This window comes from Orbicella faveolata, unplaced genomic scaffold, assembly GCF_042242905.1.
Source record: "Orbicella faveolata isolate gen_17 unplaced genomic scaffold, um_ofav_v1 contig_34, whole genome shotgun sequence".
NCBI classification, from domain to species: Eukaryota; Metazoa; Cnidaria; class Anthozoa; order Scleractinia; family Merulinidae; genus Orbicella; species Orbicella faveolata.
In genome coordinates this window covers 4,628,512-5,177,500 of record NW_028301563.1, presented here as the reverse complement: position 1 = coordinate 5,177,500, position 548,989 = coordinate 4,628,512, and the positions used below count along the sequence as shown (strand labels likewise).

General features: G+C 40.0%; 45 protein-coding genes, 4 long non-coding RNA genes, 1 other non-coding gene and 4 pseudogenes across 78 annotated transcripts in view; 20 read left to right on the top strand and 34 right to left on the bottom strand.

Annotated features, from left to right (window-relative positions):
• Positions 1 to 3,007: 3,007 nt before the first annotated feature.
• Positions 3,008 to 9,382, bottom strand: LOC110055807 (protein disulfide-isomerase A6-like). Its single transcript, XM_020762219.2, has 8 exons — positions 9,252 to 9,382; positions 9,035 to 9,176; positions 7,279 to 7,336; positions 6,657 to 6,749; positions 6,202 to 6,241; positions 5,984 to 6,096; positions 4,405 to 4,517; positions 3,008 to 4,037 (listed from the first exon to the last, which is right to left on the bottom strand). The coding sequence occupies exons 1-8, from the start codon at positions 9,265 to 9,267 to the stop codon at positions 3,275 to 3,277; spliced, it is 1,338 nt and encodes a 445-aa protein (XP_020617878.1). The 5' UTR covers positions 9,268 to 9,382; the 3' UTR covers positions 3,008 to 3,274.
• Positions 9,383 to 11,364: 1,982 nt separating this feature from the next.
• LOC110055766 (uncharacterized) lies at positions 11,365 to 53,361 on the top strand. 3 transcript variants are annotated; one of them, XM_089298972.1, is made up of 17 exons: positions 11,365 to 11,696; positions 14,283 to 14,442; positions 16,248 to 16,265; positions 17,819 to 17,903; positions 20,031 to 20,104; positions 20,947 to 21,134; positions 21,491 to 21,583; positions 22,389 to 24,187; positions 24,293 to 24,556; positions 25,345 to 25,850; positions 26,430 to 26,451; positions 26,983 to 27,138; positions 28,297 to 28,700; positions 47,633 to 47,758; positions 49,715 to 49,884; positions 50,841 to 51,784; positions 52,447 to 53,361. In XM_089298972.1, the coding sequence occupies exons 1-17, from the start codon at positions 11,605 to 11,607 to the stop codon at positions 52,554 to 52,556; spliced, it is 5,211 nt and encodes a 1,736-aa protein (XP_089155098.1). In that variant the 5' UTR covers positions 11,365 to 11,604; the 3' UTR covers positions 52,557 to 53,361. The 3 variants fall into 3 exon arrangements, with proteins under 3 accessions (XP_089155098.1, XP_089155096.1, XP_089155099.1); XM_089298970.1 differs by having other exon boundaries at positions 22,383 to 24,187; XM_089298973.1 differs by lacking the exon at positions 16,248 to 16,265 and having other exon boundaries at positions 22,383 to 24,187.
• A 9,336-nt stretch (positions 53,362 to 62,697) lies between these two features.
• LOC110055792 (uncharacterized) lies at positions 62,698 to 75,010 on the top strand. The gene is made up of 6 exons (XM_020762200.2): positions 62,698 to 62,791; positions 63,072 to 63,452; positions 65,515 to 65,630; positions 73,793 to 73,844; positions 74,149 to 74,192; positions 74,648 to 75,010. The coding sequence occupies exons 2-6, from the start codon at positions 63,101 to 63,103 to the stop codon at positions 74,750 to 74,752; spliced, it is 669 nt and encodes a 222-aa protein (XP_020617859.1). The 5' UTR covers positions 62,698 to 62,791; positions 63,072 to 63,100; the 3' UTR covers positions 74,753 to 75,010.
• On the bottom strand, positions 65,119 to 70,127 carry LOC149104369 (uncharacterized). Its single transcript, XR_016201374.1, has 2 exons — positions 69,951 to 70,127; positions 65,119 to 66,024 (listed from the first exon to the last, which is right to left on the bottom strand). It is a non-coding gene; the product is annotated as an uncharacterized LOC149104369 (long non-coding RNA).
• Positions 75,011 to 84,704: 9,694 nt separating the features above from the next.
• On the top strand, positions 84,705 to 91,195 carry LOC110055729 (uncharacterized). Of its 2 annotated transcripts, none has more exons than XM_089272124.1 (4): positions 84,705 to 85,100; positions 88,559 to 89,003; positions 89,693 to 89,893; positions 90,653 to 91,195. In XM_089272124.1, the coding sequence occupies exons 1-4, from the start codon at positions 84,771 to 84,773 to the stop codon at positions 90,838 to 90,840; spliced, it is 1,164 nt and encodes a 387-aa protein (XP_089128250.1). In that variant the 5' UTR covers positions 84,705 to 84,770; the 3' UTR covers positions 90,841 to 91,195. The 2 variants fall into 2 exon arrangements, with proteins under 2 accessions (XP_089128250.1, XP_020617789.2); XM_020762130.2 differs by having other exon boundaries at positions 84,707 to 85,100; positions 88,550 to 89,003.
• Positions 91,196 to 92,216: 1,021 nt separating this feature from the next.
• Positions 92,217 to 95,480, bottom strand: LOC110055731 (cAMP-responsive element-binding protein-like 2). Its single transcript, XM_020762132.2, has 2 exons — positions 94,946 to 95,480; positions 92,217 to 94,443 (listed from the first exon to the last, which is right to left on the bottom strand). Exons 1-2 carry the CDS (start codon positions 95,348 to 95,350, stop codon positions 94,354 to 94,356), a joined length of 495 nt encoding a protein of 164 aa, XP_020617791.1. The 5' UTR covers positions 95,351 to 95,480; the 3' UTR covers positions 92,217 to 94,353.
• Positions 95,481 to 95,679: 199 nt separating this feature from the next.
• On the top strand, positions 95,680 to 100,645 carry LOC110055765 (calmodulin-regulated spectrin-associated protein 1-like). The gene is made up of 5 exons (XM_089272125.1): positions 95,680 to 96,222; positions 97,512 to 97,619; positions 98,147 to 98,359; positions 98,873 to 98,958; positions 99,999 to 100,645. Exons 1-5 carry the CDS (start codon positions 96,154 to 96,156, stop codon positions 100,372 to 100,374), a joined length of 852 nt encoding a protein of 283 aa, XP_089128251.1. The 5' UTR covers positions 95,680 to 96,153; the 3' UTR covers positions 100,375 to 100,645.
• Positions 100,646 to 103,879: 3,234 nt separating this feature from the next.
• Positions 103,880 to 105,323, top strand: LOC149104368 (uncharacterized). Its single transcript, XR_016201674.1, has 3 exons — positions 103,880 to 104,069; positions 104,652 to 104,681; positions 105,280 to 105,323. It is a non-coding gene; the product is annotated as an uncharacterized LOC149104368 (long non-coding RNA).
• Positions 105,324 to 111,427: 6,104 nt separating this feature from the next.
• Positions 111,428 to 126,297, top strand: LOC110055728 (uncharacterized). 2 transcript variants are annotated; one of them, XM_020762125.2, is made up of 10 exons: positions 111,428 to 111,706; positions 113,657 to 118,822; positions 119,461 to 119,690; positions 119,923 to 120,465; positions 120,869 to 120,978; positions 121,208 to 121,461; positions 121,538 to 121,656; positions 122,345 to 122,440; positions 122,996 to 123,060; positions 123,596 to 126,297. In XM_020762125.2, the coding sequence occupies exons 2-10, from the start codon at positions 113,662 to 113,664 to the stop codon at positions 123,759 to 123,761; spliced, it is 6,744 nt and encodes a 2,247-aa protein (XP_020617784.2). In that variant the 5' UTR covers positions 111,428 to 111,706; positions 113,657 to 113,661; the 3' UTR covers positions 123,762 to 126,297. The 2 variants fall into 2 exon arrangements, with proteins under 2 accessions (XP_020617784.2, XP_020617783.2); XM_020762124.2 differs by lacking the exon at positions 111,428 to 111,706 and adding an exon at positions 111,795 to 112,466.
• A 1,465-nt stretch (positions 126,298 to 127,762) lies between these two features.
• Positions 127,763 to 134,628, top strand: LOC110055776 (uncharacterized). Its single transcript, XM_020762177.2, has 9 exons — positions 127,763 to 127,901; positions 128,449 to 128,580; positions 129,390 to 129,424; positions 130,434 to 130,491; positions 130,957 to 131,222; positions 132,034 to 132,205; positions 133,075 to 133,109; positions 133,485 to 133,542; positions 134,271 to 134,628. The coding sequence occupies exons 1-9, from the start codon at positions 127,826 to 127,828 to the stop codon at positions 134,453 to 134,455; spliced, it is 1,017 nt and encodes a 338-aa protein (XP_020617836.1). The 5' UTR covers positions 127,763 to 127,825; the 3' UTR covers positions 134,456 to 134,628.
• Positions 134,629 to 136,047: 1,419 nt separating this feature from the next.
• LOC110055764 (kelch-like protein 12) lies at positions 136,048 to 137,716 on the bottom strand. Its single transcript, XM_020762166.2, has one exon. The coding sequence runs from the start codon at positions 137,642 to 137,644 to the stop codon at positions 136,196 to 136,198; it is 1,449 nt and encodes a 482-aa protein (XP_020617825.2). The 5' UTR covers positions 137,645 to 137,716; the 3' UTR covers positions 136,048 to 136,195.
• Positions 137,717 to 138,301: 585 nt separating this feature from the next.
• LOC110055700 (AAC-rich mRNA AAC4 protein-like) lies at positions 138,302 to 139,561 on the top strand. Its single transcript, XM_020762095.2, has one exon. The coding sequence runs from the start codon at positions 138,483 to 138,485 to the stop codon at positions 139,200 to 139,202; it is 720 nt and encodes a 239-aa protein (XP_020617754.1). The 5' UTR covers positions 138,302 to 138,482; the 3' UTR covers positions 139,203 to 139,561.
• Positions 139,562 to 140,413: 852 nt separating this feature from the next.
• Positions 140,414 to 144,767, bottom strand: LOC110055704 (bifunctional peptidase and (3S)-lysyl hydroxylase JMJD7-like). Its single transcript, XM_020762098.2, has 4 exons — positions 143,659 to 144,767; positions 142,686 to 143,140; positions 141,624 to 141,949; positions 140,414 to 141,065 (listed from the first exon to the last, which is right to left on the bottom strand). The coding sequence occupies exons 1-4, from the start codon at positions 144,335 to 144,337 to the stop codon at positions 140,978 to 140,980; spliced, it is 1,548 nt and encodes a 515-aa protein (XP_020617757.2). The 5' UTR covers positions 144,338 to 144,767; the 3' UTR covers positions 140,414 to 140,977.
• Positions 144,768 to 144,871: 104 nt separating this feature from the next.
• LOC110055711 (cyclic GMP-AMP synthase-like receptor 2) lies at positions 144,872 to 147,653 on the bottom strand. Its single transcript, XM_020762107.2, has one exon. The coding sequence runs from the start codon at positions 147,163 to 147,165 to the stop codon at positions 145,036 to 145,038; it is 2,130 nt and encodes a 709-aa protein (XP_020617766.1). The 5' UTR covers positions 147,166 to 147,653; the 3' UTR covers positions 144,872 to 145,035.
• A 3,831-nt stretch (positions 147,654 to 151,484) lies between these two features.
• Positions 151,485 to 156,483, top strand: LOC110055714 (uncharacterized; annotated as a pseudogene). Its single transcript, XR_016201118.1, has 4 exons — positions 151,485 to 151,569; positions 151,875 to 152,071; positions 152,191 to 152,667; positions 153,628 to 156,483. The product of XR_016201118.1 is annotated as an uncharacterized LOC110055714 (transcript).
• Positions 155,277 to 170,371, bottom strand: LOC110055734 (uncharacterized). Of its 2 annotated transcripts, none has more exons than XM_089270502.1 (11): positions 170,109 to 170,371; positions 168,131 to 168,185; positions 166,832 to 166,999; positions 165,987 to 166,214; positions 165,077 to 165,310; positions 164,335 to 164,574; positions 161,251 to 162,944; positions 160,286 to 160,516; positions 158,316 to 159,810; positions 157,381 to 157,713; positions 155,277 to 156,799 (listed from the first exon to the last, which is right to left on the bottom strand). In XM_089270502.1, exons 2-11 carry the CDS (start codon positions 168,135 to 168,137, stop codon positions 156,507 to 156,509), a joined length of 4,923 nt encoding a protein of 1,640 aa, XP_089126628.1. In that variant the 5' UTR covers positions 168,138 to 168,185; positions 170,109 to 170,371; the 3' UTR covers positions 155,277 to 156,506. The 2 variants fall into 2 exon arrangements, with proteins under 2 accessions (XP_089126628.1, XP_089126629.1); XM_089270503.1 differs by having other exon boundaries at positions 165,987 to 166,208.
• Positions 170,372 to 171,612: 1,241 nt separating this feature from the next.
• LOC110054184 (uncharacterized) lies at positions 171,613 to 184,979 on the bottom strand. 2 transcript variants are annotated; one of them, XM_089299068.1, is made up of 11 exons: positions 184,693 to 184,979; positions 183,986 to 184,081; positions 183,148 to 183,315; positions 181,919 to 182,134; positions 181,239 to 181,451; positions 180,202 to 180,453; positions 177,226 to 178,901; positions 176,549 to 176,788; positions 174,425 to 175,907; positions 173,466 to 173,798; positions 171,613 to 172,966 (listed from the first exon to the last, which is right to left on the bottom strand). In XM_089299068.1, exons 2-11 carry the CDS (start codon positions 183,990 to 183,992, stop codon positions 172,662 to 172,664), a joined length of 4,893 nt encoding a protein of 1,630 aa, XP_089155194.1. In that variant the 5' UTR covers positions 183,993 to 184,081; positions 184,693 to 184,979; the 3' UTR covers positions 171,613 to 172,661. The 2 variants fall into 2 exon arrangements, with proteins under 2 accessions (XP_089155194.1, XP_020616188.2); XM_020760529.2 differs by having other exon boundaries at positions 173,466 to 173,801; positions 184,693 to 184,976.
• A 426-nt stretch (positions 184,980 to 185,405) lies between these two features.
• On the bottom strand, positions 185,406 to 189,072 carry LOC110054115 (uncharacterized; annotated as a pseudogene). The gene is made up of 4 exons (XR_016201697.1): positions 188,922 to 189,072; positions 188,613 to 188,836; positions 186,812 to 186,984; positions 185,406 to 186,452 (listed from the first exon to the last, which is right to left on the bottom strand). The product of XR_016201697.1 is annotated as an uncharacterized LOC110054115 (transcript).
• A 4,795-nt stretch (positions 189,073 to 193,867) lies between these two features.
• Positions 193,868 to 198,653, bottom strand: LOC110056601 (uncharacterized). Its single transcript, XM_020763112.2, has 4 exons — positions 198,456 to 198,653; positions 196,461 to 196,717; positions 195,397 to 195,873; positions 193,868 to 195,129 (listed from the first exon to the last, which is right to left on the bottom strand). The coding sequence occupies exons 2-4, from the start codon at positions 196,711 to 196,713 to the stop codon at positions 194,819 to 194,821; spliced, it is 1,041 nt and encodes a 346-aa protein (XP_020618771.1). The 5' UTR covers positions 196,714 to 196,717; positions 198,456 to 198,653; the 3' UTR covers positions 193,868 to 194,818.
• A 2,548-nt stretch (positions 198,654 to 201,201) lies between these two features.
• Positions 201,202 to 206,269, bottom strand: LOC149104367 (protein mono-ADP-ribosyltransferase PARP15-like). Of its 2 annotated transcripts, XM_089299070.1 has the most exons (3): positions 205,931 to 206,269; positions 203,561 to 203,869; positions 201,202 to 201,489 (listed from the first exon to the last, which is right to left on the bottom strand). In XM_089299070.1, exons 2-3 carry the CDS (start codon positions 203,739 to 203,741, stop codon positions 201,317 to 201,319), a joined length of 354 nt encoding a protein of 117 aa, XP_089155196.1. In that variant the 5' UTR covers positions 203,742 to 203,869; positions 205,931 to 206,269; the 3' UTR covers positions 201,202 to 201,316. The 2 variants fall into 2 exon arrangements, with proteins under 2 accessions (XP_089155196.1, XP_089155197.1); XM_089299071.1 differs by lacking the exon at positions 205,931 to 206,269 and having other exon boundaries at positions 203,561 to 204,369.
• Positions 206,270 to 206,966: 697 nt separating this feature from the next.
• On the bottom strand, positions 206,967 to 213,405 carry LOC149104366 (protein mono-ADP-ribosyltransferase PARP15-like). Its single transcript, XM_089299069.1, has 3 exons — positions 212,806 to 213,405; positions 210,428 to 210,736; positions 206,967 to 208,400 (listed from the first exon to the last, which is right to left on the bottom strand). Exons 2-3 carry the CDS (start codon positions 210,732 to 210,734, stop codon positions 208,120 to 208,122), a joined length of 588 nt encoding a protein of 195 aa, XP_089155195.1. The 5' UTR covers positions 210,735 to 210,736; positions 212,806 to 213,405; the 3' UTR covers positions 206,967 to 208,119.
• Positions 213,406 to 213,850: 445 nt separating this feature from the next.
• On the bottom strand, positions 213,851 to 220,331 carry LOC149104365 (protein mono-ADP-ribosyltransferase PARP15-like). Of its 3 annotated transcripts, XM_089270599.1 has the most exons (4): positions 219,750 to 220,331; positions 218,739 to 218,849; positions 217,356 to 217,664; positions 213,851 to 215,284 (listed from the first exon to the last, which is right to left on the bottom strand). In XM_089270599.1, the coding sequence occupies exons 2-4, from the start codon at positions 218,755 to 218,757 to the stop codon at positions 215,004 to 215,006; spliced, it is 609 nt and encodes a 202-aa protein (XP_089126725.1). In that variant the 5' UTR covers positions 218,758 to 218,849; positions 219,750 to 220,331; the 3' UTR covers positions 213,851 to 215,003. The 3 variants fall into 3 exon arrangements, with proteins under 3 accessions (XP_089126725.1, XP_089126726.1, XP_089126727.1); XM_089270600.1 differs by lacking the exon at positions 218,739 to 218,849; XM_089270601.1 differs by lacking the exons at positions 218,739 to 218,849; positions 219,750 to 220,331 and adding an exon at positions 219,410 to 219,743.
• Positions 220,332 to 220,789: 458 nt separating this feature from the next.
• Positions 220,790 to 230,351, bottom strand: LOC149104364 (protein mono-ADP-ribosyltransferase PARP15-like). Of its 2 annotated transcripts, XM_089270603.1 has the most exons (4): positions 226,762 to 230,351; positions 224,281 to 224,589; positions 222,011 to 222,210; positions 220,790 to 221,594 (listed from the first exon to the last, which is right to left on the bottom strand). In XM_089270603.1, the coding sequence occupies exons 2-4, from the start codon at positions 224,585 to 224,587 to the stop codon at positions 221,556 to 221,558; spliced, it is 546 nt and encodes a 181-aa protein (XP_089126729.1). In that variant the 5' UTR covers positions 224,588 to 224,589; positions 226,762 to 230,351; the 3' UTR covers positions 220,790 to 221,555. The 2 variants fall into 2 exon arrangements, with proteins under 2 accessions (XP_089126729.1, XP_089126728.1); XM_089270602.1 differs by lacking the exon at positions 220,790 to 221,594 and having other exon boundaries at positions 221,835 to 222,210.
• Positions 230,352 to 230,479: 128 nt separating this feature from the next.
• On the bottom strand, positions 230,480 to 244,899 carry LOC110067967 (protein mono-ADP-ribosyltransferase PARP15-like). 2 transcript variants are annotated; one of them, XM_020775327.2, is made up of 6 exons: positions 244,392 to 244,899; positions 235,975 to 236,559; positions 235,020 to 235,208; positions 232,810 to 234,004; positions 232,246 to 232,572; positions 230,480 to 231,062 (listed from the first exon to the last, which is right to left on the bottom strand). In XM_020775327.2, the coding sequence occupies exons 2-6, from the start codon at positions 236,533 to 236,535 to the stop codon at positions 230,776 to 230,778; spliced, it is 2,559 nt and encodes an 852-aa protein (XP_020630986.2). In that variant the 5' UTR covers positions 236,536 to 236,559; positions 244,392 to 244,899; the 3' UTR covers positions 230,480 to 230,775. The 2 variants fall into 2 exon arrangements, with proteins under 2 accessions (XP_020630986.2, XP_020630987.2); XM_020775328.2 differs by having other exon boundaries at positions 235,975 to 236,522.
• On the top strand, positions 241,265 to 243,043 carry LOC149104363 (uncharacterized). The gene is made up of 2 exons (XR_016201152.1): positions 241,265 to 241,593; positions 241,806 to 243,043. It is a non-coding gene; the product is annotated as an uncharacterized LOC149104363 (long non-coding RNA).
• A 76-nt stretch (positions 244,900 to 244,975) lies between the features above and the next one.
• On the bottom strand, positions 244,976 to 262,105 carry LOC110067958 (uncharacterized). 3 transcript variants are annotated; one of them, XM_089270593.1, is made up of 10 exons: positions 262,054 to 262,105; positions 261,062 to 261,240; positions 259,892 to 259,929; positions 256,673 to 259,531; positions 255,576 to 255,809; positions 253,128 to 254,926; positions 252,545 to 252,727; positions 249,848 to 251,315; positions 248,592 to 248,927; positions 244,976 to 247,990 (listed from the first exon to the last, which is right to left on the bottom strand). In XM_089270593.1, exons 2-10 carry the CDS (start codon positions 261,076 to 261,078, stop codon positions 247,713 to 247,715), a joined length of 7,212 nt encoding a protein of 2,403 aa, XP_089126719.1. In that variant the 5' UTR covers positions 261,079 to 261,240; positions 262,054 to 262,105; the 3' UTR covers positions 244,976 to 247,712. The 3 variants fall into 3 exon arrangements, with proteins under 3 accessions (XP_089126719.1, XP_089126720.1, XP_089126717.1); XM_089270594.1 differs by lacking the exon at positions 262,054 to 262,105 and adding an exon at positions 260,312 to 260,479 and having other exon boundaries at positions 261,062 to 261,303; XM_089270591.1 differs by lacking the exons at positions 261,062 to 261,240; positions 262,054 to 262,105 and having other exon boundaries at positions 259,892 to 260,305.
• A 317-nt stretch (positions 262,106 to 262,422) lies between these two features.
• On the bottom strand, positions 262,423 to 270,360 carry LOC110067960 (uncharacterized; annotated as a pseudogene).
• On the top strand, positions 269,499 to 283,482 carry LOC110067639 (uncharacterized). Of its 2 annotated transcripts, XM_089270596.1 has the most exons (8): positions 269,499 to 269,641; positions 272,481 to 272,592; positions 273,988 to 274,134; positions 275,352 to 275,452; positions 276,304 to 276,401; positions 279,296 to 279,613; positions 280,011 to 280,748; positions 281,483 to 283,482. In XM_089270596.1, exons 2-8 carry the CDS (start codon positions 272,584 to 272,586, stop codon positions 282,004 to 282,006), a joined length of 1,935 nt encoding a protein of 644 aa, XP_089126722.1. In that variant the 5' UTR covers positions 269,499 to 269,641; positions 272,481 to 272,583; the 3' UTR covers positions 282,007 to 283,482. The 2 variants fall into 2 exon arrangements, with proteins under 2 accessions (XP_089126722.1, XP_089126721.1); XM_089270595.1 differs by lacking the exon at positions 272,481 to 272,592.
• A 1,128-nt stretch (positions 283,483 to 284,610) lies between these two features.
• On the bottom strand, positions 284,611 to 288,552 carry LOC110067974 (protein mono-ADP-ribosyltransferase PARP15-like; annotated as a pseudogene). The gene is made up of 4 exons (XR_016201151.1): positions 288,400 to 288,552; positions 287,666 to 287,973; positions 285,941 to 286,258; positions 284,611 to 285,261 (listed from the first exon to the last, which is right to left on the bottom strand). The product of XR_016201151.1 is annotated as a protein mono-ADP-ribosyltransferase PARP15-like (transcript).
• A 542-nt stretch (positions 288,553 to 289,094) lies between these two features.
• Positions 289,095 to 304,008, bottom strand: LOC110067961 (protein mono-ADP-ribosyltransferase PARP14-like). Its single transcript, XM_020775319.2, has 9 exons — positions 303,868 to 304,008; positions 303,416 to 303,491; positions 300,933 to 302,315; positions 300,034 to 300,267; positions 297,372 to 299,122; positions 295,593 to 295,766; positions 293,207 to 295,235; positions 292,300 to 292,614; positions 289,095 to 291,933 (listed from the first exon to the last, which is right to left on the bottom strand). The coding sequence occupies exons 2-9, from the start codon at positions 303,435 to 303,437 to the stop codon at positions 291,656 to 291,658; spliced, it is 6,186 nt and encodes a 2,061-aa protein (XP_020630978.2). The 5' UTR covers positions 303,438 to 303,491; positions 303,868 to 304,008; the 3' UTR covers positions 289,095 to 291,655.
• Positions 304,009 to 305,455: 1,447 nt separating this feature from the next.
• On the bottom strand, positions 305,456 to 313,134 carry LOC110067966 (uncharacterized). Its single transcript, XM_020775326.2, has 4 exons — positions 311,523 to 313,134; positions 309,102 to 309,611; positions 307,911 to 308,243; positions 305,456 to 307,005 (listed from the first exon to the last, which is right to left on the bottom strand). Exons 1-4 carry the CDS (start codon positions 311,677 to 311,679, stop codon positions 306,737 to 306,739), a joined length of 1,269 nt encoding a protein of 422 aa, XP_020630985.2. The 5' UTR covers positions 311,680 to 313,134; the 3' UTR covers positions 305,456 to 306,736.
• Positions 313,135 to 314,592: 1,458 nt separating this feature from the next.
• On the bottom strand, positions 314,593 to 335,218 carry LOC110067962 (uncharacterized). Of its 2 annotated transcripts, none has more exons than XM_020775321.2 (6): positions 334,977 to 335,218; positions 320,907 to 321,213; positions 319,293 to 319,385; positions 318,297 to 319,166; positions 317,503 to 317,838; positions 314,593 to 315,982 (listed from the first exon to the last, which is right to left on the bottom strand). In XM_020775321.2, exons 2-6 carry the CDS (start codon positions 321,175 to 321,177, stop codon positions 315,714 to 315,716), a joined length of 1,839 nt encoding a protein of 612 aa, XP_020630980.2. In that variant the 5' UTR covers positions 321,178 to 321,213; positions 334,977 to 335,218; the 3' UTR covers positions 314,593 to 315,713. The 2 variants fall into 2 exon arrangements, with proteins under 2 accessions (XP_020630980.2, XP_020630981.2); XM_020775322.2 differs by lacking the exon at positions 334,977 to 335,218 and adding an exon at positions 323,997 to 324,104.
• On the bottom strand, positions 326,187 to 326,951 carry LOC110067977 (protein CFDP2-like). Its single transcript, XM_020775339.2, has one exon. The coding sequence runs from the start codon at positions 326,949 to 326,951 to the stop codon at positions 326,187 to 326,189; it is 765 nt and encodes a 254-aa protein (XP_020630998.2).
• A 10,353-nt stretch (positions 335,219 to 345,571) lies between the features above and the next one.
• Positions 345,572 to 353,904, top strand: LOC110067987 (uncharacterized). Its single transcript, XM_020775348.2, has 8 exons — positions 345,572 to 345,751; positions 346,866 to 346,998; positions 347,621 to 347,693; positions 348,660 to 348,714; positions 349,724 to 349,802; positions 350,683 to 350,847; positions 351,199 to 351,273; positions 351,741 to 353,904. Exons 1-8 carry the CDS (start codon positions 345,629 to 345,631, stop codon positions 351,830 to 351,832), a joined length of 795 nt encoding a protein of 264 aa, XP_020631007.2. The 5' UTR covers positions 345,572 to 345,628; the 3' UTR covers positions 351,833 to 353,904.
• Positions 353,905 to 354,400: 496 nt separating this feature from the next.
• Positions 354,401 to 355,455, bottom strand: LOC149104362 (octopamine receptor beta-2R-like). Its single transcript, XM_089270597.1, has one exon. It carries the CDS (start codon positions 355,400 to 355,402, stop codon positions 354,563 to 354,565), a length of 840 nt encoding a protein of 279 aa, XP_089126723.1. The 5' UTR covers positions 355,403 to 355,455; the 3' UTR covers positions 354,401 to 354,562.
• A 7,697-nt stretch (positions 355,456 to 363,152) lies between these two features.
• On the bottom strand, positions 363,153 to 365,595 carry LOC149104361 (uncharacterized). Its single transcript, XM_089271493.1, has one exon. It carries the CDS (start codon positions 365,076 to 365,078, stop codon positions 363,531 to 363,533), a length of 1,548 nt encoding a protein of 515 aa, XP_089127619.1. The 5' UTR covers positions 365,079 to 365,595; the 3' UTR covers positions 363,153 to 363,530.
• Positions 365,596 to 371,221: 5,626 nt separating this feature from the next.
• On the top strand, positions 371,222 to 373,971 carry LOC110067970 (dopamine receptor D5-like). The gene is made up of 2 exons (XM_089298964.1): positions 371,222 to 371,403; positions 371,497 to 373,971. Exon 2 carries the CDS (start codon positions 371,768 to 371,770, stop codon positions 372,830 to 372,832), a length of 1,065 nt encoding a protein of 354 aa, XP_089155090.1. The 5' UTR covers positions 371,222 to 371,403; positions 371,497 to 371,767; the 3' UTR covers positions 372,833 to 373,971.
• Positions 373,972 to 374,476: 505 nt separating this feature from the next.
• On the bottom strand, positions 374,477 to 385,637 carry LOC110067971 (V-type proton ATPase subunit H-like). Of its 3 annotated transcripts, none has more exons than XM_020775331.2 (19): positions 385,511 to 385,637; positions 385,055 to 385,139; positions 384,823 to 384,904; positions 384,117 to 384,216; positions 383,415 to 383,504; positions 382,543 to 382,586; positions 382,339 to 382,408; positions 381,617 to 381,721; positions 381,050 to 381,147; positions 380,384 to 380,494; positions 379,966 to 380,053; positions 379,281 to 379,352; positions 378,601 to 378,648; positions 378,445 to 378,497; positions 378,250 to 378,328; positions 377,950 to 377,996; positions 377,718 to 377,819; positions 376,218 to 376,331; positions 374,477 to 375,152 (listed from the first exon to the last, which is right to left on the bottom strand). In XM_020775331.2, the coding sequence occupies exons 2-19, from the start codon at positions 385,128 to 385,130 to the stop codon at positions 375,119 to 375,121; spliced, it is 1,413 nt and encodes a 470-aa protein (XP_020630990.2). In that variant the 5' UTR covers positions 385,131 to 385,139; positions 385,511 to 385,637; the 3' UTR covers positions 374,477 to 375,118. The 3 variants fall into 3 exon arrangements, with proteins under 3 accessions (XP_020630990.2, XP_020630992.2, XP_089155088.1); XM_020775333.2 differs by having other exon boundaries at positions 385,528 to 385,623; XM_089298962.1 differs by lacking the exon at positions 383,415 to 383,504.
• Positions 385,638 to 385,648: 11 nt separating this feature from the next.
• Positions 385,649 to 394,286, top strand: LOC110067972 (KICSTOR subunit 2-like). Its single transcript, XM_089298963.1, has 13 exons — positions 385,649 to 385,765; positions 386,239 to 386,357; positions 387,123 to 387,266; positions 387,848 to 388,011; positions 388,144 to 388,227; positions 388,525 to 388,578; positions 389,005 to 389,143; positions 389,461 to 389,577; positions 390,339 to 390,433; positions 390,796 to 390,958; positions 391,446 to 391,544; positions 392,514 to 392,625; positions 392,925 to 394,286. The coding sequence occupies exons 1-13, from the start codon at positions 385,756 to 385,758 to the stop codon at positions 392,987 to 392,989; spliced, it is 1,365 nt and encodes a 454-aa protein (XP_089155089.1). The 5' UTR covers positions 385,649 to 385,755; the 3' UTR covers positions 392,990 to 394,286.
• LOC110067973 (ZP domain-containing protein-like) lies at positions 394,180 to 406,159 on the bottom strand. Its single transcript, XM_089298965.1, has 5 exons — positions 405,793 to 406,159; positions 401,778 to 402,149; positions 400,008 to 400,227; positions 398,504 to 398,799; positions 394,180 to 397,193 (listed from the first exon to the last, which is right to left on the bottom strand). The coding sequence occupies exons 1-5, from the start codon at positions 405,875 to 405,877 to the stop codon at positions 397,105 to 397,107; spliced, it is 1,062 nt and encodes a 353-aa protein (XP_089155091.1). The 5' UTR covers positions 405,878 to 406,159; the 3' UTR covers positions 394,180 to 397,104.
• Positions 406,160 to 408,477: 2,318 nt separating this feature from the next.
• Positions 408,478 to 409,963, top strand: LOC110067948 (uncharacterized). The gene is made up of 2 exons (XR_002298713.2): positions 408,478 to 408,683; positions 408,784 to 409,963. It is a non-coding gene; the product is annotated as an uncharacterized LOC110067948 (long non-coding RNA).
• Positions 409,964 to 412,356: 2,393 nt separating this feature from the next.
• On the top strand, positions 412,357 to 421,461 carry LOC110067980 (ZP domain-containing protein-like). The gene is made up of 6 exons (XM_089271904.1): positions 412,357 to 412,535; positions 416,942 to 416,983; positions 417,403 to 417,771; positions 418,270 to 418,492; positions 419,088 to 419,377; positions 419,857 to 421,461. The coding sequence occupies exons 1-6, from the start codon at positions 412,487 to 412,489 to the stop codon at positions 420,033 to 420,035; spliced, it is 1,152 nt and encodes a 383-aa protein (XP_089128030.1). The 5' UTR covers positions 412,357 to 412,486; the 3' UTR covers positions 420,036 to 421,461.
• A 588-nt stretch (positions 421,462 to 422,049) lies between these two features.
• LOC110067954 (regulating synaptic membrane exocytosis protein 2-like) lies at positions 422,050 to 459,435 on the bottom strand. 8 transcript variants are annotated; one of them, XM_089271896.1, is made up of 21 exons: positions 459,185 to 459,434; positions 447,747 to 449,756; positions 445,894 to 446,121; positions 443,162 to 443,255; positions 442,127 to 442,252; positions 440,985 to 441,117; positions 439,630 to 439,922; positions 439,068 to 439,186; positions 438,670 to 438,800; positions 438,165 to 438,255; positions 437,971 to 438,042; positions 437,094 to 437,265; positions 436,354 to 436,533; positions 435,285 to 435,578; positions 434,152 to 434,433; positions 433,292 to 433,360; positions 432,382 to 432,549; positions 430,516 to 430,726; positions 425,049 to 425,266; positions 424,235 to 424,374; positions 422,050 to 423,707 (listed from the first exon to the last, which is right to left on the bottom strand). In XM_089271896.1, the coding sequence occupies exons 2-21, from the start codon at positions 449,715 to 449,717 to the stop codon at positions 423,387 to 423,389; spliced, it is 5,313 nt and encodes a 1,770-aa protein (XP_089128022.1). In that variant the 5' UTR covers positions 449,718 to 449,756; positions 459,185 to 459,434; the 3' UTR covers positions 422,050 to 423,386. The 8 variants fall into 8 exon arrangements, with proteins under 8 accessions (XP_089128022.1, XP_089128024.1, XP_089128023.1 ...); XM_089271898.1 differs by having other exon boundaries at positions 430,516 to 430,660; XM_089271897.1 differs by lacking the exon at positions 459,185 to 459,434 and adding an exon at positions 450,131 to 450,512.
• On the bottom strand, positions 441,954 to 442,026 carry Trnas-uga (transfer RNA serine (anticodon UGA)). Its single transcript has one exon. It is a non-coding gene; the product is annotated as a tRNA-Ser (tRNA).
• A 456-nt stretch (positions 459,436 to 459,891) lies between the features above and the next one.
• Positions 459,892 to 465,469, bottom strand: LOC110067957 (regulating synaptic membrane exocytosis protein 2-like). The gene is made up of 3 exons (XM_089271905.1): positions 464,860 to 465,469; positions 464,422 to 464,626; positions 459,892 to 464,158 (listed from the first exon to the last, which is right to left on the bottom strand). Exons 1-3 carry the CDS (start codon positions 465,000 to 465,002, stop codon positions 464,090 to 464,092), a joined length of 417 nt encoding a protein of 138 aa, XP_089128031.1. The 5' UTR covers positions 465,003 to 465,469; the 3' UTR covers positions 459,892 to 464,089.
• A 2,800-nt stretch (positions 465,470 to 468,269) lies between these two features.
• LOC110067963 (adenylate cyclase type 3-like) lies at positions 468,270 to 489,062 on the bottom strand. The gene is made up of 24 exons (XM_089271114.1): positions 488,069 to 489,062; positions 483,963 to 484,112; positions 483,496 to 483,626; positions 482,627 to 482,738; positions 482,008 to 482,132; positions 481,295 to 481,456; positions 480,599 to 480,776; positions 479,709 to 479,876; positions 479,183 to 479,223; positions 478,746 to 478,799; positions 478,560 to 478,620; positions 477,656 to 477,753; positions 477,281 to 477,368; positions 476,427 to 476,543; positions 475,969 to 476,070; positions 474,957 to 475,132; positions 473,624 to 473,708; positions 472,910 to 472,951; positions 472,484 to 472,603; positions 471,514 to 471,660; positions 470,572 to 470,664; positions 470,058 to 470,175; positions 469,547 to 469,671; positions 468,270 to 469,035 (listed from the first exon to the last, which is right to left on the bottom strand). Exons 1-24 carry the CDS (start codon positions 488,885 to 488,887, stop codon positions 468,874 to 468,876), a joined length of 3,474 nt encoding a protein of 1,157 aa, XP_089127240.1. The 5' UTR covers positions 488,888 to 489,062; the 3' UTR covers positions 468,270 to 468,873.
• Positions 489,063 to 493,046: 3,984 nt separating this feature from the next.
• On the bottom strand, positions 493,047 to 509,784 carry LOC110067981 (uncharacterized). Its single transcript, XM_089271885.1, has 21 exons — positions 509,596 to 509,784; positions 508,865 to 509,032; positions 507,398 to 507,712; positions 506,533 to 506,714; positions 505,538 to 505,666; positions 504,362 to 504,589; positions 503,621 to 503,690; positions 503,258 to 503,340; positions 502,651 to 502,771; positions 501,770 to 501,980; positions 500,139 to 500,223; positions 499,791 to 499,864; positions 499,177 to 499,381; positions 498,442 to 498,518; positions 497,841 to 497,885; positions 497,170 to 497,269; positions 496,460 to 496,575; positions 495,559 to 495,651; positions 494,917 to 494,950; positions 494,183 to 494,253; positions 493,047 to 493,673 (listed from the first exon to the last, which is right to left on the bottom strand). The coding sequence occupies exons 1-21, from the start codon at positions 509,720 to 509,722 to the stop codon at positions 493,430 to 493,432; spliced, it is 2,778 nt and encodes a 925-aa protein (XP_089128011.1). The 5' UTR covers positions 509,723 to 509,784; the 3' UTR covers positions 493,047 to 493,429.
• A 159-nt stretch (positions 509,785 to 509,943) lies between these two features.
• LOC110067985 (large ribosomal subunit protein P1-like) lies at positions 509,944 to 512,221 on the top strand. 2 transcript variants are annotated; one of them, XM_020775347.2, is made up of 3 exons: positions 509,944 to 510,149; positions 511,323 to 511,584; positions 511,984 to 512,221. In XM_020775347.2, the coding sequence occupies exons 1-3, from the start codon at positions 510,078 to 510,080 to the stop codon at positions 511,995 to 511,997; spliced, it is 348 nt and encodes a 115-aa protein (XP_020631006.1). In that variant the 5' UTR covers positions 509,944 to 510,077; the 3' UTR covers positions 511,998 to 512,221. The 2 variants fall into 2 exon arrangements, with proteins under 2 accessions (XP_020631006.1, XP_089128012.1); XM_089271886.1 differs by lacking the exon at positions 511,984 to 512,221 and having other exon boundaries at positions 511,323 to 511,592.
• On the bottom strand, positions 512,055 to 518,888 carry LOC110067982 (tubulin epsilon chain-like). Its single transcript, XM_020775344.2, has 10 exons — positions 518,737 to 518,888; positions 518,614 to 518,633; positions 517,838 to 517,891; positions 517,567 to 517,619; positions 516,803 to 516,869; positions 516,261 to 516,376; positions 515,670 to 515,791; positions 514,704 to 514,830; positions 514,002 to 514,062; positions 512,055 to 513,572 (listed from the first exon to the last, which is right to left on the bottom strand). Exons 1-10 carry the CDS (start codon positions 518,882 to 518,884, stop codon positions 512,757 to 512,759), a joined length of 1,584 nt encoding a protein of 527 aa, XP_020631003.2. The 5' UTR covers positions 518,885 to 518,888; the 3' UTR covers positions 512,055 to 512,756.
• LOC110067984 (large ribosomal subunit protein eL30-like) lies at positions 518,878 to 521,308 on the top strand. Its single transcript, XM_020775346.2, has 4 exons — positions 518,878 to 518,957; positions 519,058 to 519,095; positions 520,133 to 520,278; positions 521,067 to 521,308. Exons 2-4 carry the CDS (start codon positions 519,075 to 519,077, stop codon positions 521,260 to 521,262), a joined length of 363 nt encoding a protein of 120 aa, XP_020631005.1. The 5' UTR covers positions 518,878 to 518,957; positions 519,058 to 519,074; the 3' UTR covers positions 521,263 to 521,308.
• A 1,177-nt stretch (positions 521,309 to 522,485) lies between these two features.
• On the top strand, positions 522,486 to 531,401 carry LOC110067983 (uncharacterized). Its single transcript, XM_020775345.2, has 2 exons — positions 522,486 to 523,701; positions 527,509 to 531,401. Exons 1-2 carry the CDS (start codon positions 523,173 to 523,175, stop codon positions 528,096 to 528,098), a joined length of 1,119 nt encoding a protein of 372 aa, XP_020631004.1. The 5' UTR covers positions 522,486 to 523,172; the 3' UTR covers positions 528,099 to 531,401.
• A 694-nt stretch (positions 531,402 to 532,095) lies between these two features.
• Positions 532,096 to 536,161, top strand: LOC110067949 (uncharacterized). The gene is made up of 3 exons (XM_020775301.2): positions 532,096 to 533,267; positions 534,025 to 534,558; positions 535,382 to 536,161. Exons 1-3 carry the CDS (start codon positions 532,487 to 532,489, stop codon positions 535,666 to 535,668), a joined length of 1,602 nt encoding a protein of 533 aa, XP_020630960.2. The 5' UTR covers positions 532,096 to 532,486; the 3' UTR covers positions 535,669 to 536,161.
• Positions 535,081 to 543,756, bottom strand: LOC110067951 (solute carrier family 22 member 18-like). The gene is made up of 7 exons (XM_020775303.2): positions 543,396 to 543,756; positions 542,007 to 542,250; positions 541,480 to 541,518; positions 540,059 to 540,268; positions 539,439 to 539,647; positions 538,397 to 538,498; positions 535,081 to 537,161 (listed from the first exon to the last, which is right to left on the bottom strand). The coding sequence occupies exons 1-7, from the start codon at positions 543,543 to 543,545 to the stop codon at positions 536,874 to 536,876; spliced, it is 1,242 nt and encodes a 413-aa protein (XP_020630962.2). The 5' UTR covers positions 543,546 to 543,756; the 3' UTR covers positions 535,081 to 536,873.
• Positions 543,757 to 545,582: 1,826 nt separating this feature from the next.
• LOC110067953 (solute carrier family 22 member 18-like) overlaps positions 545,583 to 548,989 on the bottom strand; it is a 7,483-nt gene continuing 4,076 nt past the window's right edge. The window contains exons 3-7 of the mRNA XM_020775305.2: positions 548,849 to 548,887; positions 548,477 to 548,698; positions 547,619 to 547,833; positions 546,957 to 547,058; positions 545,583 to 546,385 (exon numbers count right to left, since the gene is read on the bottom strand). Of these exons, the coding sequence (XP_020630964.2) occupies positions 546,092 to 546,385; positions 546,957 to 547,058; positions 547,619 to 547,833; positions 548,477 to 548,698; positions 548,849 to 548,887 (872 nt within the window). The 3' untranslated portion in view covers positions 545,583 to 546,091. The remainder of the gene's footprint in view (positions 546,386 to 546,956; positions 547,059 to 547,618; positions 547,834 to 548,476; positions 548,699 to 548,848; positions 548,888 to 548,989) is intronic.

The following is a 548,989-nucleotide window of genomic DNA, read 5'->3' as shown; positions in this document are numbered from 1 at the left end:
TGATAGTTCCTCGACAGAAACACTCTATTGTTTAATTGTACTGGTTCACCACCAAATTTTCTTCGATTCTTATGGGTTTAATTTGATCACGTGACGTGATAGTGTTCATTCGCGGAGGGACATTTCAGTCGAGTTTACCTCTCTGATCGTTGCTGTATTTAACAAATTTCCTCGCTTTCTGCTATTCAATTTACCGTAGAAAAGTCTGATTTCAAGTGATTTTAGAAGTAACGACTGACAGAAATTGTTTTTGTCGTAAAACTTCAAACTTCGCACAAAATTTCACACCGCAAAAGAATTATGGAGAGCTTAACTGGTGAACTAAATGCAACTAACATAAAGTAGTTCGAAAAAAATCTGTTCTTTAATACATCTTTCTTTGCCTACTATCTGAGTTACTCGCTCGCTGCGAAGAGCTTTTTACAAATCGTTAATAGACGGCGCGGAAGCCGATTCAATGACAAAGTTGCGTAAACAAACCCATTTGTAATCTGTAAAACAAATTTATTGCAGGAAAAAAAAATAAACATGTTATTTGCCGGCTTAGGGTCGGTCCGTATAGTGAAAAACTGTGACCTCGGGCTTGAAAATGCTGTGACCTCGGTCACAGTTTTTCACTATACGGACCGACCCTAAGCCGGCAAATAACATATATCTATGCCTCGTGCCCACACTTAAAGTCATGACAGCTCTTCTAACATTGAGAGGGTAGCGAAGACGATAGCATCAACTGGATTTCTGACCAACTTTTATGGAGCATTTGTGCTAGGTTACGTGAGAGGACAATCAAATTTTAACTTCTGGTAGATTGCTGGCAAAGTAGGCTCGATTACCAGCCGCTGTTTCGGGAAACGAGCCCGCGCTCACGAGAAAGCAGCGAAAATCGAGCCTACCGGCAAAGCCAGCAGAATTTAATTTATCCTACAGCTGTTCTCAGAAATAGCAAAAATTACCAAGAAAGCTCATGTGGTTAGTATTACTAATCTTAAATGAAAAGGGGCTTTTGGGAAAGAAAGATTAAAAAAATTCTCACAAAAATGTGACAAAAAGGTGAAAATGCACTTGGTAACTTGATAAAAATTGTTTAAAGCAAGTCTAGAATTTCATAAAAAGAAATTCATTTACCATTCAAGTTGAACTCTTGAAATAATCAAAACATTGTTTCACAAATGCTGTCCTAAATGGGCAATTTACTTTTGTGTATTCCAGATTCCAAGTGATTGTTACAGTAATGGTAAACCTAAAAGTTGACCAAAGTTCAATTTCCCAACATATGGCATCAAAACTGAAACCAAGTGTGGTCCTCTGTCACCCCCTGAGAAAAGAACCAATTTGACTGAAACACTGCAAAATAAGGAAATAACACCTGTCTTCAGGTAAACAAGCTTCCACAAATTTACTATTCCTCCAGTATAAAGTGCACTGTTTGTATGGTGTATTTACTATACTATAAAATAACTCTCGATTTCTAACCAATCAGCGCGCGTATTTTCTTAGGACTGTTTTCTAAAATCCTTTATAATTTTACCCCGTTTATACGGCCACTCGAATCAGTAATGTTCATTTTTCCTTTGTTAATATTGTATGAGCTGATCGAAGTTTCAGTTTTTCTTAAGTTATATTGCATTCTGGATGCTTATTACAGAACAGTTGTATAGAAGTGCAATCTTGATATATCTGTGAAGATGTCACTCCAGTCATCAGGTTTGACCCTACCCCGTTAATCTGGTCACCGCGTTAATTTGGCCAAATTTGTATGGTCCATTTTCCACTGTATTTGGGTTTCTTTGAGAGCTGATAAACAGCTTTTTAGAGAAAGGTTGACAACAGGCGAATCTTTGCTGACGTCATTGTCTACATTTTTCCCCGGGGGCATTTTTCCTCATGAACATACGACTTTGCGCATAGAATGCATCATGCTAGACACGATTTTACTAGAAAAACGTAAAGAGCTTGTAAAACTTAATTAGTGGTGAAATTTTTGGTTCTTTGGGTGTAATATTCGAGGAGAAATTGGCTTTCAAAAACTTCAAAATTTCTGTGTGGCAAAAGCGCTAATGAGCTCATACAATCTTTGTAAAATTTTGAGCTTTTAAACCCTCGTCGCACAAAAAGTATTCTATACATCGCGCTCAAATTCCTTGGAACAGTTAATCGTGCCGTACCCTTTCAATATTCAGTATCAATCTCCTTGTAGCTCCTTCAGAAACTTTATCGCTTATGGTAATGAGGCAATTGTTGTAAACAAAGATTCTCCTATAACGCATGCGACGAAAGGTACTTTGGGTAGTTGTAGTTTACCGCTGGTTGATCGAAGTCACGGTGTTTCGGGGCGATAGGAGGAATATTGGGACATTTGTAAGTTCTCCTTTCATGATAACAGACCGTGGATTTCGATTAATTAGACAGATTTAAGGTAAACTACCAGCACCCATTGTACTTTTCGGCTTTGCCACGTACGCTTCGACAGTCTTTCTCGAAATAGCTGTAGTGGCAACAACTTGCTTAGACGGGCGAGATGCTTACTCCAAGCTCGGGATGGGAGTCGGGGAAGAGAGGAAACCGCGCACATGTCGCTTAGCCTTACGGGTTCGAACTCGAATTGGGTGTGAAACAGGCAGCATTCATAATTATTTACACGCGAGATTGTTTGGCCACAATCCAAAGTTCATCGATTCACAAACGTTTGGTACTTTCAGGGTGAAAACCTCAGTGGAAATTGCACTAAATCAGTGGCGGATCTAGCGGATGGATCTGCCCCCCCTATTTTGGGTAAAAAACAATAAATCGCAGAAGAGAGAAAAACTGGCAGGGCAAGCAAAATAAATTGCCCTTCCCCTCCCCCCCACCCCCCACTTAGCACTTAGCTCAAGGTCTGCATCCGCCAATGCTAATAATATACAAGCCCCTTAGAAAGTTTATACAGTTCTAACCCCCCCCCCCCCCCCCAAAAAAAAACATATCTTTCAGAAAAACATTGTAAAATAAACAAATGATCACAGAACAGTGCCATACTTAATTTTTATTGAACAACTGTTTTTTAACATCATGGAAAAAACCACTAGCGATAAAAATTTACTGGATAACTCATGTGAGACGTTAAGAAACTCCTAGCAAACCTTACATTTTCTCTCCGTTGTAGAAATGAGAAATATGCAGCTCTGTTGCACGGTTTTTGCAAATATTAATGTGTGACAACATGAACTGCATGTGGAAATTTCAAGAGAGTCTTGCTTAGTATCGGAACAGGTCAACCAAGACAAGAGATGTCAATTTAAAGTTCATCCTTTTGGTCTTGATCTTCATCCAAGTCTACATCTGATAAATCGATATCCTCTTCTTCTGGTAACTCTCCATCTTTACCATCCCATGGCGCCGTTTCCTCGACACTGGGTAGGTTACCGCCAACAACGGGAGATGTCGACCCACGTCCCACTGACACAGTTCTCAGAAACTCGTCAATGCCAGTGTTATCAAAGGGACCTTTTAGTGTGGCGTATTTCATTTTGCGGGCATTCACTGCCGCCATCGCTGGGTAACCAAAGCCTCCCATACCGAGGGCATCCTCAAGCTTCATCTGGGCACCGGCCTCTGTCCAAATCCATCCCCACATTTTCTTCTTGTACTTCTCTCCCATTGACTTCAAGATGTTCAGATAATTGTTTCTCCCAGATGCCCCTGAGTCCAGAATGTGTGGTAGAACGGAAACGACACAGATTGGCTTCCCTTCACAGTTGCTCTTAAATACCTCGTTATTTACAAGCTCCAGGACCTCTGGTGGCTCAATTGAATCAGCAAGCTTGTCCAGAGCAAACTGAATTATGTCCGAAGCAGATCTTGGACCTTCATAGTTCTCTATGCTGTGAGAGTCTTTGACGCCGGCTGCAAAGACCTTGATGGTTGGGTAGCCTTGTACTTGGTACCTACTAGCCATGACGGTATGGACAGTGGCATCAACGGCTCCAACTTTAACCTTGCCTTTCAGTTCTGTAGCAACCTTAGCCCACTCAGGAGCAAGTCTTTGGCAGTGACCACACCTAAGAGAAAACAGCAATGGCAATGTCATGAAATGGTTCTAGCAATAATATTAAACAATGGAAAATCTTGTAAACTGTTTAAAAGATAAATCTGCAATGGATATGTTGGGGTTTACATTTGCCTTCGGCAAATTTAATCCACATTATATATTTAAAGGAATCACAAGGCCAGAGGTACAGTGTAAGTACCTTGTACATGAATTTTATCATGATTGCTATGGAAGTAATCTTGGCACATCTACCCTACGGTTGTTGCTACTGATTAAAACATGCCCCATACAAAACTAACATTTAGTTTACTAGACACAGCTGTAGTTGTCAATCCATTTCACTACACGAAAAAGATTACATGTATATATGCACTTACCAAGGTGCAAAGAACTCAACCAGGACAAGGTCCTTACTGTTAAGAACTTCTTCCTCAAAGTTAGAATCTGTTAACTCGATGACATCCTTTTTATCTCCAGTCTTGCCACCACCCTGCATGTAAAATGTATAGTGATGGGATCAGTTGCAATACATATAATTTATGTCACTGAACTAGCATGAGGTCTGTACTGGAGAAATACTGATCAAGTTCTTTTTTTTGCAGGTTTATGCACCGAGCTGCAGGCGAATTTCACAAACCTGCAAAAACAAGAAACAAAACCAACATCTCCAAACTAGTTTAAGGTAATTCCCCTGAAATAAAACTGTCCACAGATTTTTGTTCAAACTTTGTCCACTGAATATTTATCATATGAGAACTTTAATTACGAAATAAAAAGTGGGGTTGCCCATGCTCGTTAAGGAGCAGTGAGGCATTGAAAATGTCCTATTTTAGTATTAATTAATGCTTATTACAAGAACGCATTCCAAGAGATTGTAAAATCTTTGTGAGCCCAGACTCATGAAAACACGCCTCAAACTACAGTCAATACTTGTGTTGGACACAAATAAACTTTTTAAGTTTGATTTTGACAGACAGCTGAATCCTTGTTAAAATATTGGAACCAAATTGCTTGCCACGGCTATCAAACTGCAAATAGGAAAGACTACAGTGCAGCTGCTATTTTCCTTATTTCTTCAATTTTCAGCAATAAAAATCAGATCAGTCTTTTCTCACGCAAAGCTAATGATTAGTTGATTAAAATGACTGGAAAAAAAATTGGAGTACCCGAGCTCGTTAGTGAGCTATAGCCATTTTTCAACCGACAGAACTCAATATCAAGGCAAATCCGTCATGTTTTCAATGTGCACGTGCACAAGTGCGCGCTAGTGACGCCATAAATTATGCACAGTAAGGATGCACAATGCAAATGTGAGGAATCACCTTAACAATAAAGCATTTATTGTAATCTTCTTGGTCTTGTTACTCTATTGATAGATTGAGATCCTTCCATGATCCCTTCTTTGCAAACACATGCACAAAAGGTAAGCATTTATTTACATTTCTCACGTTGCATCTGTAAATGTTAAACTGAAATTGTCCTGTTAACGTGAGGGTAAAAAGGCTCCTGCAATGTTCATTTGTCCAATAAATTGTAAAAGCAATTCACTGAAATTAATTCATGGGCTGTCCACCTTAGCAATCTGTATTGCAAAATTTGGAATGCTGAGGGAATCAATCAAAATTGACCTTTTCAATGTGGACCAGTTCAGCCATTTAATAAAATGTAGTTTTTGCACAGAATTTGTTCAACCATCATACATAATCATGGGTTGCAACTATCCTAATATTGACTTGATGAGGGAAACCTGAGGACAGAACAAATTTTCTCTGAATAAGGAAGCTGACAGCAGAAAGCATCAAACAATAGAGGGAGAGACTGTTCTCAATTCTTATGAATTTACATTTAATATTTAAACATTTTCCACCTACTTCTTGAACCCTCACTTGAAGCTTTTTGTACCATACAAGTGTTACTAACACAGTTATCTCAGTACACATGTACGCATGGCAGTACCTGTTTTCTTCCACCACCAGAGCTAGACTTTCCACCTCCAGAGAGTCGCTGGCTGGTCATGGATTTAACAGCATTAAGAGCAGAATCAACAATACCTTGTGCTGTCCTGGGACCTGTGCAAACACATCAATGATCAGACTAAAGTGCAGAACAAACAATAAGGGAAATCACATAGCTCACAAACACAGGCTATGCACAAATTCTATTTTTTATCATACCATTGTAATCACTTGGAGAGTTCTTGTTGGCACCAAAAACCTGAGGTAAACAGCAAACCATCAAATAATCATTATGCATCAAACCTAAGGGAGGTCTAAGAAATTTGTACAGTTGCCTTCCGGATCAGACTATCAGCCCCTAGAACTTTCTACTTGACTTAACATGCATGTTTATCTGTAATAACTGTAATCTAATGAGCTAAACACAAGAAATTTAACCTTGAGAAAATGCTGGCTATTACCTCGTCTGTTTTGCCGCAGTATTTTCTCAATAAATATTGTGGTCACACTCGTCTTTGCCACGGTGCTACATATTTTCACCCGTGGTGGACGCGAGGTGGCAGCAGGTGGCAAAGACGAGGTTTTGCCGCAACCTGATGGGTCCATAGTTTCAGGCAGTACTGTACATTGAGGTGTTATCTTTTTAGATGATTAACATAGAGAGATGGACCTACCTTTATTGTAGGAAATCCACGAATACCATACTGGCCTCCTAATGGCTGGTTTTGCTGATCATCCATATCCACTGCTCCAATTTTGACGGCACCCTAACAAGGGGACCATAAAAGATTGGTACATTACTTAATAGCAAATACACTATAAGGGTTGTTTGGGGGCTTTTAATAATAATAATAATAATAATAATAATAATAATAATAATAATAATAGTAATAGTAATAGTAATAATAATAATAATAAAAACATCAATAACTTGACTTTTTGCACAGATAAGCTTACATGTAAATGTAAAGTGTAGCCCCTTTCCCTCTTCCTTCACTAAAAAACCTTCCTAGCACAGAGTACTCACTTCAAAACATCCTGAAGATAATTTAACTTATCCTGGGGTAACTCCCTCTTAGCCATAATTCAACCCTATCTTTTCTGGGATCAAAATTATGCACTCTCCTTACAGTCAATAAAATTCTTTCGCTGTTAGGAAATCAAGGCAATGCAACCCCTCCTACATGCAGATGACGACTTTCACTGCAATTTGTCATCACCCATATATCCGTATAGAATAATTGTACTATATCTAAAGATACTGAAGCAATTTCAGTTGATGGTCTCTATTTGTACCTTGAGAGCTGAAGCAGCTTTCATCCACTCTGGTGCTAATGCCTTACAATGACCACACCTAAACAATTCAGTTTCCAAAAGAACAACAGGATAATCTTAATTAACATCTTTTAGATAAAAATTGTGACGAGGGGCCATGCAAGAAGGCAGCCTGAACAAAACCTTCACAGGCTGATTTGTCTAATACCTTTTAAGAGAAAGAACTCAGAGATTTAGTCAAAGACATCCGTACTAATGATGTGATGATTTGTGTAAAGTCGCAAAATCCTTCATAGGAAAAAAAGATGGCGGCTGTACATTTTACCACAATACCTTGCGACCCCGATACAACCCATCGGGCAGAAGGAAAGACATATTTTTCCCTGTGCTAACGACATTGTGTAAGCTACATTTGAGGATCATAAGACTGTTCTGGATGTTTTTATGTGCTTTTTAAGGATTTCTGTGCACTAAGAATTATGGACAGAAGTACCAATCATAATCTTTTTTCCTAAGGAGGATTAAAATAGGCTGTCACTTGTTTAAAATGTTCTCCCTTAAGGTGCAAACATTTAACTATCATTTAACTATGAGATACAGGGGGTGTCTCTCTACACAGTTTTTACGAACTGGGGAGAAAGGGGAGGGAAATAAATCTCCAAAATTTAATTTGGGATGTGAACTATTTTCTTTGTGAAACCTTTATTCCCCCATTTCTGATAAACATCCATGATTTTTCATTCCCTGTTTCAGGCCTGACCCAAAAATTAAAATCCCATTTCCAAACTCTAAAATTAGTGCTCATCTCTCATTATATATGTTGTAGGTCAAAATGAAATTCAGGTTAACATGAAATTCCTTTGTCTCTTAACCCTAATTTCTCATGGATTGACCTACAACATATACATGCCTCAGTAACAGAGAAAGGCTTTCATTTGTGTAAATAGTTGATTTCAACTACATTGTAAAAAGCACACCCAATTCCAGGCCAGAGTGTAATTCATACCCTATTGCAAAACAAAATGGTCATTATATTATCTTTACACCTTTTTTGCTCACCTTTAGGTTGTGGATGATTCTTTTTTTATTTTTTCGGTGGGCAATTGCTTATGCAAGAGTTTTTTTATAAGTCAAACACAGGACCAGGTTAGTAGGAAGCACTTGCTGGAATGTTTTTCCCATGGCTCCCCTTGCAACTTTTTTTTTCAGCAGTTTTGCTGTGCAGGAATTACTCTACCCAATCCCCCCCCGCCCCCACCCCCTCAAAAAATTGGTCCATCCCTTAGAGTGAACTTCACTGATTCATCCACAACAGATGTGCGGCCAAATAGTTATCAGATATTTAAATCATAGGGTGAGCTCTCCCAAGCGATATTTCATATTTAAGAGTTAAGTGATTAATTCGCTCTCATTAAAATAACTGTCTTCGTACACTTAAACTGTTTAAAGAAAACTTGAGCTTTATCAATCAAGGTAAATAGCAAAATCAATTAATAAGCTAAGCAAACGAGGTTATAGGCTTAATTTATGCTTCACATAGCGAAAGTTCTCCTCGAAATTGTAGGTAGTCTAAAACTGAACTTCATTATTAGAAAGACTGATTCGTAATATATTATCTTTTTACCAAAATTGCGCGCGTTTGATTTCTAAAAAATTGCGTTGCAAACAGTTTCTATTTTTTTTTATACATAAGTCTTACGTGTCAATAAGGTGCCCCACTCACTGTTTGTTACTTTGAAAACATAAAATAAGGCAAGGCAAGATGGAAAATACGTACCATGGAGCAAAGAACTCCACAAGCCACACACTATCACTATCCATCACCATAGATCTAAAATTATTCGCTGTCAATTGTACAACATCGGTTTGAGGTCCGTAGAGAGCTCTTGCAAGTGTCACAAAACACGACAAAAACACACCTGAAAAACAAAGCGAAATCAAGTTACAAAATCGACTAAAACCTAGCAGGCAAAGAAATGAAGCGATAAACTTACAGTAAAAAGACCTCATGCTTGGAGAATCGCGAAAATAACGACAAAAACTCCACACCAAGTAAGAAGTAAGTTATATCTGACGTGGGAAAATCGAAGAAACTTTTATGAAGCTTCAAAAGGGGCCGGCCTCTCGTGTCTCGCTCTGATTGGTCAATTTTGGACATCAATTCAGATGCATTGCCGCTGATCATTTCATGTATGGCTCATAAATAAAGGCCACGGAAAAAACTCTCCCTTTGTGAGTAGAAAAAATAAACTATTGGATGCGACTTTCACTGGCATCTACAAAATTCATACCGCACTTTTCAAGGGAACAATTTAGTGGAGGTGAGAGTTATAATCTTGATTTAATAGTTCAGTTTAAGAATTGTTTTCCGACTGAAAATCATGAAGGGTGTTTTCCTTATGTTATTGTGCTTTTGAAACTAAAATGTGTGAAGTTGTCACATATTATATGACTTCAACAGAACACTTTATTTTTTTGGTAAGCATGTCTTGGGTAAAATACGACTAGAGGATAATTTCCATAGTTGACTGGAATATGTGTTATCTTTTGACCTTTATTCAAGTATCATGTGCAGTCATCCAGTAACTAAATTTGCTGATAAATAAGTACTCAATAAGATGCCTTATTATTATATTAGTTTATATATAACCCATTTCAAGTGTTTTCGATAATATGGTGAAGATGTTCAGCTTTAAAAATGTTACTTTTGCAATGTTTTATTCAAGTCCCAGAAGTCTGATGTTGCTTAATTAGTACTTAATAAATATACACCATCATATTACCTTCACTGGTCAGATTTCTTCTCAACAGCCTTAAGAACCCCTTACATTTTAGTTTGCGCTTCCATAAAGGAACACTATACAATGTATTTTAATTTAGCTCCTTGCATTCAGCATGATAAAAACATTTTAGGTATTTTTAACCAAGCAGATTGTTACAATAGACAACCATGCATATATAAAATTTTATTATTTTTGTTTTTTTTTTCCTGAAATATTTAATCATAGGCCTCCAGATTTCACTGTTTAGAACTTAAATGCCAAGGAATAGTATCATTTATTTCTTTTCCAGTATCCAAAATATCCTCAGTTTTATTTTGTTTAGTTTAATCAAATCAAAACTACTGACTAAATGATCGATCAATTGGCCTTTCTGTTGTATTAAATTGTATTACTGAAAAAATCACATTAAAAACTAGTACTGCAAACCTGAGTGTCAGCCAGATCATGCCAGCCTAGAAAAATGAACTCTAGGAGATTGCCAATATTACGTTTTCGGCCCTAAACAACATTGCTCAAAAATATTCCAAAATTTTCCCCCAAAAATGTTAAATCAGCCTAAATAAGTGTGGAAAATACACTTCACTCACTTTCCTTTGTATCCGATCTGGGAGATTTGGTGACCTGTATAGGAGACCAGGAGATTCATTCTGTTCTGGGAGCTTCCTGGATAACCTGGGACAGTTGACATAGATGCAGTGTATAATTAGCTAAATAAGATTATATGGGTGTGGCCAATTGTTCAGTTCCCGCATATTATGTTAATGCCACAGAAAGACAACAGAAATAACCAAAGTAGGAAGCTCTTCAGGAAACTATAATTTTGGAAACACACATGAACAAAATGGTAACCTGTTTTTTAGAATGCTAAGGTGTCAGATCTTTGGTGATTTTCTTGTTTTTTTTTCTTTTACATAAAAGCTTGAAACAGTAAACTATTTACAAATATATCAGGTTATTTACTCTGTAAACATTGATCTCAATTTCTTCTTTGGCAAATTGAAATTTAGTTATCAGTAGAGTTTTTCACTTTCATTCATATGGAAATGTTTGCATTTCAAAGACATTTAGGTTCATATTTTAGCATAAATGTGATACAAATACTAGTGTTACAAGGTGTCAGTGTATTTATTTATCTTGGGTCTTAAGCAACAAGTTGCAATTAATATTAAACATAGTTAATTAGCTTTTGCTGCATTTCAACTTGTTACTAACTGGAAAAAACAAAGGCCCTAGTTCTTGCTCCAAAATGGCCGCGAAATGAAAGGGCCTTTCCTGCGTGATGTCTCCCAGCACCTGCGATAAGAGAACCTAGCGTTCGCAAGGTGTTGTGGTTAAATTTGTAATCCTCGTGGATATTTGAGTCATGTTGTCTCTATTGATTCGAGTAGAAAGCAGATCTAGTTAACGAGCGGCCCGCGGTAGTCTCCACGGACATATCAGTTCTTCAGTTTTGGATTTTAATACGCTGCATTCCTTCCTGTCGCATCTCTACATTCGTGCAATGGCTGTTGTCAACTTGCTGCCGATGGTGTAGTGTAAAACATATCGTAAACACAAGGTTAAAATGTCGACGAAAACCTCTCCCACTTCGTCGAAAAATAAAATTATTTATCAAGTCGGAGCTCGGCTCGAGGCGATGGATTATACCCTTAGTTGGTGAGTAGCATTATTTCCTTAGAAAACGAAAGGTTTTGCTCTCTTGAGCTTTATATTTTTTGGAGAACAGCGCGGGTAACTCAAACGTTGTTTGGCGGTTGCATGCATGAATGATTTCTTCTCGGTGATGCTCTACGAAATTTTTGTGACAACTCTGTTTCAAGCATTACGCTGTTACCCATAGTAGTTTCTTATCGTCTTTTCTCTAGCTCTGTTATGTCGTTTTCTGTTTCACAAAATAGGTTCTCTTTGAAATTGCTTAAAATGTTTATAACGTCGCTTCAAGGTTATTATCAGCCACGACAATGATGTCATCGTTTCGAGTTGAAAATATACCGGGAAATTCAGCATTTATTTTAATCACATAAAATAAGAACGGTATGTTTTCGACTGACCACGAATTGTGAGTTTTTGCTTTCTCAAATTGAAAAATCGAACATGAAAAGTTATTTTGAACTCCTCTTTAGCTTTATTTAATTGACCACAAATGTTGGCTTTTATGTTTTTAACGTTTTGGGGACGACTGTGTTCGAAATAAAGGATAAAATAATTCTTTTAGAAAATAATTCTGTTAGTCTGGTACGTTATTTTATCGTTGTAAAGGTCTTTATGTATATCTCACCTCTTCCACTAGTAATATGCATAACAAGAGGATAAACGATGCCAAAAGATAACAAATATAATATGTAAAACTTTAAGCTAAAACTTATACACAGATGGACTGGCACATTTTTCATTGGCCAAATTTTGATGTAGCTATTTACCTTGTATTCATGGACTATACCTTATACTGTGTGTAAACAAATATACATTGTGCTTAGGTGTATATTCAAGATAACACAGAAGAAGTCCAACCTTTGGCTTGTAATCTAACACTTCTTAATGTATAGGAAGATAATATTGAGCGTACATGTACAGTAGCCTAAGGGCTTGTAAAATATAATACATTTGGCAAGATTTCATGTAGATGCTTGTGGCTTAAACAGGAATTTATTTGAGCCATTGCTATCTTCAATGTTTTTTTCCTGTTCCCTGAGCAGCTCATGACAATTAACTTTTTTTCAAAATGTAAGAAAAGAAGAACCTGCTACTTTTTCTCAGGTGGTGCTTTGTATATATCTATTGACTTTTATTTACAATTATCAGCCATCTCATTAGAAAGACATCTTCCTATACCTTTTAGCCTGAGGACTACTTAGCTATCTCCATAAAACAGGGAAGTAAATGTCCAACCTAGAGCAAGGGAAGTCAAAAAGCAATAGAAGAGACCCATAAGAACTTCCTCTTGAGGGCCAGGTTTTGTAAACTGCTTGCATTATAGGTAGCAAATTCACAACAGAAAATTGCCCTGAACTCTGATAGGTACCAGGTCTTTTGAAAAAAAACACTGGACCTTAGCAGAATGCAATAGCAGGCATATTTCTAAATAGTGAGGATAGATCGGTTTTCAATTGAGTGTTGAAAATAATCAGTTAATTACTTTGGTTTTGGGTTTACCACGGTTTGAGATTGGCTGAGTGGTCTACATGTAACTGGTGAGTAATTGGAATGGTTTTTGCTTTTACGACACTGACTTGAAAACCGCTCTACTGGGTGGTTGTAAATTGAAAATAGAAGACCTTGTTTTTGCTGCTTGCCTCATGTCTTGTTTTATAGCAGTAAGATTTATTAAAGTAAAATATTTAAAGAACTGACTTAAAACTGCTGCGACCACTGTGCACTTTGAACGGCAACTACAGTTGAACTTCCGATTGCGACCACCTCTCTCAAGCAACCACCTCTCCTCAGCGACCAGTTTTCCAATACATGAAAAGTTTCCAAGTCAAATCACTATATTTGGAACCTCTTGTAAGTGACCATGACCACTTTTAAAGCTAAAAGTTTGAAATTTTCTTTGTTTTTAACCTCCTGTAGGTGACCATTTCACAGATGATAGAGCGTGAATTAGATAATAAGGTGTTATACAACATTATCGCATTCCTGGGTAGTACAAGAGATGCAAATTTCTCGATGGGAATTACCAGATTTTTTTCCTGAGAGTGACTTTTCACATGAATAAGACAGTTAAAACATGTTCGCATTGCAGCTGGATCTTTCCCAAAAAGTAAAGGACGTGGTTTGTGGGTTATAAAGTGAGTGCTCAGACCCTGCGATGCTCTATAGGGTTCTAGGGGCTCATTGCATAGAATATGACCCTTTGTGATTTTTTATGTTTTAATGTTTTTATTTTTTTTTTACATATATACATTTTATTTTGTTTTCAAATTAAAATTACGATTATAACATGTCTGCGGATAGCTGAGCTAATCTAGGCGGGTCATGTTTACGCTCACTGAGATACATAACCAGCTGTGTTTATGACACATTAGCAGCAGAGCTCTCAATTCGCTTTCACTCTCAAGAAATGATAAAATACAGTAATGGTAATTGTGTGGCTTATTGCCTAAACGTCAATTATGAAATCAAAGTACATTGGACATTGAGTGCCTGACGTGTAATAATTATGTTAAAACCTAACTGCCCATAGAACTGTACATGGAGGTTCCTCAAAGAAATTAACCTTTTGTGTGCATTATTTTTTATTAGGTACTCTGCAAAGATTTGTCGAGTGGATGACAAGGAGAAGAAGGTGCTGATTCATTTTGAGGGTTGGAATCATCGTTATGACGAGTGGATCTCATTTGATAGTGAACGGTTGAGACCACATGGACGGCAACACTTGTTCAGTGAGACCAAAGATGAAAAGGTTTGAGGATAATTTTCACGTGAATCATTTTTATTGATTAATTAGCTGAAACAGAAAAATTGATTGAGTATTAGCCGCATGAATAATTAATTCATGGCCGGACAGGAAAAGAGTGAATCAGGTAAAACTTCGTATTGTAGCTAAAATTATTTTTATGAAAACTCTTGTCACTTGTCTAGCTCCTGGTTTTAATTCTGACAAGAACAGATCTTATCTTTATCCTGTCCACCACCAAACCCATTGTTCTGGTCATTTAATGCTATAGATGCATGTGCTACGCAGTAAATAATTGATTACATAATTGGTATGACTGAAATACAGTCTTCTTAGCATGAAATTTCCTGGTGGTATCTTGTAGTTGGTTAACCAACATGCACCCAAATTTGTAGACCGTAATAAAATAAACTGCTATCCACTCTGTAGTTTACTGGATGAAAACAGACATCCAGGTCCCAGAACAATGACTTTGTGCCAGCTGTAAGTGAAATGGTAATGACTTACATGTACCAGTGAACAAGATGTGATAGCAGCTGATAGCACACTAACTTGTGCATGGTAGCAAAAGGCTTTTATTGAAGCAGTGCTCGATGTTGCAACCGCTGGGGTTGCCAATGCAACCACTTTTTTTTCACTAGCGTCTGAGTCACTTTTCACACTTTTCACTGAAATACTTTTGCTGGCAACTAGATCTGAAAACTTAGGGCCTAGCCAGTCCTAAGGGTTTTTTCCCGAAAGCTGAGCCCTGTGAAGGGGTTTCTTCCATTTTAAGCACATCATTTCAGTCTCTAGTTTCGTATGACTGCATTGTTTGATGTCTTTCCCTGTATTCCCTTTGAGGGTCAATACATGTATGTATCGGTAATGAGGATCTGTACAGGTATGTAGAATTGCCAAAAGAGTAGCCACTACATACTGTGTGTAATTGTTATTGCATTTGGTTTTACTTGTTGTTCATGTGCATGTATTTTCCTAAGGCCAAGTTACATTGACTCACTGTACACATAGTTAATTTTCATTGAGCCAAATTCCTTGGAGAGACAAGAGACTGTTACTTGTGTTACAATGTATCTTCTTTTCAAAATGAGATGATTCAGAGATTTATTTTAAACTGGAATCCTCACGTTCTCAGATTAACTTGAAAACAAACCGAGCAGCTGTCTAATTTGCAGCCTCAACTTTTTAAATTAAAAGATGTTAATGTTGTGTTTTTCCTGTGCTTAATTCATCTTTAATGCATTTCTTCTTGAAACCCTTGCTTGATGAAATTAATGTAAACGTTGTTCAGAATCCCTGTCTTAAAATTGATTTGATCGTAATGGACAAGGCTCTTGAATGCAGATGTTTCATTGGACAGCACTCGGACAGGAAAATCATTTATTTGATGCAATCATCTGCAGATGTCAAAAGAAAGCAGTGGCCAATATTCCAATTATAATTTCTTTTTTATCTTGCAAGCTACTAAATTTCTTCCTTCTAATGTGTGATGCCATTTTAAAACAAAGTTCATCTTTTATTGTTAAAAAAATATTCCCCTTTTCTTGCTGTCCTTACTCTCTATTTCCAAAAAAAAAAACTTCAGTTCAAACCAAAATTATTTTCTTAAATAACTCTTTTAATAAAACTGTTGTTTAGAACACTATTCATAAATTATGCAGATGGCTTTGATGTTATATGTCTTCATGCATTATTAATAGTTTGTGTTCTACTTGCAAGTAGATGACCACTCCTGCTTTCTAAAATATTTTTTCCATTTCTTTGTGCTGCGGCTCTCTTCACTTGTCCCCTGTGATGATCAACTCTATCAGGAAGTTTGCGACTATCAGGTTAAGATGAGTTGTTTTTGCTGTTTTTATCTTGTAAATATATAACCACTACAACTGTACTTTATCTTGTACTGTAAATGATTTTAAAGTAAAATCTGTAATGTGCATGTAACCTGATTTTGCTTCCTTGTCATTAGATCTAACTTTAACAAGCTCGTCTTGTTATTTGAGTGAAAATAAAATTGTCAGGAAAAGACTTTCAAAGAGAGGTTCATCTACTAATTTGCAAAATTATGTATTTATTATTGCCATCTGTTTCTAATATTAACCAGACAAGAGTTTTCTAAGTTGGAGAGCTGTGTGCTGCCTGCCATTATCTGGCTCTAAACAAAATAAAATTTCTACATTACTTCCAATGCTGTCTTTGCTAAAGACAGTCAATGTGAATTCTAACAACGTACATGTACAGTTGCACATCTAATGGTATTCAAACTGGATTAAATATAGTTTAGAAATGAAGGCAGCTTAGTTAATATTCAAGAGCCATGAAGATCTTTGTTTCAAGATAGTCGACAAAATACAAACTGCATGTAAAGTAAAGATCTTGTTCTTGTACTTGTAAATGTATTTTATGTGCTTACTGAAACTTATGGTACTGAGGATAGTTTAGACAAGTACAGTCTGTAAATTGATTGAGAAAGATTGTAAAATAACTTTTGTTTTAGAACTTGGTAAAATTTTGTTTTGGAAAAACATTTTAGGATTTCGATCTCAGCTTGTTATTGTTGGAGGCCCTTGTTACAGTTTATGTTAACTAACATTTTGATAACAATATATCAAAAGATAAAAGTTGCATGACACTAACCTGCACAACTGCCACCATTTTTACATTCTCAGACTTTCTACATTTTTTTTAAAATGGGATTTACATGTCTTTTAGCACTACGGTTGTGTGGTACATGTACTTTTCTTTTGCTCAGGCTCCACTTTTTGATTTTTTTAATCCAGCATAATCCAGATTTAATATTCCTTTAATTTGTTAGTTAAACCATGATGCCTTTGCATTTGACTCATCTTTGCACTTTTGTAACCACCTGACTTCTTTCTTTGTGGACAGTTCGTAATCTGTTCCAGTCCTGTCTCATTCTTAGCCACTCCTTATAGTTTTTTGATTGTCCTCTTTGGTGTATTTTACTACCTATGTGGGCATACTTTGACTGAACCTAAACAGATTGAACTTGTGTTCAGCAGAAACAATGGACTACTTTGAAGATGTCTCGCAATATCAACAATGTTTCTCACCTTCATAGATCAATCAACCATGCTGAATTTAGTAACCATGTAAAGTTTTGTAAGAATCCCTTGCAAATGCATGGTTACCCCAAACTTTCCAATTTATTACAAAGAAATGAATGCCAGGGGCAACTGCTTGCATTTCCCTGTACAAATTGGTAAATTTGGGGTCCCATTTTTCTATGCATTTGCAACAGTTTCTATGAAAGTTCACATGATGCACATTTCAATTCAATTTGTTAAGAATATGTGTATGTAGGCACCAATGTCTTGTTGAAAAGGATTCAAATTGATACATTGTGTTTTCTCTGTATATACAGGATTGGAAGACAGGAGATCGAGTGTTAGCAAAGTGGCAGGATTGTAAATTCTACCCTGCAAAAATTACTAAATGCCTCAGTGATGGTAAGAAGCCCTTGAATACTTTATTTGAGAAGAGTTTAGTAGGGTGCCCTTCCAACAGTAGTTATACAAGAATATGGCTGAATCACTGATCTGCAGGTTTGGTTATAAACTGATAGACTGGGTACCTTTTCCTTTACCAAAATTTTATCAATTCTTGAGAGCCTCCTGATTTTTAAACCAGATGAGATGCAACCATAAATTATCAAATGCTAAGGGACATCAACAAAATTAGAATGCATTTGCCTTTTAAGAAATAGAAAACATGTACCATGTCTCTATCAAGTTTAAGTACAAATCTACTAGCCTTCTATCACAAATGATTGGTTACTGATTGGCTATGCTACTCCCTATATATTCTGATTTAGTATAAATCTACTAGCGATCTATCACAAATGCCGTTCTCTGATTGGCTACACTACTCACTATCTATTCTGTGATAGATAGTGAGTAGCGTAGGAGTGTGCCCTTGTTAACAAAATGACAGCCGCTTCTTGGCATTTTCAAAGTGTCTGTGAAGAGGATTTAGATGATGTTTTGATCAAGTAGTTTATTCGCTCTCAATCTTTAAGCATGATAGTCAACTTGGGCTGCACCCTCATCAATTGTCATGCGATAGAAATCTTGAGCTCATAATCTAATTGCTTAGTAGAGGGTGAGTAGCCTAGCAGTGTGTGGTTGTCATCAAAATGACGGCCTTTTGTGTTTTGGGGGTATCTGTGAAGAGGATTTAGAACTGTTTTTTGAACGACTAGTAGATTTATACTAAAACAATTAGATTATTCACTCTCAATTTCTATGTGTGAAAGTTGACTCGGGCTGTGCCCTCATCTACTAACACACAACAGAAATCTTGAGCTCATATTCTAATTGTTTGATAGAAACACGAGTGGAAGTTTGGGAGAATGAGAAATGCTGTGGGAACACAAGATGATAGGCTAGTGTTTCCACAGCTATTTCAAGCTCTGCCAAACTTTCACAAGTTTTTCTATAATTTGATAGAAATACTGAGAACATGTTTTCTTTTTCTCTTTGCTCACACCATCATTACATCACCAGCTCATGCTAGGTCTGTGTTTCTATCAAGTTATAGAAACACAATTTTTAACCAATCAGCGCATGTATTTTCTTTGGGATATTTTCAAATATTTAATGTTAAATACATGTAATTTCATTACATTCACATGAATTCAGTGCACCCTTTTCCTTCCATGAAACTAAAGATGGGTGCAGCACAGTTTGTTTTTTGAAACTGAACAGTGACAGTCTAATTTGCTCAAAATAGCCATTGCTAAATAAGAACAAGAAATAATTGACATCCTGGAAAATCTGAACAAAACAAAACATTAAAAGACCTGCTTATTTGATGTTAGATGTTGATTTTTGGAACCAGCCCTTCAACTAATTTTTCATGGTAAGGTTGCCATAGATTTTCATGAGAAAGAAAACTTCATGTGTATTGCAAGTGACAAACTGTATTATTATTATCTGAACTTTTAGTTTAACAAAAATTTTGATGTGCATTCCCTGTGGAAACAGGTACATAAACCTTGAACCTGCATCACCTGTTATGGCTTACAACGACAGGGAACTTGAAATTAATAATTTTATTATGTATATAGACTTGTAAATCAGTTTCAAGCTTGTTGCAGTACATTGTACTTGGTTCATCCTAAATCCGGTTGTGAAGCATGTTTTTATGATAATCAACAAGCACATGACTTGTATGTTTTAATTTCTGTCTTATCATTTATTTAATTACCATGTGTATTGAAAAAGCTTTCAACTGAAATACTTAAATTGTGCAAATAGCAAGAATGTTTGCTTGTTAGTGATTATTTCATCGTGTGATTGCACAAGAATTGATCACAAGTGTTTTAATAACAGTTAGAGTTTAAACTCACTCTGGATGGCTTGAATCACAGGATTATGTTTCTACACACTAACTTTCTCAGTGATTATTTCATTGTGTGATTGCACAAGAATTTATCACATGTGTTTCAATAACAGTTATAGAGAAAACTCACTCTGGATGGCTTGAACTATAGGATTTTGTTTCTACCTTTCTCATAATTTAGGATATGTGTAGCTTTGGTTGTTAACTACAGAGTTCTGTTCCTCACATTTAAGGTGCATACGAAGTTCATTTTTATGATGGATTCAAGAAGGTTGTTCACAGAGTGAATATCAAACCAGATAATCGAGTGAGTACATGCGCACTGTACATGAGAATCTAAATCATTGCTACAAGGAACAAATGCTGCAATTATTGCAGTATTAAAAATGCTACAGCTGCGATTTTTTTTCCTGAAGATGTAGGTTGACAATGATTCAAATATCTCCTTCTCTGTCCATAATACAACCAGTCAGTTACTCAGGGCAGGGGAAAAAAAAAAAAAAAACAGGTTTGATTGCTCTCGGGCGAGTGAAAATGGAAGTTTGGTGGTACAATGGGCAAGTGAAATTAGCCCCTGTAGTCTTGTTAGTTGAGAAGGCATAAACATTGCACACCTATTGGGTTAGTGATATTTTACTGGAGGCAACTGTAAACTGAAATGTACTGCCCACTGGGCAACTGGGCAACTGGATTTCAGAACTTTTTTCCTGCCCTGGTTACTGCCTGTTTGCACTTGACTTTTCTAGATTCTCCAACAACAGAATAACTGATTTAGATCTCTACATGTTGCTTGTACAGTATTGCTCAAGCTACCACCTCCTGCCTTCACCTCATGTCGCTTTTCATGTGCATTTTACACAACTTATGCCCAGGTCAAACATCAAACTTCACCTGAGATGAACTTAATTGGAATTTGAGGCGATCCAAACGGGTAAAGCTTGACTGTTGGTTCAAACGTTGACGTTAATTCCAATTTAGATCAACTGGAACATGAACATTCTATCTGTCTGTTTGAGACTTCAGTTGGGTGAACTCAGTCGAGTCAAAGGTCAAACTTATCATGAACTTAATTCCCTCAGTTTAGTTCGCCTCATGTGAAGTTTGACTTTTGACCTGGGTCTTACATGAAAAATGAACTCCTCTCTACAGAAGTTAACTATGATGCCTGTTGACAAGCTTGAACATGAGAAAGAGGTACAAGAAAGAAAAGAAAGGCGTCAGCAAATGGCATCAGCGAGAGCTGAGAGGGCTCGCAAAAGAAGTGCTGAGATTAGTCCTACTCCAGTCATACCCGTGAAAAGAAAAGATAATAGAGGAAAGAAGGGGAAAATGCAAGAGTAAGACGTCATTTGCTATCAAAGTAATTTATCGATAGTTGTTGCAAAGTTTCAGTGCCAATCTCAGACATGAGTCTTGTATGATAAAGATTTGGCTCCTAATCCCTAATCTTGATTAATAAAAAGAACCATTAATAAAAATTAGGAAAAAAAAAAGAATTAATATTTCAGACTTCCAGGTATAGGTAACCCACAACGATTTACCATCCCATCGAAGGGGAGTTCCAATACATACATGCTCAACTCCAAATGCACTTTGTTATTTTTACAGCCAAGTCTTCATCAGCCACATGTATACAACCTGTTCAACCAATTGTTCAATTTTATACCCTCGTGTAATTTCCCTTTGTTCGCAGAAGGGATGATTTTGGAACTGCAAGCGAGTCAAGTGTGTCCAGCCCAGCTGAAATGCCAGAAGTTGATGAGCAAATGGTAGATTCCCAAAAATTGTGAGTGTTGAGGATATTACATAAGGTCATGTTAAACAACTTGCAGAATAACTTGGATTGATTTGGTCAGACAATGCTACAGCCAGAGTAAACTGATATGATGGTTTGTGCTCCACTTTTGTTTCTTGTCTATTGTTTACTCAGCACAGGCTTTTAGCAACAGGCTTTCGTATTGTATGGAGTAAATCGTATAAAAAAAAAAAATCTGATGGGCATCCAGGCATCCTGTGGGCGACCACTTTTTAAAGAAAATTGTTTTCTTTTTGATATGTTGCCTTATAAATTGTTCATTTGAGCAGGCCCTATAGCACATTTTGGACGCCCACTTTTCGAATCCTGGCTAAGAGCCTGCTAAGGCACAGAAATTTCAAAATGGAAATTACATATATTGAACTCGAGAGGACATGTATCCAATTATTTAACATCATTACTATATTATTACTCTATTAATACTATATTATTTTCTTGGCCTAAGCATACACAACCTACATGCACAATAGAAACAATATCTCCTAGTGCTAAATTGAGGAATTATGTTGGACGTCGAGCCATCGAAAGAAAGAAAACAAGAAAATTAAAATATGCTATTGTGTCGGTCTTTGTCTAGCTGTCCAACATAATTTTTAACCCAGGCTTTCATTTGTGAACTGCTCAGTTGTGCATTTGTTTTGTGCCCTTGCATTTCAGCAGAGGACTTAGTTTAGTAGTCTTCTTGAGGAATGGTTTGTATGTTTAAGTTATCTTATGATCATATAGCTGGTTGCTGATATTCTTGTTCTTTGGTTTGTTTTTATTTGAGGGATAGGAAACAAAAAGAAGCTGATGTAGAAGCATTTAACAAAAGTGATGAAGGGCTGTCAGATGGTGAAGGAAATACTGAACAACAACTGACTGAGAAAGATAATTCACCAGAAAGTACATTTACACAAATATTAGATCCAAAAACACTAGTTGAGAAAAAAATGGAACAGAAGATGCCTGAAGAGAAAATAACTGAACGTGAAACATCAGTGGAGGTAACTTCAGAAAAGAAAATCTCCTTGGAGAAAGTATTTGCACAGAAAATGCCTGAAGGACAAAGAACAGGAGGGAAACTATCTGGGGAGGAAAAAACAAAGCTTAAACCACTTGTGGAAATCAAAAGTGACAATAGGGAGAAGCAAGAAGCCAAAAATGATGATAGTGCATTTCTCAAGGAGGAGAAAAAACCTTTTGCTCTTTTACCTGCATCATCAGCTTTGAAACAACAGCCACAGGAGGAACAAAGCATGAAGACATCTGTCACAGAAGAACTGACATCAAATTCATCATCCAGTAGTAATTCTCAAAAAAGTGATAGGGTAAGAGTGAAACTTAAAGATCCAAGCAGCTTTGCTGAAAGGGATGTGTTAGATTTCAAAGCCGAAAGCATAAAGATGGAACAGTTGAAAGATGCACCCAAAAATGGGAATGAAAGTACCATTGATTGTGCCTCTATAGTCGATGATGAAGTTGTACAAATAAAACTTGAGCCACCGAGTAGTTTTCTGCTGAATGAAGAAAATGAAAATAGTAACGATGGAAGTGTTTGTGACTCTATTAGCTCAGAGGTACAAGAACAAACTAATTCTTCAGCTCTACCAACTGTTGCTCCAAATACAGAGGCAAATACTTCATTAGTGGCACCTAAGTCATCTGATCCTTCACTCAAAATAAGAACTTCTAAAGGTCCCAAGATTAAGAGGACACTGTCTAGGGCTGAGCGATTGTCAAGAACTCGGAAAGCCAAGAGTGGCTTATCACTGAAAATGGGCTTATCTTTAAAAGTTGGCACTTCAGCTAAACAACAAGGGACCCCTGGGGTTAATTTGCCTTCAAAAGCAGATACCCCAGGAAATAGTTTACCATCAAAAGGGCCTTCTCCAGCAAAAGCTAGTATTAAGAGTGAGAAAACTGTGCAACGAAGAAGGAGCTTTAAGGGGGGTAGGCCATCATCAATCAGTCCCAGAGGATATGGTTATTCTATGGCATTCATGGACATTGAGAAACCGTCGCATTCTGGCACGAAACCAGAGGAAGACTCTGAAGTAACAGAAAGTGGAACAGGTTTACTGAAAACTTCTACACAAAGCACAAGTTACACCACCACCAGTCCAACTAGCCCTACAGTTGCAGGCACACCTGCTGAAAATCAGACTGCTCCTAAAAAACAGACATACCAAGCAAAGAAGTTTCGGCTCGATCAGATCACTGGAAAACTTTCAGCTCAGCGTCAGAGTGAAGCTAAAGCTGCAGCACACTCGCCATCTGCTTTTCAACTAACAAAGCATCACTCTTCTCCACCCCCTCCCCCAACACTTAGCCCGTCACCACCTGCTAATCCACCCTACCCAAGAGAGCCATACCCCCCACCTGGTCCCCCACCCTTACTGTACTCACCTATGCCAGGGTCATGCTGTCCTACGCCGCACCATCAGCACATGTACGGACCACACCCTGGTCATGGAATGCACCTTCCAGCAGGTCATATGCATCCACACCCAGATTACCCCCCTCCGTCATCAGGCTACATGCTGTATGCTCATGGGATGCATTACCCTCCCCCTGGTCCTTGCATTGGGCAGTGTAAGTGCCATCATTATGATTAAAACTTTCAATACATCAATATTCTAACTTGACTCACAGGCTTTCAGTACAAAATTTCACAGTTCTGTTGTTGTTTCATTGTAGGTTCTTGTTCAGCTGGTGTGAGGCAGCCTGTATTCCATGCCCTTCCTCCTGGGGCTCCCCCTCCTCCTCCTCCCACTCATGAGAGTGCACTGGCACAACTGATGCAGTGTGAGCAGAGGATCCTTCGTGGTGGGCCTGGAATGCCCCATTACAGAGAAGCAGCCCCTCCAGGGCCATGGGTGGGTCACAGACATGGGCCCCCACCATCCCAGTCCTTCATTCCAGTGAGCCATCATCACGAGGACCTTTGGCATGCTCATGAAGGTTGGTGCTGACCATATTTTCCTTATTGTTACTACTGGTAGTAGGGCTACCAATAAGGGCTGTAACCCATAACACCTGGTATGGCTGAGTATGTTTGATAGACCCTTGATGTTATGGGTGAACTGGCCTGTACATGTAGTTGATACAGTTCACCCATGAAGTAACAAGTTTGATACAGGTGTGAGGATCAATGCTGCAGGTGAATTAAAACTTAATGACAGTCCTGAGTAGTAATCAGGAATTAGTAAATGATGCATTTCCATATCCGGTACAGCCTTCACGCTTGACTCCCTGTCCGTCCTTAAAATCAAGCTTATTCCTGCTTGTGCAAAGGATCCCATGTCAAGTTTAGGTTGCATTCTTCTGCCGTCGAACGCAATTATTAGTTTTACTCACACTCATTTCAGTTTACTGATACAGCTACTTACACTTTTTACATCACATATACAATTACTCACACTACTTATAATACAATGCGATTACTTACACTATGCACAAAGCAGCGCTTTTCTCCTTGTTACAAGCACACTAAGCTTATTTACAAGTCATAAATAATGAGGGCCTTTTTGGAACTAAAGTCCCGGAAAAGCCAGGGAATTTTGAAAATGGATGTCTGTGGCAATCATGTTATTGGCTTCCCTTGGCTTTCTTGCCTTACATTGCCTTATGCCTGGGATATTTGCCTTACATTGATAAATACATTTATAAATGGCAGAAAAGGAAAATAAACAAAAATAAACAAACACTCTGTCATTAGGCTAAAATTCAACTTATGTTTTTCTTCTCAGAACGTGCACTCCAAGCTCCTCCTGCTTCTCAAGTGCCGCCTCCTCCTCCAGCCAGCATCAGCCCAACTTCAGACAGCCCTAAACATCCAAACAGACGCTCTCGTAAGAGTGAAAGACCACTCCCAACCAAAGCATTGCCTGCATCATCAGTTACAGGTACGGAAGCGTCTTCGACACCATCAACTTCAAAGGCAGATTCCGAACATGTTTCCAACGTTGATAAAGGCATTACGCCAAGAACTGAAGAGGATTGTGTGGATGTGACATCCAGTTCTGCTGTTTCTGATGCAACTGCAAAAGATGTCGTCAAAGATAAGACAGAAAAAGATGAAGAGTCTCTCCCAAACCAATTGTCATCTGCTTCAGATCAGAAAGCGGCACTTGCAGCGTTGTCTGCTAGTGTTATTGGAGCTGGAGCTTCAAGTACAGCTGCGTACGTAGGAGCAGCATCTAGGGCTCCACCTGGAGAGGGTACAGAAGGTCTTCCAGCGCTTCTTCCTGGCAGGGTTAGTCTTCTGTCTGGTTCTTATGTGAAGGGTGCTTAACTGGGAAATTTTAGCCTAAACGGTTCTTCTATGTTAGTTTTTTATACGTGGGTTTTACTGTATTTAACAGGCTTGAACGTTCGTACATGCACATGACAGTAAAGTGAATGTAAATCTTATAGTGGGCATGCACTTAGCTATACAAGCACTAAGCGTAGCTAGTTTACAGGCATGCCACTGAAACAAAGGAAACCAATACTTCAAGTAAACTTAACATAGTTAAAAATCCCAACTGGCAGGAGGCAGACCAGTTGACTATTTACAAAGCGTGACCGAAGATTTGAACTCAGGACCTACCGAGAAATAAATCTCGCTAGTGGTAGGGTGGATGCCTTGAACCCGGGACCTCCGGATTACAACACCAGCGCCCTAAACCACACGGCCACGCTGCTTCCATAACTGGTAATGATAGTATCAATAGATTGTGTGGATTGCTCAGTATTTTAACAATGGAGAAAGGAAGAATGCTTGTTGTGCCAATAAACGTGATAACCTGTGCTGTTGCTAACAACGATCATATAATGTTATTTTTTCTTTCAGATACGCAAGGGCAAAGACCTAGGTATGAATAGTGTTGTTTATACCACTTAAACTTTGACCTGTCAGGTTAACTTTGTTCGATGACAATTTCCCGACTGCTGTTAGTAGATAGTCTGAGATAATTTATTGTAGCAGATTCATCAGTCGTAAGAAACATTCCTTACAGCTGCAGTTTGGTTGGATTTCCAGTGGTTGTGACTAAATTCCTGGTTGGCCCAGCAGGGTTTCATTAAGGGCCCGGTGGGCACCGGGCAAATTGACGGCTGTGAGGACGAGTTTGCAGGGCTGGTTTGACCATCTAGCGGAAAGTTTCTTTCATAAAGAAGTTCAGTTTGAATAATTTTGGCTGCCTGTGAAAACCAATTGTCCCCCTGCTGAAAACGTTAATGAAACACCTGGGTAGGTGTTTTGACCGAGTGTTTAGCACATCCGGATTATTGTGTTCTTGGGCAAGTTATTTTACTCTGACAGTGCGTCGCTCCACCCAGGTTTATTAAAAGAGTAGTGTGATAGAGTGTGCTATTCATGGTTAATTTTCTCCATTTTGTTTTAGCTCCCAAAGAACTGATTATCGAGATTGATCATAACAAGTACAAGTGCCAGATCCCTGGCTGTGACAAGTCGTTCCGTAAAGAGAGTGGACTGGAATACCACATGAAATACTATCATGATCAAAAGGACAAAACTGGAATGAAAAGAAAGAAATCTGGTATGATCTGCACGACTTTCTGGTTGAAACTTGGCAGCTGCAAAGATCGGTTTAGTAGGATTCAAACGCAGAACCTTTGGGCGCTTTCCATTCAACCAAAAATTCCAAACATTTCGAAACGGGCACAAATGGTACTACTAGGAAAGTTTCCAGAAAATCCGGAAATTCAACAATTTCCGGAAAGCGAACCATTCAACCGAAAATTCCGTAAATTGTGGGAAGAAAGTCAAATGGAACGGAAATTCCCGACAAGAAATTTCCGAAAATTTCGGTATACCTCGCAAGGTTGTCCTCTTTTCTGGAAATTCCGGAAAATGCTGTTCGATTTGTAACTGGGAATATCCGGAAATTCAAACCGGAATTTTTCATGAAATGGGAAGTGCACTTTGTGATGCTAGGGCAAATACTGTAAAACTGATCAGTTTCCAGGCTTTCTTTGCTTAAATTGTTCACATGACTACAGGTGAGAATCTCTTACTTGTAATTTTCTATCTGCAGTTCGCATAATTCAATTATTCTTTGAAATGTAAGACAGGAGATGAGTCAGTCATAGAAGAAATGACAAGTCAAGTCCGATTCAAGTCATTGCAGAAATATCTCAGTCTGGTTTGGAATCGAAGTGATTTGAGAATTCTTTGCCTGCTATAGCAACGTTATATTTAGACTTATTTACCTTTTATTTTTCTATATTGTGAAGAGCGTTTGAGTTTTAGAGTAGTGTTATTTCATTGGTCAACTTAGTCAGTTGGTCGGCCAGTCAGCCAGTCAGTCAGGCAAATAGTAAATCACATTTATTATAAGTCAGAAAATTCAACCTTAAAGGAGCTACATCCCGGTTTGTGCATCTTGAAAAGTTAAGCCTAAATTTTTCTAGTTCGTTGAATCCGTTAAATCGTCCCTATCCCTTAACCATCCTTGTTCCTTTATGGTATATTATTATCTCTTTGGTATTTTTCTACCTTATTAAACTACTATTTTCAGGTTACCTACAATTTAAAGGCAATTTTGTACGTGGCCAAAATAACTCAAAATATCGTGGCTGAGCTCCTTTAACGACTTGATCAAATATGAAATAAATCAGTCACCAAGCAAGTAATCTTCCAGCTGGATTTATTCATCAATCTAAAGCCTTGACAAGATTTTCTTTGTGTTCATCAGTCTCTGTCAGGTCTGACTCTACTCCAGACACCTCTCCAGAGTTTGGCAGCCGTCACCGTATACCCAAGCGGCGCATACACAGGTCCTCAGCCCCAGCACAGCTCACCACGAGCAGCACTCAGCTAAGCAGCCCATCTAGTGTCGCTGCCCCAGCGAGCATTAAATCTGAACCGGCGGCAACACTGGAGCCAGAGCTGCCCGACATGTTTATGTCAGGTAGTATGGATTCAGAACCCTCTATCAATCAGGACACTGATTTGGAGATTGAAGGTGGTGGCGCAGACAGTGAGAGTATTGACCCGGGTATGGTGGAGTGCATGGAAGTGGAAGAAGAAGAGGACGTGAACGGTGATGTAATAAGGTGTCTGTGTAACGAGTCTGAAGAAGGTGGATTCATGATACAGGTAATGCTCTATCAGTCCTGCAAATAACTTAGCCTGCGTTGCAGGCGTAAACGGGGAAGGGGCAGGGAGGTAAAAAATACGAGGGAGAAAACGCCCCCTCCTTCTATCCCCACTCTCACTCTCCCTTCCCCTGTACCCAGTTTTGTGCCTGCTATGCAAGCTACAAATAAATAGCCTTTTGCTGAAGCTATTTCATTTCTGATAGTGTAAGCGGCGTGTCACTGTGAAAGCTTAGAGTGCGAGACAAACTAAAAAGAAATCGAGATTGCTGCCTCTTACACTGTCAGATTGATAATTTGTTGGAAATCTACTGTCAACATCCGAGGTTTCCAGTAGTCTATTTGCACAAACGTTGTCAGGTGGCCTTGGTCGGGTTAGTAGGATTGTAAGGCAAGTTTTTAGAACTTGGCATGATCAACTGCTGTTTCTGGCTTTGATACTTCCTTGCTCGTAAGTTTTCCAATGGCCCATATTCGTATTCTCGGTATTGGACTGCAACTAGCTTGCAATGGAGGTTAACGCGGGGGAATATCATTAATTAACGCCCAAGTCGCTAGTGGAGGGAAGGTACCTACGAAGCCCGGGGGCTGCAACCGCAGTCACATCCCCAAGGCGCTAGAACACCCGACTGGCCTGCCCAACCCGTAACCAAGCCACGAGCCCCGCGTGCTAAGCCCCCTACAGGCACCTGTCACACTCAAGCCAGATGGCATTGGTGGAAAAAAAAATACTGAAAAGACGGGGGGGGGGGGGGGGGGGGGATAGGGAGGGAACGCCGAGAACCGCTAAACTATAATTCAATCCACAACGCCACACTAACAGAGCGATGAACGCACTGCGAGCACATGGGACGACAACACACGTACTAACCAAATATACCGCTGGACAATGTCAGCCCCAGGGCTCTCACGACCATATGACTGCTGCAAACGCTACAGAACGTACCAAACGCTAAACAAACGCTAACAGACGGCCAAGGCACTATCAAACGCCTACAAAAAGCGCTACTGACCAGACTAGCTCCTGGTCATAAACTATGTAAAATTCCATTGAACTATATCAAACGCTACAGAAAGCACCAAACGCTCACAGACGGCCAAGGCACTAGCAACCGCCTATAAAAACGCTACTGACCAGACTAGCTCCTGGTCATAAACTATGTAAAATTCCATTGAATTATATCAAACGCTACAGAAAGCACCAAACGCTCACAGACGGCCAAGGCACTAGCAACCGCCTATAAAAACGCTACTGACCAGACTAGCTCCTGGTCATAAACTATGTAAAATTCCATTGAATTATATCAAACGCTACAGAAAGCACCAAACGCTCACAGACGGCCAAGACACTAGCAACCGCCTATAAAAACGCTACTGACCAGACTAGCTCCTGGTCATAAACTATGTAAAATTCCATTGAACTATATCAAACGCTACAGAAAGCACCAAACGCTCACAGACGGCCAAGACACTAGCAACCGCCTATAAAAACGCTACTGACCAGACTAGCTCCTGGTCATAAACTATGTAAAATTCCATTGAACTATATCAAACGCTACAGAAAGCACCAAACGCTCACAGACGGCCAAGACACTAGCAACCGCCTATAAAAACGCTACTGACCAGACTAGCTCCTGGTCATAAACTATGTAAAATTCCATTGAACTATATCAAACGCTACAGAAAGCACCAAACGCTCACAGACGGCCAAGACACCAGCAACCGCCTATAAAAACGCTACTGACCAGACTAGCTCCTGGTCATAAACTATGTAAAATTCCATTGAACTATATCAAACGCTACAGAAAGCACCAAACGCTCACAGACGGCCAAGACACTAGCAACCGCCTATAAAAACGCTACTGACCAGACTAGCTCCTGGTCATAAACTATGTAAAATTCCATTGAACTATATCAAACGCTACAGAAAGCACCAAACGCTCACAGACGGCCAAGACACTAGCGACCGCCTATAAAAACGCTACTGACCAGACTAGCTCCTGGTCATAAACTATGTAAAATTCCATTGAACTATATCAAACGCTACAGAAAGCACCAAACGCTCACAGACGGCCAAGACACCAGCAACCGCCTATAAAAACGCTACTGACCAGACTAGCTCCCGGTCATAAACTATGTAAAATTCCATTGAACTATATCAAACGCTACAGAAAGCACCAAACGCTCACAGACGGCCAAGACACTAGCAACCGCCTATAAAAACGCTACTGACCAGACTAGCTCCTGGTCATAAACTATGTAAAATTCCATTGAACTATATCAAACGCTACAGAAAGCACCAAACGCTCACAGACGGCCAAGACACTAGCAACCGCCTATAAAAACGCTACTGACCAGACTAGCTCCTGGTCATAAACTATGTAAAATTCCATTGAACTATATCAAACGCTACAGAAAGCACCAAACGCTCACAGACGGCCAAGACACCAGCAACCGCCTATAAAAACGCTACTGACCAGACTAGCTCCTGGTCATAAACTATGTAAAATTCCATTGAACTATATCAAACGCTACAGAAAGCACCAAACGCTCACAGACGGCCAAGACACTAGCAACCGCCTATGAAAACGCTACTGACCAGACTAGCTCCTGGTCATAAACTATGTAAAATTCCATTGAACTATATCAAACGCTACAGAAAGCACCAAACGCTCACAGACGGCCAAGACACTAGCAACCGCCTATAAAAACGCTACTGACCAGACTAGCTCCTGGTCATAAACTATGTAAAATTCCATTGAACTATATCAAACGCTACAGAAAGCACCAAACGCTCACAGACGGCCAAGACACCAGCAACCGCCTATAAAAACGCTACTGACCAGACTAGCTCCTGGTCATAAACTATGTAAAATTCCATTGAATTATATCAAACGCTACAGAAAGCACCAAACGCTCACAGACGGCCAAGACACTAGCAACCGCCTATAAAAACGCTACTGACCAGACTAGCTCCCGGTCATAAACTATGTAAAATTCCATTGAACTATATCAAACGCTACAGAAAGCACCAAACGCTCACAGACGGCCAAGACACCAGCAACCGCCTATAAAAACGCTACTGACCAGACTAGCTCCTCGTCATAAACTATGTAAAATTCCATTGAACTATATCAAACGCTACAGAAAGCACCAAACGCTCACAGACGGCCAAGACACTAGCAACCGCCTATAAAAACGCTACTGACCAGACTAGCTCCTGGTCATAAACTATGTAAAATTCCATTGAACTATATCAAACGCTACAGAAAGCACCAAACGCTCACAGACGGCCAAGACACTAGCAACCGCCTATAAAAACGCTACTGACCAGACTAGCTCCTGGTCATATACTATGTAAAATTCCATTGAACTATATCAAACGCTACAGAAAGCACCAAACGCTCACAGACGGCCAAGACACTAGCAACCGCCTATAAAAACGCTACTGACCAGACTAGCTCCTGGTCATAAACTATGTAAAATTCCATTGAACTATATCAAACGCTACAGAAAGCACCAAACGCTCACAGACGGCCAAGACACCAGCAACCGCCTATAAAAACGCTACTGACCAGACTAGCTCCCGGTCATAAACTATGTAAAATTCCATTGAACTATATCAAACGCTACAGAAAGCATCAAACGCTCACAGACGGCCAAGACACTAGCAACCGCCTATAAAAACGCTACTGACCAGACTAGCTCCTGGTCATAAACTATGTAAAATTCCATTGAACTATATCAAACGCGACAGAAAGCACCAAACGCTCACAGACGGCCAAGACACTAGCAACCGCCTATAAAAACGCTACTGACCAGACTAGCTCCTGGTCATAAACTATGTAAAATTCCATTGAACTATATCAAACGCTACAGAAAGCACCAAACGCTCACAGACGGCCAAGACACCAGCAACCGCCTATAAAAACGCTACTGACCAGACTAGCTCCTGGTCATAAACTATGTAAAATTCCATTGAACTATATCAAACGCTACAGAAAGCACCAAACGCTCACAGACGGCCAAGACACTAGCAACCGCCTATGAAAACGCTACTGACCAGACTAGCTCCCGGTCATAAACTATGTAAAATTCCATTGAACTATATCAAACGCTACAGAAAGCACCAAACGCTCACAGACGGCCAAGACACCAGCAACCGCCTATAAAAACGCTACTGACCAGACTAGCTCCCGGTCATAAACTATGTAAAATTCCATTGAACTATATCAAACGCTACAGAAAGCACCAAACGCTCACAGACGGCCAAGACACTAGCAACCACCTATAAAAACGCTACTGACCAGACTAGCTCCTGGTCATAAACTATCTAAAATTCCATTGAACTATATCAAACGCTACAGAAAGCACCAAACGCTCACAGACGGCCAAGACACTAGCAACCGCCTATAAAAACGCTACTGACCAGACTAGCTCCTGGTCATAAACTATGTAAAATTCCATTGAACTATATCAAACGCTACAGAAAGCACCAAACGCTCACAGACGGCCAAGACACCAGCAACCGCCTATAAAAACGCTACTGACCAGACTAGCTCCTGGTCATAAACTATGTAAAATTCCATTGAACTATATCAAACGCTACAGAAAGCACCAAACGCTCACAGACGGCCAAGACACCAGCAACCGCCTATAAAAACGCTACTGACCAGACTAGCTCCTGGTCATAAACTATGTAAAATTCCATTGAACTATATCAAACGCTACAGAAAGCACCAAACGCTCACAGACGGCCAAGACACTAGCAACCGCCTATGAAAACGCTACTGACCAGACTAGCTCCTGGTCATAAACTATGTAAAATTCCATTGAACTATATCAAACGCTACAGAAAGCACCAAACGCTCACAGACGGCCAAGACACTAGCAACCGCCTATAAAAACGCTACTGACCAGACTAGCTCCCGGTCATAAACTATGTAAAATTCCATTGAACTATATCAAACGCTACAGAAAGCACCAAACGCTCACAGACGGCCAAGACACCAGCAACCGCCTATAAAAACGCTACTGACCAGACTAGCTCCTGGTCATAAACTATGTAAAATTCCATTGAACTATATCAAACGCTACAGAAAGCACCAAACGCTCACAGACGGCCAAGACACTAGCAACCGCCTATGAAAACGCTACTGACCAGACTAGCTCCTGGTCATAAACTATGTAAAATTCCATTGAACTATATCAAACGCTACAGAAAGCACCAAACGCTCACAGACGGCCAAGACACTAGCAACCGCCTATAAAAACGCTACTGACCAGACTAGCTCCTGGTCATAAACTATGTAAAATTCCATTGAACTATATCAAACGCTACAGAAAGCACCAAACGCTCACAGACGGCCAAGACACTAGCAACCGCCTATAAAAACGCTACTGACCAGACTAGCTCCTGGTCATAAACTATGTAAAATTCCATTGAATTATATCAAACGCTACAGAAAGCACCAAACGCTCACAGACGGCCAAGACACTAGGAACCGCCTATAAAAACGCTACTGACCAGACTAGCTCCTGGGCATAAACTATGTAAAATTCCATTGAACTATATCAAACGCTACAGAAAGCACCAAACGCTCACAGACGGCCAAGACACCAGCAACCGCCTATAAAAACGCTACTGACCAGACTAGCTCCTGGTCATAAACTATGTAAAATTCCATTGAACTATATCAAACGCTACAGAAAGCACCAAACGCTCACAGACGGCCAAGACACTAGCAACCGCCTATAAAAACGCTACTGACCAGACTAGCTCCTGGTCATAAACTATGTAAAATTCCATTGAACTATATCAAACGCTACAGAAAGCACCAAACGCTCACAGACGGCCAAGACACTAGCAACCGCCTATAAAAACGCTACTGACCAGACTAGCTCCTGGTCATAAACTATGTAAAATTCCATTGAACTATATCAAACGCTACAGAAAGCACCAAACGCTCACAGACGGCCAAGACACTAGCAACCGCCTATAAAAACGCTACTGACCAGACTAGCTCCTGGTCATAAACTATGTAAAATTCCATTGAACTATATTTAACGCTACAGAAAGCACCAAACGCTCACAGACGGCCAAGACACCAGCAACCGCCTATAAAAACGCTACTGACCAGACTAGCTCCCGGTCATAAACTATGTAAAATTCCATTGAACTATATCAAACGCTACAGAAAGCACCAAACGCTCACAGACGGCCAAGACACTAGCAACCGCCTATAAAAACGCTACTGACCAGACTAGCTCCTGGTCATAAACTATGTAAAATTCCATTGAACTATATCAAACGCTACAGAAAGCACCAAACGTTCACAGATGGCCAAGACACCAGCAACCGCCTATAAAAACGCTACTGACCAGACTAGCTCCCGGTCATAAACTATGTAAAATTCCATTGAACTGTATCAAACGCTACAGAAAGCACCAAACGCTCACAGACGGCCAAGACACTAGCAACCGCCTATAAAAACGCTACTGACCAGACTAGCTCCTGGTCATAAACTATGTAAAATTCCATTGAACTATATCAAACGCTACAGAAAGCACCAAACGCTCACAGACGGCCAAGACACTAGCAACCGCCTATGAAAACGCTACTGACCAGACTAGCTCCTGGTCATAAACTATGTAAAATTCCATTGAACTATATCAAACGCTACAGAAAGCACCAAACGCTCACAGACGGCCAAGACACCAGCAACCGCCTATAAAAACGCTACTGACCAGACTAGCTCCTGGTCATAAACTATGTAAAATTCCATTGAACTATATCAAACGCTACAGAAAGCACCAAACGCTCACAGACGGCCAAGACACTAGCAACCGCCTATGAAAACGCTACTGACCAGACTAGCTCCTGGTCATAAACTATGTAAAATTCCATTGAACTATATCAAACGCTACAGAAAGCACCAAACGCTCACAGACGGCCAAGACACCAGCAACCGCCTATAAAAACGCTACTGACCAGACTAGCTCCTGGTCATAAACTATGTAAAATTCCATTGAACTATATCAAACGCTACAGAAAGCACCAAACGCTCACAGACGGCCAAGACACCAGCAACCGCCTATAAAAACGCTACTGACCAGACTAGCTCCTGGTCATAAACTATGTAAAATTCCATTGAACTATATCAAACGCTACAGAAAGCACCAAACGCTCACAGACGGCCAAGACACTAGCAACCGCCTATAAAAACGCTACTGACCAGACTAGCTCCTGGTCATAAACTATGTAAAATTCCATTGAACTATATCAAACGCTACAGAAAGCACCAAACGCTCACAGACGGCCAAGACACTAGCAACCGCCTATAAAAACGCTACTGACCAGACTAGCTCCTGGTCATAAACTATGTAAAATTCCATTGAACTATATCAAACGCTACAGAAAGCACCAAACGCTCACAGACGGCCAAGACACCAGCAACCGCCTATAAAAACGCTACTGACCAGACTAGCTCCCGGTCATAAACTATGTAAAATTCCATTGAACTATATCAAACGCTACAGAAAGCACCAAACGCTCACAGACGGCCAAGACACTAGCAACCGCCTATAAAAACGCTACTGACCAGACTAGCTCCTGGTCATAAACTATGTAAAATTCCATTGAACTATATCAAACGCTACAGAAAGCACCAAACGCTCACAGACGGCCAAGACACCAGCAACCGCCTATAAAAACGCTACTGACCAGACTAGCTCCCGGTCATAAACTATGTAAAATTCCATTGAACTATATCAAACGCTACAGAAAGCACCAAACGCTCACAGACGGCCAAGACACTAGCAACCGCCTATAAAAACGCTACTGACCAGACTAGCTCCTGGTCATAAACTATGTAAAATTCCATTGAACTATATCAAACGCTACAGAAAGCACCAAACGCTCACAGACGGCCAAGACACCAGCAACCGCCTATAAAAACGCTACTGACCAGACTAGCTCCCGGTCATAAACTATGTAAAATTCCATTGAACTATATCAAACGCTACAGAAAGCACCAAACGCTCACAGACGGCCAAGACACTAGCAACCGCCTATAAAAACGCTACTGACCAGACTAGCTCCTGGTCATAAACTATGTAAAATTCCATTGAACTATATCAAACGCTACAGAAAGCACCAAACGCTCACAGACGGCCAAGACACTAGCAAACGCCTATGAAAACGCTACTGACCAGACTAGCTCCTGGTCATAAACTATGTAAAATTCCATTGAACTATATCAAACGCTACAGAAAGCACCAAACGCTCACAGACGGCCAAGACACCAGCAACCGCCTATAAAAACGCTACTGACCAGACTAGCTCCCGGTCATAAACTATGTAAAATTCCATTGAACTATATCAAACGCTACAGAAAGCACCAAACGCTCACAGACGGCCAAGACACTAGCAACCGCCTATAAAAACGCTACTGACCAGACTAGCTCCTGGTCATAAACTATGTAAAATTCCATTGAACTATATCAAACGCTACAGAAAGCACCAAACGCTCACAGACGGCCAAGACACTAGCAAACGCCTATGAAAACGCTACTGACCAGACTAGCTCCTGGTCATAAACTATGTAAAATTCCATTGAACTATATCAAACGCTACAGAAAGCACCAAACGCTCACAGACGGCCAAGACACCAGCAACCGCCTATAAAAACGCTACTGACCAGACTAGCTCCTGGTCATAAACTATGTAAAATTCCATTGAACTATATCAAACGCTACAGAAAGCACCAAACGCTCACAGACGGCCAAGACACTAGCAACCGCCTATGAAAACGCTACTGACCAGACTAGCTCCTGGTCATAAACTATGTAAAATTCCATTGAACTATATCAAACGCTACAGAAAGCACCAAACGCTCACAGACGGCCAAGACACCAGCAACCGCCTATAAAAATGCTACTGACCAGACTAGCTCCTGGTCATAAACTATGTAAAATTCCATTGAACTATATCAAACGCTACAGAAAGCACCAAACGCTCACAGACGGCCAAGACACCAGCAACCGCCTATAAAAACGCTACTGACCAGACTAGCTCCTGGTCATAAACTATGTAAAATTCCATTGAACTATATCAAACGCTACAGAAAGCACCAAACGCTCACAGACGGCCAAGACACTAGCAACCGCCTATAAAAACGCTACTGACCAGACTAGCTCCTGGTCATAAACTATGTAAAATTCCATTGAACTATATCAAACGCTACAGAAAGCACCAAACGCTCACAGACGGCCAAGACACTAGCAACCGCCTATAAAAACGCTACTGACCAGACTAGCTCCTGGTCATAAACTATGTAAAATTCCATTGAACTATATCAAACGCTACAGAAAGCACCAAACGCTCACAGACGGCCAAGACACTAGCAACCGCCTATAAAAACGCTACTGACCAGACTAGCTCCTGGTCATAAACTATGTAAAATTCCATTGAACTATATCAAACGCTACAGAAAGCACCAAACGCTCACAGACGGCCAAGACACCAGCAACCGCCTATAAAAACGCTACTGACCAGACTAGCTCCCGGTCATAAACTATGTAAAATTCCATTGAACTATATCAAACGCTACAGAAAGCACCAAACGCTCACAGACGGCCAAGACACTAGCAACCGCCTATAAAAACGCTACTGACCAGACTAGCTCCTGGTCATAAACTATGTAAAATTCCATTGAACTATATCAAACGCTACAGAAAGCACCAAACGCTCACAGACGGCCAAGACACCAGCAACCGCCTATAAAAACGCTACTGACCAGACTAGCTCCCGGTCATAAACTATGTAAAATTCCATTGAACTATATCAAACGCTACAGAAAGCACCAAACGCTCACAGACGGCCAAGACACCAGCAACCGCCTATAAAAACGCTACTGACCAGACTAGCTCCTGGTCATAAACTATGTAAAATTCCATTGAACTATATCAAACGCTACAGAAAGCACCAAACGCTCACAGACGGCCAAGACACTAGCAACCGCCTATGAAAACGCTACTGACCAGACTAGCTCCTGGTCATAAACTATGTAAAATTCCATTGAACTATATCAAACGCTACAGAAAGCACCAAACGCTCACAGACGGCCAAGACACTAGCAACCGCCTATGAAAACGCTACTGACCAGACTAGCTCCTGGTCATAAACTATGTAAAATTCCATTGAACTATATCAAACGCTACAGAAAGCACCAAACGCTCACAGACGGCCAAGACACTAGCAACCGCCTATGAAAACGCTACTGACCAGACTAGCTCCTGGTCATAAACTATGTAAAATTCCATTGAACTATATCAAACGCTACAGAAAGCACCAAACGCTCACAGACGGCCAAGACACCAGCAACCGCCTATAAAAACGCTACTGACCAGACTAGCTCCTGGTCATAAACTATGTAAAATTCCATTGAACTATATCAAACGCTACAGAAAGCACCAAACGCTCACAGACGGCCAAGACACTAGCAACCGCCTATAAAAACGCTACTGACCAGACTAGCTCCTGGTCATAAACTATGTAAAATTCCATTGAACTATATCAAACGCTACAGAAAGCACCAAACGCTCACAGACGGCCAAGACACTAGCAACCGCCTATAAAAACGCTACTGACCAGACTATCTCCTGGTCATAAACTATGTAAAATTCCATTGAACTATATCAAACGCTACAGAAAGCACCAAACGCTCACAGACGGCCAAGACACCAGCAACCGCCTATAAAAACGCTACTGACCAGACTAGCTCCTGGTCATAAACTATGTAAAATTCCATTGAACTATATCAAACGCTACAGAAAGCACCAAACGCTCACAGACGGCCAAGACACTAGCAACCGCCTATAAAAACGCTACTGACCAGACTAGCTCCTGGTCATAAACTATGTAAAATTCCATTGAACTATATCAAACGCTACAGAAAGCACCAAACGCTCACAGACGGCCAAGACACTAGCAACCGCCTATAAAAACGCTACTGACCAGACTAGCTCCTGGTCATAAACTATGTAAAATTCCATTGAATTATATCAAACGCTACAGAAAGCACCAAACGCTCACAGACGGCCAAGACACTAGCAACCGCCTATAAAAACGCTACTGACCAGACTAGCTCCTGGTCATAAACTATGTAAAATTCCATTGAACTATATCAAACGCTACAGAAAGCACCAAACGCTCACAGACGGCCAAGACACCAGCAACCGCCTATAAAAACGCTACTGACCAGACTAGCTCCTGGTCATAAACTATGTAAAATTCCATTGAACTATATCAAACGCTACAGAAAGCACCAAACGCTCACAGACGGCCAAGACACTAGCAACCGCCTATAAAAACGCTACTGACCAGACTAGCTCCTGGTCATAAACTATGTAAAATTCCATTGAACTATATCAAACGCTACAGAAAGCACCAAACGCTCACAGACGGCCAAGACACTAGCAACCGCCTATAAAAACGCTACTGACCAGACTAGCTCCTGGGCATAAACTATGTAAAATTCCATTGAACTATATCAAACGCTACAGAAAGCACCAAACGCTCACAGACGGCCAAGACACTAGCAACCGCCTATAAAAACGCTACTGACCAGACTAGCTCCTGGGCATAAACTATGTAAAATTCCATTGAACTATATCAAACGCTACAGAAAGCACCAAACGCTCACAGACGGCCAAGACACTAGCAACCGCCTATAAAAACGCTACTGACCAGACTAGCTCCTGGTCATAAACTATGTAAAATTCCATTGAACTATATCAAACGCTACAGAAAGCACCAAACGCTCACAGACGGCCAAGACACCAGCAACCGCCTATAAAAACGCTACTGACCAGACTAGCTCCCGGTCATAAACTATGTAAAATTCCATTGAACTATATCAAACGCTACAGAAAGCACCAAACGCTCACAGACGGCCAAGACACTAGCAACCGCCTATAAAAACGCTACTGACCAGACTAGCTCCTGGTCATAAACTAAGTAAAATTCCATTGAACTATATCAAACGCTACAGAAAGCACCAAACGCTCACAGACGGCCAAGACACTAGCAACCGCCTATAAAAACGCTACTGACCAGACTAGCTCCTGGTCATAAACTATGTAAAATTCCATTGAACTATATCAAACGCTACAGAAAGCACCAAACGCTCACAGACGGCCAAGACACCAGCAACCGCCTATAAAAACGCTACTGACCAGACTAGCTCCTGGTCATAAACTATGTAAAATTCCATTGAACTATATCAAACGCTACAGAAAGCACCAAACGCTCACAGACGGCCAAGACACTAGCAACCGCCTATGAAAACGCTACTGACCAGACTAGCTCCTGGTCATAAACTATGTAAAATTCCATTGAACTATATCAAACGCTACAGAAAGCACCAAACGTTCACAGATGGCCAAGACACCAGCAACCGCCTATAAAAACGCTACTGACCACACTAGCTCCCGGTCATAAACTATGTAAAATTCCATTGAACTGTATCAAACGCTACAGAAAGCACCAAACGCTCACAGACGGCCAAGACACTAGCAACCGCCTATAAAAACGCTACTGACCAGACTAGCTCCTGGTCATAAACTATGTAAAATTCCATTGAACTATATCAAACGCTACAGAAAGCACCAAACGCTCACAGACGGCCAAGACACTAGCAACCGCCTATGAAAACGCTACTGACCAGACTAGCTCCTGGTCATAAACTATGTAAAATTCCATTGAACTATATCAAACGCTACAGAAAGCACCAAACGCTCACAGACGGCCAAGACACCAGCAACCGCCTATAAAAACGCTACTGACCAGACTAGCTCCTGGTCATAAACTATGTAAAATTCCATTGAACTATATCAAACGCTACAGAAAGCACCAAACGCTCACAGACGGCCAAGACACTAGCAACCGCCTATGAAAACGCTACTGACCAGACTAGCTCCTGGTCATAAACTATGTAAAATTCCATTGAACTATATCAAACGCTACAGAAAGCACCAAACGCTCACAGACGGCCAAGACACCAGCAACCGCCTATAAAAACGCTACTGACCAGACTAGCTCCTGGTCATAAACTATGTAAAATTCCATTGAACTATATCAAACGCTACAGAAAGCACCAAACGCTCACAGACGGCCAAGACACCAGCAACCGCCTATAAAAACGCTACTGACCAGACTAGCTCCTGGTCATAAACTATGTAAAATTCCATTGAACTATATCAAACGCTACAGAAAGCACCAAACGCTCACAGACGGCCAAGACACTAGCAACCGCCTATAAAAACGCTACTGACCAGACTAGCTCCTGGTCATAAACTATGTAAAATTCCATTGAACTATATCAAACGCTACAGAAAGCACCAAACGCTCACAGACGGCCAAGACACTAGCAACCGCCTATAAAAACGCTACTGACCAGACTAGCTCCTGGTCATAAACTATGTAAAATTCCATTGAACTATATCAAACGCTACAGAAAGCACCAAACGCTCACAGACGGCCAAGACACTAGCAACCGCCTATAAAAACGCTACTGACCAGACTAGCTCCTGGTCATAAACTATGTAAAATTCCATTGAACTATATCAAACGCTACAGAAAGCACCAAACGCTCACAGACGGCCAAGACACCAGCAACCGCCTATAAAAACGCTACTGACCAGACTAGCTCCCGGTCATAAACTATGTAAAATTCCATTGAACTATATCAAACGCTACAGAAAGCACCAAACGCTCACAGACGGCCAAGACACTAGCAACCGCCTATAAAAACGCTACTGACCAGACTAGCTCCTGGTCATAAACTATGTAAAATTCCATTGAACTATATCAAACGCTACAGAAAGCACCAAACGCTCACAGACGGCCAAGACACCAGCAACCGCCTATAAAAACGCTACTGACCAGACTAGCTCCTGGTCATAAACTATGTAAAATTCCATTGAACTATATCAAACGCTACAGAAAGCACCAAACGCTCACAGACGGCCAAGACACCAGCAACCGCCTATAAAAACGCTACTGACCAGACTAGCTCCTGGTCATAAACTATGTAAAATTCCATTGAACTATATCAAACGCTACAGAAAGCACCAAACGCTCACAGACGGCCAAGACACCAGCAACCGCCTATAAAAACGCTACTGACCAGACTAGCTCCTGGTCATAAACTATGTAAAATTCCATTGAACTATATCAAACGCTACAGAAAGCACCAAACGCTCACAGACGGCCAAGACACCAGCAACCGCCTATAAAAACGCTACTGACCAGACTAGCTCCTGGTCATAAACTATGTAAAATTCCATTGAACTATATCAAACGCTACAGAAAGCACCAAACGCTCACAGACGGCCAAGACACTAGCAACCGCCTATGAAAACGCTACTGACCAGACTAGCTCCTGGTCATAAACTATGTAAAATTCCATTGAACTATATCAAACGCTACAGAAAGCACCAAACGCTCACAGACGGCCAAGACACCAGCAACCGCCTATAAAAACGCTACTGACCAGACTAGCTCCTGGTCATAAACTATGTAAAATTCCATTGAACTATATCAAACGCTACAGAAAGCACCAAACGCTCACAGACGGCCAAGACACCAGCAACCGCCTATAAAAACGCTACTGACCAGACTAGCTCCTGGTCATAAACTATGTAAAATTCCATTGAACTATATCAAACGCTACAGAAAGCACCAAACGCTCACAGACGGCCAAGACACTAGCAACCGCCTATAAAAACGCTACTGACCAGACTAGCTCCTGGTCATAAACTATGTAAAATTCCATTGAACTATATCAAACGCTACAGAAAGCACCAAACGCTCACAGACGGCCAAGACACTAGCAACCGCCTATAAAAACGCTACTGACCAGACTAGCTCCTGGTCATAAACTATGTAAAATTCCATTGAACTATATCAAACGCTACAGAAAGCACCAAACGCTCACAGACGGCCAAGACACTAGCAACCGCCTATAAAAACGCTACTGACCAGACTAGCTCCTGGTCATAAACTATGTAAAATTCCATTGAACTATATCAAACGCTACAGAAAGCACCAAACGCTCACAGACGGCCAAGACACCAGCAACCGCCTATAAAAACGCTACTGACCAGACTAGCTCCCGGTCATAAACTATGTAAAATTCCATTGAACTATATCAAACGCTACAGAAAGCACCAAACGCTCACAGACGGCCAAGACACTAGCAACCGCCTATAAAAACGCTACTGACCAGACTAGCTCCTGGTCATAAACTATGTAAAATTCCATTGAACTATATCAAACGCTACAGAAAGCACCAAACGCTCACAGACGGCCAAGACACCAGCAACCGCCTATAAAAACGCTACTGACCAGACTAGCTCCCGGTCATAAACTATGTAAAATTCCATTGAACTATATCAAACGCTACAGAAAGCACCAAACGCTCACAGACGGCCAAGACACTAGCAACCGCCTATAAAAACGCTACTGACCAGACTAGCTCCTGGTCATAAACTATGTAAAATTCCATTGAACTATATCAAACGCTACAGAAAGCACCAAACGCTCACAGACGGCCAAGACACCAGCAACCGCCTATAAAAACGCTACTGACCAGACTAGCTCCTGGTCATAAACTATGTAAAATTCCATTGAACTATATCAAACGCTACAGAAAGCACCAAACGCTCACAGACGGCCAAGACACTAGCAACCGCCTATAAAAACGCTACTGACCAGACTAGCTCCTGGTCATAAACTATGTAAAATTCCATTGAACTATATCAAACGCTACAGAAAGCACCAAACGCTCACAGACGGCCAAGACACTAGCAACCGCCTATAAAAACGCTACTGACCAGACTAGCTCCTGGTCATAAACTATGTAAAATTCCATTGAACTATATCAAACGCTACAGAAAGCACCAAACGCTCACAGACGGCCAAGACACTAGCAACCGCCTATAAAAACGCTACTGACCAGACTAGCTCCTGGTCATAAACTATGTAAAATTCCATTGAATTATATCAAACGCTACAGAAAGCACCAAACGCTCACAGACGGCCAAGACACTAGCAACCGCCTATAAAAACGCTACTGACCAGACTAGCTCCTGGTCATAAACTATGTAAAATTCCATTGAACTATATCAAACGCTACAGAAAGCACCAAACGCTCACAGACGGCCAAGACACCAGCAACCGCCTATAAAAACGCTACTGACCAGACTAGCTCCTGGTCATAAACTATGTAAAATTCCATTGAACTATATCAAACGCTACAGAAAGCACCAAACGCTCACAGACGGCCAAGACACTAGCAACCGCCTATAAAAACGCTACTGACCAGACTAGCTCCTGGTCATAAACTATGTAAAATTCCATTGAACTATATCAAACGCTACAGAAAGCACCAAACGCTCACAGACGGCCAAGACACTAGCAACCGCCTATAAAAACGCTACTGACCAGACTAGCTCCTGGGCATAAACTATGTAAAATTCCATTGAACTATATCAAACGCTACAGAAAGCACCAAACGCTCACAGACGGCCAAGACACTAGCAACCGCCTATAAAAACGCTACTGACCAGACTAGCTCCTGGTCATAAACTATGTAAAATTCCATTGAACTATATCAAACGCTACAGAAAGCACCAAACGCTCACAGACGGCCAAGACACTAGCAACCGCCTATAAAAACGCTACTGACCAGACTAGCTCCTGGTCATAAACTATGTAAAATTCCATTGAACTATATCAAACGCTACAGAAAGCACCAAACGCTCACAGACGGCCAAGACACTAGCAACCGCCTATAAAAACGCTACTGACCAGACTAGCTCCTGGTCATAAACTATGTAAAATTCCATTGAATTATATCAAACGCTACAGAAAGCACCAAACGCTCACAGACGGCCAAGACACTAGCAACCGCCTATAAAAACGCTACTGACCAGACTAGCTCCTGGTCATAAACTATGTAAAATTCCATTGAACTATATCAAACGCTACAGAAAGCACCAAACGCTCACAGACGGCCAAGACACCAGCAACCGCCTATAAAAACGCTACTGACCAGACTAGCTCCTGGTCATAAACTATGTAAAATTCCATTGAACTATATCAAACGCTACAGAAAGCACCAAACGCTCACAGACGGCCAAGACACTAGCAACCGCCTATAAAAACGCTACTGACCAGACTAGCTCCTGGTCATAAACTATGTAAAATTCCATTGAACTATATCAAACGCTACAGAAAGCACCAAACGCTCACAGACGGCCAAGACACTAGCAACCGCCTATAAAAACGCTACTGACCAGACTAGCTCCTGGGCATAAACTATGTAAAATTCCATTGAACTATATCAAACGCTACAGAAAGCACCAAACGCTCACAGACGGCCAAGACACTAGCAACCGCCTATAAAAACGCTACTGACCAGACTAGCTCCTGGTCATAAACTATGTAAAATTCCATTGAACTATATCAAACGCTACAGAAAGCACCAAACGCTCACAGACGGCCAAGACACTAGCAACCGCCTATAAAAACGCTACTGACCAGACTAGCTCCTGGTCATAAACTATGTAAAATTCCATTGAACTATATCAAACGCTACAGAAAGCACCAAACGCTCACAGACGGCCAAGACACCAGCAACCGCCTATAAAAACGCTACTGACCAGACTAGCTCCCGGTCATAAACTATGTAAAATTCCATTGAACTATATCAAACGCTACAGAAAGCACCAAACGCTCACAGACGGCCAAGACACTAGCAACCGCCTATAAAAACGCTACTGACCAGACTAGCTCCTGGTCATAAACTAAGTAAAATTCCATTGAACTATATCAAACGCTACAGAAAGCACCAAACGCTCACAGACGGCCAAGACACTAGCAACCGCCTATAAAAACGCTACTGACCAGACTAGCTCCTGGTCATAAACTATGTAAAATTCCATTGAACTATATCAAACGCTACAGAAAGCACCAAACGCTCACAGACGGCCAAGACACCAGCAACCGCCTATAAAAACGCTACTGACCAGACTAGCTCCTGGTCATAAACTATGTAAAATTCCATTGAACTATATCAAACGCTACAGAAAGCACCAAACGCTCACAGACGGCCAAGACACTAGCAACCGCCTATGAAAACGCTACTGACCAGACTAGCTCCTGGTCATAAACTATGTAAAATTCCATTGAACTATATCAAACGCTACAGAAAGCACCAAACGCTCACAGACGGCCAAGACACTAGCAACCGCCTATAAAAACGCTACTGACCAGACTAGCTCCTGGTCATAAACTATGTAAAATTCCATTGAACTATATCAAACGCTACAGAAAGCACCAAACGCTCACAGACGGCCAAGACACTAGCAACCGCCTATAAAAACGCTACTGACCAGACTAGCTCCTGGTCATAAACTATGTAAAATTCCATTGAACTATATCAAACGCTACAGAAAGCACCAAACGCTCACAGACGGCCAAGACACTAGCAACCGCCTATAAAAACGCTACTGACCAGACTAGCTCCTGGTCATAAACTATGTAAAATTCCATTGAATTCTATCAAACGCTACAGAACGCACCAAACGCTCACAGACGGCCAAGACACTAGCAACCGCCTATAAAAACGCTACTGACCAGACTAGCTCCTAGTCGTCAACTATGTTAAATTTCATTTAACTATATAAAGAGATTAACGTCATTTGAAGACTCCCTGCATTAGCCTCAGTTACAAGCCAGTTCCAGTCCAATACCAGGAATACGAATATGGTCTATTTTAAGATGTTCATAATGACGTCAGCAAATGTCAAGCTTGTGTAGTTATTGTATGCTAATCAAGTTGTCACGTGTTCTTTTTTTCTTTGCAGTGTGAACAGTGCTTAACATGGCAGCACAGCGAGTGTGTAGGTCTAAGTGAGCAGACTGTGCCTCCAAATTACATCTGTTATGTGTGCCTCAAGCCTAGAGGTTTAAGAAAAAGTGCCAAATACAAGGTATGTTTATTTAATTATTGATTTGTTTATTTTTAAACATATACAGGCAAAAACTAACGATAGATAAATCCGACGTTTCGGCGACATCTTGGCGCCATTGTCAAGGGAAACTAATTAAATATGCGATTTCAAGGGTAACTAAGAGGTCAGAGTTTCTAATTTGCATAAGTTAGACAAAGACTTTAGCGCGAACTGAGTCTGATTGTACATTTAAACACGGTCGTAATTGTTTAATGAGTAACATCTCATTAATGAGACAATCAAACTTGTTGTGGCATTTTTTCAACACGCTAAAACAATTGCGAAGGTCATCCGGAATCCTGCCTGCGTGTCTACTATCATAGTGATTGCGTACTGACGAGGTCTTGCTTCTATGTCCATCAACGCGTACGAACAGATGGCCACGGGTGTAACCGACATAACCAGCATCGCACTGGTCACACTTGAAGTTATACACAACGCATTGTTGATCAATGAGCTGAGGCTTAGGTTCGCTTGTCGGGAACTCCTGGGCGATCTTGCGGCTCGTAAACACCGGTTGAACACTGGTCTGCAGCTTCACACTGAGATCTTTCAACTGTGTCTTCACGATATTAGCAGACTCCTGGTCTTTAAAGGGTATGACAACCCGAGTAGTGTTTTCTGTCGTAGATCTGGACCGTAATGAGGGCTGGTCAGCGACCTTTAAATTTAGGAAGGTTTTGACGGTGGAGTCAACAAGGTGCTTGGGATATTTCAGTTTAGAGAAAACAGACTTCAGTCGTTCGCACTCCTCAGTGAAGTAGGACCATGACGAAGACAGGCGATGTGCGCGATCGAGCATAGTTGTCAATAGTCCGCGCTTGTACCTATTATCGACATGACTGTGGTAATGGAGAAGCAGACCACTGTTTGTTGGCTTCACAAACACTTTAGTTTCAATACGAGGCGCTCTGTTTAGGAGTTGAGTACCGAGAAAGTCTGCTTCTCCATTACCACAGTCATGTCGATAATAGGTACAAGCGCGGACTATTGACAACTATGCTCGATCGCGCACATCGCCTGTCTTCGTCATGGTCCTACTTCACTGAGGAGTGCGAACGACAGCCCTCATTACGGTCCAGATCTACGACAGAAAACACTACTCGGGTTGTCATACCCTTTAAAGACCAGGAGTCTGCTAATATCGTGAAGACACAGTTGAAAGATCTCAGTGTGAAGCTGCAGACCAGTGTTCAACCGGTGTTTACGAGCCGCAAGATTGCCCAGGAGTTCCCGACAAGCGAACCTAAGCCTCAGCTCATTGATCAACAATGCGTTGTGTATAACTTCAAGTGTGACCAGTGCGATGCTGGTTATGTCGGTTACACCCGTGGCCATCTGTTCGTACGCGTTGATGGACATAGAAGCAAGACCTCGTCAGTACGCAATCACTATGATAGTAGACACGCAGGCAGGATTCCGGATGACCTTCGCAATTGTTTTAGCGTGTTGAAAAAATGCCACAACAAGTTTGATTGTCTCATTAATGAGATGTTACTCATTAAACAATTACGACCGTGTTTAAATGTACAATCAGACTCAGTTCGCGCTAAAGTCTTTGTCTAACTTATGCAAATTAGAAACTCTGACCTCTTAGTTACCCTTGAAATCGCATATTTAATTAGTTTCCCTTGACAATGGCGCCAAGATGTCGCCGAAACGTCGGATTTATCTATCGTTAGTTTTTGCCTGTATATGTTTATCTAAATCATTGTTGATTGTTTATTTTTTGCGTAAAAAATAAATGAAACAATTTAAAAGCCATAGCTAAAACTAGCAATAAAATTACAAAAATAAAAACTTGCCAAGAACGAAATACAAGTTCTCTTTTTTTGTGAACCATTGACTTGAAATTTACACCTCTTGACTTGTAAAAGAAGAACGTTCTGATTTTAATGTGTCATAACAGTTAATTGGTTGTGTTTGTTTTTGTAGAATGATTTTGATTGGTTCAGACGAGGTACACTAGCGTGCATGCCTTTTACGTCAATACCAGAGCCGGAGTATACTGCAGAGTTGAACATGGCGACACACGGACTGATGAGCGACGTACATGATGTCAACCGATCCCTAAGGAGTTTGAAACTCAAATTTGAACTCCTCAGGTAATAGTGCATACCAGGACCGTAGCCAGTAACAGGCAAAGCGACGCACTTGTCTCAGTCATTTTTTCCATGTTTGTTGTTGAAGTCATCATAAACACTCTAAATACGTACAATCCTGGTTAAACGTCTTGGGACACTGCCCTTTTGCCAAAGTATAGTCTTTCTGTCTACTTCCACCTCTCCCCCTCGCCCCCCCCCCCCCCGCCCCCCAACGCAATGTTGATGTTGATTCAGCCCACTATTCCAACATTGTTTTTTTTGGGGGGGGGGGAGGGGGGGGGGGGGAGTGGGCTCGTAAAATTGATTAATGACTTCCCACTTCTAAATAATGCGTCAACAGTTGGCATGTTGTCAAGTGTCCCAAGGACTTTTGGCCAGGATTGCAGGATGAGAATTTAACCATAAACATTGCCTCAGTCATAATCTTTTCATGGGCATTGCCTCAGTCATATGTTTTTTCTGGCTACGGCCCTGCATATATTTAAACGTTACAAACCACCGAAGAAAATGACAGTTTTACTGCACCCTCAAGGTTTTACAGATACAGTGACGAGAAAATAACACAAATTCTATCAAGCCGTTACGTAACTCAACCAGTGTTTCAACTAGAGTTCGCTCCATAAAGGAAACTAAGAGCTTTGGTGCTACTTAAACGCTTTACACTGTACTGTAAATATTTCAGACGCTTTAAATTTTGGACACTGAATTAATTAAAAATTTTGGACGGTTTTATTTACGGACACTTATATTTTGTCCGAAATTAAAATCGTCCGAAATTTTTTTTTTTTGTGATGAAGTAATGTACCCTTTGAGAGGACAATAGAACAAACAACAGAAACAAAGCCACTAGCCCTAAAACAATAACAGCTGCTAACAATGAAGAGAATTACAAGCTTACGAGAGCTGCTACAGTTCTGAAACGACACCCTTTAATTTCATTTATGGTTTATTTGCAGGAACCCAAGTCACCCGGATCTAAAGTGCTGGCAGGGACCGCGAAAACGTGACGTACCAGAAGAAGTGAACAGAACAGGTGATTTAGAGGTCGAGTCTGCAGCAGATGAGCATGATTTAGTGAAGGATACCACACCTACAGGAAACACTGGACAAGGGGAAAGTAACGGAACAGTTTGTAAGGAGAGCAAAGATCACGCGGCCATTAATGGGCATGTAGAGCCGGGGGATCCATCTCAGAATGGGCTCACGAGGGTGAAGCAAGAAAGACCCTCTACACCACCCCCACCTGTGGATGGCCCTGGTGACACCAATAATAACGTACAGGGCACAAAAGCGGCGGTTTTGGACCCTAGTTCAAATGTGATGGCAACAGCACCTGCTTCGTCAAGTAGAGCTCCTAGCTCTTTTAGTACGAGTAGTGAAGCTGAGTTACGTGTCGATGCTGGCGAAGGGAGACTAGGTGTGGTGAAGAAAGAGGAAGAACCAGTGTCTCCGATCCCTGCGTTAGTCCCTGTTGGTGAACAGACAGCTTACATAAAGAGCGGACCGTCATCTGACAAGGGAAAGCCCGAAGAACTGTCCAGCACTAAATCAGATAATTCTCAGCCCTCTGTCAAATCTGAGAGTGACAAAGAAGTTGCTAGGCAACCAGGGCAACCGAACGCCTCAGTAGGGTCTTCTGGAGCAAACTCTGACGCCAAGGTACCTAGTGTTGAGAGGACGCCTCAGTTGGGATCTGATTCACGGGTTAAACAAGAGAATGACACCATGAGTGCAGCGAGTGATAATACGGCGAGTGATGGGAAGGAAGCGAATCAGGAATCGGCGCAAAGCATGTCGGATGACGAGAGCGTGGGAGCTATTAATAACTTGTTGGATGACATCACTCAGATACAGGATGACTTGGAAGGTCGGATGGATGACATTGAGCAGCAGTTGACAGGTGAGATATCAAGGAGCTCAGTCACGGTATTTTGAGTTATTTTGGACGCGTAAAAATCTACTTTTAAATTGTAGCAAACCTGGAAATAAGATAGAAAAACACCAAAGAGATAATAAACCATAAAGGAACAACAATGATTAAGGATGGAGAAGATTAACACCAATTACAAACGACGAACTTTTAGCTGGGGCAGGTGAAAAGATCATAAAACTGGGTCCTCATGTATGCACGCATAGCTGTACAAACACGGATGCACGCACGCGTATCTCGCATACGCACGCACGCACGCACGCACGCACGCACATCACTCACGTCAACGTGCGTTCTTCACGCTTTCGTCTTGCTTATCCAAGCGGTGGCCAACAACAAGATTGTCCACATTTCCTAGTTCATTTCCACGTGGTAACGCTAGTCCACTTATTCCATGTCTGGTAGAGTATTTCTCGAAAATGCCTGTACATCTGTCTGCGATATCAATTTTTACTGTTCATGTCAATATAAGCGACCTGGTTTAGGTTATAAATGTCATAGGATTATGATTTTATTCGAATCGAAATTGTCAGCTCTACCCCCCACACCCCTCTCCGTGCTCTCGGCTTTTATTTCAGTTAGCAATCTTGTGTTGTTTTTGCTTTATTTCCTTCTTTATTCTTTACTTGTAGTCCTTGAAGAAGCTTATGGCCCACCATCCCAGTCGGCTAAGAAAACAGACTTCAGGAAACTTGTCAAGGATCTTAGTCGTGTAAGGAGACTGCTGCAACAAGTTAGCTGAAGGACGTTGCACTGGAGCTAGCGCCCGTGGCTATGTTCAACCCACTTGTTCAGGTCATCGGAGAAATGCGCTGGACGCATCTCGCTTTAACAAAACTTCTTAGAACTGACAGATTCAGCTGCTGTGATTAATAACGAGTACGAGGGCTGAGTTGTCATTTTGAAGCAGATTCTTAGAGCATAAACTGAGTTTGTAAGGGACGTTATCTGAAAGAAACCCTGGACTTAGTTCATGGCTTCAGTGCACGATTATTTCAGTGAGGTGGAGTCACAATTCAGGTCTGGATCTGAAATAACCTTTGGAGTTTTCGACCCCAAGAGTTTTCTGGGCCTGCAATTGTCATTTAAACTGTTGCTACGTAACCGTGACGTTGCTTCATAACGACAAGCTAACGTGACGTCTAACGTGTAGTGCTCGTGGTATCTTCGGAAATCCTTCGGCATGTTCGACGAGAATGCCGTCAGCGAAACATCTTCCGTCAACGATAAAAATATTAATAATCAGAAAACAAAACCTGTTTGACAATCATGCTTTTTTATGGCACTTGATCGCCAAATTCACCTCCGAGCTTATTTATGTGGTCTCCACTTTCTCTTTTTCTGAAACTATCTTTTACCGGGGCATCATTTCTGTGGAGGCGAAATATAATTTGTTGAAAAAAATTGCCGTAATATTGTGTATTTGAAGCAGAAATGGGAGGCGTCCGTTTTGTAAGCCATGCAAATAAATTTTGAGAAAAAAAATTAAGTCATTATCTGTAAATAGTAAGAAGCTGATGAAATATAAAGAATAGTTAAATAAGCAACTTCTGTCAGGTTTTCTCAAGTCGCAAATTAATCGATATCCATTTTTATCAGTAACGACTTAGAAATTGATAATCAAGTGAAAATAAGCGAGGAGAACCGACGTTTCCAAGTCATCATGACGCCATTGTTGCTGTTTTGGCAAGGAGAGAGCTTAAGCAATGACGACGGCGACGCCGAGGACAACGCCTAGTGGAAAATGAATTTATATTTTACCTTCCAATGTCGCAGATGTCTAGATCCGTTCAGTAGGCTTATAATTGGTTTCAGAACTTACTCGAGCTAAATTTGTAACGCCAGCGTTCAATTCCAAATGAAAATACGAAAAATTAGCCCCCGTCGTTCGCGTTCTCTAAAATACGCAGAACTGCAAGTCATTTCCTGTTATGAAGTCCGCTAGATTTGCAAAATAAATAGAAAAACTACATAATATAAATACTCTGGCGCGCGGCTCAATTAGTTACAGGTTAAACTAAAGTTAAGGGAGCTTATGCGAACCACGTCAAGGAAAACATCACCAAACAAAAGGTTTATGAGCAGAACAATGTCCGCGAATCTTTATGCATTTCGTAGCTGCCTTCTGCAAAACAACAACATGAAATGGCCAAGTTCTGCGTATTTTGGAGAACGTAGGTCACGACGGCAAATTTTTCGTATTTCTTTCTGGAATTGATTGCTGGCATTACATACTTAGTTTACCAGGTTCAGATGGTTACGAAATTCGAAGGTAAAATGTAAATCCATTTTGTTGTTAGGCGTCGTCCCTGGCGTCGCTGTCGTTGCTTAAGAGGAACTGTACGGGTCCGCGCCGTACAGAACCTGGAGCAATAGCGACGGCGACGCCACGGACGACGCCTCTTAAAAGCATAGGCACGCTAGGCGTGCGAGAGTTATCTTTTTTGTGTGAAATGTCGGAGAAAGGAGCATTCATGGAGCTGTTTTCAGTAATGATTTGGTTAATCTGACAAGTTTTTTTGGTTTTGATGTACCGCAAAAAAGAAACTGGGAATTTATGATGTACATGCGATGTTACATCGGTCATGGTAAGATAGCTAAATAGTAAGCCACAAAATGTTTGATTGAACAAACTACAGTAATCTGACACTTCTCCAGATTAATGTAGATACCATCTTATTTTCTAACAGGCAATTTGATTCGTTCTTTGATACAACCCGCACTGTGATTGGTGTAACAGGCGCACATGCATAACTCCCTCACTCACCGATCACATAACCCTTCCAACCCCCAAGAGGGATTTTTGCTCAAAAATACCTAAGTCAATTTAGAGACTCTTTCGCATTTTATACGAGTCATAAGTTTACCCTTTTTACACAACACAACTTCACCGAAAATAGAAAGAAAGAGAAAAAAAACCTCTGACACGTTGAAAGTCTGATTTAATTAAGTTGCACTTCAACTTGGTGCCGCGCAGTCTTCAAAGAACATTTGAACAGTTTTCATACTTTTTACCTTTAAAAATATCGGACTGAAATGAATGTCATCAAATAAAACTATTAAACTGCTAGTGAAGAGAAGTAAAAACCGTCCAGAAATGAAAGCTTTCTTGTTTAATATCCTGGAAACAATAGCCGATAACTTCTCAGCTCAAATTGAATTTACTCCCATATAAAAAACAAAAGTGTTAATTTACCATTTGTTACTAAACATAGCAAACATCTCGTGGGAAAGAGTGGTGACGATTCGTCCACTCTAATTGAATTTACTCCCTTGTGTAAAACAAGAGTGTCAAATTACACTTTGTAACTAAAAAACAAAAATAACTCGTTATATTTGCACGCAACAAGAACAAAACAATCGTTACCCGCATTTACTACTGTAAACGTTAGAACTGTTTCGAATCTAGTCTCGTCCCCTCTAAAACATGTCCTAAGAACTAGAAGCGACGATTCGTGACCTGATTGAATTTACTCCTTGTGAAAAACAAAAAGTATCAAGTTACCTTTGTAACTAAAAATGAAAATATCCTGAGAATATCCTGCATACTACTAACTCGCGAACTGTTTCAAACCTCAAGGCTCATCTCGTTCATTTAACTAAAATCCTCAGCCTAACCCACAGAAAATGTCGAAGTAAACCCAATATATGAATACTTCCTCCTCTTTTATAGAAGAATAAATATGGCTGGTCTGAACTCTATCGGGATCAGATCTTCTCACATACCATTTACCTTTACAACAAGAAATTTGCTTGGCTGTTTATAGCAGATCCAATCTGACTGGTGTGACATACATACATCTCTCACTCACTCACTCATCCATTGACCCGTCGATAACATACCCGACGCGCCGACTAAGAGGTATTTTTGTTTTACAAAAAAATAACTCAAAAAGGATATACAATTTAACTTTGAATTTCGCAATCTTCTGGATCAAACTAGATATATAATACCTGCGATCAACTTCCACAGAAAATACGAAAAAGTAGCTATCGTGGCCCACGTTCTCTAAAGTACCCAGATCTTGGTCATTTCACGTTGTTGTTTTGCAGAGGACGGTCATCGCGGTTTGCGCACGCTCCCTTATGAAAATATTCCGCGAGTCCTGTTTATGAAGTCCGCTAGATTTGCACAATAAATAGAAAAACTACGTTACATAAATACTTTGGCGCAAGGCTCAATTAGCTATAAGCAACACTTAAGTTATCACCACGGCGGCAACGGTATAAACAAGAACGCTACCGAACAAAAGGGTTTGATGAGTAGAATAGCTGCGCACGTGCGTTAGAAATCTTTATACGTTTCTTTGCGTCACCTGCAAAACAACATACACCTGAACCTCGCGCGATACCGGTGTCTGCATGTTTCAATATTCGTGATGAGAGGAGTAACTGCTTGTTAGACAAATCGCTTTTACAGACCAAAGAAGATTACATTATGAAAACTTGAAAATCAAAGCTGGAACATAGCTTTCAAGCTTCGTAGTATCGTGAACAAGCGACATATTGCTATTTTGACCCAAAGCACGAACAAATCCATCCGAACAAAAGGGTTTGATGAGTAGAATAGCTGCGCACGTGCGTTAGAAATCTTTATACGTTTCTTTGCGTCACCTGCAAAACAACATACACCTGAACCTCGCGTGATACCGGTGTCTGCATGTTTCAATATTCGTGATGAGAGGAGTAACTGCTTGTTAGACAAATCGCTTTTACAGACCAAAGAAGATTACATTATGAAAACTTGAAAATCAAAGCTGGAACATAGCTTTCAAGCTTCGTAGTATCGTGAACAAGCGACATATTGCTATTTTGACCCAAAGCACGAACAAATCCAACATAGTTTTGCTGTGGTCACGAACTTTTAAGACAGTACAGCGACGCAATTTCACCATCCCATGGCTTTTTTTTTTTTTTTTTTTTTGGCTTTTCGCTTGCATTGTGATACATTATGCGCCCATTTACACGCGCCGCCAAGATTTTCTTGAACTCTGAACCGAGTTCCGCTTTAAAATACCCGCATCTACGATATTTGAACAACTTCCAAACTTGTCAAAGACAAGGCCAAGTCACGGCAAAAATATGCGCACGTGTTGCGGCATTCAGCCATGCCACACCTCCGAGAAACCTGATCTGATCAATTTACCAAAGCTTGCTTTTGAATCTGATACTCAATGGAACACCAGGCAGTTGCCAAAAAACAAAACAAAACTCCCGACCTCCAGCGCAGATTTTTCAGTTAAGCGATTACTTCGCCTTGTCAAATTCCTGCTCAGAGCTTTTGTCTTCTGCGCGAACAATTTAAAATGTTTTTACTTCCTTTGCTTTACGTCAATGGTTGAGTTGTATAGTCGGTTTACACCGAGGATGAGTAGATTTTTGAAGTAAGACAGGAACCTCAGAAGTGAGGCTTTTAATTTGAGTCGCGCAGCAAAGCAAGCTCTAATTTGTCGATTTTTTCCACGGCTTTCAAAACACTTAACTACATTAAGGTAAACAAGTTACATTGGGCTAAATATATAATCGTGAAACATTAATGCGTCGTTTCTGTTCGTCGGCAAATAACAACGAATTGTTTTGACAAGCCTAGGTGAAATCAGACACCCGCAGTGTTAGCTTGTGTTTAATGTTTCCTGTTATCATTTTCAGAAGCATCGAAACGATTTATAAATTAGAGTTGTCACGGTAATAATTTTGTCTCGGCTTAACTAGGCGCCAGATGACCGATAAACAGAACCTCGTCAAGATTATATCACTAAGAAACTAAAAAAATGCGAACAAGCCGAAGAAGGCGAAAGTAAATATCATAAAAGCAAACTAAAAACAAGATATACTAAGATAATCAAGTAAGTGGAACTTAGAAACTTAATTTTAAGTCACTCGCTTCACCCAAAATTGAATCTCGAGAATTCGAGCCTCCAATGGAAATTGGTTTGAAAAATCGGGTAGCTCGAGAGTTAGCGATTCTATTGTATTTCAGTTTCTCTTCTCTCCTATATATGATTCAGCGAATGACAAATCGTTAGCTAATTAACAAATGGTAAACGCCATAGCGTGTACTATTGTGGCACGCGGGAGGTTGCTAAGCTCGAAAGAAGCGTAAGAGTCGCACGAGGCGATAGCCGAGTGCGACTCTAGCTTCTTGAGTGCTTAGCAAACCTCCCAAGTGCATCCATAACTCAATAGTGCACGCTATGGCGTTTACCATTTGTTTATAACATAACATTGAGACATTGGAACAACAGAAGTCCTTTTATTGAGCTACATCACAAAAAACATGTTCGAGAAAACTAGCGCGCGAAAATTCATTCATGACAACCGACTGCACACCAGTAACTCGATAAAGTTTCATCTTCAGACAACTGTGAAGACAGTTTCGCATTTCTGGCAGAAAGGACGTCGGCCAGTACTTTGGAAACAATGTCTGTCAAAAGATTTGCTTTGTAAACATTAGCACACACGTCAGCAGCGTACACCCATGGGCAAATAGTAGACGCTAAATTAACCAATCAGAGCGCGCGCGTTGGTTTAGTTATGTTATAAATTTATAATTACAAATTGCTTTGTAGTCTTTTTTAGTTGAAACTGATACTAAAAACAGCATTTAAAAGCAAGGGATCTCTGAAATACACGACGTACAGGGCCGTAGCCGAGTAGGCACGTACCTCAGTTATTTAATTATTATTGTTATTATTATTATTATTATTATTATTATTATTATTATTATTATTTTATTTTATTTTATTTTTTTTTCGTTCTTATTTTTTTATAGTCATCATAAACATCCTAAATATCTAGGAATAGAATTTAACCATGGACATTGCCTCAGTCATAGCTCGTTTCTGGCTATATATGGCCCTGACATATCATGCGAATACCGCTATCGGAACATCGCTAACGAATTTATATCTAGTAACCTCTGCTGAAGAAGTTACCTAGGTAACTCAGCTAGTGCAACGCACGCGGGCAGATATTCAAGCTACACATGCTTAGTCGACTTTTTTTCGTTCTTATTTTTTTATAGTCATCATAAACATCCTAAATATCTAGGAATAGAATTTAACCATGGACATTGCCTCAGTCATAGCTCGTTTCTGGCTATATATGGCCCTGACATATCATGCGAATACCGCTATCGGAACATCGCTAACGAATTTATATCTAGTAACCTCTGCTGAAGAAGTTACCTAGGTAACTCAGCTAGTGCAACGCACGCGGGCAGATATTCAAGCTACACATGCTTAGTCGACTTGCAAATTAGTACCGCAGCTTTATTGACAAGCAAAAGTAAGGGGAGAATGTGACCAATATTGGTTCTAATTTTCAAACTATTTCTATAAGTGTCGCAATTATTACTACTTGGTTATTTTTATACATTTCTTTTTTGGTCTCCTTACAGGCCTTATTTTGGTATGTGTTAGTTGCATCATTCCTGCAGCTGATACTCTTGTGTAAGAGCAGTAACCTACTTCAAACCCTGGCCAAACGATCGCAACATTGCGGTTGGGCGCAAAATGTGAAAATGGTCAAATTTGAGCCAACAGCACCCAATATGCCCCAAGACGTCGCATCAGGATAGCCAAACGCGGGCAACATGTTGCGCCCAACAATGTTGCGATATGTTGCGTTGAAATGCTGCGATCGTTTGGCCAGGACTTCAGTCCGTTAGCTAAATCAACAAATGCACTTCTCAGCCTTATTTGATTTAGGGTTATTTCTGAAGTTTAATCAAGTGCTTAGACTGATTCGGACATGATTCAAAAGCAGTGTATCATGCAAACACTATCTGTAGGCTCATGTTTGGAGCACGCTTTTCAAAATGGGACAAAAAAAACGCCAGGAGGTTCGAAACTGAATTTTATCACTGAGTTCCACTAGCTCGTAACTTGAGTCATGCTCATTGTACTAGCTTATTGGTGAATTCTTTGAAACTGGGCTAATTCTCTTCTAGTCGCTTTTAAACAAATTAATGTCGATAAGGTTAATAATTCTGTTTTTGTTTCTTGATCCACGCCAGCCGGGTTTATTTTACAATTGAAATCTGCCCCATGTTTCCTTATTGTACTTGAAGGTAACGACCAAAAATGCTTTTTTGATAGAGTTCTTCTTGATCAGTATTGTAAGCCTTACTGTTGGAGCGGAAGACGCTTATGAAGCGAGCACCATTATACATCGTGGAATTGGCAAGTTTGGAGAGCACTCAAGGAAACTAGAGTTGTTCGAGGCTATCGCCTGCATCAAACAACTCTTACGCTTCGGTCTTGCAGTCCAAACCTCACTCCTGCACCGTATATCCTGATACGACACGCTAAAGCATAAATCAAGAAATTGTTAACTGCCTGCTTTGTCAGAGTCATGCAAAGTGATACAGAATATATTAAAAAAAAAAAAAATGGTTACCTGAACCACACACATGGCTGTTGTTCAACAACGTGTTTTTTTTTTTCCCCTTTTTTCACGGCCGTACTGTTCGTTAAAAAAAAAAAAACTTTTGTTTAAGCCTAAAAGCAACGTGGCCTGTGATCGAGAGTAGCTCAAATGATCTGTAACTCGATACGCACAAACTCGGGTTCCATTTAAGACATTTAACGGCACTATCATGAGAGGACTTGGAAAGGTCAGAACAAAAAAAACGTATTTTCATTGATGAAAACCTAAACATATTGGTTTTGTTTTGTTTAAAGAACTGGTGTTCAAGGTTCTGATGTCAACTGAAAAAGTTTGACGCCCTTTTTCAAATTCTGTCGCCGTGTCAAGGTGAAAATCGCCAAAATAAAACATCCGTCTCAATTACCTCTCCCTTCAACAATTCACCTGATAACTTTGTTTTGGTGAGTTAGGAGCATTTAGTTTACGAGCGAGAGCGTTTATTTTTTGTAGAAAATCTACAAGCGTTCTATGACGAATGCCGTTCTCTGATTGACTACACTACTCATTATCTATTCTGTTGTAGATAGTGAGTAGCGTAGCAGTGTGCGGTTCTCAGCAAAATGACGGCCGCTTCTTTGCGTTTTCGAGGCATCAGAGAGGAGGATTTACTTGTTAATTTAGTTTTGAGCGACAAGTAGATTTATACTAAAACAATTAGATAATCTGCTCTCGATTTCTATGCGCGATAGTTAACTGGCCAGGGCTACGCGATAGAAATCTCGACGGAGCTTTTGATCTCATTATCATATGCTACATAGATTTGCTCTGCATTTTAACATGAATACCTTGTGCAGAGATATGTATTAGCACACCAATTCAACATCCTGTTATCAACGTGCTTCACTTTATTTAGCGCCACTTATCTTAAGTCGTTACTTAGAATGTAGTAAAGGAGATTGGACTGCTAATTCAAAGTAAACGCGCACTGCAACTAGTACTATATCCCAGATTGGAGTCTAGAGTTTTCTTACGAATGCTAAATCATTCCAAATTGTTCTGATTTTTCTGATTTTGTGTGGTTCAGAGACCAACCCAAATTAAATAGGATTTTTAATTTTTCTTCTTTTTAATCAAAAGCTTCATCAAAGCACTTCCGCTTTAAACTGATGGCAGGTATTTTTCAACAATTAGCGTTTAAAATCCGACGTCACAATCAGATCTAGGTGTTAAAGTTCACTTGAGAAAACTAATACATCAACCTGATTCAGAACAAACACGTGTTATTGATCGATTTCTTACGATTTACATTTGATTAACAACAATATTAAAATCTCAAGCTCTGGCTACATCTAAGATATTGTTCAAAATTGTGCTGAAAGGAAGTGCTTTTTGAACTGGAGCGCTTTACATTTTATGTTATAATTTAGATTTAATTCTCCTTAAAATCCATGGTCATTGTTTACGCGTGCTATCTGGAAGATTGACACATGTCAGCTGCAGCAAGGCGTACTAACTCAGTCAATCACAAATCGCACCGGATAACCCAGGATACAGAAACTGAAAAACTATTAGATTGTTTTAGTTTTTAAAGTATTAGCTGAGCACGTGGAGTCTCTGAAACTTTTGCGGTGAAACTGAAAAACTGCCAGACAAACAGTGCCTACGGCTTGTAATTAAAACAGCACGAATGCTTCATTTCAACTGCACAGGAAATGTTCCAGAATAGTTGCGTATGATTATTCCCGTGAAAAGGTGAAATATGGTTCTTCCTGTCTGCAGAGCAAATGCGTGACCGACTAGATTTGACTACACTATTTTTGTATTCTGACAAGAGGAGCGGAACCCAAGAAAAAAAAAGTTAGAAACTCAGCAATTCCCTTGTTTGTCTATTTCCTGTTTGGCGACTGGTCACGTGATCCAAACATATAAACACACACGACCCCTCTAACGAGATTTGTTAATTGTACAAGCTTGTTATAGCCGTTTTTTCTTGATATTTTTATGAGACTATTCAAGTCACGTTGTCTGTATTTGTTAGTCAAGAGTTTAAGAGAACGAGAGAGAAAAGAGAGAAAACGATTGAAATTGTCCCGTCTACTTAAAATTTTCCAAGTGGCTGTCGCGCCTTAAATTACCCTGCAAGGGAAACCTCAGAAACGGTTGGCTTAAGATTAATTTAATTGATCAACTGATGGACATTGTTAAACTTGCATTGTTTGGGAGAAAAAAAATATCCTTGGCAGTGTTGCTTTAATTTAGCTTCCAACTGAAACGTAACTGGAGTGATATGTACAGAAACTAATTAAACGGTTGTTTTCACAGACCCACGCTGCGCTTCAAAAGCCTTGCAGAAGATGTAAGCAATTTCTAAAAAAATTAAAAGGATCGAAACTAGTCTGGTCTTATCAGTCCGCCGTCATGTACCGTTAAATATCCTTCACACGTAATTAAATGACGACAGTTGTCAGGTTTGTATGGGGCGTTTTGCCAGGGGTAAGTCCCAGCTGATTGGTGGATGTTGAGTTAAAAGACTTGGTACAGGTCTATATCCACGCCTATACAGATCAGAGACCATTTCACGTGGAGTGCGTGCTTTCGAGGAAAAGGGTAAGTGGTTTATAATGTTTCGTTGTACTATTACTTTGTTCAAACGATTTCCTTTCTGAGAAGTCGAAATGTATGCAACCACACCTTCATGACCAAAACGCACACACAGTCTATTTTCATTATCAAAGCCATTTAAATATCCAGACGACAGTGCGTTGAGAATATAAAATTGCGATGCGCGACTCCGATGACACGCTCGACATGAAAGCAGAAAAATGTTATCGGTAGTTCTGTGCATTTAATCTTTTAAATGGCAATTTATCGTTCATTTAATCAACAGTTTTAGATGTGAATTGTCTTCGTCAGACAATGCATAGGAAAAAACTTCGGTTACGAGACTGGCTTGTACAAAAGATTAACGAAGGAAAGTATGGCTTGAGATGGGTGGGAGACCCAAAGGAGAGAACCTTTCGAGTACCGTGGAAACATGGCAGTCGGCATGGCTGGAGCGTGGACGATGCTGCTCTGTTTCAAGCATGGGCTTTGTACACTGGCAAATACAAGGAAGGAAGGGATGATCCCGACCCTCGAAAGTGGAAGACGAATTTCAGGTGTGCGTTGAATGCTTTGCCTGATATTAAAGAGATAAGGGGAAAGAGCTGTCCAAGGGGAAAAGATGCTTTCAAAATATACAGGATGACGAGGCCATTTCGCGGTAGAGGTAGGTGAAGTACCGTAACATGCGGTAGAGAATTTAAGTCCTTCTCGCAATGATGACATTGAATTGAGTTCATTAGAAACAGCAATCGATAAGAGGACCACTGTGGGTCATGAAATGGTTTACTGAAGGAAAATTCGATAGGGACAAATAAGACCCAATCATTGTTAGATAACAAGAAGTCGTTTAGATACGTCGCTACAATTCACCAGCCTTGAGTCAAGTCGTATTCTGAATGCTATTACTAAGACTGAGATGAAATTTTAAATGGATAAATAGTATCTATCGACAGGTTCCCAATTGAAACCACCACGTGGATATTAATGGCACATTGATGGATTAGCGATTCCCTCATGTTTGAAAAACTAATGGCCTGCTCATGCTTGTGGCCGTAACTCACGAAGACATAATTTATACCACACTGCTTTTTCGGTCGCCTCGCCTTAAAAAAATTGAGGCCTGCGTGCTTGTAAATAAAGCAGAGGATTTCAACCTGCTTTAAGTCCAAGGTCTTTTTGAGCAATTGTAGTTTTATGATATGGAAACTGGCGCAAATGAGTTTGGCATGATGAGAACTAGCGATTACATGTATTCTTCATTTAAGTGTATCTTGGCGTTTCATTGATCGAGAACCTACAAACTAAAGTTAGTTGTGCTGAAAGGTGTTAATTGGCTTTCTAAACACAGAGAAAAACCACATGCTAGCCACAACTTTATTTCAGTCACGAAGACTCTCTAATTAACCCATGTGTGTTCCATCCATAAACATTTTTCAATACAAAATGCTGATCTCTTGAGAGAGCTGTGTCCACTCGCTGATTTTACATTTTTTACCAGAAGGTGCATGTTTATCTAAATTCTGACCTTGCTAGTAAAACTGCGAAACTCAACAGGAAAGCTGAACCGCTGATGGTCAGAGTTTCCTTGTCAAACAGGTTCATTCGCGTTTAGAATAGCTTGAAATTTAAGACAGTCCAACTTTCGATCATTCCCTTAATACTTGCCTGTTGAATTGAGCATTCAACACTGCCTTGAAACAATTCTGTTAATTCATCAAAATGGGTTATTGGTGAGTTGTTTATTTTACAAATAATTAAAAGACATCAGATGAAGAAGACGATTTCTACATTACAAGTTTAGGACCGGATCAGTGGCGTGGGTAGCTCGTTCTTTCGCTTTCGTTCGTCACTGGCGTGTTCATGAATAGGTAGACATAACAAAAAGAATGGCAGTCGACAGCACACATCACATCTCCATGTTTAAGACTGTTGTTAAAATCTTATGATCATGACGTTGTCATGATTGCGAAATAATTACTCGATTAAATTTCGAAACACAACTAAAGCATCTAGGACCAATATCATATCCGTGAACATGAACAAAGCATCAAGGAAACACACGGTTCTCTTCGCAGCAGCTTTAGAAAACAGACTTTTAGCTGTATTTTAAGACTGATTACCTCGTAATAATTAACAATAATTAATATATAATCATTAATAATTATATAATTGTAATAATTATATATTTTATTGATTTATAATTATGCCGTAGTAATTATTATCAATATTACAATTTAATTTGTTACTTCCTCATATATATTTGCCGCACACGAAGTTGGAAAATAAAATGGAGACTAGAAAGGCGAAGAGAAGTTAAAGGCTTCAGACAATACTTTCTAGATAATTTTTATTAATACGATTAGTTAGCTCTCTGGCATCAAGTACACAGTACTAATAGTTTGTAGAAATACATGTTTCTTTTCTTTCATTCTTTCGTTAGCAACGTTCAGAAAAGACAAGGAGTATAATACCAGAATCGAACAAATTACAGTACTTGTCTTACACCTTTTAAACATGTTTTTAGTCAGAGAAAAATATGAGCTCGGGCTGAAAATGAACGACGTTTACCATCCAGCGAAAAGGACAGCAAGAGGGCTGTGTTGCTTTGTAGCGATCATTCATTTGGGTGTTTAAAAGACCTATGCGATTAAGCTTTAAAAGTATTGACCTCGAAAATTTATCGCAGATTTTCGATGTAAACCGACTTGGTTTATTTGTTTTCCTAGATCACCATCCACCTTCCCTTCCAGTTGGCCAAGCAGCAGAGATCCGCAGGAGAGACCCATTTCAAGCTACAAGGCCTTTTAAGGAAAGCACTTTCCCTGTAACAATGCCTTACTTGGTGAGTTTGAGTAATATAAGAAATAACCTCAAATCTATATATTTATCTTTCATTGAGTAAAACACCAAAGATATGATATAAACTGGATTTCAACAAATCTCCTGTCACCATATAAAGAACTGAATGAAATGAAATGAAATGAAATGGGTGCACTAGAGAAGGAAATCTTTATGAATTAGCGCCATACGTTCCAAGCTCGGACATTATTTGATACTTTCACTCTTGTATAATGTTATCATTCCACTGGCTTGCCCGCTTATTCACATTCAAACATAACAAGTCTTGATGGCTGAAATATAAACAGTCTTCTTCTAAGAGATTCAGGTATTTGGCTTGTCTTATGCCAAAGAGTTTACTTTATTTTCTTTTCCATTTTTTTGTTGATTCGTTGGCACTGAAAAAAGAAACCAAACAAATATCATCGACGCAGTACCTGTACGTGATGGGATCATTAAAATTTGGGCAACAACTGCTGCCTTTTGGGGAAAATAAAACTGTTTGTAATGTCTGCAGAATATTTCCTTTCTTCAGTTGTCAGATGTGTCCACATTATACATCAGCTAAAGTTCATTTATGATCTTGTCTCTTAACAAATTAACAAGAAACCAGTTTACTCAGGTTTTACCACATTGCTGCTAAGCTAAATGCATTTGAAAGATTGATAAACTTTACTGAATAATGGACAATAAGGGGAAAACCATTTGAATTTTTTTTTTCCATAGGAGTTATTATCAGAATGGGCATCCTATTTTATATAATAAAACAACCCTTTGGTGCTCACCTAACCCAAAACCATACTCGAATCAAATTATCATATACAACGAATGTCTTCCTGGTCAGGGCTGGAGTTTTCACACACTAGAAGAATGGATGTTACTCTGACACTGGAAATTTCGGTTGGAAACTGGTTATATCATGAGAAAGATGAATTATGCCACGAGCATAGTTTTATTATTTATGAATAAAAGAAATTTACCCGGCTAGAATGGACAGCTGTCTAAAGCTCTTCGATTTGATCTCACTGTAGACCTCACTGTAGGTTTGCCAGTAACCTAAACCGTGATTCCACCTGACGCGGCAGTGCCGTAAAATCCCAGATATTACACCATGATCAACGTTCCTGGTTTAATATTATCGCGTAAATTTGCTTTCCAGCTCTCATATAGACCAGACAACATGAACAGCAACAAGCGTTGTGTAAAGTGACCATTAGTCTACCATTTATAACTGAATGAGGCGTTGTTTACAAAATATAGCCACATTTAAGTGAATGGTTAAACAAATATATATTAGAGAAATTAAATGACACTATTTTCGGCCTTTAGAGGATTCCACCTCATTGTATGAAATTTTGGCGACACGTTAAGTTAACGATTTTGAAAAACCGTTATTTAGCAACACTTTAATTTAGCGATTTTTCGTAAATTTGGAACATAAGTCACTCAGTGTTTGCGATCTCACGAACTGAAACTTTCACGAATTAAGGTATTAAAAAATTTTACGACGACTATAGAACATTTATGTGATAAAATCATAAACTTCAATAGCTTCATTCAAATCACAATCATACAACGTTTGGCAACTTAATTAATTTTGAACGAAACAAACGAAACTGCAACTGTAATGTCCTATCTTAATGCTGTCCTGACTCATATTTGCATTGTCACGAAAAGTCAAAGCTCCTTTTACGAGTACCTAACCATCAACATTCTAACGTCACCGATCAGGCTCGGTGGATTACTTCAAATGGATCAACAGGTGGCAGTGGTTTGTCTCTGCTGGCAATTTCTTTGACTCACACCGTTGAGAATGCATTTCCTTCCTTCAGCGCCGGTCAGAGAGTCGTATTAATGCGACCAGCCAGCTTGCTTGAATTGGCTTCATTACTGACATCCTGAGATCAACCTCTTTGTCTTCAAAGCTTGTCCTACTGTCTAACTGCCTTTTGAACCTCTCCCGGTTACCAGGTGGTAAATTTCTCTTTGGAGAATTTCTTAGCCTGGTCATGAACTGATTGTGTGAAACTGATCACATGGCGGGATTTCATTTTTTACTCACTTTAATTTAGCTACGATTTGAATTTAGCGACACTTATATTAATTTTGATGCATTTTAATTTAGCGATTCGTAGAATAATCGCTCAATTGGCTAAATTAAAGTGTCACCAAAATTTCATGTAATAAGGTATTTGACACCAACTGCTCTCCAAATTGAGGGAGATTGAATTGAAGATTTCAAAAACAAGCAAGAAGTGAATAAGAAAACCTCAGAAGCAAAACCGTAGAGGATGAATATTGCACGAGTTCGACGCTGACATGTTGTTTTCTACAGCAAGGACGATTTCTCGGAAAATTTGGTCTGTAACCGTTTGGAATCCGCTGTGTAGCACAGATCAAATTTCGAAAATAAATACATAAATTTAAAATCCTTTTGCCTCTTCACTTTGTTTCTGTTAAAAGCTTAGAACTTACTAAGTTCTTACTAAGTAAGAACTGAACAGGAAAACATCAGAAGCAAAACCGTTGAGTGTGAATATTGCACAAGTTCGATTCAGGCAGAGATTTCGTTTTCGTTGCAAAGATAGTTTCTCGGAAAATTTGGTCTGTAATTGTTTGGAATCCGCTGTGTAGCACAGATCAAATTTCAAAAATAAATACATAAATTTAAAATTATTTTGCCTGTTCACTTTGTTACTGTTAAGAGCTTAGAACTTACTAAAGAAATAAAATAGCAGATATTTCACTCGATTTCAATATCATTTCGTGACATCCGGCCTAAGATAGCGTGACCAAGCCGAAATCAAGCTTTACTTTTTATAGTTTCTGACAACTTTCGAAATCCACAATACAAAATGCTTGCCATTGCTATAAATAAAAGAATTATCCATGTGACTGAATATATGAAAGGAACTGTTGTATCGAGGATTAACAAGTGAATGCCACGAATTTTACGATGTACTAAACCGAGAATTTTGGTCACAAACGGACGGTCTTTTGAATATTACAATGTAAACTGACGGACCTCAAGTTTGTGAGATTTAGCAACAGTGGCCAGTGGCTGTGGTTGTTCCGCGTTTGCCTGACATAAAGGGCGGCACACACGACAGGGCTAGCCCCTACGACTAGTCCCTGCAACAAATCGCGGGGACAAGTCCCATCGTGTGAACTGGCCATTTTTGCTTCAAAATCTAGTCGCATGGGACCAACTTTGGTCCCACGAATTCAAACCAGTCCCACGAATAGTCCCACGAATTCAAACCAGTTTGAATTTTTGGGACAAGTCCCTGCGTCCTGTTCCTCAAAACGCTTCGTGTGAACTGTGCGTGGGACAAGTCCCTGCGACCAGTCCCCTCGTGTAAACTCTACAGGGGACTACAATTGTAGTTGCAGGCGAGACTAGTCGCAGGGACTTGTCCCCTCGTGTATGCCGACCTTAATGGCAGCCTTCTTCTTTAAAAACAGTACAGAAACTTTAAACGAACTCGCCGTTTTAACCTGGTTTAAACGAAGTCTGGAAAACTGCTTTTAAATATATCAACGAACAAACTTCCCTAACAAAACACATGACAAATTTTTTTTCTCTAAGCATCAACTGTCAATTGTTAAATGACATCCGTGATTTTAACTCGAACAAGTATTAAATGTTCGCGAATTAACAAGGTACTTTTCCCTAAAATCGATTTTTCCCTTTTCAAAACCTAGCATGTCACCTGCTCAACAGGAAATTGCGGCCGAGACATGTTAAGGGAAATTTCTGCAATTGTTTTTCCACACGCGAACTGCAGACAGACAACAAGTCGAGGAAAGTGAAATGTTCGCGTGTTGACACGTGCGTCTTTAAAGACTTGTCAATAAACTCTAAGCAGTAGGCTAAACAAAACTTTGCTGCTCTGGATTAGACCAGTTTTGTACAGAATATCGACATTATCGCCACATCCAACCTAGCTTCGTGGTGTGAGTACAAATCGTGCAAAGGTATTTGTCTGGTTTACAGATTAGCACTCGTATTTCTGAACGCGTGAAAGCGCAGAACGTGGTTAGAATTTCGGTAAAGAAGAACGTTGGGTAAAAAGACATTTTATTGTGCAGAATGGCTGCAAAGTTGTAACCCTCATTACGACCCTGCCAAAACGCTTCGACCGGCTCGTAAATAGATACACCGAAACTAAACACAAAGATATCTAATAAGAAATAAAATCCTAAAATCTGTTTCACTTTCATCTGATATCGAGACGACAATTTCGAGTCCTGTACATGTCTCAAAGCAACAGTTACAAAACAAACGGGCTGATCTTTAAATATACATTATTTCATAACTCACCCTTAATCAGTAGTCTATCAGTCGTTTGTCTTGACGATCTTTGCCACCGAGTAAAAATATCTGAAGCTTGCCGTAAAGTAACTTCAATTTGCATAATGCCAGCAATTACGTGTACATCTTTGTTCAAAATATTTTAAGAGCGAAGGAACGCAAAGCACGTTTCTTGGAAAATTTTAAAACGTGTTACGCCGATGATTATGGATATTGAATTGCAATGATTACAAAAGGGCCCGGTTGGGTAGTGTTTTAAAAATAACCTGTTTGTTTTCAAAGTCAACTTTCCTGACCCGATTCCCGGGATAAATTCCGAAACCGGAAGTTGTAATGTGCACGCTAAATTGAGACGTTACCTCCAAATGCTCAGCACAAATTCGACTTCCTTTGATTACTAATAAAGCAATAAATAAACAGTGACTTCCTCAGTTGCATCTGGCGGCTTCAATGAGACCAAATTACAGTAAAATGCCCTCTGATGAGAGGAGTGAACCTCTTATAGGTCGAAGATTATTGTATTCCGATAAAACCAGATGGGTCAAGTAGGCTTTTGTTCGTTATCCTAGCGTTTTATCCAGCATTTTAGTGAGGAAAAAGCATTAAGCTTTATTCAAGCAGTTTAGTGGCATTTTCTCGGAAAATTAATTTTTTTCCACAGAAAATAGAAATAAAAATTACTTTTTTCATGAGAAAGTGAAGACTTCACTCGAAATTGAAAAAAATTAAAACGTCAACCAAAAACTATAAAATTTTTGAGCAAGCAACCAGAACGATGATCCTGCTGGTATACGTTGGATCAATAGTGATCTAATCGGCTTTACATATAAAATGAAGAATACAAAAGCAAAAACCGATACAACGTAGACTGATTTTTTGAAGGTGTACTATATTTCGGCTGGCCAAACCAGCCTTCTTCAGGTACAATGGAAGATTTTACATTGGTGCGTATTTTTATGTAGCCGATATTTACGTAATACCGGTGTCACAGTGATATGTGTATCCCCGTGATATGTGTATCCCCGCACACATATCACTAGTGATATGTGTATCCCCTCCAAAATGGCGACCAGTGATATGTGTATCCCCCACCCCCCTCCCCTCTACTTTAAAAAGCAATATCCTCCTTGAAAGTGCTTTCGTCGTCCGGTCGCTTACTGGACGAACGACTAACCCAAACAGGCTTCAGTAAAACACAAATCTCAATTTTTGTAGTTGAAAAAGTTTACTTATCTACTGCTGGAATTGTGTTCTTGATCCTAACTGGTTTTCTGCGAGCAGGATATAATGAATTTAAAGTTGAACACCAAATGGATCTAGATATATTTCAATTTGAGTTTCACGGCACCGGATTTCTAGGACGATATTAATTGCGCGGTGCATTCTCACCCCTCGAGTAACGCATATTCTCCACTGTTCATCACCTTGTTTGCATCTGAATTATTCGTGGAGTGAAACACATATCACGGCTTCGACCCGATCGCCATAAAATGATTAGTGGCACTCGTGTATCCCCTGCACCCGCTTTTCAGTTCGACTTTTTGTAAGATATGTTAAGTCTCAAGCTGTATACATTGCTATACTGCGAATATTGCTAGCACGTTTCACAATATTCGACGTTTCTTCTTCGGCAGTTAGCCTAGATTACGGCTGTCTTCAGGGGATACACATATCACTGCGCCATGTAATAATTAGTGATATGTGTATCCCCTGCATGCGGTCGGCGACGGTGTACAACCGAGGTCAGTGAAACTCCAGAAATCCCAAGCTATGAATAAATGCCTGGTGTGAATATTTCTAGCAAGCCAGTTTTGACAATGCAAATGTTATGGGCATTTTTCTTCTTGGGTAGAAAGCCAATATTACAGCTGTGTCCATGGGGATACACATATCACTAGTTCATGAAATAATCAGTGATATGTGTATCCATTATTATCCTGTGCACGCGTGCACGCGTTTTTAGTGGAATTATCGAGTTTCAAACTTCAGTGAACCCAAGCCGTGTAAAAACGTCGGGTGCTAATATTGCCTGCAGTTTTGACAAGGTTGATGCGCTATATTATAACAGTTGTGTTTCTGGGGATACACATATCACTGCGCCATGAAATAATTAGTGATATGTGTATCCCCTGCACGCGATTTCAGTTCAGATATTTAAACATTCGAGTTGCAAACTCCGCAAACCTCAACCTGGGTACAAACGTCGTAGCGAGTAAGCAGCCAGCACGTTTCGGCAATAATTGGCCATTTTCTTCGATCAGGTAGATAGCCAATCTAACGGCTGTGTTTAGGGGATACACACTGAGATCACTGCGCCATGAAATAATTAGTGATATGCGTATCCGCTGTTCGAAGTTTTAGTCAGATATACAATCGAGTCGGTTGGAACTCAACCAAACTCAAGAAATCCTAATCTGCTCCGTTGGGCGCGAATTCATTTCTGGTTTCTTCTACTCTTTACAGCGCTTGTCGGAACCTCGCAACCGAGTCGCCATTTTGTTCGTTGAATGTCCAGGCGCGTATCAGTGTTTTGTGTATCCCCACGGGGGATACACATATCACTAGTGATATGTGTGCGGGGGTACACATATCACGGGGATACACATATCACTGTGACACCGCCCTACCATAGATAACCCTAACAACAAATCTAAACCTACTACAGCCGCCGAACATTTCCTGTCCTCTCCTAACCACACTGCTAACGACATGCAATTAATCCCCATCGAAAAAATCGTTTCTAACCGAGACTCTATCCGTAAGGCCAGGGAAGCTTTTTTAATTCAAAAAGGCAGAACAATTGATCCTAATTGTCTGAACATCCGCGAAGAAACATATTAATTGTTTCCATTTGTTTTCTTTTATTATGTTCTTTTATCATGTTATTTTATTTTACCGTATGCTTATCTTCAATTTACATTATCAATTACTTTTGCCCAAATTTATGGAGATTTGTATGGAGACGCCATGTTGGTGCCCATCCGTATGGGCACCAACATGGCGGCCGGAAACCAACAGAAACATCTGTCACTGAGTTTTGCTACAAAAGCGCGAATTTATCCCTCGAGGAACTCTAAAACACTAACATAATACTTTTTTCTAAGACATGAACTGTTCAGATAGCCAAGTTCCCCGAAATAAGTCACTTTTTTAACCATCATGACAGCTCTCTAGGCCGTCATGTAAATGCCGCGTCACGCAAAAGCTTAGAAATTCAAGCGTAGTGTATCACAAAACCAATAACCCATTCGGAGCGAAAATTTGTATAAATATTAGTTTTCAGCTGCTCTTATACATGATTACAGTGAAATCTCAGCAAGATCAATAGTTTGGTGGTTCGAATTTTAGTGACGTCATGTGAAAACCAGCTATAGGGTAAATTAAATACAGTAGAACCCAGGCCCCGCCTTACGACCACCCCGTTAATACGGTTACCTCGTTATTACGGCCACTTTATTCTGGCCCGAAAAAAAGCTCAGTCAGTCATTTCTTATTTAAAGAACCCCTTTAATACGGCCAACCCCTTAATACGGCTAGATGTTTGTGGCCCTTTGGTGACCAGATTAACGGGTCCCACTGTAGATTAGATAACACACACTTTCAACGGGGATATAATAGACGTATAGAGGTGCAACTGATCAAATTCCCCCTGATTCCAACGCTTGCATGTTTTCGTCTTTGCAAACCACAGTACTTATCACTGAACAGGGATCTCTCCGCATCCTTTACGATGTAGGACTATCTTTAACCCAACAATGTTTAAAAAAGGAGAGCATGGTGCTAATTTCTTTGCATTTCGATTTCCAGGGGTATTGTTAATCGTGGAATTTTATTTTATCTGTGTTTTTCAGCCAGCCCCTTACCCGCCTATTGAACCCCGTTACGACACGTGGCAACCTCGAGGTAATAATTACTTTTAAAAAACAGAGAGAGCTTTGAAATATAATTAAATCTTTTTTCTGGAATTTTGTTTTTTCTGGCTCTAATTTTCTTGGCAATACTGGAAAACTTTACTTACTGTACGGCCTTTATGATTCCTCTGCCCAGGATAACATAAGCGCATTTTGACTAAAGAGGACAGTATTGAGCAAGGAGATTATTACAAAGCCTGTGTCTCCTTTAATAACGCTACCTGTGTTATTTTTTTTATCTAGGTGTATTTCAGTGATACGTCTTATTTTAATCTTTTGCTTGATTTTCTTTGTAGAGAGAAGAAATAGCATGGGATTAACTGACGATGAAATAGTTAACGTGAGTAACACCAGACATTTGAGGTCTTGTAATTACTGTCTGACAGCAATGCCATCTCCCCTAAAGAGAAAAACATTCTGTAAGAAAAATGATTTCCAGAGCGACTTTTGAGGCAGTTGTTTTGTCACTTTGCACTCGTTTTCGCTGTTGAGGGACTCCAAAAAGAGGATCTCATTTTATCTTTACCCTCGCTCTTCGGCACACGGTTTCGCGGTCTCTGATTGGCCAGTTAATGCAGCTACTCATTTTACACGGCCTGCGAGCAGGCCCAACTTTTAGTCACACGCGCGAGGTTTCTCGCTGCTCGTGCGCGTGCTCCTCACACGTGAGCCTGCTCTCAGGCTATCAATACAAGTGAAAGAAGTCACGTTCTGAATGTTTAGTACAGAGAGGTTACGTTGTTTGGTGTCTATTCCATACCATTGGTTTTGTTCCAAACACTTTTTTCTTTACAGCTGGTTCATGAGATGATGAGTGAAGCAAGTTCATCCCCAGGCCTCAGCACTCCTGGCGGCAGTGCAGACTCACCTTACTATGGAATGAATCCGTTCTTCCCGTGATGCTCCTGTTCATTCCAATGCACGCCGGAGTCTTTTAGTCTTTTACTCTTTTCTAGTTCACAATTACAAAACTGAAAACCGACTTTTGTTTTTTGTAAATTTTTTAATAAAATTGATACTAAGTATGTTTTATAAGTAAACTTAAAAAGTTGCTAACGGAACCAAGCATTTACGGCCTCTGTGGGCGCCATTTAGTAACGAAGACCTGGTTAGATGACTTGTAGAAATGTTTTATGGGCAATAAAAATGGAACTTGGACCTTGTTGTCTAATCACTCTGCAGTGAAACGGAAATAAAATAATTTTCAACTTAGCACAAGTAAGAAAACACCAGTCGTATAGGAGGGGGCATCTAGTTTATTGAGCATAAACAGTCCTAAAACAAAATTTCCAGAATGAAGTGGTCAAAACCAGAGATGCTGTCGACGGACAAACTAAATAATATTCACTTGTTAGCATAATTACGTAACCTGCAAACCAACGAATGTACATACCGGCACTCAACTATCTTACCCTAATAACGTGAAAAATTATATTAAATCTCATTTTATCTTAGGACTATTCGATCTTTGTATAGTTTATAGCGAAGTCTTGGGAACCTCAATAGGAACAAAGTTTTGGCGGGGAAATGACCTTGTGGCTTGTCTCTTGTGAAGCCCTTCTTGTCCTCCTCCCCACCTCTTCGGGGCGGGGGGGGGGGGGAAGAGGTAGGAGAAGCTTACGTGACGTTCGAAACTATAAAGGCCCGCGACTAATCGAAGCCCGCAAAAAGATGACGTGACCGCAAAGATGCGTGACACCTTTTTCGACTGAGTGGTTCGTTGCCCCGTTTCAGACCATGTGATGATACTCTTGAGAATTCTTCCTTTCAAATTTTGAAATAGTCGTGTGCATATGAATAACTAATTTTTAGATGGTAAAAGAAAAATTCTCTAGAGAATATCACGTGGTCTGTGATGGGAAAACAAACCGCCCAAGCGAAAAAGGTTTATTGGACCGCACATGATCAGCAGGACTGGAAGTGATTGCTGCAAACGATAACGCCAAAAATTAGGAATGGCGTGGTCTCCATGAATTGTCTCAGATGTATGATTTTTTAAATTATCGTAAGTGAAGAAAAGTTAAGCACTTCAGGCATAAAAAACAATAATAAAAAATGGTAACACAAATCGCAAAATAACAAAATTAACATGTGACTGTACAAATAGTTCCTTTAAATTTAGAAAACGAACCACAAAAACAAACATTAATCTTCGACAAGAGATTATCAAGGTAAGAGAGTGAATCCCCCATACAGGTCCTCTAACTGAGGTAATCCCTCTCAAGTTATTTTTAGACATGGTACCCAGTTCTTCCGAGGATGTTACTCGCGCGATGCCTGGACAGCCGAAGCAATTTTCTCATAGACGAAATGGCGGGAACGTCATTTTGTATGTTTTGATTTCGTTCCAGGGTAGAGATGTTTTTCTGCCCTTAAAGCCGTCTTTTTCTTCGGCCAGCTTTCGTTTGTTTTGTGCTCGTTTGGCTGTTCATTATTTGGCTGTTTATTCGGTTTTAGGAAGTTTAATTAAGCAAACTTTAACGGCAACGAGTACAATGGCTGTGTAAGCGTGCGTGATAATTCTTTGTTCATTTCATTGCCGTTGTTTACAAAAGGTCACAAAACAACAACGTGAAATAGCGGTATTCTGGATATTCGAGAGAACGTGAACTATACGACGGCCAATTTTTAAAATTTCTTTTTCGAATTTTGACGCTGTCTTACATATTCTGTTTGGAATATTTCTGGGAAAGATTTTCGTATGACCCCATACATTTATTATGCATGCAGAATGATTAATTATGTATGCGCTCTATTGTTTTTGAATATACATTGATAATTACTACTTACTGTGTGAATAAAAGAGGATTTAATTGCGCGCTGTCGCGCGCTATCGCGCGTTGTCTTTTCGCCGATTTTCTTCTTCCCCTAACTCCATTCTTCTCTCTTTTTCTTCTCCATATTACCCAGGCTCCTTACGCATTTTTTCCCCTTTCTCTTGTACCCCATCAGGTCTCGAACCACTTACCTTTCGCTTACCTCTCGCTTACCAGTCTCTCTTCTACACCACTACACTAAGAGGTTCAGTTGAGAATTACCCCTCCAAAATAATTTTTATTTTACTTGAGTCGTTGGCATTCCAAAAAATTAACATTACAATTTACTTATTCATGTGTTTAACGCATGTTGCACGCTGCACGAAAACATGCATCGCATGTGTGGGTCCCTGATGAATAAAGGGGTGAGGGGTGGGGTGGGGATGATTTCTTTCTTTCTCCCAATCGCTTCTACTTCAGCAGTACTGTTAATAATCTAGTTATATCAATGTCTTCAATGAACTTTTTTAAACTCTGCCGCGAAACCAAAGCCTGCTTCCTTGTTCCGGTAGGGAAAAGTGATAAAGACACACTCTTGCCCATCATACGCGCCCACATATTGCCGGGGACACGCGTGATGAGCGACATGTGGAAAGCTTGCGACTGCCTAAAACACGAGGGCTATAGTCATCTCACAGTCAACCACAACCTAAACTTCGTAGACCCAGACACAGGTGCGCACACCCAGCACATTGAAAATACATGGTGGGGAGTCAAACGAAGTGTGCCTCGTAGCGGAACATCCAAAGATCTCTTCGAAAGCTATCTACAGGAATGGTTGTGGCATCAGCACTATGGAGATGATCCTTTTGGAAACATTAATTATCAAGCATATCGCCGACTTATACGAAGTGCGCAAAGATACGTAAATTGTTCCTCGTACCACTGTATGCACTGTTCGTGATCTGATCGCCACTTCATGGAGGAAAGAAACAAAATATACAGCTTCATCGCATGGGTCTGAATTCGAGGAAGGAAATCAAGGGGAAAAAAACGCGGAGAAACGCGAGAGGTAAGCAAGAATTTTATTTCACTTTGTTTACATTTACAAAATTAGTATAATAGTCGCTTACCCGCGCAACAGATTATAGCTAACCGCAAGCAACCGGCTTTGCTTAAACTAGCGCACAGGTCTAAATCGCTATTATTTTTAGCAGTTTTAAGCCTGCGCTCAATTAAAAAATACGGTAAATGTGCCCAAAATTATGATATTTCGTTTCGGTTTCCGTAATTTGGACCTAAAACTCGAAAATTATTTTAAGTCTCCAAGAAATCGTTCCGTTTTTGCATATTTTAGATAGAAAAAGTCTAAAAGTATGCGACACTCAGAAAACAAATGGCAAAATTTAGAGTTATTCAAATCAGGGAAGTCTCAAAGGAGCGCCATTGTTTTCGCTATTGTTTTCGCTATTGTTTAGTTAGAACTGTATGCATAATAAATGTATGGGGTTACAGCGACGTTTCCCTTGACGTCACGCCTAGGTCACGTGGGGTTGTTTATTTCCGTGGTTGGCAAAAACACGCCGTGGCTTGATGTCTCTTTCTAAATTTACCGCCTAAGAAAAGGGTTCGTGGAGAGAATACCGGTGAGCTGCTGCTGAGAAATTGTACAAATCGGTTCACAAATGCATCGGGAATAATTTTTTTTATATTTCCTGAAAGTGAACCAAAGCGGACCACTTGGATGAATGCAGTTCGTAGGAAGGATTGGACGCCGTCCGAATTCCCGGCGTTTCGATTAAATACGTGTACAGATCCCCAAATTGACGTCAGTTTTTCATGCGTCTGTCCTGTTATTGACAATGAATTTCGTTCAGCATTGTCAAAGTAGTCTACAAAGCTCATGATCAGTAACAGGACAGACGCATGAAAAACTGACGTCAATTTGGTAACCTGCAGGTGGCGTAGTGCGCGCGCAAAACAAGTGCCAGAGACGCAAATGTTTCACTGACTTACTGGGCAAGTGACAGAAAAAAATGTAACTCATCTAACTTTAAAAAACGCGTACCCCGTACTTTTTATGTTATGAAATGGAAGGGCAAGCCTATTTAACAGGTGATTAGTTTTTAGTTTTGAGGAAAAGCCTGCTATTCAGACTGAATTCTTGGCCAAACCAGAAAGCTGTCACGGACGCTAAAAGTGCTGTTGCGACGATTTTGTTACCAAAATTGGTTCTTATGTTACCATTTACCATGTACTTTAAAGATCTTTGTAAATATGGTTAGTTTTCTGTACTTAAAGGCGAATTCTAAGGAAATCTGTAAGGAAATAAATTTTCTTCTTTTACAGAAAAATGCTGACGTCAGCATTTTTATTCGAGATTCAAGGCTAATTATCTCGGAAAAATGCTTAGCTACCCTCAGTTTTCTTTGTGGATTCCAATAGCCCTTGTTAAGATCTACTTTTTCCATAAGGTCCTAATTTGGTGAAAAGACCTTTGCATTTATAAAAATGATGCAAGTATACTGAAGAACAAGACGCAAACGATGGCCGTGTAGTAATGGGGAAGATGAAACGGTATTACATCAGCGAAGTAACGTAAACGAGTTTTTTTTAGCAGGAGGAAAAACTTCCTACCGAAACGCTCGACAAGTTAATCGCTGAATTAAAAAGAACCTTGGCAAAGAGCTGCAATTTATATGACTTTTCTACGGTTTTTACACGATACTCTCATCTGCGTTCGACCGGTCTTGGGATAAAACATGAGCAAAGCACAAACCAGTCACTTAGGATGACAGACCCCACGTTAAACAAGTGTATCGACCTTTCGGCATCCGAGATGCAAATTATGGGATCTTAACAATGACGACGGCGACGCCGAGGACAACGCCTTGTAAAATTGAATTTGTCCAGAATGCCTATGGCTCTAAAACCTCGCTCAGGCTAAATATGTAATGACAGCGTTCAATTCTAAATGGAAATACGAAAAATTAGCGGCTCAACTCATCGTTCGCGTTCGCGGTCATTTTGCGTTGTTGTTTTGCAGAGGACGGCTATGTGTACAAACGTTTACTGAACACACTTGCACCGCCTTTGTTTTGCCAATTAAACCTTTTGTTTGGTGGTGCTCATTGACGTCGTGGTTTGCTCCAGACTCTGTCCACACTACGCCGGAGAAATTAAAAAACGCGTACAGCTTTATTATTTCTACGGTTAGGCCAGAGTAATCCGTCACGAAAACGGAGCTTTTCGAAAACGCTCTTCAAGCCGGAGAAATTTGAAAACGCCGGCTTTGAGTTTTCTTGTGGACGGAAAACATTTTAAAACGGACCTTTTGGAACACGATAGGAGCAGGAGAACCACGTGATTTCCCTGGCCGAGATTTCCTCAAACAAAAATATACAACGACCGGTGATTGTTGTGTTTTTAAATTCCTCCGGTGTAGTGTGAACGACCGGGCCTAAGCTTCCTAGGTTCCTAATGAGGTCAATAATCAGACGGCGTTCTTCAATAAGTCCAAAGAGAAAAAAATCGGAGGAGGTCCCGCGCAAAGGAGAAATGCATCATAAATAAACACCGTAAGCAAAATAAATATTTAGGAGGAGAACTCTTTAAGGACCTCGATCAAGTTTAATATTCGTTATATGTTACTAGCATTATCACGAAGGCTGACCCGGTGGCTACATAAAGTTTTACTTTACTTACTTTTACTGTCAGATTTATCAGAAGGAACCTGGAACACATTTAAGAAAAACTCTTGTTATTCATTAGTAAGAGACCATCTGTGCGGGATTCACCTGCCCAAAAGCAAATTCATGACATCCAGATCTTGGGTGTATACAATTTATGATCGAATACCAGGGTATGTGATTCGCATACCTAAAAGGAAATTTATGACATCCCACCAGATCTAAGGTGTACAACGACAAGCCGCTCGTTTTGTTAAACATTTGTATTATCGAATACCAGGGTATGTGACCGGTCTCTTGAATGAGCTAATAATGGCAACGCATCTCATTAAATCGGTTCTGCAACCATTTCTCGTTAAATTAGTTGTTATCAGTTCATGTGGAACCAAGCGGGCTATTCACCTGATACATACTACTTCCACGACGGTCGCTACATGTAACATGCAATATTCGTTAGATTTAGAACAATTAAGATTACAGAAAATGGATATCAAAGGATGTGCTCTAGTGACGGTTATAACTTATTTCTTCCGTAATCTTTGGCGATCAGGTGCTTTTCCCTTGTCTACTCTCAGAAAGTTCACTCGTATTTTATCGGCGCTCCGCTATTTTGTATTTTAGTCGGTTTTCAATTCGTTAAAAATGTCTCTTGCAAACCAGAATTTATCATCAATTGCATATCATCTAGTCGACTCAACTACTTGGACACGAAGGGTCAATTCAAGTGGTATGGGGATTTTGAAGATTTGATTTGTCTGGTCAAGACATTACTCGAGTTTACAGAAGATGGCGAAATCTCAGAAGATCCGAGCCCATAAAATCTTTTCATTTAAAAGGTGGGTACATGTGATATAGTGAAGTGGTATTTTTCAACTCATACCGTCCAAACCCAGGGTCTGGTTACGCTATCTTGCGAGAAAAACTAGGCAACTTCTTTGCATCGAAGGAAACCTGCTTGCTCTTCAACCGAACTGTGACACTCAGCAATGTCCGCTCGCGGCAAGATTTCCGTACAACCCCAAACATTTATTATGCATTAAGTTCTCTGTTTAACTAAATAACAGCCGCGAAGGGCACAGCTCAGTTAGTAAAAATCATATCCTTTGCAATCGGTAATATCGGTAATATCGGTTAACACTTTTCTGAAGGATGAATTATTTTCTATTGATGGGTATGATTTATTGAGAAAGGATAGAAACCGTCAGGGCGGTGGTGTTGCCATTTACATTAGGTCTACGATTTAGATTTTAGATTTTAGAAGGTATTGAGGGTATCTGTCTTGAAATTCGCAGACCATGCAGCAAGCCGTTTGTTATGTTAGCGTGCTACAGGCCTCCTATTTCTGACCCTTCCTTCCTTGTGAAAATTGAAGAGATAATAGGTAGAATAGACTCTGAGGACAAAGAAATAGTCCTTGTCGTTGATCTAAATGGTAACTACCTTTCAAGCAATCAAAATAATAATAATAATTACATTCCATTACTCTTAGGTCTATTACCGAGACACATCAAATGTCTCAATCCCCCGGGGGGGGGGGGTACTCCCAGAAAAGTTGGGTAGGGGTGTGCGGCCCACTTCCCAAAACCCTCACCTTATTTATTACCAAAATCTGCGATTTTTTGCTACCCTTCTTTTGGCCTGGCCAAAACTTCGATATGATACCCTATTTATGACCTTTGTAGCTGTCACAGTTGCCCTAAACAAAAGTTATGAAGGGCTTTTGCTGACGGTCTTATTGATAATGATGAAAAAGTAGCTACTTCTAAGAAACATACCCAGTTCAAGACTAGAGTGCTAAAACCATACCCTATTTAAGACCAATATATTTCTTTCTGTAGCTGACCTACACGCTCCGCCAAAAACAAAGCGAGTTCGTCAGAAGGCTTCTCCTTGGCTCACTCGTGACATCTCGGTACTTATTGTCAAGAGAGACAGAGCTAAATTAAACGCTCAAAAACGTAATGATTCCAAACTTTGGTCAGAATACAAATCGCTTAGAAACCAAGTTAACAGAGCGATTAAAAATTCAAAAAACTCTTCTACAACGCTAAATTCTCTGCAAACTCAAGCAATCCCAAAAAATTTGGAAAACGATGATTAATTCAATTACAGGTAGATCCCAAAAAGACTCTGTTATCAACGAAATTAATGTCGATGAAACACATTGTAGCAGCAATCAAGACGAAATTGATTCCTAATTTACCACTTCATGAATATCGGGCCTCATCTAGCCTCAAAACTTCCAAGCACTACCAAGGCTTTTAATCTTTACATAACCCCAGCTATATCCGTTTTTCAATTGACCTGTATTAATCCGAGTGATGTATTGGATCTCCTCAAAAACTGGGTCACTAATAAATCTGCCGGTCTCGATCGCATTCCAAACAAATTACTCAAGGTCGCAGGGGATAGTATTGCCGAGCCCCTCCGTTTACTTTTTAATAATAATACATGTATGATACATGAAAAATTGCTCGATTCTGATTGGCTGAGAGCAGTGCAGTTCAAGTGTAACACCAATGCAAAAAGTATAACACCAGTGCAAATTACACATCGTAATTCTGGATTATGATCGGCTGAAAGACAATAGGAAATTTCTAAGCCAGTGATATCATGTAAAATGATTACGAAAATTTTGTGCGGAAACCTTGAAAAAAGTTTTCTCGAATGAAAAAATGGCTTTAAGAAAGATCTTCCGGCACTTCCTCCAAGCGAATTTCTTCATGTTTATTTCAGCTTTTTCAGCTTTTTAAAAACCTCACTCGTGCAAATTAATTAATTCCAAATTGAATTCGGAACCGTATGATTACCTATACTAACAATTCTATCGCTAGTGGTTATATCCCTAGTGATTGTAAAATTGCGAAGGTTTTTCCACTCCAAAAGGGCAACAGTGAACCAAATCTTAACAATTATCGTCCAATTTCCATTCTACCTTCTATTCCTAAAATTATGGAAAGGCTTGTTTACAACCAACTCTGTTTATACCTTTCGGATAACAAATTGCTAGATATCACTCAGGCTTGCGATCGTTACATTTAACCGCCACAGCTTTGCTTGACGCTACCAAACAATGGTACTTCAACATCGATAATGGCCTTGTCACATCCGTTGTTTTTCTTTACTTAGCTAAAGCTTTTGACGCCATTGATCATAATATTAATTATTCCAATAATTTTCCCCCGAAAATGAAAGTGGTGACCCGTACGGGAGACCGGGAGATTCGGTCTGTATCAGCTTGTATCCATGAGGTTCCTGGATAATCTGGGAGAGTTTTCACCGCCTCTAAGTGAACAGGCTCCCTACGAGCGCGAAAAAAAAAAAAAAAAAAAAATAATAATAATAAACAGTAGGGCGAGCGAAGCGAGCCTGGCGTGGTGGGAATTTACCCTCTCCAGACCACTCTCGGCTATCTTTGCCCGCCTGTTTTCTTCTTCCCCTATAAAATCGGGAGCCTGTGCATGTTCACAGGCTAAGTTGGCAGAGATCTTGTATGCGAATTGAGAAGACGTCTACGCCACCTTTACCATGTTCTAATATACAGGCAATATTTATGTCAAAGCTTTACACCTGCAAATCCTTTCTGTGCAGCAACGTTTTTATGTCTGTAAAGGATGTAACGTGGCTTTTGAATTCAGTTAGGTCTTTATGACGACCTTCATTAAGTGGCACACAAACGTTTCTCTTGTGTAGTCTCTCGTTGCTTACACAACTGTCTTCTCGAGCGGTATAAAATGACACCTAACGTGTGTTTCTCGTTTCAGCTCTTTTGGACGAAATTCGTGCAGATCTTTTATACGATAGCCGGATTCGGATATGGTGTGTCATATTCTCTTGGTCTGATACAGTGCCAAAAATGATCGGTCGACAAAATGGACAAAAATAACACTGAAGCTCATAGTCCTTGTGCAAAGTTTAACTATTTTCAATTGACTTATTCTTATAATTTACTTTGAACGGAATGCTATCCTTCTAGTTCAAAGAGCCGTAGCCTGCAGAACAGGCGGATTAGCGGGCTCTAGCTGTTCTGCAGGCTAAAAAAACCGTTCACTTATCACGGAAGTCTAATTGGTAAATCACGCATAACGTGCTTGTAGAATAGCAAATCACGCGTCACGTTATGATGGCCTGTCCCGTGTCACGCGGCTAATTTGGTCTCAATCACGCTGCTAATTTTGGAGCAATCACTCATCACGCAAAAACCCTTTTCAACCCTCTCCCGTGAATATTTCTACGTAGTAATCAGCCTTGCTTCATTGTTATCTCTGTATTTAGTAGGCACCTTATAACGTTGAACAAAACTGTTCGTCGAGCAGACCGTGCTGATGAAATGGCATAAACTGAACCGCTCCCCCAGCCCCACCCCTTCAAAGATAAACGCTTGTCAATTTCGTGAATGATACATGTACAGAGTGATGGTAGACCGCACGCGCCCGCACTACATCGAGAGAGTCGTGAAACAAATCATTGAAAATGGCGGCTTTTCAAACTCATTCGCAACAACTAAACAGCAATCCTATCGTAAACACCAGCCCTTTGAAAAACTCTGGCCCATCTGCCATACCTCCGATACCTAACTTTCCATCTCCGCAACAAAACAGTACTAACGTGGGGACAAAGCGAAAAGAAACTGGCACTCCACATAATGACATACCCTACAAGAAATCACCGGCTTGGCTGTCTGGTCGAGAGTTATTTTGCGAAACCTGCAACGTAGAATTGAATTCAATCAGTCAAGCTATACAGCACAGACAAGGGAAAGTCCATCTGAACAAAGTTAAGAAAGTGGAAAAATTTAGAATGGTAAGTTAAGGTAGAGTTTTGTTAAAATATAATTGTTTGCGGTGATGGAGTTGAACGTGGAAAGTTATTGGTTTTGGACGGCATGATTTCGATTCACCTTCACCTTTCAAAGTTCAACTCCGCTTGTTATTAAAATTTTATCAGACTCAAGAAATTCCTTCTTTGATTAGTGCCGGGATTAGTGATATCATTTATAGGGCTGTTTATTTTTTGCCCCCTAGCCTACTGTTTACACAACTTCTTCGCAGATCACGGCGATGGTAGTTAATTCTTTTTTCTCTCACTGGGAGCGCGTTTGTGGTACGATTTGCGGACACACATTGTTTTCTCAGCTGAATAAGTTTACCTCTATTTATTATGTTATGAAACATTGCCTTGCTACATTTTTAGACATTTTGTATAAGTGCAACATCTGGTTCAAACATACTTTTCTATTGCTCTTATGCAGTGTGTCTTATGTCAGCAACTTGTAAGGTTTTCTTTCCGATAATATAATATAAGCCTTATATGGAAACAAGATCTCTCGGAGATTATGATACAGCTGTTTTTATAAACCCTTACATACCTTAGCTACTGTCTTCACTCTTATGAATATTTTAAGAACATGTCCCACCACAAAAATGTGGTATTTAATTAAATTTAAGAATTTATGGGCTGAGCAAGCAAAACGTGGAGTTAAAATTCTAAACCTTCTTCTTAGTTAACCCAGTTGACAGAATGAATAGTCTGCAACTGTCCGTTCAGGTAACAACCTAATCAAAAAATCATTTGGTAGCTTATTATAACAGCAGGCTGCACCTAATTAATCTGCAGCTTTTGTTACAGTCCTTAGAACAGTGTTTTGGTTACAACGGTAATTGTTTGTACACTGCTGAGTTAATGTCTTGAAAGCTACAGGCTGAACCAATCTACTTGTAGTGTTGTATTTTATTTTTTTGACATACTTTGTAAAGACAATACTGATGTAATGTTGTTACATTATACTTTGGTCACAGACAGATTATTCCTTGGCTATTTGTGCATTGTGCTCTTATCAAGATAATTAATAATCAATGAGAAACAAAACTAGGAAATTACTGTTCAATGAGAACAATGCATAAATGTGTACATGTACGTAAATTGGACATACAATTTGTCCCAACAAGTGTAAACCTTTTCATTCAACCTTCTTTACACCAATGCATTGTCTGTGGAAAGCAACTGAAAAAAGTCCAATTAAGTTATATCGTTAATCAGGTTTTATCATTTACAATCTCTTGCACTTGGCTCGAGTCTGTAAATCTTATGTAGCATAACCACTCATTATTTGTATGTGGATGATCAAGTGGTAGTGCTACGTGTAGTTATGACAAGGTCAAGGTGATAAAAACCCTTGTTTCTGTAGTTCATGTATTGTTCTGTGTAAGCTGTTTGAAGATGACTGAAATGAGCAGATAGACAAAATAGGTAAAGACAACTCATGCTACAAGAAAATTGTGTAACTTACTTCTGGATAAATTTAGAAACAATGATTAATTTTGCTAAGTGAATTCAAGGTAAAAAAGCACCTGTGTTTTTAAATGAATGAATGAATGAAAACTTTATTAATGTGTCAGTGTATTTAGCTGTAGTATTGCTCAGTTTAAGCTGTAAAAGATAACCAAATTACAGGTACATGTAAGCTGCTGCAAGAGATAGGCAAAATACCTTGAGAAACATCATGCATTCAAACGTAATGTTACTTGTGGATAAATTTATAAACAATTGTAATTTACTAATCAGAAGTAATGGTGTAACCACTAGCTATAGTTCTGTAGCATAATTTTCTTGTAGCATAAACAATAATTAATTTAGCTGTGTGTATTCAAGGTAAAAAAAGCACCTGTGTTTTGAATGAATGAATGAATGAAAACTTAATTTATTAAATGTGTCAGTGTATTTAGCTGTAGTATTGCTCTGTGTAAGCTGTAAAAGATAGCAACCAAATTACATGTGAGCGGCTGTAAGAGATAGACAAAATACGTAGAGACACATCAAGCAATGTAATGTTACTTGTGGATAAATTTATATACAATTATAATTTACTGATCAGAAGTAACGGTGTAACCATTAGTTCAAGGTAAAGTGAAAACATCTGGACATCTGTGGTTTTGTTTTTTGCAAGAGGTAATTGGGGATATATCAAAGCATGTTTTCATAAGCACTCAAATACAAAACTAGATGAACTTACAACTGTTTAAGCTCAAATAGGGGAATCTTTTTAATTTACTGATGCCATTGTTAAATCTCATATCTAGAAATTCACTCAATTTAGCAATAGATAACAGGTGTATGGAACTCATTACTGTAAAATTAAGTTACATGTTTTAATAGTGTCAAGTCTGGAAGGCAATTCTTTCCACCCAGGACTGAAAGTTTGACTGTTTTCAATGATAAATCAGTGTTGTGTCTGGTCCAATATCTAGTATTTCCAGTGATATCCAGTGCTGCAGTTAATTCAAAGCACAGTTGCTATCAATTTATTTATCAGTCATCTGTATGGGGCAACAACCAAGATCCAAAAACCAAAACAATAAAAAATAAACAAAATAAAATAAAATAAAAGTTGTCATGGCAGACTCTAACCACAAAATGTGCTGGCACCACAGGTAGTAAATTGTTAATACATCTTCATGTACAGTGTATGCAATTAAGGTGCTCCCTGCTTGGAATCCAGTTCCTTGAAGAAAATTATTCAATGATATTTCAGTTCTTTACTGGAAAAGTTTTCTGCTGTTAGTAGATTTAATTTTAAAACAAGGGTCAGCTTACCTTTAGTTAATTTCTCTCAGTTTTACTGCTCTGTTAAGTTAAACAAGAAGTCATTGAATTATTTTTTATTAACTTTTACAACTAATGTACTCATAAACCACATATGCATGCATTGCAGACCTATTTGGAAACAGTTGTGCTAAAAAGGGATCAAAGAGCTCTGGAGTGAAGAGTTTAAGCTAGGCTGCTTAGTCCATTTAGTGCGTCTGCAAATAAATTACAAGAGAAAAATAATTTATTGCCGCCTGAAATCCCTAGGGCAAGAGGCACGCAAGAGGAGCCTGGAGTCCCTCCTTTCGCGCACTTCTTGGCGCCAGGATTTTGCGTGACTTTTTTTTCTCATGATTTTCCTTTGCGTCATACATGAAGGACAAGCGCAAGTAGTCAAAAAAGAAGTCTGAGCAGTCTTTCACAACCATTTACAATCTTGAAATCACAATCTCTTTAAACATATCATTCCCACTGACAGCAATATAATTATAACTTACGTCAACTATTGCTTTGAAATTTAAGTTTAAGTTTAATAATACTTTGTCATGAAAAACAAAAAGGACATGACTGGAGAATAATTGGGGGAAACGAAATTCCCATACAAAGAATATTCTCCGATATTAAACATTCTAAAAAAAATTAAGAAATAAAATTTAAAATGTTTTTAGCTGTTTCAGACTTCCGACGGACATGACGTGACCTGCAGTGCTCCCGTTCAACCTCAAGTAGCTCCTAATCCTCCACCAGTAATGCCTTCAGTAGAACAACCAAGACAGCTTGGCAAAGTAAATTTACAGTGCGATGTCTGCCAAAAATTATTCAACTCAGAAACACAAGCTGTGCAACATTTTCAAGGTCAAAAGCACAAACAGAAATTGCAGAGTGTGGGAGTGAGTCACACAGAATTGCAGGTGTCAACAACAGAATCTAATGCATCACTTAATCATCGACAAGACGGAACTTGCTCAGTTGCTGCAACTGAAAATGGAACAATACCTTTGTCATCGGCAAATGGCTCTGAAAGCGAGGGACTGTACTGTGAGCAGTGTGGCTTAACAGTGAACTCCAAGATTCAAATGGCCACTCATCTCCAAGGAGCAAAACACAAAAACACTGTTGCTAGTACGTAAAAATACCTCCTTTCTGTCTTTTTGTTGTAAATCACCGGAGTACTTAGAAAAGGAGTGGAAAGTCTGATGGCTTAATGGTTGGGACAATAGATTCTGGGACACACAGTCTGGTTCCACTCTGGCCAGGGTCATTATGTCATGTTCCTGGAGGAACCACCTCCACCCTCTCCCTTAATAACACATGATTTATATTCTAAGGAATTTTTGTATTGTATACAGAAGGTAAACTGCGCTTACCATCTGTAAAATCCCTACGGATCGACAAGCTGTTCCACCTCCTTACTCAAGTAACATGTTTACAATTATTTTGAGTGCCCTGAGTGAGTAAACTGACCAAAAACTGTCTTTTAAGATCTGTCAAACTGTATGGATTGTAAAATTATGCAATTCAATCCCTATTAAACGGCCACCCTCGGGGAAATGGATGGTGACTACTTCAAGGGGGCTGGCAGCTTACTGGAGGTTAAAACAATAGAAAAGCCTTCATCTGGACTTTGATTACTGGCTGCCTAATAGGGGTGGTTGCCAAATAGGGGCTCAACTGTATTTTTGAACTGTATCAGTTTGTAGATATTGAACATGACCGCCTCTCTTCACCCAGGTGTTAAGTAGCTACTTACAAATTTATATTACTTTTAATTAATTAATGACTGAAATGCTGAATTTTTTTGTCACTGACAGGTAAAAGACTCCAAGTGGGTCAATCTCGACCCGTGTTGCAGTGTGATGATTGTAGGACAACCTTCAATTCGCAGATGCAGTTGACACAGCATTTAACAAGTTCAAAGCATATTAAGAAAGTACAAAAGAAACAAACAACCCATGTGCAGTTTAGAGGCCAGGAAAGAGGGCGTGGACGAGGTCGGGGCAGAGCTAGAGGAGGTAATATTAAAAGACCAAGATCTAATAACCTTATTATTAGTAGCCAGTCAGCTGTGTTCTATTGGAAATCTCTGAGTCTGATTGGTTCTCTCATTGTTTTTTTTTTTATTTAACGATTAGATTATGAGCTTGAGATTTCTATTGCGTGATAGTTGATGAGGGTCCAACCCGAGTCAGTTATCATGCACAGAAATCAAGAGTGAATAATCTAATTGTTTTAATATAGATCTAGTAGTCATTCAAAACTTTACTTAAATCCTCTTCACAAACACCTCGAAAACACAAAGAAGTGGCTGTCATTTTGTTAACAAGCACACACTGCTATGTTTCTTACTATCCATAACAGAATAGTGAGTAGCGTAGCTAATCAGAGGACAGCATTCGTAATAGAACGCTAGTAGATTTATACTGATTGCTAATAGACATTGATTTCATACATGCTGCTCTTGAAAATTATTTAATTTTGGGCTTAAAAATTAGGTTTTGTGTTGTAATCCTTAAGAGTGTCTACAAAAACAATTAGACTACTTGCCCTTCTTTTCTCATGGAAAATTCAGGCTTTTAGTCTAATTGTTAATGAGTGAAGTACAATTCAGGCTGTACATGTAATAACGTCTGTAGGGGAGTAATTTCCAAATTGAATGAGCATGCAGCTTAAGGTTGCTGTGAAAGTACGGTATGAGCACAATTTTATATTGCAAAATAATTTATTTTTGTTACCTAATAATTTCAAATAATTCCAATGTTCCCATCTTTTAGCATTCAGAGGAGGACAAAGTCACAGAGGAAGAGGAAACTTCAAACCCCCTCATCTTACGTCAAATTTTGTCAAAGCGACTAATTCTTTCCCAGAGAATCCTGGTTTCAGATTCTCTTCAGCTGCGCAATCAACTTTTACTCCCTGTTTTACTGAATTTGATGCATCTTTTCAACAGCCTTTTATGTAAACATACAGTTGTGCTCAGATGTTTTTTAAAGAATATACTACTGTGAAGGTTAAAAAATAACAGCCCTGGCTACTGTAGGATTTACATGTAGCAGCTGTTAGCTAAAATGTGTACTATACTGTACGTGGGGTTAATCCAGCTCTAAACTGTTGAAAAATCTATTGTTATTTTACCATTCTAATCCAATGAAGGCTGAAGATTTTTAGCTGAAATGTCTTTTTCAAAGTTATCGCTAATGTTGTATTTAACATTAAAAAAGGTCAGCAACAAAGCTTCTTGCATTTTATTGCATCCATAATTTCCATCCATGTACCAGTAAAATAAGTTTCGAATAAAACAACCAAGTTTTTGGTCAGTTGTTGTCTTTATGTACTTGGAAGTTAGTGATTTATACTACTAACTGTACAAAGAGAGTCGTCTAGGGTCATCTAAAACAAATCAGATCAGTTTGACACATCTAGCTTGTTGTATCTGTCAGGTGTGATCAACAAGAGCAGTTGCAAAGAGGAGCAGGTTAACTGTATTTATACTTGGCAATGTACTTGTCTTATGGTTATAAGTGCATTGTTATATTATGAATTTCTAAACATGTTCAGTGTTGTCCAACTTTCTAAATACACCTCTCACAAAGGGGGTGTTCCAGGTTGAAATGTCCTGTCATATTGTGCAGTTTACTTTTAAAAGTTATTGAATATGTGTGAGAGGTACTCAAGCGTGTAGAAGACAATATCCTTCAGGACCTGATTGTTTGAAAAGAAAGCTGTTTAACACTAACTCAGGATTAAAAGTTAACTGAAGTATTAATTTTTCTTGAGTAGAAAATGAATTGTTTGTCATTATTTAAATTCAGAAGTGAAGGACAAACAATAAAGACAGAAACCTCATGGAAAAGTTACAAAACTGAAATCAAAATCCTTGCTAATCCTGGGTTAGCTTAATCGGGCTTTAAACTCCGCCCAGTTGGTTACAGGTACAGTAAGACCACAGATCTGAATGAAGTGGACAGGAAAGTGCAAAGTACATTCACAACAGGATTTTTGTTTGCACTATATGAAAAGAGATTATTTTTCCCTCAAACATGCATCTTGGTAAATGATAACCTCTATCACCAAATTTTCTTTGCAGTTGCACAATAATTATTAGCCTGCATAACTAGTGGAATTTTGCACGCGAGTGCTTTGCTTCTAGCAAGAGAAACAAAGTCTGAAGTCCCCTCCATTTGAAGCTTCACCATCCGGTAACTTTGCTTCTCCCATTTGCAGCACTGCCGACAAAACCAAACGTGCACATGAAATATACTAGCTGCCTGTGTGCAGGCTACAGTGACTGTGATAATGACTACCTTTAATTTTCGGACCAGCAACAAACAGCATTCCTGCAGCATAAATAATTTGTAACTTTATTGAGATGTTAAAACTTCGCTAACAAAGGAAACCATTTTGTCTGATACTGTATACCTGTAATTCACAAAGACTTTGATTAGTCAGTCTCAAATCTGTACTCGGTCATTACTAAAGCATGTTAACCTTCAATTTAACTTTGGACAGTACAAACTTGGTTATGTGTATCACAAACCACCCAAAAAACATTCTCAGCCAACATATTGTAAACAAGATGAACTTAGCTAATATTACAATATAAAAGCACCGCATATGAGCTATAACTTCACTAGTCTACTTACATTGCACCAAATTCACATACGTGTAGTCTCGATGGACAACGTTGGCACAAAACACCCTTTAACTGATAAACAAAAAACCTTGAGAAATTATGTTCAGTTAATCTGCCTACTGTACTAAACAAAGACTGCAAACTTTCTAAGTCTACTGCTCCAGTATTACCTAGACTACAGTAAATTTGATTTGCCTAGTAAAAAAACATAATTACAAAGTCGCAAAATAGTTCACAAACAAAACCCATCAAAACAATTTCCATTTTCAATACAGCAGGGCTTTGTATAAGACTGTTGATGCCTTCTAAACTAAGCCTCAATAAGAAATAAATTTAAAATTTCTTTTAATCTACATTCCCAAAAAAATTATTGAACTCCTCAAGTTTTTTAATAGTAGCTTATGAATGAGGAGAAAAACCTGCATGTTGAACAACAACTACTTTCAACAATGCTTTCACATGTATTAAGCCCCACAATTATCCATGTAGGCAATGTTATAGCCTGCAAACTTGTGAGACATTATTCAGAGTACTATAGATGTTAAGTCAGAGCATGTCTAAAAGAATGGTGAACAACATATTGTGAGGACATCACCAAATTATGATTTTTAATCAGTGGTGGTTTAGACTGAGATTTTGTGTTGAGGAATGTCCTCACCACCCTACTATTTTGATCCTCACTGATACAGGAAATGGGGTGCACCCTTTCCTTTTTTTACAGCAGAATAAATCCTTTGATCTAATAAGAGGTTTATGTATTCTAAAATTGATGTTTTTAGTAGCCGTATTACTTTTTTTTATACTTCTGTCACCTTTTAAGTCTTACAGTACATGTAGTTTTTCCAACATATTTTCCAGAAATCTAAAACAAGAACCTTTGATTTTATAAACTTGTTGATATTCAAAATAATATTCTTTTTGTTACCAGTATTGCTCTTCTGACTCGTAATGAATTTTTTGGTGCCCATGTTGTAGACCCCGGCCCTGAGATAGGCCAATTTCAATATATAACTTCATTAAAAATTCTAACTTGGCTCCAAGGCTTAGGGGAATAAAACAAAAGAAATTAGTAATCATTTATCTCTAAACCTTGATGTGATTTCCGTTGTTTTATTCCCCTAAGCCTCAGAGCCACGGACAAAAAGTTTGTAAGCCTCCAAGGCAGGACAGTCTGGCCTCAAGAGTCCTCATGGACCCGATGAGGATGAGTGTGAGTGTGGCAGGACAGTGGCTCCTTTGATAAATTTGTCCGAGTCAAAATATTTTGTCCTTGCAGGAAAAATAAACCCATCTGCACTGATAAAAGTTATATGTTGACATATTTTGTAGCTAAAACAAAACAGTTTTGTCCTCAGTGCAGATCGACCCTTTAATATATCAAAATTGACCTATACTAGCCCCTGATTTGCATAAAAATAGCCTAAAGAACTTATTTCCTTGTTAACATTGTTAACATTTCACCTTAGAAAAGCAGCGTAAGGAAATAGATGTCGCTTTGGAGAGCATATATGGTTACAAGATAAAATAGTTTTCAGCTGTTTGCGAGACACTTTACCTAATTTTTGATAAATTTATGCTAAGGAGATTAGAAAACACTGATGTTAACAAAGATGTCAACTGGAATCTGGAAAAACTTTTTTGTAATGTCACCAACTTTGATTTATCTGAAATACCCATGAAAAGCCTCAGAGAAAAAAAATTAGGTTATCGAGTCCTTGTTCAGAACTTGGTTGATCATCATCTAACATTGAATGGAGTATTTTGAGACCAGATCAGAGGGGAATGGCCAGCATCTGCTAACTGATCAGTTAGGTTAAGCACCCTATTGCTAATCACAGAGCTTCAGTTGCCACTCTTTGTATGATCTTTGAGAAATTCCAACAGTTCTGTTGGGTAAGCTCCTTTATCAACGGCCTTGCACCAGCGGCGGTACTGTCAAGACGAATAAAGCCACCAGTTAGAACAAAGAACAACACTGAACAAAAATAATATTCACTTAAGATAACAACATGTAGGGTGAAGGTGAGGTTGTGCCAAGATAGCCATCATAGTTAGGAAGTAAAATTTGACGGTGATGGTTATATCTGATGCAGTATGGTAACACGTGAAAAGTGTATGGCGTTCTCGTGTGTTTATCTGGAAGATCCCATTTGTTTAGTCTGCAATGTTGATCAAGAATGTTCTGTATAAAAACAAAATTGATAATCACGCACCGTCAAAGAAAAGGTGAAGAGATTTCCAGTGAATTTAGTATTTACGTAAGCTTAAGTGGTTTAACAAAATACATAAGCTTATTCAGTTCACGATCATGTGAATAGTGTCTTCTTTCAACCACACATTGGGGGCCAGTTTCACAAAATCAGTTAGATTGCAACATAAGCTTATATACAACAACAACACTTTTGTCTAGTTACTCGATCGGAATGCTTCTTACCATTTCTAGCTCTTCTCGAAGCTGGTAAACATAGCTTTCCTTGTCGGCAATCATTTCTTCTAAGTACTTATACCGCAGCTTCTTACGAGCGCGGCACTCTCGAGCAGATTGTCGACTTCGCTCAAGCTTTGCCTCAAGATCGATTTTAGAAGGTCGTCTTCCCCTCTTTCTTCCACAAGGCTTTTTAGTTGAGTTCATCTTTGAAGATTTATAGTTCTGAGAATCTGAGAAAGGCGAATCAGAGGAAGAATTACTATCCACCGAAGAAATACTGTCGTGTTTTGTCCGACGAGACCCAGTCCAAGAACACTTCATTCCTTCCTTTTGGGTCGAATCGACGATCTCTTCTGCTATTGTCTCTTCGTAAGAATTCTCTTTGTTAAAAGAGGAAGAAGCAACAGCCATGCACGGCTTAAAACGCGCAGGAAATCTCAAGATACCTTCTAGGTTTTTCAGGAAGACGAGCGCCTTCACGTACGTGGTAAAATTCACCTTCACGGATCAAAACAAAGTGATGTAATGTTTTGGTACTTGATTGACAATCAAATAAACCACGGCTCTAAATTTGATTGGATAAAACACCTGTTTCCGAGCAACAGGCGGAGAAACATTCTTTTTGGGAACCAATCAGGAACTGATAATGGTCAGTACGTACTCAGTGACGTAGTTTTGGCGCGAAGGTGTAACCACATGACAATCACATGATGATGACACAGCAGCGCTTCCGGATGTGTTCAAAGTGGGGCCCTCTTCCAAATATAGTTGGGGCTTGGAAATGAATACTTAAAAGGGCCTACTCAGTCCCAGACGCTCAGCGACCAAAGGGGACGAGAATGAGACTGGTGATGAAAATATTCATAAGGGCCTGCGCAGGCGTGGAGGCTAATTTGAATGGTTCGAAAATGTGAAAGGAATATTGAACAAAAACAATTGAGTGTCTCTAGTATTTTTGTACCCTTAGCTTACTTGATGCCCTAAACATTGGTAAAGGATGTGTCTTGAAAGGAAAATCGTGAAGATGGACGTCTGTGTGAAGAAAAATAGGTAGAACTACCAACAAATTAACGTGACTTTTTGGCATGGATTTGACATTTTGTTAGACGCGAAAACGTTTTGATAAGTGACAATATGGTTCGTCTTGTAATCAAAAGCTAGTATTGGACTTCATGGATTCTTGAAGCTCACGAGTCTGAGGAAGAAGAATATCGATGGACGACGTTAAAGTGGAAAATGTCCCGTACAATGTGATACCTGTGACAGAATATGATCCTTTTGAGGTACGTAAGTATGCCAGAATTGTAAGTTACTATAAAATCATGTCCACACGCTACAAGAGCGATTTTGTGGCTTCTGGCAAATTATGTATTATTAATGAAGAACTTCACGCAAATCCATGTTTTAAATACAGTGTCAAACGTAACGAAGTCACAGCAGGGATATCCATTGCAACACTTCCTGTTGTTAAATTGTTTCCCCTTGTACGTTTAAATTAATCGACAGTTGAAGTGTTTTCAAATTTGTTGAGTCCTGTGGATCTCAGACGTACCGTAGTCGTGATAAGATTATCAAATGATCCGTTTCCATTACTTAAGGAAACATGTGGGATGATTAATATTGTGATCAATTTGCATTTAGATTAAATTTAAGCATGTAAACATTCTTAGACAAGTTAATAAATTAAAACCAAACTTGCGAAGGGTTCTTGCTGTGTAAAGGGGTTCTTAACATCAGTACAGTATGAAAAAAATGGCAAAAATACAGTCTACAAAATAAGTTGTCACAGTTTGAAATAAAGTTTTACAGATTGTACTAGAACAATTTCTGTCAGTTTTGGTCGGCTCTAATTGAGGTTTTTTAAGGAATATTTCACTTAATTGCACATTGATATTAGCATGTCGAATGGTTAGCACAAGTGTCAACGATACAGCATGGCTTCATCTCATACTGTGATAGGCCCAGGGATGTACAGAAATAAGGCAATAAAGTTTTGGAAAAACTCTCACTGTGACTCTTTTGGAGGAGATTATGGCAGTAGTGTCATTGCCATGTACTTAAGACTAAGTAGAAATACAAATTGTGTTGTTCCAGAAAATATCCATACCCACCCCAAGGAAGGTTAACAGAAATTTCAAGGGGGAGGGAGGTTTCAAAAGCCCAATTTTTTAAAGGAAAGTATGGCACTAAAATGGAATTTCCAGAGGGGTGGGGTGGGAGGGGTTTCAAGCTAAAAACCTACCGTGGGAGGGATATGGATATTTTCTAGAACAACACATTGTATATTTACAACAATAATTAATGAAAAGAAAGTCATATAAAAAGTAGTTCAATTTTTTTCTTGCAAAACACTGAATTATAATCACTAAATAAAAGTCAGTGTTCTAATATTGTACAGATCACTTCCTGAATTAACTTCCTACCATTATACACATGTAGGTTTATTTTTGCTCGGGCTGATATGTCATTATTTCAAGACATGCAACACGAGAATATAAATTATTACCAACGATACTGATGATAGATGTCTCATTTCGCTACACGTGCACATGTACATGTATTTTGTCAACAGGCGAAGTTTGCGGCTTCTCTTTACTGGTTAGTATTTCGTGCTACTGAAGATGGAGAATTTGATGACATCCCATCCCAAGTAACCAGTCCCATTCAGAGGGATTCTGAGGTACATTACATGAAAATCTAGAACAGTTACTGTAGCATTAACTACATGTAGAACTAAGTTTATTTTTAATAACGGTGCAGTGGCTTCATGGTTAATGTGCTTGACTCTGGATCAAGCGGGTCGGGTTTGAGCCCTGGCCGGGGACATTATGTCATGTTCTTGGGCAAGACACTTTACTTTAATTTATAGTGCCTCTCTTCACCCAGGTGTATAAATGGGTACCGGTAAATTTAAATGATAAGGGTAACCCTGCGATGGATAGCATCCCATCCAGGGGGGAGTAGAAATACTCATAGACACTTCATACTACAGAAACTGGGATAAACTCCAGCCTGATGGGCTCATACAGTGTATGAAAACTTTACCTTTACCCTATATGTATGCTATTGTCAGTTTTGGGCAGCTTTCCAGAGTGATTAATGTGTATGATCTCTACTGAATATAAAATGAAACTGAGACAATGAAATATGTGGCCTGGCTAATAATATTAAACTCAGCTAATAAGTTTAGTACATTTATTTCAATAGAAACGCATTACTGTCCGTCCAGAGGTAACGGAATTCCTTACAAATGGTGTGATTTACTGCAAGGTTTGTGACAGCATCTTTGATGGAAAAGTTCCTGTGGTTGGTCAGTGGGCTCTTCTTCAGACCCTCTCTCATCACGGCTTTTATGTGGTTGAAGAAGGTGACATTGCTGTCACGGATTCTGCTTTACAGCAAAAGAAACCATTTAGAAAGGTATTGGCTCGACGAGTTAAATTTTGATCCATAGTACTCATATACTTCTTTTGTGAAGAGTGGGCTTGTCATTGGGTTTAAAAGCTCTACAACAGACTGTATCGGCTGAAGGAAGTAACATGTATGCCTGTTAACCGAAGAACTAAATCTGAACTGTATACACTCCTTATGGTCTCAATAATTTTTTTGGTGGGGTTGGGGTGGTGGAATTGTCACCAGTTTTTTTTTCTGTTCAAATGATATTTTTCTTCTTTAAATTAATAGGAAGGGGCTAGGAGAGAACTGTACCATACTGTACCTCCAGCAGGAGCGAAACTGCTATTACTTGTACATGTATACGTAATACTTGTAATCTCCATTCTAGTGAGATGTATACTATTCAAAATACTTGTCTCTGGAAGTTTGACCTTGAAATTACATCAGATTAATGGTATTTTCAGACTAATTTCCCTCGTCTGAGCTTTGTAGTAAAAAGTCATTGACATGTCTCTGTTTTTGATGTTTCTTTTTTAGTCCACACATCTCGCACTGATGGACTGTCTGATGAATGCCTTCTCTTCACGAATGGTCACTGTTCAACAGGTTATCCAGAGTGTCAGGTATTGATAATTAGTGCTTTAATTTGTTAATTGTTATATTTTCTTCATGCATGCCCCCCTTGGGGATGACAAGGAGCAAAATTTAGTGATGAGTCTTTATTATTGTTACGGTACCATTAGTTGTGATATGTATAGTCAAAGCTCACCTTACAGACAGCTCTATAATATGGACACCTAAATATCACACACAGCAAAGATAGTCCTGGTGAAACCTGGATTCATATACATGTATTAATCTCTTCCTCTGTAGTATGGCATAAGGACAATAAGATCTGTCCCTTGGGCGTCCGTTTTGTAGAGGTTTGACCAGTACATACACATAGAGTACATGTACCACTCAAAACTAAGTTACACCTTCTCTTCTCATTTCTCTTGAGCCTAGCGGTCCGCAGCAATTGGTCACAAATGCTAGCATTGTACAGTTTCCTGACGAAGTCTCTTTACATGTATTATGATAAAAGTAAAGAGAGTAGTATTTGTATATTAGGTAATTATACGATTTTTCTTGTTCAATTTGGAATTAACTTGCATGAGTGAGTTTTTCAAAAAGCTGAAATTGTGCAAGCTGCTTTTGGCGAGTGCAATTTCAGCTTTTTGAAAAAGTCACAAGTGCAAATTAATTCCAAATTGAATGAGAAAAACTGTATGTTGATTACTTTTTAATAATATGATAAACATGAAAAAAATTCCATGGAGGAAGTGCCGGAAGGTCTTTCCTGAAGCCATTTTTTCTCATTTGAGAAAACTTTTTTCCAACTTTCTGCACAAAATGTTTTCGTCGTCATTTTAAATGGCCTAGAAAATTTCCTATTATCTTTCAGCCAATTGTAATCCAGAATTACATGTACAATGTGTAATTTGCCCTGGTGTTACACTTTTTGCTCTGGTATTACACTTGAACTTCACTGCTCTCAGCCAGTCAGAATCGAGTCATTTTTTCATGTATATTATTAAAATACTTTGTAATTATTTTGCCAATTATTGTATAACCATTTTGACAGTTGAGGTATTGCGATAAATTTTCTACTTTATTTACACAGCAACTTTTCATCATTCAATGCTTCCAAAGAGCTTCCATTTGATCTAGAGGATGCTTTGCTGTTATGGATGAACAAAATATGCGCAGCATTGAATGACAACCAGCTGAAAAGACAAAAGCAGCACGCTGAACAGCTTCTGCAGAATCAGGACAAAGCCAAACGCTTCAGGTTTCGTCGTGATCAGCTGCAGCCAAAAGTGCAGACAGCATTTCCTATGATGGAAGAACTTCTGAACGATATCAGTGATGGGAAGAGTTTACTTGGCATCATAATGTTTTACCATCCTAAAGTTATTAACCTTGAAGGTAATTCTTTTACTGTTATCCACCATGAAGGTGAATTCAAATTTGTTGTTTATTATCAGCCTTGCTGGTGAATGAAATTGTTTTCACTCTTGAATAAGTAACAAGTCATTGTCATAGTCCCACATACTTTTTTTTTTATTTGCTCAAACAATTACAACAATTACAATTAAACTTACACTACAGTTACAAAAAAAAAAAAAAAAAAAAAAAGGCCATGGAGTACGTATCTATGCATTACAATCTACACATTACATACATGTACATGTACATGTACAATGAACTTACAGTATGCTACTTACAGAAAAAAGTAAAAAAAAAAGAAAAAAAGAAAAGAAAGAAAAATAGTCCCACATACAATGTACAAACACTGCAATCTCGCTACTTCCCCTAAGCAGACATCACTTCTAAGTGGAAAGTGTTTTTGGTCTGAAGAGTGTTTATTAATAGGAGATTCAATGGCAGTATGCTGTTAAGTTAGGGTGTAGTACAACAACCACCACATATACTTATGCTAACACTTGGCAGAATTGTTTGCTCAAAATCACGGATTGAATGATTCACTTGCTTTGCACTGGTTTTACTGCACCATTCTCTGAGTTGCAGTCCGTTTGCTTAAAGTGCCTATGAAGTAAAAAATAATTGCTGCTGATTTGAAAGGCTTTTCAAAGTAAAGAAGAATGGCGTTTTCGTTTTTGGAATATCTTTTATCGTTTTAGAGATATTCACGTTTTTGTATTATAAGTGATGATGTCATAGGTGGTTCCACTAAAACAGTTCAACACTCAATCAAGAATATCTCTAGAAATATTAAAGCAGTGTTCTTTAAACTTGGCACCAGAAATATACATCACAAAAGAAACAAAATGACACCCGTCGTGCCGTCACCATGACAACAGTTATACCGCTGGTCCTGTTTTAATTAAAAGTAACATTACCAGATTTTATCTTAATCAAGGATCATCCACTCCCAGCAATCTAGTGGGGCGAGTTAAGACAATATGGGAATCATGTGTGTTCTGAGCAAGACCCTCTGTCCCTTTTCGAAGGGTTGCAAATTGGCATATGTGGTTTTTCAGAGAAAGAGACTGGAGCCAAAAGTGTCGCCATGGCAACAACACAGAAGGTGTCATTCTGTTTCTTTTGTGATGCACATTTGTGGTGCCAAGTTTGAAGAACATTGCTTCAATATTTCTAGAGATATTCTTTATTCAGTGTTTTACTGTTCAAGTAGAACCACCTATGACGTCATCACTTTCCTCATTTGCATAATACAAAAACGTCAATATCTCTAGAACGAAAAAAGATATTCCAAAAAGGGAAACGCCATTCTTCTTTACTTTGAAAAGCCTTTCAAATAAGCGGCAATTATTTTTTACTTCATATATAGGCACTTTAAGAAATAACTTAAGCAATAAGCTGATTTTCTTGATCATGTGAGACTCTTTTCTCGATACTCAATTTACAATCCTTGATTCTCATAAAAATGGCGTTTTGAGTATCATGTTGAGGATCATGACTTGGAAGAGACAGTCTACTTAAACTTGTCTGTTACTGTATGATGATGGGTTGTTCAGTCCCTGTATCAAGAGATTTAGCGATTGTTTTAGCCTTTTTTAGGAGGATATATCAAGGAATTGTTTCACAAGTAAGAAATATATGTTATTATTTGCAATACTTGCATTTGTTTATTACTAATACATGTCTTGTATGTGTACATGTTCTATCATATGCTCACAGTTTCTTTTCTTGTAAATTTCCAGATGTTCATTTTGACAAAGACCTCTCTACGGAGGACTGTGTTCGCAATCTTGATCTGTTCCGTTCCCTTTGTAGTCAGCTCATCTGTACATCTGTTCTTGCACTTAAAGTTGAAGATCTATTGTATGGATCACAAGCCATGAAGCCTAATGTTGTTGCTCTTCTTGCGGAGATATTTCACAAGTGCGAAATAGAGTCACTGGCATCAGAAAATGGTGTCGAGAAACAAACTTCTAAGTCAGATGTTGACCTCAGATATATTGTTGCTAACAAAGAAAATGTTGTGGATAATAAAAGTTCTAGTGCTCCTGTTTTAAGCTCAGACAAATTTAAATCAGTTGAACATCGAAGCTCCAGGGAGTCTTTCAAAAGTGAAAGGTCTTCATCGATATCTGGGCAGATAAACAGCTCTGCCTCTGATCCTACGAGACAGGAAAACAGCTATGCTTGGAAATCCCAGAGTGATGGTCAAGTGAACTCAAATAGTCGATTGTCATTCAAGTCACCATTTCATCTGGATTTTACTGTCGATAATGACCTACAGCAACCTCCTTTAAATGGACATTTGTTGAAAGAAGGTAATGATAAAGAAAACGTTTTAGACAAAGGCAAAGACAAAGAAAATCCCTTCAGTGGAATACTCCAGAGACCAGTTCTTGCTGGAGATTCAAGGAAACATAATTTAACAGCTAACTTAGCTGGAGGGTATGGCAGCCCACGAGCCACACCCAGACAAGAAGTTCCGCTTCTGATGCGTCGCAACAAACAGAAGCAAAGAACGCTTGATCTTGAAGAGTGGGATATGCAACAAGAAGAAGTAGAAGGTAACTATTAAAGATCAAACTGTCTATTTATTTATAAGCTATATGATTGTACGTACACTGTAATCTTTTAAACTTTCTACGCATAAAATGACGTTTATCCATGATCCCCAGGGGTAATGGGTCGGAAAAACTCTACCATAAAATAGCTAACAAAATTAGCCGGTAATATTGTTGCTCAGTAAATGCCCCTTATCCCACTGTAAAGAACTGGCCCCAGTTGTCCGAAGGTTGAATAACGCTTTCCACCGGACAAATTGCTATCCATTGGATAAGTGCTAACAAAACAAACCATACTATCTGCTGGAGAATGATTTATCTGGTGGATAGCGTTATCCATCTTTCGAACAACCCGGGCCTGAAGTTTAAAAGAACAAATGAACATTTTAAATGCAAGTCAGAGGTTTCCATAAGTTTTTAGGTAGGTGGGCAAAATTGCCAATGAAGTTCCCAGAAAGTGGGCACATTCTGCCAGTTGCCAGCTCTTATTGAAACCTCTGGCATTGGTATTGAAATAGAATATCACAAACATCGTAGCAAACTGGTCAATAGATGATAGAATGTCAGTCAGATTTTTTGTTTTGACAGGCAATTAAATCATACACCTGCTGATTTTTTTTTCTCTGTTTTAATTTATCAATATTCACAAACTGAGAAATTATAATAATTATTTATGGTGGAAATATTCATGTTCAGTCTCTATGCGAGTTTCTTGCTATTCATAAATAAGAATTTCAATATATGATTAATATATAATTCTGGTATCTACTGTGAAGTGAAGGTGAATATGTCAGGTTTTAAAACATAGAAAACTGGCATACTTAATCATGACATATGAATATATTTCAATGCAAGAAAAAGAAAATAGCTGATCGCTTCAGGCTAAATCAATTTCCTTCTTGTCATCTAAAATAAATTCTGATGTGGTGATTGAAGAAATTAATTCAAACTGAGGTAATGAAATATCACACTTTCTTCATTATTAATTCATGAGGACAGAACATTCATGAATATGAGTATAATCTAACCATGTCTGTTGCTGTGTTGACACTTTGATCTCACAATTTTGAGTAGGGAAAAATCAAAGCTCTGCTCTTCCATGTTGCAAAATAAGTTTTGCTTTTGGCACTCCTAAAATTATTCTTCCATCATTTGTCTTGTAAACTAAAGCAGAGGAAGATCTACATGTAATATATGGTTTGATTTAATGTTTTAACTGTAAATGTTTTAAATTTATGATTATAGTGCAGACCTATTTTGAATATTGTGTTATTCTAAAATTTAATCAGTTTCTGCAGAAAACATTTACTAAATATATTTTATTATGGATGCAGATATCCTTCATTTTGTTATGTGTGATATTCTAGCTTTTATTTAATCCATATAATTCTACATTTGCTTGTCTGTAAATTTTTAATATTATTATTTTGTTTTGAATGCCTGCATCATTTTTCAGCTCTGTCAATTTATCGTGAATTGAAAATATTCTATTCGCTTATAACTGCATGATCTTTCATTCAATATTGCTAATTAACTCAAGGTAATAATATTGAGGGTGGTATTGTAACAAAGTTATACCTTTCCGATAATTCTAACTGTCGTGGGTTCAACCTTTTTATGCCCAGCCTGTCGACTGTTCAACTGACACAGATTATTGTCGAATTATTTAAACTAAGATATAAATTAAAATTATAAAATAACAGAGTTGACTTGTCCATTGATAAAAGTTAAATCTGTCTTACATGTAAAATAACAATCCAACTTTTCAGATAAAAGTATACTACAGAGATATTTGCAAGGTATGTGCATTCTTTCTGGAACCTTGTGACTTGTTTAAAATAATATTTCTTCTGTGACAAACTATACCATTAGATGTAACTTTATTTAAATGTGACGAGGTCATCAACCAGATCATTGTGGAAAATATTTTAAACTAAAAGAGATATGATCCTGAAGGATTTTACATCCCGCTATACTGCAGACTGATATCAAGTAACCAGAACAGCTCTTGGCGGTTATTTGCCTATCACACAAATTAAAAATAAGGTACATGTACAATTGATTAAGAGACAAAATAACTTATTACTTTAAACAGATTTAAAGAAGAATGTTATTCCTCATCTTTAATTTTGTTGTAGATTGGAGTTGTGTTTAATAATAATAATAATAATTGATAAAAGATATTACCTTACACATGCTCTGTTTTGAGAATGTTTAACAATAAATTAATAGCCCGCGTAGCAAGCATTCCTGTAAGAAGAGCTCTTCCGCATTCTGGCCACGCGTAAATTGGGGCTGCACGTAAATTAGGGTCTGTGGGATTTGTGTGTTGAGTGTGAAACTCCCCAGGGATATGGCTGGAGCACTTGTTGATGTTGTTTTGCATGTCTCTTTCAGAACTGCAGCTAAATGACCTACAGCGTTCCCAGTCCCTGACTGGGCTTGATAAAGCAAAGGTGGAGCCCAGGCAGTCATTTCATGCCTGGAGGGAGGACACTGGGGCAAGTCTGTCTGACTCTAACCTTGCCTCTAGCAGGAATGAGAGAATATCACTGGACTTCAGGTGAGCCTTATTGTCAAACTTGCTCGTCATCTCCAGTAACAGTACAATTTCTATGAGGGGGCAGGAAGGATGGTCAGCTAGTAGCAGATCTATACATTGGTTTTAATTCTTGTTTTAATGTGGTGTTATTGCCAAAAATAAATTTCCAATCAACTTCTTTTGTTTGTACGACAAGTATGGCTGCCACACCTTTGTCATTTCAGTCTATTGGAGATTGTTTGCAAACCACCCATACTCTTATCTCGAGTTAAGAATTCAACTGCTGGTTGCTGCCAGTTTTGTGTTTAAGATATGTTACTCCCCCAAGTCTCTCTTCACCCAAGTGCTGGCAAATTGTGAGCTCATGTGCGGCCTGATAAAATACTAGAAAGTTACATGTATCTGGGATGTACTACATTGTACATGCAGCACCCTACCCTAGGGGAGTTGCAATACCCCTGGGGACAGGTGGAACCGGTAGTGGCTCCTCTAGTTTCTAAGATTGAAAACGTGATTTACCTTTACCTCCCATAAAATGAAATCAGACTGTAACTTACTCCCTTTTAAAACCAGTCGAGGTTTGATGGGATGGTGCTTTTTATGAGTTTCATCTTACGTTTAGTTGTATTCTCACAACTTAGACCAAACCCAACCAGCAGTGTTCCCCAGAGGACTGCAGAAGGGGGTACACCCCGGCGGGGCACTCAAGGGATCCACGTGCCTGTGACGTCATCCGGATTGAAAACTAAGCGTGACGAGCACACGTCTCAAGATAGTCTGTCCTCAAGTCCTAAATCAACAGATAGTCTGAATATGAGGCCTTCTGGAGATAAACCGAGGGAGAGACAGCACTTTGCGCAATCAGGTAACCAATTGTATACTGCTCTAAGACTTCAATAGGCCATTCCGAGTTACCTTTTGGCTCTGTGTCAGAACTAGTCTTCGTGCGAAAACCATTCATATGAAAATGTGTTCCCTCCCCCTGCAGGTTCATTTTCATGCAAGTCAAACTCATTTTCAAATGAAAGGTTTTGTACGAAGACTCGTTTAAAGCAAAGGCACAAGGTAACTCGGAAATTGCCTATTGGACCATGACCCATGCTCATGTGCATTGTGATGCCCATGGTATTAAGCTCCGAGCGTAACGACCCCTGTCATTTGCGTATTTTGCAACCTTTTCTCTCGCTTCTTTTGGAGGGTTGCAAGTTTTGTGGGATTTCCACTTTGTGGTAGCTAAAATGTGTACCTCATATGGGCTGATCCATCTTAGTAAAGTAATGATGTTCACACTGAATACATGTATATGAAGAGAACAAAGGGATAAATCTAAACGGAGTCATATATTGCTTTTGTATTACTGGTCGTCTGAAACAAATAATCAGACTATATCGCTTCAGCTTGTTGTATAGTCTTTAGTCTTTCCGTTTTTCCATCAATTCTCATAGCAAGTCAACTGAATGCAGTTTGCGGTCGCTTCTTTTACACGGTCGTAACTTTGAGAGTGTAACTTCTTTCGGGTTAATTCGTTAACAACATAACATTTTTATCGTTACTTTCCGGGCGATGCAGAAATTTACATGCATCGGTCAAGCCAACGGGTATTGCAACATTTATTCGATCGAAGACGAGTAATTTTGTTAATTGCAGGTATTGAATTTTATTCCGTGTAACCTCTGTGGGATGTGGTTATCAGAAAGCACTCGCAATTACTATGAAATGATCTATTTTTGAGAGAGAGATCAACCAAACAAAAAGGAAAAAACCTTGGGGGACACTGTAATTAAATAAACAAGTTTTGCAAATGGAACATAAACTATTAAGAATTCCAACTGGAGGAACGCTGACCAGTTGGCTATTTACATGACGCGGTCGAGGAGTTGAACACGGGGATAACCGAGAACAAATCCAGATAGTGGTAGGTTGGAGGATTTCAATCAGGGACCTCTAGATTTCAAATCTAGCGCCCTAAACCACTCGGCCACGCTTTAATTAATTGTCCTTTATTAATGTATACTATACTGTGTGTTTCTTATTTGTCAGTTGTCCGGGACAGTTGCACGAGTGACATCTCCACCAAGGAACTGAACCAGTTTGAGGAGATAGAAGCCATGATCCTAGCTGGGAAGAGCGTCGAGACTCCTCGAAAGTTCGTGAGAGCGAGTAAACTTCCTAGTGCACCCGCCTCGCAGGATGAAGAGGACGAACTCAACACGAGTGTCAGCAGTGAGGATATGAACAAGTTTAGACTGGAAGTACTTCAGCGGCTTACAGAGGACAAGCTACGCGAGATCCCGGATGGAGCGGAAATGGAAGACGACGATGATCCTATCCTGCTCGCCCGCAATAATGCGGTCAGCAGTCCTAGAAATCCTCCAGAGCAGCGCACGCGCCTTGACGTACCTGATCCCCCTGCGGAAGTTCCCACCGATCAGCTATCTCCTATCACCGAGACAACAGAGCCTTGTCCTTCGGTAGCGTCCAATCCTAACTCGGTTTCCTCCGCTAACTCCACTGCTCCTAGCAGCCCTTGTTCTCCTTTGGATGTAGCTCCGTTTATGCCCGCGTTTTTCACGACTTCACCTGCAAACACGCTTGATAGAAAGAACCAGAGATTGAAAGAAAGGGAAGATTCTGAGAGGACTTTGGTTGCAGAGGATGATGACGCCTATACTAAAGAACCAGAAACTAGCGCCACACCCCGATTTCAAACAATGCCTTCTAACAAGTATCGCGACTTTTCCACCAAAAGTAAGTCCTTTGAGCAGCTTGCACGCGGCAGTTATACTGTGGGTCAGGTGTCTGTGGAGTCTGCCCAAGCACTTGGAATCCCTGTGATCAATGCACGCGCTGAAGAAATTCGCGCCAGGGCGGAATCCTTAAGCAGCCAATCGGCGTATCCAGAACCGAGCGATTTCAGGGTACGTAGTCATCAAGAAACGAATTCAAGTGCAGATCTGTCTGGGTTGAGACCGCTTGTTTTGTCTTCTGGCGGCGGCGATTCAAATGAGGCTTTTCCAGCCGAGGGCGTGGACGGTCGACGGGACTCCCTGGAAAGTTCTCCTCTACCTTCGCCTGCTTTTGCCCGAGGGAAACGGGACGACATCCGAGGACAACGGGATGATACCCGACCAGAAGCTGCTTTTCGACCGCGTGATATGACCGCGCAGGACAGTCCGGGGGATGTGGTGATTTTCGAACGCTCCTTGTCAAACTCGCACGGAGCTCAAGAAGACCCCATGACTGCAAGTGAGAATTTGAACCCTCAGACGAACGAAAACGAGCAAAGAAACTCTGTAACTGTCAGCAGAGCAAAGAAATCTGAAGCATACGTGTTTGATTTCAACCAAGAAGTGGTCCAGCATTACGAGAATGATCCTGCGGCACTGGACTTTAGAACTTACAAGAAAGGAAAACGTGCTGATTTGGCTGATGGCAGCAATTTACCACGGGGTAACCAAGCATTCCAAGGCTCGCAACGAGACGGTCAGTGCGCTACATTTGGCGAAAACGGTCATGGAGGTACACAAGAACATAGACCTGCAAGCCAAGAGCGGAGGTGTGCTGCGAATGAGTTTGCTCCCCGTGATGGAACTCATTCTCGTCACGTTTATGAAGAAAATCCCAGTGCAGGCGTGTATATTAACGAACTTCGCCCGTCTGATGGATTCTCAACATACAGGAAAGAGACAGAACCATTCGGAAATAATGGAGCTGCAATCGCCGAGGCTACTGAGAAAGGTTTGAATCTGCGACACTCTGACGGGTTTTCAACTTTCAGGAAGGAAACAGAAGCTACTGCATCAGAGAGTTTGTCAGCGCAGTTCAGGACGATTCCTGTTCACGGTCAGAGAGAAATCGAGGCTGAACAATATGCTACGTTTGCCAAATCCGTGAAGAAACACGACGGAAGTCAATTTCGTGCTGAAGAAGAATTTTACCACCCTCCTGATTTGGAAATACTAGCAGTCGCGGCTGTCGGTCCTCTTCCCAGCCGGGGAGGGGAGGGTCAGATGTACACTGCCCCCAGAAGGAGAGAAGAGGAGCAGGCTCGAATATCTAGCTCCTCCAACATCACCAGATCCCGAACATTCCGGAAGAAGCCCGACGGGCAAATTATTGAATGTGATGATGTAGGAACGAACAGCTCTCCAAGGCAATATGAGGAGAGCGTTTCAACAAACAGCGCCACCAAGCCTACTGGAGAGCAGTCTATCAACGCACACATCCGGGCTAGTCCAGAGGGAGCCGGAAGTGATAATCCACACAGAATTAGCTGGACGGATGAGTCGGAGGCTGGGGCGAGGCCGACAAGGCATTCCAATGCCAGTGTAGATAGATCGGTAAGGCAATTGTTATCACCTAACCTTAGTATAGATAAGAGAAATGCCAAAATACATACAGAGAGAGAAGGAACGGGGGGGGGGGGGGGGGGAGGGAGATGATCGGACGGAATGTATTCCAGTTTTGATGAATTATATAGATGATTGACAGGTATCTGTTAATTTAAATGATCCCTATGATCGGTGCGATAAGTCGATCATGTGTGTTTTTACACAGCAGCCCGCTCAGGAGAGTCCTGGCCCAAGCAGTCCCAGAAGGCGTGGCAGTCCCAGACACACAGGCCGCGGGAGCCCTGGGGCAAGGATCAGTTGGCTGACAGCAGCTAAGAGTGGTGTAGGGGGGCAAGTCATGTTGAATGACAAAGGTAAGGATAGTAGGGAGGGGACGGTGCGAAGTGTTGGCGTACAGTTGTACTGGCTGGTACTGGACAGGGGCGAAGCATTGGAAAAAGGAATGACCATCTTGAAGTGACGTTTGCTGTGAGATAACACATTCCTTACCATTTGATCGGAAATATGTAACTTAAAAGAAAGGCCTGTTTTCACCATCATGAGGTGATTGAGGACATGGGCGTACAGGCTTCAGACTTTTTTTTTGGGGGGGGGGGGGGGTACGGTGACCTTGCCCGAAAAAAATTACGCAATGCCCGAATGCGTGATTGTTGAAATCGAGATGCAAAACGCACTCATGATCAAATTGCATGAAAAACAGAAACGTTCACAATTCTTGCATCTAATGGACTGCTATAATTTCAGAAATACTTACATTGAGAGCTTGCATACTCAATGACCTCAATCAGCAGTCTCCATTTTTTGCCCAAATTTTTGCCAATTCTGCTCGTAAAAGTTACATAATTTCCGTAGATGGGAAGCTGCAACCTCCGCCTCCGCCTCCACCCCCCAGTTCGCACGCTTATGATCGAGGAGATAAATGAGCTTATACTCTGTAGAAAAGATTTTTGAATATTGAACGTTGCTAATGCCCAGGCACTGATGACCGGAGCGAGTGAAAGTTAGATCAGTGGAAGACAATCTTTTTTGTTGACATGTTTCGCCATTTTAAAACCTTTCACTGTCCCCACCCAGGGTCTCGAAGGATGAACGAATTATAGCCTTCGGGAAATATTCAGTGTAAAGGCTTGACAGTTTTCGAGCGATTTATAAACCATCTTCTACCTGTTATTCTGTTTTATGGAACTCAGACACAAAGAAACGCTTGTGCACAACTAAGCGGTTTAAGTCCTTTCTGTTCTACCGCCTGCCCTCCTTAAGAAAAATCGATTTTTTTTCCCTTGAGTAATGCAGGCGTTGTGGTGTACTTAGCATTGACACGATCTTCAAAGTTTTGTCTGTGCGGTGAAAAGGATATTAATGACGCTAGAAAAACGTCACCCTGGCACAGAAAATTGGTGTAGAGAAAACGGATTTACAGCCAAAAGAAGTCAAACATGCCACCAGGCACTGGGGAATTACAGCGAAACAAATTGCCTGTCAGTTTGGTTAAAATAAGATGCAATTTAAGGTGTGGAAAATCCGGAGGTGATTTTGCATAATCCTTATCGCTTCCTTCTGATGAAGCAATTCCGAGGTGTGGCGGAGAAATTAATTTCTCTTGTCAATTTCCATATCATAACAATCACAATTTGTTGTGGATTGCAGCGCTTGGCTACTTTGTCAATCGTTCGCCCGTGAGTTGCAGATGATATTTTCGTCTGGTGAAAAGCTAGGAGTGTTTCACTCAAAACAGACGTTCGATTTTAGCTACATATTTTCCGCGCGTTACATGTGCCTTGTGTGACCGTGTTTTCGCGTGTCGCTGATTCATTAGACTCGCTCGACTGAATGTTGACATCATAACATTGGGGTCGATTTCTGTAAAGACTTTCGCCGAGCCATATCGCCTCTGGATTCAAAGAAATATCTTTAACCACTGCACAATCAGGTGAGTCCATCGAGAGCCTTTTACCATATTGATAAATAATATATGCGAAATAATATAATTGTTGATTCTTGCGTGTACGCGCTGCGAGGTCTGTAATTTGCATGTAGAAATCTGAATACGTTAACTTGTAGTCGTGGCACGGTATATTTTCGAGTGTTTTAATCGGATCTTGTGTCGTTTTTAACCGCTCGTGACTCAACGGATCCCTTGGGGTTGTTAGAGGTGGCTTACCGTGAAATAACCGAACCGAAAAGAGACGAAAACAACGTCAAATTTGTGAACAGCCCGTTTATAATCATCGTATAACCTACTCTTCGCTATCGGTTCGCCGTGTTGGATGTTTGTGTGGGAAATGTCGCTTAACACTCGGCAATGGTGATGTCATTCCCTAGGAACGAAGTAGCCAGTGTATGGGTCGATCGTCATATTTCGGAAATAGCATTGTGTGGTTTATATTGAAGACTGCGAGTGTTGTGTTCAGAACAGCGCACGATCGATCAACAGCAGGACGTGATGCTATGGCCGGCGAGTACCTGGCATGGTTTTGACCGCACTTGATTTTGTTATCTCGTCAATCTTTGTGCTTTAACTCTTGGGGATATTCCTCTAAGAAATTTACGAAAAGCTGGGTGAACACGCTGTGTAGATCACCGAGTTATTCCACCAGAACGCCACCGGAAAGAAGCGTGTTTATAGTCCGGTGCCTTGGGTGTTTGGTATCAACTGTAGGAGTCTGATGCTTGGCGGAAAAGCATTAAAGGTAGAATCTATACGAACGCATATATAGTGTAGCTTTTTATGTTCTAAAATTTCACTTTTACGAAAAGACGTCTTCGTTTTAGCTTTTGTCTAGGCAAGTCTCGAATATCTGTTATCTTGAATACAATACAGCACTTTTAGCAGCGGGGTTTTTAATTCCTTATTTCGCGAGCAGAAGTTTGTGAATTGAAAGAGTTCTGCTCTAATGAGACTCTTGTTTTTAAAACAGATTTTAGCTTAATTGCTTGTAATGGATTCTTGTCGAAATGTCACGTAACTTCTTGCGTCACAATCTTGCAAAGTTAATATTTTTTCTTGGCCTCATATCGAATATTTATTATTGTGAATACATTTTAAATTGTTATTTTATAGACTTACATAGTCTCTCTCATTGTAACCAGGGAAGAGACATTTTTGTTGTTGGTCAATTTTGACTGTTAGTCTTTGTTTACACAAGCAGTTTTGATTTATGTAACTTCTGTCAAAAACTTATCTTCCACCGTGTTTACATTTTCTACATTTTTGGCTCTTTAGGGGTTGTTCGGCACGTTTGTGTAAATATTAAAATAATAAATAGATTTGACAGATGCTCACTCGATATATCTTGTTTTTCACCAACACGAATATCTGTTTGTGAAATTCAGGGGGTGTCTGCACGCGTTCTTAGGAGCAAAGTAGCCATCTGAAGATAAATTTAATCGCAAAAATGTTAATTTTGGGTTAATTGCTCTCATGTTGTCATAATTTCTCATGTCATAATTTAAGCGCAAAAGGATAGTTAATGATATGGACCATTTCAATATAAATTATTCTCATATCGGCTCTTTGCATAGGAAAATAGAAACATTGTTAAAATTCAAAATAGAGGTTACGAGTGGTTATTTTGGTCGCTCTTAGTGTCGTACAAGCATCAGCTATCTTCAACCAATATAACAATTTTTGTGGTAAAATACCTATGAAGTGAATCATACATTTGACTTGCCGCTGAAAGAGGAAAAAAGAACTCTCTGTATTGAAGTATAAAGTATCAGTTCTCATAAGCAGACCCTGCCAAAATGACCAGTTCAGGCTGTTTTGCGTAGCAAATTGTTGTCTTGGAGCAAAGTACCCGGTAATATTTGTTTCTGTTGTCTACTAATCCTGCTTTTGCTGCCGTGAGATAATTTGCTCTAATATTATTTGAATTTTTAGGTTGCATGCAGGAGGAAGCAAGGACAAAGCCTTTTACTGACAAATTACCTAATGAAGGACCGCGTTTCATAGCGACAGCGGTCATACGCCCCCAAAACGTGCGCAATGGCGAGGAAACTCCCCGGAAGGGTACTGAAAATGGAGCGAAAGTACCTGAAGTCTTGGGGCTGCCCGCAGTAACGCGTGTGGGTCTTTCGTCTTACTCTAATGGACAATTTGGCTCAGAGTCGCTAACAAATGTTGCTGATAGAAGCCCTTGTTTGGGTAAGTCCAAAGAGACATCTGAAAAGGAAAGAAACATGGCATCAAGCTCATCTATTTCCGAGTCTGAGCCAGATACGCGTGCAGGCGGTAGTATCCGCGCTAGAATAGCGGCGCTGTCCGCGGCAGCAGGCGTGTCAAGATTGAACGTGACTCCAGGCAGGGAACAGTCGAAGATTACTATAACAAAAGGCGCCATTCGGTCAGCTGAGGACGAAACGCACGGAAGGATTAGAGCAGGCTTATTCGCTGAATCATCAAAATCAAGCGAAAAAGCGGCCGATACAGAAAGTCAACACGAATTTTCAAAAATTTCTGCCAAAGATGGTGTTGCATTCAATGTTGGATTTCAAAATGCATCAAAGAGTCGACCTCCGCCTCGTGTGCTGTCAAGATTTACGACTGCCAATCTAGAACGAAAGGACGAGGCCGTTGTTTCTGAACCTCGGATTGTAAGTAACACTGAAACTGAGGCAGTAAAGGACAAATCTGTAGCGTTTGAGGTGAGTTTCGATGATGAACCGCGTTCAAAACGCGCCAAAGATGAGCCGGTTTTGCTGCAGTCACCGTTTAAGGCACTCAAAACGCGTTCAAACCTCAGACGCCATCAAAAATCAAAGCCTTGTCAGCCTCAAGGTGCACAACCCATTTCTTTCTCGAACGTTGCTGATAAAGGTTTCCTGGCTTCTTCTCAGAGGGATGAGTCAAAATCCAAACGCGATCCATCTTTTGGCAGTGAAATTGGCGAAAAGGCGTCAGATTCATCTGGCAATCTAAAAGCAACGCAGAAACAATGCGAGTTTTCCTTTGTTTCAGAAAAACGCGTTACGGAAATAGAACTAAGTGGAGAATTACCTGTTGATACTGCTTGGAACGCTATTGCCATAAAGCCGGAAGCTTTTAAAGAGCAGAGTGACATTGAAGTACCAAAGCTGCTAAAACGAAACACTTTCACTTTAGGTACAGTGTCCGACCAAGGGTTACCAATCGTTAAGGTACTGAATGAACTTGCGAGTAAAGAGGAATCTAAAGAGGATATAGGTCTACCAACAGGTGAGCAAGTCTCAAAGCGTAGCACCTTCACCTTAGATACGGTGTCCGACGAAGGGTTGCCAATCGAACTTGCCAGTAAAGAGGAATGTAAAGTGGATATAGGTGTACCAACAGGTGAACAAGTCTCCAAGCGTGGCACCTTCACCTTAGATCCTGTGTCCCAGTCTATAGAGAATGCAAGTAGTGAAGGATTACCTGTTGTCAAAGTGCTCAACGAATTGGCAAACAAGGCGGAATTTCAACAAAGTAAACTGCAGTCGGATGCTGATACCTCATCGCTGCCAGATGACAAGGCGCAGAAGCGAGGCACGTTCACTTTGGATAACGTGTCTCAAGAAATAGAAAGCGTGATCGAACAAAGTGGAATAGTAACTGATGTTTCACATGTAACGGCGAAGAACTTGAGTGAACGGGATGACAACTCTCTTCCAGATAAACCGGTTCCAGATGATGCATTAGCAAAAGAGGATTTAACATCGAAAGAGATCAACGAACCTTCAGAGAAACGATCCACTTACACCTTAGATGCAGTTTCGTCTTCGCTGCAAAGTGGAGTGGACGACGGTGTACCTGTTGCTGAGGTCTTATGCCAACTCGCCAAACGCGAAGAACTGAAATCATCAACCTTGCCTGGTGCTGGTGATTCTTCAGCGCAAGTTGAGTATGTTCCAAAGCGTGGTACGTTTACTCTGGACGCCGTGTCACAGACGTTAGAAGATGCTCAGGAGCAAGGCTTGCCAACAGTGGATGTGTTAGATCAGCTTGCGTCTGAACACGAGTCGTATCCGTCACTAGGCACATCTTCAGAAAACACGTCCAAACCATCCCAAAACAGGGGAACCTACACATTAGACACGGTGTCACACGCGATTGAGGAAGCAGTGGAATTAGGAATTCCTGCATCCGTGACATTAAATCGCCTAGCTCAGGAAGGGAAGCCATTACGGAATACCCCTGCGCATGGAGATGATGATTCTTCCTGTGGCGATGCTGCGTGTGGTCTCAAAACTCACCGAGCGCTCTCTCCCGGCCATCGAGACGAGATCGAGGCTTCGTTTGAGGATGCTCTGGAGCAACTTGAGGATTGTGTGACTTTTGTAGCGTTCCCAGCGGCTTCTCATCGAGAACGACCGTTTTCTGATCGGAAACGTTCGCCTCCAGGTCGGGAACTATCGTCTTCTGATCGGGAGCAATCGTCTTCTAATTGGGAACGATCGTCACTTGATCGGGAAGGAGGGCCTTCCAATCGGGAACGATCGTCATCTGATCGGGAACTATCTTCGGAGACGTCAGGGAAGCGTGGCACTTACAATCTTGACGACGTTGAAAACACAGTTGAAGGCGGCGTACAAGATGGCGTCCCCGTGGTTGAAACATTAGAACGTTTGTCTAAAACGAACACTAGTTCCAAGGAGGAGGTTTCAGACGCTCAGTTGTCTGTGCAAAAAAGGAGAACCTACACTTTGGATGAAGTCTCACTTTCGTTGAAGGCTGCTTCAGAACAGGGCATTCCTGTAGTGGAAGCTTTGAAAAACATGACGAAAGCTAAGGAAGCTGCCAGAGGGACTGGAGAGAGTGCACAGAAGCGAGGCACTTACACCCTGAATGACGTATCGAAATCTCTGGAGCACGCTAAGAAAACCGGGATACCTGTTATTGAAGCTCTCGAGTCCTTGTCAAAGGAAAAACCACCAAGTCCACTACTGATTAAGATACCAGAGAGAAGTGCAGAAAACAGAGGAACATACACTCTGGATGAAGTGAGTTATACCTTGGAAAAGGCGAAAGAAAAAGGGCTTCCTGTTGTCGATGCCTTGGGACAAATGACTGTGCCTAAAGATGTTTCGCTCAGGCAGACGCCAGACGCTGTCCATCGAAGACAAGAGAAACTGGTAAACAGGAAGACTTATGCGCTGGCGAGTCCGCTGGAGACGATTGGCGAAGGGGCAAAGTTGCGTCTTTACGATGGAAGCCAAAGACAATTGATGTCGCCGCTGAGTTTGCACGCGAAAGCTAAAGAATTGACAACATCAAAAACCAGTGGCAATGAGAGCAAGGCTAGAGGCTTAGGTGTCGTTCAGAAGTTAGATTTCTTGACTTCCGCGTGCGAGCTTTTGTTACAAGCGAATGCTAAAGAGATGTCTAAGGATCTACAGACGACTGCTCCATGTCTGGAAAATACTCGGAACAATCCGACATCGGACGAATCTGTACGAAGACCACACGAAGATCACCCTGAACTTGTGAACGAAAGCGTTAAAAATGAAAAATCTTGTCTTGGTGGCAATCAAACTGAGCGCCGGACTTATTCTTTAGACAGTGTTTCACAGACTATTGACGACGCAAAAGCTGCAGGAATTCCAGTTGTTGACGCTCTAAGAGCTGTCACATCTGCTGCGAAAACTGATACACATAGGACAAATCTAATGCGCCTCAACTCAAAGTCCGACTCAGAGCTAATTAATGAAGGTAACGAGAAACACTCGGCCGAGAGGTACACTCACTCACTAGAGGACATGTCGAGGACACTTGAAGACGCTAAGAAGGCAGGAATACCTGTCATACAAGCACTGGACCAACTCACAAATGAACTGGTGGAATTCTCAAGAACAACTTTAGGAGGAAAGTTGAAGACAGCGCCATTAGACAAAGAGAACCGGAAACGTAAGCGCTACTCAGAAACAACTATCCGCCATCATAAACCAACGCGTGAGCAATCGCCTAACACCTCTCCCCTCGCGTCACCTTACCCCCCACCCATAAGGAAAGCTTATTCGCTAGATGACGTTGCCTTCGCTGTGCAGAAGGCGTTCCAGTCTGGTACGTCTTTAAGTGACTTTTTGGACAGCATTGCATCTGAAAAACCCGCTGAACCGGTTTCATCTTCCAGGGACGTCAGACCGCGTTCTGTGGATTCCGGTTTTCTGTCTTCGTTATCCGACTACGATATCTCGTCGCAAAGTTTCGATTCTTCGCGTAACCGAAGCAATACTTTCATTCTTGATAGTTCCAACGAAGAGCTCGATTTAGCAAAAATCGTACAACCGAGGGTAAAGGAGAACACACTTCATGGCGATTACGCGACGCAATCTCCTGTGGTCGACCAGAGTGAAAATCGCAGAACGTTTACGCTTGATCACGTGAGCGGTTCGGTGGAACGTGACCTGTCACGTGGTGTTCCTGTAATGGAGGTTCTGGAAAAGTTATCAAACAGTGCTGGACTTCAGAAGGAGAACGCGAAAGAAATCGAATGGAAAGAAAACGCCAAAAATGGTTCCACAGAAACATCGGACAAAACTGGTGTGAAAAGCTCAGGTTCGGGGAAAAAGCAATCGCCGCCAAAACCGAAACGACAGATCTCGAAGAAATCAAACGCAGGAAATTCAAACTCGGACGCATTTGTTATTGAGTATTTTTCATCAAATGGTCCACAACAACCAAATGCGTCGAAATTTCAGATTGTTGACAACAAGGTTGAAGAGGTTAACTTAAACAACAGTGAAGCGAACACTAAGAATCCTTCAAAACCCAGCCAAAATTCGGAAAATGAAGTCAAATCAGGTGTTTCTTCACCTTTGACATTTGTTTCACAACAAAGTGTCAAGGAAAGTGCTGATTCGGTTCGTCAAGTATCGATGGACAAAAAGGCCGACTTGGTACCCACTAAGGACCTTGAATCGGTGGAGCCGAAAACTGACTCAAACGTTGCGTCTCCCCGAGGACGCGCCACGTGGCGCCCTAGTGGTAGTGTATTAGATAAGATCGCCAGTCTAATGGATGCTGCAGAGGACTGTGGGTTGTCTCCTTCTGATGTTCTTAATCAAGTAATTGACTTGCCTTGCGATGATGAAGGTTTGTTTTGTAACGATAGACCCTTTCACCCCGAAGAGTACCCAAGCTATTATTAATTTTTTTTTTTTCATTTTGTAAAATTAAATGAATACTCGGAAGCCTTTCATTCAAATGGCTTCACACAAGGGTTTTAGCCACAGACGTGAAATCATAATAAAAAGCACCACATAAAAGAACTGCTCAATGGCTTTCATTTTAATAGTCACATACAAGGGTTTCATGCACAGACCTAAAAGTTAGAACTACCTCGTAGAGCATAGTAAACAGTTTTACATGAAAGTGCAATAGCTTTCATTTGAATGGTCACACACTAGGTTTTCATGCACAGACCTTAAAGTTAGAACTACCTTGTAGAGCATAATAAACAGTACCACATGAAAGTACTGCTCAATAGCTTTCATTTGAATGGTCACACACTAGGGTTTCATCCACAGACTCAAAGGTTTATCGGTGAAAAAAAAGTTGTATAAAGTAATTTTGTTTCTTTTTATCGTAACTCCTACTGCGCCATGTCTAAGGGATTTCCAGTCCAGTACCAGCCAACAAGCCAGGATTGCGTGACAGTTAGTCATGCGTTATATGGCACTGCGTAGCGTGACACAGACAAATATATTTACTGACGTGGTTTTGTGTTTTAGGTGAAATCGACGAAACGCCAGATGAAGTTGAAGACGAAAAGGTAGTGACGTCACAGATTGCTTACCTGCAAATGCAGCTTGAAGAGAAACGGCGTCACATCGAGGCTGAAAAATACCGTGCTCAAGCCGAGTGGGAAGATCAGCGAAGGAGACTGGGGCAGACTGCGTTTTGGTATGTCATTGGAAAAGCTCAAGGGAATCAGAATGTCCGAGAAGGAACTGGGTCTGAGGTGAGAAATTTAGCCACATTTGTCTGTTTGTTTGTTGTTTTTTTTTCCTTCCTAAAAAACATGATAGTATTAATAACTCATGAAAAGCAGGTTGAATCAGATACAAAAAGCGGAGCACCAACTGAGGAGACTAAACAGTGGGCTTTTTTGGCGAACCCAGCACTCTTTCAGTTTGGCTACATAGCTGTTCTGGATTAAGTTATCAACATGTTTATCTTATTTCCAATTTTAGGCGGTGCACGTGGACAGGGTTCCCCACGATAAACCGAGAAAACCTTTGGCCGAGTTTCCTAATCAACCCTCTCCACCCATCGCTTGGTCGTCTCCAGCTAACTCTCCACTTCCTGCGTCCGTCTCTAAACCCAGTCCTTCCGGTGAACCGCAGTTTGAAACACGTGAATTTCGCCTTTCTGATTACCCACCTGGTGAAGATCTGGACTTTAATCAGGATGTAATGCGCCCGTCATCCCAACCAGCGGTCGAAGTGAGTTCCACGCCCACGCCAGTCCCACCACGCCCGTCTTCGCACGATCCAGCGGCTTCCCGCCACACGGCACCCGCGCGGAAGTGTTGGAATGTGGACGTTGCTCAAGTACCGACACCACCCCCGTTGGTGTATCCGGACACAGCCTCTATGAGTAGCGATACCAAGCAAGAACGCAACGTCGTTCACCCTCCTGGGGGTGGTACAGCGGAAATTGAGGTGGAGATTCACACCCCTAGTAAGAAAGGATTGGCAATGTTTATTGGTGATGACGCACAACCTACAACACAGGTAAACTGATTTGTATTTACTAACAAATATGATAACTTTTTTATTGGTGCTGTTTCAGCCCGCCATGTTTTCGAAGAATTGCAGCTGTCTTTTGTTGATTTAATTTGTTCGGATTGTACAATTTGATTGTATCTTTTTAAAAAATGATGGAGGCGGTAGTAGAACAAGAACAAGTAATCAAAACAGAAACCAAGCCTGGAACTAGACAAGTAGTGCGAGGTTGATCAGCATTAATCTTCTCCTTTATAATATCGATACAATTTCAGCTAGAGTGATGTTGAGAATAAATATAATAATCAAGTTGATGAAACTCCAGATTTCTCAGAACTAGAGCTAAAAGAAATATATGGCAATCGGTATTCGATCCCTATGTAATATGGGTGGGTCTCTTTTGCCTGTGTAGGGCTTGACTCCAGAACAAGAACGCAAGCGAGAGAAATTTATGAGACTAAGGCAGAAAAAACAAGAAGAGGATAGAACTAGAAAAGAAGCAGAGATGGAGAAAAAGAGAAGGTAAATTGTGCTATTACGAATAGATACGTTCCCTTTGGAATTTTAATGAGCAATAATATTATTCCACTGTGAAAGATTTTTGTCCTTTTTCCTGCGTTACCTAGCTGGTCTTACACTAAGCAACGTGCAACTTGCCCGGCAACATCGAACAAAGTGGCAGACTTTTTTTTCGGTTTTCCGAAAAAGATTACCAACAGTAATGGCGACTTAAATCGTTTGTTTTTCACAGGAGAGAAGAAAAACAGCGCGAAAAAGAAATGCTTCAGAAAATGGAAGAGGAGAGACTACGCCAAGAAGAACTGGATCGACAAAAAGCCGAGCAGGAACTGAGGATGAGAGAGGCCCAGGCCGCACGAGTCCCAGACTCCTACTCCACCTACCGCCGCCCTGGGTCTAGGCAACATGTTTATGACGTCGATGATGACTCTAACAGTTATTTCGTTCCAGCCCCTGCGCAGCCCTCTGGTTTTGCTGAATTTAGTGGTAAGGATAGCTTTTGGGTAAAACTGTGAGATTTTCTAGATTTTAAACTAAATTTGTGTTTTTTTTTTTGTTGTAGGCCCACAGTGTTATGTCAAACCGAGCGGCAAGTCTAACAGGAAAATTATCGTGAATGCCATCTCTCATGTGTGTTTATCAGGAACAGTAAACCAGGATCAAAAAGAGAAGTGTTTACAGGTCTGTTCCAGTGGTATGCCTGTGTCCCGTGACTCGTTCTTTCTGTTTACAGATGAGATATTTCAAAGGGGGCTCAGTTTCCATTTCATTTTCTACATCAAGCGACCTCCCTCTAAACAACAACAACAACAACAACAGCGCATCGACAGCTTTTTATCTCGAACACTTTCTGTAGGAAGAAACCAGCGTAGCGTTTTTTTGATCTTCTTAATGTCAAGTGACCTCTTTAAGCAGTGAAGTAGTCTTTCCTTCCACCTAGTCCACGTTACAAGTCACGAAAGCAGTGAAACGTTAGACTTTGGCCTTACTACATGTTTATTACTGGTTGAGTCTGCATACGAGCCAAGCGGCCCATCCGGCTGGAGCTTATCTCCAGCTTCAGTAGCATGAAGCGACCAAGAGTATTTCTACTCCCCCCTGGATGGGATACTAGTCCATCGCAGGGTTACCCGCCAGCATTAAGTTCGCCAATACCCATTTATACACCCGGGTGGCGAGAGGCACTGTGAGAGTAACGTTTCTTGCCTAAGAACACAACACAATGTCTTCGGCCAGGGCTCGAACCCGGACCGCTCGATCCAGAGTCGAGGTACTAACCGTTAGGTCACCGCGCCTCCTTATGTTTGTTACTTCCTCTCTTGCTTTTTTTCCTCGATGTTCTTATTTCTGTGTTTTAATGTGACTGCAGGCTATATCGGAATCCGACGGTCATCACTTCATGATCCTGTTTAAGGATGGACTCAAGTTCCGAGGGATATATGTACACAACCTTGAAAACGACCAGGTTATTGCTCTTTCTGTGTTAACTTTCGTTTTGTAAAATCAGTTTTGCTTAATAGTCAGCTCCAGAGAGAAACACAGTGAGAGATTTCAAGGAGCTCAGTCATGACATTTTGAGTTATTTTGGCCAGGTACAAAGTTACCTTTAAATTGAAGGAAACCTGAAAATAGTAGCTTGCTACGATAGAAATACACCAAAGAGATAATAGTAAACCATAAAGGAACAAAGATGGTCAAGGATGGAGAAGATTAACACAGATTACAAACGACGAACTTGAAAAATTTAGGCTAAACTTTTTAAGATACGCAAACCGTGACTTACCTCTTTAAAATGGCGCTGCAAACAAAGAAAACAACAACGGAACGGCAGGAATTTAAACGCCGTTCTCAGAATATTGATATGGCACTGTCCCGCTTGTCAGCGTCCTGTTGTTTTGTGCACCAACCCTTATTTTCAATATTAATAGATCTAAGTCACGTACCGCTTTCTACAGAGGTATGTGGCTTCGTAAAGGGTAGAACCTAACGCCTGATATTCTGATTGTTTTCCTGTTCTCAGCTGTTCAAAATATTTGGAATCGGACCACGTGTTGTCACGAGTAAAATGTTGGAAGGTCTTTATAAGTAAGTACATTATCACTGCACTTCACTATGAAGAATAACAATTAGATTGTACACTAAAGACACGAAATGATTATACACTAAAGACACGAAATGCGTTTCATTCGTGGAAGAGAACCTTAAATAAATACACAGACTCAATTCATCCGAAAGCATTCGTCTAAGTTTTTCCCGTACGTTAACTGTTGACACCTAAGAACTCTTAATTAGACCGTGTTACACTTAAATATATTCATATACCTTTCACCCTAAATTAATTTCTCGACTGTTAATTTCTCTACTTGATAATGAAGTCAAGATGAATTGGAAACATCGCAGCTTACTTTCGCTTATTTTTGTAATCAATTGCATTTCGAAATGTTTTCTTTTCATCAAATACCGACAGGAGAGAGGAAGAACGAAGCGCAGCGGAGTATTTCTGAAAACTTTCTAAACCGCCGACATTTTCTCTGTTTTAAGTTAATGAATTTTTCTAAATGGGACTGAGAGAAATATTTACTAGCTAACCTATTACTGTATTGTTCTGTTGTCACTGCAGGTATAATAGCGGTGGTAAAGAGTTTACAAAGATTCCTTCCAAAACCTTATCCATCGCAGTCGACGGATTCGCCATCCAGAAATCTTACTGGCAAAGTGGGAAACCTGTGGTACAGTCCAAGACCTCGTCTAATCTCAAGAGACCCCCTCGGCACCAACAAAGATGAAATCATCACCCCCCCCCCCCCCCCCCTCCCTCCCATCAGCCACTCTAAGTTGTTAAATCCCGAGGGAGGAGTGAATTGAACGCCCGTGACAAAGGAGTAATGTTCCTTTGTATATGGAGTCCTCTTTTTCTGTACTTTCTCGTGCTTGTTAATGGACATCAAACATTGCTCACAAACTTCTCCATCCCAGCCGAATAAAAATGTTATGTTACATACTAAGCCTCGCTAAAAGAAAACGTTAAAGAAACCTCAACTGTTCGTAAAGCTACCGGCCGTACTTATTAAGCAAAACATGGCTATATTCAGCCGAGTCAGTGGAGCGCTAGAGAAATGTGTGTTTGTCCCGCGAATTACTCTGTAAATGTTGTAAACACGAAGAAGCGGTTATGTTAAAAAAGAAGGTATTTAATATTTATTGTATCTTACCTCCCGAGAAACTATTTAAATTACGGCATATTATTGTTAAGAGATGTTGTGACCGGTCTGTACTGACAGACAGATACTGAACGTGATCAGCTTTATCGTACATTATAAATATTGAAGATGTTCATGTATTACTTGTAAAGATGAAGTTAATGTGGAAACAAAGTACGCCTCTGGGAGATTATTTGTTGACAATAAATTGTGGATGTAGAGAAAATGAAAGATATAATCTCTGATTGAATGTTGTATTTTGAGTGTTCATAGGTGGCCTTACGACAACTTTGCAAGAGATGTGTTCTAGGCTTGTCAACGGGGAAACATATACAGGGGTATTATCTCACGGGTAGCTCACAGACTTCCCAGTTTGCTGCATTGAAAAACATCCACAAACTAATAGAATTTAAGAGTTAATGGGCTGAATCATTTGCTCAAATTTCAATCTTTCAGTTTTCAGAGCAACCAAGTTACTGGTAAAACAATACATTTTGTTTTGGAAAATTACATTTGTGGATCTGCAAGAGGAAAGAGATTTTGTCACCAATAACGACTTTTCACTTTGGAATGCTTCCAGCACATCTGAGAGTATTTAAAAGGACAAAAATATTGGTTTGTGTCTCGAGAGTTAAAACGCTTTTAATTAAAGCAAAGCACTCTACGTCAGTAAAAGTATTCCTGTAATTGGTGACGCTGCTAGACTACGAGTAGTCCCTCTTTTGCTTAGTCTGTCGTGCGTGACGAGAAAGAAAACCGCGAAAAAAATATGGCCGCGCGAGATCTTAGGGCGAGAAGCGTGCTTCACTCACGCTGTAGGGTTTAAAGTCTTAAATTGATCTGAGAAATTAAACGATGTTACGTGAAAAAGATCTATAGGCTGTGCAGAATGCGCATTAGGAAGTAAAAATTGTTATCCGCTGGGGTGCCACTTCATTTGCCACTGTATTTTATTGCGTCGCCCGTCAAACTTCAAACTTTTACGCTTCAGACTTGCAAATGAGCCTTCCTTTCAGGTTAGTTCCAGTCCACCAAAAGGGATATCGGAAACGGTTAACATGACACGTGGCGGACCTTGTGATATGCCGGTGGATATCATAAGAGTTTACTTTCATGTAATATGTGTGCGGTGTGACATTCACGAAAAAGATTGTAACATCAACTTGCCGATGACATTGGAAAACCTACCACCAACTTTTTCATGCTGAAGAAACCCAAAAGAAACCAGCTTTACGCGTAACTCACTAACATTTACTCAGCGATCTTTGCATTGATCAAGCGAAAATGGGAAACTGTTGTAGTCGTGAAACGCCCGATGTCGGAAGGCCACTGCTTTATGAAAAACTGGGTGAAAACGGAGAGCGAAAAGAAATCGACGAAACAACGCAAACCGCAGAGATCGAAACCAGTGAGTTGAATGGAGATGCTGCAACTTCAGAACCGTCTAACGCCGAATAGCAAATTGTGGAAGTAGGCGTTCATGAACAAAGACAATGAAATTTATAAATAAACAGTATGGAATCCGAGAAAGTGAAGAACTCTACCGCGTAAATATTGGAGTCATGCAACAAAACATGCTTTTTTTTCGTTAGTGGTTGCGCTTGGTAAATTTGTACGGGAAATGGAGATTAGAAGAAAAGATGAGATGCTGTGATGTGTGTAAATGGGCCAACAACACAGCGACTTTGTAAAATGACAGAATTCTGACTTGAATATGCGATTTTTTATGCAAATCGGTGTGCTATGTTCTACCTTTTTCATTATGTATTTTAATGACAAAATCATCACCACCAAAAAAAAAAAAAAAAAGAAAAAGAACTTTTATTGAAATTGCCTCTAGTAAAATTCTGCTTTTAAATGTATGGATATGTCCTTGAAGATGATTCAAATTTATTTCATTTTAACACGTTTCCATGGTAGAAGAATTGTACAAGAAAAATTAAAACTCAGGCGACAAACAATGATAGACGTGTCACAGTTTCAACTTGGTTTTCCAGCCTGTTCTCATTGGTTAAATTTCTTACCCCAAATAATTTATATTCACACAAGTAGCTCTTATGACTTTTATGTGCGGTGGATCCACCGCAACAAAGATTGTAAAATAAAAACAGCTGCTAAGATATCTGAAGTGGATTTGGTTATATAATTGCAACTGATCAAATTCAAGGTTATGTGTTCAGGTGATCTTTTTGGCAAGACACAAACAAAGAAGTCACCGAACAATAAAAGTGCCCTCGCTAGCGACTTAAGTGAGCTAGAGCGGGAATATATCCTTAAATAAATAAATTCTCTCCGATTGTATATCTTGTATCGTATGAAGAAAAGTTGAAAACGAAAATCGTGAATTAACAATCGTATAAGCCACTAGATGCAATATTCTGGCTAAATATATAGTACTAGTTTAAGTACACGAAGCCTTTGTCACTAAGAAATCCCATTTCTGATGTAATGAATTTTGGATTTAATTTTAAATTTAAATTTTGTTGTAGTTATACTGATGGTCAAAATGTATTCGTGAGGGGAGGACAGAAGGATGTAAGGTGAATCCTTAATCAATTCTTCCCGTGAAACTATGAGGAAAATGTTTTGGGCAGAATGGATTTAAAAATTCATCCTAACGATTTAACCAGTGGTTGCACTGAGGGATTAATGAGCTGTTGTCTCATGCAAATAAGTGCATGTAATAGAAAATTTTAAAAATCTTCAGGGAGTGTTCAGCTCGTGAAGTGTGGTAGAAATTGAGACGGATCGAGCCAGTCAAAAAAGCTCAAATTTGCAATCTTAACTTCAGCTGTTGCATCCCTTACCTGGTATGACACAACACAAAACAGTTTCGTTAGAAACTAATAACTCACGGCTATAAAAGAATACTCGTTAGAGTTTACTCTTCACAAGCGCGCACAATGCTCAATATCTGATTTCTCCCCAGATCATTAACACATAATCAAAGAAGATAGGTTATGAGAATTACCGCAATAATCAACAAGCGACTATTCTGGGCTCACTGTCATCCGTTCCACCTGACAACTTGCATCACATACTTTCATTTTCTGACACAGATTTTTGATCCTGCAAAGATTATGGACTGACTCGAAATGGAAAAAAGGCTTATATACCAAATGAATGATTTTCCCTTTTGAGTTCGAAACAAATCTTTGACATGGTGATTTCACCGCCTTAAAAAAGAGAATTGCATGTGTCAGTGCGTGTAGCATGTATTTCATTTTCTAGTGTCGCCGAACGCGTTCTGAAACTATAAATGATTTTGACGGAAGAATAGAATTTCCCCTTTCAATCCAATGAAATGAGTCATAGCCTTTATCATAAAGTTTAGCGGTGAATGAACTGATAAATGTAATTTACTTTTGTAGTTAAGTAATATACACAATGCTTTTTTTCTTGTGAATTGAGCTTGAGTTAAGTATTGTGATCTGGCGAAAATGTGACATTTTATGCTTTACACGATTCAGCGGTGATGAAACAAACGGTTAAAATATGATTTCGCTTTCTAACTGTTTTAATTATGTGGCTGTGAAGCTCACTGATTGGTTTAAGTATTCTTGTGTCACATTTCATCTTGATCTTTCTCGATAAAATCCGCCAAGCTCAAGTGTTTTCCTTTAGTCAGCTGAGCTGCAAGCTTCAACAACATGGACAGTTTCTTCGTCTGCGTTTCAGTACTGGCTTTTCTCAACGTTGTCTGTGCAATACCTGCTTGGGATTACGGTATTTGAAATATCCATATTATATTTTATTTGCCATGCATTGCCCAAAACTGAAACATCGTCAAGATTGACAATGAACCAAGTGCAACACGTCTTTCAATTGTACAAACGCAATAAGGTGTGAAGCAGCTACCATGGCTAATTTTAATATACAAAAGCTAAGATCTGGAAACGTTTTGTTTCCGGTACAGAATGGAACAGAACATAACAAAACTAGAACAAAACAAGTGCTGAAATAGATTGCGCAGACAGCCTCAAAATGACTATACATTGTTTTGATAAAGGGCCATTTTTTTCGGTTCAAACCTTCGTCTTCATTTCCAACTATCATCTAGTCTCCATGTTTTCAATACCACGTAAAAAGACTTCTCAGAGTACGTGACAATCAGCGCAACGAAAAAAAATACCACGAACGAACATTTGGTTCATGTGTGCATGATCAACTGCGTTCGTGCATTTGTAGGTTTATTTTATTGCGTTTGTTTTATCGACTTTCCTTTTGGGAGTCAGTTGACAGTAGGGCGAATTTGACAGGATTTTCTTTGCAGAAGAAGACAACTTAAGTCCTTCTTCCCTGGAGCTCAGTGATCGTCGTTGCAGTTGTTCTGACCACCATCATCAGTGTGGCTGCTGCCTTCACATCAAGGCTCATCCATTCCACAAATCCATCGACGCCAATGGTAAGCAATCTCTATCTTCTTCTTTTCTATGTTAAAATATAGAACAGAATACGGACCGGGTGGGTTTCGTAACACCACCAGAATTTCGCTTACTGACCTGGCCGCTCTCAGTGCCAACATAGAAATGTTGGTGTAATATCAATTGTCTCGCACATTGGTTTAACCAGATGGTTTTAAATTTCGTCACATTGTTATCGGAAACAAGAAAATGAAACTGTATTTTAAATTTCGTCACATTGTTATCGGAAACAAGAAAATGAAACTGTATTTGAGATAAGTAAAACTTCTCTCAGCTGTAACCGGGCAAAATAGATTGTTTCTTCTGCAAAAAATAATGGAGATGTCGAATATGACAGGTGAATTTGTCAGTCAAATAAATAAATGCTCTCGTCCCTACCAGATTCCAAGTTTCCAAATTTGCTAGTTTCCCTCTACCTCAAGAACCAGCATCACCACATTCTAATAATGATCTGATCTGATGAAGAGGGTATTCGATTCGCTGACAAGTAATGGGTAATGTAGCTTTTTACGAACCCCACCTTACAGCCACAACGTTAATACGGTCACTTTGTTATGACCGCCATTCTGGCCCCAACAAAATCTCAGTCAGTCATTTATTTCATTATTTAAAGGACTACTTCATTACAGCCTACCCGTTAATACGCCCAGATAAATTCGTGTGGCTCGACGGTGGTGAAACCCTTTGCCAATCGGCTTGGAGTTTCGAAAACTCAATTATTCGACACATTAATTTACTTGCTAAATATCATCCAGCTACCTATCTATGACACATTTCTTTTATTCAACAGTGTGTATCAATGCCTCCTACGTACCATCGCCTTTGGCAAGTATTTTATCAGCTTTATTCAATGATCATCAGTTTAAGGTCATTCCTCACATTTGCATTGCGCATCCTTACTGCGCATAATTTATGGCGTCATTAGCGCGCGCTCGTGCACGCGCATATTGAAAACATGACGGATTTGCCTTGATATTGAGCTCTTTCAGTTGAAAAATGGCTCTAGCTCACCAACGAGCACGGGCACCCCAATTTTTTTTTCCAGCCATTGTAATCAACTAATCATAAGCTTCGAGTGAGGAAAGACTGATCTAATTTCTATTGCTGAAATTGAATAAATAAGAAAAATAGCAGATACACTGTGGTCTTTTCTATCTTTCAGTCGGTAACCACGTCAAGAAATTTGGTTCAATTTTTTAATCAAGGATTTAGCTTTCTGTCTGAATCAAACTTAAAATGTTTATTTGTGTCCGACACAATGTATCGACTGTAGTTTAATGCGTTTTCTTATGAGTCTGGGCTCACAAAGATTTTACAATTACTGGCAATGCGTTTTTATAATAAGCATTAAATAATGCCAAAATGGGGCATTTTCAATGCCTCACTGCTCCTTAATGAGCATGGGCACCCCCCTTTTTTTATTTCAAAATTGAAGTTATCATATGACAAATATTCAGTGGACAAAGTTTGAACAAAAATCTATTGTCACTTTTATTTCAGAGGAATTACCTTAAGATACATATATTTTTACAGCTCTTAGAAACTACGGTATAGCACTCTGATGTGCTGCGCATTCTTGAACATGTATGTGTTCACAACCCTATGATTAACCTTCTTTATTGAATCTTTTCTCGGGCTTATTAACTTGCAGTCACAGCTGTGACAGTCACATCTTCATTTTATTTGTACTTTCTACAGTTCACATCCGGGCATTCAAAATTGTCAGCGTCTGTATTTGGATTGCATATGTTTGCGTTAAATTACTTTGAGAATAACAATATGATTCTAATTTCTTACTAATTCGGAATATCTGGTATTCTTTTTACTCATTTAGGGTGTGGAAATGTTCTTGACGTGGAACAAAGATGTAGTGTTCAACGAAACCATATCAAGTATGGAAAGCTATTTTTTTACCTCAAGTTCCTTCTAAATTGAACGGGGATTTCAAAGTAATCTAATGTACTCTATATCCACGTTACTGCGGCCGGAAGGAGTAATGAATTATTTTTTGAGGAGGTTGGGACGGGGAAGGGGGGGGGGGGGGAGGAAAGGGTTGGGCAATTTCCAAAAACAAAATTCCTGCACAGCAAAAACTGAAAACCTGCTGAAAAAAAATCGAGCAGGTCCTTTATACTATCATTAATTATTATTCTTGATATGAAAAAAAATTTTTGCACAAGCTATTGCCGAGCAAAAAAAAATCATGCAGAATCTAAGATACAAAACAATTGTGCCACAGAAAATTACTCACCCACCCCCCCCCCCCCCCCGCCCCCCTGGCTCCAAAAAAAAAAAAGGAAACTGACTAGTCCACTTGCTACACACTGGCTTACTGCGTTTAATGTGTTGATTGACAGCTGCCAATCCACCGCCTATTTGCTTTGGTATTCCTCTTGTAAAGGCTGCCAAGGCCTGCGTAAAATTCACCAAGATATCGATCAAGAAGGGCCACACAGGCGCATGCGCAGCATTGGAATTCAAGGTCTTCCATGCGGCGAAAGACATTCCCCTTGGCTGCTTCTTCTTCAGGGGTGATGATGAGGGGCATGGTCTTGATATGGGAACGTTCTTGGACTCTGAATCACTCATGTTACTGCTGGAAAACCTCTTTCAAGATACAGTGGTTGGTCTTACTTGATATGATTCATTTAAGTTATTTCTCACAAGGAAACAAAAGAAAGCGAAATTTTGTCTTCTAATTAACTTTGATATCATAGGAATTTACCCATTTTCTCAAATCTGAATTTTTTTCCAATTGTCTATACCTATTTTTTGAAAAAAAGTAACATTAACTCAAATGAAACAACTTTCTATATCTTAAGGATATATGCCCGCTAAAGGTCGTTTACTTCAGCTCAGCATGTTTCTTCCGTCAAGACCCAGGAGGGTGGGGAAGAGAAAAGGGAAGAGTATGACGGCGTGGGACTGGTTGGAGGTTAAATAGTAAATTTACGCTTTGCTTATCAGTCTTGTAAACCGCTTCAGTTAAAAAATGAAATATACGGGTACTTATATTATTATATAGAAATAACCTCCTAAATATAACGTTTTATTTCTCAATGTATTACTGACTGTAAATTTGTCTACTGTTGATATTCTGGATTTTGTCTATTGTTCACAGTCACGCCTTTTGCATGTGATTTGACCAATCCGAGGTCTGAGGTTCTTACCATGTGCATTTAGTAGACAATTAATTGGCTTTTGTGCCGGCCGGTTGTTCTATTTTTTGCTGCTACACTTTGCTGACGATATCCAACGAGGTCGAAACAGCTGTTCTCGGTTGCAATTCTAAGTCTTTCTACGCAGTTATCGGCCTTGCTTCATTTTTATTTTACTGTTTATCGCGTTCTCGCCGTCTCATTTAAAAGCTTTGCTCTCAAGCCAAAGGAAAATACCGCGATAACGTATACTGAGCCATACTAAATCTCTTTCAGGGAAACAAAATTGACAGCACTAGCTCTTTGGCTCACATGCCATATAAGGACAAACTGAGTGATGACGTCACCGAGCTTGTGACAGCTGATCAAGCCAGCTGTCAATGCGTGAAGGAACCACCTCACTGTGACTGCTGTGCTCAATTCAAAGTGTTTGGGTTCCCTGTGAAAGGTAACATATTTTGAGACCTCCTTTAAATTGCATCGATTTTCATAATCAAGGGAGAGAAGAGAGGTAGATACCCTTTTCGCTTTAACCACTTACATCATCCACAGACTGAGAACCAGCAAGTCGCTGCGCCATGTTTTGTTGGAATGATGGCTCTACCCTGATAAAATGTTTTATTATATGGAGAAGAGTGTTTTACTGGGAACTAAACCACTCGTAGATTCCATACGCCAGTTCATCCGGGACCCGAGTGGCGTATTTTCCGTATGTCACCTTTGTGAGTGTCGTATCGTTCAATGACGTCACGATTCCCGCCTTTCGCTTTTGTTGAATTGGTTTCTCCATATAATAAAAAGAACATTACACGTTGGCTCAAAGATATGAATTTTATGTTCTCGTGGCAAGAACAATATCTCACGAGTGAGCGAAGCGAACGAGTGAGATATTGTTCTTGTCACGAGAACATAAAATTCATATCTTTGAGCCACCGTGTAATATCCTCTATATATTTCAGTTCCTTGCCGGCTAATATTAATACCCCCACACTGCCCGGCGGGCTCTGGAATGTAAATTTTGGCAAAACAAAGTTGAATAATCTTACTGCGGATGACGTCCAACTCGAAATTTCAAATTACCACCCCACACCCCCTGGTCACAAACTTTCACAACCCAACCTTCTCTGTTTACTTACATTCATCACATAACCCTGATCACTTACTCTCAACATTCAATCTTTGACTTCTTCGATCCTTAACCATCCCCTCAAAATGACTTGATGAAAGCGTTATGTCACCCAAAGCTGAGGTAAGTGAAAGACAGAATTCCATGATATTCAGTAGCTTTCAGTCCTATTTTTGCTGATTATTTTTCAGCTTGTGTACATGGAGATGTGGATCAATCAGATACGGTAAGAGAAACAAGCTTCGAGTGTTACGCCTTCTCCTTTACTGACTGCTCCCTGAGTCACTAACTCAACGTATTCCTGTTTCTCGTCTCTTCTTCTCGTTACTTTTTCTTCTCTTTTATTTCTTCTGGTCTGGCCTGGTCTGGCCTGGCCTGGCCTGGCCTGGTCTAGTCTGGCGTGGTCTAGTCTAGTTTGTTCTGCTCTGTTCTGTGCTCTGTTCTATCCTCAGTTTTTTAAACAAATATATGTGCATGGCAGAGCTTAGCAAACAAAAAACCAAATTAACTGCATAAATACTTCCCACCTTTATTTAAAAAAGGATCTTCTGCTGACGTTCTAAGCAATTCACATTGTAATTCTTATTTTGATCTCTTTCAGGGATTCGACGTGGCGGTTATTGTCAATGATTTCACTGTGTTCAAGAAACATATATCTGGTTCGTAGAAAATAGCAACATTCTTGCTAACTAAAGGACCTATAGAAAAAACAAAAATAAAACCGGGAGGGATTCATAACCACATTTATTATTTGAAAATGTGCTTCACCTTGGCTTCTCAAACTCATTAATAATTCATCAAGTTAAAACAAAGAAAATCACAACCTTTGATACCAGGTCTTAATTAGCGTAGATTCTAACGACTTCACCTCTCCTTTTACTCCTTAGTTATCGTTTTGATTGAGAAGATATATCAAACGCTCGAGACAGTGTTTCATTGGCTATTCAAACACCTCGAATTTCGTCAAAAATACTCCGCTGCACCGCGTCGTATTTTCAACTCTCTTCCCGGTGTTTGGATGATCCCGATAAGACACAGTTTCTCGTGTTTTGATATATTACCCGGCTCAAATATCGTCCCACAACTCATACATTTTATTCTTTACAGAAAAATGTTGGGTCGCTATCGGGCGTGGTCGCCCTCCCCCAAAGTGAGTTAGCCTCCAACCTAGCCCATCCTGCGCCCTTCACTTTGTGGCAGTTAATAGTCGTTAGAATGTTTGTTCAGTTTGAAGTAAAGGGTAGCCTGAAATGTAAGTCGCCTCTACATCCCGTCCCTCCACTCAAACCTAGGATTTGTAGCTAAACTAAAGCGTAACAACAAAATTGTCTTGTTGGGAAGAAAGCAATACTAACTACAGAACCGTTTCTTTAATTTTTATTTTTAGTGGCAGATCCCCCTCCAATCTGCAAGCGCTTCGTTCTCTTCCATTTCAAAGTCAACGCGTGCCTCAAGCTCACGAATGTGTCGCTGAAACCAGGTCACGCGGGCGCATGCGTGGAGCTGGACGTCAACACCACAAAAATCTCCTTGGGTTGTTTCTACATGGCTCGCCAGGTTACCAAGGAATAGACAACACAGCATGGTTACCAAGCACGTGAGAAATCGAGAAATAAGAGCTGTTAAAATTAGCAATTATATCTCGCAGGATGTAAACAGTAAATTCAACTTTAAAATGGCAAAATAAATCCTTTCTAACAGGCTTCGCTTACGGGCAGTAAAATAATAAATTGCGATTTTGCTGACGACTTAGTGTGTTGTTGTCTACGAAGCTGTTCAGCTGGAGAAAATAAAACAATGAAATAGAGCTAACAGGAAAGATTGAGAGAGCAGTCATATTTGATTACTCAGATACAGCAACGAAACAAACATGACAGGTGTCATAGCGCCTCGTCTGAAACGAAGCTTATCGAAACTGAACAAAACCAGGCAGCTGCAATCACTGTCCAAGGCTTGATTTCTGCTGCTCTCTCGAGTCTGGTCCTACTCCTTCAGGGAGGAGCGCGGGCTCTTTTCCTGAACAGCGGCTGATAATCGTGCCTATCACTGTCCAAATACCTTTCCTACACTTAGTATATCCCTATCGTACTAAACTTCGGCCATTGTACTCAACTTAACTCCCCATAAGAGTAAAGACGGCACCCCTCTAAAACAGATAAAAGTCACTTTGAAATGATCATCGGACACTTGAACAGCATGTGTTGGAAAATACTTAGTGGGGACGTACAACTGACGTTGAGTAGGAGAGAAAAAAAAAAAAAAATTTAGGGAGATAATGTTTGTTCTGACTAAACCCGTGATTTAACTCATGGTAAAACATGAGACTCTAAATATACACAGCTGATGATACGCTATGAAGGCGCCACTCGCCAATAACGTAACGCTCAAACCTTCAGGGTGAGTGAAGCAAGAAGAGAAACATAAACATTAAGGTCGTGTTCTACTGGGATCAACCGTTTCAACCGCAACCGGTTCGGGTTGATACGATTGACGTTTCTCAACAAAACACTTTTCCAACCGTTTTCGGTTGAAACGCGTTAACCCCTGGTAATAGTCCTCACGCGAGCTACAATCACGCGACATCATCGCACAAATGCTTTTTCAACTGTTTCAACCTGGTTTAAAGGACGGTTGAAAAAGTTGATCCACCAAACCAACCGAAAACGGTTTTTTCCCGATAGAACGTAAAAAACCCAACCAACCAGAAACAGATGATCCCAGTAGAAGTTCTACAACAAACCTAAGTTCTACAACAAACGGCAAGCGTAATTTTCACGCTCGTTCAAACTGCTTTGAATGGACACAGGCTTAACGGTATGATAACGGCGTGTGACTCGCGAAGATCGCGTCCTTTTCATGCAACAGCGCTCTACTCGCTTGCGCGTACACTTACTATCTTCAGACAATGAACAAAAAAAAACAAACAAACAAACAAACAAACAAACAAACAAATCAACGCACAGTTTTTGACAGTCGTATGTCGAATCGGGCGAACAGAATACTAGTACAGTCACTCTACGTTATACACGCCAAGTTGGTCAGAACTCCTTTAAACACTCGAAGAGAACAGCCTTTCAAAAAGTAACATATAAAATCTAGCTGCTCCCTTTTCCTGATAGCGATCTTGTTGATGGGAACAATAGCCTTGACATACCACGCATCACTTTCAAGGTTATAGCACTCAACTTTATTGCTGAATTTCCCTGGACTCTGATAACGCATTTTCGTGCGCCCACCCAGTACGTATAAAGTCTCGTCAACCAACATCATACTCCCCCAAGTTCGACGAAGTGTCAAGTTGGACACAAACTGTCACTCGTCAGTTAAAATGTTGTAAACTTCACAAGTTTCCAGGTATACAATTTCCAGTCCATCCGATGTCGAACCTCCAGCAATGAAAATCTTTTCATTTTTACAGACACCAAAAGCGTCACACCTCGCCTGATTCAAAGGCGCTATTTTTTGCCATTCATTTTTCTCAGTATTAAACCTTGTACATTCCGAGAGCGATCTGTCTAACCTGTTCCTCACACCTCCACCGATGACGTACATGTAACTGTCTACAGCCACAACGCAAAAAGATACTCTATCAACCCAGTTATGCAAGGGCGTCAACGAATTTGAGTCGAGGCTGGCTGCCCAAAGAGTGGTCGAGTCAGTTTCTTCTACAATGAAACAGATTTGGTTTTCGACAACCAACGGCTTTCCTACGGAGAATGGGAGGTTGTTTGTCCACGGTGCTGGAGACCAGCGGTTCGAATCTGGGTCATAGCATTGCGATCTGGCTATATCATCAGTAATAAAAAACACTTTGCCTCGACAAGAAACTGTCGCGGAAACTTTGTGTTCCGTGGTCTTGAGTCGCTGGCATTCAGTTGCTGGCAGAAGGTACCATTCATCTGTTGCTGGAAGATAAAAGCACGGTTGCAGTTCTCCAAAAAAATCCGCGATCACGATAACATTTATCGTTAAAGATTTCCTAGGAGAATGCGAGCGTGAAAAATCACAATCTGTTGGCCTATCAAGCCACTCTAATGCGCCTCTCACACTGTCGAGGCAGTCTACGTTTTCTCTCACAAGATCACGAGTCACGACATGACTCCGTAAATAGTCACGCGATACATAAGTAAGTCGTACACGACTAAACAGTTCGCTGAATTTTCCGCTTCTTCCGCGTTTGTCGTGATCAATCCATCTTAGTATGATTTCAAAAACGTTTTCCTCGGCGTCAATCACTATCTCATCGCTTGAAATCCATTTTTCAACCTCATGGCTTGGCAAATTTAGAAACTCGTTTGAAGTAGTGACGGTGGTAAAGTCTGAATTGATGATTTTCCGGGTGCTCGCGATCAGCGTCTCACATGAATATTGTTCTGCCAAGTAGTTAATTGAAAAGCAGGTCTCAGTGGTGATGCGTTGCACGAGAAATTTTTCGGTGATAGTTTTAAGATTTGAAAGGAGAAGAAAATCAGCCGTTTCGATCAGGCTCTCTGCATTTTCTTGAGTAGAAATCAGAATACTGCCACTGTAAATAAACCGCAGAATGTCCGCCATCTGAGACTCGGTTATCGTGTGAAGCCGAATAACTCCTTCATTACTCTCTTTCATGTTGCTGCTGAGAAGCCTTTCAAAGAATGGACTCGCTTTTGAAAGAACTTTTCGGTGAGCATGGAACTGCTTTCCATCCTTCACCACCAAAGTTATGTCAAATGGATCTACACCTTGACATGAGATTACCTCACCTAAGTCAAGTCGATTCATGTTACTTTTTGGGTTGAACTTTGTCCTGATTCGTGGTCAGCGGTTGGGTTGCTGGTAGAAACCCAGAAAAAAAAAAAATTGGGGGGGAGGGGGGGGGGGGGCGGGGGCGGTGGGAACTGTTCTTGGCTATAACAATAACATTGACAGAATGGAAATCGGTAATACCCAGAACCCGTTGAAGATAGGAATTATCTTTAAATTGATGTTCATTATTGGTTGTGGTGTAAGTGGACTTCACCAGAAACTGAAGGAGAAGGGCCTGATGGGGAAACACCGTCGAAAATGGAAAATTTTTGTCGTGGCTGTCTTAAATTTAATTGAAAGAAGGACAACTCGTCGTTGAACTGTTCGGCGAAAAATGGATGACCAAAGCCGTTTGAAAGTACGGAAAAATAAATAAGGAGCCGTCATGCAACATGGTCTCCCTTAACGTTTAGGGGAGTGGGGAGGGGGTAAGGCGAGCCCATTACTGGACGATTGTAGCGCAGGACATTTTTAACCAAAAGGAAAAATGAAGTTCACCGAATGCTGAGGACGGCACACAACAACAAGTACAACAAAAGTAAAACTGTTTTTACTAGAACTTGCTATCGTGACGCTATTGAAAAAAGTCTGGTGGTCGAGGACATGAAGGAATAGTGTATGATGTCATTGGTGATCTATTTATAGTCCCTCGCTTCAACGTGATGCAATACAGCTGTAAACAAACGAAATAACACATTCGGGATATAAAAGTACCTTTCCTTGAGTTTTCTTCATTCTCGAAACACTGAAAGCAACATGAAAAATACCTCCACAGAAAATTTTTATCGCCAAACAAATCGGCAATGTAGGCAAAATGGGAATAGTCGCCCGACAAGCCGTGACAACAACTTCTTCACGAACTTTTATACAGTCACATAATCGAAGGTGTTTTACGCGGCAAAACACGATCGAAGATCCTTTGCTAGAAGATGCTCAAATATATGTCGGAGAAAACTTCGTCGTCAAACATGGAAATCTATTTAACCTTCGCCGTAAAGTTTGCTCGCAAAACCATCCTGGGGTCGTATTTACAGAGCTAAGGCCACTGAAGCCAGTGTCACAAATGTCCTTGTCTAACGGAGCTAAACGAATGCGTACATGTCCGAATGCCGGTGGAAGCTCGGAGAAAAGTGAAGTGCTCAGTTTTGAGTTACTTCAGAGGTGTTTTGGAGCAGATCTACAGAAAACTGAGATGGAGGTGCAGTATTTTCCCGAAGGGGGCGCTATCACCGATTACACTTGCGAGATGTTCAGCACAAGACTTGGAGTCTCTGTGACACGAGCTATGAAGTATGACGGAGATTTCACAGTCGAAGATGCCGAAAGGTTACTAAACAAAAAGCTCCATGGAGTGTTAAGGTCCACCAAAAACACCATGGAAAGATGGAGCAAGCAAATTTTACATGTATGGGCAACATCTCTTGCCGTGTCTGTTCTTATTGCAGAGGCTTACAATCAAATTCCCAAGGACTTGAGGTCCAACACGGTTGTGTTAGTGACTGTCACAGAAAACAATGAAGTGTTTTCAAATTAAGTTATTTCACAAATTAACTTTATATATGATTAACTTTAGCGAAGTAGTCACTTCATGTAGTATTTTATCATTTTATATTGTTGTTGGCTGTGGTTGTTTTTGTTTATTTATTTGGCTATTTATTTTATAATTATGCTTGCTTTGGTAGGTCCACCTCAGGTATAAGATCGAGAGCTGCCCATTTAATGACCTACAAAACAAAAAAGTATATATGTATGTATGTACAATGTAAATAGAGATAGCTTCGTTCCAGACTTTTCCTGACAAATGTTTAAGAAACTGTTGTATAAATTTGTATATAAATTTGTAAAATAATAAAGAGATATCACAGTTGTTTTTGTGACTGTTACAGAAAACAATGAAGTGTTTTCAAATTACGTTATTTGACAAATGTAATCATAGATAGCTTTCTTTCAGAGTGTTGGATACCAATTTTTAAGAAACTGTTGTATAAATATCTGAAAAATCTCGTTTATTTTTTCTCAAGACCTGCGATAGGAAGAAACCAAGGACTTAGGCACAATGGCTAGGCTTAATCAATATTATTTCAAGCCATTTGTGATGGACCGCGGCTAAAAACAACAGAAACAATGAACCTTTTATAGCCCTTAAAACAATGGAGGTTGTGAACAATGGAGTGAATGAAATTACAGGTTTGAAGAGGTGCACAGCTTACTGATTAAAATGTGTTCCGAAAATATCCATACCCCTCCGATAGAGGGTTTTTGGTATGAACCCCTCACCTCCCCCCTACCCTACTGGAAACTCTAGTTTTGGTTCATACTTACCGTTAAAAATTTGGGCTTTTGAGACACCCCCATTTGCCCTTGGAATTTCCAGTAACACTCCTTGAGGGATATTTTCTGGAAACATACACTGGTACAGGTGGGAGACAGGGTACATTGCTTGCTGAATGTCAGCATAAGGGCTCCGAATTTAAACCTCCAGGTTCATACATTTTGTTCTGGTGTAAAATGCTTTCTTCTTACAGGACCACACATCAACTACAGCAATCTGACAAAGAATGGACTTGAGCATCAGCCTTCCACAAAGATTTAACAATCATGCTATGGACACCCATGTTGATTAACTTGTGAGACAGAGATTCCCTTTCTGCTTGACAAGACACAAGAGGGTCTCTAACCCAGCAGAAAGAGAATGGAATCTCTGTCTTGCAGAGCAAGTGTGGATCAATGAACCATTACACTCTGTAAGCACTGTCCTTTTTATTTAACAACTGGTACATCAAGACTGTACAAATATTTTCAAACAATAGGCCATATTTATATTCATGGTACTGGACTGAAACTGGGAGGCACGGTGGCCTCATGGTTAGTGCACTCGTCTCTGGATCGAGCGGTCCAGGTTTGAGCCCTGGCCGGGGACATTGAGTTGTGTTCTTGGGCAAGACACTTTACTCTCACAGTGCCTCTCTCCACCCAGGTGTATAAATGGGTACCGGCGAACTTAATGCTGGGGGTAACCCTGCGATGGACTAGCATCCCATCCAGGGGGGAGTAGAAATACTCCTAGTCGCTTCATGCTACAGAAACCGGGATAAGCTCCGGCCTGATGGGCCACTTGGCTCGTATGCAGACTTTACCTTTACCTTACTGGACTGAAACTAGCTTGCAACTGAGGCTAATGTGGGCTCTACTTAGTGATATTCCCCCACATGAGCCTCTACTGCAAGCTAATTCCAGTTCAATCCCGAGAATACAAATATAAGGCCTATTGATTAACCATTCCTACATGTTTATAGAACAGTATAATTATCATGGGTCCAACATGTGATGGTAAAAAGAACTCACGTCCATCTTGCATGTGGCACAAGGAAACTCCTTTGTCAAAAATGGTTCGTACCTACAATATTAATACAAATAAACACAGAAAAATCAACAACTACAGTCAAGCCCTGATTATTCTTGATTAAACTGATTTTCCAGACTTCAGCTTATTGTTACTTAAAATTTATGTAGCTGATGTGAAGCACAAGGAAATGTATGGGTGTGAGTTCCTATTGGTTTTGGTTTTACTTTCAATTTGGATGACAAAGCAGGGGAGCATTTTAAGCGAATTGCTATTAGTGTATTTATGCAAAAGCAAAGCAAAATAATGTGAAGCACAAGGAAATGTATAGGTGTGGTCTACCTATAATGTAAATGCCACTTTCAAAACTCATTAGTGAAAACAACTAATGGAACTTTACTGATTAAAAGGTCTTTTTCAGTGGTGGATCCAGATCTTGAGCTAAAGGGAGGGGGAGGGGGAGGGTTTTTTTTTTATTTTTTGGCTTGCCTTGCCGGCTTTTCCACCTTCTGCGATTTCTTTTTACACAAAATTATGGGGGGTGGAAGGACCCCCCCCGTCCCCTCCTCTAGATCTGCCATTGTTTTTACTGAAACCTAATAAAGACCTTACCAGAAATTCACAGCCACATTCCTTGGTTCTTCCCGACTGGGATATGATTGGACCTCGTGCCACCAGAATGAAGGCATAAACAAGACATCACCTTCATTGATTGTACAATTCAAGGCACGTGCCTCCTTAAACTTTGGAAATCTGCGGTAATCTGGATTAAGAATGTCAACTGGAGACATGACCATTGATGTACTTTCCAGTAGTTTTTTGCGGCGGAACTTTCTGCTGGCTGCATTGTAGTCTAGTGTAGCTTCCTGGATGTGTGCTTCATATAGTTTTGTGTTGTCATGTGGCTCATAAATAAATAATTGTTTTTTTCCACTGATCTGGAGGAAACAAATATTCATGTCAGACAGTCACATGGCATGTGGATCTATAAGTACAAGTAGACTTTGAATACAGTGCTGAGTTTAACCAATTTAACTTTGAGGAAACTTTAAAATCATTCTATTCTTCCAGCCTAAAATAATATGTATATAAAATATAATTATTATATCTATATTATACATTTTTACAGGAAAAGCATTTGTAATGCATGCCTCCCAGCCCCCACCCATGCAAGGAAACAAAAGTACCGTGATGATGTAGCACTAAAACTTGCCAACACAGACAGGTTTAATAATAATTCTTCCTGCTTGTTGTTTTTCCTTTTGTCAAATAATACTATCTGTTGTTTCATGGCGGCATTAGAAACAACATGCAGGAATCAATCCGTGTCAGCTGGCTAGCACTTAAGAGCAATCTGCATAACGTCTGTGAGAGAAGAATTAAGGCATTTCACAAATAAGGATGTCTGATTATTCAACTTTTAATCTACGTACGTAAACAAATTCCCCAACTTCAGACTACAAGAAATATATGGTTAGAAGTAACAGAGCTCAATGTTGCAACTGCTGGGTTCACCAATGCAACCAATTTTTGTTCACTGGTGACTAACTTTTCACGCTTTTCACTGAAATACTTTTGCCATCAACTAAGTCTGAAACCTTAGGGGCCAGCTGGCCCCAAGGTTTTTTCCTGAAAGTAGAGCCCTGAGTAAGGAGAACTTGTATTTTGACTAACCTGACATAGAAAGTTGTCAAAGGGATCAAAATGCAGCTTGCCCAATGTATTTCCATTGCTAAGCCAAATATTAAGATGTCGTCGTTTTAATTCCCCAGAAAGAAAAGGCATCTCTTTGATGTCCTGCTCAAGTTCTGGTAGTAAACTAGGTATAGAAGAGTATTCTAGATAAGCAGAAATGTTACTGTCATTGGATGACTGCAAAATGCTCATAAATGTAGAGAAAGGAATTTCCAGAAATGCAGGACGAACCACCACTAAATCTGGAAATGGTAACTGCGATTTGACCACATCAGGAAACTTGAAATCTTTAAAGTCTTCAAAGTCATGAGCCTTTTCGCATCCCTCATATTCACCATAAGGGGCGAATGCTACTCGTACCATCTTGTCACCAAACTTTGTTGTTAGAAATTCTGTCGTCCACTTTTTCATCGCAGGCCAGTTTTTTAATGCACCTAGATGATAAATACAAAAACAAAGAGGCAAAACATGACCCTGAGGTTCAACACCAAAGTTCTTCTGACAGCTTTCATACAATGATTTGAGTCTTTTGGGAGGAATCTGGGCTTTGATCAACAGGCTTAATTAAAAGGGATGGTCAGGTCTTTAATTATTCTACTCAATCATCTGTTATTTTGTTACAACAAGACAGTAAGATGACTAGATGGATCTTGCAGAGAATGTGGTAAAAGGAAACACTCGCCAACCCATTTGGAAATTTTAGTGTAATTTCATACTCTACTTTAACGATTTCAGGCTAGCAAATGCAATCTCTAGACAAGTTCATTGGGTTTTCATGAAAATTCACATGTTTGGAATTGTTTTAACTGACAACAAGAGGCATGCTGATAAGGGGGGGGGGGGGGAGGGGTGTGGGGTTGGGGTGCATCAGGGTCTATGAAAAAGTTTGGTATTATGTAACTTCCACTTAGTGAAATTATTCGGTTCACAAACTCATTGAATTTTTTTTTACCTGTGATCACTACTGGTTTTGATCGAAAGAAATATTCATGGAAAAATTTTTCTTTGGAAGGTAAGGGAATTCTCTCACATGTGGAGCCAATGTTGACAGGTCCAGAATATGAGGCATGGTTCGGACCGTCACTGTTTGGGACCCGATACAAATTATCTATTATTCTTTTCCTTGCTAAACCAGCAGAGGATAAACTTCCATCCAACTGCCTGAAAGTACCGCATTTGGCGTTAATAAATGCAAGCAATTCTTGAAGAGTTCTTGATCCGTAGTAACGTTCAGCTTTGGGTCGTTTTTGCCAACTTGGTTGGATGAGGCAAGTTCTGTCCACCAATTTGGGCGGAAAAAACGCTAGATCTTCTTGATCAACCATATCTAGACTCCTGCTATTTTCCCAGGTGATCGAGCTACCATCAGACTGTTTTAATACTCCAATGCTTGCACTACTTTCATTCTTAAAAGCCTGCGAAAGTTTGTGAAGAATCGAGGTAAGCTCACACGTGGGCTGCAAAGCAACTAATACACAGGCACTCCTGACTGATGCAGTGATATTTGTAAGAGAGTATTCATCAAGAACCTCAAATTCTGCTATACTCATACCAGCAAATAACAAAATATGTAAAAGGTAAAATAATTTGAACCGTAAGGGCCGTAATAGTGATCTTGTTGTGGCCGCCATGTTGATCAAATGTTGTGTGACTGTTACATTGTAACTGAAAGGGATTGGAGACTAAATACGTGGCGCTCTGTCCGAAATTTTTCAAAACGTCCGAGGGAGTGAGGGCAGGGGCCCGTTTCTCGAAAGTCCCGGAAACTTTTCGGGCCCGGAAAGCCGCAGCAAAATCTCTACCCTTACTATTACAGAGCTGTTTTGTTTACATATTCTTAATATGAACAGAGGTTCCCTTCATACAAGACGTTTCAGGCGTATACACTTTTCCGTTTTTAGATACAGATGAACTAAAAATGGCTTTACGGGCTCGGAAAGTTTCCGGGGCTTTCGAGAAACGGGCCCCAGGTCCCTGGGGAGCCCCCGGAGGGGCAGGTAGTAAAGGTAGAAGCTTGGTTTGGGGTTAATGTGTATCTTCGTGTTTTGAATAGCGGGAATGATATTTATTAAAGAGACTTTCTCCACCGTAAGAAGGCGAGAGTGGAGTTGTTGAAAAAAAATTGACATTGAGCTGCGAAAAATGACTAATGTACAATTAACTGCTTAATTGAATGTAACATATTTTACTATCCGTAAGACAATACTGATCTACACAGCTAGTGCAAGATTTATTGGAATCAGGGATGTTTTGAGTCGTCAACAGTATAGATATGGTAACAAAGACTTCAGAGCGGTTACTTTAAAATAGCTTTCGCCGACATAGTTAATCAATTCAATAACTCATGTTGCGTTTGAACCAGCTTGGCAAAATCTTTCTCAGAGAGTTCAGATTGTAATTCTTGTTTAGACAAGACTAATTCTATTGCACGTAGCTTGCTCTGATTATAAGCAGACCTATTGATAATCACATAAATTTCGGACAGAACACTTCTGCCCATGAGATAAGCGACAGCTTGGAAAGCGATGTAGGCACTCTCTAAATGTACGTGCAGCAAATAGTCTGCCAAGAAACGCATCTGGATAAACCTTTGGCCTTCGATCGTTCGTTTGACTACTGAGCCGGTTACTGCACTGGCCTGTTTTGTTGGTTTTCCGAGAACTACCATCAACAGCTTCATGACCTTTTTAGCGTCGTCATCATCGGTGTGGAATTTGGGGCCATTTACCCATTTCTTTACCACAAAATCATAAATGGCGTCACAGTACTTCTCGTGTAGTCGCGCTGCCCAAAAGAGAGATTCCTTGACCGCAAGATTGGTCAGGTGTTCTTGAAACCCTGCAGAATTGCTTTCAAAGCCAGCTTCGCCCTGTGTAGTGGGATGAAGAGTTAAGAATACGTTAAATACTGCAAGTGCTACCGCGCTGCTTTCTGTTACTTTCAGCTGATCTGCGGCTAAGTACTCCTCTAACAGTGAAAGCACCATGCTTGACGTTGAACTTTCAGCGGCATGTGAAACTTCAGAAAGAGCTGCAAGCAGCTGTGCGTACTTCTGTGTGCTTCCATCCAGTTTAGCTTCGTGCAGAAGCCGGGCTTTCTTGACCAGACAATCTGCTTCACATTGGTGGTTTTTCTCCATTTTTATGCCTTTTAGGATGTAAGCCAAAGCCATCACAAGAAAATTGTATTTGCAGTTTTGAACAAACTTTTCATGGTTTTCTTTGAGCTGCTGAGTGAGAGAAGTATCGAAGAAAACCGGAAGTGCGTGATTGGTTTCAATATAACGACACAGGGATTGCGTTACAGTGGCTCGAATGTCTCCGAGAGCGTGACATGCTTTCCAAATTTCCTCTGAAGAACGGTGATCTATCATATTATTCTTAGAAATGAAATAGCTTGGGACAGAACCGTTGGCGTAGAATGAAATAATAAAGTCAAGAAGTTCAAGAATATTCGTCCCTAAGCTCTGTTTCCCCCACGATTCGACTCCCTTCTGCTCAAGGAACCAAAACAAACAAGTTTTGAGATGAAACGACGCGAACACATCAATGTCACGCAGCTTCATCTCGCTCTTGATCAGCGACTTCAGAACAGAGTAAGCTAACTTGTGATTCTCTGTTAGGAATCCAGCGAGCGTCATCTCAGCTACCGAAAAAGAATATCTCCATTCAAATTCTCGTAAGCTGCTGGTATGGGAACCAACTGGCACGAGGTGGCAGCCCTTTGCTGATATCGAGGAGATGAGTTCCGGGCTCGGCCAGTTCTGACGTCTGTCTCGGTGTATCCATTCCTCCGCTTGTGAGGGCCAGAATTCACATTTGAGACCATAAACAAAGTCTCGATTAACAATGAAAGACCCTCCAGTATAGGGAAGAGAATACGACGGGCCTGTGATGGTGCCGTCACCTACAGCCATTAAGGTGGTGCGACTGAGAGGAATCGAATCTTGACTGTTCTCAATGAATTCAGAGTTCTGAAGGCAGTGCTCCCGAATGAAAGATGTATCCATCGGATGAAAGACTTTCTTTTTTGACACGTGTGCATAGCCCGAGTGTAACGCGTCAAAGGTGTACAAGATATCCTCCGCGACGTTCATGTTTGCAGCTATCGTTGAGCCTTCGCCGCCTTCACCGACTCCAGACAAATCTTGCTCCACATTGACACTTTTCTCTGGATCTTTCTCTTCTCGCCGCATTCCCTCATGTACTTTTAAGTTGGTTCTTATGATCATATGATCGGCATCGGTGTTCCACGCTTGTCGTTTCTCTAGATGAGGAAGAGAAAGTCCTTCGAATCCACTTCCGGTATGGATTACTTCAACGTCGGGATTGTTGTGACAACATTTTTCTAAGTCTTGGGCAAGTTGATTAATATTCTCTTCCATGTCTTCTCTTAAAATGTTAAAAAACGGCACCAAGCTCAATGCTAAATTCAAACACACTTTCTCTGAGTCTTCCATGTTGTTACAACTTTGTTCTGTAGGCGAATGTCACGTGCTGAGCGCGCGCTCGAGACAAATCAAAGGGCTCTTTGAGCTAACTACCCTAAACACAAGACAGTTGCTGCTGAGTATCACTGCCAGTTGCTATGGTCCTCGGCCTTCAGTTCCTCTTCTCCCGTCTCTTTCTAATATTACGTAGTCAGCGCCAGGTCAGCAGAATTACCCAAAACATACACTACAACCAAGCAAATGACTGACTGACCACCCACATGCTGAAGGAAACTGGTGTTTATCTTTTCTTCTCATCAAGCTCTGTCACTAATCGGCTTGTTTACGTGGATCCGCAATATTTTTAATGTCGGACTGCTGTCAAAAAGTCACAAGCAAACCACTCTCGTTTCTTGAGGTCGTGTTACTTTTTCTTCCTGTGACAAGTTGCGGGCTCACTTTGGTATGTACTCAAAAAAAAATGTACGGGGTCTGGAAGTTAGGATGCTACCATACAGGTGCAAGGTGAAATTAAATGTGACCTTAAATGCTATTTTTATTTTAATGGAAGGCGCGGTGGCCTCATGGTTAGTGCACTTGACTCCGGAGTGAGCAGTCTGGGTTTGAGCCCTGGCTGGGGACACTGTGTTGTGTTTTTGGGCAAGACACTTAACTCTCACAGTGCCTCTCTCCACCCAGGAGTACTAGGAGTATAAATGGGTACCGGCGAATTGTTGGGGAAACCTAACAAATTGCGGGGGAGTGGCCTGCGATGGACTAGCATCCCGTCCAGGGGGAGTGAAAATACTCCTAGCCGCTTCATGCTACAGAAACCGGGATAAGCTCTGGCAGCTATAAGCCATTCGTCTCCAAGGCTTCACTTTCTTTAAATGCTATTTTGGTCAGCAAATCAAACCTCTTTCATGATAAATCACTAAATTAAAAATCATTTTGATGATTCAGCTGAGATCAACCCGAAAAATGCTAACCGCAAATCAAGAAGTCACTAAATTAACCAATTTTATTTCCTTCGGCCATTTCAATTTGAGTAAGGACGTAAAACAACCCGGAGTAACAAACACGACACATGTACTACGCATGTATTTGAATTTAAGGTTCCGTCCACACTAAGCCGGAAAATTTGAAAACGCATCAAATGTGTTCCGTCCACACTACGCCGGATAAATTTTAAAAACGCAACAATAAGCGCCATTTTGGATTTGTGTTTGAGGATAACTTGGGCAGGGAAATAACCCGATTATCGTGACGTCAAGGTTTTTGAAAGGTTCCGTTTTTAAAATGTTTACCGTTAACCATAAAACGCAAAGCCGGCGTTTTCAAATTCCTCCGGTTTGAAAAGCGTTTACGAATAGCTCTAGGGCTTTCAACTTTTTGGCAACTTCTTGTATATCTTTTGAGCAACTTTTCGCTCTCTGAGCAATTTCTAGTTTTTTTTATCAATTCTGAGAAATTGGAGCAGCTTTTAGTAGTTAAATTGGCCATGTTTCCATATTTCGCAGTGTTTTAGTAGACAATTTATCAATTTCCTGTGAAAAAAGGAGCCAGATATCCCCCTCCCCCCTTGCCCCTGAGGCGGATGATGGGTGCAAGATGGATGCAGCCGGGCTGCTAGGTCATCGGTTTTTTTTTTAAAGAAAATTCAAAATGGTGGACGGCGATTCACACTCGATTGACTCGAGTGTCCTTGATGAAGAATTTTTACAAGCTTAATATTAATATTTGGTTTTGATTAAGGACAATGTTATTTAGCAACGCTGGTTACGCCGCAAAATTGCACAAAAATGCTTAGAAATCTTACTTTTGTTGTACAATTTCCGTCAATTTGTATATTTTTGCATCAGACCAAATAAAGGAAGAGAGCAACAAAATTTTTTTTTTGTTTTTTTTTTAAGCAATTTTTGAGCAACTTGCGTTACAGAAAGCAACTTTTGCTTTTTTGAGCAACTTTTTGAGAAATAGCGGGCAACTTTTTGGGAAATCTCGAGAAACTTGTGGAAAGCCCTAAATAGCTCCGTTTTCGTGACGGATTAGTGTGAACGGTAGGCCTGACCGTAGAAATAAAGCTGCCTTTACAAGAGGAATCCAGGCATTCTGTTTTCAGAAAACCCATACATCTGTTAAGCTTAAGTATGTATCACGGAAATCCAGGATATAGTAATTATTTCAATTCCCAATTTCCTATCAAAAATCAATGACAAAAGAATATCAAAGCGAACGAATTGAAGACCGAGACTTCTATTTTTGTGGTGGCCCTTAAAAAGAGCCATTTTGAACGTCTTCACAAGGCCCGTTTTTAAATCTTAAGTTTTCTTGAAGGTTTCCTACTAGGAAGAAATAACTTTGTCTCTTATCATTTTCTGATGTTACTAAATCTAAGTTATGAGTTTTCTGAATCAGCTGAGCGCGTGAGACAAATATGTTAGCCCCTCCGCCGCCCCCCCGCCCCGGGCTAGATCTTCAAACACCACTGTACAGCCTAATTTGAGTATCCTCTTAAATTGCCGTATACAGCTTATTTGGTTGGGGCATTTCTCCCATTCACCAAATTTCAGTTGTTGTTCATACGGTTTGTTATTTAGTCAGCTTCTGCGAGAGGAGTTACCTGTTGCGTTACGTTTTTTGCGTCATATTATATTCCTGGCTTTGAATTCCGATTTCTTGTGATCAAGCCGGAAGCGTTGAAGCAACTTCCCAGAACTAAATCGAACGGATAGCATTTCATTTGCAGTTTAAAATTGAGCTCGTACTGTTCACAGCGCTCAATTGGACTCACTTGGTCTCTTCGAAGAGTAAATTATCGCTTGCTGGATTCTTTTAGTCTGCGAGAACGAATCGTTTGAAGCCAGGAGGATTAGAAATACCTCTGAAGTGAATTCGGACACAAAAAGCTGAGAAAGGTAAACAAGGTATTATCACTTTGGCGGGTGGCAAAACTTGAATCTGTTTATTCTCTTTTCCATTCCCTAGCTCTGCACGTGATGTAAAAACGTATGGCTTTTTGGAGTTTACGTTTTCTTCATTATCTACATTTCTTAAATCAACCTATATATAACTGTAATTTCGAAGTTGCGTTTCAAAACAAGACTGACATTTCCCGTGATTTTAGGTCAAGAGAACTGCTCGATGTTATAGAAGCGCAGCTAGTCCAGTGTACCTTTTAATACCGTAATGATTGGATTTGGCTCCCTCCTTCCAATAAGCGCCCCCTTTCGAATAACCGCCCCCCTTCGAATGTGCTTTTATAAATAAGTGCCCCTATTCAGCCCTATTCCAATAAGCGCCCCAATTCCAATATTATTTGCTGCTTTAAGAAAAATCAGTCTTGCCATGTGCAGGGCTAGAACGGCTCAGGGTTGTTCAGCAAGCCATGAGTAATTCACTCGAAAAGGATCCTTTCGACGGGATCACTAAGTCGCATGTCGAAGATGCCGCATAACGAAGCATTTATTTACGTATTGACGTGACATTTTAAGTGACACTGTCAAAGCTATCGGCGTCGAAATAGATTAAAATTCCCTCAAAACATTCACCGTATATTTGTTACTGTTACAGTTTCTGGTATTTTTCTTTTGTTGTTAAATACCGTCTTAAAAAATTTTGTTTTTGAACATTCGGCTGTTTCTGTCCCGATTGATCGCCCTGTCTCGAATAAACGTACGCCCTCCCTTGAGGAACCAAATGTAAGTAAGCGCCCCAGGCGCTAAATCGAATCATCACGGTACTTAATTATTATAAATAAAACTTAAAGTTGTCGTAAATCTCTGTGGGGCTAGTCCTTGCCAGTTTCAAACTCTTAACTAACGTGAATCGGGATATGTTTCATTGTGCCGCCCAAGGCAAGAGGCGCCCTCAATTCTCGTGACGATAATACTGTGGATGAAGGATGGAAATTTTATCTGTTTCTGTTTTATTGCTATTTTTGAGATACTTTTGCCATCCTATCCCGATTCTTGGGCCCCTAATTAGGATAAAAACTGCTAACCTTGATGAACAAAACAAATTAAACTTACTAAACAATTTGCAATGATGGTTGGAAAGAAAAAACCGGGGCAGACTGAAATGCCTTTGACCCAACTACAACAACAATCTTAGAACACTTAATATAGTTTATTGGTTGAGCCTAGGGTTGAGCCTGTAAATAAAAGCACGGCTTTTGGCGAATCGAGTCCCAGTTAAAAGCCATAGTGCTGACCGGGAGCAGTCTCTCTTTTCCTCGAAAATCCGTGTGGAAGAAGAACGCTAAATGAGTGAGGTCAGTGAGCGGTCGCGCTCGCGAGCATGCGAGCGTGGGGGAACGTGAGAGGTTCCCGTGACTGCTCGCATGTCAAACTCGCAGTTACGCTTGTTTTGCGTCCTTCCCCACGGATTTTCGAGTAAAAGTCAAGAGACATTGCTCGCCGTCTAAAGCGATCAGTAAGTACGCCAAAGACTCGCCCTTTAATTTCAGTTTAGCTAGATACATTTATATCTGACAGCATAGACAGTTTTGATGTATAGTTGTGTCGACTCAACTAGAAAATATATATTACAGACATTAGAGACTGCTCGAGGCTGGTTTTGCAAGTTCAACGTGACTGAGGGATTTTCGCAATTTCTGTGAGCGGCTTCGCGACATAATAAAACCCCTCTGGCACCCGGGGTATTGAGTGGATAGAATAACTTCATTTTTTTTTTCTACAGACTCGGTGTTCAATACATTTTCTATTTGCTCTATGAAGGAAGATGTCTTCACGTAATTCGGAGGAAGAAAACATTCTCCCTGTCGAGCCCAGCGATGAAGCCAACAACAACGAAAAGGAAGCCTGTGATGAGGTTACAAAGAAGCTGGAGCACGTTCTTTTCTCGAAAATTGTGAGGCTCAATGTCGGCGGCCACTTTTTCTCGACCAGTCTAGCAACCCTGAATAAAGATCCAGGTATGTTTTGGTATGTTATTTTCAAATTACACTCTCATTTATCTGATTTCTCAAACACCGGTACTAGCGTTCTTCCTAATTGCAATTCTTGGTTATCTTGTTTCCCAATATAATGGCAGGTTCCATGCTACACGCTATGTTTTCGGGAAGATTTGACACAAAGCCAAGCGAGGATGGATCTTACTTCATTGATCGCGATGGAACTCACTTCCGGTATATCCTGAATTATCTTCGCACTGGGCAGCTTATTGTGCCTAAAGACGAGATGGTGCGAATTCGCGAAGAGCTACTGGCCGAGGCTGAATTTTATCAAGTTGAGGGGATCATCAGTGAGCTCACTGCGAGGCCATTTAAGAATTCAGTTATTCTATCCTCAGATCAACGCGAAACCTTGATGAATTGGTTGAAGGAAACTCAAGCACTCAATAACACCAGGGACAACTTGTTCTTCGGCTTGTTATATCGTGCTTCCCGTGATGGCTGGGATGCTGCCGACTTTCACGCCCGATGCGACTACAAGGGTCCTACGGTGACAGTGATCAAGAGTGGCAAATACATATTTGGAGGCTATACCGAGCAACAGTGGGAACATACCGGTAAGCATTTTAACCCAGCGTATTTGATTTAGGCATACCCACAAAACAAGACCTTAGAAACTAAGTTTATATGTCAGAAAAACAGCCTTGTCTTTTTTTCTTAGTTCCTGTGGGGAGCTCAGTGCAAATTATATATATCTAATTGTCACGTTTTCTACTGCTCTTAATTTCTTTAGATTTTGAGAATATGACTCCTAGCAAAGTCGATCGAACCCGATCGAGCTGAATTTCAATCGAACTCAATCGAACTCAATCCATGGATTAAGCTCGATCAGGAACATGTTTCGATTGAATTCGGCAATCGAACGAAATAGAACTCGTACAAAAACAATAGCTCATATTAGCATTCTCAGTACTAGACTGGAACTAGCTTGCAACTGTCTTTTCAAATGCACATAGCATTTATCTCTTGTTGCCTTGTGTCCACGTGACTCGTTTGGTCACGTGGACACGAGGTTACGGAGTGAGTCGGTACCTTCCTTCCTGTGCAAGAAAATCCTGTGTAACCCATCTTTGCGTTGATAATGTAATATTCCTGTGAAGGGAGGTACAAAGATATGGCTTGGGCAACTTGCCGGTTAATCAGCTTTGGCTACGAAAGGCAGGTATAAAACGTAACTGAACTGAATACATGATAATACTTGTCTTTTGGTTAACATCTTTTCTGGCAGGTAATGTTCTCCCGTGATATCTGATATTGTTCACTAACTTCATGCCAAGGGTTTAGAAAAGGGGTGCAGTGTTCTTAAGTAGGTATGTAAAGGAGTATCTTTTCTCGACGAAAGGTATACGGAAGGCATAGCTTTCCTGTCTGGACTTTGGGGCGGAACCTCCCCTTATAAAACATTTTTAGTCTCCCCCCCTCCCCCCCCCCCCCACACACACACCCACCCCAGAGAAAATGCGAGACCATCCTTCTGAACGTCAAATTTAGTTGACCAGATGTTGATCTGCTGATAGCTTCTGCAGGACACAGAAAAGTTAGCGATTCGTTCCTGTTCAGCCTTATTAACCCAAGTGGTCTGCAGCCAACAGTTGCCTTTGAAAGCTGGGCAAGAAGAATTTGCCATCTACTACGACAAAGACCTTGGGCCAGCATTTGAAAGAGATCTTTACATTGAGGCTAAGCCCAATTCCTGCAAATGCTCTGTAGACCTGGATAACTCCTACCAGTGTCCACCTGATGAGGAGTCTCGAACGTTTTTAACGGGAGATGACGAATTTGATGTCGATGAAATGGAAGTATTCGGGTTTGGCGGGAATGAGAAGGTAGAAAACCCCGGCTGGTTGTTGCTGAACAGAGCTTTCAATTTGCTGAAGTCGTGATCTGGCATCTCAGCTGTAACTTTAAAAACAATAGAGTACCTCAGATAGATAGTAATTGCGCTCGCAGAATGCTTCCTGATCTTCGCGCGTGATTGTCGTGTGCGTGCTTCTCATGTCTCCAATCGGTAGCGCTTCAGCGTTTTTCTCAATTCTCGTTCGTCGTCTTCTGTCGACTGATGAGGGCAAAGTTACTTGATGCAAACCGCTGTTCAGGGGTAACGAGGGCTATGGGACTTGAGACTACTTAGACGTCTAGTTATGAGGACTAGTTCTGGGCAAAATTATGTGAATTATTTCTAAAACACGGAATCAATAGTTAGAAAAAAGAAAACGTGAACCCTGTTTCTATTTAAATAGAGTGTTTCTGTCGAGGAACTATCAGTTGATAGTTGCCCCGCGGAAATTTGATGTTCTTAAAACAAATATGCCCGAGAAGCGAAGCTTCGAGGGCAAAAATGCTAGTTTTAAGAACAACAAATTCCCAAGGGTCAACTATCAGACCGATAGTTCCGAGACACAAACACTCTATTGTCTTTATTGTTCACCATCTAAATTTTCTTCCGCGCGCCAGTTCAAAATTCATATTGAATTATTTTCAACTTTTTTAGATGAAAGCCGTGAAAGGTAGTTAGAGCCAAATGAAAAATTTGGAAAAGAAAACAGACAAAAACCCACTTAATACATTTCAATTGTTTACTTTCTGTACGCTCGCTTCTTTATAGAAACATTTACACGGACGAGTACTATCCATCCGGGTATTTTCCTCGGACGGACACTATGGGCTGATAGTGTCTCTCCACGGATGAACACTATCGCGTCCCGTGATCAATTTAAACCAATAAGAATCGGAGAAAATTTACTGGTGAATTATAACGAGTTATAGAAACACGAGTAGAAGTTTGGGAGAACGAGAAATGCTGTGGGAACACGAGCCACAGGCGAGTGTTTCCACAGGTTTTTCCATGCATTAGCTTTGGCTCGTGAAATTTGGCGTCTAAATCGAGGTCGAACTTTTGCCGTTCTATTCGAACAGAACAGCAAGGTCGACCCAAATACAAATCTGTCGATCGTAACTGATTCAGACGTCGAACTTTAAGCGTACTTTCCCAATAGCGACATTAGTTTTGGCTCATATAAAGTTCCACGTTTCAAACAGGCCAAAGGTGCTGTTCTGTAGCACATTTAATTCCTGTTTTTATCCTTTCCAGAATAGAGCGTGGTGAGCGTGAAGTTGAAATTAATTACTTATTCCTTCCCATCTGTGCTAACATTCCGAGACCATCTCCCCCACCCCCAACTGGGAACAGCTTTCTTTCTTTATTATTGCCGGTCATATCTAAGAAAACAATACCAACTCCTACCGGAAGGATAAAGTAAGCAGTTAATTTATATAAGTTTTAGAGCAGTTTTCAACTGAGTGTTGTAAAACCAAAACCAACGTAATCACTCTAGCCAATCACAAAGGACGCAATCCAGTGAATCAATCAAAACTCGAAGTAATGACATGTAGCTAGCTGACGCAAAGCGCGGGAAAACGCCTGCGAGCGAGTCACGATTGGATGAAAAAGTGGCGCAAGTTATTTTCAGCCAATCGTGTAGCGTATTTGATGCAAAACCAATTACTTTTCGACACTCAAATGAAAACCGCTCTATTAACCATATTGCATTTCATTCACTGTTGTAGGGAATCCGGATAACTATATTCGTATACATTTAGTGTTAAGCAATGTGGTTGTTAATCTTGGCCACTAAGTCAGCGCTATAAGCCCTATTTTGAAAACATTTTTCGTCCGTGCGACCGTGTTCCACTATTATTTGGTAGATGTAGATAGTAACCGCCTGTAAATTATCCGACTTTCCCCTTACAATGCAACATGAAAACGGACCCTTTTCATAAGCGGACCCTTTTTCAAAATTCTATGAACACTCCAAAAACATATCTATAGTTAAAGTTTGGGTAACAACCCTTGTAACGGCTCTTTTGTTACTGTAGTTGTACATTATGACTAAAGCTTAAATCTAGCGTATAACCAACCATCACCCTAACCATGTAGACAACTACATAAACAAAATTAATGCAGCTGAATTTATAGATTTGAAGTAACTTGATACTACTACCTTCATTTAAGCTTGCTATCGACAACAAAAGAGACATCGCGTTAGAATCGAAAATTCCAGTAGTGGGAAGCTAGTTCAAAACGAGTTTACACTGGTTCCTATATAACATGTATAAAAGTAGTGCATTATTTAGCTTATCGGTCCCTTCTAAGTTTCCTTGAGCGGTTTGGAAATAAGCTTAAATTAGGGAAGTTCTTTCCGAGTGCATATCTACCAAAAAGCGCCGAGTTCAGTAAATGTTATTCTATTCTTTGATCATAGATTTTTATCCCAGCTGAACAGAATCGTTGCTGAGTACTGACTGCTTTTATTAACTACCTCTAATAGCTACTCAGTGTTGAAAATATAAATAAAATTCAATCCGTGTTGCAAGGCCGATGCTTTGATATATAGACTTATCGACTGATCTCTTTAAAGGTAATCAAGTATTTCGGGTAGACTTGAAAATCGTGGAAAACTACGAAAATATTTGGATTTTGTTCCATGTTGACCACGGAGTCGTAGAGGATCTCAGGTTTCATTGGGTCTATGGCAGGAGGCGTCTTCATTCCTTCCTTTCCAGCAGTGTGTTTCCCGACAAGCACTCTCGCTAGATACATGTAGCAATCACCGTTGGGACGTGGCTGTGAGTATGTATTGGAATAAGAAGCATCTTTTGCAAAATAGACACCATCACCATAAGCCGCACCTACCAGAGGTTCAGATGTTTTAAGTTTAAGGTTAGTAAAAGCTTTTACAACAGAAAAAGTCGAGAACCGGAAACCTGGCGAAAAGTAGTCCATGTGAATCCAAACGAATGAATACAGTATTAAGGGCACTTTTTAACTAGTTCCAAAAATGCTAGCGTTAACTCTATAGTAGCAGTTTGCATAAGACTTGTGATATTTCAAGCTAGTTATACGGCTCAGTGATAATACATCCGATCAATATGACGTGGGAAAAAGGTGCGCCTTCTGTTGCATAGGAAAACACCGAGAGACTCGCGTTACCGGCTAAAGTCTCGGAACTTAGACAAGTTCAGCTCAATCTCGTTACCCGGGTTTGAGTTAAGCTATAAGAAAACGTGGCATACACAAGCGCAGTAACATCGGAGTAGATATGGTGGCGACAGCTTCAAGGCTGCGAACAAGGAGAATCACTGGGAGTGTGCTTGTGATTGACTCACGTCGGATCATACACGAGTTTCTGCTTACGCTCGTGATTAAGCCTGTGTTTATCACACAGGTGTGATATTTAATATTTTCACTGGGCATTGATGGGGGTACGTACCGTTCATTCCGCACAAACTCCTGTTAAATCCCTGCACATTGATGGATTTCACGCTGTCGGGTTTCGTTCCATGGAACAGTTGCAGTTCGTTTTCAAGAGTCCCGTTCTTTTCATCCATGGTCTGTTTCCTCAGCATGTATGAATTAAACATCGATGGGTTTTGAATTCTCTCAATGTTTTTGATGGAAGCCTTCCCTCGCATTGATTGATGGAACATCTTTTGAACCGCTTTATATTCCTGGGTATCCGGTGCAAGGCTAACCAAATGAAGAACCTCCTCTTTTCCACTTTCGTCACGAGGCTGTGGATCCCATTCAGCAGGAAGAGGTAACACTGTTTTAAATTAATAACGAGAAAGCTGTTATCATCCACAGGTCCTTTCGAAAGAGTAGTCAGTAGTTATAACAGGAAATGATGGTGTTAAAATGTAAGAAGCGCGGAAATTCACGTTATCAGTACAACGCTCGAGACGACATGCAGTCGGTGAAAAGCATGGGAAGGCATATGTAACCGATGGTACACTCGACCTCGAAAAAGTTGCTCCAGGGAAATCTAATTTCAGCTTTGTGACATAAAATGATAGGATGTCATTTCATCCTCAATTTGTGCCACAATGTGAGAGATTACAGAGATTAGCCATTCAAAGAAATAGAATGAATAGAAATAAATAATTGGCAGTTGGCGTCACTCACAGTATTTTGAAAATTTTAATTTAAAAATAGTATATCACCCAAAGGCTTCCCAAAATTGTCGACGCTGACACATAAATCAACCGTTATCTTACTAAGTTTGGCATAAGAAAGGAAATCAAGGAGAAAAAGCCGGACTTTATGTGGGCATTACGTTATGACAGCGAAAACTATGTGTTTTTGTATCCTTTATATTATTAGTAAATAATCTGTAATTGAAAAGTGTACTCCCCGCCTAGTTCTTACCATCTTTACGAAGGACCCTTTTGATAGCTCCCGTTCTTAAGAACGTGACCTCTTTGTTCCCAAAGTTGATTTCAGCCTTCAGGTTTTGATGTGTGAATAAAAGCGATGGTTTCTTCGCTTTATAGGCTGATTCTATATCATTGTTGACTATTTTATCAAAGAGGTCGAGTTTTCCAGCTGGATTAACCAAATACCACTGAACAGTTTTGGAAATTTGATCCGCACGCTCCTCTTTGTGCTCTCTTCCCATCTGTTCCTGGATGGCATTTGATACCTCTGAGTTCATGTCCATCACATCTTTGGGAAGCCCTTCCAACGTAACAGTATCTGGCTCTGGTTGGTCAAATTTCACGTCTTGAGCACGCGACATTCGCTTCAGTTCCCGTATGCAACGTCTTGGAAAACGACTTATGATTTCGTGTTTGATGACACGTGGTTTGTTGCAGGCACTGGCGACGCCATCCTTTAAGGCAGCCATAGCTGCGTCAAGTGACTCTACCCGCCCATGCACAATGACTTTTCTATGACAATGCTTCTTCGCTAACTCATCGGCTAAAGCTTCTGAGCCCTGTTGACCATGGTCATCGTCAACGTTAACGTCGTCGTCGTCTTCACGCTGGCATGAGTCCAAATTTTCTTGCTGGATTCCTTCTAACTCGACCACAAACGCACCAATGAAAGAATGGTCAAAGACTACAACTCGTATCTCACGTAGTGAACTGAATGGCCTCCTGGTCAGAAGTGCGCGGATTGCTCCGAAAACCACCTTTGCCGAGTCTTCAGCTGTTCGTCCCAGTCCACCACTACCAACCGCTGGAATGGACACTGACACCAAGCCCAAGGAATCGACTTCTTTAAGAGCTTTCTCCACGCATGTTTGAAGATGCTGTTTTGTTCCAGATCCCACAACCATATGCACGATCTGTTTTGCAGACAAGCGCCCAGCAGTGGTGGTCACAACAGATCCTGGAAGTCGGGGAGCTTTCGACTTCAACTCATCTTCGACTGTGCTGCCACAGGCTGTAGAAATGACCTTGCTTAAATTTCCGCTGTTCATGTCAAGATCTTGTGTAACTACATTGCAGATTGCATCGGAGCTTTCCTGGGTTATGTCTCCTCTCACGACCTGCACCTTGATGTTTTCAATGTGAACGGCTTTGCATCTGAAATCGTGTACAACTGGAATTGGTTTGTTCTTACGAGCTTCTCGCTTTCGAGGTCTTGGCACTGGCTTATGTTTCTTCTTGAAGTCTGCAAACTTCTCTTCGAAAGTTGTAATTCCTTTCTGATCACCACTGAACACAATAAATCGAAACTCCTCTAAGGGTGACTCTGGATTTGCCTGACTGTAATCAACAGCTGCCTGAATCATAATGTGGACGGCAGTTTTATACGGGAAACCAAGGTTACCAGTCCCTACAAGTGGTAAAGCAATTGAGCAAGCACCCAATTCGGATGCCTTGTCAAAGCACTTCCTAAACAGTTCACTTAGAATCTGTGAATGAAAACAAAAGAAATGGCATTAAGGAGTAACCCTTGATATTTATCTACCAAGCTCCAGACTGCTTCCCAACCAGCCGTTTCTAGTAGGTAATCTAAGGGTGTGTTCATTTGGGATCATTCATCCGGATCAGGATCAATGATCGAGATCACTCTGATCACGCTGCATTAATCGAACCGACGAATCCTTCCCCAGAGATGATTCGTCGGTTCCGTCGATATAACATAATCCGAGTGATCTCGCATTTGCATCATTGATCCTGATCCCGGGATGATCCCAAAGGAACGCACTTTACGTCTCGGAATAGTCTCACTGTGGCTAATGCTGGAGTCCATGTCATTGTTAAAAACAACCGTGCCATTTAGAAGAGCCACGCTAAAACTAAAACTAAAACTAAAACTGCAACCAAGAAGATGCGATGCTAGCAATAAAATGACCTCATTTAGCAGGAGACTATCCTTATCCTGACCTCTTCTTGCTCAGAATCTCCTTTCCATGGGCAACATACACAGTGAATAACGTAACGGCAGGGCAAGTTTCCGGGACCCGTGTGAACAACGTCTCCTTCACCCATGTCAGCTGTCGTCACTTTCCTTAACTCTTCCTGTAACGCTGGACCAGCAGCTTTGTTCATGGCATTTGCAATCGCACCAATGTTAAGATTGAACTTTGACCCCACAGAACACACTAAAACGTCAGCCTAGAGCGACATTAAAAGAGACAACACAAAGTTGATTATTAACTTGAAAATGACGAAAAGAAAAGCTGATGCTTCTATCTTTCGCCTTTCATCGGAACAAATGTGTTTTACTTGCCCAACGAAACAGCACCTCAGTTTTTGTTTAGAGAAATGAATCTCTGTATCCTTATATCACAGTTACGTAAATTAGATTTAAAAGTGTCAGTATGCGAATATATGGCTACCAGCAATGGCAAGTAAATAACAGCCTTCATTTTGGGACTAACGAAGCATGATAAATGGACAGGTGGTAAGCAACATGCGAAGTATTCACGACAATGACCCTTCGTCCAGTTGACACAGCAGGCCAAGGATCTTAGAAGACTTGTACTAATCAATTATTTTAGCAATGCCCATCCTCCCCTGGCTTTAGTTGGGCAATTGCTCTCGTTCGTAATCCCAGGGACGGGAGTTTTGACACCTATTAGCTTTTACATCAAAACACTCCTGACTTCTTTTACAGTTATCAAACAAAATGTGATGCATGGCCATCTAGTACGATGGAGGTCATCATGAGATGGTTACTTCACAGATTAAAACGATCGGTTAGATCTTGCAGTATTGTTGAACATTTGACCAGCTAACCCAGCTTAATTTACATGCCTTTTTATTTGTTTCACAAACTGCTAATGCCAGTGGCTGCACAGGGGCCGATGGGCATTGTGATTTCGAGTGATAAATGCATCGCAACAAACCTGTTCTTCTTCGATATTCCCAGTCCTCCAGATCATCTTTTTCCACTCCGAGGTGAAAAAGGTGTCGTCTTCATCGAGTTCCTTCTCGCCATCACTACTGTTGCTGAATGACTCATCACCGTCACTTTCGTCGTCTTCAGTTTGTTCCTCGGTTTCTGTTGTTATCTCAATAACACATTTGCAATCTCGTTCCACAGTTTCAATTAACCGTTTTCCTTCATCCTGGGCTAAGAAGGTTCGCATGCCAGGGGTGGAAATGGCGAAACTCTTCTCCTTTATTTCGTCTTGTAGAGCGTACATCTTCTCCTCAACATCTCTGACGCCCTCTTCAGTTCCTGAAAATCTGATTAAGCCCTTACTTTCATCCAAAGAAATCTTGACTCCATAGTGTGTAAGTTCTTCTTCGATTCCATGAAGGTCGTCTTTGTAATAATCGTTGAAGAACGTTCGATGAATCGACGAATCGAGTCGGAACTGGCCTTCTGTTGCTTTCTTCTCGTTGAGAAAATCTCTCATTTTCTTTACGGCCTCTGTGACATCTTGTTTGAACCCAAAGACAGCTATGCAATTTAATTCACGTTTTTGGCGGATCGTTAGGCGTTTGACCAATTTCTTGCAGAGATCGTCCCAGTTTTTTGAACACATTAGGCTATTGTCGGAGGGGCCCACTGAAAGATTGCGATCGCTTATTAGCACGGTTTTTGTCTTTTCGCTCCCTTGCGTGGTTTCAGAAAGGGTCGTCCCAAGAAGGATGACTTTCTTGTTTTTTTCATCAACGTTAAAAGCACATCCTTGTAGTTCTTCAGTCATCTTTCTTTTCCCAACCTTTGTTTTCAAGATGTCTAAGATTTCTGGGGGCATGGCTATGGCATATTGGTCAATTTCGTCCAGGCGCTGTCTGAGATAAGGCATGACAGATGTCATGTGTCCTTTAGGCGTCTTTATTACAAGGTTTTTGTTGCTCAAGTCGATCTTCACTTGAAGATCTTCATGAAACTCTTTCTTCAAAATGTCTTCGATTCTGGCATTTAGTAGAAGTTGTAGTTTTTCACTAGTTATGTCAGTCAACGTCTTCTGCTCTAACTTTTTCTCAAGTTCTTCTTGTTTGGTGGCTTTTAACCGATCTGAGAGCTTTTCTGCAAAATCTGACATGTTAGATTCCTGGCAAATCAATTTAACTGTATGAGATTCCTTCAACAGCTTAACTTGAGCTGTGAACTTCGGAAGAATTCTTTCCATCTGTGGCAACCGATCGGCTACTACTTCCCAAATGTCGTCTTCGACTGGAAATTCTTTCGCAGCACAACTGTCAATAAAGTTGTCAATTATTTTTGAGCAGCCGTTTTTCCAAGTGTTCTCATCAAATTCCTTGTCGACCTTATTTCCCGGTACGTCGTGTTTCACGAGAACGTATCCTTCTTCATTTGTCCACCTTACGCGAGCGTGTTCGTCCGAATATAGTTGTCCTCTCAATTTTTCCTCTTGATTGGATTTCATTAGAAATTCCATGATGTCCTTGTCTACAGCTTTGTAAAATTGATACTGTCCACCCGCTTGGATGTCACCTGATGTAGGCCGCGATGGTCTTGTCGGTTGGTCAACTGGCACTACTGTTCCCATAAAAGGGTAGAAAGCCTCTACATGCAAAGGCTTACCATCAATGAATTGGTCGTTCTTGGTAGATTTCTTTACACCTGTAGGAAAAAGAACGTAAGTTATAGCACACTATTAAATTGTCGAAAAAAATCGGATACATCAGCAATTTTAATGTTTTAAATTGCCATGAGCACTTTCTTTAAAATATAACGTCAGAGCACAAAAAAGGGCAACCACGCAACTTACGTAAAAAATCGAATTATAATTAGTGTCGATCAGTTAATACAAAACCATGTAGAACGGCAAATATCTATATCCAGTCTTCTCGTTTACGACAAAAATAATTATCTTGAATATATTTTATCCTTTCTTTTGTTCTTAATTTAGCACCGAGAACGTCATTAAACAAAAGGACTAATGAGTGACACAATACCTTAACTAAATACGTCATCGAAATAAGTCTCTAAAGGCTGATTTTCACCAGCGACGGAGTCGTAGTCGGAGTCGAAATCAAAAGCGTAAAGCGATACGATCTAGTGAAAATCAAACCGACGGAGTCGGAAGCAGAACACCCATTCCGCTTATGACTCCGTCGCTTACGATCCAGTGAAAACTAGATTGTCGGAGTCGGAAGCAAAGCGGAAGAATAAACCAATCACAATGCTCGATTCCGGGCCTTGTGATTGGTTGGTTCTTCCGCTTCTGCTTCCGACTCCGAAAATTTGTTTTCACTAGATCATAAGCGAAGGAGTCGTAAACGGAATCAGAAGAAATGGAAACGTTCTGATTCTTCTGTCGATCTTATGACTCCGCTTACGACTTCGATTTTCGATTTTCACTAGGTCGTAAGCACTCTTACGTCTATGACTCCGACTCCGACTCCGACTCCGACTCCGTCGCCAGTGAAATCCAGCCTTAAGCCGTCTCTTAAATGACCAAAATTCGTGTTTTAGTCGAAGAACCGGAACAACGTACGACAGAGTTTTTTCACGATTCTAAATGGCTTCGTATTCTGTGTCTTTATACTGAGCGAAAGGATAGTTCTGACATAGGATTAGGGACTGACTGACTACTAAGTATTAGCGGATCCACCCGATCCGTAAGAAAAGTGTTACTTCATTTGTTAGTACTAACAAAATTGCCTATAGTCACCCGCATGTAAAAACATGGCTGAATAAAATTAATCGACTGCTTGGTATCTCGGTTTCAAGCCGTCTCGCTCTCTGAACCGTTTTCGAGAATCGTGCCCGGAAAACTCAGTGGCGGATCCAGACCTTGAGCTAAGGGGTTGGGGGGGGGGGGGGGGGGGGTTGCTTGCCCTACCAGCTTTCCTTTCTTCCTTCTGTGATTTTTTCTTGTTTTAACCCAAAATAAGGGGGCGGAGCGGGGGCGGGGCGGGGGCGGGCCCCTGCCCTAAATCCGCCACTGAAACTAGCTTTAATTATCAATCATAACCATAATTTATCTAGTTCTTTGTTTTCCACTTACTTTTCTTTTCTTTGAAAAACACAATAGCTCTCTTGTCCTTTCCTTCTTTGTCCCAGGCTGGATTGAAGACAACGTTCTCCAGGGAACCAATTTCGTGAAAGTACATTCCCACTTGCTCTTTTGACGTGTTTTCCGAAAATCCGCTGACATATATGCTCTTACATTCGGGTGCTCTTTCAATTAACACGTCTACACCATCAAGTGGCTTTTTCGCCGCTTCTCTGACAATCTCCGCAAAATCTGAAAACAGTACCATTACCAAAGCAGTAACTAGTGAGACACTCATATTGTGCAGAGTGTAATGTATACAGCACTGACAGTTAGTAGTCATGAAGGTCCCCACCCTGCCCACTTCCGGATTTGTCCTGACTTAAGTAGTCAGCCTGGGCTTTCCTGACTTTGATCCTTGCCAAATATGAACGGACAGAAACCTTGACTGTGTATTAATGGTAGGGCATGTGTGGATTTTTATTGCTGGCACAGATGCAACTTACCATAAGCGTTGTTCAATTTTACTGTGGCGTTTGCGTTGAAGTAGCAAACGTGACAAATTAACTTAAAGCAGGAATGACGTTACCCGAAGTATGAAACTAACTGCTGTTACTAGTAAAACAGGTGAGGACCAAGGTGTATTTCTTTCTCAGCACGATATGACGCAAAATATTTATTAAATTTGGATGGATATAGATAGTGTGATTTTTTTTCCATGCAACTATCAAACGCTGCCAGGGTAACTGTTTACCTGAAATTTTTTCAGTTTGCAGTGTAACAATGGCTTTTCCATTTGGCTTAAACCACTTCACGTACTTTACATCATAACCGCTGATTCTCTCGATGTAGTTCATTATTCCGTCAGGTGTTGTCCTGTGGTGCAAACCTAACACATACAACTTGTTCCACTCGTACTTGATGTCCGGCTGGATAAATCCTAAGGACACAGGATCGCGGGGCCCAGCTCCACGTTGGTAGGTAGGTCCTGTTCTCAAAAAGAAGTCAAAAAAAATTTGATTCGCTACGCGTTACCCTGCTGCCAGCAAACGGCGAATGAAAGGTGTCTCCACCCAAAAATACTTGACAAGTGGCAATACCAAATGGTAACTTTTTAAAAATTCTGTCCAGCCACTGCGAACACTGATAAAATTTATTCTACTGCAGACAAGAGTCGATGGCAGACACGATTAACTTATATCTTTTTATCATGACATGCTGAAAGGGCTATAATTTGAGCCTACCCCGTTTACCCCGACTGAGATCTTATATCACGCCGGTGGTGGTATCAACGAGAATCTACTGTACTATTGAGATTTATGGTTTAATGACGCCATTTGCTACGTTTCCCTCATTCATGAAGTGACTAATCAGTTGGGATTCTTAATAGTTTGTTCACACAACATGAATTCAGAATCATGGTGCAAATGTCATAAGAATTGAGAAAGTGATCAGTAAAAAGAAATTGTCGCAGCTACTACATTAAGACGTGTACTGAGACCTGAAAACAACAATTTGCCAACAATTTTATGGTATATAATAGTCCGTTTTATTTTCACGTACTCCTCGAGATGTTCAGTCATTACCGCGAATACCTGCCGTCGACAGTATTGAGGTACGTTTTCCGTTCAAAGTGCGTGGCCATACCGCACTCCGTTTCTCACCTCCCCTTCCTCTGGACCTTCCTCGTGCACTGTCAAAGCCGCGTCCTCGCTTTCCCCTTCTTCCATGACCATCCTCACTGTGACAACGTCTACCAGCTCCTTCACTTGGTTCATTTCGGTAAGGAACTGATCGATTTGACGTCCCTCTACTGCCCCGACTTTGGGCTCTTCCGCGAGGGGCTCTAGCCGTAGTCGCGTTGTTTCGACTTCCACATCCTGGCCCTTGAGCTGAAATAGAATAAGTGCCGATTTCAGACCACTTCTCTCACCTGGTTGCTTCTCATAATACTGAAAATCGTCCCCTTTGAAAACGAAAATTCAAGACCTATGCCCACGCAGACCTTTCTTTTTAAGTATGTTAACAACTGCTTCAAAATAGTTGTTACCTTCTGAAGAAACTCCCTCTGAACTTTTGAACCTTTGGGGAAGAGGGAGTGGTTTAGTAATGGAAGTCGCATCACGCGCCGGAGGTAATCTAGCATTTCCAATAACAATTCCGCACCCAAGTGCCCTGAATTTCGATGGGTCAAATCAGACGAGACCCAACCACTTATAAACGTTACATCTTGCTTAATGGCGATAAAAAAATCTAGTCAGTCTGACGCATTATAAATAAAAGCACTAAATAAATTTAGTTCCTGTGCACCCATTTTCCATTTGACCGGGAAAATAGTCATTCATCACTTCATTGTGAGATAAAACGAATAATAGGATCTACTGCGCAGACGAAGTAACCTAGACAAAAACAAACTAATAGATAATTTACCGTTAAAAACACCAGGAAGTCTCGGGAATGTAAATAATTATGTACTCTTTTATCAATTAACACCCGTGATTGATAATACCTTCTCTTTGTGCTCTTGAATGCTGACTGCGCGGTTGCACCTTTTGCCAGGTGGATCGCTCAGACTTATATAATAGGTCGCTTTGGTGACGATTCTCATTAGAGGCAACACCACTTTCTGCGTTATTTTCCTGATCCTTCTCAGCAGAACTTGCGGCTTTCTTGTTTTCTAGGATATTAGGATATAAGATTAACTAGTCAATTAATAAGGTTGATAAAACCATTTAAAACAATGTTGCATTTATTTCCTACTCTCAGATCACTGCAACAGGTATTTAACTCAGTATATCGGGTAGAGAAAACGTTTATCATTGTACTGTACTAACAGCTGTATAAAATAGTTTCAGTTTTTGTGCTTTGGTGATCTTTAACTACGTCCCAGCGGGGGAGGGCTGCGGTTTTTAAACAAGTGTAGCCATCGCAACTGTACTCCTAGAATAATTTCATACGGAAGTTAGGTTGTAAAGAATGGGTTTTTCTATCCGTCCTTTCTTGCATATACATTTTTTTTTATATTAAAGCTACGAGCCAAAGTTTATCATGGGCTGTGCCGCATAAAATCGTTTCAGATAGACTTTCGTTGCAGTTTTTTTTCAGCCAAATCCTCACGTAACTGACTGAAGTCATCATGGCCATTGTCGATGAACGTCACAGAATATTTTAGCACGTTAATTTCACTATTAATAGCAATGCTATCATAAATAGACCTTTTTAGCTTGGGCGGTTCGCGGCCGCCGTCACCCAGTCAGACCATGTGATGGTACTCTTGAGAATTCTCAGTTGCTTTCAAATTTTCAAACAGTTAAGCAGGGGTCCCGTGTCTTTGAATGTATAATTTTTAGCTAGATAAAAGATCAATTCTATAGTCAATATCACATGGTCTGTGATGGGAAAACAAACCGCCCAAGTTCAAAAGGTCTATTCCTTAAAGGGTGTGGTTGTTTCTGAGGGGTGGTGGGTGGACTCTTATTGACGTACTGTACAACAATGAACAACAATTAGTCCAGTTATAAAAGTAACATCACTTTCAGCAAAACGCTCGAGTATAAATCAGTCACCTTCAAACGTTTTGCGATATGAAAACTCCAAAACAACTGTAAATATTCTTCCCCTGGTTGTTTTCGTGAGACATAAGAGGTAATGCTGTTTGTGAAACCATACATGTAGATATATAGTTTGTTATATCTGTATCCACATAAATATCTTTACAATACAAACATATTCTCTGCATGCAGATCCGTTTTTATCAGCTGAGTAGAATGTCTGTCAGATTATGAATAAAGTTGAATGTTGACCTTACCTGCCATTTCAGTTCTCTGCTTGACAGGTATAATACTGTTACACTCCTCCTAAAACTTGACAATGATGTTTCAAAATTACCACATCACATTCAAAGTATGTTACTTGTTACACAACTGTGAAATACGTTGCTGAGGCCACATTATAAGAAGCCCTAAAGATGGCTATTGTATGAAATTTAACAATTATTATTTCATTCATTTTATGACGATGTACCTGACCAGTAATACTATTTATCAAGGATTTTTAAGATGGAAACCACCATAACAAACATAGAATTTGGGGATTTTTCTGACCTCTTCTGTAGTGCTTGAAAGTATAAGACTGGTATATACAAGAGCACTCAAATCTAGCTATATTCAATCTGTAAAATTAAAATTACTGTTATTTACTTTACAGTTGTTAATCACTTGTTAACACTTCAGTAAACTATAAGGCTAGTCTGTTATCAACCGAAACGATGGCTGAAACTTAAAACAAACCTTTTTGCGAAATGTCAGTCAAGTAACTAACCCTACTTATTTGTCAAGGGCCTGAATTGAAATAATCGACTTAATTCAAAACACCACAGTATCCGCTAATAACTATAGAGTGTGTTCATTGTCACGTAATAAAAAATAAAATCAAAAACCATTCAGTAGATTAAGTCAAGAAATTGTGATATTATAGACGATAAATAAGGACGACAGTTCTCCAAGTTTAAGGTGTGTGCGTTATCCCAAAGTTGAAATATTCGTCGAAATGTTCCGCGCAAATTTATAGAGCTAAGTATGGAGCCGCCATGTTGGTGGACCTCCTTAGTCCTCCAATATGGCGGCCGGAAAATAGTGTAAACATCTAGAACTTAGTTTGGTTATCTAGTCGACTGATTATCTGAACCGAACCAAAAAACATTTACACAAGAATTTTTCTTAATACTTGAACTCCTAAAATGGCTAAAAATCACGAGATAAGTGTGTATTTTTCGACAAACGCGATCTTAGCTTTATGTCACGCACCGCCATAAGCCGAAATTCAAAATGCGCTATTTTCCAAACGACGGACGCTAGGGAGCTGGAGAGTTATAAACAGATATAAATTTAGTACCTCTTATGCCTGATGAGGATAAAACCTTTAGTGGCTCTTTATTTTTGGATTTGAGAATTTGATGACGTCACGTGAACAGACTCTATTAACGTACCATGTGTTAAATAAGTCACCACTATGGAAACTTTCAATCTAAATAAGTATTAGATTAACAACACAACTTCAGATTCGTTGAAGTTTTGGTGTGTCCAATGCTTTGATATTATATCCGGTTGAATGGGATTACACTCGCTAATATAGCAGACTTTATATGTAAACTTGCAAACGTCTAAGTCTTTGACGTATTAAATGAAACTCTTCCAAAAGCCGTACTCGTATTTGAAAACACCACCAATTGACGTTCAATATTCAGTGGGTACGTGGCAGGATGGATAGTAGGAAAATAGATGTGGGGTATTCCCCTTTTGAGCTTTCGAGTTTGTTTCGCTTTCCTTTCATTACGCCGTCGGATCGAAACATGCTTGTTAAGCATATTTTGTTTCGGCTCATCGAATTTAACAGTTTTTAACCTAATCAGTGGCCTTTGAATCGAGATAGGATGGGAAATGAATTTCAAAATAATGTCAAAATATACAAAGAGTTAAAAAAAACCGAGGGTGCCATTTCAATTTTACGATCTGTTGCCGTGAGCTGCATGATAGTAACAGATCTCGATTCACGCTAGTATAGAGTTTCGACGTAAAAGGGGCTCAGATTTACATCAATAATACCTTAAACTGAAGTGTAACAAACATACAGGAATAAATGCACCTCTATCGTTACGTTCCCTCGACTCAAAATCACACAGCAAATGGTTAACTTAACGGAATTTATATACAGGTTGATTAGGGAAAAAGCCAACCGTTTTTAAAGTACATAACAATGTGATGTTATTTTAAAGACAATAAACTCACTGAATTTTTGCCACACGCCAGGGTGATATCGACAGGCTTCCCTTTTTACGTCCGCGTTCACTTCAGAGGTGTTTTTAATCCTCCCGGCTTCAAACAGTTCGTCCTCGCCGACTAAAAGAACTCAGTGATTGTTAATTTACCATTAGACGAAACCAAGAAAGAGCGATTGAGCGAGGTCAACAGCTTAGCTTAATTTTAGTTGCGAGCGAAATGTTCGTTCACTTTCTTCCGAGTACTGCTTCAGCACTTCCGCTCTGATTCCAAGAAATCGGGATTCAAAGCGAGGCTCATAATGTAACGCAACAAATGTAACGCAACAGTAAATGTTCTCTAGTCCCCGTTTCATTTTATTTTAATTGAATAATAAGTAGCAAGAAAAGCAACTGGATATGGCGGATAGGAATTAAGATAAGCTGTATAAACTTTCAGGTGGATATCAAATTACTAAGTAAGCTTTACACTGGTGGAAATGGACCTTTTTACCTATGTCACGTTTTCCGATTTTTTCATTGAAACAAAAAGAATGGTGTCGAATTATTTAATAAATATGCGAAGTTTTATAAGAATCCGTTGGCAAACTCAAGCTTGCCAATTTTAACAAAGAAAAGTATCCCTGGGCATACGTTTCTATGGAGGTGCACGTGGTTTTTTGACTGTGTAAAAATACGCAAAATGTTTGATATTGCATGACCGTTGGGAAAAAAGGTCCATTAAGAAAATCTGGAAAAAATTTCGAAAACACATTCCTGAATATTTTACAGCATAGCTTCCGTTTGAAAAAAAATTATTCGCCAGGCAAAAACTTGAACTAAAACTCAATGTAAATCAAAATAAATTATGGCGAAAAAGTAGCGAGGAGACCGAGAAGAAAGTACAAAACTTTTCATGAGTTAAAGTTACAAACTGGATAACTGATAAACACTCTTTGTTTTGTAAGAACCTTTTTTATAAGAACGTTGAGGCTGAGGCTGATTAACCAAAATTTTAAGAACGTATTAAGAACATTCCTCAGGCTGAAAGTCGATTAAGAATGCTTTTATTTTGCTAATCTGTATATTAAATGGCAAGCATGAAATAATGGTAACAAAAAAATGTAAATTAACCCGAACACTTAAGGGCATTAATTCAAAATCAACCCTTGCTGAAAACCATCCTCAGATATCCACCTATTATAGCCTACAAAAGAGGTAGATTTCTCAAAGACATGCTCGTAAGGGCCAAACTATGAGACACATACAATCACATCACATCTATCATGTAGGGAGTCCGTGCTGTCCTGTCTTCATTATTTTTATACCATGTAAATTTAAGAACATCTTAAGAACGTTCCCAGTCTCAAATCGCAAAAAAAAATATAAGAACATTCAGCCTCAGCTCCAAAATTAGACGTTCTTATATATTTCGTTCACGCTGTTTCAGCAAACGCGTCACTGTCGGATACATGGTTACAATCAGTTTGACTAAAGGGTTCAGTATTGCTGTACCCAGATGTAATCAAGACAAGTTTGTTTCTGTAAGAATTTATTAACATCATTAAAAAGTAACGAAACCGATAAAATAATGAAGAAATCAAATACTTCCGCCATAATAAAATGTTACTCTGACGTCTCTGAAACCGGCAAATGGAAGTCACGTCGGACTATTCCTCAATATATTGGGGCTTGTCTTAAGTTCTTTGTTAGACCGAAACATGATTAGTCTGACCTCGAATGAAACATGTTTCGTTATGAAAAGGTTTCACATCAGACAGTCTATTGCGCGAATCATGGTTGAAACATGATTATTCTGAGCATGATTGAAACAATCTCGCGAGGTAGTTTCAATCAAGATCAGACCAAACACGTTCAAAATGGCGGATGGATGCGGGGAGGAGGCGACTGCCCAAAAGAACCAAGATTGGGGCTATTACGAGGCCAAATGATGGGCCGATGAAGAAATACAACGGCAATTATCGGCGATGGCCAGAAACCAGAATATTTGGGAGAACATTGCCGCAAAACTAAACGACCGATGCGAGTACAAACAGCATAAATTATACAACCATGCATGAAACGTGTTTGAAACCGACATCTGATGTGAACAATACAATGACAAACATGTTTAGGCGAAACATGTTTACTCTAATCATGTTTTGGCTTTATTGTGAACACAGCTATAGTAAATCATATGTAGAACCACACCAGCACATAAAGATATGTAGGTTTTAGCTCCTTTTTGAGACAGTGTAAAATTTTTTGTTTATTAATAAGTTCCATCTTGCGAAACATGATAAAAGAATGTCCCCACAACCTACTAAATTGTACCTTAATCATTGCTTGTTTGATGTCAGCCGAGCGAGAAATAATCGTTTTTGCTAAGCTTAAGACAGACGAGAAGAAGCGACGTCAAGAGGTTGCGATTTCCACTATAGTGTAATTTTATGCCTAAATGCAACTCTCCCGGAATGTTCTACATCAGACTGCTTGCAAAATAAATTATTCACATTTCAAAGCAACAAGTTTGATAACAATCACGTGCTGATTCGATGTCAAAAACTGTAATTTTTCCTCAAGCTTAGCTAGCCGCCTTTTCGACTTTTCTAAAAGTAATTAAGTATTCAGGGTAGCACTGGTCGTCGTGGAATACAACAAACAGAGTTGGAACGTCTACTGAATCCACGACTGAGTCGTAAAGATCCTCAGTCCTGTCTGGATCAATTGGTGGTGGTGTCTTCAGCCCAGCTTTACCACATGCAAATTTACCAACAAGCACTTTTGCAAGATACATGCAGCACTCTCCTTTAGCATTTGGTGGCTTCGAGAACCCCAAAGAGTAAGAGGAATTGGTCGCAAAACAGACGCCATCTCCATAAGCCACACCTGGGGATCAGAGAGTTAATAAAAGTTGGTCTAACACTAAAGATTACCCAGCAAATGGAAGTGAATTCCTAGTTCCCTATATGAGACGTGCCTGCACGGTATCACAGTGGTGATTTCCAACAAAGCAAATTCAACAAGGGTGGCCAAAGTTGAACATCACTACCATGATTCCTTGCATGCGCGTCACATGGATCGAACTTGTCATCCGAGGAAAGTGATAAATTTGTGACTAGTATTTAGTGCATTGGATTCCGGATCAAGTGGTCCTGACTGGGGTCAGTTCTTGGACAAGACACTTTAATTTCGCAGTGCCTCTCTTCAACCAAATGTATGAATGCATGGGTACCGGCGAATTTAATGGTGGAAATCAACCTGGGTTGGACTAGCATCCCATCCATGGGGAAGTAGGAATACCCAAAGTCACTTAAAGCTACAAACCGGAGATAAGAGTCAACCACCAGACAACTAGTTTAGTTTCACATGTGCTACGTATACGTACCATTTTTTCCACAAAAGCTTCGATTAAATCCATGAGCGTTTATGTCTTTCGTGTTATGATATCCTGTCCCGTGGAATAGTCTCCGTTCATTTTTATGGATTCCATTTTTCTCGTCCATGCTCTGTTTCTTCGTCACATAAGAACGGTACGTTGATGGATTCTGGACTCTCTGAATACTTGAGATGGACACGTCACGATCAGAGAGAGATTCCATGAATCTGTCTTGAACATCTTGGTACTCGGGTGAATCGACATCAAGGCGGACTAAGTGGACCCTCTCTTTCCTTCCTTTGCCGTCCAGAGGGTGCAAATCCCATTCTTGTGGAAGTTCTACTACTATTGTTCAAAGGAACAAAGGAAACCAAACATTGTCAACGCAAAACCTCTGTTCATTAAATTAGCTAGCGCACCAAGCTCAAGGTATTCTGAAATTGCCTTTAGGCGACCTCCTTCTGTAAAATGGTCGCCACTAAGACAAATTTGGTCGCCAGAAAAGCCTTTCCAAAGAAGGACAATTCGCGTCACTTAACATGAATATAATACTGCTGATCACGACGACCCTACATTGAAATCGTTTGAAGAACGTTCCGACGCTTTTAGTTTTCGTTTGCAACTGTTTTTGGTGTTGTTGAACGGTCTTACTGTTCAGGATAGTAAATAAAAGAAGAAAAAAACAGGTAAGGAAGACAAACACGCACAAATTGTAGTTGAGTCCGTTTGGCTTAGTTATTATACCACAAAAACCCTTGTTTTCGAGAAGTCAGCCTTTTGTACTGCACTAGTCGCCAAATTGGCGACGTGACCTGTTCGTAAAATTTAGTCGCCAAATGTTTTTTTCACTCGCCATGACGACCGCAAAGGTAGAGCGCTGAGTTTTTCAAAGCCATGTATGTAGCACTTTGTTTAAGTTGTCAATTCTTTGGTAATTATAGTGACGTGAACGCAAGGAAGTGACTTACCTTCTTTACGAAAGACACACTTTATTGCCCCGGTTTTCAAGAACTTGACTTCTTCAGAATCAAATTTTATCTCTGCCTGCATATTCTTATGTGTGAAGGAAACAGAAGAACTTTTAGACTGAAATGCTGTTTCAATGTCATAATTGGCCATCTTGTCAAATGGTTCTTGTTTTCCTTTCACGCTATAGTAGCACCACTGAACTTTTCCAGCCGTCATATCTGCACAGTCCATTTTATGTTCTTCCTTAATTTGATCGTTAAGAACTTTCGATACTTTAGGGTGCATTGCAAGCACATCACAAGGATAGCCTTTCAATGAAATTACTCCCTCCTTGGAAAAATCTAGGCCCACGTCTTGCTCGCGTGCCTTTTGCCTCAGGTCCCTTCTACAGCGCTTTGGTAGACGAGAAATCACGTCTTCTCTGATTTCAATGGAGCTACATTCTTTACTTACGCTATTTCTCAGTGCTGCTATGGCTTCGTCAAGAACTTCTTGATGTCCATACACAGTCACTCTATGCTGAAAGCACGTGAGCGGTAGTTGAACACCAACTGGCTCGTCTTCGACGTCGTCCTCTTCGGCAAAACCAGAGGCTTGATTAAGTTCTCCTTTAATCTGTTTCAGTTTGCTTTCGAAAGCAGCAACCACTGTATCCTCTAAAACAACAACTCGTAACTCACAAGCCATGCCAGAGGAATTCACTGCCTCCGAAAATGCACGAATTGTCCCCAATACCACTTCAGCTGAATCGTAAGGACGTAATCCCAGCCCACCACTACCAATAGCTGGAACAGAAACGGATTGCAAACCCATGGAGTGAACTTCTTTAAGGGCTGCATGAACACATTTCTGGAGATGTTTCTTGTTTCCAGATCTTATAACCATGTGAATGATGTATTTGGCCGTCAGATCCCCTGCAGACGTTGTCACAACAGACCCAGGCTGCTGAGGAAACTTTGCTGTCAACTCGTCTTGAACTGCACTACCACTTGCACAAGCAATTGAGGCACTGAGGTTTCCATTTTGCATTTTGAGATCCTCGTGAACAACACTAACGATGCCATCTGAACATTCTTTGGTGATGTCTCCTTTTACGACCTCCACTTTAAGATCACCGATTCGAACTTTCGTACAGGTTGGTTCAGGCAAAATTGACGTTACCTGCCTTCTACGATTTGCCTGTCCAGTTCGTGGCCTAGTAGGGACAAGCAATCTACGTTGTCGTTCTCTCTTTAAAGGTCCAAATTTATCTTGAAAAGTAGAGATTCCCTCTTGATCTTCACTATGTACAATGAATCTGAACTCTTCTAGGGATGAATCGGGACGCTGTTTGCTATAGCTTAGGGCTTCCTCTACCATCAAATGCACTGCGACATCATGAGGAAAGTTGAGATTACCCGTACCAATGAGGGGTAGAGCAATAGAACATGACCCTTGTTGGGATGCTTTGTCAAAACATTTCCATAGTAACGTCTGAAGAATCTGTCCAGAAAGAGAAAAAATAGTTATTACAAATATGACATATATTTTAAACCCATGCAGCTGCTTTATTAATACTCAGTTGAAATAAAACTGGCCGTCATGGATAAAGTCAGCGTAAGGACCAAGTGGCCCATTAGGCTGGTGCATATCCCGGGTTCTGTAGCATGAAGTGACTAGGAGTATTTCCACTACTCCTGGATGGAATGCTAGTCCATCGCAGGGTTACCTCCAGCACTAAATTCGCCGGTACCCATTTATACCCCTGTGTAGAGAGGTACTGTGAGAGTTAAGTGTCTCGCCGAAGAACACAACACAAAATTAATGTCCCTAGTTAGGGCTCTACACCGGACCGCTCGATCCGGGAGCGAGCGCACTACCCACGAGGCCACGTCATGGGCATTGGTCATGCTCATGGGTTACTGAAACTTAATTAACTCAGTATAGTAACAAGAGGTTGACATAATAACCCTTTGCAACTGACTCAATAAAATGGTGCTTGCCGATACTGAATGAGGAATTAGAACAGATCACCATTAAATTCAAACATGCTACTTATCTTGTTCAATATCTCATCATGCACTAAAAAAACAAACAAACGTGGCATGTTTCTTACAACGTTAAGGATATCCCACATATCTCACCTGTTTAGCGTCTCCTTTTCCATCATTCCACGGGCAGCACACACAAAACACCACATTTTTACAAGGCAATTTCCCGGAGACAACTTCTGTATGGACCACTTCTCCCTGGTTCAAGTGATTCTTTGCAGCGTTTTTAAGTGCGTCTTGTAACGCTGGACCAGCTGCCTGGCTCATGGCTCGTGCTATCGCACCGATGGCCAGATTCAAGTTTGACCCCACTGAACACACCAAACTGTCAGCCTGTTCAAAATATTAAAACAAGCCAAATATCAAAAGGAAAAAACAGTTTAATTGACTTGCGCTGAAGAAAGCTAGGAAGTACTACCGTTTGTCAATACCCTAGAAACGTTCTTGGTACACTCTGATTGTACCAAATTAAAGGAGTACCTTGGTATTCAAATGGCATTAATGACCACGCCAATTTTAAATACAGAATGATGGTCTCCAGGGGCTTTAAAAATGTAGGCACTGAAAAGATAGCTGTAGGCCTGAAGCCTATCTCTTAATTTAATTTGCACTTTTTGCATACGTTTTAATTTTTGTTTGTCGTGACTTCACTTCCAGACGTTTTTTGCAATGGGAACTTTTCCACCTCAAAACTTCAGTGTATGTGTGTTCCCCCCGTTTTTCTAGAGTTTGTTTCAAAGAAAGCTTTATTATTAAAACGTACTAGATACCTCTTCTTCCTGTATATTGCCAAGCTTCCAGATGATCTTCTTACCCTCTGGGGTGGTCATGGTGCAATCATCTTCATCGTCCTCCTCGTCGCTGCTAAGGCTGGCTACGTCATCGCTGTCATCTTCATGATCCAGTCCTTCGCCAGTGGTCTCCTCTATTTCAATAACACACCTGTGTTCCTTCTCCACAGCTCCAATCAATTTACCTTCGTCTTTTGCCAGAAAACTCCGCATTCCTGGCAAAGTAACGTTTACAGTTTTTTCTTTTATGTCGTCTTGTAAGGCATTCAACTTCTCTGAGACCTTCTTCACTCCTTCATCTGCCCCAGTGAAGAGTAAATCTCCATTTTCATCATGTGCGATCTTAACTTCATAGGTGGAAAGGCTCTCTTCGAGATTCTTAATTTCCTCAGTGTAAAACTCGCGAAAAAATCTTTGACTGATTGGCGAGTCCAATCTGAATTCTCCTTCCTTGGCTTTCTTCTCGTTTAGAAATCTCCTCATTTCCTTCGCAGCTTCGTCAACATCTTTTTTAAGTCCAATAACATGGAATTCCATCAACCTTCTTTGACAGCGTATCTTCAAACGCTTCTCAAAATCACGACAAAGTTGTTTCCACTCATCTGATTGCAATAAGTCATTATCCCTGTCTTTCACAGGAAGTTGGACAGTGACCAGTACCGTTTCAGCTAGTTTGCGGCCTTTTTCGGTGTCAGAAGGAGTTCTTCCCAAGAAGAGAATTCTCTTGTTTTTCTCATCAACATTGAAGCCACATCTCACATTGGATTCTTTGAGCTCAGCATTCAACTTACGTTTTCCAACCTTAGTTTTCAAGATTTCTATGAGTTCCACCGGCGGCCCTGACAGCGAATTCTTCTCTATCTCTTGAACACGTTCGGCAAGGTAGGTCACAACAGAAGACATCTGGCCTTGAGGTGTCTTCAGAAAAATGCTTCTTTTGCTTAAGTCTATCGTAGCTTGCACATCTTGATGAACGTCGCTCTTTAAAATTTCCTGGATGTCTACAATCTGCAGAAGTCGAAGTATTTCGTTCGGTCTATTGGTTAATGTTTTTTGTTCAAGAGTTTTCTCTAGCTCAGTCTGTTTGATTTCTTTCAGTCGATTTAACAGTTTCTCTTCAAACGCTGGCAAATCCTTTTTGAGGCAGACTAATCTCAGCTCCTTTAGATCTTCAATTTTCTTCACCTCTGCAGAAAAATTGGGAAACATTATTTCAAAACAGGGTAGCTGATTAATGACCTCTTCCCAGATTTCCTTTTCGACTGGAATATCTTTCATGGTGAAGCGATCCAGAACGCCAGTTATGATTTCGCGACAGCGATTCTCCCAAACATCTTCGTCAAATTCGTCATTTGGTTTTTGATTGTACTTCACGAGTACATATCCATCTTTGTTGGTCCAATTAATTTGAGCACGTTTGCCAAAGAGTTGGTCTTTCAATTCCAGCCCTTGATTGCACTTGCCCATGACAAACTCGATGATATCAACGTCTACAACCATGCGGAAGTAGGCTTGTTCAAATACTGGAATCGCAGTGGTATGATGCGGCAATTTGGAGTTAACGTCTTCTACGGTTCCCATGAAAGGGTAATATCTCTCCACATGCAATGGCGTCTCATTTAGGAAATGATCTTTCTCAACAACTTTCTTCACGCCTTAAAGGAAAACGAAAAACATTCAATTTAAAGACGTGTGTGTGAAAAGTAAGCAATACAAAGATATAACACCTTTTTGCAATGGGTTGCGCGATTTGTCAATCCTCAAAACTGTTGTTACCAAGAAAATGTTTAGATTTGTACCTACAAACATCCTCACATCGAAAATTTCAACCCCTCCCCCCAACAAAAATCCTTCTCACCCCTTCCCAATCGTTACTTTTAAGTCTGAGTACTCCCTCCGATCAAACGTGCAAACTGAGGATTGCCTTGGAACAAAATGCTACTAGAAGCTGTGAATAAATTTTAACGGTTTACCGGTGTACTCTACAGCTCACCGTCCAACTGCAGTCAATATCGTGAATTATTATACGGCTGTGTCTCACAAGGACTGGGGACGACCGAATTCACGAATTTTATTGGCTGAAATCGATATTGAGAGCGGTCGATTTTCCCATCTAGATCGGTTACATTTTGCGGTGAAAAAGTTCCAAACTGAACTACAAAAATATTGACTATTTTCTTCTAACGATATTTATACATGGAAGCGCCAAAAAGCCTGATGGGAAAAAAAAAAATAAATAAATAAAGAGGACGAGCAAACTTTGGCAGAATTATTTCAAGTTCAGCTCATCGCCGTTCGCAAGCAAATTGTCAGCTAGTACAAACCAGTTACATTAAACGAATTAATTTTTCCCGTTTGCCATATAATAAACATCTTATTAACCGAGCTTAGTAGGTCTGTATGGGAGAATCTTGACCTCGGTCGTGTGAACAGTTGTCACTGCGTTGGGTCTGCACTCACGACCTCTGTCAAGATTCTCCCATACAGACCTCCTGGTTGGTTAATAAGAGCGAATTAATGTTTGAGGGTTATAGCAATTAAAATAAAACAGTAACACTTCATCTTTACATTGACCTTCCGGCCCTATACGGTGATGTTTTGGCACGTGGCTTGGTTCACCCAAGCTCACGTGACAAATAGATTCCCGCCACATGAACTTGAGAAAGACCCTGTGACAGAGTCGAAAGCTTGTGATCGCTAAAACATAGACTCTGATTCGGTATCTCGTTTCTAATGTCTATACATACTTTTTCAACCACATTATTATATAAATCGTCCTCGATAAGCTTATTCACAGGCCTACTCCCGGATTGTCTCAATTTTGGCAAAGAAGAAAGTAAATGTTGTCACTATGATATCCATAAAATCACGTTAAAAAAAAGCATTATGTTGTCCTTCCGGTTATAAGCACTAAGAACATACACCTGTTACTATTAAAATTCTCAAGTCACGTACTTTTATCAGTTTTGAAGTACACAATGGCTCTTTTTTCATTCACTGTCCGAGCTTTCACTTCTTCCTCGTTGGTGATAAATTTCTCCACCACACCAAATTTGTCAAAGTAGTTTTCAAACTCTTCTTGTGGGGTATTCTCAGGGATTCCGCGAACAAAAATGCTCTTGCAGACTGGTGCTCTTTCAATCAGTACGTTTACTTTCTCAAGTTGGTTTTTTGGCTTTGCAGCCTCCTCGCATATCATGGCAAAATCTGAAGGGGAAAAAAGTAAGCAACAGATCACGTTCAGCGCCATTTCAAGTTGCATTGTGTGGCATTTTGTCATTAGCGGGTAAGCAGCGGATCGGCGAAAGGAAACGCACGTGGTGCTTCGCTTCATCAGGATTTTCTTTTATTTCAAAACGGCAGAGTTACAAAAGCAGGTTACCCCATCAGACTGAAAACCTCATGGGCTTGTCGAGTTAGAAGGTAATATGCTTAATGAAAATGAATGAGTATAATTAATTTTGCAGAAATTAAATGACATAATAAAAAGGAAAGAATTACTGCGACTAAAAACGTCATACTGATAAAAGGAGGAAAACAGAGCTAAACCTTGACGGGAAGTCACACATGTGACACAAGTCAGAGGTTGCTCCCAGTAGAGAAAGTACTATCAAATGAATGTCATATCAAAACGCAAAAGACATTACAAAAAAAAAAGACTCAATGGTCTACTGAAGACACAAAAGGGTACGTTGTTGTAATAAGTTGCACCTGCGTGTGAGTTTAATCTCCAATTGTCACTTGTATTTACTTGTTATACACAATCACCTTAATGCAGCACACGATGCAACGTTTGGGTGGAATATCGTCCAGCATACAGTATACAACGTACGGCTTTCCTGTAATCTGTTTGACTGTAGATCATCGTCTCTTGCATAAATATATAAATGTTCAAGAATTGGGACTCCGAAAGGAATTCAGTTTAATTGTTAACTTGTTTTACTTTGGTGCTCTAATGTGCAATTCTTCCTCCAAGTTTCATAATTGGTTACCTGAGTTTGTGATCTTGTCTGTGTCCAACGTTACAATGGCCCTTCCAGATTTAAACATCAACACGCGCTTGACATCACAGCCACTGATCCTCGCAATGAAATTCAGCACACAATCTTTAGTTGTTTTGCTTCTTAAACCCAAAACATACAACTTGTTCCGCTCGTACAAGACGTTCTTCAGGATATATCCATGGTCTGATCTGTTGTTAGTTGCTGTGTTGAAACCAAAGTTCATTAGTTCTTGATTATTGACTTAACACAGTCTGGATTCGCGCGCGCTGGTTGGTTTGGAAAGCATGTTTTGTCAAAATCTATGTTACAGGTTGGATTCTAGATTAGCATTGCTCGACTTAAAAGCTGTTTTTCAGAACATTTTAAAGGCAAGAAAAACGTGTCGCGTTCTCCTATCTCGGTTCATATTCATCATCAAAAAATTCAACCAGAGTCTGAGGACATGGGAGTCAGGGCCATGGGTATTCCTTCGTCACGTTCGCATAAAACACTCTGGTAAATGTAGAAAAGACCTGCCAGCGGCCCACGTTTTCTAAGTTTTATAACTCCACTCGCCTACACGAATGTTATACTTCCACATGCAGCCTGTGTAAAGTTTTCTTGCGTTTATTAAGCCAATCAAATTCGACGTGTTTTTGCAAAACTACAAAACTACAATGAAAACTCACCCCCTCTCCCTCGGCGCCATCCAGGTCTGTTATCAGATCCCCGTCCTCTTTGACCTCTACCAGTCCTTCCGGGACCCTCCACGTACGGTGATTTCTCAGGACCCCTGCCTTGCGAAAAAGGTGGATTCGGGGATGGACCTCTACCTTGACCTCTTCCTCGTGACCTTCCGGGTCTTGAACTTCTTCCTCCTCGCCAACTGCCATCTTTGCGAGAGTCTGAAATAATGACGTATGGTAACACCAATGAGAAAAGTTTTTATTTTTGTTTGCAGTACATCCCATCTTGAAACCAAGGCTGGCAGTTGTTTTTTCTTTGAAAATATAAAAGCAGAGATCGAACTTAAGATGATTTTTTTAATGGTGTACTCAGTATTTTGGCTAGCCAAACCAGGCTTCTTCAGGTACAATGAGCATTTTACATTCGTAGTGCTGTTTAAGTATAAGTGACTATGGTTTTTGCGTAATACCAGAAATATGCAACACTAAACTGATTGACAGTGAAAATTAAAGATAAGAGAAAATACAATTATTGATAATATGGTATCAGCGAAATAGCTATTATGTTTCTTCGTGAATGTTAAGACGGTCAGGGTCAATTGTTCTCAGGCCTTTTTGAAAATTAAAGGTTTTTGGCCTTTCGGATTGAGCCTGATGGACTCTTCTTTCGAGGATTGTCTTTTGAACTGCTTTGCTGTGATATTTGCCTATAAGGACATTCAATGTTTTTTAAGCTCCGTCTTTATATTATGTCAGAGTGAAAGTTCACAACGACAGAGATTTGTTCTATTTGCATGGGTTGATTGGATATAAAGCTGCGGAAGAGAACAACACGTCAGGTTAGACTTTCCATTTTCTCACAGTAAACGCGCAGTGCATGTTGATTGCTTCTCATGGTCCAGTTCACAGTATAATCTTCAAATCGGAAGTAATTCAGTGCAAGTAATGCGTTAACTGAAATTTATATTAGCATTGGACAAATTTTAGTTTCATACATTGATCGTATCGGATACTCTCAGTATTACAGAGCACGTTTGAACTTCGTGCACTGATAAGCTCAATCTAATATAAATTTCTCCCACTCAATGCACTCCGTTTCAATCTCGTGTACAAACTGTGCAGGGTATGAGTATAACACAGTGTGCAAACTAAATGATTATTTAGAGGGTTCAATCGATATTAAGTGTAGCAACAAAGGATGAAAAAAGGGTTTCTTGGCAAAGGCCCCTCACCAAAATTTCGTGCTTTAGTCTCTTGACTTTTTTTCTCTACTGTTTTCCAAGGGGCTTCTGCTGGGCTGGACTGAAACAATGGGTTGCCATGGTGATGAGTATCATCCAAGGAAGCATCAGCTTCTTCGTTTTCCTTGTCCTTTACAGGAGAGCTTTCGGCTTTCTCTTCTTCTTGGCGATAGAAAAAAACAAAAAAAAAAAACAAGTGTTACTTCCATATGAAAATGTCCACAACACTCTCTAGGTTTGTTATTTCCCTCCTAAAAATTGAAGATGGATCTCTGATGGATTGAAAGAGTGCTGAACTAGTTTGTTGAATTTCCGTTGTACTACTTGAACCTTAATTTGGTAACTAAATAATATCGTTTGTAAAATTATCGGGACCTTCGTCTACCGGTAGTACAAAAGTTGTATTTAAAGAAAGAGCAATGCTTTATTCTTCGTTAAATTCAAATTCGAAAAAGAGATGTTGGTGTCACTAAATCTGATCATCAAAACTGCAAACTGAGATTGAGGCTTTCTGCAAATTGAGCACTATCGAAGTATTCTCGTATCAATCACTAACTGTATTCGACGTCGGGCGATTTCCTCTACAAATGGAGCAGTTACTGTGTCCAAACTACTCACATTGTTTGCAATAAACGTTTTATTACAATTCAACATAACAACCGCAACTTAATAACCGTCCATTCGTTTGGATTATCATATCTGGATCGTGACTGTTGAGATATCTTTATGTGCAGCTTAGTAACCTCGCTTTGTTATGGTGGCGTTCAACGCGAAGATTGATTGTACTTTGGTTAATATTTTTACCGTATTATAATCAGTAATTCCTCACCAGTCATAGTCAACTTGTTTAGTACTGTCTGATAAAGATTTCCCACTGACAAAAAAAGGGTATAACCTTTGCAACGCTAGACAACTTCACCCGAAACTGAAATGAAAATCATAACAAACTGATCTATAATTACACAGTACAGTACAATGTCATAATTACTGAGATTAAGGGATTTAATTCTCAGCTGATATCACCAGGAACAATAGAACACTTGGCTGTATGCAACAGCTTTTCTCAATGGTATGTAACACCTCATTCCTTCTGAAAGCTAAAACTCATTATTGGCATCTACAAATTGCAGGTAAATGCGACAATAAACTTGGCAATTAATTTAAACAACGTGACGCTTCGATATGGAGATTTCGCTTGGTTCTAATCTTGTTTGACTGTCTAAAATTATATTCTTATCTTTTAAGAATCAGAATTTAAATCTGTGTCACTATTGACAATAAAGAACTATGACCTGTTCACGAGCATTGATTATACAAAGCAGGGCTTTATACCTAACATGTCACTTTCGATTCTCAATATTGATATCCGAGCAACAAAATATGCTTGAATAAGCGCATTTTGCTTGACAGAAAACTAACACGCAACGGCTTTTGAACAGCTCTATTGCCGGGGGCTTATCACTTATTCAACACTGATCGTAAAACAATAATGACAGGCTAAAATAAGCGTAGTGATGTGCTTCATCGACTGCTTACCTAGATAACTGTCCTCTCTGTCTTGAAGATTTCATCGATCGATGTATCGTCTCAAAACATCCTGTCATCGAATAGTTTCTTTAACTTCGCCAGCTACAGAAACGTTTGCTCGGCGATATCAAAAAGACCGAGGTTAAACCATTCAAAGCTTCAACTGAACAACGTTAGTGGTATCTCTTTTGGTTGTAAATATTGTTGTACGGAGTGCTCCCTCCTTTCAAGAATTACTGAAGTACTTCCGTCTTGATTCCTAGAACTGACGCCAAAGCGAGTCTCGATTTAGAGAAAGCTGTCATAATTTATCACCGAACGAAGTGTCATGCAATCAAGTACACTGAACACGTATTGGGACTTCTGTATTCTGTTGCAACGTATTTGAGACACTTATGAAAAAAAAAAGGCCATAGCAAATATGCAGCAAAGCGTGCTTGCACCTCTCACACATGTACCTGTACCTCACGCATTTTACCTCGACTTGATCTCCTCAGGTTACTTTTAATTTTTGTTTTCAATTTTCCATACGTTCCTAAGATCCTTTTTCCACGCCGCCGCTTAGTGGTTTGAGGGTGTATTGACATAAATTATCCTGCTCTTTTTTGGCTGTCGCAAAGCAAGTTATAAAACGCCATTAATTTAAAGACACTTTTTGTTGTTGAAAGATGATGGGGTGATACTTAAAACTTAGTACGAGCCCGCGTATGACACATTGCGTATCGCACGTAAATCGTTTCATTTTATTTTCAATACAAATTCTCTCATTAACAAATACAAAATATATGTTTAAAAGAACAATTTGCAGTTTTAAATCTAAGGATTTTGGGGGGAGTACGCTAGGCCTTCACGGGGGCGCGGTGGCCTCGTGGTTAGTGCGCTCGTCTCCGGATCGAGCGGTCTGGGTTCGAGCCCTGGCCAGGGACATTGTGTTGTGTTCTTGGGCAAGACACTTTACTCTCAGTGCCTCTGTCCACCCAGGTGTATAAATGGGTACCGGCGAACTTAATGCCGGGGCTAACCCTGCGATGGACTAGCATCCCATCCAGGGGGGAGTAGAAATACTCCTAGTCGCTTCATGCTACAGAAACCGGGATAAGCTCCGGCCTGATGGGCCACTTGGCTCGTATGCAGACTTTACCTTTACGCTGGGCCTTCGGTGACCGGTCAACTACCTAACCAAGATATAAAAAATTTGGTTTACTATCTAACTTATACTTGAATTCCATTCAGATATTTACTTGTTGCTGAGTTATAAAAAACTTAGGTCGAACAAAATACTTCTGTTCAGTTACATTAAACAAAAGCTTCTACAACTTCCTAACCAAGATATATAGAAGTCGGTTTACTATCTAACTTATACTTGAATTCCATCCAGATATTTACTTGTCACTGGGTTATAAAAAACTTAGCTCAAACAAAATACTTCTGTTCAGTTACATTAAAACAAAAGCTTTTTCAGTTCTCAAACCCAAAAACGTCCATTTCATCGACCCTAAAGCTCTCACTTCCTGTTAAAAAGGTGACAGCATTCTCACCATCTGGACACTCGTACGAATTGTTCAGCTTTGCAGAACAGTTGGAGGCGTTGGGAGTGTTGGAAATGATTAGATCATGACCATTTCCAAATATTGGTCCGCAACCATTGTGGCGGTAGATAGCACTTTCTTCTTTGTCAGCTATCAAAGGTAACTGTGTTGGTGGCAAATCCTTTGTGTTGACGAGGCTGAACAGGAATGACTCTGTGGAATCTCTGTAACCTGCAGAAGCTTAACACAAAATAAAAATATGATCAATTAACAAAGAAAAATACACTTCATGCAGACCCTCAGCAAAAGACAGATGACTTTAGGAGTGGCGGGGGGGGGGGGGGGGGGGGAGGAGGGGGCTAAGCGAGTGTCCTACTTGATTACAAACATGTCCGTGATGGCATTCTGTTGCCTTAGGAATTGGCCAGGACGCCTGCGCATTGTAGGGAGCGATCCACTTAAATCGAAATGATCACTGGATCCCAGCTGTTCTCTCGCTTCCGTGAGCAAAACCACAAGTATATTACTGGACCCCTGACATAAAAGCGGAAATCTGAAGACAGGGAATCATGACCAGGCGTGTCAGTTAAAATGCTTACCCACGTGTTTCCACTGTTGCTCAGTATAGCCTCCAAATATGGACTTTCCACTTGTTATCACTGTCACCGTTGGACCCTTGTAGTCGCATCGGGTGTGAAAGTCGGCAGCAGCCCAGCCATCACGGGAAGCAGGGATGCCGGCAAACAATATTCGAAGGTGAGGTAACTTTTCGCTTCGTTATTGTCGACCGACCGTAGTATAATTATGCATATTCAATTACTGTGTACGAACACAAGGTACGCAAATTTGCATATTCCGTACTGGTGAAATCATGGAAAATCCTTTGACAAGATCTTGAAAAGAGGTTCAGTATACTTTCAGTTAAATATATACATTTCTACTTCACTGTTATTTTGAATGAAATGTCCATTTTACGCATGCTAATAACCTGGGAGTCCTCGACTTATTAGTATGCGTTTCGGTTGACTGAGAAGCGCGTTTTTCTTTCAGCACAACAATCTCCGTCGGTAGCTTTAGGGTCGAATCTTAATCGTTTGTTTCACTTTCCTCATATATTTATAAATGCTTGATCCATTCTAAGTATGTAATTTAGATGTATTTCGTTCCCCAAAGACGAAGCTCAAAGAGCAAAACAATTCTGTATTCTGGGTTTGCAATTGAGATTACAAGCGACCTCCGGCGTGCGTGTGTTTTTATTAAAATCCACAAATACATAGCTAGTGCAGCAGTTCGAAGCCTCAACAACCTTCTTCGCGTAGTTGTAGAACGTAGGTTTAGTTTACTATTCGTTTAGACAAGTCTCTATTTCAAAACGCGATGCGTCTGGGACTCGGAGGATCGTTTGCGCTCGAAATAGTCAGATGGCTTCCAGCTTATCCCAAATTCGTGTCTTATGCAGTACCTTGACAATTTCAAGCTTTCCGCTAGAGATAGAGAAGAATATACAGGCCATGAAAATCTCTAGGCATTTACAGTAGCGGCGAACCCGAGATCGAAGAAATCCTCAATGGCTCCCCGGCTTCAGCTTCGCACAGATCAGCCCACTTCTTTGGTCTTTTTCTCGTTTCTGGTACAGTTTCATCGAGATAGAGGTATTGAATGAAGAGGAATACTCTATTCTACGCATCCTGTATTGCTACAGCCTCTTCCTATCTTCCTTGCATTCTGCAACGATTTTGACACACACTATCGCATGTTCGCATACATTCTTCTCAGAAACAAAATATTGTTATTCCCGAAGTGACGTCAAAAGCCAACTCGTCCCATTCTCCGCTATTCCTCGGTCATGAACATGTAAAAGGGTAAATTTGCAAACTTTAAAAATTCATAGAAAATTAATGAAAATAGCTACAACGATTATTTTTTCGCAGTGGTGATCAGAAGAAAAAGGAAATTTATATTAGCGAAAAAAAATTTTGGGGGTTAGTGGCACTTCAAACATTGTAAATATTTTTTTCGAATGCACCCAAAAAATACATTGACAACTAATGATAGCGGTGTTTCATCATGAACCCCCTAAGCGAGACAAAAATCCTCAATTTTATACCCCTAAGCGAGACGCCGAACATCCCCGACCTTTTCATATGGGAGTCCACTCCCCTTCCCCGGCAACAAATATTAACTTGAGTGAGGAAAGATTCCAACTCTGTTGACTGAGACTGTTATCTTCATTAGAATAGGGACATCATATTATTACAAAGTATGACCCTAGTATTCTAAACTTCAACGGTTTGTTAAAACTTCATAAGATACTCGGGGTAGCATTGATCGTCCGAAAATGCAACAAAGATCGTTGGATTTCCAGTGTCATATACAATAGAATCAAACAAAATTTCTCGCCACAGAAATTGGAGGAGGCGCACGCTTTGGAGAAGGCGCACTAATAGTTTCTGCTCCTTTACAGTACTGTCCCAATGGGACCCTTGCAAGATACATGCATCGGTTACAAATGCAAGCCCCGCTGTTCGTGGCGTAAGTTAAGGACGCAGCAGCATCTCTAGCAAAGTAAATTCCTTTTCTCAAGGAAGTTCCTGAAAAATCAAATGTACGGAGCTCGACTAGACCTTCAAAGAAAGAAAGGCTACCTTGCATAAAACGAATTTCAAAATGACTGGTTGACAACAGCCTCCAGCTCTTTCTCTCACTTACAATTCGATTGATCACTGCTAAAACTTTTTGTCAGATCCAGTGCTATATCATGATCAATGGCATCAAATTTTACATCAAGATTATGAAAGAGCTGGTCTGTGTGTAACATGTACACAGGTGGAAACTTTGTGTAAAGCTCTGCGTTTGGCATGGATTCAGAGGTTCCTAGTGACAACTAGGGGATAGAAAATTGGAACGTCATCACATGTTACTTCTTTAAGAACTATGGGGGCTTATACTTCTTGCTTCACTACAACGCTGAGGAAAACTTCCCGAAGTCGATCGAAATGCCATCCTTCTACAAGCAAAACCTGAGTTATTTTTTTGAAACTGAAGGGTATCTATGACAAGAACGGAGATCAGGAATAAACCCCTTTTTAACAACAAAGACATACGAATAGGTGCCGGTAAACCTGTGTTTTATCAGAATTGGTTTGACCAAGGGGTCTATCAATCTGTGACATTCTCGATTCCAATGTAAATTGCTTGACCTTTGTAAATTGCTGTCGGAAATGTAACGCAACAAATGTAACGCAACATTAAAACCTAAATCTCGCTACTTTAATTGACTAACAAACAGCAAGAAAAGCAACTGGAATTTGTCGAACAGGAATTAAAACAAGCCGTATAAAGTTTCAAGTTTAACTGTATCAAGAAAACCTGGGAAAAAAATGCGAAAACACATACCTAAATATTTCAAGGAACCTTTTTTTTTCAAAAATATATAGAGGATAATACATAGGCGCGCGTCGATATGGAATATCTCTTCTCGTGTGCAACTCGATGTCTATACAAGTAAACATCTATTATTTTGTTTATTATATAAACATAATGATAACGACGTTTCCGAAGATTGCCGAAGATTTCCGAAGACTTTCGAGGAAGACCCAAAGATGTGGGTGTCTGGAAGACCCGAAAAGCGAATAGCGAATAGCGAATAGTACCTAATAGTGCGAATACTCTCGAATAGTGCGATCAGTAGCGAATAGTCGCGAAAAGTGGCGAATAGTCGTCAATAGTCACCGCTTTAGATCTAATATCCTGCGTTAATTAATTATCCAAATAAGCAACAGAATTTCAGTGCATTTATTACCTTTTCTTCTCCGGACTCAGGCTAGGGCTGTCCATCGCCGACATTAAGAAAACAGAAAACACAAGGATAACCTAATAAGGACGAATTTACCCTTTTGCAGCGGTTAAAACAGAAGAAATTACGTTTAGAACCACCTTTTGTCCTGATAAGCGTCTGTGCTTTTTAGCGGGAAAATCCCATCGTACGTTGCTGCGAGGTTGACTGCGAGATACCGGGTACCCTATTTGCTACGATTTGCCACTATTTGCCACTATTCGCCACTATTCGAGACTGTTCGCCACTATTCGCACTATTCGTACTATTCGCTATTCGCTATTCGGGACTATTCGCTGTTCGCTATTCGCGACTACTCGCTATTCGCTATTCGGGTTTTCCAGACACCCCAAAGATGTCTCGATCAGACACCAACAAATTTAAATACAGTTTTTGGTTAAACATGATATCAGTGAAGTAATCGATACTTCACTAGTGAGGATATGGAAAATACGCCAGCCGAATAAATGTATTGAAGTGAATTTTACGAGTGATGTATTTTGCAATAAACCACTCGTGTCTATATAGTAAATGATGATGATGATGATGATGATATTTAACGAGGGAGCCCAACTCGCCATGGCGGTTTTCAGTGGGGCGCTAAAAAAAATCAAATAATTAATTAACTAATAATTTCTTAGTAACCAAACTGTTAAGCTTCATAGGGGCCTGTTCTGATCAAAATTATGCAAATTATTTCTAAAACACCGAATTAATAAAACTGATTGTTTTATTACTTTTACAGTAATTGTATTTACGTCTTCGAATAAATTTTACCTGCTTCAGGTTTTTTTCATTTCTTTCACATAGTGCATGAATTATTTTTTCATGCATGAATTCTTAGCAATTGCACGCTGCTTGAAAACCATTAATCCTAAGAGTGACATAACCGCCAGACCCAGTCTGCCGGGGGTTGTACTCACTTATATGAGCTATATATAGCAGGGGCGGGGCAGCAGACTTCTGGAATTTTCGTATATGCATCATCTAACGAAAAATGACGTCAAATCCGGTTTAAACTGTGCTTCGCAGCTCGTTTCACAAAGCGAGGAAATGGGGTTTCTATTACTCACGATTTCCCTCTATTTGTAAACCATCAGTTTCGTTTCATTTTATATTGGGGATGGAAAGATGTTGCAGACACATTACTTCGACTTTTTAAGCAAAAATTTCGGGAAAAGAGAAAAGTTTATTATTGTTTTGAAGCAAGATAACGGAGACTCTTCCCTCATCGTCGGGCGAATTTTACACATTTGCAAAACTGGTGTTGTTCCGACTTTTGGTTCTTGTTGTTCTTGATTTAGTGATAACAATAAGTGCAATAACCTATAATGTTAACAACAACCTGGATGAAGCCATAGTTTGCACTGTACTACGGGAACATAATTAACAGAAGCCATTTAGCTCCGAAAGTCGCTGTCACCAGCATTCACCAGAGCTTTTGTTGCTCTTGGCTCACGTGTATTGGTAGAAGAGACAAGCTGGATCGCATGCTGAAGGTCAGTATCCCACATTCCCACATCTCTCGCTGAAGATTGTTGTTTTCAGTAAGATACAGTACATATATATTGGTACTTTGGGGTCATCAGTCTCTTTCTCTTTGGTGAGTGCTTTTAAAACGCCCAGTAAAAACTTGATTCACAGCATGGAAGCTTATGTCTCGCTGGATCGAAATTCGAGCAAGATTTGTAAGTTCTAGTCCTCTTTAAAAGTAATTCAATCAATTATTCAAATCCACGTCATCAGAGGGAATCTGCCATTGAAGCTGCCCTAAGTTAAGTTCCTGTTTAAGGACCTTCCCCTTTGAAAATCGTGGGGGTGTTCTTTGAGGCAACACAGGTCCCATTTATATGGTCTCGGGTACCCGAGATATAACCCTCCCCCTGAGGCAACTTTATCAAGTGTTTGTATGTGAAAATGTAGCCCCTGTAGGCCGAGTAAAAGTTGACCCTGCATGATTTTTCATAACTCTTATTGAATAATCAAAAGTGCAAATATCCCTCTTTGGTCAAGTTTCCCTCAGTCATTTGATCACAGTGGGTTTTGCTGACTTAATTTTCTCTTCTTTGATACAAATTGCTGCTTTAAATCTTAAATCTAGGCATTACGCGACACTCACCATGCCGAGAGTTGTTCCAGTTCGGCGAGCCAAAGTGTTTATGTATACTCCAAGAAAGGTTGTTGGTTACTTTACCTGCCAAGGCGAGTCAACTTGCCCACCTGAATTGCCTCGCCCCCAAGTCTGGTACGTGTAAACGGTTGGTTGAATTTTGCAAAGAAATAAGTGAAAAGTTAACTCCGCCAGGGTAACTCGGGGAAAGGGTTGTCTCAGGTACACAAGAGCCATTCTATTTTATTTCCATTTTCCCTCTTCCTCTTCCAACTGATTATGCAAAATATACTGCCCAAAATCTTTATGGGTACAGGTGTTTGAGAGTATCATCTTTATCACTACTGTGGCACGTACCTCGCCTTACGGCCACCCCCGTTAACACAGCCACCCCGTTATTATGGCCACTCTTTTCTGGCTCAAACAAAAGCTCAGTCGGTCATTTTCTTATTTATTGAGTATACAGTCAGTTTTTTGTGGCCTGTTGGTGACCAGATTAACAGAATTCTGGCACATTGTAGGAGTAATTTATGCAATTTACAATAAGCATCAGGCATCATTTTGATGGTGAAGTTCCATGCATACATGCAACTCTTGATTATTTTGAGATTTTATTTTTGTTATGTCATCAAGGCAATAATATTTTGATTCCTACTTCAGCGGGAGGGGGGCAGGGGAATCTCCTCTATGTGCAGGCCCAAAGGGTATGGTTATTCAGCCGTTTTGGTCATAAATAGGGTATCGATTTAAGCCTATTTTGGCCATTTTGGTCATAAATAGGGTATGACTTTTGCACTCTAGCCTTGATATGGGTATGTTTTTCATCAATAGCGAAAAGAAAATTAACAAAAATCATTCACAGATTATGTTTACTATAATTTAACATTGGTCTGAACTAGGGAACTTATTATGACGCAGGTCTGAAACAGGGTTTTGATTTAATGGTCATGGCATAAATAGGGTATCGAATATTTGGTCAGGTCATAAATAGCGTAGGGAATATCGCAGATTTTGGTCACAAACTGATAGAGTAAGGGTTTTGGGAAGCGGACCGCACACCGCTACCCAACTTTTCTTGGAGCACCCCCCAGGGACCTAGTAGTTGTACGAGAGAGAAAAGAACGAGGTTTTCGTCATTTTCCACAAAATTTGAAGGCCGTTTTTAGGCTTTTCTTGGCCCCCGAGCAACAATATTTGAGGCAGCTTGAAAGCATTGTTTTAAGATTTGAGAAGATATCCTTTGTATTCTGATCAGTTTGCTCTCTGCTCTCTGAGAGTAGATATAAGACATAGCGATTTTTCTTGGACTATTCTGTCCAAGCGGGAAAGGCGCAATGAGGTTAACGTTAAGTAAAGCACCAGCCGGTGAGACAAGGCCAGATCACAACACCTAGAACTCCGTGCCCTACTCTTGGCGATTATTGTAGCGGTTCTTTAATTAGCGTCCCCCGCTAACCATGTAACACTAAAGATCCAGGAGACGTGTCCTACGGTTTATAGTTCTTATCCGAAAAGACTTGAACGTCTAATCACTTGCAAATGTAATTTCAAAGTTTACACATTCTCCTCAGTTATTTTAGAACCCTGAGTGTTGATCCGGTATGGGGCTCGAACCTTCGACCTCCGCACAGCAGTCTGGCGCTCCACTAACTGAGCTCACCAGGCGGCGGTAATTATGATGTAACTATTTATGAAACACCGTACAAATAATTAAACAAACAGTTTTATTTCTTCTGTGTTTTTAGAAATACAGTGGAACCTCCGGATGCGACCACTTCTCCTCAGCCGACAGTTTTCCAACTATGATATGAATAGTTAATTTCCAAGTCAAATCACTCTATTTGGAACCGCTCGTAAGCGACCACCTCTCGTAAACGACCGCGACCACTTTCAGAGCTAAAAGTTTTAACTGTTTCCTTTAACCTCCCGAAAGCGACCCCTTGACAGATAATAGTGGGAAAATTGGATAATAAGGTGTTGTAACATTGTTGCATTCCGGGAAAGTACGAGATTTTTTTTTCTCGAAATTGACTTTTCACGTGCACATGAAAAACTTTTAAAAATTTAAAGAAAAAATGCATATACACTGTACTCTACCAGTCTTCTCAGTATCTTGAAGTTACCATAAGCTAATGAGGATAAATTTTGACCCAACACCGGTCTAAGCTCTCGTAAGCGACCACCTCCCGTAATCAACCACCTAAGCTTGAGGTTCGACTGTAATTCGCATAGTTTTGACCCGAACGGGCCTTCAAAATTAGCGTGTAAGTAGTCCCAAGTCCCATAGCCCCCGTTACCCCTGAACAGCAGTTTGCATCAGGTTACTGGGTCCTCATTAGTCGACAGGAGACGACAACAAACGAGAATTGAGAAAAGCACTGAGGCGTTTGGCCAATCTTTATCGCTTCAGATTGGAAACAAGAGAAGCACGTACGCCACCGTGATCAAGCGCGAAGCCACGCGCAAGATTAGCAAGCATTCTGTGAACGCAATTATTAGCTATCTAACATATTTAAACATTCTAAGAGCTATGTGTTAACAGAGATATTCTCTCGTTTCAAAAGCTAGGTTCGACAGAGACTTTCCAGCTGAGACGCCGGATCATTACCCTAGCAAAACATTTTTCTGTTCAGTCAAACAACCAGCAAGCAGTTTAATTTATCACTTCTCAAACCCAAAAACTTCCATTTCATCGACATAAAATTCCCCATTTCCTGTTAAAAACGTCTCAGAATCCTCATCAGGTGGACACTGGTACGAGTGATCCAGGTCTACAGAGCATCCGCAGGACTTGGGAGAATCCGCAATTGAAAGATCGGCACCTCTTCCAAATACTGGCCCACGGTCATTGCTGCAGAAGATAGCGAATTCTTCTTCTCCGGCTTTCAAAGACATCTTTGTTGGCGGCAGATCACTTGGGTTAACAAGGCTGAACAGGAACGAATCGCTAGCTTTTCTGTAACCTTCGAAAGCTTATAAAGAAATATTTGGTCAATTAAATTCGACGTTCAGGATGATGGTCTAGGCCTTACTATGGAGTCGTAGTCTCAAAATCCAAAGAGGTTAAGAGTACTAAAAAACTTGACAATTAGATATATTTAATTTGCACTTAACTCCCCAAAGGAGAAATTAGAAAGAATCCCAGAGGAAAATGTCAGGGCTGATCGTCTGAAACATCTAACCAAGATCTTGTTTTGTAAAGTGTGCCTAAATCAATCACGCTAGCTTAAAATGCTTACCCATGTGTTCCCACTGTTGCTCGGTATAGCCTCCAAATATGTATTTGCCACTCTTGATCACCGTTACCGTTGGACCCTTGTAGTCGCATCGGGCGTGAAAGTCGGCAGCATCCCAGCCATCACGAAAAGCACGATATAACAAGCCAAAGAACAAGTTGTCCCCGGTGTTATTGAGTGCTTGAGTTTCCTTCAACCAATTCATCAAGGTTTCGCGTTGATCTGAGGATAGAACAACAGAATCCTTGAATGGCCTCGCAGTAAGCTCACTGATGATTCCCTCAACTTGATAAAATTCAGCCTCCGCCAGTAGCTCTTCGCGAATTCGAACCATCTCGTCTTTAGGCACAATAAGCTGCCCAGTGCGAAGATAATTCAGGATATACCGGAAGTGAGTTCCATCACGATCAATGAAGTAAGATCCATCCTCGCTTGGCTTTGTGTCAAATCTGCTTGAAAACATGGCGTGTAACATCGAACCTACCATTGGAAAACAAGATAATGAAAACAAAACATCCCTTCCCAGGCATACCTGGGTATTTGACTAGTTGATGTGCTCAGGGGAGGGCGAAAATTTGACTTGAAGGATTGTTATTGGAGTGGAAAATTTGACACCATATGAGAGGGGTAAACTGGGATTTGAAGATGTTACCTCGAAATCATGGCCATGGTGAAGCTTAAAGGCATCAAGGGACAACACCGTTATACCGCTCTTCTTAAAGTTGGTTTGAGCTGGAAATAAGGGCGGCTATTAAAAGCAATGCACTGTGTTAAATATAAGTATAAGGTTTGCTTGGGAGATTTAATCACTTAAAAGTTACTTTTATAATTAAGTAATTATCGAAGCAGAGTGGGGCAGGGTGGAAGGTCCTAGGGTGACTGATTTCTTGGTTTCCTTCTCCATTAATCGTTTGAAAATTCAAAATGTCACAACCTGGGCGGTTCCCACGGGGGATGTCAAAGTTTCGAATTGACTGATACATAACAAGGTATTGAACTTCAAGACAGATCACTAGTACCAGTATTTTTAACGTCTGATAACTCTAAGATAAACATACCAAACATACCTGGATCTTTATTCAGAGTTGCTAGACTGGTCGAGAAAAAGTGACCGCCGACATTAAGCATCACCATTTTCGAGAAATGAACATGCTCTATCTTCTTTGCAACCTCATCAAAAGCTTCCTTTTCCTTGCGAACTTTGATCGTCTCTCGCTTCAAAATATCGAATGCTTCTTTGATGTAGTTGTTGACTTCCTCGAGTGATTCGTCGCTGAGCGCGGGTAGAATGTTTTCTTCCTCCGATTTACGTGAAGACATCTCACTTTATACAACAAAGAGAAACTGTATTTAACATCGACTGCGTAAAGTATTAAATAAGATGAAGCTTTTCTACCCACCCTATTCGCTAAAATCGAGTGAGTCGAGATAATTTCGCGTAAATGCGTAAATGTAGGGTTGGGTTGTGCAAAGCCTGATTAAGCTAACCCAGGATTAGCGAGAATTCTGATTTCAGTTTTGTAACCTTTCGTTGAGGTTTTCTGTTTATATTGTTTGTCATTCTGTTTAGAGACTGAATGATCTCACTCTACACAATAATTATAACAATAATGATGATGATGATGATAATAATAATAATAATAATAATAATAATACTTACTTAGGATACTACTAATAATACTTACTTACTTAATAATACTTAGGAGGACTCTATCCATCAAGTAATCCAGCAGACTTATGACTGCCCTAGGCTCACGGATTGAACTTGGCACCATAAGTTAAAAGCGGCAAGACTTTAAGGACTTATAATAATAATAATAATAATAATAATAATAATAATAATAATAATAATAATAATAGTAATAATAATAATAATAATAGTTAAAGTCATAATCTACTCATAATAATATAATAAATTAATATTTAAGAGGAGGCCTTCAATCATCTAGTGGTGGTTTTCAGAAGGGTCCTCTAAAAAATAAAAGTCCAAAATATATTGCAGAGTGTAAACGTCGAAATACAGTACAGTAATGATAGCTAAAAACTTAAGACTATAACTAAGGGACTTCTTTTAACTGAAGACTACAACCAAGGCTTAAAACATAGGCAGTGAAAAACATTTTTATACAAGAAAAATCAATACTCCTGAGTTAGTAATAACCGGTTTTCGAACAACCCGGCCCTGGTTGTTAATTGACAACATTCATAAACAAAAACAACTGAGGTTAATTGACAATGTAGCTTCTGACTTGTTTCTGCTTTGGTGCGTCCAATGATCATGCAGAAAATTTTCTGGTTCAGTGAGTGATAACCTATACGTGCATGCATACGTGTATGTAAATTTACTGGTTGAGCCTGTCTTTGGCGACTGAACTATCGGCCAGTTTTAACTGAAACTCTGCCAAAATCGCACCGTTATTTACAAAGTTTACAAGATGGAGCAATACTTTATAATGTTTTAGCGTTTGGGTTACAGGACAGATATGGGATGCGCCCCGTTTAAGTGTACCTCGCTTTCCCTTTTTATTCATATGTGGCCATTTGAAAGGTGCTTACTAAGCATAATCTGTTCTGATTTGTCGCGTTTAGCCATTTTTAAAGCCGAATTAACGGCCCAAGAATCGAAATAGTATGGTGAATGTATTTCATAATGACGCCACAACAAACAGATACAAAGAGCTACATGCCTCTGTCACTCCTGTTGCTTGATCATCGCGCCGATCAAGCGCTATTTCGATCTGATTTAAAGATTTCTTGTCACGGCATCAAAGAAACAGTCAATTATAAGTTTTATTTATTGAAGAATTGCACGCATTACAGTAAAAAGCAAACATGTAGGAATAGCTGTAACTCGTTGCATACCAAGAGATGTTCCCGTGACTCAAAATCCAAGGAAAAGTTTGAAACCTAACTCCCAAACAAACGTATATATACCGTATATAGGGCAATTTGGAGCAACCGAAATTTGTGCATGCCAAACGTTCTTATTGTATTCAACCAGGGGATGTTATTTTAAGGAAACAAACTGATTCAGTTTATGCCACACGTACTCATTTGCTTACCTTTTTACCGTTCGAATTCACTTCAGTTTTAATCTTCCTGGCCTCGAACAGTTCGTCCTCGCCGAATAAAAGAAAAGCCAGCGAGAGGCAATTAACTATTCGAATAGACTAAGCAAGTTTAACTGAGCAAAGTCAATTGTTAAGCTGAACTATCAGTTGCAGGAGTTACGAGTGAAATGTTCGTTTCGATTCGTTTGGGTGAATCTGCCCTGATTCCGAAAATTAAATCAGGATTCAAAGCGAGGCCCATAATCTAACGCAACAAAATGTAACGTAACTGTAAAAACTCCCGGTTACCCAGCTGGTAAAACCGGTAAATATTACCCAGTTTCTGTTTTACTTAAATCAAACAACAAACAATCTGAAAAGCAACTGAAATTTTGCGAGTAGGTGAAGTGTTCCAAGCAAATAAGCTGTAAAAAGATTTCAAGAGGATCCTCAAATTAGGCCGTACACTGGTGGTTGAAGATGTACGCACTCACGCGTGAAAGTATACGCGCTGTGCTGATTTAGAAACCCAGAAAAAGGGTAGGATAGGTAGGCAAAGTCTGCATACAAGCCTAGTGGCCTATCAAGCCGGAGCTTATCCCAGTTTCTGTAGCATGTAGCTACTCCCCCCTGGATGGGATGCTAGTCCATCGCAGGGTTACCCCCCAGCATTAAGTTCGCCGGTACTCATTTATACACCTGGGTAGAGAGAGACACTGTGAGGGTAAAGTGTCTTGCCCAAGAAAACAACAGTGACAATGTCCCCGGGCAGGGCTCGAACCCGGACCGCTCGATCCGGAGACGATCGCACTAACTATGAGGCCCTAACTATGATCGCACTAACTATTTTAATATATAGATTTAGGCCAGCCTAAAAGCGCAGCTCCTGGGCCGGGTTGTTCAGAGCCCGAGTAAACTAACCCAGGAAAAGATAGAATTTTGATTTGAGTTTTCAACTTTGCGCTGAGGTTTTCTGTATATTGTTTGGCCTTCTGTTTTGAGTTTTAATAATCACCATATACACAAAACAAAGCAGCAAAAAACATTTGCATAGAAGAAAAAGTTATAATTCGGTTAACTTTAAATCCTGGGTTAGCGTTAACCGCCTTCCGAATAACCCTGCCCTGTTTCCAACAAGTTAACCTGACACGAGTCCGCAATCCAATCGAAAACCAGCACTTGGTCAGCGGTCAACTTCAAAAAAACGCGTGACCTCGATGACCTGTAAACTTGAGCCCGCGATATAGTCACATGAAACTGGTCAGCAAATACCTTGTTTTGACAGATGTCAATTGCTCATAACATGGACGTCCAATATCAAAGAAGTTCATGGCAAAGCAAGGGTGCATATCTCTGTCAGCCTATTATTTGGAGTATGGCAGGCATGTTGCGCGACTCCGTCGTCGTCGCTGTCGCCGTCGCCGTCGCCGTCGTGCGTACGCGCCCACGAGCAATACCACTAGCCATGATAATCATGAGAAAATCAACTCATGGGTTTTCTGTTCTTCCCTATATGAGTATGGGGCTCCGCTTGGCGTCCCTTAGGGCCGCCGGAGCTTCGCTACAAGGAGGCTTTGGTCTTAAATATATATGATTTGCTAGTAAACAAAAGGAATAAACTATTTATTATTTTTAAATAAAAAATGTATTGATTCTTAAAAAATAACTTGTTTTCTACGCAAAAGCAGAACTAAAAACTGAATATAAATTAAAATAAATTATGTAGAATAAGTTGCAAGGAGGCCAAAAAGAAACTACAAAGCTTGTGTGATGCGGTCTTCCAATTAATATGAGCTAACTTAAGTACAAGCTAGAATAGGTCAGTTACATGGCGTAACGTCGATAAGTAATAGATTTATAGTTACTAATTACATAGAGCTCTATTATCCTTATAGAGTCCATTTCAAACAACGTGTTTTCAAAATGGTCGAACATATGCCAGTTTTCAGTTTTCAGTTTTCAGTTTTCCTAAAATCAGGGTTATTGCTCTACCCAGATGTAAAAAAGAGAAATTTGTGTCTGTATATAATAATTTATTAAAATCCTCACATTAGAGAAAGAAAAAAGAAAGAAATGAACGCCCGCCATTAGGAAATGTCACTCTGACGGAGGCAAAACCAAACGTAAGCCAAGTCTAATATTTTCCAAGGCAATATTTCCTTCAGATGCCACATACATGTAGTATTTGTAAGGTGGATTATTCCCCGTACATCGGGGATACAACAACAACAACAACAATGCCCGGGGAGGGGGGAATCCCATATGGCAAGGTCGGGGATGCTCGTTGGAAAATTTGAACTAAACCCCTAAAGGAGACCAATCTGGATGGTCTCAAGCTTTATTTGACTCCTAAAAAGATACCAATTAAAACGGAACAAGCTTGATCACCACCCGCTGTTCAGCAAATTAGCCCGCGCTAGTAGACTGGACTTGAGGAGAACGGCGGAGATCGAGCCTAAAAACGGAAATAAGAGCGTTTTTTATTATGACTTTTTTGAGTGCACCAGAAAACATACTTTGGCAGCTAAAGATAATAGTGTTTCGTGATGAATCCCCCCTAAGCGAGACCATAATCCTCGATTTTATACCCCTAAGCGAGAGGATGAGCATTTCCGAGCTTTTCATATGGAATGCTCCCCCCCCCCCCCCCGTTCTGGGGGGCAACATAGATTAACTTAAGCGAGGAAAGATTCCATCTCTATTGACTGATATGAAACTGTTATCTTCATTATACTTGCGACCATGGACAACACTATCATAACACATGACCCTAGTATTTTTTACTTCAATGGTTCATTACAACTTGATAAAATACTCAGGGTAGCATTGATCATCAGAAAATACAACAAAGGTAGTTGGATTTCCAGTGTCATTTACCACAGAATCAAAGGAGGCGCACTCATAGTTTGAGCTCCTTTACAATACTGTCCCACTAAGACCCTTGAGAGGTACATGCATCGGTTACCAACGCAAGCCCCGCTCTCGGCGTAAGGCAATGACCCAGACGCATCTCTAGCAAAGTAAATTCCTTTTCCCATATCAGTTCCTGTAAACACAAGTACACGGAGCACGATTAGATCCTTAAAGAAGAAACCACTACCTTGTATAAAACGAACTTCAAACTGCTTGACAACGTAATTAATTCTAATTAATTAATTAGTTAACAGTTTCCAGCTCTTTCCGTCACTTTTACTTTAACAGATCACTGCTGCTACTTTTTGTCAAATGATGCTATATCAGTAGTATGAAAAAAACCCACTGGCTGGTGAACAATTGCGAACTCCCTTTGTATCACAGCACCAGTGTAACCGGTGCACCACAGCACCTGTGTAACCTGTTAAAAACACCCTTTAAACTTCAATGATAAACCCAACAATCTCTCATACATTTGGGGGCCATTGGGAAATTAAGTTTATTGTTGTATTTTGGTGACCGCCAGCAGTTAGCATGATAAGATACAACCCTTTCCAAAGTTTATTAACATTCTGTGGAGGGATTTCAAAACTCCCTTGCCTTTTCGAAAATATGAGAGGGCCCAGTCTTAATCCCCCTCAGTTAGGGCTCAGTCAGAACCCCCCCCCCCCGGCCCCCTCACAAAATTCTAATAAAGGGGATGGTAAAAACGCGGGTCACTGAGCTCTTTTTTGAGTTACCAGCACTTAGAGCAAAACGTAAGGGTATCAGTTTTAACTGGTTGTACTGTTGTTGTGGTAACCTATTATGCCATGAAGATGACCACAAACTGTTCACTTATTTGTGTGATACCAATATTGTGACATCACCTAGTATTGATCCGTTAAAGATGATTTCCATTCCGTACTGCGCACTCTCGAGTGTTTGTTTACATTTTTTGTTTTGATGCATGGTGTGACGTCACAAAATGTAACATTTCGCAACTAGTTACATGAAGTAAATTCAAAGTCTCGTGTCAACCGCCTTTATGCTTCGTTCTTTCTGATACCACTAGATGAAACAACTTCGTAGCTGTAAAAATTAAAGAAACTGTTGGGAAAAGAATTTAAAATGCTTCGAAGATAACGTATGTGGCTCGTAACGAATAACATCGATTCGCATTCCATCCAGTGAGACTCACAAACACTGGGGTGATTAGACCGCGCAGTACGGACTAGAAATCATCTTTAAAGTAAGGCTGCTGGAAGGTGTTGAAAACTGTTGCCAGCCACCTAAAACTTTATTATTTCTGAAATTAAAGCAGTACATTCACACGACTTCACACGGTCTCGTCACATTTGTTCTTACCCAAACAAAAAAATTCGAAAGATCAAACACAACATAACCTTGTAGATTGCCGGACCACGTACCAAACGATTGTGCAAAATGCTGGGAGCCTCACTTGACATTTTCGTGCCACAAGGACTGATCTTACTCGATTTCCAGTCTCGACAAACGTTTGCAAACAGTCTACATTTGTCTTCTGTTTCTTCCGTATTTGAATCATCTTAGAGACAAGCGTAGCTGATGCAAAGTGTACAATTTTGTTCCAACCCTCCACAGGCGTTATGTGCAGGTCACGCAACGCTTTAGTGTGGAGAAGCGTTGCGTGACAAAACAGATAATGGCTGCGAAGCACAACACGTGAGCATTTGTTTGTTATCAGATAGTAGGCCTTTTCCACAAATACCACGTAAAAACTGCCCAAATATCTTTCCGGAAGTTCTCAAAAAATCATCTAAATATTACATCTTTTTCTTCCAAATATCTCGAAAAACCCTCTAAATAACTCATCTTTTTCACGTAAAAATACACTAATTTTGAATCACTTGAGCGAAAATTTTCAAAACGTTCTTGCAGTAGTAAGAGTTGAGGACCACGACTCAGGCACTTGCATGTTACCAGCATCTGCCATTTCGGAAAACTGCTGCTTTAGCGCTTTTAATGATATCATGGAATACATTTTTTGAGTGGAAAATCACTGAAATAGGTTGTTTCTGGAATAGAACTGAGTATTGTTTCAAGAAAACAACAAAGAAAACACAGGGCTAGGCCAAGAATAGCTATGAATATTTCTTAATGTCTTTAAATTTTTCTAAATATACTAATATTTTCTAAATATCTCGGAAACTTCTAAATATCCCTAAAAATATCGCTGTTCTCACCATTTGCAGATCCTGCGAAGCTACTTTTGAATCCTTGAGTATTAATCTTCATCACCCTGTCAGGATTTGTCCCATGGAATAGCTGCCTCTCGCTGTTTCCTCCATTGTCTTTATCCGTTTTCTCTTTTCTAAATTGATATGCCTGGTAAAGATGAGGATTCTGTATGCGCTCGATACTCATAATGGCCACCGAGCCAGCAGTCTGCTGGAATCTTAACAAGACGTCCTGCTACTCACGTGACGCAGCAGATAGTTGAACAGTATTTTGACAGGAAGGCACCGGGTCCCAGTTACTCGGAAGGGACATCGCTTAAAAAAACATGAGTAGGTGACTAAATACAGAATTAATTTCGCGTTATATTACAACAAAGCTTGTAAATGTAAAAATGGTTAGTAAATCTCCGGGGCTACTCTGTAAATCTTTGGGTAGGGCTATGCCGCTGAGACAATGAAACCCTTACCCTATACTAGATCATAATCAGCTTGATTTTGCAACTCCATTCTAGGCTAGACACCAAGAACCACTACCCTGCCCCAGACTTAAGCTATTTTCCAGGAAGAAACCTTATCTCTACCGTAGTCCAACATGCACTGACTAAACCAATATCTTACAAAGTCATTGTAATCGATATACAACCCCGGGTATAAAATCCAGTTTTACAGTAAATTATTTATACACTGGCCACTTTTCCGGTAACTTATACCCTATTCTAGACCGAAACTGACTGATTTCTGTGCTCTGTCCGAGACTTAACTGCCTGAAAACCATACCCTTCACAGCGGCACACACCCAAAAAGCTTATATACGGGAGTAAATCGTAAAATGGTGTTTAAAGATATTTTCCACCGGCCCCAACGCAGATTTCTGGGTTTATGACATCAGCAAATGTGGCATCGGAAATGTACTTTAAAATTGCATATTGTACGTTTAATGGCAAATAAAACGAGGCGATTAAATTCGTGTAATCTAGCTCTACAGCATGAATGTGCATTCATGACTCGATAAACGCTCGCCGTGACCCCCCAAACTCGCACGCGCATCCAAAACCCCACTGCCACGCCCTAAGCATGAACTTCTGCTCAACATAGAGAAAGGATTGCTGAGCTCCGATAAAACTGCAGAACCTTCTACTTTGCTTTATTTTCACTGTTTTTGTTAAATTAAAACATCTACACCGATGAGTTCGGAAGGCTTCCTGGTTACCCTATCGGTGTTAAAATCTGCTCACATCAGTTGAAAGACCGCCGCCTTCTCCATTACCGAAAAGACAGGCAAACCAGCCGATTGCTTATTATATGACACGTCAAAGTCTACAATTAATCCGATATATAAAATTGTCCGCGCGTTAAACACACAGGTAAGAATAGGGGGTATATACCTTTCGTTTCTGCTTCCATTTCGTTTTCAGAGCCACAAACTAAGCTAAACAAAACATCCTCCCATAAGCACATTTTTGTTCAATAAAAGATGGCAACCCGCTGTTTGATCTAAAGAAATTAAATGTGTTGAAATTGCACTGTTAACTTTACAACCGGAGAAACAGAGAAAACGAATTGAAGACTGAAAATCACTCGCCATGTTACCCCGCGCTATATAAACGGCAAACAAAATTGCAAGAAAGTTATTTTAACAACGCGAAAATCATTACTGTTTAAGAAGTAGCATCTTACATCAAGCCCCCGAGTGTTTTCTTTTGAAAAATCCACATCTAAATGTACAGTGAGCCGAGTCAAGGAAAGCCCTACGTGACTGAACCTACTTTCAAAATGAAAATGGACCCCGTGACCGTACGTGTACAGCTTCTTCATTGGTATTTGCTGTTAAATCTTCAAACTATTAATGTACATCCTGTATATTTATCTACATAGCAAACGATTACAATTTCCAATCAAAACCATGTTTTGAAACGCATCCATTTGGGAATTTAAAGCTGGAATCGATACGGTTTAGTTCAACACTTTACTACTGGATAATTTATTCGTACTGACCAACTGCTGCAACTGCTAAGGTAACACTGATTTTAATATTGATTTAATTGACTTACCTCTACCTCTATCCAGAAACAAAACGGTTTGGAGAGTATGTGAAGAAGGGAGAACTAACCGGATTGCAGTTAATTAAGGCGACTGTAATTTGCCCCCATGCATTCATGTTCGTTCGATTGAACATTCGGTCATTCTTTCCAAGAATTATAAGCTATAATTCCGAGAAATGGCATCCGAGTGAAGATTGTGCTACTTTTATCACCTCATGAGACGCAACATTCCAAATATAGAAATAGAGAAAAACCTCTGACAGATATTGGCACAGTAAACACGATTTTTGATTAGTTAAGAAGTCATTGCCCGAAGTGATAATGACTTGCTTACCTTTTCATTCACTTCAGAGGTATTTTCAATCTTCCTGACTTCAATTCAAACAGTTCGTCCTCGCCGACTAAAAGAATTCAGCAAGCGCTAATTTACTATTCGAAGTGACCAAGAAAGTTCGATCGAGCGATGTAAACAGTTATAAGCTTAACTTTAAACTGCGAATGAACTGTTCCTTTCGATTTCTTCTGGAAAGTTGCTTCAACGCTTCCGCCCTGATTACAAGAAATCGGAATTCTAAGCGAAGCTTTTATTATAGTAACGCAACAAATGTATAACGCAACAGGAAACTCCTCTCCTGGGAGGGGAGAGGTACTCCTTTACATGGACTATATAGGTATGTGCGGCCCAAATGGTATGGTTTTTCAGCCCGTTTTGGTCATATAGGGTATCGATTTTGGCCATTTTGGTCAGAAATGGGTCAGAAATAGGGTATGCTTTTTACAAGAAGCTACCTTTTCATCATTATCGATAAGACCACCAACAAAAGCCCTTCATACATTATGTTTAGGGCAACTGTGCCAGCCGCAAAGGCCATAAATAGGGTATCGAAAATGTTTGGTCAGGTCATAAATAGGGTAGGGAAAATCGGAGATTTTGGGCATAAATAGGTTAAGGGTTTTTTTTTAGGGGGCCGCACACCCCCACCCAATTTTACTGGGAGTATCCCCCCCCCCCCCCCGCGGGGTCCTATCACAGAAGTTGAATTATTGTTAACAAACCGTATGAACAGCAACTGAAATTTGGCGAATGGGAGAAATGTCCCAACCAAACGAGCTGTATACAGCAATTTAAGAGGATACTCAAATTAGGCGACACAGTGGTGACTCATGATCGAGCCGGATAGGGGTAGGAGGGTTAACGGTTTTGTCGCATGCATGAAAGTATATGCGCTCAGCTGATTCAGAAAACCTGGAGAAAAGGTTCAACAGAAAACCAAATATTTTACGAGGAAGATTTGGTCTTAAACATGTATGATTTCCTAGTAAACAGAATGAATAAACTATTTGTTATTTTTAAATAAAAATGGTACAAATTCTTTAAAAGTTCCTTTTTTTTCTACTCAAAAAACAGAACTTAAAAGTGTATACAAATCAAAATAAATTATGGAGAATAAGTTGCGAGGAGGCCGGAAAGAAACTACAAAGCTTATGTGTGATGCGGCCTTCCAATTAATATGAGCTAAGTGGAGTACAAGCTAAAATAGGTCAGTTACATGGCGTAAGGTCGATACGGTAGTACGAGTTCTAGTTACTAATTACACAGAGCTCTATTATCCTTATAGAGTCCATTTCAAACAACGTGTTTACAAAATGGTCGAACATATGCCAGTTTTCATTTTTCAGTTTTCCTTAAATCAGGGTTATTGCTCTACCCAGATGTAAAAAAGAGAAGTTTGTGTCTGTATATAACAATTTTTATTAAAATCCTCACATAAAAAAAAAACAAAAAACGAAATGAACGCCCGCCATTAGGAAATGTCACTCTGACGGAGGGCAAAACCAAACGCAAGCCAAGTCTGATATTTTCCAAGGCACTATTTCCTTCAGATGCCACATACATGTAGTATTTTTAGGGTGGATTATTCCCCGTACATCGGGGATACAACAACAACAAAAACAAGAATGCCCGGGGAGGGGGGAATCCCATATGGCAAGGTCGGGGATGCTCGTTGGAAAATTTGAACTAAACCCCTAAAGGAGACCAATCTGGATGGTCTCAAGCTTTATTTGACTCCTAAAAAGATACCACTTAAAACGGAACAGGCTTGATCACCACCCGCTGTTCAGCAAATTAGCCCGCGCTAGTAGACTGGACTTGAGGAGACCGGCGGAGATCGAGCCTAAAAACGGAAATAAGAGCGTTTTTTATTATGACTTTTTTGAGTGCACCAGAAAACATACTTTGGCAGCTAAAGATAATAGTGTTTCGTGATGAATCCCCCCTAAGCGAGACCAGAATCCTCGATTTTATACCCCTAAACGAGAAGATGAGCATTTCCGACCTTTTCATATGGAATGCTCCTCCCCCCCCCCCCCCCCCGTTCTGGGGGGCAACATAGATTAACTTAAGCGAGGAAAGATTCCAACTCTATTGACCGATATGAAACTGTTATCTTCATTATACTTGCGACCATGGACAACACTATCATAACACATGACCCTAGTATTTTATACTTCCACGGTTCATTAAAACTTGATAAGATACTCGGGGTAGCATTGATCGTCAGAAAATACAACAAAGATCGTTGGATTTCCAGTGTCATCTACAACAGAATCAAACAAAATTTCTGGCTGCGATGAATTCTTCGAAGGAGGCGCACTCATAGTTTGAGCTCCTTTACAATACTGTCCCACTAGGACCCTTGAGAGGTACATGCATCGGTTACCAACGCAAGACCCGCTCTTGGCGTAAGGCAATGACCCAGACGCATCTCTAGCAAAATAAATTCCTTTTCCCAAGGCAGTTCCTGTAAACTCAAGTACACGGAGCACGATTAGATCCTCAAAGAAAAAACCGCTACCTTGTATAAAACGAATTTCAAACTGGTTGACAACAGTTTCCAGCTCTTTACGTCACTTTTGCTTAAACAGATCACTGCTGCTACTTTTTGTCAAATGATGCTATATCAGTGGCATCAAAAAAACCCACTGGCTGGTGAACAATTGTGAGCTCCCTTTGTATCACAGCACCAGTGTAACCTGTTAAAACACCCTTAACTTTAAACTTCAAAGATAAACCCAACAATCTCTCATACATCTGAGGACCAAAGGGAAATTAAGCTTATTGTTGTATTTCGGTGACCGCCAGCAGTTAGCATGATAAAATACACTGAACTCTTTCCAAAGTTTATCAACATTCTGTGGAGGGGTTTCAAAACTCCCTTGCCTTTTCGAAAATATGAGAGGGCTCAGTCTTAATCCCCCTCAGTTAGGGCTCAGTCAGAACCCCCCCCCCCCCCCCGGCCCCCTCACAAAATTCTAATAAAGGGGATGGTAAAAACGCGGGTCACTGAGCTCTTTTTTGAGTTACCAGCACTTAGAGCAAAACGTAAGGGTATCAGTTTTAACTGGTTGTACTGTTGTTGTGGTAACCTATTATGCCATGAAGATGACCACAAAATGTTCGCTTATTTGTGGGATACCAATATTGTGACATCACCTAGTATTGATCCGTTAAAAATGATTTCCACTCCGTACTGCACACCCTCGAGTGTTTGTTTACATTTTTTGTTTTGATGCATGGTGTGACGTCACAAAATGTAACATTTCGCAACTAGTTACATGACGTAAATTCAAAGTTTCATGTCAACCGCCTTTAGGCTTCGTTCTTTCTGATACCACTAGATGAAACAACTTCGTAGCTGTAAAAATTAAAGAAACCGTTGAGAAAAGAATTTAAAATGCTTCGAAGATAACGTATGTGGTTCGTAACGAATAACATCGATTCGCATTCCATCCAGTGAGACTCACAAACACTGGGGTGATTAGACTGCGCAGTACGGACTAGAAATCATCTTTAAAGTAAGGCTGCTGGAAGGTGTTGAAAACTGTTGCCAGCCACCTAAAACTTTATTATTTCTGAAATTAAAGTAGTACATCTACACGACTTCACACGGTCTCGTCACATTTGTTCTTACCCAAACAAAAATATTCGAAAGATCAAACACAACATAACCTTGTAGATTGCCGGACCACGTACCAAACGATTGTGCAAAATGCTGGGAGCCTCACTCGACCTTTTCGTGCCACAAGGACTGATCTTACTCGATTTCCAGTCTCGACAAACGTTTGCAAACAGTCTACATTTGTCTTCTGTTTCTTCCGTATTTGAATCATCTTAGAGACAAGCGTAGCTGATGCAAAGTGTACAATTTTGTTCCAACCCTCCACAGGCGTTATGTGCAGGTCACGCAACGCTTTAGTGTGGAGAAGCGTTGCGTGACAAAACAGATAATGGCTGCGAAGCACAACACGTGGGCAATTGCTTGTTATCAGATAGTAGGCCTTTCCACAAATACCACGTAAAAATTGCCCAAATATCTTTCCGGAATTTCTCAAAAAATCATCTAAATATCACATTTTTTTTCTTCCAAATATCTCGAAAAACCCTCTAAATAACTCGTCTTTTTCACGTAAAAATACACTAATTTTGAATCACTTGAGCCGAAATTTTCAATACGTTCTTGCAGTAGTAAGAGTCGAGGACGACGATTCAGGCACTTGCATGTTACCAGCATCCACCATTTTGGAAAACTGCTGCTTTAGCGCTTTTAATGATATTATGGAATACATTTTTTGAGTGGAAAATCACTGAAATAGGTTGTTTCTGGAATAGAACTGAGTATTGTTTCAAGAAAACAACAAAGAAAACACAGGGCTAGGCCAAAAATAGCTATGAATATTTCTTAATGTCTTTAAATTTTTCTAAATAAACTAATATTTTCTAAATATCTCGGAAACTTCTAAATATCCCTAAAAATATCGCTGTTCTCACCATTTGCAGATCCTGCGAAGTTACTTTTGAATCCTTGAGTATTAATCTTCATCACCCTGTCGGGATTTGTCCCATGGAATAGCTGCCTCTCACTGTTTCCTCCATTGTCTTTATCCATTTTCTCTTTTCTAAGTTGATAAGCCTGGTAAGGATGAGGATTCTGTATGCGCTCGATACTCACAATGGCCACCGAGCCAGCAGTCTGCTGGAATTTTAACAAGACGTCCTGGTACTCACGTGACGCAGCAGATAGTTGAACGGTATTTTGACAGGAAGGCACTGGGTCCCAGTTACTCGGAAGGGACATCGCTTAAATAAACATGAGTAGGTGACTAAATACAGAATTGATGACGCGTTATATTACAACAAAGCTTATAAATGTAAGAATGGTTAGTAAATCTCCGACCGGGGGTACTCTGTAAATCTTTGGGTAGGGCTGTGCCGCTGAGACAATGAAACCCTTACCCTATACTAGATCATAATCAGCTTGATTTTGCAACTCCATTCTAGACTAGACACCAAGAACCACTACCCTGCCCCAGACTTAAGCTATTTCCCATGAAGAAACTTTATCTCTACCGTAGTCCAACATGAACTTACTAAACCAATATCTTACAAAGTCATAGTAATCGTTATACAACCCCGGGTATAAAATCCTGTTCTACAGTAAATTATTTGTACACTAGCCACTTTTCCGGTAACTTATACCCTATTCTAGACCGAAACTGACTGATTTCTGTGCTCTATCCCAGACTTAACTGCCTCAAAACCATACCCTTCACAGCGGCACACACCCAAAAAGCTTATATATGGAAGTAACCCCCAGGAGTAAATCGTAAAATGGTGTTTAAAATGTATTTTCCACCGGCCCCAACGCAGAGTTCTGGGTTTATGAGATCAGCAAATGTGGCGTCGAAAATGTACTTTTAAATTGCATATTGTACATTCAATGGCAAATAAAACGAGACGAGTAAATTCGTGTAATCTAGCTCTATAGCATGAATGCGCATTCATGACTCGATAAACGCTCGCCGTGCCCCCCCAAACTCGCACGCGCATCCAAAACCCCACTGCCACGCCTTAAGCTGTTCAACATAGGGAAAGGATTGTTGAGCTCCGATAAAACTGTAGAACCTTCTACTGTGCTTTATTTTCACTGTTTTTGTTAAATAGAAACATCTACACCGATGAGTTCGGAAGGCTTCCTGGTTACCTTATCGGTGTTAACATCTGCTTGCATCAGTTGAAAGACCGCCGCCTTCTCCTTCCCGAAAAGACAGGCAAACCAACCGATTGCTTATATGACACGTCAAAGTCTATAATTAATCCGATATATAAAATTGTCCGCGCGTTAAACACACAGGTAAGAATAGGGAGTATATACCTTTTGTTTCTGCTTCCATTTCGCTTTCAGAGCCATAAACTTTAAGCTAAACAAAACATCCTCCCATAAGCACATTTTTTGTTCAACAGAAGATGACAACCCGTTGTTTGATCTAAAGAAATTAAATGTATTGAAATTGCACTGTTAACTTTACAATCGGAGAAACAGAGAAAACGAATTGAAGACTGAAAATCACTCGCCATGTTACCCCGCGCAATATAAACGCCAAACAAAATTGCAAGAAAGTTATTTCAACAACGCGAAAATCATTACTGTTTAAGAAGTAGCGTCTTACATCAAGTCCCCGAGTGTTTTCTTTTGAAAATCGGCCACATCTAAATGTACAGTGAGCCGAGTCAAGGAAAGCCCTACGTGACTGACCTACTTTCAAAATGAAAATGGACCCCGTGACCGTATGTGCACAGCTTCTTCATTGGTGTTTGCTGTTAAATCTTCAAACTATTAATGTACATCATGTATATTTATTTACATAACAAAAGATTACAATTTCCAATCAATACCATGTTTTGAAACGCATCCATTTCATCCAATTTAGAGCAGGAATCGATACGGTTTAGTTCAGTACTTTACAACTGGATAATTTATTCGCACTGACCAACTGCTGCAACTGCTAAGGTAACACTGATTTTAATATTGATTTAATTGACTTAAACAAAACGGTTTGGAGAGTATGTGAAGAAGGGAGAACTAACCGGATTGCAGTTAATTAAGGCGACTGTAATTTGTCCCCATGCATTCATGTTCGCTCGATTGAACATTCGGTCATTCTTTCCAAGAATTATAAGCTATAATGACTCCCGCCTTGATTCCGAGAAATGGCATCCGAGTGAAGATTGTGCTACTTTTATCACCTCATGAGACGCAACATTCCAAATATAGAAATAGAGAAAAACCTCTGACAGATATTGGCACAGTAAACACGATTTTTGATTAGTTAAGACGTCATTGCCCAAAGTGATAATGACTTGCTTACCTTTTCATTCACTTCAGAGGTATTTTCAATCTTCCTGGCTTCAATTCAAACAGTTCGTCCTCGCCGACTGAAAGAATTCAGCAAGCACTAATTTACTATTCGAAGTGACCAAGAAAGTTCGATTGAGCGATGTAAACAGTTATAAGCTTAACTTTAAACTGCGAATGAAATTTTTCCTTTCGATTTCTTCTGGGAAGTTGCTTCAACGCTTCCGCCCTGATTACAAGAAATCGGAATTCTAAGCGAAGCTTTTATTATATAGTAACGCAAAAAATGTATAACGCAACAGGAAACTCCTCTCCTGGGAGGGGAGAGGTACTCCTTTACTTGGGCTGTATAGGTATGTGCGGCCCCAAAGGGTATGGTTTTTCAGCCCGTTTTGGTCATATAGGGTATCGATTTTGGCCATTTTGGTCAGAAATGGGTCAGAAATAGGGTATGGTTTTTAGAAGAAGCTACTTTTTCATCATTATCGATAAGACCACCAACAAAAGCCCTTCATACATTATGTTTAGGGCAACTGTGCCAGCCGCAAAGGCCATAAATAGGGTATCGAAAATGTTTGGTCAGGTCATAAATAGGGTAGGGAAAATGGGAGATTTTGGGCATAAATAGGTTAAGGGTTTTTTTTTAGGGGGCCGCACACCTCCACCCAATTTTACTGGGAGTATCCCCCCCCCCCTCCCCCCCCGCGGGGTCCTATCACAGAAGTTGAATTATTGTTAACAAACCGTATGAACAGCAACTGAAATTTGGCGAATGGGAGAAATGTCCCAACCAAACGAGCTGTATACAGCAATTTAAGAGGATACTCAAATTAGGCGGTACAGTGGTGACTCACGATCGAGCCGGATAGGGGGAGGAGGGTTAACGGTTTTGTCGCATGCATGAAAGTATACGCGCTCAGCTGATTCAGAAAACCTAGAGAAAAGGTTCAACAAAAAACTAAATATTTTACGAGGAAGATTTGGTCTTAAACATGTATGATTTCCTAGTAAACAGAATGAATAAACTATTTGTTATTTTTAAATAAAAATGGTACAAATTCTTTAAAAGTTCCTTTTTTTTCTACTCAAAAAACAGAACTTAAAAGTGTATACAAATCAAAATAAATTATGGAGAATAAGTTGCGAGGAGGCCGGAAAGAAACTACAAAGCTTATGTGTGATGCGGCCTTCCAATTAATATGAGCTAAGTGGAGTACAAGCTAAAATAGGTCAGTTACATGGCGTAAGGTCGATACGGTAGTACGAGTTCTAGTTACTAATTACACAGAGCTCTATTATCCTTATAGAGTCCATTTCAAACAACGTGTTTACAAAATGGTCGAACATATGCCAGTTTTCATTTTTCAGTTTTCCTTAAATCAGGGTTATTGCTCTACCCAGATGTAAAAAAGAGAAGTTTGTGTCTGTATATAACAATTTTTATTAAAATCCTCACATAAAAAAAAAACAAAAAACGAAATGAACGCCCGCCATTAGGAAATGTCACTCTGACGGAGGGCAAAACCAAACGCAAGCCAAGTCTGATATTTTCCAAGGCACTATTTCCTTCAGATGCCACATACATGTAGTATTTTTAGGGTGGATTATTCCCCGTACATCGGGGATACAACAACAACAAAAACAAGAATGCCCGGGGAGGGGGGAATCCCATATGGCAAGGTCGGGGATGCTCGTTGGAAAATTTGAACTAAACCCCTAAAGGAGACCAATCTGGATGGTCTCAAGCTTTATTTGACTCCTAAAAAGATACCACTTAAAACGGAACAGGCTTGATCACCACCCGCTGTTCAGCAAATTAGCCCGCGCTAGTAGACTGGACTTGAGGAGACCGGCGGAGATCGAGCCTAAAAACGGAAATAAGAGCGTTTTTTATTATGACTTTTTTGAGTGCACCAGAAAACATACTTTGGCAGCTAAAGATAATAGTGTTTCGTGATGAATCCCCCCTAAGCGAGACCAGAATCCTCGATTTTATACCCCTAAACGAGAAGATGAGCATTTCCGACCTTTTCATATGGAATGCTCCTCCCCCCCCCCCCCCCCCGTTCTGGGGGGCAACATAGATTAACTTAAGCGAGGAAAGATTCCAACTCTATTGACCGATATGAAACTGTTATCTTCATTATACTTGCGACCATGGACAACACTATCATAACACATGACCCTAGTATTTTATACTTCCACGGTTCATTAAAACTTGATAAGATACTCGGGGTAGCATTGATCGTCAGAAAATACAACAAAGGTAATGGGATTTCCAGTGTCATTTACCACAGAATCAAACAAATTTCCTGGCTGCGATGAATTCTTTGAAGGAGGCGCACTCATAGTTTGAGCTCCTTTACAATACTGTCCCACTAAGACCCTTGAGAGGTACATGCATCGGTTACCAACGCAAGCCCCGCTCTGGGCGTAAGGCAATGACCCAGACGCATCTCTAGCAAAGTAAATTCCTTTTCCCAAGGCAGTTCCTGTAAACGCAAGTACACGAAGCACGATTAGATCCTCAACGAAAAAACCACTACCTTGTATAAAACGAATTTCAAACTGCTTGACAACGTAATTAATGCTAATTAATTAATTAGTTAACAGTTTCCAGCTCTTTCCGTCACTTTTACTTTAACAGATCACTGCTGCTACTTTTTGTCAAATGATGCTATATCAGTGGTATGAAAAAAACCCACTGGTTGGTGAACAATTGCGAACTCCCTTTGTATCACAGCACCAGTGTAACCGGTGCACCACAGCACCAGTGTAACCTGTTAAAAACACCCTTTAAACTTCAATGATAAACCCAACAATCTCTCATACATTTGGGGGCCATTGGGAAATTAAGTTTATTGTTGTATTTTGGTGACCGCCAGCAGTTAGCATGATAAGATACAACCCTTTCCAAAGTTTATTGACATTCTGTGGAGGGGTTTCAAAACTCCCTTGCCTTTTCGAAAATATGAGAGGACTCAGTCTTAATCCCCCTCAGTTAGGGCTCAGTCAGAACCCCCCCCCCCCGGCCCCCTCACAAAATTTTAATAAAGGGGATGGTAAAAACGCGGGTCACTGAGTTCTTTTTTGAGTTACCAGCACTTAGAGCAAAACGTAAGGGTATCAGTTTTAACTGGTTGTACTGTTGTTGTGGTAACCTATTATGCCATGAAGATGACCACAAACTGTTCACTTATTTGTGTGATACCAATATTGTGACATCACCTAGTATTGATCCGTTAAAGATGATTTCCACTCCGTACTGTACACTCTCGAGTGTTTGTTTACATTTTTTGTCTTGATGCATGGTGTGACGTCACAAAATGTAACATTTCGCAACTAGTTACATGAAGTAAATTCAAAGTTTCATGTCAACCGCCTTTAAGCTTCGTTCTCTCTGATACCACTAGATGAAACAACTTCGTAGCTGTAAAAATTAAAGAAACTGTTGGGAAAAGAATTTAAAATGCTTCGAAGATAACGTATGTGGCTCGTAACGAATAACATCGATTCGCATTCCATCCAGTGAGACTCACAAACACTGGGGTGATTAGACTGCGCAGTACGAACTAGAAATCATCTTTAAAGTAAGGCTGCTGGAAGGTGTTGAAAACTGTTGCCAGCCACCTAAAACTTTATTATTTCTGAAATTAAAGTAGTACATTCACACGACTTCACACGGTCTCGTCACATTTGTTCTTACCCAAACAAAAAAATTCGAAAGATCAAAAACACAACATAACCTTGTAGATTGCGGACCACGTACCAAACGATTGTGCAAAATGCTGGGAGCCTCACTCAACCTTTTCGTGCCACAAGGACTGATCTTACTCGATTTCCAGTCTCGACAAACGTTTGCAAACAGTCTACATTTGTCTTCTGTTTCTTCCGTATTTGAATCATCTTAGAGACAAGCGTAGCTGATGCAAAGTGTACAATTTTGTTCCAACCCTCCACAGGCGTTATGTGCAGGTCACGCAACGCTTTAGTGTGGAGAAGCGTTGCGTGACAAAACAAATAATGGCTGCGAAGCACAACACGTGGGCATTTGTTTGTTATCAGATAGTAGGCCTTTCCACAAATACCACGTAAAAATTGCCCAAATATCTTTCCGGAATTTCTCAAAAAATCATCTAAATATCACATTTTTTTCTTCTAAATATCTCGAAAAACCCTCTAAATAACTCGTCTTTTTCACGTAAAAATACACTAATTTTGAATCACTTGAACCGAAATTTTCAATACGTTCTTGCAGTAGTAAGAGTTGAGGACGACGATTCAGGCACTTGCATGTTACCAGCATCCGCCATTTTGGAAAACTGCTGCTTTAGCGCTTTTAATGATATCATGGAATACATTTTTTGAGTGGAAAATCACTGAAATAGGTTGTTTCTGGAATAGAACTGAGTATTGTTTCAAGAAAACAACAAAGAAAACACAGGGCTAGGCCAAAAATAGCTATGAATATTTCTTAATGTCTTTAAATTTTTCTAAATAAACTAATATTTTCTAAATATCTCGGAAACTTCTAAATATCCCTAAAAATATCGCTGTTCTCACCATTTGCAGATCCTGCGAAGCTACTTTTGAATCCTTGAGTATTAATCTTCATCACCCTGTCGGGATTTGTCCCATGGAATAGCTGCCTCTCGCTGTTTCCTCCATTGTCTTTATCCATTTTCTCTTTTCTAAGTTGATATGCCTGGTAAAGATGAGGATTCTGTATGCGCTCGATACTCACAATGGCCACCGAGCCAGCAGTCTGCTGGAATTTTAACAAGACGTCCTGGTACTCACGTGACGCAGCAGATAGTTGAACGGTATTTTGACAGGAAGGCACCGGGTCCCAGTTACTCGGAAGGGACATCGCTTAAATAAACATGAGTAGGTGACTAAATACAGAATTGATGACGCGTTATATTACAACAAAGCTTGTAAATGTAAGAATGGTTAGTAAATCCCCGACCGGGGTTACTCTGTAAATCTTTGGGTAGGGCTGTGCCGCTGAGACAATGAAACCCTTACCCTATACTAGATCATAATCAGCTTGATTTTGCAACTCCATTCTAGACTAGACACCAAGAACCACTACCCTGCCCCAGACTTAAGCTATTTCCCATGAAGAAACTTTATCTCTACCGTAGTCCAACATGAACTTACTAAACCAATGTCTTACAAAGTCATTGTAATCGTTATACAACCCCGGGTATAAAATCCTGTTCTACAGTAAATTATTTGTACACTAGCCACTTTTCCGGTAACTTATACCCTATTCTAGACCGAAACTGACTGATTTCTGTGCTCTATCCCAGACTTAACTGCCTCAAAACCATACCCTTCACAGCGGCACACACCCAAAAAGCTTATATATGGAAGTAACCCCCAGGAGTAAATCGAAAATGGTGTTTAAAATGTATTTTCCACCGGCCCCAACGCAGAGTTCTGGGTTTATGAGATCAGCAAATGTGGCGTCGAAAATGTACTTTTAAATTGCATATTGTACATTTAATGGCAAATAAAACGAGACGAGTAAATTCGTGTAATCTAGCTCTATAGCATGAATGCGCATTCATGACTCGATAAACGCTCGCCGTGCCCCCCCAAACTCGCACGCGCATCCAAAACCCCACTGCCACGCCCTAAGCTGTTCAACATAGGGAAAGGATTGTTGAGCTCCGATAAAACTGCAGAACCTTCTACTGTGCTTTATTTTCACTGTTTTTGTTAAATAAAAACATCTACACCGATGAGTTCGGAAGGCTTCCTGGTTACCTTATCGGTGTTAACATCTGCTTGCATCAGTTGAAAGACCGCCGCCTTCTTCTTCCCGAAAAGACAGGTAAACCAACCGATTGCTTATATGACACGTCAAAGTCTATAATTAATCCGATATATAAAATTGTCCGCGCGTTAAACACACAGGTAAGAATAGGGGGTATATACCTTTTGTTTCTGCTTCCATTTCGCTTTCAGAGCCATAAACTTTAAGCTAAACAAAACATCCTCCCATAAGCACATTTTTGTTCAACAGAAGATGACAACCCGCTGTTTCATCTAAAGAAATTAAATGTATTGAAATTGCACTGTTAACTTTACAATCGGAGAAACAGAGAAAACGAATTGAAGACTGAAAATCACTCGCCATGTTACCCCGCGCAATATAAACGGCAAACAAAATTACAAGAAAGTTATTTCAACAACGCGAAAATCATTACTGTTTAAGAAGTAGCGTCTTACATCAAGTCCCCGAGTGTTTTCTTTTGAAAATCGGCCACATCTAAATGTACAGTGAGCCGAGTCAAGGAAAGCCCTACGTGACTGACCTACTTTCAAAATGAAAATGGACCCCGTGACCGTACGTGCACAGCTTCTTCATTGGTATTTGCTGTTAAATCTTCAAACTATTAAAGTACATCATGTATATTTATTTACATAACAAAAGATTACAATTTCCAATCAATACCATGTTTTGAAACGCATCCATTTCATCCAATTTAGAGCAGGAATCGATACGGTTTAGTTCAGTACTTTACAACTGGATAATTTATTCGCACTGACCAACTGCTGCAACTGCTAAGGTAACACTGATTTTAATATTGATTTAATTGACTTACCTCCACCTCTATACAGAAACAAAACGGTTTGGACAGTATGTGAAGAAGGGAGAACTAACCGGATTGCAGTTAATTAAGGCGACTGTAATTTGTCCCCATGCATTCATGTTCGCTCGATTGAACATTTGGTCATTCTTCCCAAGAATTATAAGCTATAATGACTCCCGCCTTGATTCCGAGAAATGGCATCCGAGTGAAGATTGTGCTATTTTTATCACCTCATGAGACGCAACATTCCAAATATAGAAATAGAGAAAAACCTCTGACAGATATTGGCACAGTAAACACGATTTTTGATTAGTTAAGACGTCATTGCCCAAAGTGATAATGACTTGCTTACCTTTTCATTCACTTCAGAGGTATTTTCAATCTTCCTGGCTTCAATTCAAACAGTTCGTCCTCGCCGACTGAAAGAATTCAGCAAGCACTAATTTACTATTCGAAGTGACCAAGAAAGTTCGATTGAGCGATGTAAACAGTTATAAGCTTAACTTTAAACTGCGAATGAAATTTTTCCTTTCGATTTCTTCTGGGAAGTTGCTTCAACGCTTCCGCCCTGATTACAAGAAATCGGAATTCTAAGCGAAGCTTTTATTATATAGTAACGCAAAAAATGTATAACGCAACAGGAAACTCCTCTCCTGGGAGGGGAGAGGTACTCCTTTACTTGGGCTGTATAGGTATGTGCGGCCCCAAAGGGTATGGTTTTTCAGCCCGTTTTGGTCATATAGGGTATCGATTTTGGCCATTTTGGTCAGAAATGGGTCAGAAATAGGGTATGGTTTTTAGAAGAAGCTACTTTTTCATCATTATCGATAAGACCACCAACAAAAGCCCTTCATACATTATGTTTAGGGCAACTGTGCCAGCCGCAAAGGCCATAAATAGGGTATCGAAAATGTTTGGTCAGGTCATAAATAGGGTAGGGAAAATGGGAGATTTTGGGCATAAATAGGTTAAGGGTTTTTTTTTAGGGGGCCGCACACCCCCACCCAATTTTACTGGGAGTATCCCCCCCCCCCCCCCGCGGGGTCCTATCACAGAAGTTGAATTATTGTTAACAAACCGTATGAACAGCAACTGAAATTTGGCGAATGGGAGAAATGTCCCAACCAAACGAGCTGTATACAACAATTTAAGAGGATACTCAAATTAGGCGGTACAGTGGTGACTCACGATCGAGCCGGATAGGGGGAGGAGGGTTAACGGTTTTGTCGCATGCATGAAAGTATACGCGCTCAGCTGATTCAAAAAACCTAGAGAAAAGGTTCAACAGAAAACTAAATATTTTACGAGGAAGATTTGGTCTTAAACATGTATGATTTCCTAGTAAACAGAATGAATAAACTATTTGTTATTTTTAAATAAAAATGGTACAAATTCTTTAAAAGTTCCTTTTTTTTCTACTCAAAAAACAGAACTTAAAAGTGTATACAAATCAAAATAAATTATGGAGAATAAGTTGCGAGGAGGCCGGAAAGAAACTACAAAGCTTATGTGTGATGCGGCCTTCCAATTAATATGAGCTAAGTGGAGTACAAGCTAAAATAGGTCAGTTACATGGCGTAAGGTCGATACGGTAGTACGAGTTCTAGTTACTAATTACACAGAGCTCTATTATCCTTATAGAGTCCATTTCAAACAACGTGTTTACAAAATGGTCGAACATATGCCAGTTTTCATTTTTCAGTTTTCCTTAAATCAGGGTTATTGCTCTACCCAGATGTAAAAAAGAGAAGTTTGTGTCTGTATATAACAATTTTTATTAAAATCCTCACATAAAAAAAAAAAAAAACGAAATGAACGCCCGCCATTAGGAAATGTCACTCTGACGGAGGGCAAAACCAAACGCAAGCCAAGTCTGATATTTTCCAAGGCACTATTTCCTTCAGATGCCACATACATGTAGTATTTTTAGGGTGGATTATTCCCCGTACATCGGGGATACAACAACAACAAAAACAAGAATGCCCGGGGAGGGGGGAATCCCATATGGCAAGGTCGGGGATGCTCGTTGGAAAATTTGAACTAAACCCCTAAAGGAGACCAATCTGGATGGTCTCAAGCTTTATTTGACCCCTAAAAAGATACCACTTAAAACGGAACAGGCTTGATCACCACCCGCTGTTCAGCAAATTAGCCCGCGCTAGTAGACTGGACTTGAGGAGACCGGCGGAGATCGAGCCTAAAAACGGAAATAAGAGCGTTTTTTATTATGACTTTTTTGAGTGCACCAGAAAACATACTTTGGCAGCTAAAGATAATAGTGTTTCGTGATGAATCCCCTAAGCGAGACCAGAATCCTCGATTTTATACCCCTAAACGAGAAGATGAGCATTTCCGACCTTTTCATATGGAATGCTCCCCCCCCCCCGTTCTGGGGGGCAACATATATTAACTTAAGCGAGGAAAGATTCCAACTCTATTGACCGATATGAAACTGTTATCTTCATTATACTTGCGACCATGGACAACACTATCATAACACATGACCCTAGTATTTTATACTTCCACGGTTCATTTAAACTTGATAAGATACTCGGGGTAGCATTGATCGTCAGAAAATACAACAAAGGTAATGGGATTTCCAGTGTCATTTACCACAGAATCAAACAAATTTCCTGGCTGCGATGAATTCTTTGAAGGAGGCGCACTCATAGTTTGAGCTCCTTTACAATACTGTCCCACTAAGACCCTTGAGAGGTACATGCATCGGTTACCAACGCAAGCCCCGCTCTGGGCGTAAGGCAATGACCCAGACGCATCTCTAGCAAAGTAAATTCCTTTTCCCAAGGCAGTTCCTGTAAACGCAAGTACACGAAGCACGATTAGATCCTCAACGAAAAAACCACTACCTTGTATAAAACGAATTTCAAACTGCTTGACAACGTAATTAATGCTAATTAATTAATTAGTTAACAGTTTCCAGCTCTTTCCGTCACTTTTACTTTAACAGATCACTGCTGCTACTTTTTGTCAAATGATGCTATATCAGTGGTATGAAAAAAACCCACTGGTTGGTGAACAATTGCGAACTCCCTTTGTATCACAGCACCAGTGTAACCGGTGCACCACAGCACCAGTGTAACCTGTTAAAAACACCCTTTAAACTTCAATGATAAACCCAACAATCTCTCATACATTTGGGGGCCATTGGGAAATTAAGTTTATTGTTGTATTTTGGTGACCGCCAGCAGTTAGCATGATAAGATACAACCCTTTCCAAAGTTTATTGACATTCTGTGGAGGGGTTTCAAAACTCCCTTGCCTTTTCGAAAATATGAGAGGGCTCAGTCTTAATCCCCCTCAGTTAGGGCTCAGTCAGAACCCCCCCCCCCGGCCCCCTCACAAAATTTTAATAAAGGGGATGGTAAAAACGCGGGTCACTGAGTTCTTTTTTGAGTTACCAGCACTTAGAGCAAAACGTAAGGGTATCAGTTTTAACTGGTTGTACTGTTGTTGTGGTAACCTATTATGCCATGAAGATGACCACAAACTGTTCACTTATTTGTGTGATACCAATATTGTGACATCACCTAGTATTGATCCGTTAAAGATGATTTCCACTCCGTACTGTACACTCTCGAGTGTTTGTTTACATTTTTTGTCTTGATGCATGGTGTGACGTCACAAAATGTAACATTTCGCAACTAGTTACATGAAGTAAATTCAAAGTTTCATGTCAACCGCCTTTAAGCTTCGTTCTCTCTGATACCACTAGATGAAACAACTTCGTAGCTGTAAAAATTAAAGAAACTGTTGGGAAAAGAATTTAAAATGCTTCGAAGATAACGTATGTGGCTCGTAACGAATAACATCGATTCGCATTCCATCCAGTGAGACTCACAAACACTGGGGTGATTAGACTGCGCAGTACGAACTAGAAATCATCTTTAAAGTAAGGCTGCTGGAAGGTGTTGAAAACTGTTGCCAGCCACCTAAAACTTTATTATTTCTGAAATTAAAGTAGTACATTCACACGACTTCACACGGTCTCGTCACATTTGTTCTTACCCAAACAAAAAAATTCGAAAGATCAAAAACACAACATAACCTTGTAGATTGCGGACCACGTACCAAACGATTGTGCAAAATGCTGGGAGCCTCACTCGACCTTTTCGTGCCACAAGGACTGATCTTACTCGATTTCCAGTCTCGACAAACGTTTGCAAACAGTCTACATTTGTCTTCTGTTTCTTCCGTATTTGAATCATCTTAGAGACAAGCGTAGCTGATGCAAAGTGTACAATTTTGTTCCAACCCTCCACAGGCGTTATGTGCAGGTCACGCAACGCTTTAGTGTGGAGAAGCGTTGCGTGACAAAACAAATAATGGCTGCGAAGCACAACACGTGGGCATTTGTTTGTTATCAGATAGTAGGCCTTTCCACAAATACCACGTAAAAATTGCCCAAATATCTTTCCGGAATTTCTCAAAAAATCATCTAAATATCACATGTTTTTCTTCTAAATATCTCGAAAAACCCTCTAAATAACTCGTCTTTTTCACGTAAAAATACACTAATTTTGAATCACTTGAACCGAAATTTTCAATACGTTCTTGCAGTAGTAAGAGTTGAGGACGACGATTCAGGCACTTGCATGTTACCAGCATCCGCCATTTTGGAAAACTGCTGCTTTAGCGCTTTTAATGATATCATGGAATACATTTTTTGAGTGGAAAATCACTGAAATAGGTTGTTTCTGGAATAGAACTGAGTATTGTTTCAAGAAAACAACAAAGAAAACACAGGGCTAGGCCAAAAATAGCTATGAATATTTCTTAATGTCTTTAAATTTTTCTAAATATACTAATATTTTCTAAATATCTCGGAAACTTCTAAATATCCCTAAAAATATCGCTGTTCTCACCATTTGCAGATCCTGCGAAGCTACTTTTGAATCCTTGAGTATTAATCTTCATCACCCTGTCGGGATTTGTCCCATGGAATAGCTGCCTCTCACTGTTTCCTCCATTGTCTTTATCCATTTTCTCTTTTCTAAGTTGATATGCCTGGTAAAGATGAGGATTCTGTATGCGCTCGATACTCACAATGGCCACCGAGCCAGCAGTCTGCTGGAATATTAACAAGACGTCCTGGTACTCACGTGACGCAGCAGATAGTTGAACGGTATTTTGACAGGAAGGCACCGGGTCCCAGTTACTCGGAAGGGACATCGCTTAAATAAACATGAGTAGGTGACTAAATACAGAATTGATGACGCGTTATATTACAACAAAGCTTGTAAATGTAAGAATGGTTAGTAAATCCCCGACCGGGGTTACTCTGTAAATCTTTGGGTAGGGCTGTGCCGCTGAGACAATGAAACCCTTACCCTATACTAGATCATAATCAGCTTGATTTTGCAACTCCATTCTAGACTAGACACCAAGAACCACTACCCTGCCCCAGACTTAAGCTATTTCCCATGAAGAAACTTTATCTCTACCGTAGTCCAACATGAACTTACTAAACCAATGTCTTACAAAGTCATTGTAATCGTTATACAACCCCGAGTAAAAACCCCTGTTTTACAGTAAGTTATTTATGCACTTGCCACTTTTCACTTTTATACCCTATTCTAAACCAAAACTGTGTGATTTCTACACCCTATCCCAGACTGAACTGTCGGAAAACCATACACGCTTCACAGCGGCACATACGCAAAAAGCTTATATATGGAAGTAAACCCCGGAAGTAAATCGTACGGTGGTGTTTAAAGATATTTTCCACCGGCCCCAATTCAGATTTCTGAGTTTACGAGATCAACAAATGTGGTGTCGAAAAGGTACTTTAAAAGCGCATATTATACCGTTTCAGTAATAGCAAATAAAACGAAATCAGTAAATCCGTGTAATCTAACTCTTCAGCATGAATGTGCATTGATGACTCGATAAACGCTCGCCTTGCCCCCCAAACTCGCACTTGCATCCACAACTCCACTGCCACGCCCTAAGCATGAACGTCTGCTCAGCATAGCGACAGGGAATCGGGAAAGGATTGTTGATCTCCGATAAAATTGCAGTCCGCTCTACTTTATTTTCATGCACTGTCTTTGTGAATGCTCTAGAATTAAAAAAAATCTACAACGATCTAAAAAGTTCGGAAGGCTTTCTGCCGACCGAAGCGGTGCTAACATCTGCCTGCGTCGCCGATTGATAGACCGCAGGCTTCCTCTACCTGAGAAGACAGACAAAACAGGCGGACAATCGAGTGCTTATATGGCAAGTCAAAATCAATAACCCGTCCGTTAAACATACAGGGAAATAAAGGGGGTATATACCTTTTGTTTCTGCTTTTATTTCGCTTTCGGAGTATTAACTAATCTAAACAAAAAATCCTTCTATAAGCACATTTTTGTTCAATAGAAGATGACAACCTGCTGTTTCCTCTAAAGAAATAAAGATGGATTCCGCTCGAAGTTCGAGCAATAACTGCAAAAATTAGTTACAAAAAATGTACTCATAGCACGGTAATTTTAGGAATGTGACTCTGCGATCAAATTCTCAAGCATTCTCAAGAAAGTTATGTCAAACATCGTAAGAATACTTAAATTGTGTGCAATTGTGTGCAATTGTGTGCAACTGTGTGCAATTGTGTTTTCAACTGACGCGAAACGTCTGTTTTAATCGAAGTATGGATAACTTCAAGTTTAGGTTTCTCTCACGGGGTCAGCTAGAGAGCAAAAGTCTCGATAAGTTCTTTCTTGGCTGTACTCAAAATACTACCATACCATGAGGTTTTTTGTCGAGTTAATTTTTGCCATTATTATTCTGCGGAAATCATCTTAAAAGCATTAAAATTGCGCTATTAGTATAGCCTTACAACCGGAGAAAGAGAAAACGAAGACTCAAAAGCACAAAACCATGCATGTTGCCCGCGCGATGTAAATAGCAAAAAAATTACAAGAGAATTATTTTAGCAACGCGAAAATCATTACTGTTAAGAAGTAGTTTAGCGTCCTACATCAAGTACACCGAGTGTTTTCTTTTGAAAAATCCACATCTAAATGTACAGTGAACCGAGTCGAGGAAAGCCCTACGTGACTGAACCTACTTTTCAAAATGAAAATGGACCCAGTGACCGTACGTGTACAGCTTCTTCAATGATATTTGGTGTTAAATCTTCAAACTATTAATGTACATCATGTATATTTACGTATACATAACAAACAACTACTAACAATTTCCCATCAGAACCATGTTTTGAAACGCATCTATTTCGGAACTGAGAGCGGACTCGACGACGAGAATCGATACGGTTAAGTTTAATACTTTACTACTGGATAATTTATCATACTGACCAACTGCTAAGGTAACACTGATTTTAATGATTGATTTCATTGACTTACCTCTACCTTTGTCCTGAAACGAAACGGTTTGGAGAGTCTCTGAAGAACGGAGAACTAACCGGATTGCAGTTAATTAAGGCGACTGTAATTTGTCCCCATGCATTCATGTTCGCTCGATTGAACATTCGGTCGTTCTTTCCAAGAATTACAAGCTGTAATGACTTCCGCCATGATTCCGAGAAATGGCATCCGAGTGAGGATTGTGCTATTTTTATTACCTCATGAGACGCAACATTCCAAATATAAAAATAGAGAAAAACCTCTGAAAAATATTGGCACAGTAAACACGATTTTTTATTAGTTAAGACTCTGAAAGAGTGGCCACAAACCGTCTGTGAAAGTCAGTCTTTCATTGACGCTTTGAGAGTGACGATATTAACTTTTCGGTACAGTCGGGCCATTTACAGTTTGAACATCGGTGCTACAATGAAAACTGAGATAAACATTTGGTCGATTAGACGTCAGTGACTATCTTTGCTGACCTCATTGTTTAAATGTTTCTCATTAACATACCACTTTGCATAGAGAAGGCATCAAATTGACTCCAAACATTTAAGAGGTGCCCTCTGTAATTTTCAACCATGGCCATTTGGACCAGAAAAAATCAAATTCCTCAAACTTTCTCAGATGAATGGTCTAGATAAGTGATTCACAAAAATATTACTTTTAGTTCAATTCGATTCGTATTTTAGCGCTGGGGCCACCATCTTGGTTTTGCCCCTCTGAGAGGGCTTTCAGCGGCCATTTTAGGGCACATTTTTAATAATTTGCCATACAAAGAAAACGATCTAACTCCGGGTAAAAACCCTTTATTCGAGACAAGCAAATGTTTCTTGTTACATTGAGAGGCTGTTTTGGCAATTTGATCATCACCTGATTTTTCTACAGAATTTTAAATTTCTTCCCTTTCGGACTACTCATGAAGCGCCATAAAAAAGGCGAAGTTTAAAGGAAAATATCGCCAAAAGTACATCACTTGAGATCCCAAAACTACCCTCCACTTAAAGAGCAATGTCTCACCTGTAAAAACATGCAATAAAATTTTGGGGCAGTTAAAACTGTAAAATGTTAGAAGAAGAAGTTTAAGCTGTGTTTTTGTCAACAAAGACCGCCGTCCTAATTAGCATAATAACGTGAAAATAACGATGCACAGTATCCTGAAAACCCCTAATAGGGCCTCACTGATGAACTGATAAAGCTGATCAAGATACACAGATCATAATCTTTTGACTTGATACTGTCTATCGTTTTCTTTTTTCTCTTCTTTTTTTTGTTTTTTTTAATGCACGACCCCCCCCCCCCCCCCCACCCTACCCTGCAAAAGTAACCTAGAAAATACCTGCAAGCAGAAGCTCACGTTCAAATCATTCTGGGAAGGCCAGTTACTATTTTAGCCACAGAAATGCGTAAAATGGCTTTAATGTTGGTTACGTTTTCACTTCCTACCCATCCTACCCCTACCCGTTGGAATGCGCATTTGTCAAATGTAACGCAATCTGTGGAATAATGGCGGGTGCATAACAGATCAAAACAGAACTGAGCTAAAACGAGTTCTTGATGAGAATCCTTGATTAAAAGGAAGATTTTAAAGGCTGCTAACAGACTTCTGGGTCAGTTAGGATCTCAGCAAATTGTTAAACTTCTTGTAAACGGCGGCTTATGGGGCGAAAGACAAATAATGTTGATAGATGTTATGAAGCGGGCTTCGGAGAGTTGAAATCTGCTTAACCGTGGCGATGTCTGAGAGTTATTTCGTACACTAATCACCGAAAATGTGGCTGAAACATACTGGAAATATAAAATGAGGCATCGTGGAACATCCAGTTGTCGACATGTCGCGAGATAAGTGGAATATATCATTTTTTTTCTCAGTGCATCGTTATTTTCACGTTACTAGGGAGCTTACGAATCGACGACTTTCGGACGACGGCGCCGTTGGGTCACCTTATAGTCTCGCGTCGTCGTCCTGTAGAAATTTGAATTTACGATTCGCAGTAAAGACGACGACGTTTATGCGCGACCGGCAATTTTTTTTTGTCTCAGGAGCTCGAGAAAAAAAATACTCAAGACAGACCAACAAAATGTGCTAGCATGGCAGAAAAGAAAGCGCAGCTGTACGTCGAGAAAAATTTGGGTTCTAAAAGATTAGGCTGGCTATAAGACCACTCAAAACAACAGAGGAAAAAATCGCCTAGCTCTCTAGTTGAGCTATCTAGTCCTTGTTTCTAACTGTCGACACGAATGCTAAAACCTTTTAGTCCTTTCAAATTCATTGCACACCAAAAAATGTCTTATATTTCAGTGAAGCGTGATTAAAATGAAGGATTTTTCATACAGCAATTTGCTTTTCATTCACACCGTGTCGTGCTTTGACCGCTTTCAGTGTTGGTTGAACTCATAGCGTTCGCCATGGCACTGTAGAAGGTCGTTTCTTGAACGAAAACAGGCAAATAAAATTAAAATCAAACATCAAGGACATGCCCCTAATGTGCTACTTAAATTATCTGGCAAAAATACCCGAAGTATCGAGGGAAAACTTTGAAAACTAACCTCACGTCCTCCTGTTTCCAAGACGCCGGCAAATCGCTCTCACCAACGTCGTCGACTTTGGCGCGAAGCTGGGAAGTGCCCAGAAACGCATGCGCAGTGAGTGTGTCACGCAATCTAACGGCGGCGTCGTGCAAAAGTCGTCGATTCGTAAGCTCCCTACTATGCTAATTAGGACGGCGGTCTTTGTTGACAAAAACACAGCTTAAACTTCTTCTTCTAACATTTTACAGTTTTAACTGCCCCAAAATTTTATTGCATGTTTTTACAGGTGAGACATTGCTCTTTAAGTGGAGGGTAGGTTTGGAATCTCAAGTGATGTACTTTTGGCGATATTTTCCTTTAAGCTTCGCCTTTTTTATGGCGCTTCATGAGTAGTCCGAAAGGGAAGAAATTTAAAATTCTGTAGAAAAATCAGGTGATGATCAAATTGCCAAAACAGCCTCTCAATGTAACAAGAAACATTTGCTTGTCTCGAATAAAGGGTTTTTACCCGGAGTTAGATCGTTTTCTTTGTATGGCAAATTATTAAAAATGTGCCCTAAAATGGCCGCTGAAAGCCCTCTCAGAGGGGCAAAACCAAGATGGTGGCCCCAGCGCTAAAATACGAATCGAATTGAACTGAAAGTTATATTTTTGTGAATCACTTATCTAGACCATTCATCTGAGAAAGTTTGAGGAATTTGATTTTTTCTGGTCCAAATGGCCATAGTTGAAAATTACAGAGGGCACCTCTTAAAGAGTTGGTGAAATATAGTAATTGATGAAATTTTTGGTTCTTTGGGTGTAATGTTCGTTGAAAAATTTCTGGGTGGCAAAAGCGCCCATGAGCTCATACATACATTCTTTGTAAAATTTTGAGTTTTAAACCCACGCCGCACAAAAAGTATTCAATACATCGGGATCAAATTCCTTGGGACAAATTATCGTGTTGTGCCCTTTCAATATTCAAAACTAATGTTTTCGTAGTTCCATCAGAAACTGTATCACTTATGCTAATGAGGCAAATATTGTAAAGAAAGATTCTCCTATATCTTAGCGTTAGTTTGAAAGAGAGGAGGTCGAGACCGCCGGCTGCCAAGATGCTTGCCTTGTTCTGTTTTCCCTCTCCTCCGCTAGGGATCCAGAGGTGATCTCGCAAATGACATAATATAACGCCCCACAAGGCTCGTCAAGTAACATTTCGTTTTAATAACGTTCACTTGTAGAAACGCACATTCTAAACTGCATTTGTTTGGAGGAGAAGGATCAATGCTTTGTGGATACAATAATAACAGCAACAAACGGATACAAATTAAAAATATTTACCTTAAAAACTTAAAACCTGTAACAAGGAAATAATTCTCTTTGGATTAAAACATGCACATTATATACTTGATACAATGAGCATCGTTTACCTTGGTTATTACTGTACAATTAATAATAACAATTATATAAAGCATTAAACGTTCACATTACAAACCTATATTAAAACTTGATCAGATATTCAGGGTAACACTGATTGTCAAAAAACACAACAAAGATTGATGGATTTCCAGCGTCATTTACCACAGAATCAAACAAAATTTCTGGCCGTGAAGGGTCTTTTGCAGGAGGCACAATCATGTTTTCATTTCCTTTGCAATACTCCCCTACCAGGACCCTGGAAAGGTACATACATCGGCTGCCAACACTAGCCCCACTTCTAGAGGCGTAAAGATAAGAGTATGTTGCATCTCTTGCAAAGTAAACTCCTTTACCGAAAGCGGCTCCTACTGGAAAATCAAATACAGAATGTTAGTAAGATTCAAACTCTTTGATAAGCAGAAAATAAACCAAAAATCAAGAGAGATTAAAAAAAAAGTAAAACCTTGATCAAGAGATACACACGCAAAATTGTGAGGACCCTCCCCTTCCCTCTGAGGATCTCCCCCTCCCCAGTGGGAACCTTCCAACAAGACACTACTAATAAGAAGTACCGATATTCGTGATTATTATTCCCAGTTATTTGGATATCGTTAGGTGGAGCGGAAAGAACTCGCCGCAAATCAGGAATTATTCTGGACATGTATTCTTATTTAGTGTAAATCTACTAGCGTTCTGTCATGAATGTCGTTCTCTGATTGGCTACACTACTCACTATCTATTCTGTTGCAGATAATGGATAGCGCAGCAGTGTGCGCTTGTTAACGAACTGGCGGCCGCTTCTTGTCTATGAAGTATGAAGAGGATTTAGATAATTTGAATGACTAGTAGATTTATTAGATTATTCGCTCTCGATTTCTATGCGTGATACTTGACTCGAGCTGCGCCTTCGTCAACATTCACGCGATAGAAATCTCGAGCTCACAATCTAATTGTTAACTATGGTAATATCTTGTTTGATACAATCTTCACTTTAATGTATTGCTGAGTACTTTGTTTGGCGGTGCTAGTTTTTTCAATTTCTCAAAAAGAATCTTCGCCGGAATGTCCCCGCTATGCAGATTACCATATACTCCTCAATGTCATTAATAATTCGTCGAAAATACTCCGCTGCGAGTCGTATTTTCTCAACTCTCTTCTCGGTGTTTGGAAATGTGGTCAAACACTGTCTTTGGTGTTTGATATATGTACATGATCAACGACACTCGTTATTGAGGAATTTTCCAGGGGTTATAAATGCCGTATTCTCGCCCCTTATAGTGTATAACTGCCCTTATAATCCATCAAATATTTTCGCTCTCACATGATTGGTCTAAACGCGTCACGCTACTGAATATTCCCCAACTAAAACTGGGGAATATCCGAGTGATATTTGCCAATTTTCAAAACTACGCGTGTTGCGAAAAATATTTGAAAGATAATAAACACAATCCTCAAAGCTCACAGTTAACTGTTCGCTTCTCGGAACAGATAATGCCCGTGGACAAATATCCGTGCATATTTTCGCGCCAAATGGAGGGTATTGTTTATTACCATTTAGCCCAGAGAAGCTCCTGTTGAATCCTTGAGTGTTGATGTTCGTCACGCTCTCGGGATTTGTCCCATGGAACAGCTGCCTCTCATTGTTCCCTCCATTGTCCTTATCCATTTTAGACTTTCTAAGTTGATAAGCCTGGTAAAGATGAGGATTCTGTATGCGCTCGATACTCGCAATGGTCGCCGACCATCCATTCCGATGAATTTTTAAGGTGACTTGCTGGTACTCTCGTGACAAGGGAGATAGTTGAACGGTGTGAACAGTCACGTCATTTCCAGCTTGGTTGCGAGGCATTGGGTCCCAGTTTGTTGGAAGTGATGCAGCTAAAATACGAAAACATAAAACAGAGGTTCGGTACGGGTTTATTTCGTCTTGCAGTGATACCACTGACATAAGAGATGAAATCAACCAATCTACATTGGATAGTAAAGTGCTTTGTAACCCTATCATAACTAAGAGACGAGTGTTTTGCTGATTAAGCTATACGTTCTGTTTACGTGAAGGACCCACTGCAGCCCAATCTTACTGATGCAGTTATTTTGATTACTTTACGGACTTACTTGGCAGTTTTGCGGGCTCACTGGCCCTGTTCTGTTCTGTTCTTTTGTTAAGGAGGCACCAGATCTTACCGACCATTTCTGCCACACCACTGTGTTCACCATGGACAAGAATTCGATTCACGGGTTGGTTAATTTCCAATTTGACGTCATGATTCTGAGCCCGTTTCTGGAGACCAGCGACCTCTTTCTTGGAGAGCTGGCCTATAGCTCGTTGTTCAACCTTTTGGGTTGTAAATGCCTCCGTGAGCCCTCGATTCAGTGTATCAGTAGCTCTCTTGACAGCTGCTTTGCTGGGGCCGCTGACATAAAAGATCACTCTGTTTTTGTTCCTTGGATCCTGCACGCCATCTTGGGTCATGCGTGGCTTCTTTCTCGGCGGTTCTTCTGTTTTCACGGGACATGGACTTATGGAAACTTGCTGTTGATTTTCTTGCTGTTGCATGAGTTTCTGTTCTTTTTGAAAAGCCTCCATGAACTTAGCTTGGTATAAGACTATTCTAACTTGACGCAAGTTTACGCAGCTTTTTAAATTGTTCCTCAAAGCTTGGAATGTTGCTTGGGCCGAGTCCACTTCCGAAAGTCCACCAGCCCCAGTCCCAACCGCCGGAAGTGAGATCGTCTTCAGACCATTCGCCTCTGCTAGCTGAAGACATTTTTCCACGCAAAGCTGGAGATGTTGCTTTGTCGAGGAACCTACAACCATATGAATTATGCTCGGCGTTGCCAGGTTCCCGCCAGTTGTCATCACAGCTGATCCAGGTGGCTGCTGGCCCAGTCTTTTGCACTCGTCCTCCACTTGAGCACCGCTGGCCTTGGCTATTGCTTTGCCTAACTCTCCCGCTCCATATATATTCATGTCTGTGCCAATAATATTAACGATGTCGTCTGTTGTCTCCTGAGACAAATCACCTTGGACGACCTCCACAACTTGACGATTTTCCGCTTGCAAATTGTCACTTTCCTTTTTAAAGGCATCAATAACTGCTTGATCTCCGTGAAACAAAACAAAACGAATGTCCTTCACCAAGGAATGTGGATTCCTTTGGCAAAACTTCAATGCCTCGGTCAACATGATCCACGACGACTCTTGTGGAGGAAAGGCTAACTTTCCGCTTCCAATCACAGGAAAGGCGACGGAACTTCCTCCAAGCTCAGTAACCTTGGCAAGAGACTTTCGGACAATGGACCTCAGAGTCTGGAACGAGCAAATGACGTACAATGAAACTATATCATATAACAGAAACATGCCACTTGAAATTAGCAAATACTGTGCAGTGCTATGAAATCTGATTTGGTTTGTTATTTGGGAAATGGTGTTTTTGGAATTTGAAAAAATTAATAATAACGCTGATTATCTGGTATTTACCTGACCCAAATTCGCAATTAGCCAATCAGAAGCCGTGTCTACTGTCCTGATGTCCTGTGATAACAAGTCACTGACCTTATATGGCTACGATATCATGGTCACTCGGAGGAATTTGAGTACGGTAAATAACTAATCGTACTTTTTTGGTAAGCTTCGACGGCATATCAGGCTCGTTTGGTCTCGCCATGGGTATGTTGGCTCCCATACCAAACATGTCAAACATGGCTCGACCATACCAGCCTGATATGCCGACGAAGCGTACCAAAAAAATTACGATTAGATATAATTAGCAGTAATATCGGTTTTTTTTATTTTCCTTAATCGTTTAGTAGAAATACCTTATGAATATCGCAGGAATAAACGTACAGGTCACACACGAGAAACAGAATACTATCAACGAAAGTCAGTTTACACCAAGGCCCTCGAATTATACTCCCGGGAGGGTTACACAGGGCGATGAAGCGATCAGGAAAAGCACCATGGTCTTGCATTTTATTTATCTTCCTTAACCTATTCTTGGGCCCGTCCACACTAGTCCGCCACGAAAACGGAGCTTTCCGAAAACGCTCTAAAAACCGGAGGAATTTGAAAACGCTTGCTTTGCGTTTCAGTGCGGACGGAAAACACTTTTAGCGGAGCTTTCCGAAAAGGATGAGGTCTTAACAATCATGTGATTTCACCGCGCGAGTTTTCCTCAAACACAAATCCAAAATGACCTGTGACTGTAAAATCTCTCCGGCGTAGTGTGGACGGTAAACATTTGATGCGTTTTCAGAGTGAAAACGCCGTTTTCAAATTTCCTCAGCTTAGTGTATACATGGCCTTGATCTTCAATGTCACTTACCGCTTCCCCATGGCCTCCATCCCATTTAGAACAGCACGTGTGAATCACGTGACTGCAAGCCAACAGGTACCCTGGGGTTATCGTTATTTCTCCTGGTTGCGGAGCTTGATAGATTTTGGAAATGTTGGGTCCGGCGGCAGAGAAAATAGCTTCTGAACAAACACCTTGAGGACTAACAAGCGTGTGCGCCTGGAATGGAATGATATGTAGCAATTAGGTTCAGGTTACTAAAACATTCAAGTAGAAAGGAACGCAGGTTTAAGAATTATATATTTTTTAGATCTTTTAGGGTAACCAACGTAAAAAGGTAAAATCTGCATTCGAGCCAAGTGACCCACCAGACTCAGTGGCGTTAATATCCTGTTTCTGTATAGCATAAAGCGTCTAGGAGTATTTCTATTCCCCCCTGGATCGGATACTAGTCCATCACGGGGTTAGCCCCAGCAGTACATTCGCCAGTACCTTTTTATACACCCCCTGGGTGGAGAGAGACACTGTGAGAGTTAAGCGTCTTGCCAAGAACACAACACAGCGTCCCCTGCCAGGGCTCGAACCCGGACCGCTCGATCCGGCGTCGAGCGTACTAACCATGGGGCCACCGCCTCTCCCAAATTAGGGGAACCATGTAAACATCGAAATTATGCTATTTAGTATTAATGCGGTCAATGTTCTTGGCTGAGAAACCGCGCTGTCTCAGTGCCTCTCTTCACTCAAAAATTCTAATTGGGCAGTAACTTCGAGCTGGCTGGCTAACTGGTAAACAGACAGCACCTGTAGTAGCCAAACAGATTTAGTGTTCACCAGACGTCAACCACTGGGTTAGAGCCGGAAAACGGGACGGATAAATTAAAACTGATCCCAGGTTTCTCAGTAGCTGTGTATGCAATGAAGTAAAAGTGTACATGTAGGTATCAAACATTAGCACGAATCATAGCAAAAAGCATCAACAGCAAACCTGTTCTGTTGCAATGTCTCCAATCTTCCATGAGATCTTGTGCCCTTGAGGGGTAACGAAGACAACTGATGAATTAACTGACGGTTCCGCGTTGCCGATAGCACCAGGCGAAACATTTGCACTGCAGCTTGTAGACGGCGAGCCTGCACCTACTGCCGCTGACCCATTTGGATTGGAGCTATTTGGCTTGTGAAGGAATTTCATTTCAACACCCACGTGACATTTCTCTTCAGTTTTAACCATTCTCAGCAGGCTATCTAATCTGCCTTTGGCGCAGAAGGTCTTGATACCAGGTTGCACGATTTCAAAACTGTCACATACAACTTTGTCAATGAGTTCGTTGACCATTTGTACAGCCCAGTTAATACCATCACTTCTAGCCGTGACCAAAATCTTGTCGTGAGCATCAATATCGATTTCAGCATTATACACGCTGAGCTTCCTTTCTATGGCCTTAACTTGTGGCATGCGATACTGCAATATGAACTGCAGGGCATCGATGGAGCAAGGAACTTGCACTGTTTGGTAGTCCATATTGATCTCAGACCCTACAACCAACATGTTTCACGAGTTTTAACTGTCGTACTGAAGGAAAGATAGTACCAAAATATTTAAGAAATGTAAACACCTTAGATGTGTTTCTATCGAGTTTTAGCAGCTACTCAGCTGTGTTCTATTGGGAAATCTGCGAGTCTGATTGGTTCTCTGATCGTTTTTTTATTCGCTGACAGACAACGACTGCGTGAACGCTGCGCTTGAAACTGAAAATTATTCTAAATTTTAGACTTAAAAATACACAAAACTCTTAAACTGTTGGTTATGAGGTGTAATTTGAGAGTGTCTACTAACACAATTTGACTACATGTACTCGCTCTCCTTTTTCTATGAGCGATAGTCAACGAGGCGCACAAGTAGCCGAGTTGACTATTCCCTCCTAGAAAATTCGGACTCGTAGTCTAATTATTAAACAGAAACACGAGGAGAATTTGGCTCCTCTACTCCCCGTGGTTAAAAGAAAATTTTACACGTACTAATACTTGAGATAATTATATTTTGTCTTCGTTTTCTCTTATAACAAGAACCAGCGTGCGCCATGTTTTTATATACCGTTTTTTTTTTTGGTTTTTTTTTTTCATTTTTAGATCTTTTTAAATGACAAAAATTAACCACAGCATCAGAAAAAAAAAAACCAGATAAAAATCCCGTTACGTGGTTTCTCGTTACGCCGTTACCTGTTACTCTGTTACGCGTTTACTAACAACCACAAAAGGCTACTCGGAAATGGCCTATTGCGTGACGCAAATTGTAATTGATTTCCCTCTTCTGTTTTGTTTTGTAATTGAGCGGGAATTGTCTTTTCAACAACTGATTGGCAAATTTTACTAACAAGAACAATGCTTGTAAACATATGCCTTTATCTACTATAAAAGGGACGTGTATGTCTATCCACGTAAATTTATAATCCCAGTATAATTCACACTACCCTGGGTACCAGAGGTTTTTTCTTGCGTGCGGCGGACGGAAATACTTCGCTTCGCTTATCGGCGGCCGAGACATGACCGACACCGTAAACTGTGGAACGCCAGAACTGTCTTATGATACTTTTTTTTATTATATTGGGTGGTTATGTCATTATATTTAGTACTTATGTTATTATATTCGGTGATTAACTCATTATACTCGGTGCTTATTCCATTATACTCGGTGCTGACGTCTTTATATGCGGTGCTGTCTTCATTATATTCGGTGCTTATTCCATTATATTCGGTGCTTCCCTCGTTATATTCGGTGCTCTCTTCGTTATATTAGGTGCTTTTTACATTATATTCGGTGCTTTCTTCGTTATATTCGGTTCTAACTTTGTTTGGTGTTTTCTTCATTATTACGGGTGCTAACACTATTATATTCGGTGCTCTCTTCCTTATATTCGGTGCAAAGGCCATTATATTCGATACTTCCTTGTTCGGTGATTACTTCATTATATTCGGTGCTTACTTCATTATATTCGGTGCTTTCTTCGATATGATCGTCACCAGTCTTCGCAAGGGGCCGTACAATTTGGAGGTAGTCTAGGGAAAGCCGGGAAAAACGGGTGTCACGAAAACTCAGACCCCGAAACCTCAGACCCCGAAAACTCAGACCCCGAAAACTCAGACCCCTCGAAATTAAAAACTCAATTGTTATCACCTGGATTGCTCTATGGCCACAATGGGGCGAGACGTTTATCTTCTCCGGTTTATGTTGTCGCGTCGATCAAACGGTGAAAAACAAATATTTAAGAGTGCCTGCCTGTAAAAATCAGACAAATTCTTAATTTCGCGGCAAGGGTGGAAAATTCGATTTCGCTCATATTCTTGTGGTAGATAGGCTAGGGCATGACAAAAACTACTGGTTAGGTTTTTTGGCAAAATATCCTTTTATTTCAAAGAAATATGCAAATTACCAACTTCCGTTAAAATCGTCATTTGACGCACCATTTTATTAAGCAAGTTTGAGAGCCTTGCATGCAAAACCACATCATTCTTCCGTCTTTAAAACACTCAAATATTTTTGTGTACTGGGTTGGTTTTAGGGAATGTTGCGTTATCTTTTTGGGTGCAAAATAATTAAATTTCGAAGACATGTATTTCATTCACTTAAAAATACTTTGTGAATATAATTGATTTTCACCATGTGCAAAACCTTCAAATGGATTAAGCTTCTGGTGGTTGAATCACAGAAGGATGATCTACAGATTCCTGTAAATATTTCTTTGGGCAAATGATTGTGAGCGACGCGAGAACTTTTCAAAGTATGACAAAAATGCAAATATTTGACCATGCGTCGTCAAATTTCAATTTACGGGTTAGACGTGTATTTTAGCATGCGCCACATGACTTGACCTATAATAAGTTGAAATAGACACAGAGCTGATAATTTCGAAATGTTTTAACCTTGTTTGTTGCAAAAGGCAGGTCCAACTTTGTTTGGTGTTTTCTTCATTATTACGGGTGCTAACACTATTTTAGTATCACCCAACTAGTGGACTAATGCAAATCCTGCATTTTGATTGGCTACGCTACTAGGGGACTATTAGTAATAGTCATCGAGTAGCGTGACGCTTTCTTTCGTTTTATTTTCCACCCTTGCCGCGAAATTAAGAATTTGTCTGATTTTTACAGGCAGGCACTCTTAAGAGCAGCTTCGCCTAAATATCAACTAGACTTGGAAATAGCGAAAAAATCGAATTTCTTCAAACTTGTCCAGAATGAAGCCCTACGGGCACTAGTTACAAAAATATCGTTTTAAGTTCGATAAATCAAAAATTATTTTTTTCCGCAATTTTTTCGTTTCGATGCCCCAAATCGGCCAAAATCCATCGAAAATGAGCGGCATATTCAGAGGCTCGTAAACTCAAAAGTAAAAATCTTCATTACAAACTGATTGCACGTCGTATTTGTACTTCCTTTTTTTGTCTATTTAGAGCTAAATAGATCGTGATTTGATTAGAACTTAAATATTTGACGAATTTTCTAAATTAACGACCCAAGACAGCTTTACAAGAGGTCTACATTTAGCCTATTTTCAAATGCTAAAAAGGCGTTCTGGTACACGGCTTTTCCCAAAACGACTAGTTTGGTGTGAAAGAGCATTCTTTCTTCTTCAAATTAGTGAAATAAAATTTTTGGGTAAATAAAATCGCGAGCGCTGAGATAGCGAACTAAATGCAGCACTTCTTCCTGAAAACGTGACCTTTGACCCGAGCGTAACGAAACCGATTACTGCAAGAAAACTCGGAAGAAAAGCAAACGCTTCGTTATTTTGAAACAATTTCTAGTGATATCTCTCCGAAACCATGATTGCAAGAAACTATTTCCAGATATGAAATCTTACAGTGTCAAAAAAGGAGCTAAAGGGCGCATTTTGACACAATAACTTTGTTTGCTGAGAATTGAAGTCAATGACCGTTAACGAATTCCAGTGAAATTTGCAAACTTGAAGTATGTTAGCCGATACTTACCTGAATATTTACATTAATAGAAGAGTCGTCTTCTTGGATTAACCTTCAAAAGAAGCAGGATCCAGATTTGAAAACCTCTAAAAGAAGAAATGTTTAATGTTCCGTGACCTGCCCGCTGCTATAAATTAGCTTAAATTCCATGCACATGCCGACCGCATGTTTGTCGTAAAACCAACTGAACTCCACTGACAGTTTCCATGGGCAACCCCAAAATAAACAATCCCCAAAAATGTAAAGTGAAATTGGCTGTCTTCATGAACAGTTAGAAGCTAGAGTCAAGTTCCATTACCTTTAAAAAGTGCTTGAATTTATTTGTTTGCGTCGACTTTGTCCACTACTCTCACGTTCGAATGCCGCGAATCGGTCACGCCAAAACAGTGCAGACCGTGCAGACTGCAGACAACACCGCGTTCAAACGTCGGGCATGCGCAAATTGGTACATTTTTTGGCAGCCGCGCGCCAATTTCCCGCGCAAAAATTTAAAGGAAAACATGGGAAACAACCGGTGTCACGCAAAATTTACGAAAAAAAATTGAAAAGTTCATAGAAATCTGTAAAAGGAAAAGAAAGCAGGTAAAAGGAAAACTTAAGACTTTTCAGACACAAAGTTTATTAAGTTACCGGTATTCTGTTGATTTACCATTTTGTTTTGAGCTTTACCAAAAAAGTTTATAAGTCTTAAAACCCGTGTCATGCTACGAGCCGACGGCGTAGTATATTTTTATTTGTTTTTATTAATCACACGATGCGTGACGCCGGAAACGGACGACAAACGATGTGTAAAAGAAGGAAAAATGGGAGAAGAAAAAGACAATTGCAGTGATTCGGCTTCGCTCAGACGAGCTGGAAAAATTTTGGCAAGGACTGAGGGATTCCATCCGGATCCTTGATTTGTCTGAAGCACAGGAACGAGATGAATCGAAACGGCAAACGATGTTCATGTCCATCGTCATGGGGGCATAGCTGGCCAAAATACCGATCCCAAACCGACTGTACCTGGTCTTTGACCAGGTGGGAAAAGCTTTTCTAAACTACAAACCTGGAAAAAACTGGTGCACTAAATGCAAAGTCGAGGCGGACAAAAAATTCAAGGAGCACGGAAAATACATACCACGGAAAAGAAAGACCTGCAACAAGCAGAAGGTAGAACAATTTTTAACTCTCAAGTCATTTCTGTTAGCTCTCGTTGTACCGGCTAAAACATAAACAAATATATAAATAACGAGGAAAATGTCATTTATAGGATACCGATGACCCATGAAAAGAACAGTGTCATGAAACTATTTTGGCCACCTTTTAGTTGCTCCATTGCTCGCACATGCGCAGACGTTTGACCGCTGTGTTACTGCAGACACTTGTTTGGGCTTTTCATTGTGACTCCTTTTTTGGGTCTAGTTACAAAATAGTGTTGAATATATCTGAAAGTCTGTCATTTATCCACAGGCTGCACAAGCGCAGAATTGACTTTTGATTCAATAGACAAAGGCGTACAAGACTTTGTATGGGAAACTTACTCAATCTGCACGGTCTGCAGTGTTTTGGCGTGACCGATACTACGCAGTATTCGAACGTGACAGTAACTACTGAGTGAACAAAGTAGAATCAAGCACTTTTAAAAGGTAATGGAACTTGACTCTAGCTTCTAACTGTTCATGAAGACAGCCAATTTCACTTTACATTTTTGGGGATTGTTTATTTTGGGGTTGCCCATGGAAACTGTCAGTGGAGTTCAGTTGGTTTTACGACAAACATGCGGTCGGCATGTGCATGGAATTTAAGCTAATTTATAGCAGCGGGCAGGTCACGGAACATTAAACATTTCTTCTTTTAGAGGTTTTCAAATCTGGATCTTGCTTCTTTTGAAGGTTAATCCAAGAAGACGACTCTTCTATTAATGTAAATATTCAGGTAAGTATCGGCTAACATACTTCAAGTTTGCAAATTTCACTGGAATTCGTTAACGGTCATTGACTTCAATTCTCAGCAAACAAAGTTATTGTGTTAAAATGCGCCCTTTAGCTCCTTTTTTGACCCTGTAAGATTTCATATCTGGAAATAGTTTCTTGCAATCATGGTTTCGGAGAGATATCACTAGAAATTGTTTCAAAATAACGAAGCGTTTGCTTTTCTTCCGAGTTTTCTTGCAGTAATCGGTTTCGTTACGCTCGGGTCAAAGGTCACGTTTTCAGGAAGAAGTGCTGCATTTAGTTCGCTATCTCAGCGCTCGCGATTTTATTTACCCAAAAATTTTATTTCACTAATTTGAAGAAGAAAGAATGCTCTTTCACACCAAACTAGTCGTTTTGGGAAAAGTCGTGTACCAGAACGCCTTTTTAGCATTTGAAAATAGGCTAAATGTAGACCTCTTGTAAAGCTGTCTTGGGTCGTTAATTTAGAAAATTCGTCAAATATTTAAGTTCTAATCAAATCACGATCTATTTAGCTCTAAATAGACAAAAAAGGAAGTACAAATACAACGTGCAATCAGTTTGTAATGAAGATTTTTACTTTTGAGTTTACGAGCCTCTGAATATGCCGCTCATTTTCGATGGATTTTGGCCGATTTGGGGCATCGAAACGAAAAAATTGCGGAAAAAAATAATTTTTGATTTATCGAACTTAAAACGATATTTTTGTAACTAGTGCCCGTAGGGCTTCATTCTGGGCAAGTTTGAAGAAATTCGATTTTTTCGCTATTTCCAAGTCTAGTTGATATTTAGGCGAAGCTGCTCTTAAATATTTGTTTTTCACCGTTTGATCGACGCGACAACACAAACCGGAGAAGATAAACATCTCGCCCATTGTGGCCATAGAGCAATCCAGGTGATAACAATTGAGTTTTTAATTTCGAGGGGTCTGAGTTTTCGGGGTCTGAGGTTTCGGGGTCTGAGTTTTCGTGACACCCGTTTTTCCCGGCTTTCCCTAGACTACCTCCAAATTGTACGGCCCCTTGCGAAGACTGGTGACGATCATATCTAAGAAAACACCGAATATAATGAAGTAAGCACCGAATATAATGAAGTAAGCACCGAACAAGGAAATACCGAATATAATGGCCTTTGCACCGAATCTAAGGAAGAGAGCACCGAATATTTAACAATTAGACCCCGTAGCCCGCAAGGGCTACGGGTCAATAGCCCATGAGGCGAAGCCGAATGGGCTATTGACCCGTGGCCCTTGAGGGCGAAGGGTCTAATTGTTTTAGTATCACCCAACTAGTCGGACAGAAAAGGTAATAGTTAAGTTAGCAAATGCAAGTTGAAGAAATATTTGTTTGGGAATAAAACGAAAGAAAGCGTCACGCTCGATTGCGCCAATTTCGCTACTCGAGGACTATCACTAATAGTCCTCTACTAGTAGCCAATTAAAATGCAGGATTTGCATTAGTCCACTAGTTGGGTGATACTAAAATAGTGTTAGCACCCGTAATAATGAAGAAAACACCAAACAAAGTTAGAACCGAATATAACGAAGAAAGCACCGAATATAATGTAAAAAGCACCTAATATAACGAAGAAAGCACCGAATATAACGAGGGAAGCACCGAATATAATGGAATAAGCACCGAATATAATGAAGACAGCACCGCATATAAAGACGTCAGCACCGAGTATAATGGAATAAGCACCGAGTATAATGAGTTAATCACCGAATATAATAACATAAGTACTAAATATAATGACATAACCACCCAATATAATAAAAAAGTATCATAAGACAGTTCTGGCGTTCCATAGTAAACCGCGCAAGAAAAACCTGTGGCACCTAGGGTAAATTCACACAAGATCAATAAATTCACAGTCAAAAGACTATCCTGACAAATTACGGTTTTAATGAACCCAGGACTGATTATCCATGGAGTTTAGCCAGCTAATTCCCCCTTGCTGCACGAATATTTCAAGCTTACCTTGAGAGGTCAAGGTTCATTTTTAAAAATTTATTCTCATGCCAGGGAAAATGAACTTTTGATGAAGATGAACGTTCTCACCGCTTGCCATCGCCAATTGCTCGCCGGCTGATAGCCCATCTGTTACTTCGAATTTACAAACTGATACATAAGTGAAAGGTTTAAAAAACCTTAAGTCAGGAAATTGATGTAATCAATGTCACCGACTCATGTTTACACCAGGGTCTTCAAAAATGGGAGACTTGTGAGTTGCTCTAGTTATGAAGCTCGTTTAACTACGAGGGATGCGAAAAGTATTTCAGTTAACGGTGCCCTTACAATCAGCAGATAATAATACAAGAGAGGGCTTACTAAGCCTCGACAATAACTCTTTGAAGAATAATACAATCAATGCTTTTGTGTTCATAACTTGAGACAAGCGTACGACTCGAGCGTTTTGAAAGCATTCAGTTGTTTCAGACGCAGATCGTTTCCCTTGAAACACTCAAACATTCAATGAAGAAGGCCTACCTCTCACTAAAACACTTCACTCGACTGAAACTTGAAGTACTGAATCCGGCCCTCCACCAAATCAAGCAGATTTCAATGCTTTCGCTTTTCCCTCGTCTGTGAGTGTGAAATATGATTCCTCGCAACCGGCAGTGGTGCCAAAGTAAAATACCCAGCCCAGCGCCCCGCGCGTCTTTGGCTGGTCACGCAACATTACGAGTCACGCACTCCAAAGATTTGCCACTGTAACCGCTATTGCAGAGCTTCTTCAGGACCTTAAGTTGATGTTGTAGAATTTGGAGGACTTTGAAAAAATGCAATATTACAGATAAGCGGCCATTCGTGATCAGTATTCGCCAATGACACCAATATTTGAGGGTATCTACCTTCCACACTAGCTGCTGATGTACTCCTGGGTAACATTCACTAGGAGGGTCTAGGAATATCCGGACGATATAATTGTCATTTTTGAATACGGATACTGAAGTCTGATTCCTACTTCTCTATAAGTTAGGATGGTGCTCGACTTGTCTCTTTGAACAGTCACGCAATCTCACTAGAAGCGTTTCCTCGCGATCTGAATGGCTGCAAGGATACTCCTATGGTTCTTTTTTTGCCTTTTTTATTGTTTGTACAAAAATAATTTGCAAACAAATAACTAACATTGATACTAACATACTCATAATATTGTAAGTAAATGCAGTAGAGCGGTTTTCAATATGAGTGTCCTAAATAGGTTTTTCTTAATCTATCATGTATAGCCTATTATGTATAGCCATTATTCGTAAAGCTTTCGCATAATTCAGTCTTGCACTGTAAGGTTTGAAACTTTATAATAAACTATTCGCACTGCATAAATTAGCTTAAATTATCGATTTAGATATAAGTCAACAGACCACATGAATAATTTGACATTGTCGACTGCAGCGGCCCAGAGGAAATACCAGTTACAGAGGAATCGGTATTGCCAAAAGAATGTCATCAAATTTCTTCCTCCGATCCGTTTGATCCATGTACAGTGAAACCTGTATTAAGCGGACCCCATAAATACTAAGCGGACACCCTCTATTAGTGGACACCAGCCGAATGCCCAAAATTTTCTTCCCACATTTACTGTAAAATAAACCTGCATTCAGCGGACACCTCTGTTAAGCGAACGCGGACACCAATATTAAGGCATTTTGTAGCACAAAACCTGCAATAAGCGGACACTTAAGGACTTTTTACTTCTGAAAGCTCCGCTCATACTCCTTTAACATGTTTCAGCGATGTCATTTTAAAGCTAAGTAGGTTTTGTCAGATTAATGCATTGACTGACTGGACATTGTGTTACGGAATAGTCTTTGATCATACACTGTGTTACACTGAGTTACAAAGGGGTAATAATTAACTATTATTGCACAATATATTAGAACCTGCTCAGAGCGGACACCCTGTATATTAAGCGGACACTAGCTAGTGAGGGTCCGAAGGGTGTCCGCCTAATACAGGTTTCACTGTAGCTGACGGGGAAGCGCGGGAAAACATGTGCGAGCGAGTCACAATTGATTTTGGTTTTACCTCTGATTGGATAAAAAATTGGCGCGAGATTTTTAAGCCAATCGTGTAGCGTAGTGGAGCAAAACTAATTATTTCCCAACACTTGAACGAAAACCGCTCCAACACTAACACTAATCACTACATTCAACAGTCAGCTACAGTACTGATATGATTAAAAATCTCAGAAGACATAATTGTTTTCACTAGTACTTAGCCATTCGTATCAGATGCGTATATATTTATTTGTACCATGCCATAGAAACTACAGCCAATCAGAATACAGGAAAGCCATGGTATACTCGACGGTATTGCATCTAACCTTCCCATCATGAGCCGCGCATGTCACAACGATTATGTTGGCCACTGTATTTTCTATGGCATGGAATAAAATAGTTACGCTCAGCTCATGGTATACCATGCATGGAATATCCCACAAGTCACGTGTATTTTTTTGGTATACACACTGGCCTAAAGGTTTGTGTGTATACCAAGAAAATACAAGTGACTCGTGGGATATTTAACAATTATTCCATGAGCGCGCGTTGGATATGAGATGGTAAATAGCCAACGAGGCCCGTAGGGCCGAGTTGGCTATAACCAATCTCATATCCAACAAGCGCGAATGGAATAATTGTTTTATTAAATTCGGTGCGTTTGTATTCTTGGAAATATAGCTTAATTTTATTGGATTTTAATTTCACAAAACGACCGGAAGTCGATGTGACAAAAACAACAGCAAGTGGGAAATCACATGACATGCGCGCCGTTTATAAAATTAGTTGAATGAAAAATTTGAGAGCGAAGCATAATTTATTTGCCTGGTCAGAGATAATGGAAAACGGTTTGTTGTACGGTGGCGTGCGAAGGAAATGATCAACTGGCGGCTTTAATGGATTTAATCAATGAACTTTTGCAATACGTGTCATCTTTCTTCCTCGCAGACGAGTAAAAACACTTCAACTGAACATTCAGTTCTTCTTTTGACATTTCTTATATCGGTTTCGAAAATTTGGTGCCACCAGGACTAGCAAGCCATTCTGTTCAGGTAAAATTTGTTTTTGTTACATAATCTTCATGAATGCGTAAAATCTCGCCGGTCATATTTTAATTTTGCAACTTTAAGGGAAACTTAACGTATACGTGCCGTTAAATAATCTTATCTCGAGCTTTGTGGCTTTTTTGTTATTACTGGGACGGCATTGTCCATAATTCCCTGTATTTCCTGTGTAGATAGCTCACCAAATGTACTTTTTTTCATCCATTTTTTTTGTCGACGAAACTTCGCTTCACGCGTAAAAGCTCATGCCGAGCGACATTTGCCGCTTTCATTTCCATATAAGGTCAAACGCAGGTATAATGGCTGGTAACCGAGATCCAGTGAACCAATCAGAAAGCTAGAATTGCATTATCCGAGGCTGAGAATTTAATAAACCATGATATACCATGAGAGAGCTTTGCATAACTAGTGCTATGTATAGCTACTGCTTGGCTATCACGAACAATCTTTACAACAACATAATTTACAATTTTTATGCTGAAAATTTTGGTTCTGGTCAGGGACGGCGGAGTGGGGCGGGGGGGCTGTAAAGCCTCCCCACCAATTTCAAGCAAAAAATACATAAAATAATAATTTCACAAATATCTCCAGATCCCCTACAAGTTAGCGCCTCTGGCGCTCATTGTAAGCCCCCCGCCCCCCTTCCACCTCCCCAAATTAAAAATGCGCTCCGCCATCTCTGCTGGTTGGTTACAAATTTTGCTATTAGTTATGGTATTATTAGCCCAAGTTTCCATTTCTTTCCATCAGAACGTAATAAGGTACTCTGGGTAGCACTGACTGTCAGAAAATACAACAAAAATTCCCGGGTTTGCTGTGTTGTCCACCACAGAATCGAACAGAATTTCTGGTCGCGAAGGATCCCTTGAGGGAGGTACAACCAACTTGGGGTCACCATGACAATATCGCCCGACCAGGACCCGGGCGAGGTACATATACCTACCGCCACCAGTACCCTGGAGAGTGTACTTCATTGAATAGGAGGCATCTCTGGCGAAATAAACTCCCTTACCCAGGGCGGTGCCTGTGGAAAGGAATTTTGATGAATGATAAGCACGTTGTTGCCTACATGCAATGGATTTACTTAGACTGTTCACAGCTTCTCTATTATTCAACACACAAAAAAGGAAAAATCGAGTGAAGCTATCGCGATCGCGGAGCACGCGGGGGGGGGGGGGGGGGGGGGAGGGAGGCGAGTGATGCGAGCCTAACGAAGAATAGAGAGACCGTAGACAAAAAGTGGAAAAAAGTGGACTTATCTATCTCGGTCCCCACCCCTAGCCCTGTCAAGTCTCTCGTTTCGCGCTGGTGTCCAGTTCTCTCACGATTCTATCCAAGCGTTTAACGATGGAATAACAATACGGGCTGTGAACAAACTACGAGCTGTAAACAATCTAGATTTATCCACATTTGTGCTGATTAAACAAAATACACAACGGTACAACAGGGTGGTATATATTACACGGCCTGTCAGTGATATCAAGCGAACTCTGATTGGTTAATCAAATGCTCAAAGCTATACAGGCTAATATAGCGAGCCTCGTCGTTTTATAAAAGGAATGGGTTATTGCAAAAACTTGAAAGGAGAATATGATCAGCTCTAAAGTTTATTAGTCTCGGCTTACCATGAGCCACCCCTGAAAAATTCCTGTTAAATCCTTGGGAATTGATTTTTTTCACGTTTCCTGACGCTGTCCCGTGAAACAGAAGTCGTTCATTGTTGCCTCCGTTGTCCTTGTCCATCTTTTGCTTCCTCAGCTGATAGGCCTGGTAAAGCAGTGGATTTTGAATCCTCTTTATACTCGTAATGGCTACAGCGCCTGCAGTCTTTTGAAATTCTTGCAGGACACTCTGGAACTCAGACGAGCGGGACGCCACTCTTACAGTATGCACGGTAACCTCATTTCCGTTCGGCTGTCTTGGCATTGGCGTCCAGTGACTGGGCAAAGAAATTCCTACGACTAAGCAAACGCTTAAATTAGAAACTGCAACGCCGCTGTCGATAAAAGGCTCCCTTCTCTCAGCTCTTAATAAAAACTCAACCCATTTCTAAGCCCCGCTGCTATTCTCATTCTCCGACGCGATATGGATCGTCACACACCCTCTAATTTATGACGCCAACCTTAAAAAAGAACGCCGATTAGACGGTTTCAATCTTTTCGGACCCACATGAAATTTTCCAACACCGCACCGAGCAACAAATAAACAAATAACGTAAGATCCTCCTCCCCTTTAAAAATAAGACCGTCAAAGAGACTTGAATAAAAACTCAGGGCTATAATCACTACTTATATTATTATCGCAATTTTGCGGTATTTGCTAATTTCTAACGTAGCTTCGTATATTGTACTGCCCTAACAATGTCTAAAACACCACCAGCTGCACAAAAAAATTGTTGTCTAGCAACATAATTTAAAATTGGTAAAAACGAACTAGCTGAAACAATTAAATTAACGAATAATTTAAAATTGCCCGCTACGGCAGTATACGATGCCAAAGACGGAAGGTAGTGTCCTTTTAAAAACCACATGAAATTGATCCAGAAAATAAACAGACAACGATCGAAATAGAGCGGTTTTCGGTCGAGTGTCGTAAAACCAATACCAAATTAAAGTAATCGCTCAAGCCAATCACAACGGTCATAGACAATACAGAGAGCCAATCTAAACTAAGTAATGACATGTAGCGGACGCAAAGCGCGCGAAAACGAGTGCGAACAAGTCATGATTGGTTTTGTTCTTACTTCTGATTGGACGAAAAATTAGTGCGAGTTTTTTTTTAAGCCAAACGCAAAGCGTAGTAATTATGTGCAAAACAAATTTCTTTTCGACGCTCAAATGAAAACCGCTCTAAAGAAGCGCCTGCTAACAACATGTCTTACCTTCAGACGGGCCCAGTGCCTTGCGGTTGATAATGATGCGTTCCCCTGACAGACTGCCTATCCCTGTGTTGTTTTTTAAATCCAGTCGAAACTTATCTCCTCGAACATCAACTGTCACGCTCAGACATTGTTTGCTGTACGCCTCCTCGATCTTAGCGTTTTTTGTCGAACTAAAACGCCTGGTTTTGCCATACAGAACATAACACCATTCCACGTGACCGGACAGCAGTTTGGCGTGCTCGCGGGCTCTTGTTCGTTTTAATCTTTCGTTGAGCTCGGGCCAGATCTCCCCGATCACCACTGTTACATCCTTTGCCTCGCCACGAACTTCAATTCGATTCTTCGCAGGTTCGAGTTTGAGCTCAACATCTCGCATTTTCGAATTCTGTATCAGAAGGCTGACTTGCTTATCTGAAAGCTGACTTACGCATTCGTTTGAAATCACTTGACTAGTACAGGCCTCAGAGAACCCTGTCTTCAAAGAATCTAAAGCGCAGCTTACTGCTATTTCATTCGCACCAGTGACGAAGATATGGAGAGTCGACTCGCTTCCTGATGACGTCACTGACGGCCGCTTTTTCTTCTTCTTTTTTCCCAAAACTTTCTTCACTGACTTCGGTTTTGCTGTAGACGCCATTGGCACGCCTACTGGTGAATCTCGTTTTTGAAACTGCATGACGTGTTGATGCTCTTGAGTGAAGGCGCCGAGCATATCTTGCTGATAAATCACAACTCTGACTCGAGAGAAGCTTGAGCAGCTTCCTCTTACGCTTCCTAAAGCTTGGAAGGTCAACTGTGCTGAATCAGCCGCAGTCATGTGGTAAGCGCCTGTTCCGATGGCTGGGATTGCTATGGATCTTAAACCTTTCGAGCTAGCGAGGAGAATACACTTTTCAAGACAGCTCTGGAGATGTTGCTTGTTTGAGGAGTCTGGCACTAGGTGGATGACGTGACGCGCGGGTAAATTCCCGCCCCTTGTCATAACGGCCGATCCTCCGGGTTGCGGTCCCACTCTCCTGCATTCTTGAATCACTTGCTCTCCGCCAGCCTTGGCCACTGCTTTGCTTAGTTCTCCAGCCCCGTACAAGTTCATGTCCTTCCCAATAATGTTGACAATGGCGTCGGCTCTTTCCCTTGTAAGGTTACCTTGAACAACCTCTACTTTTCGCCACCACGTCACTTCGCTGGGGTTTGGGATGGTTCCTCCCAAGCGTGCTTGCAAAGAGTTCATCTCCTGCTGAAATGCGGCAATCAGACTTTGATCTCGATCAAAGACAACAAAGCGAATATCCTTCACGCAAGAATGTGGATTACTGCTGCAAAAGTTGATCACTTCGTCTAACATGATTCTCGACGCCTCATTCTGAGGAAATTGTAAATTTCCAGTTCCAATTACAGGAAAAGCGATGGAGCTTCCTTTGAGTTCAACAACCTTGCACAGAGACTTCCGGACGATGTTCCTCAGTGTCTAGAATCAAGCAAAATAAAGACGTTAATAACAAGTACATTGTAATAAAAGTCTATCTGGAAAATAAGACGGTGACATCTGTCCGTCTGCAGTATAACTGGGCTATAACAAAGCTATACTTCTAAGCCTACGGTCGAGAAAACACTGAAACCTTCGGAGTGACAAAAACTTTATTTACATGCAACTAAAGCAATTGCAATTTTTTAAATACAATATTTATTTGAAAAACACTTAATTTTTAGCGAAACAATGAATTGACATTAATTGCGACAATTAACCACTGTAAAAGGTCTATTCAAACGGCAATATGCTCCATTAGAATCTCGCTTTTAAAATCCAGATTGGTAGCGAGGCCCGACGAACACAACAGACAAAGCTATGAGTAAAAATAGAACTGTAACCAGGATAAGACATATTGGAATAAAAACGTTCTCTGGTTAAAAATATATTAAAAACATAAGCTTTCGGCTATCAGTCTATAGCCTTTAACGAATGAAAAATGTGGCGCGCAAGCGAAAATATATACGAATGGGGTGCGAAAAATTGAGAATAAAAAAAAATTCCATGTAAAGACTGCCCTTGGAACTACATAGGAGAAACCGGAAGATGCTTCCAAACCCGAAAAAAGGAACATCAACGAAACTTGAAGAACTATTCAAATGGCTCTAATGTTGCCAACCATGCGTGGCAAAGCAATCACTCCATTGATCTCGACAATGCTTGTGTCATTGACAAAGACAATTACCGTGTTCGAAAAACACTAGAATCTTGGCACACAGCAAAAACCGTCGACGCGGAAAACAACTCAAAACCGTTGCCTAGGCAATACTCGATTTTATTGTAATCAGGCCTCATTTACATTTTTATCTTCTAGCTTTTTTCACGCTTGTTTTTATTCTCAATTTTTCGCACCCCATTCGTATATATTTTCGCTTGCGCGCCACATTTTTCATTCGTTGAAGGCTATAGACTGATAGCCGAAAGCTTATGTTTTTAATATATTTTTAACCAGAGAACGTTTTTATTCCAATAAAGCTATAAGTGTCGTTTCATTTTGAAAACTTTAGGCCTCGCTATCGAGCGACGTTTTAAAAATAATGTAAGTAACCTGTAGCAAGAAAACTTGCCCACGTTTTCTATGAGTTATGGTCAGGTTGCACGTCGTTGACAACATGGGCTACAGTGGATTAACTGAGAAATGGAAACACAGTTTTTTAATGTATACGAACCCCTTCTCCAACCCCTCCTTTCCACTCTGAACAACGTGTATGGATCACGTGTTGACATGGCAATTTGAATCCAGTGGAAACTCGAATCTCCCCGGCTGGTGGCGCCACTGCTAGCATTCCTGGACCAGCGGAACGCTTTACTGCATTAGCGCATGCTCCTTGAGAACTTACCACTGTATGAACCTAAAAGTTAACAAGAATAGAATGATGTCAATTAGAGGATACATGATCTTACAAAACAACATTGGAGCCTATTGCCATGCACTGGTAATTGGATTTTAGCTACTTGCTAGTCATTTTGATGGAATCGTGTAAGATTTCAAATGCACTCAATCGACGTCCCGCTAAATCTAATGCCCGGCTAGGATTGGGTTCTACGTATGTGCACTAAAACTACCCGGATCTCTGAACCTTACGTCATGTCATCTGCATGGGATTATTTGGGTCCAGTCTCAGGTGTTTGAGCAGGGAACTAGTTACTAGTCACTTGGGCTCAGAAGCCACCAGTAAACTGTGTTGAAAAAATCATTTACACTAACGTACCATCGTTTAGGTAATCTTAATCACATCTACCTACACTTACCTGTTCCTGTGCAATGTTCCCAGTTTTCCATGAGATAGTGTGCCCTTGCGTTGTCACGGAAAATGAAGCCGCATGATTCGATGGAGGTGTCCTAGACTTGTCCTCGACACAGACAATCTCATCATCTTCGCTGTCCGTAGAGTCTGACTCAGCAAATGCTGCTGCTCTTGTTGGCCGCTCTTGTTTGATGTTCGGGAAGATTCTCTCCACTCGAACTACACATTTCTGATCTTTTTCAACTTTTTCCACAAGATCGCCTGCCTTGCCGCTCGAAAAGAATGTGCGAAGCCCCGGCTGCTTTAGTTTCATTTCCTTGGTCACTATCCCATGAACGAGTGTATTTACAGTTTGCCTAGCAAGTGCTAAGCCTCCCTGGTGGCCTGATATGACAAACTTCTTGGCATCTGCTCCATCGAGAATTTTAACATCAAATTTATCCAGTCTCTTTTCTATTGCTGTTAAATCGTCTTCCCGGCATTTCCTTAGATACGTCCTTGCGTCTTTTGACGGGCAGGGAAGTTCTTCTGTCAGTTCCTCCGCGGCATTGTCTTTGAGGAAAGAGTTCAACCGTTTCACTGAGCTAATGACATCTCTTGAGAAGCCACCGACCGACATCTTGCCTGTATCATCTCTCTGGATTGCCACCTTGCCATTTTGAACGATCTCGTCACAAATCTGATTCCATTCAGGCGTTGTTGTTAAAAGGAGATCTCTCTCTTCAATTTCTACCATCGTTTCTGCTGTCAAACTGCTGATAAGATTGGATGCCTTTTTTGCATGGTCAGGTGAAATGCCCAACAACTTGGCAGCTACGCAGTGTGGGTTGGCCTCGTCATTCTCCTGGAGTACAAGTACAGCTTCTATCTGGTTTGCCGCCATTTCGGTTTCTACAGCTTGCAATCCCTCAACTGTACTTAGCACCTTCAAGATACTTTCAGGCATATGCAATTCTTTTTCTGTCATTTTACCTTCCAGTACTTGGTATCGATTTTTGGCACATATCAACTCCTCCTGAGGTCCTTCAAGGTAGATTTCCCTGCTCTCAGCATCGAACTCCACCGTCAATTCCTTGAATTCATCTTGAAGGGTTTGTACGAAGTTTATTTTTCTCAGCAACGTAACTTCTTCCTCTGGGATGCTCGTTATTTTTTCCACCCGATAGCTCTTTTTCTTCTCCAGACGGTACATTTCCACCAGTTTTTCCTGGAGTATTTCATCGTAGAATTCCATCTTGGATTTCAGTGACACAATCCTCAAGTAGAACGTTGAATCATGGGTGATGCTTCTAACGAGTGGAGGATCATCCCCTGGGCAACTGAGAACAGCAGACATGGAACCCGCTTGCAGATTGTTCCTTAGGTCATCTTCTATTCGGACATCCCACTTCATAAACTTGTCGAGAAACGACTGCACGATACCTATGCATAGAGACTGACAAGAATCATCATTTAGTCTTTCAGTGCACCTGATAAGAGCATGTCTGCTTCCCGGATTCCAATCTATCACACCTCCTTCATCCTTCAGCAATGTCGTCAACTGATCTAGATGGGATGATTCGTAGACAAACTCCATTATATAGGGATCTACAGCCAAATGAATTTGCCGCTGTATTTCTTTCTGCATTGACTGCTGGGTTACTTGCTTTCTGTCAAACTTGCCGTGAGTAGGGAAAGAACTCGGTAGATTTACTGGGTCGCTGTTGAAGTCTTCAAGAAACTCGTGGAAAACTGACACTGTCAATTGTCGGCCATCCAAAACGTGTGGGTGCTCTTCCTGCCTTTCTAAGACCCTTTTCATATCTAAAAAAGTAATTTAAGAAAATTAGGTTTTGGATTAATAAGTGAAAGACGCTGTGTCCAATAGGTAACACGACGGACTCTGGAACAAGAGGAGATAGCTTCTCAGCCAGAGGTATAAAAAGGGGTAGCCAACAGTTTTAAGGGACGTTACTTAGTTATAGTTCCCTTCGCATCCTGAAGCTCATATAAAGGCTGCAAAAATTTTAAGGGAATCTTGATAAAAATTCTGGGTGGGGGCAAAATCTCCGATGGCTAGGAGCTCTTCCAAGGGGAGTAGGGACACTCTAAATGGCTTTATGCAATAGAACCGGGATAAGCCTGGCCCTGAAAAATTAAAGTCATCTGTGCGGTTGCGAGGACAGTTAGCTTTGACAAAGTGATAAGGAATATCCCTTAATTACTGTGCTGAATCAATATATATATATATATAGTTATTCAGTATGATGCTTGTATATCGTTTGCAGGTTTAAAATTAGCAATCAAAGAAGTTATAAAGTTGTGGCTACGAATTAATGTGTATATAGCTTGATAGTCTGTCACTGGTCGCTGTACAAGAGCAGACGGCACGTTTCATATAATAAACGTTCGCAGGCATAGCCAAGTTTACTTCAGAGTTTCGTTATCAAATCGTAAACTTTTCACGCTTTACCTTTGGTGTCGTTAAAAACAACAACAGCTTGCCCACTCTTGCTTGTAAAATGAACTTTTTCCACTGCCCCGCCTTGACTGCGAGGACTCTCGAAGTACAACCTCACAAGGTCGTCAGAGGCGCTGGGGGAGAAGCCGCTGACCAGTATACTTGTAGGGGCAGGTTTAGTTTCAATCGTAACTGTGCTTTTGTCCAACGTTCTCTTCTTACATTTCTCTTTCATCTTTGCAATAGCTGTATGACAAGCAGAATATTATGACCATAAATGTCTATTTTTCTCATACGAACTGGTAAAATATAGCTGAACACGTGTGGCTAAAGGAGTGACGCGCCGCCGGGGGCTTATGTGCTGGGTCATTTAAAATTTTCAACGGATAGTTCATTTAAAATAAGTTATGACGCTGTTTGATGTTTATTGCGTTCACGAAGTGTAACGCAATCCTAATCCAGTCTGTTTTAGGACGGATTTGTTCGCCGATTTGGCCCCTACAGCAATGGCAAATTACGTCATGCGTGATGCACGCAGTCACGGATTCGAGGCAAGTGTTCGAAGCCCTCGTCTTCGAGAGTGAATATTTTGTCGGTTGGTCCAAAACATTTTTCTCAAGAAATATTTATCACAAGTGTTGGCGATCTGAAATTGAATTTTGAGTTTCGCAAATACTTAAATAGAATGTCTCACCTGGAAAACATTTTGTCCAGTACAAGTTAAAACTTTATTAAAAACATTTTTACGGGTCGCTGCTGCGGGATATAATTTATTCATCGCTAGTTCAACTTCACATGCGTATCGTTATCTGTCATTCGAACCAACTTTGTCGACCACATTTGCAAAATACACGCGTGAACGAACTACTCTAATCTTTGATTACCACTAGTTTAATTTTAATTGCACAATGTTATACACGGATAACTCTCAAAGCACTGACACAGTTACCTCAAATTAGTTGGGTCCGTCTTGCATTGTCTTCACCTACCATTTTGTAAATTGGGAGGGGAAGTGGTAGAGAAGGCCCTACAAGATCTGTTAGGGGGCTCTTAGTTATATTTCAACCCAATAAAATGATATCAATAATAATAAGATTGTATTCACAAACCTTGTACTTGTGTTGATATGGTAACTAAAGCGTTCCCTTGCTTCATCATGGTGATGTCTTTGACCTCTCCGCCACTTACCACCTCAATAAAGTTGAGCAATCCGTCTTTTGTAGTTCTCTCGCTCAGTCCACTGACCATGAGAACATGTTCATCCAACGTAGCCTTTGCACACGACTGCGTCTCAAGATCATTCTCAGTCTTTCTGCGACTCAACTGGCATTTTGGAAGACTTCTGCTGTTTCTGTTTCTGTCCTCGTTAAATGCTCCTTTTGACGTTTTAAAATCGCCTTGACCGTTTCCTTCATCTGTTAGTGGCAAGAGTGGTCCTGGTAATGCAACTGGTGACTGAGGGTTGTGTGCAGAAAAATGACAGAGGTTAATGCTTTCTTTTTGGGATTTCTTGGTGTTGTCCACAAGAACTCCAGGGTAATCTAAGTAGTTGTCATCCTCATACCCTTCGACCCAGTAGTCTTCTTCTTCTTCTCCTTCTTCTTCTTCTTCTTCTTCTTCCTCCTCCTCCTCATCCTCCTCCTCCTCCTCTTCATCTTCTTCATCAACATCGTCATCATCATCTTCTTCTTCTTCTTCTTCTTCTTCTTCTCCTTCTTCATTCCAACAGTTTATTACTTTTCCATAACCTTCCCAGTAATTAAAGTAGTCGTCGTAAGCATCACCACCATTTGCATCCACTCTTTCTTCAAAGGAATGAATGACACCATCACCACTTGCATATTCCTCTACAAAGCTGTCAGAAGCCACTTCACTATAATCGGTGTCATAGAAACTGGTCTCACTTAGATAAAACGCTTCTTCACTAGTGACTTCAGCAAGGCAGGCAGCCATAACGTGTCTACTAGGATGTGTACCATCGACAAGTCCACTTCCGTTATCAATTCCGTCAAAAGCATCTTGACTATCGGTATACCAAATGCCACCACTGTTATTGTCACAAGCACCACCAGTATCATCACCAGCTTCACTAGTAGTACTATTACTGTCATCTTCAATACGGTAACAAACATCTTTACCATCAGCATGTCTAACGTTACTGCTGACTTCTCCACCACTGTCACAATCATCTTCATAAACAAATTCGATCTCACCACTCACGTCACCACGGTGTCCAAACGTGCCTTTATCATCTGGAGCTCCAATGCTACTACCCCCATGACCACCACGGTCACAAGCATTGCTATCATCAGCAGACCCATCTCTACTACTGGCATGGCCAACACGGTCATCAACATCTTTGACATCGGCATAACCAATGGTACCACTGGTTTGGCCAACATGGGCGCAAACAGCCTTGCTATCACCAAGTCCAACGCTTCCAATGGCATGGAAAACACAGTCAAAAGGAGATTTACCATTAGCAGACCTAGTGCTACCTTTATCGTGGTCATCTCGATAACAAGCCTTTTTACCATCAGTAGGTCCAATGCTAATGTTATCATGGCCAACTCGGTCACAAGTCTTTTTACCATCCGTAGGTCCAAAGCCACTTTTGTCATGGTTAACTCGATCACAAGTCTTTTTACCATCAGCAGGTCCAAAGCCAATTTTGTCATGGCCAGCTCGGTCACAAGCCGTTTTACCTTCAGTAGGTCTAATGCCAATGTTGCCATGGCCAACTCGGTCACAAGCCTTTTTACCATCAGAAGGTCCAATGCCACTTTTGTCGTGGCCAACTCGGTCACAAGTCTTTTTACCATCAGTAGGTCCAATGCCAGTTTTGTCATGGTCAACTCGATGAAAAATCTTTTTACCATCAGAGGGTCCAAAGCCACTTTTGTCATGGTCAACGCGATCACAAGTCATTTTATTATCAGCAGGTCCAATACTAATTTTGTCATGGTCAACTCGGTCACAAGTCGTTTTACCATCAGTAGGTCCAATACCAATTTTGTCACGGTCAACTCGGTCACAAGTCTTTTTACCATGAGTAGGTCTAAACCAACTTTTGTCAAGGTCAACTCGATCACAAGTCATTTTACCATCAGTTGGTCCAAAGCCACTTTTGTCATGGTCAACTCGGTCACAAGTCTTTTGACCATCAGTAGGTCCAATGCCAATTTTGTCATGGTCAACTCGATGAAAAGTCTTTTTACCATCAGTAAATCCAACGCAACTTTTGGCATGGTCAAGTCGGTCACAAGTCATTTTACCATCCGCAGGTCCAATCCCAATGTTTTCATGGTTAACTTGGTCAAAAGCCTTTTTACCATCAGTAGGTCCAGTTCCACTTTTGTCATGGCTAACTCGGTTAGAAATATTTCTAGAATCGGAAGGTCCAATGCCACTTTTGTCATGGCCACCTCCGTCACAAGCGTTTTTACCATCAGCAGTTTCAAGGCAACCACCGACTTTGCCACCATGGTCACTATGAACAAGTCCAGTTCCACCACTAACGTCGCCTCTTTGGTCAGAAGTACTTTTCTCCTCAGCAAGTACAATGTTGCTACGGCCATGGCTAAAACAGTCACATACAACTGAGCCATTTACAGGTCCAATTGCACCATCGATTTGATCAACGGCGTAGTTAGATTCTGCTGAGTTAGTAGAGAAAGAAATGATTACTTCGCTTTCTGTAATGATATCTCCCTTTTTACCATCCATAACAATCTCAGTTATTGCATTGGAGTCGCCTACATTGTCCACTTCCAGGCTTTTAGTCACAGAACAACTGGCACTATTTTTGACTTCATGAACTTGAGCACCGTCCTGTAACACGTTCTTTTCCAATTTCTCGCCGATGTCTACTTCCACATCATCTTGATTCTTACTTGACTGGTAAGATTTCAAATTTTTCTTTTTTTGATCCAAAGGCGTGTTTCTATTCTGCCTCTGGATGGCTTTACCTGCAAACAAAGGAACAACGAGTTAGTCAACTTTTGCTCTCCTTCTTTTAATTGAAACTTTGTTTGTCCCTTCTTGGATTCATGTTATTTTAATTTGGGTAATATACACTTTAACTTAGGTAAATAACCCACATTACTAAACACACGTTCAATGTGTATTCAAATTAAAAATAATTTTGAATCTTCTTTAGCCAAAAATGATTAAATTTCCTTAAATAACTTCACTGATAAGTGTCTATTATATTTAGAACCGCTTCGTTACTAGGGGACACTTCATAAACAGAGGGAAGCTTTCCCTGGCAAGCGCATCCTTGCCTTTCATCCCTTAAATTTTTAATGCAAGATTAGAAATGAACTTACCTTCCTCATTAGGCAATGAATGGTAACTATTTCCTTTACTGCATGAAAACGGAAAACAACAACACATTAGCATATAAACGTACGATAGCCGGCAAGACGAATCGTTCATTCATCAAACCAATCAAAATTAATCGATTGATTCAAAAGAACGTTTCCGAAACTGGGAAGTATTAATATTTATTCATTGGATTATCGAAGTTATCAAAGTATCTAACCGAACTCAAAGTACAAACTCTCTCGCTGAGTGATCATGAATTCGTTTTCGATTTCGTCCGAGTTGAGGGCACTTATAGGGAGAAGTACTTTGTCAGGGGTAAACAGTAGCACGTTGCTGTCTAGCCTTGTAGAGTCAATATATATGTACCCAAGTTACATGATTTTATTTTGAAACTGAGGCCAGCATCACAATGCTATACTCACTTAAGAAAAATCATTGATGGCAATGAGTTTCTCCATTCGTATCAGGTCATAATCCATTTCCGGCTTCCATGACTCACGAAGAACCCAGCTGTATTGGCATGTTCCTGATGATGTTTGCGGTGTTATGGATTGTTTTGTTCGGTCTTGTGAAGTTTTGCTCCCTATAATCTACAGCGTTAAGGTTATAAGCTTGCATGGTTATATTTCTTTCCAAATTAATCAGACCCCGAATATTCATTGAGGGAGGACAATTTCAATGTGCATGAATCAGCCAGGCGCGTGAAAGGTTTAGGTGCTGCGTGCGGTTCCGCGGCTAAAACATTCAAACCAAAATTTTGACAATATAAAGCAGAACTCTTTTCAGCCCTGTTGGCAAGGTCTGTGAAAGGTGAAATGAGAGTTAGAATCTTACGGCCATAGAAGCGGCCGACAAGACATTGTAAACGCCGCCATAGTGTTGTGAATTTGCATCACTAACCTCTGCATCATCGAACTACGGTACTTTAATGAACTACAACATTGCTGAGTTTACAAACGATTACTATTGTTTTAGTCGATATCCTGTATCGTACATATATACATCCATCTCATGCGAGATTGATGTTAAGTATATAAAATGCATAACAAAATTTAGATTTTGCCGTTTGTCCGAATCGTCGTATTGAAACCTCTAAATCAAATCCCCTATAACTGAAACAGCTTCGTAGATTAACTGAGCAGAGAATAAACCAGTCATATAATCGATCTTACCTGCTGTTAGCTCCCATGAAACTGAACAGAAGTAGCTAAGGTCTATAGATCCGTTGTTTAGTCGTTTCTTGCTTCACTTCCGCCGCAGAGTCTGTATGATGACGGTCCAGATCTCTCCGTCATTTTCACTTTCGTAACCCACTCCGGGAAAGTCCCATGCATCTTTATTATTTGAGTCCCTACTAGGAGAAGGAGAGTCCCAACTATCGAGAATTGAATCGAATCGAAAACAAATGGAAAAAGAACGTCGTTTGTTGAGCTTTCATTTCATATGTTGTCATCGTTTTATTTATTTATTTTTTTTTGCTCATGTCGCTCTTTGTCCTCCTTCTGAATCATGTCCCCAGAAAGACATCCGGATTTCCAAGAATTCCAGTCAAGTGGCATACTGCGCTCTTTCGCTCATTCGCTACATGTGCATATTTTCAGTGAATATTTTCAGTGAATATTTTTAGTCATCATCAACGAACTCAAAAGCCAGCTGAAAAGCCAGCACATCTAGTGAACTCAGAGTTAAATAATTGAATACTGATTATGCTAATTTTCCTACATGCTATTAACTCCCATCAGGCGCGTGAAACAAATCAGCTTTTGTTGAGTTATTTCCGTTGAACTGTGCGGGGGAAGTCCCTCTTTTATTGCATTTCTGAGAAAAAAAACTCAAGCTTCCTCAGAATTTCTAGTTACGGCCAGAGAGTCAAGGAAACTCGGGTTGTTTACCATTTACCCCAAAATTCCGGAAATTTCGATCAGAATGTAAATAATGAAACAATTTCGCCTCGAAAGACCGGGAAATTTCCGAAATAAACGGGACGTCTTAAAAGGTAGTCCAAAATTTCCATCGAAATATCCAGATGGAAAATGTGCTTGCCATTTGCGAATCTTTACCAATTCCACCCGCCATCTTGGAATTATGACCAGATCGAACCTGGGTTCTCTCGGTAAATTGCGGGTTGTGCGGACAGAGCTTACTACCAGGGAGTTTTGCTTACCATTTGCACAAACCGTTGACGAACCTCCTCGTGATGCAGAATTTTTAATGGCGAAAAGCCGAACAACAAGCGTAATACTGAAAGTGAAAAGGTCAGAAGTACTTAACCTAACTCAAAACCTTACTCAGAACGTCTTAATTTGTTTTTTTTTTTCCTTCTAACATAAAGGTTAAAGTTTTCCTAAAAGCTGCCATGAAAACAAAAAGGTAAACAAAGGAGAGATTGCAACATTTGTCATCCGAATTCTGTTAAGTATCTTTAGGGCATAAGAAAACCTGTATTAGCTTACATGTACGTCACCTGGCTGCGTGGGTCATTTTCTGAGAAAATGTTTGTAAAACACCTCCCCAAAACCACAGAACACCACGGTCGTGATTTCATATATTTCAATTAAACGAAGAACCCTGTCGAGCTAAAACTATGTAAAACACCAAGTTCTTAGAGGAAATTATGGCTGATGAAACTTTAACTCCACAAGGATAAACAAGACAAATAAATCTTTGTTCATTAATTAATTCACCATGAGTCGCCAAGCGACAGCTCAAGTGCAAACCAAGCATTTGTGACTAAAAAGCTGCACCAAAATTGTCATGTAGAACAGGTTCTCTCAGAACAACATGAAATAAACACTCCAGGTAACAAAGCTAGACAATCATACGTGGTTTCTGTTGTTATATCAACATCGATATCACTGTTATATATCAGTGTCCATGGCTAGAGTTCGCTATTCCTCCTACTTAGGCAAATACTCATTACAAAACAAATGAATGCATCGACTCCAAATGTAATTGATGAAAGGCTTGAAAAGAAGTACGTAAGTAATCAAGTTTATATGACCGACCTAGGAATCCCCTGAAAGTAACGTGAAATAATTTCTCAGGCCTTGGGGAACGAGATGAAGTTTTTCGCCTTGTTACATTCTTTGGAGTTCGGAAACAAGTATATCTCAGATATTTTTCTTATTTTTACTTTTAGCATCCTTTCCAAAAACTCAACGTCTACACGGTTGGCTGGCAGCTTTCCAGGGACGTTCTCCCTCCAGAAGGCCGTACTCCTAACACCCCCGTACCACTTCTTTCCTCCGTCTTTTGTAAACTCAAAGGTACAGCAGGCAGCTGTCCACATCTCTGCAGGAACGTTCACCCGGTAATTGGTGTCATCCTGATAGACACTGAATCCATTTTTGCCAAAGTATCTCGTTTTCGAAGGACCCAATTTCGTAAAGGGAATCGCACCAACAACGATAAACATTTGAACGTTTTGATTGCCCTTCTTTGCACAATTGTTTCTACCCCAGTTCACGAGTCTCCCTTCAGCGTTTTGCCACGAGACAGAGTTGAAATCCCCAAACTGAGGGACCGCATTGGTGTAAACAAAAGTTGCTTTTTTTATGCTTTGGTCTCCCACGCCGTACTGCGAGGCAACCAAGTGACCTCTATGCATTTTTGTTTTTAAGTCGTTCGATCCCGCACCAATACAAACCTTATACGGCGGGCGGATCAAGTTCTTCGCTCTGTACCAATCTTCGTCAACCATTTCCTTGTCACTTCTCGTTTTGTAACAAATCTTTCGTTTTAAAGCATCATCGTAGTCTTCGTTCGATTGCTGAAAATATTTGTCTAGCCCACTCTTGCTAAGGATGAATTTTTGACCACTTGGTCGGTGGCCAGGCGCTCCAGAAAGCTAGCTTCCACGAATCACAGTGGCCGCAAATAACGGTATTCGATTATTACAGTCGTACAGTATACCTACTGTGTGGTCTTCGCATAGATACGCCAAGTTCCGTTCAGCCAAAGGATTGTTAATATTTCCGAACAGTGTCAGACCAAATGGCACGTGTTTTGTTATATCCAAGCCATCTTTCTGTTTTCCGTGAGCGTCACAAACTCCCAGAAACAAGCACTCACATCCGGATATTCCCGATGAATTGCACCTGTAATGTCCCGTAACCTGCAACAAAAGGTGCTTGTACAGCGCTAAGGTAAAAAACAGGTCTGTGAATCTGGCCATGACTACGCTGAATTTAAAGGCTAGGTAGACAGATTCCTGATGTAAACCTGCCTAAACATGCTCCGGGGATTGCATACTATACCCACAATGGAGCCAAAACTAACACGCCGCCACAACTTTACTTCCTAGTGTTCAGCCGTAAAGTGTCGCGGAAATTTTAATGGCGAAGAGCTGAACAACAAGCGCAGTACTAAAAGTGAAAGGGTCAGAAGTACTAAACCTAACTCAAAACCTAACTCAGTACGTCTTCGATTTTTTTCCTTCAAACACGACGATTTAGGAATTCCTCAAAGCTGCCAAGAAAAACATGATTAAACAAAGGAGGGATTTCCGTCTCCGCTCATCACTTCCAAAGTGTGTAGTTCATTTTCTGAGAAAAACGTTTAAAAAAACATTACCCCAAATGTCCACAGGCACAGAACTCCAACTGTGAGATTCGGCGCATATTGTCACATTGTCACGCTATGCTATCAGTTCATTCCGTTTCAATTACGCGATCGGGTTTTTGCGAGATAGTTCCTGTGCATGTCGCTCTTTCAAAATTCCCCAGAAAGACATCCGGTTTTCCAAGAATTCAAGGCAAGTGGGATATTGGGCTGTTTTGGTCACTAGCTCCATGTAAATATTTTTAGTCATCGTCAACAGACTCAAAAGCCAGCTGAAAAGCCAGCGCACCAGTGGACTCGGAGTTAAGGAATAGAATACTAATGATGTTAAATTTTCCCGGGAGGGGGGGCCCTGTCATATATGGGCTATATAGGTATGTGCCGCTGTAAAGGGTATGGTTTTCAAGCCGTTTACTCTAGGATAGGGTATATAAATCAGAGCGTTTGGGTCTAGAATAGGTTATAATTTTTCACAAAACTGATTAGTTGGTTGAAGATTTTATCTAGACTAAGGAAACCAGGAATTGCCACTCAAATATATAAAAAAATCAAATCGGCAAGTTTAAATTTACGCAAATTAGCCTCAACAGTGTCGATAGATGGGGGGATCTGGGAAGTTTACTCTAGTATAGGGTAGCAAAATTCAGCTGAACTAGCTCTGGTATAGGTTAAGGGTTCCAGGGTCCCAGCGGCAAATCCCCACCCAGAAGTTCCCAAAGTACCCCCCGGGTAAATTTCCTACATGCTCTCGGCTCCCCTTAAACGCGTGAAACAAAGCAGCTTTTGTTGAGTTATTCCAGTTAAACTATGTGGAAGAAGTCCCTCTTTCATTGCATTCTCTTATGTTTACCATTTACCAATCAGAATCTAAATGATGAAACAATTTTACCTCAAAAGACGTTTCATTGTGTAGGCACAATGGCAGTCGTATTTTAAAACCAAACTACTATATTTTAAAACCAAACAAACAGTCTTTCCTTTGCTGTTATTACACGTGCACGGAGCGAGTGAGTGCAATGTTATTCCCGCCACGAAAAGGAGAGACAACTCGCAATCGAGCAAGGCGGAGAAACTCGATGGTCCACAGTCTAAGGTTAAAGTCCACAAGATATTATCCCAGCTGCGTAATATTTGAGAAATAGTCTGTTGCTTTGATGTTATCTTTAACCTTTCATAGTCTGCTTGGCAGCCGTTACGACCCAAATAACAGCTGCTAAAGAGACTAGGCTTGTCATGCATTCCTCTAAAAGAAAGTCTAGGAAGAAAGCTTATAAGAGGTCACTTGGAATTACAGTTTAGGGCGACTCCAGGGAGTAACTTCCACGGCAAAACCAGAAAAACCAGAAAATGCATAGGACAAGAAAAATCCGAAAAACCGCCATTATTGTTGACTGAAACCGAAAACCAAAGACTAAATTGGAGAAAACCCGCAAACCGCACACCTGACCCGGAAACCGAAAAACCCCAGTTTTAATGTGCGAAAACCGAAAAACCGAAACAAAAATCGACAAAATCCGCAAAACCGAAAACCCCAGCGTCCCCTTCTACATGGAATGATATAAAGCTGAAATAGACGGCCTTTGCAAGAATCAGAGAACATAGCGAAATGCCTTTTCGTGCCTTGGTGCCTGCACATGACTACGCTGAATGTGAAGGCTAGGTAGACAGATTCCTGATGTAAACCTGCCTAAACATGCTCCGGGGATTGCGTACTATACCCACAATGAAGCCAAAACTAACACGCCGCCACACCTTTACCTCCTAGTGTTTAGCCGTAAAGTGACACGGAAATTTTAACGCACGAATCAGAGAACATAGCGAAGTGCCTTTTCGTGCCTTGGCGAACATGCTTCCTTTACTTTCTATTTGTTTCAATCGATTTTTACGCCCATTCAAAAGATTTCACAATTTTTAACCCTTTGAAAGTTTTTCCCGTCACGCGTCTTCCTGTTAGTCTGTTACTCGTTACTCGTCACGTTACTCTGTTCAGTAACACCTCCTTTATGCCACAAAAGCGCGAACTTTAGAGCACGGAAACAGTCAATGTTATTCAATGTTAGGACGTCTAAAACATTGAAGAACGGTGTGTGTAGAGATGGCGTCAGAGACCGTGAAAGGGTCTTTATTCCTGTAAGCAGACCTCCCGGACATTATACCGCTCGGATGCCATGCGCTTCAGCAAGGTGCTTTCACGAATCATAGTGACCGCAAACAATATGGTATTCGATTATTACATATACAGTCGTACTACAGTGCACCTATTGTGCGGCTAAAGGATTAATATTGATTAATATCGTTCAGCCAAAGGATTAATATTATGAAAAAGGCAAAAAACAAAAAACAAAAAAAAACACGATACCGTTAACCACAACATAAAGAACTACAACATAGTGAACCACAACACAGTGAACCACAACAGTGACACAACGGTTACACGATGAAACGTTTCACACTGGAGTATAGTACCCATCAACCACTTTACTAAGAAAACTATACATTCTGCCACTCACTACAATAAAAATTCAATTTATTATCATTATTATTCGAGAAGGAGTCACCGATAACGGATTTCCTGAGCGTTGACCTGAAGGATTATTTCCATTGTCACGCAGTTTGTAATTCCGCAATAATATCATATAGGTATGGAAACATTTTTAGACTTAAGGTCGGCACACACGAGAGACTAGTCCCAGCAACTAGTCCCAGCAACTAGTCCCAGCAACTAGTCCCAGCAACTAGTCCCCTAAAGAGTTTACACGAAGGGACTGGTCGCAGGGACTTGTCCCACGAACAGTTCACACGAAGCTTCTTGAGGAGCAAGTCGCAGGGACCAAATTTAGTCCTCTGCGACTAGATTTTGTGGCAAAAATGGCTAGTTCACACGATGGGACTTGTCCCCGGCCGCGACTTGTTGCGGGGGCTAGTCGTAGGGATTAGGGACTAGCTATTATCCGCAATACATACTCGTATTTTTTTTTTCACTTATACATCAGACATTTTGTGTAATTATTTTAATGATAGAAGGTTGGGGACTCAAAAAGTCGGATTCTCAGATGAAAACAAATGTTCTGTATTCTGAACAGTGCGAGTGAATTAACGAGTTGAGGGTCTACAGTCTAAAGCTAAAGTAATTACGCGGTAACAACTTATGGCGCGCCTTTCCAGTCAATATTCAAACAACTTTAATATTTTTATTCATTTCCGCTATATCGCTCATGCTGGGCACGGATATCTATGCAAACAGCGCTTGGTTACTGTTCTAGTTTCCTAGGCTCTGAACTGAGTATTAACACCTCAAAATTAACATTGCTATGACTAAGCTTCTTTGCTATAGCGTCATTTTGGTGTCAATATCAGAGACTTTCGATTGCAGTGATTGTCATAGTGTATTTCACTGCTTGGCCTGCAGTTTTAATTGTGTGTTCTACGAAAGCGAAAACACTTAACGAACAAAAGATAAAAGTATACTGCATTTTGATCTAATAAACCGCCTTGCTATACTGGCGAAATAAATAAGTATAGAAATATTAATATAGAAGTAAAATAAAAAATAAAAATCGTATAGAAGTGTACTTACTATTATCATAAAGCAATATTTTAATTCGTTTGTACTATCCCGAGCTTCAAAGACAGAGACGACGTATTTTGCAGCAGACAGTTTTTAACCACGAAAACTGAACTAAAAATTGTAGATGTTGGGCTTTATTTCTAGCAGAAAAACTCACAGGGGTAGAACATGACTAATGTTCTGACATAGAATAGCAGCGTACAAGAAAGTCGATCCTTAGGGCAGGGAATCGCGTACAGAACTTACAACCAAAACAAGAACGATCTAGTAACGCGAAGATCTTAAAGTGTTGACAGATACTGTAACAGAATAATCAGGCCTCAAGCACGATTTTAATGCTTTGTCGCGCCCCATCTAGAGGCGGGTGAAAAGGTTTTCGGATCGACGGATTTGGCCTTAAAAAACGCACGGATTGTGGATTTTTGCGGTAACTCGAGCGGATTCGCGGAATTTGAAAACACAGTGGATCGTGGATTAGCTATGAATTTTGCCGCGGATTGCGAATTGTGCCTGTCTTGATGTTCGGATCTTGGGTCCTAAACGAAATTTGGATCATAGATCTTTCTTCCGCCTTGGTCAGTTTGTTAATGAGTTCATCCAAAGTATGTCTTTCTTCGAACGAAGTTCATTTAAACTCAGGTGTAAGACTGTTATTGGAATTGTACTGTGTTATATGGTCATCAAACATGTTGCCTTCTTTACTATTTGTGCGAAATTAACAATGGCATTCACATTTAACAGTTTACCTTTGAACTTGTACACTTTTGTTTCCGGATGTGGTTGCGTTTCGGATTTAAACAAATATATCGGCGGATCGACGGATTTGGTGGAAAAAAGGCACGGATCGGCGGATATGCATACCCCTATTCCCCCTCCATCTACGATTATCATTTTGGTGCCCAGTCTTCTTGGTTCACTGTGTCGTGGTTCAGGTGCACTGTGTTGTGGTTCCCAAGTCTATATGGGGAGGTGAGCGCTCTCACCACTGCGCCATCCCCCTTACCTATTTAAATCAACCAAAATGTACCGATGTCAAGCTGAAGAAGCAGTTTGAAGCGTAGGTGTCAACACGCTCCGGGCAGTGGCCGGAGGTACTGCAACTTTGCAATTAAATTGACTCGAAGCAACACTCTACAGTGGCCCAGTAATAACGATCTCACTGACGCAAAATCTCTTCGAAAGTTTTGTAGTCTCTGTTTTACAGATGTCTAAGATAGATCTAGATACGAAAACTCTCGCGACAGGAGATAGAAATTGGATTAAAACCCTTTTTTTCCGTTTAGGAAAAAATAACATCAGCTTGAAAGCTTATGCCTAAGAATACTAGGAAAAACCGGAAAATAGAAATACCGAAATAAACGAACCACATGATGTAATAATAATCACGAGATCCGTAACCAAGTTAGATAATCATGCGTCATAGTTCTCCAGGCTCAAGGACCAATGAAATTACCTCTAATGCCATTGAATAATTTCGATTGATGTGCTGAAGTCAGCTTCTTGGTTTTCAGACATCAAGTAGCGCTACTTATATCATTAAAAGCCCAAGTTGAAGTCTCCCCGTGAAGTCAGCATTAAACCAGCAAGACTTGTAAATTTTTAAGACACGCAAACCATGAGTAAGGTAAGATTAGTAACAACGTAAAGACATGAAAGAATTCTGCTTTAGAAAAGCGCATGTGGCGTCGGTTACGCTTGGAATGGTAAAAAGAAAGACATGAAAGCTGGCTGCGAGCAGCATTGACTCAAAAACTTTCAAAGCGCACGGTCTGGCAAATTAATCATCAAAGTGCTAATTTCATACAATAAGCTATTCGATCAAAGTATCTTGTAAAGATTCTTATATTGGAAAACTGCCAGATTGATTTCCTTCGTTATACGAATGAGTAGTGAGTATTTGATACATCGCTCCTTTAATTTTAATTCAAAACGGTGGCGAATGGTCCTTAAACATTCTGGGTCTCGGAAAACTGTAGACGAATTTTATATTTCACTGGTCACGCAGGCTCGTGTTTTTTAGCGTTTATATGCGACTCCTAGTCTTGATTCTTATACGAAGTTATCTCGAAGCGGTCGATTTTTGTAAGACTGGTGACTGTCTTGATTCTTTTGTTTGTTTTTATATAAATGACAGATGCTCGTTGTTTGGTTTGGAATTTCCATAATGAACTTGCAAATTTCCGAGAAAAAGGTCAATCCCAGAAACAAGCACTCACATCCGGATATTCCCGATGAATTGCACCTGTAATGTTCCGTAACCTGCAACAAAAGGTGCTTGGACAGTGCTAAGGCAAAAAACAGGCCTATGAATCTGGCCATGACTACGCTGAATTTAAAGGCTAGGTAGACAGATTCCTGATGTAAATTAAACCTGCCTAAACATGCTCCGAGGATTGCGTATTATACCCACAATGGAGCCAAAACTAACACGCCGCCACAACTTTACTTCCCAGTGTTCAGCCGTAAAGTGACGCGGAAATTTTAATGGCGAAGAGCCGAACAACAAGCGCAGTACTAAAAGTGACAGGGTCAGAAGTACTAAACCTAACTCAAAACCTAACTCAGTACGTCTTCGATTTTTTTCCTATAAACACGAAGATGTAGGAATTCCTCAAAGCTGCCAAGAAAAACATGATTAAACAAAGGAGGGATTTCCGTCTCCGCTCATCACTTCCAAAGTGTGTAGTTCATTTTCTGAGAAAAACGTTTAAAAAACCATTACCCCAAATGACCACAGGCACAGAACTCCAACTGTGAGATTCGGCGCATATTGTCACATTGTCACGCTATGCTATCAGTTCATTCCGTTTCAATCACGAGATCGGGTTTTTGCGAGATAGTTCCTGTGCATGTCGCTCTTTCAAAATTCCCCAGAAAGACATCCGGTTTCCAAGACATGATTCCAGTCAAGTGGGATATTGGGCTGTTTTGGTCATTAGCTGCATGTGGATATTTTTAGTCATCATCAACAGACGCAAAAGCCAGCTGAAAAGCCAGCGCACCAGTGGACTCGGAGTTAAGGAATAGGACACTAACTATGTTAAATTTCCTACATGCTCTCAGCTCCCCTTAGACGCGTGAAACAAAGCAGCTTTTGTTGAGTTATTCCAGTTGAACTATGCCGAAGAAATCCCTCTTTCATTGCATTATATTACGTTTACCATTTACCAATCAGAATGTAAATGGTGAAACAATTTTGCCTCAAAAGACGTTTCATTGTGTGGGCACAATGGCAGTTGTATTTTATAACCAAACTGTTTTATTTTACAACCAAACAAACAGTCTCTCCATTGCTGTTATCACACGTTAACGGAGCGAGTGAGTACAATGTTAGTCCCGCCACGGTACGAAAAGGAGAGACAACTCGCAATCGAGCAATGCGGAGAAACTCGATGGTCCACAGTCTAAGGTTAAAGTCCACAAGATATTATCCCAGCTGCGTAATATTTGAGAAATAGTCGTTTGCTTTGATGTTATCTTTAGCTTTTCATAGTCTGCTTAGCAGCCGTTACGACCCAAATAACAGCTGCTAAAGAGACTAGGCTTGTCATGCATTCCTCTAAAAGAAAGTCTAGGAAGAAAGCTTATAAGAGGTCACTTGGAATTACAGTTTAGGGCGACTCCAGGGTGTAACTTCCACGGCAAAACCAGAAAAACCATTAAATGCATTGGACAGAAAAATCCGAAAAACCGCCATTATTGTTGACAAAAACCGAAAACCAAAGACTAAATTGGAGAAAACCCGCAAACTGCACAAAAACGCAAAACCGAAAAACCGCAGTTTTAATGTGCGAAAACCGAAAAACCGAACCAAAAATCGACCAAATCCGCAAAACCGAAAATCCCAGCGCCCTCCTCTACATGGAATGATATAAAGCTGAAATAGGTGGTCTTCGCACGAATCAGAAAACATACTATAGAGCAAGATGCGTTTCGTGCCTTGCCGAGCATGCTTCCTTTACTTTCTATTTGTTTCAATCGATTTTTACGCATATTTAGAAGATTTCAGAATTTTTAACCCTTTGAAAGTTTTTCCCGTCGCGCGTCTTCCTGTTACTCTGTTACTCGTTACTCGTCACGTTACTCTATTTAGTAACACCTCTTTTATGCCACAAAAGCGCAAACTCTCTTGGAAACTTTTGTCATCTCTGTTTTACAGATGTCTAAGAAAGATCTAGATACGAAAACTCTCGCGACAGGAGATATAAATTGGATCAAAACCCTTTTCCCGTTTAGGAAAAAATAACATCAGCTTGGCTTATGGCTAAGAATACTAGGAAAAACCGGATAATATAGAAATACGGAAATAAACCAACCACATGATGTAATAATAATCACGAGATCCGTAACCAAGTTAGATATTCATGCGTCATAGTTCTCGAGGCTCAAGGACCAATGAAATTACCTCTAATGCCATTGAATAATTTCGATTGATGTGCTGAAGTCAGCTTCTTGGTTTTCAGACATCAAGTAGCGCTGCTTAAAAGCCCAAGTTGAATTCTCCCTTTGCAGTCAGCAATTCAGCATTAGACCAGCAAGAATTGTTATTATTAAGACACGCAAACCATGAGTAAGGTAAGATTGGTAACCACGTAAAGACTTGAAAGAATTCTGCTTTAGAAAAGAGCATGTGGCGTCGGTTACGCTTGGAATGGTAAAAAGAAAGACATGAAAACTGGTTGCGAGCAGCATTGACTCAAAGACTTTCAAAGCGGACGGTCTGGCAAATTAATCATCAAAGTGCTAATTTCATACAACAAGCTATTCGATCAAAGTATCTTGTAAAGATTCTTATATTGGAAAACTGCCAGATTGATTTCCTTCGTTATACGAATGAGTAGCGAGTATTTGATACATCGCTCCTTTAACTTTAAGTCAAAACGGTGGCGAATGGTCCTTAAACATTCTGGGTCTCGGAAACTGCAATTGTAGACGAATTTTGTAGTTCACGGGTCACACAGGCTCGTGTTTTTTAGCGTTTATATGCGACTCCTAGTCTTGATTCTTATACGAAGCTCTCTCGAAGTGGTCGATTTTTGTAAGACTGGTGGCTGTCTTGATTCTTTTGTTTGTTTTTATATAAATGACAGATGCTCGTTGTTTGGTTTGAAATTTCCATAATGTAACTAGCAAATTTCCAAGAAAAAGGTCAATCCCAAGAGATGAACCATTTGACTTTTGAGTGGGAGGGGGGGGGGGGGGGGTGTGATTCGGTATAGGTATAATTTTTTTTTTCAGCTCTTTCATGCACTAGGAATTTTAATTTTATCTCGGGACATATGCAAGCATGATATTCTTTCTCCATGTAACATGCCTTTTTCAGCTCACTGAATTTCCGTAGGCGGGTCGGGTGCACGATTGCAGGATATTTTTTCAAAACCAACGCCCCCTCCCCCCTTCAAAACATAAATGTTCCACCCTTAAATGTGATCGAGTCTGGTCGTCTCGCGCTCTCACTTAAAACACCATGAAGTCTCAGTCTCGAAATTAAAGTCAACTTTTCTCGGGCTGGGAAAAAAAACGATAGTCATGCCATCTCGCAAACAGTCTCGCATTTACCATTCCTCACCACTAATCAATCGTACAATTTACCCTTTTTCATCTGTGAGGCAGGAAGGTTGTTATGATTGGTTAGCGAGTTGTCATCGTTTTACACGTCAGCTTTTTGATTATAAGCTGGGAGGCTGACGTCTTTTAGGGTTCCAAGACGTTTGCAAGATCTTTCCACTGACGAGTCAAGAGTGGGCTATAAAGGGATCCTTTAAGCTGCCAAGGCCCATGTGATAAGCTTCTGTAATATGTCCCTTTATTATGTGTTCTCTTGCTGTCCTATATTCCCTCAACGTGTTCTTTCTCTACTTCCATTTGTTCACCCTCTTTTGTTTTTCATTATCGATTTTAAGGTTTTACCCTCAGTTAAAGCCAGAACAAAGCATAAACCTTGTCTGAAACATATCTTTCCCACTGCAGGGTCCAGCTGCTAGATACCTGCAAAACATTGAGTTGCAACAGGAGGTGGATAAAACTGCACGAACTGTAGAGCAACAGGAAAGACAAATAGAGGCTCTGGAGAGTCAAGTCGGTGAAATTAATCCTGCACGTTTGACAAAGTCCAAGGTAGGATTGATACTAATAAACTGAAAGTTCCTAGATACCTTTCATCTAGACTTCTAGCTGTTTCATTGTGGATGTCGAGAGTACTAGCCAAAAGAGCGGCGAGACTGAAGGAGCCTGACGTCAATGAGCCTGACGTCAATGAACTGTGGAAGGTCGAGGGAGAGTTTCCCCCAGTCCCTTCTTGTTTTTCTCTTCTCGTTCCAGTGTTGCTGAGCTGCATGTACATGTTTGAGGCTCTCGACTATCATGCAGAAAGGGACCGCGAGAAGCTTACTTATAATAGTCCCTCTTAAGCCTGGCTCACAATAGCGACATAACGACATAGCGACATCGACATAACGACATAAGGAAAAGATCAGTTTTAATCTTTATGTCGTTATGTTCATGCTGTTATGTTGCTAATATGTCATTATGTCTACATGTTCACGCTACAAACATAACGTCCAATTTACGTCGAGATAACGTCCTTTTTATGTCGTTCGTGACGATGTCGTTATGTGGTTATGTCGCTAGTGTGAACCAGGCTTTATCAAACAGATCATTACCGGTTAGAGTTAAAACTCAGTGGTAAATATGACCTTTAGCAAAAGCTGCCTAAGATTTCCTCGCACTTCCGCATCGAGCTGGCGGAGTTCTTATATGAGTTGCCGTCGTGGCATGCTATGGGATTTTAAGGTGGCTGACATCGATTTCTAGTACTTGTTAAGCGTCTATGTACTTTGGCGGATGGGTAGTACCTTTCTCTGTAAGGTGATAGCACAATAGTGGTATCAAACACATACCTAACCATCGGTAAACATCCTATGGCAATTTTCTTGACATCATAGGTTGGTTATTATGGCAATAGTAAAATCTGTCAGAAACACACTAAGTTTAGCTTTTGGTAATAATAACTCAACATCGAGCTCGGTGGCCCATTATTTTCATTGTTGAACAGTGATTAGTTGTGGAGATCCGACATTTTACCTAATTCAAAATTAAATTAAATTCGTCGAAAAAGATTCAGAGCCACTTTAAATTTTCGCGAAAATTTAAGGCAGCTCTAAATCTGCCCCACAGTTCTAAACTTTGTGATAAGATGAATCTAGACATACTGACCACAAAAGAGGGAAACTGCAAAATAAATATAAAGGTTTGTATTTGAATCAGTTACGTTAGAACTCTTTTCACAGAATAGGGAAGGAAATAGGTGACGTCATTTTCATGTCGTTTTCCAGCTATGTATAAAGAGGCACTGGAAGTCGGCAGTTATCATACTGCTATGTGTGGTCGTGTCGGTATTGGCGACTCTAGTTTCTGTCTCCACTGTGCGCTCAAGGTACGGAGTTTATTACAGTCACTTAACTTAACAAAAACATTCGGTGGACTCGCCTACTTAACGTATCTGATAGGTAAAAGGTAAAGTCTGCATACGAGCAAAGTGGCTAATCAGGCCGGAGCTTATCCCGGTTTCAGTAGCATGAAGCGGCTAGGAGTACTTCTACTCCCCACTGGATGAGATGCTAGCCCATCGCAAGGTTACCCCCCAGCATTAAATTCGCCGGTACCCGTTTACACACCCGGGTGGAGAGAGGCACTGTGTATCTGACTACAGCTTTTAATCTAAAAAAGGTGTCTTGATTCACCTGTTATTCAATGGACAGTTGCACGACACGTTTGTGTACGTATACATTCATTGCACTGTTTCTTTGCTTCCGGTTACTTGTAGTTATTTCCACCGTTTACTTGTACCTTTGGTACCCTGTTTTCTTTCTTTGTTTTTTAATATTAACTCCCCCCCTTCCCTCACCCCTCTCTCTCTCTTCGATTAGTTCTGGAACTTGTTACGGGGACAAGAATTCTTGTAACTGTATTTAAGGAAATAAAATAGAATTAAAGTTATGTTAAGTTAAGCATAGCACTGTCTCACTACTCCTCCTCACCACAGATCAATGCCATACTCTGGAATAAGCAGTATATAGTCTGTCTTTATAAAGGCAGATTTGATTCAGCTGCAGTAAATGCATTTTGTGGGAAGAGACGGCAGACTGACTGACCACAAACTTCAAACTCATCCCTATTTCAGAAAACTCACGCTAACAAATGGGTCGGGGGAAAAAAACGTCAAAAGTTATTGCCATCCTTTGAAGCTTGAATACGTACTTATATCCTGCATTTTAATGGTCATAGGTATGCTAGTTCTTCGGCACGATCACCTCAGAAGTCGTCCCTGAACCTTGAAGTGCCGCTAGGACAAGGACAAGACGGCAAACCTTTCCTTAATTTTGGTAAGAAGAGGGAGGGGGGTGAAAAAGCGGGAAGATGAGGAGGGGAGAGAAGGGGTTGAGAAGACATATATACATGCATACTTAAATTTTAACGCAGGTTAAGAAAAAAATCGGCAACCAGGAGCTGATGTGGACCTACGGTAAACCTAATCCTAAGCCTAAATCCTAATAAACTGTAAATAAAATATACAAGATGATAATAACTTATCGTAAAAGATGGAATTGCACGCAATACAAAGCTAAAACTAACGCCGTTAAAATGTAGAGAAACGGCGTTGATGAATTGCAGTCAGGTGTTATTTTTGTTTTCAAACGGCTAGGACATCTGAAAGACAGGGAAAGGGAAACTGTAGAGGGAGGAAGAAGCGTTGAAAAATCATCTAATTTGATTTTGACACCCACAATATCACTCTCTTTTAGCGATTTTCTGTAGGCAAATGTAGATACAGATGATAAATATTGTATGTATTAAATGCAGGTTGATTCGCGCAGTGACTAAGCAGCGTTATCTAGGAGCAGTAAAGAAAATTCAGAGTAAAAATAATTCATGCCATGAGCACAATGAAAAGGTCGCGGAAGCAGCAAATAAATCACTTGCAAATTTTTTGAAAAGATCGTGGTATTTTTTATTTTGTCATATATGTATCGATGTGACTCACATATTCGTCACTTGCAAAACGAATTTATGTAATTATAGCGGGACTTGCATAATTAACTATAATTCGCCACGCAAAAAATTTAAGAAAGAAGACGAAAATGAGGACCGTGATAGCTGCGTAACTGTTAATTATTACTGATAATTTTTGCACAGTCCCTATAGTCCCACCTTGGTATCTTACCGGCCTTGCCTTTGGTGTGGTAGCTTGCCTGCCCTTAAGATCCCTGGAGCTATATCACGGTAGAGCTTTTGTCCCTCCAGCAGGCTCAACCAAGCTGGACAGGTCTAGGTCTAGGTGGAATGTACGCACCAGGCATCAGGCCGGCAGGGTGGCGCAACTCGTAACCGAGATGCAGAGATACAGAATGGACAGGATCAGGATAAGGAAGCGAGATGGACAGGATCAGGAATGTTGAAGGAATGGAAGCCACCCGGAAAAAGACTCGTCATGGCTAGATTTAAATTTAAATACACTACTGTCACGTGCTACGTACCCACAGGAGATGCTAAGGGAGCGAGAGAGTGAAAGAGCGCTACAGAAAAATATACCGAACCTGGACAAGGAAGTGAAGACGATGGTCAAATGGGACAAGAAGGAATAAATCGAGAACCTAGCTGAAAAGGCAGAAGAGGCTGAAGCAGGGCAAGACCTGAGGACACTGTATATCGTCAGGAAGACGCTCAGGGTTTTATACAGCAGTGGAAACATGTCTGTCAAGGATGGAAAGGGCAAAGTTTTATCTCGAGCAGAAGACCTGCTGAAGAGATGCCAAGAGCAATTCCGCAGTATCTTCAATCCGCCAAAACCTGAAAATACGGTTTCGATACCCGAAGCCACTGAAGACACCGACATAAACACCAAACCGCCGTCAGTCCATGAAACTAAGATGGCCATCATAGAGATGAGAAAGACAAAGCGCCTGGAGCATCCGGCATGAGCATTGAATTTATAGAAGATTTTCCACGAAATCTGGATTTCCCGCGGTAGACTGGCTTGATCGTGAAGCTTGCGAAACAGGGGGACTTATTTGATTGTAACAAATGGAGGGGCAACACTCTCGATTCTCACATAAAACAAGCAACGTATTCAGTTAGATCATACAACAACGCATAACCTCCGCCCTGGAGAACACCATTCTTAAAGAGCGAGTTGACCTCCGCATAGGGAGATCTTTTAGTGACCATATCTTTACCCTTTGTCAGATCTCGGAACAGGCGAGGGAATGGAACAGCACAACGCTATAGACTTTGAAAAAGCGTTCCACTAATCCACAGAGAAACGTTATAGTGCATCTTAAGACACTACCGAATACCATCTAAGATAATGAATATCGTTAGGATGCTGTACTTCCACGTATTGCTATGCTCAGCTCATCTGCGGAAACAAGTTTACAGAGCTTTTCTCCATCCAAACCGCCGTAAGCCAGGGTCACATATACTCCTTGTTTCTATTCTCTTTTGGTGCCTACTGGGTCATCAAAAACGCAGCGAAAGTTCCACGAAGCATCCGATTACTCTCTCAAACATGTTCAGCGACCTCGATTTTGCAGATTACATCTGCCTCCTAGTTCACTGCCGTACACACATGCAGGCCAAGACCACAGACCTAAAATTCATAACTGCTAAGCTCGGACTCAAGGTCAAACGACGAAACCCAAGCAAGCGAATACACGAGAATTAACCACCGCCCAGACGCACCGATCATCCTGCATGGAAAGGTAGTCCAAGAAGTTAAAGATATCTTGTACCTTAGCTCCAAGATGACCAGTGATGGAGATGCAGGGTCCGAGATCAATGTGAGGATCTTCAAGACAGGGGAAGCTGGCGGGCCTTTATGGTTTGGGATCGAAGAAGGCAAAAAACAGGAGGCAGTGGCGGTCTCTGGTAATGGTCTTATGCGCACAAGGGCACAAAGAGCATTGAGCTGAGCTGAGCCCTATTATTGGTGAGCCGACATCCCAACATACGACTTTCAATAGAGATGGAAGCCGATCATTTTTTTTTTTTTTTTGTCTTTTTAAACTCGGTAACACTGACCCTCATTCTATCGTCACTAGTACCGTTCGGAAGAAAACATTTACGCGTTTACTTACCAGTTAATTTAGCTTTGCACCTCTGTCTTATATCAAATCTGCAGCGTCCTTTTCATCTTCCTAAAGTTAAAGTGAACTTTAATTTTTAATTTTCAATTTTTTTCTGCTATCATACACTTACACCACTATCATTTTACCATCAGGAGTGCGGTTAGACTCTCGGCTTCAAGAATGCCAAGAAGCTCACTGGAAACGATCATTTCCAGATCTTGATTATGCGTTCTTTGGGTACGACGTCTTAAAAGGATATCCACTGGCATCAGGACATGATCCTGGCTTCACTCACCCAATCTTTCTGTCAAAGTATTCATCCAGCAAGCAGACATCTGACTGTCGCTACAGTGTTCCCGAGGGGCTGATTGTCGTACCTGATGTGTCGTGTGTAACCTCGTTTTCCTCCAAAGTGATTCGAAACAAAGTGGAGATGTCCTCGTCTCTTTCCGCATCAGCTAACGTTGAAGGTGCGTCTCCAAGTAAATGCAGCCTGCCGGGACAAGCCAAGTCTAGCCCGCGAACGCAGACGTATTTCCCCCTGTCGCTTGGCTCCGCCGAAGCGACAGCGACAAGCGACAAAGCGACAGCCGGAAATACGTCTAACTGTCTAACTGCGCCCACATTAATCTTGGAACCTTTTTTGGACAAAAACCGAGTAATTTTGAATCTTGACAACCGTCATAGAGAAGCGTAAACAAAATCATGTTACTTCTAGAACAAGAGATGGTCTTCTATTGATCCAGAATGAAGAAGTCAATGAAGTTGTCGATCTTTTTAAATGCGACATTAACGTTCTACTTTTAACTTACACACAATCAATCAAAACCTTAAAAACTGATACTAATATGAAATGATTTTCCACAGGAGGGGGATGGGGCTTCAAGTTTTCCGCCAGCGCAAGCTACAAAGAATCCGTTGCCCAGATGTCGTCAGGGGAGTTCCTGTACATAATTTCACAGGCGCAGTGTCGTTATTACTTTAGCAAACTTGATGCCACTGATCCGCCGCCATTTCATCCAGGGTTTGTGACCTGGGCGAAGAAACTGGCTTCCTCTGATGCTGGTCAAGACGACCTCGTTCAGTTCATAGAATACTTTGGAACTCATTACGTGTCAGAAGTGACTTTTGGAGCACGATTCATGAAACAGCATAGAGTCAGCCAAACGAAATATAAAGAACTGAGAGAGAAGTCAGTAAGTGTAGAGGCACAAGCCAGCTATTCTGGTATGTTCAGTGTTGGAGGAGGCTTTTCATTGGATTCAGAGCAGAGATCCGCCGCTTCCAACTTTCAAAAGTCCGTGGAAACCAGCACTATAACTGTGGGAGCAGCTCCTCCTAGTAATGGTGATGCTATGACTTGGGCTTCATCCGTTCAGGAAAACCCAGTTCCAACAAAGTACTCTCTATCACCCGTCTATGACCTTTTCACTGAAAGGTACGCCGAGTATCTTCCTGGGATTGATCTGAACGCCATGCGAGAGAAACTGATTAACACTTCAAGGAATTATTGTCGGATTTTGAGAGGAAAGGGAGAGATAGATTCATGTGATGATAGCATTAATCTGGGGACAACTCTTCAAGGCGTCGACGTATCATCATTTGGTAAATATTATCACTAGGTTTTGTAGTGTTATTATTTGATCCATTTTCCCCCTCCTATCATTGGCCAAGATCGCACCACTTGACCCGCAGATAACTGTCTACAAATAATGGTCTGCTTATGCGCAATACCGTCTAAATGATGTAAATCTGAAAGCAAACTTGGTAATCGAATTATAAAACAATTATTGAACTCGGTTATCGCAAAATGTCGTGAGTTTTCAGTGTTTCGCGGATCGATTATTTGCCTCAGCCTTCGGCTTCGGCAAATTATAATTGATTTGCTTACCATTCCTGACTAATCACGATATTTTGCTCAGTCTCGTCCAATAAATGTTTAATCTCTGCAGTAAATAACAACGAATGATGAAAACATTGAGTCTAAAGTCGACCCCAGATTGTAAAGTGGGGATGGTAAAACTCATTTTGAGGGAGGAGTAGGAGAGGAGAATCTGCTTACCTGTATCTTGCAACTTTTCTCAGGACGAGCCCAAATATTCAAAAACAACTAATACACGAGGCTTAAGCGAGACGCCCTACATGTACCGTACACGAAAGCATCTCACTCTTCCAATTCTCTTCCATTTGTTTCACTTAAATGGTTAGTAAAACGAGTTGATTATACGTTAGTTCTGACGATTTTTAGGCATTGAGAAGCCTAAGAGTTTCCAAGACATATAGTATTGTGTCATCTTTTTTTGTGTTAACCAAGATTCTCTTCGTTTTATTTTTTTCAGGCTACAGGTATTTGACAAACGTAGACGAAGCAGGATGTCGAGCAAGTTGTCTTCTGGAGGACACCTGTCTTGCAGTGCAGTACTCCACGGACACCAGAGGCTGTAAACTCCTGGACACAAAACCGAGATCGGTCGAGGACAAATCGACGTCCAAAATAGTCGTTTTCCTGCCACGATTACAGCGAGAAAGGGACACTCTTGTTTTTGACGACCTGAAGGTCAAGACAGATCAGCAACCACGTCGCTCCGAGATAGCTGGTAACATTACGGTGTGCAATATGTCTTGTTCCCAAGACGCCTTCTGTGCAGCCTTTGTCTTCTGTCACCGTGATGCAGGAAGCTGGTGTACGACCTCCAAGAACTGCTTGCTGTATTCAAAACAGCAGGTCGCAGCTGTTGAAAAAGATGAGTATTCCGTGATGTATTTTGTATGGAAAAATTACGCTCTCGTTACAGACAAAGGACAAGTCCAAGTGAACAGACGGAAACGTAGAGTAGCACTAGACGAAAGGAAAGATGTGTGACCAGCTTTAACATCAATGACGATCCCTGCTTGCTGGGCAGGGGCGGATCCAGAATTTTTCGAGGAGGAAGGGGGGGGGGGGGGGTGGCTGGTACCTTGGGATTGTCAGATTCAAATAACTGAAAACTATAGCACCAGAGATACTGGCAATGCGACAAATATTTTAGCTAAAATTACTTGTAATTATAATGAGGTGTCTGTCCAGAGTTTATGCCTTATTTCTTCCATAACCGTTTTTTTAAAGTTTTTGCTTCTCTAAACAGGGGGTGACTAGCCACTCAATTTACCCCACCCCCCCCCCCCCCCCCACAAAATCCATCCCTGCTTGGGTGATTAAGTCGTTGTTATAGAATTGTCTTTGCTTGTCTTCTTTTGTAGTGTAAACAGGGTCTAAACATTGTTTAGTTAATTTTTCACCCTATCCACCCTCCTCCACCCCCCCCCCCCCCCCACTAAATCTATCCCTGCTTGGGTGATTAAGTCGTTGTTATAGAATTGTCTTTGCTTGTCTTCTTTTGTAGTGTAAACAGCGTCTAAACATTGTTTAGTTAATTTTTCACCCCATCCACCCCCCTCCACCCCCCCCCCCCCCACCCCACTAAATCTATCCCTGCTTGGGTGATTAAGTCGTTGTTATAGAACTGTCTTTGCTTGTCTTCTTTTGTAGTGTAAACAGGGTCTAAACATTGTTTAGTTAATTTCTCACTTGTTGGCCAAATAATGTTCATTGCAATTATTTCTCGCGTGGTTTTTCTTGAGATATCGAGAGGAAACAAAATTATTTGACGAACGATCAAATGTTTGGCAATCGAAAACCACATTTTCGTACGCTTCAGCCTTTGAATTCTAAACTTATCAGGCTTTTTTCAGTTATTATGAGAATGTAGTGTGTAGACTCATAAACTTGTAAGGTTGTCTAGGACTTTTCTAATGTAAGAAAAGAAAAAGAAATGGTGATTGATTCTGCAGAAAATGTAATTCTCCAAATAAAAATCTAGCAGTGCTAAGGGAAATTTTAAACATTTCTTGAAATGAATCTGTGTAGACTCGTAAAATTTTGGGGGTTTTATTAAGATTTTTCTAATGTTATGAAAGAAAATGAAAATTTAATGTTTAAATTTGTCGATTGATTCTGTAGGAAATTAAATTCTCCAAATGAAACTCTAGCAATGCTACAAGGAGATTTCAACTTTTCTTAAAATGAATCTGTGTAGGACAAATTGTCAAATTGTTTAACTGTTGAACATTTTGTTTTCCTTTCCTTGTGTGAGAAGAGACAGCAACCAACCTGAAAGCTCTGCCACTTAATTTAGCTGCTGTGCGCGTATTTTAAACTCATACATTGCTTAGTTTAAACTACAGTTTGTTTTCTGTAGTGTAAGTGCAGAAAACAATATGTGAATATAATGTGAATGCAGATTTGATGTTATTTGATTTGAGCAAGAAATTCTGAGTAAAGTTATATTTGCTACATGTACGTCCCTGTAGTGTTGTTTTAAGTATAATTTTTTTCAATTCCTTGTAAGTTATCCATTATGGACATATTAACCGACGTCACGCTTTTCCCTCTTTTTTCATTCAAATAAAATATAAGCCTCACCGCTCGATTTATTATGCCGAATTCGATGAATATGCGAGGTTTCATAAGAATGGGTTGCAAACTCATAAAAGTATAGGAAGTCAAACTTGGCCAATTTTTTTCTTTTCTCGTAAAAATTGGCAAGTTTGGAGTCCCATATTTTCATTGCTTTGCGACGGATTGCTATGAAACTTCGCCCATTTACTAAATTCGACATGATACACTGACCTATGCAGGTTTTTTTCCTTTGTTCAGCATCAAAAATACAAAAAATTGGTTACATTGCCTGACATGGGTAGAAAGGTCTATTGGTGTTTTGGAGAAACAGGAAGTGATACGTTCGTCGTTCCCGGGCGGGGGGGGGGGGGGTATCCATGTTCACTTGATTCCTTAAAAACTTAACTTCTTCTCCCTTGTTCCCTAATATTAAAGTCCATTGTTGCCTAAACGTTTTCTCAAAGTTCCCTTTAATAGTAGAGATATCTCTTGTTCCCCACAGCAAGAGAATATGATCTGCCTAAAGTTAATCCCAAAAATACCCTTGAAAATACCCTTGCTCCCTTGAAATATCGTCATGTTCCCGTTGTTCTCCAAAACCTCTGCGAGACCCTCCCCCTCATCGCCGTGGCGTATCAGTTGAAAATATAATCCTTTGAAAAAATCAGAGTGAAAGCGTCTACGTAAATGGCTACCTTCTGCTAGAATTGACAGAACCCAGATGAAAAAGTTTTTGTCACAAGGAGTCGAGAGAGCACTTGCATCCAGGGCTTTTTCTCGTAACACTGAAGTTGGCATTTACTGTGCCAGGATTTATTTAGTTGATGAAGGTTTAATTTTAAAAAAATCCCTTCCTCGTCCCCAGACGCCGCACTCCTAAGAGTTTTGGTGGGCGGCCTCTAGCGAGGGAAATGCAAAACCAATGAGGGCTGTGATGTGAGACTTTTAGGGACGGACAATTATTCTTTTTGAGGGAGTGGGGTCAGGGCTTTCAGTTGCCTGTTGTCTACAGGAGAGAACAACAGAACATTTTGTATCTGTATCATAAAACAACAAATTTTAATAAAAGTTACAAGTTGCACGTTAATTAAATATTTTTACATTCAGAGTTTACTTAACTAATATCCGCTTAACCCACAAAAAGCAAAAATAATAATCTAAGGCAGGGTGAAGTGAAGAATAAATATCAGAAATTCATTTGGACAAATTTGGGTATACATTAAACGAATCTGAACCGTGTAGTATAACTGGAAGGTGTTCAAAGATGCTTGAGCTCTCTCCACGTACGACTCGTGGATACCTCGCGTGACTCGTGGTGTCCTCGCGTGCCTTGCAAAACTGCATGTGTGCCGTGCAATTTATTTCCAGGAGCCGCTTTTGTATCAAGACTAGTTGAATGAGATCACTGAAAGGTTATAAGGTATTCTGGGTAGCACTGATTATCAAAGAAAACAACAAAGATATTAGGACTTTCACACTGATCTACAACAGAGTCGTACAGCACTTCTGGCCTGGAAGGATCTTTTGGTGGAGGTACAATCAAATCAAAGTCTCCATCGCAATACTGACCAACCAGGACCCGCGCGAGGTACATGTAGCGATTTCCACCCGGAACCCCTGCATATCGAACTGAATAAGAAGCATCTTTTGCAAAATACACACCACGTCCAAGAATTCCACCTGCAAAAGTAATCCAGACAATAACTTACAAACTTTAGAAAAACATCTGTACTGCTTTAAAAGCTAAAGAGCTGGCTCCAACAGCAATTTGATACCATAACCTCGTCTGTGAAACTCACTTTTTTACCCCCATGTAATTTCTAAGAAAGGTTACGTCTACATACGAGCCAGTGGCTCATCAGTAAAGTCGCATTATACCCAAGAACGTCAACACAATGTCTCCAGCCAAACCGGGAGCACTGGATCCAGAGTAGAGCGCACAAATCATGAGGCCACTGGGCCTCCACCCAGTTTTAAGAAAACTGGACTGGCCACCATTTTAAGGTTTGTATCAATGCCACCATGTCTTTTGGATCATACATAAGTTAATTTATTTCATGTCCTCTTGGGTCTTTCAGTGAAATATATAACAAGATAAAAGGATATAGGGTAAAACAAAACACAATAAAATTAGTCATATGTAGCTTAAAATAGTCAGCAGTATAATGTAAAGTAAATTGGTCAAACATAACAAGCTTAATATGTTTTGGGAGAGGCAAGTGCAAATAACTGTTATTTTGAAGGCCTGTCTCACACAAAGGGGAATATACGCTGAAATATACCTCTACACATTATTATCAGAATTTAAATGGGCATTCTTGCTATTGGTCGTGCTAAATACTAATTCCCTGCAACTCACCATGGAGTCTACAGAAGCTCCGGTTAAAACCTTGTGCATTGATACGGCTGATATTTTCTCCTCTGGTTCCATGGAAGAGTTGTCGTTCACCCTCAACTCCTCCATTGTCTTGGCTCATTTTCAATTTTTTCAACATGTAAGTCTGATACAGATGAGGATTTTGTATTCATTCAATTTTCTGGACATTTAGTGCACTTGCAGTGGCTTGCAACTTGTCCATGACATCTTGATACTCTGAGGAGTCTGAGGAGAGCTGTACTGTGTGCACAGTTGTGTTAGGGTGTGGCATTGGTGTCCAATTCTCAGGAAAAATAAATCCTGGTTCAGCGTAAAAAATGGTAAATTATGATATTAAATATTAATATCATCTTTATCTTGTGTATCTTCCTCGTAGTACCCAGCTAACATTAACTAAGTAGGCTGAAATAGTGTGTATATAATATTTAATTTCGAAAATCATTTTTGACAATACAGTAGAAATTCCCTTTATGGCCACCTCTTTAACACAGTCACCTCGTTGTTACGGCCACTTTTTTGTCCCAGAAAAATGCCCATACAATTTTTATAAGAAAACCCCATGAATACATGCAGTCAACCCATTAATTCAGGGTGGCAACAAAACAAATAATGGGAAACAAAATTAAAAAATACTCTTTTCTATTCAAAGTGCCTCACATTTCATGTCATTATTTCCATGGTTATGAAAGGACTACCTCTTGAGATATCTAAACCTAAATTAATTAGAACATGGTCATCAGTACAAATTTATCACATACATATAAATATTTTAGCTTGTAGGATGCTGTCTTGTAGTCATGACATTATTTGATACCTGCATGCATATCACTCAGTGTGAGATTAAGGGTTTAGAGGCAGGGGGAACGGAAGGCTATCCCGTCTCTGCCAAAATATATTTTTCTATCAGCCCAAACCCTGGGGGGAACTCCCATATATGGGGGTGCTTGTCATACCTTTAAGGGATTAAAAAAGTGGATTTCATATCTCTTAGGGTCTTCAGCCTCAAAAGGTCCACAGCAGGAGCTTTTGCAGTGCATGTTAGGCATTACGCAAAAAAAAATATTACAGGGGATAATGTGTTGTTTTAGAATTGGTACCTTTTAGGGTTGAAAACAATTTCAAGCCACACCCACAAAGCATTCAAAGCAGGATCTTGGGACTTCTTAGAGATCTTTCCAAAATTTCCAACGAGAACCCTCGTCCTTTTTCATGTGGGAGTCCGCTGACCTCCCCCCGCGCCCCAACCCAAATGATTAATGTAGGCACAGATTACCAAGACGGTGTGCATTACCAATGACTATTACCAGTACAAATATTAAAAAATGATTTCCAGTCCATACTGCGCAGTCTCAGCACCCTAATGTTTGTAAGCATTATGTCTCACTTGATGGAATGCAAATCAACATTATTTGTTGCAAACCACATACCTTATCTTTGAAGCCTTTCAAATTCTTTTTCCAACCGTTTCATTGATTTTTATGGCTGCGAAGTTCATTCATCAAGTGATACGAGACAGAGCAAAACATAAAGCTTCACATCCATAATGGCGGTTGACATGAAACTTTAAATTTACTTCACGTAATTAGACGCAAAATGTTACATTTTATGATGTCTTACATGAACCAACACAAAAAACGTAAACAAACTCTCGAGAGTGTGCAGTACGGATTGAAAATAATCTTTAATCACAATAACAATCACAATAACCTGCAGGTTGATCAGAGGATCTCAACCACTTCCTGGTTAGTATTATGTGTTCACCAGTCTGCTGCCCCTGGCCAGTTTTAGTCATCAGATCAATAATAAACACTTCTCCATGTAGGCTTACGTCTACTCTGGGTTCATCTTTGTAGTATGCCATCTCAATCTTTTCCTTTGTTTCCTGATCACATAATATTTTAGTCCCATGTCTTTCATAACTCCATTCTGTGCTCGCTAAATCTGGACCGGTATGTTGTCCTCCACCAAGCATAATGTTGAAAGCTTCACCGAGTACACTCGAATTAATTTGTTACCTGCAATAGCACGTAATTATATTACACATGTATATCATTCATTCCAATTACAACGAAAACATACATTAGAATATACATCAGAGCATTTGATTTCGAGCCGGAAGGGATACTTCGATTCGGTTCGAAGCTAAGTTTATGCTAAGAAACGGGGAAAATTTACTAGTGTTTATTGAATGTCGGAAACTGTAGGACATTTAGGTGCGGAGGCTAAAATGAAAATTCTACGTGTATCGCAACGTTTTAGCATTCGATCATGGACTAAAAATAACAACTCTGTATAGTTGTTTACATCCCTGACATCCCTTTGTCCTGCCTAAATAAAATGTCACGCAAACTCAGAGCGATAGCCAGTGTATAAACAACAAAACATAGCGAGGTGGCTGAGGAGTGTTAAGGAATACATGAGACAAACCCAGAACTACATACGTAAGTTAGATGATATCTTCATGTCCTTATATTATACTGTGCTGTAGAACGATCTAGATGAGGTATCATTCACGAATCACGCAAGCCCGTGTCAAAAACCACGTACCACCAAACAGGCACGGAAATACGTTGTTATTGAGTAGAAACCTAACCTAAAAAAAAGTAGTGGCTTACCTTCAGGTAAGAAGAAATAAAACCCCGAGGGATCGGCTACACGTAGGCTATGAGGGATCAGGCAATCAAGGAAGTGCATGCCGCCACATGAAGCTTATTTTTTTGGTGCCACGTGACCTGACATCATGGGTGATAACGCTGGTCATGCAGTGTGTTCACGTGACGTCATCAAATTCTCAAATCCAAAACTAAAGTCATCCTCATCAGGAAATAAAAAGGCTAAAAAGCTAAAATTACAATTAAACGTAAACTTACAATGATTTTAAAATGCTAAAATTACAACTTAATATACATTTATCTCGTGATTTTTAGCCATTTTAGGAGTTAAAATATTAGGAGTGCTTGTGTAAATGTTTTTTGGTTCTGTTCAGATAATCAGACAACTAGATAACCAAAGTAAGTTTTCCGGCCGCGATATTGGAGGACTAAGGAGGTCCACCAACATGGCGGGGGGCTCTATAATTTTGCGCGGAACATTTCGACGAATATCTCAACTTTGGGACAACGCACACAGCTTAAACTTGGAGAAATTTCTCCTTTATTCACTTTCTATAATATCACAATCTTTATTGCGTAACAATGCACACACTACCAGATCCCGCTCGTCCCGCGCCCGCTTTTTCGACCTTCGCCACTGACCGAGAGCCTGGAGTGAGCTAGAACACCTTATTCCCGTAGATCTACTCACTCCTGGGTTCCCTGTACGTGAACCTTCCTCTTTTTAACCTCAACGCTTTGGGCTGGATTAATGACATCATAAAGTCAAGTGAACTTTCTTGCCGAAACATTAGCTTAACAGAAGTGATCTTTACTTTGAGTGCTTATCCCCTGGGGAGGGTACTCCCATATAGAAAGGTCGGGAGTTAAAAAAAAAGTGGTTTTGGTACCTCTCAGGGTGTTCAGCCTCAAAAGCCCCACGGCGGGAGCTTTCGCGGTACCTCTTAGGGTATTGAGTTGAAAAAAATATGCCAGGGGATGTGTTGTTTTAGAATTGGTACCTCTTTAGTCTCCTTCGCAACCGTTATTAGGGTCGTCACGCAACGCTCCTCCCCACTAACGGGTTAGTGGGGAGGAGCATTGCGTGACGACCCTAATAACGGCTGCGAAGGAGACTAGTACCTCTTAGGGGTGAAAAAATTTTCCGATGAGCACCCCGGTCCCTTGTATATGGGAGTTTCCCCCGGTGCTTATCGTGTTTAAATACAGAATAAGATAATGGCGACTTTTAGGCTAATAAAGAGAAGGCATGCATTGATGCATTTTCTAGCGAGCTTGACAATGTGACACGTAGGAACCCGTTGGAAATCCATTTCCTCCTGAAACGACTTCAGAGATGTGTCCGAGAGGCCATTACCGTACATCTATATAATTCTTTGGGTCCGAATTGTAACAGTTGCACCAACGATGACACTGATTCTTAACCCATTTTCACTCTCAAACTTATTTAAGTCGTTCCTGGAATTTGGTTACTATTCTGATCATGTGTTCCGTAAAATATTTACTCCGATGAATGTAGAACAGAAACACCAGTTCAAGTTAATTTCATGTTCAATAACATTCCAATCCTAACATTCACATCTAAAAAAAAATTACATGTCGAAGTCCTCCTAAGTACCTTATTATGAATTATTCAAATTTTACATACGCTACTTAAATTAAAACGCATTGAAGGAAAAATTACATCCTAACAATGGAAGCTTCACGGGAGAGAGGTGCTAACATTTCAACACGGGGTTAATTAACGCGACTTATTACGCAAAGGGACAACACAAGGTGTAAAAATCTCAGCTGCAAACCAGTTCGTGGAATTGTCCCATAACGCAGGGGTCTAGCGAAGCAATCCTGCCACATCGAGGGTTCTTCACGGTGAACATGATAGTGACGGATCTCCACCCTAATAGATTTCCCTTCTGCTCCAAGACATTCGTAGAATGCCTTTGTTAGCTTAGCATGGGATGGTATAGCGAAACTGGGACGAAAATAATGGAATTAATCGTGTCTATAACAAAATTCTCGATTGGGATTGGTTCTCCGCGCGTCTATTTGTCACGTAATCGGTGCGCGATCACGTGGGTGTCCAGTTACAGGTATCCAATTTGAACTTTTTGTAATTGGATACCTGTAATTGGATACTCACGCAATTCGCATGCCAATTACGCGCGCTTGTTTTCGCTCAAAAGAAGTTCTCAAAAGACATTTTTAACTCCGAAATTTGTTTTAGACACGATTAATTAGTAATTGGACCTCGTGTCGTACAATTCAGGCCGGGAGTAATCGTGCTCGTAATTTCAAATCGGCCTCGCGCTTCGCGCTCGTCCGATTTTAAGATCATTCGCCCGATTACTGCCTGAATTGTACTCCACTCGGTCCGATTACTATTACTAATCACGAGGCGTTAATTTCCTGTAAGAGAGCAGCTGTTTTTACTTTACATTATGAATATTACCATAAGGGTTAAAGATGAATAAATTTCCGTCATGGCCTCATAACTACAACATTCTTACTGGAGATATAATTCAATGCTAGTTTTTCATAATTTCGCAACCACGGATAACGGAGCCACGGGGGGAGGGGGGTGCTCCCTATAATGTCCTATACGAAGAGGCTCCGCTCAAAAGGGTACCTTTTCACCCTTCAGGTATATAAGAGGGTAAGGATTCCACATGTTGAGGTATATGAAAGGGTAGGGAAATCTATCATCTCGACCCCGGCACAACGTGAATTAGATGAATAATACTTGCTTGTTTGGTTAACATGATGAAAGGGGGACCTTTTCTGTCAAACGGTATACAAAAGGGTAATATAAGGGGTTCAGTGGACCTCGGGGCGGAGCCCCCCCCCCCCCCCCCCGTATAAAACTTTGTAGAGTACCCCCTTCCCCAGGAACGGGACAAACGGCCTTTGAAACCACCGTACGCTAAGGAAAAACGCACTTTGAAAAGTGCATAGAAAAAACACTACTCACTACATTTCATTCACTGCTCTCTCCGAATAAACCAGGTAAACTGTGCATAATTAAAATATAACTGATTGAACTACAAACTACTTTTCTACCAAGGATGTCGACGCATAAGGATTTTGCCTACTGCATAGTTATAAGGTATTCAGGGTAGCACTGATTATCATAAAATACAACAAAAATAGACGGGTTTCCTTGATTATTAACCACTGATTCATACAATATCTCAGGTCTTGAATGATTCTTTGGGGGAGGCACTATCATTGAAGAGTTGCCCACACAATACTGCCCGACCAGGACCCGGGCAAGGTACATGTGGCGGCCCCCGACTCCTCCCCTTGCGTAACCAAGTGAGTATTGAGCGTCTCTTGCAAAATACACACCGCGGCCAAAGGCAACTCCTGCAAGGAACAGAAAAAGTGTTTAAAAGGATAACACATTTGTCTGCATATATTCTGCATTGAAATGATTCCAAACTATTCATCTAGCAGCATAAGAAAATTTATTACAGAAAAAAAATTACTTAGATACCGATCAGAATAGAGGTAATATGAGTAATTTTTGAGCGAAGACGGATGTTAAGAGCACTACCTCATGTTATCAGCAAGAATAGGGCGGATATTCCTGTAATTCACTGGAGTAAATTGAAATGGAAGGCCTTTTGTTTCTAAATCCGGGATAAGCCCAACGAAAAAGTTAAATAATCGATCCAATGGGGATAGTGAGCTACCCTTCCAGAGTAATGGTGTAACTAACAAACCACTCACCATGAGCCCCACAAAAGCTTCTGTTAAATCCTTGAGTGTTGATATGGCTGACATTTTTAGAATCGGTTCCATGAAACAGCTGCCGTTCACTGTTCCCACCGATGTCTTTGTCCATCTTCTGTTTTCTTACGGTGTAAGACTGATAAAGATGAGGATTCTGAATTCGTTCTATTTTCTGAATACTCACTGCACCAGCGGTAGCTTGGAACTTGCGCTGGACATCCTGGTACTCAGTGGAACTTCGTGAGAGTGGAACCAGGTGCACTGTCATGTTAGCATTTGGCATTGGCGTCCAGTGTTTGGGAAGAGCAATTCCTGAAAACAGAATGGCTACTACGTTAACAAATAGTCTACACAAAAACAGACAAGTCTATCCATTCTAGTTTCCTCTATAATACCCCAGACAAAGATTGACAAACGACTAGGCTGAATATGAATGGGTCCGTGATCGCTAACTCCACTGACACCAAACTAAACCAACGATCTTAGAAACAGGTGACGAAGAACGATGTGACACCGTTCTTTTCCCCTTTAATTCTATCAAATTCTCTGTTTGAAAACTTGCTATAGGGTATCGAGAAAGCTTTGGAAATGGTGTAAGCCGGGGTCGATTCACTTATTTTCAGCATCACCCCCCTTAATTTAAATGGATGTCTAACTGTAAAAACCTTCACCCTTCACCATCTCAACAATTATTGTGGATGAATTGTCTGCGTTACGTGGCAACGTGGTGCGCTGCTCTGCTCTGCTCTGCCCTGCCCTGCTCCGCGAGCCTCTGCTCTGCATTGCTTTGCTGTGATCTTACTTTAAGGAGTGTTTTTGCGCGGTTTTCCATTTCAGAGCTGTACTTCTGATGCCAAAATAACAATAATAATAATAACCGGTAACATAATGGACTGTGACTCACCTTCTTCAGCTCCCTTTACCTTCCTCGTCAGTGTAATTTGTTCACCGGTTCGTTGCGCTCGGCCAGTTTTTGCCTTCAAATCGATAACAAACTGGTCTCCACGTAAAGATACTTGTACTATGGGCTTATCTTTGCTGCTCGCCATCTCAATCTTGGCGTTGGCTTTCCGACCGAAATTCATTTTACTACCATGTATTTCATAACTCCATTCTATGTTCATTGCCACCAGTTGCGCCTGTTCTTCCTCCTGGGTCTTTTTTGTCCTCTCACTTATCTCTTTCCAGATCTCCCCGACCATGCCGGACACTTCAGCCGGTTGACCCCGTACGACAATGCGATCAACATCAGCCTCGACTACAAGTTTGACGTCACGGTCCTCGGCTTTTCTTCTCAGGCTGACAATCTGTTTATGAGAGAGTTGACTAATGACCTCACTTTCGACTTTCTCAGTTGTACAAGCTTCAGAGAAACCTTTCTTCAAAGACTCCACAGCTTTTTCCACTCCAGCTTTTTTCTTGCCAATCACACAAATTCGCACAGAGTGGTCAAGACTTGCTTGTTTTATTGGACTTTTTACACGCATTCTTGGCTGGCCAGCATCTGTCTCATCTGAAGATGAGTCGCTTTCTTCTTCGTCCACATCTTGCATTGAGTCTCTCCGCTGCTCTTGCAAAAATTCTTGGATCATCTGAGCTTGAAATACAACCACTCTCACTTTGCGAACACTCTTACAGCTGCCATTGAAGTTGTTGAGCGCTTGAAACGTTACCTGAGCCGAGTCCGCCGCGGCCAAGCCATATCCGCCGGTACCAACACTTGGAATTGAGATCGATCGAAGGTTGTGTGCATCTGCAACACGAAGACCCTCCTCCAAACATTGCTGAAGATGTTGTTTATCTGAAGATCCCGGAATTATGTGAATGATGTGAGATACTTGTAAGTTCCCGCCACTGGTCATCACAGCTGAGCCCGCGGACTGCTTTCCCAGCTGGCTACACTCTTGCTGCACCTGTTGACCGCTGGCTCTTGCTATTGCTTTGCTCAAGTCACCGGCGTTATTCATGTTCATATCTGCGCTGTTGATATTCATGATGGCGTCGGTTCTCTCTTGAGTTAGATCACCATTTATGACTTCCACACTAAAGCGGTGATCCTTACCAATGGGTGCAGCCGTGCCTCCACTAGAATACGAGAAGTGCCTCTGGTTCTCCTGCTGAAATGACTGCAGCATTTGAGGTTGGAAGACCACAATCCTAACCTTACGAATGTTGTTGAAACTTCCGCTAAAGTTGCCAAGAGCTTGAAATATCAGGCTAGCTGAGTCTACAGCAGACAAACCGAATGCTCCAGTTCCAATTGCTGGGATAGAAATGGACTGAAGACCTTTTGTTTCTGCAAGACGAAGGCATCTTTCCACGCACTGCTGCAGATGATCCTTTGTCGCAGAGTCTGGGATCATGTGAATGATGTGATGAGCTTTTAAATTCCCTCCACTAGTAATCACCGCTGATCCACCCGACTGCTGTCCCAACTGGTTGCACTCAGCCTCCACTTGAGGACCACTTGCTAGTTTCACTGCCTTGCTCAACGCTCCTGCAGTCTCCATATTCATGTCTTTGCTGGCTATATTCACGATGGCGTCTGTTGTCTCCTGGCACAAGTCACCTTGCAGAACCTCGATATGAACACCCCCCGAAGAGAGTGGGACCCTTCGTCGGAACCTAGAACGAATACTGCTTAACAGCCCCCTCATAGTGTAGGCAGGACGGAATTTGGATTTCAATTTGTCCATCTCTTGTTTGAAGGCAGCAGTTAATGCCTGATCTCCCTGGAACACGATAAATCGAATATCCTGCACGTTAGAATAAGGATTGTTTTGGCAAAAGCTGATCGTTTCTTCTAACATGATTCTCGAGGCTGCATCTCGTGGGAAGCCGAGTTTTCCAGTGCCTATGACAGGAAATGCAATGGACCTCGCTCCAAGCTCTTCCCCCTTCTGCAGAGACTTTTGGACGATGGCCCGTAGAGTCTAAAGTAAAAAGGAATGGCAAAAATTGACTGAACAGTAACTCTCCACCAATAAATTTCCAGGCAAAGAAATCGAAGGGTTTTTTTATTTCGTCGCGGGATTGAATTTGTATCGGTCTCGATCTTCCCCAAACGGTAACTAGCTTTGCTCATTTTTTGTTCTTTCCATTGGTATTTTACTACCTTGAAATATTGGGAGAACCAAAGAAAGCTGTGGAAACACTCGCCTGCATGTTCATTCTCCCTAACCTTTTATCGTGTTTTCATAACGCCATGGAAACACGTAAAGTGTTTCCTACTTCTTAAATGTTACTTCAAGGTAAAGAAAGAGCACTATTCATTCGGTAAATATACCTACCACGTCCCCTTGGCCACCCTGCCACTGGCAACAGTTTGTGTGGATCACTTGCTTGGTCAAAGGTAAACCGGAATTAACAGTAATGTCTCCAACGTTTGGATTTGTCATTGCAGGAACACCAGCATTGACTATCGCTTGACAGGATGCTCCGACCGAACTGACCAATACGTCAACCTGCAATTCCGGTTTAAAAAATTAATTCGTGAAGAATAAACAGTAAAAAAAATACACAACATTTATTAGTTAGCACTGAGAGCGCGGAGAAAATCCAGCAATTCCCCCGCGGGTTTGGGGAGGGTGAGATAACGATCAAGCGCCTTATATTAGACTTATCGGCTGAGCGACTTACAAATCCCAGTGACGTTGGGATCCCAGTGCCTTCAAGCTAGAAGGTTATCGCTACAGACGATCTACATCAATCGTTCTAAACAGAAGCTGATGACCAACGTAATTAAACACGACATGCCGTAACTATTATTCCCCTGGGGGAAGGCTACTCCCAGAAAAATTGGGTGGGTGTGTGCGGACCGCTTCCCAAAACTCTTGCCCCAATCAAGACCAAAATCTGCGATTTTCCGTACCCAAACCTGACCAAACATTCGATAGCCTATTTAATTAAGACCTCACACTTAAATCAATACCCTCTTTCAGACCTGCCTTATAATTAGTTTCCTAGCTCAGACCGATGTTGAAGGCATTGTGAAGGGTTGTAAAGAACAAACCTTAATATAGAGCGGTTTTCAATTGAGTGTCGTAAAATCAAAATCAAAATAATCGCTCTAGCCAATCACAAAGGACATAGACAATACAGTAAACCAATCAAAACTCCAAGTAATTACATGTAACTGACGCAATTCAAAGCGCGGGAAAACGAGTGCGCACGAGTCACGATTCGGTTTGGTTTTACTTCTGATTGGATGAAAAATTGGCGCGAGTTTTTTAAGCCAATCGTGTGGCGGAGTGCAAAACCAATCACTTTTCGACAGTCAAGTGAAAACCGCTCTATGTAGGAAAACAAAGACCGTAACAAGAGAGTGCGCTATTTATGTAAAATTCAATTTTGGTTGAAGAGCCAGTTAATTTTAGTTGATGAAGAACGAAAAACAATCAAAGAAGTGTAGTTGATTAATGTATTGTGCACTAAAGTACAGCTTACAAACGTTTGCCAGGTCTTACTCTAAATGGGATTAATTGAGTGACAGACAGTTAGGAAATAAGGATTTTCCTGAAATCTGACGAGCTGCAACTGAATTAAAAAGTCGAGGTCGTGAACTTCCGGGTAGCTGTCGTGATTGATGGCTCGCTGACAACTAATCAACTCTAAGAATCGGGCAACCTGGCCTGGGGGGACTCCCAAATGAAAAGGTCGGGGTTGCTCGTCGTCTCGATTAGGGGTATGAATCAAGGATTTTGGTCTCTTTTTGGTCTTCATGACAAAACGCCACTCTTTTTAGCTGTCAAAGTACTTTTCAGCTGCAAGGTTGACTCGAAGAAATAATAGTTAAAAAACGCTCTTATTTCCATTTTTGGGCTCGATTTCCACCGGTCTCTCTATTCCGGTCCACTAGTGCGGGCTTCTTTCCTGAACGGCGGTTGTTAATCGAGAATATTCTGTTTCAAGTGGTTTCTTTTAGGGGACAAATAGCGAATGAGCCACGCCCAGATTAGTCTCCTATATATAAGGGCGTGATTCAAATTTTTCCACGAGCATCCCCGACCATATTATATGGGAGTCCCTGGGTACTGAAAAGAGATCAAGCAGTTTCGCTGTACACTCACCTTCTCCATCTCAATGTTTCCAGGTTTCCATGATATCTTGTGGCCTTGAGTCATCACCAAGGTAGACGCATCAGAATCGCTCACAGCAGCGTCGTCGTCACCTTCATCATCAACATCACTGTCATCATCGTCACTTCCAGACGAAGCAGAATCTACAGCCGCTGCTTGGCTGCGCGAGTCATCCCACCTTTGGCCAAAATTCTTGACTTGAATCGCACAGCTATGGTCCTTTTCCACTGATTTAACAAGACGATCTCCTTTACCACTGTCAAAGAACTTCCGAAGGCCTGGCTGTTTCACGTCAAATGTTTCAGACGCAGTGTCCTTTATGAGAGCGCCAAGCTTCTTTCTCGCACGAATCAAGCCTTCTTTGTTTCCAGAAATGTCAAAATCATCATCGCCTTTTCCTTTGTTAATCTTCACTTCAAAATCTTTCAGTTGATTTTCAATGGAGCGTAAATCTTCCTGACAAAGCTCGGCAACATACCTTCTGACAATCTGAGACGAGCATACAAAACGTTCATTCCTGATGCAGTTGCTCTCTAAAAACGTATTGAGCCTCTTCATCACCTCTATGACGTCATCCCGGAACCCAGCCACGTAGGTGTCATTCCAGTTGTTCCTATGGATACGGACAGGTGTTTCAGTGTTGATTTCGTCACACAACCTGCGCCATTCTGCTGATTTCAATAAGTATTTGCTCTTATCATCCACTTGGACTTTTTCTTCCAACATCAGCTTGTTCACGAGCCTTGCGGCATTGTCCGCATGCGCAGCTGACGTCCCCACGATCTTGGCGTCTTTGTCAATGACGAACACTGCCTCCACATTGTTGTTTTCCAACTCACATTTCACTTTCTTTAACCCTTCGTCCGAGCCTAAAACTTCTAAGATGCGGTCGGATAGAGTCAAAGTCTTTTCAACCATGTCGGACATTTGTTTGTAAAACTTCATAGTTGCTTCTGTAAACTGTGGCTGAGGGCCTTCAAAATAGATTTCTTCACCTTCAGTGTCCAACTTTATCTCCAGCTCCTTGTTCTTCTCTTGAAGTTTCTCCACAAACTTGATCTTCTTCAACAGAATTAAGCGTTCCTCAGGAACGTTTGGTACTTTTTTCTTCAGGTAAGTTTTTCTGGTCTCCTCCCGGTATATCTCCTCCAATTTTGATTTCAACTTCTCTTCATAATCTTTCACATCTGAGCTCAGGGAAACAATTCTGGCAACAAAAGAATCATCGATAAGTTTGACCAGCGGAGGATCTACTCCCAAGCAGGCGAGAATAGTGGATAACTGTGACACCACGGCTCCCCAGAAATCTTTGTTGACTTGAACGTCGTGCTTCGCAAATTTGCCGAAGTAATTTTGTACTTCATCAATGCACTCGGACTGCCACGAATGACTGTCGTCTCCTCCCTGGTACACTATTACAGCCATTTTGTTGTTCGGTTTCCAGGTAATTTCACTCTTCTTCGCTGCCAGGGAATTTTTCAGCTTATCATGAAATACTGAAGTGGTGACGAATTCCATTACATCCGGGTCTACAGCTATGTGCAACTGCTGCGAATTCGCTTTGGACTGCTGGCTGACTTGAGTTTGTTCGGTACTGTCTGAGGTAGCCGCCAGTCCAGCTGAATCGTCTGGCACGTCATCCTCCTCACTTTCGAAAAACTCATTGTAGATTCTGATTGACAGTTGCGTTTGATTTAAGACATGTGGTTTTTCTTCCTGTCTGGCTAAAACTCTTTCCATATCTGTAAACGAAAAAATAAAATCTTTATACTCGAAGAACCGTACAATGACTACAATAAATGGAAATTAAATAGCTTAGAAACATGATTCCTTTTAATTTTTCCGGCGGCTTCCCTCCAGAACCGCAAATACAGTCTAACCTCCCGTAAGCGACTACAAAAAATGTCAAGTCTAGGTGGTCGCTTAAGGGAGGTGGTCGCCTACAAGAGCTTTGACCATATTGGGTCAAAATTTTGCCTCATTGGCATATGGTAACTGCAGAGACTTACCCCATGTTTTAATTGTTTTATTCATGTGAAAATCAATTTCGAGAAAAAAAATAGTATTCCCCATTGAGAAATTCCCGTCTCTTGAACTACTCAGGAATGCGGGCTTACAACACCTTATTATCCAATTTAAGCTCTATTATCTGTATAATGGTCCCTTAAGTTTTAAACTTTTAGCTCTGAAAGTGGCCGCGGTTGCTTACGAGAGGTGGTCGCTTACAAGAGGTTCAGAATATAGTGATTTGACTTGGAAACTTTTGGTATTTTGGAAAACTGCTCGTTGAGGAGAGGTGGTCGCTTACAAGAGGTGGTCGCAAGCGCTGACAGAGGTTCAACTGTAAGCAAAAACAAAAGGGAGGGGGAAGTTTTGGAATGAAATTTGTAGTTGAGGCTATCCCATGGCCAAATTGAAGCCAAGACAGTTTGCAATCTGTTTTTCTCTCCTAGAGATTGGGACGAGATCTGGGCGCGCCAAGCACTTTCGTCTACAACACCCCTTTGCGTTTGCCTTCGCAGATAGACCCTCGTCGGCCCCTGAGAGGAATGTCCGGCTGCTAGCAGTCTGCATGGGCTCTGAATATCTTGTCTAAAGAGCTATCAACAAAAGGCTGCTAACCGGAGCCGTTAGTTACAATTGTGTTACAAACCTTTTGGATCTTCAAACACAACCACAGCTCTACCACTTTTAGGTACAAAATGTACGCTTTCCACAGGACCCCCACTGTTTCTTCGACTTTCGAAGTGTAGTTCAATAGCATCATGGGTAGCATTATCCGAAATGCCGCTGACGACAATGCTTGTACAGAGAGGAACTTGTTTGATGGTAACCTTTGCTGAATTTAAGCCTCTTTTTTCGCCTTTGGTCTTGATTCTACTAAAATCTAATATGAATAAAAGCATAACTAAATTCATGACGCCTTCCCATATAAAACCAACCGAGGCTATAATTTACAGTACAACTACTATGGACCTTTTTAGCTTAGGTGATTTGCTGCCCCATTTCAGAGCATGTGATGATCAGGCTCTTGAGAATTCTTGCTTTCAAGTTTTCAAATAGCCCTGTGTATACGAATGAATAATTTTTAGATGGATAAAGGAACAATTCTCTTGAGAATATCACGCGGTCTGTGATGGGAAAACAAACCACCCAAGCTAAAAGGGTCTATTGTAAGAAACAAACAAACTTCAGAAAACTCATTTACTATACTAACATTGGAGACTTATAGAAGAGTGTTTCCCTAGTATATCATACTTTAGTATTCAGAAACACAATTTTTCACAAAATATTGGTGTGGCTGTACTTCGTACTCGTTGCTGAAATATTTCCATGCACGGAAGAACCTTAAGGAAAAACAACACTGACCAATGTTGATTTCTTTGCAGCGGAAATTGAATTGCAATCAGCTGAAAATTCCAACTCCTATTTCAAGGCTACTCCCTATTGAACTCAAAAGATGGCGGGTTGAAATAGGCTGGCAGTAAGAAAAATAACGATACAGAAGAGATCTCCAAATGAACTGTGAAATCACACCTCAACTTGACTAACCTGTTATGTCGTTGGCCATTGTGACCAGGGCTTTGTCGTTTCTCAGCGTTACTTCCTTCACCTCTTCACCGCTCATAACTTCGATGAAGTTCGTCACGCATTCTTCAGTCGTTGATCCACTCAGCCCACAAACGAGTAACTGATTCCGTTCAAATCGAGACTGCTCCTTTACATTTGATCCAGCCTGACCGGAGTTCTGGTCACCACTCTCTGTGACACTCGACAAGCTCTGCGCACGTCTCATTCCTCCCCGACCACGCCCTCTGTTACCATTATTTCGAGGTCTCCCGCGGTTTCCTTGACCGCGTCTGTTTGGATCATCTCCCCCAAAAGGACCTAGTAGAGAGTCGTTATTAGCACTGCGTTTCACCGCATTACCGTCAGTGAAGTCAGACGGTTGCAATGGAGCTGCAGTTCTTCCACGAACCTCCCTCCTTCGTTGATTCTGTTGGCTGGCTCCACCTCTCTCTGGATAATGCTGCCTTTGGTTAAATTGAGGCTGAGAATCGCCATAACAAAACTGATCGCCATGCTGGAAACTTTCGCCAGGTGTCTGATAATTACTACCTCTTCCCCTGTAGCCTCGACCCCTGTTCTTTGGCTTCGGTTTTGGTGGATGTCCTCGACCACCGCGGTTTCCATGTCCTCTTTGAGGCTGGAAGATGTCGTCACCACCAAAGCCACATCCTTGAGACAATCCAACATCATTATCTCTGAATCCTTGGTAGTCACTTTGTCCCTGTGCAAAACCGCCTCTGGAACCTCCCCTTGGTGCTCCTCTTGGCCTTCCCCTGTACCCTCCTCTTTGCTTTGCATTTTGGCCTCGATTACCTTGGTAACCGCCCCTGTTTTCCGCCCTGGTATCGTCAAAGCTATCTCTTCTCAAGTCTTGTATCTCTTCATGTTCCTTGGGCATGTCATTGTCGCTTCTAATCCTATTTCTCCTCTTTTTTCCTCGGAAATTCCTCGGCTGATCAGTTCCTCTAGAACTCGTTTCCTCTACAGTACCTGTCAAGGGCTTGACTGTCGGTGGGCTTTTGAATATGTCCAGTGGATTTTCCATATCTTGAAATTCCTGTAGCCGCTGGCTTGCTATTTCAACGTTTCCCTTGACGTCATCGCGATTTAGAACTCTTCTGATCAGGACTGGTGGCAAACAGCTGAAAATTTCCACAAGCTTTTTCAGTTTTTCGTCCATCTCCTCGGGGTCTTCGTCTTGTACGTTCTTGCCAGTAACAGATGACGACTCCGCTGTCAAATTATTTTTAGCCTTCTCTTCCCCATTGTCATCTTCTGACTCAACAAAGCGACTGACATCAAAATCGTCTTCCTCTTCTTCGAAATCTTCGTCTTGTTCTTCCACTTCTTCTTCATATTCATCCTCTGTAAATCAAAGTTCATTAAATGATATTTTGGAACGTCATGGTCACTCATACACATTATAAGAGTGATGAACAAAATTGACTTCAATCGAAGGAAAGGTAACGTTTTACTAGAACTAAAAACTAATCCGGATATTTGAGATTAGCGAAAATTGAGACAGAATACCAATAATAAACGTGAAATATAGATACGTCATTCGTAGCCTTTCTCGCACGGTCCAGGTCATTCGCAGCCACACACAGAAAGAGTGCGTGGCCGCGAGAGACTTGGACCGTCTGAGAATTCGTGACCGAGTTCCTTTAGAAATCCCGAGGGACAAAGGGATCCCACGCGTTAGACTGTGTCTCTTTCATATCGGCGCTCGATCTGTCAAAGAGTTCGGCCATTATGTTTTGGTTTTCATTGTGCTATAATCCCGTAGAACAGTGACGTCTGTCTGTTTATCAGTCAATTTTTCGGTCTTAAGATAATTACGATTGTGATGTGACATACAGTCAGTGTGTTCATGAATAAATATTTTTGGAGATATTCAGCAGCACTCAAGGTACTAGATTTATTTAGTGCAGTCTGCTGTTTCCCAGTATCAGGTTCATTTTGAATGTTTTAGCCCTCACCTAATGAAGCAAAAATGATAGCAATTGCAGACAAGAAAAATTTGGTGTACGATATCACATTACTTCCGCCTTGGGAAATAAATTTCCCCTCCACAAACAGGGGGATTACCCTTTAACGGCGGCGACAAAACAACGTTATTTAAATAGACTGAAAGGGACAACCAAAATTGACAACAAGCATTGAGTGATTTTCAAATTTTAAACATTTATTCCACGCAGAACGTTGCATCCATTACGGGAACCGGGTAGTTCTTGAATGCATCTTTGATTGCAACGAAAACATGATGACAATATGACACAGAAATGATCGAAACTAGCTAAATAAATATCGCTTTTCCCGCTAATAATAGTTTAGTAAGCCATACAGTAAAATCAAAAGTAATATCTAACTAAACATTCTCTCACAACACCACTGTCGAATAATTCTCTCGCATGGCTAAACACATAACTACATTTTTACCTGATCTTCGAATTTCACTCACTTACCATAATAGAAAGAGTTGTCCATCGCCGATGTAACTGTTAAAATCTCGCTCCAGTGGCTTTGAAACCGGAGGAAGTTCTAAATGGAAGCGTGGTGTTACATGTTAGTAACTTTGTAGAAAGTGAAACGTATCATATTCACTTATTTCAGCTACATTTGAAGAACTTCATATTTATAATCCACCTTAATGCCAAAAATCGAAATCAACGTGCAGCCCTCGCCAATAGTTTTCCTGGAAGGATTACCGGACAAATAGCTACGGCTTCATGAGTCTAAATTACTTCTGCAAGCGTGTAAGTGAACCTAGTAAGCGCATATAATATATTTGTTACAGAGGAAACAAATTCATCGACTTCGTTCATAAACAAACCTAAACGAAAACACTCAGTGAACACAAGGCGACTTGATCATGAAGTTAGGCTAAAATCATCCTTACAGATCCTTAATAACTTACCTCTGATCTGTATAAACTTGCAACTGGTCGGTTTCAATGCTTCTTACGAAAGATAAACCAACATGGAATTTGCCGTGTTGCAGTTTCACTTTGGTGTTTTGAATGAAATTATCGTCTGGAATAGACTCTTCCGGTTTTCTAGGAAAAATATCAGGAGAAAGAGAGACTGGGAACGAGCCAAATCACAACGGCGACAAGCGACTTCCGCTTCCCATCTGATAAAGAATAACTTGTCTTTCTGGTATATTCACGGTATATTAGACGCAGTATGAGCCTAAAAGAATGACAAAGTTAAGAACAAATTTACTTTCTGGTTTTTTTTTTTTTTATTGATTTAGGGAAAGCGGCTGAAATTGGTAAAAGCCACTGGCTGAACTGAAGGGGACAATCTCTATCTCATCAACCTCCCTTCCCCGAGAATAAAATTGAAATAGCGGGGTCTTTCTTCACAATATTTACCTTATTGACATAAACGCTTCAATCTTTGAATATTGAGAGGATATGGAACGAAGAACTTCGGACACTCCTCGGAGCCCGATGTATTAATCACTTGTTGCGTGACGCGTGTTTAAAAACTAAACTTTTGCAATGAATGTATTGTCTTTGTGTGGGCCTATTAGCGCTTTTGCCGCCCAGAAATTCAAATATTGCTGTTTTTGAAAACATATATTCTTATTTCCTTCAATAAGAAATCACCAAGCACCTACAATGTCAGGAGTCAGTTCATACCTTGCATGACGTCTCATCTAAAGTCGTATGCTAATTGGGCAACCCGGAAAAAATTCCTACAAGTCCATCATAGGTCTGGCAGGATGCGGGATGAGAGTTAAAATGGAGACGGGATGCGGGATGTCAGAAATTTTAATTGCGGGATGAGGGGAAAAATTTCTTCGGCGGGAGCGGGTTTTGCTCTTGTCAACAGGCGGGATGCGGGATTAGTTTTTAAAATTGACAGCGGGATGCGGAATGAAAAGCAGTAAATCACAGGTTACGGACGTGACGCGGCGACCTGTGACTCTAATCAGGCGGGGTCTGGATAAACATTCTGAGTGGGGCGGGATGGCGGGATATAGCCAAAAGCGTGGCAGGATACGGAATTGATAAACTAGTAAGAGTGAAAAGGTACGTAAGCCCCGGGGGGGGGGGAGAACTCCCATATGGAATGGACGGGGATACTCGTCGTCTCACTTAGGGGTGTAAATTTCGGATTTTGGTCTCGCTTAGGATGTTCTGGGCAAAATGTCATCATTTTTAGCCGTCAAGGTCTCGTTAAGGGTTGCACGCGAAGAAATAACAAAACAGAAAGAATTTTGATTCTTTATATTTAGTCAATTCATATAAACAAATTCGCCATCATTAAAAGTCACTGTACTTTTTATTTGTCTGTTTTATAAACTGGTCTCTTTTAGAGGTCTGCATAAGCTTCGGCCACGCCCAGATTGGTCTCCTTTAGGGGTTAAATTCAAAATTTCCGACGAGCATCCCCGTCCACTCCATATGGGAGTCCCCCCCGGGGCGTAAGCTTTATTCAATGAGAGTGACACCAGTGGCATATTTACACAATAGAAACTGTTGACGCCCTCCAATAAATTATCACTAATTAATTAATTACAGTACCAAAGTTCAAAAGTTTGACAAAATAGATATACAAAAGTGTAAGCCCTGACCTTCACAAATATAAAAGCTACTAAACACTACAGTAGAACTCTGGTAACTCGAACTCTGAAGGGAAACGAAAAACAGTTCGAGTTAGCGGGGTCTACTGAATATCCAACTCGCCATGTTAATAATTGATAGTTTACTGATTTTTCAGCGCTTCAGTATACGGTGACAGCTAAAGGCACCGCATCCAGTATGACTCATAACATCGGGAAATGACTGTCAAATATGTGAACGGTCTGTTGCACTAATAGGCCCTTTGCAGGATTCGGTCACATGGTACGGAATAAATTATGTTGGGACGCAAGTTACACAGTGGGACTTCCAAAACAAAGGAACTCGTACCAGTCCGGCCCGACTTTCCTTTGTTTTAGAAGTCCCACTGTGCAACTTGCGTCCCAGCATAATTTATTCCGTACCATGTGACCGGATCGTGCAAAGGGCCCATTAAAATCAAATTGCTGTGGTGCTAGTTTTGAGTGTTTTTACCGATTACACGATAAGAAAAGCTAATGGGATGACGTCCCTGGCGAGCTACATGAACCAGAATTCGAGTTATCGGAGTAAATTTTTATCAAGGGAAATGAAATTCAGTTCGAGTTAGCAAGAAATTTAAGCTATCCAAGTTCGAGTTAACCGAGTTAAAATGACTGAAAAGTGGGGTCAAATCCAAAGAAAATGGGACTTGGTTCAAGTTACCGGGGTTCTACTGATCTTACATGGCATGTAAAAAAATAACTTGCTATAAAAATTACCTCATTGGATATTATAACAGAGATTACTGGTAAAACAAAATCAGCAAAAATTAAGTTGACTAAAACACATTAACATTAGTATTGTACTTTCCAGTGATTAGATTTTAGCAGAAGAATTTTCCGGACAATAGGGCTTATCACGGTTTTCGACGCTACCTTGACGAGTAGGCAAAGCGGTCAGAAGTTACAGTGTTTGTATGGGAATGCGAAGGCAAATAACGTTTTCCAAACTGAATTTTACACAATTTGTGAATTGCAACGTTAAAATGCTGAGTGGAAGATTGCATTCGCCGAGTTTGAAGGATGTAGCTTGGCTAGAAGACGCTTAGTTAATTTTCTAATTGTTCTTTACCACCGCAAGGAAGACAACCCGAGCATTATATAGGTCAATTTCCGTGGTGAAAATGTACAACTGTTGTGAATAATTAACTCTATAAATTGACGTTATTTTCATTCTAGAAAGTAAGAAGATATTCCGGGTAGCACTGATTGTCATAATATGTGACAAAGATTGAAGGGAACTTCATGTCATTCACCATGGAATCAAACAGGATCTCTGGCTGCTTGGGGTTTATGGGCGGAGGCTTCTTCATGTTCGGGCTCCCTTTACAATATCGCCCCACTAGGACCCGGGCGAGGTACATAACCCTCCGACTGCCACCAGTGTAATCCATAGAATAGGAGGCATCTCTTGCGAAGTACACTCCTGTACCGTATATATCTCCTGAAACATAGATGTAATACGCATTTTGTTATTTAGTGGGAAAGTCTAGTTATTTAGTGGGAAAGTGCAGACTACAGTTAAAAGTGAAGTATGTGATACAATTCTCTTTGTCTATAAAACTTAGCTATTAACTGAGTTTAGGGGCGTATCTAGAGAAGGTAAGTTGAGTGGCTAGCCACCCCCTCTTTGGAGGAACTAAAATTAAGAAAACTTAATTGAAAACAGTTGTGAATATCATGAAAGAAATAAAGGCAAACTTCCTGGGCAGGTGCTTCATCATAATTTTTACTTTGTGCTGATTGCTAATATTTCTGGTGTAACAGTGTTCAATTAGGTTCCATTTCTCAAATTGTCACATATTAGGGGATGCCCCGTTGATTCTCAAACCCCAAGATACCAGCCAACACCCCTCCCCCCCCCCCCCCAATCCCCTTGAAAAATCCTGTATCAGCCCCTGGAATTTACTTAAACCTTTGAATACCAAACTTTCGCCAAAAAATACCGTTTTTAACCGTTCGGCAGGTTTTTTAGCTGCCATGACGCTAAATAAGCCTAAGTTTTGCTAAGAAAGCTTTTTTTTTACTAAAAGGAGAGATTTTTCGAGGATTAGGTACAAAATTGAGCAAAATTTTAATTCCGGGCATGCGCATAAGCGTGGACCATTTTACCAGCGCTTTTGCACCGAAACTGATAACGTTGTTTTTCGATTTGCGACATCGGAATGTCGTCGATATCTAAACCTGACCATTGTGCGGGAAGGCCTAGCCTAGTACTACCATCTGCTTATCAATAATATCAGGTGATATTTAAATTGATGACGTCGCAAGTGGTACAAAGAGCACGACCATTAAGTGGCCGTATATGGCTACTTGGGCGTCAAAGGGTTAAAAGCATAAACCTCTCACCGTGTGCAGATCCTGTAAAACTTCTGTCAAATCCTTGAGTGTTGATTTTCGTTATGTTGGCTGAATTGGTGCCATGGAACAATCCCTTCTCATTGTTTTCTTGGGGGTTTTCACGGTCCATCTTTATTTTCCGTAGTTGGTAAGCCTGGTAGAGATAAGGATTTTGTATTCGCTCGATGCTTTTGATTTTCTCGATATAGACGGTTTCATTAACTTTTTTCTCAACGTCCCGGTACTCAGGCGACGAGCTCGATAGTTTCACCAGATGAACGGTGACATCATTTCCCTTGTCATCAGTTGGCATCGGTATCCAATTCCTGGGCAGTATGCTTCCTATGGACCGGACAGAAACGATACTATAATTATCAAAACAGATTGGCCTATAATAAACTGTTCACAGTCTCTTTATTTTTCGACGCACGCGAAAGAAAAAGCGAACGAAGCGAGCTTGAGGCACGCGGGGGTAAGGGTGGGGAGGCGAACGAAACGAGCCAAACGAAGAATCTATCAGTTTCTCGGTCCCTACCCCATACCCTGTCATGTCTCCCGTTTTGCACTGGCATTAAATTCTCTCGTGGTTTTATCCGCGCGTTCAACGATTGAATAAAAATACGATGAAATCTGAATACTCTAGGCCTATTACGCTAATCTAGGATTAAACGCCACGCAACTGAATTGAGATATAAAATTGTTTTCAAGTTGTCGCTTTGGCGCGCGAAGTAGCTTGCGATGTTCTTTAGATCGTCTGCCGAATAGCACTTTTAGTGAGATGTTTCCTGGACATCCCCCTAAGTAAAAGTTCTACTGATCAGCAGACAATGAAAGGAACATCGCAAGATGTAAAATTGTTTTTTTTCTCACTGCTGACGATTTGTAGAGTTTGAGAAGTTAAAGTCAAAATTGAAGGACAATGATTATAGAAACTCCACCAATCAATCCTACAGTCTCAAACTGAGCTAAAAATTCATGCCGACTCTTGGTTTGTCTTAAATTTGCTCCAAAAAACTGGCGAATTTCCACTAATTATCCTATCAACTTAACTGAGCTAACATGAAGAGCATATAAAAGCGCACCCCAAAGGGCAAGTAATTCCATTACAAGACTCAATGCCAATGAGCGTTAACTAGCGAAAAATTCAAACGGAACAAAGATCTTTACATTTTATTTCTTATGTCATGAAATCTTTTTTACCTCTTCTCCCCAGATTTTGTTCCTCGAAGTTTATCTTTGCCTTGTTAGTCAGCTGAGCCTTTTTTGGCGGCAAAGGTGGCGGACATGTGAGGTGAGCCTGTTTTGGCGGCAAAGGTGGCGGACATGTGAGGTGAGCCTGTTTTGGCGGCAAAGGTGGCGGTAGTGTTGGTTGTGCCTGTTTTGGCGGCAAAGGTGGCAGAATTGTGAGCTGCGCTTGTTTTGGTGGTAATGGCGGCGGTATTGTTTGCTGTGCATGAGGGGCGGGCGATGAGGGCATTGGCCATGCTCGTGGTGGGGATGGTGAGGATGTTTGTTGTACATGCGGTGGGGATGGTGAGAATGTTTGTTGTACATGTGGTGGGGATGGTGACGGTGTTTTTTGAACATGTGATGGGGATGGTGACGATGTTTGTTGTACATGTGTTGGGGACGGTGGAGCTGTTGACGGAGCTGACGTATCGTTCGGTGGTCGTGACCCTTCTCGTGACTCCTTGAAGCTTTCATAGTATTCTGTTAAAAGATGGAAAAACCAGTTATTTGTTATGATTTCCATTCCTACTAGATCAGTGATATCCCGGGGGGAACTCCCGCATAAAAAAGGACTGGGATGCTCACGAGTCTGAAATTTTGAAAAGAACCCGTAAGAGGTACTAAAATCCTTTTTTGTGGGCTTGGCTTGAAATATTTTCACCCCTAAGAGGTACCAATTCTGAAACAACACATTATCTCCTGTCAATTTTTTTTTTCGGTTTAATCAGGCCCTGAGGTACCAAATCCGCCTTTTTAACCCCTTAAAGGTACGACGAGCACCCCCCGTCATATTTACATCGGAGTCCCCTCCGCTCTCCCTCCCGGGAGTGATATATACTTAAGAAACTCTCTCAACCAGAGTGCGCTGCGGTTGTTTGTTGATTCATCCGTGGAAGGCGTTACTTTCTGTCGAGGACAAATAATAGGCAATTGGCAACAGGTCATGAAATGAATATCAAATATACAACCGGAAGTCGCCTGCTCAGGCAATGATCTCTGAGGTATAATGTATCTATCAGTTATACCTTCGCATTCCGCTTGACGGTTAATTTATTTTCTCGTCTCTTTCGTTTTCCTCCGTCCACGCAAACTACTTCTACTGTTAAAAATACGACCCTTTTAATTTGCAAGCATCGCCAGTAATCCTTATTGAAAGATTTCGGTGTCTTTTTTTTTCGTTTGGGTTCCTTCTTAGCATTTGAAAGACGGCAAAACCTTTGCTTTTCTTCTTTGACGACATGAAAAATATTAGCTTACAATTTGTTGTCGGAAAAACCTTGATGTGCTCGCGGAAGTTGTGATGTATAAACAATCTTGCCCGTGTCATGTGACCGAGTTACAAACTGATAACAGCTATCAATCAGAGGTAACTATAGACAGAACTGTTTTCCCCCAATAACCTCGTTTAGAATTAATCATTTTTCCGTGAATTTTTTTAATAAAAGGTCTCAAAAATGTCTATCTGAAGTAACAAAAAAATAGATTTTTCTTCAAAATTGTCTTAATCTTGCTTACAGACCATAGAGCTAAAAGTTTCATGGAACCTGGCAGAGCGATTTTCCGAGAAGAACTGCCAATCAAATTAGCCAATGAATGTTTGTGCCTTTTTATCTAATTTTGCTCCTGTCGCAAGTTAAGAAACATCCTTTTAAAATTTCCAAGCCCACCAGTCTGGTTTAGGTTTTATAACTTTGTACTTCTCTAAATTAAACCTAAGTTCAAAATACAAAAAAATATATTTTTCTCCAAAATTGTCTTAATCTTGCTTACAGACCATAGAGCCAAAAGTTTCATGGTATCTGGCAGAGCGATTTTCCGAGAAGAACTGCCAATCAAATTAGCCAATGAATGTTTGTGTTTTTTATCTAATTTTGCTCCTGTCGCAAGTTAAGAAACATCCTTTTAAAATTTCCAAGCCCACCAGTTTCGCTTGGGTTTTATAACTTTGTTCTTCTTTAAATTAAATCTAAGTTCAGAAGTCAATGAACCTATTTTTGTTCTTCGTGGCAATTTTTTTCATTTGTTATTGCAAAGTTTCGGCAACGTGGTTTTGCCACAGGTTTTGAGGTAATTTTGCTGGTAATTTTTAATTTTATTGTGATGTTTACACAACATCAAAAACATTTGAAAATGTATTTTACACACGTCAGAAACAAGTCGAATTCTCGGAAATCAAGGCCGTGCATGCGCATGCGCCTGGTGGACCTGAAACAAACAACCAGGGAAAATAAGCCATTGAAACAAATAGAAAGTGAAATTAAACTGTGAGTTAGCGAGGAACCTTTCTAAAATCTTAAAAATCTGTCCATATGCGAGAACCTTTCCGTTAACCTTTTGGTTGATTAGCATTTGGTTTACTGAGGGCCCTTAACTATGCAGACTGATTCTTACCACGTGGCTTCCACGACTTTGGTTCTGATGCTGGTTTCTGTGGATCTGATGCCTTCCTTGCTTCTGTCTTGACATACAGGGCGGTCTTGGTTTCCTCATTCGTCTCAATCGTCATCTCTCCAGGATTTCGTTGAAAACTGGTTAAGATTTGTAACATCACGTCTAGAACTGTTTCAGCTTATTTTACAATCGGAACGGGTTATCAACGAAATGTGAAATTGATCACTGAAAATTTGATTTAGTTCTCCGTTTCAATATTCTGTTCTTGAAACGAATACATCAATCCTCGCTGAGCCACGACGCGATTCAAACATGATGGTTGGTATTGTATTCCTGGATATGAATAAACGCGATCGCGCACGTGACGGTCAGTCCTCACTTTGCATACAATACGCTCTGTATTTACTTCTCCCCTCTACACTGCCTGTCCGACAAAGTATTAGATTTATCTGTCTGTCAAGTCAAGATATATTTTCGTGCATTATTTCTGTTTGCGTTTGATTTAATTATGCACCTGACATACATGCGAATCAAATATTTGCGAAGTGAAGCGCCAGCGGTTTAGGTCAGGTCTTATCATGCCGTCATAGCTTAAAATATACATACATCAGCAAAGGAGATATGAGCTCTGATATAACAGCGCTAGCGTTAGCGACCAAACGCGATCAGTAATGGCTGAACCTCTATTTTCGAAGAACGCTTTGAAAAAGAATAATGTCTTGCCGAGGTTGCCTTGTTAACAAAACTAATTTAGCGAGGCGAAATATTACTGGAGATACTTTGAATCAGTCTTTGCACTGCCACATAATCGTAATTTTTGCTTCTCCATCAAGCTCTACAAAGACAGAACATACCCCTGACTACGAGGCAGATCTGGCCCGCTGCATTATTCAATTAAGTAATTTCTACGCCTGTAAGATACTGATGTGCAAATCCTTCATGAAACCGCTCTCGCGGCTCTAGAGTGTTGTCGCTGGCTTTCATTTTTAAGCGCTATTGACTGCCGAAATGACTGAAATAGAAGTTGCCATGCCATACACTTGACAGGAGAAAATATTTCCAGGTTTTATAAACCTCCTTGAAACGCCGGCGGTCACAGTGTTGCTGCAATTTTCATCTACTTTCAACAGCTCAGGCCTAGTACAAACGTCCTGCTACTTCCTTGCTGAACTCAAACGAATTTGGCCCGGCAGTGCCATGACAAAAGAACGGCAGTGGTTTCAAATGTCGACTTCAGTGGCGCCGAAGGTCGGAAGAAGTTTGCTTTGCTGAAGACCATTTTAAATGGATTGCTAGAAAGCAACGACAGGTGATGCAGCAGAACACGTCGTTTGAAGTCAAGTGCGGCACGGCAAGACCTACCGTGCTAAGTAGTCGTGCTGCACTTAATTCAGCCTGCCGAACTGAGTGGTTTCAAACGTCGTGTTTTTGAATTTAGTTGAGCAGCGCAGTAGCAGTAGTTCGGAATAGGCCTTAATCCGATTAATTTTCGACCAGAACTTGACGCAATGTTAGGCCCAAGCGACAATCATTAAGTTTCATTTCATTTCCAAAAAAGAAACGAGCAAAAATTAAACTCCATTCGTTTTTGTCTATATACAAATTCTTTCGAGAAAACGTCTTAGTTTCGCCGGTATGTATAGCTCGGGATGCATTGGCATATTTGCATAGCTAGGTGACATCTTTGTCCTGTTTGCCCAGTGACTCCGTTTTTATTTGGACTTACATGGCAACCAGCAAAACTTGCCTCTGATATTCTATTCTTTTCCGCAAATACAACTGAATATTCTCATATAAGAGCTCTATATACTGGGACATTAAATGTGAACAAGTAAACGCCCGTACTTCGTGACCCTTTACTGCTGGGTGCCCATGGAATGCGCCTAGCGCAAATTGAAAAGGAAGTACGTTCTCAAATATGAATTGAGCAACACTTGAGAAACCAATTGACCAATAGGAAGGCAGTTTGATCACACAAACTGACAGGTGCAGAAGCGAGTTCCTTTAATTAAATAAGTGACTCAAAGATCCGATCGCCATCGTGGGAGGCTATTATCTACTTTTGGCGGAAGATACACAATGATAAAATGAAAAAGGGACGGGAAATGTTTTCCAAGGTCTGACATGGGTCCATTAATTAAGCAATAGTGGAACAACTTGCTCAATCGATCTGCTCGCAAATATGGAAGGCTATTAATAACTTTTGTCGGACGACTCACAATGGATTATTCTCAATTGGCGTGCATATCATGGGGTTTACCTGGGAAAAAGTGATAAAAAGAAACAGGGCCGGGTTGTTCGAAAGCCGGTTAACGCTAACCCAGGATTAAAAGTTAACTGAAGTATCAATTTTTCTGGCATAAAAATGTTTGTTACTGCTCACGTTTTGTGTAGTTTAAGCTTAGTCAAGCTCAAAACTGAAGGACAAACATTATAAACAGAAAACCTAACCGAAAAGTTACAAAACTGAAATCAAAAATTCTTGCTAATCCTGAGTTAGCTTAATCGGGCTTTGAACGACCCGGCCCAGAACTATATTCTAAATTGTAGTCTGTGCAGTTTTCAAAGTTATCACTATTGCCAGCTGCCACGGAGATAAACCCACTCTTTCCTGTGTAAACAAGATTAATTTAAGACAATTTTGAAGAAAAATACATTTGTTGTATTTTCAGATAGATCTCTTTGAAACATTTTATTACCTGTAAAAAAAAATTCTCACGGAAAAATGATTGATTCTAAACGAGTTTATCGAGGAGAAACAAATCTATCTATGGTTACGCGGTCACATGACACGAGCAAGATTGTTTATATATCACAACTTCCGCGAGCAGGTTAAAGTTTTTCCGACGAATTGTAAGCTACTATTTTTCATGCCGTCAAAGAAGAAAAGCAAAGGTTTTGTCGTCTTTCACTCTTTCCTCAACACCAACAGCTCATCACATCCTTTGGTGCTTTTCTTCAGCATATTACCTCCCACCAAACCACACAGTTTCATGCGTCGGCCAGGTGATATACGGAACTGCATCTTCCACAACGGACCCATATCTTGACTCGTTAACAAAAACCGAAATGAGTTTGCGAAGACTTCTTTTAATATTTCACAACAACTAGCTTTATTTGCATGACCATAAATACATACAATCTTGCAAAAGCTTTTGTAAACCAAAACTAAAGCTAAAACAGTAACGGTTATCGTGATCATAAAATAACGTTATGATATAGCAATCAGGTTTCATTGGTTTGATTTGAAAGTAGAATATTGCGTAGATCAAAGCAAGATGATCACAAATAGGGTAGAGTCTGTTAACTCGTGGAATTTGATCATATCTACCAGTCTCAATCCTTAGTTTGTGATTGCCTATCTTAAATTTCACTAGTTCTTTTCTTTCGCTTGGTTTGCTTTTTATGCCTAAATAAGAGGAGGGTATATAATCGTTCTTAAAAGTGTTGAAAAAATTTAGTTTAGTAGAGTTTTGCATGGTATGTTGCCAACATAAAATATACTTTTGCTGCATTAGGCCAACATAATGTTTGATTTTAGCGTTAATTAAGTACGTAAGATAAAAATAAGGTAAATCGCCCGCGTTAAGTGAGTGATACATCTCGACGAACAATCAAATTTTGCATGGTCCGAGTCCTTATTCAATATTGAGAGGATGGTAAAGAAAAGACCTACTAGATTAGTGTCACGCAACATTAAGTAGGCATTTAACATAATACCCACAAAGGGAACGTTTTTTCTTCGAGCTTAGAGATTTAAACCCCCTGGTAAGAATTTTGATAATAAAGATAATAAAAATGGGGTACGCCGAGTCGTTTTTCAGTCATACACGAATAAAGCTAAACTGTTACGGGTGCTTTGAACAGGTAGTATCGTTGCTATGTAACCTATTATGCCATGAAAATGACCACAGCTTGCTAAACAATGACTATACATTTGTGGAATAATGCCAATATTGAAACATCACTTGGGAAAGTTTGGTAGAAGTGTTCCGTAAAAGTATAACAGCATGGGCTCTTGCTGATAGAAATTTGGAAGCTGTCCCAGCCACTTAAACTATGTCCTTGCGTTGACCCTAGAATGTAACTAAATACTCGATCCGGAAAGGATCGGCTCTCCGCTCTCCGCTCGGGTTGCAGAAAGTGTTGGAAACTATTGCCAGCCGCCTTGATTATTCTCGTGTGTTGATTCTAAATTGTAATAAGATATTCTGGATAGGTTTGATTGTCATAGTATACGACAAAAATTGAAGGATCGTTCGTGTCGTCCACCATGGAATCAAACAGGATCTCTGGCTGCTCGGAGTTTATAGGGGGAGGCTTCTTCATCCCCGAACTGCCTTTACAATATCGCCCCACTAGGACCCGGGCGAGGTACACAACCTGATGACTGCCACCAGTGTAGCGTATTGAATATGAGGCGTCTCTTGCAAAGTACACTCCTGCACCGTAACGAGTTCCTTATAATAAAAGAAAAATAAATTGATGTCAGTGCTTATTTCATAAAACTCTCATGAAAAAATACACAACAAAAGCTTAGAGAGGGGGTAGGAAATCACTACATGACACTGTACGGTACTAACAAGCAACTTCGTTTTAAAGGCCCTTCCGTTCCCTTCCATTGGAAGGGAAAGGTGCCATGGAGCGAGGTTGACTAACGCAAACTGCTCTTCCCGTCATTTTTTTGTGGAAGTCTCCTCACCCTCCTCACTCTTCTCACCCTCCTCCAATCCGGGTAATAAAAGGTGTATTATACTCCTACTCGTCTTTTTAGTCGATGACTTTCTCGATAGAAAACACGCTAAGGTTCACTGTTTACTAGTTTGAACCAGTTCTTTACATCTAAGTACGATATCGGCGTGTCCAATTAAATGTAATACGATATTTTCGGCATTTACGTACAAAATGGCTTTTTTGGTGTTGTCCACACTCAAACGTAGTGACGCTATCTTCGCTCTCTGAGCCTTCCCATTAGGGTTTTCAGGTGCAATAACTTCAAAATTCACAATAAAGCGGTTTTCACCTGAGTGTCGAAAAGTAATTGGCATTGCATTTACTACGCCACCCGATTGGTTCAAAAAACTCGCGCCACTTTTTCATCCAATCAGAAGTAAAACTAAAACCAATCGGGATTCACTCGCACGCTTTTTCCCGCGCTTCGCGTCAGCTACATGTAAGTACTTGGAGTTTTGATTGGTTCACTGGATTATCTGCGTACTTTGTGATTGGCTAGGGTGATTGGTTTTATGACACTCAATTGAAAACCGTTCTAATAAAACTATCAATAAACTTTGCAATGATAAAAATATCTACCATAACGACAGATATTCATTGATCGAGACTTATATTAGTCTCATTTTTTTTAAAAACATTTACTCAATATGAGTTCACTGAGGCTACTACGAATGATATGATGAGTGACACTTGCACAACTAGTGTGTAAATATATCTTATTAGATGTTTTGGTGTGTAGTATCGCTGTATATTTTTACGAGTGGTGCCGTAACATCTAATAAGAGATTTATTATCCAACTGTTGTAGTCAATAAATTTATCAATGAAAGAGGGAGAGTGCGACAGTTTTGCGTGCGCGCTCCAACCTGTGCGGCAAACAGGTTTTCTACTGCACAAATAACTGTACAATATCGCTGTACATTTGTACTGTTACTTGGACGGTATTCGCTGCAGTTGGATAATAAAAGGCCATATTCGTATTCTCGGTATTGTATTGGAAATAGCTTGCAACTGAGGCTAAAGCGCAGAGTCTTTTCAAATGCAAATAGCATTTATCCCTTTTTAATGATACTTTTCCGCATGAGCCTCCACTGCAAGCTAGTTGCAATCCAAAACTAAAAATACGAATACGGTCTATTGAAAAAGTCCGCGAGAACTTTGTCAAGTTTTGTTAGCGTGTGTTGGAAAAATTACTAAAAAACTAATTGCAAATTGCTTCCCTCTAACCATTACTTCAAAACCCTCACCGTGTGCAGATCCTGAAAAACTTCTGTCAAATCCTTGCGTATTAATTTTCGTTACATTGTCTGAATTTGTGCCATGGAATAGTTGCCGCTCGTTGTTTGCTTGAGGGTTGTCTCGGTCCATTTTTTGCCTCCGCAGTTGGTAGGCCTGGTAGAGATAAGGATTTTGTATTCGCTCTACACTCTTTATCATCAGATTGGAAGGGACGGTTTCTTGTAATCTTTCTATCACATCCTGGTACTCAACTGACGAGCTCGCTAGTTTCACTAGATGAACATCGATGTCATTTCCTCGGTCATCTCGAGGCATTGGTACCCAGTTCCTAGGCAACAGGTTTTCTATGGAAACAAACGTTCTGCTATTATGTCATTCAGACTAACGCCCATAACATCCCGGGGGATACTCCCTTATATGGGCTATATAGGTATGTGTGACCCCAAAGGGTATGGTTTTTCAACCGTTTTGGTCATAAATAGGGTATCGATTTTGGCCATTTCGGTCGTAAATAGGGTATGGTGTTTGCATACTAGTCTTGAAATTGAGTATGTGTTTTTAGAAAAATGTTACTTTTTCACCATTATCGATACGACCATCAACAAAAGCCCTTCATAAATTATGTTTAGGGCAACTGTTCCAGTTGCTATCCTCCTACATGCAGCCCGTGAACACAGACGTATTTCCGGTTGTTGCTTACCTATTTTCGGCGGAAGCAAGCGACAACCGGAAATACGTCTGCGTTCGTACGCTGTCTACGTGTAGCTCTTCTACTGTTTCGTTTTTTGTCTCATCGTGTTACCTCTTCCAGGCAGTGTTTGTTCCTCAAACTGAATGCTTGCCATTTTAGTACGTCTAAATGCAGGAGAGCTGTTCAAGTCTCGGTATAAGTTTCCTGCATCACGTCCAGCTCCCCCTGGATTCTTAAAACAGTTTTCTCGATCCTTAAACTGGTGTGTGAATTCCATTAGCCGTTGTTTGGCTCTTGTAACATCTCCATCCACTGCATCATCACAAAGAGTTTTCTTGATGAGGACCCTAGGCAAAGAACTGAACTCTTCTTTCAGCATTCTTATTTTATCATCTAACTCCATTTGCTCTTCTTGCACGTTGTTCTTGGTCTCCAAGGCTGCATCGTTGTCCTGTCTTGCTTCATTGCCAATCACTTCACTGTGGACGCACTTTTTGATGGATGCCCTTGGTGCCGGCAATGTGTGCTGTGCAAGTGGTAGAGATGGTCCTGGTGCAGACCATCTATGTGGTGGGGGTGGTGGTGGTCCTAATTCTGCATGTGGTAGAGATGGTCCTAATGTAGACCATCTATGTGGTGGGGGTGGGGATGGTGCAGACTGTGCATGTGGTAGGAGTGGCTCTGATGTAGACCATCTATGTGGTAGGGGTGGGGGTGAGGGTGGGGAAGGTGTTGACTGTGTACGTGGTCGGTGTGGGGCTGATGTTGAATGGGCTTGTGGTAGGAGTTGCCGTGGTGTAGACCGTCCATATGTCCAGGGTGGGGGTGAAGTTGACTGGGCATGTGGTCGAGGTGGGGTTGGTTTTGACTGTACATGGTGATGCGATAGCAGTGGGGGTGGGGGTGGTGGCAGCCCAATAGCTGAAGACATGTAGAGCGGTAATGGCGGTTCTCGAGTCTCTTTACAGTCCTCGACATGTTCTGTAAAGTCGATAGGCAATAAAGAGCAATTAGTTCCTCTATTCCACTCCTGGCGGATGAGTGATTAGTTCTTAATCATCCTGACCACGAGCCCATTAATGGGATCCTGTCTTGAGTTATTCTTACCATGGGATTTCCTCCAGTTTGGTTTTGGTTTTGGTTTTGGTGGATCTGTTGCCTTTCTGTCTCCTGTCCTATGACACCTTGCTGTCTCAGTACCTTTTATTGAAAGAAAATTAAAATAAATAAGTAACTTAATCATCGTCGTTGTTGTTGAATCACTCATCTTCTCTAGTATTAATTTCGTTGCCAACTCGTTATTTGTCACAATTTCTCTGCAATTAGTGGACTCAGAAATATTGAAAACAAATTGGCTCTGCCTAAGGCCCGTACCGATTTTTTGAAACGTAGTTTCTGCTACAGTGAGGAATAGCCTTCCATCAAACGTCAGAGCCAATAGTAAAATCTTTTATCGTTTTCTTAGCTCATGACCGGGCGGAATTCAACAAAACCTGCAATCTGATTGGTTCCTAGAGCGGGCGGAATTTTCCCATTCGGACCGCCAAAGCGGGCGGAATCCGTCGAGTTGATCTATTTTCGTGCGGTAATGTGTTCCATAGACGATTAATCAACGCAAGGTTATTTCTATTCACCTTCAAATGGCAAAGAAAGTTACTGTAATTAAATTCAATTGAGTTTTTTTGAAGTTGTGAGAGTTTGTTTGGCTGTTTGTAGCTCGGCGCTGTAATGGCGCTTAATCCTGTCTGTCTCTGTACAATATTAAGTAAAAAATGAGCGAATTTCAGTCGAGTTTACTTCTTTGATTGATGCTGTATTTGCGAGAATTTCTGTGGAAAACACTTAACGAATTTCCTCGCTATCTGTTACTCAATTTACGGTAGAAAAGTCTTATTTTGAGTGATTCGCAACGACTGACAGAAATTGCACGAAATTTCACACCGGAAAAACAGTTTTGGAGAACTTAACTGGTGAACTAAATGCAACTAACATAAAGCAGTTCGAAATAAATCTTTCTTTGTCTGGTATCAGAGTTACTCGCTCATTCGCTCGTTAGATTTTTTTACGAATGGTTTGTAGACGGCGCGTGAGCCAATTCAATGACAAAGTTGTATAAACAAACCCACTTGAAAAATTTACCGCAAGAAAAGATAAACAGGTTATTGTCCGGCTTAGGGTCGGTCCGTATAGTGAAAAACTGTGACCTCGGGCTTGAAAATGCTGCCCTCGGCTTGCGACCGAGGTCACAGTTTTTCACTATACGGATCTCCCAGCCGGCCAATAACATATATTTATTAACTTTAGAAATGAGATAAATCGCCAACTGTCCTCCTCGTACTCCCATACGGCAAACATGTAGTTCAGTTTAAAAAACAAAATCTCAATCTTGGAACTGATGCTTTTACCGTGTCTAAATAAAGTGTATGTCTATGTCTATGGACCATGCCTCTTGACGGCGTTTATACTGACGGAATTCTCGGGGGGACTCCTATATAAAAAGGACGGGGATGCTCGTAGTAAATGTAGAAATGAACTCCTAAGAGGTACCGGGATCCCGATTTGTTGGTGTGTTGTTTTAGAATCGGTATCTCTTAGGGATGAAAAGAATTTCATGCCACGCCCACAAACGGGATCTTGGTACCTCTTAGGGGTTCTTTTCAAAATTTCCGACGAGACACCCCGTTTTTTTTTTTAATATGGAAGTTCCCCCAGGGTCTTTACCTTCTACAATGCAATTCTTTGCCACTGAGCTTCTGTCGAATTCCTCCGCAGGGGTGACACACAAACTCCCTTTTAATTCCCCTGTAACAGGAGTAGCCGCCATTGGATTGAAAAACAAGCTACTTTTAATCTGTTGAAATTCCTGTAACCGATCCGTAGCTTTGCTAATGTCCTCATTGACGTCATCACCACAGAGAGTTCTCTTGATGAGGACTTTAGGCAAACCTTTGAATTGTTCTTCGAGCTTCTTGATTTTGTCTTCCAATTCCATTTGCGTCTTCTTCTCAACTAAAAGTTAAGTTTAATCCTGCAGCGAAATATGAATAACGATCAGGGGGTTACTCCTCCATATAAGCTGTAGAGAAATAGGGGTATTGTTTTGAAACAGTTTAGGTCTGAAACAGGGGGTGTTTTTCATCATGCCACAAATTTCGGAAATCTCGGTCGGAAGTCAAATGGAAAAGTCCGTTTCGGCTCAGTCCGGTTCACCTCTGGAGGTGGTCCACTTTGACCGGTCGGACCAAAATTTGCTGTTCCATTTTAATAAACTGGTTCGTTGCCCTACTTAATTCTCTTCAGTGGATTTCACTTTTGTCAGGGATAGGGTGAAGGAAAAGAAAATGGTAAAAGCCATTCCTCTCGGTTGGCCCGGTTTGTTTGGAAAATGTCGTTCCATTTTTTCCTTGGTTAATCCTGCTGTTTCTGACCGGTCGGCCTGGCGTAATGTAAAGCATCCATGGTTTGATTTATGCACTCTGTTCTGGAACATAGGTTTGTTTCATAGAAGAAACTTATTCATTGTTTATCATTATGTGGTTTGTGTTTGTAGCCGGTATAACGCGCGCTCTGATTGGCTTATTCTAGGTCATTATTCTTCCGTGATGCCCACGGGCCGATTACGGGCCAGCAAAAACAAAGCAAAAGGTAATTTAAAAAACTATTGCTTTATCCCTTGAAATTATAGCGGCTGAAAACGATGAGTGACGGAGAACACTGTAAAAATAAATCCTATTACCATGACGAGCTACAGTTTCAGGAGAACAGCGACTTCATCATCATCTCTTTTCGTCGCACCAGTAGGGGCATAAGGCCGTCACGCTCTCCGTCCAACAACTTAAGCAAACCACGACGATGACGGCAACAAGAACGTCACGAAACAAAAGGTTTAATGAGCAAAACAATAGCTCTGCACGTGCATTATACATCTTTGTACCTTTCTTTGCCGTCCTCTGTAAAACAAGAACGTGAAATGACCGAGTTCTGCGTAGTCTGTGGAACGCGACCGATGACGGCTAATTTTTCGTATTTCCATTTGGAACTAAACGCTATCATTGCATATTTAGGATGAGCACGTTTTTAAAGCCATTGGCGTACTGAACAGATTTAGACAATCGCGAATTTAGCAAGTAAAATATAAGATCATTTTTGACTAGGCGTTGTCCTCGGCGTCGCCGTCGTCGTTGCTTAAGTTCCCTGCTGTCTGTAACAGCGAATTCACAGAGTTAAATATATTATAAATGAGTTGGTGGTGCTGAAACATTTTATGGGAATTTCCAAATCAAATAATAAAAAATAAAAATAAAACTGCAAAATATATGTGCTCAATATTTTCGTTTGGAAAACACCGTCTCTTAGCCCCTGAGGAAGATTGGTTTTCCAAACAGAAATTTGTAGTTCTTTTTTTTTTTTAATTTGATAATTTGATTCTGTCTTCATCTCCCCTTTCTGCCGTAAGGTTTCCAGACTTTATTTATTATTTCAACCTTTGTACAGTCACTACTTGATCCGACGCTCCTCACTAGTTTTGCCAAATGGCGAAATGCCGAATAGTGAGCTCTAAGCTTAGACTAAAATGGGCTCCAGTTAACCTTAATTAATAGGGAGCTTAAGCAAATCACGACGGCAACGGGAACGAGAAGTCCACCAATCAAAAGGGTTTAATAAGGAAACCAATGGCTGTGCACGTGCGTTATAAATCTTGGTACATTTCTTAGCCGTCCTCTGCAAAACAACAGCGTGAAATGACCAAGTTCTGCGTATTTTGGAGAATGCGAACGACGGCGGCTAATTTTTCGCATTTTCATTTGGAATTGAACGCTGGCGTTACATATTTAGCTTGAGCAAGTTCTGAGACCAATAGGCGCACTAAACAGATCTAGACAGTTGCGAAATTCGAAGGTAAACTATAAATTCATTTTTTACTAGGCGTTGTCCTCGGGGTTGCCGTCGTCATTGCTTAAGCTCCCTAATATCACTCACTCGACAGTGATAATTTTAAGGGTAGGCCCTTACAGACACCGGTCACTCCAAAGTGCAGATCATACATGCAGACTGCAGACCGCAGACTGAGTACTATTTTCTTACACTAGTCTTTGCATCTTACCTTTGACTCACATTTTTCGGTTCTAATGACAAAATAGTATTCAATTTATCCCAATGTTTTTTTTTATTTTAGTCCACAGGCCTCATAAGCTCTGCATGTGATTGTGTATTCAATGTAATATAGACTTTGCATGGGAAATTCCCTTTAGTCCAAAATTTGCTCAAATGTAGCCACAGTGTAGTAAATCAAGGTAGAGGTAAACTCCATTTACCTCATGTTAGGGTGTTCTTTGTGACTTTCAAACACGAGGGGTACCGACATGGCGTCTCCATACAAAGCTCTATAAATTTGGCTGAAATACTTTTCCCAATAACGCGCGAATGAAAGACCGCACAGCAACCTCGTTCCCAGGGTCTTTTTCCTGGCTTGGGGGTGGCCCCACCCCCAAGCCAGGGAAAAGACCCTGGGAACGAGGTTGACCGCACAGGCCTAAATCTTCGCGAGGTTGTTTACATATCAATCTCCTATCGTATCCCAGATTCTTTAATTCTTACTTTTGATGCCTTGACAGTGCACACCAGCAATTGAGTTTGGTATATAAGTAATAACACTGACAGTAATTCGACTGTGATTGACAAACTGAATGAATCTGTCACAGATTCGAATCTCGGTCAGTGCAAAACGCAGACTGTGGACTAGACTGTTCACAGCCCTCTAGTTTCTCGAATTTTTATTCGATCGTTGAACGCGCGGATAGACTTACTTACTTCGTGTTTTGAAACACATAAGGCCTCGGCTAAAGTGCGCCATTGGCTTCTGTCGGGTGCTCGTCGTTCCAGGTGACCCCATGTCCAGGTGTTCTCCTTCATCTCTTTCTCCACTGTCCTCTTCCATGTTTCTTTCGGTCTGCCTCTCTTTCTACGGCCATTAGGGGTCCACCCGAGGGCAACTCGTGGTAATGCTGCTGGTGGCATGCGCAGCACATGACCAATCCATTTCCATCTCTTTCGCCGGACTTGCTGTGTGATTGGTTCTTTTCCTGTTCTTCTGCGCAACTCATAGTTTGAGATTGTCTGGGGCCAGTATATACGGAGACTCCTGCGCAGGCACTTGTTCTGGAAGATTTCTAGCTTGTGGCTGATGGTTTTGATCATCTTCTAGGATTCTGCGCCATACAGTAGAGTGCTTAAGACATTGCTTTTGAAAAATCGGATCTTTGTCGTCTGGCTGATGTTCTTGGATCTCCAAGTGCCTCGAAGCGAGGCAAAGGCCTTGCTTGCCTTTGAAATCCGAACTAGGATCTCTTCTTCTCCATCTCATACATACATACACCTTAGATCCCAGGTAGGTAAAGTGATCAACCTCATCTACCACTTCCCCATTCACCATGATGGATTCATCGGTTCTGCCACTCATCCTCAAATACCTTGTCTTCTTAATGTTGATCTTCAGGCTTAATTTCCCTGCTGTAGTTGCCAAGGCATTGGTCTTTGCCTGCATGTCCTGGTGTCGATGGGCGAGCAGCGCAATATCATCTGCATAATCAAGGTCTTCCAAGACACTGGTCAATGTCCATCTAATCCCTCTTCTTCCACCACTAGTCTCTTGTTTCAAAACCCAGTCGATCCCCAAGATAAACAGAAAGGGGGAGAGAGGAGAGAATACACCCTTGTTTCACACCCGTGGTCAGCTGAAGGCGTCTGTAAGCGCTGCGTTGCAAATAACCTGGGACTTGAAGTCACTGTAAAGCATCTTGATGACATTTACCAGCTTTAATGGAATCCCGTAGTGCCTTAATATCTTCCACAGGGAATCTCGGTGAATGCTGTCAAACGCCTTCTCAAAGTCAATAAAGTTGGCATACAGGGGAACATTCCATTCCTTGCTCTACTCTAGAATTTGTCTCAGGGTGAAAATGTGGTCAGAGCACGAGTGTCCAGGGCGGAAACCTGCCTGTTCCTGCCTGATGTACTCATCCAGAGTTTCAGCCAGTCTTGTATGGATGATCTTGCTGAAGACCTTGCTGGTAATGGGGAGCAGAGTGACGCCTCTCCAGTTGTTGCAGTCGCCCAAATCACCCTTTTTGGGTAATTTGACAATGAGTCCGGTCTTCCACGCTTCAGGAATCGTCTCGCTCTCCCATATCTCTCTGAATATGCACATCAAAAGGCATGGTGTCTCAGTTTCTTCAGCTTTGAGCGTTTCTGCTGTCACTCCATCTACTCCACCTGCCTTTCCGCTCTTCATCACATTGATGGCAGCTTTCACCTCTTCCATGGTAGGCGGATCTATGCAGATATCCAAGTCCTCTACTGCCGGTAGAATCTCATCTACCTGTTCAGGTTCTGGCCTATTTAGAATGCTTTAAAAATGTTCCTTCCAGCGTGCCAACTTTTCTGCTTCTTTCGAAAGAACATTGCCATCTATGTCTTTTACAGGGACATCGTTGTTTTTAAAACCATTATTTAACCTTTTTGTTAATTCTATGTAGGGTCTTCAGATCTTGTCTACCAGCAGCCTCTTCTGCCTCAACCGTCAGTCTCTCTACAAATTTTCTCTTGTCTAGTTTGGTCATTTTTTTCACCTCATGGTCCAGTTTTGAATATTTTCTCCTCAGCTGGTCACGGACGCGTTCTGACTGGGTGGAGTTCATTCGCTGCTTGACTCCTCTCCTTGTTTCTATTTTCTCCCAGGTTTCCCTTTGTATCCATTCCTCCTTCTTCCTCTTTTTAAATCCAAGGACCTTCTCTCCCGATTCCTTGAAGGCCTGAATAAAGGAGTCGATGTCCATCTCCTGTTCTTCCCCCAGAATTTGGAAGCGGTTCTTCATCTCCCGTCTAAAAGCTTGTCTGATCCGGTCATCTCTCAGTTTACTGGAATCGAACTGGTGGCCCCTTCGCTGTCCTCTTCGTGCCCTACGCAACGTCAGTGAAACAACTGCCACCAGCAGGTTGTGATCACTGGCGACATCTGCTCCTCTGTAGGCCTCTCCATTTTCCGTTGATTAGAATGTGGTCTATCTGGCTTTTAGTGGCTTCACTGGGCGAGGTCCAAGTCGTCTTGTGGATATCTCTGTGCTGAAACAAGGTACCTCCTATGACCATGTTGTTTTTATCGCAGAAGTGACACAGCCTTTCTCCATTGTCATTGATGGTACCTATACCGTGCTTCCCCATCACACGGTCCCTGCCAATGTTATTGTTCCCGGGTCTGGCATTCAGGTCTCCCAACACCATAAGAAGGTCAAGTGTTAGGACCTCATCAGTCACTTCCTGCAGCTGGTCGTAAAAAGCATCTTTGTCTGCCTCCTCAGCATCTTCAATGGGAGCATAGCACACTATCACCGTCAACTTGGTGTACTTTGAGTTGAACCTGGCCTTGAGCAGTCTCGATCCTGATGGTTTCCATTCGATGAGTGTCCTCTCTATTTTCCTGCTCATGATCAAGGCCACTCCCTCTGTGTGATGGCCATTCAATCTGCCCGAATATAGTATGGTATGTCCCGATGCTAATGTTCTCTGTCCCGACCCTGTCCAACGAACCTCACAGACCCCAAGGATGTCAAGGCCGTAATTATGAAACTCCCTTACCACTTGGGCAAGCTTGCCGGTCTGGTACAAAGTTCTTACATTCCAACAGGCTATTCTAGTCTTCACTTTCGGTTTCAAGGAATCCACAGTCGGGGTGTCAACTCCCTGCAGGGTTTGGTTGACTTCCGTCATCTGTCCAGTCCCCTGGCTAGTATCATCCCCGTCACCACCAATGATTGTTTCTTCGACGTTGGTTTCCGTAACAATAAATCTTTTACGGGATGGGGTTGTTAGCCCAGTGCCCAACCCTCCTCTTTTACCCGGGCTTGAGACCAGCTGGATATACTTAGACTGAACTGGCTATACCCAGGCAGAGTTACGCGCGGATAGAATCGCAAGAAAATTGGTCGCCAGCGCAAAACGGAAGACTTGACTGGGTAGGGGGTGGGGGCCCTACCACCCCAACCCCCGCGTGCATCGCGCTCGCGTCGCTCGCTTTTTCTTTCGCGTGGGTAAATAGAGACTAGACTGTGAACAGTCTAACTGCGGACTGCAGACTGCAAGCTGGGGTTAAAATGTAGACTGAGGGTAAAATGGAGACGGCCACAGACCAGGGGTAAAATGCAGACTGCAGACTACTTAAAAATTGGTTCATGCTTAGCGTGCGGTTGCACGCGAGAAGTTTAGAGAGCACGAAAGAAGCGCAAGCGTTGCTCGAGGCGATAGCCGAGAGCAACTCTTAGCTTCTTGAGTGCTCTCCAAACTTCCCAAGTACATCCATAACTCGATATACGCACAGCTAAAAGCATGAACCAATTCTTTTATAACATGGCGACAACAACTTGGGCGCTAAAACATGTTTTATTTGTGATTGATTACAAAGCTCTCACAATACACGGTGAAGAAAAACAAAGGTCATTAGGATCCTAACACGCCACAATCAATCCACCGTAGGAAAAAAGATGGCGGCTGTACATTTTACCACAATACCTCGCGAACCTAACACAGCCTATATGGCACGAAGAAAGCCACATTTTTACAATATTTGTTCCTGTGCTGAGGACATTGTGTAGCCTAGGTTTAAAGATTTTATAACTTTTCTGCACGTTTTTATGAACGTTGTTAAGGTTTTCTTGCGCTAAGAACTATGGGTAAATGTACCAGTCGCCATCTTTTTTCCTACGGAGGATTGAGCAACCGTAACGAGCGAAATCGCTTAACCTGGTTTCTAAAATTGTCAATGAAAAGTTCGCTTCTTCTAATTAATTATAATGAAAATGTAGGCAGACAAAGTCAAAACTACTCCATGAAAATGTAGACAAACAAAGTCAAAATACTCATGTTTAAGTAAACATCTTAGCTTGGCAAAGGTCAAAAGCTCGAAGTAGGCTTTAAATTGTTCATAATAATCATCACTTTGCCGAAACTTAAACGAAAGGAACTTGCACTAAACCCCAAGGAATCTTTACAGCTAAATTGAAACTGCACACGTCATGTTATATACGCACGGCCGTGCGTACATAGAGATTTTGTTCATAATGGCTCAATAGGACTAGCGCGCGGCGTACTATGCTACAAACACGTTTTAAGTATATTTAGAAAACAGTCCTAAGAAAAAACGCGCGCTGATTGCTTAAAAATCGTGTTTCTATAACTCGATGGAAACACAGAACTAGCACGAGCTAGAATAAATATCACTCCGATTACACTGAATATCACTCCAGTAACAGACTGGACATCACTTCCGGTTACACTGAATATCACTCTGATTACACTGAATATAACTCCGGTTAGACTGAATATCACTCACGTTAGACTGAATGTAACTCCGGTTCGACTGAATATCACTCTGGTTCAACTGTATGTAACTCTGGTTAGACTGAATATCATTCCGGTTAGACTGTATATCACTCCCTGTTAGACTGAATATCACTCCAGTTGGACTGATTATCACTCCCGGTTAGACTGAATATCCCTCAGGTTAGCCGGAATATCATTCCGGTTAGACTGAATATCATTCCAGTTAGACTGAATATCACTCCTGGTTAGACTGACTATCACTCTGGTTAGAATGAATATCATTACGGTTAGACTGAATATCACTCCCGGTTAGACTGAATATCACTCCTGGTTAGACTGAATATCATTCTGGTTGGACTGAATTTCACTCCGGTTAGCCTGAATATCACTCAGGTTAGACTGAATATCACTCCAATTAGACTGAATATCATTCCAGTTAGACTGAATATCACTCCCGCTTAGACTGGATATCACTCAGGTTAGACTGAATATCATTCCGGTTGGACTGAATATCACTCCCAGTTAGCCTGAATATCACTCCGGCTAGACTGAATATCACTCCCGGTTAGATTAAGTATCACTCTGGTTAGACTAAATATCACTCCCAGTTAGACTGAATATCACTCTGGTTAGACTGAATATCACTCACGTTAGCCTGAATATCACTCCAATTAGACTGAATATCACTCAGGTTAGACTGAATATCACTCAGGTTAGCCTGCATATCACTCCAATTAGACTGAATATCACTCAGGCTAGCCTGAATATCACTCTGATTAGACTGAATGGCACTCAGGTTACACTGAATATCACTCTGATTAGACTGAATATCACTCCAGTTAGACTGAATATCACTCCCGGTTAGACTGAATATCACTCTGATTAGACTAAATATCACTCCCCGATAGCTTCAATATCACTCCTGGTTAGCTCGAATATCACTCTGGTTAGACTAAATATCACTCCCGCTTAACCTGAATATCACTCCCGGTTAGACTGACTATCACTCCGGTTAGACTGAATATCATTCCGATTAGACTGAATATCACTCCCGGTTTGACTGAATATCACTCAGGTTAGACTGAATATCACTCAGGTTAGCCTGCATATCACTCCAATTGGACTGAATATCACTCAGGCTAGCCTGAATATCACTCTGATTAGACTGAATGTCACTCAGGTTACACTGAATATCACTCTGATTAGACTGAATATCACTCCGGTTAGACTGAATATCACTCCCGGTTAGACTGAATATCACACTCATTAGACTAAATATCACTACCCGATAGCTTGAATATCACTCCTGGTTAGCTCGAATATCACCCTGGTTAAACTAAATATCACTCCCGCTTAACCTGAATATCACTCCCGGTTAGACTGACTATCACTGCGGTTAGACTGAATATCATTCCGGTTAGACTGAATATCACTCACGGTTAGACTGAATATCACTCCAGTTGGACTGATTATCACTCCCGGTTAGACTGAATATCCCTCAGGTTAGCCGGAATATCATTCCGGTTAGACTGAATACCATTCCAGTTAGACTGAATATCACTCCCGGTTAGACTGACTATCACTCTGGTTAGAATGAATATCATTCTGGTTACACTGAATATCACTCCTGGTTAGACTGAATATCACTCCTGGTTAGACTGAATATCACTCCTGGTTAGACTGAATATCATTCTGGTTGGACTGAATTTCACTCCGGTTCACCTGAATATCACTCAGGTTAGACTGAATATCACTCCAATTAGACTGAATATCATTCTGGTTAGACTGAATATCACTCCCGCTTAGACTGGATATCACTCAGGTTAGACTGAATATCATTCCGGTTGGACTGAATTTCACTCCAGTTGGACTGAATATCACTCCTGGTTAGACTGAATATCACTCTGGTTAGACTGAATATCACTCCCAGTTAAACTGAATTATATCACTCCAGTTAGGCCAAATATCACTCCCGGTTAGACTGAATATCACTCCCGGTTACACTGAATATCACTCCCGGTTACACTGAATATCACTCCAGTTAGACTAAATATCACTCTTGGTTAGACTGAATATCGCTCTGGTTAAACTGAATGTCACTTCGGTTAGACTGAATATCACTTTCAGTCAGACTGAGTATCACTGAGGTTAGAGTGAATATCACTCAGGTTAGACTGAATATCACTCCAATTAGACTGAATATCATTCCGGTTAGACTGAATATCACTCCCGCTTAGACTGGATATCACTCAGGTTAGACTGAATATCATTCCGGTTGGACTGAATTTCACTCCAGTTGGACTGAATATCACTCCTGGTTAGACTGAATATCACTCCAGTTAGACTGAATATCACTCCGATTAGACTGAATATCACTCTGATTAGACTGAATATCACTTCCAATTATCCTGAATATCTCTCCAGTTAGACTAAATATCACTCCAGTTAGACTGAATATCACTCCCAGTAAGACTGAATATCACTCCAGTTAGACTAAATATCACTCCTGGTTAGACTGAATATCACTCCACTTAGACTGAATATCACTCCCGGTTAGACTGAATATCACTCCAGTTAGACAAAATATCACTCCCGGTCAGACTGAATATCACTCAGGTTAGACTGAATATCACTCCCGGTTAAACTGAATATCACTGCAGTTAGCCTAAATATCACTCCTGCTTAGACTGAATATCGCTCCGGTTAGACTAAATATCACTTCGGTTAGACTGAAGATCACTCCTGGTTAGATTGAATATCACTCCCCTTAGACTGAACATCACTCCTGGTTAGACTGAATATCACACCAGTTAGACTGAATATCATTCTGGTTAGACTTAATATCACTCCCTGTTAGACTGAATATCACTCAGTTTAGACTGAATATCATTCTGGTTAGACTGAATTTCACTCCGGTTAGACTGAATATTACTCCCGGTTAGATTGAATATCAATCAGGTTAGACTGAATATCACTCCAATTAGACTGAATTTCACTCCGGTTATACTAAATATCACTCTCGGTTAGACTGAATATCACTCCACTTAGACTAAATATCACTCCCGGTTACACTGAATATCACTCCGTTTAGACTGAATATCACTCCCGGTTACACTGAATATCACTCCAGTTAGACCAAATATCACTCTCGGTTAGACTGAATATCACTTTCAGTCAGACTGAGTATCACTCAGGTTAGACTGAATATCATTCTGGTTAGACTGAGTTTCACTCCGGTTAGACTGAATATCACTCCTAGTTAGACTGAATATAAGTCTAGTTAGACTAAATATCACTCAGGTTAGACTGAATATCCCTCCGGTTAGACTGAATATCACTCTGGTTAGACTGAATATTACTCCAGTTAGACTAAATATCACTCCTGGTCAGACTGAATATCACCCCAGTTAGACTAAATATTACTCCCGGGTAGACTGAATATCACTCAAGTTAGACTGAATATCACTCCAGCTAGCCTAAATATCACTGCCAGTTAGACTGAATATCACTCCAGTTCGACTGAATGTCACTCCGGTTAGACTGAATATCACTTCGGTTAGACTGAATATCACTTCCAGTTAGACTGATTATCACTCCAGTTAGACCGAATATCACTCCCAGTTAGACTGAATCTCACTCTAGTTAGACTGAATATCATTCCGGTTAGGCTGAATATCACTCCCGGTTAGACTGAATATCACTCAGGTTAGACTGAATATCACTCAGGTTAGACTGAATATCACTCCGATTAGACTGAATATCACTCCGGTTAGACTAAATATCACTCCCAGTTATCCTGAATATCACTCCGGTTAGACTAAATATCACTCCGGTTAGACTGAATATCACTCCAGTTAGACTAGATATCACTCCCGGTTAGACTGAATATCACTCAAGTTAGACTAAATATCACTCCCAGTTAGACTGAATATCACTCCAGTTAGACTAAATATCATTCAGGTTAGACTGAATATGACTCTGGTTAGACTGAATATCACTCCTGGTTAGACTGAATATCACAGACTCCAGTTAGACTAAATATCACTCTTGGTTAGACTGAATATCACTCCGGTTAGACTGAATGTCACTCCGGTTAGACTGAATATCACTTCCAGTTAGACTGATTATCACTCCAGTTAGACCGAATATCACTCCCAGTTAGACTGAATCTCACTCTAGTTAGACTGAATATCATTCCGGTTAGGCTGAATATCACTCCCGGTTAGACTGAATATCACTCAGGTTAGACTGAATATCACTCAGGTTAGACTGAATATCACTCCGATTAGACTGAATATCACTCCGGTTAGACTAAATATCACTCCCAGTTATCCTGAATATCACTCCGGTTAGACTAAATATCACTCCGGTTAGACTGAATATCACTCCAGTTAGACTAGATATCACTCCCGGTTAGACTGAATATCACTCAAGTTAGACTAAATATCACTCCCAGTTAGACTGAATATCACTCCAGTTAGACTAAATATCATTCAGGTTAGACTGAATATGACTCTGGTTAGACTGAATATCACTCCTGGTTAGACTGAATATCACAGACTCCAGTTAGACTAAATATCACTCTTGGTTAGACTGAATATCACTCCGGTTAGACTGAATGTCACTCCGGTTAGACTGAATATCACTTCCAGTTAGACTGAATATCACTCAGGTTAGACTGAATATCATTCCGGTTAGGCTGAATTTCACTCCGGTTAGACTGAATATCACTTCCAGTTACACTGAATATCACTCTGGTTAGACTGAATATCACTCCAATTAGAGTGGATATCACTCCGGTTAGACTAAATATCACTCAGGTTAGACTGAATATCACTCCGGTTAGACTGAATATCACTCCGGTTAGACTGAATATTACTCTGGTTAGACTGAATATTACTCCAATTAGACTAATTATCACTCTCGGTTAGACTTAATATCACTCCGATTCGACTGAATATCTCTCCTGGGTAGACTGAATATCACTCCAATTAGACTGAATATCATTCTGGTCAGACTGAATATCACTCCCGGTTAGACTGAATATCACTCAGGCTAGACTGAATATCATTCCTATTGGACTGAATTTCACTCCGGTTGGATTGAATATTACTCCTGGTTAGACTGAATATCACTCTGGTTAGACTGAATATCACTTCGGTTAGACTAAATATCACTCCCAGTTATCCTGAATATCACTCTGGTTAGACTAAATATCACTCCGGTTAGATGGAATATCACTCCCGGTTAGACTGAATATCACTCCAGTCTGACTAAACATCACTCCCGGTTAGACTGAATATCACTCCGGTTAGACTGAATATCACTCCCGGTTAGACTGAACATCACTCCAGTTAGACTAAATATCACTCCCGGTTAGACTGAATATCACTCCAGTTAGACTAAATATCACTCCCGGTTAAACTGAATATCACTCCGGTTGGACTGAATATTACTCCCAGTTAGACTGAATATCACTCCCAGTTGGCCTGAATATTACTCTGATTAGACTGAATATCACTACGGTTAGCTTGATTATCACTCAGGTTAACCTGAATATCACTCGGGTTAACCTGAATATCACTCAGGTTAGACTGAATATCACTCCTGGTTAGCCTGAATATCACTCTGGTGAGAGTGAATTAATCACTCTGGTTAGCCTGAATATCACTCCCGGTCAGACTAAATATCACTCAGGTTAGACTGAATATCACTCCCGGTTAGACTGAATATCACTCCCGGTTAGACTGAATATCACTCCCAGTTGGCCTGAATATTACTTCGATTAGACTGAATATCACTCCAATTAGACTGAATATCACTCCGGTTAGACTAAATATCACTCCCAGTTATCCTGAATATCACTCCGGTTAGACTAAATATCACTCCGGTTAGACTGAATATCACTCCGATTAGACTGAATATCAGTCAGGTTAGACAGCTGAATATCAATCAGGTTAGCCTGAATATCACTCAGGTTAGCCTGAATATTACTCCATTTAGCCTGGATATCACTCCCGTTAGACTGAATATCACTCCGGTTAGACTGAATATCACTCCGGTTAGACTGAATATCAATTAGGTTAGCCTTAACAACACTCCGGTTCGCCTGTTCACGGGTTAGCGCTCTCGATTCCGTTTAAAGTCTACAGAGTCTACTGTCTGCATTTTACCCCTGGTCTGCAGTGTGCATTTTACCCTCAGTCTGCATTTTAGTCCCGGTCCGCAGTCTGCAGACTATCGTAAGCTGTTAACAGTCTCAAGTTTATAAGAAAGGCTAGCAAATAATGATCTACTGAACCTTACCTTCTCTGGGAAAATTTAGCAGTGCTTTTACTTTTCAGTGTTGCATTCGATAGGGTGACCCCAGACGTTTTCCCAGTTTTCATAGCCCCAATAGATCAGCAAAAAGCTTACCTTTGTAAGTCACAGATGATTAGGAATTATCCAGTAAACAGAGAACCTCCTTAACTTCGCGACAATCGATCGCAGACTAGACTTGTACTTCCGGTTCTTTCGGATTTCGATTAACAATTCCTAGAAAACCGGAAGTGGAACAAAAATTTGAGACGAGAAGAATTTAGTCCTGCAGGGGCCTGTTTCTCGAAAGCCCCGGAAACTTTTCGGGCCCGCAAAGCCATTTTTAGCTCACCAGTATTTAAAGACAAAGAGGTTTAAACGCATGAATCTTCTTGTATGAAAGGAAACTCTGTTCATAATGTAACGCGCCGAAATAAAGGACAGATCCTTCACGTAAATATACACGCGTCTTTTTTAATTCTCTTCTCAATTCTCCGACTCAGACCTCTCCCGGAGATCCTATTACAACAGCGTGGTGATTTCGCAACAACAAATAATGTCACGCATTCGTTCGTCACACCATCCCCCCCTAAAAAAAAACACTAAATTAGAGTTCCCAAAATGTCACTAGCCGGTTATAGAGTAAACAAAGTCTTAGTCCATCTGATAGTCAACTGTCCAGGTCGGTCTCCTTGGTGTCCGACGCGGTCTTTCCTGTGCTTTCTCGGGAATGGCGGGCGCCTTTTCAAATTCCTTAGCTGCCGGCGTAGGCCTGAAGTTCTGCTGCTTAGTTGACTGGCCACTCTTCGAAGCTTCACCCGCAGTAGATACTCTGTCTTTGCCAGTCTTCCCTTCGGTTAGCCAGCTAACAAAACTGTTTCCCTGGTACTTCTTAAGCCGGTCAACATGGACGACCGTTGGTCTCGACCTAGGTCCTTTCTGGATCCTATAGATCAGGTCATCCAGGCGAGATATTACCAGGTACGGTCCTTCCCAAGGCCTCTGTAACTTTGGGGTCCTGCCTTTCTTGCGTCTGGGGTTATGTAGCCAAACAGGGTCCCCACGCTCAAAGCCACGGTGTGATGCCTTGTGATCGTAGTACCGCTTGTTCCTTTCGCTCCCTAACTTCAAATGCTCACGGGCAAATGCATGAATGCGTTCCAATCGGGCCTGCAGGCGGTGGACATATTCGGTTTTGTCCTGGTCACCACTTTCTTGCTCGGGACGCCCGAACTGAAGGTCAATTGGAAGGTCAATCTGCCGCCCAAACATTAGTTCACATGGAGTAAAGGAAGTGGTTTCGTGGACAGCGGAGCGATACGCCATCATCAGGACGGGCAAGTGGCTATCCCAATCCCGTTGATTCTCTGCTACAAACTTGGACAACATGCCTTCTATTGTCCGGTTGAATCGTTCAATCATTCCATCTGACTGTGGGTGGAGGGGTGTGGTTCTGGTTTTATCCATTCCCAGTGCCTCACACATTTCTTGAAACTATTTCGACTCGAAATTTCTTCCCTGGTCGGAATGAATCTGCCTTGGGATGCCAAAACGAGTCACGAATTCTTCAACTAACACTCTTGCTACAGTTATGGCCTCTTGATTGGGAATCGCGAAGGCTTCCGTCCACTTCGAAAAGTAATCCCCTATGACAAGGATGTACTTGCTGCCACGCTCTGACTCAGGCAGCGGTCCCAATATGTCGAGAGCCACTCTCTCAAGAGGGGCACCAACGTTGTACGTCTGCAACGGCGCTCTTGGTGTGCGGGTCGGCCTCTCTCTGGAGGCGCAGAGGTCGCATGACCGACACCAGTCTTTCACATCTTTTGTGCACCCGGGCCAGCAGAATCTTTCCTTAACTCTTCCCAACGTCTTATTGACACCTAAGTGCCCTGCGGTTTCCTCAGTGTGGAGCTCCTGGAGAACATCGTTTCTGAGACTGAAGGGCATAACAAGCTGCCAACGCACCTCGTCTCCCGCTTCAGATTCCCACCGCCGGCAGAGGACACCGTTTCGTAGGGACAGACGGTCCCATTGACTCCAGTACGTCTTGATGGCTTTGTTTTCGGTTGACACATCCTTCCATGCTGGGCGAGAGGGACAGGACTCCTTCCATGCGATTATCTTTCCGAGGTCATCATCGGCGACTTGGCTAGCACGCAAGTCACTTCTGCTACCCGTAACAACGAAGGCCTTCTTGGATTCAGAACTTTCGCTTGGGAACTGCTGGCTTTCAGGTGGAGGTTTGGGGTCTGGCTGAGGAGAAGAGAGGCTACCCCCCTCCGCAGGCTTGTCCAGGGCCTGAGGTGCACAGCATGGGACGACATCTGTACTTCCAGAATCTGCGACTGATGTGGTATCCCGCTTTTGTTCGACACGATCGCAGTATCGGCAGTCACCACATGGCCTTCTTGAGAGAGCGTCAGCATTCCCATGGTGTATACCAGAACGGTGTTCGATCTTGAAGTCATAAGTACCCAGCAGTTCCAGCCACCTGGCGAGTTGTCCCTCTGGATTTTTGAACTTCAACAGCCATTTCAAAGCACCGTGGTCTGTGCGGACGAGAAATGGCCTTCCACACAAGTAGTGGTGGTAGGTCTTTACCGCCACAATAATTGCCAAGAGTTCCTTACGCGTCACGCAGTAGTTTCTCTCACTCTTGTTCAGTGATTTGCTGTGGAACGCAATCACCTTCTCCTCCTCCCCTTGGATTTGGGATAATACTGCGCCAAGGCCAGTGTTGCTTGCGTCTGTGTCCAAGATAAACAAGCCGTCAAGTGTGGGGAAGGCCAAAATGGGAGCTGTTGTTAGCAGGCATTTGAGCTGACAAAACGCGTCTTCGCACTCTCTGGTCCATCGGAATTCTCTTTGTGCTTCGGTAAGCCTGTAAAGAGGTCTGGCGATGTCAGCAAAGCCACGAACAAAGCGTCTGTAGTAGGAGCAAAGGCCCAGAAAGCTTTTAACATCCTTTGCTGTTTGTGGGTAAGGCCAAGTACGTACTGCTTCAATCTTCTTAAGGTCGGTAGATACGCCATGGTCGCTCACCACATGGCCAAGAAAAGGTACCGATCGCTGGAGGAGAATGCACTTCTTAGGGCTTAATTTGAGGCGGGCATCGCGAAGACGCTGTAATACGGTCCGGAGCCTCTGAATCGCGTCTCCAAACTCGCGGCCATGGACTATGATGTCATCTAAGTAAATAAGGCACACCTCCCAAGGTAGCCCAGACAACACCTTTTCCATGAGCCGCTCGAAACCAATTGGCAGTCATATTGACGAAGGAAATCTAAAGCAAGGATTCCCTCTGGTTCGATCTCTGCTACCCACATCGTACAGTCAAATTCTCGGTCGCCTAGTCTGAGTGTCATATTTCCACGTCCCAGGAAAGAAGAGGGGCGTCCATCGGCCAGTTTCATGGTGTCAAGAACGCGCTGGAGCTGTCTTGGTGTTGATTCTGGATGGCAAGAGATGGCCTCCCATGTTTGGGACTTCAGGATGGTGATGTTTGCTCCTGTGTCCACCAAAAACTTGACTGGCATTCCATTCACGAACCCGCTAACATACAAGCCGTCGTTGTCGGCACCCACGGCATCTGTTTTGATTGAGGGCAAGGTGGGCCTTAGCGTTGATTGGTCTGTCGGGCTCTGGCCCTTGAACTCGACAGTGTCTCGTTTCCCGGACATTCCCGCGGCTGTTGAGAAGTTAGCCTCCCCGACGGTGTACGCAACCCATCCCCAAGACGTTTAGGGCAGTAGCGTTGAATGTGCCCCAGGGCGCCACAAGCCCAACACTCTGGTGAATTCCAGGCCCTTTGCCGACTACGTTGCGACAAATCGGAGGTACCTCGTGGTTGCTGGACCAGGCCTTGTACCAGTGTTTTAAGCTCGTGCAGTTCTTGCTTGAGAGTTGAATCTGCTGGTGTCGGGCTCTGCGTAGTTACCGCCTGTAATATCTTCGTTCCACTACCACGTTGTTTCTCAGCAGAGAAAAACGCCTCAACTTCAACAGCAGCATCCAACGCCTCCGTGAGAGTAGCTGCCTTGGCTTGATGGACCTTCCAACGAAGTTCTGGATCGGTCAATGCCTCAATGAACTGGTCTTTCGCGATCGACTCTCGAAGGGAAATCGGGGCATCGGGGTAGGCCTGTCTTGTCAATCTCCGGATTGCCTGAGCCAATTTAGGGAGGGTTTCTGCAGGCTTTCGGGTGCGGCTTCGTAGGGAAACCCGAAACATTTCCGTTCTGTTTGATGTTCCAAATCTGCTATCAAGTGCTGCGATCAGGTCAGTGTAGCTAGTACGCTGGGTTTTGTCAAGATCGCCAAGCACTGCCTGAGCTGGGCCGCTCAGACTGACCGCCAGGTAGGCTGCTTTGGTTCGCCTATCCCATCCATTTATCTCTGCTACAAGCTCGAACTGGGCTTTGTAATCCTCCCACGGAGTTGAGCCATTGTAAAGTGAGGGACGGACACGTGGCTTCTCTTTTTGTTGTGGAAGCTGGTGATAAGGGCTGGGTGAAAGAGGGGCTGGAAGTTCGCTAAAACGCACCTCCTCGTGATTGCTAAACAAATCCAGACCGCTATCGCGGGGACTGGTGCCCAATGTAACACGACTGTCACGCTGTTTTGTTTCGAGGGCATCGAGGCGTTTACTAAGTTCGCCGAAACGATCCTCTAAGGCACTGTTTTGCTTTTCGATGCCAATGCTGATTGCCGTAATCGCCTTTAAAACTTGGTCTACGGTTTCGTCGTTGCTATGTCTTTCAGTATGTGGAGTACTACTCCCGACCGGGACAGGAGATTTCGCCATTGTCGTCGCATCCTTTTCAGTTGGAGCTAAATCCTCGGAATTCAGGTCAATCAGCGGACCAAAATTAACCTCACCATCGTTATAGTAAGCCATACTATCGGTTTGGCAAGAATCCCACCGCTGCCACCAATGTAACGCGCCGAAATAAAGGACAGATCCTTCACGTAAATACACACGCGTCGTTTTTAATTCTCTTCTCAATTCTCCGATTCAGACCTCTCCCGGAGATCCTATTACAACAGCGTGGTGATTTCGCAACAACAAATAATGTCACGTATTCGTTCGTCACAATAATAAGAATTTGTGCATAAAACAGCTCTGAAGTCATAACGTTTAATGTTTTGCTAGAGGGTGGGAAAGGGTTTCTTCGTGAAGCGTGATCGCCCCAAAATTAGCAGCGTGATGCGTGATTGAGACCAAATTAGCCGCGTGACGTGGGACATGTGAGGACATCATAACGTGATGCGTTATTTGCGATTTTATAAGCACGTGATGCGTGATTTCCCAATTAGATTTCCGTGATAAGTTAACGTTCTTTTAACTAGAAGGACAGCATTCATTCAAAGTAAATAGTGAATAGGGTCTGGTCTTTGTCGTCGTTTTCTTGACCGCTGATGTCTTTGATCTTCATGGATCTCATGGCACCATAGGTCCAGACAATTGTGATACAATTTATAGGCCGGGAATAAGTCAATTGAAAATAGTTAAATTTTGCGCAAGGACTATAAGCGTCAGTGTTATTTTTGTTCATTTTGTTGACCGATCATTTTTGGCAGTGCATCAGACCAAGAAAATATGACACACCATTTCCTCATCCGGCTATTGTATAAAAGGTTTGAACGAATTTCGTCCAAAACGGCTGAAACGATAACACACGTCAGAGTTTGGTGTCATTTTATGGCGCTCGAGAAGACAGTTGTGTAAGCAACGAGAGACTACACAAGGGAAACCTCCGTGTGCCACTTAATGAAGGTCGTCATAAAGACCCAACTAAATTCAAAAGCCACGTTATATCCTTTATAGGCATTGCCGCACAGAAAAGGATTTGCAGGCGTAAAGCTTTGATATAAATATTATCTATATATTAGAGCATGGCAAAGGTGGCGTAGACGTCTTCTCAATTCGTATACAAGATATCTGCCAACTTATCCTGTGAACAGCTCAAGTCTCCCGATTGTTCTCGAGGGGAAGGAAAAAACAGGCGGGAAGAGATAGCCGAAAGTGGCCGAGTCTGGAGACGGAAAAATCCCACCCCGCCGGGTTCGCTTCGCTAGCCCTATTTTATTTTTTTCGCGCTCGTCGGGAGCCTGTTCACTTAAAGACGGTGAAAACTCTCCCAGATTATCCAGGAGCCTCATCGATACAGACCGAATCTCCCGGTCTCCGGTGCAGGTCACCACCTTTATTTGACCGGGGGGGGGGATTATTGGACTAATTAATAATGTAAAATATTACAAAGAAAGTTTTAGATGAATATGATAACGTTGATGATTTTAATGGTGTAGATTTTTCCCATTGAATATGTGAATATCTTCTTTTATCCTAAGCTGGAAAGTGATGGAAGCGTGATCTATAGGATACTGAAACAGTCATTGGAGCATGAAGTGCGGCATTGCTGAGAATTCTGTAAGTGTTTGAAAATGTGAGAGGTCCTATCATTGGACAGGTGCGAGAGAGTTTTCGAAAAGCTCCGTTTTCATGACGGATTACTCTGGACCGTAGGCCTAACCATAGAAATAAAGCTGCATGTGTTTTTAAATTCCTCCGGCGTAGTGTGGACGGAGTCTGGGGCAAACTACGACGTCAATGAGCACCACCAAACGAAAGGTTTAATAAGCAAAACAAAGGCTGTACAAGTGTCTTCAATAAACCTTGACATTTAATAGCCGTCCTCTGCAAAACAACAACGCAAAATGACCGCGAACGAGTCGAACTGCTAAGTTTTCGTATTTCCATTTAGAATTGAACACTGTCATTACATATTTAGTCTGAGCGAGGTTTTAGAGCCATAGGCATCCTGGTCAAATTCAATTTTACAAGGCGTTGTCCTCGGCGTCGCCGTCGTCATTGTTAAGACCCCTATATTTGCATCTCGGATGCTGGAAGGTCGATACACTTATTTCACGTGGGGACTGTCATCCTAAGTCGCTGCTTTGTGCTTTGCTCATGTTTTATCCCAAGACCAATCGAACCGGCGCAGATGAGAGTATCGCGTAAAAACCGTAAAAAATCACATAAATTGCAGCTCTTTGCATATACCTATACAGCCTACATTTCATTAATCCCCTACATATACCTGCAAAGTCTACATCTCATTAATCCCCTACATATACCTACACAGCCTACATTTCATTAATCCCCTACATAGACCTACGTAGCCTACATTTCATTAATCCCCTACATATACCTACACAGTCTACATCTCATTAATCCCCCACATATGCCTACACAGCCCACATCTCATTAATCCCCTACATATACCTACGTAGCCTACATTTCATTAATCCTCTACATATACCTACACAGCATACATCTCATTAATCCCCTACATATACCTATACAGCCTACATTTCATTAATCCCCTACATATACCTACACAGCCTACATCTCATTAAATCTCCCAAATATACCTACACAGCATACATCTCATTAATCCCCCACATATACCTACACCGTCTACATCTCATTAATCCCCCACAAATGCCTACACGGCATACATCTCATTAGTCCTCTACATATACCTACACAGCAATACATCTCATTAATCCCCTACATATACCTACACAGTCTACATCTCATTAAGCCCCTACATATACCTACACAGCCTACATCTCATTAATCCTCTACATATACCTACATAGCATACATTTCATCAATCCTCTACATATACCTACACAGCCTACATCTCATTAATCCCCTACATATACCTACATAGCCTACATTTCATTAATCCTCTACATATACCTACACAGCCTACATCTCATAGCCTACATTTCATTAATCCTCTACATATACCTATACAGCCTACATTTCATTAATCCCCCACATATACCTACACAGTCTACATCTCATTAATCCCCTACATATACCTACACAGTCTACATTTCATTAATCCCCTACATATACCTACACAGCCTACATCTCATTAACCCCCTACATATACCTACACAGCCTACATCTTATTAATCCCCTACATATACCTACGTAGCCTACATTTCATTAATCCCCTACATATACCTACACAGTCTACATCTCATTAATCCCCTACATATACCTACACAGCCTACATCTTATTAATCCCCTACATATACCTACACAGTCTACATCTCATTAACCCCCTACATATACCTACACAGTCTACATCTCATTAACCCCCTACATATACCTACACAGCCTACATTTCATTAATCCCCTACATATACCTACACAGTCTACATCTCATTAACCCCCTACATATACCTACACAGCCTACATCTTATTAATCCCCTACATATACCTACGTAGCCTACATTTCATTAATCCCCTACATATACCTACACAGCCTACATCTCATTAATCCCCTACATATACCTATACAGCCTACATTTCATTAATCCCCTACATATACCTACACAGCCTACATCTCATTAAATCTCCCAAATATACCTACACAGCATACATCTCATTAATCCCCCACATATACCTACACCGTCTACATCTCATTAATCCCCCACAAATGCCTACACGGCATACATCTCATTAATCCTCTACATATACCTACACAGCAATACATCTCATTAATCCCCCACATATACCTACACAGCCTACATTTCATTAATCCCCTACATATACCTACGTAGCCTACATCTCACGAAATCCCCCGATTATACCTACACAGCATACATCTCATTAATCCCCCACATATACCTACACAGCTTACATCTCATTAATCCCCCACATATACCCACACAGCCCACACCTCATTAATCCCCCACATATACCTACACAGCCTACGCCTCATGAATCCCTCACATTTACCTTCACAGTTTACATTTCATTAAATCGTTTCTAGAGTCATTACTCATTATATTCAGTGGTTATCAACTCATGCAGAACCAAGTGGTCTTAAGATATCTTCGAACAAGTAAATTGACTATCGTTAGTCAAATTACCCGTTCACTTGCCGTGCCAGCCGTTCGAACGGATACCGTAAAGAACGTTTTTGCGTGAGAGGTTACATATTTGCCGATGCATTTTTGTTGTTGAATCGGCAGGGCTATCTCTTTTAACGACGCTTTTAGAGTCGAGAAAGTAAAATTGGCGATGTACTCACTTCTTTTTACGTGACGCGTGATTGGTGAAAAAAATTATCCGTGATGCGTGATTTAGTAGAAACATTCAGCGTACGTAATGCGTGATTGGTACGCCACCTTTGCCACCCTCTCGATAGTGATAGACAAACTGAATGAATTTGTCACAGATTCGAATCATCGGCTCGGTCTGTATAAAACGCAGACGGCGGACTGCAGACTGCAGGGCGGTTGAAATGCAGACTGAGGGTAAAATGCAGACGACTGCAGACCAGGGGTAAAATGCAGACTGCACACTATAGACTTGTTAAGTATATATTGTGTTATTGGCATTATCTAGTGCTAACAGTAAACAGGGTTTGGGGTATCGAATGGTCTTTGCGAGCATGCGAACAGTGCGTTTATTTTTGCGAGCATGAGAAGTAGTCAAATTTGTTTTGCGAGTAAGCGAGCACTTAAGAAAAACGGACAGATGGCAAGCAGCGAGCACTTCGTAAACGTTCTGCTGGTTAAGTTTTCCAACGTTACCTATTTATAAAAGGAAACGTTGTTTTACGCCAAGAAATCAGTGACTCCGCCAAAACAGACCAAAACAAGACAATCGGGCGAAAGCTAGACACGCCTTAAGATCTCGTTGCGGTTCAACCAATCCCAGCAGCTTGCAGCCAATTTTGAGTTTCAATAAAACGTTCACAAAACGAGGAAGCATGTTTCCAGAAATACTCGTAGCGAATACTTGTTTCCCCAATGCTTCCCCGTTTTGCCGTAGGGGACGCATTGTTTCCAGCGTCAATTGTTGTTTCCAAGATGCAAGTTATGCTTCTGCTTCACGGCAGAACATTTCGTGTTTTCGCGCTCCATGAGATCATGTTTCCTCGTTTGACCAATTGCAAAAATTTTGGGAGCATGAGCAAGCGAGCACTCGTCTAATCCGAGCAAAGGCCAAATTTTTCGAGCACTTTTGAATTTAATAGGACCATTGGATACCCCTACGGTTATTCATGCTAGTCTGCTCTCCGGTTAGCCTGAATATCACTCCGGTTAGCCTAAATATCACCCTGGTTAGACTGAGTATCAATCTGGTTAGACTGAATATCAGTCCGGTTAGACTGAATATCAATCTGGGTAGACTGTTCTTAATTTGTATTTAAGACACATTGCACGGGTAGGAAACTTTGACATTCTTTAATTTGCTATAGGATTCGTATTCACTTGTTCTTAGATAGTTCTAGATAATATTTCCACAGGAGCCATAAGGAGCCATAATAAGCAAAAAGCTTACCTTTGTTTGTCAAATCCTTACACTTCCAGGCAAGACGGATACTTCCGGTTCTTCCGGCTTTCTTTTAGCGATTCCAAGAAAACTGTAATCAAACCCCGCCGGAAATGGAAAAAAAAATTGAGACGAGAAGAAATTGGTCCTGGATTCCTGGCCAAGGAAGAAAAAGGAGGCGACAGCATTGAAAATAAATAACCTGTTATGCTATAATTGATTACCAAAGAAACGGCAATACTTCATCCTTCGCAACCATTTTATCAACCTCACCCCTCCCTTGTGTTAAATGTTTAACCTCCATAGGTTGAGCGCTGCTTCAGGTAAATGCGGGCTCTCATAACATGCTCGTCTCGCTTTTGCTTGTCACGATAGCTTGTCACGACAGTTGTGCGAAGAGATGGGCCCGAGGAAACATGGCCGTCATCGATCCAAAGAGGACGTTCAGCAAAATAGCAACAAGGCTAAGCACACGAAATCTCTTAAAAACAAAATCAGAGATGTACAAAGACTGCTTAAAAAGGTGAGACAAATTCTGATCAGTTTTTACGGAGTCCAGTTGCACGTGTTCCAAACTTGTTCCTTTAGCTACGGCAAACTTCAATGTTTTTTTTATTTGTATAAAGTTAATTAAACTTATTTCAATTACCTCAACGTTTTAAAGAGCTTTACTCTTTTTTAAGAATTTTAACAGACTTAATGCCTATCATTCAGTTAGTAGCATCTCATACATTTTGAACAGGGAGGTTAAAGATTTACAGTTCTCAATAGACAACGTTGTTTCAGAGCACTATTAAGTACGATTTAAGCCATTGCTAATGTCAAATTACAGTTTTTTTTTTGGTTTCAATCTTGTTCCAGTTAACGTGTTACTGTTATTTGCTCTGCTTAAGGTTGAAGGACATGAATGTGTGAGAGTCACTGAAAGGTTTAATTAAAAGATATAATTTGTCCTTGAAAATACAAAAGTCAAATGTCATTGATCATGTAACTTGTGTTTTGTCATTTTTGTGGTTCAAAATGGTTTGACTAAGGAGCTTTTGCAGTAAGGTTAGTTGTGGAGATGTTAAATTATTTGCAGCAGTATCCTTCAACAGGCAAAATATATTCAAATATATTCATGTGACAAGATTGGGAATGCTCATCAGAGAACATGAATGAAACCCCAAAAGGAGACCGAGACCAATCTGGACATTTTTTTGACCCCTAAAAGATACCACATCAGTTAGAGCGTTTTTTTTTAATGTTTCCTCAAGTGCACACAGAAAGATACTGATTGACAGCTAAAATAATGATTGTGGTGCCTCGTCCTTAAATCACCTCAAATGAGACCAAAATCTGTAACCAAGATCTACATGGGCATTTAGGCACTTACTAAATGGTTGCCATGCTCCTATCAGAGTGCAAATTACAAAAGCAACATCAGAGATCAGTCTGCTTGAGAAATTCTAATCACCGTAACAGCTGGACTTGCAGTATCCCCTTGATTTAAAACCTTAGTTTACATTTGTTGAGACAATACACAATTGTGAGTATTTTCAGTTGTGAGAACTATTGAAAGTAGCAAACAATGTTTATATTTTAAAATAATTTGACAAGAAGTTTACTTTTGAAAGTTCTTGATCTTTGTGACCTAGAGTGATCTCCCAGCCACTGTACGGGTTGTACAAGAAAGAATGCTTGATGTGTTAAAAGAGACTATCAAGGATAAAGCCAAAGAAGACAAGGAGAGAAGGATTTTAAAAAGATCCAAGAAAGTCAAATTCTTTGGTGAGTGAGTATTAAATATGATACAAATGTACACGTAATATACAGTGGAATCCCGATTTCTCAAACCCTCACTTTTTCAAATCTCCTGCTAACTACAACCAAAAGTTGTTTCCCTCTTCTCAGTCTAACACTGTAATTTTACCCCCGATTTCTCAAACTCTATGATTTTTCAAACAAACTTTTGTTTCCCTTGGAGGTTCAAAAAATGGGGATTTCAATGTAGTTTTTTTTAATTTATTAGTCAAGTTGAATTTTACAAACCTTTTGTACTTAGTGAATTTCAAGCTGGCCCATGGTGTGGGGAAGGTTGCAATGGACTTGTCTAGTATCCCATATAGGGAAGGGGGAGTAGAGAAGTACTCCTGTTGACTTCATGCCACTGAAAGCAGTATAAACTCAAGCATTTAGAGGACACTGTGACCCAATTTCAACTTGAGCGTAGTCTTTAAGTGAACAAAAGAAAACTGATTAGCAACTCCTAAACCCCCAATGACTGTCATCAGACTGAGTGTAAAGTCACATGTTTTTCTTAATGAATTGTGACTTGACATGCACTATAATATGAAATTTATTTAATAATTTTAGTATTAATATTTTGGAATTTTTTCTTTTATTTGTGCAGAGAAAAGAAAGGTTTTCAGAAAGTACAAAGCATGTGTCAAAGAGCTAAACGAAACCAAGGACAATAAAACACAGCAAGTGAAATTTTCTATTCTGTTGGTTTGGTACATCCTACTGTGTAGCTCCAGAAAATATCCATACCTCCCCCACAGAAGGGATTTTTTCTAAGACCCCCACCCCCACCCCCCACCCCTCTGGAAACTCCAATAAGGCTTCACACATGTCTTTAACTTTTTTGGTCTTACATGTACAGAATCCCCCACCCCCCAGGAAATTCCAATCCCTGCTGTGGGGGGAGTATGGATATTTTCTGGACCTGCACATTTATTATGTATAGTGGACTGCAAGGTACCCAAAGACGGGGTGTTGCAGAACCAAACATGGGTGACCTCTCTGGTTTACAAAAGAAGACAGGGTAGAGGAGGACCCCCTCTTTGTCCATTGCAAACAGAGGTGGGGGAACGTGAAAAAAGTTTAGGTTTCCATGTTCCCAATGGTACATTTCTTTTTAATGATTCAGAGCAGGATCAATGATCCAAGACCTCTCGAATCATAGTGCATCAAAGGAACTGGAGATGAATCCTTGCCCAGAGTTGACTTACTGGTTTCTTTGACAGGGCTAAAAGAAAACTTGAATTCCAGCTTGCCCTTTGGACAAGCAGGTCTCAAATTTTGCTTGTTCCAAGAAGGTCTTAGTTTGCTTAAATTTTTATTTTGTTGACAGACAACTTGAATTGCCTGGGTCCTTGCCCATTAGGCAAGTAAGCAAGAAAAGCTACTTGCCCCGCACAACTGGAAAGCACTTTTTGTGAGCCTGAACCCAATGAAACACACCCTAAGTTGATTTTTCAGCAGTATTAAAAGTAGTATTCAGTTGACTTCCTCTCTTTACTAAAAAGCCTTCGTGATGCAGGCATTTTTTTCCCTTCATTTTTCATCTCAACACAACCAAGATGAGAAACTCAGCTAGCCTGCCATACAAAAATTTACATTTTTGTGCTGACATTGTGTGTGGTTTGTTTTTCATTTGTTTCCCGTAGAGAAACTTTGGAGGAGGAGCTTGAAGAGATTAAACGACACTGGAATTATGTTGTTGTGAGTTATTATTTTAGGCCGTATTGCATGCACAACTAACTTGAGTTAGAATATACTTCTCTTGTTCAGCCAGTTGTGGTAATTTGCTAGTGTCTATTTTAAGCTTCTTCCAATTTATTGCTTTAATACTAGGGTATTAGGGTTTTCATTAACATTTTCAGCAGGAGGGTATCCTGGTTTTCACAGCAAGGCAAAACTTTTTGAACTGAACTTCTTTATAAGAGAAACTTTCCCCTTGATGGTAGGGGTGGCAAATGGTCCTTCAAAGACTCTGGGTCTCGCAAAATTTTAGTCAAATTTCACAGGTGTTGCAGTCTCGTTTCTTAGCGGTTACTGTGCGTCTCGCAATCTCCCTTTTTATAAGAAGCTGTCTCGGTGTCTCGATTTTTCGCAAGGCTAAAGGTCTCGAAGTCCTGATTCATTTATCTGTTTCCATAAGTGACTTCTTCTCGTCACTTGATATTGAATGAAGCAACTTTCAAATTTTCAAGAAAAAGTTTTAAATCGTAACTTCTCCTAACTTGTCCGAATTCCACAAAAAGCTACAAAACCTACTGACACGTCCATTTTAATTTGGCGCCAGAAAAATAATTATTTTGTTCTAGGATATCATAACATAGTGGGTTATAATCAAATTTCCAGATACAGCCAGTTTGAAGAAGCTGGTTAAAAGGCTGTACAAGTTCATTCTAGCTCTTAACTAAATCTGGGGCTCAAGTTTTAATAGTCTGAACGTCTCGAGCTTGCACGTAAAACGCTTTGAAATCTTGGTCTCACAACCTAAAAAGTCCAAATGTCTCGGGCTTGCAGAGAAAAATGCTTGTCTTGTCTTCCCGTAAAATCTGGCATTTACCATTCACCACCCCTGGTAGTGAAACCAGACTGGCAAAATCATCCTCACAGCCCCTCAATTTGTCCAGTGCCCGGCACTTAACAAAAACCCTGGGCTATGCAAAGAGTTATTAATATTTATCATTTATCAACTTTTTTCCTTTTGTTCAATGCTTAGCATTTTCCACAAGACACAAAGTATATTTCTCTTTTTCCATTGACGCCATACACTAATGAAAAAGTTGTTGAGAAGCAAGGTACAGTTCATGTTGGTTATTTACATAATTTGTGTCGTGAATTGCTATGTCATTTGGCATTGATAATATTTTGTGGGTACTCAGAGGTGGTTAACCACTTTAGAAACAGTAAGGAGAAAGGAATTGAGTTTTTAGAACAATTTTTTTTGTAATGAAATAAGAAGACATCACTGGAATGGACTCTTAAATACTGTTAGTATTGAATTCTAAAAGCATTTTGTTTGGAGGTTACTGAATCATGCAATTTTAGTCCACCTGTATTGAAAGAGCTCCATGAAACCAGTCCATGAATGGATTGAGTCAAGCCAACTTTGAGAAACATTTGTTAGCAGCCTTCTTTGATAAAGTGTGTACATTGGGAGCTGGTCAATATCTTCACTTACTCACTTCAGGGGTTTCATCAATGTTTTCTGCAGGGGGGCAACTGATTTTCACAGGCGGGCAAAACCATTTGAACTGAACTTCTAATATAGAAAAACTTTCCTCTAGATGGTCAATCCGGGTGGGCAAAATTGTCCTCGCAACCAGTCAATTTGCACGGTGCCCAGCCCTTAATGAAACCCTTGTTACTTGCTTGTGCCTACTCTGTACCCCGTCTGGGGCATAGGCCACCAACAAGGGTTCTCCAGGCATCTCTGTCCAAGATTTTCTCTCTAGCTGGCTCCTGGTCAGCCCCAATCTCCTGATGGCTGCTTCATTTCCCAGTACCTTGAAATGTTTCTTGGCCATCCCATGTTCCTCTTAGCCCAGGGGTTTCAATACTGTACTTATACAGGATCCTATTATGTTGTAAATGATATGGCAAGTCTAGCCACTGTGGCACACCTGGTTACTAACACTTGTCTTCATGACTTCTATCCTATGGGTAAATCAATTTCAGAACAAATCCTTGAACTCGTCTCAGAGAAGGTAGCAAGCGGAGAGTTAGAAGATGCATCTGCAACAATTGATCAAATGGGCAGTGGATCAAAAGAAAGAAAAACAGCGAGACCTAAACTGAGACTAACTGAACAGGCTGATGTTCCGCAAGGAGACAGTGGAGATGGTATGGCATTAGAGCTTAAACAGCCATGTCAAGACCATGTTGCAGACATTATTTCAAAGAAGCAACAGTTTTTCATTGCAGAGTGTTGCAACCCTGAAAATGTTGCACAAGGCATTTTGTGTGTGTGTCTTTTTTTTTTTGGTACGGGGGCGTGTTTTTGTACTTTAAAGTGCATCAAGTTCATATTTTGAATTTCAAGGTAATTTTGTACAGATAACACCTTTACTCTAGAGTTAGTTCATCGTTTAAATACTGGCAGATTTTATCATCTTTTCTGACTTAATTACGATTTGTGCTCTGAACGATGTACTTAATAGCCTTGACCTTTTTCCTGTCTGTGCTAACTAATAGAAAGTGAAGAACAAGGACCATCCCCCAAGTTGAACCTCAACGATGACTTTTTTATGGACTCAAGTGCAAGCACAGGTAAGAAATAGTAATTTAATGCACCTATTTTGTTCAGAAGTGTGTAAATGCATGCACACACATATTTGGGATATAATGCAACACTTCCTTAGACACCACTTTCCTTTGCCATCTGTAAAAATCTGGACAAAACTAAGTGAAACCAACAGTGGAAAAAATAGGCCGAGAATTGGTAAACGTCAAATTTGCTCAGTACATGTAGGTAGGTTTTGTAAAATTCCTACTAGCGCTAGTGAAATACGGTTAAACGCTTATGCGAGAAGACACAAAATATTAATTTTCGTGAAAATCAAACTGGGTATGGTTGTCACTTACATTTTAAAGCAAATACAAACCAGAAAAAGCTGAAAACCAGCGCAAGGTTTCCAGTTGTTGGTTTTTTTTTAATCCTTTGGTACTTGAAATATCTCTGATTTGCAAAGGTAAGTGTTTTAATCATTAACTTTCTCACGTCTTTTTTAAAATAGGGTCTCTAGTTGACGAGGAGAAGTCAAAGAAGGAGAAAAAGAAACCAACACCCAAGCTAAAGCGACCTAAATTTAAAATTCAGAAAAGTTAGTTTTGCTCAATGTATACCTCATACGGACCGAAGCTGCGTTCCATGAGAATGCCTTGTGCTTTCTGTGATATATTATTCAAATCACGGTAGATAATTTACGAGAGCAACAAATATTAATTTAAGAAACTAAAGTACAAGTATATTTTCATACAAAATTATTTCCTAGAATTGTTATATTTGAAGACTTTGTTGTGATATTTACACTACACTACATGCATGTATTTTGTCGATTATAAAATTGTGTGAAATCCATTTGAAAGCTCGACAGGAATGTATTTACAATAGCAGAAAATTATCATTATATGGAAATCTGTCACAAGTCAGCAGTTAACGCTGAATATAGCATGTGCCTTGCTCGTGGACAAAATTATAATTATACTTCTTTAGTGATACAGACTGGAAGTTTAACATAATTGCAGTTCTCACTCAAGTAAACATAGGCACACAAGGCGTGCAAGAGTTATTTTTTTGTGAACTATAAGTCTCGGAGATAGGAGCATTCGTGGAACTGTTTACAGTAATGATTTGGTTGATTTAACAAGTTTTTTTGGTTGCGATGTACAGCAAGAAAGAAACTGGGAGTTTATGATGTACATACGATGTTACATCGGTAATGGTAAGATAACTAAATAGTAAGCCATAAAATGTTTGACTGAACAAACTACAGTAATCTGACACGTCTCCAGATTAATGTAGATACCATCTTATTTTCTAACAGGCAATTTTATTCGTTCTTTGATACAACCCACACTGTGGTTGGTCTGACACGCTCACATGCATAACTTCCTCACTCACCGATCACGTAGCCCTTCCCCCCGGGGGGGGGGGGAGGGGACTCCCTTATATGGGCTATATAGGTCTGTGCGGCCCCGAAGGGTATGGTTTTCAGCCGTTTTGGTCATAAATAGGGTATCGATTTTAGCTGATTTTGGCCATGTTGGTCATAAATAGGGTATGGTTTTTGCATTCTAGCCTTGATATGGGTATGCTTTAAGAAGAAGCCACTTTTTCATCATTATCGAAAAGAAAATCAACAAAAGCCCTTCACAAATTTATAAGTTTACGGTAATTTAACATTGGTTTGAACTAGGGAGCTAATTATAACGCAGGTCTGAAACAGGGTTTTGATTTGAGGGTCAGGTCATAAATAGGGTTTCGAATTTTTGGTCAGGTCATAAATAGGGTAAGGAATATCGCAGATTTTGGTCATAAATAGGGCAAGGGTTTTGGGAAGCGGGCCGCACACCCCCAACCAATTTTTCTGAGAGTACCCCCTCGGGAGCCCTTCCAGCCCCCAAGAGGAATTTTTGCTCAAAAATACACAAGTTAAGAGAACTTTTCGCATTTTATACGAGTAGTAAGTTTACCCTTTTTACACAACACAACGCAACAACACTACTTCACCGAAAATTTAAAGAAAGAGAAAAAATCCTCTCTGACACGTTGAAAGTCTGATTTAATTAAATTGCACTTTAACTTGGTGCCACGCAGTCTTCAAAGAACATTTGAACAGTTTTCATACTTTTTACCTTTAAAAATATCGGACTGAAAAGAATGTCATAAAATGCCCATCAAATAAAAATATTAAACTGCTACTGCAGAGGCGTAAAAACACTCTAGAAAGGAAAGCTTCTTTTTTGTTTAATATCCTGGGAACAATAGCCGATAACTTGTAAGCTCTAATTGAATTTACTCCCATATGAAAAACAAAAGTGTCGAGTTACCATTTGTAACTAAAAATAGCAAACATCTCGTGGGAACAAGTGGCGACGATTCGTCAGCTCTAATTGAATTTACTACCTTGTGAAAAACAAGAGTGTCAAATTACCCATTGCAACTAAAAAATAAAAATATCTCGTTATATTTGCATGCAATAAGAACAAAACAATCGTTACCTGCGCTTACTATTGTAAGCGTTAGAACTGCTTCAAATTTAAATAGTCTCGTCTCCTCTAAAACATGTCCTAAGAACTAGAACCGGCGATTCGTGACCTCTAATTGAATTTACGCCTTGTGAAAAACAACAGTATCAAGTTACCCTTTGTAATTAAAAATAAAAATATCTCGTGCCATTTGCCTACTACTCATGAACTGCTTCAAAACTCAAGACTCATCTCGTTCATAACTAGCCACCATTACACTGAAAATTATGCACTCTAAAACAACCCAATGTACGTATGTAACTGTCACACTCCCCCCCCCCCCCCCCAAACCAGACTAAAATCACAAACCGGCAACATACACGTCACTCTTTACTTTTCAATTACCAAAGTCCTTGTGTTTATACATACCTTGCGTTTCTCACGTACCATTTACCTTTACAACAAGAAATTTGATTGGCTGTTCATAGTAGATCCAATCTGATTGGTGTGACATACATACATCTCTCACTCACTCACTCACTCACTCACTCACTTACTCACCCATTGACCCGTCCATAACATACCCGACGCGCCGACTAAGAGGTATTTTTTTTACAAAAAAATAACTCAAAAATCGATCGCCTTAGGGTCAAGCAGGTGTGTAATTAATGTCAGTTACAATAGAGCTAATTCATATAGGAAAACCTTTAATGTTTTTGAATTGTTGATTTATTGAGAAAAATTTTAATCAGAAGCATTTAGTTTTAAGTAAAATCCTCGACTTCAGACACCCTGGTTCCATAAAGAAAATTATGTCGCTCTGATATCTATATGTATTCACTTTGTTTTCACTAAAAAAAGCGATTGTTTATCTCACAGTTTTCCTTTTGCACAAAAACACCCGTGAAAATTCCTTCTTTATATCTCGCTTGAAAAGTGCGTAGACAAAAGGGTTTGCACCAGAATTTATAATCAGAAGAAATGATAAAACGTATCTGACGACTTGCTCGGGTTGTGATGCTTTACAAGACGGAAAACAGGCGCACGACGAAGATAATGACTGGGAAATGTAACAGGCTAAAAATATTCCAACCATAATTGTGATCAAGCGAGCTGATGACACTTCTGATTTTCCTCGCAGTCGCTGGCTCGCACGGTTGAACTTGAGCTGCTTTAATAAAATTGACGTGCGTCTGGCATGGTTGTTTGCTATTTTAATGATTTTTCTCGTAGCTATCGCCAAGACGATGCAAGCTGTGAACTGAAAAATCACCATGCTTGTGAGCTGTGCGATATTTTCATTTGACAGCGCGAGTGTGGGAATAGTATCTAGAATTAACGGCGCCAGCCAGGCCGACATAAGAAGGAGACTGATCGTTGTCTTTGTCATTATGCGTGTGTATTTGAGGGGTAGGACTATTGCACAATAGCGGTCCACAGTGAATGCCATTATGCTTGTAACAGAAACATCCCCGAAGTATGAGACTAAATAGAGGATCACCTCTGCATGGCTGCAGCCTGCTATTCGGCAGCGAAAATGAGGCGGAATAAAAACAGCGGCTAAGCTGAGATCGGCCACGGCCAATGAAAAGAGAAACCAGTTTGCTTTGGTACGAAGTCGACGGCGAGTGATGATGAGGTATATTACAAGAGTGTTTCCAAGTATTGCTATGGTAGTCAAAAACAATGATGTGATCCAGAACCACATCGCTGTAGAGTCTTGATTCGATTAGAGTCCTTATCGATGTTGACTTAGTGGCCACAGGAAGTTTCTTCTTGGGAGTAAAATGAAACTGATGACTGATAAAGTTTATGTAGATAAATATTATCATTAATTCATATACATTAATGCATTCACCGGCTATTGGCTATTATTTTGTGCTATTTGATATTCATATAATACAAAACACGCAACCTTTTTCCCGATGCAGCAGCCATGTTGAATATATAATATTAAAGCATATTATGGGATTTCCATTCGTTAAAGATTTGAAGGCTTGCCTGGCTGAGCAAAGCACGGAAGCTGCTGTAGTGAAGTGTCTGATCGCTATGTTTATACCGTTTTCCTCACTGTTTTATAGTCATGGCTAAAACACAAAATTCATTCGAGCCTATTTGTTTCATCAAGCGACGCGGAAAACTGGGCCAATGCGCACGTGAAGGTAATCTGATAAAAACTGTTAGCTGCCCAAAAAGAATCAGTATGGTTCAATAAAATATTGTTGAAGGAAAAATGATAACTGCTTATTTACCAAATATTCCCCGCAGTGGAGGTGGCTAGCGGTGGATGTTATTTACCAAGGCGCGAAGCTGCAAGGTAGATATCCACCATTATAATCCATCAAATATTTTCGCTCGCGAAAACGTGACCGAATATTCTCCACCTAAAACCGGGGAATATCCGAGAATATTCCCCAATTTTCAAAACTGCGCGTGTTGCGGAAAATATTTGAAGGATAACAAACACAATAGCCTCTATTTGGCGTGAAAATATGCTCGAATATTTGTCCTTGGACATTATCTGTTCCTCAAAGCTCACAGTTAACTCGGAACAAATAATGCCAGCGGACAAATACCCGAGCATATTTTCGCGCCAAATGAAGGCTATTGTTTATCTAGCTACCGACCACCGTATATATCAGACCAGTAGGATAAAATATGCGCAAAAATGGACTCAGAGGACCGCAAAAAGTCCTCCGCAAGCAAATTCGCACGAAGAATTTGCAACAGGGCAAGAAAAGTCATCTCAGACTTTTCAACTCACTCACAGTTTAGCATTAATAACTCATGCTGGAATTTGCTGCTCGAAAGATTCAACTGAAGCGAATTGCTGAATTGCGGTAAGCGAATGATTTGTTGTAGAAACTGCCGTCGCGTTTAATTCTCTAAAACTTTTTAAGGCACAAAAATTTCTCCAGAAGAATTTCTTCAACAGGACTAGAGTTGTAGCGTGTTCAAGATTTAAAACCATGCCGTAAGACACTTTATAACTTTTTTCGCTTTTATTTCACTAACCTCTAAACAATAACCCTTAAGCTGCTTTGCTGTAAATTGCAATAATTATGTAAACAAATCGTTTTATGTTGGTTTTCGTCGATAACTTCACAGCTAAAAATAGTAAAGTTGTACTTGTAAATGCTGTCACGCCCAATTTTGCAGTTTTAATTTGTTGCAATAGGCTTAAGGGACCGTTCATTTTTTATAAGGTAGGGGTGGCTGGTGGGATTTGGGGGGGGGGGGGCGATGCGAAAAAAAATAGCTTTCGAGGGGGGGCCATCCCAAAAAAATAAGGGAAAAAGGGGGGTTACGTGAAATATTTTAGTAAAACTTTAAATGGCATGATGTTTGAATATCAAAAAAATTACTATAGAATAAACATAGAAGGCAGGATACAAATTTATTACACACTTTCCTGCTTTAAAAACGTTTGGCGTCAAAAAGCATTTGTAGCTACTGAAAAGAAGTATTTAACACTGTTATTTTCGAATGCAACTTTCACTGGCACTCATCTTCATCTCCGCTGTCGTCGAGTTCTTCGTCGCCGCTTGTGCTGCTATGGGAGTCTCTTTCACCAATGCTGCAAGAAGCAGCAATGCTTTCCGTAAGAGTGTACTCGTCAGGGTACATGAAGGTGTAAACATAATCTCTGACTTCCTGCTCAAGGTTGGTTGTGATTCTGCTTCTTGCAGCATGGGTGAAATAATTCCCTTCCAAGAGCTGTGCGATGTATGGCCCATCTCTTCTAAATAACGACGTGGCAACATCTTCAACTTTAATACACTCTTCCGGGACGGCTGTTCTAGGAGGGTACACAAGGCATTGTGGAAGATCATTTCCTAGCGGGTTTCCAACACAGATTCCATAAACTCGTTGGACGTTGTTTTCAGTCCGCTTCCTCTTTCTTTCATTTGACTTTCTGCGGTTTTCTTTTTTCCTTCTCCTTTTGTTGATGTGCTGTTTGAGTATGCCCTTGAATATGCTGTTATAATTGCTCTTCTTATTTTCTAGTGCATCCACGTCCTATGTGACCTTCGTCAACTTAGCTTCTAAACATTTGATCTGTTTTACATTAAAACTGTGGGCAAATTCTTCGCCCTGCTTTAAAGCAAGCCCATTGGACTAAAAGAGTGTGGAATCGTGTTCCTTTACATCTTCCAATATGACATTCAACTTTTCCACCATTGCTCTGTCCTCTTTGATGGAGAAGTTTAGTTTTCTTCCATCACTGGGCTTCAACTGGTACCTTGGCATGGAAAACTCACTCGCCCTTTCTGAACAGCCATCCGCACTTAGAAAGATTGCTTCTTTTGCTTGTAAGATGTCAAACTGCCTGGATCGTTCAGCTGTAAACCTTTTCTTACACGACTCGTCGCTTTCGCCATTACTGCGCATTTTGGAATGAGCCTCTTTCATGATGCTCATGTAATAACGCGCTCTTATCTCGATTGGATTAACAATATAGCCAAGGCTTGTTTTCCGGAGACCCTAAGGTATGGTTGTATCATCAGCAGAGGAGGAACTAGTGACCTACCAGAAAAGGAAAGACGATTTTTTTTTATATATTATATTGAACTGATATTATTGAGTAATCATGGTTTGTGTAACCATTTGATGTTGTATTCTCATAGCTTTTTGTTTTACCTGCACAGGACAACATTTATACATGCCTATCACTAGAGTAGACGTAAAAACCTTCCAAATAAAGACATCTGTAAATTAAATGTAACAATGTGTTTCACACAACACATCAACAGATTTCCAGTTTTTTCACAACACTTCGTACTTGGTATAGTATCACAATGCAGGAGCAAGGAAAGACTCTGTTCCAGGCCACTGTTACTTGCGTAAGATTGAGAAGTTTATGAATGAGCACTATGAGGAGGGGGAAAACTACAGGGAGTTTCTAAAGTTGTTCTGCCAAGAAAAGGTAGGAGAAATTTGTTCTTTTTGTTGTGAATGGACTGGACCACCCATAGAAAGATACCCTAAACCAGTTCCTGACCATTCCTGCTTACCGGAATACCACTACCTCTCCTACCAGAAGACCCCAAGAGAAGGGCGTGATCCAGATGACTGGCAGCCAAGGGTCCAAGCGAAGAAAGAGCATGGAAGTGGCAGGCTGGTTTTATCTGACCCAGAGAGCGTTGCTCTATTTGCAGATACGTTTATTGTCAAATCAAAGTTTGTGGTGGATTATCTTCAGCATCTTGAAGTGCTGGAATTTAAAAGGGAAAAGAGAGCAGAAGAAAAGGCAAAGTTAAGTAGGGACGCAAAAGATAAATCATATGAGGATTATCCTTGGACTGAGTTGTGCGAAGATCTAACCAAGCTTAAAAAGCTACGTGTTCCAGAACTAAACAAGTATTTGAACCACCACGGGCTGAGGCAGCATTTGAAAAGCAGCAAGAGTGAGAAAGTAAAGGCAATTGTAAGACATTCATGCTTGCAGCAGAAGAGTCCTCTCAGAGCTGGCCAACCAACACTGAGAAATGCCAGGACATTGACACAAAATGACAACAGGGCAAGTGCTGACAGTAGTGAAAGGGACGAAAGTGACAATGATGAGTACGACAGTGATGCCATTGACTCTGGGGGAGAAGATGACTCAAGTGACGTCATTCTTGCTAACGTCAATTCAGATGAGGAAGATGCCAATGAGAGGCCAAATGCCACACGCTCAGGGCGAGCCATAACTAGGAGATCCGAAATTGACTTCTCTTTCTTTTGATTTGTTTTTTAAACAACAGCTCTCTGTAGTATAGGGATTGTAAATATTGTCTTCATAGTGAGCACAATAACTTGAAGTAGGGTGATAATAGAGAAATATTAAAAAAAGTTGAAATCTAAATATTGTTTGTTCAATTTTTTTTTTTTGGGGGGGGGGGTCATCCCAAAAAATGACCGCTATAAGGGGGGGCCATGTGAAAAAAATTGGTAAGCTGAGGGGGGGTCATGCGATTTCTAGATGGTGCTTCACAAATCCCACCAGCCCCCCCTCCCTCATAAAAAATGAACGGTCCCTAAATAGGGACAGCTGCTTCATAGACTGTTAAATTTTCTTCTTCTGCTACGTTAGGAAACAAGGAAACCGTTTTCCTTGCGACTCTCGTGAACTGGGAGGTGAAAAGCGAATATTATTCGGAGTTTGAGTAGCCAATCAGAATGCACGAATAGCGCCATCCACTGGTTTGGTATAAACTAATGAGTACTATCTACATGTAGAAATTAAACTTAATACTTAAGATTGCTAAAAATATAGCTTGTCGGCGATAAAACGATAATCGAAAGATCAGAACTCAAGCCTTGTATGCAAATTTGTCTAGTCAAAACAAAACCGCTTACAAGAGTTTTCCAACAGAAAATATGAATTAAAGAATACAAACAGAGGAAAATGATATTCAGAGGCAATCGTTTATTCAAGTACACAATTTATCAGACTGGGAGATTTTAATACTATTTTGTTCAGAAAGCAAACCACCGAGTTAGAGATGCACAGAGAGTCTAAACACCACGCTCCCACAGCATTTACCTCGTTACACATCTTCATTAGCTTAGAACGCCGCATTTGAACTTAGCAACAAAAAGCTTTTAATTTTCTTTTGCGCATGAAATTACTCGGAAGTAATATTCTTTTTGATCTGTCATCTCTGCTGAATTTGAATTGCATAGACGTTGCGTAGCTGTAAGATTATATTTCAGGGTGTATCAAAACTGAGTAGTAAAATACGTATGGAAATTTACAGATATCTGAAAGCGTATAACTGTAGGAAATTGACTGTTATTACGAGTTTATCAGTATAGCACTGAGCCGTCATGCAAGTCAGGTGCTGTTTTTTGGAGTTAAAATATATTTCCTACTTTTGGTTGGATTTTCTTAATTTTACCAAAATTAAGAATGGTTGCTCGGACAAATAGATTCACTTAGCACTGAACTGCATGGCTCCACTTTTCTATTTTTAATAAAGACGATGATTTAAATTGTGTTAACTTGGTGTTCACAAAATAACTTTATCAACATTCGCTTGACAGCAAAAATATACTTAATCCATACTTTTAAGGTGGCTCCATAGGGTAATCATTTATGGCGTTGCGCGCGCAAGTGTTATGTTTTGAATGCCGTTTTTGCATTCGTTTTTACACCCAGTTCTCTCAAACTAATTACGCGTAATACGCAGTGATTAACTAGTGTTTTACTATTATCTCTGTTAAAATTATTGGTTTTAGTCTTGAATTATAAATGCCCAAACAAATATGTTTTTTACTTTTTTATGGCTTTACTTTCGATTTTCTTGAATTTCCTTCGGTGAAATCTTCCCAAATTTTCACAGCATATCGCTTCCTGCGGGATACGAATTTTAAAGACGAAAAAGGTAGGGTTTGTAAAGACAGCTTTTTGGATTTTTGCAAATTTACGTCTTTTACCGCTGCGAGAAAACTGGTCTTATAGATTTTCCTGAAAAACGAGCTCCGACTAAAGTAAAACATTTACTACCAATCTGCCAAGTTTTACGGAATTTCACCGAAGGAAACGCGAGAAAATTCACTGTCAGTTTTGCTTGTTGTGCTCATGTTGACGTAATAAAATATCGAAAAACATTGACGTTTTCCTTCGAGCGCGCGCAGATTACTTGAGCTAGCTTTCGTCCTCAGCGCGCGTGCGATAGTAAAACTATAGGGAGCCACCTTAAAACTGAGTAAGACTGCAATTCAGCAGCGATAGCTCATTAAAGCCTCAAAGACACCTGTTGTTTTGCCCATTACAGTTTACATGTTTAACCGTTGGTGCATCGATTGAATGTTGGACTAAATTTGACTCATGAACAAAGTTTTGCAAGAAATTCATAAACCAACAACAAGAACATGGTCAACACCGAAGTAAACATTTAATTCATGAACTTTACAACATTACTCGAGATATAAATTTAAAGGCCATCCAGTTTTGGATTTTACACAACTTGTTGGCTCTGCATTAGATTTTTCCATTTTCAAAATTAGACAGTACTCCAGCCTTGTGTACACTATGTTTGTACCACAACTGATCACAACAAATGCACACAAATGTCGGCCCCTCTGCAATGACCTGGTGGAATTTTGAAATTAATTCACCTATTGAGCCGTCCTTAGTTTCACTTTTTCTCTGTTTCTTTCTTTTAAGCCTCGCAACTCTATCAACTTCTGTCTCACTTTTTCTCTTACGCTCCATCCTCTTTCTTATAGTTTCCAATCTAAGTAATCTTCTCTCCCTTTTTTTCACTACTTCTTTTAACTTGCATACTTCTCCTTACTTTGAGTAATCTAGACGTTCTTTGCTCCACTGTTTCCTGTGTTTTCCTTAGCTGAAAACTGTCTTTCTTTCTTTTTAATCTAACCTCCCTTTCTTCAACTGTTTCCTGTTGTTTTCTTTGCTTAAGACTATCTCTTCTCTTTTTTAATCTTGTTTCCCTTTTTGCAACCGTTTCTTGATTTTTCCTTTGTTTAAAACCCTCTTTCCATTTCTTTAATCTAACCTCCCTTTCCTCAAATGTTTCCTGTCGTTTTATCTGCGTAAAACTATCTCTTCTCTTTTTTAATCTCGTCTCTCTTTGTTCAACCGTTTCCTGATTTTTCCTCTGCTGAAAACCCTCTTTCAATTTCTTTAATCTAACCTCCCTTTGCTCAGCTGTTTCTTGATTTTTTCTTTGCTGAAAACCCTCTTTCAATTTCTTTAATCTAACCTCCCTTTTCTCAACTGTTTCTTGGTTTTTTCTTTGCTGAAAACCCTCTTTCAATTTCTTTAATCTAACCTCCCTTTGCTCAACCGTTTCTTGATTTTTTGTTTGCTGAAAACCCTCTTTTAATTTCTTTAATCTAACCTCCCTTTGGGCAACTGTTTCTTGATTTTTTCTTTGCTGAAAACCCTCTTTCAATTTCTTTAATCTAACCTCCCTTTGCTCAACTGTTTCTTGGTTTTTTCTTTCCTGAAAACCCTCTTTCAATTTCTTTAATCTAACCTCCCTTTACTCAACTGTTTCTTGGTTTTTTCTTTCCTGAAAACCCTCTTTCAATTTCTTTAATCTAACCTCCCTTTGCTCAACTGTTTCTTGGTTTTTTCTTTCCTGAAAACCCTCTTTCAATTTCTTTAATCTAACCTCCCTTTGCTCAACTGTTTCTTGGTTTTTTCTTTCCTGAAAACCCTCTTTCAATTTCTTTAATCTAACCTCCCTTTGCTCAACTGTTTCTTGGTTTTTTCTTTCCTGAAAACCCTCTTTCAATTTCTTTAATCTAACCTCCCTTTGCTCAAATGTTTCTTGATTTTTCCTTTGCTTAAAACTTTCTTTCAATTTTTTTAATTTAATCTTCCTCTGTTCGATTGTCTCCCGATCTTTCCTTTGCTCTCTACATTTTTTCGATTTCTCTAATCTTGATTTTCTACTTTCTTCCGTCTCAATATTTCTTGCCTTTCGATTTCTTTCTTTACCTTTGTCCAGCCTCATCTTCTTTTCACCTTCAGATTCATTTTGCCTTTTTGCTTTGTTCCTTTCTCTCATCTTCTGAAGCCTCAAAACTCTTTGTTCACATGTTTCCATTTTTCTCTCTCGACGCCTCTGCTCTCGCATCTTATCCAGCCTCCTTGTTTTGCTATGACCCGCTGAATCCTTTTCTATGACCGGCATTCTATTATGGACTTTTGTACGTTCACTAAAATTACCCTCCATTTTTTGACTATTAATAATATTTACACCACATTCTTCGAACATTAACTTGGTAACATGTACACCTATCACTTCAAAAGGTACGACTTTATTACATGAATAAAACCTTTGCAAATAGTCGATTAATTTTTCTAACCTTGAAAACTAAAGCAAAACGGAAGTTCCTTCACTGCATGCATTGCCCCACTTATCTCTAGAATGAGCATCAAACAATTTTATTTTATCTTCAGCAAAAAATATCGCCACAGTGTTATAAAATATTGTTAGCAGACAAGCATTATATCGCCTTTTCAAAAAACGTAATGCTTCCAACAAAGAAAAATAGCAGCCTCTTGACTCTAACATGTTCACATCACCGGCAATGCTTTCGCTATAAGATAATCTGTAAGTTTCGTCATCCAAGGACAATGCACTGGGTATTTCACTTAGTAAAAGCAAATCTTCTTTTATTGACAAATGAATATATGAGTAAAGGCCATTTCCCACACGAAGAATATTGTCCATTTTTGTACTGTTCCATGCTTCTGTAAAACAGCTAGCAGTTGCATTAAATATAATCGCTACCAGACTATTTACAACACATTGTTTCCCAGCATTTATCCCAAATAACTCCTCGTTACCTTGATGAAAACTTCCTGTTACTGTACATAACTCATTCATGTATACTGGTCCAGGATTACTTTCAATGTCATTATAGAGTTTAATACTCTTGTACAAACTTTGATGATTTTTATCCGTAAATACTTCGCAACAATTTTTAAGAACAACTCTTTTCCTACGCTTATTAAGCATACTATGTGCCTTTTGTTTCTTCTTCTTTCTCTCCTTTTTAGCTGATATCCCAAAGAAATACTTGAAACAGACGTGCTCCTTTCGAATGCTGCTTTTTCTGAACTTGTAAAGTATAGACGACCTTGGAACAGCTCCCAGTACTTTTCTCTTAAATAAGCATCTTATCTTTCTATTTTTTTGCATACCAATCTTAACCCTGGAACTAATTCTTGAAGGTTCTCGACATCTAAACTTACGTCTTCCAGTCACGCTTTTGTATCCTCCGCTACACTCGAAAATACAATATCTCGATCTTACACTTTTTAAATCGTTTTCAGAGCATCTCGTTCCCTCCAAATAATTATTGCCATCGATCCAACACATAAGCTTGAAATCCCTAGCTTTTGCGCGCAATCCTTCACTCGTTTTACATTTAGTACACGGTGTTCTTTCTCTACATTTCAAGGAACTAACGCTTAAAGTCTTTATTGATAACTCTCCGCGCACATACTCACTTTCGACGACAGGATCTGCAGCTTTACTGATATCCATGTCTCGCTGATCGTCTACAATTGTTTCTCTCTGTTCCTGTTTCTTACACAGTGTGACTATCATAGCAAAAATTTTCAATGACACCACACTTACTATACGAAATATTCCCAGCCACCTTCGACGCAAAGTAGGCCATGACGCAATCACAACGAGATTTCTTAACATTTCTGCAACTCTTTGTAATAACCACACAAACAACTTCATAATAACAATATCCTTCCTACAATTTTTACTTCGGTCAACAAAACTAGCCCGTCCAAAACAAACGCTCGAATCACAATTTAGTGTTGGGCCTTTTGCTGACAGCGTGTGGGTTGTAAGCAGCTGAGCGTCACAGAAAATACTTTCCTTATGTAATTCTCCCTCCATAAAGCTAAATCGACTGACATGTAAAATGTTCGACTGAACATACTAAAGTAATCTGACACGTCTCCAGATTAATGTAGATATCATCTTACTTTCTAACAGACAATTTGATTCGTTCTTTGATACAACCCACACTGTGATTGGTGTGACACGAGCACATGCATAACTCCCTTTCTCACCGATCACATAGCCCTTCCAACCCCTAAGGGGAACTTTTGCTCAAAAATACTTAAGAGAACTTTTCGCATTTTAGACGAGTCGTAAGTTTACCCTTTTTACACAACACAACGCAACAACACTACTTCACCAAAAATAGAAAGAAAGAAAAAACCTCTCTGACACGTTGAAAGTCTGATTTAATTAAATGCACTTTAACTTGACGCCACGAAGTCTTCAAAGAACATTTGAACAGTTTTCATACATTTTACCTTTAAAAATATCAGACTAAAATGAACGTCATCAAATAAAACTATTAAACTACTGTTGCACAGACGTAAAAACACTCTAGAAATGAAAGCTTCTTTTTAGTGCAGAGTGCACTATTGGGATGGTTATGGGGGTTGGCTGCCGCTAAGGAACTAAGGCGCTATGGCGCTATGGCGCTATGGCGCTATGGCACTATGGCCCTATGTCGCTAAGGTGTAAACTTTAATATTTGTTTAATTAATTAATTTCAATTAATTAATTAGTCTAGAGGCAAGGAAGTAATGGGAGTAGGGTGGGAAAGGTACATGTGTACTCTACGTAAAACACATTCCATCGCCGTCGCTTAACTTTGAACATCGCAAAGCTATATATTTGTTTCAGGTAACCCCTTGCTCTCCTTGTGGTACCAATCTCCTTAGAACAAAACTAATTTGCCCTAAACGCATGCGTAGATTAGTTAGGGTTCGTGGCTTCTACATTAGGTGGAGGATACATTGCATACGGAATCACGCACAAATGTTGAGTGGTTTTCCTTATGGTAGAGCTCAACATGTAAGACGCATGCGTTCTAGCATTGTTAGTGTTATACACTATCTTTACACGCAGTATTTTATATATCGTGTCATGTGACCAAGGACGGCAGTTATTTTTCAGGTAGCGCCAGTTGTCCCTTTTTATTGCAAAAGTGAAACGTTACTGTGGCTGCGTAGCTTTTAGAATTACAAACAGGTCGGTTCAACAGATATCATCTGCTGTTTTCAATCTACAATAGTGTGCTTGTCAGAGTTCAAATATATTGCTTCTCCTTAGCGACTTGTTTATTTCTTGCCGTAATTGTGTCTGTAAGAGAGACCAAAAAGTTCTCAAGTTAGTGGCGTTAATACTCCGCAAATTGTGAATTTGTAACAAAAGAAACCAGGAAAATGCTCAAATATTGCTGCAGACGCCGTGGCACCTAATGAAAGCGCAAATTAATTTAATCAGTCTTTGAGGAGACTCATTCATATCGGCCAAGTAGCGCTGTTTATCTTCAATACTTTTCGTTGAAAAGCTTCTCAGCCATCAATATCGTTGTGTGTTAATTTTGAATTGTTTTATTGTTAACAACAAAGGTGGCAACAGAAAAAGAAAGTGGTATTTCGTGACTATCTGATAATTAAATTAGTTCTTGTTCATCGGTAAAAATTTGCATTTTTAGTAAAACATCGTCTCTGTTCCGTTTCTTCATCACTACATTGGATATTTAACTTTCTTTCATTTATCTCCAAAAAACAAGGACATCTTCCGTATGTTTTGGAGAAAACAGGGGTTTCATATTACATGGCTTTGCGAGGAAAACAAAAGTATCAAGTTACAAAGTTGGCGTGAAGAGCTAAATTGTCACGTTTGCTGCTTCAGCGTATTGTTGAATTTAAAATGAACGAAAATCAACTTAAAGCACCAGTAGTAATTAATTTGTGCGTAATGTTTGGACCTTGAATGAAAATACAGCCTTGAAACATACACACTGCAAAGGGGAAAAGCCGTAGCAGACTACCAAGGTAGACACAAACCGGAAGTGAACCGAGTAGGGGTGAGTACTTATGGGACTACTGTACCAGAGCTATCAATTGCGCTCTGCACTATCTGAGATTGTCTCACTAGTTTGTTTAATATCCTGGAAACAATAGCCGATAACTTGTAAGCTCTAATTGAATTTACTCCCATATGAAAAACAAAAGTGTCGAGTTACCATTTGTAACTAAAAATAGCAAACATCTCGTGGGAACAAGTGGTGACGATTCGTCAGCTCTAATTGAATTTACTACCTTGTGAAAAACAAGAGTGTCAAATTACACTTTGTAACTGAAAAATAAAAATATATCGCTATATTTGCATGCAATAAAAACAAAACAATCACTACCTGCACTTACTATCGTAAACGTTAGAACTGTTTCAAATCTAAATAGTCTCGTCTCCTCTAAAACATCCCCTAAGAACTAGAACCGACGATTCGTGACCTCTAATTGAATTTACTCCTTGTGAAAAACATAACTTGTAAGCTCTAATTGAATTTACTCCCATATGAAAAACAAAAGTGTCTAGTTACCATTTGTAACTAAAAATAGCAAACATCTCGTGGGAACAAGTGGTGACGATTCGTCAGCTCTAATTGACTTTACTACCTTGTGAAAAACAAGAGTGTCAAATTACCCATTGTAACTAAAAAATAAAAATATCTCGTTACATTTGCATGCAATAAGAACAAAACAATCGTTACCTGCACTTACTATTGTAAACGTTAGAACTGCTTCAAATTTAAATAGTCTCGTCTCCTCTAAAACATGTCCTAAGAACTAGAACCGACGATTCGTGACCTCTAATTGAATTAACTCCTTGTGAAAAACAAAAGTATCAAGTTACCCTTTGTAATTAAAAATAAAAATATCTCGTGTCATTTGCCTACTACTCATGAACTGCTTCAAAACTCGAGACTCATCTCGTTCATAACTAGCCACCATTACACTGAAAATTATGCGCTCTAAAACAACCCAATGTACGTGTGTAACTGTCACACTCCCCTCCAAACCGGACTAAAAATCACAAACCGGCAACATACACGTCACTCTTTATTTTTCAATTACCAAAGTCCTTGTGTTTATACATACCTTGTGTTTCTCACGAAGCATTTACCATTACAACAAGAAATTTGATTGGCTGTTCATAGTAGATCCAATCTGATTGGTGTGACATACATACATCTCTCACTCACTCACTCACTCACTCACTTACTCACCCATTGACCCGTCCATAACATACCCGACGCGCCGACTAAGAGGTATTTTTTTTACAAAAAAATAACTCAAAAATGATATTTCCTGAGAAAATTTTGGTTGAAAGCAGGGTTGAAACAAGCTATTTATTGCGAAATAAGATAAACAAAAAGTTTAATAGTTACAATATTTAAATCGTTCCTAACTAAGTGCCAATAGTCAGAATTTCTTCCTCGTTGTATAGTTTTGGAGAAATGCATTTTCTTCAGTCCTTCTTTGTAATTTGAAATAAGTAACTTACTTACTACGTGCAAGATGAATTCCTATCGCAATAAAGTTTTGAACTCCATATGTGAAGTCTTGATACATCGTTCCACGAAATTAATTTTACCGGGATCAAAAACTCTAAGGCCCCGTGCACACTACGCTGGAGAAATTTGAAAACGCAGCTTTATTTCTACGGTTAGGCCTACCGTCCACACTAATCCGTCACAAAAACGCAGCTTTATTTCTACGGTTAAGCCTACCGTCCACACTAATCCGTCACAAAAACGGAGCTTTATTTCTACGGTTAGGCCTACCGTCCACACTAATCCGTCACGAAAACGCAGCTTTATTTCTACGGTTAGGCCTACCGTCCACACTAATCCGTCACGAAAACGCAGCTTTATTTCTACGGTTAGGCCTACCGTCCACACTAATCCGTCACGAAAACGGAGCTTTATTTCTACGGTTAGGCCTACCGTCCACACTAATCCGTCACGAAAACGGAGCTTTATTTCTACGGTTAGGCCTACCGTCCACACTAATCCGTCACGAAAACGGAGCTTTATTTCTACGGTTAGGCCTACCGTCCACACTAATCCGTCACGAAAACGGAGCTTTATTTCTACGGTTAGGCCTACCGTCCACACTAATCCGTCACGAAAACGGAGCTTTATTTCTACGGTTAGGCCTACCGTCCACACTAATCCGTCACGAAAACAGAGCGTTTGGAAAACGCTCTTCATACCGAAGAAAGTCGAAAACGCCGGCTTTGCGTTTTATTGTGGACAGAAAACATTTTAAAAACGGAGTTTTTCGATAATGTCTTGATAATCATGTGATTTTCCTGCTCGTTTTTAAATTTCCTCGGCGTAGTGTAAACGGAAAACATTTTATGCGTTTTCAGAGCGAAAACGCCGTTTTAAAATAATTTGTATAACTAGATGATTTCAGGGCTACTGTCAATGTGGCTGGCCAATAAATTGATAAATGGATTTTCAGATTCTTCAAGTGAAAAAAATGCTACCGTCAGGGTTACTTTGTAATAATTTATTTCATGTGCACTTATTGTGCATGTGAAATGTAGAAAGATAGACCAATTGAATTGAATTAGACACGGCAGAAATGCGACGTTTTAATTGGGCCTAAGAGACATTTATATGAAAAATCGCGATTCCTCTCTCCTAACAGTACTGTAAATCTATATTCTTCAAAATTAATCAAAAAACCTTCTGGTTATCTTTTGCATGTTATTTACAAAATCTTCAGAACTTCAATTACTCTCAAATTATTGGACATCGAACTTTTAACTTTTTCCATACATTTACTGTAAGTTTTGCCGTGTTTGCCCCCAAGTAAGATGACACGACAAACCGTAAAATAGTTTATTGCAAAGAAAAGCCTCCATCCCCAAAATACAATTGCCTGTCAGATAACTAGACCCAGAGTGCTACTCTCTGCCTTGTCGAAGCCAAATCAATTTTGTCTGTGAAAGTGGTACATACGTTAATTGATATCAAGTATCTACCAATATACCGCATACATATATCGCATGGACCGCAGCACGAAAGCCCAGTTCAAGTTCGTCCCCAGGATCTCTCCGAGACTGGACTCTCGTAGGACGAGTTGCGCCAAATGCATCGCATGTTATCACGTGATCAATTTTTCGTGCCATGAAATTTTTCGTGAGAAAATTTTCTTTTCTGCAGCCGATTCAATCTTTACAAAAATAAAGAGTTCGCACAAGCATTTGAGTTTGCTGGATCTTCTACAACTTTTTTCTAAATTCATGGAACAAGATGAAATGTGTTTTTCGCTCTTTGTGTTAATAATTTTTTTTTTTTTCGATCCGTGCCGCTAATGTTTCGAGATGAAGAACTGAAGCAATCTCCTGGTTGGAAGGAGGAGAAAATAAAGCGGCATCAACCACGATAATCAGATTACATTTTTGCATTTTTATTTATCCCAAAGACACTACAAACGGGAATTTACAAGACGAAATAATGGATAATCCTCAATCCCTACTACAAAATTAATTTGACTCTTCACAAATGATTTTATCCTGCATTGTTTTATCAGGTATTTTGGCTAGGTTTTAGCAATTATGTTGGGCTCCTTTGAATGCCAACCTTAATGCAAAATGGGTTTTTGGACCACACGTATCTTATCACTAGCAGACCCTCCATATATTAAACATAAGCATGTATTTTTAATTACAGTACGTGTTTACCTGAGGTTTTTTCGAATTGTCCGTACCATTTGAGCGTCTGTTGTATTAAGTTTCGTAACAATAAAAGCAAAATTCCACTTTATTTTGCTGTCTAATTAATCCTACTCTGCTCGTTAAATTTAAGTACCTGATCAGAATTCAGGTAAATTGCTTTAAATAAATCAATTTTGCCTATAATATGACAAATAGAACAAGTCTTATGGAAGATTTTTGTCGTCTTTTGTTTGTAAAGAGCTTTTTCTTCAATTAAATCGCTCGTAATTGGACCGAACTAATTTTTCAGTCAAGCCCTTTGTGCATATAAGTAAGTACAATTTGAATTCTGCAATTTGTAATGGTCGCAAGAGGGCAACTGAATGGGAGTGTATTAAATTGAAGGTGTGTTCACTCGTTAGTGACAGTACTTTTTCCTATAAAAAATCGAGCTAAGTATACTGTAACAAAAGTCGCAGGTGCAAGCTTTTGTTAATGACATTCCGCTGTGTGTCCAATGAAATCGTAGACTTTTACTTCCTTGGCAGATTTCGTCAAGGCGGGCGCCAAAACAAGCTTGTTTGTTCGAGAACAATCTAGCCAGGGGTCTTTCAAGTCTGCTTGTCGCTTTTTCAAGCCGCTTAGTTTGTTCAACAAGTGTGAATAAAAACAAAGGATAGAGGTAAATAACTCAAGGTGTGTTTTGTCCTTTAAAAAATTTAACAATTTCCCAGCATCAGTTCTGAAGCTATTGTTTTATTATTTTGTCTTTTAGGCTAAGTTGGCTGGCGGGCAAAAAGCTTTCATTCTCGGAAATACTATCGATTCTTACTGGTTTCCATAACAATGAGCAATTTATTTTAGTAAATAGCTGAAACCTGCAAGTGTTTGGACTCGCTGCACCACATGAAAATTACAAAAATTGAAAGAAATTTCTCACCATGCGGCGAAGCTGAGCAGAGAAAGTTGTGATAAAAAGGAAGTTTACTTTATCTGTTGCTGAGCTGTTGATATACCGTCGGGTTTCTTCACCAAACCTACAAACAATGGCGCACGAAAAAACCGGCGAAGAAAATTCCGTCAAGGTTGTCGCTCAAATGGCTGTATTTACCTTTATCATAATAGCGACAATTGTAGGCAACGGTTTAATCTGCGTCTCTGTTGTGAAGTTCCGCCATCTTCGAACAAATACGAATTTTATCTTGCTAAGCTTAGCGCTAACTGACCTGAGCATGGTAGTAATCATGATCTTGAATGCTGTGACGACCGTCACTGGGGAGTGGATTTTTGGTCAATGGTGTTGCCGTGCCGTAGCCTCAATCGGTTTGACACTCTCTTTCATTTCCATCCTTCACCTTTGTGTATTAAGCGTGGACCGCTATATTGCTATTCAGAAACCATTCCGCTACCAATTCATCGTCACGAGAAGAAGAGTCATTACCATATTATTGCTTATTTGGTTGTCTGTGGTAGTTATTTTGAATGTACCGCTCGCTGACTTTGAGTTCAGAGCAGATACCTATGGATGCGCGAGTCCTTCGACACAAGGACCTTCTAGAGAATCCCCGTATATCTTTTTCCTTGTGGCGCTTTTTGTAATTCTACCATTTGCGATTATTTGCTTTTCCAACGCCGTCGTATTCAAAATAGCGTTCACACAAGCAAGACAGCTTAGCAGAGTGGAACGAAGTCTGCGAGAGTCAGCTGCGGACATCTGTGATCAACACGAACCGCAGCAAGGGGAGAAAACGGTGGAAAATCACTCTCTGAAAAGAGAAATCAAATCTGCAAGAACTTTTGCTCTTGTCCTTGGAATATTCCTTCTGTGTTATACGCCTTTTTACACCGCTGGTACCTACAGAAAGATTGCTGGTCCCATAAAAGTTCCTCGCAGTGTTATGAATATAACAATGTGGGTTGCTTTTGCTAATTCGTTTTGCAACCCAATTGTGTATGGCTTGAGATACTCCCCATTTCGGAAGGCCTTCAAACAGCTATGTTGTTGTGGAAGAAAAGGATATGGGAAGCAAAATTGTAGATTTAAATCCTCTAGCTCTCGACGCGAAAGACAAGACACTGTTTTATCACGATCGAGTGGTTCTAATGTGTAAAGCCCGAGTAAAACTGAAATTAAATGGACGTAATGCAGTTTTTTTTATTATTCCTTTTCGTCTTTTTGTTTTATTTGTCGTTCATCGCTACTTTCCGATTCCTTTGGTAAACTAGTGTTTTTTTTACATAAACTGCTAAAATAGAAAAAAAAAATACTTTATCAGACTTTGATGTTGTTCGCATAAGACGGATGCAATAATTTGGAGACATATAAAGATATGTAATTCAATGTTAGAGGTAAGGCAGGCAAATCTAAGAATGAACAACTTTCACAGTCAAAGAAAGATTGATAGCTTTGTTAAATAATTCAATGTTGCCATTTCTAAGGTTTTGCGGTGACAGGTTGGCAGAAATTTCGGAAATTTCGCGTCGGTTTCTTTTTTGTTTTATTGAAATCGACAAAAACATAGATTAGCTCGTCCTTCAGTTTAACAAAGATCAACTAAGATTATTGCCAAGTAATTTTAATAGAAATAAGGAATTCATCAATTTCGAGTGTTGCTGACAACAGCTCATTGATAATACAATACTGTCAGTTAAAAAAACAAGTTTTTCGAAACGTTGTTTTGTTGTACATTGTCAGTTTTGTGACGTTTGCTGGTAATTGTTTATTGAAACAAGACATTTATTAGTTATAAATGAAAACGAGCTGGATAAAGTCGAGATTAAATGAATGTTAACCTTATGCAGCTTTTACTGTTTCGACTCATGAATGTTATTAAAAAAATATATAAAAAATATATATAGAAACAAAGAAATAATTTGCTAGCCTGCTAGAATAACGCACTGACTCATCAATAATCATGGAAAAAGTTGGTTTTAATTTCAAATGTCAGAAAATTTGAATAACAAAAACTTGTTATTGATGAAAATGAAAGTCATGAAAAGTACACGTTCGGACTTTTTTGTTAGTCTTATGCCAGGTGTTTTTTCAGCTAACAGAGCAATTTATCTCTCAGCTTCTTTCTCCTGAATGATTGTCGATCCAGAAGCGAGCACGATAAAGAATAAACATGGAACCTGTTGAGCTAAATATGAAGAGCTCGTCGCCGTCTGGAAAACGTCATGGAATGTAAATGCTGTACGAACATTGAACTGCCGAATAAATGCTTTATTTATTTTGCGTTAGTTTCTCAAACAGGGCGTTCTTTCAGTCTAAAGCTGTATAAATTTAACTTATTATAGAGAGCACGCCCGCAAAACTGAATCAATACACCTCGACGAATGATTAACATGTACAAATTAAACTTTCCAAACATCTGCGTTTGAAAACGCCTTGCGGCATGCAGGCTTCCAGAAGTATCTCCTTTTATAAATTTGCACTACAATAAAACCCGTTCACTCCGTTCACTTTTAGTAAAATCGATTAAGGTCGTATTAAAGGGGCTTCCTTATAAAAATGGTTGCCCGAATTAAAGTTTTCCATGGATATACACCTCCGTTGTAAGGTGGCTCAGGGAAAAAAAATGAGAGAAATCATTCATTCACCCCTCAAGCTCGATGTTGTTTCTTTTGTTTTTTTTCCCTTGGGCCTCAGCGCCATGATACAATTTTATAATTTCGAAAATGGCTTATCACGATACGACAGAAACGTTGACTGGTCTGATGGTATTTCTGAGGACAACAAGTTAATCACAGCTGAGTTAAGTTAAAGATTCTTTTATTTCGTGAGCCAAGCAACACATATATCAGAAAACATTCCGTCATTTGAACAATTTTCATAATTTATTGCATTTTTTTTAGATGGCTGAAATGAAAATCTTACACGCCCTAAACTCCTACAGAACTGGTTTTTTTTTTTTGGAAACATCCATATTCACATTATATTCACAAGCTGATCGTACATCTTTGAACAGCATCGTGCCTAACACATCAGCTGTGCGATTGTAATAGACCAATTTCGATATATTAAAATTTAGCCTAACATAATAGACCTCAGCACGAGGCTCTGGGGAATAAACCCCACAAACTCTGTACTTATTCTCCAGAGCCTCGTACTGAGGTCTATTGTTTTACGCTGAATTTTAATATATCGAAATTGGTCTATTCTCGGAAACATTCGTGTTCGGAAATTAATTGCCAAATCATCGTGTTAACTTCGTGAAAACTACCGAGACGTTACCGATGTATGTCATCGGTATTTATCGGTTTCTCTCGGGCTTTTTTCATAACGGCGAGAATTCTCAACATCTTTCCCTACGTAACTCAATTTACCACTTCACTGGTAATTCAAAAATTTAAAATGCTAGTAGCTTTTCATTTGTTTACTTTGGATAATCCCTTATTCAGGAAGCTTTGAGTTGCTTTCCAAGATATTCCCTGAAAAGTAAAAAAGAAAACATCATTCACTCAAACGATTAAACTCAAACAAAACAACATAGCAAAGAACAACAAGGCAGAGCGATCTACTAGTTGTATAAAGACATTCCCTTATCAACATTTTTAGCCAGGTTAACACTACCTTGGCCCTTGCCACAAAACAAGAAATTTTCAGTGCTTGTTGTTTAACAAACAAGCAAAGTTTTGAAGAAAGGCATAATGTATTTATTTCCTTGTAACAAGTGACAATGCAGCCTATAAAAGTTTTATAAATTTATACAGCGCCCTGATATTGACAAGGAGCAGCATCTTTTCTCGCTCTTCGCGGGTTAATGGTTTCCCGCGGGAACTGCTGCTTTGTAACATGTTTTCCCACGCCGCGTTTTCACCGGTTTTGTTTTCCCGCGCTTTTTACCGATTGCATGTTCTCCCGCGCGCTTTTCAACGGTTGCATGCCTCCCTTCACTTCTCACTAGTTCCATGCTTTTCCGCGTCGCTTTCCCGACGGTTACGTTTTCCCGCGCTATTCACTTGTTTACACTTTCTTCCAACACTTGGCAAACTCTTCGGGAAATATGTATAGGGTCAGTATCGATGATCAGTCATCAATCAATCAGTTTACTACACGTTTTGAAACTGCACGCACGCAGAGATCGACCTTAGATTACTTTCAAAGCAACATTCACGAGGAAACTGCTACGCCAAGACCGTACCTCGTAACAGCCAAACCGAGGCACTTGCCTCAGTCATAAACACCCTAAATACCTAGGAAGAGAAATTAACCACGGGCATGCTTCAGTCATAGTTTGGCGGATCTATAGGGGAGGGGCCCCGGGGGGCCCGGACCCCCCTTATTTTGGGTAAAAAACTCAGAAGGAAGAAAACCCGACAGAGGAAGCAAAACCCCTTCTTACCCCTCCCCCCCCCCCCCCCACCTTAACTCAAGGTCCGGATCCGCCACTGCATTGCCTCACTCAATTCAAAATAATTTTTTTTTTTTTGGCTACGGCCCTGTACGCCCAAAAATATTAAGTAATTAAGGAAAAGTGTACCGTAAGACCTTACCAGTTATGGACCATGAGTTTCTGTACAGCCAGGAGGGCCTCCTTACGTACGTTAGGGTCATTATGTGTCATCATCTTCATGACCGTCACTTTACACCCAAGATTCTCCAATACGCTAGGAACAAAAGAGTACACAAATCTTGCAAGAAGGTATGATTGATCATCGCAGATATATACACAACTTAATCAGTTCTTCATATCTTTCTCCGCAGTTCAAATATATGATCTTCGTATATTCACTTTCAGTATAAGATCTACTATCGTTCTGTCGCGAATACCGTTCTCTGATTGGCTACGCTACTCACTATCTATTCTGTGATACATAGTGAGTAGCGTAGCAGTGTACCCTTGTTAACAAAATGACGGTCGCTTCTTGACGTTTTCGAAGTGTCTGTGAAGAGGATTTAAAGAAAGTTTTGAACGACCAGTACATTTATACTAAAACAATTAGATCATTCGCTCTCGATTTCTATTCGCGATAGCTGACTCGGGCTGCGACCTCGTCAACTATCACGCGATAGAAATCTCGAGCTCATAATCTAACTGTTTGGTGGAACACATCTTAGTTACAACGAACATCGTTGCAGTTGTTCTGAATAGGTCGAATGAGCCTATGACAATTAAGCGTACTTCCTTACGCTCTAATTTACCCGCTTAGACAGCTCACATCTGGTTTCAAGGACAAGGTTTTCTTTTACAAGTTTCATTGCTGAAAATTTTTTGAGCGAGTTAACTTTTTTTCAACTCGCAAGACGTAAACATGTACGTAAACGACAGGATAAGATTTTGTCTCCTTTACAAGTTTCCTGGTTCAAAACCTGATATGCCGCGTTTTCCTCGACAAAACTTCGAACAATCTTGCGATTTAAGAAGGTTTCCTTTGAGACTGTTCTTTCTTGTCCAGAAACTGCTTTGCCAACATTTAAACAAATCTGTACATCCCGTAACATACGACAGCATAAAACTTAATACGGAAATGGGCGGAAGTAAAACACCAGCGACTGGATTGAGCCACGTGTTTGTCAGCTTGGCATGCGCAAATGAACCGGAAGTCCGTAATCTTCGGACTCCCAATACGAACTTTTACCAGGGTCACCTGTTTCCCACCGCTGGTCAAGGTGAACGAAGACTCCGGGTACGAGGTTGAGGAACAGCTTGAAAATGGATGATGTGAAAGAAAGCCGCGCATTTTGGTGCTACTCCTGAGCTGAGAAGGCCTGGAAGGCGGAGTGGAAGCTACCCTGAGCTGACACGAAATAAAATGCACCTGCTGACTTAGCCATGAAATAATCTTGGCCAGGAGCATGTCATTTTTCCTTATAATAGAATATTATTTCCGAGCAAGCTGGTCACAAAAAAGTCATCAATTGGAGGATTTTGTATGAATCGATGCAAAACTTAATTCTCAAGACTTACCTTAAAAGAAATAATTCGCAATGAAAAAGGAGAATTGATATTTTGTGTTAACGGTATGGAGTGAAAAAAACGGAGAAAAACTTACTGTTTTCCACGCGGGTAATGTCGAACGTACTCTCCAGTATCATGAGCCGCTACTGCCAAAATGGTCGGGTCAGCGGACTTTTCTAGTAGCTTGGTCAGGATTCTGAGGAATGAACAAAGGAAATTAGCTATACTTCATGTTCCGTAGTTTTCATATGGAGGCTAGAAACCATTGACTGCTAGTGCTCAATTGAAAGCCGCCCTATTATGAAGTGTAAATTCATTGTACTCACTTCAACAGTTCATAATTTTTCTCGTTCAGACGTTGGGCGTTTTCTCTCTGCAAAACAGTAATCAACAGCAACGTAATTTTTCTTGCATTTCTTCCTGGTGTACGTTAAGACAGTAATATATCCTATTCTGATGATATTCTTTATTCTGTCTGTTTGACAATTCATTACATTGATATTGTAAATTAGATGCCGATTACAGCTGGGTATCAAAAGGTTAAAAACAACTACTGTAAAACATAAGTTAAAGCATAAACAAAATCACTGACATCGGTTTTCAATCAAAGAAGTTCACTACTGTACCCAGAACTTCTCGGACTTGTGCACTGGACTCCACTCTAGTCTCCCTGATCTAACTTCGGCTGCATATTCATCAAAGGTACTGGGACAAGAAAAATAGTATAGTCAGAACAGTTAGGGACGGATTGTAAGAAGTTATAATTTTACTCAGTTTGAGGAAGCCGTGTAAAAGATCTTTGTTCACTGGACGTTTCTCACCTCAAGTCTTGAACTCGCTCATTCAGCTTCTCGTACACAACCTCAACATCATCCTGAATAGAAAAAAACAACAACAACAAGAAAAACCTAAGTCTTGTACTTCGCAGCTGAAAAGATCTCGTTAGTTGTTTTGCAGTGGTAATGTAGGCGACATACCCGTATGTCTTCGTCAACCCATGTTTTGCCATTCAGCACAGAAAGAACCTGCGAAAATAAAACACGAGACACCTTGTGGTTAGCATCAAGCCAGAATGAGGTCCGAACGGAGTGACAACATAAAGTGTGTCAACCAAGGTGGACCTGTACTAACCACTTCACCACCACCCCCCCCCCCCCCCAACCCCCACTCAAGAGAAGTCTGAGATTTGACAAGAAAATTTCCATAATGATGACGAAGCAGTGCAAATATTACTGTAGCATATCTGATTGGTTGTTACTGTCGCGTGGAAAATCGCAACTTAGCAACAGCCAATCGCAGACGTTACAGGAATCTCTGAAGAACTAGAGACAGCGTGTCATCAATGAAGTCTTTTTCAGCTGAAATGTAAATGCACAAATGCAATTTTATTCACCCGTGTAACACACAAGAGCTCCCAAGAACTTTTTATATTAAATATTACTATTGAAATCAGTGGGAGAGTTGGTTTTTTGGAAGGAGGGAAAACAGAAAAACCCGGAGAAATACCCTCGCAGTAAAGATGAGAACCAAAAAACAATGTCAACTCGAATATTACGCTAGGCCCAGCCGACCCGGACCCATCTTTCTCACAGGAAATAAAACAGAAAGAGAGACGTCTCTGTTTTCTTAAAAACTGACAAAGGGTTTGTTAGCTTACAGGAAGAAGCTTGCAGTGAACCATGGACAGTGCTGCCTCGTTCTTCTTCTCTTCTGGTTTCTCCAACAAATTCTAAAGGAAAAAAAAGTAAAAAGAACTTTAGCTGAGATCACGTGTGACGTCTCTGCAATCCTTTGCAAACACTACTGCAAGGAGCACGTTACAATAACAGATCCTTTGCATGTGATTTTCTTAACAAACAGTGTAAGCTTACTAACTGATGTTGACATGGAGGAAAGCATGAAGATGTGATAACAAACTTGTTGATTGTCTACACAGGGAGCACACAATCTTGCTGAACAGGATGTGGGTGGAAAAAGGAATGAAAAGAATGAATAGTTTACCTTTGTCTCCTGTTGTCATCTCTTACGCGACCTTACAGGGAAAACCGCGTCCCACATATACCGCAAAACAATGAAGCGCTTAACTCGTACGTAGGACTTTTGGCGCTGTGCAAAATATTTTGGGGGTTTAGATATATTGTAATTATCAAATTTTATAAACCAGAGAAATTCCATTCTCTTTATTCCTTTGTTCGCTCTAATCCTATGCTACAAGATGGTGTGCTCCCTGTGATGTCTCTTTGGCTTTTGCTGAGGACGATCCACAGATAGCCTTTGACATCAATTTTTTCCTGACCCACTTAGTTGATGAACACTGTTTTCACAGTTGCACTTGTTCTCACCCTTAATGTGGCAATGATGATCCTTGTAACTTTCTCTTTGCCTGATTCCCTTAAAATGTCCGCCAACACACGAACTACAGCATTGCTCCTGTAAATAACAAGATTAAATCACTATTAATGTTGATTTGTTTCAATTCAGTTAAACAAAATCAGTACTGAATAAGTATTTGCTCTGTTACTTCATATTCAAGTCAAGTCTGTCCACAGAGTGACGTTTTTAGTTTTTTTATTTCTGCTATTGTTTTTCATCAAGTACGCGCTCGCTCACGCTTGAGTTTGTCTTTCCCCAGCCCCAACCCCTTGCATTTTGGCTTGTTCATATCCAACAAGCTGAGTTAATATTTTGCTAAGCTCATCGGGATCTCAACAAACTCAAGACAAAATAGATGGTTTATGGACAGACCAAGTGTCAATTTACCCAGTCATTCTCTGTGCAATCCTTGGATCAAATGACAACAGCCACAGAACAAAAATCAACTGGTACTGGAGTTGGAAACCAATGTTTGGTGCCACGAGGGCGGACACAACACTGAAACAAACAATAGAACAACAAACTAAACTAAGGTGTTAATTTAGAGAGGAAGTGGCCTGGTTTACAGACCACAATGGACTATGCAACAAGAGGTCCAGCTTAGAGCCCTGGTTGGTCATTGTGTAGTGTCTAAAATGAAAGACACTTTACATGCAGAGTGCCTCTCCCCACATAGGTATAAAACTGGCTACCAACAAGACAGAACTACCTGGCAAAATCTGTTGATCACCTTCTTCATCGGTGACTGAATCCCAGCAGCTAAAAACTGATTGTTTTCTAGACATACATGTACAGTATGACCATTATCTTGTTTATAGCTCAAAAAACTATTGTTATAACTTTGAACTCCTTGCAAATACCCACAGAGAACTTCTTTGCTGAAAACTCTCATTAATATAAAACCTAAACCCTTCACTCCCAACAGGTCAAGTCCAAGGCTGAAATTGACATTTTCAATTTCTTTTGATCACATAAATGCAACATAAATGGAGATAAAAGTAATGAAGCACTGCTCGATAGCTTTCCTTTCAATCAATCAGATTATCTACACACCTTTGAATGCCGTCCATTTTGAAGTATGCTTGCCTGTAGGAATGATGCCTCAACATCAACTGAAGACATTGTGCAACGCTATGTTGATAATCATTTGCCTACACAAAACACATCAAATGATCACTGTCATGAAGATGGTGTGTGGATTCCAAGCTAAGAAAATCCCTTAAATTAGTTATCGAAGTGTCAAATATTAATCATCTCCATTGACTAATGATGTGACTAATTCCACATAAATGATCATTCTTGCAGGCTCTTCGTATGCCAAATTTGCCTTACAAGGCATTATCACTGTAACCCTATAACTGTGGTAACTAATTCCTCTACCACAGAAATGTTGAGAATAAGTTAATTGTGAGTTACATTGCATTGATTTACTGATAAATACCACCAGAATTTCATGAATAACCATATAAATACTAACAAGCAGCAAACATACAAATGCCAGTTACTCTCAAAATGAATAATGTCTGGGCAATACAAAGAACAATTTGTGGGTAAGATGCTAACTAGAACTTCCTTATCATTGATGTACTAAGCTACAGCAGGAATACTTGAAGCACTTACTGTTGATGCCAGGCCATTTTTTACCCAGGTCAGGAAGTAATTTAGATCACTCTCTGATAATGAGACCTTTCCCCACGATGCAAGCTTTGCTATAATAATAGCCGTCTGAAGAATGCAATAAAGAAAATAAAATGTCACTATTTAGAATGGGTTAATGTTATGGCATGCTAAAACAACAGACGACCATTTGGTGGGCAATCTTGGGCAGGGAATGTACTGGCGAGCCTCGGATAAAACCCACCAACCAGATGCACCTACCAGATTAGGGGCCTCAGTAGATGGCTCCATGCCGAGGGGGTGTCCCATGCCTGTGCTGAAAGGTGGACATGCATTGTGCCTGGAATAATGTCCTGGGCCAAGTTAACCCAGTCTAGAGAAACAAAATTAATAATGTCCCCTCCCTGAAAGGGCTTAAGCACAGGGCTGAAGGGATGCTATGTGCAGCAAGGAAAAACATGTTATAATTTAGATTGGGAAAACAAATTATGTACTTTTATTAATAATTATAGTTGGGAATTGCACAAGCCAAGCAGATTCGAAGAGCAACAAAAAACTAACTTCAAGTTCACTTTATTTAATATAATAAACACTTTCTAATGAGGAGGCAGATTATCCATGTAAAGGACTTTTGAAACACATTGAAGTGATAACAGACCATTGGCTGCCTGGAAAAGCCAATGACTGACTAACATTGTTTTGCATGCTACAATTTTATTACATACCTGGTGGACCATAAACTGATCCTGTCGGTTGAGAAGTTTCAAGAAAGATGTCCATACATTGATGCTGGCCCTGAAGGACACAAATGACACATCACTGCTAGTGTACAGTGGTAAAAATTCAGCACAGTTTCACTTGAATTAGTAACAAGACATTTTACTACATTTGTGCATGACTGTACTACTAAAAAGCAAACAAATTAGTACCTTTTACCAAAGTTGTGAAAAATAGACACTCTGCTTCTATCCTCCTGGAAAAGGAACATTTTTGAATTTCATAGAATATTGCAAATGTTAATTAACGAATGTAGAGGTTCAGTATTACATATTTTCACCTGATATGTAAAAGAAACTAAGTTGTGTGAAGTTTAAGAAGAAAAAAATAAAAGTAAAAAATGAAAAAAAAAACCACCACATTTTGGATCATTTTAAGGCAACTGCAGAGTAGAAAGTAACTTACATGTATTACAATCCACATGTATATTACGCGTGCTAGACAAGTACACTTATTGTTCTGTACACACTAACATTGCAAAACTTTACATTTTTATCATTTATTACATGCAAGTAACATACTAATCATATCAATAACAAAATTTGTTATCGTTGGTTCCTCCCATTTCTATTAGTCTCACGATCAGCGCACAATCATGTGAGTGTCCAATAAAAGGCATCCAGTTACAACTATTTATAACTGGATATGTCTGGTAGTTGGGTACCATTCACACGTCAATATTACATGCACTTTAATGGCTTCCTTCTTAATGTTTCCTACAGTTTTTAAAAATTTATGGAAAGTACTACTGACTTTTTCAATCAAAAGAAGCTCTTGAAAGACTTTTTTTACATAATTTTTGAAATTTGCTATTGATACATGTACGATTAATTAGTAATTGGATTTAGGGAGCAACCATGCCCGTAATTTCAAATCTGCCTTAGGTTACACACTCGTTTGTGTTTGAAATTACTGGTGTGATTACTCCCTGAATTGTACATCAAATAACGATTAGTTAAGTTAAATAGTATAATACAGGCCTAACAACATTTTAGTTCAAAATACAAAATGCAGATTTACTCACAGTGAGCACGTCATCAATCAAGACAAGTATGTATCTGATTGTATGATCACGAGATAGTCGAGCCAGCAGTGATAAACAGCTCTTCACAAACTGAAGACAAACACAAACATATGTAAACAACTATGAAACAAATGTTCACTGACTGTATGAAGAGGGACTTTTGGGAGATATAATTTATTAATATGTTTCCTCAATCTGTTAGTCCATTGTACTTATCCAGTATTGTCCGGTCTCAAAAAAGCTATAAATCAAAATTATTATAAAATTAAAATAAATAGTGATCTTGTTTGGTTTTGGCCAATAAATGTCCTTTTCAGGGGAAATTATGTTTGCAATATTTGCCGATGCATTTCTGTGGTTGAATAGGCAGAGTTCTACATTTAACGACCCTATTAGGGTCGAGAAAGTAAAATCAATGATGTACTTACTTCTTATTGCGTGACACGTGATTGATGAAAAAAATTCTCCGTGATGCGTGATTTAATAGAAATATTTGCCATGATGCACGATTGGTACCCCCCTTTGCCACCCTCAGCAAGGTACCTAGGAAACGCTACCATTGTGGACAGAGTTGTTACCATCAGCTATTTAACTGGCTGAGCATCACTTTTGTTACACTGTAGCCTCAGGTCTTGTGTCCCCTTGCATTCAATTTTTATACTTCACGGTAGTACCTAAAATTATTTGTGATTTAATTATTACCTGGTCACCCTTTTGCTCAAGTATTTTTCCTCTTTCTTCCACACCCATGCAGTCATAATCAGCTATCATTGTGTAATCTTCTTGGTTAATCATTTGACTCCTGACAAAATGGAATATTGAATCAATATAATCCAAAAAACAGAACACTGAATTAAAGATAACAGACAGTCTATTCTGAAGGCACAACGCATGAATTACACAAAGTAAAAGTACACTATGTCACACTCAGGGCTTGAAAAATTCTTGAATTCCAGCTTGCCCTTGGGACAAGTATCTCTCAAGTCAAGTCTTAGTCTGCTCTTTTAATGGTTTAGCTGGCAGACGACTTGTGTGAATGATCCCCTGCCCATCAAGCAAGTGAGAATGAAAGGTTACTTGCCCAATAGGAAATTAAATCTGCTTGTCCCGGACGACCAGACGGCACTTTTTCCAAGCCCTGGTCAGACTAGCATGTACACATGGTATGGGCTGCAAGGTAGGCTAAAGATAAATGAACTAAACCTTGGATGGGCAATCTGGATCTGAACATTGGACAAGCCTTGTTGTTGTGTGCTCTTGGATAATACACATTGTGCTCTGACAGTATACACTCAATTCACATGACCTCTCTTTATGCATAGGTGAATGTCAAATAAATAAATTCTTTGAGACAAATTGGCACCGACAGCTGTCAGTGCATACATATATTTAAAAGAAAGTAACTTACTGTACATAAGACTGCCAATTGACTTTCTGTTTCCTGACTTCTTCACTCTCCACTGATAATCGACCAAATGGCATCACAATAGCTAAAAATGACACCAACAGTGATATTTCTTTAAACACAAAAAACAGAGGCATGACAATGTGCTTTCAAAGTACAACTGGAACCTAAAGGAGACTAGGACAAATTGCAGCAAATAAATCATAAATAAACAATATACATGTAAATATTTTACCTGAGGAAAGATTGGGATCATCCACACCATCACCCCTACTTGAGGCAATATCTGCAAGGTTCTGATAACTAGACATATTAAAAATCTGGAGGAAAACAAAACAACAAACAATAAATTCCTCCACTGCAGACAAGCTTGTTAATCAAATTGTATTGTATACCGTGTCAGAAACAAAACAATTTAACAACACATCAGTAAGATCATCGTCACTTAAAACACTTTAGATACTTTGACACCTAAATAAGCTCTTATCTTATCGACAACTTCACTTTCTTCAAAAGGAGAAACTATAGCCTAAACGTTTTTGGAATATCATCTTTTAGGCTTAAGTATTTTACAATATTTCGGTAGTAAACAGAGCCCTGATCGACAAGTTTTTGCGATCTTTAGTATACATAAATCGCTTGACTGATATAAATAATGGACAGAATTATCAAAATATATGAACTAACTCACGATTTAAACGAACTGACCGGTCAAATATTGATGAAAAAACCAGACAAGATTGATCAAAACCACCATAACTCTATCTCATTCTCATGTGACTTGTGCCACCGAGGACTGTGAAAGGACTGGGATTTTCGTAAGGCTTGGTTACATTTTCCAAACAAACATGGCGGACGATCTCGCGAAGTTTTGCGCTGCAGAAAAGATGTTATTTATTTCCTTCAAATGCCTTGAAATACTTTAAAGCTATATAAATGGAATCAGGTAACTATTTTAAACGTTAAATTGTATAAATTAAGGTCTGGTTTGAGATCTTGAGGTTTTGAACAGATACCCACTTCGCACTGTAAATCGATGCTTTTTCATTAGTAAAGCTTGTAAGCTCCCCGGCCTCTTTAATAAGCCATCGATTTGGAGCAGCTGCAAGTGGTATGTATATTTGTAATTGACTCTATTTTCAGTTGTTTGTCTAACATGTCAAAATCAACCTCAACCAATATACAATTGAACCCTTATTTTAAGCGGCCACCTATTAAACGGCCACCTCTATTAGGGGGCCAGTAATCAAAGTCCCGATGAGGTTTTTTCTATTGTTTTTACCTCTATTAAACAGGCAGCCCCTTTTAAGCAGCCACTATCCATTTCCCTGAGGGAAAAGATACAATGTACATGTATGTCTTGTTGACAATGCAACTACAGTGGTACCTGAAATGACTTGGAGTGATTGTTTTTTGCAGAGACAAGAAGTGTCAGCCCTTCACCGAGCCTTCCACCGATCTCCAGAGAGCAAGCCTTGCTTGAGTCTTTTTTTCATGCTCTCAGTCAGTTTGCTTTTGACAAGGCAAAAGACCAAGTGGTCAGTTATTTTTAATAATGGTATTACTAATTATTGTAACAGGGATGTCAAAAGTTAAGGCAGCTCCCAGCAAAGATCGCAATCTATTCATGATCTTGGTTGGCTTCTCTCCCAGCCTATTTGTCTGATTCTTTAGAAAAAGATGGCAAAATGAGCCACATACTCTGGCAGATTGTAAGTATGGGTTATTGACTAAGCGTAAGGTTATGATGGCTGGATATTGCCCAAGTTCTTTTTTCTCAACTCTGTCCTGATCCATAAAAACGCAAAAACACATCCAGCCATCTTGACCGAATGAGTTTGGTCAATAAAGGATATATTATTTGGAAAAAGAACAGTATTTTCTTGTGAAACACAGTGAGTAGTCCTGAGCGGGCAAGATAGCCCTATCTTGCCTGCTCAGGTAGCTAATCACAGCACAGGATTCAGTTAATCTTGTCCGGAGCTAGCCAAATAATAAAGCCATTTACTTCACAAATTCATTACATGTACAACTGTAGTTGTAATTAATTGACTGATTAATAGATTAATTACTTCTTTAATCAAAAGATACCACAACCATTAGCTAACTTTCAGATGATTGTGCCTTCAGAAAGTAGTCTTACTTAATTATGTTATTATTTATCGGTTAGAAGGCCGTAACATCTTATCCAAGTTATTTTGTACTCTGAGAAAATCAAACAGTTAATTTCATATGCATGTTCCTCAAGTTAAATATGTCAAGATTTATGAAACTGAGTGTAAGTTGTTTGTTTTTACATTCAGGAGAAAGAAAAAGAAACCAAAAGATTGCCACTTGTATCTAGTACACCATGGTCATCACTTCTTATAACGCTCTCACGCCTAGCTTTGGCAGAGAAGATGTACTTTTCTCTACCTTTCATTGCCAAGAAGTTCTTCAGAAAAGATGTAAATTTATATGTACTACAGAGAGATACATGTATATTTGTGTGTCATTTGAGAGAAGCAGTGACAAAATGGGTAGTGTGTTGGACTCCAGAATTTTTATTGTGTTCAATCCCTGACCTGGGTCACCGTGTTGTGTTCGTGGGCAAGACAGTTCACTCTCACAGTGCCTCTCTCCATCCAAGCACATAAATGGGCATTGATGTTTTGAAACCAATCCCGAGAGATTCAAATGACAAAGACCTGACACCCATGATGTATGACACAAACAAAAGAAGCTGGAACTTTAGAAATCCTTTGTTAAAATTATTGAATTTGGTGGCAATGTCACATGAAAACCAAGAAATTATTGACAAGTTTAGAACTGGGGGTAACCCTACAATGGAATGACATCCCATTCAAGGGGAAGTAGAAATACGCCTTGTCACTTCATGCCACAAAAACCTGAGATAACTGTGCCAGCCTGATGGGCCACTAGGCTTAAATGCAGACTTTACTCACCTTGAATTTGTGCACCATGACCTATCATATAATATTTATAATAATAATTATGGTGTTGGTAACATCTGTTATTTCGTTCGCAGTCTGTAAGAGACAGCTTCAAAGCTCTGATAATAGACTTCAAAAGGATTGAAGAAAGCACACACAGCTCCTCATCCACTGGGTCCCCACTTGAAGGAAGTTTGTTGGCAGAGCTGTGCAGACATCTCTGTCAATTTTCACAAGCTAGACAGGAATTGATCGACTTGTATCTTTATCTAAGATCTGGTTATAAGCACGAGTTATTGTTAGAGATAATTATTATACCTTTCAACAAGTGCTCCATCCTTTTTAATTTGCTTACAAAACTGTACTTTTCCTTGACTCAATAATGTTTCAGTTATGAATCCATGGCAATCATGGGATCCTCATCAAATGTGAATTATTCAGACTTGTCAAATATGATTGATGAGATCTGTCGACGGTACGGTAAAAGTGAAGAACAGTTGAAGTGAAGAACTGTCGGCCGACTGTTGGCTAACAGTCCACTGACTGTTTGCCGACAGTCCACTTTATGTTTCAGGCCAAAGTGTTGGCCGATTGTCCGCCAACAGTCAGTGACCTTAATTTTCTTTTGTGCAGTTTAGCTCATTATTTGGATCAGCAGGAGTTCTAACAATAACGTTGATTTTCATGGGAAATATCCTTCAACACAATGGTAAATAAAGCTCCACATCTAAATTTCTTTCTCATGAGTGCTGTATTTTATATTATTCTGTAGACACAACAAAGGCTTTCATCACCCAATCCTGGATTCGCTGAAATCATGCTTCAGGTCTGGACTCTGGCAATTTTGTTTAGTTCACTGCTGTTTAGTACTATCGGGTATATAATATTAATTCTTAGTTCCTCATCACTTATTTGCAATAATTTTGTATTGAGTAAGAAGATAACTAATTGTAAAAGCATCACAGGCACACTTGCATGTCAAGGGTTACAACAACATATTAAGCTTCGGCATGCAGTGCATGCGTATAATCCTGCATAATAGCAATAATAATATTATTAGAGCATGGTCAATTGAAAATAATGATTAAACAGTACGTTGCAGTACAAGTAAAGGCAAGGTGTCAGCCCGGCTCACTTCGCTCACCAACTGGTCTCTCGCAGCTTTGCCTTTGGTCATGCATGAATATTTTGATGCATGAAAGCCAACTGGACAGATACAAACTAAACTAACTTTCGTTCTTTTCCCTTGTAGTTTTGAAGTGGACATATTGTGTAATTTGTTGAAAGCACAGTGTGACATGGCTGACTGGAAGTTTCTTTCGTCTCTTCTTCATCTTCATGAAAGCCACGTCAAACTGTCCTCATGGTGTCAATTTTTACCACCAGTCGAGGTATGTGATCAGCATCTGATTTCTCCTTGAAATAAAAATACCAAGTCAAATGTGCTGGTTATGAAAATAAAACAAGCTGATAACTGATAGAAGGATTGAATAGAACTTTTTAATTAGCATTTTACTGTATTGAACAATTCCTAGCAGCTTCATATCTCAGCTGGTGCAGTAACCAGGCGGTAGGTCTTAAACCCAGACTGTGCAATTGGTTGGGCACTAAATGTTAGGTCACACCAGAACCTCTTTATTGCATTTCTTTAGCTCCATTATTCACTTTTTGTGTTATTTTTTTTGACTTTGCTGTTTTTTTTTTCCAGCTATCAGCATCACTTACTCTCAAGAAGTCACTGTTTGGTAGCACTCCAAAGAAACATCTTGAGGCACCATTTCTTTATCAGTGGCTGGGCAAACTGCAGGATGCTTTGGTGTCAAAGGTGATTTTCATATATTTTTATGTTAGATACAGGGCTGTCAATAAGGGCTGTAACCTGTAACACCTGCTATGGCTGAGTATGTTTGATAGAGCCTTGATTTTGTGTGTGAACTTGCCATTTGTTGATACCATTCACCCAAGAGGTAACAAGTTTGTCACAGGTGTGAAGATCAAGGCTACAGGTTAGATAAGACCTAATGAGAGCCCTGAGATACATTTTGCTAATATAACAAAAGAATACACTGTTTACTTTTAATGAAAGTTGTGCATGTGAATCTCTCCCTCTGCTAGAAAGAATCAGAATTTTACATGTTTAGGAGTCACTACCACTGTGTGTCCTTTAAAAAGCTATCAGCAGAGGGGGTTTGGGAGGATTCCATATCACTTTTCACGGGAGATAGAATAGTCATTTCATGTTTGTGTTTTCTCACCTAATCATGGGTGAATACCACAAAATCACAATCTACATCAAAGTTGGTTCTCCTTTATTATGATGGCAAATCATGGCTCATGGCTACTTACAGTAGCATTCCATGTAAAAGAAAAAACGTTTCAGAAATCTTGTGGTTTGCAAAAATGCTCCTCACCACTGTCATAGAAATTAGCCCTTGACTAATCTTCGTGTTTGTTTGTTTGTTTGTTTGTTTGTTCGTTTCTAGAGCTATAAGTGTGTTTTTTGTTGGTTTACACATAGCTTTTGTAATTTATTGATGTCAGTGTTTTGCTCTTAAATTAATGAGATTTTCTGGCCTTTGTGTCTAGTTTACTCTGTACTTCTACCAAATACTTAGTAGACAAACCACACCAGTTGACATGAAGCCATTGACTGCACGAGCCAGTATTGATTACATAGGAAGGTAAGTTATGTAAGAAGATACGCGAGTTACAGTTTTAGCAGCTGTTCAAACGAAAGGTTAGGTATGATTACAATACAGTAGAGTGAACAGTACTTTCAGCCATTAGCCGGCGAGATGGAAGGTATAATTATTGTTATAAGTTAATAAATTTATTAGAAGTGATAGTGTTTGGAGTAAAATAAGAAAAATTTGTTTAGCTTGACAGTTGCCAGGAAGCGGGGGAAGGAAACTGCAATGGGCCATCTTTGTGCCTGCATGGTAAGCTGGGTAGTCATGCCTTTATTACCAGGTTAGGAATCCTGTAGGCAATGTTCAACATGGAGGGATGAGTAGGAAGGCTGTTTATATTTTGTATTTTGTAGGATTACAGCATTTATCCGGCGTTCAGATGCATTCAGTGTGTGCATGTTATTGGACACACATCAACTGGAGCAGTACCAGGGGCATGGATATCATTTGCCCCATGATATCAAAGAAAAACCCTCCGGCTTGGGGGCTTTTCCTGCTGTTTTTTCATTCCCTGGGGTAAGTTACAGGCTCGGATCGTTATCCCCATGATATCAAAGAAAAACCCTCTGGCTCAGGAGCTTTTCCTGCAGTCTTTTCATTTCCTGGGGTAAGTTATAGGTTTGTTACTTATGTGAAAAGTAACATAATGTGTCTGTGGACAAGAAAGAATACAAGATTATTCTATTATTGTATTATCTGGATACAAGGTGGCAAACTAGCAGTAATTAGTGCCTTAGTCTTGTGAATGACTGAGTATTTGGACTGTGAAGAGCATTTTAGCTTGAGACACTTCTTAGCCTTCAATTATTTGGACTGGAAATTGTTATAATTTAGTTCTTGCAAACTGTGTTTGACAAACAATTCAGAAATGGCTTTAATATCGATCGGAAGTGTTTAGATAAACTTCGTTCCCGGGCTCCCTCTCTCTCAGGATGCAGAAAGAATGAGGAAGCCTGAGAGCGAGGTTGAGTCCAGACTCAAACATGTTTGTTCCACTTCACAGGACCAGCCAGTTGACCATTGGCCAAACATTGTGTCCATTCTCCTCGATAGAGTTAATGAGCTGAATTCCATGGAGAAAATCGTCTACTTCTTTGACATTGTAAGTGTGTTGTGAACATTGGCTCATTTCCTGCTCTCTCTGCCTGCTATGTTTTGAAAAGCTGGTGCGTGCGTATCCCTCCATTGTGAATGTGTTGAAATTGAAATTGTGAAAGTGGCTTGAAATCTCTGCTAAATATCATGAATTTACAAGAAAAGACAAACGATATGCTGGAAAGCCGGAGAAGCTTGCATCTGTTGAAACTTAAGATGACTGAAACAGAAACTGCAAGACACGCCAGATAGAAATACAGTTTGCGGTTCTCGCCCTCTGTCACGAAGATACTCACTCTCCCGAGAGAGTAGCATTGCGTGACAGATGGAGGGCCAGAACAGGACTACGTTAATTAAACGGAGATCAAGTAGAAGTTTCCATCTGTGCAGTAGTTACATCTGAGAACGATATTAACCAGTTCGTAACTCAAGCTACTCGTATAAATTTCCGATTTCTACCAATAAGAGTCAAGCCTGTCACCGTCCACATCAGTCTTACACTTCTTCACTAAGCTAAACCTAAGGAGATTCATGGAGAAAAGGCCAAAAACTAGTTTGGATCCCTCCTTTGCATAGAGCGTTTCTTTTAAGTGAGTGTCGTAAAACTAAAACCAAAGTAATCACTCTAGCCAATCACAAAGGACCAGAGAATACAGTGAACCAATCAAAACTCGAAGTAATTACATGTAGCTGACGCAACGCGCGGGAAAACGAGTGCAAGAGAGTTACAATTCTGGTTTTACTTAATTCTGATTAGATGAAAAAGTGGCGCGAGTTTTTTAAGCCAATCGTGTAACGTAGTTGATGCAAAACCAATTACTTTTCGACGTTAGTCTAAAATGAAAACCACTCTATTACACCGCTATACAAATACCTGGTATTTCGCTTCTAAAGCTGTAGGTCACACAAAACAATTGAGCAAAAAATGACCTAGCACCTGCGATAGTTTCTAACTTGACTGTGATTATTTTCTCAGCGTGTTCAGAGCACGTATTTCTTAACACGCGTGGATCCACGAATGACTGTCGTGGTCATTTTTAACAGCAAAAGGTCTGAGAAGGACTCTTTCGTCACTTCATTTCTGACTGGTAAGTAAGCAATGTATGCCTGGTTCTTGTTTGAAAAATCAGTTTTGTTTTTCTATGTAATTTAACGAGAGACTGTAAAAAAGGTAGCAGGGTCAGAGAAAGGAAACTCCGCGCAAGGGGAAAGGTCATCTTCCCGCGCGTGCACTCCTCTCACGATTCGGTTCTCTTTGATGCGTTCAATGCGTGTCGGCTTCCTACTGAAGACAAAAATCTTGCAGTCACTGCTAAAAAGGTCCGTTTTCGTGAAAAGAGGCACTATGCTGAGTATTAACTATTTCTTGTTTTGCGGTTTATCGTAGAGACGGCGACTCTTATCAGAAACACGAAAATCTTCGCCATGTTAAAACAAGGAGGAAAGAGTTAACAGATATCCACTGCAGTGTTCGTTTCAAGGTGTTGCAACTCTCCAGTTGACATGGTGATCATTGAAAACGAAAATTGTCATTGCAACGATAATTCAACGACGGCAGAGAAGTCTGAAGTTCACGTTTCGACCTGTACCACTTGTAGCCCTTTTGTTCCCAACACTGCAGGGACGGATCCTGGATTTTTCAAGAGGGTGGGTGGGCTGGTACCTTGGGGTTGCAGAATCAATGTGGCATGTTACCAAAATGTTACAATTTGAGAATTGGAACTTAATTGAAAACCGTTTCACTAGAAATACCAGCAACTGGTCACAAAGTAGAAGGTATCTGTCAAGAGAGGTTGCCTTTTTTTCTGCCATAATATTCACAACCTTTTTTCATTTTTTTCTCTTTTTTTGTTTGGCTTCCCCCTCCCTAAATCCGCCCCTGCAACACTATATCAATGTCTAGTTTCTCTTTTCAATATAGATACGCTATTAACGACACAGTTGATGAGAATAAAGAGACCTGATCAACAAGGAATATAGCCTTGATGTAACATCAAATTCTCAAAACATATTAAGAGGAAATGTATGGAAATCAGTAAGGAGAATTAAGAAGTCTAGCTTGAGACAAAAAAGATAAATAGATATAGATAAAAGGCAGTGTTTCCTTTTGATATTTGGGTGTGGCCCATTTAATGGTTCCCAGCCCCAGCTAATCAAGTAAACATCGTGGAGTCATGGACACTAGTGAGGATAGTTGCGTAAGACCTTGAAACAAGTTCAACCTTCCCTTGATCGATTGCGAACTAACTGGTGTTTCCCATGATGTCAGCAAAGAAGAAAGTCGACATTTTGGCCGTTTTCTTTCTTTGCTGTTTACTGTTCTAAAACAAAGTTGGAACAAAAATGTAGTCACTGAACACGACGGTGGCGTTGGGTTTTAACGGCCCCACGTTCTACGTCTAGCCTGTAAAGCGCATTCACATGACGTCACGACAGCCACATTGGTGTTCCAAAGCAGTGAAGCGGCGGCCATGTTGATGTACCAAACTAATCCTATGGGAGTTGAACTCTTTTCTAATGTAAACGCTTTGTTTCCTTCCAATAAATTTCCATGTGCGCTGGCCACGTGAGTGAAAACGCTCTATTGAGGTTGTCAGAAACTTAACACATTGGAAACGCAAGCAATAACTGAACTACACATGTTTCTGTTGGTTATAATATGGCACACAAGATTATTTTATTTTCTCTCTTTTGTCTACTACAAGAACAAGTGTTATTTTGTTTTGCCCTATTAAAATTATGTTTCCTACTTTGCAGAATCTTCTTATTTGAACATTACTACTAATGTATTCACGGCTCCTTTGAAGGTTAAAATAATAATCTATTTAAATATTTCCTGCGCAAAAGCCTAGCAAACGAAGCATTATTGGGGGGGAGGGGGGGGGGCGGATGTCCGCGCGTCCGTTACTTCAGCGGTCACGCAACGTTTCAGTCACCAAGAGCCCGCGCTCAAGACAGCGGCGAAAATCGAAACTACTCGAGCCTTAACTCGAGCCTACTTTGTGGCTGCTAAGGAGACTAAAACAGCATTGAGTAACCTTAGCCTGCTGTGATTAAAAAGACTACAAAACTTCGAAGCCGGAAATCATGATTTTACTTTATAAATGTAAAACAAGTACGTAAGACGAAAATTGCGCTGTGAATTTAGAATAGCTTTATTTTGATTGAAGTCGGACTAAAAAAACCATTTGCAAGATGATAACCAATCAGAACACGGAGTATGCGCATGTGACCGGTGAAAAGCGCGGGAAAACGCGTTACCGGTGAAAAGCGCGGGAAAACATGTTACCGGTGAAATCGTAAAAAGCGCGGGGGAAAAATAGGAAGGAAATTTCCTTAGGAACATGATTAGTTTAAAAAAAAATCAGACTGCTCTTAAAACCGCGATAACGAAAACCATCGCAACCTTTCAACAGTAAAAACGGTTTACAAATATTCCCATGAAAAGCCACCCTTTTCCAAATAGGTTTGGGTCCTCACGAAAGATCCTCGCTATAGAAAACTGTTTATAAAACACTTGTACCTTTTCCATGTCCATTTTGCACTAAAAAACACATTGTCTTGTCTTGCCGACTTCATGACTTCCATGGAAATATAAATAGCGCTAGAAATATTATTAAGTGTCACTGTTATTGAGTGGTCAATCAGTTATATTTGATATATTGGGGCTTGGGGCCAAGACAGACTAGAGAGATTGCAGTCGAGAATTATAATGGTCGAAGTCTATTAGCGTTCGATGAAAGTTCTCCACGAACTTAGGGAAAAGTCATCAATAACGAAACTTCTTATCTGAAACCTCGCTAAATACCGTTCGATGTGCATTTCAGAGTAGTAAAAGTTTTAACGCATGTTTGACGCTGAAACCGCGGACATCAAACACCGACGAATAAGAAATGTGTTTTGGAAATATTGGAATTTTGATAGTGTATAGTTTCCGTATCGTTAATCAGCCTTTCTACATTTTTCGTGATTGAGTTGTCCGCAACTCTAGATCTCTCAAGGACTAGGGAAAACTAAAACGACAGTTACTTGTTATCTACAACTAAAGCAGCTTTCCTTTTTTAAAATTAAAAAAAAAAGCATTTAGATGGCGCTAACTATTTGTTGTTACAGATTGTTATCGATAACTCGCTTCACGCACTGGCTTTTTAGTTTTCGATAGTTTTTTGCTGTCGAGAACTGAATTGCGCCTCTCTCTAGCCGTGTCGAGACCCTTTAGCTTAGATAAGTAAAGCCATTATGGCACATTCAAGAAGCTTATATCGTTTGTTTCTCCAGAAGTAAGATTTTTTTGTATTGATTATAAAATAGAAATCAAGAAATCACTTAGCCAAGGTCGATAATATTGCCATTGTCAAAAGCAACTTTAAAATGATGTCGCAAGAATTCGTCTAGTGAGTGAATTATATATGAGCGCAACTTAAATATGAACGTTTTTAAACATTTATTTGAAAATCATCTCTACCACGTTAAGACTGAAATGTTGGACGTCTTTTCACCCGCAGGTTGTAAATAACTATGAAGGCAACTACAATATCCACATTTCTAAAACTTTGTAGAGTGTAAAAAACTTCCATGAATACCTTTCTGAAAGTGACGACTTCGCCTTAAATAAGTAAATAATTCAGCGATTACTACAATACAATGCGCATGCGCCCAGCTTTTAATTCAACCATAAATTACTGTCATTATAAATGATTTCTAAAGCTCTAAAGCTGACACCTAGTGCATATATAATTATATGCAATAATTTCCTTAGACACGAAATGTGTTTGATTAAAAATGCCTGTCTTATACGCTGTCTTATCAGCATTTAACCCACTACAATCAACACTGATCAGGCTAGGAATTCTCAGAATATCTATATAAAATCCAGCGTGAACTTAATTAGAATCCAAACGCTGGCAACCAAGGTGCTGTTCTCATATACAATCAAATTTTCCCATAATATTTTATGAATAATTGTAAAGAGCTATCAGGAGAACTTTTGCATTGACTTCTCAAACTCATTAACAGTTCATCAAGTTCAAACAAAGGAAATCATGACCGCGACAGTGTTTGGATATTTGATCTTAATTAGCAGAGATATTTACGATTTTATTCCTCCGTTTTCTCCGTAGTGTTAGTTTCGAGTGAGAAGATATATCAAACATTCAAGACAGTGTTTGACCACATTTCCAAACACCTCGAAGTTCGTCAAAAATACTACGCTCTTCTCGGTGTTTGGAAATGTGTGTTACATCTAACATGCAAGGGTTAATTGCTGTGGACAGACAAGCAGGTATTAGACTGCAATGTAACCACTTCTAGTCGCTTCCAAGACGACCGGAAGTGATATGAGGCGTCTGTTTTCACTGGCTAGGCAACCATGAACACTATGCTTATGTGCCACTGTATTTCTTTTTTTACCAAACTACAAACCATTTGCTCTGCCTGTCTGTGACTTTTCATATTCTTTCTTGCTACTCTCCTAGCTTGTTTACGTATGCGAGCTGTTCGGAGTCGTCGGTGACGAGATTAATTTGATGTTTTGTGAAACCTCGCTGTGATTGGTTGCTAATTCTTAATTACATCACCAGAAGAAAAGCCAAGATGAAGGTCACGACGACTACTGTCTTCTCAACTGCGACGAGAGGGGACTGGGAACGAGAACCAGCTTCAAACAAAACAAAAAAAACAGAAATGCATTAGATGACGTCAGATGACGGCCTTGATCTTTGAGGTCATTTCTTACCTTCTAGACTTGCTCCACGGCATTGTATTTTAGGAACATTTTTTTTTTCTCTGAGCGAGAATAGTAGTTGGTTTTGAGCGAGCGCAAAACGCGCGGTCATTTGCGAAGCGCGACAGAAAAATGCTAAGGAACGAATGTGCCGCTGTTGTATTCGTGATTTGCGCTCGTTTATTAACGCGCGTGATTAACATGCAATATGATATGCCTGCGCGCCTTCCGTGTAATCCACGACATCAAGCTAGTCTATATAAATTGTTATCTTTAAATTGCCATGAGTTACGTCCAAGTTTCACCCGTAACCAAAACATCAACCTGGATTTCAAACACAAGAGACCATACAGACACCGACAAACGCAAGATCGAGAATAAAAGCTAATAAAAGGGCTATGTCGCAATACTTGAAGTAATTCCTTCCATCAGTGTTCGGAATTACTTTAAAAGTGAAGGGAATGTCAAAATAATAGTTTTCTAAGATAGGATATATTAAAAAAAATCAATAATGAACCGCAAATGAACAAGGCCTGGTTACGAAGGACAAAACAAACTTGAAAAAAGTCGCCAATTTTTTCAAGCCGTGCGTGTCATGTCTCCTTCAATGATTGTGCAGCGCTTATGTATCAGGTTGATAACCAAGCTCTGGGACATCTTACGTTAACTAATATCCCATCATCTCTTATCACGGTCGTAAAAACCAAGAGGCACTATCAACAGGGTGTGATGTTTGTTCAGCTAAACATGTTTCGTCAATCACCTGTTCTCAGGCATTCAGTGAAGAACACCTGATCGCTGGCTACAACATCGAAACAATCCTCCTCCACTCCGAAAGGAAGTCTGCATGTGAGCCACTGGGCCCATAAGGCCGGAGCTTATCCTGGTTTCTGTAACATGACGCGACTAGGATTATTTCTTCTCCCCCCTGGATAGGATGCTAGTCCATCGCAGGGTTACCCCCAGCATTAACGTCGCCGGTACCCATTTATACACCTGGGTAGAGAGAGGCACTGTGAGAGTAAAGTGTCTTGCCCAAGAACACAACACAATGTCCCCGGCCAGGACTTGAGCCCGGACCGCTTGATCCGGAGACGAGCGCACAAATCACGAGGCCACCGCTCCTTCCACCCACTTTAAAAGAGCTTTAATTTTTTTTGCGCAGTCAAGCAAACGAAGTTTGCGGTTGAGAATACGTCAAAACAAAAGACTGCTGTTTTGGTTGTTTAAGAGGTTGCTCTTACCTTCGTCTGGTCGTTGATCAAGAAGCGTGTCCAGCAAAACCTTCACCGGGCCTAAAGACGTCATTTCTTTCCTCTCCTGATTCGTCTCATCTCGCCGCTTCCGCCTGCTTCCACCCGGATTATTTTCTGCACAGCCTTCAGCACAACGAGTGGTATTCTTCTCATTGTTTGCGCAGACAAGAACCTCGCAATGAAGATACATCACTTCTGCATCATCCATTTTGAAAGCGTCAAAACTAAATCGCTGATAACTGGAATCCGAGACCTTGTAGTTCAGGTATGGATCTACTGGGCAGCTAAAAAAAAAAAAGAGCACAAAAAGCGTGTCAGATGCGAGGTAAGTAAGTACATGGGTTTGATTGTTGAAGGGGCTACGTAATGATTTGCGCATCTTGAAAAGTTTAACCTAGATTTTTCAAGTTCGTCGTTTGTAATCCGCGTTTATCTTCTCTAACCGCGTATCCCTTTATTATTATCTTCTTAGTTAACTACTATTTTCAGGTTTCCTTCAATTGAAAGGTAATCCTTTACGTGGCCAAAATAATTGAAAATAACCTGACTGAGCTGCTATAAGCCGTTACCTTGAATGGCAGTAAACGTTTCTCAAGATCAAATAATAGCCGTAATTACCTAATGCAAACAGGCGAATAATGCATCTTAGAAGCATTATGCGTCTAGATAAATACGGAAAAAAGCGCAAGAAACGCGGAAGAACCTGACTTAATACACTTCCAATACAGTTTTTATATTTTTTATTTTTATCTTTATTATTGGTGGCGCAACTGAAAACTAGCTTGTCGGCAGCTAGGCGTACTGACAACGTTCATAAGGCGATTGAGATTGAGATTTAGATTCAACTTGCTTCGAGGTAAATACGACACGCATTAAAAAGACCGACTTAACTGAACTGTGAATCCACGCGACTAAATTTGCAGTCAAGCGACCAGCAGCCGTTCTTACCACAGTTTTTCTTTTTTTGTTAACACACGAGCTATATGCGTGTCGTATTCACCTAAACGCACTTATTATTCGTCTTCCTAAGTAAATAAGGTCAATGCTTATATCTACCCAGGCATAATGGGTCTCAGATAGATTATGCGTCCAAGTAAAAACGGAATATAAGAGGCCATAAACGTCAACCGAACTTAACACTTTCATACATCTGGAATGATCGCCCGGAAGAGAGGGGTGACTCTCGTGTGAAGAAGAAGGGGATGCGGGTCGAAAAATTTGAATTAAATCCCTAAAGGAGACAAATCTGACGTGGTCCAAGCTTTATTTAACCCTCAAAAGATACCATTTCAAAACGGACATGACAGCGTTTTTTTATTATTTCTTCAAAAAGATACCTTGGCGCTTTGTCCTGAACAAGCTAAGTGAGACCAAAATCTATGATTTACAGCCCAAGCAATACGACGAGCATTCCCGAGGTTCACTTTCGTGCTGAAAAGTTTGTTACTCTTTACGCCCATCAGCATCAAGGAAAATAAAACCATATACTTACCCATCCTTTATCAAATCGTAAGACGTGGAGTCATTTGGGTTTGGTGTCGGAGTCGCCCAGCAGTTGTCGAGCAGCATCGACAGACCAGTTGCGTTTGACCTCAGTCGAACTTGCAGGTAAATACTCTCACCAACTTTCACCTTGACTGGAAACTTGGTGAATTTACTGATGTATTTATCTGTCTGGAACATGTTGGTCTCAAATGTAAAGTTTCCAAATCCTAGCGGCAAAGAGACAGATATAGAATTAACACAATAATTGAGAAGACGTTTGTTTTACGCTGACACTGACGTCTACTGCCAAGCTCAGCTTTGAGGAAATAAAACTTCAGAGGAATTAAAATTGCTCATTTCATGCATTGTCACTTCAGGCCCCGTCCACATTACGCCGGAAAAATTTGAAACCGCAGCTTTACTTCTACGATTAGGCCTACCGTCCACACTAATTCCGTCACGAAAGCGGGACTTTTCAAAAAGACTCTTCAAACCGGAGGAATTTGAAAAGGCCGGCTTTGCGTTTGAGTGTGGACAGAAAACATTTTGAAAACGGAGATTTTCGAAAACGATGACGACGCGATAATCCTGTGATTTCCCAGCTCGAGTTTTCCATGAACACAAATTCAAAATGCCCGGCGTAGTGTGCACGGAAAACGTTTCATGCGTTTTCAGAGTCAAAACACCGTTTTCAAATTTCTCCGGCGTGTGCGGGCGGAGCCTCAGGCGCCCTTTATATTTATAAAGTGCCTTCGTCTTGTTTTCCGCGACAATATTTTCTCTTATTGTTTTAAACTCACATTTGTAATTTGTCAAATCAAAACTATCAGTTCCTATTCGCTCGGCAGAGAATCTTTATAGTTCGCATGTCACGTGATCTTCCCAAACTCATTAATAATTCATCAAGTTTAAACAAAGGAAATCATGACCGTGACGATGTTTGGATATTTGATCTTAATTAGCATAGATTTTAACGATTTTATTTCTCCTCTTTCGCCTTAGTTTTAGTTTCGATTGTGAAGGTATATCAAACTCGAAAGACCGTGTTTGACCACATTTCCGGTTTATTTCGGTGTTTGGAAATGTGGTTAAACACCGTCTCTCGTGTTTGATATATTACTACTACATATGTTCAGCTTTTCTGTTTGTTGTGTCCTTAGTGGTCAACCCCAAAAAACACAGAAGAATAGTCTATTATATCTCATTTAAAAGAGCATAAAAAAATACTCTCAAGAAAAAAGTGTGCCTTCATGGAAGTTAGTAGTGTTTCTTCAAAAAATATCAAATGAATTAAATTTGGCAAAAAAAGGGAAAAAAATGTTGGAAAAACAAAACAAACTGTATTTCCACTCTCCTGGTCAAATTTGATGTAGAGATAATCATTTCCTTAATTCGAATTTGGACCGACCCAAATTATCAAAAGTACGCCTGTTGATTCGGACGTCGAACTTAATTCGCCGAACTTAATTTAGTTTGAACCAAAAGACAACTAAATGTCAGCAGTTTTAAGGCAAAGTGTAAACTGCTTGTAAGATACGTTATAATAGTTATTACATTTACGTTCGGCACATGAAAAGTTCGACGTCTGAATTAAAGCCGTTCCAAAGCCGAAATTCCCGGCTGAGCTAGGCGGAGCCGTTCCAAATTCAAATAGCCTTTCTTAAATGATCCAGACGCCGAACTTTTCATGTACTTCAACGTATCAGGTTATGGGCCTTACTATACCTGATTTGTTGACCTTATTTGTGACTTTCTGAGTTATTCTACCGGGACTTACCTGGTGGTGGGTTGACCACTATCTTCTCTATGGGTTTAAATGGATGCAGCACTATTTTCGCTGTTGTATAATACAGACACTGAAGACGGAACTGGTACGCTGGCTCCCGCGATATCGCACTTCTGCCAATCAAATCCCCGTACACTTCATTGCGAAATCCCAGTAAAATGCCTCGGCGACCAGCGACTGTACCACAACTACCCAGAGGCGCTCTTATGACCATCAGCGTGTCATTATAAAACGTAGGACCACAGCTAGGGTCTGTGAGATGGAGGGAGGCTGGGTCGATCTTTCCATAGTGTTGTCTTTCGAGGGTTAATTCCATGTAATTTTCGGTACAGCGAACATGCATGCCTGCGTAGTCATCATTTCCTAAACGAAAAATCAAAATAACTTTGTGAATAACAGTGTTTTAAGAACTAGCGTGGTCTTCATGTAAGCGTCGAAGAGTAATTGGTTTTGTACTTCAGCACTACGCTACACGATTGGCTTAAAAAACTCGTGCCACTTTTTTCATCCAATCAGAAATAAGACCAAAACCAAACGTGACTCGTTAGCACTCGTTTTCCCGCGCTTTGCGTCAGTTGCACGTATTTACTTCGAGTTTTGATTGGTTCACTGATTGTCTGTGACCTTTGTGATTGGCTAGTTTAATATTGGTTTTGGTTTTACGACACTCACTTGAAAATTGCTCTTGCTTGGCATTACGAGCGCGCGCGCATAAAACCCGTGTTCATAATATTTAACTTCTTCAGGCTAACTCCAAACGCACAACGCTAACCAATACCATTTAAGTCGAAGCTTCCTGACAGCGCTTAATCAAAAATCCGACGCAAAAATGTGCGATTCTTTCGCAAGAAAATGTTACAAAATTAGCAGTGAGAAACTAAATAAACTATTACACGTAAGCGAATAATTACTATTAAATTCTCTACGTATATACAATGTATAAAGCTGGACTTTTCAGTGACGTCTCACTTGAAACTAAAAGATTTCGTACAACTGTATTAAAATCTGTGGCGTTCACAGAAGGTAGTTTTGGCGGGAAATTCGTTTGAACTTGTGGTGTAATGAAACTGCCTACAGTAACAATAAAATAAACGAGTTTTTTGATGGCCGCGCTTGCTTATTAACATTGCAAACAACTTGGGGGTGTCTTTAATCGAAAGTTCTATGGGAAAACCAAATTTAGTTGTTCACATGAGCATCACAGCGTGAACCAAACAGGAGACAATATTGATCAGGGTGTCGATAAAGATTATAAGCACTGCTGAGCTGAAAGAACGGAAATATACTGCTAACAATAAACGCTGCTACAGTCATGTAAAGCCGGAGAAAACCAGAGTAAGGCCCAATTCTGCCGTGCCGAACATCTAAATTTAGGAATTGAGTTCGACAAAAGCACGGCAGAAGCACGGTCTCTCAGCTGTCTCAAGCGCTGCCGTGCAACACGACTCTGGTACGGGAGCATTCAAACGTCGTGCTCAGTCTGTCGCGCCAAACAATCTTCATAAATATATTTTTCCGGGATTGCGGGGAGTTACGAACAGAATTGCTACGTGTTTTCCGTAAATCCTGAATTTGGTGATGTCTGAATAAGAGTCGTGTTTCTGCCGTGCTACAGTCGATGCCACTAAATTGCACTTCAGTTCGGCACATGAGTAGCACGACGTCTAAGATGGTCCTAAGTTGTCGAACTATCGTTTTCTTTTGAGAGCTATAACCTATGATGGGCTCTTGATCGCATCATCTTTCGGTTTTTCGAATCTAAACCTCAGTGTCCGCAAAATTCCATGGCCGTCGACAAGAATGCTGCTGATCGTTCGCCGACGAGTAGACGACGGTTTTTTGAAGCTAGACACGCTTTTAATAATCGATCAAACTTGCTGACCCTCCATCAACTCCCGCCGAATCCTGTCTTCGTTAAATCCCGCATTTTTTTTTTTTCTTTTTTGAAAAAGCATGCCAATAAAAGAGCGAGTTTCACCGTTTATCTCGGCAGTTCAAGCGCAATAACTGCCTTAAATTAAAATAAATAAATATTGATTATTTCAACAAACTGTCTGACCCACGAATACTCAGTGCTCACCACAGGAAAATAAATTAAGACCGAAAAATTGAACAGGTTCCACTGAACAGAATCAGTAGTTTTCAAATAGCACTGACTAGGAGCAAAGGTTAGCCGTTGTTTTCGTGTAGACGTCTACCACTGTATAACCTTTCACTTTATCCGGAAAGGATAAAGAAAATGGCAGATTATTAGAAGACGTCTGAAAGAAGGCTTAAGGCTAGTTGCGGATATATTAAGCCTATACATCGATGAGTGATGCTCAAACGCGCTGACATTTATTTTAATGCACTACAGGGTATAAGCTAGGAAAATTACTCCGGTGTTTCCAGCACCTCCTGTTCGCCTTTACAGCAGCAGTTCATTTACAGACAAGAAAATTAGAAAGTATAATTTGCCTACTGAAAAAAAAAAAAGCACGCGAATGTTCCAGATAATTCCCCTCTCCATCTTTCACAATTTTTAAGCATTTAAACGGGTACCATGGTAGCAAAAGTTCGATTTTGAAGGAAAATCAGTTCAGACGCGTTTTACCACGAAATCATTCCAGTGGCGCGTGGGTTTTGAGGTGCGTCGGTCGCGATGTACAAAAGATTAATCATAATCACATTTTTGGGAATAATCTGCTCCATGCATGAATGAAAACCTGAATTCTCTAGGCGTGCGAGACACTTGTGACCCTTCCTTGAGACGCATTCTATACGCCAGTATCTTTTTAAAGACCGAAAATTGTTCCTCGTAAAAAAATAGCTGCCATTTATTAAAGAGAAGTTTTAGTTTAATTTAGTAATGGCAGAATTCTTGATCAAACCAGACACAAAGGAGAAGCTAACATCAGTTCAGAACATTATTTCAGCCCCCGCTAAGATAAATTACATCACTGATTAGAAATGCCAGCGATTTATTTTTTTGAACATGGACATATTCGTTATTGCCAAAATCTGCTAACTTTGGCCAAACTCATGAACTTTCGATCATTTATTCTTCATCTTCTCTACGTCAACAAAACGAACGACTTGCGACACTGAACAACAGTCCAGTAGTATATTTACATAACACACAGCTTCCATATTAATCTTTCATTAATATTCGATGTTCGATAAAACTCTTCCACTGTTACTTTCAAACAATGAAAGCTTCTAGAAGTCAACAACAGCATTAAACAAAATGCTTGAAAATAATAAAACGTACAGCGAATATATTTGAACACCGCAGGATAATATTAACAGAGTAACGACATCGTTAACAGAACAATTCTACTCAATTCAAAATTATGAGGCAGGTGAACGTTCGTGAATGAAGAATTCTCAAAGTAGAGCGTGGCAAACAAAATTCTATTCAAACAAAGCTATTTCGATGTTTAAATTACATGTCAATTTTTTTATCAGTTTGCTTCTTTCAACTTGGAAAATGTGTTTCAAAGAAAGTGTGTAACGTGCAAACATATTAGAACATTTAGAAATCAGAAGAAAGTAACAACAATATACCTGACATGAACGCGAATAGGATTTACATTAAACATCATTTCCTAAGAAAATTATTATTTAAGTTCCTGGCAGACTCACTAGATCATTCAGTTTCGCGCGAAAATTCAACCAGTGTTCAATGTAAGAAGCGGATTTCAATGCCAGACAGCGGCCACGGCGGCGGCAGCTGCCAAACATCGTTCAGTGCCATCAGTGGACTTGGCTGCGAATCAAACGCGATATTTTCCTTAATATTACGGACATGTGCACCACAGGAAAGGAAAACCATGTCGTTTAATAAGAGCAAATGAATAAAAATCCACTCTAGATACTTGCGTGAGCGAATTCGAAATTGCTCGAGTTCTGTGTCGTGATCCAGGCGCGTTCGATTTCCAAAGCAAGATTTCAGATTCACGCGACAATATTGTTTACATCGCTAAACATACGCTTCGTAAGAGTTCGTTTTCATGTCGCTACTTACCGTTTTGGGCTGTTACTGTGGTCAGGAGTGCCAAGAAAAACCACGCAAAACAGTTCTTCAAGAAGATCGGCGTCTTCGAGTCCATGTTTACTGCAGATGTTGTCGTCGCCCGAGGCGAGTTCTCACCAGAACCAGAACGTGTTCGATCGACGCACTGATGTCACTTTCGACCCTTTGGACTTCGACCGTTAAGACTCTTAAAAACACTTGCTTAGCAGGACAGATCTGTTACTTTAGATTAGGATAACGCCATTTTTTTTCTAAAAATACAGTCTAAACCACTAACGGAAGTTTTAAGAAGGAGTAAATGGGCCAATCTCTTTTTCAGTCAGCACTGCAGAGTCACGAGTCATGTACGCCTTGATGAACACCCGCTGACCTGTGAACATTGTCACGCGGTTTCGTGACGAGAAATTTACAGTTCTTACAACCCAAAGAAGTCATCTGCGCGTCGCGAATGATCATTTGATTGTCAGCTCATGCATCAATATTCTAGTACCTCCCACCACCGCAAACCGTCATCCTTGATTGTAAATTTGCAGTGAGCTTTCTCGGGTTATATTTGAAAAGAGAACTTAGTGTCAATGCAAATTATGACCAATTTGCTACGATTTAAGACCATTTAAGAAATCATTCATAGTTATTATTCCACGATGGACGAGCTTCTGTCACTCCATAAATCTTTCTAGAAGCAGCTTTAACCTCCATCAAACAAAAGCATAAAAGTTCAGAAAAGTGTAGAATACATTTCGATTACACTAGATCATCCATTTGGCTTTGTTTCTAAAGAATGCTATCATTAGATCAGCTAGCTCCAATATGTTCATTGATGTCTAATTACTAGTGCATACATCGTGGGCATAATCGGGAGTTGTCCACTTCGCTTAAAATATACAACTTATTTTTACTAGGCTAAAAGTGTAGTGTTTTAAACAAGTTTAGCCTTGTTAAAATTAGTTAGACTCGGGTGTGTTTGAACGGATTTTGCCACTTGTTTATGTTTCTCTCGCCCAAAAGGTTATCTGAGGTCATCACAAGTCCAGACTGACTAGACACACAGATGAAGTTTCATTCTCCTCGAATATCGATGCCTCAGTAAAGCAAACACCTTATCAGATAACGGAAAGAAAGGAATTCGTTTATTAAATACCGAAATTTGCTGGCAGGTTCGAGAGACCCCCGGGAAAGACCCTCTCGAATTGTCTCTGCTTTCTGATGACGAATGGATCAGATAGATCCAGATATTCTGATTTAGTGACAAATTTCGTTGGAGTTAGCAATGAAACTAGCGAGAAAATAGGTAACTTGTGAGAAGATATTGATATTAAAACATTCCGCCTGAGTTGAACGAATGACAAAAGTTTAATCTGTAGATCTAGTTTTGCTTAAGCGCTTACGTTACGAGCTTGCAGCTTGAGGACTTAATGAGCGTTTTTGTGTGTAGTCTCTTACTCGGCTATTATGTTAGCGCTAAAAGTTATTTCCCAAAGCAGTACAACATTTGTTAAAGAAGAATCTAAAACTGAATAATAATAATAATAATAATAATAATAATAATAATAATAATAATAATAATAATACTCGATGTAACCGAGGTAAAAGATAATACAAAAGACTAACAACAGAAGTAAAAGGGCTGGCGAACTGTAGATAATTCTTACACGCACGTCCACAGCGAGTCTCAAATGACCTGTTAGGCTGTCCCAAAGATCCAAACATCTGTCACTATGCTTGGAACTAGTTAACCAAGAATTCTTCAATCGACTCCTAAACGAAGATCGAGAAGACCATAAGTAATATACTGAATCTTTTTCAGTAAAGAAGGGTCCAAGCAAGTATATGGGGAGAAAGAATGCAACGGCAAGACTGAAGTAAGCTGGCTGTACTTAGTTCTGTAATGCTTCGATACCCGGCGTTAGTGTGAATAATACAGTGTATAACCCGTATAAGTAAATTGAAATCTTTTGTAAGCTATGTGTTGTAAATAATGTATTATATGTTACTAATGTAATAATAATGATGATAATAATAATAGTAATAATAATAATAATAATAATAATAAAAACTATTAAACTAACTATCTTACTAATCTGACCAAAGCGGCACTACTATATTGTACTACACTATATTCTATTCACATTCATGTAAAGCTAATGAATTATATAAGTTGAATATGTTTAGTTACAGTTTAATACAAGTTTCAAGTATCGTTAATAATGTTAAGCATGTGAAAATTAAATTTCTAAAAATACTTAATTTCTGTGCTAAAAAAACAAATGGCAAAATATTATTCCAGGTATGGTAGCAGCTTATAAAAAGGAATCTTACCCTTCCTATCGTAAAAAACTGAAAACATTAAAAAAGATGCAAAATAATGGCATCACAAAAATGGCAAACATGATTGGTGAACAAGCTGTAAGGAGTTTCTTACCATTTAAGTTACTATAGCAACGGTATGACTTGTAATAAAACACCTTAATTTAGTTTATAGTTCAAGCGCGAATTCTGTGACCCTTATTTTATATTGTCGAATTGTACTCAGCAAGTAAATATTCAACATTTCACAAAATTTAAAATAAATGATAGTGGACTGATGATGGATCAAAGTTCAGAGCAGTTAATTGGAATTAGCTGATGATGTTGAAAACAGATGCTATCATTGATAGTCACACTGTGAAGGTTACCATGGTCACTCATTTTTTTCGTCAATATTTAGAAGCTATTCGATGCGTCAGTCAACCGATCTATCAACAAGTTACACCAGTTGTCACCAGTTATGCCTTTATTCTCACGCTCCGAAGGAAGGGAGCGTGAGAATTTTCTCAGTTGTACAACTTCCTCTACAAACTGATGACAGAAGTCTAGTTGGAGCACTTATATTTCAGTAACGGGTGTGTTCATCATTTTATACATTCAGCTTTTTTATTTCCTACAATCCAGTTTCTGTTGTTTGCCTGGCTTATATATAACCTCCTAATTAGAATTTTGTAGTTTCTAGGTAATCAACGAACTATGGTGGGACAAACGCCGTCCAACAAACTAACGTTCTCTGGTCTCTGGTAAAATTCGGCCATCGAGTCGCGCGCGGGAATGCGTGGGTGGAATAATACTGTACCATTGTGCAATACAAGACAGCCACTGGAGCAGTAGAACTCAGCTGGTGCGGATTCCAGGACTTCTTGCAAAGTTTGCAGCATCTTTTTGCTTCAACATGTCTGCTCTGTTCTGCAGTGACGGGTATGTTACAAGTATGGATCAGGTTTTGTGACTGCTTGTTTTGTACTTATAGTTCCACACAGTTTGAGTCTTTCGTACTCACAAACAGCTCAACGAAGAGCATGCGCAATGCCGATCGGTGATTCGACACGATGCTCGTGAGAATCTCGGCGAGTACGTTGTGCCACAGTGTAAGTACAATCAGACCGTCTAACCAGATTAATTATCTCTTGTACGACTAAGAACAACACAAAGGCCTACAAAGACTATAAAACTCAGCGTGGTTCTGGGAGGAAAACAGTAAGCAAGGACTTGATAAGACAATAGAGCGGCTAACTGGAAAAACCCCACAGCGTTAAAGACACAACAACCTTGCGTCCAACATGCGGTTTTGTGTTAAAATAGACAGAGAACCAGCTTGTTTTGCAGACAGTGTAAAGCTGCTTTTACGCGGAAGGCTAGAGATTCAGAAAGCTTCTGTTTAGGTGTGGAATGAGAGACCATTCGCTTAGTCCACTCGCCTTTAGCCGCATGTGAATTGAACAAGTGCTCCATGGAAATCAGAAAACTAAGCTAGCGGCTAAACGCAGTCAAAACGTTTCAACTGTACCCTATGTACAAGAAATTTAAGGGTGCAGGCAGCCTTGAACCGGCTAAAGGATCTGGAGCGGCACAAATTTCAGAAAAAAAAATCAACTTTGTTAACAGAGCAGATGAACAACAATCTGATTATGGAAAATTTTGAAGTGACTGCTATATGCAGACTAAACTTAGTTGACACGACCTATTTAGCTCTACACTTTTAGTTTTCTGTCACTTCTATATCAAAATTACACGAGCTTTTGTGTTACGGATTAAAGCAAATGGCAATAAACATTTTTCAGTTAATAAATCACTTGCCACAAATGTTTAGACTAGGGTTCGCGGTTTAATAAAGTTTATGTGCTTCTGTCTGCTCCAGGCTTCGTTTGTTGACCTGACAAGTTCAATTACACGACATTTTGGAGACTAATTTTCCTGTTTGATAAAAATGTCGAAATACCTTAATTAGAGGCTTGACTTGTACGTGTGAGTAGCAATTGCCCTCCCACGCTTTCCTCCTCTATTTTCTACCTTCGTTAGCTTCACAAGCTAACAATTAATATTTTGCTTTGAGTTTCGGTTTTTTCCTAACCTTGTACTTTGCTGGAGACGAAGAATAAATTCGACCTGGAGTGAGGAATGCCTTTAGTGTCGAGATGGGGTTATATTTCATGTAACACAGCTCGCTTTATCGTTTTTTAATTCACTCCTCAACCCGCGCTGATGGCAATCCGATCCGTTTAAGCCCAGCACAAAGTCAATTAAACAAAACCTCATGGTGTTTTCCTGACCTTTTGCGTCCTAACAATGTGGTTAATCCGGTACATTATCCCCCTGCCTTTGAAAACAGCATTACAGCATCATTTGCAGAAGTTGAGTTCGTGATATCATTAACATATTGTTGCTTAATTATAAAACTCTAAAGGTTTTCAAATTATTTGGGGAAGCTTGGCATAAATGCAGATAAATGATATAGACATCAGTAACAGACTGTGTTGTTTTTTTTTCAGTGTATATGTAGCATTGTCGAATAAAAAACATCTATAGTGAGTTGCGTATAGGGTCAAATCCATTTAATACGTTATAATTAATTATCCGCTAACACAAAAGTCTGGTTTTTTTTTTTGCTAAGACAATAGTCTTAGAAGGATTTCTGTTGGGAACACAATTTTAACTTTTTCCTTGCAAGAACAAGAGCGCTGAAACACACCGGCTTATGAATCTTTGTCCACCTTTGTGGTCAGGGATTTTAATAATCTAAGATTAGGAGAGAAAGAGAAATGCCAGAAATGTTGAACAATCCCGTCACTGAATAATAAACGCTATTGTGAAGAAAAGATTCATTCATTCAATGAAAGGATTAGTCAATGAAAGAAAGAGTATTTAGCTTTAGAAAGTTTTAGGAGCCGATGACAACTTACATCTCACATATAGTGTTACATTTGTTTAAGTAATGATATTACTGATAGAATTGACAGCATGTTACTCCGAGAGAGATGATGACCTTCTCACTTCTGAATACCAGTCTGCCTGGCAAATGTATTGAAAATACAGGGAGAAATCAACTTTTGACGAATTATTCGAGAGAAGCCTTATGGCTCAGCTTTATCAAGTGTAACGTCCTGCTGCGATTATAATGAGTAAAATTAACAAATTAAATCCCTGCAGTTGTAAAATGACTCTTGTTTAAACGCTTAAGTTACAAAAGGGTTGGGATTTTTTTGCTTTATTATATTTCATTTCTTTCTTTCTTTTTTTTTTTTTTTTTCATCCCATGAACAGTTAAATTAGTGACAGAATTGCCGCGGTGGAGGTAATCGCGCGAAGTCGGAAACAAATTTACAAATAAGATGAGATAGGCTTTTAGTAACCTAATAATTTAAGCCAGTTTAGACGATTCTTGATTGATGTTATTTTTGCCTCGGGCTTTATAGATTCATCTTAGATACTTTACATTCATTCTGTTTGCTGTCTGACGATCAACAAAGAACTCCATTCCACTGGTAGTTATAAACTCTCACGGGAACTTTCGACGAAAGTTTTCTAAACAGTTTCAAAACTATCACAAGACTTTTAAGTTCACTGTCAATTAAAGTGTTACAAAAGGAGTTCAGTTGCAAATATGTCTCTTATGCCTTTTACAAGGCAAGGAGAACAGTAGATCTTTGTTTGTTTTAATGTGAATGACTTATAATTGGGTTAGAGCATATGGCACGCGGACAATAAATTTTTCTTAAATTTTTCATGAACACACACACAGCGTTCTTGTTCGGACTTTGACAGGGAGTGCAATTCATCAAGAAATTTATTATCAAACAAACAATAGTTTCAAATTGTTTTAGACATAAGTTTTTCTCGCGGGAATGCTTGTTATTTTACAAAACATAAATGAGACATATTGATTTCCCCAGGCGAGGCGACTACGCATTGTAATGTGTTCAAGACAGTGGCGCGTTGATTATGTCCCCGCGATAATCTTTCCGTTTCAATCGTCTGTGAATACAGTATTACTCAGTGATATTCACTGAGAAGCCATTGGCGCTTGCACGATTGCAGTGCCGTCTAAGCTCACTTAATATTAGCTCAATTCTTGTTCATTCATCACTTTCACTTAGCATTTGATTTCAATGACACACGGAGCCGCCTTTTACAAGCACACTAAAACAAAACAGATGGCGTTAATTGGAGCGAGACGCAAACACTATTGGCTCTTCAGTGTTTGTGCATACTAATGAAATTCCGGCCTTATAAAGAATATCGTTACTCGATCGGATTGACCTGTCACTTGGAAGTCGGCGGTCACTGTGCGAGGCTTGTCTGAAATTTTCGTGTCCTTTGATCAGTTTCTTCAAGACGGCTAGGGATTCGCACTGCAAGCGATTACTGCCAGTTCACGATGATCCTATACGCTTTTGGTCTCTTACTTCTCCTGGGCTTCTCTAATGGTACGTAAGGTATTTTCACAGAGTTTAATGTCCTTATAAGTTTTCATGTATTCAGATATTTGATCTTCAGTCGCTCTTCGTTGTTGCCTGAGAATTCCATGGTGGTAAATCGCTGATTCTTTGCTAAATGAGCGACCTAAAACGCGTCTTTCAGTGTAAGTAATTGATCTTGGACCTAATGGCGTGTGCTGGGTGGCGAATAGTCCTTCAAAAACCAGCACAAGCGAGAAATTTTCCTCGAATTTCAAGAGTCTCGAAGTCTTGTTGTTCTTAGAGGTTATATGTCTCTCGCAGTCTCGATTTTTCCACAAAGCTGTTTCGGAGTCTCCGTTTGTCTGTTTAATGTATAAATGACATATGATGAACGTTTTTATTCTTAGAGTCTGGAGATTTCGCTCGCAGTTAAAACATGTACTTTGGAGTCTTGACCTCGCTATTTAAAAGTCAAAATGTCTCGGTCTCGCAAAGGAAAACACTAGTTTCAGTTTCGCTTTCTTGCAAAGTCTCGCATGTATAAAATTCTAAGGACCGGTCAGTCACGCCAAGTAACTAACGCCGGCATTTTTACCGCGACGACAGTGTCTTCTAGATTTATCTTGCACAATGTCAATTCTTCAAACAGCTAGGGTTGTTGATTATCTATAACTATAAAACTATGTAGTTCTTTGCGAAATACAGCCATGTGGTCGATTGTAAATTCTTGTCATAATCCACTCTCTTTTGTTCTGTTCAAAAGATCTGCAGCCAGGGACGAACTTTTAGTCGCCATTCTCGGTATTTACATACCCAAATTGTTTATTTTCCAGAGCTAATATACTTCATGACTTGGATTACTACTCGTAAATAATTAATGTTATCCAAAACTCACTGGAGAAAGCGAAGGAACGTGTAAATTGCAAACCATTTTTCCAAGCGCTGTGCGGTTGCCAGCCACGCGCCGCTGCACACTGATTTCAATGTGCATAAATCTTGCTCGCTGCAAACACTTGCAATACTCTCTTATTAAGTAATGTTTGTTTTGTCTCTAATACTTGTTTCCACCATTGACTTTTTCGTTGCTCGTTCACCAAGCTATATAATGAACTTTTTGACTTTGCTGTAGAATTGATCCTATTTAGTTTTGGCTGGTTTTGTTAGTTTTTGCTTGGTCTGGGTGTGGTTGAGACAAAATCAAACATCAAATTTAAATTCAAAGTCCGTTCAACCACAAAAGCCAATAAATATTCATCAAATTAAGTTCTTGGCAGATAGTTGAAAAGTTTTGGTAAACAGTTTTGACTAATAGTTCAATTTGTTATGACCTAGTCGTTAAATATCTACAGCTCGAACATTTTCTTTGAAACAATCCTTTGGTGTAAAGAAGATTTTTTATACCAAGCTTAAACGAGCGCAGGAAATTTAATGTACAGAAAGCGATGAAAATTCTTTTAGTCTTCCAAGGCAGCGAAGATTAAAAATTTTAATTTATTCCAAGATAACTGTGGCTCCCCACGAGGTCCATTGTTTTTTTTGTGTGTGTTGTCCAAGAGTTTGAAGAGCAGTCGCAGTAAAATTCATATCAAAGTGTAAAGAAAGAGCCAAAGGACATTATTAGATATGAGATCGGGCGCCTGATTGTGTGAAAATTTGAAGCTTAGCAAAGATCAAAACATCCGGAACACCACACATTAGCATATTCCCGAAGCGTGAATTGAAAACGCCGACTTATGAATATTGAAGAATTTTATTCAGGCTTGTATCGATGTTTGTTTGAAGGCGGGCGGGTCTTTTGTCTTAAACCACCTGGCTTTTAACATATCGCGCACAAGAGTATATTATCGTCTCGCAAATTGAGCACTCAAATACAAAATAAAAGCTTCCTTGCTTTCATTATGTCAAATACTCTGTATGCTGTTAAATGGCCCCCTGATAATATAAAGATATTCTTTTCCAAGTAAGCATCATTAGTTTTATAGAACTGTTTCCACAAGAGGTGGTGCACCTAAACCTCTACGTTTTAACGAATCACCCAAAGTTGTTGAGTTTACTATATTAGCCTTGATTAATTACTAAGCAAGTCTTGAAAAATGCAGTCATATCTATTGAAAATCAAGGAACCAGAAACCACTCGAGTCAAAAATAGAGTATTTGCTAGAAAAGAATTTGTAAGTAGTCGGGAACTTTGTTGGCGTCAAATTCTGGACTTATCACCTGAAGCTGTGCTAGTTATGTCTGCGAATCGTGTCAAAGTAGTCTCCGCGGACCGCAGCTGATTGTTCGTATGTCTACTAGACCGTTTCCTGTCATTTATTAATGATCCACTTTTCACTGAAAAGACTAGAAGCAGAAACTGAGCAATGGAGTTTTGAATAAATTTCTAATGATTAACCGTACAACTCCACCTCTTCCGCACAAATGCAGTAATAAGGGAACATTTCAAATTTTGCGACAGTGAAAAAAGGATGTAATCTGTCTGCTCTCACAAGGTTTTGACAGCTAGTTGGTAGCAAAGTTCATTAAGTTGATTCTTCAGTGACTTTGATCTAAAGTTTACAAAACTTAAGATCTCGCATCACCTTGAGTAAATTTACAAATCCCGCCCCGATACTTGAAGACAGAATTAAATTGGTTACCTACGAGAGATCTGTTTGCAGACCAACCTTTTGAAGAAAACAAACGAAGCGAGACTAGCTTATCACTGAAATCAACCTCGCGTGATCCATAACACACGCGAAGCTACTGACTCTCTCTGGAAAAATTTAGACAAAACCCAATCCTTAGCTAGTTTCGCTCTAGAGACTCCTTTATCTCTATCATGCAGACATGGCAGATCTTGTTTGTCTTTAATGTATCGAGTCATGTTCATCACATGTTCATCAGAGAGAGAGAGAGAGAGAGAGAGAGGGGGGGGGGGGGGTGCAGAAATTTCTCGAAACGAAATTTCGAGAGTCTAGTCAGCGCAGTTTCGGACCCATCTCTCTATGATCACTTTTTCCACTCGGTCGTTCGCCAATAATTGACGTTGTAAACACCCCTAAGTATTGTCACAAATAGCTCGCTGTGGTGTGTAAACAGCATTGTTTCATCCGTGTCTCAAATAAGCAACCTATAATTTTGGACAATTTAAGTGAAAAATTAAGACGACCCCTTCCCCTGGCGCGTTTTGGGTTAGCGCCAGTTCATCATTGATTTAGGGGTGGAGGGGTGGTTTTATTTCTTATTTTATTCTGACCAAGCTAGTTCATCTTCGGTATCAATAATACTAATCAATAATAATGGCCGATTAAACATCAGAATTGTCTTTCATGTCATGGATATTGAAATGTTAGTGAAAATGTGAATAAAAATATGCACTTTCTTTGGTTTGGTCGCGTTGATAAATCAATAGACCAATTTCCATATATTAAAATTCAGCCTAACACAACAGACCTCAGCGCGAGGCTCTGGGGAATAAACCCAACAAACTCTGTAGTTATTCTTCAGAGCCTCGTGCAAAGGTCTATGGTCTTGTGCTGAATTTCAATATATCGAAATTGGTCTATTTTTCAATTCGGAGGTGAACAATTTGACTTCTGAGGCAGAGGACGGGGGCTTTGGATGATTTGAAAGAAACAACCTGATATTCTGCAAGTATACTTGTACTGACCACTGCCGAAAAACTTCACCTACGTTCATTGAGCCGAAAAAAAGTGCATAAAAGGGTTAAAAATTTTTTTATGCCAGTACCAAATCAGCCACCCACTCCTCAGAAGTCAAATGGTTACCCCTAACTGAAAATGATTTATAAACTGCGACCGTGCCAAAAGCGACAGGTACTGGAACCTTATTAGTTAATCTTTAAGTAAACGCATTTTTTCTTTCTCTTTTTTTTTACCCTTCGCTAGCGCATCCCGAGGCACCGATGTTATGTTGAAGTTCTGATCAAAATAATTAAGCTACACCAAGGATTGATAAAAAGATTTGAAAAATCTTGGTGAAACCTTGGCGAAATGGTGTACAAACCGATTTGCTTCTTTCGCAGGCTATAATTCAATTAATAATGGTAATTGAACTGAGTGGAGTGCAATTTGGTCTGAAATCATACGCGTGATTTCAAAATCGAACGAGCTCAAGTTCTTGCGGCGCCATTTGTTTCAAGATATTTCCAAGATGGCAGGTTTCTAACAATATAAATGACCATAAAAACAAGTTTAAGGTGTCACGCGTATGATTTCAGACCAAATTGCACTCCACTCAGTGCAATTACCATTATTAATTAATTAATTACTCGATTAATCAGTCAGCCTTCGCTGATCAAAAATATGTAAATGTAAATGAATTCCACCACCAAGAAATGCTGTCACCTGAATTCCAAATATCAAGTTGTTATTGATCATTCTAACATTCATAGACTGACGTTCGGTTTACTTTACTTTTTTTTTCTACAGCCCAGGATGCCGCAAATGCCACTACAGCACCTCCGCCTGACTGTGAGTGATAGAAATAAGTCTGAACTGATTGGTGATATTTTGAGTAAGCTGACTGACTGACTGACAGATCGACTGACCGACCGACTGACTGACTAAGTGACGGACGAACTCACTGACTGACTAAGTGACTGACTGACGGACTGACTGACTGAGTCATTGACTGATGGACGGACCGAGATGGACGGACCGACTCACTAACTAACTCACTTACTAAATGACGGATCGAAAACTGATCACTGACTGACTGACTGACTGACTGACTGACACACTGACTGACTTAATGTTATCATTTTTTGTTACATATGGATACAAGTCGCAAAGTTCAATACAAATCTTTACATTTTGTCATTAACTGCATGCACACTGAGATCTGGGATATCTGTCGTTTATTAGTACATTCATTCGTTGTTTCTTGACAGCCCTATCTGTGGTGTGCACCTACGAGTATATGATGGTTTACCTGGAGCACACTAAGCATCCCAACCTGGACATGGATAGTATCACCCTGAAAGACGCCAACTGCAAATTAGCTGACCTGGGAGACTTCAACAGAACTCACTTGAGGATGGAAGTGCCACTGGACGGCTGTATGACCAACCATACCACTGCAGAAGATACCATCACTTACGCCAACAGCATAATAGCTGAGACTCGAGCTAGTCAAGGCAGCATCTTGATCTCCAGAGAGTTCCAGGCGGAGTTTCCATTCAAGTGTACTTATCCACGGTCTGCCATTTTGTCGGTCGCGAGTTTTTCTCCGCGGGAAAAAGTCATCTACACCAGAACAGGTAACGAGCGGAGTCCGGGCCCAATCCCCAATTCCCTCTGTGAGAGGCGCCTGCAGGGGATCATGGTAGTTGTATTCATCATCTTGGACTGGATATTTGTTTTGATGAATACAGCTACCATGATTCCCTGCAGGCGTCTCATAGGAAGAATCGGCCATTTGTGCCGTTTAAATGTTTTTGCCCTTTTGGGCCTGCGCATTGACCCTGAAAGTAAAACGACCACTGTTAAGACAGTGGAAAGTCATGTTTATTTGGAAAGTTTAAATCATAGGCTGAAAATAATTGAGCTGTGTTTTGCCAGTCATACGAGCACGATCGTATGACTGGCACGCTGGCTCAGTTATCATGGGGAAGGGCTGGGAAAGAGCATAAATAGTAACGGCTTACTATTGAGAAAATCTGGCATAATGACGGGAGTAGGCTCTGTTTGAGAGATCTTATCTTCAAACCAGTGCTAAAAAAGCAATGAATGAAATATGTTTTATTTGACCTTTGCAGCTGAGTTTGGTAACTTTACCTTCATGATGGAAATGTACCCCACGGCCAAATATGACACTCCATACGACACCTACCCCGTACAAAAGGACCTGAATGAAAAAATGTACCTGGAAGTAAAGGTACTGTCCAATGACTCCAAGTTGGTTTTGTTTCCCGATAAATGTTGGGCCACGCCCAGTTCAGACCCGGAAGACGACAAATCGTTTGCTTTCATCGAGGACGGGTAAGGAATTGGTTAGACTTTCAGAAAGTCCTTCATCTTGTATACTCATGAACTCATCATGACTCGCTGGACCTCTCGCAACTTCGTCGGCCGCTTAGCGACTTGCGGCCTAAAACCTGGCACCTCTCGCTCCGCTCGCCTAGCTATTCTACCCAGAAACTCACGAGGTCGACTTGTGGGAAGTCTAAGCATTGGTAAACCTCGACTGTACGTTACCACACATTAATCTTAGACTACTACACTGCATTGACAACTCTGATAAAAATAGGAAAAAAGAAGACAAATAATAGCGCAAAGCAATGAAGTCTGCATTTGACAATGGAGCTAGCCATGGGCAACCTGCGGCGGACAAGCATTCCATCTAGGCGGGGGGGGGGGGGAGTGGGGGAGAGATGATTGCTCCTTTGTGGCGTCATGTTGCCTTAACAAGGGTTATGCCCCAAACTCTATTGAACCATTGATTTCAAATGACTCAAATGCAGACCGAATATATTTTCTCAAGTCTCCATCGGTTCTCTGTTGCGACTTACACTGTCTTTATGTTGTTGCTCTGTATTCTACTCTCAAATTTTTCTTTTCTGTCTCTTATTCACAGGTGTAACGAAGATGCGACATTGGTGTATGACTACGAAGAGAGTGCTGTGCAGCAGTTCAGCTTAGACGCATTCCGGTTCATGGGTGTAAGTGCGGATGCTGTGGTGTACCTCCACTGCGCAGTGGAAGCCTGCCGCAAGGGAGATAACTCCTCCCGCTGTGCTCAGGGCTGCGAAGAAGACAACGGTTCCAAGAGGAGGAGACGTAGCCTAGTACTGGATAGTATCGGACAGGAGACCGTTACTGTTGGACCAGTGTATAAAAAAGTTGATGATGAACCAGCACAAGAGGGTGAGAGTCAGTGAGCCGGAGCGTTCGCGTGCGTGACTAAGCAAGAGTGCTCGTGTGCAAATGCTAAGTGAGCACGTGCGTGAATGCTCATCACGCTCTTACGTGAATTATAAATGCGTGATTTCGCGCGTTTGTAAGTGCATTTGATAAGTGTAAAATTTTCGAAACTTGTGAAGCGTTTTTATGGCGGCCAGTTTGGTATACCGATAGGAAATGTTTTCAGACGAAAAAAACTCATTTCTCGAAGGAGAGGAAATGTTGTTTGGGAATACAGAATGGTCACGTGGCATCATGTAAAACCCTCCTAGCTTTATGTTAAAAATCGTTTGTTATTCCCGGCTATAAAAATCAAATCAAATGGAATCAAACTTTATTTAAAGACGATGACAATAGTTAAAAAACTAATGAACTTGTGGCCCTCTGAGACAATAGCCAATTCTGCCTTTAAAGCTCATTAAGTTACATTTTTTACTTTCCAGAACGAAAGTCTGTGGACTCGCTGACCATTATTGCTGCAGTCGCTGGTGTCTTGGGCGTGGTAGTGTTGGTTTTGATCGTGGCTTTGGCTGTGATGTACAAGCGTCATCATACTCCCCAGAATGCTGCTCGGGCTGTGTACGCCAGGACCTCCAGTGAAGATAATAAACAGCTCGTCTGAGAGAGACTGGGCGTGAGCGGGTGACGTGGCACACTGTAGCAATGTTCTGCACTTTCACTGCTTCGTTTTTGTTGGTTATGTAAACAACTTAAGCTTTTGCTATCGTAGTTGACGAGCCTATTACAACAGCGCGTATAATTAGGAGGATTCGCAAATTTAAGGTTTCCAAGTAAGCAGTAACAACTTTTTTACTTCTTGTAAACTTCCTTTAATGTTTCTGCAATTTAGTTTTTATTCATTTTTTAAACTAATTTTATAACAAAACGCGACAAACATCATCGAATAAGTCAAACATTTTAACAAGCTCTCGTTAGTCATTCCAGCATAGAGAAGTTAAAAACGCGGAGTAAGTCCATTTCATACGAATATTGCTTTTTTTTTTAATCTAAACGTATTTTTTAATCAATTTGTCGTTCTTTGCTCATTTTCAATCATCTAACAAAACGTAAGCGGTGATCACGCATTACTTAATGACTGCTGGCTGGCTTTTCTTGTAAAGATTTAGAAGATGTGTAATTGGGTCGATTTGTGGCTTTTTCCGCTGTTTTGAAATAGGTGCGACCATGCATTCTTTGAACTTTGATATGAATAGTTAAAAAGCAATACGAAGTAGTTAATCTTTTCAATTGCGTAACAATAGCCGAGCTAATCCGCAACACTGTTTTTACATAAGGCGAAGAAAAAAGATTTAGCATCGAGTTTTTAGACAGGGACTTTGTATATCTAGCGGTGTTGCACCTTCTTGAAAATGGCGGAAAATAATCTCAAACCGAGTCTGACAAGAGCCTATAACGCAAAGAGAGGAAATTTAACTCGTAGCAGTAATTCGTAAAATATGATCAGCGCATTATGTTAATTTTTAGCGCTCTGAGAACAAGCTGGTATTCGCATTCTGAATGTGTACGAGAATTATTTGTTAAATTATCAAATAACGAGCGCAATATGGGATAGTCTCTCTCTTTTGCTGTTTAATCTTTTGTCAATGCATGCTATAACCTGGGGCATATTATGACCTTAAAGAAGACGAAGGGAAGTGGTGTCATATAGCTGACACGCATCGATATTTACTCGGGAGAGAAAATGTGATATTCACTACTTTGAAGTAACTTGTCACGTCACGAAGTCTATGCGGCAGGGTAATACCCCGTTACGCCGACATTGTCATTGATTTTTACTGAAGTGACTCGGATAGAATCATTTTATTAACTTATGGTACATATGGAGTAGGGGAATAGTTTATAAAATGCGGTTTAGTAACTTAAAACACAACAAATGCACAGAGTTTGATCTTGCATTTGAAGTTGCAAAACGGTTTACGCTTCATTTCTGCGCCTAAATTATCATTTTATGTTATTACGAATAGCTCAAGACATTATGTGCCACTAGGTAGGTCTTTGTTTCCAATAAAAAAAAGGTTTAACCACAAGGTTTATTTATTATTTTTAAATACGATGAATTACATCATTTGGTTAGCTCCGTGAGCGGGCAAGATGAATCAAATCCTACGCTGTGATTGGCTACCCGAGCGGGCAAGATGGAGCTATTTTGCCCGCTCGGGACTACCCGCCGTGTCCCACAAGAAAAATTTCCTCGAAAGCCATATAATAAATCCTTTATTGACCAAGCTTGTTCGGTCAAGATGGCTTGATATTGGTCTCGTTCTTTTTTTGCGAGTTTATGGACCTCGACTCCGTCTCGGTCCATAAACACGCAAAAACTTGGCCAATATCCAGCCATCTTGAACTCACACTTGGTCAATGATCCATGCACATTTCGAGAGGAAGTCGCATCAGCCTTCACTGGTTTTTACGCGGGTCCTCTACCCTGGTCGAATTGGAATTTGGAGATGTTGGTTTTTGTGGAGGAAGGAAAACCGGAGAATACGGAGAAAAACCCTCGGAGCAAGGCGAGAACCAACAACAAACACAGGCCACATATGGCACCGGGCCGGAATCGAACCCGTGCCAAATAGGTGGGAGGCGAGCGCTACAACCAGGTATAAACAAATTGCTCGTCAGGGCCTCTAAAATTTATTTCACTTCTTGCGAAAGGTCTACTTAAAGCTTTAAAGAGAGCATAAATACTAGTTCCTTTGAAAAGAATTAAATTCCCCAACATTTAAATAATAGCAATAAATACTTAATATTTGCACAACAGTAATGCAATCCTATATAGTATTTTCTCTAAGTTTCTAAATAAATCTTTCCTTATAAATAAATATGACACTCTCTTTGATGGAAAGAAACTTACTCTTGTCGAAATTGCCAGCAACAAAAGCTTGTGTTGAGATAAGTTAAATTAATCTTAATACATCTACATCCTTTTATCTCCTTATGTATCCTTACATCGGTCGATAATAGCCAAATGCTGTTTAAATAAAATGATTCCAATTCTCTTTTTTTAATTAAAATTGTAAAGTTCTGTTTTCCTAGCCGCAAAGTCTTCTTCGTGGGGCTGGGGTGGGGGTTGGGGGCGCAATTTTATATATTTTTCTTTTATTTTCGATGGACTTACCACTGATTACTTGAAGACCTCAGTCTATTTAGGGACGTATCTCTACCAGCTAAACTCTTGCAGAATTGGTTTCTAAAAGAGTATTCCTTTAGTTTGATTGTAAATCATAGTCACCTAAACACAGCTTCAGGTCATCTATGCTTCTAACAGCGCAGCCGTGAGTTTATCATTGATACCTTGATCAACAACACTAACCCAATGGTCTACACTTCGTGACTAATTACATAGCGCGGTTCCCGCTGTGTTTAAAAAGTAGTAAAGCACAACTAAACAATGCTTCGCGTTCAATCAATCAATAACGCTTTCATTCGTCTTAATATCTGACCAGAAGAACCTGCCTCCTTTCCTTAAATTCTCAAATAAATTTGACTTAATATTACCAAAGTTACTGGAACAAGACTCAGCGATGAAGCGATTTGATTTCTCAGAATAACCATTTTACGTTCGTGTCGCTTATCACGTTATTTAGTTCCCCCATGTTTCCTCTCTTAGTTGCTCTTAAATTTCAAGTTAAGAAAGTCGTTAATTAACTAGTCCTCGTCCGTATCATTGCGTTGTTCATATTATAATGAATCAGCTGGCAGCCTGGGCCGAGCGCATCCTGTCGTCCGGCAGAATCTAGAACATAGTCTTTCACTGTTTTAAATGGATAATATCCAGTCTCTCAGCTGAAGCGTTTCCGAAGTCAAAAACATTCTCTATCGTATATTCTTTAATAAGCTCTCCTCGTTCAAGCGAGCTTGCCATTGTGTCAATTTTTTAAGTCGAATTCCCAGAATTCCTCTCGAGCAGACTCCAGGCAGAATCCAGAGCGTTTTGTAATAACAATTGTCTAACTCATACATAGTCCCCCTCCTCGTCCATATTATGCATGTGGCCTGGTGGCGGTATGATGGTGGGTAGAGGTGAAGCCCCTCGCATTGGACTGGCCACGCCTTGATTCATTGACGACCGTGGGGAGGGTCCAGGGGATTTTTTCGGTGAGCCACCGAGAGGGGAGGAAGATGATGGGAGGGGTGGGTCGCACATGGATGAAGTAGAAAACAGTTTGTACCAACCGATAACTAGGTTACTAAGGTCTAACTCGTCGAGTAAAATTTGGACAACACCCATGAAGACTTTACGGTCCATACGTCCATAATCTCCCCAAACAATCACCTGCAACAGAGACATAAAAGGTGTTAGTAAAGCAAAAAGGCGTTCTTGGAACGTTTAGCATCTCTGAACCTATCTCGTACTGCTTAGTACCCAGACCTCTCTCGTATGGTGCATCGTTCTCCTTTCCAGGTCCCTAAGGCTTCACGCTGGCAACCAGGTGGACGTGATTCCCGCTGTTTCAAATACGAAACATGGGAAGAAAGCTGTGCTACCTACCAGTCGGCACAAATGTTGATCATTTCTGCTCCAGTGGCTTCATGGACAGGGGTGAAGAATTTGTAGCAACAAACTTGCTCGTCAATACTTTGTGGCATATAAATGATGATGGCGATGATGAAGCTTGCAAAGTGAATGTTGGTAGCAAAAGAAATAAGCTAAGCTAAACTCAGGATTGCCATGTTACGGTTCTCGCTTCTCATCAGAGAGAACAATTTGGACTCCAGCCCAGCTGATCTAAAGAACCGCGCCCTGATCACTCGATCACGTTTCCCCGGGAGGAAAAGCGCCAACGCAAATTCTCTATTTACCTGAAGTGTCTTGCCAGTGAATTCTACCTTGAACTCTAATTGTTGCTGATATAAAGGTTCTAACGTTCTTCTCGCCGTTCGAGTTTTCTTCTTTACCAAGCAGCGCTTGCCTTCCATCACATACACTTTTACATAGGGCGCTAAAAACAGATGGCACATTTAAAATAATTAAGCTTGTGGCACATTAGGGGTACGACATAGTAGATAAAAGATGCTGGGAAGAAGATGGGGCTTCATGCCTCGCCATCAAAGGAGTCCACTGTTGAATGCTTGACATATTGTTGTGGTAGACGTGTGGGAAAAGCAATTTGTAGATTCTGAGCAGAATTATTTTTTAGCTAGCATCAAATTCTAAATAGCAGTCAATAAAGCAGTCCAGTTAACAGATAACAGGGGTTAAAGTTTCGACAAGTTACCCTACGACGAACGAGCTCGGCCAGCAACAAGATGGTTAGCTTAAATTCAGGACCATGGGATTACAAGAACAAGGTCCTGATCCACCTGGCTACGCTGACTACATTTCGCGCACATACATCCACTGCTAAAAACAATCCAGCGCCCTAAGCCACGGTCACGCTGCCTACATTTCGGGAATTTACATCTACAGCTAACAGAAACCGTTGTAAAAGTATAGATCATAATGTGAACCTCTTTAAATCCACCATAAAAATACTGGTCCGCGGAGAGCTGACATAAAGCGCTCGTTCGAAGAGGCATGTTTTATAAGATGCGCAAGATACGCGCGAATTCCACGCGGGCGCACTCGTGCATTATATATTCAATTAAATAAACCATTTAGCCATGCTTAGCTTACCTGGTAGAATTTTTGAGCCAGGTTTTGGTAACAAACCCTTGGCTCGTATAACCTCCACTTCTAACATTCCTTTTCTGTTATACAGCGCTAGTTGAATGTCCCCCATGGAGGGTGAGGCGAGGACTTGCCGTCCTACAATCTGGGCCGGACCCAGGCCATCGATAAAATCACCCAGGTGACCCTCGTTTCCAAGTTTTATTCCTGGAGGCATCCAAGGACTGGGGAGACAAACAGAGATCAGGTAAGCTTCACTTAAGTGTAAGGAGGCCCTTAAGACACACAGAGACAAGGATGACAATAGCTGATAGAGAGAAATAGTTAAGAAGCCCGGTAAACATCAAAGAAGCAAACAAACAGGCTAAGATTTATGTCTGAAGATCCTTGACCCTGCACATCTTTTGTTTTGTACTCACTGACTATCAAATGCAAGAATTACAAAGTCGCAAAGCTTCTATTGGTTAGCTGTTTCAGCACACATAACCACCTTTTTGTATTTTACCACGTTTTGTGCAGTTTCAAACCCAAAATAGCCAACAAAAACATACAACAAAGAACTTTGCCAGGTTTCATAACCATTTCCCTCTACTGACTATGGGATGACCAAACAAAGGTCACAGAATCATCCCTCACAAAAATAATTCCCTCAAAACACTTTTTGAAACACAGAAGTACCCTTTGTCAAATAGCACAAGGCAAAAAAAAACTTGTTTTTGAACTCCCAGTTCTTCACCTCCCAAAATCTCGCCGAAAAGACGACTCCACAAAAAAATACCAAAATAGTGAATTTCAAAACCAAAGAACTCTGAAGCACGCGCGCTCCCAAATTCGTTCCCAGGGTTCGTTTCCTAAAGCGAGGCAGAGCGGGAAGAGAGTTACTGGAAACGAGGTCAGTGCACACCTGCGAGCGCTGGGAAAACCCGCCTAAACTAATTAAAACATAATATTAACAACTGATTCGTGCCCCGCAGTGGGTGACACTTCGGTCTAGCTCCAGAGAAAGCAATAAATTTAAAACTGAGACACATCACTCATTCTTGGTCGGGGACATTTTGAACAAAACTAAAATTTCCAAGTTTCCTCCGTGTAAACACGAGAAATACTGCCGCGGGATGCTATTCCCTGTAAAATAATATCAATCGATATTGCATGTTAAAAGGGCAGTATTACGAGCTAAGTAAACCTGACATTTTGTATCTGTTTTTCAGTTGCTGGGATACAGACTTCAGTTGTATTTCTATTCAACACTTGACGAGCAAACGGCGCTATTTCAGCGGTAAAACACCAGTCCTGTAGATTTTACAGAATGGTCTTTCTTCACTAAAACAACCTACGAGCTTAAAAACTTTGACGCGTATAATTTGTCTGGATCAATAAGACATTTCGGAAAAAGCAAACAGTGATTAATTCATGCATTTGTAAATAATTCGACAGTGGTTCTTGGTAGTTTAAAATCACATTACTTCCTTGCAAATTACACTTTAAAAAATAACACACAGAGAAAATACAAATTTCCTATTTTGTGTGAAACCTGGTTTCCCCGTTACAATCTTCTCTGCCCTTATCCAGTTTGGCTGAACTTACCGGTACAGTTAAACTACTGTAGCAATTTGTTAACACTAACAGGCTATTAGATGATGTCAAAAATGTCCTGTTATGCTCACGCCAACGTTAAACCCAAGCCGCCAACAAACCCTTTTTAAACCAGGAATTCAGTCGGTAAAACGGTTCGCAACGGGTCCACAGATGAGCTGCTGGTCGGAGTATGGCCTAAACAATGACAAAGACAACAACGAACTGAAAGGTTCCCCGAGAGAAAAACTCGTTTTCAATTCTTGAATTGTTGTCCGGCATGAATAAACGAACACTGCATTTAAACTCAAAGAAGTCTTGAGATGAAACATTCGGTATCACGTCTGTGGACGTATTTTCGACATTCCGCTCAAACTGCTAAAGAATAACGAACTAATCTGCGCAAATGGCGTCGTTAACGTGTGTTTCTCGGCAAATTCCCTCATGTGAGCATAAGCTTCCTGCACAACAACATAGAAGACGTTTCTAGCAAGGAGAAGGCTATTTTGAGCTCGCTGGTCGAGATATAACCTCCGAAACAACTTAACTAGTTCTGGCTGATATCAGTGAAGTGGAGTCCGGATTTTTTTGTTTTCGTCGGACGTTTAACAAACCGTGAAAGTAGCCTTAGCGATGCGTGTGTGACGTTCACTATAAATATTAAGACAAGGAATATGACAAAAATAAATACCGTAACCGATTTAAAGCTTAAGAGGTTATTATTGAATTCCTTCTCACCTCCTTTTAGCTCTAACAACTTGCCCCACTACATCAAAGAAACTCGACATTTCATGTGCGAAATTCTTACACAATACGCACAGACCGACTGATGTGAAGCGGTGTTGACCACTTGCTAATACAGCTCATGTTAAATGCATCTTTGTTACAATAACAACCAAGTGCGGTGACAACGTCATGTTAGACAAATGAATTGTCCATCTAGCTGTTAACGAGCTCAGTTGTTGAATGCATTCGAAGGCGAGAATTTCTAAACATATCAGTAGAAAAAATAATTTATGTACATATGACTATTCGCGAAAAAAAAGCGTTAATTATTCATACGGGGAAAAAATGCTTCAATCATTGCTACATTACTATCGAGATCATAAAATTCTGGGGGTTGAATCAGTGCCAGTTGTCGGTCCTGTTAGGGTAGCTTACTGACAAATTGTCGTTGCTGCTGCCGTTAGAATAGTGAAAAAAACAAAAACAAAAACAAAAGAGAGCGAAGCACATAAACTCACAATAATAACCACACCAGCTAGGGCAGCGCCAGATTTTTTTTTTTCGATTCTTTAAATGCAAGATTTATTTTCCGCATGTGACATTCTTTGCCCAGATGCTAGACGTCTAATCTTGCTAACACGATTCTCCGACACTTTTGTGGTGTTTACTTAAATCTTGTACAAAAGGCACATCATGCGTGTTCAAGCAAATAAACGTACTTATCCTAACCTCGATAGCCGCAGAAAAGAAAACAATGAAACATGGCCTCATCTGAGGTGTATAATCTATGCTTGCTACTGAATAACTTTAAAAATTATTCTCTACATTGTTCAAAATCTAAAAATGGCCAAAGCGATCTTAGATATGTGAATTTTCAAAAGGGAAATCAGGTACAATACCCAATAAGTGTATCAAAAAGGTCATAAAGTATGGTGTCGTACCTGACAGGAGCGAACAAGTGAGTGGTTACACTCCGGACAACTTGTTCGATCTTCGACATAAGAGCGCCGGGTTAAACTAGCCCTCCAAGCAAGAGAAGTCAGTGATCTCAAGTGTAATATTACGAACAGGCGCCTGGTGCAACCGGCCGGTGTATTGATCAGTTCAGAAATAAAACAGCTGGCTATTAAAACAAACCATAACTAGAGCAGCAACGAATGATTTGAATATTTCAATTTAGGGCCCAGTAACTAAGGCAATCGCAGTGTCCTGCTGGTATTTCGAACTTTTCTTGTCGATCCGTCAACTTATTATCTACACACAAGCTTGTTTTCGATGGAATCTTTCGCTTAAAGAAAACACCAATAAAATCTATGCACACAGAATTTAAGGAGCTCGTTACAAGCCAATATACTTTAAAATTCACAACGCAACCCGTCGAAGAGCCAATTTTACGTTTAAAGTTGACAAGAATAAATTTGACGTTCTCACTAAAATTTAGCTTTTACTACTGTTATTTAGTTTACCCAACAGCAGGTTGTATATTTTACAAGTCTCACTCGGCTTTAGACATTTTACTGTATCATCTAGCACTTTCGTCCAATAATAAAAACAACTCCGGGGTTACATCGTGGTAGAAAGCAATTAAAAATTCCTCAGTTCTAATTGATTTTTCTATTTGCCACACCATTTACGAAATATCCGACTACTACTTAGCTCTTCTGTATGTTTTAAGTTTTTGACAAATACATAAACAGTCAAATTTTTTTGTACAATTGGATCCTGCAACCATAAACAAATATTACATTACTCTTTACTCGGTAATACGCCGGAAAACCTGTTTGCTAATTACTTAAAACACAACTGAATCCGGTCAAAAGATTAAAATGGTCTGAGATAAAGACTGCAGTTTCTAGGCTGGTTTCTTTTAGTTTAGGAGACTAAGTTTTGAAACTGAAGTGGTGACTCGATTATTTTTCAAGCAGGCATTTTTTTTTAATCATAGGTAGATCCTTTGCTAATAAAGGCGGGCCGATTACCATGTTTTGTATGACTACTGAGGTTCTATAGCATCTTGTACAACAATAGAAAAACACTTCTTTGCCACAAGAGCAAAATAACTTCTCGTGGTTCGTATGTTCATGGCATCAAAACCAAAAGTTGCCTTCAATTCCTGCTGAGCAAAGCCTACGTGCTCTGTTTTCGCATCAATTATTCATGGTTAATTGAAAATCACTTACACTCGGCAATTGATTTTGTTATTCCAATCTAATCCTGCGATTCAGATCAACGAGTTCAATGCTCCACGAAGTATAATTTCCACCTTTGGTTAAATAATTCAGTGGTAAAGTGTTTTTCGAGTTTTTAACAAGACACGGAAGCTTATACTGAATTTTTTTTTTCCCACAGCAGAATAAGAAGTGCACATATTTCATACCCTGCGGCGTAGTACCTGAACACTCAAAACGTTTTATGACGGTTTGTCATTATCTCAATACTTCATGTTACTTAGCAACAACCCGCCAAAAACCATGGGCCTAGACACTTCTGGAAAAGGATGTTAATTTTTTGACGAAGAAAGAAAACTTTTTCAGGACTGCCAGTAGTACGTTTTTCTCTCAAAATCAAGCAGGGGGGGGGGGGGGAGGTGTGAGGTAAGACGTTTCAGACTACAGGGGATTGGGACGAGACATGGGCGCGGCACTCACTTCTCACTTATTCCGCCCCTTTGCATCTGACCCTAAGAGAAAAGACCGGCTGCCACTTTAATATCACACAGTATTGAACTAGGTTTTGTAATTTGCTATACAGCAACTTTCCAAACGCTCATTTACCAAATTGGTACTCATTCCTGGACTTCACCACGAGTTCGACACGACAGAAGTCAGATAATTGGTGAGAATTGTCATTGGTGATCTGTGAGACACTGAGAAAATACAATATTTTGCGATAACCGAGTTCAATAGTTGTTTTATCATTCGATCACCAAGTTCGGTTTCATAATTAAATCACTCTCTGACAGCTCACTGAAGCGATCCGCTATTTTTCACACAAGAGCGTGGTTACATTTACGCACGAGCAGAATATTTGCAGCAAAACACATTTAGACGGTACTACGCATGAGCAGGCCCTCATTTGTAGGCAGCTATTTGCAGGTCACATGGTGGGCTCTCAGCCAATGAAAAGAAAGAAAAAGCTTCATTGAATGATAGTATGAGTTATTGGTACTTACCTACTCTCGACACTAGTGACCGAGCCCGGTATGCTGTTTAAGCTGCCGCTCCTGTCACTTGCTATGGACGACGACCGACTGCTCCGTCCACTGCCTCCAAAGCTCTCGCTGCGACCAGTCCCACGAGAAGGCTTGATGTAGCCGCCTGTAGGGAAGACATGAAGATTATTAAGACTGCCGGAACGAGCCTCGTCACGAGCCAGCAGCTTCCCTGTGGAGGAGAGGTGTGGGGAGCAAAATCGTCAGTATACAAGTATTTATATAACGCCTTCTAATAATCTAATAAGTGGCAAAGGCTTTAAACTACCCCATTTGTGAGTAAAATACTCTTAAAAGAATGCTAAACGTCTCGAAAGGCGAATGCAGTAACGCAAGAGTTTCCTATATAGAAGTCCTTTTCGGCGTGTCACGCAATCTTCCCTTTCCAACAAAGAAACACTTTGTGACGAGTCCGAAGGAAGTTAGCAAACCACGGCATTGCAAGACTGGTTTCTTAAAGTCTTCGCCGTGTTATCTACATGGTTGGCTACGTAAAAGTTGAACTCAACTGATGGCCTGTTTCAGCTGATTGAGCAGCAAGATGGTAAAACCACAAGCCAAAGTACTACGTCAGTAGCTACTAAGCGCATCCTCCCCGCCCCGACTCTCCGACAGAATGTCAAGCGGGCTTCTCACACAAAGACCACAACAATGGAAATATTGATTGGAATTGTTTGTTGGAAGAACGAAGAAAAAAAGTACAACTCACTACTTAACCCTTAAGACGCAAAGACGTAAAGAACGGCTACTGAGGAGATTAATAACCCCAAGACTTACTTACAACCCGTGGAACAGTGATGTAGAAGAAGAGGAAGGTTAGCAGGAAATCAGAGGAGTACCTTTACAAGAGAATTCTTTAAAGATGTGCAGCATTAAAGTAACACCAGACCGAAAACAATCATTATACTCCCAAGGTTCGTCAAACAAGAAGCGAAAAATACGATAAGAAAACTTTCGGAGGCGCGAAAACTAGAAGGGCAACGGGAAGAAAAAACGCTTTACAAACGTTATCCCTCCTTTCCTGCAGTATCCACGCGACAATTTTTCACTTCAGTATTTTTCGCTACTCGCTAAATTCTCCAAGAGTGAAAAACGAAATGTTTTGCAGTCAAGATTAGACCGGAATATAGTGGTTACAAAGAATGAAAGATTTAACTCACCTTCACCATTCGGCAAGATCGGTTAGTGTTAGCAAATAAAGCAAAAGAATTTACAGTGAGTAGTGTTTCTGTACAGAATAAGGCCATTTAGTTTACATTTAAACTAAGAGATCACTTCATGAATTAACTTCGACAGAGATTGCCTTTCACTGAACAGAGTCTCTTTCCAATTTCTGTTTTTGCGAAACATTCGGTTCATTTTCCCGCCATTTAGAGCAGGTCCCATGTTATCCCGCCTTAGCGACAGGCTCGTTTTCCCGCCTTTCAGCGCACGCGACATGTTTCCCCGTCTTAGCGACAGGTTGGTTTTCTCGCCTTTTACAACATGCGACATGTTTTCCTGCCTTAGAGTCAGCTTTGCTTCCTCGCCTTTTAGTGCAAGCGACATGCTTTCGCGCCTTAGCGGAAGGTTCGTTTATGTCTTCCCGCCTTTGCGAAAGGTTCGTTTTCCCGCCTTTTAGAACATGCGACGTATTTTCCCGCCTTTAAAACAGCTTCGTTCTCCCGCCTTTTAGAGGTCTCATCTTTTCCCACCCTTTAGACCTGCTTCTCCGGGTAAGGTCACGAAAACTCACGTTGACAGAGAACTCCCCATTCTCTACTTTGTATGAAACAGTAACCACATTGTCTGCAGCAATATGAGATTTGCATCTCATCGCCAACTCACCGTTAGGAAGTCCACGGTCCCTTTCGTGCAAGCTTGAGCTGCTCTGACTCCTGCCATGGCCGAGAGGGACTGGACTCGGTATCGGGAAAGGACTCCGCGGCCGCTCGCTTTCAGAATCATTCATCGGTAAACTGCTTAAGCTGTTGCGGCGTCGAATACGTCCGTCTTCTAAAAAAAGACAACAACAAACGCAAACATGTTTAAACAGAGATATAAGTCACATATTTGAGAGTGAACCGTTTTAAAAGTACACTCGAGTTTGACCTTATCTCAAAGAATGCAGCGCAGAAAATAATACTTATATAAATCACATGACAACTTAAAATAATGCTATCATTTTGTACAGCAGAACTTGAGAAATGAAAAAAACCCATTTGCAGGTGAGAATGACGATCGATGGCTTGGATGGAAATGGACTACAGAGTGGATTGTAACGTTATCAAGATGGCTCGTTAGATTTCTTTGATATTCTGCAGCCGCCTCGCTTGATCAAGGAATTTGTCTAAAGAATTACTTTTTAATTTTCAGTTATATTCTATTTAGAAAAATGACGCGCAATTCGATGGTTTATCAGCTATTTAAACCAAGTGAAATGACAGTGAGTATTCCTGCGTTGTTTTTCAAATGGAGAAAAACAATTTCTATGCAGTTTCAGATGGCATGCAGCACCCTCAGTTATTGTATCAAACAATTTTTTTTTTCAGAATAACCCGATGCATTATTTCTTCAATATTTACGATTATTTTTTTTAGCGTCATTATTAACGCGATCATCTTGTCATTTGGGTCATTTATTACATTAATCAAGGTTAAGAAACGATTACTCTGCATTTGCTATCAAGTTATTTTTTGACATTACAGCTGTAGCAGGCGGGCTTGTTAATGTTTGAGTGATATGTGAGTGAACTCACGGGTTTTTCTGTGGCTTTCATATGGCACTCCTTGCTCGTGTGAGGTCATTTCAGGTGAATACATGCGCTCTACAATAGTAACATAGCAGTGTTAGACTTATGGACCAGCGCTCAGCGGTGTCATTAGAAAACAGGACTTTGCTTCATGTAGTGAACACTGAAAACATGACGGTGATAAAGTATGAGTGAAAACTTAAGACCTCAGTTACGCTTGCCATCATCAGGTGGTGTTATTATTCTTAGTAATATCTTTAATTAACTATTTTTATCTCATAATTGAGAAAATTACTTCAGTGTGATTGGCTGAAAGCAGACCAATTAATAATATATATTTTTTAATTTGCAGTGTATTGCAAATGAACTCAGACGCGTTCGTAATTTTCTCAGTCATGTAAAAAGTAGTTCGATGAAAGCTTGAGCAGTTAAGGATTTACACATACAATTCTTTCAATTTCACTCGACTTGAGGCTCGTGAAAGAGAATTGTCAAATATCGCAAGCTAGCATATCCTTGATTGCACTCGCATTCATACGATTACCTATCCTAATTCTTAAAGTAGTTATTAGTATCTTGTGGAAAAAGGACAGTTGTTTACCTTGAAAATAAAAGTAGTTTGTAAAGCCTATGAAATTAATTAATTGTAAATTTAATTTTAAGTCCTTTTGTAGCAGTTCTATTGAGCCTTTTAGAGATTAGAGATTAGATCGTGCGACACAAACATTTAACTGAAAACCTTACCGTTTATACAGTTATAATATTAAGTCACCCTAATTTAGTCCTAATTGATTCTCCTTACTAATTCAGATACACCTCTACAAATGACAACTGTGAGAATTTAGCTCTATATCATCGGCTGTTACCTTGAGGAGCATGCAACCCCTGATGGTGTGGGGGCATCCCCAGAGAATGTTTTGGCCCTGGTAAGGGCGACGGACTCCCCGTTCTTGCCGTGGGCCTCGGTGACTGGCGCCCAGGTCTCGGGGACATGCTTGGGTCATACATCCCACCGTTTTGTGTAAACACGGAGTCTGGGGCCTGGCCATATCCCATCCTCCCTTTAGCGCCGCCGACTACCAGTTTAGCTCTTGCAGGATCGATGTCCTTTATCTTCTGTTTAACGGCTCGGGCTCGTTCTTCTTCGTCTGTGGTTAAGATTGTTTAATTTTAGGTTTTAGGTTACTGTAGTTTAGATACGGAGCAGTAGAAGGATTATCGCCGATGTTCTGTAAACAGTCTTCGTTTTAGTTCTATAAGCCTATAGCCAGTGCTGCGAGTCGTAGAGTTGTAGAGGTGGTTATCATTCCATTCTGAGTCGAAATTCATGTTTATCAGTATTTATAGTTAATAAACTATAGCTGTCAGCGTAATATTAGCATCGTTTGCCATGAACCTTTTTAAAATTGCTGCTAGCATTCTTAAACGTGACACATTCTCTTAGTCTTCCAATACCACTTAATTTAAATAGACAAAAAAAAAACCTGAGTTTCAGTTCTCCAAATCCAAGGTCCTCTGTGAATCGCTCCTTAGTGCGAAATAGGGCAGAATCACGAGCCACGGAAAGCGCAGATTTGCTCCTGCTTGCTGGAAAAAAATAGTGCACTGCTCTGATTGGTGAAGGCATGTCACATGACCTTTTCAACCAATGACAAAGCTATGAAAACGCGCGGCTTTGAATTGAGTGTCATCGAAAAGTAAAAGCGTTGTTATAAAACTGACTCGTACATAAATTCCTAGCCGTTTTTAACACAAAACTCTCGGGCATAGAGACAAATCAGGCAAAACCATCACCGTCAGAAATCGGCAAAACCATCACGTGTTGAACGATAAATCTCAAGAAAACGTGCCACGTTTGAAGAAAGGTTCTATAATCCTGTACACGACTGAGTTTAAGTTAGTTAAAGTCGCTTATTTTTAAAGTACAATTAAATACGTAGTGAAATGTGGAAAATGCGGTGATATATGTTGTTATTAGTAGTCAGTCACGTGGTCTTACCCATCGGTTCACGTCCTGGAGGTAGTTGAGGCAATAACCGGGACTTTTTAGCCCCGGGGCCTCCGCTAGGGGACATTCTACCAGGGGAATACGATCCAGGGGATGTGTAACCATGCATACTCGGGGACATGCGATCGTCATGAAAGCGACCAGTTCCATGTTGGTGAGGAGGCATTGGTCTAGTCTGTTGAGGCGGCATTCTGTTGGGGTCAGCGGCGTAATGGGGGTAAGCTGCATGCTGAGGAGACTGGGGCTGATGAGTTGGTGACGTGTGGTATTGCTTGACAGTGTACGCTTCAAGTGAAGTTTATAGCAGGATTAGAACATGCGCAGAAAGAACTTCGTCACCAGAGCCTTTTGAGCGTTGCCGTAGGCGACCAGACGCCATCTTGAAAAGCAACACTCAGAAAGCCTTGGTTGAACAAGTCATTCTTGAGTTTAGCGAGAGTTTAAAAGAATTCTCATAACGATGAAGTAAAATTTAAGTAAAATGTTTCTGAATTTTGGTAATTACATTTGTTAGATTTTAGGTTGTGGTTTGAAAATTGCAATCGATAAGAGCGGATTGTTATAAAATGAACTTTGTTTGATATGCGTGGAATGAAATATATATCGTGATGAAGATTTGGGCAGTTTAAAAACATCAATGTAGGGTTTATAAAGTTAACATTCCATTTTCACTTAAGATTTGAATCAGTTTGGAATAGATTTGTTCAAATACAAGTTATCTTTTAAAATTTTACAACTGATAAAAACTTTAAATTGATAAAACTTTTTAGTCATTATGATAAAAATAGTGTTATACGTGACATAGGAATTAAATTTGTCTCTCGTCTGGACCTCAAACTTCGTTGACTTAGACTCTAAGCATATCAGTGTCTACAGCAGTTTACGTGTTGTACGTTGTTTGTATTTAGATCATAGACTTGCCCGCCTGGACTACTATTAGCTATCCGCGGGCTAGTCTAACTGTAAAAATGTAAATTGAGGAACGGAAATAAAGATTGAAAGACTGTATGACAGAGCGGGTGTACAATCTGGTAACTATGCGCACACATTACTCTCGTACCTTGTACCATCTGCGACTGAGTGAAAGGAGGTCTGGGGCTGTCACGATGATGATCAATCAACTGCTGTTTCAAGAGCTCATTCTCGGGTGAGTTGTAAGGAGGCTGAGAACTAGTCACCGGTCCATTCGGAGTGAATCGAGCCTCTTCCTCGTAATCACTGCCATAACCAGGGGAACCGGCTGAGGAACAAATAATTAGCAGGTCAAACTGGTTTAAACCGGCTGAGGAACAAATAGTAGACAGGTCAAAGTGGTTTAAACCAGCTGAGGAACAAATAATAGAAAGGTCAAACTGGTTTAAAATGGAAGCCTTGTATACACATAACAAACATAACAATATTAGATACTCTGATGACGGTGAAGATTTTCGCTAGGTCATGAAAACATTAGACTACGAGTAGTCTCTCTTTTCCTCAAAAACAGTGGGAAAGAACGCAAAACAAGTTAGCGCCCGAGCGTGGTTGTGAGCGTGACATGCTAGCGGCGATGTCACTCGCCGCTCACACGTCACGCTCACAGCCACGCTAGCACGCTTACTTTTTTTCGTTCTTCCCAACTTATTCTCGAGGAAAAGAGACTGCTCGCAGTCTGTGAAAATATCAGATACTAAAACATACATTTTCAGAACAACCTTCAACCGAAATATCACCCAAGAGCTGTTATAGCCTTCCACGCTCGCTGTAAAATAACCGAATTATTTAACGGTAAATTCCTGTTCACTTGCGTTGCTTAAGTCATACCTTGCTCGGTTGCTGGTTCACCAGGTCCTCTCGGTCCCTTAAATCTGAAGGAATTGTGAGGAGACTGGTTAGGAGTTGGCGGCACAAGAGGATCATTGTCGTCATCGTGGTGCTTGAGTGGGTACCAGTACCCGTTACCGTCGAGGTTCGCCTCGGCCATGTGCAGTACAACCTGGGTCGAGATTAACAAACCGACAAGGTCAAAAACTTAGTAGTTTCAAAGGATGGCCCAGTCCGCTTAGTGTTACACTATGCGTGAATTACGTAACCAAAATGTTTCTATTGGTCAGTTCCTCATTCAGAAGTAAACAACTATTCTCACTGGGGCCATCTCGTGCAAACGCCCCAAATCTCTCCGGGATTCAAGGATAAAAATCCCCGCGCGCTCGTAGTCTCCTGGGTGTTCTGTTTCACACAGGTTTTGTATAAATAGGCCTGTTTTGGCCTATTTAATTCTCTTTTCGTTAAACGTTTACCAGTCGTTAGCTTGGCGTCCCTCCCTCCTCCCCGCAGCGATGACCATTGTTGCCATCCTAGTTAGCTCCCGCTCCTTTTCGCCTCCGGGCTCGCTTCTTCCCATATCTTATCCTTGCCTGGGGCGTTTGGGAGTGAGGGCTCCCAGTGGGAATTTATTACTATTGTGTTTTGTGCACGGTCAAGGCCAAAAAGGAGAACAAAAACATACAACAAAGAACTTGTCGGGTTTCATAACCATTCCCCTCTATTAACTATGTTCAGATGGCAAAGCTATTCAGGAACAAGAATAGCCAAAAAAAAATTGTCATATTTTATGTTTGTTTATTTGTTTGCTAGCGGTGTTTTGCTTTCCCGCTTCGAAAAACAAAAACAAAGAAAACGAAAACAACATGTTCCTTACCTCGCCAATAAACTCACTTGACCCGACTTTGTCGTAATCCCAAACAGTGACTTCCAGAGCACGATTACTGAACTGTAAAATATAATGTGGTTTTGTAAGCTATAACAATCACAATCACACTGTAAGTAACTTACAAGTAAATAATTCTTAGTTAGTACAAAGCGCAACTAAAGCCAAAGAACGAAGCCTCTTGCCTTTTGTGGCCTACACGGATACACAAACGTCTGATTCCATTTAGGATTGGTAGACTTCATGGCCGTTTTTGTTCGTCTCTTGCTCTGCATGCTGAAAAAAACACCGTGAGTTAAAACTTGTCACTGACCAGTAGAGAACACAAACACTGGCCCATGATTTGAACAAAAAGTTTCACTACCTTTTCAGTTTCCTAAAACCTTTAAACTACAACCATAATCACAGTAATCTCCTCTGGCCAATCACAATAAACAGAAATTACAATGAACCAATCCTAGGTCCAAGAAAAAGTACATGAAAAGTATCAAGCGGGGGACAGCAGATTAAACGCGGGAAAACAAGTAACCGGCGCCAAGCGCAGGAAAACAGGCAACCGGCACCAAGCGCGGGACATCAACAATCTGGTATCAAGCGCGGGAAAACATGCGACTGGTGCTCAGTAAGGGAAAGCAAGATTGATTTTGGTCATTTAAAAAGAAAAAAAAACAGCAAAAAAAGAAAGCGTACCTTTTGTCGGGGAGAAAGTAAATCCTGACGTAAGGATTGGGTGGTGTTGTGGTCTCCTTGGGTGCCAAGCTTTCAGCTCCAACAACTGTCACATTTAGATTGGAAGCATCTTCGTCATAAAACAGCTTCAACTACAAACAAAAACAATTCAATATTTCGGTGATTTTATTCGCATACATCGGCTACACAAACTTAGTGGTAACCACACACATACATAACGTGAGTGGAAAATAATTTTACACAAACATGCAACTTGTAGGCCCATAGGCCTGTGAAAACTTGACATGTCTGAGTGCCAAATCTTCGTCATATAGTAAACTTGTCAGTTGTGATGAGGGTCTCGCAAGGGTTTTGGGAAACAATTGAACATGATCATTTATTTCAAGGGAAGAAGTTACCTGTAGTCGGCCAGTTACTCTTGATACTTTTCCTTGTCCTGGTCCTGTACTGACTTGTTTGGCAGACTTGATAGGTTTGTCATCTGATAAAGGACCACCACCAAAGAAAAAATCGTCATCTGAAAACAAAAATAAAATACAAAAAAAATTCTACCAACTCCTTATCTGAAGATACAGTGAAAACAAAATATACCATCGACTGTTAGCAGGATTAGACGAACTTCAAAGCATGTACTCAACCAGTAATGGTTTGATTTCGTAGGTAGAAATGACAGGAACCCACAATTACAATTCTCGACAAATGACAGGAACCAACAATTACTAAGATGGAAATGGATTGCAACTTGAGCAAACTTGAAAACGAGCTAACAAGAAACTCAACAATAATGGTGTGATTTTGTAGAACAGTACTGGACAAATGACAGGACCACATCAACCATTATATAGTGGGTATGGCTAGCGATCACTGCGATGGAAATGAATTGCAGTGTGAACAAAATTCAGAACGCGAGGCTAACGTTACTTCTCGCTTTTCTTTTAATTCAGTTTTGCAGCACCCAACCTGTTGGTTCATATGATGAAGGCTGATTTCTCCCACTCATCATAGGGCCATTCTCCCTCTGTGCTGGTGTTGCTGTGACACTGTCTCTTTGTGTTAGTGTTGCTGTGCCCTCGTCCCTTCTGTCCAGCGGTCTTCTGTCCTGTTGATGTGACATGGGCGCAGTGGAGGGTGACATGCGATCCCTTTTCACAGGGGACTCTCTCGTGGGGACCTGTTTAGGAGACTCTCTCTTGGCCTCCTGTCCGCGTGGTGATTTCACTGGTGACTGGTTGGTCTTCCCTAGAAATTTACTCCTGAAAACAGGAGTGAATAACACGTATTATCCTTCTTCGATCATGCAGTCGAACTATATACAGATAAACAAATTGAATTGCAAAGCCCAAAATTTGGCATAAAATTTGGCATTTGAATACAGAAGCGGACATGGTCTTTAAGAGAAACAGACCAACAGGACGAGAACTTGTAAGGACATGAATGACCATCGCAGATGCAACGTGTTTGTACATCTTTCCCCGCAGTTCAAATTTAAGATCTTTCATATATCCACTTGCAAGACGAAAACTTGTCTTGCAAAACGATATCATTGTGTGACATTATATTTTAGAACCGTATTTGCTTCTGAGCAACAGCAAAAAGAATCAATGATTGCAAAATGCAGTTGGTTTGAGCCAAGCTAGTACCAGCAGCGATGGAAAACCTAAGAAACCAGTCCCATTAAAAACCCGAGAAAACAAAGGCCCACAATTACCATTAACACCAACCATCCTAGGCAACCTAGGCAACTTGGAAACCTTGACGACTTGGCCTCCCAAACTACTGGTTTCTGTGACAGCCACGAGCACAGCTAAGTTACAATGTCTGTACACACATCCTTATCTCGTCACGAAGAACTCGCGCTTTTCAGCTTAGTTACCTAACAAAACCAAGACTTAGTTCGTGTTAAGTGATCGTCCCGGTGAGGGTAGTTCTGAAAAGAACTGTTGTTGGTGACTACGTTTCGACAACCTTACGGGACGTTTTGACAACCTTAGCGGAAGTCATGTTCAGAGTCAGGTGAATAGTGTTTGTCTGTCGATGATGTTATACGTCTGGTGCGTTGAAAGTGATTGGTCAGATTAGCCATGCTGGTATTGGCTGAAAGACTCGTGTAAAGTTTTTCAGCAGTCATTGGTCAGTTCTAATAAGTTTCGATCCGTCAATTGTTAGTCGGTCTTTCTGAGGTCCGTCTATTGTTAGTCAAATCAAGTCGGTCTGTTTGGGTCTGTTTGTCGGTTTTGTTTAGGTCTTGACTGTAGACGTTTGACTCCAAGGACTACCACTTAAAAAAAGTGAGAAAATAACCAAGTGACACTTACTTATCTCTGCACACAATAAGATGGAGTTCATTACTGTCTTGATTGTCTTCCATTGATGAGTTGATGCTCTCCATCACTTCTTCAAATGTGCAGTCAACAAGGGACTGTTCATTCCAGTCCTGAATTTCATCGCCTGAACAAAATACAAACAAGGCAACTTACATGTAATACAGCAAATGACGAGTTCCACATTGCAAGTGAATATATGAAAGACCTTTCATGTATTCACTAGTATTCTTCATCATCTACGGGTATATTACGAATTCACAAGGTGACCAGCTCCCAGTTGGCTTGATAGCTCAGTTGGCAGAGCACTGCACCGGTATCGGAGAGGTCATGGGTTCGAATCCCGTTCAAGCCTGACTTTGTTCAGGTTATTACAACTGCTTAATTTGTGTGTTTTACTGTGATAATCAATCATATCTTTATGAGTTACACATTGCTTTGTGATGCGTGAACAGAGGAAACGAGTGGATGAATAACTTGCAGGGGCTGATTTAAAGGGCGTGGATTGGGTAGCTAGCCACCCCCCTTTTGGAGAATCAAAACACAAAAATTAAATTACAAAGATTTTGAATATGGCAGACGTAAAGGCAAACGCTCTTGACAGGTACCTCATTGTAATTTCTAATATCTTCAAGCCACCGTGTAATTTTCCTTTTATTATATAGACAAACTAACCGTTAGCAAAAACAACGCTGAAAAAGCGGGAAATGACGTCATCGATATCTTCTCTACTGAGGATATGAAAAATACGCCACTCGGGTCCCGGATGTAGTTTCGTATGTTAAGATGTTAAATGTTAAATGTTTATAGTGGTAAATGCGCTTAGTTCAAATTAGCTAGTCCTCAGACACGCCACTTAAACTGAAAGAAAGAAATATTTTTAACAAACATAATAGGCTTGAAGTCCCAACTGGCTGACCGAGGAGTTGAACGAGGGTCTACCAAGAAACAACTCCAGCTTAGTGGTTAGAGCGGGACTTGAACCCGCGACCTCTGGATTTCAAGTCCAGCGCCCTGACCACTCGGCCACATTACCTCCCTATGAATTTATCGAGTGGTGTATTTTCCAGTAAAACACTTGTCTCTATATAATAAGGATGGTTCTCGCGCGACACAAAGTGTAATCCAATAAATACCTATTTGAAGCTGTGCTTGTCTGTCCGCGGGGCCACCTTTTCTAATTTCAGTAATAAAGGCTCCTAGTTTACCATCATCAGTCATCTTTCCACCCACCACCTTCAGACCATAAGCTGCGTAAGGATCTGTGATAAACAAAACCCTTGATGTTAAGTCATTGAATTCCTTAGCACAAGGCTGACGCGCCCGAAATGTAATTGACCAATCGGGATTCAGCAGGCGGGAAAGGCTGTACTGTCCTGAGTGACGTCAATGTATGTTAACAGGTAAAGTCTGCATGCGAGCCAAGTGGCCCATGAAGCGACTAGGAGTATTTCTACTCCCCCCTGGATGGGATGCTAGTCCATCGCAGGGGTTATCCCCAGCATTAAGTTCGCCGGTACCCATTTAAACACCTGGGTGGAGAGAGGCACTGTGAGAGTAAAGTGGCTTGCCCAAGAACACAACACAATGTCCCCGGCCAGGGCTAGAATCCGGACCGCTCGATCCGGAGACGAGCGCACTAACCATGAGGCCACCGCCCCTCCCACACAGGAAAGGCATTGAAATCAGGCAACCTTTCTCACTGGAGACAGAATTGAATATTCACGAAGAAGGACTTATAATTCCAAACACCATATCATATCCAAGCTTTTAACTTGCGCCAAAAATGGGTCGCTCGCGGACACTCGCGGCAACTCGCTCGTAGTTCGTCGAGTGTCGCCAGGTAGGATAATAGTTGCGTTGTTTTGAACAAAACATGTTGTTCCTCGTCAAGTTAAACCCAGTTTCTCGAGTTAAGTATTGGAATAGGACAACTATAGCATTGTCATTACTTTTGTTAGCTGTGAAGAAAAGGACTATTATCGTGTCGTTTCGGTAGGACAGCTCGGTTTTGACCGCCCCTCGTACTGCGGGCGCAGACACCGCATGCAAGCTCTCTATATATTAAAGTTTGAACAACCAAACGAGGAAGCAGTGTAGCATTGACTGACCGGCCCACAGTGACATATTAATTATCCCAATAACAAGAGTGAAAAATAAACAGTTTTTACCAGTAGATGACCCTCTGCATTTGGGTTCTATTGTGAGAAGCACTTCTCCTAGGCATTTGTTGTCCTCGTCTGGTGAAGACCACTTGACAAAGGTCTGAAAATAATAAAATGAAATTGTTCACTTCGCTGAGGAGACTTACACGACAGTCTGTAGGTATATAAAGTAAGCTATAGAAAGACATATCTTGCTATAGCTCAGCAGCTACCCGGCTGCTGTTAGAGACTTCGTACTCAGTATAGTAGTCGACATATAAGTCAACGATCTACTTCTCAAAACAAGCACAAGCATCTTTTAGCTTAAAACAATACGCACTAGGTTAGAAACTATGTGATTGACTATCTCACTAAAACCATTCTGATAAAGGAACCAAAGGTGAAAAAGCAGATGTTTAATTAATTTCAACACTAAAGGGAAGCTGCAGTACCACACCCAAAGCATTTCTTTTGTTCTAAGATTGCACTAGCTGCGTTGGCAAAGACTGTTGTACTCAAGCTTAAAGCTCACCGAAGTGTCCAAATAAATAAATTGGGATTGTTGAGTTTGCGTCAATAGTTGTTGAGCAGTTTTTAATTGAGTGTCGATAAACCGAAACCAAAGTAATCACTCTAGCCAATCACAAAGGACAAAGAAATCCAGTAAACCAATCAAGACTCGAACCGAATACATCTTACCGGCACAGAGCGCGGGAAAAAGTGCGCGAGCGAGTCACGCTTGGTTTTGGTCTTAGCTTACTTCTGTTTGGATGACAAAGTGGCGCGAGACTTTTAAACCAATCACAAAGCGTAGTAATGGAAAACCAAAGAAAGTGCGAATAGATACTTTCGACACTTAAGTAACAAGCGCTCTAGTTTGCGAGTATCTACTCAAGACCTGAAAACGGTGAAATATGCTGCACAGACTGTGTAAACATTCACTTACCGGTAACTGAACTTCAAGTCATTTGAAGTCATATTAAAGTCTTATGTATCTAAATATTTATAGTTACAAGGTCTCTCTGACATTAAACGTGAAATCATGGATCAGATAGAATCATGAAATAATCAAATGACAGAATATTAGCTTCCCAATCATGAGCAATTTCTATGTATCGGAAACTCAGTTTTCTCAATAGGACTTTCACAGGACTCCTGATTTATGTAAAGCAGCTCAGTCACGATATTTTCAGTTATTTTGGCCTTGTACAGAATTACCTTTAAATTGAAGGAAATCTGAAAATAGTAGTTTACTATGATAGAAAAACACCGAAGAGACATTAATAAACCGTAAAGGAACAAGGACGGTTAAGAATGGAGAAGATTAACACGGATTACAAACAACAAACTTAAAAAATTAAGGCTAAACTTTTCAACCGTGACGTAGCTACTGGATAAAAAAAACTGATATTATACAGCGTGAAAGTGGATCAACTGGAAATAGATAGCTTCTCTTTCACAGAACAGACAGTAATATAGGAGGCTAACACTTGATAAAGCAATCCAACACTTAACATGTACACTCAACGGTCAAATATCCAGGTGTGCCAGACAATCATATCACCACGATCAACAAAGAACATCGACTGAGATGAAAGAGTTTTGCAAACAGTATCCTTGTTCCACAACCGTAGATACAACTCAAAGTGTCTTCCCTTACATGTACCAACAATTTAAGAGCAAGGAACTTCTCTTATTTGTAGGATACCTCATAATTCATTTATTCACTAAGAACATCTTGCAACAGAACAGTGCCAAGTGCCAAATCAATGTTTACAAAGCTTGAAGGACACTGAAAAAAAATCCTGTCCCTATCTTTCCATTGAATCAAAAGTAAAAGTGAAAACCTTTTCCTCCGCGGACATTACTTAAAACCTTTTTTAAGGAAAGCAAAAGAAAGCCTGACTTTTCCCTTACAGTGGAAGCCGTGTTGTTAGCCCACTAAGAGTTACTGACAAACTTCAGCAAGTTAGTGTACGAGCAAGAATTTAAATAATGTTCATAGATTAGAGGAACATGAATAATCCTCTAAAGGTAACGATTTTTAAGATAGTTCAGGAATATTAGCGTACATCCAAAACAAAGACAAAGAGGGTTTGAGATCAGATAACTGCTACAGTGCTTAATTGAATTCAAACAGCTAGCACTCATGCAGCAAACAGTCACACATCAGTGAAATAAAAACTGAGATTGGAATTCAGTGACCATACTTTTTAATCCAATGACAAAGCACTGGAAACAACAGCTTTTAAGAAGAGAAACACAGAGTACTTGTCAATGACAATTAATTTGACATTAGAGATAGAGATCAGAAAAAACATTACTACTGAGAACATGTTGTAAAGATTACTCTTTTTGCATCGTCGCACCGTGTGGAAACAGAGGGCCTTGACTGGGGTTCTCCAAAAAACTCTATGCTGTTACAATAGCAAGCACACAACACACAAACATACATATTGAAATATAGTGTAATGTGTAGAGTTATTTTACGTTCATCTAATACATGAACATAACAAACACCGCACGAGATTCTACATATACACACTAAAAGCCCCTTTAATACGCTTGACAGGCAAACAACCAATAGAATAAACGACTTTGAAATGCAGGAATGTCGCAAATTACTACACGTATATGAAAGAATTACTAATGCTTTTTCCACGATCAGCAATCAGCATACCTCCAAAAAGATTTCATGCCTAGGAAGATAACCTTTAGCAATTTTTATATTGCCAATAGCAAATAGGTCAACGCCAAACCTGTGAGGGCTCCGTGTTGGACTCAACAGCAGGAATTATTTCAGATTTCTTCACAGAGCTGACAGAGCTAGTAGTGACAGTAGAACGCGTCACAGAAGAAGTTGAAGGAGTAGTGGAAGACGAGACAGGAGAAGTGGTCTTCTTGATGGACAGAGCGCTAACAAATCTGTCACCCAGAGACCCTCGATCCTGCGTGGACGGAGGTTCATCCTTAAAGAACAAGTTACTCTACAAGGGAGGAAATAAAGTCACCAGGTCAAATGAAGATACAAAGATCTGCCTCAAACATGAAACTGGTCCAAACAGCTGTGCATAGAATCACAGACGACAACAATTATAGCAAATGAACCAAAGGCTATAACATTCCTACCAGGAACATTCTCAAAAAAAGATGAAATTAACCCCAATAAACAGTGAAATCACAGCCATCCAACTGAAGGAAGTTCTAGTGAAGGTCGTAAATAATTCATGCTGTTCAAGTTTGAATTTTAATTCTGTAGAACAACTTAATTGCATGTGTAGACATTTTTATCATCATCTGCCAAAATGATCACATAAGAATCCCACAAAAGATGAAATATTCATCAACAAAAAGAGATTTAATTTAGTCAAACTTTCTAAGCAATTTAAGGGCCAAATTGCAAAACAAACTATCACAATGACATTATGAGGAATTGGGAAGAATTAGTTCATTTGAAAGACACAACTCTCCGAAAACAATATTCTTGATGTAGAAAATTTGACACACACTCCAAAAAATGATATGTTCAATTATGTCAAAACTACCTGTTCCAATATAACGCTTTTTTTTTTCTTTTCCAAAACAATTCTGACTAAAAAACTTCCCAGTTATTTAGCCTTCAGGTTCAATATTTGTACTTTTTTTGTATGCGTGTGTTAGGTATATATGTATAAATTGCTGTAAAGTACAAGAGCGAATAAATGTTGTTGTTATTGACAAAACACCAATTTACTCTTCAATTTCATAAAATAACTAAATATGCACGATTCTGTAGGCTCGATTTGGATGAAATATAAATTACAAAAACATCATTAGCCTGTACACCGTTCAAGTTGATAATCATGTCCCTCAGTGTACAATTCAGCACAATTGAAACAAGAATTTGCTACTACAGGAGACACGTACATGTAAAGAAATAGTTAAAAACTAGAGTGTACATTTCTGAATTTTTGCCACCAGACAGTTGTGATGATGGAAAATTTTAAATACCAACAGAAAATAAGAAAACATATGCCAAAACGAAGTTAGTTGCTTGTCAACTAAAAAAAATCATAATTGCTAATATCTGAAAGTTCTGATAAAAACACAGATTTCATATTTCCTTTAGTCTCATGAAGGCTAACAAGTTTAACTATGAACTATTTTTCTAGCAGCGCTATTTTAATTATGATTCAAAATCGACAATCACCTAAAAAGCAGATGAAATATACTTGAATTCCAAATACCAGCTACAATGTAAAAACTAAGGGGTATTAACAAACAGTTCTGGTCCAAAAGTTATAAGAGTAAAAAATCAAAGCAAAGAAAATTGTAGATAATTGCCTTGCATAATAATATGGATTCCCGCAGCATGATCTACACTGCACAATACCTTGAAATAATATTCTATGTATCTTTCAGTTTTTAAACCTGTAAAACTACACCTGGTCACAAAGATTCACAGTCACTTGCAACAACATCGACACGTAGATAAACCTCACTGAACTGGCGTGAAAAATTGGGGAAAGCATTGCTCCAAATGTTCCTAATTTGAGGACAAATTTTCCCACCAAAAAGGAGTGTAATAAAAGACTCTATTGCTAAGTTAAATCAAGATTTGTAAGTCATCTACCTTGTCTTGAGCTTCTTCAAAGGACATTCTTCTAGGAGGGCTTCTTCTGCCGTCATTATCCTCATTATAAGACCTAGACTGTCCTCCTTGGAATGCTGGCCTGTCCAGTGGTCTCTGTGACTGTCCCATCATGATATGTTGATCACTATCACCAGCAGGTCTTTGCTCAGGTCTCTCTTGTCTGCTGGGAAATGAGGGGCCCATCCTTCCATTCATCATTGAAGCATCCGGCATCTGGCCATTTCTGCCATCGACCCGCTGTTGTGTGCCTGGAGCGTTATGTTCTGACGACCTGTGAGGGCCTGTGCCATGAGTGTCTTGACTATATCCATTTCTGGTGTCCGACATCTGCTGCCTTCCTGACTGATCTAACAATAACCCTTTATCAACAGAACCAACACGAGGACTTCCTTGGTCCATCACAGGTGATTGCTGTGAAGGACCAAATTGTCCTCTTGGTTGGTCTAAAGGACGGCCCTGTTGTTGCATACCGTATGGTGCTTTTCCTTGATCCACTCTTGGATCTTGTGAAGCTGGACCCATTTGCCCTCTTGTGTGATCTGCTGAAGCATCTAGACGTCCTCTTCCTTGATCTGGAAATGGACCCTGGTGAGGTGCTCCCATCTGGTTCCTTGGGGAACCTAACCTTTGTGAGCCCATTGGAGCCCTTACTTGGTCAACTGAAGGACCTACACGGGGTGCTCCAATTTGACTCCTAGGTTGTTGGTCTCCAGGAAATACTTGTCTAGGAGACCCTGACTGTCCCAGTGGTTGATCTGGAACTTGGTTTTGCCTTGGTGAACCTAACTGGCCTGGATGCTGATACTGGCCTCCTTGCTGGTCCAATGGTAAGCCAGGGCGGGGTTGTCCAACAAACCTCGGGCCCATCTGCATCATTCCTGATGATGGACCTGTTCTTGGACTTTGCTGAGGACCAATACGGTCACCAGGTCGTGGGCTACCTGGTCCTAGTTGAGGAGGACCAACATGATTTGGAGGAAAACTTCCAGGTTGTCTTGGCCTGTTGTCCATTGGTAAAGGTGCAGTTGTTGGCCCCCCTGGTCTGTGAACTTGCTGGTTACCAGGTTGGGAAACAGGTGGTCCTCCCCTACCATAACCAGGCTTTGCATCCATCTGACCAGGAGGTGTACCTCTTCCGTATCCAATTGCATTTTGTTGTGAAGGTGTCTGAAATCTTGGTTGTTGCTGCCCTGGAGGACCCCTCATCCCAAAACCAGGTCGGGGTTGGTTTAGAGCAGCTCCCCTGGGACCTTGTTGCTGTGGTGCAGGTAATGACCCACGGGTGGACGGAGGGGTTCCTGGGTGTCCAACTGGAGTAAAACTTGAACCCTGCTGCTGAGGAGCAAAGTTTGGGCGCATTCCTGGCTGAGACCCTGGACCATGCATTCCCCTTCCCTGAGATGTCCCAGGTGCACTGCCTGGCCGAATACCTTGTCCCTGCTGCTGAGGTTGTCCTGGTCTTACTTTGGGAACCTGACCAGGTGCTACAACTCCTCTTCCCGGCCCTTGGTTGACAGGACCAGGTTTATTCATGTTTGGCATCATTCCAGGAGGACGACCCTGGGGAGCATGATCTAGCTCATCATGTCCCTTGAATTTTACAACTTTCCGTCTCACTTTATTTTCATCTTGTCTGTACAACTCATCATCACTCAAGTAGGTTGGACTCCCAGGAGGTGTCTCATGACGAGAATCAACCTCCTCATCAGATACTGATGGCCTACGAAAGCGATTCCGTTCAGAGTCTTTTTCAGATCTCCCTTTTGCTCTCCTTAAGCTTCCCCTACCAGAATCAGATCTTTGCAATGAACCTTGTCGCCTCATAGCTCGTTTGTCCTCTTCTGTTGGGATTGCCCTAAAGTCACTACCTAATTTTAAGTCAGAGTCATTGTTTGGCTTTTTTTCACTAGCAGTTATTGATCCAAACCAGTTACCAGTCTTAGTGAGCATTTCTTGTTTCTTTTGGCACACAAGACACACCCATGACACCTGGAAAACAATCAGTTGTGTATTAGTGTCAATTAGCAATGCTGTTAAACTCTTGATTCAATTGCCCCCTTACAACACTCACTTCAAAGCCTGGTTCTCATATACAGTCGACATACCTAGGACACCATTATAGCATACGTGAACAATTATTGCTGAATCATAATCTGTCCAAGGCATTGACCACCAGCTTGCCTGCGGAGTTCAGCTGAGTTCAACTTCGCAGGCAAGCCAGCGGTTGTCAGCGATGAAGATATTTTATGTGACCATCACTTGCGGAGGCAACATACTCCAGAACGACAATTTGATCCATATTCACAGGTGGAATAGTTGAACATTGTGGCAATTCAATGTGCATGTTACGTCAATTTAAGTACCTCGACGATCCATGAAAGATGTGTCAGGGACCCACTGGAACAGTTCGCCAAACGTTGTCAGTTCCAACTGGCGACTATGTCGCAGGCAGGTGGGCGAGATATGAAAACCAGGCTTAAACCAACCATTTCCTGAAGACTAAAAAATGCTAAGCAAGGCCTATTCACACAATTCCAAATTTGTAATATAAGGAATATTAAATGATAGAAATAGCAAGAACTGAAAACTCGGAAAAAAAAAATCCAAGTTCCTGATAGGATTTGAACCCACGACCCTCCCTGATTTAGCCAGGTACTCTAACTGCTGAGGCACAGGAGACTCTACGGTGAGCAAACCAAATTTTATCAACTATTTCACCCCTGCTCACCTTAGAGTCTTCAGTATTTCTGTGGTTAGAGCATCTGGCTAGATCATTGAGGGTTGTGGGTTCAAATCCCATCTGGAACTCTTTTTTTTTTTTTTTTTTTCGAGTTTTCAGTTGATGCTATTTTTATCATCTAATATTACAAATTTGTACCCATGTTTATTTGAAGCCCATTGAATATCAAGAGTAAGAACGAGTTGACCTCAGATAAAGCCTTAGTTTGGAACACCTGTTACTTACCATGGCTGCAAATTTACCCAAGGCAATTTCTGTTGGTAGAGTGTTTGTCCAATTAATCCTAAACTTATACCCAAATGATTTCTTCCCCTTTTGCTTGCTCTTTTTATGCTCTGATTACTTTTAGAGCATAACATTTAATAGCTAATGGTTATGAAAAATGTTCCCAGTGGAAAATACTTTGAAACAATTATGTTACAGCAGTTGGTCAACATGTTCAAAGAATACACCTTCATAAATTGATAAGATTAGTGTTAGCATTACCAGTTGTTACAAATAAATAATCCACGTTACATCTGAAGTAATCATACATTGAGAAATTTGTTCAAACATGTTGAAATTGAATTTAATGTAAAGCTATCAGATGACATCCATGATTTTAAAATACTTTGATCAACATCAATAAATATTTCATTTAGTTAAAATTTATTTAAAACTTCACTTCACTTCACTTAGCTTCTTTGTGCCTCGTGGCATTAAAACATGTATATAATAATATTCTGACTATTTCTTTATATAAGCAAGCTGATTTTAACATTCATGCATTTAACTTAAGTACTTAAACAAGTGAACCATTTTTTATCTGAAAAACTAATAACTATTATTTTTAGTTATTATGTTATGTTTGATATGAATTCATACATAGGCCACTTATTTTATTCTTTTTATATTTATTTTTTATGTATTCATAATCCTATTGTATACAAAAGGACAATCCTGGTAAATATGACTTTTAAATTAATTTAAAATGTTTATTGTTTTTATAATTATCAATGGATTTTATCAAATTACAAATATGATTTCCAGATGAATGAAGCAAATTCCAAAATTCAAACCTTGCACAGAGCAGTATATGTTTCAACAAGTTCTGGTTTGCACATTTCTTCATTTTATTCATTTATAATATAATTTTTATTGAAATAATTAAGGTTTATCATAATTTTAAGATTTTACTGACAGGATTTAGCATGCTTTGTGTTAACACTAAGTTGTAAATAAATTGGGATATTGTAATGAATAGTGTAGATTTATTAAACTGTTACTTTTAACAACAGTAAACATATTATTTACAATTTTTTATAATATCAATTTGATGACTGAAAACTTAACACTTCTATGGTATATTATTGTAAGTTGCTATGACATTCACTTTACTGCTTTAGTGACCTCATTTAGTACTTCACAAAAGTTATTTAAATAATCACCAGTAGGAATGATCATTCAATAGATTTTTCATGAAGTAAATACTCAAATACAAATAATACAGATTCAGCTCCATTACCGTCAAATTATTTCACAGACATTTAAAACTTGACACCAATATTTTATCCAAGAAACATTCAGTATAAACTACACACTACAGACTGCATTTTACACTGACTGATCTAAAAAGACCTCTCTTGTGAATCAAATTAGGCACCTGTATTCAAATCAACAAGTCATCGTTTCAAAGAGATCTTTTTCATCCAAAATATGCACTTCCCAATTCTACCAGTTTGGGCCAGTTGCCTCACATATCTCCAACAGAATTACCACCATGAGAAATTATTGTACTCAGCCAAGGTTTCTTGGCCAGGGAATAATATGCTTACTAGAGGTATCCCCCCAAAATTGACCTACAATACTGCCCCATCATTCGGACGTCATACTAAAAATTGGGGAAAAGATACCAAGGGAAGATCTACAGCAGGAACTACAACATTTAATTAAAAGAGCTATGCACTAAAGGCAGGGCTGAAAAATTTAAAATAATAATGATGTTTAATATTTTTATAGCGCAAATTAAGTACAACATATACAATCATAAAAATAAAATTAAAATCCACTTAGTAAAAATCAAAAGGATCAGTTAAAAACTGTTTACAATTACATCTGCTACTTAATTAAAATAAAACCTTATCTAATTATAAGAACTAAGTAAAAGTAAGTAAAAGTAAAAATAAACATATAAGTATGAGTATAAGCAAAATAAAACCAAAACAGTGACCTGTTTCAAATCATGATTGTTTTAAGTTGCATGTACCTTAATTAGTTAAAGCACTTTTAGCCAGAGTGGATCTAGGATTTTTCAAGGGGAGTGGCCGGTACCTTGGGGTTGCAGAAATAATGGTGCATGCATATGGGCCCTCATTACTCTTACTCACTGGTGTAACTGTGAGAGTATTACATATTCTTATCACTATTTTAGCTAGAACAAAACTACCTGTAATTATTTCAGATTATACAAAATGTAAAGTCTTGGTAAAACTTCTCCTGATCTGTCCTCTTTCAACTAACATAAACAGTATCTGAACCTTTAATATTTTAAATTAGGTCAATGAAACGGTTTTTCTTGTTGTTATTTAATACTGTATTTTTCCCTTCTATTATTTTTATTAGTTAATTTCTGATTTCGTATGTTTATGTAATTCGGCTATTAAGGCGTGGCCTCCCTAGATTAGCCCTTGCTAGTTGCGGGCATGCCTTTTTTTGTAACATAAAATTTGAAAATAATCAAGTGTATAGAGTGTATAGAGTGTAAATGAGGCATCTGTCCAGAGTGTTTGCCTTAGTTTATTTCTGCCATAATGTTCACAATCTTTTTAAATTTGTTTTATACTTGGCTCCTCCAAAATAGGGGTGGCTAGCCACCCAATCAAACCACCCCTGCCCCCCCCCCCCCCCCCAAAAAAAACCTGTTAAAACATGCAGGTTGAGACAACTGGCATTGAAACAGTGAGAGATTCTCCAAAACATTAACATTCTTAGTACTATTTATAACCAAATACAACAGGACACTCCAGCAGTGATTTCACACAGCATTAATATTGATTAACTCTAGTCTAGCTTGTGTAAACTCTCTTAACCTGAGGCATAGCTCAATCACTCAGCATAAGTGAAGACCATGATTGCATAGTAGCAGTAGGAATCAAATTAGGACATATATAAAAAAATCTGCTGAGCTTAATTTACATGGATAGAAGAGTTTAATTTACATGGATAGAAGATGGGTAATCCTACAATAAAAACGTATTTCATAAATTATGCACAAATTGAGTCAGGTTCATGGTTATTGTCACTATGACTGGATTGCTTGTGTGCCAAGAATCCTGCACCACCACCAATGTTTGTCGAACTTAACTGATGTGTCTAATCTGGTTGACAGTAACATGCATTCAGCACAGTGGAAGCATGATTGCTGAACTGACCTTAATTATCAGGATAATGAACAATATTACATGTAGCAGCAATGGCCAAAAGCAGGCCAAATGTTAGAATTGGCAGGTGAAAAAAACTTTAGTGCACTGTCAAATCAAATATAATATATCAAGAAAAAATTATTACAGTTTTGTTTCACATTTGTTTGCATACCATGTTCCATCATCTTTAAGTCCTGTATTTGAGTGACCAGCGATCATCTCTGATTGAATTTAATAATCTAGTCGAAGAAAAGCTTTGGAGCACAATAATTCTTTCAAGACCCGAGCGGATAAACTAAAAATGAAAAATGTTCTGGCAGCACCCTAGTGAGGCACAGGTGGATTGGCTAACATATCATAAGCAAACAGTCTTCTTGTTTTATTTGAAACAGCATGTAAAACATTCAATTTACTTGCGAATCTACATCATTCTATATAAAGCAAATGACAGAGATCAGCAGGAAACACTATGGCTGAACTAATCCCAGTCATGTCAAGTCTTCTGCATGACTAAATCTCACAAAACAAGTTTTTATTGGAGTTTGAAAGGACAACTTTCAAAGCTTGATATGCAATTTCAAAGCTCTGACAGATCAATATTCCGCAAAGGTGAAGCTCAAATATCTTTGTGATCACTTATTGTTATTCAAAAAGGAGTCACAACATGCTTTCTGTGTGATAAAAGTGGCATCTTGATGACACTGATTTCTAAGTACTTAATGAAGCTTTATTACTAGCGGGGAGACTGTTATCTCTTATGTGCACAATGTAAACATGCAATCTTTGGCAGTGAGCAATGGAGCACCGAAATAGCGAAAAATGTTCACTTCTGTGATAGTAGAGCATTTAGTCCATGATAGTGTAAAATAAGGTAAAACAAGTTATATATGGCAAGAAGGAATGTTATAAAAATATAGATTGAAGTAACTTCAAGAAAAGGCCAGGTTTAGCCATGGTAGTTGAAGATGAACCTCTTCAGTGAAGGTGATGGGAAAGCAATCAAACACACCATGCAGACATATTGAGGTGAAGGTTGCCATGGCATACTTCAAAAATGTCAGCTTGAGTTCACAATTAGGAATTTTACCGAAGAAATTTAATATGTAAAATTTCAACTTCAAAAATAGTTTGGTTACCAGTATGTGCTCAAAAGAGACACAAATTTCAAGAACAGGTACGAATGGGAAAAAAGTCTTGTTATAAATTAGATGTTCACCAGGATATTATCCTGGCCAACCAAGAAACATAAGTACAGGTATTTTATAAGTAATGATATCTGCATGAATATTATTTACTTCTTTTGAGCCCTTTGTATTCCTCTCTGAGAAATGTTTGTCAATTTAAAAAAAAAAAGTAGGTCACTTCAAGATCTTTCTTTCTACACACACAAAAAATTGAAAAAATCTGATAATCGGGTGAAATATCACAAATGTAACAATAAGATAACCCTGACCAAAGACAAAAAAACTTCCAGAATAGGTTCATCATTTTCAGATCTCCATTACGACAGTAGATCTGAACTTCACGACTGAATTCAAAGTTGAAATTGTGAAATACAGATTACACATTTTCAGATCTTCAGTCTAGAGTATAATACTTAATGTTATTTATTTAATTATTTTTTAATTATTTTTTCCTTTTCTTATTTTATTTAATTTTATTACTTTTTTCATTTTCCCCCCAAAAAATTCATACAACTTGGATTCAATGACATTTAAAATAATAAACAGCCAGAAACAGCCATAAAAAACCACCCTTCTTTCTCTAAAACTGTGTTGATTTCCATGAACAGCAATACTTTAGTCGCCTTGTGAATCTCAATACATTGATCATAAGATCTTCACAACTTTTTGTTTTTTCACAGGCAACTTTGAAAGAGGCAACTCCTCTTTCTAACATCACTCAAATGATAAATTTTGCAACTGTTTTGAAAATGAGATATATAGCCTTCTTTAAACATACATCAAAGTGATAACATATGGGAAAATTTACCACGAGATTGAAATCAGCGTTGAAAAATTTGGAGAGAAATGTAGGGCTACGTGTAATATTATTTTCAGCGTCATTAATCAAATTTTGTTACTCTCAGGCATGGAAATAAAAAATAAATTAATCACTCCTCATTTCACTGTTATTACATAGTTATTTACCCTTAAAATAATTCTAATGATTGTACATAATCTTATTCTTGTGTTTCAAGATTTTAGAAAATGTATATTTTAAGGTGATTCCTCAGAATTGCATTGCACATCCCTACTGCGCACGATTTTCGCTTCATTAGCACGCACTCACAAGCACATGCAAATACACAACATATACAAAATGATGGCTTTTTGTAAACAGCTTGGCTTGCGAGGGACAAATCATCGTTTTTTCCTCGGAAACGAGTACCTGGACCTAACAATTTTTTTTATTTAGTTTGAATGCAGAGATCACCTTCTTTCTACACAGTAAATATGGACCAATTTCTATTGCAGAGTAAAAATTTGTCACGGAAAATGAGAGCATAGCTAGCTAATATGTGGCCCCAGAACACTGCATGCTTGGAACATATTGTATCCCTGTCGACTCGATATGAGTGCCCTTATCATGAAATGTATGTCAAATTGCTCCTTAACATTTATGCAATACATCCGTTGTTATATTTCTCGCTTAACTTTCTCTCTATTTTTCTGCTCTCTTAAAGCGTAAGGTGAATGGTTCAAATATAAACATTTCTGAAAGCAGATAATTTTACAAATTATGGGGTTTATTGAAGGTCCTCCTGCTCCTAAACGAATATGGGGACCTCCCTTTTTTATTTCAAATTTTAAGTTCTCTTGATATAAGAAGCCAACAGGTAAAATTTGAAAGAAAATCTATTGTGAGTTTTATTTCGATGGAATTACCTTAACACATGTAGGATTGATTTTCAAAGCCATTGCATAAATTGGTGGCTATAAACTGAGGTATACTATTAACATATGTTTAAGTAATGATCACCTGGGAAAATAATTCAACAATTTAAAAATTTCATATTAGTACCAGACTTTCACTGCAAAGACCGCTAAGAATAACTTTTACAATTATAAAAGCAATAGTTAATCCTTCAAATAAGGAATACCATTTCTGGCTTTAGAGAAACTGTACAATAAATGTTTCTCCACAAGGTACAGCCACAATCAATGTTACAAAGTGTGTTAAATTATGGCAAGCCCTGAGTAAAAATCTACAACACATTGTAAGTAACAAATAAATGCTTTTTTTTTTTTTGCATCAAATACAGACACTGAACACCATTACCACCTTCACCAGACAAAACAAGGTGAATAATTCATACTTAGTGAAAACTAAGGAAAAAATAAAGCCCATAGATAAAAGGTGTCTTGGACTTAAAGATAATTGCAGCTTCACTGTTAAGTCGGAAATCACTAACTATTTAAAACAGCCTGGAAAACTGTACGCATGTTCAATAATTCATTACTAACTGCAGATTGAAATAAAATAATGTTGATTAGAAAATGTGTTACAAACTTGATGAAGTCATATCATTCAATATAGCAAAGGGATAAGTTCATAGTAAAAGCAAAATCAGTCAAGTATCACTTGAGCAACGAAACAATTAAAACACTGTCTTAAATTTGTTCAACTCTAGCAGTTTTGTTTATCTGCATGCCAGCCTAGCAGGTCAGACTCCTATACAGGTAAATTACTGGTGTTACATTCTCATGTTAATGACGCAACTAAAGAATCAAGATCCTCCCATAGTTAACTCATGGAGTGTGACAAGTAGTTAACAGTTTCCATGGATGACACCCGCAGTGAATGATTTAGTAAATATTACACAGCGCACCCATATCCTGGGGTCTATTTCTAGGAGAAATTGATTGATATTTGATTTCATGGCTTGCAGATTTAACTACTAACAACAAATAACAAAAAGCTCTTCTCATGGGAAGGGGTTTCTTCTAATATTAATCATTTTTAGTTCATTTATAGTTTACATATAATTCTATTTTTTTCCACTAGAAATAAATTTAAATTTAGCAATAACTATGTTTAATCTCAGGGCAAATTTCAATTCTAGTATATGAATTTTGTTTTAATTAATATCTTCATGCATGTAATATAATTTAAGTTTTGTATTTATGACAATTTTAAAAGCTACTTTTGTTTTACATCTTAATTTTTTTTTTATTGTGTTTAAGACAACTTCAACCATCACTGTTACTTTATATTGATTTTTTAGTGTTTTGATAAAATTGAATAAGTAAATAAATGCTTTTAGCACCTACATTTTCTATTTCTAGTTGGAGATAAAGTAAAGATATGTTATGGTCTGATTTCAACATAGATGGAATCCCTAAATTTCCCAAGTAGCTTAACTGCATCTATACAAATTCTCTGGGATAATCTGGGAGCCTCCCAGCTGCAGACCGAATCTCCTGGTCTCCTGTATGGGTCATCAAATCTCCAAGGTATGAGGAAAAGTGGTCTAGGTTTAAAATGTTTCACACTGCTTTGGCTGATTTTTTGGGGGACTATTTTTTTGGAATATTTGATGTATTTTTCTGGTTGAATCAGTTAAGCTCTACTTTTAACAAAATGGTTTTTTTGGGGTCAAGGAGGTAAAATTGCTGATCTCCAGGAGTTCAAATTATTACATTTCACAAAGCAGACAAGTGCAATTTTCCCATCAGTTTGTACACTGGCAGTAAATTAATAATACCAAAGATGACAGCACTTGGAAAACTAAAAGGATAGAGAGAACATGGCAGATTGACAAATTTTGCAGACAGACAAAGGTGTTTCAAAGCCACCAAAGACAAGGGGAAACTTGAGGCAACAAATTACTACTTGTGTCACGCAAGATGTCAACAAGCTTTCAAGACGCAGCTGCCATGCAAACAATCACACTCAAACATGCCAACAATACAAATTGATTAGAGAGTATTTTAAATTTTATTGTTTACACTAAGATTTAACAGTAGGTTGAACATGGACGTATTTAAGCCCAGGGTGTTGGAATTAAGTAGCAGTGATAGGAATAAAAAGAACAGCATTTACACGTGCATAATTATAAAGGATTCTTAAAGTTGAATGAGTCAGCAAGTCAAAATAAAGGTGAAAAGAAGAAAGATCATTTTTGGCAAGGGAAGGAACAACCAAACCAATGTTTCACCCAAGAGCTACAGTTTCAAGAATAGTTTAAACAGCCTAGACTAGAGAAATAAAGAAATGCACCAGAATAATGCTGATACAAAGACAAGAAAATGAACAGTATGTCATGTACAGACCTCAGGACCGAGAGCAAGAGTCTTGAAGTCTTGTATCAAGTTGGAGAAGAGAGAGAGACCCTGGCCTTGCTGCAAGAAAGTTTAACAAGTTAATACACACTTAACAACAATTTTAACCATTGTGCAAATCAGAGGCAAGCAAGACAAGACACACAGGCTTATATACTAACAATGATGTCCGATAGGCCAGATACCTTAGGCTGCAAGAAAATAAACACAGATATATAACGGTTTAGCATGCAGGAGGGGAAAGTCCTTGGAAACACCTTTTACACATAAGACAATTAATTATTTTAATTAACCAATAGACAAAAATGTTTGAAGTTTACCTGCAAAATTCTAAGTGACTCAATAAAATTTACAAGTAAACTACATATTAACTTTTCTAGTATTTAATTACATGTCAGTATATTAATGTTGTTAAAAGTTATGGTTACATTAACAAGTCAATAAGCTTAGCTTAATAGTTAATAAGTGAACATTACTAGTTATATATTAATTACTGAAATGAGTAACAGTTTAAAAGGTTCATCTATTATTGACTAGCAGTTAACAAAACTTGGTTATTTAACAATATGTACATGTACATGAGATAATATGCACACAACAAGCATAAATTGTGTTCATTTAAACTACAAATATTACCATTATGATACTAAAGAATGTCCTTGCTTAAATATAGTACTTTTGTTTGTTTGCTTGCTTGCTTGTTTCTTTTTTTTGTTTCTTTCTCCTTTTTTTTTGTTTCTTATGTATACAAAACATCCTACATGCACTCTTCATGTAAAGAGGAAGTGTTTCGTGGTCATATCAAAATACCTCTGACCAGTGATGTTTGAAACTTTGAGTAAAAAAACCTCCCATAAGGTGACACTGAATCAGAAAACTGGTTAACAACACACTACATAATTTGATTTACATCCTCTAGCAGGGGCATACCTCTTACAAGACAGGACACTGATTGTGAAACATGATCTCAACCATACAAAACACATTACTGTACCTTCTAGCATAAAATTAACGTTATTGTTTAAATAATTTCAGGGGTTTCATTCATGTTTTTAACAGGTGGGCAAAACTATTTGATCTGAACTTTGTTATAAGAAAACCTTTCTGCATGGTAAAACCAGGCAGGCAAAGTCGTCATCGCAGTCGGTCAATTTGCCTGGTACCCGGCCCGGCCCTTAATGAAACCCCTGAATGGCAGTGAGAAGTTGCCATGACCACATAAAAACAATATATATTTGTAATAAGGGGACATTTAATGATCTTAGACACACATCCTGAACTTACAAATTAATGAATTCATGAGTATTGCATATGAGATGGTTGACTGCAATATTGTCCTCTGTCATTAACTGCCAGTACTCAACCAATCAGCATATGCCCTCCAACTTATTAATTAATATTGAAAAGTTGCACTACACACTTTAAGAAATAATTCTAACAATTTCTTTCATTATTCACTTCCAGCCAGTGCAAAGAGACTAAAACCTTGGATCAAAATTAACATGACATGCAAAAAACTATTATAATTTCCCAATATTGTTTTGTAAATGATTGCCTGACAATGTCCGCTGACTATACCACTTGCCTAAATATGCCTTGTGTAGAGACACAACAGCTGTGATTTGAAATCTTTGATGTTACCGCTATACTTTAAAGGCCTGAGGTATTGACTTAAGCTTTTGGAGCTACCAAAAAAAGGTTAAGTAATTCCTCAGGTGGTCTGTAAAATTAATATATGTGTTCCTCCAGACAGTCATTAACTTGCGAACACAATTAATCACTGACCAGAAATGGTAAAGATATCCAGGTGATTTCATCTTGGCATCAAACTACTATTTCGCAAACTACAAAGGTGAGCAGATGCCGCCAAAACAAATGTTAAAGAACTTATCTCTGCTCAAATGCAGAACAAGCTTTTGAAGAGTCAAGTTATCCAGCAGAGAATAAGCCTGCTGGGTATGTTTATGAGCGAATACTTATTATATAAATTCTTTTTAATCACACAATCTTGAGCAAAATATAAACTCATGATGACCATCATTTTTCTCTCACATCTACATATACGCTTTTAATAACTACCTCTTTTCCATACCACAGTTCCAAGTGAGACTCAGAACAGTAGTAACATTTACAGCCTCATTTTTCTACTCATTAAGAGTTAACTCTATATCTGCCCCAGTCCATACAACAAAATTTCTATATTAACTTGAGACACGTGAATAAATCACTTTTATGAACCAATTGGGACAGTCCTTTTATTGATAGAGAATCTTGTGGATCAAAATTAATTTCTTAAATAAACAAGATTCTGAAGGTGAGGAACAATCACGACTTAAAGACGCCACAGAGAGAATGCTATTTTGCCTAAAATGTAGACTAGTATGAAAATCGCACTTTGGATGTTTTAGTTCTCAGACTTTGCAATTAAAAACAGTTATTGCTGCAGGGTAATACTCAAGTAATCTGCTGTTTTCAAGCTGCGTACCATCTTGGCGGTACTGTTTGAAAAACAGACCAGCAGTCTAAACATCAGTTTAACTATCAGGAGACAATCAGACAAATTTAACTTACAGAATAGAGTAAACAAAAGACTATAATTACTGGATGTGAAGCATTATGAAATTGCTTCAACAGGGCTTTAAAAAAGGTTTTGAAATGGTAAATCTTGGTGTTTTGGTGTGTGTGATTTGGTAACTGCAATCAAGCAGGACCCCTACAGCTAGTTGTAACAATCATAAGAACTCTGAGAGGAAATAACTCTTGTGATGTGGACCGAAATATTAATCACTATAATTCAAAACTTAATGGTGTGTTACGGTTCTAATTAAAACTAGACAATGAAAACTCAATTCCTGCTTAGGGCAGAAAGCTGCACCCACAAATTGTGATAAATATTTGAAAACTTGGTGGCAAAATATCCACAGCTGGCTTAGTGCCAAACCTGATTCAAGTATTCTTACAGTTCTAAGAAAAATGTTTTGTTGTAAAGTAACTTTTCATCATGTGCAGGAGTACATTTGTATCAATGAATCGCACTGATCTGATAACAACCCAACCCTGTTGTTATTTGACAAATTCACTTCACTGAGACACATTTTAATGACAACCCAACAATAACAGAATTGACAGAAAGCTTCTAGAAAAAAAACATGGAAATTCCTCTTGGCACATTAACAAATCTCCAAGAAAGAGACTATCTCAGTTTATAATTAATGTTTTGGGTTCCTTGAATTTTTAATAGACTTCCAAAGGCAATTGTTGCCACCAATGTTACAATATAGAAGTCTGAAACTCTGAAATTCAACAACTACTTAATCTAGAAAGATAACCTCTCTTCAGGTTTTTAATCAAGTATAAAAATTGGACTGTGCCAAAATGCCATGACTGTCAACAAGAAAATTTTTCAAGAGGAACATTCTCATGAAATGGCATTTGACGTAAAGCAAGATGTTATCACTATGTTATCTATATTTTTTCCGTCTTTTACTGTACATAGCATGATTTCTTGGAACATAACCACACAAGCTGGTTGATTTTGATGTGTATCTTATCCTCTACTGTAGCACTGAAGGCTTAAGAGGCGTCAAAGAAAACTAAAAGTAATTTCAACGAGAAATTGATTGAAATCTAGTCTAATTTATACAGTCTCATAAAAGTTTAAATTTATATTATTGTAATTGTGAGTGAAAAGGTTAAGAAAGGAAATGACCCTGTGGTTAAGGCGACAAATAATAAACCAAGAAATTTGGTTTTGTTCACTGTATTGAATAATCAACGATACGAGGTGAATGCAAAATTTGTCAAAATATGATTCTTCCCAAGACAAAGACAATATTCTTAAGTATATAAAAAGTGAAAATTTTACGCAAGAGCTAAAAAGGTTGTCATCTACACAACTTTTAGATAGCTGAAGAAAATTACAATACAGAAAAGTACCTATACTGGATGCTATGCATATTGATCATATTTAAATAATCACATGTATACTTAAGATATTTCCAGAACTAAAAAAAAAAAGTACACAATGTAAAAAATTTCCAGTATCCAATATTGGGTTGTGCCAAGCAGTTATTTCAACCAAGAGATCAGAGGCAAATAAGAAATCAGTAAAATGTACCATTATTTACACACTGCAAGTTCTCCAAATACAATACATCCACTGACCGGGATGTTTTTAACCAATAACATACGAAACGAATAAAAAGTACACAAATGTTACATATTTTCACCACATCTTTAGCATAAAACGCTGTTGAAAAACATTCTCGGTAGAAATTTCTCGCCAATCAACATTTTGGACGCGTTATTTTGAAACAAGTAGGCTCATGTTTGCCAAGAAAAAAACTTGGGTGGGTCAACATTTTCACCTGTACATCAACCATCGTCTACGTTTGTGGACATAGAAAGCACTGCTACAAAAAAATCGCCTCAAATTAAGACATTTTCCACTCCTTCCGAAATAAAGAAGGCAAACCATTTACCGTAAGTACCCTATGAGGTTAGCTTGTAGGGGGATTCAATAAAACGCCTTAAAATTCGAATATTTATAAAACTTAATCGGCGGAACAGAATTATAAATAAGTTAGATGAAATGTAATACTGGAGGCTTTCAGTTCTGTCACAAAACACACGTCGACAAAAACAGTCCAAGAAGAATTTTTACCCTGAGCTAGAGTAATAATAAGAGATTATTACTATTTTAAAGTTTACGCCACCGAGAATAAATCACCGATAAATCTCACAGATAAAATTGTTCAAGCTCGACTGAATAAGAAATTCTAATACAGCTAAATCCACAAAGTGGAAGTTTTTAAAAATACATGAGCAAAGCTTTAGCTGTCAACAGTGTGTTTACTATCATCAGCCTCAACCCTTCACCAAATGTTTTTCGAGATCTCAAGCCTTGAAATAAAATGTTAAGGTGTAAAAATAAGAGATTAAAATTATATTTTGACTTACCGAAGCCTGAGTGGACATCGGTGCAATAAATCAGCCAAGCGTCCAACGGAAGGGAGAAAAAAAGTTAAAAATAATATCAAGTTAATTTCAATACTGGCGAAAGCGACCACTACAAAACCTATATTTCCTAAGCCCATAAATAGAACCTTTAGTCGGTCCAAAAAATTATTTCAGAAAATAAAGAGAAAATGTAAATGACGCCTTACTTAACAATAGTATCTTTTACACATTTCTCTCTGTAGAAAATGCTCAAAGAATTTCGTATTCACCTGTTTCGTCCCAGGAATTGTGACTTGCACTCCACACCGGGCGCAGACTTTAAGCTTACAATACTTGCATTCCCTTCCCGTTCCGTCCGTAAACTTTGTCTTATGGCAAATTTCACAGACATTTTCAGCCTTAGACACAGTTTCCGACTGAGCAGTCTTCCTTTCAACTCTATGTTGATAGCTTTCCACTTCTTTCTGGAGCGATCTACAACAAAAACATGCGAAGGCATAAACTTGTTTAATTTCCAGCCAAGCATGCAAAATACAACGGAAGACTAAACCAGTGCAATATTACATCGTATCTTAAATGTAATTCACACGATTTTTCTTCGTAAACGATACGAATTCACTGAAGAAGTGCCTTAAAAACACGCGCCACGATGCAGCACCTAGACTCCACACATAACATGGCGACATAAACATGAACGCTTGGCTTACAATTGCAGCTGTGTCGTCTCTTCTTCCATTTGTTTCTGTCGCTGTAGCACAGACTGGATGATCTCTTTCTCTTCCTCCGTTAGATTGGAGAGATCTGGAGGCGGAGGAGAAGCAGGACATCTAAACCCAGCCATTTTTCTCATCTCAAACGCAGGTTGTCGGAGAAACCTGTGTTGCGTGAAATTGTGAGGATTCGCCTCAAAGCGACCAGTGACAAGAAATCCACGTTAAATAGCCAGTAGAGCTCTTCCTATGCTGAACGTTGCTATCTAAGTTTACGCTCAGATTTCCACGTTTCCACCTCCATCGTAATTTTTCATTCATTCTTTACAAAATTCTCCCCATGCTCAACAAAAAATACTTGTAAAACCACAACACAATTCTGAAATTGTAGTCTTTGCATTTATGATAATTCAGTTTTTCGCCGAGTGGCGCATATTCGGATGTCTTCGGAAAGTACCGGTAATATTCGGAAATTGCCGAAGCTACTGCGAAACTTTTGCGTAGGGAAAATGCGTAACTTTTGAGGCTTTAGCACTCTCAAAAAGAAATTAGTTGAAAGGAGAATTTGTAGAATGCCAAATTACCATAATGTGATGTCTTCTCGTGTTTCGTTACCCCTTAGAACTTCCCCTCGGCGCAAATGCAATACGAATTTTTTCGAAACAAAAACAATTTGCCCCTTGCTTCGTTCTTGTTAAGATCTGATGACGCGATTTTAAAAGGGAATTACATATAAAAGCAAATGAACCGTTTGTTTCTGGTTGGCATATTTTAAAATAACAATGGCTGACGTAGTACTGACGTCATGATACCCACATTAAAAAACAAAAACAATGTTTGTAAACAAATATCTTCCCTATAATGCTAACAATATGTGAGACTCGCTTCATTTAGGATCGCTGTTCTATAAAATAAACTGTATACAAAATCAAGCGTCGGGCTAAATGGAAATCTTTCAAAGGGGGAGGGGGGTATCACAGGAAGGCCAAGCTCAGTGCGTAAAGGTCTTTATCACTTACGAAATGGCGACGTATAATCATCATAAGAGGTCAACCTTAATCACTGACTACGTAATTGCATGGAGTGTAGTTAATAATTAGTCAGGACCCTAGGGTGTATTCCCTAATCCGCCGAAAAGGCTGTAAACTCATAATAACAAACGACAAGAGGACAATATAGGCGAGAACAAAGGACAATTTTATTACCATACCTACACTTTAAAGCGACAGCAGCATTTTCCATCAGATCTTTTACAACGAAGATCATAAACAGACTAATATTTTTATACCCTCCACATAATTCAGTATTAGGGTTGAACCTTTTTATTCAGTCGAACCCTATTAAGCGGTCACCCTCAGGGAAATGGCAGGTGGCCACGGTACCTAATGGGGTTCGTCAGAAATTAGCAAGAAGCTCCGTGGATTCGTCACTCCATTCAAATACAAACATGCTTGAAGGCTTGTGACTACTGATGCACATATAATAAAGCCTACTGTTTCAATTCCTGATGGACTTGGAATTACGTCAAGAAAATTAAGATAAACGTGTTTTTAACGTCGTCATTGGACTCTGGTCTGTTATCGCTTTTTTCAAACCAAAGCAAAACTACGTGTTTTATATTTTGGGTGGCCGCTCAATAGAGGTAAAGTAAAGATCGAGAATTGAGAACCCTCATCCAACCAACAAAAGACCAACAAAAGATGGCCGCGGCCGCTTAATAGAGGTGGCTGGCTAATAGGAGTTTCATTTACCGTATCCTACGGACAATAATTTCGGGTCTTTGATAACTGGCCGCGTAATAGAGGTTCGCCTGCATGTCGCTTTTTCGTAAAGTGATAAAGACGCCCACATCCTGAGCGTGGGCTGCCTGTGGTAGTATTCCATTGTACAACACTTGCACTTCATTTTCTTCAAGATAAGGAGTAGGAAAATGTTGATCCAGCTTCATGTCCCGAAAGCTGTAACAGCAACATTAAACAGATCGAATACAATGTGTCACGTTCATCAAGCAGGAACGTGACATGTGGAGTGCACATTAGCATAATGCGTGATTCAGGCCATACTCTCTCAATAAAAAAAAGCTGCTAAGCATCTCCTATTCTCTTTGGTCAAATGTTAACGGAGACTAGTAATTTGCAGCTGTTGACCAAGTATTTATCTCAACCATTAGCCCGAAAGCAGGCCCTCGGGCGCTGCGACACGAGCTGATGACAAAGACGCGAGAGACGAGTCGGCGAGCGATGCGAGCTGGCGAGAGGCCTGGAACAAACTGAAATGAGAGGCTCTCAGTATTTCAGAAAGCGTAACGAATTTATTGAAAATATCAGCTCAAAGTGAATAAATCAAACTAGCTCTGAAAGGATGATAGCAATGGGAGACGCCCAGCCCGATGACTCCATAGTTTGCCGAAAGACAGATCAGGCAAACTTTACAGTGTTTGAGATGTTGGAGAACCAGGGGCGATTAGTCAGGGCGAAACGAAGACATAAGTACTAATAGTATTTAGTATCACCCAACTAGTGGACTAATGCAAATCCTGCATTTTCATTGGCTACGCTACTAGAGGACTATTAGTAATAGTCCTCGAGTAGCGAAATTGGCGCAATCGAGTGTGACGCTTTCTTTCGTTTTATTCCCAAATAAATATTTCTTCAACTTCCATTTGCCAACTTTATTATTGCCTTTTCTGTCCGACTAGTTGGGTGATACTAAAACAATTAGACCCTTCGCCCTCAAGGGCCACGCGTCTATAGCTACGGGTCTAATTGTTAAATATTTCTCAGCTAATTCCAGCCAAACGTCAAGATAACATTTTAACGTAACATCACGGAAAATGTAATAACCAAAAGAAGATGTAATGCTTCTTGTTTTAAAGGAAAAAAGTACAGCCTCTCAAATTCAACCAGCTTAGATCGCTGCCCAATTCATGAAGCGACTACTCCCCATGGAGGGGATGCAATCACAATGTCAATGGCCAGGACTCGAACTCGGACCGCCCTATACGGAGTCAAGCGCACTAACCATGAGGCCACCGCGCCTCCACAACGATTGGGTACTTGGAAGTTATTTTCAATATCTATACACTTACCTAAATTTTTCTTTAAAATCTATGGGCGTGGTCGATAAAATATAGGCGTTTCACCCACCAATAACTCCCTAGATAAAAACGCCAGATTAGAGGCATATTTTTTTGTTGGTTTTTTTTTTTCTTTTTTTTTTTTTTTCATGAAAAATGAAATGAGTTGATCATACAGGAGCATTCGTGAATAAAGCTCATAGCGCTGGTCTTAGGAAGGCTTCGGGTGGCTCTATCACTCTACGTAGGATCTCATGTAATCTCACCTTACTTGCTTACTGGCACAGAAATCGAGAAGCCATTTCTTCCTAGAAAGAAAGAACAGGCTCGGTAGATTTCCCTTCATGCAAATATATTTACATTCGTTTAATTTCTAATATTTACACGAGGATTTTAATCTTAAAATGTCGTAAAAGTGATATTCAAATCACTTAAAACTGACTCAGGTTAATACAAACAGCGCAAAAACTGCGCCTAATCGTGCATATTCTGTGTTATTTAGCATTCTTGTTCCCAGTACGACTCTTTTTAAAATCTCGTTAAGGAGGCTCTGGGGATGGGAATTGTTATTTGTTACCAGGTCCCACATATGATGCATCGCCAATTTATCAGGCGTACGTTTCATTATGCAGTCACAAAGTCTAATTATTACAATCTCTCTGCAATTCATTCGGCGTATAAACCCATCTGATACAAAATACTCTATTCGCATTAACAACTGGCTACTTCTGTTTCACACAGCTCCGATTTAGGTTTTACGTGTGGTTTCAAAACTCTAGATGATAGGTAACGTATAGATGGCGTGACATGACACTTCCTTGATGTGACGTGACAAGTCACGTCAAAATGCCACCATATTTGGCAAGTTGAGTTGTTGTTGGTAACGTATAGATGGCGTGACATGACACTTCCTCGATGTGGCGTGACGAGTCACGTCAAAATGCCACCATATTTGGCAAGTTGAGTTGTTGTTTCTTGGGTTCCCTTCCAGTGAGGTAGTAGGTCACAAGTTGTCCTTTCCCTTTGACTTTCACTGGACCGCGGTAAATAAAACTGAAGCCTTTGTCTTTCAAAATCTCATATGTCTGTTCTGTCACCTAAAAAAGGGAAAATGAAGGTGTTATTACCAGGATCGAGTGAAATGGCAAAGAGTTCAGTATCATGATTATTACTTTTAATTGATGCGTGAATTTAAGACACGGCGAGACTGGAAAAGGTTTTGAACGCCTCTTAGTCCGTCAATAAAGGGAGTACCTTACGGTTTGCGCATCTTAAAAAGTTTAGCTTAAATTTTTCAAGTTTCGTCGTTTGTAATCCGTGTTAATCCTCCCCATCCTTAACCATCGATCCTTGTTTTTTATGGTTCATTATTATCATTATTCATTATTATTCTATCTTAGTAACTTGACTATCATTTCCAGGTTTCCCTCAATTTAAAGGTAATTTTGCCTGTGTCCAAAATAACTCAAAATACCGTTACTGAGTTCCTTTAAAGAGCACCTGTTCAACAAATGACATATGGTTGTATTGCAAGCATTCTAATTGAGAAACACATTTTAAGGAATAATTAAACTGGAAAAATAACAACACTCAAAAACTAATACAAACCTGCATATAACCGGCTTTTCCGGTACTTTCCATTCTACTCGCGACATTCACCGTGTTACCCCAGATGTCATAGTGAGGCTTTTTGGCGCCAATTACTCCGGCCACAACAGGTCCTTGACAGATTCCTGAAAAACAAAAACACATACCAACACAACATAAATGTTTGGACCTTGAGAGTGGGCAATTATTCGAGGTGGGCGCTAATTCGAGGTTTGGCGCTTATTCGAATAAATACGGTTTTTAGCTTTGCATTACGACTAGAAAGCATAAACACTTTTACAGTTACTTTCTGAGTTGCATTTGAGAAGATCTGCCATTGGGTTAATAAAGTAGAACGCAGCCCCTTAAACCAATCAGAAACGAGATTTGATTCTTTCGGCCAACAGGGTGCAAGCCAAACACAAGGTTGTTTAGGTTACGTTACTTTTCCCGCCGTTTTCGTTGATGGCCTGTGATCGATGATGGCAAATGAAGTCATATGAGATTCCCTGTCATTGGAATGTGTACTTACCGACTCTAAGAACAAATTGATTGAAGCACTCTTGATTGATAGATTCCAGTTTGTCTCGTAAAGCTAGTGCAAAATCCACCACTTCCACCAGTTGCTGCCAGTGTTCGAAGTCCTGGGACTAAACAAACAGTAAACGTTAGCACCCGAATGTTCAAAGCAGGATTTAATTCAATCAAGATTTGCGGTCAATTTCAGTTTCATTAGTTAACAAAGGCAATTTCCGTTCTTCGCTCATCCCTTTCATTTTAGACAAAACTGTTAAAATCTTGCTGGCTAGTGCTCAACAAAACAACAGGGTATTACAAAATTTTGACAACAATTCAATAATAGGGCGTTTGGATCCTTTACGATTTACGTTACCTTTTGTCACATGAATTGGCAATTTTGTGTTGTTCGATAGACCAGCTCTTGTCTTGCTTAAAATATTTTTCCTAAGAAGAGGCTTCCGTAAAGGAGAACCCACGACTTTCCGAGTTCTCAAAGCAGAATTCGTTTGTTTTTTTGTTTGTTTTACCTCGTATTCTGGCCTGAGTCCAGCAGCAGCCATGTAAGTGCTCTTGATGGTCTTTATTTTCTCGATACTTCGAAATCTCGGCTCTGACAAAACCTGTGAAAAAGCGATGTTCATTTTAAGTCTGAGCTATTATTTTGCTCGCGAACCTAGCCAGTATCGTTTGCAAACCTTTCATTGATCCTCAAATTCTGGCCGCAGTGAAGAGAAAGATAAAATGCTTAACGAGATCACCAATTTTGCGCTTACATTTGTAATAGATGTATCCGTTTCTTCATAATAAAACCATGTCAACTTTGATTAAAATGTTGCAGAAGGGTTGTTAGCAGCATTTGACGAGAATCCGATCCATATATACTTTTAACATTAGCCCTGTGTTTTTCAAGAGCTTTGATCGCTAGTCACAGTCACTTCCTGCTGGGTTTTTGTCCTTTCTGGGGCGGATCTGGGGGGAGGGGGGCGGCGGGGGTTTGGGGGGAGGTTGGATCGAACCCCTAAATTAAAAAAAAATGAGACATTATAACACACTGACTTGGCCTTGGCTCCACTTCCGAGGACCTTAATTACAAAAAATTTACGGGAGAGGATGCCCCCGCAACCTACAGCTACAGGGGACCGCCTTTGGCAGTCTGTATCTCGAACCCCCTTCTCTAAGATCCTGTATCCTCCCCAGCCTTTTCCGAATACTCTTCAACTAAATAACACAATTTCTAAATTTTAAATCCCGAATGCATTTGATTTCTTTCGATCCGCCTTTTTGAAATCGCGCCAAAACTTGAAAACCGGCATTGTTCTTGTTCTTGTTTTATTTTTGCCTTTTATAAATATATTTACAACATATCAATATATATGCCAAGGAAGCCCAGGGAATGTAAAGCTATAGGCTTTATATGTACAGAACATTGATTCAAAATCTACCCGGCTGTGACTGTGAACTACTCGTACCTCGTCAAAATCGTTGATTATCTCGTTCAAGAACCGAATGCACTCCTTTCCACCATCATTGATTTGATCCTCGGAGTAAAACTCGTCAAAGTTTGGGATCGATGCAAAGATGACTGTCACATACTTATAGGAGTGGCTGTACAGCTCCTGTCACGGTCACACAAGGAACATATGTCACACAACACTTTCACTTGATATAATAAAGCTATATAACTGGCAAAGCTCTCCTGCTTTCAACATATATTGAGCATAAACTGTATTTCGTTGTCTAGGGGTTTCCAAAATTCATTTACTTCTTAGATAAAATTGTCTTTATACAAGAAACCCTTTTTTAAATCACTCTCCTCTTTGACAAAATAGTAATGTCAGTCCATATCTTTAGGAGAGGCGCATTTTTTAGGAGGAACTCGGGCGCCCTCTACAGTTTCACAGTCACACACCTAAAGTCACCTATAAAGACCAACCAGCGTCTTCATTGTCCGTTTTTGGGAAGCATCGCTGGGATCGCCGCAGTGATGAGAGCGCACGCCTCCCACCAATGTGGCACAGCTTCGATTCCGGCTCGGTGCCATATGTGCATGGCTTGAGTTTGCTGTTGGTTCTCGCCTTGCTCTGAGGGTTTTTCTCCGGGTTCTCCGGTTTTCCTCCTTCCACAAAAACCAACATCTCCAAATTCCAATTCGACCGGGACAGAGGACCGGCATGAAAACCAGCTAAGGCTGGTGTGGCTATGGTTCCTGAATTCAATTTATATTTTCTAATTTTTTTCCTCGATCAACCTCGCACAAACTTGAAACCAATCATAACTTGGCGTGTTTCGGATTTCCCCCGTTTTTTGTAGCCGAAAGCGGGAAACATGCTTTCATTCTTATGGTTAGTTGCAATTTTAATTCCTTGCACAGTAGTTAGGGACTGTTTTGGGGGATTTAGGTTTCCACTACAACACTGCACGCATGTTTAGTTTAGTTACCGTTTCATCTTTACTCTGATGCTGAAGGAAGTAGTCAGCCACGTGTTCTGGTAAAATGTTGTCCACCAGCTTTCTATTTCTTCCACGAATGTTTTCCACTTCGGTCTTCTTTTCAAATGCCTGCAAAATAAAACGAACACTTAACCGTGAAATTCGTAATTCTTTGAGCAAAGCAAGAGAGTTTCCTAAGGTATGAAGATTAGGGCGCGTAGCTTCCGATGTTGCGACCTGGCCTTGTCTCACGGGTTGGTGATTCACATACTGTTAACCTCATTGCGTCTTTCCCCTTGGACAGAATTGTCCAAGAAAAATTGCTATGCCCAGATCTAAAGGAAAGTGATGGATTGATAGCATATACATGTACTAAAATTTTTGCCGGAGGAAATGCCTAACAAAATATGAAGTCAGTAGTAGACTAAAATGTACCTCCATTTTCCACAAAAACAGCAGTCGAGCAGTGCGTTCAACCTGAAATGGAAACTCACTGATTAGTTTTACTCATAGGCGGGTCTAACACGTGCGCGCACGTGTGTTGTATCTGCAGTAGCATACAAAGTCAAACTGTTTTTACATATATGGACTAATAAAATATAAGCCATTTTCGAGTTGCTTTTTGCCTCTTTTTCAAAACGAGTCCTGGTACACAACCTTTTATATCGAAATGAGTCTGATTTGCATGACAATGAACGTACAAGAAAAACTCAATTTCATTTGAAAGGTTGTACACCAAGACTCGTTTTGAAACAGAGGTAAGAGCAACTTTTGGTCGATGGTCGAGCGTTAATTAGATAGAAGTTTAAACCATAAAAAGATAAAGCCGCCATATCAAACTACAAAGGATATATGTCTCATCAGGAGCCATAATCTGAGACGGAGACCGTAAGCGCGCGCCATTTCTAATATTGGGGCTGTCCCTATGATGTGGGACAATTTTGCTATTTTTAGAACAATTTGCGCCATCACGTGCGGCACACGCGCGTACATGCTGTAAAACTGTCCCGTATCATAGGTGCGCGCGGATCCCAAGACTTACGGTCTCCGTCCCCGATTATGGCTCCTGGTCTTAACACTTAATTAACCAACTTTAGGAGAGTATTAGTCATTAGGGAGGGGCGGAACAGAGTGTTCTAAAAGTCTTACCTGTCGTCCATGAAGAACAAGGATAAGAAAACTCAGCAATATGATGACTGATGAAAAGTATTTCTTTGGTACGAATGATGTGCGCCTTGCAAGAAAGGAAAGGGAAAGCAATATAATTAATTTTAAACTAACATGACGCTGAAACGTCTCTTGAAGGTGTCGAATAGTAAAGTTTACTGGACGTTTCGGGCATACGAGGTTCATTCATTTTACATACTAATGAAGAAGGACTGAGGCCGAAACGTATAGTGAACGCTGCTATTTGACACTTTCAAGAAATTTTTCAGCCTCGTATTCAATTCACATTCATTACAAGCAAAAATTTCGGACAATTTTAATTTCGGACAAAAAAAAGTGTCCGAAAATAAAACTGTCCGGAATTTTAGGCGTCCGAAATATTTACAGCAGAGTATAAAACTTTGAAGTAGCTACAAAGCTCTTAGTTGCCTTTAAGGAGCGAACTGAGACAATGTTTGCGAGACGCAAAGGCTTGATAGAATTTGTGTTATTTTCTCGTGGGTGTATCCGTAAAACCTTGACGGCGCAGTAAAACTATCATCTTTTGATGTTATTCCAGTCCAATTCGTGTTTTGTTGGCGTAAATTTACTTTAGCTATGTTTCAGCAAAGTGTCCGAAATGTTTGTCCGAAATTTGTCCGAAATGAGACCAAAAGTGTCCGAAAATTAAATGTCCAAAATTTTAAAGCCCGAAATTTTTTGCAAGTAATATAAGTTTTTTGCTCACTGTATGAGCGATGAGTTAAGTAAATTAAACCTCTCTACCACCAAGAAAATATTGATAATATTCTTATATTTTTGTCATTATTAGTTGCCCAGGGCGCTCTTTGATAACAGCTTATGCTGATGATTTACACTGGTTAAATATGTAATTCAAGTACATATTTAACGAGAGTAAATCATCAGCATAATAAATTATTATTTTCACTAGGATTAATAATAATAATAAATAATCCTTATGGAGAAAGATCCCGTCACATTGCGTGGTTGTTAGGGAAGTCCTCAGTAACTAAGGTAAAATAGAGTAGAAATTTTAAAACTAATCACAATTAAATCCAAGTATTAATAAGAATTGGAAGTAAAGCTGGAAAATCACTTTTAAAATTTAAACGTATCAAGTAACGACATTGTAAAAGTATTCAAAGGAAGCTTTTTTATGTCCATAGGCAGGGCATTCCAATCAGGTAAAGTACTATTTACTGATCTGAGCAAACCCCAGTTACTACTTGATTTAATGGATCGAATAATGTCCTTTGAGCGAGTGGGATCCAGCGAAATATTTTAAACGTATAAAATAAGTAAATTGAATACTCACTGGTTGTTGAAGTGCACATAAGTATCGTAATTGTCGTAGATTTGATGCTTGGCAGAGAGGTTCATGATGCAATAAGCAATCACCACCCCCAGAGTCAGTAAAACCTTCAGGGAGTGGCTGAGTTGGACTAGAACCGAGATCCCCACCAGAATCAGGATGCCATTATACGAGAAATACTGGGAACAAACAAATAGTGAAAACAAGTAAGTATAAGAAGTAAAATTGAAATTGAATTGAAATTACAAGCTTATGATCTAGCTGACTAATGAGGTTATTCGCCCGCGTTTTCTATGAGCGCCACTAGCTAAGACTTATTGTTAGGTCAAATCTACCAGCGTTCTATCGCGAATGCCGTTCTCTGACTGGCTACACTACTCACCATCTATTCTGTGATAGATAGTGAGTAGCGTAGCAGTGTGCCCTTGTTAACAAAACGAGGGCCGCTTCTTGGCGTTTTCGAAGTGTCTGTGAAGAGGATTTAGATAAAGTTTTGAACGATTGGGAGATTTATACTAAACCAATTAGATTATTCACTCTCGATTTCAATGCGTTATAGAAGTCTCGAGCTCATATTCTCACTGTTTATTAGAGTGCAGTGGCTATCTGTCGTCTAGGGAATGCAGCGCTTTTTCTTTTTCCGAAGTTTTGGAGGAAAGTTTAGATGCAAATAGACAAATAAATTCCTGAGAACACTAAAAGAAGGTCATTAACGGTATTTTGACGTCAAAACTTGAAATTATTAAAATAACGGGTGCCCGCGTGTAAACAACTGCAGAACTCCAATACAATTCAATCCGCGCGATTTTGTTAAAGCATAAAGTTTAATAATGCGTAGAAAAAGAATTAGAAACCGTTATTTCCGTTAATTGCGGTTAGAATTCTACTAAAACAATTAGATTATTCGTTCTTGATTTCTATGAGGTGATAGTCGAACTCATAATCTAATTGTTAATTAGACTACAACTGTGCAAGTAGGAAACTATACTGTTGTAAAGCTGAGTTTTATACACACCTGCGGATATTCACAGGCTGGACTGGAGGGATTCAGAGGCTCTGATCTGTTGTATCTCAGTGCCACAGCTTCTTCGTCTAGTGTACGTGTTTCACAACCAAGCTTGAGAGGAAACAAGGAGAATAGAAATAGATAAATAAAGCTGTTAGGTTTTTTTGCCAGGATTTCGTCATAGCTTGTGGCACACCGCAAAATCAGCTTACGAAAATATATAGCGTGTTTCTGAATTTGGGAGGTTCATCCGCTACCAAGATAATATACGTTCGGTAGCAACTTTGTCAAAGTGGTTAGATATTATTGTTGTCGTTGGCAATAAAAGAGAGGAGAAACGTTAAATTGGTGAGCCAAAGATATTTCTGATCATGTTTTGGCTGCAAAGGCTTGCCTAAAGTTCTCTAAGACTATGTTTGTCGCTCAAAATCTTAATTGAGCAAATCGTAAAATTTGCACTAACTTACCATGTCAATCAACTCCGAGCCAGCCAATAAGGTCACACTAAGGGCGGCCAGAAGGGTTCGAGCTGGTTTACTCCCATCCAGAACATTTGAAAACTCCACTAAAAATTTGGGGAAATACTGTAATAGAGAAATTAACGGAACGATAACGGGAAATTAGTCATTGTCTCAATTTCTAAACAAATGGGGAAATCTTTTGAGGTTGAAGAAAAATTAAGAACTTGAGACCTTGTAATTGGGGTTTGAACTAAATAAAAATTTTCATCTTGGACCAAATTTCAAAATCCAGTAAGTGGACCTCCCACTTCAAACGTGACCGTGAAACAAGTATTGTCATCCATTTTCGTTCTATTCATCGTGAGGATCTAAACTCACGGCTCCCTAATGGTTCATACTGTTTTTGAGTTATGTTCTACAAATTCAAACAATGTTTGAAAGGTTGCATTTGTGCTTTGAGATCTGGAAACTTCCCCAGAAATCACGCTGACCGTGTCTCTTGTGTGCGTGCCGGCCGGTAATGTTAAGGGCGCTTGTTAGTGAGTTTGAACTACTGAATTAGTTCATCTAACTACTCTAGCAAGTTTCGCGTACACATAACATTTCTGTGAACAAGTGTTTTTTCTACTTTACTGTTTCTGATAGTTAGTATGTTAGTTAGTTCACGAAGCTCGCGAAGAAAGTTCGTAAGTTCAGAGAATTTTGAAGCGAAACGTAGAGATGTGGTGCGTAGAAACGAATTTAAGGCTAAGGATAGGTCGCTTTGAAACTCTGAAGCCAAAAGTCAGGTATTAAAACGTGGAGTTTTAAACACGCTAAATGATGGCATGACTATGTTCCTCTGCATGCTTCTTTCTTACCTTTGGACAGCTGGAAGCAATTGTAATGATGGTAGGGATAAGTAGCAACACCACTCCCACAGAAAACGTCAAATCGTTTCTCAAAGACCTGTGTGAAAAAATGACATATGAGCGACCTACAGTACTAGGTCCTTGCATTTAGGGAAATAATTTTGCGTACAGTAGACATCAGTAACGGTTGAAAATTGTGGCTCAAATATTGATGAAAATTCAAATTAGCACAAGAGAAGAAGTCTAAAGGTTTGTTTTTCTCCGTGGTTATACCCCACCACCCCTCCGTCCTTTTGACTAGTTTAATCCTCCCTTCACCACCCACACACTCCATCTAACACTCCCCTATTGCCGTATACAATGAATAGATAGAAATATAACAACCTTGGAAAAATTGTGAGTTCCACGAAGAAACAGAAGACGATGATAATACAAAGACAAATAAGGGACTCGCCGCTCATTTCCTGCCTCTCCAGGGCGTACTGTGGGCGACAAAATACAAATACAAGATTTAGTTAAGCCTAAAAGCGGAGCTCCTGATTACAATAAGTCAACCTGCCTTGAGCCTGCGAACCAATCGAGAACCAGAACCTGGGAAGCCGTCAACTTAAAAAGGGACGTGACCTAAAAACATGAGCCCGCGATGCGGTCGCGAGATACTGGTCAGCGGATACTTTGTTTTGACAGGTGTCAATCGACTATAGCTCCACTGTAACGACAAATTCTGAATGCTGTATTTCTACACCTACAAGAACATCAATGTTCTGTAGGTAACTCTCATTTCAAATAATGGGACCCAAAGGTGTGGTTAGTATGTTTGAATTTGCCAAGGTGTAGGGATTTAAGCCCTGTTCGGGATCCTTATGTCATGTACTTGACATAACAGTGCCTCTCATTACCCAGAATTCCAAGTGAGTGCTAGTTATTTAATCCTCAATAGGAAAAAAAGATGGCGGCTGTACATTTTACCACAATATCTCGCGAATCTTACACTGCCCATAAAATACAAGGAAAGCCGCCAGTGCTTACGGCATTGTGTATGCTAGGTTTGAAGATTTTAGAACTTTTCTGTACGTTTTTCTGAATGGTGTTAAAGTTTTCGTGCTCTACGAATTATGGGTAAATGTACCAGTCGCCATCTCTTTCCCGCGGAGGTTTCCAGAACTTTTCAAAAAATTACTGGAAGCGGGAAAGCCGGCGATGGTCTAACATGCATGCATCCAGGCGAATTTCGAATTCTTTCACCATCTATTTGATTACTTATTTGGACAGTAAAATCCTGATTTACCTGGAACTCGCTGTCAGGTTCGAGGAATCGAAGAGTAAAGGGATTCATTTTCTCCTTTACCCTGAAAAAAAAAAAAACAAACAAAGTCAGGTAAGTTGATACAGTATACATGTAATTGTGAAAATGTTTGGGCAAGGAATGTAGGAATATTTGTAATTGTTGTATAAATTTTTCAAATCTTCCTACCCGCCTGCTCGCTCATCGAGAACGTCTGACAACAGTTTATTGAGACTTCGTTCGCTGTTAAATAAAGCAAAGAAAAAAGCGTAAACTGGTGAGCAATTTTCATCAACAAATGTTAACTAAGCTGAAGCTTTCTGAAATATAGTACATGTATTCATACATAAGAAAATTCATTCATAAAATACATTTTAACGCCTCAAATTCTCCATTTTAGCCCGCAAAATGCGCCAAAATGCTCTACATAGTGATAATAATTATCGTTAACTTAGAGCCCCTTGTTTTAATCAGCCGTTTTAATGCCCGCATCTATGACCAGATGAGACAACACTGACGAGACTAGGGAGCTTCAATAGAGCGATAGGGGGGCTCTCTGTCTCTCTGAACAAAGAAGCAACCGTGATTTTTGAAACGCAGACTGAGTCACACATAGCTTCACTGACCTTGTTGTTGTACAGGAATCAGACTTCTCCGACTCGCCCTCCTGAAATAAGAAAACAAATTTATTACTCTTCAACTGAGTGTCCACAATGGACACAGGCAATCCAAGAAACCAATCAAAACTTCAAGTTAACATATGTAGCCGACGCAAAGCGCGGGAAACGTGTGCGAGCGAATCACGATTGAGTTTGGTTTACATCTGATTGGATGAAAAAGTGGCGCGAGTTTTTAGCTAATCGTGTTTTGCAGCAATGCAAAACCATTTGCTTTTCGACATTCATGTTACATGTATTACTCTTTTACTGAGAAAGTTTACCACAATGAAGACATTTTTTTGGTAGTTCAGCCTCTAAAACGCTGTTTTAACAGAAACTCGTAACGAGATTTCTCTGTTTCTAAGTTAATTCAACTTTGAGGAAGATATGAAACGACTACAAATGTCACTGGATGTGTAAAATGTCAACTCATTTTTAATAGATCTCAACCCCGGACCTCTTTAAGCTATATTCATATAATTCTTTTACTCACATCAAACAATGAAACTCTTCTAAACTCCATCTCTTCCTTGTTGATAATACTGTCCTTATCACCCACTTCCCAGTGTGTAGTGGAGTTAATAAGTTCCATGATTGGCGATGAAGTTCGTCTCGCTTCTTTCGAAGAAGGCTCCATCAACCACGTGGCGTCATCACTCTCCTAAAAATACGTTAATGTGATGGAAGTTCTTACAACCTCAGAGACTCTAGCTACAATTTAGCACTCCTGAGACCTAGAACTGAATCTTAAAAAAGCGTTTTTTTGTATACAGTTGGGCTAGATTGTGAAATTCTCTTCCAAATAAGATCAAATCCTATTGAAATCAGATCAGTCTATCGAGTCATTCAGAAGGTATCTACCCACACTTTGTCGCCAAAATAGCATATAACACTCATACTAAGTATTGTAATATATCAATATTTTTAAATGTAATTGTAGTTATTTTTTGCACGGATTTCTTGGAAACCAATTCAATATGTGACAGACGAAATCCCTTGTTGAAATAATCTGTCTGTAAATCTGCTAACGTAAATTTTCTTAGGTGCGTTTGAGCATTAAGGTACGTCCGTTAAGGCTCCCCCAAACGAAGAAATATCGTTGTGGAAACAATGTTTTTCTCTATGGTTTTCGTTTGCGCAAATACGAAACATTTCCTACCAACAATAAGATTCTGTTTCTGAGAAACAAATAATATTTTAAACTTTTTCAAGACATTTTGCTTCCACAGCGAGCTCTTCTCTGTTTGCACCAAGGAAATAATATTTTGGAAATTATGTTATCGCAATAATGTTTCCAATTCCAGGAAACTTCAAAGAACGTTTTTTCACTTCATCAAAGTTGCATGTATAATTACAAGATATTTATGACAGCGCAACACTTACCTCGTTCATAGAAGATAGCTTCGGATTTTTGTTACTGCCATCGTTTTTCTTTTTCACTACCAGATACGTTTTGATGCCTTGTTCTTTAATGAAATCATTTCTAGTGTGTCCTTCACCAGGTTCTACTTCATAATCCAGTTTGACACAGTTGTACGTAGACTCCGATATGTGAACACGTCTGTGTATGGAACAAAGTTAACTGTTATAGTAAACTGGAGAAAAAGACGCCAAAATTCTTAATCAACTGCAGATCAAGATTACAAAAGAAACTCTTCAAAACGTCACGAAGAAAGTCCTAAAAGTCTAATGGAGGGATCAAACGAGAAAGGTCGACGGCAGTTAGTGGACAATATGTTTTCTTGAACTCTCCATCCCTCGAACTCTCAATAACGAGCTTAGAGTTGCAAAAGTTGAAATCATCTTCCAGCAGACGAGGAGAAACTTGTAGGAAAGTCATGGAATTAACGCGTATTAAGAGCACTTGAGAACGCGTCAGGATTGATTGTCTCTAAAGGAGCGCCTTTGAAAGAGAGACACCACCTAAAAGACGTGAATTCCTTCACCAGAGATACCAAAAGCGGCAAGTCGTAACAGTACACTAATTTGTTCACTTTAATTACCTGTGGTCGAAAAACGATACACAAGTCAAACTGTCCTGTAACAGTATTTGAGTAATAAAAAGAGATTTCTACAAACCCTGGTATTCCTCCAGACTCCATACTGTTGGCCAGCGTGACGTCATTTGACCACGCATCAAATTGCCACTTGATCTTTCCCAGGACCCCCGCGAGCACGGACCCAGTGTGGATTCCAACGCGCATGTCTAGTGTTTTGACTCCAGTTTGCCTACGTACCTTGCTGCAAAGAAACAGAACCACACAAAGAGAATAACAAGGTTGCTCAAATTTCTTCTATTTTTTTAAAAAAATTGCTTCATACTTAGTGTTTGTTTATGGCGTTATGAATGCAGCCAGATGTTTGGAGAGGTCGAGAGAAAGGTAAGTGTGGCTTAAGGCACCCTTGCCTCACTCAGTCCCAGTGCTCCTCTTTACAAGTACTCTCCGTTTTGTTCCGACAAAGAAAAATGGCCTTGTGATATATATTTAACAATGAGATTATTCGCCCAAGTCAACTATCACGCATAGAAACCGTGAGCGAAAGTCCTGATTGTTTTAGTATAAATCTACTAGTCGTTCAAAACTTTATGTAAATCCTCTTCACAAACAATTGCGAAAACGCCATTTTGTTAACAGCCGCACACTGCTAGGCTACTCACTATCAAGAGTCTAAAACAGAATATATAGATAGAGAGTAGCGTAGCCAACAAGAATATATTTACGCATTACTATGTTAAGGTACGACGTAGTTGCCTCCATAGATTACAAAACAGTGTAACCATGGTTACTCACGCAATGTGAGAGATCATATCCCGGCCCATCTCAACAGCGCATTGCGCATGTGCCTTGTTGTCGTCCAGGCCCGCGATGCAATAGTAACAGTCTCCTAGAATTTTGATTCTCTGACAGCAATTTTTCTGAAAAATATCAAAGGAATGAGATTCCATTAGCCACAAAGCAGTTTCCTTAAGTGCTATTCGTCACTGAGCGATCACTACTATAAACCGCTCTCCGTGATGAATTACGCGTTCAAATTGGTTTGTTTTTGTTGTGTTTTTCAATTGTTTTGTTTCAGGACACGGTTAGTTCACGTGACTTTCCTCTCGCTAACTACTGGTTACGTTTCCCCCACTTTGCATGGTTTGTTTGCTCTCAGTTCAAATTCTACATCAATACGTTTTTGTCCATGAGCTTCAATCGATGGGTTTTCGTTGATGCACTGTGCACTGGGCTTCAGAGTTCTGAAATTAGTTCGAATCATTTGGTAAGTCATTTAATTCTCATCTAGGACGACAGAGCGATCATAGGAAATCTCATACGGTCTATACTGAAAAAAATACGCTCTCAACGCCAGTGAGATAAAATAATTATGTGGCAATTACTAATCTAGACGTACCCGTCATAAACTTACCGTCCCAATCTTGTCGAAGTTGGCAAATAACTCATTGAGAGTAATGATTAGTTCCTCTGCGGTACATTTAGATGAGAGTTCCGTAAATCCAACAATATCGGCAAACAAAATGCTGCAGAACATTGTAAAAGATGGGCGATTAAAATCGATATTTGGACAGTTTAGGTAGCATTCCTGTCAGTGGGCGTGGTCAGTTAGTTTACGGAAGAATTTTGCAAAGTTTTAGAATGATCCTTATTCAAGACCCGAGAGGGGAGGGGTAAGGACTCCCGTATAAAGAAGAGGGGTGTGCTCGTCAGAAATTTTGAAAAGAGCCCGTAAGAGGCACTAATTCTAATACAAAATACATCTCCTGTCATGTCTTATTCGGCTCAGTACCCTAAAAGGTTTCGAAAAAGCTCCCGCTGTGGACCCTTTGAGGCTGAATACCCTAAGAGGCACCAAAACTGCTAAAAGGTACAATGAGCAACCCCGTCTCCATTAAATGGGGGTCCACCACCGGTATTCAAGATTTGATTTCATTATAAATAAGTTTTCGCACTAGTCCGGAACAGGGTTGCAGCATTGTTTAATCACAATGCACGAGTTTTATGGGGTGAAGTAGCAGCTCTCGTAAGGTCTCACATAAATGTCTTGCTACCATTTGAGAGAACAATAGAACAAACAACAGAAAAAATGCCCCAAGCCCCAAAACAATAACAGCGGCTAACAGTGAAGAGAATTACAAGCTTACGAGAGCTGCTACAGTTCTGGTTTTATAGTTAGTTGTTCGCTAGAATTAACATCAGCTAACGTGCAATGTAGTCCCGGGCAGAACAGTGCTGTACCTATAGTACTTTTAGTAAAGTACAAGGTCAAATTCAAAACACCTGCACTCCTCGTGTCGTTTGATGTAGAGTTTATTAAAGGAACCATCTTTCAAAATTTTGCCATCAGCTTCGATGTCATCTGCCATTTCTGTAGCCACGTGTTTGGGAAGAACGGAGTGAAGCAATCGTCTCTAAAAACAACAAAGGGAAACAATGTGATGTCGACTTTTGATACTGAAAATAGAGAACGCCTCGGGTCTAAAAAACAACTAAGTCTACATAATAATGACGAAATTATTTCATCATTATGTCCATATTACTTATTTCAATTGCACGAATAAAAACAAATGGTATGACCTTTTTTGTTTTTTGTTTTTGTTTTTGCAACTAAAAGAAAAACAGGAACAAAATGAGCTTAAAGATGGTTTGAAGAGCGACAAAAATTGCAGACATTCTAAGGACTTCAGCAACGGAGCCCGGGTTTGTATACTAGAAATTAAAGTCAGCGGTGTTGCTAAGTAACAAACCTGCTGACGATTCTCCGACTCTAAAGTTATTTTAACTTCTAATGATTGCCTCGTTTCCAGAACCGATCTTCTCTGCCTCCTGTCGGCGATGTAAAAGTCTATAGCACCAAGAATGTTACTACAAACAAACAGCAAAATGTTTGCACCCATCTGTTGATAAAAACAAAGTTGAAATTACATATGCATTCAGCCCTTTTTAGTTCAAAATCTATGGCATGGTTGTGAAACGCAGCTTATAAGATAATTCACAGTCCTAAATAGACAGAACCGGTACTGTGAGAATATCACACCCAAAGACATGACAACTGGACTCGGAATTGAACAGCCTCGTACCCAGTCTAGTCTCTAGGCGTTCTTTCCTGCCTCGCTGCCTGCACAAAGTCTGGGAAGGAGTGGGCAACAAAACTGGTGTTCATTCGGTGGCGTCACTGCTTAAGACTGAGACCTCAGGCAAAATATTGCCTATCATTTAAGCTGCTTAGATCAGACAGCGGCACCAAGTTTTAATTACAAACGCCATTTATGAAATGTATTGATCTGTATTGATCTGTATGAGGTGTACTGATATTTGTTTTGCCCTGTGGTCTTTCCAGCCGGCGACAATTTTCAAAAGTATAAACTGTTTTACTGAGTCCTGAAACCAACTGGGGTTGATTTGAATTAGGCCGAACGTGATCGATTTAAATTTATAAAATGATTAAAAGGAAATAGCTGTGTTGTCAATAAGTGCGTAAGTAACTAGAGAGCTCGAGACGACGTTTAATTTTGGGCAAATAAAGACAGATCCCTGCCAGTCAAGAACAGATGTACATCAGAGATCGTCGAGTCCGGCAATGGAAATAAAATTGCTAGTCGGATCGTGCAGGGTGTATTACATTCCGGCGGTTTGTCGGTTTAAGCCAATTTTGAGTGACGATTTTCGAGTACATTAATTGAGATTTATCTGGTGGTTTACGGCTAAGAATTTATCGCGGGGTTGGAGAAATCCTAAATTTTGCTCGCTGTTTTCGGTTTTTGCCTGTTTTTGTGACGGTCATTCAAACATCTCGAGCAATCTTTGTGTTTGCGAACAGCCCATTATTCGTCAAAACGTTTTGTTCACTGTTTACTGAATGGAGTAAGAAAAAATTTGCTTAGGAACAATTTGGTCTTTCTGAGGAGAGACACGATTACTGAGCTAGCATTACATGTCGTAAAGAGTGTTTCGTATTTGGTAAAAATTTAAAACGATCTCTGGCTGAAACGATTAAAAAATTACAAGCTTTCGACTGCCTGAACTACAGTCTTCGGCGGGTAAAATGTAAATGGCAAGAAACGATGGACAAAGAAAAAAATGAATAAAAACGCGTGAAATTGCGAAATAATGAAAATGCAAATTATGAATGTTTGTTAAAAAGAATGTTATATTGTCCAGGTAGTGGACATAAATTGTGTCCGCATTGGGAATCAGTTTGGTATGCCATGCTTCCACTGCCTTTCTTGTTCTAAAACCGCCTTTATCAATGACAGTTCGCATTTTCAAAGTCAATAGGGTGATCGCGTGACTGTAGTTCAGGCAGTCGAAAGCTTGTAATATTTTAATCGTTTCAGCCAGAGATCGTTTTAAATTTTTACCATGTTTTATCCTGGCTGCGCCCCTTCAATATTTTCATTGTTACGTACTGTTAAAAGATAGGTGATGATGATAATCGTCCTAATAGTAGGGCCTTCGTTTCGTTCTAAAAACCGAAACCGCGGTCTGCGGTTTCGAATGACCAAAATATGGCTGTTTGCGGAATATACGATACTCTTTTAATAGACCTTCATCAAAAACTAGCTGTAGCGGGGAGTTTTTTTCATTCTTTTCTGCATACATAGTCTGGACAAGAGTTAACGATTGAATATGACACGCCACATCGAGTGCACTGATCAGTTTCATTCGCACGAATGGACAAAAACAACACTAAACTGATTCACACAAAACAGACTGATGCAGCTGTTTGGTCAGTGCTTTTATTTTTAGAAAAAGGAAGTCAAAACTGTGGTGTTTAGGTCAAGAAAAGGGCCGTCAAATAGAGTATTTAGGTTAAAGAAAGGGAAATCAAAACTGTGGTGTTTAAAAGAAAAGGGAAACCAAAAAGTGTGTGGCATGGAATTACATGCAGCGTTGCAGATGGAGTTCATAGTGGACTCGTGTTGAATTGTTACACACGGTTTTGCAACAGCAGATTCTTCTTCTGTATGTAGGGTCGAGCACAACAGTTTCAAGGATTTAGAAGGTGCAATTAAAACATTGCGTGCACGCCACCGGGTATGTTATGTGCGACGAATTCTTGAAAAAAAAAGCCGTCAAGAAATAGACATTTTTTGGTGATTGTTAGAGGTGATTGCGATGACGCAGTTTGATATGTCTTTAAGATTCCGCTGTGAGCATTAAACTTATATTTTCCAGTTTTTTTAACGTGAAATGAATAGGAAATCATGATATTATCGAAACGAATGTTTCGTAATTAGAAACTAAGATTAACAACATTTAGATATCAGCATGAGAAAATGGTCAATTTGAAACATTTTAAAAGGTGTTTAATTTAGGGGTTGTGGCATCGATTGACATCAGATTCGGTTCAGGAATTAACTTCCCGTTCTTTCAACGATTGCTCTTTCTTTTACGAAATAATCCATTACTCGTATTACATCATCATGATAAATTTATGACGAGGCCTGTGATTGGTTGAGGTGGATGACTGACGCACATAACCTGCCCGGTGACAAACTTATAAGTCTTCAGTCATTATCGACGATAGATTTTGTAAACAAACCCACTCGCAAAAGACTTTCATTAAAAAGCCAAAAACACGGGAACGATATTAGACTCAATATATCAAAACTATAAACTTAAATGTTGTTTATCGCAGAAATTTGTGTTTGCAATTACCTCGACGAGAAATCTTTTAGGAATGCGTTGAACTCAGTGAAAAACGAGGTATTTTAAACAAGAGTGCTTCCCGACAGTGGAATTCAATTAGCGCTGTTGCTAGGCAAAAGACCATACATAATTGTAGTGAATACATTATCCGAGGCTCAAATTCTTATTCACCACAATAGTTTTATTTTTTAAGTTTGCGATTTGAGTGTGAATTTAAACGTGCGATGAAATTAAATACTACGAAATTTTGTTTGAACAAGGCATTTAAGACAAAATTCAAATGGTAAAAAGCGACAACTAGCTTCTGGCAGAAAATGTCGGTTTTTCCGACTTTTTGTTTCGGCTTACTGTTTTCAAGTGCCGATTTGTCCGATCACAATAAACTTACCCGGGAGTATCAGCAACAGAGACTGGATATTTCGAAATATGTCGAAATAGACGCGCTATTTTCGCGAATGTGAGCCAGAGAGCAGTCTGTCCGAAATCTAAGCTAAAAACAGATAGTTTCCGTTGCGAAGGATATCCCGAGGTTTAATTTAATGAAGCATGGTTCGCTTATTTGCACTAATAAAGATATTGGTATAATAATATGGAGATTTTTCATTGTAAATACGGCGCCTGAAAAGAACAGCGTTGTTCAAAAAGCCCTTCAGTGGCTAACGTTTCGTTCACAACAAGCTAGGCAACGCATTAATAACTAGAATACAAATTTGAAAACCATTCACTGTCTTAGTTTACGTTCTCTCTTCGGCGGGGGTCGATTCGATCTGATAACGACTACGTTTGAAAAAGGCGCACAGAGTTCAGGGCGCCTTCTTCTGTTTTGTTTTAATTTTGGTGTAACCCTTCTCGTATTTGTGGCTTGGTTCGTGTTTGCTCCTAAAAACAAGTAGAACGGCTAGCGGGCGGGTTTAATTTATCGGCAAAATATCTCATCGACGCCAAAACAACTGCATAAAACCTTTATGTTACAAAAGATTGATAATCACGCCAACATTGAGGAGAATATTGTAAGCACTCGGCATATCGCAGCCACTCTCGAGTTTCCGAGTAAAGTGGATTGACCAGACGTAGCAAAGAGGATTAATAGTTTTTCAGGAAGAAGATAAAAATGAGAAGTTCCCTCGTGTATCCCCGGAAATGATATTTTGTTGACCTTCCAACCACAGATTGTGAATTATATGTAAGAACACTCACTTACCTGCCTCCCAAAAAACTCTCGATTTTGTTTGGCGAATATGCTGGTGACAACAATGTGTCCCATTCCCGCAAGCATTGCCAGCGCTGTACATAAGGGCAAACTTGCGGGTAACATTACATTTGATATAAACATAAAAAAAGCGAACATCCCCACAGAATCGCTCGGCACCAGAGGGTCGTATCCAATTGCTAAGTCCACTTGTAACTGGAAAAATACAGTAAACCACACTATATAAGGTAGCCATTTGAAAATTCGGGGAGGAAATAGCTTCAAAAAATACAGTACGATGAACGAAAGGTTGATTGCACAAAACGTACAAGTGACAATAAGTCGACTGACTTGCGTTGGGCTGGATTTGTTAAAAACTGTGGAGTACATTGCGATCAGACATAAATTGACCACAAAATCCAGTAATATTATGTACAGAATTCTGTCGAGTTTTTGCCGACAGTAATAACGTTGGTAGATCTCTTCCAGCTGACGAGAAGCAAACTCTACCTTGAAACAAGAGGGCAAACACACCAACTTGCCCATTGATGTGAATATAAGTCTCATTTTACTAGTCTGTGTATTGTTGTGTGAATTATCCTTAGCGAAAGCAACCTTCACATTCGACGTACTAATCTTCGATTCCGAAATGCTTCGACCGGTAGTCTGTGTCCTTAGGGTTTTTACAGAACTCGTTGTAGAGCTTTCGCCATGTTCTGGACTGGAACTGTCTTTGCCATTGCTGCTTGGGGCGTTTGGGTTATTTTCAATTTCATCGCTCCATTTAACAAACGCAGGCGAAACTCTCGCGTTGCCAATATTTTTCTTCATCTCGGGTTTAATGGCTGGCCGTTTTTCACTCTTATCGACCACGATTACCGCAAATTACCACGACTCACTTGCAGATTTATCGTATCTTTTCATGCGCTGTAATAATCGGAGTTTACTTAGTGTGACTGTAGTGGGTCGCACCGCTGTGTTTATGCTAATTCAGGTCATATTTTCTAGACAGATGTGATTGGCTACGAAAACAACACGCGCAGTTGGAAAATGAAAAAACTATTAAAATGAAAACAGTTCACCTGCGTGCGTAAGACCAGAGATAGTCAAAAAGTCAATGCGAGGTTTGCCACTTATTTCATTGCGTTAAAAACGATGAAGTATAACTCAAAAACGTTAAAACACCAGTTAAGTTTTATCAAAATTAAAACGCTCGCGCACTAAATTAAGAAGATTGTCTACTTTTGGTAACAGTTATTCAATTCCGAACAAACCGATCCTTAAAGGTGATACAGTCCTTCTGAGAATGTACACTCATTTTCAGTTGTTGCGAAATAAAGATTATATACACTCACTGCGTAATAGTTTACTTAGAGTAAAATTTCTATGATGGATTGGCAAAACCTCGCTTTATTTCTCCGGATGAATAAGACAGGCGAGGCCAGAAGCAAAAACCAAAGCTGTTTCTGATTGTCTGCGAGGTTTAAAGACCTTGTTTTACCTCAACTATAATTCCGTACCGGTTTAAGACGCCGCGCCAATGTTAATCTATTTGTTGAGGCTGAATCATCCAGGTTTCAATTTATTTTATTTTATTATTATTGTATTTTTGCAAGAGACCGAAAAATGGGCAAATAACAGACCGATGCAACCAAGCTGTCTAGATATATTTTTGTAATAAAAGGAGGAGTGATGTATTTCTACGACACGGTTTGCTAATCCACAATAATGTAAGAAATTAGCATAAGGAACTAATAACAACAAACAGTTTTCCCTGGATAATGGATATTTTGTCGCTCTCCCTCGTTTAGTTTTGACTTCAATTAACATCTTGCTCTTTTAAGCCCACTGTCGGGCTGATCTCTAAAAATATCGTAAAATAAGCTAAATTTTTCCCCTCAGATTTATTTTTACGTACGTGAGTCTCCGTCCTACTTGCAGTTGGTTTCAAGAACATAAAAAAAAAATGAAATTACGCTGAGAGATATGCTTTGGGTACAGCGACAACATTTTCTGTCGGTTGCCATGGCCAGCACCTTGTCATTAAGAACAGTAATTGAAAGTCAAAAAAATATCCGTAGGTTTATTCTCGTCTGGGGGTAATTACCATATTTTATTTTCAGCTTGCTTATGGTTCGATGTTGTAAAAGTCGGCAGCATCAGCTAACGCATTTTTTGACTTCAAACATCGACAAAATAGGAACACAGCAGAAATATGACCAACTTCACTGGAAAACACTCCCTTTTAGTAAGACCTTCAAAGAAGCGTGCGCCTGTGTTTGAATAAATGGCAAACTCTTTTGATTTTGTCGCTGCGAAGATCATGGAATAGTTCAATACCACCTATGATATTATATTCATCGCTAGGACAGCAGCGATAACATTGTCTTTCCTTGTCGAAAGGGGCATGACTTGGGAGTTTGCCATTGTGTTCTTTTTTGCGGTGATAACAGGCTGTCGCTCACCAAGGACTTGATGACATGTTTCAGCGGTCTACCGAACGTTCGAAAGTCTTCACTGAGGATTTGTGCTCTCCAAAAAGGTAGCAAAATAAAATTGATATCATGGGTCTATGTTATCAACGTGTTTCATTGTTAATTTTTATTAATAATTCTTCCCGAATAAAAGTGAAACCAAAAGAACATGCAAAAGAAAGGAAAGGTGGTTACTTCATTAAAAAGAATCGATTGACAGTCAACTGAATGAGTTGAAGGTCGGAATAATGAAACAGACAACACAGAGAAATTGTTGTGTGCCGTTTTTGCTTTAATCAGAAGCTTAGCATAGTTGGTGACAACGTCGACCAAAACAACACAGTTTATATTGAACTTAAGATCTTATATCGAAATCTATTCAACCCGTTTACCGGTGTTAAACATTAATTTCAGCTGCGTATGTATGTAAAAACAGCATGCTTTTTCAAACAGAAACGCCCAAACATTCGTCCTGATGGAACCAATCGTTCAACAAAAATAAGCAAAATTTGCTAGTGTCACCTCGATTACAATTCACCAGCATGTACCAAACACGATCAGACGGAATGACTCAGCTGCTCATTAAATCTTTTCGCCGCCATTACTGTTGTGGTTTACTACATAAGCTCCCTCACTGCATTACAAATTAAATTTTCTCAGCGTTCATAGCTGTTGCGCTCTTCATTTTGGCTGCAACTGTTATTTACAACGCCTTTAATGATTATCTCTATAAAAAGCTGAATACCCCTAACTCGCTCTGTTAATGATAAAGCGTTAAAAATAAACTAAAGTATAGTATTTGCATGAAAACATTCATCCAATATGGGAGACGTATTCTGCTTAAAATAGAACGGGAAAAAAAAAATGCTCTCTTGTCAGCTAAGAATATCACGAAGATTGCTTTCCTACTCAAAATCTTTATTTTAAGAAGGGAAAAAGTCTGCCAGCACCTTGTGCTTCTTACAACTCTTAGTTTTTTTTTTATCATTTTATCAAAAGCAAACAATTATAAGCATCTGCAGAAAATGCTAATAAAGTGAGATAAATAATTTATCATCTTATACCTGCTTGAGGATAACTTTTTTTTAGGACACTGCTGTTAAAAGGTTGATGGTTTAAAGTAATTAACTCTGTTCTCATCCTTAAACTGGCTTCAGTTGATCTTGTGCCAAGCTAAGTGCAAAACGGTAAAACGATTTATCGTGTCTGTATTCTTTTTTTACACTACATGTAAATTTTCGATGTATTTTTGCTATCGATGACCTGTCTTAAAAGAAAGCGGAAAAAACGGAAAAGAAGTCTTAAAATTATTAAAGGAAACCCAAAAGCTGTTGTCAGGACTTGGGTACATAAACACCAAAATGCAAATAATAAAGTTAAGAAGGGTTGAGAACTGGAGAATCTGTTGTCGTATTATCTGTAGCAGAATCGTAAATGACTACGTTCAGTAGAGCTTCCCCCAAAAGCGGTCTTGACATCTGCTTCGGCAAAGTGATATATTACACTAGATTGTCAGCAGTCTTTCAACACCGTTGAAAGGTTTCTGAAGGTGCTGAAACAGAGTGTCAAATGGAGTTTTGACTACTTGCCAAGTTTGACATCCCATCCGATTCCTCCGAGTTCGTTAATTTCGAACTTTTCTCGTGGTTTAGCAAGCTAAACATCAAAGCGCCACAAATTAAGGAACAAATATTCAAAATATAAACAACCGTGCACTCTTTACAACCGTTATTGGTAAAATTCGTTTGCCTCTTTTTTAAAAAAGAGATCCCTCAAGGCTCTCGAAATTGTCTTCAGAACATCTTAATTGAATGCGATTTGAGAGTGTGCTTACTTTACACTGCTTTACAGGACAAAAGCATCATAAATTTGCATTCTGCACCCCAAAGGTGTGAAATATTGGCTCAATTTGAGGATGGTTTTAATTAAGCGAGTAGCTCAATGCTACAGTCGTGTCATCTTAGTTTCGAGTCCTAGAATGACAAGGTAAATAAAGCTGTTTTCGACAGTTAAATGTCCGCTTCTTTCCTGCGTTATGAAGCATTACGTCTGCACGCGCAGACAGCTAAGCAAAATACTTCAATTCATGTAAATAAGCTCACGTGTCCACACGGTGTTCGGCATTACTAGTCCCCAGAGCTACTCCGTTCACCGACCACTTGACCGGAAGAAACGAGCGCACTGGAGACGAAAATTGACAGATTGTTTTTAACGATTGAGAATACTTTACAACTGTCAAACTCGAGTGATTGAGCCTAAAGACGGCCGTCTTTCGTGAAATCTATGGGCGCTTTGCCAGTCTTACTCAAACATCTTACTGGTATGCTTGTTCCTCGAACGAACGCCAAAGTACAGAGTTTTGCGGTCTACTTAGAATCAGCCCTCTAACACGATTCACCCCAAAGAGCAACGGAAACGCCCCACCCGAGGAATTCAGCCATCCGAAACGTTCCTTCCTGGGAGTGATCTTTGCCCAAGGTTTCTGAAATATAAATAACTTAAAAATCACCAACTAATTCACGGTCCGTTGATTTATTTTATTGTGGTCAATCATATACTCTTCTTTGTCAACAAAACGGAAAGCTTAATTAAAAATTAAATAAACATCCAAATATTGCTAGTTTTAATAAAACAAAACTGCGATGAAACACAAGCTTCTTGGAGAAGTTTTAGTTCTATTCCGGTCAAGCCCTCAGGTAACCTTCAAAAAAGGGTTACGGTAAACGCGGAACTTCAGTGATACTTCAGAAAAATACTGCTTTGAGGCGACAAGTACTCAGGTCGAGAAATGTTACATTGAAAATGTGAGCTTCTTAGATTCATTTGTAAGCCAAGGGGCCATAAATAAAGAACTGCTAAGGGACGTTTGCTATATCAGCAATAATTTCCTTGTCTGTTGTCAAGATATCACGCAATTTGCCGCCTGCAGATCTTCCTGCTGTGACCCGCCCAGCGAGTTTGAGGGATCCATTGCAGTTCCAGGCATTTTTGTTTTACGGTCGTCAGTGATGGAGGTCTTCTCCATCTTTTCAAATATTGTTGGACTAATGTCTGGCTGGTTAAAGCTGTGCGGCCTTTCATCATCAAAACGTGATGATTTTTCTTGAAGTTGCTTCTTCATGTCCTCTAATTCCATTCGCAATCTGATAAGAGATTGAAAAAAAATGCACGCAAATTAGTCGACAAAAACGTTGTTGAGTGAGTCTACAGAATTAATAAGGAAATAGAACGTTTAATCGATCGTTCGGTGGAACACTTGATCAATCCATCGATCAATAAAATTAGTTGTTATTCGTCAAGGCCATTAAGGTGTCTAAGAAATTCCAGGCATTTTCGTTGCCAACGCATCCCACAAGAATACAGTAGTCTTTAGTTCTCGACAAAGAATTTTTAGAGCTTTTCTAGGTTTTCCGAACCATTACTATTTCCATCGCAAGAAGTTGGAATTATATAAGGATCTTGTTGGCCCTATCTTTCTAAGCTCAAGAGCTTAATTCTCCTCAGTAACTGTCATGCATTTTTGAACATTCGTTCTGAGAATTCCGCGGTGCATCAAGGCAATACCTCGCAATTTACGATTCGCTTTATTTTCGCCACCTTTCTACTTGGTATTGCATTGACACTGAAAGGAGAAATCCTATGTTGATCATACCTATGCACTTCACTGTTATACAGATTCTGTTGTTCTTTAATTGTCCTCTCTCTGACTTCTTGTGTTGTTAACTGTAAAAAGATTGTAAAAACAAAGCGAAAGTGAAATTTGTTAAAATACAGACACAGTACGGGGAAAGAGCTATGAAGCACGGTCTACACTAAGCCGGAGGAATTTGGAAACGCAGGTTTCACTCAGGAAACGCATCAAATGTTTTCCGTTCACACTACGCCGCAGGAATTTATAAACGCAACATCAGCGGTCATTTTGGATTTTTGTTTGAAGAAAATTCAGTCAAGGAAACCACGTGATTATCGTGTCGCGTTCGTTTTCAAAAAGCTCCGTTTTCAAACTTTTTTTCGTCCACACGAAAACGCCCAGCCAGCGTTTTCAATTTCCTCCTGTTTGAAGAGCGTTTTCGAAAAGCTCCGATTTCGTGACGGATTGGTGTAAACCGTAAGCCCAACCGTAGAAATAAAGTTGCGTTTTCAAATAATCTCAGTGTGTCATATTCCTGATTTTAGCTCCTTGGAATTGTTGTGTGTTGTGTTACGTTCGGACATGTAAGGCACTACTTTTGGTCAGGTTGGAGTCAGCTGCAGAATGAAACGAGGACTGAAGTGTGAAAAACCTAAAGAGAATTAGCTTTTGTGGTCATTATATATGAATACACAATTGCTATTAGCTGTACTGTGAAAACGTTTTACAGTAATGTAAAATTTTGGGCACAAAACCTCTTCATTTCTGCTCTTTTGACGAAAGTAGCACCTGAAAAAAACAAAAACATGAATAATAGGATTAGGAAGTGTCAGTAAAAATATCACATAAACAAGAAATTAAAAATTGTCGTAAACTTGTGACAATTTTGTTAATACGAGGAATCCATCTTGATTATTCATACTTGTTTTGTCTTCTTTCAACACAAGACTTGTTTGGTTGAAAATACTGAGTAATTTTCTTCAATATTTTATCAACAGTTGATGAGGATGTGCATCACCTTGGAAAAAACCATCTTGAATACTGGGCATGCTTGATGAACTTACAAAGTTACAGAAACGAAATAAAGTTGACCTGTTCGCGCCATTATTAGTTTTTGTTTTCGCTTGAACAGCGTGTCAATTTTCGGGTTTGCGCCTTAAGTAGGGTTTCAATTTGAGGCTGCTTCATTCTTAAATTGGGTCAGGATTTAAGATCCTTAAATAAGCCCGGTGTGTGCCCTTCGCGGCACACACCTATCCGAGATTTATGGGAGTACACCCCGGCGGGGGTGGGGATCAGTATAGGGAAGTCCAAAACAAACACATTGTTTTATCAACTAAACACTATTTAGACGATAAAAATTATTGCTTGATCGTACTACATGAAAAGATTCATACTTTCCGTGGTTTGTTGTGTATATCTGGCCGGGACAACTCACAATCTTAATCTCCACAACAAAGCGGTCTTCCACTTGTTTCCTAGAGCTGGGCCTAAAAAACAAAGTACAATAAATATCGGTTATTCAACAAGCGTGTGGTCGAGATGGCTGGAGAGACAGAGCCGAGGTCCATACACACGCAAAAAAAAAACGAGGCCAATATCTAGCCCTCTTGACCGAACAAGCTTGGTCAATAAAAATTTGTTATAAGGAAAAAGAACGCTATTTTCTTGCGGGATAGAGCGGGTAGTCCCGAGCGGGCAAGGTAGCGCCATCTTGCCCGCTCTGGTAGCCAATCACAGAGCAGGATTTGGTTCATCTTGCCCGCTCATCTTACCCGGCCATCTGTGTTAACACTTGTTACTTACAGTCACAAAGATCCATGGAGATTGTTTCTTAAACTATATTCTACTCAGGTGTTTAAGGAGCCGTCAAAAATGGCTTAGACTTAATGTCAATCCAAGATTCTCCAGTTGACTGCGACACATTGTCATTAAAAACATTGAGAAATAAATATATACGGACTGCAATAATTTACGACCTAAACAAAATTGTCTCTTGCATATCAGCCTTCAAGTGATACACCTTTTTAGAAATTTAAGCTTGGGCAGTTTGTTGTCCCATTTCAGACCATGTGATGATACTCTTGAGAATTCTTCCTTTCAAATTTTCAAATGTTCACGTGTATATGAATGAATAATTTGTAGATGGATAAAAGAACTCTTTACAGAGAATATCACGTTGTCTGTAATGGAAAAATAAACCGCTCAAGCTAAAAAGGTATATTCAGTAGCCAACAACATAAGGACATAAAAAGGCACAAGCACGCACTGCAGACCTATGTTTGCTTATGATCTTACCTATCACTTCCTTGATTTCTCACCACCGGTACAAAGTCCACCTGATAGCAGTGATGTTTCACTGACGGATTGAAGCGATCCATGCACTCATCCACACCAAGACGTAACTGATCACGCTGAGATACGCAAATAGTACATTGAGTATACACATAATTAAGCCCTGGGATGATCCGACTTCAAAAGCAGTTTTGAGTGGGTTTAAAATCACGGAAACTTTTCGCTGGATGTGGTGAGGGGTGGGTGGGGAAGACGGGGACAGGCTAATGGGCAGAACGAAAGGTTTTTGACGAGCAATGTATTGTCATGAAACCACTCTGCTCAATTAGAATATGAAACAACGTCCTGTGATCAGAGCGTAATCAACGTCTAAAAGTATAATATTTCGTTAGCCTCACCGTACTTCATCAGACGCAAAAAAATGTGAATGGTGTTGGCTAATTCAAAGCCATTATCTCTATTCAAGGAGGGATTGATTTGTTCTGATCAATCATGATACATTTAATCACAATTTGCAATGTTAAGTATTAACATTAAAATGAAATAAAATATCACATAGGGTAGAAAAACAGCCAAACAGGAACAAGGATGGTCAAAACTAGGAAGACTGAGATGGATTACAAATAAAAAACTTGAATATCATTTTGGCACAGAAATTCTTCATGTGCCACTGGTGTGTAACTTTAGTACTACGACAACTGAATCATCTCTACCTGTTTTCTGTCGATTCTCAAGCCAGCTACTACTCCATCTTTTCGAATTCCCAGGTAAACAGTGCCACATTTATCACTGTTTAAAAATGCACATAAAGATCTAAAGGAGAACAAGGAGCAGATTTTTTCATGACTCTCACTGAAATGTAACAGACATCAATTGGGCTATTTTTTTAAAAAAATTATCAAGAGTTTAAAAGCACGTATAATCCAAGTCTAAAATAATTCTCACCATATTCTATAATTCTATTCCAATACATCAGACAGTGTCAAACTGCTCTCGCCTGGATGACCACAAAAATGAACTACATTCTACTGTTAAAACCCCCTTCATCATAAATGTTTCAGCTACAGTTTTGTTTGTCGACTACTTCGTATATTTTGGGAAATGGAAAACATCTTCTCGAACAGACCAAAACACAACTAAGCAGACCAAAACACAGCTATGCATCCTATTTTCAACTCTCTTCTTGGTGGTTGGAAATGTTACCAAACATGGTCTTTCGTGTTTGATATATTACCTGTATTATCTGAAAAGCACAGTCACTATGAAATGCCTGATTTTGTCAGGAAGACACAGCAAAACCATCGCCGAATACAAATTATGAAATACTACCGAACATGCAAAGGACCTCAGGTTTTTGATTGGCTGTTTTTTAATCTCCTCTCACCTGGCTACTGGTCTAGTCGATACACTGTTTATGTTAGCCTGAGGCCTGCTCAAAAAAAACAAACAAACACACACAAAAAAGAAGGTAAATGAGTAACTGCTGAGCAAATAAGTTGAAAAGCAGCCTGGAAACCAAATGTTCAAGGGGGAGCGAGAAGAGACATTTGATGTCATCACGAAGAGCAGACAGAGAGCACCTAGATCATGACTATCATTCACACCTCACACTTAGCCTATGTGGCAAGCATCCCTTCCTTTTGGGCACCCACAAAAATCATGCAGGAGGAAAAAATGTGAGGAGGGGGGAGGGGCAGAGATGTGGAGAAGAGGGAAACCCCCTGCTTTCCTCTCCTTTCAATGCCCCCTTATTTGTTAGCTTTCACCCCATTTTTTGCATGGCAGAAATGCGGAAAGCACAAGTTTATGCATCTGTTAATGCTTGCAATAAGGCTAATTGCCTTTTGCAGTACAAAACTATGGAGCCTTTTCTATCCCCTTTCTATGTCTGCCACACAGACTTAATAGTTAAATTGGTGTAACCTTTGAGACTAAGGATTTTGCTTCATAAGGAAGAGAAATAATGAACAATCAAAGTATATTACCTGAAATCATGCAAGTCATCTTCACTAAATGGCACATGATAACCTTGGATGTAATACCTTTCCTTATCAACATCTTTCTACAAAAAAAGAAATTATTGTGACACGATTTTCAACTTGCAGACTTTTTATACACCAACATCATTGGTAATATCTGAGGCCTTCCAAGGGAGCTAGCCGTGTCACTATGTCCCATCTTTTAGTGACATAACGTTGCCTAACCAGCAGAGGCAAATGTCCCTGTTGTTTTCCTCTGCGAAGTCATATTTCGTTGTCACTACAAGGTTGATATTTAGAGTTTATTCAATGGAAACATACACACATTTCTGGCATTTACAGACTTACTAAAGAATGCGATTTTTAAATACTGTACACAAAGCATCCAAAAGGGTCAATGTCGCTGTGTTTTCTAGTGCTTCTCGTTTCACTGCCAAATTTCAGTGGCACATTCCATACACTTGATGCTGATTAGAAAATTCCAGTGTCACTGGTTTTCAAGGTTTTGTCACTTGTTGCTTTTATCCCTTTGAAGGCCTCATACCTACACTAACTATGAAATTGCCTTACAAATTTCGAACATAGGACACTCCCTTCTCCCTTTGCCTTGTAGATAAGGGTTTTCTGTGAATTCAGTCCACTTAAAGTTTCCTACATACACATTGACACATCCAAAAGCTACTCCATACGAGGACCAATCCAATTAGCTACATTTCAGTACACTTAGAGTAGAATACATACATCATCATTACATCTAGGACCTTGCACTTGAACTTGCTTGTCAGTCACCAGTCTCTCTCCATCTGTGTCGCCATCAGTGTCTTCATAACTAGCACTGTTGTCATAATCAGAATATCCCTCAGACTCCCCTGTTGAACTCCGCTTGAGGTTTTCTGGTGAAAGTGCTACTGGAGTAGGCTTTGGTTCGACCTCACCACGGCGCAATCTATTTTGATTTGTAAATTTACATTGTTCATTGAAATTAACTTTCTCAGTACATGAAAGAAAATTACTTTGCCTGCTCAAGATGTCTAGTTACGCCAAGTCAGCTGACTGTGAATTTAAACATATGATCCACCTGAAAGTGGAGCTACCACTTACTCTTGTGCATCTGCTTCATGTGTATTATTTTAGTAAACACCCCGTAAGAAGGTGTGCTAAACTACAGATACTGGCATAACTTGATACGTGTAGAAACAAGAAACAGAAAAAACTTGCTATTATTTAAAGATGTTGGTGGAAGTTCAACACTGTGTTGCTGATTGCCTTACAATAGAAAAGTGTTTGAATGACTGTGACACTGTTTGTTTGAGTAGACTAGAAAATACAGCATTGCAATAATTACTAATTACAACCTTCGTCTTCTTCTTCGACGTCCTCTTTCACATGTGGGCTCATCATCTGACACAGCCAAGGAAAATTTTCTCTTCTTTTAAAAGAGAGAAAAAACAATTAGGAAAACAATTCTGTTCCTGGGTTGGGTTGTTCAAAGCCTGATTAAGTTCACCCAGAATAAGTGACCTTAGAACATTATACAAAGTTTAATTTCTAAGAGTGGTATGCATTGTCACAAGACAGTTATTATTATGGTGTACTTGTCCATGGGTGGGTTGATAGGTGAGTGGGTGGGTAGGCACATATTGGTGGATAAATCTTAATTCATTGAGGGTGACATATGACACTAGTTCAAAAAATAAACTTACTTCATCCACTATGCTTCTGGTATCATAAGTTAAGTTGGTGTGTGTTTTGGTATTAATCTGTAAAACACCATTCTCTAGATTTGTACTGTAGAAAAAGAAAAAAAATGATAACAAAAGTCAAAATGGATCCTACTAAGACGATAACATGGATGCTCAAATTGTTCCTCTTGGAAGTTTCAAATATAATGTACATGCTTTGGTACAACTTAGGCACTCCAATTTCAGTTACATGTATCACTTTGCAGTTCAGGGTTGTGACCCACCAGAACAGAAAAAAACTCCCTGACTTTTCACCGACTGTAAAGCAATTTTCACTGAGCGTCAGGATGATTATTCTGGCCATGAATCAACAAAAATAAGAACGGCTCAGATAATTTTTTAAACAAAATTGCCTTGTCTACGTGAAAAAATCTTATAAAATGATTGGCGGCAACCCTAAGATAAAATTCCCTGACTTTTCACTGACTTGGAACAGGGATTTAGAAATTCCCTGACCTGATACAAAACTCCCTGACTTTACCCTGACCTTGAATAAAATCTTATTTTTCCTGACTTTTCCCTGACTGTGGCAACCCTAAAGTTATTTTTGTACCCTTAGTGTACGAGTAGAAGGTGTAAGACTAGGTGCAATGTGCAGTTTTCTCCCAAACTTGAGTAGACAAAATGAAATTTGAAATGATGAGTCAGAGAGGCTGAAGTGACTGCTTGTGGCCTAAGGTTATGATAATTATTGCTGGTACCTGGTTGATGCTCAAAATGCAAAATTCTTGGCCCGGTTGTTCGAAAGCTGATTAACGCTAACCCAGGATTAAAAGTTAAACAAAGTTCTTACTTCTCTTGAGTAAAGGTGTTTTTACTGTCTATGTTTCCTGGAGTTTGATATTAGTCAAAGCCAAAACTGAAGGACAAAAAATTAGAACAGACACCTTCACTGATAAGTTACAAAATTGAAATAAAAATTTACGCTAATCCTGGATTAACTTAATCGTGCTTTGAACAACCCGGCCCTGGTACCCAAAATTTGAAGTTAAAACTTTTTTGGAAGGAAGCTTGGCCACCTTTATCTGAGAGCCCTCAACATCATTAGTGGTAACAAATTTTACGTAGAAAAATGAGGGTCTTGGGAACTTTTGATCCAATCTCAGAATTCTTTGTGACGACCCATGAAGTCTTGTTTTTGTGTTTCTTCCTGTCTCCGAGTCTAAGATAGATCATATCTCAGTCAGTCTTGGAAGTAATATATCAAACATGAAAGACCGTGTTTGACCACAGTTCCAAACATCAAGAAGAGAGTTGAAAATGCAACAGTTGGCAGAATATCTTTGATGAAACTTGGAGGTGTTTGGAATGTGGTCAAACACTGCCTTGATTATGTTTGATATATCTTCTCAACTGAAACTAAGATTAAGTTCTAGATGGAGAAATAACATCAAAAAAAATCTATGCTAATCGAGATCAGATATCCGACCACCATCGTGGTCCTGATTTCCTTTGTTTAAACTTGATGAGGTATTAAATAAATGAGTTTGTGAAGGATTTTTAAACAAGAATCTTGGCATCTTGGAAATCTTGGAAATTTACAATAAAATTAGTCCTCCCTCCCTTAATCCTTCACAAAAAATGTGACTCACATGGAATTTCCAAGTAAGTTCTTGATAGCATGAAGACACCTGGTCTTGACTGGATCGCTCTCAGAATTGTAATAAACTTGACTCAGTGTTATCAAGCCATCACTGTCTGCCAGTCGACAGCGATTAACATACGAATCTTGAACCAAATTTTGAATGCTTCCGATCGCAAGGAAAAGGACTTCTTCATCCTGTGAAAACCTCCGGCAAACATCTGGGGAGAAAAAGAGAGTTTTTACTAGACCCACTGAGGAAAACAATTTTTATTATCATCCAAGCATATGGCCCCATTGGCACAATCCTAATGCAAAACAGAGCACAGGGTCAGGCAATTTGAAGAGAGCCAGACAGTAAAAACATTTGGCCCATAACATGTTAACAATTTTTCAAAGTAATAGATGAAAATTTTTCCTGGTCTCTTTTCCAGTAGTGTTATGGCTGCATTTGCATCTATCCCCATGTCTAAATTTACTAAAAGTGCGCAATTCATAAAATTCACAAAAACGTTTTCACGAGCTTCATAAAGGTAGTCAGAATAGTAAAGAACAGTAAAATATAGGTTAGACTAGACAGGAAAATATTTAGGATCTTGATCATTTTAGATTAACCGAAAACAGTGAGGACTTGCTACAGTCTATCTGTATGGCATGCCCTTGAGCCACACAATTTTTCCCACCAAGGGTCTCCAACTTATTGGGAGGGTTGGCAAACTCACTCAACTGCCTTTTAATAGAAACGTCACTTGTGCTGGCAACTAAATAAGACTGACATCTTTTTACAGCAGCCATCTCATCGGAACAGTCATCTTTGTTATATTATCAGCTAGAAATATGTGACAGCTGAAATCAAATTAACTTAAATTACTAAATATCATATAAATTTACCAAGAAGAACTTGAATGCCACCAAGAAATCCAATCCTGACTCGAACTTTAGTGCTGATGGCCAGATTGAGAAGAGCACCCACAGCCTCCTTACAGACACCTCTGTTTTGGACGGTACACAGCTGATGAAACAATGGGAGTGAAAGTTGAACAACATGATCCTAGTAAGCTGACCTAAAATGCATTCATGGATCAGAAGGTACAAAAGTCAGATCGGATCAACTTGGACCACCAATCAGGTTGGATCGACTTGGATCAACTCAGACCAACTCAGATCAACTTGGTCAAAAGGTTGTCCCGTGCAACCAAGCACTGGACACAAGTTTGCAACTTGATCCTAGAGGAACTGGCAGTAAAAATACAAAATGGCTACTGACAACACAGAGAAACCTAGCAAGTCTTTCTTGATTTGGCCTATTTCATAGACAAACTTTTTCCCTCAAATGGGTAAAAGTTTCAATTTCCTCTAATTTTCTTTGATCTGAGTTGATCCGAAGTGCTGTCACTGCACTACTAATACTTAGATAAAGACTTTTTTTTACTATTTTACCATCTCAAACTTAAAAATAAAGATCCAGGGCCGTATAATTTTCTAAAACCTGACTCACCTTGAGTAGAAACTCCAGACCTTGCTGAGCAGTAACATAAAGGCGGTAACAGTTACTCTCTTCAGTCAGATTTCTTAGAGCACCTGAAATGCGTAGTGATTGAATCTAATCGAGTCACTGATAAATAAGGGAGTACTGAACAACACTATATTACTGTACATAGCAATGGTTATTCCAAATAGTATGTGGTAAACTTATGCACCTGATGAGAGTCACGAACAACAACAAGCTGGACGATGATTAATGGTATCATATATTGTTAAAATATTAATGGAGAGTTGCCCACACAGGATGGGTGCAGCTAATAATTTCTTACTAATATAACAGTGCTGCAAAAACATCTCACACAGCTAAATGCATTACCAGCAGCATGCTCCAGAATTTCGGCACTTTTGGGTGGGTCTTGAATTCCAGACAAACAGCACAAGGTTGCCTATCATGGAATTAAAATAAATTAAATTTTGTCTGCAATTGACTTTTATCTACATTATTCTTGATGAACTGTATTCCTGAGTGTGACTTGCATAAAATAGGCTTTGGTCTAACAAGAGCCATACTCACCCCACGTTTGCGACAAAAAAAGGATAAAGATCATGCAAACAACCTACATGCATTGATTCCTTTCCCTCTTTGATTTTTGGAGGATATTCCATGACAACCTTTCAGAAATAAGATTTTTTTTACTGATGCTAGATATCAGGTTCTCGAGATGATGGAAATATTGTTTGATAGGCGTCGACTGATGATTAATGATCAATGCTTGGGTTTATAATGTCTCATGACTGAGAGAGGTTTAAATTTGAAGGTCACACCTGGATGTGAAAGATGAGATAATTTTATGTTGCCTTTTACAAGGTACAGGTTCTGAACATTCCTAGGGATTGGACAAGTGTACTGTGCACAGCATTTTGTCCTCCAGCATTTTGCCCAGCTGATCTAATAATTTCTGGAGAGAGGCATTTTGGAAATGTGTCTTAGTCTGGAAAGAACATAACACAGTGACCCAACCAAGGGCTTGATCACAGAGCTAGTAACACAGGATACAACGGACTATCTAAACCTTAAATGAAATACTTTTGATACAACAGCAAATTAATACATTACCTGTGTTGGAAAACCCATCAGATGTTCTGGCAAAACATATAAGCATGTGCTTGAGACTTCCTTAGTAAAACCATTGTCTATGGCAAAGACCTTTGCTGTTAGACTGCCATCAGTTCTCTGATCTAGTGAAAGGACTTGAGCTCTGTATGTGTCTCTGTGACCTCCAATCATTTCGCACACAAAAACAAATGTACCTGGTTCTGGTATGGAATTCAGGGGAATTTGTTCCTGAAAATGTCAACGAAAGACAAAAATCGCACAAAGCGGTTGACTGTTCAGCTGTTAACCTAACTACATTCTAAGAAATGGTTATTTTATACATGCCTATAATGACGTACTGAGTACATCATAATTTTAAGAGATTTAGTCAAACTCCTGGCATACGGGACACAACTTTTATTGACACCTGAGATTCATAGGTATTTCAGCAGACCGCTTATTTTCTCACTGCTGCGACACCATATGGATATTAAATAACACCAACCTCAGCAAAATTGACCACATTAAAGAGACAATTTTCAGACCTTTCAGAAAATGTACACATGTCTGTAGTTTAAGTGAAAATACTTCTGGCATTTGAAGCTTTTAGCTAGACACTCATTTTCAGTAATGTGGCACACAGCATACACAATGGTCAGGCACTCAAGGGGTTAAACTGGTGTGGATCACTGACAATTTAAAGGGGTTAGGCCATGCTATTTTAGGTAACTTTGTTTAATTTTGTTAATTATGAGCTCTAAACATCAAATTGGCAGAGCAAGAGTCTTTTGTTTGCAAAATCACGGCCACATAACAACTGAGAATGATTTTCCAGCTGTGTAAATGACATTTTGATATAATCTGATATAAATTTGAAAAAAGGTGGGCCATTGTTTTTCAAATTTACCCAAATGCAATGCATTTTCATCCTCTCAAGTTTTGTCCATCCATGTCCCTTCTTGGCTTTCCTGAGTTTTGTTTGAGATCTTCTATAGTTTTGAACCGTTTTTGTGATATTTTAGTTAATTCTATGACCACTTGATCAGTGCTGAAATTGCCTAACATTGCGTGACCTAGCCCCTTTAATTGAAAGGTTATCGGTAGGGTATGGCTTTGTGGTTAATGATGCTGGTTCAACTTGCTACTGTGTCCCCTGATTAAGCAAAGCATGACAGTAACCAACACGTCATAGCCTACCTGAGATAAAAGTTCTCTATTTATTGCCTCCATTTTTTCAATAACTGGTTTCCCTCCAACATGAGCCCAGAAATGACAGGCATCAATCACTTCTGTGACATAAATGTCAGCCCATCTAAACTCTCTATCCTGCCATCGAAAGTAAAATGGTTACTTCTATTACCTGTAAGCTCCTTATGTAAACTATGAAAATCACAGAAAGAAAGATTTTTGATTAATTTTTGGCCTCATGAGTTGATAACAAATTTACAACCCCTTTGAATGTGTTTAATATGGAACCCATCATCTTAGGAGCACCCCCATTCCAACAAGTGCTTCACTATTCTATTTCTTATTAGTATAATCTACTAGCATTTGATCACGAGTGCTGTTCGTTGATTGGCTACCCTACTCACTATTTATTCTGTTGTAGATAGTGAGTGGCATAGCAGTGTGCACTTGTTATCAAAATGATGGTCGATTCTTTGTGTTTTCAAACTATCTGACTGTCAAGACGACTTATATTAAGTTTTGAACGACTAGTAGATTTAGACTAAAACAATTAGATTATTCGTTGTCAAATTCTATGCATGATAGGCTGAGTTGACTCGGGCTGCACCCTTATCAACTAATAGCGATAGAAATCTCAAGCTCATAATCTAATTGTTTAATATTACATGCACAATCAGAATATTACATGCACAATCAGAATACAATTTGATATCACCCGTGGTCCATCTTTCCTCTTAAAAACTCATATCATTCAAGATCATAAATAAAGAACTGTTTCTTTAAGTATCACAACTGCTTTTCTATAGGGCAGGGCTAGTGGCTAGTTGCGGGGGGGGGGGGGGGGCGTGGGGGGTAGTGGGGTCGACGAGGCACAATTTCTTTATCAAGAGTTCTCTCAAGATTTTGATTTACTTATTACTCAGATGTGTATATCCAGAAAGGAATCTTTCAAAAGTATCCTGCTTCCAAACATAGGATAAGGAACTGAATTACAAATTAGATACCTTGGGATTGACATATTTTTCTTTCTCCCCTGAGCTTTCTGATTGGTCAAGAGACATATTTGGCCACATTAACTTGCTTTTAATCAACTCATCACTAATTCTGACATCCTGATAATCCATTGTTGTGTCATATAAATCAATGCTAAACAGCCTGTTAACTTCAATCAAACCACTCACAAGACCTAGAATCAAACAGAAATCAACACTACGTACTCAATAAATGATCAACAGCAAAATGTAGAAGTTTGTTGACAAATAGCATATCTAGTATAATCCATTAGATTAAACTACTCACAAGTTCACCATTTGTGTAACTTGTACTGGTAAAATTTCCTGGTTTTATATTCCCATTTTTAGTGCAAAGTGTCTAAGTTGATACTTTACTTCTTGATATATTTTCCCACAAATGATAAACCTAAAAAAAGAATTCTATTATCAGGGTGGGGTGGGGGGTGGGGGGTGGGGGGCATTTGAGAATGCCTTTTACATTAAGAGGATTAGAGGGGTCATGACATGTCAAAAATTGCCACCTATAACCATTGTATGGTTGCACAACATGAATGTGCTTTTCTCGTGCATTATTGCTCAAAAGTACTATAAACAAAACTATGAAAAAATCATTTCTTTTTATTTATTTGAAAATCTATGATGACTATTTCAGTCACTAGGTCATGCTATATAAAAAAGTAAAACAATTGACATGCTTGCTCATACTCTCTTTAAATTTTGGTAGTTGACTTGGTTTTTCCCTTCTCCAACTACCAGTGAAACAATAAATACCTCAATTGCAGTAACTGGTCAATAATAAGATCTCTATAGCCCTTGATAAGCTTATTAACTATTAATATTATAAAAAAATCCTCACCATTTCTAATCAGCTTCACTGCCTTTTCCCTGATCTCTTCCACGGTCATTTCTTTTACTTTTCCAACCAGTTTCTTCTTGTAGGTTAAGTCATAAAGGAGTTTGCATGCATCAATAGATTGCTCAGATACAGACTTGCAACAGTTGCTATGACAACCCTCGGGGTTGAACACATCACACAATCCAACAAGATATTTGATTGCACCAGCTGTGACCATTTCTGCTTGACACGATGGATTCTGAAAGCTGATGATGTGGAGAACTGCGGCAGCTTGCTCATGAGTAAGGAATCTCCAATGTGCATCTTCTGCAATCCCTGTAAAGACAAAATTAAATGTAAACATGATCACGTAAATATGTAAAATTTAACATGTAATCACAAGATGCTTATCACATGTGTATAAGGCTCTGTAGTTGCTACGCATGCTTTCTCAAATTAATAGTCTGCAACACTTATAACAGTTGGAAGCCAGAGATATATCTAGGGGTGGGATGTCCTAAGTCTCCTTACCCCTGAAATGTAAAAAGTCCTTAAGGCAGGGCTCGACTTTCGGGAAAAAACTTGGGCCAGCTGGCCCCAAGTTTACAAATTTAGTCCCCAGCAAAAGTATCTCAGTGAAAAGCGTGAAAAGACTAGTTAGTCCCCAGTAAAAAAAAAATTTGATCTCTTTGGCGATCCCAGTGATCGTAATGTTGAGCTCTGATAGGGGATCAAATTGTTTGTCATCCACACTCTTATCAAAACAATGAAAACAACCAAATCTACCCTATCACCATCTCTTTACCAAGTGAGAAAGGGTTTCTCATCACTCTAGGGATGCAATTAGACTGCTGGTAGTCGATTGTTCTCTTGAAATGAGGCAGGGATTATAAGGGAACATTTCAGTAGCAGGGATTGGGAGGAGACATGTGTCCGCCTACAGCAGCAATCTGCAATCTGTGTTGTTTTAGTGGATGTTCATCTGTACAATAAATGCATTTAAATGCCATTTAAAAGTCTGAGTTAATCGGCCAAAGAGTGAAGTGGCCAGTGGTAGATTGTTAGGCATAGTCCTCAATAAAACATTGATGACATGGGGTTTGAGAAGTATTGACCAGGAAGATTCTCAGGCCATGCTGACCCTTAAAACTTTTGAACTGTAACCTGTTTCTCTTTTCTTTCCACTACCCCATCAATGTTGCAGGTGACTGTTCCATTGCATGGGAGGCTTAAAACATGTTTACATGTAGCTTCTACAGTTGTGCAGCCATAGGGGTATTATATGATCTAGAACCTGGCTGCCAAGTGTGGAAGCTCCTGTATGTTCCAGGCACCTAGCCCCAAATTAAAGAGATAAACTTGTTAGAATTTGACATGTATGAGATCAAGAGTCACTTTGGGCTTTTTTCGACGCACTCCTTTGATTTCATATACATGTGCTAACATATCAAAAACAGAACAATTCAAAATCAGTATCACTGTCTGCACCTGCATCATCTGATACTAGCTCAGGGTCACACAGTCTCAGTAAGGGGGGAATTCCCCCTTGTCCAACTATCTTGGCCTTGACTTTTCCATTGCCATGAGCAAGTATTCTGAGAACTGCAGCACAATATGCACCAAGGCTCCAATCAATGGTCTTTACATCACACAAACCTACAGGGAAAGATTTTTAATAACAAGGTGAAACTAGTTTGCAAGAAGTTATTTTCTGGAACCCTCTCTGGTTTCCATAGCAATAATAAGCAAGAAGGAATAGGTCAATAGGTCAAATAATAGAATCAATGCCCCTAACCCCAAGGCAATATAAAACGCAGATGGGGTAATATTCAGGCTACCCGGAGGGCAGACTTTCACCGCGATTAGCCTGGTCTGCAGTCTGAATTTTACCCTCAGTCTGCAATTTACCCCCGGTCTGCAGTCTGCGTTTTACACTGACAGGGTTCTAAAGGTTCATGATCTATTTTCAGAACGCTCATGTCTTCGGAGTACTCCCCGATCAGTAATGTCCTAAGGGCAAACTCTGACAACACTTCTTGTATATAAAAAAATTCCTTTGATCAGCCATAGTCAGCACGTGTTCATTAATTGCAGTGTTAAGGGATCAATAGAAGTATAAACACAAACACTCCATATTTTACTATAGCTGACATAGCTGGTATATAAATCAAAACAGTCCAAAATTCGGCAAACAACAAACTTTATATCTTGTCCCTCACCAATAATTAGCTGTATGGATCCTTCGTCCACAAATTCTTGCTTCTTTTCCGGACGTTTCAGCGATTCATCAATGATCGCTTTCAATGCCTCTATTGTGTCACGAACATTTCGCTTCGAAGGAGGCATGGTACTAAACCTCAACTGAAGCTCCTGTGCCAATAAAAACAGCTGACAGACAAAGAGAGCCAAAACAAGGCAAATTCATGAAATTATACGTTTAAAAACAATATTATATTAACACGTTACATGTTCTCCACTGTAGATCTGCGAGTTTGGACTTTCGCGCGAAACCTCGTGCGAGCAGTATCCCAGAGTTCCTAGCAAGCTCCGCTTCCATCTTTCCTTCTTTCTCTCGCTCGTCACAGAAGGTGTAGTGTTCTCAAACAGAGCTAAGGCCTTGCATCCGCGTCAATCGTTTCATCAAGGCAACCTGCATCAATATTTCTTGGCGAAATAGAAACAAAGTAAGCTAAAGAACAAAATGGCATCAACCTCTGAGCTTGCTTGCGTGTACAGCGCCCTTATTCTCCACGACGATGGTGTGCCCATAACGGTGAGTGACAAAAATCAAAATGGCGGAATACGTTATGAAAAAGTAAAAAAAATTAGTATTTCTGTGTGGCTATGATGAAATACACCTCTGACATATGATCATAAAAGGTGATTCCACTTTTAAACTTCTGAGCCGCTAGAATATTTAAGATAACGAGGTAACGAGCAGTATTACATTGATAAAATTGTTACGAATCCACACGTGTCGTGCTAGGCTTGTGAGTTCTTAAATCACTCAAGCTTCAGAAATGGAGTTAACATACTGGATTCCACAAAATCCTACAAAGTGACAGAATTGGTTACGTTTTGTAGATCGGAGAAAAGTCAGGGATCTAACTTTCATGTCAATTAAAAGCACGAGGCTTGGAACAAGTTGGGGATTTTAAGTTAGGGTTGCTTCCTGTTGCAGGTTTCAATGATAATTGTTGCTCACACTTAAGAAATAGGAAATATAAACGGTGTTTCTATCAAGTTGTGGAAGAAATCTTCTAGTGTTCTATCACGAATGCTGTTCTCTGATTGGCTACGCTACCCACTATCTATTCTGTGATAGATAGTGAGTAGTGTAGTAGTGTGCCCTTGTTAACAAAATGATGGCACTTCTTGGCATTTTCAAACTGTCTTTGAAGAGGATTTAGATAAAGTTTGGAAGGACCAGTAGACTTATACTAAAACAATTAGATTATTCGCTCTCGATTTCTATTATGCGATAGAAATCTCAAGATCATAATTTTGGGAGGAAGAGAAATGCTATAGGAACACAAGCCAACAAGCGAGTCCTTCCACAGCTTTTGTGAGTTTTCCCAAACTTCCACGAGAATACAGCTTGTTTACTTGGATCATCAAAGTGTAAATTTTCCTTGTTCGCACCATCATTATGGACGTAGATGGACAAGGCAAATTTTTGTTTATTTTGCAAAAATATTTGCTATTGGTTCCGTTCTGCAAGTGTGTACAGTGCTTTTCTTCCTACCAAAATTTTGTCAAGCTGTACTAAACTTCAAATTCTGCACCATTTACTCAGGTTCTGAAATTTGACAGATATTTTGTGTTGAATTGAAAGAGCTCTTGGTTATCTTGAGTTCTACCAAGGAGCTAAGAGTAATTTGCTATTTTTATTTGCCAACATTTTTAAGATAAACCATCAGTGACATAGTTCCTTTGATTTTTACAGGCAGAAAAAATTGAAAAGCTGATCAAGGCTGCCAAGGTTGATGTAGAACCCTTCTGGCCAGGTCTCTTTGCCAAAGCCCTCGAGGGACACAACCTAGACAGCCTTATCCAGAGCGCTGGTGCTCCTGGTGCAGGTGGTGGTGCTGCCCCTGCTGCCGGAGGAGCCCCTGCTGGTGGTGGTGAAGCTGAGGCTAAGGAGGAGGAGAAGAAGGAAGAAAAGAAACAGGAGTCTGAAGAAGAGTCAGATGATGACATGGGCTTTGGTGAGTAGCTGAATGTAGCACAGTTGTATACAAAGAACTGGCTTAACATTAGATTGCCTTTCATGTCTGTAAGGTGCTTTTCAGAACAGTTTTCAACTGATTACTAGTTGTGTGGCCCTCTATAATCCAGAGTGAAACAATGTTGTGGTTTTAAGGCTCGGGGAAAAGAACAGCTAGAGGGAAACTCTAGGGTAACCTGAGCACATAGTGTCATCAGGAACATCACTGAGGTTATACAAGGTTCAAATCAAACTTGGTTCATATCAATGGGAGGTGATCGATTAGACCTTGGCACAAGGCATTTTAGCTGGCAAGACCCTCATAATAAAAATATGCTCTGAAATATTTTATTATTTGGGTAACATATGTTCTGACCTGGGTTTCTTTTTTGTCTCGCAGGATTGTTTGACTGAGTGGATACTGTTACCGCAGCATTAAAAAAGTTTAAATAAAAGATACAGTACAAAAAATTTTTGTGGTGTCCTTTCTCGGTTTATTTTTAACAAGAAGTTAAAGGAAACTTTAAACTACACAGTAAAATTTAAAGATAATTTTTCCTTGAAAAAATAAGTAAAAGTGTAGGAAGTTCAAATTTTGAAATCTTCAGATTCAAATTAAAAAGAGTGGTTTGTGCAAAGTTGTCCCCTTAATGTAGCACACCACAGTGGAAAAGGTCTAGGGAGAATTTCTGGTAGCAGTACAAGGGTCTCAGTGGACAGGTCTTTTACTCTGATGAGTGTCCTCGTGAGTACGTACATTAAAGCAAGGCTACAGCCCCTGACAAAAACTTTGGGCCACCAAAATTTGAATCGACTACAGCATTTCCCCTCTGTGTTGTGCAGGACACCCAGCATGTACCAGGACACCAAAATTACCCATGATTTTGATGCAAGTTTTATCAATGTGAGTGGTAGAGGTCTTAGCCTATTCTGGGCTCTTCGCCAGTGAGGACAACAAAAAAAGGTGGAGGGTGACAAGCAGGGCCTAGGAGAGAAAAGGAGAGGGAACTGTCCTTTTCTCCACCAGGCCCTGCTCGTCACCTGCAATCGAATGATCGTCAATCATGTCCACTGACCAGGATCCTGGAACAGGGTACGGAGTCCTGCACACTAAGTCAAGATAATCCATTTCAGTTGCCTAATTTCTGGTACATTGGAACTACCCTACCTGCGTCATGCAATTGTTAACCTTTGAATGTCATCCACAACTCTACCCATGTGTGTTTCAAGTGCATCATACTCGCTGATAAGAGAGCTCAGGGACTCTATGCTACTATCAAATTGGGATACTTCCATGCCGTCAACATGAGTATAATGATGAACATGGGCCTTGCGTTTGTAAAGCTTCATAAAACAATCCTTTAGTTCCTGAAACGTGTGTCTGATACAAGTATTGTTTGCAAGAGCTAAGAGGGAGTATGGTTGCCCCACTGGGGGTATAGAGCATAATCCAGTTTTCCAACCCTCTTGATTCCAGTGTATGAAGTGCAGTGAAGGTTTGAGTCTTTCGATGTTCCTTCTTATGTCGGAGATTTCAACATTTCCCCTTAGCATCAATGCACATGCTAGGTATAAGCTGTGCTTAGGATCGGCTTTAATGAGTTGGTGGTCTTTTGAGAAAGCATCGGAGAACATTTGATCAAGTCTCCGAGGAGGAAGATTGACATCAGTGAGGCTGTACAGAGGGGTCAGGCTGGACACAAGGTAGTGAAGCTTGGGAAACGGCACTAAATTCATTGTGATTTCATTTAAATCTACATTTAAGGAACCTTCAAATCTTGCAGAGCTTGTCATGTTCAAAATAAGGTTAGCAGCAATGTTGTTCATGTTATCAAAAGGCTTTTCTGGACCTTTGTTGACACCACCTTCACCTGAGATAACAGCACTGCTGGCTTTCGCATGTGACTGACTGCTTGACGGGAACACTTTTTTACCGGATTTAGATGGTGGTAGGGCACTTGAAACTTTGTTGCATATGTCCACTAAAGCCTAATAAAAACAGTCAAATTAAATTTTTGCACAAACTGACAAATTAACCCTCAGAGAGTGGAGGGTGAGGTGGGGGGTGTCTGGTGGATGCCACCACCCCTCAGAGGTTTTTTAGAATTTTGGAAAACAGGATTTACTCAGTGAAGCTGAAACTTTCAGTAGTTGTTCATTCGTTCCTCACAGAGATGATGCTAAGAAATTATTGTCTCAATATCATTTGACATTGCTGTAGCAGCCACATTTTGCCATGCAGGCAGTTCACGCCAAATTTTTTTTGGACAATTTTTTTCCAGTTCAAAACTGTTACAAGCAATTGTATGGAAATGGGTAAATCGAAATAATCAAAATTTATAATATTCCAAAAATGTTTACGGCACCAGACATTACAGGGTAATAATTGTTTATTGTTTTTTTCAATGGAATGCATACCTGGTTTTCTATTGGTAGGACACAGTCTGCATGTTCTGTCAGCTGATGCATGGCAAGGACACTGAAAGCATAAGTGCAGACAAAGACACTAAAGGGATATACCAAAATGACTATTATCTGAGTGTCCATGTTAAGCAGACTCTCAGAATAAGTGTCGCAGAGACATTTAGTCAACATAAAAGTAGCAGAATGATGTTTAATCCCTTGACTGAAGTACAAACAAAAAAATCATTTGTTAAATCAAATACAGTCAAACTTCCTGTTGCGTCCACCTCTTACAAGTGACCACCTCTCCTTAGTGACCAGTTTTCCAAAATATCAAAAGCGACCACCTCCTGTAGGCTTGACATCTTGGGTGGCTGCTTACAGGAGGTTCGACTGTTGTTATAACAAATGTCTCAGAGTCAAAATTCATATTTGATTCTTGTCAGCTTCTGCTTTAATAAAATTTGATTCACTTACATGTATATATGGATTATTAGCTTTATTTTTCTACCAGGGTACAATGTGCAAATTAACTATACAGAGCAATAACCAGTGTCCATAAAGCAAAGTTAACTTCATATGAGAGCACCTCATTGACACTTGGGCACAAGAAAGTGTTCCATGTCTGTAAAATTTAACTGCCATCCATATTAAGCAGGTCAATGTAAGAGAAAATATTCGAACCTCTAGTCAGGACAAATAAAACTGTCCATATACCTGTTATAAGGTGATGTAATGACATCATCATCAGCTGATGGATAGACAGCTGAAGTGAAGCGGTATACATCAGGATATTCTTCAGCAAGAAGGTTCAACACTGATGTGCCCAAACCAGAACCAGTACCTTTGGAAATGAAAATAAAACTTAACCACACACATGTACTGTTTCTTTCTTTATAAATTAAAAAAATCAAGGTGAAAGAGTGGCTATGCCACTACCTTTATGCTAGGGTTACTGTGTTCCATTGTGAAGAAGGTGGCAAACAATTTATTTACTGCAGGTAGACATTTTGACTGGAGTGCTGATTAGCTGTCATTAAAATTTCATGTGCTCAAATGTTCATGAGAGTCAACCAGAGCTTTTTTGGAACTGATGTAGATTGACAGGAGGATGTTGACTCTTGCTTATTGTAAGTTAATATTTAATTATTATTCTCACAGTGCCACTCCACTCAGTCTTCACTCAGTTAGTACTCTACTATCTGCCCACAAATCTGGTTTAATATTACTCCGGCTTGTTAAATCGGATCGTGAGTACTTAAGGCATCCGCGGGCGAGTGTTGATCGATACTCTCGATCGATACCCTCGACCAACATCTCCATCAACACTCAATCGACATCGCGATTGATCCTTGGTTGACACTCTATTGACACTTGATCAACATTTGGTCAATGGTTGGCCAAGTGTCAACCGACTTATATGAATTTATTGAAAATTTAGTTGACTCTCAACCAAGAGGTCAATGGACTGTTGATTGAGTATCAAATGAGGTGTCGATGGAGTGTTGATTAAGTATCGATTGAGGGTATTGATCAAGGGTATCAATCGACACTCAACCATGGATGCCTTTAGTACACATAATGCGTTAAATCTTACCCCACAAGCTACAAGCTTGTGGGGTAAGACATACACGACTCCACAAGCTGTTTAAATAAAGGTTACTTACTTACTTACTTACTTACCTCCACCCATAGAGTGGATAAGAAAGAAACACTGCAGACAGTCACAAAGTTCAGCGGCATGCCTGATCACTTCACTAATCTGTTCTCTATACTGATGTCCGTACATCATAAATCCTGTTGCCCTGTGTAAAATATATAGACTGCAATTTTATTTTATGAGATCAACAGTGGCAGCAGATCCAGAGATGTTAAAAAACGAAAATGGTTTTTTCTTGCTCAAAAAGGGGTGTCAGAGAAAAAAGTGTCATTTTTTTGCTCCAAATGAAGGAGGGAAAAACTTCAACCCCTCAGGCCTGATATTTTTCAGCTTAAAAGCAGGCCCTCCTTAGATCTGACATGGAAGCCTCACTTTCAGCTATCTTCTCCAGTGTGTACACACTCCTACTGTAAGAGATCAGCTGAAATTCAAACTACAGCCATGGATAATTTTTAACTAGTTTATCTTCAGTTTCAAGCCTTACTTGACACTACTGTGTGATTTTATTAGCTTGTTTCAGTTTTGGTAGTACTGCAATAGAGAAGTGATCAATACTTGGCAACCTTTTGGTTGTAAATGTGTACAGTTTGTAGAATGATTGACAACATACTCACCAGTTATTACCTGATCCTGACACATCAGTTATTAACTGCTGACAGTCAAACACATCTCGCAATGGACCTTTGAGGATTTCATTAACGACACCTTCTTCCATGTCTATGACAACTGCCTGATGTATAAAAATTACATTTGTAAAGAAGTATTAAATAAGTTGGACAGAAATAGCTGATGTCCATGCATCATGAATCCGAGTTCCAGATGGGATTTGAACCTAAAAGCCTCCGAGATCTAGCCCAATGCTCTAACTAAATTGTACTGGTCTACTAGAGACTCCATGGTGAGCAAGGGTGAAATGTGGGTCTTTTGACTGGAACTGCATCACACTGTCACACAGTCAAATAATGACTTGGCACATATATACTCATTTTCCAAGTTTTCAGTTTATACTATTTCTATCATTTAACATGCCTTACATTACTCATTTTGTAAAGAAGTGTTCACACAAAAACTCAACAATGATTTAACAATCATGGCACACAGCGTTTTGCTGTATGTCTAACTGGAACGTATATATTAATGTCTATTGGTTACATACCCTAGCTTTCAAAGATTTAATCTTTTGCTTTGCATTTCCTAAGGGAATATCCACTGGATTCTTGTATCTAAAATGGTGAACAACAAATGGAACACAAATGCAAAAAAAAATTACAGTTATGTCCAGCAGAGACTTAAATAATTTAAAGCACACAGACTTTCAAGTAATGCTTGGTCATACATAAAAATTACATAGCAATTAATACCACTGATTGAAGATTTAAAAGCATTCGGTCTGGACATGCGTGGGATGTGTTTTGTCTTAAAGTTTAGGGATCATGTGTACAAAAGGCATCCTCGGTCGAGTGTCTATTGACACTCTCAATCGATACCCTCAATTGACAACTCAATCGATACTCGAGGGACATCCCAATTGATACCAGGTTGACACTCGATCGACACTTGATCAACAGTCGATTAATAGCCAGCAGAGTGTTGACTGACTCAAATGAAACGATCAAAAATTAGTCGACTCTTGACCGACTGTCGACCGAGATGTCAATGGAGTGTCAACCAAGGTGTCGATGGAGTGTCAATCGAGGGGTATCGATCAAGAGTATTGATCAACACTCGACTGTGGATGTCTTTAGTACACATGATCCAAGTTTGGTGCGTCGAACTCCAGATCAAGAGGTCAGTCACTTTGATAGGGGATTCCTTAAGTTTGTGTTTCGAAAATTAAAGTTAGGTGCAATCCATATCAAGTGTGACAACAAGGTATTTACAAGTAAAATTAGTCAGATGACCAGCCTTATCTTCACTAACCTTGTATCAACGTTGCGAAAGAAGCTACTGAGAGATTCATCAAATATCCCATGCTGGAACAGAAAATACATGTTCATAGCAATTTTTGGTTGATTTATATAACTTTTGATCATATTATATAATTTTACACCATGCATGTGTCTGATACTGTAGAAATTAAAAATTCCCAGAAAGGTTCATTAATTAGTATTGTAGATCACATTAGATTCCATGACTTGAACTCTACATGAGGTTTGAACTCTAGAAGAGGAAGGATAGCAGTTACTGTTACCTTATTGGTGCTAGCATGCTCTCTCAATGCCAAATCCCAGAACCGGCATCCAATCTGTTTCGATATAGACAGCACCGTAAAGAAAGTGAAGATAAGTACAGGAAGCATACAGATAAGTACCAGTAATACTCCTCTCACTCCTCCCCCAAGGAAAGAAGAGTAAATTGGCTATTAAAGTGACAGATTCATAGGTGACTATGGGGGTGAGGGTGGATACTTTCTGGCTCAAAAGGGGGTTGGGGTGGTAGGGAGTAAGTTCATTCCATGACTATTTTTCCTTTACGAATTGGAGAAGGGAAAAGCCATTGCAATGAGGTTTGCAAAGGAGAGGAGACAAACATTTTCACAAGGATGACAAAGGGATTATGCATGACATCTAAAAGACAAGCGTGACTTATGAATTGTTGAAAGAAAAGTATTATAGAAGCCAGAGATATTGTACGATGTTTCAATTTTGTTAAGACACGTGTGAAACAGGATCACAACCCCCTCCTCAAGCTAGCCTCTTTCTGAGCCCTTTCCCTCTATCCATCATTGTGTTATAATCTATAGCATTCACTGTTTTATTTTCCAAATTATACAAATTGGAAAATATATTCTCCATTCCTTGATTATAAATGGTTTTAATCAGTTTTCTTCAACATTTGTGTTATAAAACGGACGTCTTACGTCAAAATAATGTAATCTTGTAGCATGATGATTTATCTCTGATATAACAGTAAGCCCTTCTTGATTCAAAGCACAATTAGCAATAAAAACAAAATTGTCTGTCTTACTTGATTTCCGCACTGTCCAACTGAAACAAGTTTATTTTTCACATGAAAAGGAAGGAAAATGAATGCATGAACATCCAGTGATAAAACCAAGCTATGCTTTAATTCAAAAAAGCAAGAAATTACCTTGGACTACAATCGACTGCGTCATGTTTGAGTTTATAATTTTGTGATACAAAACGTTTGTTTCATGGAGGGCGCCATTTTGAAATTTCGCGCAAAAACCGGCGCCTGCGCAATAAGCCAAGATACGGGTATTTGAGCAAGGCATCATGGGATATCCGTTCTCTCACTCCATCGTGGCTGCCTTAAGCGAGTTTCCAAGTGGAAATAAGAAATAGTTTTAGGTATATCTACGAAGTCAGAGCTCTTAAAGACAAAATCACTGGATAATTGTTTTATCTTTTAAATGCTTTAGTGACTGAAATGTTCTTGTATTAATCACAGGCGGTCAAACGGCAAAAATGGTGTCCTCAAAAAAGCAGGTATGTGGGTTTTGAACACACGTGCACTTATTGCTGAACATACAATAATTACTCTCAAAGCTTCAACGATACTGTGTAATGTATTTCTGGCATTTCTAGATGTCGTGTTACACATAGAAGCTTATATGATGAGTAATTGTTGTATGGAGGTTGTCAAACTTCACAATTATTTGGGTAAATGTAAACATAGCTACATTTAGTAATGTTTAAGCTAAGATTTAAAATGCCCTTGGTTGACTACTCGTGCGTTTAAAAGTTTTGTGGAACATGTTAACTGACAAGTTATTTGGCTATTCCATTTTCCCTTAAAATCATGTACGTCTCCTTTACATTATGAGCACTTCAAGTAGGTAGGTGACAGTTGTGTTTATAGTGTTGATGTAACTGTAAATTCTCAGAACAAACGATGTGTGAGACAGCTTATAGGAGAATTCGTGTTTTCATCTTGTGCATGGAAAAATGTTCTCTTCCTGTTCATAATGAACATTTTATGTCTCCTTGAAAGTTGCAGCAAAAGGTTCACTTAAGTATAACTCGCTGCAATCACTTATACATGGGATAATTTTACTGATGTCAGTGGCCAACATATGTATTGCCCATAGTGGTCAATGTTAAGTGGTAGTTTAAATTTACACTGGCATCGGGCTTGAAAGATTCAGGGTTAAGCAAAGTGGTTTACACTTGTTTACAGATTTCACTATAGCTGGTCTATCCTCCTACTCAACTGTGGTTATGCAAGGAGATGTTTTCCATGTTGAATGAAGTGACACTCCCAATTACCCCCAGGGGATTATGGCCAAAAGTAAAGTGCAATGAAAAAGTTTAAAGTTGAATTGTTCACTTCTTTAACTTTAATCAGTTGTTTGTGTAAAACCCTTTCCAAACCCTGAAAAGTCCTGTCCAATTTTTCACAGCTGGTTGATTTTTCTACTGGGATTGTGGATTTTGCCCAGTCGGTAATCTGGTAAATCTATTGCCTGAGCACCCCAGGTAGGTCTAGAATAGTTAATCTTATCTTGATTGATTTTTTTTTGTAGAAAAAGGCAATGGAGAGTATTAACTCTCGTCTCGCTCTTGTGATGAAGAGTGGAAAGTTCACATTAGGATACAAGTCAACTCTTAAAACACTTCGACAGGGCAAGGCAAAGCTTGTTATCATTTCAAACAACACGCCTCAGCTCAGGTAATAAAAGTGAATAAAAGATTTGAAGGATTTGTTAATAATGGTAAAATAAAATTTTTGTAATGTAGTGTATGTAGGTCTAGCTTAGCTGAATTAATTTTTTATGCTGACATGTACTTTACCATGGCGGTGTCCATCCAGAGAGCTCTGGCTACTTTGGTCACTGCTTACATATAAATTTTATTTCTTTATGGCATCATATTTCTAAACTTTTTACTATTTCCTTTTTACTATAAAATGTTTCTAAATGCCCTATATAGTGTAAATAAAGAATTGAATTGAAAGTCACAATTTAAGCTTCTGTGACTTATTACCTTTAAAAGGCCAGAAGAAACACAGTTTTTTGCTGGCAAACAATGTCATCATTGAAATGTATTAATGTTGCACCTCTGCTGAGTGCCTGTTCTCTAATTATCGGAAGAAATGAAGAAATTACCTTGTTGCTAATATATGTTGCTGATAAGTGAGCACAGCAAAGATGACTTAGCTTTCATTAAACACATCAAGTTGCAAATGGTAAAATAAGAGTTTTGCAAGTCATCGGCAGGCGTGAATATGTGCCAGGAGCAAGAACTTAAACATCTGCAGCTCAAAAAAAGCCTTGTGTTTAAGTTCTCTACTGGCTCTGATATATAATATCCCAACCTAAATTTCATTAAGCCACTTTTATTGTAGTGACTGGAGCTAAGATCCTCAATTTTCCAATCCTACCTAAACTTGTGCTTGAACAACAACTCCCTGGGGTAAGTACTATTCATAGTGGTAATTTTCCTTGTGTCTGTCAACAGGAAAAGTGAGATTGAGTACTATGCCATGCTGGCCAAGACTGGAGTCCATCATTACACCGGCAACAATATTGAACTGGGAACAGCTTGTGGCAAGTACTTCCGTGTGTCAGTTCTCAGTATTACGGATCCTGGTGACTCGGACATCATTCGTTCCATGCCGTCAGAACAGCAGTCTTCTCAGCCACAACAATCATAAAAAAATGCTGTAATGAATGCAAAATAAATCTTGTTTCTTGAGGAAAGGCTTTTTTTTATTTTGGTTTTGCAGGCCAAGTTAGTTTCTGTATAATTTATCTGAGCCTGTAAAGGTATAGACAAAGTCTCCTTTACAGCTATGTTCGAGTGTGACGCAACTCTTCTCCTCTTGATTGGAGAGTGCTTGTACATGTAGTGTTGTGTGACAATCCATATACCGGCTGCAAAAAAGAATCTGAGTAGCTAGTTGAGTAGCCAGGGTCCCACTTCCTGCTCTTTACATCCCTTTACTCTAGCTGCCTCCTCCTCACCATCCAGTGTCATTCTCTTCAGACCTGGTTTGGAAAAGGCCAGGATCCCTCTTTGAATTTTGATGTCACTGAGGGTTCCTGCTTATCAATGTGGCAACATAGCAAGAAACAATGCCAAGGGACTAACCTGAGATGCACCTTAGCTAATTTCAAACAACAAGGAGCATACAATTCTTCATTTATTCATCTTTTTTAATTAAGTTCAAATTTTATCAGTTACCCACCCACAGAGGAGGCTAGCCAGAATCTTTTTTTTTCCTTAACCAGAGTGGAGTAAATTTATCCATCTTTTTCAATTAAGTTAAAATCTAAACAGTTACCCACAGAGGAGGCTAGCCAAAATCTTTCTGTTTTTTTTTTTTCTTGACCAGAGTGGGGTAAACCTTTTAAAAATTGGCAGGGTTGGATTGCAGCTCCAAAATAGTAATTTCCATGGTTTGATGTGTATTTTTTAAGGGATTGTTTCAGATCAGTATATTCAATACAGGTTGTTATTCATGTCAATGTTTATGCTAATTACCAAGAAAAATAAAAATGGAATAATTATTCTTAAAAAAGAAGCTAGACATAAGTCAGTCTGTCATAAATAGATGAAGTACCACTATCTGTTTACAAAGTTGGGTGAAAATAACTGCCTAGTTTTAAACAATATTTTAGGTATGCAACTACTAATCAGGAAAATATGGCATGTTCTGGAAGGATAAATAAAACGTTTTGAATACCATCAACATTAATAACACCTGGTAAGTTTAGAAAGTGAAACCAGGAACTTGAATATTTGAGAAACATTTTCTAAATTTTTCAAATCCATGTTTTCATCATAAAGCCCACAATTTTTATTAGCCAATTACAAAATTGGTATTAGTTGCTTAATACAAATTTGTAAACTTTCAGTATTCATTTTCTGACAGATCAAATGTTTTCAATATTTTTTTTTTTTTTTTTTAAAGGCTTGCTATGTTGCTATATTTGGAAATTGACGTTTCCTTTACTTCGGCCTGCGCCTGAGCGTTATATTTTGAAATTTGTTATTTGACATGGTTTTTGTTCAATATTGTGCAACGGAATAAACAATTTTACCTCTACAACGTGCAAGAATGTAGTTTAGTTGACGAAGTATACCGAGTCTTATCCGATCGTGACGTCATATACGGAGCGTCACAATCGTAAATTTGGCTACATCACGTGATTCGTTTCCTTTTATGGCGGTAACAGCTCGCTGAAAAGTGGCGAACGGAAGTCGTCATTGGCGGACCCGACAGGAAGAGGAGCAGTAACAACTAATGAGCCACGTTCGACTGATACGCTGTGAAAATAAGACGCTTGGTTAAGCGTTACTGAGTATTTCAGCAACGGCGGTGAATGAGAAGGTGGGAACTAATTTGAAGTAGAGGTGTGTGGTGCATAAATGCCATAAATGACAGCGAGAGTGGTTAAAACATTGCGTGGGTAGCTACAAAAGCTAGCATACGATAGCTAATAGCAACCAGTTGTAAATGATCTGATCTGAGTATGCTAAACACCACGCTAAAAATGGGCAGCATTCTTAGCGTTTCATCGTCGGATTAGAATTATTTAAATTGCTTAGCACAACAGTGTCATGGCAGAGCAAGGCAAGAAGATGAAGAAGCGAGTCATCAAAGAAGGTATTCTTCAAAAGAAAACGAGCCTGCTGAAGCAATGGCGTCCTCGGTTCGTGGTTCTCAACAGACAGATGTTGTGCACCTTCAAGAAAGAGGAAGACCAGAAACGTGGGCGCACTGCAGAAGCTCGGATATTTCTGATGGACATAGAATCCATTGAGAAGTTTGAAACCAAGAAGAGAAAGCATTGTTTTAATTTGATCGTGGAAGGAAAGCCATTCTTCAGCTTCTGTTGTAGTTCCGAGTTCGACAGAGAGCTGTGGATGTTATCAGTACAAACAGCTAAAGAGAATGAACTGAAAGAAGAAGAAACCGACCCAGTTAGAAGGAAAAGCACCAAGTTAACCGGAGGATTGAAGAGGATAACGATCCAGAGAGAAAAAGGACAGGGACTTGGGTGCACAATTAAAAATGTCGGGGGTGTCATCTTCGTGAATCGTATCCTCGAAGATGGGCCTGTTTCTACATCTGGGATCCTAAGACCAGGTAAGCCTGAATGTTTTAATAAGCAAGTTTGTTCAGCAATGTTTTTGTAAACCCCGACAATTTAGAACAGCATCAAGTTGAATGCCTTTGTTGGAGATTCTAATCTAGTGTTTTTTTTTATGGCACCAGTGTTTATATGAATAACACCTGACTCTGAAGATTCTGTAGGCGGACTTCTGAAGTCGAACAAAGGGAAAGATGTCATTCATTTGACTTTTTCACTTTGGATCTAATACAAGTGATTAATTTAACCGGTTTATTCGGCTAAATGCGAAGGCAGTCATGGTAATGTTTTCAAATAGAAAGCGAATTTTCCTCAATAAAAGAAATGATTTTGTTCATGACAATATATTTACGCACAGGTGCTCTGGGTATCGATGAACTTTCGTTCAGTTGTCCAAGTTTAATATTTCAGCTGTGGATTACCAAAGCCGACCTGAATTCGTTTTCGCCTCGTTAAGTGCGGCTTGCATTTAGAAATGAACACATTTTATGTATTGTTCTTTTGTCAATCCTAATTGTCAGATCTTCAACTCATTGAAAGTCAAAATAAGCCGCTAATTTCCGCATGCAAATTGGCTGCGGTGAGAAATTCACGCTAAATTTCGCTTAACTTCAAATTTCCGTGGGCTTTTGTCAACAAGATTTAGCTATAACAAAATTTAGCATGAAACATGGAGGTAAAGTAGGTTTTATCCCCCAAAAAGTCGAATTTCATCGGCATAATTTGCAATACCGTACGTGTCTTCTCAAAACCAACTTATCTTTCATTATCGCTATAGAAATGAAGGGAAAATAAAAAGATGCGTCAGCGATTAAATACGTCAAGCCAACCACATGGGTTTAAAAATTGTTCATTATTTATATTACGTTCAATGTGCTGAACAGTTGTAAAATACAATTTGCATTTGTTTGTATAAATGTGTGCAAAATACAAAATGCTCAACCCCCTCTGATATTACAACTTGTTTATTTTTCAATGGCTCTAAGTTTTTTTTCAGGGATATCGTTAATTTGATATTAGAATTTTGAACAAATTTTTACGACTGGCGCTTTGTTACGAAGTAGTAAGACTTTTTTTTGGTGGGGGGAGCAGTTAAAAAAGTAGTTCTGATCTGAGTATAAAGGGGTCTTAACTGTAGCTACCCCCATTTAAAATTCTTGAACTTTCAATTGTTGAGTAGCACAAAAAACATGGCTTATTTGCTGCATATAAACATTGTTTTGTTATTCAAATTTCCCAGCCATTAACCGTCTTTGTTCAATAGATAATGTAACAGAAAAATGCCGCTCTAAGTTGTTTTTCATAAGAATTCGAAAGCAGTTGGTACCCATAGGGTTCTAATTTTCTTTGCAAAAAGCAGCCATTCAACAGGTCTTTTAAGGTTACCATATACCTTCAGGGGTGTCTCGTGTCCAAGCGATGTAGCGCGTCCGGTTTAAGCTGTAGATACCTAAACCCCTATATCAAATTAAAGCTTATAGAGCTGGCTATCAAACCATACCAAAAATTTTGAAATAAAATGAATTGCCAATTTTTTCACGGCCACTAAATGCAAGCGTCCTAATCACCTTTTGGAAGCTACAAGTCAAAGCGAATTTTGTTTTTCGCCAATGTATATTTTTCCTCGGTTTCAGGACAAAAAGCGCTAAAAAAGCGTGTCTGCGTTTTTCCGTATTCAATTGTAATAAAAAGTTACAGAACATTTTCGAAATAGGATTTAAAAAATGTGAAGTAATCATACAAACATTGCTCTGGGAGAAAAAATATTTCGAAATAAACAATTCGCAGACACATTTTTGTTTTTTATATGTTAATCTAGCTACTGTCCAAATTTGAGGGCAAACAAACAAATTCCGTTTGAGTTGTAACTCTTTAAAGTGTCTGCTTTAAGCGAAAAAATTTATCCAAGAAAACAGCGCTAAGAAAAATATCTTGCTTCGCAAACAAACTCCACCCACAAATGCCTTCAACTTGGTTCTCAGATCACTGAGCCAATCAGCGCTTGGAAAATTTACTACCATTAACTCGCGGTGAAATTTACGCGTGAATCTGCAAAAAAACCTTGCGTTTTGCAATGCGCTCAAGGCGGAGAGATAATTTTTCTGCGGCTGGGTTTTTCTTGAAGCTGGTTTGGCAAAATGGGGAAGACGAAAAAGGATACAAACGCTAGAGTAGCTGGGCGATGAGAACAAACAAAAGAAAGCGCGGCAGAGCAAATGTGCATGGATAATATTCCAATGGATCTCAATGAGTTGGACGATTCATCGGTATTGAACTCAACAAAAGAGTCACTGTAAACATCGCTGTTATCGCTGTCGAGTTCCCAAATTTTACACAACCTTTCTCTTCTCTTGACTCGATCTTTTTGCCCACTTGATAAGTCCGTAGCTTCATCCGCGAGGCCAACTTTTGGTTCTTCACTCATTGATGTATTTTCATTCATTCTTCGCTTTTGCGAACTGGTAAACGGAGTTTTCTGTGGTCCATGTTTACTTATAACTTAACAGAATTACATCTAATACGAAAAATGCTTGGATTAACAATGCTGATTAACTGAGTAGCCAGCCAATTCATGGTATCCATATCGGTAATACTCCCGCGAAAGTAGTCTCGGTTGATTGCATACACGTTATAGGGCTGTCAATCAAGAGGGAACTTTTACTTCCGGCCATAACATAAAACATCCATTTCTCGGCCAATATTAGGTTTTTTTCAATTTTGTTTTCAGAAATTAGAGATTACTCTTCGACCATTAGTTTGAACCAAAAATCCAAATTTGAAGAAAATTGCCGATCTGAAGGTATACTGTAACCTTAATTAAAATATAATCAACAAAATGTTTGGGTGTGAGGCCTGTTTTTGGGAAATACTAGCTGAGTTCTTTCGTGGCAAGTTTATGGATCAAGCCAATGGAGTGGTCCATAATTAATTTTGTGACAACTGAACACCACTATTACTTCCTAATGTGTAGTTCCAGCAAATATCCATACCTCCCCCACGGAAGGGAATTTTTCTAAGTCCCCCCCCACCCCTCTGGAAATTCCGACTGAGCTTCATTCATTTCTTTAAATTTTTTGGTCTACACAACCCCTCACCCCCCAGGAAATTCCAATCCCTTCTGTGAGGGGATTATGGATATTTTCTGGAACTGAACAATACAAAGCAAACAAGTTAATTCAAACTCTGTTGATTACATTAATTCACTAAATGTGCATGCCAAAGTTAAACAAACTTTGCTTTTTTTAGGTTGTTTGACTCAAATTGAAGGGGTGTCTGAAAAAAAACCCATATAGCATCTGATAAATTGCTAGATTCTCCCTCCAAGTTGCATCATATTCCCATGTGGAACACACTTGAGAGTTTGACATCACATCAATACTCACTTTAATAGGGCCTTATTCTACGTACTTTGGCATATTCTGTCTGATCTCCCAGACTAGAAGAAAAAAGGTTTTATTAGATGAGATTTTAGGTTCCTATGAGATTAGATTTCTAATCTATTTTTTTCAATTTTGAATATGTATAGATCAGTTTGCTAGGTGTCCCAATTATTACACTCCCTGTAGCCAGCTAGTAGATTGACAGTTAATAAAGTTGCTGTTTTCTATTTGGATTGCTCTGCTTTAAACAACAAACTGTGTTTTCTTACAATGTCCTGTCTGTTTGAAGAGGCATCATGGGTTAATGGTTCAGTGCACTGAACTTTGGATATAGTGGTCTGGGTGTCAGCCCTGGCCAGGGTCATTGTGTTGTGTTCTATCAATATATCTCCAGTTTTCGGTTCTTTATTTTTCTCTTTACAGGTGACCAAATTCTTGATATCAATGGGATTGAAGTTGGAGGACGTTCTGTAGCAGAAATAAGTGAAATTATCAAAGGAAGCCCTGAGTTAGTTGTGTGCACTGTCAAGCCGTCTTCTGATTATCGTTACTGTGACACGCACACAACTGAACACACAGAATACGCTGAAATAGACTTGGACTCTTTGAAAACTAAAGATGATGAAGACAGTGGTGTTTTGTCTAACAATGGCAGTTTTGACAATCAAGTAGAATCAGAGGAGAAAAAGAACAGTCCAAACAGCCAATTCAAAAGACACTCATTACCCACAGTCCTACCCGATGCACAATCTACAAAGGAACGCAACAAGGAGCAATCGGTCAACTATCTTGAGTTGAACTTTCCAGGAAGTGAACGCCCTCGGGGTAGGAGTGATGTATCTCGCTCCCCTAGGATACCCCCCAGGGTTAACAGAGAGCGTAGCACTCCAGGTGCTTACATAGAGCTTGAGTTCAACAGTAAAGAAAACAAGACGCAAGGCCTTGAAGCATGCAGGGAAAGCTCTGGTGCCAAACCAGGGGATGGAAAGAGTAATTCATTACCACGACGCTAAGAAAGCTGAGAAAATCTTATGTTCAGGGTTTGAAAGTTCAATTTCTGATTGATTAATTTAAATTGAAAGCAATAGATCCTGTCTGGGAAAAATGCAGTCTCTTTTACATCCCCTCTTTACCTTCCCTGTAACACTCATTATGTTAGTCCTTACTTGGCACATCTTGGGACCGATTTTGATGGTACAATTCCTGGATTCAACTTGAACCCTATCTACACACAAAGGACACTGCCCTTATTCTAGACTTGGATTTTTAGCATGATTTGTGGCCCACTTTCTGTCTACAGTTTCTGTCCCGTACAGTGGACACTCTTGGTACAGGAAAACGTTCCAGAGGTTGCAAATTGTGGAGTGTTAAAAATGTACCAATCGTCCCTGGCTGAGCCTGGCTTGGACTGTTTATAGGAGGTATCTTTGACCTAAGGTGGACTGTAGTAAGAGCTCAGATACTGCTCTTGCCAGCCTGGTTAAAGTTAATTCCCATAATTTGGGCTTTCTTTGCTTGTAGAGTGAAGTTTTCTTATAACTTGAATGACTTGAACCAAAGAACATAGTGGTGCTATACATACTAAAATTAATATTAGCTCTAATTTGCTTATACTATACTGTGTAGGGTTTTGAACTTTGTCTATCTCAGCATTGTATTGTAAGCTATCATATCAGGGCTCAAAAAAAACTTGACTTACAAGCAGCTCCCAAATTTTGCTGCCCTGGGCAAGTCTAAGTTTACTTCTTTTTTTTTTATTTAGTTGGCGGAAGGCTTGCCTGGCCCCTTGCCCATTGGGCAAGTTAGAATGAAACATTACTTGCCCGGCAGGGAAATCAACTCGTCCCAGACAACTGGATAGCTCTTTTTTTTAGTCCTGTCATATTCTACCTCACCTGATGAAAAAGTTTGTGTGCTTTCATCAATCTCAAAATTTGCTGTTAATAATATTTCATGATCAGAGAACCATTTCATTCCAGCCAAATACACAATATTGCTATCAGTACATCATTTGGCTTTCTGCATCTTCATCTCTGACTGCAGGCAATACAATGTTCAATAACATTCTTATAGCTTTCCAGGCTCTTTGACTGGGCTGCCATGATATACAGTGGAACTCCGCCTTATGGCCAACCCGTTCAGGGCTCGACTTTCAGGAAAAAACCTTTGGACCAGCTGGCCCTTAAGTTTTCATATTTAATCGCCAGCAAAACTTAGTATTTCAGTGAAAAGCATGGAAAGTTAGTTGCCAGTGAAAAAAATTCAGTCGTATTGGCTACCCCAATGGTCACAATGTTGAGCTCTGCCTTGGTATTACGGCCACTATATTCTGGCCCAAACAAAAGCTCAGTCACTCATTTTCTTATTTAAAGAACACCTTTAATACAGTCACCTCGTTAATACAGCCAGATTTTTGAGACCAGTTTGTGACCGGATTAATGGGGTCCTACTGTACTCGCAATCTGTTAAGTTGGACATTTAATGTCTTGGGCAGATGGTTCAGTGATAGTTTAGGACATACACATAATATATAGAGGATATTACACGGTGGCAAGAAGATATGAATTTTATGTTCGAGTGGCAAGAACAATATCTCACGAGTGAGCGAAGCGAACAAGTGAGATATTGTTCTTGCCACGAGAACATAAAATTCATATCTTCGAGCCAACGTGTAATGTTCTTTTTATTATATGGAGAAACCAATTCAACAAAAGCAAAAGGTGGGAATCGTGACTTCATTGAACGATACAACACTCACACCCGCCACTCGGGTCCCGGATGAAGTGGCGTATGGAATCTACGAGTGGTTTAGCTCCCAGTAAAACACTCTTCTCCATATAATAAATGAAGATAGGATCTTTTTTGACTATATTATTCAACATTATTAATATTTACAAATGTAATTTTCAGCTTTGCTTTACTGGAGTATGATGAATCAAAGTAAAAGTTTTATAGTTCGTATTATTTTATTCTTACTACAACTCCTTCCTATTTATTGTCACTCAACAAGAAAAATTATATAAAGTTGAAAAGGAGACGTTAGGATTTGGTGGGTGAATGTCCTTAAAATTAAATCTCCAGGGAATAATAATTACCAGGGAAATTATGTAAAAATTTTCGACTTTGCTGTTTCCTTTAGATGTAAAGGGGCTTTGCTTTGTCACTGTGGGAAATGTATTAATTAAAATTAATTTGTGAGGCGTTCTCACCTTTATCAGAATTTAGGAACTTTAAAAGGCATTATGTACAAATATGTTAAACTTGAATCATTGATATATTTAGATGATCAGTCTTTTCTGTAAAGGGATTTTGTTATATCTGGTTTGAAACATTTTTCTTTTCAGGATGAAATGATCATTAGAAATGTCTCAGGGTACATCCATTCCACAGTTACTCTTTCACTGGGTAATAATGCAATAAGTGTAGCAGTGTACAGTTAGGCACAAATTTGCAAGTGTACAATCTTGTTCTTTTATTCACTTTTGCCGTTACATTTTATTTTTAATTGATTTAAATGACTAGATGTGTAAAACTTTAGAACAGGTCCTCCAAATCTCTTCTTTGGATTTAAAATGTGCACACATTTTTTCTGACTGCACTGTACAATAGATTCGTTAGATTTTTTGAAGCCAAAACACACTTTTAAAAGCACGGACAAAAATGCTTGACTAAATTTTCAGGAGTTAAAAATAATGGTGGCCCTCTCCACAGGCCACTCTTAACCCCCGGCCAGAGAAAATTGCTATGAACAAAGTTAAAATTTTAACATTCTTGTAGCCTGCAAACAGGCCGTTTGTGTTGCAAGAATGTCATGCGAAGAGCCTGCTCATAGGCTAACATTCCTGTGGAAGTGAAACTTAGTTCAAAAATTGCCTGGCTTTCGTAAAATTCTAGGCTTGTTTCTCTAAATTATAGTTTATTTCCAAAGTTTGGCCAAGGTGTTTCTCGGATGTACATAACTTTTATGCATAAAAAATATTGGCCTGAGGGTCACAATTACTGTAAATCTTTGTGCTGGAAATAAGGTGTTAAAATGTTCAACTTAGTTTAATTGATTTTAATATGTAAAGGATGGCATTTAGTTTGTGTTTAACAATGAGTGAGTTACTAGTGAAGTAATAGTTTACTATTTAAAGTGTCCCAAACTATGTCACTGCATGAGAAAGGGATGATGTTTCCCCACCAGTAGCCTAGGAATGAAACATGTTTAGTTAGGGCTTGATGAAATTAATAACATACTGAAAAAATCCAAAAATAAAGCTAGATCTTTATTATGATGTACTATAGAAAGATTAAAATAAAAAGGTTCAAACAAACTCCAGCTTATTTGATCTCTTAGTCTCTACACTCCTTATTTGGGATGTCACACAACACTCCTTCAGCAGCATTGGGGTACCTTTTCTCTATAAAAGGTATATGAATGGGTTACCTTTTCTTTCAAAATGGTATACAAAAGAGTGAGGGGTTAGACCTTGGGGCGGTGCCTCTCCATACAAAAACTTCGTACAAAATTCCCCACCCCCTCCCAGGCTAAATGGCAATCAGGATATTAAAAATGAATTAAAATGGAGCTTAAAAATGCAAAGAAACTAAACTGGAAAAGCTGCACAAAATTTTTACTCTTTTGTATGAAATGTAAGATAATGAACAAAACACTAATAAGTTATCTGACTGTATCACTTTACAGCTGTAATTCTTTTTCTTCAAAATTTGTAAGTGGCAGAAAATCTCAAAAAGACCAGCTTGTATGATCTTGTATAACCTGTGTATGCTTCCTTAAACTCAGAGTAGCTCAATATTGTGTTGCAGACCTTCTTGTTGAAATGAAAACAACACAGTGAAATCCTGGGTAACCTGTGGTTTTAGAGCAGGTGTTAGGTTGGGAAGACTAGCACGAGAACGTTGGCAAGGACATCCTTGACGGTGTTAATTGAAACTTACTTGTCCTATCAAAATTATCCCACAAGAAGTATTCCACAAAACCACTTTAATAGCCCAGAAGACTTCCTCATTCTATTAGAAGTTTGACGTATTAGTCTCGTCTTCGAAAAGTCTGGAAAGTTTGCATTGCCAGCATATGCCGGTTGCCCTGGATATGTGGAAGCTGTTTTACACATGAATAGACTGCATTTTGTCATTGTGGGACAATAACGCAAATATTCCCTTCACGACGCATCACCAAACGCACCTATGATTTTGGGAATGGTCAGTCTTGATCGAAAAGATTCGAAGCTAAACTGAGAGGAGACCGTAGGACAAAAAATTTTGTCGTGAGTCAACTTTGGTTTGCTATAATTTAATCCCGCGAGGAAAAATCATTCCTAGAGTCTCTCGTCAATTTTTGTAGGCGACAGTATAGTTAGCGAACCTGTTAATGCGATGAAACATTAGTAAACAAACCATGCCTCCCAGGCGACCACCTCATGTCGTTTGCTACATTTGCGGTCGTTTGTACGGTACGACGTCGATTTCACTGCACATTCCAAAATGCCTGGAAAAATGGGAGATGGAAAACAGCCAGTTACCGAGACATTTACGGAGAAAACCACCCCAAAAACCAGCGGGCTGGGGAAATACACCACTATCCAGTGACCCGCGGGTTAGAGAAGCACAGCTTGATTCCATGAACGACATGGCTTTCCATGCATCGCAGAATCAACTTATTCCTTGCGAAAACTGTGGACGCACGTTCAACCCAGATCGCTTGCCTGTTCACCAGAGGAGCTGTAGACCTAATAATACTCTGAAAATGTCCAAAACCTTTGATCCTTCCAGGATGGGGTCAGGTCGACAGGGCTCACCCAGAGAGGCTGATTATGGAAGGAGGAGTCCCCAGCCCCCAAGAAAGCCTAAAACTGTTGTTTGTTTCATATGTGGAAGAGAGTTTGGTACCAAATCTATAGGTATCCATGAACCGCAGTGTTTGAAAAAATGGGAACTTGAGAACAGTCGGCTACCTAAGCATTTACGTCGACCACCCCCAGTCAAACCCAACATATTGCCTAGTTTGTCAGGTGATGGCGGAGATGACATTGGTCGTAGGAATCAGTTGGCGTACGAGTCATCACAGAAACAGCTGGTTCCCTGCAGAAACTGCGGTAGAACATTCCTACCAGAAAGGCTTGAAATTCACATGAGGTCCTGCAAGCCTGGAAGCAAGACAATGCCGCTTAGACAGTCAGGTGGGGAATTGTCACTTGATATATCAGGTAGTAAATCATAGACAAAACAGGTTACAATGGCTATGACCCTGAAATATATTTGCAAGAAAAAGGACAAAATTTTCCAAGCTGGAAAATTTTAAAAATTCGGTACAGATCAATCTCAATTCCAAAATAAAAGCACATCAGGCAAATTAATTTGGTCAAGCCATGGTTGATATTTTGGCAAGAAGTGATCAAGCCAAAATAACTATGGCTAGACCAAACAAGCCTGGTATGCCACTGAAGTGTAACCAAAAAAGTACAGTCAATTTAACAAGTTGACGTTAGGTTTTAATGAGTCTGTCCTGTTATTGATCATGAATTTCATTGTAACATTGTCAAAGTAGCCTGTGGATCCACTTGGCTATGGCCTCGAAATTCATTGTCATTAACAGGACAGACCATGAAAAACTGAAGTCAATTTGTTTTTTACAATAACAAATTGTCAAACTGTCTGCTATCACTCGTTGCCGCATCACATTTAAATTATAAATTCATGTGTCTGTTCGCTTATTGACAATAAAAATTAGCCAATAAACGTGTGAGAATTTCTGCAGTTATTGTAAAAAAGGTATTACTTTACCCAAGTTTGGCCAAGTGACCATGATTTTTGTAGCCATATCAGGTCAGTCACTTAATTAATACCACAGGATATTAGGACAGTAGAAATGGACAAAAATTTTGGTTACGGTGTAATAAAATATAATACAATTCTTTTGGTTTCTGACTTTTGCAGGTACAGCTCAGAGACTTTCCCCTCTTAGTACCCATGGGGGTATGAATTCTACACACAGTGGACAGTATGGTAGGCAGAGTCCCCTTAGTCGTCATGAAGACCAAAATCACAATGTTGGGCCTTTAATAAAGGACAGAACATTTATAAAAAGCAAATCTTCACCAAGCAACAAAAAGTCTATGCCTCCAGCTTCTACTCATCATCCAGCCAGGTTGCAGCCCATGTCCAATGGTCGAGTGCCGTCCCCATCGTACAATATCAGGGGTGGTTCCCCTGCCCTGTCTAGCCTACCCACTGAGCAGGCTGCCAAGCCATTGAATCTGGCCCCCTGTTATAACTGTGGTCGATCCTTTGCAGCAGAACGCTTGGCAAAACATGAAGTTATTTGTAACAAAAGTAGTCATAAACAAAGGAAGGTGTTTGATTCCTTCAAAATGAGGACACAAGGAACTGAGGCAGCACAGTTTAACAGGCACAGAGCAAGAAAGGCTCCTGATCCACCTAAACCCAAATCAAACTGGAGAAAAAAACATGGTAAGGAAGCACCATTGTGAATTTTTGGTAGTGCCAGTTGTGGTGTCGTGGGGCCCGTTTCTTAAAGGTCCTGAAAAGTTTTTGCACCCAAAAAGCCATAGCAAAATCTCAAACCTTATAACTTCAGAGCTGTTTTATGCACATCTTTGTGATGTAAACAGAGGTTCCCTTCATACAAGAAGTTTCAGATGTATACACCTCTTTGTCTTTAAATACCGATTAACTAAAAATGGCTTTGCGGGCCCGAAAAGTTTCCAGGGCTTTCAGGAAATGGGCCTCAGCTCTCAAAACGTTAGTCTCATTGTTCCTGGCTAATTTCAGACTGAAATGACTCCAACTTGATACTCTATGAGGCAGTAGATACTTCATATAATTATATAGAGGATATTACAGGGCAGTGCGAAGATATGAATCAATCTTATTTCCAGAGGTAAAAAACAATATTTTATGCAGGAGCACAGTGAGTGAATAAACTTTGCCTTAAACAGGAGAAAATTAAATTCATAACTTCAAGCCACGATGTAATTTCCTTTCCTTTATTATATCTAGACAAACTGCAACTGTTTGCACAAACTATGAAAAAGTGAAAAATGATGTCATGAATCAATATCCTCACTAGTAAATATGCCTCTTGGGTCCTGGATGTAGTTTTGTATGCATTTTACAAGTGGTGTATTTTTCAGTAAAACACTCATAGCTGTATAATTAAGTGACTTATTATGGGAGACTTCAGTGTTGTTTACTCTTACTTGCGGTTTCAATGTGATAGTGTAAATACCTTTTACTAACAAAAGTTTGCTATTACTACTTGCTTGGTCTGCAGAGGAATTTATTAATGCCATCAGAGATGCCAAGAAGGTGCAAGAACACATAAAGCGAGGTGGTAAGGCATCAGATTTACCCCCTCCACCCCCAAGTGAAAATCCAGATTACGTACTCTGCAGGTTCTGCCAGAGACGCTTTGCACCAACTGTAGCTGAGAGACACATTCCTAAATGCCAGAACACGGTAAACAGGCCAGCACCTCCAAGACAACGTGCCTTACAGGCAAGTGGAGGTCAATATATCTCAAAGAACACTTCTTTTCCAAGTAGAAGAGTGCTTCGGTAGACAAGTCGAACTCTTCTTATTTAATTACTTAGGTGTAGTAAACTTATGTCACTGTTTCTTGAGATGCATGGGAAGTAGTCGTTTGGCAATCCCAGCTACTTTTCCTATTCAAATTATCCTTGTTAAAACTTTTTGCTTAGTCAAAACATTATATGAAAATGTGTGAAGTTTTCAACTTTACAAGTATTTAATTTATTTAATTCATTTTTATTTGTACATTCATCAAACTATCACTGTAATTTATTTGATTCATTATGAATACATTCATCAAACAAATTAAATAAGTATTAATTATTATTGTCCTTGTACTCAATAGAGCAATATGTAATTTATATACACAATAGTAACAAATTATTTAGTAATAGCACCTAGAAACTTGGTGTCTTGGCACTTTTCCAGGCTCATTGCCAGGTGGGCGACTGTGTGAATACAGCTTTTAGAATAGCAGATAAATAAACATCAGAGAGATATGAGAGGGATCTCAAGTCAAAAACCTGACAAATTCCGCTACCAGATGTGAATAAAAATATTAATTAATTCAAATCTTCTAATGAATTGGTGATGCCCACATCTATTGACTTAATTTTGGAATACCTAAACAACACCTTGCCTTTAAAAAACCTATCTCGAACTCTGCAAGGCAAACAACTTGAATGCTTCCTAAACCTGGCAGACAGATGGAAATCATTCAAATTTTAAAAAGATCAGAGTGTTATACGGATGACTGAATGTTTGTTTTCCAGAAAATATCTATGCCCCCTTCTCCATAGTTTGGTTTGAATCCCCATTCAACTGGGAAGTCTAGATAGTTCAGCTTTGTACTTTTCTTTGAAACTTTTGGCTTTCAAGACCCCACCCCCTCAAAATTTCCAGTGACCTTCCATGGAGTTGGTGTGGATATTTTCTGGAACTAATAAAACATTTCAGTACCCGTGCATACAGTTGTTTCGAGAAACTGTACGTGACAATGCCAAAAGTTATTATGGGTAATGGCGGTTTGTGGTCCTTGATTGAGGCTTTAGGTGTTTCAGCAACATAGTGGGAAACAGCACAAACAAATGTATTTATGTCTTCTCTTTTCTTGTTGGTAAACACCGTGAACGTCAATCAATCAACGCGAAACTCATTCTACCCATGATACCAATCGGCATTGTCACGTACACTTTTATGTTTTTGTGGGACAACCTTTGTCAAAACAGTTGTATTTAGTTTAGTCCCTTGACCAGTAGTATTACAACCACACCAAAATCAATGGTAGTTCCCAGGGTACCAAATGATTGCCAGCCATAGTTTAAGAACATAAAGGTTCCAATTGCAGGAGTTACTGTCCTCATAAAGGCCTCACTGGTTGCATTCAGCCCCAACAAAAGCCCAGTATCATGAGCATTGACAGCTTTAGTTGCCATGGAAGTTGTAATGGTGCGCATTAAGGAGAACCCGATTACCATGGTAACTTGAGACACAACATAAAGAAATGTGTGTGTGGCAAAATACTGCAATAAAAACAGTAAAAAGATCAGCAAAATTCAAATGTTATGTCATTCTTTAATCAATAGTTGAACTAGTAAAAGAATTATTGACAGATGATTGGGGTCAATCTGCAAATAAAACTGCAGCAGGAGTTGTCAACTCTTTGACTAACCCAAATGTCTAAAATATAGTTACATTTTTAAGCACATTGAAAACACATCAGGATAATAACTATAATTCTAATTTTTTTGGTGTGCGAAAAAATATCGATATTTTGATGTATCACCAGAATTAATGCTGATCTGAACTACAAAATCATAACAATTTGTTAAATTAAAATATTTGCGTTCGACAAAGTGGAACGCAAACCTAATTTTGACCTGTGGCTTTTCAGAGTTGGTCTCCCTGTGCACGGTTCTAGGCCGAAAAAAACCACATTCCTGTAAGGACACCAAAATGGCCACCCTGCTTGACTTTTGCAGGGGCATGTCACGGCCAGTAAACTGGTACCGTTTAATGCTAAGACATGTGATGAGTCATGTGGCGAACATGTAAGTATGTGAGCAGGCCATGTGAGCTCGTCTATCCCATGGATCTTTTTTTGACTTCTTTCCATTCAGTCGCCGTACGCCTCGCTATTATGTCCTCTCAGCGTTAGATTTTGGCGAATCTAAACGCTTCGAAGGCAGCATTTATCGCAATCTGAGGGAATTGTCCTTGTTTGTTAACACGACTTGGCTTTGGGATGATAAACCGTGGGAACAGCTACATTTTGATTGCATTTGTTGATTAGTTCCAGTCGCAACAGATAGCTCAGTCTTTATCCGGTCGAAATTTTATTGTTTGGAATCGGTGGAAAAGTGCTCTGAGGGCAAGATCCATACGACTACTTTATTCATCGGGGGAAATACTCGAATTAGTCGCGAAACGAGCACGCGACTGCAAATGCTAGCTTAGAATAATGTACGTAATTTAAATGTTCTATGAAACTTGAGAGACTACAGAAACTGGCAGCGTCACGCAACGTATCAACAAATCGTGACCTCTTCACTAGCATGGACTTTGACACTATGCATATCTGACTGTAAAACCTCGGTTGCTGCTGAAAAATGTTGATTTTAGCAATAGACAAAGGTTGAAAGTCAGCTAGTGAAATCATTCATTTACAATATATAATTATATATTAAAGTGAGAGCGTCGAACACACTCTCAAAATCTCTGATTACTACTAGTATTTATTTATTCTTCAAGCACCTACCATCATACTGAATGCACCACCAGAAATAGAAAAGGAAAGCAACAGAAGAGATGGGTCACTAAATGTTCTTGACAGCATGCCAATACCAAAACCTTGAACTATCTAAACCCAAGGACAATAACATTAGACAATAGAGGCATAATTCATTTAAAGGCTGGAGTGATAGTGACAATAATAATGATTATTATACATTGAACTCACTATCTCTTTTCTGATTGGCCGAAAGCGTACAGTGAATTTTCGAAATCAGCGCCTGTGACGTTGTAACTGCAGATTATACAATAATCATGTCAAAGACACTCAAGGTCATGGGTAATCATGTCATGTATGACCGCGGTGCATGATTTTAAGGGTGATCATGTCAAGTTCACACACTTTGTGTTGCTTGCCGCCAGTGAAGAAACAAAAACATGACTTCCCTTTTTTTGTCTCGGTAAGGGTTATCAACCTCAGCCTTCAGATTCAGCTGATAACCCCTACCTCGACCTTGATTATTCTGGATATCACAAAAACCTCATCCAATAATTGTTTAATATTGTTAACAGTAATGCAAGTGCAGTGACATCCATCTAATAGAAGTTCTATCAAATAAACCAAGAATGCAACTGGGTACAGTGATTCATGACTACCATCTTTTCATGTGACTTTCATGTCTATTTTTACTACTTATAATTTAGCTATAGGATCATACAATTCAATTTCAATAAACTTCAAAGATAGCACAAGCACAATGCCAAAACTTGTCTTTCAAAAGTTGTTTGACAAGTGTTTTTTTTTAAACATGTTTAATATATATCTTGTGTTAAAAAGAGGATACAGTCTAATCCTGATTTCTTCAACCCTTGATTGTTGTTCAAACCTTCCGATAACTCGAACCAAAGTCATTTCCCTCTCTTCAGTCAAACACTGTAATTTTACCCCATTTCTCGAACTATCTGCTTTTTTGCAAAACGATTTTTGTTTCCCCAGGAGTTTGGAAAATTTGGTATTCCACTGTCTATAAAAAGACTTGATTATTAAATAATATATATTCTAAACATACTGCTGAAGCTAATCCAATGGCCGCAAGTAGGAGACCGTTCTCTCGAGGGCCAAGTTTGAAATACTCCATTGCAATAACTGAACCCATGGATTGCAGCAATATCGATGGCAACATGGCAGCCATACGTAATACCAGTGGATACATCACTTTCGGCTTACTTAACATCTCTAATGTTCTGGTCATGCCAGACTTATTGAGGTGTTCAGAATCTATCAAAGAAAACAAAAACAATCAGTAATACAGGAGACATCACTGCATATTGTACTCCTCCTGGATGGAAGACTAAGTTCCCCACACTTCCGTTTTCTCCACTGGATCCACAGGAAGCCCAGGCTCAGTATGTGAGCGTCATAATATCGACATACAAAGTAAGAGTTCAACCCTAATTAAATATACCGAGCATAGTTAATAATTAGTCATGACCTTTGTTGTAAGAGATTGCATGAGAAATACTGCTGTCACTTTAAACTGTACAAAATTGGCAATAAAAAGCACACTAAATGGTACAGGCCACCCCCAATCATTAACCTGAATGGCCTTGTAATCTAGAGTCCTACTACAAATCGATGACTAATTACATGTAACAGATCTCATGGGTATTAAATATACATACAACGTACCTGAAACTGCAGTTTCTTCCTTAATCTTAGATTTTGTGTTCTTGGGTAGGAGCAACTGCACCATGATAACAGAGGATATTGATAAGGCTGAAGCTGTAAATGCAACCATGCGATCACCAAACTTTTCGGCCACAACACCGCCTGTCATTGGGCCAGCCATGATTCCCAGAGAGAAAGCTAAACCAAGTTTACCCAAAGCCTCAGCTCTACCTAAAAATATAAACTTGAACTTAATATAATGTAAATTAACTGCTATTAACAAAACTTGTAAAAGATTACATTTCTAGCATTTTCAATTGATAATCAACTAAGCATTACACCTACCTCAGTGCCAATGCAGTATGTTACAGTATCTTAAGAAACTAAATTTGGTTTCTGGCATCAGATCACCTGACTTATGTCTGAATGATTGTCAGGAGAAAAACAGTCAAACAGCTTTTCTGTATGGTAAAAACTTGTTTCAGACCAGTTAAAATTATATTTTATTCTAGATTTCATTATTCTTTAATTCACTGTATTACATAATGGCGTACTCCATCTATCATAAACAATTAAACAAAACAACTGTCCAAAGAAAAATTGGGAAACCTTAAGTTAGACATTGTGCACAAATTGCAGACCTATTTGGTGATTTGTTTTCGTCTTTTTTGCCCTACACTAACATGATACTGATGGTGTATATAATAAAGTCGCATTATCTATGAGCTCTATTTGATAATTTTCTATGAATAACCGCCCAAACACTCTAGATCTTGTAAATGTATCCATTACTGGTAGTACACCCAATGCAGGTCTATTTATTTTTGGCCTGCATCACTGATATCTATGATTATCATAGTAAATGATGGCAAAATAAGCTAGCTGAGAAGCCAATACAAGGAATGGAGTTGGACTCACTCTTCCTCGCCTCGAAAAATGTGGCACCTGATTGCCAACACAAATTATTTGTGTAGTGTATATATAAGAAAGTTGAATTTTATTATTTCAGAGCTGCAATCATGGACAAAAGTGTTGACACGTTTGAGGAAAACAAACGCTTTCTATCGGTATCCTTCCGCAATTGAAAAAACATCTTTTTTGTCAATAGCCAATGATTCACCCTCTCCCCCTTTTTCAATGTTGAAATACGCTCTGTGGACACTGTCACATGGTTACAACATTGAAAAGGGGCAAGGGGATTGAAATGTGAAAACTTGAGATGGAAAAACTCATGCATTCAACAAAACAGGTCTTTTTTGGGGAGTGTCTCGACTACTTTTTGTCCATGATTGTGGCTGTATTGTATATTTTTAGTGTTACATGACAGTTACATGACAGTACCTCAAAACAAATTACTTAGTTCAAGTCATTATTACTGTATTCAGAAAAATGAAACAAAACAAAAAAATGTACAACACTGGTCTACAGTGACGTTATTATACCTGTTTTATCTGATATGTCAGTTATTACCATCTGTAGACCTATAAAAACAGTCACAGTCAATACAATAATTTAATTAACATTGAAATAATAAATACATTAATATAATTGAAGAACCATCATCCATGGGTGTGACTAGTGACAGTATAAGAGCTTTTTTCAGGAAAGAGATTCCAGGGTAGGGAATCACCCTATGAAAAAGTTGGAAATGCTCCTTGTCTCGCTTTTGGTTGTAAATCATGGATTTTGCCAGTCTATCTAAGGGTGTTCAGAGTATCTTTTACAGAGAACTCAAAGAAATAATTAATTTTTAAAAATTCTGCCATTTCTCTTTTAAGTGGTATCTTTTAGGGGTCAAATAAAGCTCGTGCCACACCCAAATTTTCTGACAAGCATCCCCAACCTTTTATATGAGAATCTTCCCCCTTGTCTTGAGAATAGATTGCAACTTCATGGCCAGCTGTCGCTCAGTTACTTCACAAAAAGGAAACTGTCAAATCCAGTGAAGGAAGGAATCAAGACTACTAACCTTGAAAGGTATGCATAAAGCCCATAGGAATTCTGGACAAAAAAAGCATTGGCACTGAGTTTGCCAGGCTAAGAATACCATAGGCTAACACAGCAGCAGAACAAGACAACATCAGAGCCATGCGACTTCCAAACACATCTCCAAATCTTCCATAAAGAGGTCCTCCACACATGAGGACAAAGGAAAATGCTGTGTTCATGTAACCTAAGGTGACCACATCAGCTCCAAGACGCTTGGCCATGTACTAGTAGGAACAAAACAGAGTGTCTATGATGATGATGATGATGATAATGAAGATAGAGGTCGACATCTCCAATAGTAGAAAGTGAGGTTACGGTGGAGTGGGCCTTTCTCAAAACAGGGGGGCTCAGTCGAGGCTGGGGGTTACTCTTCAAAGTTTTGTTTAGGGAGGCTCCCCTCCCAGGTCCAACCCCTTACCCTTTTGCATACCATTTTGACAGAAAAGGTATCCTTTCCGTATACCTTAAATTGAAAAAAGGCACCCCTTTCACATGCTTTCATAACTGGCCCATATTGTTAATAAATAATAAAAAGGAAATCTTCTTGTCATTTTCATGTAACGCTCAATACATTTAACGATACAGCCATAAGGTATATCTGTTTGAAATATTTTAATTAAAGACCCTTTTAAATAACAAAATGATTTCCCTACCCTTTCATATACCTCAGTCAACTTGTGGAAACCCTATCCATTTATATACCTGAAGCCTGAAAAAGGTACCCATTTCGTGCAGAGCCTCCCTATATAGGCCATTTTAGGGAATAGCCCCTGCCCCCTGGGAGTGGAGGTGGGCCCTGTCTCATTTGAAAAAGGTAACTTATCTTGCCCCTTTAAGATGAGAGGGCGCCCTACCCTATCTGCAGAGTTCTCAAACGTCGCAATCAGTCCGGACTTACACCTTCTCAATCGCCATTTTAATTACAAGAGGACTTGTTTCCATCTAAGCCCACCCCACGTAACCGGGCTGAAATTCACCATGTAATCACCCCCTCAGCGCCCCCACGTCCCTACCCTGCGAGCAGTTGGTTTCTCCTACGGAGAAGCCAACTGCTCGCAGGGTACCACGTCCTGTTTCTTGATTTGTAAAATAAATGAACTTGTAAAGTTCGACTAAGGAGTATTTCCAACCAATTAGGTTCCATTCTAGTTCCTGCAACGAACATAACCGTTATTGTATTATTCCCAACTTCGAATTTGAGTTATGTTTGCGTAGAACATGTAGTTCAAGGACGTCCAGATACACATTGCAACGTGTGCAAACTTCGCTGAGGTGCAATACATAAAAGCTTAAACTTTTGAAGCCGAGAAAATCGGCCGTTTGGTGTGTTAACGAAGACAATAAAAATGCATTCACGGAAAATACTCACTGGAAAAACAGAGTTATCCATGAAGAAGCATGTTGAGAACAGGAACGCGTTGACAAGGACTACAAGCTTAACTGTAAATTGGCTTTTGTCTCGCTCCATCTCTTTTGCCTCAGCTGGAATTGAGTCGTGGTCGCTTTCTTTTGGGCCCATGGCTAATAATTTTAAAAAGTTTGCATACAACCAGCTAGCGGCGGCATGGTCAATGCTCACTTTGCTTACATAACTCGGCGAGTACGAACGTAATAACCCAGCTAGTCACGCAATGGTCAAGTCAACGTTTCTTTGTCACGATATACCCCTCTATCAACTATGGTCACGCAATATTTCAAACTGCCTCTGCCTCGTCGTGGGAACTTATAAATCTTATTCCAAAATGGCTGCCAGTTTACTATTCTTTTGTTTACATGGTAATTAGCCCTCTTTGCCCCGTCAACATGTACAAAATACAAAAGAATTTTGAAGTGAAAATGAGGCAAAGAGGGCTAATTAAAACATGCAGACAAAAGAATAAGAAATTGGCCGCCATTTTGGAATAAGGTGTATACCGGGTCTCAACTTTTGTGGATTACTTTGTACAGGCTACCCAACATATTCAAAGCTCAAAGCTTCCAAGAAACTCTACCTTGAAACCAAAACGGCCTGCCAAGGGGTGCAGGGTGAGAATCAAAAAGTAGGCATATTCATCAAAGCTCAGCCCTGCAGTCGGCCACCAGCGGCCACCTATTAAACACAAACCCCCCACCACCCCCCTATTAGGCGGCCAGTAATCAAAGTCCTAATGAGGACTTTCTATTGTTTTTACCTATCGTTTTTGCCAGGGTGGCCGTTTAACACGGTTGAACTGTACACCGTTGAACTTCAATAAACCTGTTTGGATAACGTGAAAGTTTTGCCAGAGATCTAAACTAAGGAATTGGGACACGAAGGAAATATGTTGCAAAAACTGTTGAAAACATTTGTGCATAGTTTGAAAAAAGTTTAACCGCTTGCAGTCTGGCATGCAGTCTGCTTTTCTCTTAAACGTCTGGAAAAGAGTATGCCAGTTTTAACTCAAGAATGGATTGGAATGAAACAACGGTGCAGTGTGCACTTCTTGTCCATAAACTGCCTTTTCTGTGTTCATGTTTCACCGAGGTAAGTGCACATCCTCTAAGCTTGATTTCAAGCCACTGTTTGGGAAATGAGCCTGCGCTGGAGGAATAAAGACCAGACGCTGGAGAGCAGCTAGTGCATACTCTCCCTATCAGACCCTGTAGCAAGAAGCAGACTACAGGCAGCATAGCAAAAAGTTAAGAGTGCTCAGAATTATTCAGGGGTGATCTTCATCATAACTACATGGTCACTCTTAAACAGTTGGTTGCCAACTATTTTTTTTTGCTAGAGAAGGGGGGCGAAGGTCTCTGTCGAGGCAGTTTTCATCATAGACATCACTAACCACCAAGGTGATATAAATGTCTTGCAACACTTAGCAGTGCTATTTTTGGATTGACTATGACTATCAATTAAGACAAACTGTACTCAGCACGATGTTGTGTCGGTAGCTGGGAAGCGGGTTGAGGAAGTGGATGAGTTCACATACCTTGGGAGCATTGTAAGCAAGAAGGGAGGCACTGACGAGGACATTCAGGCACGAATTGGAAAGGCAAGACAGGCATTTGCGATGCTGAGACCAATATGGCGATCCACGGCACTAAAAACCAAGACCAAGCTGAGAGTCTTTGGGACAAATGTGAAGGCGGTGCTCTTGTATGGTTCTGAAACTTGGAGGCTGACCAAGGGATTGGAGCAGAAGTTGCAAGTGTTTATCAATAAGAGCCTGAGGAACATCTTGCGGATTTGGTGGCCTAGAAAAATCAGCAACAAGGACCTTTGGAGTCAAACAGGGCAACGACCGATAGAGGAAGAGATAAGACAGAGAGCTTGGGGCTGGATCGGCCACACACTGAGGAAACCAGATGGACACGTAGTCAAGAGGGCACTAGAGTGGAACCCACAGGGGAAGCGAAAGAGAGGGAGACCCCAAAACAGCTGGAGGCGCACGAGAATGGCAGAGTTGGCGGCGAAACATGTTACGTGGAATGAGGCAAAAGGCACTGCACAAAATAGGGTTAGGTGGCGCGCGCTAGTTGAGGACCTATGTTCCACTTAGGAACGAAGAGGATTAAGTAAGTAAGTACTCAGCACAGATTTTTTAAAAAAGCAACATAACTTTATTTTTCATAATTTGCTAAAATTCAATGACATTTGGTGGTACATTTTATACTTACAGGTACATCAAATGTGTAAATTGTGGTAAGAAACTACATTAGGTCTAGAATGTGTTGAATAACTTGTTGTGTTCTCATGGCAAACATATCCAGAAACTAGGCGGTACGCAATGCTTACATGCTCCCATCACCACTTTGGCAGCTTGTACCTATTCTTTACATCTCTGCCTATAATTTATATGCTTCTTTTTGCCACCCATATCTTAGCTTTGCCCAGGCTTGTGGGTAAGTGGCTATGTTTGTAATGAGAGTGACTGACAAGTTTCACTGAACATATCTGAGTAAAACAATGAAGACGAATAACTTCTACATTATTGCAAAACTCTTTGGCAATGATTTGAATGTGAAATGTTTGCACCCAGTAATCTCTAGTTAGAGCTCTACATTATGGTATTAGTTTATTATCAATAACTTATAAATTAGTCTTTTCTAGAACGAGTCTTTTCCATGAAGAAATAAAAACAGTGCAACAGCCGCATTCACAACAAGCCCCAAAACACCAAATGATGGCCATCCATAGTTCTTATACATAATACTCCCCAGGGTGGGGGAGACAGTTCGTATAAGGGAGTTGGTTGCCATGGAGAGACCTAATACTGCACCAGTTTTGTTGATTGCGACACTTTTTGTCATGGCAGATGTTGTGATGACGTTTAGCGTTGTCCCACCAACCACCATTGGTATGATCACAATACAGAACTGGTAGATATCAGTTACCATATACTGAAAGAAAACACAAAAGGACATCAGAAATCTCAGACTGCACAACAATACCATATTTGCCAATGTGTTTACATTTTTGTCCAAAAATTGGAAAGCAAAAAGTTCATACTTTTCTTGGCTGTAACAAAATTAATGATTTTAAACAGAAACAAACATTCCAATAGTTCTTGCAAACAGTACAATACAAAGCTTGGCTGAGTAATAGCCTGACTGAGTGGATGGGAACTAAGAGTATTTCTTCTCCCCTCTGGAGGGGGTACTAGTCCATCGCAAGGTAACCCCCCCAGCATTAAATTCTTCAGGACCCAATAATTTTATACACCTGGGTGGAGAGAGGCACTGTGAGAGTAAAGTGTCTTGCCCAAGAACACAATGCAGTGTCCTCTAACTCAGACTGCATTATCCAAAGACAAGCACACTAACTGTGAGGCCACAGCACCTCCACAAAGAGAGGAAAACTATTTACTTTCAAACCTTGGCTGAATGCTTAGTTAGCCACAGCATCTCTAGGGGATCTTAGCAATTTTGTACTCTACAAAACCATAGCAGAAGACTGTCTTTATTTCCTCACCAAAAGAGCATAAGCCAAGGCAATAACACAAATAGCACTTCTCAATAAAACAGCTTCACTAAATCTTCTGGACAGTACACCTACAATGAGGCCTTGAACAAGCTGTGAAAACAAAATGATTCAAACCAACAACAAAAAAAAACATTAATTTATAATGTTTGCAGACCATTTATGATTTTACAAAGATCTACGTATAAGAATTCTCAGTAGGAACTTCAGGGATGTTGAAAAGTTGCTGTAAACATTCTTTTAACAGTAAAAAGGCTTTTTCGTTTCCATTGACCCATCTCCAAACATAACAATACATTACAACATCTCCAAAGATTACAAAAATTCAGGCCTGAACAGGTTCCAATATATGATCTTTCATATATTCATTAATTAGCAATCTTCACCATCTACAGGACCGGAATATTACAAGCCCACAAAGTGACCAGCTCCCAGTTGGCTTGATAGCTCAGTTGGTAGAGCACTGCACCGGTATCGCAGAGGTCATGGGTTTGAGTCCTGTTCAGGCCTGAATTTTTTTCAGGCTTTAATTTCTCAACTGGTTAAGTTGTGTGCATAACTGCGATGATCATTTATGTCTTCATTACAACAATTAGTTGGCATGCACTATGCAAACTTACTATTTCTTTTACAAAAAACTTCAATTTACTTACAATTGAAAGACCTCCAACATAAGACATGACAAAGCCATTGTGCTGAGGCTCCAACTTAAAAAATTCCATGGACACCAAAGAAAACATGGACTGGAAAATTCCAAACGGGATTCCTGTGATGACTTTGATAGTTATTAAGTAAAACACTGTCGGTATCTTCATGAGTTCAAGGATCTTCTGGACACTAAAAACACTGCCTGATTGTTCCTTGTTATCTGAAACACGAATAACAGCAGTACTTCATTTACATGGATTTTACAGTTCATAATAATGATAAATCGTTGTAACAGTAATTGAGTGGACGTTTCATAACGGATCTGCTTCCGGTACACAGGAATGGAAACTTAACTTTCAAGTACTCACAATTTGGGTCAGTGACCTTACGAAATGGAACAAAAAACATTCAATTTATACTTGCTCAATTAACATATTGCGACTTGTAAGGGTGAATAGGCAAATACTTATTCTAGCCTTGAGTACATATTATTCCAAATAATTCTGGAATTTTCTTGGACAGAAAGTTTTTAAACCCAATCATGCGAAAAACAATAAAACCTGAAACCATCCAAAATAAGTTCTCTCCATTTTTGATAAACAAAAATTAACGGTTTCCCCGACTTCAAGCAACCTTCTGTTTAGAACTCTGATTTTTCTAAACGCTAAAGCAGGTCACCTGACCTAGCAAGGAAAGATTCTTAGTACCGGTACATAATTTGTGACAGGGAAAACAAAATTACTGGTATCAACCAGGATTAAGATCAATGGATCCATGGGCCTACAGAGGTTATAATAAAAAGAATAGCGTGCTCATCATGATCAAGAATAGCTTATTAGCTCATAATTAACACCACTCCTCACCTGTTGGCAGCTTTTCAGCAGATTTGTCACCTTTTGATAATGATTTGGTATTATGTGGGATGAAAAGTAATGCTATGAAGATGCTGATGAATGAAAAAGCTGCTGCAAAGAATGCTGCAGATTGTTCTCCATAATTCTTTGTGATGAGACCACCAATAAAGGGACCAATAACCATTCCAATTGCATATGACACACCCAGTTTGCCAAGTGCATCTGCACGACCTACACCACAGTCAGTGACAGATAAAAGTTAGAAAGTAATATGAACATTGACAAGACATAGTGATCACATGGTTGCTAGCAAGGTGTTAAAACTTTGGATGGAGTTATCTGGGTGTGAATGCTGGCAGGGACCATTGTATTTATTCTTACCTTCCTGATCTGAGATGTCTGTTACAACCATTTGTGATCCTGAGAGTAAGAAAATTTAATAAGATAAATTAGGTTGTAAGATAATTTAATAGCATTAAATTGTCATTGAAGCTTGACAATAAAAGGGAATAACTAGTAGTT

Coding starts and splice junctions, on each gene's coding strand:
- LOC149104367 (XM_089299070.1), bottom strand. CDS start 203,741: ATGAGTATCGAGCGCATACAGAATCCTCATCTTTACCAGGCATATCAA. Junction 201,490..203,560: donor CTTCGCAGGATCTGCAAATG/GTGAGAACAGCG, acceptor TTGTGTTTACAG/GAACTGATATGGGAAAAGGA.
- LOC110056601 (XM_020763112.2), bottom strand. CDS start 196,713: ATGTCTTCACGTAAATCGGAGGAAGAAAACATTCTACCCGCGCTCAGC. Junction 195,874..196,460: donor AACTCTGAATAAAGATCCAG/GTATGTTTGGTA, acceptor TTCCAATGGTAG/GTTCGATGTTACACGCCATG. Junction 195,130..195,396: donor GCAACAGTGGGAACACATGG/GTAAGCATTTTA, acceptor TTTCTTTATAAG/CTTTCGAAGGTTACAGAAAA.
- LOC110067957 (XM_089271905.1), bottom strand. CDS start 465,002: ATGAGAAAAATGGCTGGGTTTAGATGTCCTGCTTCTCCTCCGCCTCCA. Junction 464,627..464,859: donor GAGACGACACAGCTGCAATT/GTAAGCCAAGCG, acceptor TTTTTGTTGTAG/ATCGCTCCAGAAAGAAGTGG. Junction 464,159..464,421: donor CAATTCCTGGGACGAAACAG/GTGAATACGAAA, acceptor ATGTCCACTCAG/GCTTCGGTAAGTCAAAATAT.
- LOC110055731 (XM_020762132.2), bottom strand. CDS start 95,350: ATGGCTGTTGCTTCTTCCTCTTTTAACAAAGAGAATTCTTACGAAGAG. Junction 94,444..94,945: donor TTCGAGAAGAGCTAGAAATG/GTAAGAAGCATT, acceptor TCGTCTTGACAG/TACCGCCGCTGGTGCAAGGC.
- LOC110067963 (XM_089271114.1), bottom strand. CDS start 488,887: ATGAAGAAAAATATTGGCAACGCGAGAGTTTCGCCTGCGTTTGTTAAA. Junction 482,739..483,495: donor AAACGACACGAGGAGTGCAG/GTGTTTTGAATT, acceptor AATGTTCTGCAG/CATTTTGTTTGCCGATATTG. Junction 479,877..480,598: donor AGCTATCTTCTATGAACGAG/GTAAGTGTTGCG, acceptor ACGTATTTTTAG/GAGAGTGATGACGCCACGTG.
- LOC149104361 (XM_089271493.1), bottom strand. CDS start 365,078: ATGGAGGGAGAATTACATAAGGAAAGTATTTTCTGTGACGCTCAGCTG.
- LOC110055734 (XM_089270502.1), bottom strand. Junction 164,575..165,076: donor GCAAACTGAAAAAATTTCAG/GTAAACAGTTAC, acceptor TACTGTTTTCAG/ATTTTGCGGAGATTGTCAGA. Junction 159,811..160,285: donor GAGATTCTGAGCAAGAAGAG/GTCAGGATAAGG, acceptor TTTCATTCACAG/ATTCTAAGTGAACTGTTTAG.
- LOC110055766 (XM_089298970.1), top strand. CDS start 11,605: ATGTCGACGAAAACCTCTCCCACTTCGTCGAAAAATAAAATTATTTAT. Junction 21,584..22,382: donor ATGGTAGATTCCCAAAAATT/GTGAGTGTTGAG, acceptor TTTTTATTTGAG/GGATAGGAAACAAAAAGAAG. Junction 25,851..26,429: donor CAGCGCTTCTTCCTGGCAGG/GTTAGTCTTCTG, acceptor TTTTTCTTTCAG/ATACGCAAGGGCAAAGACCT.
- LOC110067971 (XM_020775331.2), bottom strand. CDS start 385,130: ATGTCTAGTTATCAGAACCTTGCAGATATTGCCTCAAGTAGGGGTGAT. Junction 383,505..384,116: donor TTGAGCAAAAGGGTGACCAG/GTAATAATTAAA, acceptor GTTTGTCTTCAG/TTTGTGAAGAGCTGTTTATC. Junction 382,587..383,414: donor TGATTGATGACGTGCTCACT/GTGAGTAAATCT, acceptor TTCCTTTTCCAG/GAGGATAGAAGCAGAGTGTC.
- LOC110067961 (XM_020775319.2), bottom strand. CDS start 303,437: ATGGACAACTCTTTCTATTATG. Junction 295,767..297,371: donor GAAACATTGAGATGGAGAAG/GTGAGTGTACAG, acceptor CCGGAATTGCAG/GTTGACGTATTGGTCAGTTC. Junction 291,934..292,299: donor AAGCTTTTGTGGGGCTCATG/GTGAGTGGTTTG, acceptor TGTTCCTTGCAG/GAGTTGCCTTTGGCCGCGGT.
- LOC110055792 (XM_020762200.2), top strand. CDS start 63,101: ATGCATAGGAAAAAACTTCGGTTACGAGACTGGCTTGTACAAAAGATT. Junction 63,453..65,514: donor GAGGCCATTTCGCGGTAGAG/GTAGGTGAAGTA, acceptor TTGTTTTCCTAG/ATCACCATCCACCTTCCCTT. Junction 74,193..74,647: donor CTGACGATGAAATAGTTAAC/GTGAGTAACACC, acceptor TTTTCTTTACAG/CTGGTTCATGAGATGATGAG.
- LOC110055729 (XM_020762130.2), top strand. CDS start 84,771: ATGGCGGCTTTTCAAACTCATTCGCAACAACTAAACAGCAATCCTATC. Junction 85,101..88,549: donor AAGTGGAAAAATTTAGAATG/GTAAGTTAAGGT, acceptor AAATGTTTTTAG/CTGTTTCAGACTTCCGACGG. Junction 89,004..89,692: donor ACACAAAAACACTGTTGCTA/GTACGTAAAAAT, acceptor TGTCACTGACAG/GTAAAAGACTCCAAGTGGGT.
- LOC110067954 (XM_089271896.1), bottom strand. CDS start 449,717: ATGCTCACTAAGACTGGTAACTGGTTTGGATCAATAACTGCTAGTGAA. Junction 439,923..440,984: donor CTTATTGTGTGCAGAGATAA/GTAAGTGTCACT, acceptor TCCTGTTTTCAG/GAGTAAATTTCTAGGGAAGA. Junction 423,708..424,234: donor TCACTGGCAAGACACTTCAG/GTAAATAGAGAA, acceptor TCTCTGTTGCAG/GTGATTGTTTGGGGAGATTA.
- LOC110067951 (XM_020775303.2), bottom strand. CDS start 543,545: ATGGGCCCAAAAGAAAGCGACCACGACTCAATTCCAGCTGAGGCAAAA. Junction 541,519..542,006: donor CTTTATGCATACCTTTCAAG/GTTAGTAGTCTT, acceptor CTGTTTTTATAG/GTCTACAGATGGTAATAACT. Junction 537,162..538,396: donor GTGGTGCATTCAGTATGATG/GTAGGTGCTTGA, acceptor TTTTTATTGCAG/TATTTTGCCACACACACATT.
- LOC110055765 (XM_089272125.1), top strand. CDS start 96,154: ATGGACGACGTTAAAGTGGAAAATGTCCCGTACAATGTGATACCTGTG. Junction 96,223..97,511: donor CAGAATATGATCCTTTTGAG/GTACGTAAGTAT, acceptor TTTTGTCAACAG/GCGAAGTTTGCGGCTTCTCT. Junction 98,959..99,998: donor CAGGTTATCCAGAGTGTCAG/GTATTGATAATT, acceptor TTATTTACACAG/CAACTTTTCATCATTCAATG.
- LOC149104364 (XM_089270602.1), bottom strand. CDS start 224,587: ATGTCCCTTCCGAGTAACTGGGACCCGGTGCCTTCCTGTCAAAATACC. Junction 222,211..224,280: donor CTTCGCAGGATCTGCAAATG/GTGAGAACAGCG, acceptor TTGCGTTTACAG/GAACTGCCTTGGGAAAAGGA.
- LOC110054184 (XM_020760529.2), bottom strand. Junction 181,452..181,918: donor ATGGCGCCGAGGGAGAGGGG/GTGAGTTTTCAT, acceptor GTTTCAACACAG/CAACTAACAACAGATCAGAC. Junction 175,908..176,548: donor GAAAAGGAGACGCTAAACAG/GTGAGATATGTG, acceptor CTTTCTGGACAG/ATTCTTCAGACGTTACTATG.
- LOC110067962 (XM_020775321.2), bottom strand. CDS start 321,177: ATGGAATTGGAAGACAAAATCAAGAAGCTCGAAGAACAATTCAAAGGT. Junction 317,839..318,296: donor ACAAACACTGCCTGGAAGAG/GTAACACGATGA, acceptor TTGTTTCCATAG/AAAACCTGTTGCCTAGGAAC. Junction 315,983..317,502: donor TTTTTCAGGATCTGCACACG/GTGAGGGTTTTG, acceptor TTTTATTATAAG/GAACTCGTTACGGTGCAGGA.
- LOC110055764 (XM_020762166.2), bottom strand. CDS start 137,644: ATGAATCGACTTGACTTAGGTGAGGTAATCTCATGTCAAGGTGTAGAT.
- LOC110067949 (XM_020775301.2), top strand. CDS start 532,487: ATGCCTCCCAGGCGACCACCTCATGTCGTTTGCTACATTTGCGGTCGT. Junction 533,268..534,024: donor AATGCCGCTTAGACAGTCAG/GTGGGGAATTGT, acceptor TGACTTTTGCAG/GTACAGCTCAGAGACTTTCC. Junction 534,559..535,381: donor AAACTGGAGAAAAAAACATG/GTAAGGAAGCAC, acceptor CTTGGTCTGCAG/AGGAATTTATTAATGCCATC.
- LOC110067639 (XM_089270595.1), top strand. Junction 275,453..276,303: donor GTCTCCACTGTGCGCTCAAG/GTACGGAGTTTA, acceptor TAATGGTCATAG/GTATGCTAGTTCTTCGGCAC. Junction 279,614..280,010: donor CGCATCAGCTAACGTTGAAG/GTGCGTCTCCAA, acceptor GATTTTCCACAG/GAGGGGGATGGGGCTTCAAG.
- LOC110055776 (XM_020762177.2), top strand. CDS start 127,826: ATGGACAGTTTCTTCGTCTGCGTTTCAGTACTGGCTTTTCTCAACGTT. Junction 132,206..133,074: donor GTTTGGGTTCCCTGTGAAAG/GTAACATATTTT, acceptor ATTATTTTTCAG/CTTGTGTACATGGAGATGTG. Junction 133,543..134,270: donor GTTCAAGAAACATATATCTG/GTTCGTAGAAAA, acceptor TTTTATTTTTAG/TGGCAGATCCCCCTCCAATC.
- LOC110067981 (XM_089271885.1), bottom strand. CDS start 509,722: ATGCCTCCTTCGAAGCGAAATGTTCGTGACACAATAGAGGCATTGAAA. Junction 499,382..499,790: donor CGTCGAAGAAGAAGACGAAG/GTTGTAATTAGT, acceptor AAATCAAAATAG/ATTGCGCCGTGGTGAGGTCG. Junction 493,674..494,182: donor TATAACAGTGAAGTGCATAG/GTATGATCAACA, acceptor ATCTCTTATCAG/ATTGCGAATGGAATTAGAGG.
- LOC110067977 (XM_020775339.2), bottom strand. CDS start 326,951: ATGACGGAAGTCAACCAAACCCTGCAGGGAGTTGACACCCCGACTGTG.
- LOC110067984 (XM_020775346.2), top strand. CDS start 519,075: ATGGTGTCCTCAAAAAAGCAG. Junction 519,096..520,132: donor TGGTGTCCTCAAAAAAGCAG/GTATGTGGGTTT, acceptor TTTTTTTTGTAG/AAAAAGGCAATGGAGAGTAT. Junction 520,279..521,066: donor AACAACACGCCTCAGCTCAG/GTAATAAAAGTG, acceptor GTCTGTCAACAG/GAAAAGTGAGATTGAGTACT.
- LOC110067987 (XM_020775348.2), top strand. CDS start 345,629: ATGGGCCCGAGGAAACATGGCCGTCATCGATCCAAAGAGGACGTTCAG. Junction 346,999..347,620: donor CAAGAAAGTCAAATTCTTTG/GTGAGTGAGTAT, acceptor TTATTTGTGCAG/AGAAAAGAAAGGTTTTCAGA. Junction 349,803..350,682: donor AAAAGTTGTTGAGAAGCAAG/GTACAGTTCATG, acceptor AATCAATTTCAG/AACAAATCCTTGAACTCGTC.
- LOC110055700 (XM_020762095.2), top strand. CDS start 138,483: ATGGGAATAGTCGCCCGACAAGCCGTGACAACAACTTCTTCACGAACT.
- LOC110067983 (XM_020775345.2), top strand. CDS start 523,173: ATGGCAGAGCAAGGCAAGAAGATGAAGAAGCGAGTCATCAAAGAAGGT. Junction 523,702..527,508: donor ATCTGGGATCCTAAGACCAG/GTAAGCCTGAAT, acceptor TTCTCTTTACAG/GTGACCAAATTCTTGATATC.
- LOC110055807 (XM_020762219.2), bottom strand. Junction 6,750..7,278: donor AAGCTGCTTCAGCTCTCAAG/GTACAAATAGAG, acceptor TCCCCTTGTTAG/GGTGCCGTCAAAATTGGAGC. Junction 4,518..5,983: donor CTGGTGGTGGAAGAAAACAG/GTACTGCCATGC, acceptor TTTTACATGCAG/GGTGGTGGCAAGACTGGAGA.
- LOC110067982 (XM_020775344.2), bottom strand. CDS start 518,884: ATGATGCCTTGCTCAAATACCCGTATCTTGGCTTATTGCGCAGGCGCC. Junction 517,620..517,837: donor AGCATGCTAGCACCAATAAG/GTAACAGTAACT, acceptor TTTCTGTTCCAG/CATGGGATATTTGATGAATC. Junction 515,792..516,260: donor TCAGGATCAGGTAATAACTG/GTGAGTATGTTG, acceptor TATTTTACACAG/GGCAACAGGATTTATGATGT.
- LOC110067980 (XM_089271904.1), top strand. CDS start 412,487: ATGATCCTATACGCTTTTGGTCTCTTACTTCTCCTGGGCTTCTCTAAT. Junction 416,984..417,402: donor TACAGCACCTCCGCCTGACT/GTGAGTGATAGA, acceptor GTTTCTTGACAG/CCCTATCTGTGGTGTGCACC. Junction 417,772..418,269: donor AGTCATCTACACCAGAACAG/GTAACGAGCGGA, acceptor TGACCTTTGCAG/CTGAGTTTGGTAACTTTACC.
- LOC110055728 (XM_020762125.2), top strand. CDS start 113,662: ATGCAGGAGGAAGCAAGGACAAAGCCTTTTACTGACAAATTACCTAAT. Junction 118,823..119,460: donor CTTGCCTTGCGATGATGAAG/GTTTGTTTTGTA, acceptor TTTGTGTTTTAG/GTGAAATCGACGAAACGCCA. Junction 123,061..123,595: donor ATGTTGGAAGGTCTTTATAA/GTAAGTACATTA, acceptor TTGTCACTGCAG/GTATAATAGCGGTGGTAAAG.
- LOC110067972 (XM_089298963.1), top strand. Junction 388,579..389,004: donor TCGCTGAAATCATGCTTCAG/GTCTGGACTCTG, acceptor TTTCCCTTGTAG/TTTTGAAGTGGACATATTGT. Junction 391,545..392,513: donor TCGTCTACTTCTTTGACATT/GTAAGTGTGTTG, acceptor TTATTTTCTCAG/CGTGTTCAGAGCACGTATTT.
- LOC149104366 (XM_089299069.1), bottom strand. CDS start 210,734: ATGTCCCTTCCGAGTAACTGGGACCCAGTGCCTTCCTGTCAAAATACC. Junction 208,401..210,427: donor CTTCGCAGGATCTGCAAATG/GTGAGAACAGCG, acceptor TTGAGTTTACAG/GAACTGCCTTGGGAAAAGGA.
- LOC110067958 (XM_089270591.1), bottom strand. CDS start 260,000: ATGAACGATTCGTCTTGCCGGCTATCGTACGTTTATATGCTAATGTGT. Junction 259,532..259,891: donor TTCATTGCCTAATGAGGAAG/GTAAGTTCATTT, acceptor CTTTGTTTGCAG/GTAAAGCCATCCAGAGGCAG. Junction 251,316..252,544: donor AAGGAGGGGTTGGAGAAGGG/GTTCGTATACAT, acceptor GCTTGATTCTAG/ACACTGAGGAACATCGTCCG.
- LOC110055711 (XM_020762107.2), bottom strand. CDS start 147,165: ATGGAAGACTCAGAGAAAGTGTGTTTGAATTTAGCATTGAGCTTGGTG.
- LOC110067966 (XM_020775326.2), bottom strand. CDS start 311,679: ATGTTACAAATCTTAACCAGTTTTCAACGAAATCCTGGAGAGATGACG. Junction 308,244..309,101: donor ACAAAATCTGGGGAGAAGAG/GTAAAAAAGATT, acceptor TCCGGTCCATAG/GAAGCATACTGCCCAGGAAT. Junction 307,006..307,910: donor TTTTACAGGATCTGCACACG/GTGAGAGGTTTA, acceptor TCTATGTTTCAG/GAGATATATACGGTACAGGA.
- LOC110055704 (XM_020762098.2), bottom strand. CDS start 144,337: ATGGCGGCCACAACAAGATCACTATTACGGCCCTTACGGTTCAAATTA. Junction 143,141..143,658: donor AAAACCAGTAGTGATCACAG/GTAAAAAAAAAT, acceptor TTTATCATCTAG/GTGCATTAAAAAACTGGCCT. Junction 141,950..142,685: donor TTGACAACTTTCTATGTCAG/GTTAGTCAAAAT, acceptor TGTTTCCTCCAG/ATCAGTGGAAAAAAACAATT.
- LOC110067970 (XM_089298964.1), top strand. CDS start 371,768: ATGGCGCACGAAAAAACCGGCGAAGAAAATTCCGTCAAGGTTGTCGCT.
- LOC110067973 (XM_089298965.1), bottom strand. CDS start 405,877: ATGGACTCGAAGACGCCGATCTTCTTGAAGAACTGTTTTGCGTGGTTT. Junction 402,150..405,792: donor CACAGTAACAGCCCAAAACG/GTAAGTAGCGAC, acceptor TTTTTCGTTTAG/GAAATGATGACTACGCAGGC. Junction 400,228..401,777: donor AGTGGTCAACCCACCACCAG/GTAAGTCCCGGT, acceptor CTTTGCCGCTAG/GATTTGGAAACTTTACATTT.
- LOC149104365 (XM_089270599.1), bottom strand. Junction 215,285..217,355: donor CTTCGCAGGATCTGCAAATG/GTGAGAACAGCG, acceptor TTGCGTTTACAG/GAACTGCCTTGGGAAAAGGA.
- LOC110067967 (XM_020775327.2), bottom strand. CDS start 236,535: ATGTTGGTTGTAGGGTCTGAGATCAATATGGACTACCAAACAGTGCAA. Junction 235,209..235,974: donor GAGACATTGCAACAGAACAG/GTTTGCTGTTGA, acceptor ATTCCATTCCAG/GCGCACACGCTTGTTAGTCC. Junction 234,005..235,019: donor ATGGAGGCCATGGGGAAGCG/GTAAGTGACATT, acceptor TGCTCGTTCCAG/ACTCTGAGGTCCATTGTCCG.
- LOC149104362 (XM_089270597.1), bottom strand. CDS start 355,402: ATGTGGTTCTGGATCACATCATTGTTTTTGACTACCATAGCAATACTT.
- LOC110067985 (XM_020775347.2), top strand. CDS start 510,078: ATGGCATCAACCTCTGAGCTTGCTTGCGTGTACAGCGCCCTTATTCTC. Junction 510,150..511,322: donor ACGATGGTGTGCCCATAACG/GTGAGTGACAAA, acceptor TGATTTTTACAG/GCAGAAAAAATTGAAAAGCT.